This window comes from Spermophilus citellus (assembly GCF_964194105.1).
Source record: "Spermophilus citellus genome assembly, chromosome: 10".
Classification (NCBI taxonomy): Eukaryota; Metazoa; Chordata; class Mammalia; order Rodentia; family Sciuridae; genus Spermophilus; species Spermophilus citellus.
This window is the reverse complement of record NC_138197.1, coordinates 83,953,631-84,530,346: the sequence shown is the minus strand read 5'-3', so window position 1 is coordinate 84,530,346 and position 576,716 is coordinate 83,953,631. Positions and strand designations below refer to the sequence as shown.

The 576,716-nt window shown below is 37.2% G+C and overlaps 6 protein-coding genes and 1 pseudogene across 12 annotated transcripts in view; 3 read left to right on the top strand and 4 right to left on the bottom strand.

The window, feature by feature from the left end:
• The window catches only part of TBK1 (TANK binding kinase 1), a 45,170-nt gene extending 2,052 nt beyond the window's left edge, over positions 1–43,118 (bottom strand). Inside the window, exons 1-20 of one of the 2 annotated variants that reach the window (XM_081310305.1) lie at positions 42,994–43,118; positions 40,171–40,288; positions 36,110–36,250; positions 32,125–32,254; positions 29,602–29,783; positions 23,232–23,392; positions 19,517–19,627; positions 16,851–17,030; positions 13,969–14,165; positions 12,827–12,885; positions 12,347–12,438; positions 9,525–9,626; positions 8,156–8,234; positions 4,851–4,972; positions 4,666–4,742; positions 4,027–4,066; positions 3,361–3,462; positions 3,154–3,250; positions 2,538–2,644; positions 2,326–2,397 (exon numbers count right to left, since the gene is read on the bottom strand). In XM_081310305.1, the coding sequence (XP_081166431.1) occupies positions 2,326–2,397; positions 2,538–2,644; positions 3,154–3,250; positions 3,361–3,462; positions 4,027–4,066; positions 4,666–4,742; positions 4,851–4,972; positions 8,156–8,234; positions 9,525–9,626; positions 12,347–12,438; positions 12,827–12,885; positions 13,969–14,165; positions 16,851–17,030; positions 19,517–19,627; positions 23,232–23,392; positions 29,602–29,783; positions 32,125–32,254; positions 36,110–36,250; positions 40,171–40,257 (2,138 nt within the window). In that variant the 5' untranslated portion in view covers positions 40,258–40,288; positions 42,994–43,118. Of the gene's footprint in view, positions 1–2,325; positions 2,398–2,537; positions 2,645–3,153; positions 3,251–3,360; positions 3,463–4,026; positions 4,067–4,665; positions 4,743–4,850; positions 4,973–8,155; positions 8,235–9,524; positions 9,627–12,346; positions 12,439–12,826; positions 12,886–13,968; positions 14,166–16,850; positions 17,031–19,516; positions 19,628–23,231; positions 23,393–29,601; positions 29,784–32,124; positions 32,256–36,109; positions 36,251–40,170; positions 40,289–42,993 lie in introns of those variants that run through there. The other variant, XM_081310306.1, reaches the window with a different exon arrangement.
• Positions 43,119–44,084: 966 nt separating this feature from the next.
• XPOT (exportin for tRNA) lies at positions 44,085–86,611 on the bottom strand. Of its 2 annotated transcripts, XM_081311514.1 has the most exons (25): positions 86,237–86,611; positions 82,924–83,057; positions 78,365–78,447; positions 75,862–75,918; positions 75,154–75,223; positions 74,241–74,459; positions 73,116–73,300; positions 72,846–73,014; positions 71,057–71,293; positions 70,189–70,227; positions 69,994–70,056; positions 68,845–68,969; positions 68,389–68,533; positions 68,115–68,234; positions 67,753–67,847; positions 67,002–67,071; positions 64,512–64,750; positions 63,310–63,595; positions 61,800–61,989; positions 60,810–60,926; positions 60,420–60,535; positions 59,378–59,425; positions 57,115–57,186; positions 49,847–49,903; positions 44,085–46,743 (listed from the first exon to the last, which is right to left on the bottom strand). In XM_081311514.1, exons 2-25 carry the CDS (start codon positions 82,981–82,983, stop codon positions 46,717–46,719), a joined length of 2,889 nt encoding a protein of 962 aa, XP_081167640.1. In that variant the 5' UTR covers positions 82,984–83,057; positions 86,237–86,611; the 3' UTR covers positions 44,085–46,716. The 2 variants fall into 2 exon arrangements, with proteins under 2 accessions (XP_081167640.1, XP_081167641.1); XM_081311515.1 differs by lacking the exons at positions 44,085–46,743; positions 49,847–49,903 and adding an exon at positions 52,297–52,376.
• A 7,050-nt stretch (positions 86,612–93,661) lies between these two features.
• LOC308657715 (uncharacterized protein C12orf56) lies at positions 93,662–191,128 on the top strand. Its single transcript, XM_081309684.1, has 13 exons — positions 93,662–94,153; positions 113,387–113,549; positions 118,713–118,785; positions 136,399–136,807; positions 142,246–142,307; positions 159,398–159,542; positions 168,603–168,709; positions 169,025–169,114; positions 176,083–176,206; positions 178,236–178,310; positions 178,561–178,635; positions 187,441–187,619; positions 189,463–191,128. Exons 1-13 carry the CDS (start codon positions 93,902–93,904, stop codon positions 189,587–189,589), a joined length of 1,881 nt encoding a protein of 626 aa, XP_081165810.1. The 5' UTR covers positions 93,662–93,901; the 3' UTR covers positions 189,590–191,128.
• On the bottom strand, positions 130,293–132,079 carry LOC308657717 (lanosterol 14-alpha demethylase-like; annotated as a pseudogene). Its single transcript has one exon. The product of its transcript is annotated as a lanosterol 14-alpha demethylase-like (transcript).
• Positions 191,129–201,656: 10,528 nt separating the features above from the next.
• Positions 201,657–215,511, top strand: LOC308658279 (small ubiquitin-related modifier 2-like; the record flags this gene model as incomplete). The annotated part of the gene is made up of 3 exons (XM_081310850.1): positions 201,657–201,765; positions 208,145–208,308; positions 215,377–215,511. 3 exons carry the CDS (start codon positions 201,657–201,659, stop codon positions 215,509–215,511), a joined length of 408 nt encoding a protein of 135 aa, XP_081166976.1.
• A 17,681-nt stretch (positions 215,512–233,192) lies between these two features.
• KICS2 (KICSTOR subunit 2) lies at positions 233,193–259,989 on the top strand. Of its 3 annotated transcripts, XM_081310128.1 has the most exons (4): positions 233,193–234,191; positions 240,267–240,552; positions 253,323–254,134; positions 258,231–259,966. In XM_081310128.1, exons 1-4 carry the CDS (start codon positions 233,576–233,578, stop codon positions 258,302–258,304), a joined length of 1,788 nt encoding a protein of 595 aa, XP_081166254.1. In that variant the 5' UTR covers positions 233,193–233,575; the 3' UTR covers positions 258,305–259,966. The 3 variants fall into 3 exon arrangements, with proteins under 3 accessions (XP_081166254.1, XP_081166253.1, XP_081166255.1); XM_081310127.1 differs by having other exon boundaries at positions 233,195–234,191; positions 253,323–259,985; XM_081310129.1 differs by having other exon boundaries at positions 233,744–234,210; positions 240,275–240,552; positions 253,323–259,989.
• A 19,699-nt stretch (positions 259,990–279,688) lies between these two features.
• Positions 279,689–574,592, bottom strand: SRGAP1 (SLIT-ROBO Rho GTPase activating protein 1). Of its 2 annotated transcripts, none has more exons than XM_081309469.1 (22): positions 574,452–574,592; positions 432,561–432,756; positions 425,162–425,324; positions 400,902–400,964; positions 377,152–377,334; positions 376,550–376,678; positions 361,097–361,318; positions 358,854–358,955; positions 347,147–347,344; positions 346,296–346,380; positions 340,009–340,036; positions 335,944–336,046; positions 332,290–332,350; positions 332,070–332,147; positions 329,888–330,022; positions 314,122–314,227; positions 311,069–311,293; positions 308,027–308,106; positions 301,686–301,866; positions 300,466–300,600; positions 299,992–300,331; positions 279,689–284,805 (listed from the first exon to the last, which is right to left on the bottom strand). In XM_081309469.1, exons 1-22 carry the CDS (start codon positions 574,516–574,518, stop codon positions 284,428–284,430), a joined length of 3,258 nt encoding a protein of 1,085 aa, XP_081165595.1. In that variant the 5' UTR covers positions 574,519–574,592; the 3' UTR covers positions 279,689–284,427. The 2 variants fall into 2 exon arrangements, with proteins under 2 accessions (XP_081165595.1, XP_081165596.1); XM_081309470.1 differs by lacking the exon at positions 335,944–336,046 and adding an exon at positions 335,395–335,428.
• Positions 574,593–576,716: the final 2,124 nt, after the last annotated feature.

Below are 576,716 nucleotides of genomic sequence, written 5' to 3'. Positions count from 1 at the left end.
GTATGTGGTGCTGAGGATCGAACCCGGGCCGCACGCATGCCAGGCGAGCGCACTACTGCTTGAGCCACATCCCCAGCCTGAGATACAATTTTTGTACCTAGACTTTGGTCTCATCTCCATGATATTTCATTATTTATATGCAAACATTCCAAAACCTGAAAAAAAATCTGAAATCTGAAACACTTCTGGTCTGAAACACTTTGAATACCCTTTAGTTCTGTCAAATCTTAAAAAGTCACATAACATTTATGTTAAGATTATGTGATATTATATACTCATATGCTGTCGAAAACATCTGCAAATAAAACACAGGATAAACTGACTTATTAGGTGTACTTTAGGAATTGGGTAATTTCATTCCATAAGGCATAATGATTCAACATAAAAGTTTGTTAAGAATTTATCTTGGGGCTGGGGATGTGGCTCAAGCGATGGCGCGCTCGCCTGGCATGCGCGCGGCCCGGGTTCGATCCTCAGCACCACATACCAACAAAGATGTTGTGTCCGCTGAGAAATAAAAAATAAAAATATTAAAAATTCTTTCTCTCTCTCTCTCCCCTCTCTCACTCTCTCTTTAAATTTTTTTTTTTAGAGAGAGAGAGAGGGAGAGAGAGAGGGAGGGAGGGAGGGAGGGAGGGGGGAGAGAGAGAGAGAGAGAGAGAGAGAGAGAGAGAGAGAGAGAGAGAGAGAATTTTTTTTTTAATATTTATTTTTTAGTTCTCGGCGGACACAACATCTTTGTTGGTATGTGGTGCTGAGGATCGAACCCGGGCCGCGCGCATGCCAGGCGAGCGCGCTACCGCTTGAGCCACATCCCCAGCCCTCTCACTCTCTCTTTAAAAAAAAAAAGAAAAAGAAAAAGAATTTATCTTAATAGTCTCTTCTTTCTAATCTTTAGCCTTACTGGATAAATTTAGAATTTAGCTAAAGTTGTGAAGAAATTACAAAGTGCATACCATAAAAAAGTGATATAATTACTATCTACTTTCTATAAACAAATAGAAAAAAATAATTAAAAAAGAACTTAATAGGTTAGGGCTGGAGTTGTGGCTCAGTGGTAGAGCAGTCACCTACCTACCACGCGTGAGACACTGGGTTCCATCCTCAGCACTACATAAAAATAAATAAATAAAATAAAGGTATTGTGTCCAACTACAACTAAAACAAAACAAAACAAAAACCCTAATAGGCAGAAGAAATAAAATTTGAACATATAAAGAGAGGTTTAACATTGCTATTAACCAAAGAAATATATACCAAAAGAAGATCTCAATTTTTACTAAAAAACATTGGCAAACGTTTAAAAGACTGATGAACATTCAGTGTTGATAAAAGCATAAGTTTTATCTGTTTAGAACATATAACTCTTTAAAAGAATAAATTGGCAATAAACTTAAAATTTAAAAGTGTATACCCAGAAATTTCACATCTAGAAACATTTAGATTTTGATCCCTCAAAAACTCTTAAAAAGTACATGAAGAGATATACACAAGGACGTTCACTGGAGCATAATTGTAATTGTGAAAAATCAGAAACAATTTAAACCAAAAGGACAGGGTTAAATAGATAATGGGGAAACTCTCAGGATATAGGAGACTGGTTTCCTGCTTCGGCTCTAGGCTGTAAAGCATGTGAGGGAAGAGAATGCAGTGTGAAAGTATCCTGCAAAGGTACACAACATCACGTAACAGGTAATTTTATCAGCACTTTAAGGGTGAGAGTGTGTAAAGGAGTACCTATAGACCTGAAAGAGAAATCGTTCTGCAGAGCCAAAAATGACTGGATTTCTCTGAGGGACCAGGATCTGAAAAACAGCCATCCAAAAATGGTTTCTTTTGGCTCTGCATGTTTTTCAACTCTCTTTTGGTCTTATCTATTAATATTCTGTGGATAAGCAAACACCTAGGTCTTCAAAGAATTGCATTTCCAAGTGGCACTCACCTGCCAGGAGGTTTCCAGAGGGTTCTGGAAGTTACTCAGCACTAATCAGAGTGCTATTCTATAGGCAACCCTGAATCCTCAAATTTAAAATCTTTGTTCTAATGAACAAATGTTATGAAAAGTCATGTGGAAATATTTTGGGGGGACTGATTCAAATAGGCAAATAATTCTATTAACCAATGCTTCAATAAAATGGAATCAATCAACTATTAGAAGGTATCACAAATTCATCATCATGCTGAAAGAAGAAAACATAAAGGTTCTGACATTTTTGTTCCCTTCCCAATGCTTAACCACTGATAGAAGACTGACAGATATAAACACAGATGTGTACACACTCAACTGCAAAGAAAATCAACAACACAGGATGAGTTTTATATTACCTTTCTAAAATATGATTATTTTCAGCAAGTTCTTTAACCACCCCTTCCATCTCTTCCTTCAATTTCTTCATACTATAATACAAAATATTTAATTAATATTATCAAACACCATATTCACAATCAACATCAAGATTTTAAAATTCTTAAGAGCAAAATTACAAACCAAAGTTAAAGTAAATGAAAATATCTTAATTTCCAAGTAAGTTTCTTACCCAAGAGTCATTTCCACTAACGTGTTAGAACTTGGATAAATTGGGGTTATGGTATGTTTGATTCCACTGGAGGCTGCAAACATTTTCTGGGGCAGAGTTTCTTGTAACTGAAACATCAAAAACCACATAAGACACCAAAAGTACTTACTATAGGTCATAGATCAAGTGTTTTAGCTTTTAGTAAAGTCATTTACAGTTTTAAATTTCTATTTTTTTTTCTAATATTTATTTTTTAGTTGTAGTTGCGCACAATACCTTTATTTATATGTGGTGCTGAGGATCGAACCCAGGGCCTCACACATGCCAGGAAAGCGCTCTACCACTGAGCCACAACCCCAACCCCAGCTTTAAATTTCTATTTTAAAACCATCATGACACAATAACAAAAACACTTTTGTTATGAACGACAAAAGAATGGTTTAGTAGATGTTTTTGGTTATAAAACATAAAAATTCTTATAATTTGCCTCAAAGTACATACCAAAAAATAGGTGAATATAGACATGTGAAACCTGTCCTGTTTCTCCCTTTTTAATCATTATGAGACATAAAGTAAGAATTTTAATTTTTTCCTAATGGATCAAAGCTTTTATTCTAGATACTTTTGAAAGCTGTACCTCATTAGTATAGTCTTGATACTTTGATACTTCTTCTTCAATATCAAAACACTGATTAGTTAGAGATAATAACTGTTTCCTAAGATGAAGCATCTTTCTGAAAACCAAAAATAATCCATTAGTAAGCAGTCTAGTGAAATATTTTCACTTAAATATATACATTATATTGTAATTATCCAACCATTAGCCCAAAATAAGTTTACTTACCTCATCCATTCTTCTGACTTATCCAAAAATGCTTCATACTTTTTAACGCATTCATCTGCAAAGTGGGTCATAGCTTTTGTTGCATGGTAATACAGTTTTTGCCTACAATTTTAGAAATAATCAAAGAGGTTTACATGAAGCTCATGTAAAAATAATCAAAAATAATCAAAGAGGTTTACATGAGTTCTTGTAACTACTTGTTTCTACTTCCAATATTTAAACATTTTCAAATATATATAATAATATATATAAAATATATATACATAATAATTTTTGTAGCTTTAGAACATTTATAGTAGAAAGCAAAGGTTTTTAAGACAGACATAGCAAAGGAAGAAAGAGAAAGTTCAAACTGGAGAATGTTAACAAAAATAAACTGTCCTTGCCTCTGTTTCCTATGCTCCTCCCTTATGCAATCAGAGCACATGAGAGAGAAGCTGACTTGAGAGGAATAGGGATTTTTCTTCCCTCTCATTTGTCTTTCATGATAACCTCCCAATCAGGGACCAGATGGACAGGCCTCAAAAATGTGCACCCATAGCACCAATCCTTTAAGTTTAGATTAAAATATATATTTTTATTGTAATTAATCACAATTTTCAGAAGAATCATATTAATAGAGAAAACCAAAATAGCACCAAAACAACCAATTAAATAGGCACTTACTTATCAAATTTGTGGATCTGTTCTTCATTGTAAGCTAGTCCTAGAAATAAGAAAATGTATACTTTTGTTAATGTAGAATCATAATATTACTTGCACTGTTTTTCTTTTTTTGAGATTACTGCTTCAAAAAGGTGAAGAGTTTGAAGCAGATGTCACAGACCTATGGCCTAAAGGTTTCATATCACTTATAGATAGAGGTTTATTCTTTGGTCTGTACAGTGTTAACATTAAAAAAAAAAATTAACTGCTAATACTTAAAGATTGGAATATTTCTAACAAAAGCTGTATTTCTAACTTCTCTTGAGAAATGAGAAACCTGGGGACCAGGCTTTCTGAACAGTGGCTCTCCCTCTTAGATGGGCTGTCTACTCTCCAGTTTCAGTCCTCACAGGCCAATCTCATTCTTGTCTGTTACCTGTCTGGCCCTGAAGCTTTGGATTTTATGAATTAAATTATTCAAAAGGTTGTTTTAAGAATAATTTTTAGTATATTCAACCTCTTTCCTTACAGAATTATATCTGTAGAACAAATAACTTAAGCAGCCACCCTTACAAATATACAAAATTAATCCATCTGAATTACAACTAACTACCAAGGCAGGCTGATTCATTAGATTAACAAATAGAAAATTTTACTTACTACGTTCTGCTTTGTCTTTTTTGAACTGATAGTAAATTTCCGTGATGCAGTTTAATAAGACCTGTAGTTTTTCTACACTATTTCAAGGAAAAAACAAAAAACAAAAAAACCCAATTAAATTAATTGAATCAATGTGAAAAAGGATATTAATAAGAACAAAAAATACTCATAAAACCAGAACCTACTTTCTGTCTTTTGGATGGGTGCCTTCCTGATGTGCCCATGCATCTGTCAGCAGTCCACCTGGAGATAACCTGCTGTCGATATCCTGAAGACTTGTTTCTATTGTTCCCTGGGAACTGGAAAGCTAAATAAAAACCAGTGGGTTCAGATCCAGATTGCTGAAGTCAGAAATGATAACCATGGTGCCAATGGAGTCTGGACATTTCTTTGTAGACTGCCTCAAGTGAGGGCAGATTAATTATTTTCATCTTTAAATACAAGAGCAGTTTCTTAGGTTGATTTCCACCAAGAGTACAATATAATAACACAACATAACACTAACTAGTACTAAAATATTTTATAAAATGTTTCATACAGTAAATACTCTGTGTGTGCGTGTATGTGTAGGGGGCGTTTAGGGAGAACACTAGGCAAGTGCTCTATCACTACTAGCTCTACCACCCTAACCCAGTAAATACTGTCTCAAAACAGACATGTAAAATATGTATCTTCAGCTAACATTTTTTTTCTATAAAAAATGATTAGTATTCTATATATTATAGAATTATGAATATGAAATAGGAGAACCATTTGCATAGTCCCAAGGATAAAGTATAGGACATATGATTTGTGCTCTCTAGAAGCTCAAGAAAAATAGTTCCTCTTAAAAACAGAAAATGAAAAAAACCTCATCTAAGGTCCTATTCATTTAAGTTTAGTAAATTTATCATTTTCCTACCACAGAACTAAATATTTGTAAAATTTGAGAAAGGATGAAGGTTAGCTTTAAAGAATAAATACTCTTAAATATTTTAAGGGTCCTAATATACACTACTGCTTTTCATTTTGAAAAAGTCTTAAGTAATACTACCACTAGAAACCAAGTGAAGGGAGACCTTCTCACCATGCTTTGGTCAACACTGGTATTACAATTTTTTAAGCCTTGATCATTTGAAAGACAAAAATGGTATCTTAATATTATTATAATATGCAATTTTCTTTTACTATATTAGTATAAACTTAAGTTTTTCACTACATTTCTATTTGTAATTATCTAAATGTTGTCTATCTACTTACTACAGATTTAATATTTTTCTTATCAATTCATATGAGCTATTTTTATAAAAAACTATCAAATTTTCCCAACTGGCTTGCTTTTTAACATTTTTTAGCAAATGAAGATTTTAAATTTTTACATAGTCAAATATACACTTTTTAAAAAATGTTGTATGTCTTAATATTAATGTTCCATTAATAATTTATAGAAAAGTTATTTCTTATAGTGTTACACAGAGGAGTGGAAAATTACAAGCACATGAAGGATGAATATTAAGGGAATAGTAAGTAAGACTAAGCTGGGTGTGAGGGTGCAAGCCTGTGATCACACAACTCAGGAGGCTAAGCCAGGGGGATTGTGAGTTCAAGACCAGCCTCAGCAACTTAGTGAGGCCCTGTCGCAAAACAAAACTTAAAAGGGCTGAGGATGTAGCTTAGTGGTTAAGTACCCCTGGGTTCAATCTCTGGTACCAAAAAAAAAAAAGTATATAGATAAATGAACTAAAAGTTTTAGAGAACAGTGATATGATGCTTTCTGACATTTTATATTGTACTTAAAAAGACTGCTGATTAGAATGCACTAAACTTCACAACCTATTACTCAATTATAACTATTTTGGAAAGTCATTGTTCTTGACCTAAAGCTGAAAAAAAAAGAAAAAACTAGCTGGGCTTGATGGCACACGCCTGTAATCCCAGCAGCTTGGGAGGCTGAGGCAGGAGCCAGCCTGCGAGGTGCTAAGCAACTCAGTGAGACCCTGACTCTAAATTAAATATAAAATAGGGCTGGGGATGTGGCTCAGTGGTCAAGTGTCCCTGAGTTCAATCCCCTGTACTAAAAGAAAAAAAGAAACAACTAAAGACTAGCCTAAGTTTAAAAGAGAAAAGAATTTCATCTCAATTTTTTCACTTTTAATTTAACATCCATTTTATGAGTACTCTAAATACTAAAAGCTTGCAAGGGTACAGTATTTTTTTTTTTTCTTTTAGAACAGGGGATTGAACCCAGGGACATTCTATCACTGAGCTATATCCCCAGCCCTCTTAATTTATAAATTTTAGACAGCTTCTTGCTAAGTTGCTTAGGATGGCCCCAAACTTGTGATCCTCCTGCCTTAGCCTCTGGGATTACAGGCGTGTGCCACCACACCAGGCAAGAGTATTTTTACCTATATAATTTAACTGGTACAACAACCCATGAGATGAACAGAGTATGAATGAAATTGCTCATTTTTGAGGGAGAAAAAAAAAAGGCAGAAGGATGCCAAGAAGTTAATGCCTTAACCAGCAAGATAGAAGTAGCTAGGTAAATAGAGGAAATTCTGGGATTAAAAGTCAATTCGTACAATACATAATTCTGTGTAATTCTACAATACTCTTTTTTTGGGGAGGGTGATACTAGGAATTGAACCCAGGAGTGCTCTATCACTGATCACATCCCCAGTCCTTTTTATCTTTTCAGACTGGGTCTAAGTTGCGCAGTCAGGCCTTAAACTCGTGATCCTCTTGCCTCAGGTTCCTGAGTTGCTGGGATTAGAGGTGCACACCATCACAATAGTACAATTTTTAAAAAATATTTATTTTTTAGTTGTAGTTGGACAGAATACCTTTATTTTATTTGTTTATTTTTATGTGGTGCTGAGGATTGAACCCAGGGCCTCGCATGTGCTAGGTGAGCGCTTTACTGTTGAGCCAGAACCCCAGCCCCTCTATAACATATTTTAATAAGAGATCCAGAGACTCCCTGAAATGTGAGTGCATTTTTTGGCAGAGTTGAAACTTGTGCTCTGATTGTTTTTTCTAGTGATAGAAACTGCCTTGAGGATTCCAAATCTTTCTTTACTTTTTATTTTAGAAAAAATCTGATAATATTGTCCTATTAATTTGCATTTATTTCTAAACAAGTTGACCCACCCCACATCCAACTACATGTTAAATTACTTTTATAAATTTGCTTTAATAGCCACAGTAGCAACACAATATCACTACAGATTTAAAAGTCAAAAAGCAAGGAGGAGAAAGAAAAAAAAAGGGAGGGAGGTAGAGTGATGTATGTGTGTGTGTGTATAAGTACAGCAAGAGTTTGAACATGTTATAAAGAATGTCAAAACAGTAAGGGTATTTAAATATTGTTAACAAGTCCATGAAGATGGGAAAAAGTTACATCCTTTCTGTGGAGATTTTTAGAAATATCAATGCTCTAAGAAACTTTTAAGTCTAATCTTGCCAGAAAAGGAATAGATTCTTAGCCTATAATTTTATAGATACTTACTCTCAACAATTTGGTGTGTATGTCTGAAATTTCACCTAACTCTGTTGCTTCTAGGTTGATCTTCATTAACTTTTCATATCTGTATAAAAGTAAATCACAGGAAAAAAATTAAATGAATACATTTTTTTTTTTTTTTGGTGGTATCAAGGATTGAACCCAGGGATGCTCTACCACTGAGCTACATCCTTTTTTATTTTTCAGTTTGAGACCAGCTCTTGCTAAGAGTTGCCCAGGGTGGTCTTGAACTTACAATCTTCCTGTCTAAGCCTCTGTTTAAAAGATGGTTTACAAATTGTATTTAAGTTTTTATTATCATAACTATTTAATAAAAAATTTATTCAAAGTCTATCCTGATGCCTTCCTGAAGAAGAAATTTTATATGCAGTGGTTCCTCCTCATCTGTGGTTTTGCTTTCTATGGCTTTTGTTATGGTGGTCAATAGTGGTCTTAAAATATTACATGAAAAATTCCAGAAATAATTCACAAGTTTTGAATTTTAGGCCATTGAGTAGTGTGATAAAATCATATAACATTCACTTTTTCCAGCCTGGGACCTGAATCATCCTTTTGTCCTATATATCCACACTATATATGCGTATTATGACTAATAACCACCTATTAGTCACTTAGTAGCCACCTCAGTTATCAAATCGACTGTCACGATATTATATTACAGTGCTTATATAAAAGGCTTTGTACTATCTGAGGTTTCTGGTATGCACCGGGAGTCTTAGAATGTATTCCTTGAGGATAAGAGTGCTACTACTGTGCTTTACTTAAAAATTTGCACATGAAGGCGTAAAATAGAAAAGGCAAGTTAATTTTCAATAATTTTATACCAGGACAACAGTAAAAATACTAGCTTTCAGAATTAAGAGAGGTAAATATTAAATACCAATTTCATTTATATATTTCCTCTGTGGTACAAATATTGTAGCTTAGAAAGAAGGCAGTTTAAATTATCATTCTGTTTCTCAGGGAAAAGATTAATATACAAGAGTAAACCAAAAGTAACTCCTAAAATTCTAAAAATACTCCCAAAGGTTGTTCTTGAATCTCTCTTCCTATCTCTTTGTTATTGAGAGGTTTTATGTTTTCCTCTTCAGAGATTCTGCTTTGCAAGATAGACACAAGATGTTTCCATCTCCCACTACCTTTTCCTTCACAAATGGAGTGTACACAGACATGGTGCTCATTGCTTTCGAGAAACTGTCTTCCCCTTTAGGATGAATTAACCACTCACCTACAAGCTGCTCCATAGTACAAACACTTGAACTACATGCCACATGCTAACAATGATTAAATAAACTAAACAGAAATGGAACATTTAATATTTGAACCACTATTAAAAAGGAAGTAATCTACTCACACTTTCACAGTTTTTTCAATGTTTCTGATACAGAAATCCAATGTGATCACAACTTCTGTCTTTTTGTGTACAGTTTCATTGTAATCATCTTTAACTAATTCACTAAAAAATAACATTATTACCATTAGTTTATCTAAGGAATTATTTATTTTTTCTTGTCTATCACTAATTACACTGCTATACTACTATTCAAAAAACATTTCATAATGACATTCTTATTATGAAAGCCAAATTATACTTATTAGGACAACATTAAAAGAATCTGTTACCCTTATTCATATCTAGAGCACTTTATTTTTGCAAACCATATTACAAAGTTTAGCACTTTAGAAACCTAATGTATTAAAATGATTCTCATAACAATTCAATTTTCAAACATACAAAAATAAATTCTATAACATTTACATTTTATACTATCAAAATTAATTTTTAGTACTCATAGTAGATTGATGTCTGACCTACACTTTCTTTTTATTCATTTTTTTTTTTTTTTTTTTGCAGTGCTGGGGATGGAACCCAGGGCCTTGCACATGCCAGGGAAGTGCTCTATCACTGAGCTACACTGCCAACCCAATTGATACTTTACAACAATAAATGTGATCTCTGAAGAATGATGACATAGTAAATAATATATAATTAAAGGGCTTATGGTCTATTTCAGGGATCAACAAACTAAGGTCTTAAGCATGTTTTTGTATAGCCCATGAGATAACATTAGATTTTGAAAGGCTATAGAAATAAGAGCAAAACAAAGAAAAATCCACATATGGCCCACAAACCCTAAAATACTCACTACAGACCCTTTACAGAAAAAGTCTGTCAACAGCAGTCTATGTTAAAAATTATTTTTTCATGAATTATTAAAGCATAAAATAATAAGTAAAGGGGGAAAATTTTTATGTAGTGATTGGTATAGAAAATAGCAAGAGAAGATGAAAACTTTTTAGAAACCACTTAGTAAAAAATAAGGAGGCTTTATTAATTCATTTATGCTTGGGAATTGAACTCAGGTACATATGGCAAGAGCTCTACCTCTGAGCTACACCTTTAGCTCCACAAGGAGGCTTCTTATTGAAAATAGGAAAATAGAGTTAGAAACTGGACATGTCAACACATTGAAAATTATTGTATTTATGGGTTTCACATAATGTTGGAAGGAAAATAAAAGTCTAAAAAAGAGAATACTTCATACATATTTTTGCAAGAAGGGATGGGCATGAGGTAGAAATATACACACTGTCAGAAGCATTTAAGCTCAGGGACATGACATACAGTGAGGTGAGCTCAGAAAACACACTTCTTACCATCTTTTAGCAACAAAGCCATTACCATACATGTACAAAATCCAAATGCTTCAAACAATGTATAGAATGCTAATAAGCATAACTCTCAAAAGAGATCTACTTATTTTTATGCTTATCAGATGGAAAAATGACATTATAAATAATAGGTTAAGAAAAAAAGGCCAAAATCATATCCACGTTACATTTATTAGGATCACTTGCAGGAAGAAAATCCTTAGATGATCAATATTCTGTTCTAGAAAAACTACTTGGGAAGTGATTTTTAAAAAATAGCTTTTATACTGCTTATCAAGATGAGTGTATATTCATATTGTATGATTCATATCATATGAAATATCTGGACTAGGCAAATCTATAACAACTAACTATATTTTATATTTAGTGGTTGCCTAGGACTGGATGATTTGCAGTAAAACGAGGAATGAAGGCCAATGAATGCAAAAGTTCTTTCTGGTGTGATTAAAAAAATGTTCTAAACAAAGTGGTGATAGTTGCACAACTCTGTAAACAACTAAAAACTATACATACTGGGCTGGGGTTGTGGCTCAGTGGTAGAGCACTTGCCTAGCATGCGTGAACTGGGTTCGATCCTCAGCACCACATAAAAAAATAAAATAAATAAAATTCTTATGTCCATTTACAACTAAAAATATTTTTTAAAAATTGTACTTACTAAAAATTTTATATTTTAAATGGGTGAATAATATAGTATGTGAATTATATTCAATAATGCTGTTTAAAAAAGAGAATATATACTTCATTTGGGGGAAAGGTAAGAAATGAAGGACTATCCTGAAGATTTAAACTTGGAAAGTATTCTTGCGTTGGATCATGACAATGAAAAGGACTTTTGAAATAGCATAATGACAACCAAGTCATTGTTTTTGGAAAAGGAATTCATTTGCTATCACATGGTAAAGATGTTGTGTAAGGTTTTTTTGCAGGGTGGGTGGGTTCTGGGGATTGAACCTAGAGGTGCTTTACCATTGAGCTACATCCTCAGTACTTTTTTATTTTGAGACAATGTTTTGCTAAGTTGTTGAGGCTGGTCTTGAACTTGTGATCCTCCTACCTCAGTACCCTAGCTGCTGAGATTCCAGGTGTGTGCTACCACATCTGACATGTTGTATAAGTTTTAATATTCAGATTCTAACAATCCTATCTCATAAAATTATTGTAGGAAATAAGTGGAAAAATAGCTTCTAAATGTTTTATAAACTAACTGTGAAGTAAATATAGTACAATAAAAATCAAGGGCTGGGGTTGTGGCTCGGTGGTAGAGCTCTCGACTGGCATGTGTGAGGCACTGGGTTCAATCCTCAGTACCATATATATAAAAATAAATAAATTAATTAAATTAAATGTATTGTGTCCATCTACAACTGAAAAAAACATTTAAAAAAATCAATCATGTAACTAATTAGTCTGAAGTGGTAAACTATCAACAATGGGGTGATTATCAGTTAATTAGTGAGGTCTATGAGATGATCACTTTTAAAATCTTCATCTATTACTTACATTAACCATCGTATCCCTTTTCGCATTAATTCCTGATAAAGCAGCAAGGTACTGGTAATTCTACAGGCATAACATACAACCCCTGTTATTGCCTGATGGAAAAAAAAAATCAATATTTGGTGCCAACGGTGGTAGAGTAAAAAAACTTTCACAAAAAATTTTAAGCCTATATATTTCTATCAGATAAATTAAAAACACAATAAACTACCAACATTAAAAAGCTAAGAGCAGATATAACTAAAATAAATATTTCATCCTTAACATTATTTACACATGTACTGTCTCGATAAAATTTTCTTATAATGAGTTCAAGAAAGGATAGAAAATAAGGAAGAGAGCACAAAACAATCTAGAAAGCGTAATTAATTAAATTAATAATTTTCTAAGCCAGAGGCATTTATAAAGATATAATATATTTTATTTCTTCCACTATTGATAGGATAATTCAATGTTTACATAATAATTCAATTAAATACTAACCTTAGCCATGCTAGCATCCCCATCTAAATCATAACGTGGATGTACTTTAGGGAGGGAAACTGAAATATCAGAAAGATAATTTCTGAGTAAATTATTTTATTCTTTATATGGCAAACAGAATGTCTAAATTAAATATCAGTGTCAACTCTTTAGTGTACTTTTCCTGATTAAAAAACCTATGTGAAACAATAATGCTCATGCCCTAATTACCTTCAATATTTCTAAGGCATCTCATTTTTTCTTTCTTTTTTTCTTTTTCTTTTTTCGTGGTGCTTGGGATTGAACCTAAGGCCTTGTACACGTGAGGCAAGCACTCTACCAACTGAGCTATATCCCCAGCCCCTCATTTTTTCTTAAATATATTCCAACATAATAAGGTCAGTGTTTCCAAAGTTCTAAATAGGAAGGTAAAAATTTGGGTAATTCATGTTTTGGAGTGAATAATTTAAGATTTCAAGACTTTAAGATCTTAAGAATGCAGATACAGGGCTGGGGCTGTAGCTCAGTGGTAGAGTGCTTGCCTCGAATGTGGGAGGCACAGGGTTCAATCTTCAGCACCACCACTACATAAAAATAAATAAATAAAATAGATATTATGTCCATCTACAACTAAAAAAGAATGCAGATATATATGGGCTGGGGCTGTGGCTCAGTGGTAGAGCACTTTGCCTAGCATATGTGAGACACTGGGTTTGATCCTCAGCACCACATAAAAATAAATACAATAAATGTATTGTGTCTATATACATCTAAAAAAAATTAAAAAAAAAAGCAGATACAACTTTTCTTAGATTCTAAAGCCTGGTACAATGTTGAATACACACTGGATATAATACATATTTTCTAACATTTATGATATGAAAGGTTAATTCTGCATATCAGCACAACTTAAAAGCAGAGTTATAGTAAAATATATACATGAAAACTATTTTACCACTTTATGAAACAAAATAATTGACATCAAATTATGACTATTAGGTTTTCAATTTTACTACTTCTCTTTTTTGACTAATTTACCAAATTTTAACATTTATAAGTTCTACAATGTTACCATCAACTTTATGAAAATTACAATCACTTATAATTACATATTTTTGGTATTTTTTTAATGGACAATAAGAACAAGAAAAATCTCAACTTACTTTTTTCATATATTAATCCTATGGTACTCAGGGGTTCCCGGCTTACAACGAAGATAGGATTCTCCTCTGTGGTTCTAGGGAAATGCTGTGCCAGTCTTCCAGGTTCTAGGACTAAGCGTCGTCCTTCATAGATAAGTTCTTGATTTGAAGAAATAATTTTGGTTTGTTTATATACCAGTTCATGAAATACTGTAGCACTGTATAAAAAAAGTTGAAGACAAAGTAATTTTAGATCAAATGAGTAGTACAATTTTAGTTTAAATGTTGAGTGCAGGGGCTAGGGACGTGGCTCAAGCGGTAGCGCGCTCGCCTGGCATGCGTGCGGCCCGGGTTCGATCCTCAGCACCACATACTAACAAAGATGTTGTGTTCGCCGAAAACTAAAAAAATTAAATAAATAAATATTAAAACTCTCTCTCTCTCAAATAAATAAATAAATAAATAAATAAATAAATAAAATATAAGAGAGAGATGGCTGGTCATAGAAAATTTATTTAAAAAAATAAAATAAATGTTGAGTGCAATGACATTAATTTCTAAGATCTTGACCAGTCCCTACAATACCGTTTTTTTTTTTAATGTGGATACTAAAATGTCCACTAAAATGAAAATTCCGTAACTTGTCCTTATAGAAGTCTATTCTAAAATATTTTTTCTGTTTATTTACCTTTGTAATATACAAGATTCCTAATGTTTAAAGATGGGGGAAAACATAACAGAGACATTAAGAATACTGATTCTGAGTCTCATAGACAAGTAGGTTCAAATCCCAGCTCTTCCACTTTCTTGCTGTGCAATGCTGTTACTTAATTCGTCTGTACTTTGTTTCCTCACCAGTATATGGGAATAGAAATAGTACTGATTTTACAATTCTTGAGGGTTAAATGACTTAAATACTTAAAAACCAACACTATATTTGCAACACAACTTGTAATAAATTAAGAAAACCACATATTTTCAAAATTGGGGGAAAAGGTACACTTCCCCAGAGCAGATCTTTGAAATTAAAAAAATATTTTAGCAATAATGTTGTGATGTGGCCTTGCCACAAGCTTCTGTTTTGATTTGGCTCAGGCTGAAAAGTTTTTTTTTTGGGGGGGGTGGGGTGGGGGGCGCAATACCTGGGATTGAACTCAGGGGCACTTAGCCACTGAGCCACATTCCCAGCCCCCACCCCCCCCTTTTTTTTTTGTACTGGAAATTGAACTCAGGGGCACTCAACTATTGAACCACATCCCCAGCCCTATTTTGTATTTTGTTTAGAGATGGTCTCACTGAGTTTGCTAAGTGCCTCATCTTTGCTGAGGCCGCTGAGATTATAGGCATGTGCCACAGAGCCCGGCTTAAAAATTCAAGTGTTTTAGAACAAAAACTGACGGGCAACATCTAACCAGGATGCATATTTAAAAAAAATTTTTTTTAGTTGTAGATGGACACAATACCTTTATTTTCTTTATTTATTTTTTACGTGGTGCTGAGGACTGAACCCAGTGCCTCACACATGTGAGGCAAGTGCCCTAACACTGACCCACAACTCCAACCCTCATGATGTATATTTATTTAGGTCATTAAGTACCAAAATAAAGGTAAATAATATACTACAATATTACATTAATATTACCGCACTTATATTTTATGTATCATATTAGATATATTGGATAATAGTATCTATAAATTTTTTCATCTAATTTATTTTACCCCTATTACTCTACCCTCCTCTTTGGTATTGGGGATTGAACCCAGGGCCTCATGAATGCTAAGCAGTTACTCAACCATAGATCTATATCCTCATCCCCTTTTTTATTAGGCATGAAAACTGCTATTTAAATTTTGTCAGAACAGAAACTAAGGCATGTTAAATGAGTGTTATTATCCCTTCTTCATTTTAAAAATCATTCTATTTTGAAGTCACTGTAGAGATTCCCAGGCAGTCGTTAAGAAATAATACAGAAAGATGCCATATATACCTTTCATCCAGTTTCCCCAATGGTTACTTCTTGCAATATAGTAAAATATCACAATCAGAGTATTTATTTTGATACAATCCATCTAACTTACTTTCCTCAGGTTTTTTAAAAGTATATTTTTTAGTTGTAGGTGAACATAATACCTTTATTTTAGTTTTATGCGGTGATGAAGATCGAACCCAGTGCCGCATGTGTGCTAGGCAGGCACTCTACCACTGAACCACAACCTCAGCCCCTTTCCTCAGTTTTATAGGCAGTGTGTGAGCATGTGCACCTACCCATGTTTGTATATATGGTATATGCCACATGGGTGTAATATGGTTTTGTTTATGTAAAACAAATGTTGATTGATCTCCAGCACCTACTAAGTGCAAATCAAAACTACACTATATTTGGGCTTTAATGTTTTTTTTTTTTTTTTAAAGAGAGAGAGAGAGAGATAATTTTTTTAATATTTATTTTTTAGTTTTTGGCGGACACAACATCTTTGTTTGTATGTGGTGCTGAGGATCGAACCCAGGCCACTGTCATGTCACGCAAGTGCACTACTGCTTGAGCCACATCCCCAGCCCCTGGGCTTTAATGTTTTAAAAATAAGATAATATTCTTAAAATCCAGCTCATTTATTAGTACATGGTATTTCGTGGTTATGTGATTATATAATTCAAAAGAAGTCCAAGAATTAGTTTTCTAAAACATGCAGTTTAAAGACAAGTTAATCTACCTAGGGATTTAAGAAAATTAATCCTTTTTACTTAAGAGAAAAGTGAAAAGGAATTATTATGCACTCAATCATAATTTTCCTAGTGAGAGTGGGTGCCTTTAGTGAAGCTGAGATATCTTTTCTATTTCCGGAAAATATTTATTACATAACATATCATTCTGTCATAAAAACATTAAAAAAAAGGTACTTACGTATTATAGCTATGAATATAAATCTTATGAGCTGTCATTTGTTGTAGTGAAAAAACATGAATTATCATTCGATGAAGTATATCACTAGTTTCTGCAAAAAACTGGTCAAAACCCCAACACTTTTCCTGATCTGCTTCAAGGATGTTTGCAAGAACAGGGGTAAGTAGAACCTGAAGACCCCTAAAATAGTATTGAAAAAAGTTAAAGAGTAAATGTCACATTTTGTTTAGGTACAGAATCATAACATTTACCAATGAATTAAAGGAATTGCTAGTATTATTACAGTCTGTATGTTTCTGAATTCAAAATTTTTTCAAACTTTGCATATGTGTATATACTTTATGAAAGAGATTTTGGGAATGGAACCAAAGTCTCAAATTCACTAATACATTACACACATAGCATTAGGTAATTTTATACAGTATTTTTAGTGTACCTGCCTTTTGTCTATGACCTGTCAATGAGGTCAGATGTGGGTTTTTCTACTTGTACCACACTGGCCCTCAAATAGTTATGGATTTTGGAGCATTTTGGATTAAGGATGCTGAACTTTAATTACTGGATTAATTTTCTTGAAAAATTAAAGTCTGCCAACTTTTCAGAAAGCCAGATAACTTTTATTTAATGTTACTTATCAATGAATTAGGAAATACAGCTTTTTAATGTTAGCTTATCTTTTACTGATTTTCTCTTTGATTCCCTCCTTGTTCACTTTCCTCACTTTTCCCGATCATCTATGTATATGGATAACCAGTAAGAGCAGGTGATTAGAAACCAGATGGTCAATGAGGCTAAGACAATGTTTTAATTCCAGCAAAAACTCTTCAATAATCCTGGTAATATGGCACTCCAACATATAATTTTATATAAGGAACTCAATACATCTTTTTAGTATACTTCCTTAGAAAGTAAAACTACTATAATAATCTAGCAATCAATACCTATTTAACAAGGAATAATTTGAGTAAAAAGCTTATATATTTAAAAAAAATTGAGTGGAAGAACCCTTATTCTGCCTCATGCTTTTACAATTATATAAAAAACATGTTCAAAGATACCCTCAACAACAGAATTTGAAATAGACTTTAAATTCTAAATTTGGCTATGTGACAACCACAAGAATCCCATTAACGGACTTTAAAGTACACAGTAGACATTATTTTTGCTAAACAGGTATCCATTCTCTTTCCTTTATAAGGACTTCAAACCCCTCTACTCTCTAGCACCTCTCCTTGTGCACAGATGGACATGTGGTTATTGTGATTAACTGAAGGTGGCCAAGTGATAGTACAAATTAGTACAATGAAAGTCAATCCAGAAATGTTTTCGAAACAAAGTCAGTCTTCTTCCTATGGGGATTTCAAAACTGTGAGAATGTTAGTTTGGGAATGCCAGCAGTCATCAGTAGCTCCCAGGAAAGAGTCTGACCTGAAGTGAAGAAAAGTCAGAGAAAAGCATATCTGAACAATGGAAAGAGACCAAGTCTTGATGACAGTCTGAGGTCAAGGATTCAGCTGTGCTTTGAGTCATATGTATGTGGTCTTTTAATTACAAAGTCAATCTATTTCCTTTTTCACTTAAACCAGTTGGGTTAGGTTTCGCTCTCCATCTTGTCTTGACTACTACGACAGGAAAAAAGATGGTTATTTATTTACTTATTTATTTTGTAGTCTATCACATTTTTGGTTTGTTGTTTTCATTTAATTTGTGATATTTAAAGTCCTAGTGCCCACAACTTTTAATCGGTGCCAAAGTCATCAGACCCTCTGTGTATTCACTTGTGGATTAAACTACTATCACATTCAGGAAAAATGTTAAGTTAATTCGATAATTCCAAATGTTGATGAGTTTTGGCTTTATTTCCCGAGTAAAAATCTTACATAATTTATTCTACTTTTAATTTCTTTTACATTATTTTTTTTGTGTGTGATAAAAGGATTCTTATCTTATAAACAACATTTTTTTTTGAATTCTGGATGCTAACTTAGGACCCATATAAACATTTGAAATTCTGAAAAAGTACTAGAAAACCATTATTTTGCCTTTTGAATAATTTAAGTATTTTTTTTCCACTTATAGTAGGACATTCTTATTAGAATATTTTTTAAAATGAGGATAGTGTCACACTTCTTAGCATTTGCTTTTTACAACTCCAGTTGAGATGTTTATTCAAATCTACATCATTCTTTGTGGTACATCAATATGAAGGTCAATACAAAAAAAAAAATATCAAGGTCCTGAGTAGAATCTTGACTTTGGAAGAACTCCAAGACTAGTGATTAGCAATCTCAAAAAATATATGCCCTATGAATAAAAGAAAGACCAGAAAAACAGGGGAAGAGGCACAGGGTGAGGGAAGAGGGGAAGGAAAAATAATGGAGAATGTATGGAGCCAATTATGTTATGTCTACATATGAATATGTCACAAGGAACTCCACTATTAGGTATAATTCTAATGAACTATAAAAAATTATATGCCCTGTCTTGGGGAAATTGTTTACATAAGCTCAGAATAAATCTTTACATAACCACAAATGACAAAAATCACATGCTTTAATAATAACTAAAACCAAACTATACTTAAGTATTTCAGTATTTGTGATTTTAGGCAACAAACATTTAAAAATCCCAAGTGCAAACAATGAGAACTAAGTACATATACTAACCGAGAAAGACTACAAGAAACAGGCATGTCTCCACTCCAATCAATTGGTCCATTTTCTGCCTTCTGTACTCCAGATATTGCACCAGAAGGCTTTCCAGTGATTATTTTATACCTTGGGAGAAATAAAAGCATAATAAAATAAGCAGTTCATTATTGCATGGCTTATTAATGGGTTTTGCAAAAGTATTTCCTCAATTGCACCTACAATTATCTACTAGACGAATTGTGATTGATGGTCACAGGATCCATAAAACAATCAAAATATTTTGAATCTGACTGACTGAAGTAGAATAGTGGTTGTATGATTATTTTATATATGCCATAATTAATTTTCATTTGGGATCTCAGAGTGCCATTAACAGCATCTTGATGTTCACAACAAAAATATTAATTTTTCCATCTGAAAAAATGGAGCAAACAAAAAAAGTTATGTCACAGAATATCTCTAGACCATCAAAATAGCATCTAATCCTTCTTACCCACATTATCTAAAGGCACAGTCAACTGGACTATAAAATTACTGCATAATGAACAATAACATTTTTTTAAAATTAAAAAAAAAGATAAAACTATAACATAGCACAGTATCAGAAAAAATTCTGTATATTGAAAAAATATATACACATATAGGAATAGATGTATAGACCAAAATTGTAAGTCAAATTTTATGTGATTCCTGATGATGATAAAAATAAAGATGAACCAAAGAGAGATTGATGGGGAAGCAAAATACCACTAAATGACATAGCAAGTCAAAGAAAACAGTATTTTAAAGCATTTCAAAGCTTTCCTAAATAAAATCTAAAAGTAGGGGGAAAAGGTGAGAGAGCTTCAGACATTTAAGAATACTTTCACCCATATTAAAATATCATGTTACATAATACAGAAGGATCTTACATAATCTCATATCAGAATTTAATATCTAAATGTGTGCTGAGTAAATCAATGTGTTAAAACAAACAAACAAAAAAAAACCCTTCAACCAATCAGTACAACTGACTGATTTAGACTGCTGCCTCCTAAGTAGAAACAGTCACAATTTCTGCTTTAAGAGATATATTTTTTTTTTGGGGGGGGAAGCAGGTATTGAACCCAGAGGTGCTTAACCACTGAGTCACATCCTCAACCGTTTTTATTTTGAGACAGGTTCTAAGTTGCTTTAGACCCTGCTAAATTGCTGAGGCTAGCCTCAAACTTGTGATCCTCCTGCCTCAGCCTCCTGAGTTGCTGGGATTATAAACATGCACTATCACACCCTGAGAAAAGATTTTTCAAAGAAGGAAATTAATGAAAAACAAGGTGAGTTTATGCAAGAAGGACCTGATTATGGAGGAATAAATGGAGATAGATAAGATTTCTGCAAAACAGAGGTTAACAGAGGAATGATAGAATTCTTACATAAATTCTTTTTTTTTTTTTTGATACTAGGGATTAAACCCAGGGGCACTATAACACTGAGCTCCATCTCCAGACCTTTTTATTTTTTATTTTAAGGTAGGGTCTCACTAAATCAACAAGACTGGCTCTGAACTTATAATCTTCCTACCTCAGCCTCCCACTTCACTGGGATTACAGGCATGTTCCACATTGCCTAACTCTTATACATATTCTTAAAAAAGCTTAACTAAATAAGATCCACATATAAACATTCAGAAGATACAAATAAGATGCTAAAGGAGCAACACTGCTATAATAGGAGATGAATATATCATTATCAGTACAGTAAAATAGTCATTACTGACTACTTTAAGCACCTCTAACATTTACTAATATCAGCGCTCATTAAAGCAGAGTTCTATATGAAAAGATAAATTCTTCTAATTTATAACTGTCCACATTGAAGTCAGACAAAACTCTCACGTATTTCTAATTGCCTAAGAGCCAAATGTTTCCTTTACTAGGGAACATCACACTTTTCTTTAATCCATTTCTACAACATCAAGAAATGCTTGCTTTAAAACATATCTAAAAAGCATAACTTAGGAACAATTTACATTTAATGAGAAGAACACAAACTGACTGTTATGGTTTAGCTATGAGGTGTTTCCCAAAAGCTCATGTAGGAGACAATAAGAATGTTCAGAGATGAAATAATTGGGTCATAGCAGCCTTAGCATAATCAATGTATTAATCCACTTGAATGGATTAACTGGATGGAAACTATAGGCAGGAAGGGTGCTGCTGGAGATGGGTCGCTGAGGGTGCTCCTTTGACAAGTACAGCTCTTTCTCTACTTTCTGGTTGTCTTGTCCTAAGCTACTTTTCTCTGTCATGCCCTTTTGCCAAGATATTCTGCCTTATTCCAGGCATAAAGCAATAGAGCTGGCCGCCTATAGACTGACACCTCTGAAACCATGAGCTCCAAATAAACTTTTGCTCCTCTAAAATTGTTCTTATCAGGCCTTCTGGTCACAGTGGCAAAATAGCTAACTAAAACAGACTTAGTCATTGTTCATGAAAGGATCTTATTAAACAGGGCACTGCTGAGAAAGTAGGCTCGGGCTAATGCTATACCAAAATAATCAGTGCAGTTAATAGGATGTCTTCTCCCATGTACCATCCATGCTGGAAAATGATGAGTACCAAGTGTTATCGAAAGGGTATGAATTTATTTTATTTCCTTAAATCAACAAATGCAAAAAATATGCTTCTCCCTCAATTTTCTGAGATGAGACTAAATAAAAGGTTATAGTTTTACAGTGGAGATTATTACTTTAAGTTGTACGCTTACAAAAGGTAGGGTCAAAAATATAAAGGTTTTGGGGCTGGGTTGAGGCTCAGCAATAGAGTGTTTGCCTAGCATGTGTGAGGCCCTGGGTTCGATCCTCAGCACCACATAAAAACAAATAAATAAAATAAAGGTATTATGTCCAACTGCAATGAAAAAAATATTTTTAAAAATATAAAAGTCTGAAAAATATATAAAGATATAAAAGAAAGGTTCACAGGTTAGATTGTCAGTGAGTTATTGTTCCAAATCATTTACTACACTAAATACTCATAACCTTATAATTTTATATGTATGTGGGTTGACTATTTCTCATGAAGCAAGGTTGGTCATTCATTTCTTTTAAAATAAAAAAGAAGCATGGCCAGTGCACACATAAATTTTATAATAAATTTCATACCTACAAATTTCTCTTTTCCTTGATTATTTGGTTTAAAATAAATGATTTTTTACACTGTTTTCTAAAAATACATAATATACTATACTAGTAAAATGCAGTCTCTAAACCAAACTGGCAATATGAGAAAAAAATTTAATATTTTACTATTGCCAAAATGTTATTTTTAAAATGGCAAAAGGAATCAGACCAGTGCAGAATAAGAATTATATTTCTTTTAGATCTGGTAATGGTTCTGGTACTCTGCAGAATCTTATTTTTTCAGTTGGAGGAAAAATGCTGATAAATACTCAATACTCAAAGTGAAACAAAGAAACAGTATGCTGAAATAGAAATCAAGATGTGGTGTACTTTCAACGCTGGACCAAAGATCAGACACCATTTTATACATAAGATATTTAAACACGATATGGAAAATTATGGCTACATACTTTTATAAGACTGCATTCTTATTAAACACCAGATAATTTATAAGAAATCAGAAATGACTGATAAGCCAATTTTCATTAGTGTCCACTTCTACAATATGGTGAAAACAAAATAATACATACATTTAAAAAATTATTTCTAATTTAAGATGGGCCCACTTACATCACTTCTTTATTCCTGCGAGGTCCTTCAAATGGTCTAAATGGTAGGGATCCAGTAGCTGCATGGTAAAATGTTACTCCAATGCTCCAAAGATCAACTGTTGCTCCATATTTTTTTTGATGATCTTTTCTTAGCACTGCTCTCTCATACATATCAGGATGCTAAGAAAAAACAAAAAGGATGAAAAACAATGAGCTGTGACCAATATGTTTACACCAAAAATGGGTCCTCAATGTCTAGAATTCTATCATATTTTCCTAATGATTTCATGCTCCCATTCTCAAAAGACTATTTCACATCTTTCCTTTTTCATCTCAAATCTTAATACCAACTCCTTGACCCTTGATTTTGATGATCTCACTTCAAGTAGGAAATATCAATCAGATCAACTCTCCTTTAGATCCTTTAGCATACATTAACCTACCTGAACCTGAGTCCATTTGTTAAACTTATTTTTCAGGTAAAACAAAACAGCTCCCATCAAAGACCAACTTTTCCGTTTGTACTCTGGAGGCCCTCATATTATCTTACCAACTCCAGAAATGAATTCTTGCAATTATTATCCCTTTTACTTTACGGATCAATTTTCCCTCTCCATAACTTCTTTAAAAACGTAAAAACAAAATCCTAAATTGACCTCACAAACCTTTTCAACTGTCATCCAGTTCTCTGCTTCCCACCACAGCAAAACAGTTACCTTACTTTCTCATTTCCCATTCAGGTCTAGAGTATTAAATATTCTGTATACACTTTAATTCTAAATCTATCTCCTGTCCTGAGCTTCAGATTCATATATCCTATTGTTCTTTTTAATGTTTAAAAGGCAGCTCAAATTTAACACATCCAAAAGACTATGGTCTTCTCAAATCTGTTTCCTACCTATCTTTACCTTTTAAATAAATAATACCACCATCTATCCATTTGTTCATAACCCAAAACCTATCAGGTGACTTTGATTTCTTTGCTTCATTCCTCACATGCAATCCATTAGTGATCATACTGGTTCTGAAGGGAAAACTAAATTGTCTAGAATCAGTTCAGAGGACTATCTTGACTAAATGCATTGGGGATCTAATGACCTAGGTAAGTAGCTGGTCTGATGTTAAACATGTCATTAAGCACAGGAGACACTATTCCAGATTTGCTGAGAATAGCTGGATCTTCTAAGAAAAGATGTAGGAGTATAAAGATCTAGACATTTAGCTCAGCCTCCTGACATTTGCCTTTTGAACATTATATACTGGCAACTTGAGGGTTCTTGGGAGATAAAGCTTTATAAATGTACTAGGAATCAAAGTAGATTCCTCACCCAAATAACCCCAAACTAAAACAAACTCTTATGACATTGTGGGATTTACCTAAAGCTTATGGGAATTGGAAACCATGTAGGAAATACTACCAGGAGTGGTTTTTAAATGATGCAATCTATGAATCTGACTCCCAAAACATCAGTCTCTGGATTTTGTAGGAGAGGGTCATGGGTGCTGGAGGGAGAAAGACAATTTTGGGAAATATTTTAGTGTGAAATGAGAAGCAGAGATAAGCATTATAAGACCTGGCTTTGAAATGAGTTTCCAAGTATATGCCTTACAGATACATGGAGTCTCAGCAGCTATGTTGGTTTTGTGGCATAGAAAATAAGTGACTGTTATTCAAAATGACAGCCAGATCCAGCAGCTAGTGCTTAGTGTACACTAGGCCTGAAATACCTGGACATATCTGATATCTTCTAGAACATGAGGCCATCAACCTGGAAAGAAGAGATACAGTGATTCTATAAGGAGACAAAGTGGGGATCACCTAAAAAGGTACAATAGTACACAAGTTAAACTGGTAGACTGAAGCACTTCCCCAGGTAGTGACTGATTGGGAGTGGCTTGACACATGTTGGTGTGACATGTTTGTGCCCACTGGCTCTCTCCCAAATGTGCCACTTGTGATATACACAGATTGGTATTCCTGGACCTGGATGATTGCATCTGTAATAGGAATAAAGCTACTCCAAGGCTTTCAGGATTATATCATTGAGATAATAAGGGTCAGATAAAAAAACAATGGAAGAAAGAATGATGTTTTCCTGGGGCTTTAGTCCATGAAGATAGAAGATTTAACTTCTGGCTGGGTAATTCCTGAAAAATTCCAAATACGTAGAGTTTCATTTAAATACAGAATGTTTCTAGATTGCTGAGCTTCAGACTATTATTTATTTTAAAACTTCTGGTATTAAAGTATTAAAATTTTCTGTACTTGAAAATAGGGATAAGGTTATTTTGAAATAGGAAATGGATTAGAATATAATTTGAGCCTACAGTACAACATGGACTTGGAGTTAATTTATTGAATGTTTTGTTCTTCTCAAAAGTCAGTTAGAAGCAAAAGCTAGTGTTTCTAGGAGGAGATATGAAAGAGTTGGCATGGGGAGCAAGCTGATGAAGGCTGTTTGTTATGGTCATCACCATAATTGGGAAAGGCTACTGGTATTTGATGGGCAGAGACAATTTAGAGGCATCATGCTATATATCTAACATTTCCAAAATACACTGTTTCCACATCACAAATTACTTTCCAATATCCTGCCAGGTAGTTGTGCAAGTGAGAAATTTCTTTTTTTTAATATTTATTTTTTTATTTGTTCTTTTTAGGTATACATGACAGTCAAGAGTGTTTTGACATATTATACATACATGGAGTTTAACTTCCCATTCTTGTGGTTGTACATCATGTGGAGTTACACCGATCATGTATTCATATGTGAGCATAGGAAAGCTACGTCATATTCATTCTACTGTCTTTCCTATTCCTGTCCCCCCTTTCCTTCATTCCCCTTTGTCTAATCCAAAGAACTTCGACTCCCCCATCTCTTATTGTGTGTTAGTATCTGCATATCAGAGAGAACATTTGGCCCTTATTTTGGGAGGACTGGCTTATTTCACTTAGCACGATGTCTCCAGTTCCATCCGTTTACCTGTAAATGCCATAATTTCATTCTTCTTTATGATTGAGTAATATTCCATTGTGGCTATGTACCATATTTTCCTTATCTATTCATCTGTTGAAGGGCACCTAAGTTGGGTCCATAGCTTAGCTATTGTGAACTGAGCTGCTATAAACATTGATGTGGCAGCATCACTATAGTATGCTCATTTTAAGTCCTTTGGGTGTATGTTGAAGAATGGGATAACTGGGTCAAATGGTGATTCCATTCCAAGTTTTCTAAAGAATCTCTACTGCTTTCCAGAGTGTTTGTACCAATTTGCAGTCCCACTAACAATGTATGAATGTGCCTTTTTCTCTACATTTTTGCTAACATTTATTGTTGCTTATATTTTTGATGATTGCCATTCTGACCGAAGTGAAATGAATTCTCAGGGTAGTTTTAATTTGCATGAGAAATCTATTTCTAACTCTGTATGTATGGCAAAGCATTTCTGTATTGTTTTCCCAAGAATGCAGCTATTATTTAAACCTGCTTTGTTTAGTTAAACACTTTACTAATAATTGTTCACTACTCTGGAAAATCATGCCAATGACCATACTGTGATTTTGTGATAAATGATTTAGTAAATGGAAGCTATCACTGCAATTGTATTCAAAATAACATGCATACAGGTACAAGCATATATAATTTGTTTACAAGTGAAGTTGTTCCCAAACTTTTACATATTAAATACCTATTTTTTATTGTGAACTATTTTCCTTTATATTATTAAGATATCATAGTATTCTTTCAATTAGGTATGTAAGTTGATTATATTATCTAAGAATTTCACTCCAAGATAATTTGTGAAATATTTATAAAAACAGGGTGTTCATCTGACAGGGTGCCCTGTATCATCTAGTAGGCCCCACATTACTATTTAATTTTCAGCTCCTACTACTAAATTCCAGCCAAACTACTTTCCTTATGTCTCTTGAACACCTAAGGTCATTTTTGTCTTAGACCTTTTGCAGATGCTTATAACACTTACCCTCAAATCTCTGTCTTGCTTCTTTTTATCATTTCATTGTCAGTTTGTTTAGGCCTTAAAGGACACTTTCCTTGGCTATCTTTCTCCTGCTAATACTTTTTAAAATATTATCTCTGCAAAACTTTAATGTTCCAAATTTATCTTATTTAACTATCTAATTATCTTGTTAACTTCTGTTTTGTCTACTAGAATGGGGGCTCCATACAGAAGGAATGGTGTGTGTGTGGTTTGCCTTAGAAATCTCATTAGCTAGAACAGTGCCTGGTTCACAAGCACTATATACATATATACATATATATACATACATATACAAACATATATATACATACATATACACAAACATATATGTATATATATATTAGGTTTTTTTGGTTTGTTTTTTTAATACCTTTATTTTTATTTATTTATTTTTATGTGGTGCTGAGGATCGAACCCAGGGCTTCACATGTGCTAGACAAGTGCTCTACCACTGAGTCACAACCCTAGCCCTCCATCAATATTTATGGAATGAATGAATGATACCCATTTTTAGGTAATTTAGCTAAAAGATCATCAAACATAACTACAGATCAGTTTGGGGTTATATATTGTTAGGAAAACAAATAAGATGCCTGAATTTATGCAGACTTACAATAATCTGAATAAAGCTATAGGGGGTTGCTAGACTTTATTCTTCATCTTATAACATTACAATAGCAACATGCAATTGGAAAAGTCACAGAACCTAAGACTGTCAAGATCCTCAGAGCCATGAACAATTAATGATAGCTACATAAACTTCCCAGTTACATATCCAAAGTACTTACATAATTTTTTTTTTTTTGTATTGGAGATTGAACCCATGAGCGCTTAACCACTGAGCCATGTTCCCAGCCCTATTTTGTATTTTATTTAGAAACAGGATCTTTTTTAAAAAATATTTTTATTAGTTGTTGATGAAATTTTTTATTTTATTTATTTATTTGTATGTGGTGCTGAGAATCAAACCCAGTGCTTTGCACATGCTAAGCAAGCGCTCTACCACTGAGCCACAATCCCAGTCCTAGAAATAAGATCATGCTTAGGGCCTCACTAAGTTGCTGAGGCTGGCTTTGCCCAGGTACTTACTTTTTTTTTTTTTTTTTTTTTTGAGAGAGAGAGAGAGAGAGAGAGAATTTTAATATTTATTTTTTAGTTTTCGGCGGACACAACATCTTTGTTTGTATGTGGTGCTGAGGATCGAACCCGGGCCGCACGCATGCCAGGCGAGCGCACTACCGCTTGAGCCACGTCCCCAGCCCAAGGTACTTACTTTTAACTAATATTTTCTTAAGTGTTTCAAATCTTGCTAACTTCACACAAACACACCTAAATAAACCTTTTCAACCAAAGAGCTTTTCTTCATCTCTGGCATTTCGAATTAGGTATTTATAGAGGCATTTCATTTTGTATATAAAATAGTCCTTTTGGTTTTTCAATAACCAACTCTCTCTGAATACAATTTTCTGATTCAGAAATATAATTAATTTTGCTCTAAAGGGAACAGTATCATAACAAGCTTATAATGTCTTAACTGTTCTGACCCAAAAATAGTATCCTTTAGTGGCTAGAATCTTCTTGAGGCTACAGATAGCTTTTTGTTTCAATAAACATCCATGACATAAGTAAAATTAAAAGACTTAAGGGTACTAGAAAACTTCTAAGAAAAATAGTGCCCCCTTGCCTGGCACAGTGGCACATGCCTATAATCCCAGCAGCTGGGGAGGCTGAGGCAGGAGGAAATCGAGTTCAAAGTCAGCCTTAGCAAAAGCAAGGTGCTAGGCAACGCAGTGAGACCGTCTCTAAAAAAAATGCAAATAGGGCTGGGGATGTGGTTCAGTGGTCAAGTGTCCCTGAGTTCAATCCCTGGTACTTCTCCAAAAAAATTAAAAAAAAAAAAAAAAATAGTGCCCTCAAGAACTAATATCCTAGGCTGGAGCTGTGGCTCAGTGCAGAGTGCCTGCCTAGCACTTGTGAGGCACTGGATTCAACTTTCAACACCACATAAAAAAAATAAATAAAGGTATGTGCCCATCTACAACTAAAATATATTAAAAAAAAAAAAGAACCAATATCCGATAGCCTTCTTACACACCATATTCATTAGAATAGAAAATTCAAATTATTTTATAAAAATTACACATAACATTTTATAGATCATGAGCTGGCTTACCAATTATCCAATTATATTTGTTATATGTTTAGCATTTTAAAATGAAATGTTTAGGGCTGAGGTTGTGGCTCAGTGGTGGAGCACTTGCCTAGCATATGTGAGGCACTGGGTTTGGCCCTCCGCACCACATTAAACAAATAAATAAAAATATTGTGTCCTACTACAACTAAAAATATTTTTTATATAAAATTATTAGTGATATATAACTTACCAAATATTCTTCTGTACCATACAGAGAAACAAACTGTTCATCATCTTCTAATTCTCTAGCTGCACCAAAATCTGTGAGTTTGTACACAGACTGTCCATCTTCCCCTATGACACGCATGATATTTCCTGGCTTGATATCACGGTGTACTATTCCATTTTCTCGAAGGTGATTCATTCCTCCCACTTTGGTAATAAATATAAAACAAAGGAATCATATGTGGGTACCTATGTGTACACACATCTCAAATTCATTGATATAATACACTCATTCACACAATGTCCTCCCATAAGTTGATGCAAAAACATTTCACTCAAAGTAACAGATATTCTACATAACCCGCTTCATATTTCAATTATAAGGAGTTTTAGAATAAGAATCAATATGGTTTCTAGGGAGGACTCCAATCTCCCTTAAATACTATCAGGAAAATATAATAAAACGCATATGATTTGTGAAATTGCTTTTGTGTATGTGTATATGTACATATATCTTAAAACTAATAAAGATTCTCAGAAAGATATCAATCTTTCATCTTTATATTTCTTTACCTTAGGGGGAAACTACATTAAAATTAAATTGTATTCAATAAAGTAACAAAAAAGTAAAAGGTCAAGTGTCTGATTAGTTTCCATAAAAATGTATTTCTCATGTGCTTCAGTGCTATTTCAAAAGCCCATTTTCTTTTCTTTCTTTTTTTTAATATTTATTTTTTAGGTGTAGATGGACACAACACAATGCCTTTATTTTTTTTTATGTGGTGCTGAGGATCGAACCAGGGTCCCCCCGATGCTAGGTGAGTGCTCTACCACTGAGCCACAATCCCAGCCCTCCATTTTAAGGTGACTACATTGTTGAAATTAAGTTGACAGGCAGTGTCACTAAAACATTTGATAACTGATAGAAGAATGTCCAAATTCAACATATGAAATTGAGTTCAGGGTTATCAATGTACAATTATTAAAAGTCAGGGCTAGCAGTATACGATGAAGGCATAAATTATTTGCAATTTCTATTTGATTAAAAAGGCTGAAGCATACTAATAATTGTGTTTCACTTTCATTTAATTCTTAAATGATCTCCACTCTACTTTCAGTGTCAAGGTTAAGAATTCCTATTAATTTTTTACTTTCCTTATAACTGGGCTTTTCCAGCTCCTCAAATATAGGGTTCATTTCTTTTAAAAAGTTATTACTTCTTTTGGTTACCATGTTAAAAATAATGACAGATTTATTGAAATATAACTCAAAGTATAACATTAATCTTTTTAAAGTGTACAATTCAGTAATTTTAGTACAGTCCAGAGTTGTATAATTCTCACCACTGATTTCAGAACATTTATCATGCCCAAAATAAAACCCAATTACACCAAAAGAAATCCCATAACTATTATCAGCCACTTCTCAACTCTGTCCTCAATCACTAGTCTGCTTTCTCTACTGTCTAATTTGTATATTATAAATATTTCATATGAATGGGATCATGTAATGTTGTAGCTGTTTTAAAAATATTTTTTTAGTTGTTCTTGGACCTTTATTTTTATTTCTTTATATGCAAGGCTGAGACTCAAACCTAGTGTCTCACACATGCTAGGCAAGCACTCTACCACTGAGCTACAACCCCAGCTCCAATATTGTGGCTTTTTGTGTCCAACTTCTTTCACTGAGCATAATGTTTTCACGGTTCATCCACATTTTAGCATGTATCATTACTCAATTTCTTCTTATGAATGAATAATATTTCATCGCTTAGATATACCACATTTTTGTTCATACATTCATCAGCTAGCTGATGGACATTTGGGCTGTTTCCATTTTTTGGATATTATGAATTGTGCACAGTGGTATAAGTTTTTGTGTGGATATGTTTTTAATTCTTTTGGATATATACTTGGCAGAATTACTGGATCTGGATCATATGGTAATTCTATATTTATCCTTTTGAGAAACTGTCAGACTACTTTCCAAAGTGGCTATATCATTTTACAGTCTTACCTGTCTTGTATGAGGGTTCCAGTCTCTCCACATCTTTGCCAACACATGTTTTTCTTTTTGATTTTAGCTATTCTAGGGGAGTAGGAAGTGATATTTCATTGTGGATTTGATTTCATTTTCCCTAATAACTAATGATGTTCAGCATCTTTTAATGTACTTCTTGCTAATTTATATATCTTTTTGGGAGAATATTTCTTCAAATCCTTTGCCCATTTAAAAATTGGGGTTGCCTTCTATTGTTGAGTTGCCTTGACAAAAATTCCTCATTTGTGATTTGCAAATGTTTTTCTCTCATCCCATGGAATGAGAGACTTGTTATCTTTTGAAGTACAGATGTTTTAAATGCTGATGAATTCTAATCTATTTTTTCCTTTTTGGTATTTGGGCTTTTGGTATCATATCAAAGAAAGCATTTCATAAAGTTCTTCCATTTTTTAATGTAAATTTCTAAAAATTTTATGTCATGACATGTTAAACACACACACACACACACACACACACACACACAAATCATATAAATAAATAAACATACCCACATCTCTTAAGACAATTAAAAATTCTGATTCTGGTAGTCCATAGGCATTAGATGGCTCTTCTAAAACAGTGTATAGACTCCCACATGGACAGAATTCCATAATGAGTACTTTATGTCTTGTTGTTGTCTGAAAAAAAAAAAAATCAGTTTAGGAATCATTATGGAAAAAAATTTGATTATATGGCAGTACTTAACTGATTTCATTTGTTTTTACTTACTTTTTTCTTCAACTTACTGGAGATTGAACCAGGGTGCTTTACTCCTGCTCTTTTTCTTTTTAATTTTAAAACAGGGTCTCATTAAGTTGCTGAGTAAGGTTGCCCTTGAATTTGCAATTCTCCTGCCTCAACCTCCTAAGTAGCTGGGATTACAGGCATGAGCCTTCAAATCCTGCTTTCTGATTTCATTTGAAGGTAGAATTAGTTATGATGATGAAGGCACTGTCAATTGCTTCACCTAGATTTCACTGAAATACTTGATGACTGTGCACATATAAAAATTAACATCTTCCAAATTCTTATTATATAAGAAAGTCAGATTTGTTTTGGAAAACCAACGAGTGAAAATGGGCTAAATCTAAACTATAAAATCATTGTTACAGTGTTGAATAATTCTGTTAAAATTATCTTCAATTTCTAGTGTATAGTAGTAGTACATTTAGAACAATAGTTCTTCTAAAAATCTCTTATTTAAACAATTGAAATTTTTCTAATGACAAGTACTTTTACTTTGAGGAATGAAGTCTTATCCTTAAAAACAAATAGATGGTAGAATAATTGAGTAGCACCTCTTGCATTAAAGTTATGATCTGCTCATTTGCATCTCAGCTGGTTTGTTTTGAACTTTGATTTTAATGTACCATTGATTGCAAGATTCATCATTAATACAACAATAGCTTTAAAGGGAAAAAACATCAAATAACATAATACACCATTATCATCATATGCATGCCAATTTTAGAAACTTGAAAATTTTAATGAGTCTAAAAATCCAGATTTCATCTCCAACTTTTTATCTTCCCTATCTCCCTACTGCACCCTTTTTTGCAGTGGGGAGAAAAGAACCTAGGGGTACTTTACCACTAAGCTACCTTCCCAGTCCTTTCCATTTTTTGAGACAAGATCTAAGTTGCAGAGGCTGGCCTTAAATTTTCAATCCTCCTGCCTCAGCTTCCCAAGTAGCTGAGATTAATAGGTGCACGCTATCATAGTAAGTTCCTTTCTTCCGTTTATAATTTTTCTTACATAGCCCCAAAACACTGTTATAAAATATTTTAAACTTCTCTACCATTTAATGTAACAGAAAAAAAGGGAGAAATATTTTTTAAAAAACTATTGTTTTTATTTTTTAAAATTATTATTTTTTGCCATACTGGGGGTTGTGGGGATTGAACCCAGGGATGTTTTACCACTAAGTTACATCCTTACCCCCAACCTCATTTTGTTTTTAAACTGGGAATTGAACCCAGGGATATTTTACTACTGAGCTATATTCCTAGTCCTTTTTATTTTTTGAGAGAGGGTCTTACTAAGTTGCTTAATGCCTCAGTAAGTTGCTGAGGATGGCCTTGAAATTGCAATTCTCCTGCCTTAGCCTCTCAGGTTGCTGGGATTACAGGCGTGCACCATTACACCTTGCTCTTAGCCCTTTTCAAAAATTTGAGACAGTGTCTTGCTAAATTGCTAAGGCTGGCCTTAAACTTGTGATCCTCCTGTCTTTGTCCCCTAGTTACAGGGATTACAAGTGTGTGCCACAACAGCTGGAAAACCTATTGTTTTTAAATAACAAAGTAATATATATTGATTGTTGAAAATTTGGGAAATATACATAATTCTATCACCCCAGGATAATTATGTTAACATTATGGTATACTTCCTTTCAGTCTTTTTTATATGGATCAAATTTCATTCTAGATATACAACAAATGTTTGCATATTACACTGTATATAGAAGATCATATTGCATTATCTACTTTAGTCCTGATTTATTTATATAACATTATATATAAGTATATTCTCAGGTAATTAAATTTTTGGTAAAATCGTTTCATTACTGAACTAATGAATAGTGAAGAAATAATTTTATCAAAGAAATTTTGGCTTTTGCTCTATTGGGAAGTAATTTCTGGCCCCTAAAGGATCCTGTCTTAAAGAAATGCTTTTGAGTATCTGGGGGCTTCAGCCAACGGAAAGTTAAACAATGTGATTTATGATGGAATATTTAGGACACACTGTATCACTCCAGAGAAAATGGAGACTACACGAATTCTTCCAAACCTATGGAATGTACTGGAGACTAAAGGTCAGAAATGTAGGCAATGTGTGATGATGGTTTCTTAGTAAAAATTCTGTGTACCAAAGGCTTGGGCAGGCCTTCCAGGTTAGCAACACTCCATGTGTATTTTCACATATCAATGCTAGGAGGGTGATGTGTCCCTGAGGACAAGAAACTTCAGTTAGAAACTATTTCATATCTCACCCTGAGTCTCTTCTTTTGGTTGGTCTAATCTGTATACTTTTGCTGTAACAAAATACTAAGTATAGACTAGTGTGTAGCCCACGCCTGTAATCCTAGCAGCTCATCCCAGCAGCTTGGGAGTTGTAATCCTCTCCTACTCCTGAGGTAGGAAAATTGCAAATTCGAGGCCAGCCTCAACTATCTGGCAAAGCCCTAAGCAACTATGCAAGACCCTGTCTCAAAAAATAAAAAGGGATAGGGATGTGGCACATGGTTAGATGCCCTTGGGTTCAATCCTCAGTACCAAAACAAAACAAAAAACCCTAAGAGCAAAACTATAAGTACAACACTTGCATGAGTTCTGTGAATCATTTTATGTTCTAATGAAATACCAAATTTGAGAGTCAAAGGAGCTTCCAAATTTAAAGCTGTGGTCTGAAGTTAGAGTAGCCTTCAGTACTCCTGAACTTGAAGCTGGTGTCTTAAGTAAGAGCAATTTTGTGGGAACTATGCAGTCTGCCAAACTCCTTTGTAGTGGTGTCAGAAGTCTTGGAGCAGAGCCTGCAATCTGGAAGGCCAGGCTCTTAACTTTGAGTTTGGCTCACTATGGGAAACAAACCATCACATCATGTAACTTATTTTGAAAAGGAAAAAAAAAAAAAGTTGAATAAGAGACAGGGTCTTGCTAAATTGTCTATGCTGAACTCACTATCCTGCTACCTCAGTCTCCAGAATAACTGGGACTAGAATTGTGTCACCGCATCCAGCTTAATTTAACTTTTTAAACAGCTTTTATTTTACAAACAGCATATTGACTTCTTTATGTACACAGCTATAATTTACATTTGATTAGTTCCTGAGAAATAATCACTAAAAATGAAATCAGTAGGATATGGAACATAAACTACCAAACTTTTTCAAAAGAGATGATTTTATTAATTATTTACGTATGTCTTAAAGGGATTAAAATAGATGTTTCAATTATTTCTGGATCATTTTTCCTAATGGAAGTCTTTCTTTTCCTATTTATTTCTAAAATCAATCTTTTAATAACTAGATTTTACAGAGTCATCTCTGGATTACTAGGATTCTTATTCTTTTACAAAGTCTCCTCTGTACTATTTCTCTTTCTCTTTAGTCTTTTTGTAATTATATCACTTTAATTTTAATGGTTTTTTTTTTTTTTTTTTTTTGGTGCTGGGGATTGAATCCAGGGCCTTGTGCACGCAAGACAAACCCTCTACCAACTGAGCTATATCTCCAGCCCAAGCTTTTCTTTTTTGAATAATAATACTGATAATCAAATTCACCAAATTCTAAAGCCTCTTATTTCTTATACTTTTTTCCTGATTCTATTCTTATGATACTTTATTTCTATTTCTATATCTATTTAAGAATCCTTGGGATAGAATGAGCCCTTACTTTCCTCAGTTTTTAAAATCCAGTTTTAAATGTTAGATTTTGTCTCCTAAATCATAACTATAATAAACACAATGACAAGATTAACTAAAGCTTGTCTACTTACCTCCTCTTCAATAGCAAATAATTTGACAATATTTTTGTGATTAAGTTTTTTTAACACTTCAAATTCTCTCATTTGAACATCCACTGGACGAAGGAAACTTATGTTATTAAATACTTTGATAGCAAATAAATCACCAGTTTTCTAAAAAGAGAGAGAGAGGGAGTTGCATCATTAGTGCTAGCTGTAACAATTTATATTTCTTATGGAATTCTACACACTCCTTAGCAAAGGTAATTTGTACAAAGGTGCCTGACATTTTACAAAGTTAAAATGAATCAATTGGCTATTCAATATTTCATACTGTATATTTTAGAATTTTGAAATGGTTATTTTAATATTACAAATGAAACATATTATGATACGCTATAAAGATAGTCATTTATACATCAGAAGATAAAAGCTTTTGTAGAATTAAAAGTGAAGTCATCTACTAGATAAGAAACTGAAACTGAAACTCCAAGGGTTTCTTTAAGGCCTAATACTTTTAAAGAAGTAAAAGGAACACACAGGACCAATGTGAAAATACATTCTATTTATGAAATTTTTATTAAAAATCTCAATGTGATTAATTTTTCAGAAATACTTACTGGTTATGAGAGTGTGTGTGTGTATGTTTTTAAGTAGGAGCTGGAGAAGGCAATTCAAATGGACTTCCTGGTTGAATTATACCACTGTTGTCCAGGGCAACTACATGCTACATGCCTAGGGCAGGCTGTTCCTTCACAGACCTTCTCTAGAGGATGAAGGGCATTTCTTCTTCCCTACTGGTGACCATCTTATTCACTTTTTCATGGTCTAGTGAAGTAGATCAGTAGGTAGTATTACAATGCATAGTAGTAGCTAGTAGGGAATTCTAGAGGGTACCAAAGATATGCTTAAGGGGCTGAGGGTATAGCTCAGTGGTACAGCACTTGCCTAGCATGCATGAGGCACACAGAGTTTAACCACCAGTACCAAGGAGGGGGGGATGAGAGCTTAAATTTCACTGAATGTCATACTTCCATGTTCTTCATATTAACCTTCCTTGATTCTCTTTCAGACCCACTCATTTCCTTCTATTTAATCAGCAGGCCTCACTTTAGGATAGCCAGTTCTTCCTTCCCTATTTATCTAAGGCTAAACTTCCTAGGAACAAGATGACAATCATTTTCTCTTTGAGCCTGAGGGTCAAACAGGCATGCCCTTCTTAAAGATATTTCATGGCTCTTGGTATGTCAGGACCGTGTGTTTCCTGCTTTGCAGCCCTCTTTATAGCTTTCCACAGCCATCATTCTCCCCTCACCCCAGAATCTTTTTCTCAAAATCATTTAGCTGCTTTATAATCCCATCTCTTGAAGGTCACTATCCCTGCTGTCCTAGTCACACCAAATACACAGACATATATTCTTTTGGGAGGAAAATGGGCATGAACTGTTTTCAGACAACATGAAAAGAGAAAAACCATTTAAACTTCAATTAAACACTGTTTTAACATTTTTCAGCCAAGGTAAATACACTGCCAAATCTATGTATCACCTAACAAGGGAAAATTTTTATAAGGACACTTGTTTCAAATTCAACCTAAAGTAAGGAGAATTCTAGCAGAGGAACAAGCAGGGAAAGTAAAGCAATGTCTCAATGTACCCATCTCGATTATTTTTAAACTTTTGTAGTCTGTCCTATCTGTGATATTAATGGGATACTTGGGGGAATGTACCATTTTCCCTTTATTCACCTTAATAGTCATCAATCCAAGCATACGCAAATGATACTTAAGAGATCTACATATAATGTAAATACATTTGGGCAGATCAACTCATCCTTCCTGCAACTCTCTTCTCTTCAGCTTCACTATGGTTATCACACACATATCCATCCACTCACACAATATTAGATAAAGGCAACTTAATGAAAAACAGAAAGATTAAGTAGTATACTTTGAATGATAAATAGTATACTTAAGAACTTGATTATTGCTGGGCTTGGTGGTGCACGCCTGTAATCCCACTGGCTTGGGCAGCTGAGGCAGGAGGATCATGAGTTCAAAGACAACCTCAGCAAAAGTGAGGCACTAAGCAACTCAGTGAGACCCTGTCTCTACATAAAATACAAAATAGAGCTAGGGATGTGGCTCAGTGGTTGAGTGCCCTGAATTAAATCCTCAGTATCCCCCTACACACACAAAAAAAAAAAAAAAACAAAAAAAACAAAAAAACAACCAAAAAACCTAGTTATTAAGGAAAAACAGGATTTGGAGAATGACCAGGGGTATAGCCCTAAATATTTAAAATGATGTCACTAAGAACAAATATACTGGGGTTGTAGCTCAGTGGAAGAGCACTTGCTTAGCACATGTGAGGCACTGGGTTTGATCCCCAGCAACACATAAAAATAAATAAAATAAAGATATTAATGGGCTGGGGATGTGGCTCAAGCGATAGCGCGCTCGCCTGGCATGCGTGCGGCCGGGGTTCGATCCTCAGCACCACATACAAACAACGATGTTGTGTCTGCCGAGAAATGAAAAATAAATATTAAAAAATTCTCTCTCACTCTCTCTCTTTAAAAAAAAAAGATATTAAAAAAAAAAAAAACAAAGAAAAAAGAACAAACACGGTTTCTATGAACACATCCCTGAAATGTTTATTTCTTAAGAACTTCAGGTTGTTTTAGGGTAATCTAATCTGTCCTCACTCATTCATTTATTCATTCAACAAACACTGAAGATCTACTATGTGCTTGCCCTTACATGAAGGACACTGAGTATCAAAGTAATGAAAGACCAGAATATATAAGTATCCACTAATGCCAGGTACTTTAAATATGTCTCACCCAGTCTCTATGACTATCAATTGTCATACCATTAGTTTCTAATTTATTTCCTTCCTAATGCCACCTTGATACTAAGTTTAAACTCTGTGCGCAAGTACTACACGTGCCTGAAACATACCAAATGATCATTAAAATTTGTTAATTTGGAACATAGAAAGACAGACGGATGTATTTTCAATGTTAAATCCTATGGCATTACCTATTTTCTCTTCATGGCACAAAACAAAAACAATTTCTAAGAAACATTTAAGATTGATCATAATGAACTTAGATAAGGATCCAGAGATAATGCACAATTCTATAACCAAAGAGGAAAATGCTAAAAGCTGTCCATATGACACTTCTGATTCATGCTCCATAAGCCACAGAGGCTATTTATAATCATATTTTCTCCCCAGAGGAAACAGCCCCTCCCCAGTGCACTTTTTAACACTGACAGAAATGACTGATAATCTCACAACTATAGTAAAACAGGAAGAAATTCCTCTCTACCAAAATGTTTAGAACCCTTGTTTCTGAAAATAAGAATTTAGGAGGGGCCAAACACCTTTTGGCTTAAAACAAATTTGTAGTGCTAAAAAAGTATTGGTTACTTATATTATAAAAGAATTTTTTACTTTATTATTTTTCTAGTGTCTTTCCCAGGACAGACGCTTTAATTATCTTCAATTTCTTAACTTTAAATTATTTTAATTATCTTTTAATTTCATTCTCCAATATAGAATCTGACAAAAATCCTTTTGGTCCTTGAAGTGCTTCTGGAATTGGCCCTTCTATTCCTACTCCACTATTACATTCTGATTACCCCACACTTGGACTTCTTGTTGAGAATCTCATTTTACTACAATCTACCTTGTGGGATGATGTTCTAGAGGGGGCACAAACCCTTGGTACAATAGATCAGAATAATCTGTGGGTTCCCCTCCACTGTGCACATATGCTTCCCTTTACCTCCTACTGATTTCACACCATCAGAGTACAGGGTTGGTTATAAAATCAAAAGGTACAACACTAATCTTCCCCAGTCTCTTTGCAATCAACCTCCTAATTTTTCTCCATTTTGTAACACACAGGCTCTGCCACCAACAATGGGTAGATGAGTTCCCTGCTTCTGACACAAACTAAACATTCAATAATAACAAAATTCATTTAAAAACCAAAATTGCCAAGTCAAACACTTTAGTATAAGTATACTTCTCAGAAAAAAATATATATAGTGATAAAAAAATTTCAGTTTTTACTGTACCAACCTTATGTCTTCCACGAAAGACATTTGCTGTAGCTCCTTGGCCTAAGATATCAGATAAAAGCCACAGATGATTAGAAGTGCTCTGCATCTCGGCTTGGTCAGGTGTTTCTTTTGTTATACTAAGGGAAGAGAAAAGATTTATAGGTATGGTATAAGGGAATAATACAGTTAGAAAACAAATGTTAGTTATTTTTAATCTCAAATAAGACTACTCATTTGCCAGGCATGGTAGCACATGCCTTGTAATCCCAGAGGCTCAGGAGGCTGAGGCAGGAGGATCACAACTTTGAAGCCAGCCTCAGGAACTCAGTGAGGCCTTAAGCAACTTAGTGAGACCCTGTCTCAAAATAAAAAAATAAAAAGGGATGGGGATGTGGCTCAGTGGTTAAGTGCCCCTGGGTTTAATTCTCTCCCCCCTTTCCAGGCTATCCATTATTTATTGCTAAGTTTTATTCATAAACTTAAGTTCTATATAAAAATCTAAATTTCTAGAAATATTACAGGCTGAAACACTGTGTGGGCTTTGGGAAAAAAGATTACCCAATGACATATATTTAGTTTAATTTGCATTACAGGTCTAAAAGAAACATCTATTTTCTACTTTTATCTTTGTTAATAAGCATTATAGCTCCTTCAAATATTGTGAATGATTAATTAAGGATACATTATATTTTAAAAATATAAAGAGGATACAAACTTTAAAGGAAAACAATATAATAGAAATATAGAAAAATTACACTGTTTCCACCATGGACAGGGTAGCAGTAATGAAAACAATTGTTGTCACTATATAACATTTTCATTATCTAAAATTTCATCTATTATCTAAAATTGTCCACAGAGGTGGACAATCATAATAGAAGGTTTAATTATTATTCCTTTGAAGTACTGACTCTTCTGAAATTATTTAAGGAAAACAGTTTCCTCTAACCTCCAAGTCTATAAATACACATATACCAAGCATACATTACCAACTTTTAAAAAGTAACCATCATGGGCTGGGGTAGTGGCTCAGCGGTAGAGCACTTGCCCTGCATGTGCAAGGCACTGGGTTTGATCCTCAGCACCACATAAAAATAAATAAATAAAATAAAGATAGTCTGTCCATCTACAAGTAAAAAAATAAATATTAAAAAAGTAACCATCATCTCTAGCCCTGTCCTTTAATACTGGAAAACTACTGAACTACAAATTTATTAAAAATATTTGAGCTCCATGTTGGAATAAAAGTGAGGTATGTTAACACTACATAAACACTAGTCCCATCATGCTCCTTTAAACCTGCTATAATGTCAGATCAAAACATAATCTTAATATCCCTTCATAGTAAATTAGAACAAAAAGCAGTATGTTGAACTGGGAATTCCATGATGAATTAATAACTAATATTAATTAAACTGTGCTAATATTTCAATCAGGGTTAAGTATATGTAGAATGGCCAGAGTCTAAATTTCACCACTCTCTTGTATACTAGGATGTATTTATATAATTTTACCATGCAGCTAGTTCAGATAAGGATTTTATATACATCAACTAATTGGAAATCATCAACAAAAACAAGATCCCCTTTTCGTAAATAAGGAATACACATCTGTAAACTGCCACATTGCACACAGGACTTAATAATGAACTCAAATATCTCATGCAAAACTTCTCTAATTAATGTAACTTTGCTGTTTCATAGAACTAAATGGCAAAAGGTATCATTAAGTACTTTCTTAGTGGATGACATAAACACTTATCAGCTTAGATATCTCCTCACTCTATATGATGATATAAAATAGGGTTCCAAAACACTGATCATGGGAAACGCATTTTGAAATTATCTTCCGATAACCCCCTAACAGCGCTGAACATGACTCAGCACACCCACCAGGTGCTTGCTATATAAATCTTCCCAAATTTTTGACAAGAGGCAATCAACAAGTATGTTTGTTAATAGCGATGTTGTGTTAAGTCTACTTCCTTTTACCATTCAAAAAATGAAAGTCACATAGGATGAAAACAGGTTTGGTGACATGGCCTACGGACAAAGTTCCAGGATTTCCAAACTCTGTGAATCATTTATTAGATATTATTTTAGAGGGTTGGGAGTGAACAAAGGTGGGTCATTTAACAATTACTGGGAAGAGCTGTTTTGAGGCTACCTACTAAAAACACTTGAGAAGTGGATTAGAAAAAAAAAAAAAAAAAACATAAGCCAGGTCAACAAGGAAGGAAACGCTTGGGAATTTGCATTTTCTGTGTATATTAAAATCGTCTTCTGCTTCTGGCTTCCGGTGAGTCAACCTTTGATGTTAACATCACTGAAACCCTAAAGAAACGTCTCTTTTTAATCATCTGAAATATCAGTCCTTTTAAAAACTACCAATCGTGTCAACCCTTGGAAAGTAGGTAACAAGCGGCGAGTCCAACTCCCGGGGAGGAAGCAGCCCTTCTTCCTCGGACGGCCGGAGCCCTGACCCGGTACCGGGCACCGACTCGTCCTCTGCGTACTCAACGCCGCGGGACCTGGGAGGGCCCCGGGCTGCCGGTCAGAGGGCTAGCCGCGGGCCACTACAGATGAAGGGGACAGGGCCGGCACGACCATTCCACCCGGCTTCGGGCGCCCCGGGCACCGGGAGGCGGTGTCCGCGCAGTCAGGGTCCGAAGAGACTTGGCCTCAGGCCGTGCGGGGCTACTCAGGGCGCCCGCCGTGTCCCCGCTCTGACTCAGCATCCCAGTCCCTCACAGGGGGCGGGGGCGCTTGGCGCCGTAGGCCCCGCTACCAGAGCCTCGCGCGGCCTCAGCCCCTCCGTCCGCCCCCGCCCCACTTCCACTTACCCAGCCGGGTCTCCGCCGCGCCACCGCCAGCGGGTTCCCGCGGCCTTCAGGAGCCCGAGGCTACTTCCGGCTTCGCGAGCCCTGGCCGGGGGTCACGTGACCGACGGCTGGCGCGTGCGGATACGCGTGCGCACGCCTGCCGGCCCGTCCGACCGCCACCACAGATGCTGAGCTTCCCCTGCCGCTGTAGCTAGGGGTCGGACGGTGGGGAACCGACCACCTCCACACCTCTGCCTATTCCTCCGCCTCGTGCCCGTAGTTCTGATGTTGAAGCTGGAAAGCTCTGCGCAGTGAACACAGTAATTCAGATTCCCTGATTGCAGATCCCACCCTGTCACCGAGAGCCAGCAGGGCACGGAGTGCGGTGGCACGGGGGAGCTAGGGATTTCAAACATTCCAATAATCACAGGTGGGCAGCATGCTGGACACATCAGGAGCTATCGAAGAGGAATATCGTAGTCTGTAGGGAAGAGATTTGTACTTGTTTTAAAGACCACTATGATTGCAGTAGTGCCAGATTATCACCTCACAATATTCAGAAATGAAATTCTTGGGCTGGGGCTGTAGTTCAGGGGCAGAGCGCTTGCCTAGCATGCGTGAGGCACTGGGTTTGATCCTCAGCACCACATAAAAATAAACAAATAAAATAAAGGCATTCTGTCCATTTACAACTACAAAAAAAAAAAGAAATTCTTAATATGTTCACTTAATTCCCTCTTCCAAATTGTATTTGGAAAAATGACAGTATTGGAGGATTAAAAAACAGGTTCTGCTTAAGCAGGTTTTGTACCTTTATAAAGAGATCCCTTCTGGCCACGACAGCACAGGCAAGGGCACAGAATTCTGCTGATCTATAGCAAGATTTCTGAGTGGAGAGGAAGAGGAGATGCTTCCCAGAACCTAACTACAGCAAACACCATTGAATGGGAAACCCTGGCGGAGTGGTTAAGAGGAGAGGCACTGATATGGAGCAGACATAAGAGTTGGCAGTTCCAGCTCTGCCAGTTATTGACTTTAAGCAAGTTTCTTCTCTTTCTAGACTTCAGGTTTTATCAAATGCACAATGGAGATAACAAAAGTCCACTCCAATGAATTCTTAGAAAGGAAGTTATTTTATTAGAATTTTAAACAATGTTTAAGTGATGAAATAATTCTAACAACAAGGTATTCACTACTTACAATTCCAATCAATTTCAGTTCTTTTTATGTCATGACAAGAGTAAAGAACTGTCAAAGTTCCTTCTAATAGTAAAACCCACAGTTCAAAGCTGTGGGAGGAAATATGACTGAGCCAAAGAACTTCACGTTGACCACATAAGTGATGCACATTAAAATACCACACAATACTTTCCTACAAGGCCAAGCCACTTGTGAACCAATTAATATTAGCGTTAAGCTTTAAATAAACTGTTAGGCACAGGACTAAATCAGGCATCATAAAACCCTGTGGTTCCATAGTCAAGTCATACAAATCCCCAAGTCTTTTGCCTCATTTATCTCAACTGTAACAAGTGAGATTCATCCTTGAGACAATCATTTGGGTGCTAGCTTTTGAAAATAAGGTAATTGATGGGACTGTTAATAGTACTTGGGGGGAACTTTAAGGAATGAAGATGAGAATTGTTATACATGATTATATAACAGAAGAATTCAATTTCTATTTACACTCTGATTTCCACATCCCGATTTCTCCTAGCTCTACACAGGGGAATCTTTTGAAGGGCTTTAAAGAATTGGGGACAGCTAGGCATGTTGATATATGCCTGCAGTATCAGCTACTTGGGAAGTTAGTGTAAAAGAATTGCTTGAGCCCAGGAATTTGAGGCCAGCCTGGGAAACACAGCAAGACTCTGTCCCTCCCCCAAAAGAGCTAGAGAAAGAAGATAACAATTTTCTGCATGTATAATTAATAGTACATTATTTGTACTAATAAATAAATTCATGTTTAACTTATAGATTTTTTTTTTTTTTGGTAGTACTGGGGATTGAACTCAGGGTCTTGTACATTAGGCAAGCTACGTTGTTACCACTGACCTACATCCCCGGACCTAACTTATGGAATTCTAAATGAATTATGAGGTAGCTACCATTATTTTCCCCATTTTTGAGATGGGGAAACTAAGGCAGGAAGAAGTTATTTAACTCAATCCAGGTTTTAAACTGGTATCTAAACCTACATATCTGGGTCCAGAGCCAGTGTTACATAAGCTTTTAGCTGCTATGCTACTCATTAGTGTACTTTGAATAATTACTATTATTGCAAGAGATGTGACTATTTCTCCCATACTTCAGGAGAACCTATGGAAGAAACACCCACTTTCATTTAACTATTTTTTAAAACATTTATACATTCCACTGACCTATTTTTATAGTTAACTGCCAATTTAGTTTAGTACTTTTATTCCATGATGTAAGGAAAATGTTTACAGTCTCTTGTGGATTAAAACCCAGAAAAAGATCAGGTGCCCAATTCAGAATTCAATTTTAGGAAATTATAGGCCACTGAAGCCCATCTACAAAACTTCTAGGCAACACATTGGCCTAAGGCAAAACACCCAACAAACCCTCCCAGAAAAAAAAACAAAAAAACTCCCCCTTTTCCTTTTGTGATGCTGGAAAACTAACTCAGGGTTTTTTACACATACTAGGCAGGTGCTCTACCACTGAGCTATACCCACCCCCCACAACCTCCTCCCTGAATATCTTAATCTGGCCTTTAAAATTTAAACTTAAATGTCTGTAGTTATTCTGCTGCTTGGTTTTATCCCTCCTCTCTCTCTCAATACTACTATTGATACTTGCTTTCTCCAGTAGTCATGAATAAAAATGAGGAAGGCAGGGGAAGTGATGCTAGTAATTAAATAGTAGCTATTTACAAACATTATAAACACATAGGTACACTGTACTCTTAAGAATATCCAATAACAGAAAAAAAATTTGGGATTTTAATTCTATGAACAGATTTACCTAGGCTTTTTCAAAAGCAAAAACCAGAATGAAGTTGCATGTAACCTTTTAGGGCTGTAATTAAGTGAAATAAGGCATCCATGTACTCATATTTGCAAATTTTTAAATGGAAAATCAGAGTGCTTAAGACAGGGAAATGAGGCCAAAATTTCTATAATAATTCCAGGAAAGACTTGGTAGATTTCACTACGTAAAATTTATTTTTTTTTATAAAAAATGTATAACACTGGCACCTACTTTTCAATCGATATAATTTATGAACCCATTCTCTTTCACATTGGCTTTGAAACAGTTTAAAGAAACGTAATGGCTATCTACAAAAAATTAGTTTTGATTGTTGCATTCCCCCCAAACTTTATGTGTCTGCACACATAAAGAAAACTAAAAATTTTTAACATTTTATATTCATCAATTTTTAAGAAAAGTACACTGTTTTCCACTGCTATGGTCTTTATAAAGAAAGGACTTAAAGTTTCAAATAAAGAAAAATTAAGATATGAGGCATAACTCTGCTGTCTTTAAACAGCATTTTTATATAGAACAATTTGAGCTGGCATGCAAGCAACTTCTCTTGTTGTCACATACCTGTATATAGGGAAAAGTACACCCACTTTACAGAAAAATTCTAATACATATACTGCAGTAAGCTCAAAACAATATTAAAAAGACCAGTGTGAATGGCACACAAAAATTTCTTCTTTATAAATTATTAACTGGAATTCCTGATCATGAAGTAGGCACAGGGAAATCCAGTCCTTAGGGCTTTGCTCTCTGGAAGAATACCTGTAAATAATTTAAAAAAAAGAAGTCAGAAAATAAAATCTTTTTCACGTAAAGAATGGTTCCAACTTTCTGAGAGACAGTCACTCTTTTTTGGGGGGGAGCGGTGGATAATGGGGATGGAACTCAGGGGCACTCAACCACTGACTTATATCCCCAGCCCTATTTTATTTGTTTGTTTGTTTATAAATGGTGCTGAGGATTGAACCCAGTGCCTCACATGTGCCAGGCAAGTACTCTGCCATGGAACCACAACCCCAGACGTCCCCCAGTCCTATTTTGTATTTTATTTTGAGATAGGGTCTCACTGAGTTGCCTCACTTTTACTGAGGCTGGTTTTGAACTTGCAATCCTCCTGCCTCAGCCTCCCAAGCTGCTGGGATTCCAGGCGTGTGCCACCATGCTCAGTGAGAGTCACTCTTTTGTAACATGCCAGATATTTAAAACACTTCATACTTTATAAGTTCACACATAATTCAAGATAAGAACTTTCTCTTCTGGAAGTCTAGATATAACTTGTCAATGTTATGCAATTGGGAACGTAATGAAAATATGCTTTTGATACCTCTCTACCATCAAAATTAACATTGGAAAAAAATTAACACTGGAAAATTAAATTTTGAGGATGAAACAAGTCAAAGATGAAGTAGCAGTTCAAATCCTTAAGGAATTTACTATTTATATGATGGTTAAATGGTGGTTCCAGTTCAATACTTGAGACACAAAAAAAGTAGGCTGGAGGTTATGCCAGGCATTGGTTCAGTATCATACCCTACCATCAATATTGCATTACCAAATGATAGGTGGTTAGTTCATTGAGGACAAGAACCATATTTATCATTGTATTTCTAGCACTTAGTAGATCCACTATTCATCTGACAAAAAGCCTAAGTGCAGAGAAAAGGATGATCACCATTTGAGCAAACAAAATGATTTCAAGGAGGTGAGGTTTAAGGAAAGCCTAGAAGAATAGGTAGAATTCATAAAGAAAGAGGGATGCCAATAAGGCAGAATTTTTGAAAAATAGCATGAAGAGCAACAGCAAGAATAGCAAAGATTAAATGATTTCTCTTGTAGGAAACTAGAAAGTTTCTCCTACAAGAGAAACTAGAAAGGTAATCTGAAATCAGAATCTGAAAAAAAATTTGTAAATGCCTAACTAAAAACCATGAACTTATTTTTAGTAAATGATGAGTTTAGGAAGGTTATGGGGAAGGGCAACAGACTTGGAAGTACTGTTTGACATTTTCAAATAGATCAGCCTGGCTAGAACAAATGAAGGGGACATATGACCCAGAGGAAGAGGAAAGAATCAGTAAGATCTGAGATCAACAAGATATAGAGGGAGAAGTAGGCAGAAAGAATAAATTTCATTTTTTTTATTAAAAGAATAATTCTGAGATAATGCTACTACTAAGACTGTCATCACTTCATAAAGGATGTACAGATCGAATAAGTAACATTCAGAGCACTAGCTTTCTATAATGTACCTATAATATTATTGATCTAATAAAGATCAATTGATCTTTGATCTTTAAAGATCTTTGATCTTCTAATCAAGTTTGATTTAAAATTTACTGAACAGAAGTTATTTCCAGAAATAGTTCTCAATACTCTCCCACACAAATTCTTTTGAGATGTTTAAGCTACGAAACTGTAATTATGAAAGTAACTGACAAGGGAAGATGTTGGAATCAGTCAAAGGATGACACTTTTAACTATTTACTCAATAAAGTCTTTTGAATTATGAATTCTATGGAACGTCTTGGGCAAAATAACCAGGTTATTCACTCATTACCTGCTACCAAGAAATTTAGTACATTGTTTTGCTCTCAAATTTACTGAAGGTAATAGACAAAATGTGAAATGTCTGAGGACCTAGGTGAAAACAACATAATCTTCCTCTCATTAATTTTACTATAAATATGAATACCAAATAAACATTTGGCATTTCTTGCCAACTTACAAGGGTATTCTTGTTTAATTCAGTGGTTTTGCAAAATAAAAAGAGCTTTGATGCAAACCTAAGGATTCTCCTTTTTGTCTATTACACAATTCGAATGTTTCAAGATAGGATAAGCAAACAATATATACTTTTGTTTATATATATATATATATTTAAATATTTATTTTTTAGGTGTAGCTGGATACAATGCCCTTATTTTTATGCAGTGCTGAGGATCAAACCCAGGGCTTCGCATGTGCTAGGCTCTACCACTGAGCTACAACCCCAGCCCTTGTTTACGTGTTTTTAACTCCCTCCTTTCAACTTAATATGGGCAGCTGTTCTTGAACATTGTTTTTTTCCCTATGTTCCTATTTACTTACATCATGGAACTGTCAATTTTCATACAATACATTCAAGGTATGTAGACATTCAGTGTGCATATTTAACTTCATATGATCTTTTCTAAGAGCTTAGTTGAGAGGGGTTTCATGGAAACATCTGTAACTGCAGATCTTAGAAGCAGTGTTTAGAGCACAAGATATCCCAAAGTAACTACAGCATATATATATTCTCTTTGGGCCCTCAAGTATTACCTAATTGTAGGAAGATATAGAAATTTCCCTAGAGCAGATTATGCTAAGTGAAGCCAGCCAATCCCTAAAAAACAAATGCCAAATGTCTTCTTTGATATAAGGAGAGTAACTAAGAACAGAGTAGGGGCGAAGAGCATGAGAACAAGATTAACATTAAACAGGGATGAGAGGTGGGAGGGAAAGGGAGAGAGAAGGGAAATTGCATGGAAATGGAAGGAGACCCTCAGGGTTATACAAAATTACATACAAGAGGAAGTGAGGGGAAAGGGAAAAATAATACAAGGGGGAGAAATGAATTAGAGTGGAGGGGGTAGAGAGAGAAGAGGGGAGGGGAGGGGGGATAGTAGAGGATAGGAAAGGCAGCAGAATACAACAGACACTAGTATGGCAATATGTAAATCAATGGATGTGTAACCGATGTGATTCTGCAATCTGTATACGGGGTAAAAATGGGAGTTCATAACCCACTTGAATCAAAGTGTGTAATATGATATATCAAGAACTGTGTAATGTTTTGAACAACCAACAATAAAAAAAAAAAAAAAGAAATTTCCCAAATACCTACCTTTAAGTAATTTTTAAAAACTTTAGCATCAGGCTGCTGAAGTGCTTGACAAAATTCCTGTGGGGCAGGAAAGAGAATAGATATGTTAATAATAAACCCATCTTAATTCAAATCCACAGTACTATTAAAAAAACAAAATAAAAAAATAACTATTTATTATTCATTCATTCATTTATTCAGGTACTGAGGCTTGGACCCAGGGTGTTCTGCCTCTGAGTTACATCCTCAGCCCTTATCTAATTTTTAATTTGAGACACGATCTCACTAAGTTGCTGAGGTTGGCCTCAAACTTGTAATCCTCCCGCCTTAGATTCCTAGGAAGCTAGGTTTACAGGCATGTGCCACATGCCTAGCTCTTTTTTTTTAAAATTGTGGCAAAAACACAACTTACCATCTTAACCATTTTTACATTTATTTCACTTTGCATATGATCCAAAGGTTCATCCATGTTTTACCATATGACAATATCCTTCTTTATTTAAGGCTGAATAATATAACATATATATTCCATATTTTCTTTATCTATACGCTTATAAATGTACATTAAGACTGTTTCAAATCCATAGTACTTCTATATAGCTTATAAAATTCAACCCAAACAGATTCTCATTACAAAAAATTTTAAGGCATTTTCAAATAGAAAACTTAATAGACAGGCTGCCTTCATACGCCTCTCCTGGACAAGGTAAACTCATGCCTGAGAACAGCAAACAGGACAAAAATTACATTGCTATAGCTGTAAATGGTCACTCAGTAGAGTTAGATCTAAAAACAAAATAAAGATAATTTTTTAAAGTAGAATTAATCAGAAAGTGTTGTCAGAATACAAGGCATATGAGAAATGGAGACCGAGGTAGCTTAAACTATCTTTTTTTAAAAAATATTTTTTAGTTATTCACGGACACAATATCTTTATTTGTTTATTTTTTTAATGTGGTGCTGAACCCAGTGCCTCACATGTGTGAGGCAAGTGTCCTGCCACTGAGCCACAACCCCAGCCCTTAAACTATCTTTTATAATCAAACCACTAGATAAAAATATGAAAATTTATTTTGGCAATCTGGAAGGATATTAGCTGTAATTGAGTGGTATATTTCTATTGCTCAAAGGCTAAAAGTTCACATGAATAATTACTTACTGATTTCATAAAAATGTTTACTTATATAACTATTTCCAAATTTTCAGTGCTTCTTTAAAAAACAGGATTATAGGGTTGGGGATGTAGTTCAAAAGTAGAGCACTTATCTAGTCTGTATAAGGTCCTGGTTTCAATTTGAGCACCACAAAAACAAAGCAAAAAAAAAAAAAAAATCTCAGCATTATAAAAAGTTTTTAAAGCATTTGTTTTTTAGGTGGGGATTTCATGAAAATTGAAGGGAGGGCTGGGGTTGTGGCTCAATGGTAGTGTGCTTGCTTCATACATGTGAGGTACTGGATTCAATCCTCAGCACTATATAAAAACAAATAAAGATATTGTGTCCATCTACAATTAAAACAATATTTTAAGGGCTGGGATGTAGATCAGTGGCAAAGCGTCTGCCTTGCATTCACAAAGCCCTGGGTTCGACCCCCAGTTCCAAAGAAAGGGGACAAAAACCCCCCAATATTTAAAAAAAATCTGAAGAGAGACCAGTAGAGTAGAAGAAAGGGACCAGGGGGAGGGAGGAGATATTGACCAAAATTATGTGTATATAATTATAATACATCAATAAAAATATGGGAGAAAAACCCTGCTATTACAACCTGGGCAGCCAGGTGCAGTGGTGCACACCTGTAATCCCAGTAGCTTGGGAGGCTGACACAGGGAGATTGCAAGTTCAAAGCCAGCCTCAGCAAAAGCAAGGTGCTAAGCAACTCAGTGAGACCCTGTCTCATTAAATAAAATATGAAATAGGGCTGGGGCTGGGGCTGAGTGGTTGAGTGCCCCTGAGTTCAATCCCCAGTACTCCCTAGATCCCCACCCCCATAAAACAAAAACAAAAACAAAACAAAACAAAAACAGCCCATGGGTGGGGGGACATTTCTCCACCCCCTACCCTTCTAATGCTGGGTACTGAACTCAGGGCCTTATGCATGCAAGGTGAATGCTCTACCACCAAGTTCTACCCCTAGCCATAAAAACTCTTGAAACGACATCACTGAAAGACATCCCGTGTTAAAATGTCCATAACTATCCAAAGCGATCCAAAAATGGAATTGGTGCTAAGGAGAAATGGCATGAGATCTGCCAGTAATGTGACATTTGCTGCTCTCTCTTTTCTCCTTGATGCTTAAGCTGGCCACCACATCCATGAAGGGATGTTTCCCCATCTGCAATACCTGGGCCCAAGTGACACAGTGGTCAGGGACTTGGTGCAGGCCACGATAGTGAATTATAACATGCACAGGGAGCTCAGTTGGCACCAAAAAAAACTTGTCTTTCAACATACCTCAGATCCAATAGAAAAACCATTGGGTGCAGATTATGATGCTTAAGAACATGACACCATCACCCCTCATGTGATTCTATTTAGATTATGGAGAGCAGATCCTGGTGGATGTAGAGATCAAGAGCAGTAAGGAGATCACAGAGCACATTAAAAAAACAAAACAAAACGGAAACAAACAAACAAACATGGGTAAGAATAAGGAAAACCCTCCAGAAAGAGGAACAGGAGAAGTTCTCTTGCCCAGTCCACTTTGGCCTTAAAGGTATTTTCTACAGGAATGCATCTGTGAAGTGGAAGGGTAGATGCTTTACTTGGGCCTAGTGCCACTACCCACAGAGACAAAGGGGAACTAGAAAGCAACTCTGAAAACCATTGTGTGGGACTAGGTAGTTACTTTGACCACAGGAAAGCTGTTTTCTGCCACTAGAAAGACTGTGGAAATCTAACTGCAATACAAGGGACCCCCTTTATGCACCTGCATATAAGGTTGTGAGGAAAAGAGCATTCACTGGCTGAGATGCTAAATAAATACCCCTGCTCTATCAGGTTGACAAAATGCTTATTAACTCCAAAGACAAAAAACAAAGTGAGCTATAGTTTGAAAGCAATCTCTATCATCAAAATCCCAATGACATTTTTTACTAAAAAAGAAAAAACACGGGCTGGGGATGTGGCTCAAGCAGTAGCGCGCTCGCTTGGCATGCGTGCGGCCCGGGTTCGATCCTCAGCACCACGTACAAACAAAGATGTTGTGTCCGCCGAGAACTAAAAAATAAATATTAAAAATTCTCTCTCTCTGGGCTGGAGATGTGGCTCAAATGGTAGCGCGCTTGACTGGCATGCGTGCGGCCTGGGTTCAATCCTCAGCACCACATACAAACAAAGATGTTGTGTCCGCCGAAAACTAAAAAATAAATATTAAAAAAAAAAATTCTCTCTCTCTCTCTTAAAAAAAAAAAAAAAAAGAAAAAGCACTACTGAAATTCATATGGAATTACAAAGACCCCTATTAGCAATATTAACCTCAAGAAGAACAAAGCTGAACTCACCATACTTTCTGATTTCAAAAGATGTTACAAAGCTACAACAAAAATAAGTATGGTATAGGCATAAAGACAGACACACAGACCAAAGAAACAGAATCAAGCCACAAAATACATCCATACGTATACAGTCAACTGATTTTTCTTTTGGTGCTGGTGATTGAACCCATGGTCTCACTGAGCTACACTGCAGCCCCAGTCAACCAATTTTGATAAAGGTGCAAAGAATATACAATGGGAAAAGAATAGTTTCTTCAACACATATCATTGGGAAAGCTGAATATCCCCATAGAGAAGAATGAAAATAGATCCTTATCTCACACCATACACAAAAATCACCTCAAAATGTACTACAGTCTTAAACAAAAGACCTAAAATTGTAAAACTCAGAAGAAAGCACAGTGGGAAAGCTTCAAGATACTGGTGTTGGCAATGAATTCATGGACATCATGAAAAAGTAAAAGCACCAAAGTAAAAATAGACAAGCAGGGCTATAGCAAGCTAAAAAGCTTCTGCAAAATAAGCAACAGAGTGGAAAAGCAATAGCTATGGAATGGGTATGGAAGGGGAGAAAATATTTGCAAACCATGTAGCTGATAAAGGGTTACATATATAAGGCACTTCTACTATTCAATAGTAAAATTTAAAAAATAATAATCGGGGCTGGGGATGTGGCTCAAGCGGTAGCTCGCTCGCCTGGCATGCGTGTGGCCCGGGTTCGATCCTCAGCACCACATACAAACAAAGATGCTGTGTCCGCTGAAAACAAAAAATAAATATTAAAATTAAAAAAAAAAAAGAATGCCTCTCCAGGTGTGTGTGATAGGTCAAAAAAATAACAATCTAGGTATGTGGTGTGGGATGTAGTTCAGTGGCAGATAACTTGCCTATCATGTGTGAGGCCCTGAGTTCAACCCCTAGTACTACAAAATGAAAATAACAAAAAGCTCATAACCTAGCCAGAAAATGGGATATAGACATGAATAGATATTTCTCCCAAGAAGACATACAAAATGACCAGCAGATATATAAAAAGATGCTCGGACTGGGGTTGTGGCTCAGTGGTACAGTGCTCGACTAGCATGCATGAGGCAATGGGTTTGATCCTCAGCACCACATAAAAGTAAAATAAAGATATTGTATCCACCTAAAAATAAAGAAAAAAATAAAATAAAAAGATGCTCAATTATCACAAATCATCAGGGAAATAGAAATAATAAAGACTTATCATTCCACACTTAGTAGGATAGCCACTATTAAAAAACAAACAAACAAACAAAAAAAACCCCACAAAGCAGGGCATGGTGCCTTGTGGTTGTAATCCCAGATATTAGAATGGCCTGAGCCCAAACTCCAAAATGAGTTTGAAGTCAGTCTGGGCATCCCAGCAAGACCCTACCTCAAAAAACAACACAAAATAGCAATAACAAAGATGAGAGCAGGTGAGTATGAAAGAACAGGAACTCGACTGCTGATGTGAATGTAAAATGATGCAGTTGCTGTGGAAACAGTTTGGTATTTCTTTTTTTTTTTTCTACTGGTACTGGGATTGAGCCCAGAGGGCTTTACACATGCTAAGCATGTGCCCTACCCACTAAGCTCCATCCCCAGTCAAGTATAAAGGTTCTTAAAAATATGATTGCCATGCTGGGCGCCGTGGTGCATGCCTGTAATCCTAGCATCTTGGGAGGCTGAGGAAGGAGGATCACAAGTTTAAAGCTAGCCTCATCAATTTAGTGAGGCCCTAAGCAATGTAGTGAGACCCTGTCTCAAAATAAAAAATAAATACACAAAAAAGGATTAGGGATATCACTCAGTGGTTAAGTGCCCCCTGGGTTTAATTCCTGATACCAAAAAACAAAACAATAAACGACTGTCATACGATCTAGTAATCCCACTTCTGGGTATTTATCAGAAGAATCAAGATTGCTAAGGTATATCAACACTCCCATGTTCACTGAAGCATTATAGCCAAGATGTGGAAATAACCTAAATGCCTACTGATAGATTAATGAAGAAAGAAAATGTGGTATATACACACATAGTGAAATATTCAGCCTTAATAAAGGAAGTCCTGCCATCTACAAGAATGAATATCAAAAGTACATGGATGAACTTTTGAGAGCATTATCCTAAGTGAAATAGCTGATCATACAAATACTCCATAATTCCCCTATATGAGGTAACTACAATAGTTGTATTTATAAAATCAGAGCAGAATGGTGGTTGCCAGGGGCTAGAGGAGGGGAAAATGGGACTTGCTAAGAAACATAAAGTCTCAGTTATGAAAAATTAATGCCTTCTAGAGATTTGTCTAATGTTGTATAGGTACAACACTGTACCTACAATTAACAATAATATATTATACACTTAAAAATGTTAAGAAAGCATACTTCATGTTGTTTTTTTTACTACAATAAAATGTAATTAAAGAAAAAACCCCATAAAACCCCCAAAATACCATTGATGAAATCCGAAACCTTAGAATCTATACAAGAGATTTTAATTCTAGCTTTAATGAAAAGTTTGAGACCTCGTTAGCTCCACATACTATTGAAGTCTAGAAACACATATGCAAAGAAAATAACTAAAAGATATCCTTTATAAAAATATAAAAATGTAAGCTAACTTTTTGATCACTTACCTCAAAATAGTTTTGTATTTACAACACATACACTGATAAACTTGGCATAAATCTTTAGAACAAAGAGTATATTTGTGTGTGTGCATCATAATGGGGATTAAACTCAAGATTGCTATAACACTGAGCAATATCTCTTTTTGTTTTTTACTTTGAGACAGGGTCTAAGTTACCCAAGCTCATCTTGCACTTGAGATTCTCCTGCCCCAGTCTTCCAAATTGCTGGGATTATCACTATGTGTCACCACACCCAGCAAGAACAGAGGCTTTTTACATGATAGTGTCCCTTTGGGCAGTCTGGGGAAGCCTGTAAGACTCCTTTTAGAATGTTTACTAAAATGCATAAAAAAATACCATACGATTACAACGGAAACCAATTATAGTGAATTATGGTTATCAAAATATTTAATGTGTGCACCAGGCATGATGGCACATGCTGGTAATCCCAGTGACTCAGAAGGCTAATAGAGGAAGATCACAAGTCCTAGTCACAGTCTTAGCAACTTAGCAAAACTGTGTCTCAAAATAAATTGAAAAAAGCAGGGAGAGGGTCACTGGAGTTGTAGCTCTCCTGGATTTAAAGCACTCCTGGATTTAATCCCCAGTAATAAGCCCCCTTCCCAAAAAGTATGGTAGAATAAGACTTAATAGGTAACAAAGTGTAGTGGCAGAACCTAAAAACTCATAATTGTAAAACAAGGACATGCATAAACAATATTTCCAGATATATGTATCAACTCATGTGACATGAAATTATCTATGATTTTTACTGAACAAAGTCACAGGGAGGCGATGGGGCTAGAGTTCAGTGGCAGAGTGCTTTGCCTAGCATGTGTGAAGTACTGGGTTCAATTCTTAGCACCACAAAAAAAAAAAAAAAAAAAAAAAAAGTCACGGGGAATGTTACTACTATTGAGATCTGTCATCTACACAATGGTAGGAAATTAAATTTTTGTTAGATGTTAATGAAAATAAAAATATAATTTTTTTCCCCACTCAATTTCTTAGATCTCATGAAGTTTGGATTCCACTCCTGTACACAGCAAAACTTCAAGGTGTATACAGTCTGGCTTTCTTGAACAAAAATTTAGATTGAATATATACTCAAACTTCTTTTATTAAATTAAGAGCAAAATCTACCAGGACAGCTCTTACCTGAATTATTTCTGGAGCTACCTGCAAGGAGGGCAGGTATTCTTGTTGAAGATACTGAACACATTCTGGACCCTAAAAAGAGTAAAAGACAATTATAAAAACAAAGTTATTTTCTTTCTGAATATTAATGATGCTTAAAAAGAAACTATAATGACACATGTATATTTTAATAGATAAACCTGTTGTGGTGACACATGCCTATAATCCCACTACTAGGGATTCTCCTGCAGAGGCAGGAGGATGGCAAGTTTGAAGCCAGAGTGGGCAACTCAGATTCTGTATCAAAATAAAAAGGGCTGGGGATGTAAGTCAGTGGTAGAGCATTTGCTTTACATGTTTGAGGCCCTGTGTTCAACTCCCTGGCTAGGAAAACTTGGGTAGGCTATTTTACCTCTCTGAGCCTTAGTTCCTTCATCTGAAAAATGAGGTTATTGTAAGGATTTGAAGAATTAATAAATATAAAGCTCCTAGAACAGGACTTAGCATTCACTACATGTTAACATTATTTAATGTTAAGTACTGCTAAATATTACTTCCGAATTCAGGTCACAATGCCAGAGCCTTCCCTGTACTGAAAGGGACAGCAAAAGAAGGTACTCCTGTCAATCTACCATTGGATAGATTACAAGTTGTCTGTGGATGCATGGAGAAAAGATATGCCCAATATCAGGGTAATGACCATCTTTAGAAAATAAAATACAGGCAAAAAAGATATATTATAGAAGATAACAGCAATAAAAGGATACCTTCTTTTCCTTTCCTAAACTAGAGTACAGGTAATTTAGTAGCCAGAAGGCACAGATGAGGAAACTTAAGACCCAGGAACACACATGATGAGTTATCCAGTCTTCAGTTGATTAAATCTTTACTAAAAAAGTACATCAATGGGCTTCTGAAACCACCACTTTCAACGGAGGCCATCTCCTACTACTTCTGCATGCTAAAACCTATAAACACTGTCTCTCTCTCTCTCATCAGCTTGGTGGAAGGAAAAAAACAACAAACTAACACATAAACCCCACTCAGCCATGGCAGTTACAAAGGAACCTAGGATACAATTTAAAAATGGTTTCCCTTTTGCAATTGGCTGTAAGAAAATTTAACATATTCAATACTTAAAACATGAAAAAGACGACTTTCATTTTTTAATTTGAATTTAACTTAAAGCATTATTATGTTGATGGCCTAACCAGAAAGTAACAGTTATCACAATAAAATTAATATATCGTGCCTAACACACTCTTTTCTGGGTCAACATTTGGATTTCATGTTTAATTTTACTGCTACTGAATCAAATGACTTGAGGGAAAATAACACTGCATTCATCACTTAAAATTTCTCAGGTCCAGGCTGGGCTTGTGGCTCAACGGTAATGTGTTTGCCATACCTGGGTTCAATCCTCAGTACCACATAAAAATGTAAAGAAATAAATAAAATAAAGGTATTGTGTCCATCTACAATTTAAAAAAATTGAAAAAAAAAAAAACCCCAAAAAAACTCTCAGGTCCCTTTTTCTCCTTTTCCTTTAATCTATATTCTCTGCTTACCTCCTATGATTGTTCACCATCTCAAATAACCCCACTGTTATGCAATGGTCCTTCTCAATTCTGAGCTCCACAAATGCATAAAGCAGATTATAGAGAAAATGCTATTGAATTGAAAACCCTTCAAGTCTCTGTCATAATAAAAACCTCAAGTTCAAATAAGTGACAGGGCTGAAATGAGACTGGTAAATAAGAGCTCATGCTCTTTTAGGAAGTGGGGGAACTGCTGCTATTGAGGAAATGCTATTCCTGTGCTAGCATTCAGGTTCCTGGAGAAGCTGGGGATAGGGATTTTTGTTAAGAGGAAATAAAAAATCTTATTTTAAAAAATTGGCAACCAATTAGTTATTTAAAATACCCACAATCACCTATGATTCTTAGAAATGATTAGATCAATAAGGAAGAACGAGGCGTTCTGAAATAATGATCTCGAATCATTTGTCATACTAAGAAGCTGGAGAAATCTGGCTACGTTGAAGTTAGATCTTAAAATTCTGGATAAGATTTTCCATATCCTTTGTCAAACCAAAACATTTAAATCTTGTTACCCAAAACATGAAGGATAATAACAAATACTGCTACTTTCATTCACCCTTCCCCAACACCCCAAAACAGCACTGAATACCTAAAGATACTGCTTTGAAGAGCATGAGCCAAACACAATTAAAACTATAACCAATAGTACACATGAGAATGAAGATGCATGAATCAAACCTTACCCGTTTGAGATGAATGGTTTTCAGTGTTACAGCACACTCAGAGAGAGCCTGTAGAAAAGAAGTTTAAGAATCTTAATATAGTAAATTCTTGGTTATTGACACAACTGTTTATTCCCTGGCCATTGCCAGGAAAATATGCAGCTCTAAATTTCCAAGGAAATATTTATTTCCAAAGAAGGAAGACAAAAACAGTAACAGGCAGGTGGAGTAAGTATATTGAATAGAAAAAGAAAATAAAAAACAAAGAACCACAAAACAAAATGGGGTTTTAATAAAGGAAATTACAATTATGAAATATGGCTTTTACTATATTGTGAGGATGTGAGAAAATGGCAAGTATTTGACTTGAAGTACTCTGAAGATATGATCCTGGCAAACTATCAGTTTGCCATTTAATACTCTTAATAGTTAGGGGCTGGGGTTGTGGCTCAGTGGTAGAGTGCTTGCCTAGCATAAGTGAAGCACTGGGTTCAATCCCAAGTACCACATAAAAATAAATAAATAAGTAAACAAAATAGAAGTATTAAAAAAATGGCACCATTAACAACAACAACAACAACAACAACAACAAAAATGTAGTAGGAACAAACTACTAAATCAAGTTTTATGTTTGTAGCATATAGTTGCTTCAAGGTCCTAGAAAAAGTCTTGGTTTTTAAAGTTGAAGGAGATGAATTTTATTTTATTTTATTTTATTTTAAATCTTTATTTTTGAGAGAGAGAATTTTTAATATTTATTTTTTAGTTTTCGGCGGACAAATTTTAAATATTCATTCTCAGCCTTGGGATCCAATAGGAATCCACAAAAGGTCCAGAAGGTATTATCAACCTTTAAAAGAATAAATCCTGGGGTAGTGGTGAAGCTTAGTTGTAGAGTGCTTGCCTTACCCTGAGTTTGATTCCTGGCACTACACAAATAAATTAATTAAATTTATTTTAAAATCATTCAAGTAAAAAAATAAAATATAAACAATCTGCATTAAAGAACAAATTTTGAACATAAAAGATCTAGACAAGTTAAACAAGATTTCTAGGTGCTTACCAATACTGTCTGTGCATCAGCCAGGTCAAAGGTTTGTTTTAAAGGTGCCAGGAAACATGCAGGAACAATGTGCTTATAAACAAAATCAGCAAATCCCACTGGTCCATCTTTACCTCCTGTCAAGAGAATTCAATTTTCATCTCATATATAAAGAAAATCAATTAATTCATCACCAGGGAAAAATCAACTCCTAATTCTTATCTATGCTTGGGCTAGGATTCAATTTCATCTTTAAGAATCTATGAAACAAGCTAGGGAATGAAGGCTTAAAAAAAAAAATCAGGTTGGGGATATAGCTCAGTGGTAGAGAGCACTCGCCTAGCATGTGTCAAGCCCTGGATTCTCTCCCCAGTACTGCAAAAAACAAAACGAAACAAAGAGTTATCTTACCCCAGAGTTCTACCAACTTAGAGAGGATGATAAAACATGTTTTCTGAGCGATTGGATCTGGATATTCAACTGCTCCTTGGATAATGGTAATAAGCACTCGTTCTACATTCTCTGCACCTAAAGAGCAAAACCTGAGTTTAATTTCAAAAAGAACTAGAAAGGCAACCTGAATCTCTCACTTAATGTATAATAATAAGTCAAAAGTGTTTATAAAGCTGATAAGGTCCCTTGATTTTTAATATTAACTAGGCATATAAATTTTAAGTACTGGGGAGATAATATTCTCTTGATATCTTGTCCCCTGGATTTCCTATATAACAGAATTACTGATGCTGATCTATTTAGTCCTGTACATTTTTAATTCCAAGATGATAAACTGGCCATCAAGATTCAACTGTCAGGGGCTGGAGGTGTAGGTCAGTGGTACAGTGCTTGCCTGGTATGTGTGAGGCCCTGGGTTTGATTCTCAGCACCACATATAAATAAATTAATTAATTAAATAAAAAAATCCATTGACAACTAAAAAATTACTTTAAAAAAAGATTCAATTATAAGATCAACTCTGGTAAGAGGTCACTACACTATTTATATTAGTAAAGAAGCAATTAAGAATACTAATTTAGATAAACTAAATAAAAATCAATTTTAAGGTGCTAAACATGAAATTGATTTCTATCCTAAAAATAATGCAACGGGCTGGGATTGTGGCTCAGTGGTAGAACGCTCGCCTGGCATGGGGGTGGGGGTGGGAGGGGGGACCCGAGTTCGATCCTCAGCACCACATAAAAATAAAGGCATTGTATTGTGTCCATCTACACCTAAAAAATAAATATTAAAAAAAAATACTCATTTAAAAAAAATGCACCATTTTCTAAGAAGTCAACATACAACTACTTCAAAAGTTTGTGTTTACCTCAACTCACCCTTACGCACATAGATGCACAAATGTGACAAGGACTTAAGCAAATTGGGCATGGCATGCATCCCCACCTTGATTTGCTATAACTTCGCTCATTCCGCTGCCTGTGACTGTTTGCAGGAAGGCAAAGTAACTTCTCCGCAACATTTGCTTCTCTAAAGCAGCAGACTGGTCATTCTCTTCAGCAGGTCGCAGCAGCACTTCAAAAATTGCATGGAGCAAGGGCATAAACATCTGTTGTAAAAATGGGGATACCTGTATCTGAAGATAAGAAATAACTATTACTACCTCAGAAACAAGTAAGACATTCAATGTGAAAGTTTGGAAATCTTTGAATTTTGTTATTGGGGAATGAATCTAGAGGTACTTTTATTTTGACACAGGGCCTCACTAAATTGCTAAGGCTGGCGGCCTTGAATTTGTGATCTTCCTGTCTCAGTCTCCCAAGCTGCTGGGAATAGGTGTGTGCCATTGTGCCTGGCTAAGGGAAAAAATTTTAAATACCCCTTCAGAGTTTCTATTTAGGAAATGGATGTACATAATTCAGTTAGTAAATTAGCAACTTTAAGGCAGAATCTCTATAATACAAACATTACTGAAAGCCTTTAGATCATTAATTTCAGGCTGGGGTTGTAGCTGAGGGGCTAGGGTTGTAGCTCAGTAGTAAATTGCTTGCCTAGGCGTGTGAGGCATGAGGTTCAATCTTCAGAACCACATAAAAACAAATAAATCAACAAAATAAAAGTATTGTGTCCATCTACCAAAAAAAAAGTTGAAAAAAAAATTAATTTCAACTCATTTCCTATAGCTTAAGATTCAGATTAAATAGTAGGTATTCACAATAAAAAAACTACCATGTAGTTTACTTTCAAATTTAACTCCCAAGAAATGAATTTTATGGCTAAACTATAAATCAAGATATATGATTGGAATTCTACGATTTTTATACACCCTAGGCAAATTACTTAACCTCTTTGTACCTCAAGTTCCCCATCTATAAGATATAATTCCTACACTTAGGGTTATTATGAGGATTAAACGAGAAAATATGCAAAAAAATGTTTTGAATAGACACTGAACTCAGCATTATGTTAGCCATTTTTATTAGCTATTTTATACCTGGTTTAAATTTCTTTGTACACAACTTTAGAAAACTGAAGTCATTTTAAACTCTTGCTTGGATACCTAAATTACAGTACTTTTTATTCACCTCTTTAGACATTTAGGACTCAATACTGTTTTAATTTACTTTTCTAAAATAGTATACAATACTTTTCTCCTTCTCTGTCTTTTTGGGTAGTGCTGGGGATTGAACTCTGGGCTTTGTGTATGCTGCGCAAGCAGTCTACCACTAAGCCATATCCTCAGTAGCATACTAGTAGTTTTCTTCTGTTAACTTGAGTAGCTAAGATGTTTTTATCTTGACCCATGTGTCAGACAGTGTGCTAGATGTTGGGAAATGATAAAAATTTATATGACACATGTCCTCAAGTAATTCATAGTAAATTAAAAAGGGACAAAATCCAAAACACATGTGAAGATAAGTCTAAAGAGTCTTGGAGTTCTGAAGGTTTGGGGTACCTTAAATTTGGCCGTTATCTGGTTGATAAGAGGAATGAACTCCTGGAGGTCTTTTGCTTCACAGTCTTTAAGCATGTGTTCCGAGGCAGATGGGATAAATGGAAGAACTTCTTCCTCTAGGCAAATAATCATTCGGTGAAGGAAAGTGCGAACTCCACTTCTGAGAATATCTTTTTGTAAGGGGCAACTGAGGGCTGGCAAGAAAGTCTGTAAGCAGTCCAGATAAACTTCGGAGCAGCCACACTGTTTCACTGTTTGCTTGTTGCTGAAAGCTTTGCTGGTTCGACTACATAAGGAAAAAAACAGGCAACAAGAATTTGACTTTATTCTTCAAAAGTATTATGGAGTATTCCATACAATGCACAACAATTACAAAACTGACAAGACTTAAAAGTGTCTTTACTTTCCACATCATGATTTAGCTAATGTGGTTATGGATGAACTATTGCTTCCAGTCATTATAACAAAATAAAAGGCTGAAATTAAATAAGTGAGATGTAGTTACTATAATTCCTCTTGTATGAGTTTATCTAAATGTTTTACAGAATCCTAATAAAGGGAGTGGGATTGTAGCTCAGAGGTAAAGCGCTCACCTAGCATGCTTACCTAGCATGCGTAAGGCACTGGGTTCAATCCTCAGCACCATATAAAAATAAAATAGATTATGTCCACCTATAACTAAAAAATAAATATTAAAAAAATCCTGATAAAGTATGCCGAAAAGAAATACTATAGGACAATTTCTCATATAATTTCTAATTAGCAACCACTACAACTTTCATGGTACCACTGTTTGCCAATGACAAGTATGGGTAGAGAGAAAGAAATGGCTGGTTGGGTGGTCTTCAGGACACAATGGAACAGCTAAAAAGAGGCCTTAGTACTAAGACCAACTCAAGATGTTCCAATATTCATTGGTATACAAACACTTTAGCTAAACACACAATAAATTTATACCAAAAAAAGTTCAGAGAACAGGGTTAAGAACTTAGACATCAAGACAAAAATGTAGAATGGTACATGGTCTGTTCTCTTCTTTAGATAAATCCTCTACTTCATTGGGTTGAGAAGAATAAAGTTTCAACAATTCTCTCAGTAATCCATCTTTGGAAACACAGATGTGTGTGCCTATCCTAAAGGATTCAAGTAATTCTGCTGTATAGAGATATACACTTTACAATTTTAATTATAATCATGCTTACCTGGCAAATCCAACAGCATGGTTGAGACAGTCAGCTAGAGATGCCTGCCTTTCTTCATCTTGTGCCAGCATCAATTTTTCTAACAGAATTTTAAACTTCTCCATTAGAGGAGTCAATAGATTCCTCATTAAGGCTTGCTTCCTTTCTGCTGGGTATTCACTATTAACAATCAGTACTCCAGCTGTCTCATAAATAAAGAGTTGATCATCACTGCTTAACAAGGACTGGTAACCATTTTCCTAGAATAAAATTTAGTCTTATTTAAAATTTTTTTTTAAATTCCATTCATTTAATCAGACTAAGTATAAGAGGGACAGGGACATCATCTCACAGATCAAGTACCTTGAAGACAAACTTTCTCCCATAACCATACAATGGAAAGAAAACTGAATTAGAATTCAAAAGATCATGGTTCTAATTCTAGTCCTGGGCTGGGGTGCAACTCAGAATCCCCAGCACTAAAAAAAAAAAAAAAGTCCTAATGAGACTTTGCAAATGATAATATTAGATCATTATTAATTAGCTTTCTTATTTCCTTTTGTAAAACTCTTATTTGTAAGACTGTTATAAGGCTAAACAGTTATACAGAAAGGCTTTGACTATTTCTACGCTATAGAAACTACTATTCACAAGAATGTTTAAAAATTTAATAAGAGCCAAGTGTGGTGGCGGATGCCTATAATCCCAGAAACTTGAGAAATTGAAGAACGAGGATTGCAAGTTCAAGGCCTGCCTCAGCAACTTAGTTGAGACTTTTTATCCAAAAATAAAAAGGGCTGGGGATGTAGTTCAGTGGTAAAGTGCCCCTGGGTTATATCCCCAGCACCAAAATAAATAAATAAAATAAAATGATAAATAAGATTAAGTAAAATAAATAGGGCCCAGGATGTAGCTCAATGGTAAAGTACCTGGGGGTTCAATCACCAGTACCAAAAAAAAAAAGCACACAAATATAGAACATCAGTTATTTTGTAATAATAAAAATAAGACTGTAAATGAAAAAAAAATCTATTCATGCACAAGCAAATGTTCCAAATACTGGTTTAATTTTTCCTAACAAGTTTTGTTATTTTTTACATTTCTGTACTCAGGCCAAGAAAAAAAGGGGGGAGGGATTAGCAGACTTCTAGGTTCATATACAAACTAATAAATCATACAAACCCAGTCTTAAAACAGATAATACAGAAGATTCTTTATAAAAGAATTCTTTATGTATTGAGAGATATCCCCACTTAAAAGTAATTAAAGTATTTATTAAGTACGTGCTAGGAATTATCTCTTGAGAATTGAGAACACAAAGATAAAGGATCTTGAAAAATATAGCGCACTCTAAGATGAACATTCAACTCTAATAAGTCATCAATATTCAAGATTACAGTTTGAACCAGGTCTAACTATACAGTAAAAAAAAGTAAAGCCAGGAGGCTCAGTGGTGCACACCTGTACTTGGGAAGCTTGAGAGGCTGAGTGAGGCAGGAGGATCGTGAATTCAAAGCCAGCCTCAGCAAAAGTGAGGCACAAAGCAATTCAATGAGACCCTGTCTCTAAATAAAATACAAAAATAGGGCATCTGTGGCTCTGTGTTTGAGTGTTCCCACCCCCTTCAAAAAGATACAGCCAAGGAAAATTGGCATGAATTGGGTGAAGTACTTTAATCCACAGATTTTTGTAAAATGCAGGTAAAGATAAATTATCCACTAATTCTTAACTTTACTAGTAACTTAATTTACTAGTAACCTTTCATGCAGTGATGTTATATAACTCTTGAAACCTAAATACAGATGCATATTTAACAAAGCATTATTTTATATTTAACATTCTTAAATGGCACCTTTATTAATAACTTTCATAAATTGAATGTTAGTATTTTGTTTTACACAAAACATAAGTTGGGGAGGGAAAAGGAGGGGATCATGAACTGAAAATGATTTTCATATAGGTATTAGTTTGTTGGGATGAACCCAACTACTACATATAACCATAAAGCTCTAATACTAAAAAACAAAACAAAAAACAGAAGTCAAAATGTACTTACAAAAGTAATGCAAGTTAAATTGTTGTAGTTAAATGGATATAAATGAGAATTTAAATGTTTTTATCCTAAGCCCGAAAATACACATACAAAAAACTTCATAATATAGTAGCATTTCCTAAGAATGGCTATACAACGATAATATTAGGGAATAATTTGGAAGTTGAATTTTTGTCTTCTCCATTAAATACTTCACTTTTACATACAAAGAAATCAGACCATACCCCACTACCAAATTTAATAAGTCCGTTCTTGATTCCTTTCCATTACTTTTTTGTTTACCATATCAAATTTTGGTAAACAGAACAAATAAACCTCACATACACATATCTTCCCTACTATCAGTTACAGGAGGAAAAACAAACAAACAAACAAACAAAACCCACAAAGGCAAAAGCTAATGGTACCTGTGGCCTCAATGACATATGGGGAAAATATTTGGGAAGGAAGATACTTACAGGTGGAGAAAGGGCTAATAAATCTTGTATTCTATTCAAAATATCTTCAATGAAAGGATTCATTTGTTTACTGAATAAGACAAAAAAGAAAATCACAAGTAAGTATCAGGGCTCAAAAAAACAACAACAAAAAACCCCCCAAATCCCTTTTTAGGACAGAACTAAAGTTCAGTTTGGTTTTGAGATAGCCTCATCTGACAATTAAGGCTAGCTGTGATTAATTTTTAAAAATATCTCTATTGGCTCTTTTGTGATGGACTATCAAGATGACTTATGATCTTATAAATCTAATAATAAAATACTTTACATGCCAAAAAAGGTACTTGTAACGAACACGACAAAATGGATTAGGTTAAAAATGCATATCCAAGGAATATATTTGAGCACATGAGAGAAAGCATTTGGTGAGTAATTGTGGTATAATTATCGGTTAAAAAACTAACAAATACCATTAGTGAAGTACTGGAAGTACACAAACAGGGGACAGGAGATAAGAGCCTGGGCTTAATGTGCACAAAGCCCTGGGTTCCATTTCTAGCCCCAAAAACGTATGCAAACAAATCACCTGTTAGTTCTGGACAAAGTACCTGGCTAATGAGGAAAAGTCATAACATAAAAAAGGAATACCTAGTAAAGCACGCCTAAACAGAGAGGACTAAATCTACCCCAGGCTCTTGGAAAATAATTTATACATTTATTTCATAGCTTAAAAAAAATGGGCTAACCATAACAGCTGAAATTTTACCCTTACTTGAGAGATTTGACAAATCTAGAAAACAGGTAAGCAGTTCTGCTCCGTACTTTAGCACTGGAATGCCGCAGACCCCTGTGATCTAAGAAAGCCATCTAAAGAAAGAGAGACACTTTTACTATTTCTGCATTTATTCAAGGCTTTTATTGCTGCTGTCAGGCTACATTTTTGTTCACAACAAATTTTACTTCTGAGGCCTCTAGAAGAGAGGAACCAAGAATATACAACTAATTTTATACGACAGAACAAGTTCCTAAGGACTTGTTTTAGAAGATAAAACTTTGGATTCTTCACAGAGGACACAGAAAGAGTACTATCTGATCATTAGCTGCAAATAAGTCTAGAATAAAGTGCATACTTACTAATACACATGGAATGTGTTGAGGTTCAACTGTGAAAAACTTTTCATATCTAACAACAGTTTCAAAGAACTCCAACGTCACGGATGTATGCTGATAGGAACTGACTCCTGATGTCACCAACTGGAGCAGGAGAAAGCAAGGGAACCAATTTTTATTTATTGCAACATTAAAGAGCAACAGTATAAAAATATAAGCTCTAACAATTAAAGAATGTCCATTAGCTTACAGTGAAAACAGAAATTTATGTTAAAAAAATTATCTTGAATATACTTACAGTTCGCATCATATCCTGCAAAGCAGTAGCTTTTGAAACATCACCTGAGAAGTGAGCACCATGAGATACTGGAAGAGCTTCTGCCAACATATACAGCAATCTTATTGCTACTTCAACTTCCATAAATCGTGTGGTCTGCCAGTTCCTACCAAGGTATAATATGTCTGTGAGATCTGAATGTACACTTTTTATACAACCAATGATGCAAAGGACAGTAACTCACCAACAAAAGCCTCTTTAATGATTAAGAAGTTATAGCAATTGTTAATTTTGCCAAGTATCAAAGTTACATGAAAAAACAAAAGATCAACAAATTATGGAAACAAAAATGCTTCATTTTCAGACACACATAAGTAACATGGATTAATAAGTTATGTGATTATCACTTATTTTAGACCATTAACAGGGATCGAAGGAAAGAAGTGGGCTCGTTACAAAAACAATAAAAAAACTTACTGCAGGGTAGAACTAAAAACTCTGCGAACAGAAGCCAGCAGTAACTCTGGTGAAACTTGAGCAAGTCTGTCCAACAATAACTTCAGTTGTTTTCTATACTCTACAAACATGGCTTCATCTTCACCCTATGATATGGGTTAAAATCATTTAAAAAGTTTAAAAGGCCTAGAGATTCAAATAAAACATTAAGTTCTATAGTTCTATAGTTTTTGTAACTTTCAAATTGTTATTTTTTCATCAATTTTTTAAATATAGAAATATCAATATGCTTAGTAGCTTTCCTACTCCTACTCACTAATAAGTATTTCTGAACACAGGCCAAGTCCTTAAAAACTTATAGCCAGAAATAGTACAGGGAGGAAGTTAGGGATAAGAGAAGAGCCAGAACAGGTTCTCACTGGTTTCTGACACTATCAGCCCCTTGTTCATTCTCTTTTTACCTCAAAGACCAGAAGTAATATTGTATGATTGGAGATATTAGATATGACATCTCCCATGCTCTCTATTGGTCATTCACACCATTAGTGTGAATGCTTGAATAGAATATTTCAGCACACACCATGACTGAATTCCCAGCAAGCATTTAATGGCATTTCCATTTAATGAGAAGCTGATCCTAACATTGACCCTAGACATTCCTGAACAACACTAAGCCTCATTCCACCCTCCCATTCAGACTGATATTTTGAGGCCTACTGACTGGGCCTCAATTTGTCATTTTTATTAAATAAAACAAAGTAAGACATGCCCACTGATAATACTATCAATATTTTATGAAGTTCAATGCTATAAAGTAGTTTTGTTTTGATTTTTTCCATTTTCCTTTTTGCAGTGCTTGAGATAGAACCCAGGGTCTTGTGTATGCTAGGCAAATGCTCTGTCTCTGAGCTATACCCCCAGCCCTAAACCACTTTGTTAATAGCTCAAACATCAAAAATGAAATACTAAGAGGTTTTCACTAATTTTACCAAAGGTTGACATCAATATAAACAAGACTATATCAATAATAAGACTACATCAATCAAGTAGTTTGATTTTTCAAATACTATTTGTTTCAAAGGACCTCAAGATAATGAAAACTGGAAATGTTAATTTGCTGTACACAAACAAAAATAAAACTAATTTCTCTTTTAACACAAAAATTCTTACTTCATTTTCAAAGTTATATTCTTCATCATAAGTCAATTTTTTCATAACGGCCAACATGATTGCCTAAAATTAAAAAAAAAGACAGCTTTTGTCAATCCTTTAATTGTATATAATTTGAAATTAAGCCACATTTCAAGGCAGAATCCAGATAAAAAATCTATTATTGGTTTAAAGAAGTATAAAGAAGTAAATTACCTCTACATTAGCTTTTTGCTGATCTGAGAGCACTGTAAGCTGTTAAAAAAGTAAGGAATAATTTAGTAGGTCTCCTAAAATTATACTTGTTTATTAGAATATTTTCCCCATCAATTAGGATCTTCTAGACATACATATGCATTTCTGGAGGGTAGTTTGGCATTTTGTTTAAAATATACCTAAGATCTAGTAATTGTCTTTCTAGTAAACCTGAGACAAAGACATGTAGATGAATTTGATTTTGAAAAATATGTATTATGCATTTGGCAAATAAAGAGATTACCAGATAGTAAATGATGGTCTCATCATTTGAAATATTCCTTAAGAAAGACACAGCAGGATTATCAACACAATCATGCTTTCCATACTTCTAAAATTTTTCAAAGTATACATGCAGACATGTTTTTACCATTTTTCGTTTATGTTAACTACTTTAAGCTTACCTGACTCAATTAACCCAACTGGCTCTCATCTAACATCATAATGTGAAATACTAATTCTTTAAAAAGCCACATGCTATTATATTTAAGTTTGTTCTGGAAATAGCAGGAAAAACTTTTAATTGCAAAAATCACTTATAAGAAATAATGTACATGAAATTAAAATAACAAAACTACTTAATAATTTAGAAATACAGGTTCCAAATGAAAAAAACGAGACTATAATTATCAAACTTTTAGAGTAGTAAATAGAATTTTGTCATTTGTTTTCTGACCTAAGTTTTTTTTTTTAACTTAAAAAAAAAAAGAAACAGAAAATAGTAACTAATAGTAACTTTCTTTGGGTAATAGAATTATGGGTTTTTCTTTTTTTCATTTTTCTAATCTGTAATTATCTGCTGAACAAAATGAATAAAACAAAGACTTACCTGTTTTAAAATATGAAGATAATCATAACAAAACCCAATAATGTTAGAGGAGATGTCATCATCCTCATGAATTAGTAGCTGCAACATAAGTGCTACTTTTGTTTCGATAGCTTGTAGTGCCTCTTGTGCATTCTTGATATCTCCATTCTTAATTAATTTACTCCAGCTAACTATCAATGACTGTCCCATTCCATTTACCAGCTTAGAAAATCTGGCCAGGAAGTCCACATCTTCTTCCTACAAGCAATCAAGATAGATCTCAATTTATAACCACCTACTCCAAGAATAAGAGGAGGAAAGCTTTGGTATAAGTCCAGTGCCAATTATAGGATTCAATCTTAAATTGATGTAAGACATTTAACAATTCTAACATTGTGACTAAGGGATTTTCAGAATCTGAATTATTCTAATACATTATTCACTAGTACTCTTTAAAGTTAATTATTTTTAATGATTATAGTCCTATGGCTATTACAAACTTTATAAAAGCTTAAAAAGAGAGCTGTTGCTTTACAATCTTCTCTCTAAACTTCTGAATTTAGTAAACATGATCTAATAAAGCTAATGTTGCCACATTATAGTGTGTGTAATAGATTCCCACAGTTCTTTCTGATACTATTTGATGGGCCTCAGCTATCATATGAGGGCATAAAACTATTGCAATAACCTGCCTCAGATCAGTGTTAAAGCCAAAACGTAAACTGGGTGTGGCACACCTATAATTGCACCTATTCAGGAGGCTAAGGGAAGCCAGATTCCAAGTTCTGAGGCCAGCCTGGGCAAGTTAGCAAGACTCTAGCTCAAAAAACTAAAAGGGCTGGGGATGTAGGTCAGTGGCTGAGTATCAGTGGGTTCAATACCCAGTACTGGAAGGGGCAGAGCAAGATCTCGAATTTAGATTACCTTCATTATCTTTAAACAATTCTCCTACAGAAAGAGACTCTACTCTCACCATTTTATTATTATTTTTTTAATCAAAGATTACTAATAAAACAATCAGTAGCCAGGTGCCCTTGCATGCCTGTAATACCAGCAGCTCAAGAAGCTGAAGCAGAAGGATTACAAATTCAAATCCAGACTTAGCAACTCACTGAGACTCTGTCTCTAAATAAAATACAAAAAGGGATAGGCCACATAATTGTTTATAGCAGCTGAATTCACAATAGCTAAGATATAGAACCAATCTACGTGCCCTTCAACAGAGGAATGGATAAAGAAAATGTGATACTTATACATGATGAAATATTACTCAGCCATAAAGAAGAATTATGGCATTCCTGGTAAATGGATGAAACTAGACTCTATCATGGTAAGTGGAATAAGCCAATCCCAAAAAACCAAAGGCCAAATGTTCTCTCTGTTATGCAGATGCTGACTCAAGAAAAGGCATTTGGAGGAGGGGGGATGGGAAAAAAAGAGTAGAATGAACTGGACATAATTTTCCTATGTTCATATATGAATACATGACCACTATAACTCCACATCATGTACAACCACAAACATGGAAAATTATACTGTTGTAGTCCATGTATATTATGACATCTCAAAATACATTCTACTATCACATATAACTAAACAAAAAAAGAGTTGGGATATAGTTTAGGGGTTGAGTACAGCTCTTTGGTAGTATTACTATATTAGTACTACTACTAATATTATTATTACTAGTAGTTATAATTTCAAGGACAGTTTTCAATATTTAGAAAAAAGAAAACGCTTTTAATATGTTTAACTTATTATCTCTCATTTGTTCCAACAATTTTTAAAACTTTGATGTAAATTTACTAACCTGGTCAATGCTAAAAAACCCAGCAGTCTGTAATACTTGACACAAGGATTCTACTAGCTTCATTTTATCAACAGGGTCCATTCCTTTATTTACAATTTCAAATAAACAGTCACATGCTTCTTCCCGTAGAACTTCTATTGACATATGACCTAGCAGCATATTTATAAACCTGATAGAAGAGGAAAAAAAATACTTAAATACTTTAAACTCATGATTTTTAGATACTGTATTCTGCCGTTCTATATTTTAAAAAATTATAGGCATACATACCTATCATTGGCTATAAGGGATAAGTCTATCCAAGAGACATAAGCCCCAACTACTTCAAGGCACTGACATGTCACTTCTGAATTAGTATACTGATAATTTTGTAAGATTTGGTACCATGATTCCACCAGACTTGGAATGCACTGCTCCCTCATGGTATCTTTTATTAGAGTATTCCTACGAGCCTCCTAAAAAAAAAACACCACCACATACAAAGTAGATTACAAAATGTTTGACACTGGAATATAGTTGCACACAGTAATTTCCTCTACACTAAATTTCCAGACATATTAACACATTCCCTGTAATGGTTTTCTACTTATCAGCTCGAAAATCACATCCTGTGATTCTTTGTATTTCCTCTTTCTATTCTATTCCTCAGTAGCAGACTTTCTTTCTTACTAAACATAAACTATAAATAAGCATTACTTAGAAATCTTTAGCATGAGATAAGTTAGTTCTCAAAATTAGGTAAACACAAAACTAAAACTATTTAGAAAGTGGCAATAATATAAATGCATAATACCCTCTACTTTAAATACTTTGGTTATAATGATCTTCAGTTATACACATTTGAAGCTATTTCTGTTGTGTCCTTTAAGAATAAGGTAAAAGTTATATTGGTTAATAAACAGAGGAAGACTAAGATGATGGGTTACGTGATAAGAAGATAGAAGCCAACACTGACATTTCATAAGCAATGTTTCTTCCTTGCTCAGGGTCCATACAGTAGCATTAAATGCAGACTATATTTCTCAACAAATTCACAGGAGAAAAATCAACTTGTGTATTTCACTGGGAAAGTATTTGCCTACTTTAAAAATCCCAATGTAATACTCTAATTTCAACATATATCTTTTAAAAAATCAGGTTTAAGTTCTTTTGTCAACAAATTTCAAAATGCTCGGTAAATTTATAATCATTCATAAGACTGTTTGTCTAAAGGAAAAAAAATTCCCACTTTTTTAAAAATTTTTTTATGTTTTTATTTTTTTTTTTTTTATTGGTTGTTCACAACATTACAAAGCTCTTGACATATCATATTTCATACATTAGATTGAAATTATGTGGTCATTTTCTCCTATAAAATCTACATTGAAAACTAAAAACTGATGTGAAGTTACTTGCCTCTGATGTATGAACCACATCACGATCTACCAACTCTGAATCAATAGCCATGAGGATTCGGAGGTACAGATCTACTCCCCTTGGATTTAGGTCCACTACTGAGAGAATGTCAAAAAAAAACTTGGGCCATTTAGTGAGATATTCTGTAACAAAAAGCAAGGCGAAGACTTGGGCTGCTTTATTTCGTATAAAGGTCTTCTCCGGTTGGGGATTCAGCATCTGACAACAGAAACATTCCACTAAATTAAACAAACAAACAAACAAACAACCCCCCCCACAAAACCCCCAAAACATCATTTTCCCACTGATCACGTATAAGCAAAACCCCACAAAATTTCAACATGGTCCATATTAGCAGTGAAACAAAATTATATCAAAATTATAAAAGTATTTAAGTGACTGGCCAGAGAACAATCTAATAAATAAAGGTTTTAACAGTTACTTCTCATTTTTACATTTTTAAGTTTCATATGCAGTTTTAATTATTTGTACAATTTTTTAAAAAAGAAAAGCTTCAAATATTTTCCTTCTGTCTTCTCTTTGAGGAAAATAAAAACCTATAGCAACACAACCACTTTATAAGTTAAAATTGGCTATAATTAACCAAAAAGAATATGCTGTGACTAAAGAACTCTGCTGGCCCTTTGAAAAAGGCCCTTGGGAAGAGACTGTCCAGGAACCAAACAGAAAAGTAGCTTTTGTCAAGGAGTAAAAAATAAATGAAATAAAAAATAATAAATTATTTTTAAAACCAAAATTACTACAATGTGTCATGGAAAGTATAACAGTTTGTTACTGACAGAATTTTAAAGTAATTGCTAAGTTTCCTTCTACCCATGATCTTCAAAACTAAGCACTTTTAACATAAAAGGTTGAAAATCTGATCATTTAAGGCTTTGAAAGAAAATTTTACCTGAGCTTGAAGCCAAGATATGAGCGTCTCCCTAATTAGTTGTTGTTGAACAGTGGTTAGTTCTGAATATCTGTTCAAAATAGAGAAGAGAAAGAATAGTGGCTACATTTGTGTGGCTGTGTGTGGTTTTGAAAAGTAAGTTTCATATATTTGAAAGGGAAAGTCTGTATAGCCCTCAATTATGTAAAGTTTCCTAGAATAAACTGTTAATGTCTCACAACATTGCTTCAAAGAAAAGAGGGATGAAGACAGCAGACAGGGTATCATTATCCATCTTTTATAGCTACATAATTTTTCAAACAAATATATCCATATTCTCAGGTCTTTGGTCTACTGAATAAACCAACTGATGATTCTTTATTTTTCCTTAATTAAAGCAGGAGTTCTGAATACAGGTGCTGCCACTCAACTCAAGTTATTATTTGGAAACAGGTCTACTGTTGGTTCATCTGGTTTCTCCAGAGAAGTTGGAATTCTAGATTTTTTTCTATGAAATGTCTATTTCTATATATAATCAACTAACTTGCTTTGGGATAAATCAAAACCTAATTTATTTTGAGGACAAATCAAAACATTTATAACCTGGATATAACTTATACATTGTTAATTTACATCCTATATTATGATCTCCTCAAGGAAGGAAAAACCAAATAAAAATAATGACCTCACCCCACAAGTCTGAATAAGAGTAGTGAGTAAAAGACCTACTTGTATTTAACTTGATGTTCTAATACTTGAAAGCAGAAAAACTTTATGTGATCATCACTGCAAAAGCAAAGACAAAAGCAAAAAAGAAAATTAGATAAAGAGAATATGAATTGGGTAAAACAAAAGCAAAATTCATGAATAATAGCTGAAGTTTCTCAAACTAGACCTTGTGACTTATTTTCTATTTACTGAACTTATTATAACATTCAAATCTGTGTAAAAAGCTAACAGAACTCTAAATACTATATATAATATTCAATATTTCTATTAAATCTGGTAATCAAAATAACCAAAAACTTTTAAGATGTACTTTAAATATAGTCATTGATAAACAGAAGGGCTTCCCTCAAATTCTAGATGTTAAGATTTCTGGAACAATTTTGTTTACAATAGGTCAGGTGTACAAAAATGTTACAACAGCAAGAGAATGAGTCAAATCAAAGACCATCTAGTTCCCACTTAAAATTCAACCTTGCCAGGTATAGTGACACAACCCTCCCAGTGGCTCAGAAAGCTGAGACAGGAGGACCACAAGTTCAAGGCCAGCCTCAGTCTCAGCAACTTAATGAGACACTGTTTTAAAGGAAAAAAAAAAAAAGGGCTTGGGATATAGGTCAGTGCTAAATTGCTACTGGGTTTACTTTCCAGTACCACCCCCACCCCCCAAATCAACCCAAATCAATTCTGTCACAGACAAATCTACAGTAGGGCCACAAGACTATCAGTCTAGCCTCAAAGTTCATATAGCAAATCAAATTATAAATATAGGGGCTGGGGATGTGGTTCAGTGGTAGAGTGCTTGCCTGGCATTCATGAGGCCCTGGGTTCAATCCCCAGCAATGGTGGTGGTGGTGGTGGTGGGGACCCACAAACAAACACATTATAAATATATTACCATCATAAGATGGCAGCAAAAAAATCAACACATGCCAATTATCCACTTCCCACTATCTCTGTAGCAGTGATACAGAGTTTTAGTGAGCCAGCCAAAGTCCTTTTAGCATCCAACAATCTGTTCACTCAAGATGGTTGGTTTAGGCCTGGCTTAATTATGGAACAACTTTTCCTATGTAAAGTAACTGGTCAAAGTAAGAATGGAGATTCCATCTTAATTTAGACTATATGAATTGACCAAACAAAATAATTTCATACACAAAAAGATATAGAACACTTTTTAAAAATTAGGTTTAATTTGTACTCTTCTCAGACCTTAGGTCTTTGTTTTTATTATGGATCACACTTCAACCTTCACTGAATTATGTAAGGATCACATTTTTCCACTCAAGGAATAAACTAGGGGGCAGTCTTTAATTAAAAGTCATCTCTTAATTACTCTAAGACTAAGATGTTCTCAAAATCAGTTTTCACAAAACTCCAACATTGGGTTTCAGCTATCAAACAAAATGACAGAACAGCACTCCAACAACTCCAGGCAGGAGGCTGTCACTAAGCCCATGCACTTCCATTCCATCAGTGACCTCTTTGTTTATTGCTAATTGGTTGTGTTTCCCACAAGTCACACAACGCCAGTTTTACTTCTTTTATAAGAAAGTAACTTAACTATTATATAAGCTGATAAAATAAGTATAATTAGAGTTCCTTTTTCTTTTTATATTTTATTTTTTTAGCATGTTTGTAGTACTGCGGATTGAACCCAGGGCCTCAAGCATGCCAGGCAAGCACTCTACCATTGAGCCACATTCAGAGCCATGAGAATTCCTATATCTGTAAAAATTAAATTGACTGCTTTAGAGGGACTACAAATAAGTCACATCACAGCTAGACATGGTGGCACGTGCTTGTAATCTCAGCAATCTGAAGTGACTGAGGCAGGAGGATCACAAGTTTAAGGCCAGCTTTGGCAACTTACCTCAAAATAAAAAGGAACTAGGGTATAGCTCAGTGGTAAAGTGCCCCTGGGTTCAATCTCCAGAACTCCTCGCCCCCAAAAAATTTACATTGCAGGGGGAAAACCTTATACATATTTGAAGTGGGTTAGACAAATTCCTAGGAATCTGCTCTCATTGTGCCTCAGTCTATTACAGAGACCCATGCTGGAAATCGTAAATTGATGCACTGTGGGTGCAATCCACAAGGATGAAGTGAATGCAAGTTAATATACTTTAGGTTAAAATCTAAAACTCAGGTATGCACCATTTATGATCACCCTCTTTACCAACTTTTTAGAAAACTCAGTTAAAATTCCCAATCATAAGATAAGGAAGTTTTTTCTGCAGTCTATTTCAGCTAAGATTTGCTATCAGGAACATAACATACATATAGCAAAGGACAGTTTTACTCAAAAGTCAATTCTCAAATGGCCCAATTTTTGGTTCATTATTTCTCATTTCTATACTAAATGACTGTATATTAATGGTTTTCTAAAAGGCAAGTCACAAAATGCTTTTATGAAAACCTTCCAAAATAGATAAATCTAATAGTTCTGTTATGTTCACAGAAATTTAAATTCTTTCATATGTTATATAAATTTTGTTTTAATTACCTATATGTCCTCTGGGCTAGAGCTTCTGCACACACCTGCCAGGCATCTGGGGATATCTTTAACTGCTCAAAATAGGCCAGGGCCTGAAAAATTATAAAACAAAGAAACACATTTAGAATAGTCAATCTCAATGCCCCATTAACACTGAACAAAATATTCTAGGAGTAGTAAATCGATAACCAATCGGTAAATTTAACATACTCAAACCCATTTCGTTAGAGTCTAGGAGATAGCACAATAGCACTGCAGACTTCACTGGGCTATTAAGAACTGAGAGAAAAAATGTACAAGTGTTTTTATCAAGTGCCACAATACTGAGATATATGCAATTATAAAAAGGTACAGCAAATCTGCTACTAAAGAGGTGATTATAAAAGATAATATTTTGTCTATATTATTTGATCTACTGTTACATAGGAGAGTATTTCAATTCTTCAATTATATCATATAATTCCCTTAAAATATTAAAATTGGAGAATAATTACATGATATGAATTTTGGAAATTATTGAATAATTGAAAAAGTCAAAGCGGTTTCTCATTCCGCTGTTCATGAATCCAGCCCTTGTAATCAGAGAAAATATGTACTAACAAAGAGCAAAAAGAGCAAGTGCACTTTTTTTTTTTTTTTTTTGGTACCAGGGATTGAACCCAAAGGCACTTAACCACTGAGCCATGTCTCTACTTTTTTTTTTTTTTTTTTAATTTTGAGACAGGGTCTCACTAAGTTGCTTAGGCTGGCTTCGAACTTGAAATTCTCCTTTCAAGTTCAGTCTTGAACTCAGTCTTCCTAGTTGCTGGGATTACAGATATGCACCACTGTGCCCAGAGCAAGTGTATCCTTGTATGGATGCAGAATCAAGTCCATATGCTACTAGTAGTCAAGTGGGAATTATGTATGCCATGCTTTTCCATCAGTATATTACAATAGATTCAGGGTTCACCTATGAAAATGGACTAATAACGTAACCTTAACTTGCGAAGAGTATCTCAAATAGCCAAGAAAATTATACATAAATTAGAAATACTGCTAAATGACTTAAACTAATTATGAACTGGTGCAACTTTGATATGAGGTAATGAGGTAGAGGAACATTAAGCATTAGAAGAACATAATTTCAATTTGTCAGAATTAAAAAGAATGTTTTGTACCATTAGTGATGAAGTTAATTTAGCAGTCTTCATCAATGATTAAAAAAAACTAAATATGAGAATATATCAGAGTGCATTACATGGCAAGAATAAGTATTATTTTATATAACTTTAGTTATATTCGTGTACAAGTATACATGTAAACTGAATCAAAATATAAAATTATTTTTTCTTTGGGTTAGAAGTAAAAGCCACTATATTTATATTTAGGTGACAGTTTCCTCTACTTTTATGAATCTATGAAAGAAGGAGTGGATTGAGTGGATTTTCATACACAACATCAGTGGCTGTTTCCATTAATGAAGATGAGCTGAAGATCAAAGCTACTTTAAATATAAATGTGGTATAAAAAGAAAGATATTTGGGTTTGCTCCCTCCCCTTCTTCACAGCAGGAGCTCTTAAAAACCTTGGCATTGTAGAATTGTCTTTTGTTATTTATAATGAGCTCCTCAGGAACACAACAGAACTTATGCTAGAGGGGACTTAGGGTGGAGCCTCTGAAATAGCCTCAGAATGACTAAGTGATGAAAAGGTTGGTACTTTCAGTCTCAAACACCTATCTCTGAGAAGTGGAGGTGGAAACTGGAGACTAAGCTCTACACTCTTTTTTGTTATATATTATGTATATTCTAAGCTCTATATACTTTTTTGTTATTTATTTATTTATTATTTATACTTCCAGAATGCGCACACTGAGGTGAAGGGAGGAAGGTTAGCACAGAGAGGGCAGGAAAGCCTGGTTTTCCCTTCCTCCATACCTTGCCCTAGGCATCTCTTCTTTTTGGCTATTCCTGAGTTGTATTCTGTGTAATAAACTGGCAACAGTAAATAAATGCTTTCCTGAGTTCTGTGAGTCATTCTAGAAAATAATCAAACCTGAGGAAGGAGTCATGTGAGCCCTCAACTTATAGTCAGTCAACAGAATGAGACTTGAGCCTGTAACTTGTGGGGTCTGAACCTGGTAGTGTCAGAACTGAACTGAATTATAAGACACCCAATTGGTATCCATAGAGAATTGATTGTGGATGCTGGAAAATAACCCAGAGTAACGGCTATCTTCAGAAATTAACAATTTAAGAGTCCAGGCAGCTATGAAAGACTCTTAAATTCAGTTGTTTTCTAACAGCAGTCTGTGAAAACTATGGTTTTCTTTATGAATACCATAGGTCCAGGACAGGGGATAAGGTGGAAGTCAATTATATATGTTGCATTGCCACCTAATAATTCACTCCCCCCACCAAAGTAGGTAACGGTTTACCTGCTAGAATTATTGCTAACATATAATTTTCTTTAAATAATAGCAGGTTTTAAGCTAAAGGTGGGTAGTGTATTTTCAAAAAAGAGGTGAGGGAAATAACCTGAAAACTTTCAATCTTTGTGCTGTGAATCCATGTATGATTAGCATTTAAAAAATATATTTATTTTTTAGGTGTAGTTAGACACAATATCTTTATTTTATTTATTTATTTTTATGTGGTGCTGAGGATCAAATCCAGGGTTTTGCATGTGCTAGGCGAGTGCTCTACCGCTAAGCTAAAACCCTAGCCCTTACCAACATTTTTTTTTTAATGATGAAGACGACCTAGCCTTCATCACCTACTTCTATCCCATACCTTTTTCCTGCATTTAAGTGCCAACAGAGTCAGTTCAGCTATTTTTAATGCCCATACAGAAAACAGAGAAGTACAATTGAACAAGTGAGTAACTGGAGTTAGCAAACGGTCATTTATCTAACCACCAAAACCGATCATTCCAACTATTCCTGAACTATAACCCAGGATTATGAGAATTCACTATCCCTTGATTCTTTCTTCTTCATCCTAATTATTTCTGTTACTTGGGTTGGTTTAATGGGCCATCAAATTAAGCCTGGACCTGGATGTTCAAAATATCCTGATAGAAAAAAATATTTTTATTGATGAAAAAAAAGCACAACTCCTGTATTAAATCCACTAATAATATATTGATGGGCTGGGGATGTGGCTCAAGCGGTAGCGCGCTCGCCTCGCATGCGTGCGGCCCGGGTTCGATCCTCAGCACCACATACCAACAAAGATGTTGTGTCCGCCGAGAACTGAAAAATAAACGTTGAAAAATTCTCTAAAAAAAAAAAAAAAAATATATATATATATATATATATATATATACTTTTCTGAAAAATCATGGCAAAATTTTAAAAATCTGTTGAATACTGGAACTTAATTTTAAAAAGAAATCTTTTTTGTTTATACACAGAATAAATGTGTATAATCTATCAATGTCCTAATTAGTTTGTCAGATATCTTAAAATGGGCCAGGCATTTAAATCTCAATTCCTTTTTATTTTTCTGTATCTGGAGAGCTACTTATTGAACAGTAGAAGCATTCACTTATGTTAAAAACTACTTGAATGTTTTTTATTATTTAAAAATGTTTGTACTTCTGCTGGGGTTGTAGTTCAGTAATACACTGCTTGCCTAGCATATGTGAGGCACAGTCTGGTTCTCAGCACCATATAAAAATAAAAGTACTGTGTCCGTCTTTTAAAAAAAGAAAGTTTGTACTTAAAAAAACAAAAATGGCTATAATATCTAGTGAGATTACTAACCTTGGTTAGGTAATTTATAAAAAATACTCTTTGCTATGAGAAGTAGAAAGAAAAGAGAAAAATTCCTCTTCTTCCTCTTATGCTATACTTCAGAAAGCCCACATCTTTAAAAAATTACAGGCTTGTTCTTTAGATGTCTTATTATTCAGCTATAGTGATTACAGTTGTAGGTTTCATTACGTCTAATTGTTTACGCTTATCCAAAAATCATAGCATTCTTAATGGATTGCTTATCATGTAGTAATCATTTTATATAACTTAAAACACGGCATATCCTAACTGCTTATTTACATGTCTGCCTGGACTAAATAATAAGCATAGTAACTATCAGTAATACAAGTATTAAACAACTTTGAAAGACCAAGCCAAGCAATGGGATGTTTACAGAGTATGCATGTTTACTACTAAAATCCATTGAACAATCTTCTCTCTGCATTACAACTTCTAAATAATTAAAAATAATGACTAATGTTGCATAAAGTCCTACTTTGAATTACATAAGATTTTAATTCTTTGGTTTAGTCAACTAAACTGAAAATAATAGCACTTTCTACATTAAGAACACATTTGTATCAGTTTTGTTTGCGTTTCTTCATTTCTACACAAATTAGACCTTTATCATCAAGGGCTGGGGCTGGGGCTCAGTGGTAGTGCACTTGACTGGCATGTGAGGCACTGGGTTTGGTTCTCAGCACCACATATAAGTAAATAAAATAAAGGTCTATCAACAACTAAAAATAAATAAATAGAACTTTATCATCAGATATATTTTTTATTCACATTGATAAATGCATATTTGTGGTAACATGTTTTAACTTACCCTTTGTCTAAAGTCTGAATCAGCATTTGGATTTAGCCCTAAAAGAGCCTGTTCATCCATCCCTGCTGTTATACTTGTAGCTTTCTGATTATAATAGGCGTGCCCTCTGATCCAGCAGAAGAATCCACAAACATCTGCACATAAAAAACAAAGGTGCAAGAAAACAATATGTGATAAACAAAAATAGATGCTTACCCTGAATGTTATAATAAATGATAAAAATATACAAAGATGATCACAAGTTTTAACAATCTTTTGAAATTTACCAGATTACAATTAAAGGAGCCCAAGTCTTAGAAGAATTGACCCTGTTAAATACTCTGCTAATGTGTAATTTCTAAAAACCTAAGTATACTATTAAAGTTCTGAAGTTATCTTATTCTTCAAAATCTTTAATAAAGCACAGAAAGTAATTATTTTCTTTAAACAGCTGAAGCCATCTAATGTGTGCAGTGTTGCTACTTATTATCTCCAGTACTTAAAAATGAAACTGTGCAACTGTATTGTTAAAAAATGACAGATCCAGATTATTTTGTTATAGTAATTATAATAATTTCCCTACTTCAAGTCACCAATACTATAAACCTTTAAAAAAATAGAATGTCTGATCTCAAAGTTCAATATTCTTACTGGTATGTTTACAAAGTACTGCAAGAGAAGTTGAATGAGAAAGGAAAAAGAGTTAAAAGCTAGCTATTTAGCTTTTGAACAATGGATCAGTTCTACCTTCTACCTCCGCAAGAGCAGAAATCTAGTCAATTCTAGAAATGTATTTCAGAGAAAATTTGTAATAGTACATACAAAAATTCACAAACTGAACTGACTACTCTTATTTAGGGTCTTTTCTTTTTGCTGGGACACTTGCCTAGTATGCATGAGGCCCTGGGTTCAATCTCTAGTACCACAAAACTACCACTACCACTACCACCGAAAATAAAAAAATTTTAAAAACCCTCTAGAAAGTAATCTATTTCTTCATAGTCCAGGTTCTAACATTCTCAAATCAGAACACAGTAAGCTACCCAGGGCAGCTTAGTTCTTAAGGGACTGTATATTTATTTGAGCAAACTCTAAATGATGTGAAAATAACATCATTTGTCAAGAACTATAAGACAGGGAAAAAAGGCTTTACCTTACAAAGCTGTGGGGTTTTTTTGTTTTCCAAATTATCACCACCAAAGAGAACCTAAAGAGGCTAAGTGACTAATTGGAGGGGAAGGAGATACTGTCTTTTAGGAATGATGTAGTCAGGATCAAAGCCAAGTTATAGGCTATGGGCTGAGAATCTTGGAGAAGGAAGCTCAATCCTTCTCTTCCAGTTCATAGCATACCTGCAGACTAGAGAAGAGCAATGTAAACTTCCATTGTCTTCAGAATTAAAATCCAAACATTTTTTAATGACTCCTCACCATTCTAAACCCCAACCCAGCAAGACTCATGACCCTACATTACATGGCAGTTTTTCAGTGATATTCTGCCCTTCATCTTTGCAACACACTGCCCTTTTCAGTTACTTAGTTAGCCAGTTTGTCCTTCAAATTCAACTTAGAGGTCATCTCTTTCAAGAATACTTCTTTGACTCCTTTTGTCCAACCCTTCAAATTGGATTAGATGCCTCACCTAAGCATTGCTGTATTGTCACTGTCAGCTTACTAGTTTTCTTAAAGAGCAAAGGCTGGAATATTTACCACTGTGTTTCTAGGATGTGGAACACAGGTTTTGGATTTAAAAAGATCTGGGTTCATAACCCAATCTTGACATTAAAAAAAAAAAAAGGCTCAGGAATAACAAAACCTAAGAGCTCTTTCTATGAAAGGCAAAAGGCATCTGCTTCAAAATTGCAACAACTTCAATGATACAAAGTATGTAAAGTATGTCTGGCACATAGTGGGCCCTCAATAGGTTATTAATTCAGAGGTAGACCCACAGGGAATAGGAATCACTTGAAGCATTCTTAAACTAGTACATCAGCATCTTGAAGATGGGAAAACAAAAAAAAGATGTGCACTCCTCGCCCCCAAGCCAAAAATGTCAAGAAGAACTGATTACCATTCCCCTGAAAAAGGCCTCTATGGAGAGAAAAGACATTTTCTATGAAATTGAGTTTCTATGAACTCCAGACAGAAATACTACAAGGAACTTCATGTAATTTGCCACGACTTTAGAGCAAACTGCTTAAGCTTGTTCACCTCACACTGATACCATCAAAAGGAAAAAAGGAAGTGGTCCTAAAGAAAAACATGGTCAATAAACAACCTAAGGAAACAAACTTGTTACAGTTGTCAGTAAAAAGAATACACCCAAGAGAAGGCACTTGGATAACCAATATGTAAGGGAATAGGATAAAATACTTAAGTGTGTGCAAACAACTGAAGAGCTACACCCTGAGCAAAAAGGTAATGACGACCTTCCTAGAAAAAAGACTGGGCATGAACACATGGTATTCCAACATGACACAGTCGTGCAGGTGTAAACATTTGTTACAATATGGCAAATATTTCAATTACACATCCTGCAAAGGCTGGGGACTTGCAAGGCAAGCAACACACTTAAGAATATTATGCCCTAACTTTTCCCAAAGAGTCATTATGTCGAGAATCAAATAATTTGGAAAAATTCCTCCACATCTACTGAAGACTGTTTCAAAAACTAGGGCTTAATTTTCCAGCCTTTTAACATCGCACTAACAAGTCGCTTTAATAAAACGTAACTTCCCTCAGTAACAACTAATTAGTGCCTCCAAAATGTACTCGTTTTTCTGGTTACAGGGGATCATCATGCTTCTCTACTCTTGCAGGATTGTGAGGAAAGGAAGGGAAGAAATAAAGTGTCTGTGCTGGCAAATTATTACACAGAAATAATAGGGTTTTTTTTTCCTTTTTGTGCGGGGTGGGCGGTGGGGAATCAAGTTTAAGGTCTCTGCAACTGAAACTGGTGGGACGCGCTGTAACTCTATAAACGGGTCTGCGGAGGGGCACAGGAGTGTTGGTCCTCTTCGGCCGGCCTCGTCCCCCATCCTTTCCCCGGATCCCTCCTTAAAACTACGCCTCGTGGCAACTCGGGTGATGAAACACCAGGTAACTAGCGGCCACGCACTTAGGACACGGGACGCACTCCGCGACAGCGGCCACAACTCGTACCCACCCCCATCCTGTCCGCCCAGCCTTGGGGCGCACCGCCGTGGAGGGTCCCCGGCCCGCACCCCTCCACAGCGTCAGTGCTCCCCCAGACCAGCCCACCCTGATCAACTTCCTCGCAACCTCGCGCGAACCAAGCCGGATCCAGGTCCCGCCACCCTAGAGCCTCGAGTCACCTTCCCTATCACTCCATCTCGTCTTCTCGCCTGCACTCCCGAGGGCCGTTCAGCGGAGTGGAGCGACGCCGCACGCAGGCAGCGGGGCGAGCGGCCCTCGTCCTTGTCGCCGTAGTCCTCCGCCACGGCCGCAGCGCTAACGCCGGAGACCGTGCTGACCGGGGCCGCGCGCCTCTCGCGGCTCCTGGCGCCTTCTCTTGCGTGGCGCCGAGCAGGCAAGCTAGCAAGCAGGCGGGCGGGGTCGGCGCCCCAGGAAGGGAAAGAGCGCGAGGGCCGGCTAACGCCGCTGCCACCGTCGCCGCTGAGTCAGCGCGAAGCGCGCTCCCAGAGTCGGTGCCGCGCGGGCCAGCGCCAGCAGCCTCATGGAGTGTGCGGACGGCAGCCTGCGGGCTGGGGCCGGGGCCTACAACTCCCAGCATGCAATGTGCAGGCGGCGCTTCCGGGCGGCTGGGCGCATACGCGCTCCTCGCAGCTCGCCGGGAGGCGGGGTCGTCGGGGCTACGGTGCATGCTGGGATGGGGCATCCCGGTGCGGTGCCCCCCGCCTCCTCAACCCCGTTCCCCCAGTCCGAGGGAGTGTCTGTGCTGGTTTCTAGCTGCGGGGTCAATTTCCATCTTCCTGAAGAGCTTTGTTAAGTAATTGATAGGTTAGAGGACTGAGTTCCTGAGGTCGGGCTGACATGGTTCAAACCACGTGTCAATTCCTTTTCTGTGATTCCACGTGTCTGGAGTCCATGAGCGTGAAGATCTGATGAGTTCACTTTATATCTATTTTGTCCATGAAAAGGACATCATTTGTAAGAATGCCTATTCATCGATTTTTCTCCGTTGGTACTAAGAGTTGCTTCATTTATTCGGTCTCTGAGTTATTAATTTGTTAATGCTGCAAAGAGGCAGTTGTAGGCTCCAGCCCCCTCGTTTTGAATCCCAGTCTTATCCCTCAATAGCAGTTGACCTCAATCATGTTACTTTGTACTTCAGTTTACTCATCTGTGAAATGATAAAGTAATAGTAACAACCACAGAGGGTGATTGTTGAGGATTGTTTAGACGTGTTCATCACACAGGTGCTCAATATTTAGGTTTCACTGTTGATTATTCATTATGTACTGAATGTAGGCTATATGTAGGCACTGAGAGTGCAGCCTACAAACAAAACTTGGGAGGGAAATGGGAAAAGAAATAGAATAAAATTTGTATAGCAACAGCTACATTTATTTAGTGACTCCCATGTTCAGTGTACATAACATTTTGTTGCTGAAAGCTTGTCCTCCATGCCAATCAAATAAGGAGGACATGGTTTTGAGAAAAAGGAAAAAGATGGTTTATTGCTTTGCTAGGAGAAACACAAGGGACCCCTGTCCCAAAGGCTGTGATTCTGCCCATCAGCAGGAACAGGGGACTTTTATAGAAGTAAATTCAGAGAAAATGAGATTAGCGAGGAGAGATCAGGAAGAGAAGATCAGGAAGGAGAGGTAGGGAAAAGAAGACCAAGGAGAAGAAGTTTGGGAAATAGAAAAAACATGTAAGTTTCAAAGCCACAAGAGATATAGTTGAAGCATCAAGTGAATCCCTGTTAAAATTTCATATATAAAATATCTTGAATCACTATTGCATCAGGTTTTTGACGTCTTTAAAATGACAGGCTAGGATTTCGGTCCTATTTCAGAGTATTGCCAGAGTCTAGCCTAGTGCCAGTCTGTAGATAAAAACTCAATGAACAAATCACTACATGAATTATGTTAGCTGTGATGATCAACCAGGGACTACGGAGTCCCAGTACTAATCCTGGCAGTCTGTAATTTGTTCACATGTTCCACTGCTTCATCCTAAAGACTTTAGTCCGTTGTACTGTAATTGCCTTTACTTGCCTTTTTCATTCATAAATTCATTTTGCAAGCACTTCATATGTTAAGTACACAAAGCTTATCTAGTATCTATAGCTTATCTACAGTATACTTAGTAACATTGGCCCTTTCCTTTATGGTGGTTCAAATACCCAAGATAGTAAAAAATCTTTTTCAGGTTTATAAACACGTATTATTTCAGAACAAATAAGGAAGAACTGAGTGGAAACCAACTGAAGTTGCCCTGAGAAGGAGATTACATTTGATCATTCCATATTCTGGCTGCCCTATCCATGAAGAGATGGTTTTTCATCTCAGGCTAACATAAGATACTAGTTATCAATTTTTTTAATATTTATTTTTTAGTTGTAAAACAATTTAGTTGTAAAACAATTTTTTAGTTGTAAAACAATTCAAAGGTATTGAAAACAATACCTTTATTTTATTTATATGTGGTGCTGAGGATCGAACCCAGGGCCTCTCATGTGCTAGGCGAGCACTCTACTGCTGAGCCACAACCCCACTCCCTAGTTATCAAAATATTGACAAATAACACTATCATTACTTTAACATAAGGCATGTAAATTGCATATGGCAATGCCTTTATGTATTGTCAATGTTTTTAAACATTTATGTGGCAGACAGTTCTAAGTATTTATACTGTAATTCTCACAACTTTGTGGAGGTAGGTATTATTAGCATCCCCATTTTATAGATGACAGAACCAAAGTGCATAGATGTCAACTAGCAGAGCTGTGATTCAAATTTACTGTCTGACTCTTAGGGGCCTGTGCTCCTAGCCTGTCTTTCAAATGAAGATTCATCAAGGTTGATGGCATTGTAGATCTAGTACAAAGTTAATTCTTCTTCCTATAAATGTATTCAGAGGCCCCTTATTTTTTTAATCATACAACAAAATTTTTATTGGGGCCAGGTATAAGAAAAATATGACCCCCCTCAATTTATTTAAAAGTAAGGTTTACCTTTTATAAAAGTAAGGTTTACTCACTTGCTTAGCGTGCTCAACGCCTTGGTTTCTATCCCAAGGAGGCCCCTTTCTTATAACAACAAAACTTAATTTGTTCATGCTCCCCATATCCTTTTCTTTCAGTTGCCAGAGTACTTGAAAGAATTATGATAGATAACATTTGTATGTTTATTTCATTATGGTTTTATATATCTTTTAAAATGTGTTCCTCTTTAACATTATAGGGATGGAGCAGGTACAATTATCATTATTTTAAAATTTAAATTTACAGATCAGGACACCAAGATGAATCTATTTTAAGTACTATCTTCAAAGTTACACAGCTGGTAAATGGGGAGCTAGAACTGTGGACTCCTGATTAGGAATTTCTTGTCTGTAGCATATCCTTTTTTTTTTTTTTGGCCTACATTTATTCTTTCTTTCCCTCAATTTTTGTGATTTGTACTCCTAAGTCATTCTATTAATTACTTTTGCAAATTAACCAACTCACTCACTACTTTTATTCATTAATTTTTTTCAGCTTTTCTGTTTACTCTTTCCTCGTTGAAATTCTCGCCTCTCTTGACTTTTGACCCTTTTATTAATTTCTTTTTACTTTTTTGACTACTCATCTTTGTCTTCTTCACCACACCTCTACTTTTGACTTCTTAACATGTCTTCCTCAAGCCTATGTTTTAAGTCATACGGTTTTCTGCCTATACTTGCTCTCTCAATAATTATCTAGTTCTGTAGTTTCAACATTCAGTGCTATGATGATCCAGTTCTATACTTCTTGTTTTAATATTCTATACTCCCAACTTCCCAGATATCTACCAGTCTCACCAGCACTTCAACTGTAACATGGATTGAATGTTTGATCATATGTTGATTCATATATTGAAACCCTAATCCCACTGTGATAGTATATTTGGAGGTGAGACTTTGGGGAGGTAATTAGGTCATGAGAATTGGTCCCTTTTAAGTTCTCATAAAAGCTAACTTTCTTTTGGCCATTTGAGGAGACAAGAAGACAGCACACCAGAAAGTAGGACCTCACCAGACACTGGATCTGCCAACACCTTACAGACTCCAGAACTGTGAGAAATAAATGTTGTTTAAGTCTCCTCATCTATGGCAATTTGTCATAATAGTCTAAAATGACTAAAACAATGTCTAAAACAAAGTTGTGATCTTCTTCACAAAGTATGCCTTCCTCTTGTTTTGCTCTTTTTCCCAATGAATTTCTCAACATTGCAAAGCTGCTAGGATTACCTTTGTGCCCTTTATGTTCAATGGCCATGTTCTATTGCAGCATATAGTTGTTTAGCACATCTTTCTGTTCTGTTCTATTCCTTACTTTGTTTGTTTGTTTTTTTTAACTTTGGATTAGGACATCAAAGTTTGTCTAAGACTTCAATGAAGGAAATACATCCTCTAGGTGAAATGGCTATCCCCAGGTACTGAGGATGCGGGATGATTTTCATTTTTGAATTTTTAAAAAATTCTTAGTAGTGACCATGTACTACTTTCATAATCAGAAAAAAATTAAACCAACTATAATAAAAGAAAAATAAAGGGTTGCATTTACTCTTTGAGCATTGAATTAATGCACCTCCTTTATAAGGCCTTTCCATATTACATGTGCTTGTCCATTTCTTTGATGTTGTTTTTTTAAAATTTCATGCCATTAATGTATTTTAGTGTCTTTGTTTTGTATTAAATTGGTGTGATTGTGTTACATATTAGAAGGCCATTAAGAATTGTAATGCAAAAATAATAAATAAATAAATAAATAATAAATTGAAAAAAAATTAAAAATTAAATTAAAAAAAGAAGGCCAATTATTTTTTCTTTTTTTGGTACAGGGGATTTAACTCAGGGGTGCTTAACCACTGAGATATACCTGCAACCCTTTTAATTTTTTTATTTTGAGACACAGTCTTGCTAAATTGCTGAAGTGGGTATCTAATTTACAATCCTCTTGCTTCAGCCTCCCAAACTGTTGGGATTACAGGAATGTACCACCACACCCAGCTTAGTCAGTTCTTAAAGACAAGGTGTTCTGATTCAGTTTGTGGATAGTAGTTTCTCAGTAAATATTTGTGAGATTTTGGAGTTGAGCCCTAAATACCACAATTGTGAGCTGATAACCACTGGATTGTGTGTCAGATTCTCTTGATGTGCTTCATTTCAGTGTTTTGTTTTTTAAGCCTAATGCCATTGTTAACAAAACCTCATTCATGATGGGCTTCATGAAAGAAGTTGGGAAACAGGTCAGGTATACTGTCTTTACTGGTCCTGGTCCAGTTATAGATTTCTGTTTAGAGGAAGTATGTATATGGTATCAGGAAGCCTGAGAGGCAGAATAGAGCACTAGAGCATTATTCAGTAAAAGAAAACATTTTTTAATCCAATTATTTGCATGTTCTTTCACACTTCATTATAATGACATCTCTCTATCATTTGATTGCTAATTGTTGTGGATATTTAAATGGAGAGTATTCATTAATACTAAGTGGAAGCACTAAGAGGTTCCCAAATCAGACACCTTTGAAAATTCAACAGATTCATTTTATGTAACTATTATTGGGATTTGAACCCAGCTCATCCAACTCTACAGTTCTATGCTCATCTGTCCTTTCAGATCAACTGAATTGACCATCTCTGGACCCAGGATCTTCCTATTCTGATGAAAAGGAGAATAACTATGGGGATTAGGTCCAGGGAGAAATGCTCCATTTCTTTTGGTAGTTTAAACAAGAAACATCTATTAAGTGCTCAATTGCTCTGAATCTGTACCAAATGAAGGGTTAGTACTCTAATCCAGTTTTACTGGCTCCAAATACAGTAATCTTTGTTACCTTAGCAATGGTATAGAACATAGAATACTTGGAAACTATGATATTGTCATCTCTGTGTGCCCCAAAGTTAAAAGTTTAACTGAAGCCACCTTGATCACCAACCACATGTCAAATTCCCTTTTTTGCATGCTGCATGTTAAGGTGTGTTAAGCTTAGTAACTTTGTCACTACAAGCTTCTTCATAATGGCAGCAAATAGATCAGGTATGCTGCCTCTTCTGGTCCTAGTTCAATCCCTCGCTTTCTCTTAGTCCTGGGAAGTGGATAGGATGCAAGAAGCCTGAGAGAATATAGTGACGCGGAATTAGAACTTTTCTCCTACTTGGGCCTCACTTTCCAATCTCTATTGGAGTTATTTATCTCTAAATTTCTCTGTTGAGTGGGAAAGGCAAAGGGACTTTGCCTTTCTATTGGTTTAAAGCAACAAACTAGAATGGTTTAGGTAATGAACAGTCTTTACTTTAGAGGGAATAGCCATGCAGCTTCCTGTAAGTAATGGTATATGGTCCCTTGGCATCAATAGGAGGGTCAGACAAATTATCAGATCCTGGGAAAACTCCAAATATGGAGACCATTTAAGATTTTGCCAGCAGGTGGCACTTCTCTCCTATTCTTACCAAATACAGTCTTTCCAAGGTACAATATTCCTATTTCTTTGCTTTTATTCAATTCTGCGGAATGATCTTGAGTGTAGCCAGACCCAAGCATTCCTCTTTGCTTTTTGTAGGGGTGTAGTATACAATATCTGTATAAACATTGTAATACGTTTATATACCTTCTTTCCACAAAGGATTTGAAATTGCTTACAACATACAGTATAAAATAGAAAAATATGAAGAAAAGGGGAATATCAATTATTGTAAAGAATATTTAATTTGATTCGGGGTTCCAAGCAGCTGGAGCAATGATAATGGTTCATTGTCAGGCCTTTGTGTGAATGCTTAAAAGAAGAGAAATCCTTTTCTAAGTTTTGAAATACAAATGGAAGTGCTCATGTAGGAAGTTTCTGCTGTGCCCCTTTCGTCTTGCTAATCTAATTTTATGTTATTCCTGGCCTATAAAAATCAAACAGTACTTTTATCACTCTATACCTTCAGGGCTATGTAATCAGCATTCGTCAACCTGTCAAGTTCAACTGGATTCGCCCAGGCATTTATCTTACTTAGATTGTCCTGAGCAGCCAGAACGCAACATCCTTTAGGTACGCTTGGGTGTGCCCAAACCATTTATAAGAATCCCTTCTTGGGCTGGGGATGTGGCTCAAGCGGTAGCGCGCTCGCCTGGCATGCCTGCGGCCCGGGTTCGAACCTCAGCACCACATACCAACAAAGATGTTGCGTCCGCCGAGAACTAAAAAATAAATATTAAAAATTCTCTCTCTCTCTCTCTCTCACTCTCTCTCCTCTCTCTTAAAAAAAAAAAAAATCCCTTCTTGAAGAGAGCTTTTAACTAGATGGAGAAAGAAGACCTGTGTTTACACCCAAGACAAAACTAGAGTTATACGGGGTAATGCCATAATCAAATGCTAAATTCGTGTCTTAATAGGATTCTAAAAAAATAAATCGGCAACTTTCATCTCTTTCAAGTTTCTAACATGAAACCACTAGCAATAGCTAGTGCAGGCGGGAAGGGGGCGGACGGGAGGGGAGGGGAGGGACAGGAGCGCCCCTAAACTGTTCCCTTGTCACTGTTCCCCTTGATTAACTAGAGGTGCGGGTCCGTACCTCCTGAAGGACCAGCTCCTGGCTCCGCCCATCGCTGTCTAAGGTTGGGACAAAGATGAGGGGCGGAACCGCGCGGGGGCGGGATCCCGAGAACCCTACCCCGGAGGGGATCCCAGTCCGGGGCCGGGTTCCCTGCGCCCGGGGCGGTGGCCGCAGCGGTGGCCGCAGCGGGGCGGGCGGCTTTGTGGCGCGCGCGGGTTCCACCGTGGGAGGCGCGGTCTGGCGGAGGCATCCGCGGTCCCCGCGCTCGGCCCGGCGGCGGGCACCACATGGCCAGCCGGGCTCAGTCCGGCTTCCCCGCACGCACAAACAGCCGCCTGGATGCGTTCCTGAGGCGGCATCTGGCTCCCAAGGTCTACGACGCCATCCGCGCCTACGAGCCGTGCATCGTGGTGTCAGACTCGGAGAGGCACACCTTGAAGTATGTGGTACTCAGCGACCGGCTCATCTACTTGACCGAGAACCCGCCTAAGTCCATCCGGCGGGTCGTGGCACTGCGGGACGTCGTGGCCATTGACTTGGTGAGGAGCGCGGGCTAGCAGGCGGGCTCGGAAGCGCAGGGAGACCCCTTTATGGGTCCCCAGTCCCAGCGTCCTGAACGCGGGAAGGAGGAGGAAGACCTTCCCCATCCCGCCCGAGACTCCGCACTCTGGTTTCAGGACGGGCAGCCACACAGGAAAGCTGTGAATTTTGCTGGATAATTCCTGAATAGAGATGTCTTTCTCATTCTTGAGCTGTTCCTCCGCCCTCTCCCCTTCCGTTGGGCTACAGGTTTGAAAACAGCATCGATCAAAATTAAGCTTTATTTATTTATTTATGTACGTTAAACACTTAGTCGGTGCAGGCACCGTGCTAGACCTGGAGGATGAAAAAACCAACCAAATAGCACTGTTCCTAGAATCGGTTGTGGGAGGGACACAACACCAAAGCAGATAAAGCCTTGTGTTAAGGGCTATTTATATCTTGCTTACTTTTATTGCCCTAACTCTTCAAGCATGCTAGGTGCACTCGAATACGTAGGTGAATGAATGAATGATGCATAAATAAAGTGTGCACAGGATGCTTGGCAATCTCAGTCTTGTCTCTTGATCCAAATTGAGTTCAGGGCATGCTGGGAAAAGTTCCTGGAAGGAGTGTCATCAGAGCTAAGCCATGAAGGATATACAATGTGACACAACCCCTCCTTGTTCCAGTTTTTAGTATATTGTTACTGTATTTCTTTCCTTCAGGAACAGTTATATTTTATAAACCAGCAACAGTTGGATGTATTTTATAAACCAGCAACAGTTGGTAGTATGGTCTTTTGATTACTGTTCTTTTCCTTCCGAGTCTCTTTGTCTTAGCTGCTCTCCAGGTGTGTTCTTCCTTTTTTTCCACTGGGGACAGATGTCTAGCCTCCTTTTACTTTTTCTTGCCTGAGTCTCTGTGTCCCCCAAGGGAAAGGTTGGCAATACTCTTGATGGAGCTGTTTTGCTTAGAGAATCATAGATTGTTTTGAACATGTCTGTAAGAAAATAATAAAATTAAATGAAGAGAGTTTTTTTTTTTCCTACTCAAACTACCCCTGTGGGCTAATATTATTGTGCAAATTTATTTACTTTTTAAATTTTTTTTTATTGGTTGTTCAAAACATTACAAAGCTCATGATATATAATCTTTCATACATTTGACTCAATTGGGTTATGAACTCCCATTTTTACCCCAAATACAAATTGCAGTATCACATCGGTTACACACTCACGTTTTTACATAATGGCATATTAGTGACTGTTGTATTCTGCTACCTTTCCTATCCCCTACTATCCCCCCTCCCCTCCCCTCCCATCTTCCCTCTCTACCTCATCTGCTGTTGTTCAATTCTCTCCCTTGTTTCCCCCCCCTTTCCCCTCACAACCTCTTATATGTAATTTTGTGTAACATTGAGGGTCTCCTACCATTTCCATATGCTTACTTTTTTTTTTTTGAGTTAAAGTTAGAAGTAAACTTTGCCTTTGCCTTTTTACTTACTACCATTATTTCCATTCTCTTGAGCTATTTTTTTTAAGAAATTTAATTTCCTTTACCATTTTTTTTTCACTGCAAACTGAACTCAGGGGTCTTCTATTGCTGAGCTACATCTCTTTTTTATTTTTTATTCTGAGACAGGGTTTTACTAAGATTCCTAGGCTGGTCTTGCCTTGAATTTTGCAATCCTGTCTCAGCTTCTTGAGTAACTGAAATTACTGTCTTTTATTTATTTTTGCAGTGCTGGGGATCAAACCCAAGTCATTGCACTAGGCAAGTATCCTACCACTGAGCTACATTTCCAGCCCTTCAAAATGTTTTAGAAACTTTTAAAAGCCTGTCTGTTTCTAGTGTCTTCACTATAAGCATTTATCATTATAAAAAAAAAAAAACCCAACACTGATTTTTGGATATTGTTATTCTCCCCCAAGAGAGACAACATATGCATTTCAAGAGTTGTTAATTTTCTTTTTAAATTGTCAGAAACTGGAAAGTACTGTAAACCTCCTTAGGCCTAGAGCCTAGATTCCTCTACAAAGTCATATTATATTTAGTCATGCTTTAATGTACAAGGTTCACCTTTTATGGATGTAGAATACATAATATCTCTAGATGTGCTGAAGAAATCTGATTTTAACGTTAGTGATACATTGGATGTCCATCTTGCACAATATAGTTTAACTTTGTAAGTTGTGGTAAGCATAATAATTACTCCAAAAAGATAACCACATTCTAAATCCCTGGAACCTGTGAACATGTTATATTACATGGCAAAGGGGAATTAGTGTTGCTAATCCATTGACTTTAAAATGGGAGATTTATTTGATTATTGAGGTGGGCCAATGTAAAAGTGGAAAAGAGAGGCAAAAGAGCCAGTGTCAAAGTGATGGGCCCAGAGAAAGACTAGACTGAAGGAAGAAAGAGGCTATGAGCCAAGGAACATGGTAGCCTCTAGAAGCTGATGAAGGCAAAGAAATAGGCTTTCCCATAGAGCCTCCAAAAGATATACTGTACCACCAATACCTTTATTTTAAGCTTACTGAAACCCATTTTTAATTTTTTTTTAGGCCTTATACATGTATTTTTAAGTTTTTTATTCTAACTTGTCATATATGACAGAATGTATTACAATTCATATTGCATATGTAGAGCACAATTTTTTCATCTCTCTGCTTATATACAAAGTATAGTCACCCCATTTATGTCTTTTTCATACATGTACTTAGGGTAGTGATGTCCACCTCATCCCACCATCTTTTTTTACCTCCTTTCCCCCTCCCTCCCCCTCCTTCACCTTTGCCCTATCTACAGTTTGTGTAATCTTCCCATGTTCCCCTTCCCAACCCCACTGTGAATCAGCCTCGTTATATCAGAGAAAACATTCGGCATTTGGTTTTTGGGACTGGCTTACTTCACTTAGCATTATGTTCTCCAACTTCATTCATTTACCTGCAAATGCCATGATTTTATTCTCTTTCATTGCTAAGTAATATTCCATTGTGTATCAATATCACATTTTCTTTATCCATTCATCTACTAAAGGGCATCTAGGTTGGTTCCACAGTTTAGCTATTGTGAACTGTGCTGCAATAAACATTGATGTGGCTGTGTCCCTGTAGTATGCTGATTTTAAGTCCTTGGGGTATAGACCAAGGAGTGGGATAGCTGGGTCAAAAGGTGGTCCCATTCCCAGTTTTCCAGGAAATCTCCATACTGCTTTCCATATTGGCAGTCCCACCAGCAACGTTAAGTGTGCCTTTTTCCCCACATTCTCGCCAACAGTTATTGTTGTTTGTATTCTTAATAGCTGCCATTCTGACTGGAGTGAGATGAAATCTTAGAGTAGTTTTGATTTGCATTTCTCTAATTGCTAAAGATGTGAGCATTTTTTAAAATATGTTTGTTGATTGATTGTATATCATCTTCTGAGAAGTGTCTGTTCAGTTCCTTGGCCCATTTATGGATTGGATTATTTGTTGGTTTTTTTTTTGAGTTTAGATTTTTGAGTTCTTTATATACTCTAGAGATTAATGATCTACCTGATGTATGAGGGGTAGAAATTTGCTCCCAAGCTGTAGGCTATCTATTTACCTCACTGATTGTTTCTTTTGATGAGAAGAAGCTTTTTAGTTTGAATTCATCCCATTTATTAATTTTTGATTTTAATTCTTGCATTATAGGAGTCTTATTAAGGAAGTTGGGGCCTCATCTGATATGATGGAGATTTGGACCTACTTCTGAAACCCATTTTTTTTTTTTTTGTTTTGTTTTACAGTGCTGGCAATTGAAAAGGCTAGGCAAGTTGTCTATCACTCAGCTTCACTTGGACCTAAGACCCAATTTTGGATTTCTGAGCTTCAGAACTAAGAAAGAGCCATTAAAGTTGTGGTTACAATAGCCATAGATAGGAAACTAATATAGAAGCATTTCCTATTGTAATGTTTAAAATGGGTAATCTTTTTTTAGTTGTTGATGAACCTTCATTTTAATCATTTATTTATATGCATTTCTAAGACTCGAACCCATTCGAGGCAACCACTCTACCACTGAACCACAACTCCAACCCCTAAAGTGGGTAATCTTTTAAACATTATTTTTTTCAGTGAGTAATGAATATAATCCTGTCAAGGTCAAGTGCCTTAATAATCTCTTTATGAGTTTTTATAAAATAGTTCAAGGACTGTTGTAATTCAGTACATGTATTAAACTTCATAGGATGTATGAAAGATGGTGTCATAGAATTGCTTAACTTAGTACTAATTAATAACCACAGATGTAATTGACCAGTCTGTGAATGCTGAATCCTAATACCACAGTGTGCAGAATTTTCCTGATTTCTGTGTCATATCACACATAGTCATCCTATCCATATTAACTCAAGTTACCTTAGTCATTGCCAGGCAACTTCATTTTCCCCCACCCCCTTTCTCTCTGTGTCTCTGTGTGTCTCTCTTTAAACCAGGTTTCCATCCTCTTTCCAAGGCCACTTTTAAACATCCTCTTTCTAATACCAGTTTTTTAATCATTCTTTTCCATTCTGTATGGTTTTCTTATTTTACTCTACAAGTTTGTCTTGTTATTTAACTTTCAGTTGTCTCAAGTTCACATTCTGCCTTTGTTCTTATTGTCACATGGTTGCTGGACTTTAGTAATTCCTAAACAAACCTGTCTTTATGCTTCTGGATTCCAGCCCTTCTTGTTTGATTTTGGGCCAGATAACTCTATTTAGTGCTTGTTCTATGTCAGGGTTATACTTTAGGATTTTTGATGAAATTCCACTTTCTTCTCTAAGGGAGTGGAGGTTGAAGTAACAATCACAAAAAGTTACACCAGAAGTCTACACATGGTTTGGAGAGGTTAAAAATTTGGAGAGGGGGCTGGGGATTTAGCTCAGTTGGTAAAGTGCTTGCCTTGCATGCACAAGGCCCTGAGTTCAATTCCCATCACCACAAAAAAATAAAATAAAAAAAAAAATAAAAGTTTAAGGCTGGGGATGTGGCTCAAGCTGTAGCGCGCTCGCCTGGCATGGGTGCGGCCCGGGTTCGATCCTCAGCACCACATACAAACATAGATGTATCTGCCGAAAACTAAAAAAAATAAATAATAATAATAAAAAACCTCTCTCTCTCTTAAAAAAAATTGGAAGGGTGAGATTTCCCTTTTAGCAAATCTAAGCTTGAAGTAGATTTGGAGATCTCAGCAGGTATTTGATATTGTTAATCTCCTTAAAGAAAGTTTCCAAGATTGCTTTGGTAAAGCTTTTATGAAATGTCAACATTTACTAAGTTAAATTTGAAAGAATTATCTATAGAGTTTTTTTTTTCTTGTGTGCATCAAAATACTATTCTTTAAGCTCTTCTGTGATTAGCTGCATCTTTTAAAATATGAGAACAAATACCCAGAACAGTCTATGAGTTTCAGATGGATTCATTCTCCTTCAGAGCCATCTCATCACCTACAGGAAATGAGAAATGTATCAACTCCAGCAGCCCTGCCTCTGTTTCTTTCTGTTTCCTTTCATACTCTCCTAGAAATCCCAGGCTCCATGAAACTTCTTGAACAGGCAACAAATGCACCCTTTACATGCTGGCTTGTTTCCAGGCACATTTCTTTCTACTTCAAGATGGATAAGATCATCACACTAATAATCAGTTGTGTCACCTTTTGTTTACGAAGACGTGGAGAACTAGGACCTCCCCTACACTGCCAGTAGGACTTGGCCATATCTAATAAAATTGTGGACTTCTTACTCACCAATCCCATTCTTAATATATGCCTAAAGTGTGTATAATCTTGAAATACTGTGTCCAAGAATAATTAAATAGCAATATTTGAAATAGAAAAAAATTAAATATCAATAGTAAATTGGCAAAATAAATAATATTCAGTAGTGAAAAGAATGAGTTAGATTCAATATAGTTATATCTCAATAACATAGAATAGAAAAAAAATTTCTAGAAGCTACATGTAGTATTATGCCATTGATATAAAGATAGGCCAAGATGATATATGGCTTAGGGATACATACATAATTAGTAACAGTAGGAAAAGCACTGAAGAGAGTAGTTATACCTGAGGAGAGAAGTTGAAGCTAGAAAAGGGAGCATAAGCAACTAACTTAAAAAAAAAAAATTGAAGCACATATGGCAAAATATTTGCTGGGTTGATATGCAGGAGTGTTCATTACATTCTCTGTGCTATTTTTCATGTTTAGATTTTTAAAATGTCATATACATATACTGTTTTCCCTTGAGAAAGTTCCATTTGCAATTCATATTTGATGACAGAAACACTTAAAAATTAGATCTAGTGACTGGTTCCCAACTCTCAATTATCAGTGATAATGGAAATGGGAATGAATAAAATTAAAATCCACAGAGGACAAAATTCATAAACAATTCTACTTTTACCTAACTACTTTCACCAGGACTTATCTAGAATGGACTTATTTAGGTTCATTGTTTCAGGCTTGCTAAAATCTCTAATCAAGGCTGTAAGATGCTAATAAATGAGGCAATGGCCAAATAAGAGGACAGCCCAAAGGAAGAGGGCAAAGAGAAATGAACAAATGCTAAAGTGAATTAAACTGTCCTCAGAACTGGAAATGACTCTTACAGTTAAATAATGGAACTATGTTCAGGTGCTGAGGAAATGGATTTTTTCCCCCTATGCAGTATGTGAACTCATATGACACCCTTAACTTTTTAACAGGTACTCATTACCCACAGGATTAAAATCTAAATGTCTTAACTGAAAAACATTTCAGTTCTTAACATGAAGAACCTTAGATGGTCCTTGCTCAAAGTGTAGCCTTGCTCTTTGCCCAGTTCTCCCTTGCATTTCAGTCACAAAAAGAACACTCAGGAATCAGGCGCATGCCTGTAATCCCAGCGGCTTGGGAGGCTGAGGCAGAAGGATCGAGAGTTCAAAGCCAGCCTCAGCAAAAGCAATGAACTAAGCAACTCAGTGAGACCCTGTCTCTAAATAAACTATAAAATAAGGCTGGGGATTTGGCTCAGTGCTTGAGTACCCCTGAGTTCAATCCCCAGTATGGGAGTGAAGTGGAGAGGTGGGGAAGAACACTCAGAGGTTGGGACTGTGGTTGAGCTGGAGAGGAGTTCTAAGAAAGACTAAAAAAGAAGAAAAAAAAAAAAAAACAGAAAGAAAGGGAGTACACTCCGTTCTCTGGCTATGCCAGGCCCTGTTTCCCTTGGCCTTTGCAAAGGCTGTTCTTGCTACTGCAACCTCCCCTCTTCTCTTAACTCCTATAATTTCAATACCCTGGTGCTCCCAGAAACACTCACCCTCCAAACCAGGCCATGGTCCCATTTACTTCTCCCATGGCACCATGTGCCATGTCATGCTCCTGGCGCTTATCATACTTATTCTCTCCTGTAAATGGGTTGGTTTGTGTACCTCCCATCCACTTGTAAACTGTTGAGGATTTGAAACGATTATCTTTATGTAATACAGGACTCAGCACATAGGAGACACTTAAAAATTGTGTAATAAATAAAAGAACATGGCTCATCTTATTAGTATGTGTTCATGAGCAGCTTTTTTAAAAAATAAGTTAAATAATTACAACTAATAATTTTTGAGCATCTCCGATGTACCAGACACTGCTATAAACTCTTTACATATGTTAATTCTTCCCATCTCGGCTAAAAAAAAAAAAATGGGTTTTATGCTGCATCAGAAGCTTGTTCCTGCTTCTCTTTTAGAACCTGAAGTATTATGATGTTCCACTGGAGTGTCAGAATCCCTCCAGCCTTATACAGCTGTGTGTTCTCATAGTATAACACATTTCCAGACATTAGGTGGCGTGTGCCAGCATCTGATGGAGGGACAGAATAATGAACCTGAAAAATACACATTTTTAAAATTATTACCTCTTTTTTTAAAGAAATAGTTTTTTAGATGTTGGTGGACCTTTATTTTATTCATTTATTTATATGTGGTGCTGAGAATTAAATCCAGTGCCTTATGCATGCTAGGCAAGTGCTCTACTACTGAGCCACACCTCCAGCCCCATTACCTCTTTTAAAAGGAAGGTGGTTTCAGTTCTTATTTTATATTATATTCTCTCCCCAAACTTCTAGTCCTTTTTATTATACTATTTTTTTGACTGTAATGGAGATCGAACTCAGGGGTTCTACCACTGGACTACATCCCAAGCTCCGTTTTAAAAATTTTTATTTTGAGACAGGGTCTTGATAAGTTGTAGAGTTTGGCCTTGAACTTGTGATCTTCCTGCCTGAACCTCCCAAGTCTCTGGGATTACAGGCATGGACCACTGTGTCTGGCACCAAACTTCTCAGTCTTGAAGTCTCATGTTAGATTTCATATATTGGGGCACCCTAGTCTGGGTGGCTGAATCTTCTCCAGACCTCACCCTTCCCTGAAACTGAACTTCTTTCTCTTGTATTTTTTTCATTTCTTTTTCAGCAACTTTTACATATATTATTTTCCTGGAAAGACCTTTATTCTAGGGTTCAGCAAAATTCTTCCTATAAAGGGTCATAGAAAAATACTTTGGACTCTGTGTGATCTCTAGCTCATCTCCTCCTCCTTCTCATTTTTCTTCCTTTCCTCCTCCTCCATATTTTCCTCTTCTCCCCCTCCCACTTCCTTTAAAAATGTGAAAAACATCCTTAACTTGAATGGAATGGGGTCTTAGGATTTGCCACAGGAGTGCCTGACCTTTGCTCTACTCTCTTCCTTATTCAATTCCTGTACATTTGCTGGGCTAAGCTGATGTCATTCTTTCTCCAAACAGTTTTTCTTGACCGATCCCACAGGTACAGGTCATTTGGTCTGTTATGTTCTTTCTTAAGCATCTTCAGTTCCAAGAACATTGCCTGACACAAATGAGAATGTCAATGCATATTTGTTAAATATTCATCATAATTCATCACTTACATTTATGAATGTATTATCTGCAATATACATTTTTATTCAGCTTTTATTTCTATCTTTGCTTTCTATCTGGGCAGACTCGGTCAAATTACTTAACCTTCTTGCTCAATTTCATCTGTAAAATGAAGATAATACCTTTCTTCATAGGGTTGGGAGGATTAAATTAATGTAACAGTCAGAATAGTGCTTGGTACATGGTAAGAGCTACATAATTCATGTTAGTCATTATTAATAGCCTTGATTCACATATATTAAGTGAATTAAGGCTCACAATGAACCTGCAAGGTGGATATTATTATTCTCTCTGCAAATTAGGGCACTTGGCTTTGGCAAATTTAGCAAATGTGCAAAGACAGTAACTATTGTTTTAGCACTGACTATGTATTAGTTGTTATAAAATACATTATCTTGTTTGTTCTTTCTGAAAATTCAGCCCATTAGATGTATCAAGTTCAATATGTTAATACACTGAATTTCTGATTTCTATCCCCAAATCTATTCCTTACTTTTCTTTATTTCATGGAATGTTATCATCTTTCATTATCTTTGATCTTTTTAATTCCTCACATCCAACTCATTAGTATATTCACCTGACCTGTCTTCCAAAATTTGTCCATCTATAACCATTTTTACCTCATTTTCTGGTGCCAGCTATTCATTTCCATATCTAGACTATTGAAATTGCCTCCAAACTGATTCCTCTCCACACAGAAGTTGCACTGATCTTTGCATCATAAATCATAAATTATCACTTTTCTGATTGAAAATGTCCATGGGCTTCTAAATTCTTGTTGCCCACAAGAGCCTCCATGATTGAACATTTCTATCTCTTTGATTCATTTCCTAACATTTTGCCAAGCTCTTTATGCTTTTCCTTTATGCTCCAGGCCTTTGCACTTATCATTCTATTTATAACACTGTCCCTCCAGATCCTCCAGAGGGTTGACTCCTTCCTGGCAGTCATGTTTCAACCTCAATTCAGCATCACCTCCACAGGAATACCTGCCTTGAATATTACGTGCACGTCTTAAGAGCCCCCATGACAGCAGCAATATTGTCAGTTTGATTCACTGTTATATCTCAGTGACTGTAACGATAATACACTGGTTAAGATGGCCCAGGTTAAGCTGCGTTGACAGACAGCTCCACAGTCTCAGTGCTTTAACATAACAAAGCTTATGAGACTGTTCAAGCCACTTGTCCATGGTGGATTAGCAAAGGGCTCTGTTTATTTTAGTTAAGAGACACTTAGTCACTCATCTTAATATCAGAGGCTCCATCTCAGCACATGCTTGCTTGAGTACTATGGCAGGGGAACACTAACTTGGCAAGTTATGTACTGGTTTTTAAGCTTTTACCTATCAGTGACACATGGCATTTCTCACATTTCATTAGCTAGAGACAGGCACATAGCCATGCCTAATTTAAAAGGGGCCAGGAAATTAGGATCCCTTCATCTGTATATTCCATGTGTCTGGAAGGAAGAACAGGAATTTGTGAACAAACCTAGTGCCAACCTCAAATTGCTGACAATTGAGTTCTATATGCCACTTAGGTGCTGTTTGAAGTGCTTAACTTGGAACTCTCTCTTATCAACCCCAGTTAGTATCGTTGCCTTGGTTTGACAGCGAGTTTAAGTACTTTGCCTAAGGACATTCACTAAATGGCAGAACCAGAAGTGAACTAGATAATCTGATTCCAGAGCCAGTGCTTTCAATCTCTAGGTTATAGCTGCTTTGGGACATAGTTGGCGATAAAAAATTCTTTTTGATTAAATGAATCCCCATGAGACTCTAAGCTTTTTGAAAACAGAGACCCATCTTTTATCTCATACATTTCAATTTGGTGTTTTTTAGCAGAAACTTAAAAATACCTAGGATGAATTAATCAATTGCTTCAAGTTTAGGGGTATTTTCCCCTCTGAAATGAAAAGTTATATAAAGATCTGACCGCAAGGCTATGAAATCAAGTTGAAAGGATAAGGTAAATATGGATTTGTCCACAAAATGTTAGAAATCAGAAATAAGAGATGTCCCCTTATATTTAGAAAGTGTATTTTAAATAAAAAAAAACACTAGTCACAAATATAAATATGGTAAAAAAAAGTGATATGGATACATAGTGTTCTTAGTAAAAGAAGTTAAGACTATTTTCGATAAAAATTACACATATTTATATACATGTATATTATAATGTATATGACAACAACCCAAACATAACAAAAGATACTCTTTTCTGTCCCAAAATGCCCCTTGCTATCATCATCAGAGACAAATACTGGACTGAGGAGACCATGAATAGGGTTCAGTATTTCACTAGTGAGGTTTTTTTTTTTTTTTTTTCTTTTGGTAGTGCTGGGATTTGAACCCAGGGCCTCATACATGCCAGGCAAGTGCTCTATCATGAGCTATATTCCTAGCCAACTGAAGTTCTTATGAACAATCAATGTTCATTAGTAATAACAGATATTGATTGGGCATAAACTATGTTTCAGCCTTATGCAAAATCTTTTAAATGGAATACCTCTTTTAGTCCTATTAACTTTATAAGGAAGGCAGTGTTATCTGTCTTTTACAGATGAGGAACCTGCAGCAGAGAAAGAGTGAATACTTGAGATCACATTGGAAAACATGAACTGGAATGTAAATCCAGGTCGGTGTGACCTCAGAGTCAACATTCTTTAATCAGAACTATGCACATAGCAACAACCGACCCTCTGCAAATTTACGGTATATTTGTAGAAGGTTTTAGGTTTTGCAATAGGGACAACATAGTTATCTCAGTGTGCAAATAATGTGGTTTCTGGGCATAGGTTGCCAAGGAAGGAATCGAAGAAGTTACGAACAAAACACCTTTTTCACTTCCCCACACCGTAGCTATCTTTGTCCTTCAAAGCCAAGAACGATGTCATTACTATTACTGATAAAGCTCAAGGATAAGCTTGGCTGAAAAGACCCAAGTGAGATGCTGCATCCCTTTTACAGGACCAAGGCTTGAAATATTTTTTCTCTTAGTCTTTCTCAGATGTAACTCTTAGCCCTGAGGTAATGATTTTTCAAATCTAACATTGAACTAGTCTAGTGAACCTTTACTATTTTGATAGGGTACTGCCCAATTCTTAAAACTGGAAGTTACTTTTAGAATATGTGGTTGGGTCATTTCATGTCAGAAATATTCATGGATTCTATAAACAGCTTATCTGCTCACGCTTCCTTAGGAATCAATACAGGCGGAATATAATGGGGGGAAAAAACTCTGGTGGAGACTATAATGAGTTTGTAAATTGTGATAATTGGAGGATTTGCCAAGTTCCAAATATAAAAATAGCTTCTATTTAAGAGTAAACTTATGTACAATGTGACATAAGTAATTTCTAATGTGTTAGTCAGCTTTTTGTCACTGTGACCAAAATATCTGATAAGGACAATTTAGAGGAGGAAAAGTTTATTTTGGGCTCATGGTTTCAGAAGTGTAGTTCATGGTTGGACAGATTCATTGCTCTGGGTCCAAGGTGAAGTAGAACATCATGGTGGAAGGGTATGGCAGAGGAGGTTGCTTAGTTTATGGTAGCCAGGAAGCAGAAAGAACAGTAGGAGCCAGGAATAAAATATAATCCTCCAGGGCATGCCTCTAGGAACTTACTTCTGCAAGCCATTCCCTCACCTGCCTATAAGTATTATCTAGTTATCCATTCTTGCATTAACACATGAACTTTTGGGAGATATCTAATATCAAAACCATAACAACTAATGTGGTTTAATTTGAGGGAAATCTACTCAAAATGTCTCCATGTATTTGCCATTTTATCAATATAGTCAATCCTTTGGGTTTGACATTGGTCCTCTCTTATATTCTTGGAACTGGTAACAAATTGAATTATAATTAATTAATTACTTTCCTTTTTTTATTGGAAACTGGAGAGTTAAAGTTTACTGTGAGTAGAGGATATTAAATCTGGAAAGGACCATGGAAGTTGAAAGATGTCAAACAATTTATCTCTTGCTAGGCCTGCCTTGTACTACTTAATATCTCATTAAGTGTACTGACCTCCAAACTGCAGCCTGTTGATCTATATAGACTTTTTCTATCTGGTATGCCTCTACTGAGTGGATATTAAATTTTGTATGGTGCATTCCACTAAAGTTATGAATTATCAGGAACTAAAGATGCAAAAATGAATAAAAATGAATACCACTGAGCCATAACTCCAGCCCTCCAATTAACATATTTTAAATATTTATTTATTTATTTATTTTGCAATACTGGTCATGGAACCCAGGAGCACTACAACTGCACTACATCCCCAGCTATTATTATTATTATTATTTTTTAAAACAGGGTCTCACTTAGTTGCAGAGGCCATGAACTTAAAATTCTCCTGTCTTAGTCTCCCTAGTAGTGGGTCCTTTTAATTTAACCTGAAGGACCCCTTTTATTATTTCTTGTAGGTTTACTAGCAACTACCTTTACAAAGTATGAATTCTTTGGAATATCTTTAAGCAATATTCTTAATGAAATACATAGAAAATTACATATTTATGTAGGTACACCTCATTCCCATAAATAAGGCTCTGCAGATGCTCTCTTCTCTCTCACAGATATAATTCCCACCTTTGAATCTTGGTTGCTTTCATAAAACTGGCTTTGTAGTCATACAGCTTTGTCTTGTCATCCTAGTTCTTCCATTTACTAGTTTTGTGAACTTGACTCCCTTTAAATGTCAGTTTCCTCATTTGCAAAATGGTGTTAATAACCACCTTATAGGCTTGTAGTGAGGATTTTTAAAGATCATTTATGTGTTGTGTTCCATAAACTATATAGTTATTATTTAAATTATGCTTTGTCTCCCACCAAAACTTCTAGTTAGCAATCTGACTCAGAAATATTTGCATATTTATTTGCATTTGTTCTTTACTTAAAGTATAGTTTTCCTCAGATTAGTACTAAATAAGTACACTTGGAGTCACAGCTAGTTATTAGATTAAGGTTCTAAGGTATAGTCATATGGAATCTAGAAGAATTGGAGAACAAACTGTAAAAAAGGAAGCTATAAAGTAGTACAAAAAAATAGAAGAGAATATTTATCTGATTTCAGGGTGTAGAAGGCATTTCCAAGCATCAATCAAAGGAAGAAATAAGAGGAAAAGTTTACAGACATACCACACAGAAAATTTAACTTTCTATGTTTTTAAAATACAATAACATTTATACAAATTACAGCATTATGAAACAGCTCAAAGACAAAGAAAAGCACACATAATCGGATGAGTGAGCTGAACAAAATACCAACTTCTCCTCCTATAATTCAGTCTTTCACAAATTTTCCTCAAAGTTCCTCCCAGTCCCACCATCATAATAATATCAAAGAAAAGATGATTCTTATTTATAAAATAAGGCTTAAATTAGCCTAATTGGGTACATAGGTACAGCAAGTGTTAATTAACCATATTAGCATCTTTAAATATGTTTTGCAAATCTATAGTATTATATAACTATTTCAGACTAAATTTAGGTTCTAAAACTTCACAATGGATGTCAAGTTAGCCCTTCAAAAGCCTCTACTATTTGTTATCTTAATGCTGAGAAACCAAGCTAAAGAAACTACCAGACTTCTCTGGCAGTACCTATAAATTTGAGTGAATTTTGAGGTCCCAAAAGTTTTTTCTTCAGGTCCTAAAAATGTCTCACTTTGTAAGGCTGGGACTCTTTAAGCAAATATGAGGGCTATTTTCTGGGTGGTGGTGGGCAGAGGGGTTTGTAAGCACTGGCTTCATAAGAACCAGCAATGTTTGATCTTAATGTGGCTTGCTCTTCCTTGCTACATTAACAACCTTCTTATATATGATACTTCATGTAAGCCATTGGTTATACAGTCAATGTGGCCAATTATGTCCTGGTATAAAAAGGAAGGCAGATTCTTACTGAATATAGTACAAGTTTCTGTATTTTGGAGAGTAAAGGAAAATCAGATATTTAAAAATTTTCAGTTTTCAAAAGCAGAATGGATTACATATGGGTTATAATTTAAGAAACAGCTTCCTTTTATGTCCCCAGAATAGAACACTAAAACAATATCAATAATATTCCAATTTCCAGTATCCTTATGCTCTGGCTACATTATTCATAACTTTATGACGAACCAAACAACAACAATAAAATTTTCTTTTTCAACTTCCTTCACTCTATAAAGTTAATTCTTGTTCTGCTAAATCTCGAGTTAGAAGTCTCATGAAGTCATCTACTCGTTGACCTAAATACAGTGCTAGACATCCTGACTCAGGTGTGGTCTGAGACATGTCTAAGCAATGTCCGCACAGCTTTGAAGTGTTAGTAGTTTAAAGTACTGGTTTAATCCTTTTCCAGGAAGTTTTGTGACCATCCTTTGTTGAAGACAAGTGATCTTTTGCTTAGAGGTGAACCCTCAAGCCAGCATCAGAGTAAAACCAAAATGATCTGTAAAAGTCAGAGAATTCAAATGACTGTGGTTAGTTTATTTCTGAGAACATTTAATTGTGAAAGTTTTGAAGAGGGTCATAATAAGATTAAGGCAACTGACAGGAAAATTTGGGTATTCCTGTGTCATGCAGAGCAAATATAATAAATTTGCAAAAACATTTTTAAAATATCTCTAAGGACAGTCACTAAGCCTGTTTTCAAAGAAATCAGTAAATGTTACATCTGATTTACAAAAATAAAATGAACATAATTTACAATGAGACATGACATAATAATACTAAGATACAACATTTATATAAGCCAAGAATGGAATAAGCATAAGAAAAGAATATAAATAAAGAGAGTTGAAGAAGGAATTTGATATTTGTATTTTTTTGCTAACTGCATTAATAAGACCAAAATAATCCCTCAAAAAATTTACTAGTATAGAAAATGGTGTATGCAAATTAAAAGCAAGGCTGTGGCCAAGTCAGCATTCTGCATGACTGAAATTATGACTGATAGCATGCATTCCAGTTGTCTAATATGATGAAGCAGAGCACCACCAAGATCCTGAAAAATGGGCGGCAAGAACATTAGCAAATCCCCAAAGATTTCCCATAAAACATGCAGTTTCTAAAATATTTATACTATCACAACTTAACTATACAAATTAAACCTAAGGAAGGCTGAGCATCTCTTCTGACTTGACAACTCTTTCCATGGAATTTACAATTGTAAGTAGACCAAATAAGCCTGTTTTAAGCACCTCTCTTTTTTTTAAGGTGAAAGAAAGAGTCTTTGTGATTTTCTTAGGAACCCTCCAGAAAATCTCTAGGATATTTTAGAGGTAAAAGATATCCTGAAAATTTTATATATTGATTTCTTATAATTAGAATCTGACTTGGGGAAGGTAAAAGTTCAGAGGTTACCAGAAGAGATTTGGACTCTTGGTTAAGAGAAAGCAATGGATACCTGAGAAATGATATTTCATTACCTGTATAGTCAAAGTGGCAACAAAACACTTTTTAAATTTAACTAATTAATTAATTTTAATTAGGTATATATGAGAGCAGAATGCATTTTGATTCATTTTACACAATTGCAGCACAACTTTTCATTTCTCTGGTTGTACATGATGTAGCGTCATACCATATGTGCAGTCATACATGTACCTAGGGTAATGATGTTCATATCATTCCACCATCTTTCCTGCCCCCCATTCCTTCCTCCCCTTTGCCCAGTCAAAGTTCCTCAATTTTTCCCATGCCCTGCTAATCAGAGAGAACATTTGGCATTTGTGTTTTTGGGATTGGCTTACTTTGCTTAGCATGATATTCTCCAGCTCCATCCATTTACCTGCAAATGCCATTATTTTATTCTCTTTTAATGCTGAGTCATATTCTATTGTGTATGTATACCACAGTTTCTTTATCTGTTCATCTATTGAAGGGCATCTAGCTTGCTTCCAGTTTAGCTATTGTGAATTGAGCTGATATGAACATTGATGTGGCTGTATTACTATAGTAGCTGATTTTAAGTCTTTTGGGTATAGACCTAGGAGTGGGATAGCTGGGTCAAATGGTCATTCCATTCCAAGTTTTCTTTTTCTTTTCCTTTTTCTTTTTTTTTTTTAAATATTTTTTAGTTGTTGATGGACCTTTATTTTATTTATTTGTATGAGGTGCTGAGAATGGAACCTAGTGCTTCACTCATGCTAGGCAAGCACACTACCACTGAGCCACGATCTCAGCCAGCCACCCCCATTCCAAGTTTTCTAAGGAATCTCCATACTGCTTTCCAGATTGGTTGGACTGATTTGCACTTCCTTCAATAATGTATGAGTGTGCCTTTCCTTCCACATCCTCACCAACAGATTGTTGTCTGTATTCTTGATAACTGCCATTCTGAGTGGTGTGAGATGAGATCTTAGAGTAGTTTTGATTTGCATTTCTCTAATTACTAGAGATGTTGAACATTTTTTTCATATATTTGTTGATTGAATGTGTATCTTCTGAGAAGTGTCTTTTCAGCTCCTTAGCCCATTTATTGATTGGGTTTTTTGTTTTTGTGTGTGTGGGTGTGTTCATTTTGCTGCATATGAATTTTGGCAACAAAACATTTAAAAATGAATGTAGAGGGGGCTGGGGTTGTGGCTCAATGGTAGAGCACCTGCTACCATGTATGAGGCACTGGGTTTGATTCTCTGCACTGCTTATAAATAAATAAATAAAATAAAGGTCCATTGACAACTAAAAAATGTTTTAAAAAAATGGATGTAAAAAGTAACCTGCTTTCAGGGCTGAGGGTTATAGCTAAAAACAAAAACAAAAAAACCTCTTTTGCAAAAGTGGAACCACTGTAAAGAAGCACATACATTAAAATGGCCAAAACATAGCTTCTCTATAAATATAAAAATAAGAAGCAGAAGTATATATACTTAAAATTATACTTAAGTAGCCAATGTTTCAGTATTTTCTCTTAGAAATTATCTTGGTATCTTATGATTGTACAATATCAGTTCAAGGATTTAAATTATCTTCAATCTGAGATATTATAAAATACAATTGTGGTCATACATTCCTGTAATTCCAGCTACTCAGGAGGCTGAGGCAGGAGGATTGCAAGTTCAATACCAGCCTCATCAATTTAATCAATAGGCCATCTCAAAATTAAATAATAATAGTTTTAAAAAGGCTAGGGATGTAGCTCAGTGGTAGAGTGCCTTGGGTTCAATCCCCCAATCCCAAGTACTGGGGTGTGTGGTGGAATTATATATAATGGTTTTCTATTTCTCTTCTCTGTTTTTACATGCATTTTCTATTTTTATTTAAAATGATCATATATAATAAAAAGGCATTTAAAAATTCTAGAGAATGAAAGTTTGAAATAAGTTAAGGCATTTCTGAAGACTCCTATGCACAAGAGAATTCCTTTACTAACTATAAAATGTCATTATTAATTAAAGCACATCCTCTGAAGACCTACATTGGGCTATGTTTCATTAACTCTATGAATTATTTTCTATATTTTGAAAAAAATGTATGTTTATTTATAAAGATATTTATATATTTTGTCTTTAATATATATTTATATATGATGTATTTATTTTATATATATATATTGCAGTGCTGGGGATCAAACTCAGGGCCTTTCATCTAACACTGAGGTATACCTTGAAAGTAATTTTTATATATTAAATTTAAGTAGATCCTGATAAGTTTTCATTGATCTATTTTTCTTCAATTACTCTGAATTATAATTTTAAATTGTTATAATTATTTGATATTTCTTTCTTTGTGACAAAGAGAAAGATGAAATGGTGAAGTATTTTAATCTGAATTCTAAATTCTTGAAAAAGGCTATAGTGGAATCTCTCCTGATTGTTGAATTAATGTTTTGAAGTATGCCTGTATGGTTCTCTAGATTTACTCTTGGATTTCCAATCAGATATTGTTGCTTTCTTTCATGAAAAAGGAAGTAAGTTATTGAAAGAAAATATAAAAGTCCTCAGTATTTATTGAGACCTTTTTCTTTTTAAATCAAAATTAGATTTTGATTTAATTGGAAGAAGCAGAACACATTTCCAATAGTTCCCATAGTGATGTTTGTACTTACAGAATCTCTGTAGACTGTTACAGGACGTTGGCTGCTATATAGAAAAATCCTATTTTAAACCCAATTAATTATATATTTTGAGATCTATTTTCAAAATGAAAAGTGGAGTGGGATATACTTTAACAAATGAAAGCATGTTACTACTTATTTGTACCAGTGGAAATATGAAAAGAAAGAATGCAGTTTAAACTTGCCTTTACCGTTGGGGGACTTATTATTCCCAAATGGGTAAGTAGTTATATTTGTCTTCAATGAGTTTGATTACTTTTATTTTTCAGGTTGATGATTACCCAGAATTTTTGAGTTCACCTGATAGAGAAATCAACCAACACATTCGTATCATCTATTCTTCAACTGTTTTGAAAAAAGAGTGTGAAAAATCAAAAGGTGTCAGGAAATTCATAATTCCATTTCATCATGCCAATGCTAACAACAAAAAAGGTATGGAATATATTTCTCAACATGATGTAAGATCAGTTTCTTTATGAGGTAGAAAAGCTACCCAATGTTCTGTAAATTGAAGATGAACTGACCAATCCATTATCAGCAGCTCAGTGGCTGGGCACAATTTGCAATAAATTTAGGGTATGTGGAAAGGAAGGAAAGCTTGGAGGGAGAAAGGAAATAAGGCAGGACAAAAGGATAAAGGAGGAAAGAGAACTATATTCAGTAAGTTTTTGCTTTTTATTTATTTATTTATTTATTTTTTAGTTTTAGATAGACACAATATCTTTATTTTTTATTTTTATGTGGTGCTGAGGATCGAACCCAGTGTCTTATGCATGCTAAGTGTGCACTCTACCATTGAGCCACATCCCTAGCCCCAAGTTTTTGCTTTTGTTTGTTTGTTTGTTTTAAAGAATGAGTTATAATTTAGATTCAATTTGGTCAGTTCTTATTTAATTTTAATAATCATATTGACATCTACAGATTTTAACAACAACAAACCTGGTAAAGAAGTACAGTGAGAAACCTGAAGGAAAGTGAACTTTCCTCTAGGATACTCCTTGATAGTTGCCTCTATAGCCAGCAAGGAAAGCCATGAGGTCCTGCCCAAATAGTTATGGCATTCAGAAATATTTGTTAGGAATCTTCACTATCAAGGAAAACCGGAGCTGAATAGTAGTTAAGATGGTAAAAACAGATTTTACTCAGGACTACTGAAATAGGGAAAAAGAGACCTTAGTATATATAACTCTACAGTTTAGCTAAAACTGAACAATGCAGAGAATATAGAAGTCTAAAAGTTGAGGCCTAGTTGAAAAGCTTAGAAGAATCTGAGGAGCGTTTGGTTAAGGAAAGAATCTTTGTCACCACCCAACAACTATAATACATGACTAGATCAATCTTGTCCTTAAAGAACTCAGTGTCTGTGGCTGGTGATTTTCCTGTTGTGCCCAAAGACAGCTGGAAGGTCCATGGTGCGGTGGGGAGAGAAGGGGAGGACAAGGAGTCAGGGCTCCTGGCATTCACCTGATGCTACTAGAACTGCCATCCTTTATGTTTCACATTTGGGGCTTTTCTTGTGAAGAAGTTTAAAAACTCCAAGAAAAAGTGGATAAATGTAGAATATAATATATAGTGCAATAACAGTGTTTGTTTTCATGGTCTTCAAAGAGAGAGAGAGAGAGAGAGAGAGAGAGAGAGAGAGAGAGAGAGAGAGATACAATCAGAATTGTGTATTTGGTATTTGCCCTCTGTTCCTGATACAGAGCTTTGAAGATCCTTGCAATTTCCCAAGTAATGGGCCTGACTGGAATACTGTTACTCATAACAAACTCCTTTCAATGATACCTGAGTTCAAGTTAATGAAGTGGCACTTGGTTAGCTTCTTGGTAGCTTCAGGATTGAAGCTGGTTGTCTGAGGAACTAACTATGTGATTAGAGAATTGGAATTTTCAGTCCTTTTCCACCTCCACTCCAACCCTGACCTCCAGTGAGGGGAGAAGGCCTGGAGACTGAGTAAATCATCAATGGCCAATGATTTAATAAATCACTGCCTACCTAATGAAATTTCCACTAAAAAACTCCTGAATGATGGGGTTTGGAAAGCCAACTGGGTTTGGAGAGTTTCCAGGTTGGTGACACATGGAAGTCACTGAGAGGGGTGTGCTGGGAGAAGGCAGGGAGGCTTTGAACCCGCACCCCCAACATGTTGCCCTGTGTATCTCTTCCATTTGGCTGCTTGGGATTTGCATCTTTCCTAATAAACTGGTAATAGTAAATAAAGCACTTTCTTGAGTTTCATGAACTGTTTTTGCAAATTATTGAACCTGAGGTGGAGGGTTGCATGGGGAAAGAAAGACTTTTTCTCTACTCTCTGTGGTTGGCTTTAAGAATCAACAAGAGGCAGATTAACAGGAGAAAAACATGCAAGTTTAATTTGATGTTAATCATTTTACATGGCAATGGAAGATTCATAGAAGAGAAATGGAGACCCCCAAAAGAAGACAGACCTAAAAGCTTATATACTATCTTGACAAAGAATGATAAATTGGGGAACTGTGAAAAGACAAATCAAAGGGGTTTTATTTAGCTAGGTGCTGTTGTAAGAGGAAAGTGACTAGAAAATATATAGGGGAATCTAATGAAAGATAAAGGTTATTTTACTAAGTTTGTGCAGATTCTTCTTAGTGTCAGCTCCCTATCTCTAGGGATAAGAGTGTTCTTTTCTAGGTATGGGGTAGGGTAGCAAGGTTAAATTTTTTTCATGGGATATTTATGTCCCAACTTTAAAGTAGGTCAGTGAGCCCTTTGCACATCTGCTATTTTTCAAGTACTATCTGGTCAAAATGGCCAATATGCTAATGTGGATTATTTAGAAATGGCTTACTCTGGCCCTCTTCAGGGGGGAACACCTGTCTGAAGTGGGGACAGTCTTTTGTGACTGAGTCCTTAACCTATCTGGTGTATGCTAATTCCAGATAATTAGTGTCAGAACTGAATTGAATTATAGGACCACCACTTGGTGTTCAGAGAATTGAAGGACTGGTTTTTGGGTGAAGGTAAACAACCTCACTAATTTGATGTCAAAGTGTTGTGAATAAAAATAGTCAGATATTTAGAGATAAAGATATATAGATATAGATGTACCTAGAAATATATGAGAGTCCTTTAAGGTATCTACCCCTATGACTGGGAATTAGTGAAAAGCAGAGAAACAGAGCATGAACTTGGACTTGGCTAAGCCAGGTTTAAATCCTGGTTCTTACATCTCTTGACTGTGATCTTCTGCAAATCACTTAAACTTTTGAGCCTCAATTTCCTCATCTCTGTAGTCACTGTATTACCTGGAATGTTATGGCCAGGATTGGGCACACAGCTGGATGGCTGACTTAAGGGAGTCTGCCATCAGGATTGATTCCTTTGCATAGAAGAATGGAAGAATAAAGGTCCATGGGGGCACATGGATAAGCCCTTCTACTTCTGGTGTCTAACCAGTGTAGACAGACTAGCCTTTATTAGTCTTTCATTGTTCACTAGACTTCACTTCTGGTCAAACTCAGAGCCTCTTGGATTATTGAAGAGCTACAAAATGTGGGCAAATTTTATTTGTGTACTTTCATGGCTAAGCACTTCTCCACACTGACATGCTAGGGCTTGGAAACTGTTTGTAAAAGTTGTTGTAATTAGTAGGCTTATCAAATCCCTGGTTGCTTACCAGGTCTCTTGTTGCACTAATTAGGGTGTGCAACTGGTGTTAGTTGCCTTAAATGCATATTTATCCTTGTTCACAAGCATAATTATTCTTGGCTTCCCCCCCCCCCAACATATATAGGAACATCAAAATACACGTTGAAAGAATACAGTACAATATATATAGGTTTTATGAAATTTAAATTCCTAGAAACCTTGCAAATGATGTTAAAGCAATGAAGAATTTATCTTGTGTACATACATAGATCACATCTTTTGTTACCTCTTCTTTACTTTCATACCCAAAAGCACCATCTGATACTTTTGTGCAGGAGCTTTTGAAACACAAAACTATCATGATCACATGGAGCCATAGCACATATTAGAAGAAGAAGAAGAAGAAAAAAAAACCACCTTTTCCCATCATTCCAGTAGTGATGTGTGCTATATTTTGTTTTCCTCAAAAATCTTGGTTCTTTGGTTTAGATATTGCATAGGACCCCATGGTTCACCCTCTAGACATTTTGTAATATGTGATCCTGAAGCAAGATACAGGCTCAAACCTATTTTATTGTCATTACCGAAATCCTTAATGTTAATAAGGATGATATCATGCCTAGAGAAGCACCAAGCACTGAGTATTTAAATAAAGATAATTATTAAGACTGACTCCAAGCCTCTTGGGTGAAAGCCTAGGGAATATTTTTGTCATATGGCAGAAGTGTCCACACACCAGTCAACTCTATCATCTGAACAAAGTAAGTTCAAAATTGCAAGTCATTTGTAGTAGCAATACTTAGTTTAAATGATCACACTTTCACAGGATTCCCAATTAGATCCAACTTTTTCAGAAATATAGAGAAAAGGAAGTTTTTTTTTTTTTTTTTTTTTTTTTTTAGTATACATGTGTTCTTATATGGGGTATGGTTAGCACTTTGAGTCATACTTTTTACATTTTATGAAAGAGGTGGTTTTTAAACTCTGTTGATCAGCTTTTACTGTAACAAACACCTGATATAAATCAGCAGGAGGAAAGATTTATTTTGGCTCACAGTTTTGGAGGTTTCAGCTATGGACAGTTGACACTGTTGCTTATGGGCCTGTGACAAGATAGCATGTCATGGAGGGGAGCACATAGTAAAACAAGCTGCTTACCTCATGGTGGTAAAGAGGAAGAAAGAGGCTGGAGTTCCAATATCCTCTTCAAGGACATGTCCTTGATGCCTAATGTCCTACTTACTATTAGCCCCAAATTTCAAATGTTCCACCACCTTCCAATAGTGCCATGAGCTGGGGATGCATCCTTTAACACAGTGGGCCATTGGGAGACATTCCAGATCCAAACTATAGAAAACTTTAAATGGACAGTACTGATGGGAACAGAATGAAAGTAGTGAGCTGTATTAGTTGTTCAAGATCTTTCATAGATTGAGTTATTAAATACTCATTTCAGGTATATCTTAGAAATGTTTTATATCTAGCCTGATTATGTACAATACTGCTATCTGTGGCCACTGAGCACTTGAAATGTGACCAGTTCTACTGAGCTAACCCTAACCCTAACCCAACATGAAGCTCTCTCTTCATATTGTTGTTTCCTCTGCTGTACAGAAGATTTTTAATTTGATGTCATACCATTTTTCCATTCTTGGTATTATTTCCTGAGATACAGGAGTTCTATTCAGGATGTGCCCTAATTTTGCAAATTAAGATACTGAGGCTAGAGCAACAAAGTAACTTTAAAGTTCACATAGGCAATTATGGGAAAGGTCTGAATTTGAGCACATTTTAATGTCAGAGCTGAAGGTCTTTTGCTCTATCATGGTGCCCAACTATATTCTTGGACAACTTGCAAGTTTTGATGAGAATTTATGAATAGTCACCAAATCAAGACATGTGGCTAGGTTTTCTTTGTAAATCCAATCAACTTGTTTAATTAATAATCAAATGCCTTTTAATTTTTTTAAGTCAAGGAAGAGAAAAATGGCCTTATATTTTGGAGAAGCAAAAAATGTAGAAGTCTGAATGAATCCTCTCTCAGGTGAGATTGTTGTTTAGAGTATGTTTTTAACTTGCCTAGTCAAAAGTTATTTCATATTGCAATTTGTTTTTCTTTTTGTTTTTTCTCTAATGGCTTTGAACTGAGTTCTATATATCTCATACGTGTAATGATGAAGAAGGTATTTTGAGAGAACTTTCTCCTGAATTCAAATGCAAAAGAATATATTTTTTCTAATTTCCATGAACTATATAAAGGTCTATAATATAAATAAATAATTAATTAAAACTGAATTTTGGGGCTGAGGATGTGGCTCAAGCGGTAGCGCGCTCGCCTGGCATGCGTGCGGCCCGGGTTCGATCCTCAGCACCACATACCAACAAAGATGTTGTGTCCGCCGAGAACTAAAAATAAATAAATAAATAAATATTAAAAAAAAAAACTGAATTTAAAAACACTGATTGAGTTCTTGGTCTGTGCAGGACACAATGTTAGGCTCTATGATGAGTACATGGATGAGTAAAGTATAATTTCCATCCTTCAGAAATGAACCCTAACCAGGATGTAACATTTGCACAAATATAATACAACATAAACATGCTGAGGGTCCTAAAAGAGTTGGAGCAGTGTCAAAGAGATTTAAAGAGGGTAAAGATTATATTCAGTTTGGAGAGAAGTCAGAATGTCAGATGATAGGGGTAGTGTACATGGAATGGGACACAGCAAATGGTGGGAATAGTGTAAACTAAGATAAAGGAAGGTAAAAATGGAAAACATATCAGGAACAGTAAGCAGTCTAGAAGTCTTTGAAAAGTGCAACTGGGCCCATACTTCGAAGGTTCTTAAAAGGCTGATGAAGATTTTACATTTCATTTAATAGAAATTGAGAAAACTATTCAAAGTGCAACCAGGAGGGTATAATAGAAATCATTACTACAGAAAAAATAATCTAACAATTGTGCTTAAAATGAATTTGAAGCAAGGAAAGGTCAAAGACTGGTGGGAAGTAGTGAGAACTAGAACTGGGGTGGAGGTAGCAAGAATAAAGAAAAAGGGATGGAAGGAACATTTCAAAGGCAGAATCTACAAGACTGCAGTTGATTGAAAAATGGGAGAGATGGCATCCATTGTCTTTCAGTGTTTGAAATACATTGTTCCATGACCTTCTTGCTTTCAGTGTCTGTGATGAAAAATCCGTTGTTAACCTTATTGGTTTACCCCTGAATGTAATCTGTCTCCTTTCTCTTGTAGCTTTTAATATTTTCTCTTTGTTCTGTATATTGGATATCTTCATAACAATGTGTCTTGGCGTTGGTCTACTGTGATTTTGTGTGCTCGGTGTCCTGTATGCATCTTCAATTTGTATATCTGTTTCCTTTTTTATTTCTGGAAAGTTTTCTGTAATTATTTCATTCAGCAGGTTACTCATTCCCTTTGTTTGAATCTCTGTACCTTCTTCTATCCTGATGACTCGTAAGTTTGGTTTTTTTATGTTATCCCATAACTCTTGGATGTTTTTCTCGTGATTTTTTACCAGCCTTTCTGAGTTGGCTAGACTGTTTTCAAGATGATATATTTTGTCTTCATTATCTGATGTTCTGGCTTCTACTTGCTCCACTCTGTTAGTGATACTCTCAATTGAGTTTTTAATTTGGTTTATCGTTTCCTTCATTTCTAGAATTATTGTTTAATTATTTTTTATAATCTCTATCTCCTGATAAAGATGCTTAACTTCTTCTTTTATCTGTTTATGTAATTCATTCTCAATGTGTTCTTTCGCTGCTTGAATTTGCTGTCTGGTATCCTCTTTAAGGTTCCATTCCATCTGTCTAAGGTGTTCCTTGAGTTCTTTATATGACCATTTTTCTGATGACTCTAGGTCCTCCTGAATATTTAGGCTGTCTTGCATTGTTTGTACTCCTTTTCTTCCTTGCTTCTTGAAGCTGCTCATGTTACTTCTTGTTCTGTTTGACTGCTGAGTTACTGTTTACTCCTATAAATTTATTTGATGCTTGGGAGGAAAGGTATTAGAAGGAAGGGAAGAAGTCACTAAAGAGAATGAGAGTAAGCAGGTAGAATTCAAGGAAGGGGGGATAAGAGAAATGAAAAGACAAAAGAAGAAAAAAAATAGGAAATAAAAAAAGAAAAAAAATTTTTAAAAAATAATAATAAAAAAAATTAAAATTAAAATTAGAAGAAAAAAATTTAAAAAAGTTGTAAAAAAATTAAAAAACAACAAGAAAGAAAAATGAAAACAAAAGAAAAACCCAAATCAAAAAAAAAGAGAAAAGAAAAAAAGAAAAAAAACCTAATAAATGCAGTCTTAGAGTTTGATTAACTTCTCTTCCAGTAGGTGGCGCTGTGCCCACCAGGTCAAGTTTCTCCTGTCAATACACGGGAACCAATCACTGTGTAGCAGCTCCTCCCAGACTGGGCGAGTCTCCAATCCTGAGTGTCTAGGGCCTCCTCTTGTGTCTAGTCACTTCCCACTTTTCCTCTAGCCAGGCCCCTCTCAGGGGTGCCGCTCATCACAATACTGGCTACACGCCAGGTCTGCTGCTCCCGGGAGCCCTGTTTTCATGAACTACTGGGCACACTCTTCCAGTTTACCATTCCCTCAGACCCTAAGTTTGTAGAGCTTGGGGCTGAGAATCCTCAGCGAATTTTACTTGCCCTCCGGTAGCCACGCCCCCGGTAGCTGGTGCAAGAGGCCTCAGCAGTCAGCCCTGGTGGGAGCGGTAGTTCCGCACCGCGGGTCCCGCGCCACCTCTGATTCCCTCGGGCTGGCTATCGAGCTCACGAGAGAGCTGGGAGGGGCCCTTACGGGAGAGCTGGGAGGGGCCCTTAAGGTTTCCCCAATGTGTGGAGAGGGAAGGCTAGGGAATTACACACCTGTAGCCGCAGGTTTCAATCTTAAAAGTTTTTTCTCAGCAAGAGAAACAATAAGAGGGGTAAATAGGGAGCCTAAATCCTGGGAACAAATTTTTACTCCTCACACTTCAGATAGAGCCCTAATATCCAGAGTATACAAAGAACTCAAAAAATTAGACAATAAGATAACAAATAACCCAATCAACAAATGGGCCAAGGACCTGAACAGACACTTCTCAGAGGAGGACATACAATCAATCAACAAGTATATGAAAAAATGCTCACCATCTCTAGCAGTCAGAGAAATGCAAATCAAAACCACCCTAAGATACCATCTCACTCCAGTAAGATTGGCAGCCACTATGAAGTCAAACAACAACAAGTGCTGGCGAGGATGTGGAGAAAAGGGTACACTTGTACATTGCTGGTGGGACTGCAAATTGGTGTGGCCAATTTGGAAAGCAGTTTGGAGATTCCTGGGAAAGCTGGGAATGGAACCACCATTTGACCCTGCTATTGCCCTTCTCGGACTATTCCCTGAAGACCTTAAAAGAGCATGCTACAGGGATACTGCCACATCGATGTTCATAGCAGCACAATTCACAATAGCTAGACTGTGGAACCAACCCAGATGCCCTTCAATAGATGAATGGATAAAAAAAATGTGGCATCTATACACAATGGAGTACTATGCAGCAATAAAAAATGACAAAATCATAGAATTTGCAGGGAAATGGATGGCACTAGAGCAGATTATGCTTAATGAAGCTAGCCAATCCCTAAAAAACAAATACCAAATGTCTTCTTTGATATAATGAGAGCAACTATGAACAGAGCAGGGAGGAAGAGCAGGAAGAAAAGATTAACATTAAACAGAGACATGAGATGGGAGGGAAAGGGAGAGAAAAGGGAAATTGCATGGAAATGAAGGGAGACCCTCATTGCTATACAAAATTACATATAAGAGGTTGTGAGGGGAATGGGAAAATAAACAAGGAGAGAAATGAATTACAGTAGATGGGGTAGAGAGAGAAGATGGGAGGGGAGGGGAGGGGGGATAGTAGGGGATAGGAAAGGTAGCAGAATACAACAATTACTAATAGGGCATTATGTAAAATTGTGGAAGTGTAACCGACGTGATTCTGCAATCTGCATTTGGGGTAAAATTGGGGGTTCATAACCCACTTCAATCTAATGTATGAAATATGATATGTCAAGAGCTTTGTAATGTTGTGAACAACCAATAAAAAAAATTTAAAAAAAATGGGAGAGATGGAGAGAGAAACCACTGTGGTTTGCAGCTGGGGTGACTGAATGGTGATGCCTTGCAAAGAAATAAGAATGCAGAGGGATCAGGCCCAAGGTCTGGTTTAGATAGAGTAAGCCTGAGATCCTAGAGGGTGTCCTCTGGTGGAGAAGTTCATCTGAAGTTAAAATTTCAGTCTGTAATGAGAGAGAGAAATCTGGGTATAAAGAGATTCCCAAGTTGCATAACTTCAAGAATGATACTATTATATAATTATGAATCTAGACATTAGAAAAAAGAGGAGAGCATAAGATTCTGAGAGCTGTCTGTCATGGGATTTGTAGGCATGGAGAAAGTGAGTTTAATTTGGGGTCCTGAAAGAGAGGCATGGCAAGGAGAGAGATCCATGTTAGGAAAGCACTGCAAAATGCTGTACAGTAAAAGTGAAGTTCTGCCTGGGGAGTCTTCACAAGCCTGTGGTGACCATGCTGCGTGCTGAGATTGCTAGAAAAAGCTTGCCTTTTCTCATTGCACTTTCAGTCACTGTTTGAACAAGAGCACCTATAAATTCTCTTCTAATCCTAAATTATTATAACTTCTCTTCTCATGCATGAAAAATGGTTTGCAAATTTTTCCCCCTTACTGGAACACATCACCATTTTTCTTTATAGAATTTTAATCTCAAATGCTTTATTTGGGGTCTGGGAGTCAAGCACAGTGGCATGTTCCTGTAGTCCAAGCTACTTAGGAGACTGAAGCAGGAGGATCATTTGAGTCTGGAAGTTCAAGACCACCCTGTGCAACAACATAGTAAAACCCCATCTCAAAAAGAAAAAAAAAAAAACAGTTATTTTGGGGCTGGGGGTTTAGCTCAGTGGTAGAATGCTTGTCTAGCATGTATAAGACCCTGAGTTTCATCCCCAGCACCGCTCCCACCCCCACAAAAAAAAATTAATCTTAGAATCTTACAACTAACTATTTTGGGCAAGACAACTGATCGAAAATTGGCTGCAATAACTGTAATTTTCCTAAAGGTGTTTAAAGAGTTAGTTATAGAAACATTCTCTGTGTTTCTGTCAGCTTTCTCAGGGCTTTGGAGGTTCTGATTATATAGAAACTAAAACATCAGAAAATCTTATTGGCTATGACAGAATTGACTCATAAATATTCTGCTAGCATTGCAGACCTCAAAACACACATTATAAAGATAATGGTGGTATTAAGGAAGGGACAACAGCTAGTCTAACTGAACTCTTTATACTAAGATTTTCCAGTGGGGTGTTATTGGCATTTTGTGGTGCACCATTCATGGTCATTGTGGGAATTAAGCTTCTCTGACTCTTGTCCACTACATGCCAGTAATGCTGCCCATTTATGGTGGCAACTAAAGTCACCCCCATGCCTTTCCTGTGACTGCCCCTGCTAGCTCCAGCTCTCAACACACTGGTCAAGTGGTCAAGTTTGTTAACATTTCCTCCATCCTGCGCTCTTTCCCGCATCCCCGTACTTTCTCTTGACTTCCTAGTCAATATCCTTGATGGTCCTGTAAGATTTTGTGCTAACTACACAGTATGAAAATATAATAATACAGATTTAAAATGGTTACCTCTCAGTGGGATTTCATTTTAACAGCCCTGCTGAGGTATAATTGACATATAATAAACTGTGTATACCTGTTTTGTCATATAAACCCATGAAACTATCACCACAATCAATATCTCTATCTGTCCCTTCCCCTAACTGTGGTCTGGAAAACTTTTTCAAGACAATAAACTAGGGCACTCGACCACTGAGCCACATCCCCAGCCCTATTTTGTATTTTATTTAAAGACAGGGTCTCACTGAGCTGTTTAGCGCCTCCCTGTTGCTAAGGCTGGCTTTGAATGCAAGATTCTCCTGTCTCAGCCTCTCGAGCTGCTGGGATTACAGGCCTGCACCAACCACACCAGGCTGCCTGATGTCTTTTGAAAGCTATTTTTGCATACTTTGTCCCGTTTTTGGTTGTTTCAGGTGGGAGTATTTTTTTTGGCCCCTACTACTTCATCTTTGCTGGAAGCAGAGGAAAAACTAGTAGAATTTTAAGCTTACACTAGTATATATGGGGAAGAATTTGGACTAGTATTAGAGACTTCCTGGATCCTGGGATCATTCTGGAATTTCCATAAAAGAGGATCTTTGGGTAGCAATAGGGGAGATTAGGGAACTCATTTACTTAGACCATATGCTTATTTGGGGCGGCTCTTTTTCCCTCAGTGGTCACAACTGCATTGCTTTTATGTAGTGTAGATATTTATTTGTCATGGCTCATTCTGGGGAGGACTGTTGGAGATCCTGGGGAGTAAGAGGCACTAAAGCCACACCCTCTTGGCTTCTGCCTTTAGGATTCTGCTCTTTCAGGCCAGTTTACCAAGTATAGTTCCTGACTGTTAATGAAGATAATCCTAAAGCTCAGAAAGACCCACTAATTATGAAAAATTCATGGATGCCTACTATTTTGCCTTTTACAAAAGACAAAACCACATACTTAAAAAATTTTTTTAACAATGTTAAATATCTAAAACAAGTTTAGTTTGAGAAGTCAATTGAATATAAGAGCTCATTTCCCCAAGCCTTCCTGCTGTTTGAGGCTAGAATGGTTATAGGGACTTGAATTTGCTTGTCAGTAAACCCGAATCTGGGACACCCAGTTTTTTCTTAAGGGTTGTAACTGCTTTGAGATTAGTCTACCCTCTTAACACATGCTGAGGAGGCAGCCCAGGTCATTTGAGGCCATGTGAGGAGGCAGCCCAGGTCGTTTGGAGTGTGGAAATAAAGCCGACCTGGATTAATTGCAAAAGGCCATGACTTCTTCAGGTCTAGATGATTCTGTTAACAAGCTACAAAGGTTTGGGAATTACTGGTGTAGATAATCTACAATGACATCAATTTTCTCTTGGATTGTTGAGACTCCTGAGTTCTATACTCATAATGTATTTCTTTTCCATCCATTAAATTGTCTCTTTCCACTTCAGATATCCTGGTATAGGCCATGATAATCTGTCACCTGCACAACTGAACACATCTAACTACTCCTCCTTGGTACCACCCCACCTTTGCCTCACTATCTATTATCTACATTGAAAGCCAAAGTGATCTTTTAATAATGTCCATGATGACATTCTATTACACAAAAAAATAAAACATTGTACTGTCTAAACATCCCTGCAAGACCTAGTCTTGATACACTGCACCAGCTTCACCTCTCACTTATCACAAAGGCTAGAGCACAGCCCAAGCTCTGTCCTTTCCCCTTGGCCCACTTTCTTATCCTTCAGGTCTTAGCTTAAATGACCCCTTGTCCGAGAGGTTTTGCCTGATCACCTGGTCAAGAGTATACCATTATCTGACAAAAAATGTACAGCTTTCTTTATGTGAGTTTATTTCATAGTACTTTTGAAAGCTGCAATTACATGTTTATTGTTGTCTATCATCCCACTAGAATGTAAGCTCCATGAAAACAGGAACTTATATACTGTTGTTCACTGAAACATTCCTGGTGTTGACGTAGTGCCTGGGACATAATAGGTACTTAATGAATGAATGATCATGTTCTTTACAATCTAACCTGGCTTACCTTATATGGACTTGTAGGAATGTGATCTGGTCTAAATCCATGTAATAATGAATCATGTTTTGAAGTACATGTTGATGTATTTTTACTGTTGTCCTAAAGGTTGTGATTTCTGAGCTTCTGGAAGAGGGCTCTGTCTAGTAGCAGGGCACTACGTGAAATTCTGAGCATGGCCTTCATGACTGGGAGAGTTAAGGGAAAGGCAATTCCAGTGACAGCCATCCATGTGCTTCTGGACTCTATAGTTTTCACTGAATATTTTGACATATGGTTCCCAAATTTTCTAGAACACTGATACTGAGTCTCATTGTTTTTCTCCACTTTAGAAAAATAAATGGTTTCTAATGGTTGTAATAGTTGTTTTAGGTTATCATGGAAGTTAGAACTCTGTTAAAATTGTCAGAAACCTAGCTTGGGTTAAAAGAGGAATTTGCATCATTACCCTACCTACTTGTATGCCTGCATGAATGGTGCGTCTCTACACCATGTACAACCAGAGAATTGAAATATTGCATTCCATTTGTATACGATGAATTGAAGTACATTTTGCTGTCATGTACAACAAAGTAGAATAAATAAAAATTTTTTTTAAAAAGAGGAATTTATTGGAATTACTGGGGCAACTTCTGTGATTCAACATTCAATAGTGGATGACTGATATATAGATAAATAGGGAAATAGATATACATGGAGGCCTATTTATCTAATCTGACATATTCTAATTATTGGGCTTTATGTTCAATTTTAGATGAACAATGGTGATAAAATCAGCAAAGTTTAGAAACCAAACCATGGTGATGTAGGAATGGTAAGAATGAAACTGCATTAGGCACAGCTGGAACTAGGTGCTGAAAGCACAGAGCTCTCTGTCTCTGTCTCCTCCTCTAATGTTTGTGTGTCAGCTTCATTTTCTCTCACTGAATCTCTTGTCCTCCATGGGTCAGACAAGTAAGTAACTACCTGTCTTAAGTTCTCCGCAGCTCCCACTATTAGACATAGGCCAACTCACATATTTTTATTTCTCAAAATTTTAAAATCCTGGAAGAGGTTTCTGACTATCCAGATTGAATAAATGACTCACTGTTTAAAAATATCCCCCACAGAAAAGATATCAGGGTCTTTAAAAACATGGCAGCTTCTGTGTACCCCATGTGTGGAGTGGAGGAGTAGTTGCCAAGTAAAGCAGGTGGGGAGGGAGCTGGGTCTGCTAGCCTTTAGTTTCCTAGCACTGTCATCTCCACAATTAAACATCTGAATCAGAAGTCTAAGCAAAGGGCAGGTCGAGATAGAAAATACTAATTAGAGGACTAAAGGATGCTACCATGTGCAGAGCTTTGAAACACCTCTGAGGTGTAAAGCTTTAGACCTAATTATGAGAAGCTGCAGGTCATAAGGAGGATGCTGTTATCCTGGGACATGAGACCTACATTAATATGATTACTTTTCAAGGTAATAATAAACAGCAGGCCTCTAAACACCTAAGGGATAGATAACAGACTTGTGATCTCTGATAATAAGATATTTAGGTCTCTCTTCAGGGTAGCTCTCCATCAGTGGATAGCTCCATGTATTCATATGGATTTTACAAAAGAAAACACAAGCAGGTTTTTCATCAAAATTGTTTTTTTAGGAGAGGTGTATCTTGTTTTTCTTAAGAATTCCCTAAAGCTAGGGGGCAGAGAGAAAAGAATAAACAAATTCTCCAATTCTTTATTAACTGAATCTCAGTTTGGTTGGGATGGTAATGTGCTCAGTTTAAAGCATTTGCCTTCCTAGACATCCTTGTTAGTGGAGATGGCCATGTGGGCAAGTTCTGTGTGATAGCTATTAGTTGAAATTGTGTGTGAATTTTATATACATCATGTAGCTTACATTTTAAGGCCGACAATCCCAGATATAATCTCTAAATTCAGAAAGATAGGCCATATGACAAATGATTTCATGTGATGTAGTAACAGCAATATAAGTTCCTTCCTTCCTTCCTTCCTTCCTCTTTCTTTCTTTCTTTCTTTCTTTCTTTCTTTCTTTCTTTCTTTCTTTCTTTCGTACTGGGGATTGAACTCAGGGGCACTCAACCACTGAGCCACATCCCCAGCCCTATTTTGCATTTTATTTAGAGACCGGGTCTCACTGAGTTGCTTAGTGCCTTGGTTTGCTGAGGCCGGCTTTGAACTTTTGATCCTCCTGCCACAGCCTCCCGAGCTGCTGGGATTTTGGGTGTGCTACACCGTGCCCAGCTATAAGTTTCTTATAGATGATTCTTTCAGTGTTTACTTTGGATATGAGTGTTTTGTCTTTCCCAGACAAACAAAGCATCCTGTCTCCTGTACTTAGGTCTTAGCTCCAGAGGCAGAGTAACTTGAACATTCCAAAAACAAAAATGAAAAAAACCCTCTTTTTTCTTATTATGTCCCTTGTACCAAATCAGTGCAGTAGGCATTACACAGTGTTCAACAGTGACTAGTGGAAATACATGGCAAGCTGATCCCTGTGCTTAGTGTGTGCTGTACACCACACACCACAGAGGACCCTTGAGTGAACATTGATTAGCACATCTGATCTCCTCCCCCCACACCAAGTCAGGTGGCCTTGGTTCCTGCTGTCTGGCTTTCTGCCAGAGCACATTAGAGCACAGCCAGTCAGGCTGACCCTAAGATATCAGACTTCGTAAGTAGCACAAGTATCAGCTGTTTCCTCCACTAACAGATGGCAAAGTGCTGTTCTGAAGGCCAGACGTTTTTCTAACTCAGCTACTTTCCTCTTTACCAAGGCTTCACTGTAAACAAATTCTGTGTTAGCTGAGCAAACTTTAAAAAGCATGAAAAAATAACATAGGGCAGAAATCAATGAAATAAATAACAGTGGGAACAATAACATGAACAAGAAAAAAGATTGATACTTCATCTCCGTTTCTTTTTTGATAACCATAAGTTCTTTTTCTTTTTTTTTTTAATTTTTCTCAAGGAGAATTTTAATGTGAAAAACTTTTTAACAGCAGAGATTTGTTCTAAACAATTAGAATTTAACACAAGTCTTCCAGCCTCTTAAACAGAACTGTAATATACATAAGGGAAAATATTTTGGCTTCATCTAGTACAAGCAAATTATGTGATCAAATTACAGGTATCTCATTATAATTAGGCCCCCAGTTATAATTTGAGTTAGGTTTATTACTGAACATAGGGCTTCATAGAATATGACCAATAATACCAAGAAGCTGCTTCATATTACCTTATCTTAAAGCCACAGTTCCCTGATCTCATATCCTGTACTTTTAAAAAGTTTATTTACTTGAATGAATGGAACTAGTAATAGAAACATCCATAAATGGATTTTGGAGGAGGCAGGGAATAACACTGAGCCAAAGAAGAAAACGAAAATTATATCTCCTACAGACTTGATTTTGGACTTGCACATAGATGTGACCTTGTGGAACAGGACACCTATTTATCAGATGGAGACGTAAGTAATATTTAGTATATGAAGACACATGGGTAATTTTTTTAGTATTTATTATTTTTCAGAAATGATTACCAAAGCATGGTCCTACATCTCTCTCAACTTCCAATAGTGCTTCCAGTTCAAACTTAAAAAGGATATATTTTTCTATAACTTATCTCTATCACTGCTCAATATCATCATACCAAAACTTATTAATAATAGTCTCTTTTATCCCAGGCTATAACTGTGAGTTTATTCCCTACTTTTCCATCCTTACACACAAAAACTTGCCAGATAAATGAATAACTAAGACTTTCCAAATATTTCCCTGGGCTTTCTTTGTCTTGTATAACTAGTCCCAGATTTGAAATTCCTGACCTTATTTGTCTATAGCTTTTAAAATTAGTACCTGGAAACTGTACTATTTTGGAGTCTGCTAGTTACATAGATCCCCCAAAACAATTATTTTTACTAATAAACTTTGGCTTCCTCAAAGCACATGTAGTAAGTATCAAAACTATTATAAAATGTTTCAAATGCCATTAGATTTGATAGAATCATTCAGTTAATAAAATATTAAAATCATAAATTAAACTGGCTTTTAGAATTACACAAACAGTATACTATGAGAGCTGTTTTGTAAACTTCATTTTCTTCAAATGTTTTCGCAGTTACAATAATATATCACGTTAGTTCCTTGCAGCCTTTTTCATTTTGATCTTCGTTTGTAACGAATAACTGGGTTTTCAGGCGTATGAATCATAGTTGTATAATTCACAGTGGGAAAATATCCATTAATGAGATCAAATTCATATAGACGAAGCATAGTGGACCAAATCGTCTTGATTTGAACATAAGCGAAATTTTCCCCAATACAACGATGGTGTCCAGCTCCAAATGGCACATAGGCAAACTTCTCTCCTGATGCTGGGTTATCCTGTAAATAGCGATCAGGATTGAAGTCCAGACGTTCAACCCATGAGTCTTTAAGTCTTTGATTGACAGTAGGAGAAACACACACCTGATGTCCTGGACGAATGGTATACCCTGCCACAGTCTGAGGAGTTTTGGCCATTCTCATCATGGTCATTATAGGAGGTCTAAGTCTTAATGTTTCTTTTATGCAGCGATCAAGTAAATTTAGATCCTTGAGCTGATCTTAAGTTAAAGGAGGAAGATCCTCCCCGAAGACTGTACGCTGTTCTAAATAACATTTTTCTTGAAGTGTTTTATCTCTGGCCAAAAAGAAGCCCATCCAGGCACTGGTAGTTGAAGACGTATGCTGCCCTGCCAAGAGGAGTCCAATCAGCATCCCTGCTATTTCTTCATCTGTCAAAGGACGCCCATCCTTGTATGAAGAATCTAGTAGAGTTTGGAGAATGTCATCATTTTTTTCCTCTGACTGCCTGCGTTTTTGGATTGCCTTATAGAAAATATTCTTGATCTCTCGATGAGCTCTGTCTCTGCGTCTGAAACTAGGCAGGGGCAGCCAACCTGGCAACAGCCAGGCTGCATGACTAAAACCTCCATCCAAATCTGCATACAGCTGTGCCACCTTCTCATTCAGTTGACTTCTGATTTCCTTTCCGTGTAAACAATGACTGGCTGTTAAAATTATGAGCTCAGAAAGAGCTTCAAATACATTTTTTTCTCCACTTTCTCCCCAACTCTGAAAGTATTCCTTTGTTTCTTTTTCAATTATAGAAACACACTGTTTAAAGTGGGCTATGTTAAGGCCACTCTAACATTTTCTTCTGCTCCAAGAAGACTGCATTAGGCACATCATATCCAACTCCCTTTCCAAACACAGGTGTTGTCAGACGGCTATAGACATCCTCAGCATTCAGGTCTTCATTTTTACTATTAAAAAACAGTGCAGCAGCATCACTCCCCAAAAGGTAAGTAAACGTCTTGCCCACCATGGTAAAACTAAATACAGGTCCATACTTCTCATATGCATTTTCTAGGAATTCAATTGGACTTTTCCCAAATGCTATAGCATGCCCAAGGAATGGAATTGGAGAGAAAATGTATGGTGGACTTTTCTCTGGCCACGCCCTCAGAGGTGCTCTACGACACCGAGGTCTCCTTGCGCCAGAGATAGGACTTGAGGAAGCGGGCTGTGTCTGTGGCACAAGGGATCAGGGAGTAAAAAGAAGTCGGCTTAAGAGATGATCACTCCTTGAGCACCGCGGGCCATTAGGGCCTGCACCCCTGGGGTGCGGCCAGCCGGCAGCCCAGTTCTTTTTCTTTTTTTGAATTATTCCTAGTAATTGCAAATACCCTGGACAAGAATGGGGATTTTCTTTCTTTTCTTTATATCACATTTCCATGATATCAGGGTAGTCAGTGTGCTATGTACACTGTATGAGGGATCAATAATCATTTAGTGTGGGGACCAGGCTTTTTGGTGGAATCATTGCCAAGTATTTCTCCAAGCAGTTAGATAGTGTTTGCTTACTTGGGATCATGTTCACAGCAGTTATTTTAAACACCACTTTGGAGCTCAATGCTGTGCACAGAGCATTGAGTATTTACAGTATCTCTGGTATTACCTAAGAGAAATTGACTCAGACGACTTCGTAACTGCCATATATATGTTATTATTAATTTAAAAATGGTTGCTGCCTGAATTTTAAGATTTGATTCTAGAAGGAATTGTTTTATTTTGTATTACAGGTTTATTGAATTCACAAATGGGATTTAACTAAGATTATTTTAAATAGTAATCTCCTTTATATAATTTATATAATTTAAGTGATTACCAAACATTCTCATGTATTCGGTATAGGAAAACTTCAAAATGATTAGGAATAATAGCCAAATTTAATCGAGACTAAATTAATCAGAAATAAAGCTGAAACATCTCAAAATATAGATTAGTAAGTGATAGCATTCAATTTTTAAAACTGACTTAAGTGTGACTTTACCTGAAATTATAAAATGCATCAGATTAGTTATATTTGGCACATTAAAAAGTTATCTAAATATTTGTTGAAAATAAGATTTAGGGCAACCCCTCTCAGGTCTCCTCTCACCTTATGAGAGCTCTGTGTCATTTCTTCTCACTTGGATAAATCCTACTCTTAAAAAATAAATAAATATACAGAGCATTCAGATATACTGCAGCATTTTTCAAATCCTCTTATTTTTAAGGTAATTCTTACTTTGTAGATCACAAGAGTTAATTAAGCAGTTTATAAATTTTACCAAGTTAAAACCAGGAAGTATATCACTAGGACTGGGAGTATAGCTCTCTGGTAGACTGCTTGCCTAGAATGCTCAAGGCTCTAAGTACAATCCCCTCACTGCGAAAGAAGGGGGGGGGAGGAAGGAAGAAAATTTATTACTATAAAGAGATATGAAATATGTATAGTTCATTCTTTTCTAAGCTAAATATAGTTGTTATCTTAGTCAGTTTGTGCTGCTATAACAAGTGCCATAGATGGAGTGGCTTATAAACATCAGAAATTCATTTTTCACAGTTGCAGAAGCTAGAGATCAGAGACAAGGGTGCCATCACATGATGGAAAGGAGCTTAAAGAGGTCTCTGGAGTCTCTCTTATAAAGGCATTAATCCCGTTTGTGAGGGATTTACTTTCACAATTACTTCCCAAAGACTCCACCTGCAAATATTATCACAGTGAAGGTTAATTTTCAGCATATTAATTTGGTGGTGGGAGGAGGGACATGAGCTCTCAATCTCTAATGTTCATTTATTCAAAAATCATAATGTGGCCTGGCACATTGGGCGCATGCCTGTAATCCTAGCAGCTTTGGGAGGCTGAGGAGAATCGCAAGTTTGAATACAGCCTCAGCAATGGCGAGGCGCTAGGTAACTCAGTGAGACCCTGTCTCTAAATAAAATACAAAATAGGGCTGGGGATGTGGCTCAGTGGCCAAGTGCCCCTGACTTCAATCCCTAATGCCCCCCCCAAAAAATTATAGTGTGAGCATCTTATATTCTTAGACACTTAAATAATACTGTTATCTAATATTAGAATCCTATGAAGAAAATAGGGTCATGCAAGACACTTATTGAACAGCATTTAGGGTTTGTGTATATCATGTACAGTAATTTGTCCATTGTGTAATTAAAATGTGTATACCATGTACAGTAATTTGTCCATTGTGTAATTAAAATCTGGTTATGCCATGTCCCATTCTGCAGGGCAAGAAGAGTATGAGCACCCAACTCTTCCTTCCAGACCCTATTATGGGAACACAATGCCATACATATTATTTTTTAAAAAAATCTTTAAAAATTTGTACTAATTTGTTATATATGACAGTAGAATGCACTTTGATACATCATATATAAATGGAGCATAATTTCTCATTCTTCTGGTTGTACATAATGTAGAATCCCACCAGTCATATGGTTATATATGTACATAGGGGGGTAATGTCTGATTCATTCTACTATCCTTTCTACTCCCATACCCTCTCCCCTTGCTTCACTCCCCTTTACCTAATCTAAAGTAACTCTAATTTTCCTTAGCCCTACCCTGTTATTGTGAATTAGCATCCACATATCAGATAAAACAATCGCCCTTTGGTTTTTTTTGGGTTGGCTTATTTCACTTAGTGTGATATTCTCCAGCTCCATCCAGATATCAACAAATGCTATAATCTCATTCTTCTTTAAGGCTGAGTAATATTCCATTATATACATCTTATATATGTATTATATATATATATATATATATATATATATATATATATGTGTGTGTGTGTGTGTGTGTGTGTGTGTGTGTATTATATCACATGTCTTTTATAATCCATTCAACTGTTGAAGAGCACCTAGGTTATTTCCATAGTGCCATATACCTTTTTTGGGAGGGCAGTACCAGGGATTGAACTTAGGGGCACTCAACCACTGAGCTATATCCCAGACCTATTTTGTATTTTATTTAGAGACAGGATCTCACTGAGTTGCTTAGTGCCTCTCTTTTGCCGAGATTTTCGAACTCTCCATCCTCCTGCCTTAGCCTCCCAAGCTGGTGGGATCACAAGCATGTGCCACTGTGCCCGGCCATAGTGCCATATACATATTCTTAAGTTTGGCAAGGAGTGGTTATAGGGGGATGTATGGGAGACCTGGAATGACTACTATGTGTGTGTGTGTGTGTGTGTGTGTGTGTGTGTGTACATGTGTGCATGGTCATGTGTGTGCACATGCAGTGTCAGTGGGGAAGAGAGCTCAGATTGGAAATGAGCTCAGTCAAGAGCACTATACAGACAGTGAATTTTAGAACTAATGAATGAATTAAAAACTAATAAAAAGAAAGTGGCTTTCCCCTTTCATGAGGTTCCAATCTTATGGGAGATGTAGATACTTTAATATAAAAAGATAAGCCATCAACTAAAGACAATATAGGGTAATATTAACAGCTAGCACTTGTTGTTTCTAGTGTTACAAATGCATTAAGTGTATTTTCTTATTAAATCCTCACAGAAGCCCTAGGGGATTGGTGCTATTTTTCCTATTTTAAAATCAGGAAATTGAGGCTTAAGTCAATTATGGGGTCAAAGACAATTACCAAAATTTCAGTTTAAAGATCTAATCACAAATCTATTTGTGATTCTATAGTCATTCAGCACCTCATCCTAGAAAGTAGAATGAGTATTCTGCTGAGCTGAGCAGAGGAGGAGGTTGGCTTTATAGGCAGAAAAGGACTAAGAAAGTAGAAACAGAGAACAAAGAGGGTCAAAGTAGAGGGGACTTCCTCTTCGTGCTGAATCAGGTTGAGTTTGAGTATGTGACACTCAGCATGTAGGAGGCTAGTCTAAAACCATGGCCTCCCTTAAACTTTACCAGAGGACACAGAACCACTGGGTGGCAGAGCCAGGGTTGGAATGCAACTCTGTCTTCTCCAGTTTCTTTGTGTTACATGGTAGGAGAAGGTCGTGGTAGAGAGAATGAAGAACCTGAAGGGATGGGATCCAACACTGATGCCGAAAGAAGGGCGGATCCTACTGGGGTGATCCTGGGAAAATCAGAAGAGTATGTGAATTAAAGAAATCGGCATTAAAAAGTCTTTGTATCTCTATTTGAGTAGTTTTTTTTCTTATAGGATGTTCAGAATGGACAACAAAATGACAATAAGGTTAAAAACCAGAATGAAAAGGTCCTTTCAGTGAAATTATTGGGGCTCCACAAAGGGCAGGCACAGTGCTTTCAATATAAAAAGTGCTTCTTGATATGACATTGGGTGGAGCGCAGTTTCCGTAAACAGGAAAGTCTGCTCAAGGATTGCCGTGCGGTATTTCTTGTAGTCCGTGGGTAATAGCAAGTCAGGTCAAATCACTTCCTCCTTTTACCAAGCATTCCATTTATGCCAAAACACTTGCTTTCCCAATCTTAGTTGCAATTGCCCATCAGGTTCTTTTTCTTCCTTAGTGTTAATTATTCTAAATGTTATATTTATATCCTAAGTGTTAATTAATTCTAACTGTTATATTTAACACTAAATTCTACCCACAGGTACCACCAAGAGAGCAGCACACCATCCAAGGACTCAACTCTGTGTTCACCTTCAGACCCCAAGAAGCTGTCCCTTCATGGCCAAGATGCCTTTCGACCCTTACCTGTGCCCCCCAGGGGGAGCTGTCTGTCCACACCAGCTACTGGCAAGGCTGTTGACTTGACATCTTGCACAAAGAACCCAAAAGAACCCCAGGGACTTCTGGATCACAAAGACTCTTCAAGTGAATTCCTTTTCAAGTGCCATAGGAACACAAATGAGTTTCATTCAGAAAATTCCCTTCTAGGTTCCCCTTTACAGAGCAATTCAAATCTAGAGAAAAAGGAGTTGGAACTTCATTTGTATGTTATTTCCACAACCTCATCAATATTTCTGCACTTGAAAAGTTCATGGAACAATTACATCATAGTAAGTGTTCTCATAAGATAACTTTGACCTCTAATCTCCCTCCCTCCTTTCCTTTCCCCTCCCTCCCTCCCTCCCTTCTTTCTTTCCTTTCCTTCTCTCCCCTTCCCCTCCTTCCCTCCCTCCCTCCCTCCCTCCCTCCCTCCCTCCCTTCCTTCCTCCCTTCCTTCCTTCCTTCCTTCCTTCCTTCCTCTCTCTCTCTTCCTCTCTCTCTCTTTTTTCCTCTCTCTCTCTCTTTCCATAAACATGCCTTCCTGGCTCTACCTCCCTATTTTGGAAGTTTACCCTAGACTTTAATAATATTGTGAAAGACAGATACACTGGACAAGCCAGGTGTGGTGTTGCACATCTGTAATCCCAGTGACTTGAAAGGCTGAGTCAGGAGATTGCAAATTCAAGGCCAGCCTGAGCAACTTAAAGGTAGCTCAATGGTAGGGCTTCTCTGGGTTCGGCCCCCACCACCTCAAAAACTGCACTGGACAATGAAGGGGATAATTTTATTCAGGCTGTTGCAGAGGGAGAAATGCTCATTGATGAGGAAAGACTTACAAAAATGGAGAACCTGGGATTTTGTAGATGTAGGTAAGTGAGACAGTCATCAGTGAGTCTCACCAGGTAGCCTTTTGCAATTAGTTGGGGTGACACAAACCTTAGATAAAATTTAATACTGTCACTGTGTTTCTGTATTTATTTTCTGCATTCTTGAAAATAGGTATCATTGTTATAGAATCAAATAATTTTATCTAGAAATCATTAGTCTAAGTCTTGTTTTATAAACCAGGAAAATGAAGCACAAAACTTTTAAGTGATTTACTCAAGATTATAAAGTAACTTTAGGAGAAGAACCAGAACTCCCACTTAGGGCTCTTTTATTTTTATTTTTTGTTTTAAGAGAGAGAGAGAGAATCTTTTTTTTTTTTTTTTTTTTTTTTTTTTTTTTTTTTGTAGATGGACACAACACAATGCCTTTATTTTTATGTGGTGCTGAGAATCGATAGGCGAGCGCTCTACCTCTGAGCCACAATCCCAGCCCAGGGCTCTTTTTTAAACATCTGGATTAGTTTAAGAAAACAAGTAACTTATTTAAAAAATGTGATACCTTTAAGTTATCTTCAGTGATAATATTTATTATTGATCTTCCTTTACAATATTAATAAATATAAAAATCTGTTTTATTCAGAAAAAAACTACGAAGCAAGGGTTTTATAAGAGACTAAAAATTGTGAAAAACTGCAAGATAACTAGTTTTTTTCCCTCATAGCAAGATTCAGAAGACTACAAATATTTAAAATTCTCCCCTAAATTTTTAAACAGCTTTGTCCAAATTAAAAATGTAACCCAGTCACAAATAGAGGAAAACCCTGGCCTATTAAAAGAACTCTGTATTCTAATAGAAAAACCAAAACTTGATTGACTTTTTAAAAAAATCTGAATAAATATTTTAAAACAACTGTTCATGCTTCCCTGAATTGACTAACTTCTGGTTTCAATACTACTTTTTAACTCTCTAGCAGAGGCACAGGTGGGGCAAGTCTGACCAATTCATACCTATAAAGCTATGTATAACCCTTCCAATAATCAATGCAGTAAGAATTACTAACATGTATTGTTATCTAGTAGGCTCTGTTCTGATGATTTATTGTTTCAAAGGCAGAGTTACAAGTTTGGTTATGGATCCTATAGATTTTTATTAGCAATTAATGAATTGGGGGAAGCCTCCATTTTACAAAATATTATGAGAGTTTCCTCTGGGCAATAGCAGAACAGTGAGTTCTGTAAGATGGGAAAGAGGAAACAGAACAACAGGGAAAAATGATTAATATCAGGTTACTTCAGATTCATTTTTTTGTAAGGTTAAAATAGAGGGAATTTTCTTGTTACATTGACAGGTAAACTAGAATCATCCTGTTTTCAGACAGACTATGTTTTAGGATCTGTCTGTACCTTAAAGTTTCAATTTGAGTATACAGCATTTGGCAGGAGTGATTCCAAGATCGGTTGGGTCTTGAGCAGGAGCCCTGTGTGAAACAATGGTCTTCTATATGTTTGTTTAAAAACAGATATTAACCTGTTTAGTCTACACAATGACCCTATGAGGTAGGATGTTATTCCCAAGTTATAGGTGAGGAAATTGAGGCACAAATAAATTAAGTATGTGCAAGGTCACATAGCTAGTGTGGAGCTGAGATTTGAACTCAGATAATTGGATTTTTTTTTAAAAATGACCAACAAACTCAATTTGGTTGGAGGAGTATTATTTTTATGAGTTGGTATTTAGTATCATTAAAAATAACATCCTATCCCTTGAAAGATGAAAAATGAATAAGCAAATATTTTGCATATAAATTATGAAATATTTATCCTAGTAACATTAAGATAATAATTCAATAGAAACAATATAAAATGACCCTGTTGAATTCTCTCCTCAGATTGGTCACCTTTGGTTAGTCTTGGTGATGTTTTCATAAGTTTTAGGAAATTTGGGGAAAGATCATTTAAACCAGCCAGGCTTTTCTGAGGTAACTGATCTCTTGTGCCTTGAGATCCTGAATGATCTATCATGTTGAAGTAGGTAGACATTTTAACTATATACTCTTTCACAGAATTAGTCTAAGTCATCCAATTAGAAATTAGCAGTACTCATCCTGGTTTTAAGGGTGTCCAAAGAGTTAGGTCTCCATCAATAGTCCATTTTATTTGTAACTTTTACCAATAATAATTACTTCTGGGTCCTTTAGCATCTCTAATTCTGTAAAGATGAAATATGGTAATTTGTTGAGAGCCACAGCCCAAGGGGCCCCAGCAAACTTCCAGCTGCCAGCAAACTTCTAGCTGCCAACTGATTGGCTCCTCTGTGGTGATGCTCATTGGGCTGTTTCCCCGCCTTTTCAGACTATGGAGCTGCTCATTGGGGGACTTTTTTGGCTCCGCCCACATGACCCAGCCAATCGGCCTCAAGAGCAGGAGGAGTGGGGGAGGTGGAGAGGTTTGTGGGAAGCTGGTGGTGGCAGTTGGGCTCTGAGGGAATTCCTGAAGAGCTGTGTGGTGTGGTGTGTGTTCTAAAAATAAAGTTCGTTTCTGCTTGACAAGTGGCTTGTGAATTGTGCCCAGACTGTGGCAGTAATTCTTTGCCCTTTATATGTTGTGAAGATAGCTGCTAGAAGGCTAAATGATGAAGCCATACTCCATATTAAATTCTAGATTTAAGGCAAACATCAACATTTAGAATGGAGTAAAGGGAAAGATTTTGTTTTTGATAGTAGGAATTGAACCAAGGGGCACTTTACCACTGAGTTACATCCCCAGATCTTTTTTTTTAAAATATTTTTTTAGATGTTGATGAACCTTTATTTTATTCATTTATTTATATGCAGTGCTGAGAATCAAACCCAGTGCTTCATACATGCTAAGCAAGCACTCTACCACTGAGCCACAACCCCAGCCCATCCCCAGACCTTTTTTTTTTTTTTTTTTAAAGAGAGAGCGATAGAGGGAGAGAGAGAGAGAGAATTTTTTTTTTTTAATATTTATTTTTTAGTTATCGGCGGACACAACATGGTTGTTTGTATGTGGTGCTGAGGATCAACCCAGGCCGCACGCATGCCAGGCGAGCACGCTACCGCTTGAGCCACATCCCCAGCCCATCCCCAGACCTTTTTATTTTTTATTTTGAGACAGGGTCTTACTAAGTTGCCCATCCTGGCTTTGAACTTGAGATCCTCCTGCAAACTTGAGATTCATCTGCCTCTGTTCCCCTGAGTAGCTGTAATTATAGGCAATTTTAAAAAGAAACTAAAACCAAGCCTGGTTTTAGTTTCTTTTTAAAACAGAATAATGATGAAAACAGTAATAAAAACTAGACCACCATTCACCACCCTGCTCTACTATTAAGACATAGGTAAGCATGTTTGGAATTGCAAATCGGCAACATTTCAGAATTTCGCTTTTTTTTTTTTTTTTTTTTTTAAAGAGAGAGTGAGAGAGGAGAGGGAGAGAGAGAGAGAGAGAGATAGAGAGAGAGAGAGAATTTTTAATATTTATTTTTTAGTTCTCGGCGGACACAACATCTTTGTTGGTATGTGGTGCTGAGGATCGAACCCGGGCCGCACGCATGCCAGGCGAGCGTGCTACTGCTTGAGCCACATCCCCAGCCCCTCGCTTTTCTTATTTGGGGGATTGGGGGCATTTTACCACGAGCCACATCACCCCTTGCCCTCACCACCCCCTTTTTTTTTTTTAAAATAAACCTTTTATCCTTATAAGTTTATTTTGTGATAATGACAGAGAGCTGATAAGCAAATGTAGCAAATGTCTTAAGTTTTTTTTTTTTTTTTAAAGAGAGAGAGAGAGAGAATTTTTTTTTTAATATTTATTTTTTAGTTCTCGGCGGACACAACATCTTTGTTGGTATGTGGTGCTGAGGATCGAACCCAGGCCGCACGCATGCCAGGCCAGCGCGCCACCGCTTGAGCCACATCCCCAGCCCCCCCCCCCCCTTTTTAACCTTTTAAAGACAGGGTCTCACTAAGTTTCTTAGGGCCTCACTAAGTTGCTGAGGTTAACTTTGAATGCCCAATCCTACCTCAGCCTCTCAAGCCTCTGGGATTACAGTTGTGTGCCACCGCGCCTGGGCTTGGCTCAGAATTCCTTCTGACCTGTCTCTAAAGCCTCAATACAGAGAAAAGATTACTTAGAGAACTTGCTAAACACTATATGTTTGTTTTGAGGACTGAGAATAAATAGGAAATGTTAACACTAAAGCTTTAAGAAAAAATCAACTCCATTAATTTTACAATAGGGGAATAGTTAATAAAATATAAAAGTGTTAGCCATTTCAATAAGGGAACAGTTCAGATAAATATTGTATATCTATGCTATGGAATACTAGGTAATCATTAAAAATTATATATACAGACATGAAAAACTGTCCATTATATATTAAGTGATTTAAAAATTAGGTCTCAGATTAATACATGTGATACAATTGAGCTAGGATTAAATCTGCCTTATTAAAACATGTCATAATACATGAATACTATAAATGCATATAATATATGTATAGATACATATATTATAACATTTATAATATTTAACATTTATAGCATTTATAGTATTCAATACATCTGAAAGAACAAATCAAACCAATTATAGTTACTTTGAATAGAATGGAAGGGGTAAGGAGAAACAGAACTTTCATCTTTATGTGTTTATATTCTGTTTGAATTTGATAACATTTTATATTGAAAAAATGTAAGATTTAAAACTTTTTAAAAAATTAGATAATGAAAAAATTCCCTGTGGTTTATAAAATACTGGAATGAATGATATAAACAAATAATAGAAGGGATTAAGGAGTAGATCCATGATATTGTCTAACAGTAGGGGAAATTGGTTTTCAGTAAACAAAAATTCTAACAATTTCCACTTTTTTTCTCTTTTAGAAAGCTACTCTTTTACAAGATCCCTTGTATGCTAGTGAGCTTAGAAGTCAAAAGCCATACAGGTAAGGAGTGATATATGATAGAACTACATGGGGATTTTTTTCTGTCTTCCTCACTCTCCTAACTATATTGTACATGTGGGTGACTATCATATTTGTACCTCTACTTCGATTATCACTGTTCTGGGCTTCAACAGTACTTTCCTGGCTGGCCTTTGTTTTCCCTCTGAAGCACAAAACTGTTCATGTAACTAATTCATTCCACAAAGTCTTTGAAGGGCTCCCCATTGCCCTTAGGTGAAACTCTAAACTCAAGATTATAAAGATGTTTATAATGTCTCTTTATTTTTCCATCCTCAGCTGTTGTGTACCCCACTTTTTTTGCACTAAGTTTCTGGTCCAAATGAACTTCTCATAGTTCTCAGAAAATTCTGTTCTCTTCTCTGGGGGCTTAACATGACAGTCCCTCTTCTGGAACCCTACTCTCATCTCTTCTTCCCCTTTGTGAATAACTTCAATACATCAAGTCTTAGTTTATCTCTTCTTTTCTCCAAAAACCTTTACCACTCTGTGTTATGATTGCTTATTTGGTTATTTACTACCATATTATACAGCATGCTCCTTAAGGGAAGGAACTATACCTCGGTCCCTGGCCCATAGTAGGCTTCAATAAGCCTTTATAGAATGAGCGAATAAATGAGATGAGATCATGAAAGACCCTATATGCAAAGCCAAGGAGTCTGGATTTTTTTAGGACTTCAAAGTTCTATCACATTCTTATCACAGGTTGGTCTCTTATTGTATTTACTTGTGATATGACCATTTCTTTCATTAGATGGTGAGCTCCTAAAAAGCAAGGAATAAATCTTATTAGTCTAGGTATTCATACTTAAAATAGTACTTTGCATATAATAAGCACTCAGTGAATTGATGGTGTTGACAATTTTGATATTTTGATATGGGTAAGTTTTGAGAGGTTGATGATCAAGTAAATGAGCTAAGAGTAAATTAATTTTAAAAGATGCATGTTCATTCCTCACCAAAAAGGAACCAGAGTTCTTCAGAGGAATGGTTGCTTCTGGGTCTGGGACAGGAAACAAAAAATGAGTCTGAAACAGCTAATACTAGAAAGCAAAGAGAAAAGGGCCTGGACTAATAGGATGGAGGAACCCATGTCCTTTTAGTTAGCTAAAGAAGGGACAACCTCAGAAAACATAAGGATCGGAGTGATTGAAACATAATGAATATGTAAAAATTCAGAAGTATGTAATGATGTATCTACAGAAAGGGCTCTCTCTCTCTTCCTCCACGAAATAAATAAAACACATCAAACATGAGGCACTAATCCCTTACACTGTAAAATCACCAAAGAAACAGAAAGAATTATCCTGTATTAAATGTAACCAGTTTGCAATAATCAAGTAACCCTATCTGATAAGGGCAAATTCCCTCTTACAGAATTCCAGTAATGAATGTGGACACTTTAACAGAATTAGAAAATTACCATTTTCACAACCTCTAATGAAATAATAGATTCATGTAAAAACCCTCAGTGGATGAAATCATTAGAAGGGTGAAAAGAAGTTTCCAAATGCAGAGATCATGTTGTACATGACTAAACCCATCTATTAGTCTGAGCATTCTTTCAGTGGGACACCCAGACTTGGTGCGCCTCATTATTTGATATGATATGAAGCATACAACACCATCTATGAAGTATTTTTGTTAAGACAGTTAAACTTGAATCTGACTTAAAAGTGTGGGTGTGCCATCAGTAAAAAGAAATTTTGACACATGCTTGATGTGGCTGAAACTTGAAGACATTATTCTAAGTGAAATATATCAGTAACAAAAGGACAAATATTGTATTAGTCCAGTTATATGAGGTACTTAGAATAGGCAAATTCATAGAGACAGAAAATAGAAAAAGAGTTACCAGGAGCTAGAGGCCAATTAGGAATGCAGTCAGGACAAACTTTCTGTATGGGATGGAAAAAAGTTTTGGAAATTGAAAGTGGTAAGGATTTACACTTTGCATAACTGTGAATGCACATCACCACCATTGAATTTATACCTAAAGGATGAGTATGCTGGTAAATTTATGTTGCATTTATTTTACTCAGTTATTAAAAAGTGTGTATGTAAGGGAATAGATAAAACAAAATTGGCTAACTTGTTTGATTTGTTGAAAATTGTTGAAGGTAGATAATGGGTATTGTGGGAGTTTCTTACATATTTTTCTCCATTTTTTGGTGTATGTTTGAAAATTCCCATACTGAAAAAAAGTTTAAAAGACTTAAGAAACATAACGAATAAATACAAGAAGTCTCTTATATAAAGATCTTGATTTTAACAGACCAAATATAAAAAGACATTTTTAAGACAACAGAAGAATTATAAAATTGACTGGGTATTAGATAATACCAAAGAATTTTCTGTAATTTTGTTAAGTGTGATAATAATAATTTTGTAAGAAAATGTTCCTCTTTGAGATTCATTTCAATGTATGTAAAAGTTAAAGGACATAAAGTTTGGGATTTCTTAAAAAAAAAAAACTATACTGATAGCCTAAAATTTCTGTTTTCATATGTTTATTGTAAAAAAGTATGAGTTTTAATTTTATTTATTTATTTATTTATTTATTTATTTATTTATTTATTTATTGGTAACAGGGATTGAACCCAGGGTCTACCACGCGGCCTGCGCAGTGGTTTCATTAATGAGGTTCTGGCATTCAGTTAGTTAGAAGAGATCAAAATAAAACACACAGACAGTACCTTATTTTAATGCTAGGTCCGAGACGGCTCGGTCTCCCTGTTTCCCTGCCTCCAGCCGCTCAGCAGGGCAGCGAGGATTACTCTGGGCTAGCAGGAGAGAGAGAGAGCGAACACGCCGGGGATCAGCCTTTTATTTGGGGGAAACAAGAGATTCAGGGGAGAATTCCATCCAATGAAGGTTGAGGGGGGGCTGTACTCCAAGGTCAGGGTCAGTGATTGGGTCTCCAGGGTCAGTGGTTACGCACACCCCCACACGGATGGGCTCTCTCATCAGGAAAGGGTCGGGATAACTCCGACACAGCCAGAGTGCCTCAGGCCCTTAACGGGAGTCACCCAATCACGTGTCAGAATGGCTCCCCACATATTCCCCCTTTTTATTCTTAACAATGAGGCGGCGGTTCACTCTCTGGAGTCCCCGGATTCTTGATTGGAGGACTCGCCATCCTATAGTTACAATACAAAAGAGAATTAACAGCAAAGAGAATAATCCAATAATGTACCAAGCGGAGTGTTTAAGAATATTTCCAGGGTTGAATCCATTTAACTCCTTCAATATTTGGTTAGCCAAAGAAGAAGGATCTGAAAAATCAGCTCTATTATTTTGAATGTCTTGGATATGGTGATGAAGTTCCAGAATATCCAAGCTATTATTACTATTTTGCCAAATGCCTAATAAATGGTTTTTAACTTTCTCCCAATCCCAGAGAGAAGCATTGTACTTGGCAGCTGTAACACATACATACTTATAATTAGCATGGCATTTAAGCCTTTCCTTAAATTTTAAGGCTGAAAGTTCATTACCAATGTTAATAACAGTCGCCTCTAAGGCGTTTAATTTAGTTTCAATCCTTTCATCAATATTTACTTGATTACGCAGAGCCTTGGAAGTATTTTGAGCTAAATTATTAAGAAATTTTGCATGCTGAATATTCTGAGACAATGTCAGAGATGCAGAGACGGTTGAGGCAATAAATGAGACCAGTGCTAAGACACCAACAATTATGACTCCAATAGCACGTTTAGGTCTTGTTAGCTGGGCATGAATTTGCTGTAAAACTTGTAAACCAGCATCAGCATACCATGGCTCTGAAATATTAGCAGGTAATAAAACAAAAGAGGGCTGATGAAGTATCAGCACTCCTTTTCCTCCATTATACCTAGAAATACAATTGGTTAGGTTGCACTTATTACAAGTAACAAAATATCTATCACCTATCCATCTAACTTTTACATTTCCAATAATTAAAACATAAGGAGATTGGACACAGGCTCTTAGGCCATAGCAAGATCCCTCTTTACAGTTCTTGCCAACAAATTTTGGTAAAGGTTTATCTGTAAAATGTAAATATTCTGAGGCAGCAATTAAACGCCAAATATCTCTTTGAATGCCTCCTTCACTATAAGTCAAAATATTACTAACAAATCCTGTAGGTGTCATAGCAGAATTTCTTCGTAATTGTCTCTTATCAATTTTTGGAGACCAGTCTAAAATATACCCACTAGCTTTAGACACCTTATGTTGTACAGGAAAGGTATTTACACAATCCATCCATTTTGGAAAGGTGCCAATTTCAATTGTAGAACTATTTGGACAGTGGGGTACCGGTGGAGGTTTTGCAGAAATGACTGGCTTGTTATGGGAAAGTCCCATCTTAATTACTGATCTAGTATTAGGTTTTAAGTCTCCATAAATAGAATTATTTGTCAGTCTAGGTTTACCAATCGCTGTCTTTTCTTCAAATGATACTTTCAGACAGCCAGCATGTTTATCATGTGACCAACATAAAGGTAATTGGGCACTGTAGCCAGAATAATTAAATCTAGTCACATGATTGGGAGTAATATGAGTATCTGTAAATCCTCCCATCATGAATGAGTCATTAGTAAATACTGGAATAGATTCTCCAGTCCACACAGCTGGGTGTACCAGGGGTGGATCTGGGAAATAAGTCCAATAAGTGTCTACTTGATTCCCTTTTACCTGACAGCCCAGTAGGGCAATTACTGTTGCTACCATCAAGACTGGTGTCCTGTTCTTTCCTAGGCGTCGAAGTATTTGGGAAGCCTGGGTTGTCAATTTCTTCACATCTTTCCACGAAATCAGCTTCTCGGCTGGTTCAATCTGGTCTTTCTTCATCTTTTTCCGATATCTCCTCCTTCTGGGTTGTGGCTCCTCCGTGTCTATCCTCAGTCGCTTGAGTCTGGGTTCTATCTCCTCCATGTCTGATAGCACGTTCAGGCACCCAGATAGGACGAAAAGCACCTTCTGGAAAAATACAAGCATGCCCTCGGCCCCATGATATTACCGGATCTGGGCCCTTCCACTGACCAGTCTGTAAATCTTTCCACAGAACTCTGCCTAAAGGGCCTGTCACCGAGGGAGACATTTGCCTCTCAGCAGCAGTGTGACCTTCTGTGTCACAGTTTAAAAAATTTAAAACAAATAAGGCATGATTAAGGCTATTTTGGGGAGTCATTATCTTATTCCCCCTTTTTAATTTTTGTAATTGAAGTTTAATAGATAAATGAGCTCGTTCTACAATGGCTTGACCTTGGGGGTTATAAGGAATTCCTGTTTTATGATTAATTTGAAACTCTTGGCAAAATTGTTGAAAAGCAGAGCTTACATAAGCTGGAGCATTATCTGTTTTAATCTGCATAGGACACCCTAAAACAGAAAAGGCTGCTAAGCAATGAGAAATTACATGTTGAGTATTTTCCTTAGTACGTGCTGTGGCAAAAATAAATCTAGAATAAGTGTCCACTATGACATGCACATAACATTGCTTACCAAATTGAGGAATATGAGTTACATCCATTTGCCATATTTGATTTGGTTTTAATCCACGGGGATTTACCCCTGATGGCAGAGATGGAGTGTAAATAACACACTTAGGGCATTGGCTTACAATCTGACGAGCCTGTTCTCTGGTAATACTAAATTTTTCACGTAAGCTAGAAGCATTTTGATGATGCAAGGAATGGGAAGCTAGGGCACAGTCATATGAAGACATCTGTTGACAAAAAGCTACTAATTTATCAATATTATCATTACCTGCAACCAAAGGTCCAGGGAGGCTAGAATGTGCTCGGATATGTCCAATAAAATATGGGTACTTTCTCATTAGCACTGTCTTTTGTAAATTATGAAATAATTCAAATAACTCCTGTGATGAAGTAAATCCAATAACTGAGGTTTCAATATTTTTGGTAACTCTGACTGCATATAAGCTGTCAGAATAGATATTAATAGGCTCATTTGAAAAATAATCTAAGGCCAAAATCAGGGCTTGAAGTTCTGCCCTTTGAGCTGAAGTATAAGAAGTTTGTATTACCTCTGTATGAACACGGCTGAAGAAACCTGCCTTACCAGAGTTGGAACCATCTGTGAACACCGATAAAGCTCCCTCTATTGGATGGGAAAGTACAATCTTTGGAAAAATAAGTGATGTTAATGATGCAAATTGTACAATCTTATCACGAGGATAATGGCTATCTATCTGGCCAGGGAAATCTGCAAAAGCTATCTGCCATGAACTAGAAGTTTGAAAAAGCCAATTAGTCTGTTGAACAGAAAATGGAATAATTATGATATCAGGCTCAGATCCAATTAATTGTAAAATCCTAGTTCTACCCTTAATCACTAATTGAGCTGTAGAATCATGAAAGGGAATTAATGTCTTTTGAGGGGAATGAGATAAGTAAATCCATTCAATAACTCCTAATTTTTGCCATATGGCTCCTGTTGGGGTATGTTCAGTTGGAAATATTAATAAATACAGTATTTCTTTAGGATCTATTCTAGTAAGCTGTGCATTTTTAATTGCAATTTCCACTTTCCTTAAGGCTGCTTTGGCCTCCAAAGTTAGTTGACGTGGAGAGGTTGGAGAAGGATTTCCTTGTAATATCTGAAATAAAGGACTTAACTCAGAAGTAGTTAACTTTAAGGATGGTCTCAGCCAGTTAATATCTCTTAATAGTTTTTGAAAATCATTAAGGGTACGTAACTCCTTAACTCTTATCTGAAGATTTTGAGGACGGATTGTACTCCCTTGAATTATCTGACCTAGATATTGAAAAGGAGATACCTTTTGAATTTTTTGAGGAGCTATACTTAAACCCATAGTTGTAAGTGAGGTCTCTAACTGAGTAAAAATTTCTGAAAGTACTTCTGAATTAGCATGGGCCAATAATATATCATCCATAAAATGAATAATGTATGCATCAGGGAAGCTATTTCTAATGGGATCTATTGCCTGATCAACATATTTTTGACACAGTGTAGGGCTATTACGCATTCCCTGAGGAAGGACTTTCCAGCAGTATCTTTTAACAGGTTCCTTAAAATTAACTGCTGGGACAGTGAAAGCAAATTTTTCACAATCTTCAGGATGTAACCTTATAGAGAAAAAACAGTCTTTTAAATTTATTACCATCAAGCTGTAATCTAAAGGAATGGCTGTGGGGGAGGGAAGTCCTGGCTGTAATGATCCCATAGGCCGAATTGTCTGGTTTATTGTCCTTAAATCCTGTAATAATCTCCAATTTCTTGACTTTTTCTTAATAACAAAAATAGGTGTATTCCAAGGGCTAAGTGTTGGCTCAATATGACCAGCTTGAAGTTGTTCCTCAACTAATCTATGAATTATTTTAAGCTTTTCCCCTGAGATGGGCCACTGAGAAATCCAAATAGGCTCTTCTGTGAGCCATGTAATTTTTTCAGCTGTCTTAAGGATCGGGGAAGTACTCAGTGCCCCTAATAAAAATTTTGTCCTGAAGTATTTACTAATCCTTGCCGTGGAGACTGGCTTGTAAACAGATATTCTTCCTGAAAGTTTTCCCTATCATCTCCAGGAAAATACCTCTGATTAATTTCTTTAACTGACCTTATAGAATTTGGGGTGACTAGTAGCAGTCCCATTTTGGCTAGAATATCTCTTCCCCATAGATTAGCTGGTAAAGACTCTAACACATAAGGCTTAAATATTCCACTGTTCCCATCAGAATCTTCCCAACGGAGATAGTTGGCACTTTGAGCAGGCTGTGAAATTTTTCCTATTCCTTCTAGATTAGCTGAGGCTGTATGTAGAGGCCATGTCCTGGGCCAAAATCGGCTGGACAATATTGAACTATCAGCCCCTGTGTCAATTATTCCTAGGAAATTTTTATTATTAATTCTAAGTTTTAATAAAGGGCGTTCTTGTCGCACTAACTGGGACCAATATACTCTGTCCGGCGGTTTAGAAACTGAATCTGCCGGCAGGTGCCTTTCTGAGACACAAGGCAATAATATTAATTGAGCAAAAATATCCTTTGGGGTGAGTCTTAGGGCATAATTGGATCTTACAGTAACATATAATTGTCCTTTAAATTCTGAATCTATCATACCAGGTATTACTTCAATAGCTCCCTTTAAATTATTACGCCCCAAAATTAAACCTACAGTATTTTCAGGAAGTGGCCCGAAAATCCCAGTAGGGATTTGTGTTGGTCCCGTTTCAGGATCTAATTCAACTGTCTCTGAAGGTCCTAAGAAAACTGTCTGTGATCCATGTCTCTGTTCCGGTAAAAATCGCGGACTGTCCTGGTCGGCGCCGCTAGTGACGTCACACTGTGCGACGTCTCCCCATATTGTTTCTGGGCCCGGGGAGGGGCCGAACGGAAGTTTTTTGTCCCCTCGCTAGGAGGAAATACTTGTGGCGAGAAGGCGGGCTCATCCGCGCCACCCGAATCAACCACGTGGCGCCGAGTCCTGCAATATCTATTATCGCCAGTAGATGGAGCCCTAAACCTAAATTTGCGTTGGCGACATTCGTAGGCGAAATGACCGGGTTTTCCGCAAACGTAACACTTGCTGCGGAACTTCTGAACTGAATTTTGTGGCCCCAAAGTTTCCTTTAATACTGTTGCTAAGGCTACCGTTTGCAACTGAGTGGAATCTAAGTCAGAACACAAGCGAATATATTCAGAAATTGTTCCTTTCTTACGATGGGGGCGGAGAACATCTTGGCAAATTTTGTTTGCGTTCTCAAAAGCCAATTGTCTAACAATAAATTCGCTAGCTCCTGGGTCTCCGATGGACCTGTTCGCAGCCTGATATAGTCGGGCTACGAAATCTGAATAAGTCTCACTGGCACCTTGTCTGATTTTGGTAAGAACTAAATTGGACTGGTCCTTGGGGACAATTTGCCTCCAGGCACGTTTTGCACAATCAGTTATTTGATTGTACACTACAAAATCATAATTTAACTGTCTTTCTAAATCAGCAAAATCTTCAGTCCCTAAAAACATCGTTACTGGCGTTTCTATGCCCTGTCTTCTGTTTCTTTCTGCCTGTTCATTACAAAAATCAGTCCAGTAAGTTTTCCAAAGTAAGTAATCTCCCCCGCTCAAACAAGATCTGGCTAAAAAAACCCAGTCACTAGGAGGAAGGGGTTGTGAGCAGATATTTTCTATCAGACTCTGAACAAAAGGCGAATTTGGGCCGTACGTTTCACATGCATTTTTTAATTCCTTGATAGTTTTAAATGGAATTACAGCATGAATTCTAACTCTCTGATTTTGCTCATCAGTTTGCTCAAAAACTGGAAAGAGGTGAAAACCAGTAGTATCCTCCCCCATTTCTTGAGCCTTCTTAATACCTTGCTGAACTGGGGTAAGAAAAGTCATCTTTAATTTAGCACACCTGTTAAATTTGGTTCTTCTAGCAGGTATCGGCTGAATTTTAAAAGCTTGGGCAGGTGGTGCTAAATGCAATCTATTAAAATTTCTCTCTAAGTCCTGAGTTTCTATGTTTAATTCTTCTTCCTCAGACTGCGAGTTGCTATCAGACTCTGTACTATCGCCATTTGGAATTTGGGTTTTTAACTCACGTGGCTGAGAAGAAACCTGAGCCCCGCTAGGAGTTTCCTTTGTATTTTCCTCTCCAGGAAGATTGGTTACCACTTCTGGAGGGCTCTCCAAGATTAGAGATGTTTCTTCTTTATCATGCTGTTCTGTATAATCTGTCTGCGGGCTAGCTTGCATATTTCTAACCTTTGTTTTAGCTCCTAGCGCTTTTGTTTTAAAACGGCTCAAAGGAAAGGAAATTAACTTAGCCTCAGGCTGATTTTCCATTTGAATAGACCTAATGGCTCTTTGAATACCTCTCAGAAGCTCTTCTGGTGGCCACGGACTCTGGTCCATGTATTCAAAGAGACAAATTTCTAGGGCCGTCCAAGTTTTCTGTATATTCTCTATGCCTCCAGGTATTTCAGTAGAAAGACAAACTCTCTGTAACTTTCTTCCTAATTTCTCCCAAGTAAGTAAATTTGGAGACTCTTGGTCACAAAACCAAGGACAATATTCACCTACAATCTTTAAGAATTGTAATAACTGAGTTTTCTTTATCTGTTTTCCTTTCTGATTAATTATACTGTCTAAAATAGTTAGATACATTTCCTTATCCGAAGAAGTAGAATTTCCCATTTTAAGTAAATTAACGTCTCTTTCCTTCAATATTTCTTGGTACTTTTGTGACTCAAATGTCACTTTTTTCTTTCTCTTATCTTATTTCTATTTTCTTTATCCTCTTTATTACTTTTGTGACCCAAATGTCACCTCTTTCTTTTCTTTATTCTTTATTCCTTACTTTCCTTTATTTTCTCTTTATTTCTTTATTTCTATTTCCTTATCTTCCTTTCTCTTTATTTTTTTCCCTTAATCTTTTTAGCGCGCGCTCCCACTCAATCTAACTAATTCAGAATGCCCCCCTCTTGGGCGCCAATTCTACCACGCGGCCTGCGCAGTGGTTTCATTAATGAGGTTCTGGCATTCAGTTAGTTAGAAGAGATCAAAATAAAACACACAGACAGTACCTTATTTTAATGCTAGGTCCGAGACGGCTCGGTCTCCCTGTTTCCCTGCCTCCAGCCGCTCAGCAGGGCAGCGAGGATTACTCTGGGCTAGCAGGAGAGAGAGAGAGCGAACACGCCGGGGATCAGCCTTTTATTTGGGGGAAACAAGAGATTCAGGGGAGAATTCCATCCAATGAAGGTTGAGGGGGGGCTGTACTCCAAGGTCAGGGTCAGTGATTGGGTCTCCAGGGTCAGTGGTTACGCACACCCCCACACGGATGGGCTCTCTCATCAGGAAAGGGTCGGGATAACTCCGACACAGCCAGAGTGCCTCAGGCCCTTAACGGGAGTCACCCAATCACGTGTCAGAATGGCTCCCCACACCAGGGGTGCTTAACTACTGAGCCACATCCCCAGCCCTTTTTAAAAAAATTTTCGTATTTTGAGACAGGGTCTTGTTAAGTTGCTTAGGATTTCAGTAAATTGTTAAGGCTGGCTTTGAACTTGCAATCTTCCTGCCTCAGGAAGCAAGGATTACAGCTGCTAGGATTACAGGCATGCACCACCTCAATCGACTTTGAGTTTTCATTTTAATGCTTTATTTAAAGAGAGTTTCAGGCTAATCCTGTTACACACTAGCTTTCTATATGTGGCATTTATCCTTGGAGGCAAGAGGGAGAGTTCTACCATTGTTTCTCTTCTGACTGAGGAAAATCATGTTTCTTACAGATTTAATTCCTGAAGTATTTAAAATGCAGTGATTTAAAACATACTATGAGGGACACAGTAATCACAAGAAATAGTGTCTACCTGCATGACATCTTTAGTTTAATTGGAACTGTGTGTCGTAGATTGGACAATTTTGTAACTTGGACATTGTAAACATAATGCAAAATGCAAAACACTTCTGAGATAATCTTTTGAAAAGTCTTTTCCAGCTCTAAAGTTTTTTTTTTTTTAACAAGTATGAGGTATTGTTTATATTACATGTCTGGAAAAATTAAAATAATGCAGGAAATAGAGCTTATCATTACAAGGATCTTTCTTGCAATATTGTCTTGTGAATTATGTTTTATAACTGATGAATATATAGAGTACCTGTTAATATTAATATATATTTTCCTCTTACTCCTAAATTGAATAATGGTGTCTTCTGGTACATTTTATTATTTAAATTAGTCAAATGAAATTTATAATATGTATAAAGGCAAATATTCTTTGTCCATAAAAATTGTAATTTTGGTTATTTATCTGTAGAGATATAGAATTCCTAATCTGACTTGAATTTATGATATATATGAGACCTCAATTTATACATGAGTTAATTTTTAGTGTGAAGAGATTAGTGTGCTTTTTCCTCTGAAAAATGTTTTGGTGTTTTAAAAAATTAGTTTGGCATTACAATCTATGATCACAGGTTTGCAAAGTATTAAAAAGTTTATTTTGGGCTGGGGTTGTGGCTCAGTGGTAGAGTGCTTGCTTAACATGTGTGAGGGTTCAATCCCCAGTACCACATAAAAAACTAAATAAACAAAGTAAAGGTATTGTGTCCATTTACAGCTAAGAATATATATTTTTTAAAATTTTTATTTCTATTATGAGTCTTAGACTTTGAATTGGAAAAAGTATAAAATTAATTTCAAAGTAATTCTACTGATGCTGTATTTTATCTGAGTTTGTGCTTTTCTAAGCTCATTTGTTTTTTGAAAACTACATTTCTGTTGTTTCAGGAATTCTCAGAGTAGAGGCATTTTATGATTTTCTTTTTTCTTAATGAAATGTGGTAATAATTAGAAGTGGATGTAGAGGGAAGCAGGATCTCAAACATACCTTCTTTATTTAGAATCCACTTATTAAACACTTGTCATGTGTGAAGGACATGCATTAACTGAAGTATCAGCACAGTGAGTACTGTCATCATCTGCATCATACAGAAGAGGCAACTGAGGCACAGGGAGGTGTTATAACTTGCCCCGGTGATAATCTAGCTTACCAGGAGCAGGTCCAGGATTCTGACCTCAGCCCTCATGCTCATAATTATCATGTTCCCCTGCCTGTAGGATTATTATTGCTGAATTTTTAATGATTATTTTATCTTTAGTGTTCCCACTAGAATAATACAGTGCTTTTATAAGAAAGTCTTAATTTTGGAGTCAATAGGAAATGCTCATTGATCGAATAGAACATCTTAAATGCTTTTATAAATAAAGGGAAAGTAGTGGCATGTAGTAGCATGGGAACAGATGGCTGGTATCATAGATTTCTGAAGGAGGGGGTAAGATAGTTTTTACTTCAAGTCAGAGATTCTAAAATTCCATCAACCACACAGAACATGGAATGTCCTTCCTGCTGTTACTTTGCATGCTGGTGATCTAAATCCCTAGTTTTTTAAGGATGGAAAGGTTAGCCTATTTTCTCTAGCTTTCTATATAATGCCGAGTAATTTCCAGCTCAGTCTACTCATTGGGAGCTAGCTCAGTGAACGAGCTGGTCTATGAAAAGTGCCCAGGCTGGAGTCTGCCAGTCAGTCCCAGTTACATGCAAGTTGTGATTGCTGAGCACAGTGTGAGATGGAAACAATATTTAATCTGATAACATTTGCTTTTCAGGTTGCTAAAAATCAGCCAAGGGGCCAGGATCACATACATAAATAACTACAGTGAGGCAAAATGGGATTATTGTGATACCAGAAATGTGAAAATACCTGTGGTGGCAGAGGGGTTGCATTTGTTAGAGAGACTAGGGAAAGATCTAAACAGAAGTGTTGACCTTTTCAGTTAAGGCAGCTTTTTCTGATGTGTGGGATCTGGTGGATCAGTGATGGGAGCTGATTTCAGGTAGCACTCTGACATGGCCTGAAACAACTTTGAATTTCATAGTGGGAAAAATGATTCTCTTCTCCAGCTAGTCTGCTCTCCTCAGAGAGCAGCTCTTGACTTAGTACTGGTAGGGACAGCTCTCCAACATATGCTCATCTGTTTTTTCTGCAAAGTGAGTGTAGACCTGAAGCTCAGAATATGGAGCATCTACTTTGGATTTGTGTAGCTTTTCTAGGAACAAAATAACATGGTTTGGGCATAAAAACAAACATGAAGATCAATGGAACAGAGTAGAAGATAGAGAAAAAAAATCACACAGTTACAGTCATGTATCTGATCCTTGACAAAGGTGCCAAAAACAGGTTGGATAAAAGATAGCCTTTTTAACGTGCTGGGAAATGGTGCTGGGAAAACTGGATATTCACATGTAGAAGAATGAAATTATATCTGTATCTATCACCCTGCACAAAAGTCAACTCAAAGTGCATCAAAGAGGTAGGAATTAGATCAGAAACTTGGCAAATAATAAAAGAAAACCTAGGATCAACACTCCAAAATAAGTGTAGGCATTGACTTCCATAATAAGACCCCTAAAGTTCAAGAAATAAAACTCCAAAACCATAAGTGGGATGACATCAAATTAAAAGACTTCTGCACAGCAAAGGAAGCAAGAGCATGAAAAGACAGGCTACAGAATGGGAGAAAAACTTTGCCAGCTACTCCTTTGACAGGGGTTAATACTGAGAATACATAAAGAACTCAAAAAACAGGCTGGGCATATAGCTCAGTGGTAAAACCCTTACCTAGTGTGCATGAAGTTCAATCCCCAGCACCACAACAAAACAACAACAACAACAACAACAAATTACACACATACACACACACACAATAATTCAATCAATAAATGGGAAAATGAACTAAACAGACATTTCTCAAAAGAAATGTGGTCAATAAATATATGAAAAAATTCAACATCCTTATAGCATCAAGGAAATACAAACCAAAACTACAATGAGAGTTCATCTCACTCTAGTTAAAATGGGAATCATCAAGAACATAAATAATAATATTAAGTGCTGGGAATGTGGAGAGAGAGGAACATTTATACATTGTTGGTGAGAATGTAATTAGTATAATTATTATGAAAAGCAGTATGGAGATCCCTTGAAAAGACTAGGAATGGAACCACCATATTTTTAACCAAGCTATTCTGCTCCTTGGTTTCATCAAAAAGAACTGAAATTGGCATACTATAGTGGTGCCTGTATTCCAGTGTTTATAGCAGCACAATTCACAAAAATAGCCAAGTTATGCAACCAGGCTTGGTGTCAACAGATGAATGAATAAAGAAAATGTCACACACACACACACACACACACACACACACACACACAAACGAGTTTTATTCAGAAATAAAAAAGAATGAAATTATATCATTTGCTGGTAAATGGATGGAAGTGAAGAACATCATGTTAAATAAAGTAAGCCAGACTCAGGAAGTCAAGGGTTGAAGGTTTTCTTTTATATGTGGAAGCTAGAGAGAAATAAGAAATAGAAAAAGGGGGATCTCATGAAAATAGAAGGGAGAGAATAGTGGAACAGAGGAAGGGGATCAAGGGAAAGGAGGAGGAGGGAGGGGAGGAACTTATGTATAATTTTAATGCACCAATTAAAAAACAAACAATAATAATGCACTAATAAAAACAATAAAAAGAATCTGTGTAGCTTTCATGTTTTCACTGTTACCTGATATTTATGCCAAGTTATACTGGTTTTCTCTGTCAAGTAGCAATACAAAGTTTTCTTTTTCTTTTTTTTTTAACATCAGATTATTTTTATTTTGCTTACACAAAATAAGGATCAGGGAACTTCACTATTTCACCGGTTGAGAATGGCTGTTCTCCCTCCAATCCAGATGTCTCTTGGAGGACCAGATGTGTCAGCTTGGTTTGATTGACTCCATGTTTTGTTTTGTTTTTTCCCCCTGGAATATTGTCTCTGTTGAAAAACTGGCTTCACAAAGAAGGTGGCAGCAGGAAAATTTCAGAAGCCAAAGCTTAAAAATAAGTCTTGGGTAGTGTGGGGTTATTTTCTGTCTCTGGAGGGGATCATCCGGTGTCTGAGGCCTGGGGACAGAGGCAAAGTCCCCAGCCGCCCATCTAGGAGATGTCACCCTCAGTAGCATCTGGTGTCCTAATCTGTGCTCACCCAGGATGACAGTGGGTAAGGTGCAGCAGGTCACAGGGGCCCCCTGACCTCTGGGAGATAGAGCTCTCCCTGGGCAGACCCCGGGGCTGAGGGTCAGAGACCAGGAGAGAATCAACGACTGTCCCCGCCTGTGGTCCCTGAGGTTCTGGGACAGGGATGCAGGAGGCAGCCAGTGTCACAAGACGTCCCTGTCCCCAGCCAGGTGCCTGGCTAAGCGAGGAGAAAGACGGTGTCCCTCCTCAGGGCCTGGCCCCTGTGCCTGTTCTCACTTCCTCCCCAGCACTGCCTGGAAGGGGAGGAAGTGACACCCAGGGGAATGCCGGGAAGTGAGGCCACTGTCACATTCAAGTTCAGGGTGTGACAGCTCAGTCTGCCCCCCAACAGGCCCCATACTAGGCTCCCCTTCATGGGCCACATCTCTTCTGAGAGTCACACCCTGCCCTTTATAGGCACAAGGATCCAGAAGTTCCAGGGACACGTCCATGTTTAGGTCCCCGGATCCGGAAGTTCCTCAGGCATCCATGTTTAGGCCCCCGGACCTCAGGTGCACGTCCATTAAGCCCCAGGATCCGGAAGTTCCATGGGTACACGTCCATATTTAGGCCCCCGGATCCGGAAGTTCCTTAGGCATCCATGTTTAGGCCCCTGGACCTCAGGTGCACGTCCATTAAGCCCCAGGATCTGGAAGTTCCATGGGTGCATGTTCATATTTAGGCCCCCAGATCCGGAAGTTCCTCGGGCGCACGTCCATGTTTAAGCCCCCAGGTCTGGAAGTTCCTCAGGTGCACGTCAATCTTTGGGCTCTCGGATCCGGAAGTTCCTCAGTCCTCCATGTTTAGGCCTCCAGATCCGGAAGTTCCTCAGTTGCACGTCCATGTTTAGGCTCTAGGATCTGGAAGTTCCTCAGTTCCTCAGGCGCACGTCCATGTTTAAGCCCCCAGGTTCCTCAGGCATCCATATTTAGGCTCTGGGATCCAGAAGTGCCTCAGGTGTCCATGTTTAGGCCCTAGGATCAGGCATGCCTCGGGCATCCATGTTTAGGCCCTCAGAAATTCCTTAGGCGCACATCCATGTTTAAGCCCCCGTATTCCGAAGTTCCTTAGGTGTACATTTAGGCCCCCGGATCAATACAAAGTTTTCCTTATGAATAAACTTCTTTAAGCCAATGTGAATTGATTAAAAGAAAAAACATTAAGGAAATAATATTAAATGTGGTTTGTGGATTTTGGTAAATAATAAGGCTAGCTTATGAAAGAGAGAGAGACATTTACCAGGGACAGCAAGAGTATGGTATAGGTTCAATCTAGTAAAGGGTATGAGTAAAAAGTAAGTTAGAGAGCAAGAAACATTTTAGTCTGGGGGTAGTAAGCTTCATGACTGATGAATAATAAGGGTAGGGGGTACAAAACCATACTAAAATTTCATTAGTAACAAAGTTTTACAAACCTGTTAATAATCACTGATATTCTTATACTGCTTTTTTCTTATATTTTACATGGAAATTTTTCTTGTAGATCTGAGGAGAAAATTAAGCACTTCAGTCAACTTAAATCTGAACTTTTTCTTAAAGACAATACCTTGAGGAAGATACTTTGTATAATTACGGAACTTAAGGTGGCAGCCCAGAAAAATTTCATTCTGAAAAGACTTTTTTGGAAAGTAGGTGTTTTATTTTTAATCTATAAAACTTGTTTCACCTGGTTATTCAAGCATAAATTAAAATATGAAGTTGTATGCTGATGCTATATTTCAAATTGTTGATTAAATTTAATATAATCATGTCTTAATACTTGAAAGTTTGTTAGGTAGTCAGTAATGTTTAAATGGAGTGGGGAGATAGGGGTTGGAGAGAGGGTGGCCATAGCACAAAGTGGCTCACATGGGTTGGGTTGGCAGAGCCAAAGAAAGGTATTAGAACTGTGTGTGGTGGCCCATGCCTGTAATCCCAGTGGCTCAGGAGGTTGAGGCAGGAGAATCACAATTTCAAAGCCAGCCTAAGCAACTTAGCAAGGCCTTAAGCAACTTAGTGAGACCCTGTCTCAAGATAAAAAATAAAAAATAAAAAGGGCTGGGGATGTGGCTCAGTAGTTAAATTCCCCTGGGTTCAATCCCTAGTACCTGCACCCCACACCCCCCAAAAAAGAGGTTTTAGAGGAAAAGCTTTTAAATATGAATTGTAATATGGGAAAGTATATTTCAAGAAGTTTTACTGTACAGATTCCTCTATAATGAAAATGTAATTTTAAAGAATTACTTTTGAGGGTTGTGGCTCAGTGGTAGAGCACTTTACCTAGCCTGTGTGAGACACTGGGTTCAATTCTCAGCACCACATATAAATAAATAAAATAAAGGTCCATTGACAACTTAAAAAAAAAGGAAAGAATTACTTTTGAGTGTGGGACAGTTATTTTTAAAAATGTGACTCCTGAGAAACCAAGGCAGCCTAGTTCTCACTTGGTAAGTTATAAATGCTTCATTTTCAGTTTCAGGGGAAGGTTTGAAGAAGCTCAGATGATTAATGATGTGGTGGTAATGAGGCCAAGGTGAAGTGGTAAGCCCTGCCTAAGGCCAAACTCATGTTGGTGGATATATGTTGCATCCTAATTCTAGCTAGTGGCCTCATACATAGCTGCTACCATCTTATTGAGAACCCCTCCACCATCATAGATAGTCCTGGCCACTTCTTAATTCTAGGTAATACAAATGTAGGATGACCAACCATGTTGGTTTGCCTAGACTAGGGTGACCAGCTGTTCCAGTTAACGTGGGCCTGAGGAAGTTCCTGGGACATGGGAAGGCTAGGACAGTCTCATGCAAATCAGGATGGCCTATCACTCTAATTAGAGAACAGAATCAGCTTAGAGAGTAATATGTCAAATGTCTGAAAACATTGAGATTCAGGTAAGAATGACGTGGTACTGCATGGTTCTAAAATGGTCCATACTGGATAGGTATTGTAAGGAATGCAACATCCATGTTTTGACTCTAGGATTTGAGGAGAATTGTGGAAAATAAAGGGATGAACATCAAAAAGACCAACCACATTGATTATGAAAATGGAAATGGAATTCATGTGGAAAGGCTAAAGAAATTGGGATTATCGTCCACCCAACTAAACCTCCTCACTCCATCCCACACATGGTATTAATTTAGTCAATGACCCTGATTATGTGGGCTTCTTTGTTGAAAAACCTCTTGTGACTTTTCTTAATAAATTAAGTGCAGCCACTTTGGCATTTAAGACTCTCCACTAATGGTCTCTGTCACAGACTCTCAATTTGGACAGGCCTGGCCTTTATTTTAGGAAGGCAGTGTTATCAGCAAGGGACTATCATCTGGGCAGGGCAAGTCCTGGTATCTGATCCAGCTCTTGGAGAAGGTATAGTTCCCAAGGGTGGGAGTGATCTTTAGATAGAAGTGGGCAAAATTAAATATGTGAGCATTCCAGCATATGGGTGAAATTACACTAGATGTACAAGCATTTGGTACTAGGATGATCTGCTTATTTAAGGTGTGGGAACAGGTCTTTCATGGAATGTGAGGTCTGGATCCAGGATCAAGGACACAAAGATTGTCAAGAGTAAAGCTAATAGCTGGGTAAGGACGGGAAAGGATTTCAGTCAGGATACAGGGAAGTCCCCTTAGACAAATTGAAAACAATCAGGGATTGAACTTATTTATTTATTTATATATTTATTTAGTGGTGCTTGGGCTTGAATCCAGGGCCTTGTGCATGCGAGACAAGCACTCTAACAAACAAATGAGCTATATCCCCAGCCCAGGGATTGGGTTTAAAGTGGATGTTTAGATAGGAAAACCAAAGTGCCATCTGAGGGTTAGATAGGAAGAAGTCATTTAAACATCTCCAATATTAAATCAAGCCTGATGTAGGTGGCCATGGCTGTGGAGCAAAAATAAAGATGCAGACAGAGAATAAAGCCAGACCTAATACACAGTGTCTGCTAACCACTTCATCTTCTCTCTGAAGTCTGTCTTCTAAAAGCTTGAGCTCTGTGGTATGTCTTGAATACCCTGAAATGAAATTATGTCATTTTCAGGAAAATGGATGGAACTCAAGAACATTATGTTAAATGAATGAACAAAGTTTTTCTAGGATACATCTTCCATTTTCTATTGTTAAAATCCTACCCATTCTTCAAGGTTCAGCTCAAACGTCATCTTTCTGCCTTTCCTGTCATCCTCAGTGAAGAACTTTAGTATCTTCCCTTTTTATATTCTATGGCAGCTCTGTCCACGGAACTTTCTTTGATGTCTCATAATCTGAGGTGCTCAGTATGGTAGACATTAGCCACATGTGACTATTAATGCACTTCAGTGTGGCTAAGGACAAAGGAAGTGAAATTCTGATTTTAACTTAGTTCATTTACAGAGCCACTGTGGTCAGTGGTTACTATATTGGCCAGTGCAGTTCTATGGCATTTTTCATAGTATTTTCTAATAATTCAATAGACATTCATCGCATTTCTAATGGTAGCAGAAGCGGGCAATAGAAATGCAAGTATGGTTAAGATATTCAGTTCCTCGTGTTTACATTGTTGAGATTATAAATTAGTACAACCACTGTAGAAATCAGTATGGAAGCTCCTCAAAAGACTAGGAATGGAACCATCATATGATCCAGCTATACCACTCCTTAGTGCTTATCCAAAAGAATTAAACTCATTAATATCATTACTATAATGATCCATGCATACCATGTTTATAGCCGCACAATCCACAATAGCCAAACTATGGAAACAGTCTAGGTATACATCAATGAGTGAATAAAGAAAAAGTGTTATATATACACAATGAAGTTTTTATTCAGTCACAAAGAAGAATGAAGCTTTCTCTGCTTTCTGATCATAATGTGAACAGCTTCCCTCCACCACACTCTTCCACCTCACTGTGAGCCCTTAGGAATGGAGTCTGCTGTCTATGGATTGAGAACTCTGAAACTGTGAGCCCTTAAACAAACTCTTCATCCTGTACAATTGTTCTGGTCAGGTCTTTTAGTCAGAGCAGCAAAAAAGCTGACTGAAACAGAAATTGGTACTGAGAAGTGGGATCCTTGCTGAGACTAACCTGACCATGTGGTTCATAAGTTTCTGGAGCATTTAGGAGGAATTTTGAGATGTTTAACAGTGCAAGCTGGAAATGCTTTAGGTTGTTGTAAGCAGAAATTAATGGCTTATTCCGGTGGGAGCTCAGAACAATAGAATGCCAGTAGGACCATGGTCAGTGAAGAAAGGGCTTAGAAAAAAAGGAGGACACTATTGGTAATTGGACTAGAGGCCATTCGTGTTATATTCTGGCTGAGAATTTGTCTGTCTTTTGCCCATATCCTGAGATTTTCTGTGAGACTAATTTTAAAAATGATGGATTCTTTAATCTGTTGGAAGAAATCTCTAGTCAGCATAGCATTCAGATGGTGGCATGGACATTTTTGGTGGCTTTTAGGCAAATCTGTTGTGATAATCAGAAGCAGAAAGCAGAGCAGAAAGATTTGAAAAACTTGAACTTGAAAGGTGGAAGTAAAACCAGGGCTAAGAAAGTTGCAGTTGTTAAAAACATTATTGCCACTGAAGAAATGCTAAAGACTTTGCCTAGAGACAATGACAAGATGGCTTGAGGACATCTCAGGAGCTGGAAAGTTCATATCCATCTCAGACTCAAGGAAATAAAAGTAAAAAATTCTCTAGAGAATAGACCAGTGGGACACCTTTCTTGCACAAGGGAGCCTAGGAAGTTTTTTCAACAGACTCAGCCACCCAGACACTCAGAGGCTGCAGGAGCCAGGGTCCCCTGAGGCTTTAATACTGCTTGAGTTGGTGTCAGACCTTGGTGTCAACCATGTGGTGCTGCTTCTGCAGGAATGCAGGATGCTAGAGCTAAGGGATCATGGAGGATTTCACCAAGATTTCAAATGAAGGCCTGGGAGGCCAGGCAAAGTGCAGCAGGGTCAGAGTCCCTGTGGGCAACCTGAGAGGACAGTGCATGGAGATGTGAGAAGGAAGCTAAAACTGCAGTGGAGAACCCCCAAATTAAGAAATGCCAGTACCATGGAACATCTGCTGAGGAAGGCAGAAGTTAAGTTGAGGCAAGCCAACTAAAAGTCTACAGGGGAGACCTGCACAGAACATTACCTTGCCATGTGCCCCAGATGCCTAACATGGAGCTATAGGACTTGTTTGCCCAGCTGGATTCAGTCTTGCTTTGGTCCTAGCCCTTCTTTCTATGCCCCTATTTCTGTGAATGGAAGTGTTTACTCTGTGCCTTTACATATTGGGTACTTGTAAATTGCTTTTGATTTTTACAGGCGCTCACTATGCAAGCTTGCCCTGAGTCTCAGAGGAGACTTTGGACTTGAACTTTTGGGCAATCTTGAACTATTGAGACTTATTGGGGACTTATGAAAATGGACAAAATGTATTTTGCATTGTGAGATGAGTGTGAGCTTTTGGGGGCCAGGGGCAGAATGTTATGGTTTGGAAGTGAGGTGTCCCCCAAAAGCTCACACGTGAGACAATGTGAGAGGGTTCAGAAGGGAAATGATTTGGTTGTGAAAGCCTTAACCCAATCAGTGGATTAATCTCTTGACTTAATTGACTATAACTGGAGGTGGGTAGGGTGTGGCTAGAGGAGGTGGGTCATTGGGTGCATGGCTTTGAGGTATAATTTGTATTTGGCAAGTGGAGATCTCTATCTCTGCTTTTCTGATAATCATGTGAGCCTCTTCCTTCCACCACACTCTTGCACCATGATGTTCTGCCTCACCTTGTGCCCTTAGGAATGGAGCTGGCTGTCTATGGACCTCTGAAACCATGAGCCCTTCTCTACAAAAATAAAATGAAATAAAATAAAAATAAAAAGAAGAATATATGTCATTTGCGAAAATGGATGGAACTTGAGAACATGTTAACTGAAATAAGCCAAACTCAGAAAGTCAAGGGTCATATGTTTTCTCTAACATGTGGAAGATAGAGAGGAAGAAGGAAAAGAAAAGTAGTGAAGATCTCATAAAAATCGAAGGGAGATCTGTAGAGTAAGAGTAAAAGAGACCAGGGAGAGGGAGGAGGGAAAGAAAAGGGAAAATATTCGGTGATACTGACCAAATTATATTGTTATATATAGCATGTGCATGTACAAATAATAACAATGAATCCCACCATTATATACAACTATAATGCACCAATAAAAATATGGAAAAAATTAAAAAGAAAATATGAGGAAAAGAAGATATCTATTTTCAAGAATTAGATGTGTGTGTGTGTGTGTGTGTGTGTGTGTGTGTGTTACTATAGTTATTGGCACAGCTCTCTTATTTACTACAACATGCTATACACTTCTTCAGGACAAGCATGTGTCTTACTTACTCATCTTTGTGTTCTTCCTAAGTTAAGTCCTAAGACAATGAATGCATATTCGACATCTTGGAAATGATTCCTATGGGATATCAAATTTATTCTCTTGTGAAAATTAATGTGGTAAGAAGTCTAGGAATAAAACATTCATGTTCTGTTTCACACTTGGAAATGCTGCATACATTTTTTAATGTAATATTCTTAGATGTACCAAAATAGAAGATCTTTTAATTTAGTCTTCAAATATGAAAGATCAGAGTGAATGGAGAGGGAGATAAAAGGCATATGGGTACCATCCTGATTGGAGTCTTTCCACACTTTAGTGGACTACCCATGGCCCACTCCCTAGCCATGCCATCAAGACCTGGTAGTTTTATGTTTTTTCTTTCTCCTCCACAAAATCTATTCTTATATTCATTTACACAAAGTTAGCATATGTAACTAATAAATGTCAACATTCTTACTTTTTTTAGAAGCTTTTTTTTAAAAGTTTAAATGATTGCTATCATGTCCATGAGTGAAAGCTGTGGTTTTCCTACTTTATATTGAATTTCCGTGAACATAGATTGTATAAAGCTCCTTCAGGAACTCACAGTAAGGTCTAGAGATTAGAGGCAACTTTATTTTTCATTCCTGGAAAAGAAGATGGAAAATTTTACACACACACACACAAATACATATATGAACAGATGTATACACACATGTCATACATATATATATATATATAGATGTATATACATACATGCATATATGTGTATACACATATTCCTACTTTGTGTATACATCTATACATATATGTATGTATGTGTGTATATATATTTATATATTTTAAAATCAACTTATTGGGGTATAGGTTTTTTTATAAAGTCATCTTTTTCATTGTATTGCAATTAGAACTTATTATGAGAACACTTTCTTATAGGTCGACTAAACTGAAAGTTTTAGGAATATAGGCTTATGTCTTATCTGTGTCGCTCAGCTCCAGGTGTTATTTTATTACCTAGCATAGTACCTGCTGTAGAGCTGGCAATCAGTAGTTATAAGTTCAGTTACTGGATAAATGCATAAATGAGAGTTCTCTATTCATGTCCTTTCCTAGACTTTTATTTTTCTCCATGAGGTTTTTTTCTAGTTTTTAAAAAGCCTAGTAAAATACATATAACGGTTACCATCTTTAACATTTTTGAGTGTACATTCAGCCATTAGCACCATCATCTCCAGAACTCTAGTCATCTTGCAAAACTGAAATGCTAAACTCATTAAACAATAACTGCCTAATCCTCTACCACCTTGCCCCTAGCCCTTGGGAACCATTCTACTTTTGTCTCTATCAATTTGACTAATCCAAATACCTCATATCAGTAGAATCATAGACTATTTGTCTTTTTCTGACTGGCTTATTACACTGGGTTATATGGTAATTCTATTTTTAGTTTTCTGAGGAACCACTATACTATTTTCTATAGTGTCTTGCTATTTTATATTTACACTAGTAATGAAGAAGGGTTCCAATTTCTCATTCTCACCAACCCTTGTTAGTGTGTGTGTGTGTGTGTGTGTGTGTGTGTGTGTGTGTTTATAACAGCCATCTGAATGAATGGGAAGTGATACGTCACTGCAGTTTTAAAAAATATTTTTTAGTTATACATGGACACAATACCTTTATTTGGTTTATTTATTTTTATGTGGTGCTGAGGATTGAATCCAGTGCCTCACATGTGCAAGGCAAGCGCTCTGCCACTGAGCCACAACCCCATCCCTTCATTGCAGTTTTGATTTGTATTTCCTTAATGGTTATTGATGTTGAACATCTTTGCATGTGTTTATTGGATATTTGTATATCTTATTTGAAGAAGTTATTGGGATATAATTATAAATCATGTACAATAAAATGTACTCATATTTAAGGGTATAGCTTGAAGAGTTTTGATGAGTATGTATCCATGTAATACTAACCCATGCAAGGTTTAGGACATATCTGTCACCCCAGAAGGCTACTGTGTGCCCTTTGACAGGAAGTTCCCTTATACTCCTGGCCTCAGGAAACTAATGATATGTTTTTTGTCACTATTATAAATTAACATGGCCTGTTTTAGTAGTCCTCTGACATGGAATTGTTCACAATGTACTATTTTGGCTTAATACTTCTGAGAGTCTTCCATGTTATTATAGGTTGGTTGTATGATATTTAGGGAGTAAAATTCATGAACCAGTGAGCAGATGTGAGATCATAATAACTGAAATTTATTAAGCACTTATGATGTGCTAAGCACTATTCAACTTTACAAATTCTATCTTATTTAGTCTCAACACCAACTTAATGAAGCAAAACAATTAACACTGTTTTAGAGATGGAGTAACTGAGTCATAGGGACCATAAATAACTTGCCAAATATCATACAGCCAACAAGTGGCAGAGCTAGGAAGTGAACTTGGAGAGCTGTGCTCCAGAGTCAAGTGTGTTAAGCTGCCTCACTGCTAATTTATCAGGTACTGGGTAAGCCCAAGCACATGGAGAGGGTCTGGTGTCCACCCTACTCCTTTTACTTTCCCTTTCTGCACTGCCATCCTCAGCCTCTTCTCATTGCCATATCACCTAAGCAATAGCACACAACACTTGTCTAAATGGAGTCTAAGTTGTCACTAGTAATCAGAAGTCCAGGAGAAAAAAGTGAAAAACAGGAATAGAAAAGAGAAGCAATTATACAACTTTTTTCATTAGTACCAACTTGCCTGATTTGATGGGCCAGTGCTTATTTTCATGCTTGATTTATTTCATGAAACTAAATGAGAATACAACAATATTAGTTCCCCAACTCTGAGTCAATGTTTCTTAAGACAAAAACGGTGATCTGTGTTTCCACTGTTTTACCAGAAATATTGATGTCATTCTGCACAATTTTTACAGGGTATATTTGTGCTATACACTTGTTTTTGTGTTAGTAAACATTTTAAAACAAGAGCTTTCCTATCCATTATTTCATTATATCCTGACAAAAGCCCAATTATTTTGGAAAGGCAGGAACTATAGCAATCCATTCCCCAAGATAATTGAATGATTTGTCTGAGATTATACACTAACTTTTGGATGATCATTAATATTAGTGGTTCAGCCAGGCCTAAATGGCATCTCTTCACATCATCCCCTAGTTCTTGTTCTGTTCACCAGTACAGAGGTCTCCTGGTTGTTATAAAACTTATATTTTCAACTTGGATCATGTTAATATTAATGAGAAATAATGTAACTTATTTATTGAATCAAAAAACAAATCATTTTCCATACTTTCATGTAAGGATAGAGAGTTTTAACAGTAGATATCTTAGTTACCGTCTTCTTTCCCACTTGTTTTCACAGACCAGTGACCTTTTCTACTTCCTAGTGAACAAACTTCATGAGTACTTACCAGAATCTAAGGATAAGAATGCACTTCAAAATAAAAGCCAAAGGGTTGATGAGCTGGTGTAAGTATCAACTAGATACTTTGATAGTTCCCCTCTACAGTGTTAATGATAAACTGAAGGCACTAGACAAAATATATGTGTTATTAATAATTAATGGTGCTGCAAGTTTCACTTCACAAAGAATTTTAAAAATTGCATTACACAAGAAACTGGTAACATTGGCTGTCCCAAAGGGGAAAAATGGGTGACTGGAGGAAAATCATCATTTATTGTATCTCCTTTTTCACCTTTGATATTTTGAGTCATCAAATATTATTTATTTGAAAAAAAGGAGAAATCATGCAATTTTCTTTCTTTCTCCTCTTTGTTTTCTAGGACATGCATTGAAATTATACAGACCTTAGGACTGATGTTCAGAGAAACAGAAATTGAATCATCACGCCTAAACACATTGGCAGCTAAGAAGTAAGATCTTTTAGAAGACATTGGCCCTTGTAGTTTTGATTTGTTAACTGTTCTTATTGAATGTCTTCCAAACCACATAATTCTCTAACTTATCTGTTCAACCCTCTTGTAAGTACATTACACTCTTTTGACTCTCTGATTCCTTCTGTGATGATTAGATTAATTGGCACATGCTGAGTTCTCTTTGTCCCTTTGGATTATTAAGGGTACAGAGGTTTTCATAAAATAATTTTATCTTTTATCCTAGTTTGGTGAACTTGAAAAAGACCAAATAACCCATCATACATTAAAAGCCAGGGACTTTCCACGAGAATTTTCTAGGGTTCATTTGTATCCACAACAGAAAAATCACATTGGAAAGACAGGAATTGTATTGGCCACATTTATTATGTATAGTTACGTATTGCTTAACCATGGAAAGAATATGTGTACCTGTATAAACCTAGATGGTATAGTCAAATATATATATATATATATACACACATATATATATATGTTAATTTATAATAGTGACAAAAACATATATATATAATGTATATATATACATTATATATCTAATATATATGTTAATTTATAATAGTGACAAAAACATATATATAATGTATATATATAATGTGTGTATACATAAAGATATATTATACATGCACATACATATATACACTATAGCCTACTACTCCTACAGCCATGATAAACAAGATAACACAAGATTCAATCAAGCATGAGCAAAAATGATGCAATTGAGAGATGCAGTAAATGAGAAGTTATGAGGATGTTGCTGGAGTAAACTTATTTACTTAAAAGGAGAACTACACTCTAAAATAATGATTTAAAAGTGTAGTATAGTAAATACATAAACCAGTAACTGTTGTTTATTACTTTGTTAGCACATAATCAAGGATTATGCATTAAGAAAGTGCATCATGTGCTGTACTTTTGACTTGCAGCACAGTAGGTTTGCAGAAGCACTACCATAAATAATGTGGGTAATGCTCTGTATTGTTTTGATGGCTCCAGGGTTTCTAGGTGATAGGAATTTTTCAGTTTCATTAGAATCTTTTAGAGCCATTGTTGAATATGCTGTCACTGACCAAAACATCATTATGAGGCTCATGACTGTAACTGGTGACCTTAGAGGGCTTATTAAGGTATAGGATGAGCTGCTATAATGAACATACTCTAAAAATATTTGGCCAAAAGAAGATAGGAATTGATATTTTTCTCATATAACAGTATATAGTAGACAGTCAAGCTTTCCTCCACAAGGCCAGCCAAGGACCTGGCTTCCTCCCCTTTAGTTACTCTGCCACCTCCTATTCTGCTGTGTCCTCTTGATTGAAGTCACCTGACCTTAATGATTTCATTACACCACTGGGAAGTAGAAAGAGAAGCAGAGGACAAGCAAATTTCCTTTTTTAAGCAAGGCTTACAGCACTTAGGTTCACAGCGTATTGATAAGAACTCAGGACGGAATGTATCTGTAGTTGGACAGCCGAGGGCCTAGCTAAACTAGGTGGTCAGCACATCTGTTATTTAAAGGAAGCATAGGAGAATCTATATTGGGGGACAATACTCAATACACAAAAATAATGTGTTCACATGTTTTATTGCTTGATTTTTAAAATATGTATTTATGGACTATGAATTATATCCTTGGGCAAAGTTCTAGTTAAAACCTGAATTTGTTTCACTCACCCCTCATTGATTATTTATCTAAATTCATTATATTAGAAAATGTAGGAAGGATAAAGGAGATGAGCTCTAAAACACTTAAACCAGGGGGAAGAATAATAACTTTTAGTAATATTTTTTCCAGGGTTTTTATTAGACTTTTAAAACATAAATTTTAGTGATGATAATCATAAATATTTTTTAAGTAACTTGCCACATACAAGGGCGTATAGGAATACTTTGCTCTAAAGCAGGGATGGGCAGATATTTCTATAATCCTGCCACCGTAGTACAAAGGCAGCCCTAGGCAGTATGCCAATGGATGGGCACGGCTGTGTACTGGGAAAGCTTTATTTACAAAGCTGGGGGTGTAGTTCAGTGGCAGAGCACTTGCCTAGCATGAGTGAGGCCCTGGATTTGATCCCCAGCATTGCTAAAACAAAACAAAAATGGCTCTGTGTACAAAAATAGGCTGTGTGCTGGATTTGTTTGCAGGACATAATTTGCTGACCCCTGCTTTATAGCAAACAAAGAAAGTACACTGTTATTTACTCTGCATACTTTAAGCCATTGGTAGTACTGCTAATCCCTCAGTCTCTAAGACAGAGATTTAAGACTACTTTTGCCATTTCTCTGTTCTCCTACACTAAAATTGTTGCTAAATTTTGTCTTCCTTTCCTCTTTTTTTTTTTTTGGTCTCTACTTCTCTCTGTTAAAGTTGAAAAAAATCTTCCTCACTTCTGTTGTGAAATGTTGCCTTTCTTTAATTTTTCCATTTTTAACTTGGTTTGACCATATCAGCCCTATTATATTAATCATCTTTCCTGATATGCTAATCCTTTTCATGCCCTTCAATACATATATCCATTTGCTAAGTAGAGTCTGGTTGTAATGTTATACTGTCCATTTTGATATATATAGGCTCAAGTCCTGTTATCTATAGTATTAATTAGCACAATGAATGTTTATATAACAGTATTAGTCTTCTGTCGTCATGTAACAAATTATTACAAGCTCAGTAACTTAAAATAACATATTTATTATCTTACAGTTCCTGTGAGTTAGGAATTTTGGCACCAGTGTCATCTGGGCTGGGGTTCTCTCCCAACTCATCTGGGTGGTTGCTGGCAGAATTGATTTGTACACAGCTATGGAACTCGTGCAGCTTGTTGCTTGGCAGGAGCATATCTCTGAGCTCAGGAGAGACTCAAGTTCTCTTTCATAGGGCTCACTCATTAGATCAGGTTTGTCCAGGATACTCCTCTTTGAATTGACTAAAAAAAGTCAATTAATTAGAGGTCTAATTATATTTGCAAAACTCTTCACCTTTCTCATCTAATATAATCATAAATTATTAGAAAAGCATATTCATAGATACTGCCCAAACTTGAAAGGAATTATATACAAAATGAATAGTAGGAGGTGAGAATCCTGAAAGCCAAAGTACAATTCTGCCTTCCACAATATCATAGACTGACTTAAGAGACTATAAGTTTGTTCTTAGAGTCTGTGTTTTAAAGTATATTGAAATGCATTAAAAATTCATATACTGGAAATAATAACAAATAGAAGAATAAAAGTATTAAATTGTTGGGGCTATTTTTAAGCCTGGGATGTCAGACCTATAAGTATTTCCAGGATAAAACTACCATTTTGATTAAAATTATTGGCCTAACGGATTTTAAATTAAGCAAGTTGACGGAAGGAGTGGGTTTCAAATTAAATTCCATTTGAGAATATAAAAAGCAGTTATTCATTTTAGCATTTCCCTCTTTATTTTCATAAATGGGTATTTTATTAGTTCACTTTGCTTTATTCCTCTTAAAATGTGCTACATCCGTTCATATTTTAGTATTGTTAGAGTTGAATTTATATATTATCACAGTAAGTGATCCAGAATTTGAGAGTTCCTTTCCTTAGCTTTGAAAAGAAACTGTTACTGAAAATGAAGGTTTATAATTAAATATAACAATGAATGGAATGTCAACTCAAACAATATCAGGAAAAGCTTCTAACAGGAGTGTTCTGTGATTTTGGAAAGATCTTCTAAAAGTAAAACTAGCCATTTTAAGTAGCCTTCATAAAACTGTAGTGAATACTCTATAGGATCTGTCCTGCTTTTTTTGAGAAATGTACTGAAATGATTCTTCTTTTCCAGTCATAAGAATTAGACTTGCTTTTTGAGCTGATTGTGAGCTTTTTATAATAGTATGATTTAAATTATTGTAAAAAGATTAGAAAGTCTCAAGTATTACTAAACACAGATTGCTTATAGTCCCCTTTATTCCATTATAAAAGGAATGCTTATGGTTATAGAATTTTTATAGTCCTATTCTTAAATTTCGTTACTACTCCTATGTTTCAAATCTACTCTGTTATTTTCTTTAGTTAGCCCAAGAATTTTCTTTTCTGTTTTGAAATGAGGTCTCGCTGTGCTGCCCAGGCTGGTCTGGAAGTCCTTCCTGGGCTTAAGCAATCCTCTCACCCCAGCCTTCCCAATAGCTAGGACTATAGGTATGCGCCACCATGCACAGCTAGGCATGATTTTCTCCTGCTCCTATTCAACTGTACATGGATTATTCTTAACATTTGAAGATGGTGTTACTGGCCTAGCTCCTTAGGATGCATACTTTGAATTGTGAATTTTGCCTTTTTATTTTCAAATAGGTGGGTGCCATATATTATTCAAATATGTAGTAACTTTTAAGTGAGAATTCATATAGGTTAATGTACAGTCTACTACATTTGAAAGCAAAAGACCTGAGGTTAGTTTTATTCAATGAAACAGTAAACCTCTAAAATGTCCTGTTAAAAAAGGGTTCTGGAGTGAGGATGGGTGGAAAAAGGTACATTCATACATTACTGGTGGGACTGCAAATTGGTGCAGCCAATTTGGAAAGCAGTATGGAGATTCCTTGGAAATCTGGGAATGGAACCACCATTTGACCCACCTATTCCTCTTCTTGGACTATACCCAAAGGACTTAAAAACAGCATACTACAGGGACACAGCCATATCAATGTTTATAGCAGCACAATTCACAATAGCTAAACTGTGGAGCCAACTTAGATGTCCTTCAATGGATAAATAGGTAAAAAAATGTGACATTTATACACAATGGAATATTACTCAGCACTAAAAAAGAACAAAATCATGGCATTTGCAGGTAAATGGATGGCGTTGGAGAAGATAATGCTAAGTGAAGTTAGCCAATCCCCCAAAAAACAAATGCCGAATGTTTTCTCTGATATAAGGGGAGTGACTCATAGTGGAGTAGGGAGGGGGAGAGCATGGAAGGATTAGATTAATTCTAGATAGGGAAGAGGGGATGGGAGGGAAAAGGAGGGGGAAGGGGATTAGCAAGGATGTAAAATGTGATGGTCATCATTATACAAAATACATGTATGAAGATTTGAATTTGGTGCCAACATACCTTATATCAAACAAAGATATGAAAAATTGTGGTATATATGTGTATTAAGAATTATAACGCAAAAGAAAAAAAAGAGTACATGTATAATGGCATAAATTGGCATGAACATACTTTATATGTAGAGATACGAAAAATTGTGCTCTATATGTGTAATAAGGATTGCAATGCATCCCACTGTTGTTATGTATTTAAAAAAAGATGGGGGGTTCTGGAGTTATAAAATTTGGGATCAAACAAGCATTTTAAGAATTCTGGGGGCTGGGGATGTGGCTTGGGGCTGGGGATGTGGCTCAAGTGGTAATGCGCTTGCCTGGCATACTCTGGGCACTGGGTTCGATCCTCAGCACCACATAAAAATAAAAAATAACAATGTGTCCACCAAAAACTGAAAAATAAAAAAAATAAAAAGAATTCTGCACATTATTCACAATAGCCAAGATATGGAATCAACCTAAGTGTCCATGAATGGATGCAAGAAAAAAGAAAATGTGGCATACATTCACAATAGAATGCTATTCAACCTTAAAATTAAGAAAAAAGTCCTGTAATTTATGACAACATAGATGGAGCTGGAGCTGGAGGAAACTATACTAAGTGAAGTAATCCAGGCACAGAAAGACAAGTTCCATATGATATTCATTATTTGCAAAATCTAAAAATGTTGAACTCAAAGAAACAGAGTAGAATGGCAGTTACCAGGATGTGGGGGTAGTAGAATTAGTGGATGTGGTCAAAGGGTACAACATTTCAGTTAGACAAGAGGAATAAGTTCAAGTGATCTATTGTATGACATGGGGCCTACAGCTAATAACAACTTATTATATATTTGGAAATTGCTAGGAGTTGATTTTAAGTGTTCTCATTACAAAAAATGTTAAGTATGAGAGGTAAAGCATACAGCTTTATTCGACCACTCCAGTGTATACATATTTCAAAACATCATTTTGTACACCATAAACATATATAATTTTATTTGTTAATTTAAAAAACAACTAAAAAAGAAATGATATGTACTATTTCTTTGTCCTAGAGATATGCAGTACATATTACCATAGTAAAGCTAATGAGAAGTCCTGTAGTAAAAGATATTCAGTAAACTTAGTGTAACCAAGTATTTCCTATGTTTCTTTTGACCATAGAATCTATTTTGATCAAAATATTGCCTGAAATTATTAATTCCTAAAAAAATCTTTTGAAGCTGGGCGTGTTGGTGCACGCCTGTAATCCCAGCAGCTTGGGAGGCTGAGACAGGAGGAGTGTAAGTTCAAAGCTAGCTAAGCAACTCAGTGAGACCCTGTCTCTAAATAAAATACAAAATAGTGCTGGGGATGTGGCGTGGTGGCCGAATGCCCTCGAGCTTGATCTCTGGTACAAAAAAAAAAAAAAAAATCCTTTGGAAAATATTACTATATTTGAAATCACCAGGATCTCCCTTAAATCTAGAGTTGCTAAACTCTCCAAGCTATTTGAATTTCTAGAAGTAGACTTGCTCTGAGATAAACAAACAAAAAACCCAAGAAATTGCATTTTTATCTAAATTTCTTATTTCAAAATAAATATTTCTTACTTTTACACATCTGCATGCCCAAGAGTCCAAAAATTTAATTAAGATGTGTCTGCGAACTTGGCTTCACTGTTTTTCTTTTCAAAACTATTCATTAGGGCTGAGGTTGTGGCTCAGTGGCAGAGCGCTTGCCTCACACATGTGAGGTACTGGGTTCGATCCTCAGTACCACATAAAAATAGGTAAAAAAAATAAAGATATTGTGTTCATCTATAACTAAAAAATAAAAAAAAATTAAAAAGCTAAAAAATTAAAAAAATAAAATTTCATTAACTGCTCTTTGTGTTTATTTATTTTTTTTAGGGGAACACTATTTAATCTCTTGAAGATTTTAATTAGCAAGCCTCAGATTCCAAAATCTTGTCCTGTATTTGATGTCCAATTGATGGCTGATTCAACTTTAGCTGAAATATCTTTTGATGCTAAGGTGAAATGAAAATTTGGGGGCATACTAACTATATAGGGAATGTGGCTTCTTGGCTTTTTACATGGACCAAGACACTGTAGAAATATAGACATATACTTAAACCAAAGAATAGATATTTTGTTATTAATGTAAAAACCTAGATAACTATTGTCAATATTAATGTGTTCATTTTATTTGTTTTAAGGTATATATACTAAGGAAAATAATAGGCATTGTTAAAAAGTTATATGCTATGTGTCTCTATATACAATATACATGAATTCCATAGTAGGGGTCTAATGGACAAAAAAAGCAATGTCTTAGAAATTTTAGGGTTGACTCTAGGGCTTTTATTTACCATTTCTCTACCTATATAAAGTAGAAGAGAATTACTTGTTTTCCTAAGATTGTAATAAAACATTGGAAATATCAAATTGACTGCAAACCATATATTTTGAGAGAATAAATCAGCTTATTATTAATTTATTTTGAGCCAAATCAACATAGAAAATATTTTTTAAAGTATGGACATGATTTGATAGTTCATAAACATATAATTGAAATTATGTTTTAGAAAACTAATTTACTCATTCACTCAGTATGTATTTATAAGCATCTATTATGAGCAAATAGCATGCTAGGCAGGGGGTCTAAACAGTAAGCAAAACACAATCTCTACTTTCACTAGTTTACAAACTGGTGTGAGGGACAGATGTTGCTCAAATATTCCTAGGAATATATAATTACAAACTGTCTATGGAGTGTCTGAAATACACTTTCAATGATGGAGTATAAAAGCTGGGTCAGAAGCAAGACTCCTAGGCAGGGTGCTTAAGATGATAGTGCAGTAGTTGAGGTGAGGGGAGGAATGACAAAGGTTGGAAAGAAGTCTTTCCTGACCCCCAAAGGAGACTAGCCTTCCTCTTCAGAGCTCTCTTAGTTTCCTGTACTTTTCTTTCATAGCCCTGGACTCACTTTGTAACTATGCTTTTGTTAGATTGCTTTCGGTTTATAAATTAGGTTGTGTATTCCATGAGGACAGGGATCATGTTTGTTGTTCTTCATTGTATCCCCAACACCTACCACAATGTCTGATGCATATTTGATGAATAAATAAACGAAGAAAAGAAGAAGAAAGATGGTAATTGTAAAGAGGATAGATTCCAGAAATTTTTAAGAAATTGTGTAGGTAGGTTGATGTGAAAATAAAGTGTAAGGATTAGAAGATGACTTTTAGACTCTGACTTGAGAGTCAGATAGGACTTACAGCAAGAGAATTAGACTCACAGGGAAATACTAAGCTTGGTTTTGGGTTTAATTTGATTAGCCAATGGTATTTCTATATGAAAATACCAATTGGGCAGAATAGACAGATCTAGTTTTCAGATTTTTTGATCTGTTGCACCTGGGGTATTAATGTGTCCAACAGGAGATGATATAAAGTTTTGTTCCAAAGGTATAAGAGAGGGAGATTTCAATCTAGATCTCTCCCCTGAGAAGAATATGTTTAGGAAGAATGTATTGGCCTGTAGCAAGTCCACAGACATTTCTTATGCCTCAAGTGGCCTACAGGCCAGAAGACAATCTTCCCAATGCCTGGAGTTTTGGAGAGCAACAAAATGTCTTATGTGCATTTACTCATAACTACAGAAGGGATCATAGTTTGAGTTGGGCGTAAATCTAAATTCCTCAGAGAATCTGCCACCTCAATTCTAGGAAGCATATTTCTACAATCTTGAAAGGAAATAAGGTTATTGATCTGACTGATTTGGTAAACTGGTGCACAGTTTTTTTGTGTGTGTGTTATGTTCTGTGGACAGATGTATCTTTTTTCCCTGACCTGCTCTTTGAGCCGTTTTAAACCTATCATCTCTTAATTAGAGCCACTTTCTTGAGAATGACAGAACCAAATGGAACAGGAAAATGGATTGCACTAATTAAATTTTTAGTTAATAAAAATTGTTTTAGAAGTATCTAAAGGAAACCAAGAGGAACTTCTATTTTCTGGCTTAGCCTATAATAATATATTGATTATTTTTGAAAATTCTAGTTGCAGAATCTTATCCTGGAATACACAGATACAGCAACAGCACTTTTTTATGAGATACTTCTTGTCTTTCAGCAGGTACACATTTTATATATCTTCTGTGATTATACATATTATGATTAATAATATGTCCAAAATGCTTATTTTAGAGATAATTTCCAAAACTGGTTGATTTACATGATACTACCTTTGCTCTTAAGTGCTCATCTACTATGTTTAACAAATACCAATTTTAAAGATTTTATTAATCAGGATAAAAATGTTTTTGGGGATGAGTATCTTTTTATATACAACCTGAATTTCATAACTTATTTCCTTGAGTTTTTAGGGAAACCTTGGATTGGGATCTACAAAGTTTGCTATTAGCTGGATGATGTCCTTTCTTCAAAGTTGTCCTTCTATAGTAAGTACCTAGAAGTAGTCACTGTTCAGGCCTAGCTAAACAGAAACTATTGGTTTTTTTAATTAATTAAACACAAATTTTCTCTATGACATGGTCTAGCTTACAAAACTGAAGTAATATATAAATTTGATAATTTTATTATTTAATTAAAATAAAATGTCTCTACATTCGAGATCTGATTTATTAAGGCACTGAAATGATGTTTTAGATATGGTCCTTACTTTATGAAGAACTCTTTTTTTTTCTTTTTTCAATTTTATTTTTTTTTAAATTTTTATTGTTGGTTGTTCAAAACATTACATAGTTCTTGATATATCATACTTCACACTTTGATTCAAGTGGGTTATGAACTCCCATTTTTACCCCGTATACAGATTGCAGAATCACATCGGTTACACATCCATTGATTTACATATTGCCATACTAGTGTCTGTTGTATTCTGCTGCCTTTCCTATCCTCTACTATCCCCCTCCCCTCCCCTCGCCTCCCCTCCCCTCTTCTCTCTCTACCCCCTCTACTGTAATTCATTTCTCCCCCTTGTATTTTTTTCCCTTTCCCCTCACTTCCTCTTGTATGTAATTTTGTATAACCCTGAGGGTCTACTTCCATTTCCATGCAATTTCCCTTCTCTCTCCCTTTCCCTCCCACCTCTCATCCCTGTTTAATGTTAATCTTGTTCTCATGCTCTTCGTCCCTACTCTGTTCTTAGTTACTCTCCTTATATCAAAGAAGACATTTGGCATTTGTTTTTTAGGGATTGGCTAGCTTCACTTAGCATAATCTGCTCTAATGCCATCTATTTCCCTGCAAATTCCATGATTTTGTCATTTTTTTAATGCAGAGTAATACTCCATTGTGTATAAATGCCACATTTTTTTTTATCCATTCGTCTATTGAAGGGCATCTGGGTTGGTTCCACAGTCTTGCTAGTGTGAATTGTGCTGCTATGAACATCGATGTAGCAGTGTCCCTGTAGTATGCTCTTTTTAGGTATTTAGGGAATAGACCGAGAAGGGGAATAGCTGGGTCAAATGGTGGTTCCATTCCCAGCTTTCCAAGAAATCTCCATACTGCTTTCTAAATTGGCCGCAGCAATTTGCAGTCCCACCAGCAATGTACAAGTGTACCCTTTTCCCCACATCCTCGCCAGCACTTGTTGTTGTTTGACTTCCTAATTGCTGCCAATCTTACTGGAGTGAGATGGTATCTTAGGGTGGTTTTGATTTGCATTTCTCTGACTGCTAGAGATGGTGAGCATTTTTTCATGTACTTGTTGATTGATTGTATGTCCTCCTCTGAGAAGTGGCCCATTTGTTGATTGGGTTATTTGTTATCTTATTGTCTAATTTTTTGAGTTCTTTATATACTCTGGATATTAGGGCTCTATCTGAAGTGTGAGGAGTAAAGATTTGTTCCCAGGATGTAGGCTCCCTATTTACCTCTCTTATTGTTTCTTTTGCTGAGAAAAAACTTTTTAGTTTGAGTAAGTCCCATTTGTTGATTCTAATTATTAACTCTTGTGCTATGGGTGTCCTATTGAGGAATTTGGAGCCCGACCCCACAGTATGTAGATCGTAGCCAACTTTTTCTTCTATCAGATGCCATGTCTCTGATTTGATATCAAGCTCCTTGATCCATTTTGAGTTAACTTTTGTGCATGGCGAGAGAAAGGGATTCAGTTTCATTTTGTTGCATATGGATTTCCAGTTTTCCCAGCACCATTTGTTGAAGATGCTATCCTTCCTCCATTGCATGCTTTTAGCACCTTTATCAAATATAAGACAGTTGTAGTTTTGTGGATTGGTTTCTGTGTTCTCTGTTCTGTACCATTGGTCCACCCGCCTGTTTTGGTACCAGTACCATGCTGTTTTTGTTACTATTGCTCTGTAGTATAGCTTGAAGTCTGGTATCGCTATACCGCTTGATTCACACTTCCTGCTTAGCATTGTTTTTGTTATTCTGGGTCTTTTATTTTTCCATATGAATTTCATTATTGCTTTCTCTATTTCTACAAGAAATGCCGTTAGGATTTTGATTGGCATTGCATTAAACCTATAGAGAACTTTTGGTAATATCGCCATTTTGATGATGTTAGTTCTGCCTATCCATGAACAGGGTATGTTTTTCCATCTTCTAAGATCTTTTTCTATTTCTCTCTTTAGGGTTCTGTAGTTTTCATTGTATAAGTCTTTCACCTCTTTTGTTAGGTTGATTCCCAAGTATTTTATTTTTTTTGAGGATATTGTGAATGGAGTGTTTTTCCTCATTTCCATTTCAGAGGATTTGTCGCTGATATACAGGAATGCCTTTGATTTATGCATGTTGATTTTATATCCTGCCACTTTGCTGAATTCATTTATTAGCTCTAATAGTTTCTTTGTGGACCCTTTTGGGTATGCTAGGTATAGAATCATGTCATCTGCAAATAGTGATAATTTAAGTTCTTCTTTTCCTATTTTTATGCCTTTAATTTCTTTCGTCTGTCTAATTGCTCTGGCCAGTGTTTCGAGAACTATGTTGAACAGAAGTGGTGAGAGAGGACATCCCTGTCTTGCTCCAGATTTTAGAGGGAATGCCTTCAACTTTTGTCCATTTAGAATGATGCTAGCCTGAGGCTTAGGATAGATAGCTTTTACAATGTCAAGGTAAGTTCCTGTTATCCCTAGTTTTTCTAATGTTTTGAACATAAAGGGATGCTGTACTTTGTCAAATGCTTTCTCTGCATCTATCGAGATGATCATATGGTTCTTATCTTTAAGTCTATTGATGTGGTGAATAACATTTATTGATTTCCGTATGTTGAACCATCCTTGCATCCCAGGGATGAATCCTACTTGATCATGGTGCACAAGTTTTTTGATATGTTTTTGTATCCGATTCGCCAGAATTTTATTGAGGATTTTTGCATCTAGGTTCATTAGAGATATTGGTCTGTAGTTTTCTTTCTTTGAAGTGTCTTTGTCAGGTTTAGGAATCAGGGTGATGTTGGCCTCGTAGAATGAATTTGGAAGTTCTCCCTCTTTTTTTATTTCCTGAAATAGCTTGAAAAGTATTGGTATTAGTTCCTCTTTAAAGGTTTTGTGGAACTCTGCTGTATACCCATCTGGTCCTGGGCTTTTCTTAGTTGGTAGTCTTTTGATGGTTTCTTCTATTTCCTCAATTGATATTGGTCTGTTTAGGTTGTCTATATCCTCCTGACTCAATCTGGGCAGATCATATGACTTAAGAAATTTATCGATGCCTTCACTATCTTCTATTTTATTGGAGTATAAGGATTCAAAATAATTTCTGATTATCTTCTGTATTTCTGAAGTGTCTGTTGTGATATTGCCTTTTTCATCCCGCATGCTAGTAATTTGAGTTCTCTCTCTTCTTCTCTTCGTTAGCATGGCTAAGGGTCTGTCGATTTTATTTATTTTTTCAAAGAACCAACTTTTAGTTTTATCAATTTTTTCAATTGTTTCTTTTGTTTCGATTTCATTAATTTCAGCTCTGATTTTAATTATTTCTTGCCTTCTACTTCTTTTGCTGTTGTTTTGCTCTTCTTTTTCTAGGATTTTGAGATGAAGTATGAGATCATTTATTTGTTGGTTTTTTCTTTTTTTAAGGAATGAACTCGAAGCAATGAATTTTCCTCTTAGAACTGCTTTCAATGTTTCCCATAGATTCCAATATGTTGTGTCTGTGTTTTCATTTATCTCTAAGAATTTTTTAATTTCCTCCTTGATGTCTTCTATAACCCATTGATCATTCAGTAACCTATCGTTCATTCTCCAAGTGATGCATGATTTTTCCTTCCTTCTTTTATCGTTGATTTTCAATCATTTAATTATGATCAGATAAGATGCATGGTATTATCTCTACTCCTTTATATTGTCTAAGAGTTGCCCTGTGACATAATATATGATCTATTTTTGAGAAGGATCCATGTGCTGCTGAGAAAAAAGTGTAACTGCTTGATGTTGGGTGGTATATTCTATATATGTCAATTAAGTCTAGGTTATTAATTGTGCTATTGAGTTCTATAGTTTCCTTATTCAACTTTTGTTTTGAAGATCTGTCCAGTGGTGAGAGATGTGTGTTGAAGTCTCCCATGACTATTGTATGGTGGTCTATTAGACTCTTGAACTTGAGAAGAGTTTGTTTGATGAACATAGCTGCACCATTGTTTGGGGCATATATATTTATGATTGTTATGTCTTGTTGGTGTATGGTTCCCTTGAGCAGTATGTAGTGTCCCTCTTTATCCCTTTTGATTAACTTTGGCTTGAAATCTATTTTATTTGATATGAGTATGGACACTCCTGCTTGTTTCCGAAGTCCATATGAGTGATATGATTTTTCCCAACTTTTCACCTTCAGTCTATGTATGTCTTTTCCTATCAAATACGCAGCATATTGTTGGGTCTTGTTTTGTGATCCATTCTACTAGCCTGTGTCTCTTAATTGGTGAGTTTAAGCCATTAACATTTAGGGTTATTATTGAGATATGGGTTGTTCTTCCAGCCATATTTGTTTATTTGTGTTACTAAACATGGTTTATTTTCCTCTTTAATTATTATTCCCCCCTTTACTGTACTACCTCCCACTGTTGTTTTTCATTGTTATTTTCCATTTCCTCTTCCTGTAATGTTTTGCCGAGGATGTTTTGAAGAGATGGTTTTCTAGCTGCAAATTCTTTTAACTTTTGTTTATTGTGGAAGGTTTTAATTTCATCTTCCATCCTGAAGCTTAATTTCACTGGATACACAATTCTTGGTTGGAACCCATTTTCTTTCAGTGTTTGAAATATGTTATTCCAGGATCTTCTAGGTTTCAGAATCCGTGTTGAAAGATCAGCTGTTATCCTGATTGGTTTACCCCTAAATGTAATCTGCTTCCTTTCTCTTGTAGCTTTTAAAATTCTCTCCTTATTCTGTATGTTGGGCATCTTCATTATGTGTCTAGGTGTGGATCTCTTATGATTTTGCACATTCGGCGTCCTGTAGGCTTCTACGATTTGGGATTCTGTCTCATTCTTGAAGTCTGGGAAGTTTTCTCGTATTATTTCATTGAATAGTTGCTCATTCCTTTGGTTTGGACCTCTATACCTTCCTGTATCCCAATGACTCTTAAGTTTGGTCTCTTTATGTTATCCCATATTTCTTGGATGTTCTGCTCATGATTTCTTAACAGTCTTGCTGAGTTGTCTATGTTCCTTTCAAGTTGAAATACTTTGTCTTCATTGTCTGATGTTCTGTCTTCTAAGTGTTCTACTCTGCTGGTAGTATTCTCAATTGAGTTTTTAAGTTGGTTTATTGCTTCCTGCATTTCTAGGATTTCTGTTTGTTTGTTTTTTATAACCTCTATCTCCCTGTATAGTTGATCTTTTGCTTCTTGGATTTGTTTATGTAATTCATTGTTGAAGTGATCTTTCATTGACGGATTTTGCTGTCTAATGCCTTCCTTGAGACTCCAGATCATCTGAAGCGTGTATATCCTGAATTCTTTATCTGACATTCCATCTGCTGCAGCTATTACCTCTTCTAAAGTTGAGTTGACCTGCATTGCTTGTGGTCCTTTCTTTCCTTGTCTTTTCATACTGCTCGCGTTTCTTTCTGCTTGGTGAAACTGTTGTGTTATTGAATTTTCCCCCTATATATTTATATTGCTCTTGTATAGTTGAAAAGTCTCCCTTGTAGGGCGGGCAGCGGCTGTGCTCCTCCTCCAATTGGGGTGATCTGTCTACCACGCTGGCGGGCCGCTGGGCCTGTTCTGCCAGTCGGTCGCAGGTCTGCCTACCTTGCAGGCGCGGGCGGTGGCTCTGCTCTGCCCTTAGTTCAATTGGGGTGACGTGTCTACCATGCCAGCGGGTTTCTGGGCCTGTTCCGGGCGCGGGAGGCGGCTCTGCTCTACCCCTTCTCCAATTGGGGTGACGTGACTACCACGCCGGTGGGCCGCTGGGCCTGTTCCGGGCGCGGGCGGCGGCTCTGCTCTGCCCCTACTCCAATTGTGGTGACGTGTGTACCACGCCGGCAGGCTGCTGGGCCTGTTCCGCCAGTCGGTCGCAGTTCTACCTACCTTGCGGGCGCGGCGGCGGCTCTGCTCTGCCCCTACTCCATTTGGGGTGACGTGACTACCACGCCGGCGGGTCGCTGGGCCTGTTCCGGGCACGGGCGGCGGCTCTGCTCTGCCCCTATTCCAGTTGAGGTGACGTGACCACCCATCATTAGTCTTTATGGAGATACAAATTAAGACCATGATGAAAAGTCACTTATGAAGAACTCTTAAGATAAAAATATAAGATATTAAATTATTGGCTGTATAATTAAGTAAAAATGATTAATCTTCATCTTTAACATTGAGTATGAACGTAACAATGGGAATCACCTGTGCACTCTGTGCTGGCAGTCACCATTCTGGCCCAAGATTGGTGACATTATACATTATTGGTGACATTACACCAATATACATATTGGTGACATAATATGTATAATGTCACCAATCTTCTTTCTTGACACTACATTCCCAAATAAATGGTTTAACTTTGTCTTCCCACCAGATTATAGCCAGAGGGAGCTATTTGAAATAAAAATATGATTGTCATTCCTTACTTTAAATCTCTCAGCAGTTCTTCTCTGAATAGAGGCTAGACTCCTTGAAATGGCCTGCAAGGCCTTGTGAGCTCTGGCTCTACAGCCTCATCTGGTCCCTTACTCACCCAGCTATGCGGGGCTCTTATTCACTCCCACCCTGCTTCCCCCACTGACTCCATCACAGGACCTATCATTTGCCTCCATCTCTGTCTTAGTCTATTTTGTGTGGCTATAACAAACTAACACAGACTGGGTAATTTATAAAGAACAGATAATTATTTCACTCATGGTTCTGCAGACTGGGAAGGCCAAGATTGAGGGGCTGCATCTTGTGAGGGCCTTCTTGCTACATTGTCCCAAGGTAAAGTGGAGTAGAGGGGTGAACTCACTTTTGTATCACACTCACTCTTGCAATATCAACCCCACTCCAGTGGGCATCCCTGTCCAATAACAACACTCATCCACCTCACTACACTGTTGCATTGGGGATTGAGTTTTGTAACACATGAACACAGGGCAGAAATTCAAGCCACAGCAGTCTTGCTGTTCACAGTGCTTATCCTTCTTTCCCACCTAGCTGACCTCTTCTCATCTTTCAGGCCTCACTGCCCTTTCCTGTAGGAAAGGAAAGGATGATTTTCTGACCCTCTAACTAGGTTAGGCTTTCCCTACACAGGCACGCACAGTGCACAGCAGGGTCTTCTTCATAGGAATTGTCACTGCTACAGTTTATATTTGTGCTATTATAGGGTTCTGCCCTGTAATAGCCATTAGTGGCACATTCTGGCTCTCTCTCCTAGGCACATGGTACAATTCTACTTCCCTCTGCACTTGAAATTAGATGGGTCTCTGTTACTTTGGCAAATGAAATGTGAGCCCAAGTAGCCTGTCACTTCTGTGCAGAAGCTTTAAGAGCCAGGGCATTCTTTTTCCTTCTGGCATGGTGACTGGCAATGTTCCACATGTTGATTGCTCCACCAGCTGATGACCCTGATGAACAGGGCCCCCAATAATACAAGAGGGGCATACAGTGTAAAGTAATAAACTTTTGCTGTTTTATGGAAAGCATTGGTAGTTTTAGAGGTTTGTTACCATAACATTACCTACTTCATCATTACTGATACAATGTTTTTTTCCTCTCCATAGATTTCAAGTGTCGCAAGGGTAGGAGCTATATCTGTTGGGTTAGGCACATAATAAATGTTGAATAAAATATCTACTTCATTGATTCTAATAAAGACTCTATCCCTTAATCTATTCTCACTCTCCAAGTTTAGTTTCCCTTTATTCATTCATGCATAATTCATTTAATTGGAAATCTTGTCAAAAGCAAGTATTCCTAACTTAATTTTCATTGCTAATAGAGGACTTAACACAAGGTAATTGTTATCTTCCCATATATGAACATGCCTCTGGGGACCAACAGTGTTTCCCTGCTTTGAGCTGTTTTTCCAGAGCAATGTTGAATCTGCCCCATGGAATCTAGATTCTCTTGTCAGATTCCTATGACATATGTTTAGGCCAAACACTTGTAAGCTGAGCAACAAACTGCCTTATACAAAGACTGAGCCCCTGATCTTGGCTACTTCAGCAGTGCACAGACCCCAACCAGTTTTAGGCCCACTTAGGAGTGCCATAATCTTTACTGTTAACAACAGAAGGCCAAATGTACAAGATGCAAGACCCCTATTTGTGCAGTGGTTGTAGGCCCTGTCATCTAAACTGAGGGGTAAAAATATGGGGTCTGCAAGATTCCAAACAATAGGGAAGCTCCTTTGTCAACCTCTAGAGTTGGTTCCCCAAAGGAATTGAACTAAGTACAACGCCACGCTATAATCATAAAGCATGTTAAAATGAAGGGTGGCAAAAGCCAAAGGGATCACTAACACCATAGAAAGCATCAACAGTAATCCAATTTTAAACAGCATGGGTAGAAACAGTCCATTTGAGAGAAATCTGCAAGCAAAGAGACCCAGGCTTATCCAACATACCATATCCATATCAATCAGCTCTGATTATCTTATTTGGTTAAAACAAAGTGCTGAAGAACTTCAAAACTTAATCCCCAGTCAGTATGACTTGGTGCTGAGTACCATGAGAAATAGTGCAGAGGTGTTGATGCAAGTGTGGTGAGGGCTTCAACCTAGACTTGTAAATGACACTCCAGTTGAAATAGGAACTCTTGTAGGTTGAGTGTAGCCTATATGTAACTGCATTTTCCTTGTCTAGGTTACCTTTGTGGCCAGTATTGTGAAACAAGTAGTGAAGGGGCTTTCAGCTTCATTGCAACTGCTAAGTCCCTTCCAAGCAGTTCTGTTGTACCAGCAGTTTTATATCCTCAAGAGCTGCCTGCAATACAGCAAGACTCTAGCTGAGTATATCAGGAATGACTACAGCGAAGAATTTAGGTAAGGAAAAAAAAAAATCTGCATCTAATCTGCAATATGACCACTCTTTTCTGATTTTCTTACAAACCTGCAACATGGCCGAATGTTTAGGTTATGTGATGACAAAAAATATATATTTTTGTCTTTAATAATATTGCACTTTGATCAGAGGAAAGAAAGTATTTGGGGGGCAGGGGATGTGGCTCAAGCGGTAGCGTGCTCGCCTGGCATGCGTGTGGCCCGGGTTCGATCCTCACTCAGCACCACATACAAACAAAGATGTTGTGTCCGCCAAAAACTAAAAAATAAATATTAAAATTCTCTCTCTCTAAAAAAAGAAAGAAAGAAAGAAAGAAAGTATTTGGGGGAGAATTAAAAGAATTTTGCTGTTCAAAATATATTCCAGGTCAGAAAATACTAGTGAAACATCAAACTCTCTTTGGAGGATTGTTTCTCACTCTTTGTCTTTCTTGAAGCTGGCCTGTCACATAAGTAGTAATGATTGTAACCTGCTGTGAGTAATTAAGAGTAACAAACCCTAAGGAAGGGAATGGTAAATTATGGACTGTGAATTCAATTGAGTCATTAAAAAAATCAATAGATAATGGAGGAACAATTAATGAACGGTGTTAACGAGGTTTTTTTTTTTTTTTTTCTTTTTTGTCTCATTTATCCTTCCCTTCTCTTACTCAGAAAGGGAACAGCAAGAAAGAGCAGTAGCCAGCATTGGTTTCATCAGCCAGCTTGTTCTCTTGCACCTCAGGGGTTCCACTTCTATTTATAGGCTGGCAAAGCCACAGCCTGCATTAGCACCTATTAAGGAAAAAACCCAGGTTGTGTCTGCCTTAAGATGAAAGAGTGCAGCTGGCATAGCTTTGTTACTAGTTTGGATGGAGCTATAGAAGGCTGTGGAGACATCCATTATGGCCTTAGATTGACTTCACAAAAATTTGTCCCCATTTGTAAGGTCTGTTTTTCCTCATACACCATAGGGTTCATTATGGCTCCCATAAAGAGGATTCATTTGACTCTGGGTTTCTCCAACAACCCAGTTCCCACCCCTACTCCTGTCTCCTCACATCTTTTTCCTTTTTATTAAGGAAAATTCACGTAGCATAAAATTCATCATTTAAAACTGTATAGTCCACTGTCTTTTTAATATATTCCACAATGTTTTGCAACCATTGCTATAACTAAATTTAGGTTTGTGATCCTTGTTTTAACCTAGGATTTTTCAACTTGCTTTGCATTAGAATCTCCTTAGTAACCATTGACAATACTGTTACCCAGGTCTGGTCTCCCACCTCGAAAGTCTGTTTGAGTTTTCTGAGCTGGGGGTCTGGGCACTGATAGTTTATAAAGCTCTCCAGGTGATTCTAATGTACACTTGGAGTTGAAAACCATTTAGTAAGCCATCCAAGGGGAGGCTTTCTCACTTTTGTCTTTCACAGCTTTCCTATACTGAGCTTGTGGAATAAACCCTCCCTTTCCTCTGGACTTTGCCCAAGCAGTCTCCACAGCTTGGCACTTCCATTTCAACTCCCCATTGCGCATTGCCTGAGAAACCAAGAAGCAGGAACCTCAACCCATCCTTTGGCTTCTTTATTAATGCCTTGATAACTGATACATTATTAATGAAATTCACTTCCTTTGCTAAAGTAAAGTGCTTCAGTGAGCTGAAAGGCACACATATCAAGAGATTTTCTAGGTCACAAATGGGAGAGGTTGGGAGGCTTTAAATGTTGACTGAATCTTGTGGCTCAGACTCACACACCCACAACCCTGCACCACTTAGTGTGAATGTGACCAGTATGAAATTTGTGTTCTTAAAGATCTCTCTTTTGTTTCTCTTTGTGATTTTCAGGTACTTTATTCATATGCCAGCCTTGGAAAAGAAGCTCCCATTGTGTTACCCTATTACTCAGCCAACCACTCAACTTTTTCATGAAATTCTCAAATTGGTTGAACAGAAACAATGTGTAAAATGTTAATAAGAATATAAAATGTTAATTGGGAGTGGAAATCTATGAAAAAATTATTTATTTATTTATTTATTTAATTCATCTTGAGTTCTATAAACAAAGATTTTATCTAAATGTTACATCAATACCTATGTTTCATCCATACCTAAGAGGTCCTTGAAGTTTATCTGCTAAAAACAAACAAACAACAACAAAAAACCCTGTAAGAATGGTGCTAAAAACTAGTGTTTCTCCAGAAAGAAAAGTTTCTACAGACACAAAAAACTACAAAGGGAACAGAAGCTCAAGGAGAATAATTGGTGTGAAGCCATTGAAATATATAATGAAAAATTGTTGTACAGAGTATAAACTACGGAGTCATCAATGTTGAGCAATAGGATGACACCTTACTTTTCCACCTTTAAAAACTAGTGGCAAAAGTATTTTTGGAAGAATGAGCAGGAGAAACACAGGCACAGCTGAACAGAATGTCAGCTCCTCATTTATCAAGGATAAAGAAGCATGGACTTTCTTTTTTTTTTTTGAACTCAGGGACTCAGGGGCACCCAGCCACTAAGCCACATCCCCAGCCCTATTTTGTATTTTTTTAATGACAGGGTCTCACTGAGTTGCTTAGGGCCTTGCTTTTGCTGAGGCTGGCACTTGTGATCCTCACACCTCAGCCTACGAGCTGCTGGGATTACAGGAGTGCACCACCGTGCCCGGCATGAAGCATGGACTTTCGTGAACAAAACCAAATGCTTTATATACAGAGTTCCGAAAAATTGTGCCATGAATGGATAATTATAAATGTAATGCATTCCACTATTGTCACATATGTCAGAAATAAATAAAAATTAAAATTAAAAAAAAAACCCAAATGCAGTTGGGTGCGGTGTCTCACGCCTGTAATCCCAGTTTCAGGAGGCTGAGGCAGGAGGATTATGAGTTCAAAGCCAGACTCAGCAAAAACCAGGCACTAAGCAACTCAGTGAGACCCTGTCTCTAAATAAAATACAAAGCAGTGAAGCCAGAATTAGACAAGCAGTCAATATAGATAGGTAACTCGAGTTAGGTCGGATTAAGGAGGCCAATTTTGAGTCTGGGAAATTGGAGACTGCCCCCTGAGGGATTGAAATGTTAATTCCTTCAGAGCCCTTCCTCCACCCTTATGTAGAAACTGCTCCTGCTCCAACTTGTTGCCAAGGTAACCTGTCCCAGGAATTGCCCCTCCCTACAGGGAGCTCTAAGGTGGTTAAAGTGTGCTGGGTTTGCACCATCCTGCCCTTCCCCCTTCAGCCCACCTGTTTCCCACCCTTGGGCCATCCTACCAAGCATTCCTGGGCCTAGTCATTTATGCGGGAAGGAGAAAGATAAGGGGGAAAAGGGAGGAGAACAAAGGAAGCATAGGACATCTAAAAAGGGTAGAAAGCCTTGCTTCTGGGGATACCAGCTATGGCCCCCTTCTCCCTCCTGGAAGAAGTATGTGTTACCCCATTTTTTTTTAAAAAAATCCTGCTTTATATGCTTGCCCCATCGTGCTTCTCTAATGTTCAAACTTCAACTTGCTGGCAGTGTCAGTAGGGCTGGGAATGTGGCTTAGTGGTTGAGTGCCCTTGAGTTCCATCCCTGGTACCCAAAATCCAAACACCAAAACAAACAAACAAACAAATCCCACAAATGATTCTGCCACTCTACTTCAGGCACCTGTGGGCTAATGTGAACAGTCCCATAGAGTCTCCGTGGAAGAGAAATTATTCATGAGCAGTGAAGGCTCTCCCACAACCATTTTATTATTTTTTTTAAAATTTTTTACTATTTATTTTTTAGTTTTCGGCAGACACAACGTCTTTGTTTGTATGCGGTGCTGAGGATCGAACCCAGGCCGCGCGCATGCCAGGCGAGCGCGCTACCGCTTGAGCCATATCCCCAGCCCACCCACAACCATTTTAAAAAGAGATCTTTATTATTATTATGGCTATAAACTAATCCAACAAATACTTAACTTTGGTGTCATTGTGAGCTATGTAATTTTGACTTCTAAGAACTTAGGAACTGGGCCTTCTGTGAACTTATCATGATTTGAGGAAGGATAAGAGAAAAATCTACCTCCAACGAAAGAGTTCCCAGCTAGGCATGGTGGTGCTTACCTGGAATCCCAGCAGTTTGGGAGGCTAAGGCAGGAGGACTGGGAATTCAAAGCCAGCTTCAGAAATTTAGCAAGGCACTAAGCAACTCAGCAAGACCCTGTCTTTCAATTAAAAAAAAAAAAAAATATATATATATATATATATATATGGATAATATTTGCATTATTACCAAATATATATATGCGTTATTTGCATTATTGCCATATACATATATATGAATATGTATGTATGTATATATATATCTCCATATATATATATATGGCTGGGGATTGGCTCAGGTTCAATTCCCAGTACCCTACCCTGAAAAAAAAAATTCCCAGCCAGATTCACCTGTGTTGAATAATGTTATTATAGTTACAGTTTGTTGAGGACTTTTAGCAGATTCTTATCACCATGTTCTGCAATATTTAAACAAACTATTTTGTAATTATAAATTTAGTATACAGAACATTTGTATTGGTTCTTATTGATTTTCCAAGGCCTTTCTTAGATTTAATATTTACATAGTTTACATACATTCTATGTAAAAATAGACCTGCTCTAAACCTGAGACTTTATGTGAAATTGTACACACACATATGTTGTTAGTTTTTAAAATGTCTATGTCTATGACAAGGATGAAATTTCAACATTGTTCTGCCTCTCAAAAGTGCCAGCTCTTAGCAGTGCCAACCACGGCCTGTCATCTTGAGCACCCTGTAGACTGTACCTGCAGCTTCAGAAATGACTTAATCTGCCAGTAGCAAGGTTTCCCTCATTTATAAACCCTATGTGCTTGTATTGTTGTTAGGCCAGTATTTAATGCATAAAGGCAGAATTATTGTGAGATTTTTCAAAAATGCAAACATAAATGCAATCCTGACTTAAAACTAAAAGACTGGTATAATGTTACTTTTAAAAATAATACTTAGGGCTGGGGATATGGCTCAGTTAGTGCTTGTCTTGCATGCACAAGGCCCTGGGTTCATTCCCCAGCATCACACACACACACACACACACACACACACACACACACATGCCGAAGTCTGGCTGGGCACAATTCAGGAGCCACTTGTCAAAAGAAACGAACTTTATTTTTAGAACACACACACCAAATCATACAGCTCCTCAGGAAAAACCTTCAGAGCCCAACTGCCACCAGCGGCTTCCCACAAGCCTCTCAACCTCCCCCACTCCTCCTGCTCTTGAGGCTAATTGGCTGGGTGAGTGGGCAGAGCCAAAAAAAGTCCCCCAATGAGCAGCTCCGTGGTCTGAAAGGGGGGGGGGGGGAAACAGCCCAATGAGCATCACAGCAGAGGAGCCAATCAGTTGGCAGCTAGAAGTTTGCTTGGGCCGCTGTGAGCCAATCATCATCTGGCAGCTGGAAGTTTGCTGGCAGCTGGAAGTTTGCTGGGGCCCCTTGGGCTGTGGCTCTCAACACACACACACACACACACACACACACACACACACACTAATAATAATAATATTTAGACACAATGATAAAATTTTTATATATTGTTTTGATTACAAATTATCTGTTAGCCTTGTTTCTATGAGATGTTTTTAATGTGACTTTTAAAAATGTCTTAGAAATGAAAGTTGCAGAAAGTAAGAGGAAAAAAATAGGATGTCTTATTCCTGGTTCTAAGCCAAATACTGATTTTGCTTCAGGCTTTATTCTACTTCTTTCCAGGGCTTATCTACTTCTTTCTGGGCTTCCTTCTGTTATGCGGAAGGGTGGGACTGGATGCTAAGTTCCCCTTCTCTGCCTGTATGAGAAACAATATTTTTTTTTTTAAAGAGAGAGAGAGAATTTTTAAATATTTATTTATTTATTTGTTTTTAGTTTTCGGCGGACACAATATCTTTGTTTGTATGTGGTGCTGAGGATCAAACCCGGCTGCATGCATGCCAGGCAAGCGCGCTACCGCTTGAGCCACATCCCCAGCCCACGAAACAATTTTTGACACTCTGAAATGGGATATGTGTTCCTCTGCCATCCTGGCTTAGTAGATGATTTCACACTGATTCCAAATAATCCTGCTTTCTTTGTGTCACCAACATTGTCCCACAAAGTCTCCAGTCTTCTCACCATCACCCATTAATGAATCTAAGTCATCCACTTTGGGAGCAAAATGAGCATCCTGGGCTGCTAGGTGAGGGATTATTCCCAAGAGATGGTCAGTCAGAGGAGTGTGACGAGATTCTTAGGACCCCAGCATGCATCACTTGAAACTAGACAAATGGTATACTTATGAAACCCATAGGACCACACCAAGAGTATCAACAACTCAGTTACACTTTGTCTTCTGGAAATACCCTGGCTAGTAGGGTGCTTCTACCTGGGAAGGTAGTAGGGCAGGCTTTTTTCTTTTTCTTTTTTTTTTTCTTTCTTTCTTTTTTTTTTTTTTGCAAACTCTGATGGTAGTAGTGCAGTCTCTGATGAGGGCTTAGAGTTTCTCTGTCCTGCCTCTTCTGCAGCTCCTCTCCCACTGAAATCATACTTTGTCTAATTTCTGGGAGCCAAAGTTCTGTCAGAATGTACCTGAATCTTTCCATGTAGGGATAAAGTCATTGACTTTTTAGAGAGCTAATGGTTGGATTTGTCACCTTGATTTTCTTCAGTTTACTCTGTATGACTCATTTGACAGTCCCAGGAAGAGGAAGAAACAAGAAATTTTAACACTTTAAAAGGGTTATTCTTCCATAATTCTTTTATGCTTGTGAGTTTGTTTGCATTATTACCAAATGCAAGAAAATCACCTAATAAGCCATCTCTGTTGGTGATCAGACACATTTAATACTTTACCTAAACACTGACCTCAAGCAAAAAACAAACTTGAATATGGAAAGCACATAAATATATTTTTAAGAATACAAATGTCACCAGAAAGGCAAGCATACAGAGCCTAGTTTTTGAGCTGGTTTCAAGATTCTATATCCTTTGAACACCTTCATGATGTGAGTGCAGTCATTTACCACCCCTACTTACCCCAAAGACAATCATTTCTACCATTTTAGAAAGTATTTTTTTATTTGCTCTTTTTAGATATACATGACAGTAGAGTGTATTTTGACATACATACATAGAAGTGTAACTTATTCTACTCAGGATACCATTCTTGTGGTTATACATGATGTGGTGTTTAACTGGACATGTATTCAATATGAACATAGGAAAGTTCATTCCATTGTCTTTCCTATTCCCATCCCCCTCTCTTCCTTTCATCATTCCCCTTTGTCAAACTTCTGTCTCCCCCACCCAGCCCACATTGTCTGTTAGCAACCGCATATGAGAGAGAACATATGTCCTTTGGTTTTTTGGGATTGGCTTATTTCACTTAGCATGATAGTCTCCAGTTATATCCGTTTACCAGCAAAAGTCATAAAGCCATTCTTTAAAAAAGTATTTTTGAAAGTACACACACATACACACTTTGTATGTACAATTTAAGAGTATTGATTTTGAAGCTAAAATGTATGAGTTTAAATCCCATCTCTACACTTGTTTTGGACGTGGGAAGTTAATGACATCTTCAAACTTCAGTTAAAACAGAATGTATACAACCTATTGCAAAGAGTTAGGGGACATAAATGAAAAGTTGTGGGTGAAGCACTAATTAGGGTCCCTCACATGTAGTAAGGACTCAGTAAATAGTACTTCTTATTATTTTTGTACTGGGAATTGAACCCAGGGTTGCGATACCACTGAGCCACCCTTTTTTAATTTTTAGACAGGATCTTACTAAGTTGCTTAGGGCCTATGATAAGTTGCTGAGACTGGCTTTGAATTTATGATCCTTAGGCTCCCGAGCTGCTAGGATTACAGGTATGTGCCATTGAGCCTGGATTAGTATTTATTCTTCTTATTAAAATAATACCAAAGGTGGCTGAGAATTTAGAGACTAATAAGTTCGACCCTTTTGTGGGGCTACTCTAGAGACCAGCCACTACAATCCGAGAATTCCTGGCTTATATAGCATTGAAGAACAGATTCATTTGAATGTTAAAAATTCGACTTTGCATTAGTAGGAGTGTGATTTAACTTTCAATTTCTTCTGCTTAGTGGGACCCTGTTGCAAAATAAAATATAAAAAGGATTAGGGATGTAGCTCAGTGCTAAAGTGACTCTGGGCTCAATCCCAGTACTCCCCCCCCAAAAAAGTATTTTACATATTTTCATATTGAATCTTACTCCTTGCTAATGCTGCTTTTAATTGTGATAGGAAAACTTATGATTACATTAGCAAATGTGCTATAAAGCAGCTGATGAGAGTGATCAAGTTTTTTGACTGCTGATATGCTCCAATCATTAGTGTTCTATGTTTTTTTCTGAGTCTAGAACCACTTGTTTTATATTTAACACATTTGCAGAATAGAGAGGTTCAATGATAAATATGGAAGAGAAGCTGGAAATTTTTTAAAGAATGTATTTGATGGGAATTTTTGAGGAAACGGAATAGAGATAAATAAATGTCTGATTTCTCTGTGTTCACTGTATTTACTTCTAAATATAGTACAGACTTGTAAGGTCAACTTGAATTTGCCTCTCTATAGAAAGGAAAATGCAATTCTCCATCCAGTTAGCTCTTCTGTGTGTTTTGGATCTGAAGCTTTTCCCATTTGGGGGAGGCAGTGTGATTTGTTGGCTAGAAATCTGAGTACTGTAATTTTGTGAATAAGAATCCAAATGCTATGTAAGAACTTGTTTTGAATATTGCCTACCCATCTACTTCTCATAACTCTTTCAGGGCCTCTGTATAATCAATTATGCAATAATAAAAGCCTATATTCAGAGTTTTATGAATATTAATTTTAATATAAACATCTAGTATTGTGGATAGTCTAAAGTAGGATGAAGTATATGACATTGCCATTTTGAAGGTCCAATATTGTTGAGATCTGCAATCCCATATGGTTCAAACAAATAGAACCCCCCCTCAATAAATGGTAGCTATTAAGTTAACAGAAACAATTACTTCGTGCCTTTGTATTTTATTGTATACAATTTATTTTAATTTCCCGGGTAGTATAGCACTTTGCTATAACATTACTTATTCTTGCACAGATTTGGATAAATCACAAATCAAGTCAAATCATTTAATTATAAATTATTGCATAGGCATAATATACTTAAACATGCTCAAAACAGAATTCCTTTTATTAGTATGTATTAATTATACAGAAGAGTGAGTTTCATTGTGGCATATTTGTACCCAACAAGTCTGTTCTATTTACTCCACTGCTTAAGAGACACCTGAGAGATTTGTTTTCCCCATTTTATTCATTCCATAAATACAATCCATCTGAAGTGCTTATTAGCAGTACCTTCAAAATATATTCCTGATCTATTGATTTTCCATAATTTTGGCTACCCCCTAGCTTAAACATCCAACAACTACTGTAATAGCTTATTTAGTCACTGTGCTCTCATCCTCGACCCCTAAAGTCCATTCTTTTAAAATGGAAGTGATTTAAAAAAAATATTTCTTCTTAAGTTTTAGATGGACACAGTATCCTTATTTTACATTTATGTGGTGCTGAGGCTTGAACCCAGTGCCTCGTGTATGCTAGGTGAGCGCTCTACCATTGAGCCACAACTCTAGTCCTGGAAGTGATTTTTGAATTAGAGAATCAAAATTTCTACTAAAAACCTTTGTATTGGGCTGGGATATGTCTCAGTATACCCCTGGGTTCAATCCCTAGTACTGCAAAACCAAACCAAAACAACAACAACTAAAACCTTTGTATTGCTTTATACTACCCAGCATTAAAATCAAAGTCCTTACCCCTACAGGCAATTTATCCTGTTCCACACTGATGACCTACAAATGAATTTGGAAAGGGAGTACATCTATTAGAAATTATAACCACCAGAGGGCACAGTTGTATTAAAAAGAGAAGAAAAGGCAAAATTATGATCTAACCATGGAACATTGATTTTTTTAAGTGTAAAAAAATAACACTGGATAAGTTAATTTGATCCAGTAGTAACCATTTTGCTATCTATATATAGTAAAATATACACATATATTTGTAATAACTATTTTACTATATATACATATTATACACATATATATTTACTATATATGTAGTTTATCTTATATATATCATATATGTCTTATAACATCATGTTGTTTATCTTAAATATATGCAATAAAAATTTAAAAATATAGCTTAAACCTCCAACAACTGATTTACCCTCAATGTTTTATGTATATACTATTTTTTTAAAAGAGAGAGAGAATTTTTTTAATATTTATTTTTCAGTTTCGGTGGACACAACATCTTTATTTTATTTTTATGTGGTGCTGAGGATCCGAACCCAGCGCCCCGCGCATGCCAGGCAAGCACGTTACCGCTTGAGCCACATCCCCAGCCCCGTGTATATACTATATGCACCTTGTCATACACCAGAACTATTCACCAGTCTATTCATATGACTGAAACCATTTACCCACTGAATAGTAACTAATTTCCCCACTCCCTGGCATTCTTATTCTCCTTTTTGTTTCTGAGTTTGACTAATTAGAAAATATAAGTGGAATCCTGTAATAAATTGTTTATTTTTTTTTGACTGACTTACTTCATTGTCTTAGAAATCTATGTTGGAGCATGTAACAGAAATTTCTTCTCTTTTAAGCTGAATAATATTTCATTGTATTTGCATACCACATTTTAAAAATTTACTCATTTATTCAAGGACATTCAGGTGTTTCTACCTCTTCAGTACTATAGACAATGCTGCAGTGAACATGAGAATACAAATATTCTCTCAAAACCCCTTTGTAATTCTTTTGGATTCATACCCAGAAGTGGTATTGTTGGGTCATATGGTAGTTCAACTTTTTTGAGGAATCTCCATATTATTTTCTATAATAATTACAACATTATGTCATTTTGACAAATGCCATGCTAGCAGTATGAGGTGACATCTCATTATGATTTTTATATGTTCCTAATGATTAGTGATGTTGGGCATCTTTTCAGATACCTCTTGGTCATTTGTACTGTTTGGGAAAATGTCTATTTAGGTCTTTTGTTCATTTTGATTTGTATTTGTTTTTACTTTTGAATGTTTTTTTTTTTTCTTGTATCATCTTGTATCATTCAATGGTTGCCTTTCCATTTTAGTGTTTTGTTGTGTGGAAGCTTTTTAGTTTGATGTCCTTTCACTTTTCTATTGTTGCATTTGTTGCCAATGTTTTTAATGTCATATTAACATTGATTCTTAAAATTCAAACAAACCTTTAAATGATTTTTCTCTCATTCTCTTTAATATGTGCTAACAAATCTAGGTGTAAGAAAACTCCTATGCCATTATAAAAACACAAATTTATAATCTAAGTTTATACAATTAAATGCAATTTAATATCAGTGTAACAAATGATGTGTTGCCCAAACCGTTTCTTGTAAAGTGAATATGACAGAATGCTGTAATATGGATTCCTGAATTCAGCATCCTACTATCATGTTGCACTTTTTCAGACCACTACAAGTCTTTATATTGACTCATTTCACCCTAACATTTTACTGTGAGTTAATGTCACCTCTGTTCTCTGACCAGAGACAATCAAAGTTTTCCCATGTAAGGACAAACAACAGACCAATGTAAACAATGCAAACAGAAACACTTAAATCACAGGCATTTCATTGTGACTTAAACAAAAGTTTAAATTTTCAGAAAAACCTCACAGACTTTCAAATTGAAATGTATAGACCTTAATTTGAGAGGCTTTAGCCATAGAAGATAAGAGCCCAAGTGTTTTACTTATGTTGACCTATCAAACGTCATGGATTGCCTATGTGGGCACTGGTTTATGCCTCCCCCGCCCCCAGCACTTCCTTTTAATCAGAATTATACTGATTTGGGTGATAAAATATAAGGTTATATACTCTGTTTATAAGCCAGCCCAGTCCTAGGAATTTTCCTTTTTTTCTTTTTATGACAGAGACTTGCTAAGGTTGGCCTTGAACCCTCCTGCCTTAGCTTCCTGAGTAGCTGGAATTACCCAGCTGACCTAAGGTTATAATCAGGAAAAACCTGTGTCATAGCAATAGGAAATAAGAAACAGAATAAAATGTCATTTATAGAAGTTTCACGACCTCCCTCAGGAAGCATACCTATTCCAAACTGAGAGGTGCTTTGGAGGTCAATACAAACTTCAGAAATATTGTTCTGATCTCCTTTTGCGACTCAGAGACTTAAATGGTTCCCTCTACTCCATGTGTCTTCAAAACACCCTTCAAAAATTCAGGCTATAAATAAGAAAATATAGTAAAAGTTTTATTATAATTAGGTTCCTCTAATATCTGAGGTCATTTTAGGGTAGGAGGAGAAAAACTTCTGAAAGGGTCACATTTACTGAGAAAAATTAGAATATAGTACAGCAGTTTTGTAACCATATGATATAATTTGGCTGACATTGTGGCTAGGGGTTGCTACATAACAAAATGACTCTTCAATGCCAAGTCTCAAGACTAAATTCAGTTGCCAACATGACTTCAGATGTCTCAGTGTGAACAATAATGAGAAAATGGCATGAAATAGTGATTTTTAAGGAGCCTGAGAAAGATTTCTCTAAAAAATATATAAAGCATTTTGAGAAAAACTATGTGTGGGTGTGTATCTGTGTGTGGGTGTGTGAACTGGACCAAATCCAAGAATCCAAGTGGTTCACAAACTGAAATATGCTGACACTGGTTTGTTGGAGCAAAACTAACGTAAGCATTCTGGCAATCTTGAGTCCTCATTCCTTCAGAGGATGACTATTATTAGTATTATTTTTGTATTTATTAAGCTCCAAACTGGGGCAACTTGTCATAATGGGAAGGGAAGAAAGAGGGGGAAATGCGCCATCTGTCCCTGGCACTGGCATTCAGTGCATGGAAAATATTTAAAAGTTGTCAGTCAGAAGGTTTGGGAAGTTTCATATGATTTTGAAAGGTCTTACTGCCCTAGAAAGAAATCAATTCAATTCAATAAACATCTATTCTGACTTTGTTGGATGCTTGCAGGATACAAAAATAAATAAAACTGGGTCTGTTGGCAAGGATTTGCATTTTAGTAAGCTAAATTTTTCTATGTGTAATTGCTTGAGCACAACCTTCAAAATTTTTGTCATATCTTCTGAATTCTTTTTACTCAATATTTTTAAATATTATTTGCTCAATATTTTTCCAATATCTATATCTACTTTATGATTTTCCTAAAAAATATTTGGGAAATAACAGAATTGATGTTTTAGAAATATATTTTTAAGTACATGTGTGTACATACTTCCAATATACATGAATAAATAAAAACAATTAAAAACATTTAAATGTCTTTCCTTGGATTATCTAAAATTATTTTTGTACCATTCTATGGGAATGATCATGGTAATGAAATCTGAGTTGGAGGTTAAACTAGATTCTCCACTTCTGCTGGTGGATGGGGTCTGTATAAGCTGTAGGCCTCTATAGCTGAGAAATATGTTGCAGCTCTTAATGACAAGCTATGCCCTCCAGTATTATAGTAGACCACTCCCAATTTCTTCTTGGATTGCAAATTTGAAAAATGAGACCCACAGATGAGGATGAGTGAGTGTAAAAGTAAGATTTATTCAAGGGGGAATAGAAATATAATTCCCACAGGGTGAGAGGGGTCCCAAGAGAGGTTGCCCCTTATGTGCTAGTCTAGGGTTTTATATAGTACTTGGGTCAACACTGTTGGCCTAAATTTTTGCTAATCAGGTTTGGAAAGTACCGGTGCAATTGGTCCAAATTTATGCTAATCAGGACTTGGAAGAGTTCCAACACAATTGGTTCACATTTATGCTAATAAGGGCTGGGAAAAGTACCAATGCTATTGGTTAGCTCTGCAATCACATTCAGGTCTGGCCCACTTCCACCTTCCTGCCTGCTTGTAGGGAGGTGGGAAGTTGAGGTCATCATGGATGGGGATGCTTTGGGGGTTCTGGAATATGGTGCTATGTGGATCAGGCATCTACACTGGACCAGCTGAGCTGCACGACAGATCGGCAGGCCTTGGCTTGCCAAAGTTCCACACCGGAACAGTGGGCTCTGATAGGCGTTAGCCCGTGCTTTCCACCCATGCTCCAGTCCATCTGGGCTATCACTCTGCTATTTCAGGACAAGGGCTTGGCTTCACTAAAGAGGGAAGTGAAGAGGGACTGGGGTTGTGGCTCAATGGTAGAGTGCTTGCCTAGCATGTATAAGGCACTGGGTTCGATTCTCAGCACCACATTAAGTAAATAAATAAAAATAAAAGATAATATGTCTAACTACAACTAAAAAAAAAAAAAAGAATACCTGAAGAAAACGTACAAGGGCAGAGAAATTCAGATGTTAGAGGTACAAAGAAAGTGTTACAAGAAACTACAGGAGGGGCTGGGTATAGCTCAGTAGTAGAGCACTTTCCTGTGCACAAGACCCTGGGTTCAATCCCAGGTTGTGGCTCAGCAGTAGAGTGCTCACCTATCATGTGCAAGGCCCTGGTTTGATCCTCAGCACCACATAAAAATAAATAAATAAAATAAAGGTATTGTGTTCAACTACAACTAAAAAAATTAAAAAAAAAAAAAAAAGAAAAAAGAAACCAGGGCTGGGGATGTGGCTCAAGCGGTAGCATACTCGCCTGGCATGCATGCGGCCCGGGTTTGATCCTCAGCACCACATACAAACACAGATGTTGTGTCCGCTGAAAACTAAAAAATAAATATTAAAAAAATGCTCTCTCTCTCTCTCTCTAAAAAACAAACAAACAAAGAAATAAATAAATGAAACCACAGGAAGAATAGTTTAACTCTGACTGAATAGATCAACAAGGCCTACTTGGAAGATTTGGTATTTGAGGAGGTTTTAAGAAATATTTAAGTCTGTAATATTTTTTAAAACTAAAGCAACATGGAAAATATAAGATTTGACAGAGCTTGGTGGTTAATTCATAGATACTTCTATATTAGCCTCTTCACTTCTCTATATGCTTGGAATATTTCACAATAATAAAGTGTGTCTACGACTTAGAGAAGACAAAAACATTACTTTCCAAGTGGAAGAGAACGTAAGAACAAAAGCAGGAATCCTGAAATTCAGGGCCAGATGTCTGGTTCTACTGCAGATGAGTGCTGGAAAACAACTAGAAAGGTAAGATAAGGTCCAATCATGCAGCACCTTGGCTAAGTGGTCCTGGCTGAGAGGTTTGTAGTGGAGGAAGGAGGGGACCACTGAAGGTTTCTGATGAATAAGATAATATGATCAGGGCAATAGATTAGGATTTGAACTACAGGGAGAGCTCAGAGTTGGATAGATTTTATAATAGTTCAGTTAAAAATATGGTGATCTACTTAAGTTCCATAACATCTTGATTTCCTAAAAAAAAAAAAAAAAAAAAAATCATTTCCACCGGGCAGTCACATTTCTTTCTTCCTATCCCAGATCCTTTGTAGTCTCATCCATCTATACTGTAGAATAGGGATTGGTAAACTTTTGCAAGATAGTAAATATTTCAGTGACCATATGGGCTCTGCTGCAACTACTCTGTCACTGTAGCGAGAAGAGAAGCCAAATACAAAATGAACAGATATGGCTGTTTTTTCTTTAATATTTTTTCTAGTTGTAGATGGACACAATATCTTTATTTAGGTGTTTTTATTTTTATGTGGTGCCGGGGATCAAACCCAGTGTCTCATGCATGCTAGGCAAGAGCTCTACCACTGAGCCACAACCCCAGCCCAAAATGGCTGTTTTCTAATAAAATTTTATATATAGTCACTGAAATTTCAATTCCAGATTTTTATGGGTCATGAAATGCTTTCTTTTTTCAACAATTAAAAAATGTAAAAAGAATTCTTAGTTTTTCAAGTGGCAAAAACAAAACAAAACAAACAAACAAACAAAACAGGCTGTAGGTTAGGGAAATGCAAAACAAAAATCACAGGGTATAGCTCAGTAGAGCACTTTCCTGTGTGCACAAGGCCCTGGGTTCAATCCCTAGCACTGCAAAAAAAAAAAAAAAAAAAAAGAACCCAGAATGAGTGTGTTAGTGAATTTTCTGCCACTGTGACAAAATACCTGGTATAATTAACTTATTAAAAATGGTTTATTTGGGCTCATAGTTTTGGAGGTTCCAGTCCATGAACAGTTGGTCCCATTGCTTTGGGTTTGTGGCAAGACAGCACATCATGGAGGAGGCGTTTGTCAGAGTAAAACTTCTCACCTCATTGCCAGGAAGCAAGAGCGAGGAGGGTGCTAGGGTCTCACAATCCCTTTCAAAGGCATATCCCCAGTAACTGGAAGATCTCTCATTAGACGGGAAAAAAGGTCTTTCACCCCCTTCCAATAGCACCACCAAGCCTATAACACATGGACTCTTGGGGGACATTTAAGATCCAAACTGTAACAATGAGATACAACTTCTCACCTTGGGAGACTCTAAAAAATGCTGGCAAGAATAAGGAGAAATTAGAACGTTCATACATTACTCATGGGAATATAAAATGTCACAGCTGCCTCAGAAAAAGTTTGGTAGCTCCTCAAACAGTTAAACAGAGTTATCATAAGCTCCAGCAATTTCACTTCTAGGTATATACCCAAGAGAAATGGAAACATTTTCAAACAAAAACTTGTATGTGAGGGGCTAGGGTTGTGGCTCAGCAGTAGCAGGCTCACCTAGCATGTGTGAGGACCTAGGTTCGATCCTCAGCACCACATAAAAATAAATAAATAAAATAAAGGGTTGTGTCCAACTTAAAAAAAAAAAACTTGTATGTGAAAATTCATAGCAATGTTATTCCTAATAATCCCCAAAGTGGAAATAACCTACAGGACTATCAACTAAGCAGTGAATAAACTAAACATGAAATATCTATACAATGGAATATTATTTGGCTTCAAAAAAGGAATGAAATATTGATGTGCTACAACATGGATGAATCAAAAACCATGCTTAGTTGCAGGTACAGTTGCTCCCACTTATAATCCCAGCGGCTCAGGAGGCTGAGGCAGGAGGATTGTAAATTCAAAGCTAGTGTCAGCAACAGTGAGGTGCTAAGCAACTCAGTGAGACCCTGGCTTTAAATGAAAATATAAAATAGGACTGGGGATATTGCTCAGTGGTTGAGTGTCCATGAGTTCAATGCCTGGTACCAAAAACATGCCAAGTGAAAGACACCAGTCACAAAGATCCCTTACTATAAGATTTCATTTATATGAAATGAACAGAATGGACAAATCCATCAAAATGCAAAGTAGATTAGCTAGGGCTGAGCAGATTGTGGGGACAGGGGAATGACTGTAAATGGGTATGAGGAATCTGGGTGCGTGTGTCATGAAAATATAAAATTGTTTGTGATGGTTGCATAAGTCAGTGAATATACTAAAAATTATTGAACTCTACATTTCATGTGGATTTTATATATATATAAAGCTGTTAAAAATAATAACAAGTTGCTGCTCAGTTAGTCCTATAGACAATAGTTTATCAGTCTCTGTTGTAGACCCATTCATGCAAGATACCAGATGAACTCTCAGAGCTTATTGGTGGATTCAATTACTTAAACTTGAAAGATTCAGTTTAGGAAAGCTGGAAGATGTTTATAGTCAGGAAAGGTTTTGTTCTCAGGACTTATTGGTGAGGGGATCTGTATGTCTTATAGATGTGTGATATAAGCACTGAGGAATTCCTACTTACTTGATGGCTTGTAATTAAAGCCAGGAGTTCAGCATACAAACGCAGACACACTCTGTGTTATGGTTTGGATGTGAGATGCTCCCCAAAAGCTTATGTGTGAGAGAATGCAAATGTAAGAAGGTTCAGAGGAGAGATGATTGGGTTGTGAGAGTCTTAACTCCCTGTCTCTTGTCACTCAATATGGCCTTGAAGTTGGATAACCCTGAGCCCTAATAAACCTGTTTTCTTTATAACTTATCCACTCTTTGTTTGCAACAGAAAATGAATTAATGCTACTCCATTTATGAAGGCTCTGCCCACATGACCAAATAACTTTTTGAAGGCACCACCTCCACACCATCACACTGGGTTTAGGTTTCAACATATTAATTTGTAGTGATTGAGGCAAACATTTCATTCCATAGCAGCTAGTTAATTTAATCCTAAACTTCCCAGGCTTGAAAACAAGAAATTTCATCTCATTGTCCTCTTGGAGAGTTAACATGAGGAGTTGGTGACGAAATTTAATCTAAAATTTAATCAGTCTTGGGCAAGGCAATTTAGCCTCTGTACTGCACTTGGGGGCTTATGTATTCATTCCATAAATACTTATGTCATGCCTACTGTGTGTCAGGCCCTATTCCAGGTACTGGAGATACAGTAGTAAACAAGATATAATCCCCTGATCTCATGGAATTTTTGCTCTAATATAGTTAACTTTTCTTTTATCTGCTTTTTTCCATAATGAAATACTATATTATCATGAATTAGCCTTGAATCAGGCTCCTATGCTGCATTAAGAGGTCACTGCACTTCTCCCTCTAGGCAGGATAGATCCAAACTCATCCCAAATTGATCTGTATAGTTCTGTCCACAGTATGGTTAAAAAACACTCATTTCTCTCCAACTCTAGTAATAGTCTGAGCCAATATCATTCTACACTAAGATTACAGCAATAGTGTTTTCTTTAATGGTCTCTGAATTTTTGGTTTATCCCTAGTTATTAATCAACCTCATTATATATTTTCTTTACTTGCAACCTTTCAGTAGCTCTTCTAATTTTCTTAGGATTAAATCCAAAATACTGAATGGCTTTTGGTTGCACTGCATATATTGTTCTATGTACCTCACCTCAAATCACTATACCTTTGGCTTACCTACATTGTTCCTTCCACACCAGTCTTTCCTCTTTACTTTGAACATGCCAAGTCCCTTCACAACTCACCTTTATACATTGCTGTGACCCTCTTCCTGGAGGAGTACTGCCACTTTCACTGGGTTTATTTCCATTCACATCCACAAGATGAAACTTAAATGTCACTTTCTCAATAAGGCTACCTCTGATTCTACCCTATTATACACTAAGTTACTATATGGCTATTTATGATATTATTTAATGAATATCACTTCCTTTTGACTATGAGTTCCATAAAGCAGGGCCTTGTGTGATTTGTTTACTACTGTACCTCTTTAAGTAGACCACAAGCTGGCTAAGTGTAGATGCCCAATAGTTATTATTAATGAGAAATATGTTCTAAAAAAACTCAATTAGGAGAAGATGACTAAGAAATTACCTTTAAAAGTAAGAAAATATTTTATGGCTAAGTATTATGATATAGTAATTAGAATAAAAAGATGAAAAATTAGGGATATGATTAGACAGGGTGGAGCAGAGAGTGATAAAGACACGGGAAAGAAATTGGCAGAATCACAGCTATTTTGCAAGAGGAGGAGATGGGGAAAAGAATTATATTTAATATAATAGTGATGTCTTGACTGGAAGAGCATTTACTTTAGAAATAAAGTTTTCAGGATACTTGGAAAGTTGAAACCCAGGGCTATTAATCATACATGAGCCAGAGTAGAGTTCCAAATTTTGTTAAGAGCAATTTTGTTTCACCTCTTTTGCCTTGAGTCTTTAGAATATTCCCAGTGACATATTACAAACCTTCTTCAAGAAACTAGACATTTCAGGAAATAAAGCATATAGAAGTTTCTTTGCTTTCATAAGTGAAGCTTCTCAGTAATTCACTTTCAGGCTCAACTCTAGGATAATTTGTTTCATCTCTTCTCTTTATGCTGCTCAGGTGGTGATAGCCAATTTAAAAAAAGGAAAAGGATGTTTGGTTTTATCATTAAGTGTCAGGAAGAGGACATTTCTAGACAGAATTTTTTAATCATGAAGAAAGCAAGGCCCCAAGGGCCCATGCAGACCTTTACCTCCTATGTAAATAGATGAATGAATGGAAATGCCACCTTTTAGTAAAGCAGACAAGAACGATAAGGGCGAACAAATGTTCAGAGGAATTAGAAATTTAATGATATGTCCATGCTTTATAAAATACATTCAAAAGATCTCTGAAGTGCACATGTGAATTTTAATGATGTTACTAGAAAAAAATCCATAATCATTTAAAGCATAAAGGGAGTCCTAATGAATGCTTCAATCTTCTACAGAATTGGAAAGAAAATGTTGACAAAAGTTTATTTCCAATACAGTTCTGAAGTTTAAATAATGGCTGTAAATAAGAATAACATTCATATTTTTAAAAAAAGATGAAAATAAGTGTTATTTGCTAGGGTTCAATAGTATAGTACTAGCAAAACAAATTGTTATAATTACTCCAATAGCTAATTACAGAGCTCTGTGTTAGGCACATCAAAAATTGATAAGACCCAGTGACTATCTTCAAGAAATTTACAACTTCTGCTGCTCCTGGAGCTGCTTGTGTGCTCCTTCAGTGAGGATCTGGTACCTCTTGTGAAGCGACAACTGAGGAGAATCTGGTGCTCACCATGGCCAAAGAAATCCCAAGAAAGGAGTCAGGACTGAGAACAATGATTATACTAACTTGAAGGTGGCAGGGCAGGCTGGTTCTGTGGAGCAGTTTAAGATTAAGAGGCATAGTAAAGTAATGGAAGCATATTGTCTTTTTTTTTTATTGGTTGTTCACAACATTACAAAGTTCTTGACATATCATACTTCATACATTAGATTGAAGTTGGTTATGAACCCCCAATTTTACCCCAAATGCAGATTGCAGAATCACGTCGGTTACACATCCACAATTTTACATAATGCCCTATTAGTAATTGTTGTATTCTGCTACCTTTCCTATCCCCTACTATCCCCCTCCCCTCCCCTCCCTTCTTCTCTCTCTACCCCATCTACTGTAATTCATTTCTCTCCTTGTTTATTTTCCCATTCCCCTCACAACCTCTTATATGTAATTTTGTATAGCAATGAGGGTCTCCCTTCATTTCCATGCAATTTTCCTCATCTCTCCCTTTCCCTCCCAGCTCATGTCACTGATTAATGTTAATCTTTTCTTCCTACTCTTCCTCCCTGCTCTGTTCATATTTGTTCTCATTATATCATAGAAGACATTTGGTATTTGTTTTTTAGGGATTGGCTAGCTTCACTAAGCATAATCTGCTCTAGTGCCGTCCATTTCCCTGCAAATTCTATGATTTTGTCATTTTTTATTGCTGCATAGTACTCCATTGTGTATAGATGCCACATTTTTTTTATCCATTCATCTATTGAGGGGCATCTGGGTTGGTTCCACAGTCTAGCTATTGTGAATTGTGCTGCTATGAACATCGATGTGGCAGTATCCCTGTAGCATGCTCTTTTAAGGTCTTCAGGGAATAGTCCGAGAAGGGCAATAGCAGGGTCAAATGGTGGTTCCATTCCCAGCTTTCCCAGGAATCTCCAAACTGCTTTCCAAATTGGCCGCACCAATTTGCAGTCCCACCAGCAATGTACAAGTGTACCCTTTTCTCCACATCCTCGCCAGCACTTGTTGTTGTTTGACTTCATAGTGGCTGCCAATCTTACTGGAGTGAGATGGTATCTTAGGGTGGTTTTGATTTGCATTTCTCTGACTGCTAGAGATGGTGAGCATTTTTTCATGTACTTGTTGATTGATTGTATATCCTCCTCTGAGAAGTGTCTGTTCAGGTCCTTGGCCCATTTGTTGATTGGGTTATTTGTCTAATTTTTTGAGTTCTTTGTATACTCTGGATATTAGGGCTCTATCTGAAGTGTGAGGAGTAAAAATTTGTTCCCAGGATGTGGGCTCCTTATTTACCTCTCTTATTGTTTCTCTTGCTGAGAAAAAACTTTTAAGTTTACTTAAGTCCCATTTGTTGATTCTTGTTGTTAACTCTTGTGCTATGGGTGTCCTATTAAGGAATTTGGAGCCCGACCCCACAATCTGTAGATCGGAGCCGACTTTTTCTTCTATCAGATGCAGAGTCTCTGGTTTGATATCAAGCTCCTTGACCCATTTTGAGTTAACTTTTGTGCATGGCGAGAGAAAGGGATTCAGTTTCATTTTGTTGCATATGGATTTCCAGTTTTCCCAACACCATTTGTTGAAGATGCTATCCTTCCTCCATTGCATGCTTTTAGCCCCTTTATCAAATATAAGATAGTTGTAACTTTGTGGATTAGTCTCTATGTCCTCTATTCTAAACCATTGGTCCACCCGCCTGTTTTGGTACCAGTACCATGCTGTTTTTGTCACTATTGCTCTGTAATATAGTTTGAAATCTGGTATCGCTATACCACCTGATTCACACTTCCTGTTCAGAATTGCTTTTGCTATTGTGGGTCTTTTATTTTTCCATATGAATTTCATGATTGCTTTATCAATTTCTACAAGATATGCCGTTGGGATTTTGATTGGCATTGCATTAAACCTATAGAGAACTTTTGGTAATATCGCCATTTTGATGATGTTAGTTCTGCCTATCCATGAACAGGGTATATTTTTCCATCTTCTAAGATCTTCATCGACTTCTCTCTTTAGGGTTCTGTAGTTTTCATTATATAAATCTTTCACCTCTTTTGTTAGGTTAATTCCCAAGTATTTTATTTTTTTGAGGATATTGTGAATGGAGTGTTTTTCCTCATTTCCATTTCAGAAGTTTTGTCGCTGATATACAGAAATGCCTTTGATTTATGCGTGTTGATTTTATATCCTGCCACTTTGCTGAATTCATTTATTAGTTCTAGTAGTTTCTTTGTAGACCCTTTTGGGTCTTCTAGGTATAGAATCATGTCATCTGCAAATAGTGATAATTTAAGTTCTTCTTTTCCAATTTTTATGCCTTTAATTTCTTTCGTCTGTCTAATTGCTCTGGCCAGTGTTTCGAGAACTATATTGAATAGAAGTGGTGATAGAGGGCATCCCTGTCTTGTTCCGGATTTTAGAGGGAATGCCTTCAACTTTTGTCCATTTAGATTGATGCTAGCCTGAGGCTTAGCATAGATAGCTTTTACAATGTCAAGGTAAGTTCCTGTTATCCCTAGTTTTTCTAATGTTTTGAACATAAAGGGATGCTGTACTTTGTCAAATGCTTTCTCTGCATCTATCGAGATGATCATATGGTTCTTATCTTTAAGTATATTGATGTGGTGAATAACATTTATTGATTTCCGTATGTTGAACCATCCTTGCATCCCAGGGATGAATCCTACTTGATCATGGTGCACAATTTTTTTGATGTGTTTTTGTATTCAATTCGCCAGAATTTTATTGAGGATTTTTGCATCTAGGTTCATTAGAGATATTGGTCTGTAGTTTTCTTTCTTTGAGGTGTCTTTGTCTGGTTTCGGAATCAGGGTGATGTTGGCCTCATAGAATGAATTTGGAAGAGCTCCCTCTTTTTCTATTTCCTGAGATAACTTGAAAAGTATTGGTATTAATTCTTCTTTAAAGGTTTTGTAAAACTCTGCTGTATACCCATCCGGTCCTGGGCTTTTCTTGGTTGGTAGTCTTTTGATGGCTTCTTCAATTTCATCCATTGATATTGGTCTGTTCAAATTGTGTGTATCCTCCTGACTCAGTCTGGGTAAATCATATGACTTGAGAAATTTATCGATGTCTTCACTATCTTCTATTTTGTTGGAATATAGGTTTTCAAAATAATTTCTAATTGTCTTCTGTATTTCTGTAGCATCTGTTGTGATATTGTCTTTTTCATCCCGTATGTTAGTAATTTGAGTTCTCTCTCTTCTTCTCTTCGTTAGCATGGCTAAACGTCTGATGATCTTATTTATTTTTTCGAAGAACCAACTTTTAGTTTTGTTAATTTTTTCAATAGTTTCTTTTGTTTCAATTTCATTGATTTCTGCTCTGATTTTAATTATTTCTAGCCTTCTGCTACATTTGCTGTTGTTTTGCTCTTCCTTTTCTAGGGCTTTGAGATGAAGTGTGAGCTCATTTATTTGTTGGTTTTTTCTTTTTTTGAGGAATGACCACCAGGCAATGAATTTTCCTCTTAAAACTGCTTTCATTGTGTCCCATAGATTCCGAATATGTTGTGTCTGTATTTTCATTTATCTCTAAGAATTTTTTGATTTCCTCCTTTATGTCTTCTGTAACCCATTGATCATTCAGTAACATATTGTTCATTTTCCATGTGATGTAGGATTTTTCCTTCCTTCTTTTGTCATTGATTTCCAGTTTCATTCCATTATGATCAGATAAAATGCATGGTATTATCTCCACCCCTTTATATTTACTGAGGGTTGCCCTATGGCATAATATATGGTCTATTTTTGAGAAGGATCCATGTGCTGCTGAGAAAAAAGTATATCCATTTGATGATGGTTGATATATTCTATATATGTCAGTTAAGTCTAGGTTATTGATTGTGATATTGAGTTCTATAGTTTCTTTATTCAATTTTTGTTTGGAGGATCTGTCCAATGGTGAGAGAGGTGTATTGAAGTCACCCATAATTATTGTGTTGTGGTCTATTTGATTCTTGAACTTGAGGAGAATTTGTTTTATGAATGTCGCAGCACCATCGTTTGGTGCATAAATATTGATAATTGTTATGTCTTGTTGGTGAATGGTTCCTTTTAACAGTATATAATGACCTTCTTTATCCCTTTTGATTAACTTAGTCTTGAAGTCGATTTTATTTGATATGAGGATGGCCACCCCTGCTTGCTTACGAGGACCGTGTGCGTGGTATATTTTTTCCCATCCTTTCACCTTCAGCCTGTGTATGTCTTTTCCAATCAGATGTGTCTCCTGGAGGCAGCATATTGTTGGATTTGTTTTTTTAATCCATGATACCAGCCTATGTCGCTTTATTGGAGAGTTTAAGCCATTAACATTCAGAGTTACTATTGATATATGGTTTGAACTTCCATCCATGTTTGATTGTTTATCCTTTTTTTAAAAAAAAATTTAGTTTGTTTCTCCATGATTATCTTTCCCCTCGCCCTCTGTCTTTACTGAGGCACTTCCCACTGATGGTTTTGGTTATTGTTTTTCATTTCTTCCTCGTGTAGTGTTTTGCTCAAAATGCTTTGCAATGCTGGTTTTCTGGCTGCAAATTCTTTTAACTTTTGTTTATCATGAAAGATCTTTATTTCGTTGTCATACCTGAAGCTTAATTTTGCTGGATACAGAATTCTTGGTTGGCATCCATTGTCTTTCAGTGTTTGAAATACATTGTTCCATGACCTTCTTGCTTTCAGTGTCTGTGATGAAAAATCCATTGTTAACCGTATTGGTTTACCCCTAAATGTAATCTGTCTCCTTTCTCTTGTAGCTTTTAATATTTTCTCTTTGTTCTGTATATTGGATATCTTCATAACAATGCGTCTTGGCGTTGGTCTACTGTGATTTTGTGTGCTCGGTGTCCTGTATGCATCTTCAATTTGTATATCTGTTTCCTTTTTTATTTCTGGAAAGTTTTCTGTAATTATTTCATTCAGCATGTTTCTCATTCCCTTGGTTTGAATCTCTGTACCTTCTTCTATCCCGATGACTTGTAAGTTTGGTTTCTTCATGTTATCCCATAACTCTTGGATGTTTTTCTCATGATTTTTTACCAGCCTTTCTGAGTTGGCTAGACTCTTTTCAAGATGGTATATTTTGTCTTCATTATCTGATGTTCTGGCTTCTACTTGCTCCACTCTGTTAGTGATACTCTCAATTGAGTTTTTAATTTGGTTTATCGTTTCCTTCATTTCTAGAATTATTGTTTGATTATTTTTTATAATATCTATCTCCTGATAAAGATGCTTAACTTCTTCTTTTAGCTGTTTATGTAATTCATTCTCAATGTGTTCTTTCGCTGCTTGAATTTGCTGTCTTGTATCCTCTTTAAGGTTCCATTCCATCTGTCTAAGGTGTTCCTTGAGGTCTTTATATGACCATTTTTCTGATGACTCTAGGTCCTCCTGAATATTTAGGTTGTCCTGCATTGTTTGTACTCCTTTTCTTCCTTGCTTCTTGAAGCTGCTCATGTTGCTTCTTGTTCTGTTTGACTGCTGAGTTACTGTTTACTCCTATAAATTTATTTGATGCTTGGGAGGAATTAGAAGGGAAGGGAAGAAGTCACTAAAGAGAATGAGAGTAGGCAGATAGAATTCAAGGAAGGGGGGATAAGAAAAATGAAAAGACAAAAGAAGAAAGAAATAGGAACTAAAAAAGAAAAAAAATTAAAAAAAATAATAATAATTAAAAAAAATTAAAATTAAAATTAGAAGAGAAAGAAGAAGAAAAAGAGGAAAAAAAGAAAAAAAAGAAGAAAAAAAAGAAAAAAACAAGATAGAAAAATGAAGATGAAAGAAAAACCCAAATCAAAAAATAAATAAATAAATAAATAAAACTAATAAATGCCGTCTTAGAGTTTGATTAACTTCTCTTCCACTAGGTGGCGCTGTGCCCACCAGGTCAAGTTTCTCCTGTCGATACGCGGGAACCAATCACTGTGCAGCAGCTCCTCCCAGACTGGGCGAGTCTCCAATCCTGAGTGCCTAGGGCCTCCTCTTGTGTCCAATCTCTTCCACTTTTCCTCTAGCCAGGCCCCTCTCACCACAATACTGGCTACAGGCCAGGTCTGCTGCTCCCGGGAGCCCTGTTTTCATGAACGACTGGGCTCACTCCTCCAGTTTGCCATTCCCTCAGACCCTAAGTTTGTAGAGCTTGGGGCTGAGAATCCTCAGCGAATTTTACTTGCCCTCCGGTAGCCACTCCCCCATAGCTGGTGCAAGAGACCTCAGCAGTCAGCCCTGGCGGGAGCGGCAGTCCCACACCACCTCTGACTCCCTCGGGCTGGCTGTAGCACTCACGGGAGAGCTGGGAGGGGCCCTTAAGGTTTCCCCGATGAGTGGAGAGGGAAAGCCAGGGGACCACACACCTGTAGCAGCAGGCTTCAATGAAGTTATCTCCTCCGCCACAGTCCTGCGACACCAGCCCTCCGCCACAGTGGTGTCCCCCGCAAACGGCGACAGTTCGCCTCCCCCTGCCGGGCGACCAACGCAACGGGCGGGTCCCCACTGTCTCTCCCAAACCCCGCCTGGAACCTGCGGCCACTACCCACGAAGGCCCGGCAGGCATCCACCTCCGTAGGATGGGAAGGGCTGACCAGCCGCCTCAGTCGGATGGATTAATGCAGAGTCACAGCTGTCTGTCTCGGCTTTTCAGACGCGGCGGCGTGCGGCGCTGAGCATGGAGAGGCTTACTCACTTCCCGCCGCCATCTTCCTCTTCTCGCTATTTCGGGATGATGGCGGGGCTCTCGCTCCGCTCCCTCCGGTGTGTCTCAGCCTCGGGCTCCCGCGCCTCTCTCCGCTGCAGCCTCCACAGCCAGCGCTGCCCCGGTTGCTCTCTCCGCCCCCGGCGTTCCTGGCTTCTGGCCGCACCGCAGCCCCCTCCGTGTCTCTCCGGCTCGCGGCTCCAGCGGCGCCCGGGGCCGGGGAGGCGACAGCCCCTCTCCGGCAAGTACCGCAGTCCCCGGGCCCCGAGTCCCGGCGGCCACAAACTGACACTTTTAATAAACCTACCAATTCCCGGCAGGACCCCTCTTCACGGAATTTTGCTAGAAGTTTCTCAGTAGGTAGACTGCCGCTGTTCCAAAGGGTCTTTCTGATCCTGTTAATGTGGAGACATTAGAATCGCTGCTTCCTCGTCGGCGGCCATGTTGGATCCCTTGCACCCTGCTATTTTCATTCTAATGGTAGCATATTGTGAATGACAGGATTTGTGGATGAGGCAGGTAAGATTCCCATTTGACAGGCAGCCAATTAATGAAATAGACACACCTGCACAGTTGGAAATGGAGGATGAAGAGACAACTGATGTGTTCCAACAGCAGACAGGAGGTGTCTACTAAAAATGGAATTTGCTACTTTACTCCAGAACTCTGTTTTTACAGACCAAGAATACATTCTCAATTAGAAAACTGCAATTTGGTTCCACCACATCCTGACTACAGTATAGTTTTCTCTTTCATTTTCCCCTTCCCCATTCCTTTATTGTACAAAAAGTAACTGGTGTATGTGCACAAGCATATTGCATTTTATTTTATTTATTTTTTATGTGGTGCTGAGGAGTGGACCCAGGGCCTTGCACGTGCGAGGCAAGCGCTCTACCCCTGAGCCACAACCCCAGCCCATCCCTCTCCCCATATTGCATTAAAAAAAAAAAAAAACCTAAATGGCCAATGATATATTTTGATTGACATCGGATAGAGATGGAATGGGAAAAAATACTGGTTCTGTGAAAATATCCCCTTTCTCCATTAGTGGCGTGCTCATTCAGCCTTATCTTTATATTCCAGTGACTTATTTTGCTCTCACTGTTTAAACATAAAACGAAAAAACCTGAACAACATAAAAATCCTTGCATACCTTGTTCACTTGAAGAATTTTAATGTTTTTCATTTATCATTGTAAAACCATGGACAGTTTTGTAACTTTTTGTATGTTGCTATTACATGTAGCACAATCTGTCTTTAAGTAGGGGTAAAGTATTCTTAAAAAATAAGATTCCTAGATAGTTTTTCCTTCAAGTCAAGCATCTTGTTATTTAAATAAACTTCTTATTTAAAATGAAAAAAAAAGTTGTTTCCAGTGTAGCAAGATGAGTAAGCTAACCACAGAATATAACTATAGTCATCAGGGATTCCATAACAAATGACCAGAAGACTCCAAGTTTCATGGGAAATAGGTTAAACTTCATTCAGACAACCAGTAACATTTTCATGGAGGAGGTTAACACTGGAGATGAGGCTTAAAAATTAGTAACACATTCAGTCTAAGTGGTATGCAACTGCAAAGGTACAGAAGCAGAAAAGGAGACATTTTAAGGAAATTCAAGTTATTTTGACAGAGTATAAATTACACATGGGGAAAAAAAGTAAAAAGCACTGAGTGCCAGAACTGCAAGTTCTTATTCAGTCTGTAATCAGACTTTTACAACTAGAGACCTACATATTCTTTTGATAAAATGAAATTGTACTATTTGTTTCTTCCCCAACTTCACATTAAATTGAACTAATTGGTGGTGAAGGTGAGGCCATGTGAAGAGAAATACTTTCCCCCTTGTCTCAGAGGGGTTCAAAAGTAATTTTGAAGAACACATTTGCAACCAGTTTTTCTTTCAAATAACATTCTAGTTTCAAGGAACTAGGTCAAATTCCTTAGCAGGTTTGCAAGGATTTAACCTGTCCCTTTCTAGGAAAAGTAGCTTCTCCAACTTGTTCTGCAAGAGGCTGATCCGGTTTAGTTTGTCTCAGTGAGGGTGATAATATGCTGATGATATTGGCCCAGTGGCTGATCCACTAGAGTGGCCAAATTTGGTCTTCAGCAACGGAAACTACTGCTAAAGAATTCCAAGGCCAAATTCTTGCAGCTGTTTTCAAACTTGAACATGACAAGAATATCAATCTATAAGCTGGTGTGGCACATCCTGAGGGTCTGCTGAAACTACAGGAACCCAGACCTCAAAATAGCAAATAAAGGTACTATTAAAATAAAAAGGGTGTATCTACATTTAAGCTCCTTTAAAAAGAAATGTGAAACAAAATACTAAAAATAGATATGGAAGTAACTGAAATTCAGAACAATTATATACCTGACAATTAAAAATGAAATGTAAGAACACACTAGGGAAAAGGCTATATAAGAGATGATCATTAACTCAAGGAGGTATAATAAGGAGGCTTCCCAGGCTGAGTGCTAACTGAATATAAGGAGGAGGTGGGAGCTTAAAAAGCTTTCTCAATTTGAAGTCCTAGTGGTGGAACTCCTTGTTCTCAAGGTTTTAACTCAGGCCTAATATTAAGCACTTGAGGAACTGCTGCCAAACTTGTCACCAGAAGTCCTCACACAAAATTCTGGGCCTTGAATGGCCTGATGACTGTGAATTTACTTACTATTCTACTTACCTAATCATACAGTATTTCCAAATACCTAATTGCTGTCCTTTTAACCCCCCAACATGAAATCCATGTTGGGCCAGTCAGGAAAATGATTTGATTTTAACCCCCAGACAAATGTAGAGGTGATTTTTAAAAAGCAAATTGCTGCCCAGGTAGCTTGGAAAGGAAGACATAACATAAATACTATTCATTTAATTCAGTCAGTAAATACATATATTTGAATGTTCAATATATTCTTAGTACCATGTTGATGGTATAAGGAGGAGAAATGTCAGGGTCTAACAGTTAAAGGTAAAGGATCAACACAATTTAATAAAGGTATAGACAGTACACAATTAGCTGTTAATCTTCTTCGTATGCTCTGTGCTAAAAAGGCTCCCTTATCAAATTGCCTTGCTACCATGGTGACAGTTACTAAGAAATGCACAGATGCACATATGAACAGGTTATAGGTTTTTTTTTTTTTAAATATGTAGAGTTTTTCCAAATGAATGGTTCTCTTGTTTGTCTATTTTGTGCTCCTGGGAATCAAACGTGGCACCTCACACATGACAGGCAAGCACTCTACCATTGAGCTACATCTCAGCCCAAATGAATGGTTCTTAATATCGGTTTCCAATTTCCTTTATGAATTCTCTATATTCAACTTCAGGAAAACTGGACCAACAACATATGGACAGCCCCACCCCATGCTAACCCTACACAGTTTGAGGCTTTTGCTGTAGGGCTCTAACACTTCATGTTAATTTAGAAAAACTGTCAAAAATTTTGTGAATCTCTGACTGTTCTATGATGGGAAGCAGAGAATTGGTTCCCTATAGAAAATTCTTTACAGTATCTTCATTGTCCAAAGGCAAAGACCCTTTTACCTGTACTCACGTAAATCATTTCCAAAAATAAAACATTTCTGCATTCAGTTATAGAACTATATTCTTGGGCAGTTACCACAGCTCTGCTTTAAGGATAAAAATCTATCTATAACTCAAAGGTTTCCAAAAGTGCTCATTTGAATTATATTTGAATGTTGTCCCCAAAGGAAGTCAACATGACAATAAGCACGGTTTCTTATGAGGATGGTATTTCCCTGAAGATCTCAGCCTACATCCATATAACTACATATATACATCTATCATGAGAATGTTATATATTATACAGAGCAGTGGAAAAGGTATCATGGAAGATGTAAGAAAACTATAAAACAAAATCAAGATCCTATAGAAGCTAATAATTTCAAGGGTGAGTAAAGTATCCTTACATAGAAGTAGTAATTATACAAAATATTTGAAAAACAAAGTAGGATTAATTCACAGAGTTCTGAAATTTTTGGAACTAAAATTACTTTAAGGATCATTCTCTGTTTTGTCAAAGAAAAAAAGTATAGCCCAGTAGGGTCAGTAGTTTATCTGAGATCACAAAATAAATTAGTGGCAGAGCCAGGAATAGATCCCCAATATCAAGAGCTATGTCTACCTCACTATATATTTCAATTACCAAGGATATACATTGCTTCAGAAAATACACATAAAATTTCTAGCACAATGTCTGGAACCATTCATCATGATCACAATCATCATCATCATCACAGTGGTTGTGGTGAGCCATTTTGTTGCACTGCCTTGTGTGGGTGTTGGCTTAGTTCTTGGATAGTGACTCAGTTCCTTGTGGTCGGCCAGTTCCTGGAACAAGCCGATATGATAATGTACTGAGTGTTCTAAGAACCGGTAAATACTGGTAAGAACCGGTTGACCTGTTCTTCCTGGCTCTGGGCGCCAGTGCTGAATTCCTTGCCTTATTGGCTGCTGCTGTGTTGCTATGCGCTTTTGTCCAATCGCATGAGACTTAGGCCGTGGCTCTAGTATATTAGGGGTGGTCTTTTCGGGCTTGGGGTCCTTTCTCTCAACGAAACATAATGGATGCTCCCAATAAAGCGTGCTAAAGAAGAATCCTGTTTTGTTGTCATCATTCCTGCTGGCGGGTAGACGCGACAAGTGGTGAAGAGTACAAATTTGTATTAGCCAGAACTTGATGTGAGTCCAGTTTTGTCATTTACTCTGTAATTGTAGATGAGCTACTTAACCTTCTCTAAGACCTTGTTCCTTCAAATGCGAATAAAAACATAATCTATTTATGCAGTATGTGTATTAAATGAAATTTTAATTTAGTACACTTCATGTTGAAACTTTCAAACATTAGATCTTCCATAGCATTTATTAACTTAAATGGGTATAGAGTCAAAGACACACATACATAGGGTACTGACAGAACTTCTCTTTACCCTGCCAAAAAAGAAGCCAGTTAACATTTACTAAACTTTCACTAGATACAGATATCAGTATCCAATTGTATAAAACAAAGAACACAGGGAAGAAAAATTATTTGGGGTGTTATAATACAGGAACTATTTATCATTCTCAACAAGTACAACCAATCACCTAGTGAGGTAAACAAAAAGTTGTCGTCTGCCTACCTCTGATGTCCCATCTAATTATTTTTAAAAAATAATTTTAATTTATGATTATAAAAAGCTACAAAAATTTGTCATCCAAATCACATTTAAGTGTATGGTTGTAAGGCATATTCCTATGTTTAAAAAAACATAAACAGAATTTTTTTAATCTTATAAAACTGAAAACTCTAAGCCCCTAGCAATGATAAATCTGAGTTTCTGTTTTAAAAGCGCCAGTTCAGTGTAGGAAACCAGGCAATTATGATATGGAATGATAGACACAAAATAAAGCTAGTGCTATAAAAGTTCACAACAGGGCATCCAAAAGGGAGTGTAAGAGAAGGCTTCTCAAATGAAAGGATATGGAGTTGGCCAAAGATGAGACCTGAAAAGAGCCTAAAGCCACAAACCAGTTGTAGTGGTTCTTATAAACTAACTGGCTCTCAGCATCCATGCCAATCTTCAGTGTTTTTTCTTTCTTTCTTTTTTTTTTTTTTTTTTTTTGGTACTGCAGATTGAACCCAGGGGTGCCTTAGCACTGAGCCACATCTCCAACCCCCTTTTAAATTTTTTTTTTTTTATCTTGAGAAAGGGTCTTGCTAAGTTGCCTAGGGCCTCACTAAGTTGCTGAGGTTGGCCTCAAACCTGCAATCCTTTTGCCTCAGCCTCCCTAGTTGCTGAGATTACAGGCCAGTGTACTTTCTTACACTGCAGAGGCAACAAGAAGGGAAAGCCACATTTCCTTCATCTAGAGTTCTGCTTCTGCCAATTAGATGCACTTGGAAGGTGAATCCCAGGCCGCAGCCATCTGTTTTGTTTTTGATGGCAAACTTAATTATGGACACATTGGGCTTTTCTGTAGTAGTATGTCAGTGTCTAACAACTAACTCTGTGGGTGCTGAGAGATCATTGTAGGGCAGCAGTGATTTCCTTATTTAACTTGGATCACTGCTACAGGGGTATGTCCTTGAACTCAACAGTCCAGTAGATACCCCTGTTTCCCTGCCATTCTAATTACTGTAGAGGTAGCAGCTCCCCAAGTAGACCATCCAGCAGTCTTAGGAATCATTTCTGGAGGCCTGTCAAATGACCATTCCTTTAAACTTTCCAATAATTTTGTAAACTCCTGATTTCTTGTATCAAATCTCCTTTTGCTGAAAGTGGTTTGAGTATTTCCTATTTCTCGCACCTAATACACTAACAATAAAAAGATGCAAAAAGTGTTATAAATAACATAGTCTTCAGGGGTCAGAAAACTAGAAAACTTTGTTTTACAAAGACATATCCACTTTTACAAAACATATCTGCAGAATTTTTTGAATCTTGCAAAACTGAAAACACTAAGCCCATTAAACAAATCCCCATTTCTCCCGCCTCCAGCCCCTGGCAACCACTATTCAACTCTGTACCAAATGATTTGACTACTGAAGATACCTCATATAAGTAATATATAATTTGCCTTTTTGTGACTGGCTTAATTTAGTATTATGTCAAGATTCACACATCTGTAGCATATGACAGAATTTCCTTCCTTTTAAAGGCTGAACAGAATACGATTATACATATATACCACTTTATTCATTCCTTCTTAAAATACCTTTATTTTACTTATTTATTTTTATGTGGTGCTGAGGATTGCACCCAGGGCTAGGCGATTGCTTTACTGCTAAGCCACAACCCCAGCCCCTCATTAATTCCTTGATAGGACAAGTGGGTTGCTTCTGACTCGAGTATTGTGGATATCAGTTTTATGAACACAGGTGTGCCAAGTACCTCTTTAAGGTCCCACTTTCAATTCTTTTGGCTATATACCCAGAAGTGGAATTGCTGGATCATATGGTAGTTCTATTATTAACTGCTTGAAGAATCTCTGTATTGTTTTCCACAGTGGCTGCACCAATTTATAGTGCACAAAGGTTACAATTTTTCCACATCTTTGCCAACACTTATGGTTTTTTAATAGTAGTTATTTTAATAGATGTGAGGAAGTATCTCATTGTAGTTTTGATCTCCATTTCCCAAGTATTAGTGATGTTGAACATCTTTTCATATTCTTGTTCACGTGTATATCTTCTCTGGAGATATATCCATTCAAGTCCTTTGTCCATTTTTTTGGTGGGGGGATTCAGGTTATTTTTTGTTGAATTGATGATTTCCTAATATATTTTGGTATTAATCATTTACCGGATATATGATTTGCAAATATTTTCTCACATTCTGTAGGTTGCGTTTCCCTCCCTCCTTTCTTTTTGTGGTGCTGGGAATCAAATCCATGCACTCTAGGTAAGGGATATACCACTGAGCTATACACCGGGGCTAGGATGCTTTTTCACTCTACTGACTGTGCTAGTCCAGTTTTAATCTGGGCTCATGAGTGAAAGTCTAGTTTGGAGCAACTTACTTACAGTCTGGCCAGGTCTGTTGTAGCTGTCTTCTGTCCTAAAGACATCAGTAGGAATGAACCAGAAGCACCTCTATCTTGGATATTCAAGTATAGACACTTTGATTTCATATAATATCTGAAAGCACCCCATGCCTTTCCTTTGGATCAGAACCAGCCAATTTAACACTTTTGGGGCTGCAGAATTAGCAGCAACTTCAAGGCTGGGTGAATAAGTGGGGGGTATGGAGGTGGATTCATTAGATTCAGGTTTTGCATCGTGAAATTCCTGCTAGTAACCTCAAATCAAACATAATTCAGTATCTGTTTTTCAATTTGACACTGCTCCTTTTTAATTAAAATGGTTGTTCCGTTCAGATTCTTTGATTCTCTATATTTATCTAAAATAGCCCAAAACATCCCAAACCTGAGACCTTATTGATTCCCAGGCAAATATATAGGGAGTTCACTCATGATTTAGTTTAGAATGCAACCCAGTTCGAACAATACTTGTTTCAAAACACACACACACCTTGCTGATTATGTCACAGTAGATATGAACATGCTGTTGTATATTTGCTAAAATACTATTTGAAGAGAAAAGTTCTGATTTACAAAAGGTTTATTTCCTCTTTCAATCACTACGACTTTTTGGAAGTACAAAATTGGAGAAGCTAAGTAGGTTGACTTCAGTACTGAAGAGAAAAAAAATCAGAAAAAATATTTACATAAAAAAGATTGATTAGCTAGCTGGGCACGGTGGCACATGCTTGTAACACCAGTGACTTGGGAGGCTGAGGCAGGAAGATAACAAGTTCAAGGCCAGACTCAGCAACTTAGCAAGACCCTATCTCAAAAAAAGAGGGGAGGGGGCCTTGGGATGTAACTCAGTGGCAAAGCATCTCAATATTCAATCCTCAGTACCAAACAAACAACAAATAAAACCAAAAAATGATCGATTGCCTCACCATCCAGAATATTATTCCTCTCCAGATCGAATCTGTCCAACATAGCCTATGGAAATAGAAAATTTTAGGAAGACTGTGTGCCCTATTTTTCTGACCTCATAGCCAGGGAAAAAAAATACAAAGGTTAAGGACAGAGCTACATAAAATCAAGAAGAAATGCTGGAAATGTGCAATCCTAATGCTTTCCCTCTCTGACCTTTATGTTAAGTGTTGCTATTCAAGTATTTATGTACACTGATGCTCACTGCTGAATTACTTCTATAAATTAACGTTAGGAATAGTGAAATTTAAGTTTCAAATAACAAACTCTAAACAAAGTATGCTAAAAACCACTTATTTATTCTCATCATAACAAAAAATCCAGAGGTAGGCAGTTGCTGGCATTGGTTTAAATGTTCAAGGATCCAGTCAAGGCCAACTATCTAATCTTGATTTTTCTCTCATAGTCAAAAGATTGGTATTACAACTCCAGACATTACATCTCTTAACAAGGAAAAAAATGGATAAGAGATGATACCAGCTTTGGCTGTCCCTTTTTATATAGAAGGCAAATGGCTTCCTGGAACTTCCCACTCAAGCCTCAGAGAACTTCAGCTTACCTCTTAGTAGAAGATTAGGAAGAATATGAAAACTAAATACTGGAGTATATTTCATTTTCTATTCCAGAGGCAGGCAAGTGGGAAGAAGGATGGGAATGGTGTTTGTCTGCCAAGTTTCAGGATCTGCCACAGTGTAAACCAGGATATTTCAAAACACCCAATAATACAAGATTGACTTAATATGATGTGCCATATAAATGGCTGTTGAAAATTCCACTGTAGATACTTAGAACTTACCTGCAAAGTTATTTATAAAGTATTCTCAACTAAAAATTAACTCACAAAACAATACATAAAGAAGAAAATTTCCCATTTGTGGTTTAGAGTAAAAGAAATCTAGATTTTAAAATTTAAAATACATATATGCAAAAAGGTAAAATTGGAACTTATATCTCCAAAGTGTTGACTTTGGTTGGGATCAGCAAACAGATTGTGAGGCAGAGATTTGCACACAGGTGATTTACTGGAGAATGCATTTAAGAACAGCACCTGCAAGAAAAGCAAAATTTTGGGCAGAGAGAGAAGGGTGAATTGCAGGGCAGTTGCCAGAGAGGTTTCAATTGGTTTCTTAAGATGCCCTAGCACCAGAATGTTTTATATAGTCTCATTTGAGGAACTAAACCTTTGTACCTCCAAAAATGACTAGACATTGATTTGGGCTTTCCCCAGGGAAAGGATATAACCTTAGGTGAGGTAGTTTCCTTCACAGAAGGCAATTTTGGAGAAGAATTCAACTGTGAGCCATCAACAGCTAACATTCCTGGCAGTTGTATATTGGGATCTATACATAGCATCTACCTAGAAATGTCAATAATGATAAGGGTGTTTTAATAATGATTAAGGGTGTTTTGTTGTTGTTGTTTTCCAAATTTGTTATAACACAGAATTATCTTAAGAATTAAGTGAGTTGATTCATATGAAGCACTTGGAACAATTCATAGAGTTTATAATGTACTCAATATATTAATCTATAATTATTTTTTATTAAAAATTTTTTTGAACCAGGTGTGCTGGTGCACACCTGTAATCCCAGTGGCTTGGGAGGCTGAGACAGGAGAATTTCAAGTTCAAAGCCAGCCTCAGCAATGGCAAGGCTCTAAGCAACTCAGTGGGACCCTGTCTTTAAATAAAATACAAAATAGGGCTGGGGAGTTGCTCAGTGGTTGAGTGCCCCTGAGTTCAATCCCTGGTAACAACAACAAAAAATTTGGTGGTAACAGGGACAGAACCCAGAGTTTTATGCATGCTAGGCAAGCATTACACCACTGAGCTATATCCCCAGCCCTGCTTTGTATTTAGATTTACAAATACAAAATAAATATATTTTAAATTTATTGAGTAATTAATATATTTATATCCACACATACATGATTTATAAAGAAAACATACATGTAGATACTGTCAAGAATAATGATACTGTCAAGAATAATGATAGTATGATAGAATTCAAAATAATAAAACACAGACTTTATTGTTCATTTTGGTTTGTCTTATCTGACCAGTGAAATTCCTTCTTATAATTTTGTTTTTTCCATCCTGTCCTTAAGAATGTTTTATGATGAAGGAAATTTTTATATCTGTGCTGTCCAATATTGAACATCTATAACCACATTTACCTTGACTCATAGAAAGATTAGTGATATGTAAAACATTCAGCACATAGTAAGTGCTAAAGCAGTGACAGTTTTATTACTATACGTATTATGTTCAGAAAATAAATTAGGAAAAGAGAAGAGAGCCCAAATAATATAATATTTCAGTAGCAATTAAGTGTCATAATTATTACGTTGTAAAATCATTTTTATATACATTACTTTGTGTATAATGACCACAAATAAAACTTGCCCATTATTTCTCAAATGAATGATAGAATAAACACCTTTCCTTGTTCTTAATATCTCTTTGCCCCTAAAATGGACTGCTGTTAACTAAAATAATTTTGTCACTGGTATTGTCACTATGGATATTTTCAAAGATCTGTAAAAAAAAAAAAATCATCAAATCAATGGCATTGAGCAGAACCACCAGAACCAGTTAGACTTAACAGAAGAGATTTTAGTTAAAACTATGAAAATTCTATTTTATTCTACACTTGTGGGAGACCAACCTTGCACGTGACTGAGTAACACTCCCCGGCTGGGTGCTGAGGCTCTCAGTCACAGAAATGTGGCAGAGCTTTCCCCACCCTTCTTGGGTTCAAGGGACGGTGTCTCATGCATGGGTGTGTCTTGCTACAGCCCCATGGGTGAAGCTATGCTCACCTGGTCCTTTGTAATATAACCCCTTGTCCTGTTTAGGGTAGAATCTTCCATGGAAGTGCCTTGTGTGTGTCCCCTTCTCTTACTGTGCCCTTGGGTGAGGCCTACCCAGGTGTCAGTCAACCTGCTGACAGTGGACATCATGAAGATAGACTCAGCCCCCTGAAACCTGACCCCATGCCTCATTTGAATAGCTTCTCCTCAATAAAAGGGGTCAGCGTGTGAACTCACTCTCTCTTTTCCTGCGGACTCTTAAGGTCAGAAAAGCCATCACAGTGACCCCAAAGAAAAAGATATTTGTGTCTCTTGTGTGGTTATTTTGCGCAGCCCAGTTAGTCCAGTTTATCTAGAGTGACCCCTGAGCCTTTTAGTTTCGAGAACAGAAACCCGGCATATACTAATACCATTTTATCTTATTTTCTGGTGCTGAGTTTGAACCCAAGAGTGCTTTACTACTGAGTTATATTCCAAGTCCTTTTTGTTTTTTGAGAAAAGATCTTGCTAAGTTGCTGAGTCTGGACTTGAATTTGGGATTCTCCTGCTTCAGCCTCCCCAGACACTTGTGATTACAGGGACAAGCCACCATGCCCAGCAAGAAACAACATTTAAAAATGCCACTGAAGGGCTGGGGTTGTGGCTCAGCAGTAGAACCCTCGCCTAGCACGTGCAAGGCCCTGGGTTCTATCCTCAGCACCACATAAAAAAATAAATAAAATAAAGGTATTGTGTCCAACTATAACTAAATGATAAATATTAAAAAAAAATCCCACTGAATACATCGTGTACAACCAGAGAAATGAAAAGTTGTGTGCAATTGTGTATGATGAATCAAAATGCATTCTGCTGTCAATATATACCTAATTAAAATAAATAAATTTTAAAAATGCCATTGAAGGAGAAATTAAAGTTTTCTATCCTTAGCTATTTTTAAGATGATAGATAATTCTCTGTGTTGGAAATTTTATCATCTGCAGTAGCCAGTCTTTGGGACAGCCTCCAATGATCCTGGCTTCCTAGCATTCATGACCTTCAACTGTCTCCTGTTTAAATTCAGTTAAGCCTGGCCCCAAATACAGGAGAGATGATATGCGAATTCCAAGGCTAAGTCATAAAAGGCAGTGAAACTTCTACTTCTGTCTTCTATATTAATCACTTACTCCAGGATAAGCCAGTTGCCATGCTGTGAAGACACTCAAGCAGCCCTGTGGAGAAGCCCATGTGGCCAACAGTCTGTGCCAACTCACCAAATGTGAGAGTTAGTCACCTTGGAAGTAGCTTCTCTAGAGCCTTCAAATGACTACCAACATCTAATTGCAACCTTTTAAGAGAGACAGAACTGCCTGAGGCTCTCATGAATTCCTGACTCAGTGAAATTGTGAGAAATAGTAAATCATTTTTATTGTCTTAAGTCACTAAGTTTTGGTGGTTACTTTTAATATGACAATAGATACCTAACACATCATCAATAACAAATATTTACTGCTGCTATGCAAAATATCAAAATAACCTCTTTCATTATAATGTTAATGTTTTAACAGCTTGATGTATCATTAACTCTATCTCTTTTATTATAATATTCTCACAAAACATAAAGAATCAGCCGAATATTTAATGAACATCCATTAAATACAAGATATTATTCTAATTCCTAGAAACATATGGCCTCCTAAGACTGAATCATGAAGAAATAGAAACTATGAACATACCAGGAGTGAATAAAGAGGTTGAAGTAGTAATCAAAAACTTCCCAGCAAAGAATGATCCCAGGACCAAGTGGTTTTACGAGTGACTTCTACCCAGCATTTAAAGAATAATACAAATCCTTCTCAAACCCTTCTAAAAAACAAAAGAGGAGGGAATACTTTCAAACTTACATTATGAGGTACAACAAAGTAAGACAAGGATACTATAAAAAAAGAAAATTACAAACCAATATTCTTAATGAATATAGATGCAACAGTTTTTAACAAAATACTAGCAAAGCTAGTTCAACACCACATTAAAAGGATCATACACCATGATCAAGTGGGATCCCTGAAATAAAAAGACAACTCAATACACACAAATTATGTTATATAGCACTGATAGAACTAAGGATAAAAATCATACAACCAATTCAATCGATGTGGAAAAAGTATTTGACAAAGTTCAATATCCTTTCATGATTAAAAAAAAATCTAAATAAATTAGGTATGGAAGGAATGTACCAGAGCAATTAGGCAAGAAAAAGAAACAATAATAAAGCCAGAGAGAAAGAATTTAAATTGTCTATAAAAATGACACATATAATGAAAACCCTGGCTCACCAAGAAACTGTTAGAACTAATTAATTCAGGAAAACTGCAAGATTCAAAATCAACATACAAAAATTGGTTGTGATTGTATACACTAATAACAAAGTATCTGAATAAGAAATTAAGAAAACTGTCTCATTTATAATACCATCAAAAATAAAAATAAAATACTTAGGAAAAAATTTCCCCAAGAGGGTGAAAGATCTGTAAACTAAAAACTATGACACGGATTAAAAAAATCGAATAAAACACAAATAAATGGAAAGATTTTCCATGTTTGTGGATTGCAAGAATGAATAGTTAAAACATATATACTACGTAAAACAATCTCAAGATTGATTGTAAGCACCATCAAAATTGTAATAGCACTTTTCCACAGAAATGGAAAAACAATCCTAAATTTTGTATGGAACCACAAAATACCTGAAATCAAACCAAACCAAAGCAATCTTGAGAAAGAAGAACAAAGGCAGAGTCAATGTACTTCTTGATTTCGAATTATACTGCAAAGCTATATTAATCAAAATAGTATAGTGGGAGATACTGAGGAATGAAATTGACTAAATTATGTTGTGTGAATGTACAAATATCTAACAACAAATCCCACTGTTATGTGTAATTATAACACACCAATAAAAGTTTTTAAAAAATAGTATGGTACTGTCAAAAAGCACATATATGGACCAATGAAACAGAATAAAGAGCCTCGAAATAAACCCCCAAATACAGGTTATTCTTTGCCAAGGGCACAAAAATATACAATGGGGAAGAGGAAATCTCTTCAATAAATGAATAATATTTTAAAAACTGGATATCTACATCAAAGGAGTGAAAATATACCCTTATATAACACCTTATACCCTTATATAAAAAAATTAACTTGAAATGCGTTAAAAACTTATTTAGACCTGAAATCATTGAACTCATAGAAAATAACACAGGGAAAAAGCTCCTTTACTTTGGTCTTGCCAACAATTTTTCTGAATATGAAACCAAAAGCACAGGCAACAAAGGCAAGAATAAATAAGTGAGGATATATGAAACTCAGGAAAGCAAGAAAAACAAATAATAATCAAGTTAGAAAGGAAGAATTGTATAGCAAAGGAACCAATCAACAAAATGAAAATGCAACCCACAGCATGGGAGAAAATATTTGCAAGCCACATTATCTGATAAGGGGTTAACATCCAAAACATATAAGGAATTTATAGAACTTAATAGCAAAAATATAAGTAACCTGATTAAAAAATGAGCAAAGGACCTAAGCAGACATTTCTCCAAAGAAAACATACAAAGGGACAACATATATATGAAAACACACTAAACATTACTGATCATCAGAAAAGTACAAATCAAAATCTGAGCTATCATCCCACATCTGTCAGACTGAGTACTATCAAAAACATAAGACATAACAAGTGTTGAGGGTATGGAGAAAAAGGAACTCTTGTGTACTGTTGGTGGGAGTGAACAGGAATGATAGAAAACTGAATGGCGGTTCCTTAAAAATGTTAAAAGTGAAAAGACAAGGTGATGGTGTACACCTATAATCCCAGCTACCCGGGAGGCTAAGGCAGTAAGATCAAAAGTTTAAAGCCTGGGCAACTCAGTAGTGAGAACCTGTCTCAAAAAATCAACCAAACAAGTGGGATCCCTGAAATAAAAAGACAACTCAATATACACAAATTATGTTATATAGCACTGATAGAACTAAGGATAAAAATCATACAACCAATTCAATCGATGTGGAAAAAGAACCACAAAGGGCTGGAGATATAGTTCTGTGGAAAAGTACTTGCCTCGCATGTGCAAGGCCCTGAGTTTAATCCCCAGTACTACAAAAATAAACAAAAGGGAAATAAAATACCAAAATAGAATTGTCATTTGACCCAGCAATCCCAAAGGAAATACAATCAGTGTATTGAAAAGATATCCACACTCACATTATTGCAGCCTTATTCACAACAGTTAAGATATGGAAATGAAGTGTATAGACATGGATGAACAGAGAAAGAAAATGTGATACACACACATACAGACACACAAAATTGGATACTATTCAGCCAGACAAAAGAGGAAATCTTACATTTGTGACAAGGATGCACCTAAAGGATATTATGCTACATGAAATAAACCAGATATAGAAAGAAAAGTATGTGTGATCTCATTTGTGTGGAATCTAAAAAACCTGAACTCAGAAGTAGGGAGTAGAATGATTGCCAGAGTTGGAGGGTAGGGGAAAATGGGAAGATCTTGATCAAAGGGCACTAACTTTCACTTATAAGATGAATAAATTCTAGTGATCATGATTCATTTAATGAATAAATTCATTGACATGAATCATGTCATCTATAGTTAATACTGTATTGTCAGTTAATACTATATCGTATAATCACTTGAAATTTGCTAAGAATATTGATTTTAAGTGTTCTCACCACACATACACACACCTACAAAACTATGTGAGTTGAATGGATGTGTTAATTCACTACATATATTATATAATACATATGCATATATGTACATATACATACACATAAAGAAAGGTAGACTGCTCTGTTGAACGAGAGGTCTGATGTTGATAATAAAAAAACAACAAAAATGATAGGTATTACTGATATTTGTTAAGCATCTACTTTGCTTTACTTTCAGATACTCACATACATTCTCATTTATTGATATGCACTGCCAAATGTTTTCCAGAAAGTTTGTGCCAAATTATACTCACATCTGTAGTATAAAATAAGAACAGAATCACTGCATGCTTATCACTATAAAATGTTTCTTTTGATAATCTGATAGACAAAAATAGAATATAGTAGTTTAATCTGCATTTCTTTGATTACTAGTGATGTTGAGCATTTAAAAAAATAATTTTAAGATTTTAAATTACCTTTAGGGACTTGTATATCCATGTCCTTTTATTCTTACTGATTAGAAAGTAAAAAATCCCACTTCTGGGTATATATTCAAAGGAAATAAAATCAATTTTATTTCTTCTAAAAATTCCACATGTAAATGAGATCACACATACTTTTCTTTCTTTGTTTGGCTTATTTCATGTAGCATAATATCCTTTAGGTGCACCCTTGTCACAAAAGTTAAATTTTCTCTTATCTGGGTGAATAATATCCAATTGTGCTTGTGTGCATGCGTGCGTGTGCATGTGACATTTTCTTTATCTGTTCATCCATGTCTGTACATTTAAATCATTTCCATATCTTAACTATTGTTAATAAGGCTGCAACAATCAGGAGGGTGTGGATATTTCCTTTGGATATATATCTAGAAGTGGGATTGCTGGGTCATATGACAATTCTTTTTTTTTTTTTTAAGAGAGAGAGAGAGAGAGAGAGAGAGAGAGATTTTTTAATACTTATTTTTTAGTTTTCTGCGGACACAACATCTTTGTTTGTATGTGGTGCTGAGGATCAAACCTGGGCCGCACGCATGCGTGCTACTGCTTGAGCCACATCCCCAGCCCGACAATTCTATTTTAATATTTTTATTTCCTTTTTGTTTGATTTTGTAATACCGGGGATTAAATATGCTAGACAAGTACTTTACTTGATGTGTCAACACATTAAAACTGTTTGACATATATTTACAAATAATTTTTCCCATATTGGCATCGTGTTTTCTTTGACATGTAAAAATTATAAATTTTTATATAGTCAAGTCATTCAATTCCTTTGTAAATTGTACCAATTTTTTCATTTATAAGGCTTTTCTTTATCTCTACACCAATGATATATTCACTTGCATTTTTTCTAGTTTCTTTATGGTGCTTTAAATACATTTTAATTTTCTTTGTTGTAGGAAACAAGTCGATAGTCTTTTTTTCATGTAGTTAATCATGTCTCCTTCACTATTAATTGAATGAGGTTTCTTTTAAACACTGATTTATGATGCCACCTTTATTTTCTAAAGAATTCTTAAAATACATGGTTAGGCTTATGAGCTCTGTAATCTCTTTCATTGCCTGTTAGTTTGGCTACTAGTACCACACTTTCTTTGATTACTAACTTCTATTCATTCATCAACCACCACATTCGCCTTCAGGAAGCTTCCCAGATTCTTCCAAAAAGATAACACTGCTCTCCAAATAGAGAATCGCCTTTATCAGGTACAACATTTTGCCCTATAAACACAGTTAAGAGTATTGATCTTTTCCAATTACATTCTTTTTTTCAATATTTTTTAGTAGATGGACACAATACCTTTATTTTATTTATTTTTATGTGGCCCTGAGGATGGAACCCAGGGCCTCACATACGCAAGGCAAGCGCTCTACCACTGAGCTATAACCCCAGTCCCCTCCGATGACATTCTTGAGGGCAGGTAAGAGTTGCACAATGCACAACAAATGTGCATTAAAATTTAAATTAGTGGAATTTGGGTTAAAAGTTAGTCATGACCGAACAGTTCTAGTTTAAGGGGGAAAACGAAAAGAGACAGTTCTTTCATTTATTTCAACAAACATCACTGTGCTGTCCGTTATGTAAGGATTGTACGGTTAAGTGAACTTAGTCTCTGCTCTAGGTAGCTCAGTAATTACAGAAAAGACAAATAAATATATGCAATTAAATGCAGTATGACTAACTAACTAAGCATGGACAAGGAAAGAATGAGGAAAAATCAAGTGAGTAGTGGGCAGTGTTTCAAAGAAGTGGGCATAAATACAAGGCGGGTTCATGGTCACCCACAAACTTCAAGAGAACTTGTAATTAATCTTAACGACAAGGTGCACCAATTTACATTAATTTGTCCTTCATTCTGTAAACTCCTCCAGGAAGCCTGGCGTTTAGGTAGGATGGGCAAGCCGAACAGACACGTCTGGGAGCATTGTGTGGGCGCTGGTCGACACAAAACTTACACGACTAGAACAGAGCGGAGTTAACCAACGGTGTGTGACGGGTTGGAAATCAGACGACGGGGACAAGATAGAAACCTTTACCTGTCAGGCTTCTCATCTGCAAGCCACTCACTAACTAGGGGCCCTGTTGGAAAAGCGAGCACAGTTCCAGGCACAATTCTAGTCTTCCTGCTCCGCCCCTGAGCTCGGGCCAGATGTTAACGCAAGAACTGACGTCACGTAAGCGTGGCGTCATCAGCACGACGCAGGCTCACAGGGCAGGGCGTCTAGCTCACTTCAGAACGCGGTCGGCTCCACGCAGCAGCGAATTAGCTGCCTTCCATAATAGAAGGCCCGACCGGTCAGAATTCCGCCGAAGCGCCGAAGGCGCTCAGGGGCGGTTTACTTCCCTCCTTTCCTTGGCTTTCACGTGCATCCTCTCTGAGGTCCGGGAGCGACCTGGGCGGCGACGCGCTCTGCAACCTGCCGCTGGGGGCGGCCACGCTCACGCACGCTTGTGCGCATGCTTGTTCCCTCAGAACCCGGAAGTGCGAGGGAGAGGACAGCCACGTGGGTCGAGCTGCAGCGCAGCTCGCATGGGGGAGTCTATCCCGCTGGCCGCCCCGGTCCCCGTGGAACAGGCGGTGCTGGAGACGTTCTTCTCTCACCTGGGTATCTTCTCTTACGACAAGGCCAAGGACAATGTGGAGAAGGAACGGGAGGCCAACAAGAGCGCGGGGGGCAGCTGGCTGTCGCTGTTGGCGGCCTTGGCGCACCTGGCCGCGGCCGAGAAGGTCTATCACAGCCTCACCTACCTGGGGCAGAAACTAGGTACCTCCGCCCCGCCCCCGTGCCCCTTGAGGAGGAAGGAAAGGGGGTACATTCCCCATTCGGCAGTGGCTTGGGTTTCTTGTCTCTGTCGCTCTCAGCGGCAGGCTCAACTCTGCATTCCCAGGTCTCCTCCCACTGTTCCTTTCCTTCCCTGGCTTCCACAAACCCCGCCCATCGGCCTGCGTCGCAGATAGACCGACTGGGAGGATGTTCTTAGCAGGGCTGTGCCTCAAACCGATGGGTTTACCGATATGCCTCGATAGGTGCCATAAATGAGAAGTTAACCAAACTCCTATGTCCTCGTTCTTCCAACTAGTGACACTGCAGAGAAGCAAAACTTGGCAATATAACCAGATTGTGTTAATGAACACTATTTGGCCTATTAAGGGTAAGGCCCTGAGTGTTATGGATGGAGTCCTATACCGTCTTCCTAGTCAGTACATATTTAATGAATGAAGAACAGATGGATATTAGGCAGGGAAGGCAAGAAATACGCCGAACACTAGAAAGTGGACTTAGGAGGAAAGTGGTAAATGCTCTTAGCATTAGCACTCCATGTATCTCTTATGTCCAAAAATAGATGCAAAAGCAGATTCAACTCTTTTCAGTAGTATATGTACTACTGAAAAGAGTTGAATCTGCTTTTATATATAAAATCTGAGTAGATATGGAAATAATAGATGTAAGAGCCAAGAACTGTGCATATAAAATATTTCTTAAGGTAATAAAGGTTTGAATTCTGGAGCTTTGGGATGTGTTAGTATTTGGCTTATTTTAACCTCTTTAATTATCAGATACACAGAGGGTCTGGTGAATGAAGGACACACATATACAATATAAGAATAGAAAGGTAAAATTGGGCGTAACTTCCATTTTTAAACCATATATTGTCTGATGGTGTCCATCTATTGAGCTTTTGGTACACACTTAAGAGGCTGAGCTTTGAGATTCTTATGGTGTTGATATTCAAATATTTAGCATGTTAATTTGTTGGCAAACATGGGTCAGATAGTTTGAACTTGTATGATTTTTTTTTCTCCTTTTTTTTCCCACACTGGCATCTGGTAAATATGCAATTGTTGTTACATGTTATTTCCCTTTTTAACAGATTAACAAATTGTTTGTCATTGTGAGTAGAAGAATTCAAACCTGAACTGCCTTGGAACTGTCAGATTGAGCTATCCTTACAATCTGTTAAAAATATGTATGTTTGTCATCATTTATACATACTATGTTATATAGACATGTTTGTACGTGTATATATATGTTTATGAAAATGGGGGAGGATTCTAGCTATAATATTGAAGATAGTTAATATTCTGACAGTTTTGGTGGTTTTTTGACTCTCCCACCTATAAAGAATAGTGATTGATCCAAGTGTCATGATTCTTAAAACTTTTTTTAGCTCATCCTTGGGGATTTGATGAAAACTGTGTCCTTAATAACAAAATATATATGTACACAAAATTTTACATATAATCTGATAGGGTGTGGTTGGATTTCCTAAAACCTATTTATGGACTTCAGTTTTAAAAAAATCTGGTATTCTAGTTGTACATTGTATGAACCAGGTTTTTATGTATACAGAAGTGGCTGCCCTGTGTGTAAGAATATATGTATGAGTCTTCTACTGTCTCTGACTTGGGCTCTCTGAAGTGGCCATTGTGTAAAGTGAAGAGTTCTGCTTGAACTCCAGTTGGAATGGATGAACCTGAGGGCTGTCCTTGAAATTGACCTACCCAGCAGTTCACACTATGAGACATGCCCAGGCACTGTTAAACTCCCAGGTGATGGCCTCACTTCTGAGTAAATATTCTGAAAATGGCGTGTTTAACTTTAGTACTTCATAACTTACATGTATAAGTAATAGTGCAGCAAATGTAAGTTATAGAATTTAAATTTTAACTTTGCGAATATCTTAGTTTTTTGTCCATATTTTTGAACATATGTGATGTCAGTGTAATTATAATAGGACCTCATGATTATTAGGTTGACTGTCAATTTTCTAAAAAATTCTGTGTTGCAATTTAAAACATTTTCATGTTCTGCAACTATTGTGCCAATTAGAATATTTATATGGTTTTATATTTAATTAGAATATTTATATGGTTTTCTTTATAAAGTAAAACAAAAAGTTTATGCATGCTTAAGTCTTTTTTTCAGCTTTATTGAGGAATAATTGACAAATAAAAATTGTATATATTTAACATGTTCAACTTGATGTTTTGATATACATAAACATTGTGAAATGATCACAGTTAAGCTAATTTATATATATATATATATATATATATATATATATATATATATCACCTCACATGCTTTCTCTCTTTTCTTTTTTGTGGTGAGAACAATTAAGATCTATTGTCTGAGCAAGTTCCAGATTAAAAAAAAAAAAGTGACCTATCTTGTGACTGATGTTTATCTGAGGTTATAGCAGTGAACTCTGGTTATTGAAGCAAGTGGAAGCCTCTGAACAAATGACAGATTTGACAGAAGTCTTTTGTTCCTGTTGTGGCTCTGTTACTGAAAAACTTTGGGTGGACTCCTGGTCTTAGCACCTCTATTTCCTTTGAGGGAAGAATAATACCTGTTTGGGAAGGATCAGTGATTAAAATGTGCTGATTCAGTGCCTGTGGAGGATTTTAGAAGGCTATAATTTAGTTCCCTTCGTTTTGTTACTGGAGAATTACCTCAAATCTGATTGCTAAATTTGGCATAGTAAAAATGATTTGAGAACTGATGTTTAAAAATTATCATTAGCAAGAAGTTGTAGGGTAAGATACAAAAGATGTTTTACATATTCCTTTTTAGTTGTTCATGGACCTTTATTTTATTTATTTATATGCAATGCTGATAATCAAACCTAGTGCTTCACGTGGTAGGCAAGTGCTTAAACACTGAGCTACAACTCCAGCCCTACATATGCTTAAAAAATTTCAAGATGAACTGTTGGAATCTTGAAAAATATTAAACATTCATAACTAAAGCCTCCTAGGAATAATTCAAAACAATTGTATTTTGTAAATTTAAAATAATGGAAAGAGAAATCAGGTGTTTCTTGTTTCCCAGTGTAGAGGAATACTAGATCTGACTGGATATTCCAAACTAGGATAGATGAGAGTTTTTAAAAGAAATGCAATGGTTGTTTCTCTCTTTCTTATATTGATTTTAATTTGCTTGGTTTCACATACTGGTGGTGGATGTATATTGATAAGCTTTTAAAGATATTTGTTTTACGTAGTCTTTCCATTCCTCCAGAGAAGGGAAATCTGATGAAGGTAAGTATGTTTTTCAATGCAGAGTTAAAATTTTCACCAAGGCCACTTGTTTGATAGTGGAAGTGAGTACACAGTTAAGGTCAACTGGCTATTTGTCAAGTAGCAGTTTGTTATAGAGTTTTCAAAACTCAATAATATATTATTGGGAATTTTCTCATATCAGTTATAAGTTAAAGAGTCTAGCATTATTGAGCATGTATTTTCCAGGCATATTACAAGTACTATTTCATTTTGTCTTTTTAACAGCTTTATTACTAGTTTTTTTTTTTTTGTTTTTGTTTTTTTGAGTACCAGGGATTAAACTCAGGGCACTCAACCACTGAGCCACATCCCTAGCCCAATTTTGTATTTTATTTAGAGACAGGATCTCACTGAGTTGCTTAGTGCCTTGCTTTTGCTGAGGCTGGTTTTGAACTCGTGATCCTCCTGCCTCAGCCTCCCAAGCTACTGGGATTACAGGAATGCACCATGCATCCTGCTACTAATTTTATGTTAACGTTGAACGACAATAATTAAGGCTCTGAATGATAGGTAGTTTGAACATCACACAGCTTTTTAAGCTTGGGAACTGGGATTTGAAACCAGGTCTTTCACACTTCCAAAGATTTGGGGGTTTATATGACACTTTTATTTCCTTCTTAACCTAAGAGATTTTGTCCTACACATGGGCACAGAGGCCTATTTATTCTTCTCATCACTCTAGAAAATCGGAACTAGACTGAAAATGGGCATGGGAGGAATACAGACCCTCCAGGGTACATTTACTGTATGAAATGCTAGTGTGATGATTGATCTACTTGTGTCATGGTATTTGCACCTATTAGTAGGAGAAAAGGTGTGTGTTGTTCATTGTGTTTAGACGGTATCAGTAGTAGAGTTAATATTAAGAAGGGTTACCACCATTAAGTTTGTCCAGAATCAAGGATTCACAGAAGGTAGGACTTGGTTTTAAAACCTAGACTTAAGCCAAGTGTGGTAGCCTACACCTGCCCAGCTACTCAAGAGGCTAAGGTGGAAAGATTGCCTGGGCCCATGAGTTTGAAACCAACCTGGGCAACATAGCTGGACCCAGTCTCAAAATAAACCTGGACTAAGAGTCTCCCAGGAAGCCAAACTTTTAGTTCCTAAATCGGAAAGGTCCTGGGTAAGCTGTGACAAGTTATTCACCCAACTTGGTAGTAAGGGATATTAAGATTCATTTCTTAGCCAGGCATGGTGCTGCATACCTATAATCCCAATAACTGGAGAAGCTAAGGCAGGAGGATCACAAGGTTGAGTACAGACTGGGCACCTTAGACTCTGTCTCGAAGAAAAGGGTGGGAGACTGGAGATTTAATTTAGTTGTGAAATATACCTGGGTTATATGCCTTAGCCTACTGTAAAAAAAATAAAGCAAAACAAAAAAACACCCAAAACAAGAAAGATTCTTTTTTTTTTTTTGGTACTGGAGATTGAACCCAGGAATGCTAAACCACTGAGCTACATCCCCAGCCATACACACGTGTGTGTGTATATATACACACACACATATGTTATATGTGTGTGTGTGTACAAGTATATATACATACACATATAACGTGTTATATATATATATCCACACACACACACAATATCTCTCTCTCTCTCTCTCTCTCTCTCTATATATATATATATATATTTTTTTTTTTTTTTTTTTTTTTTTTTTTTTGAGAGATGATCTCACTAAGTTGCTTAGGGCCCTGCAACTTTTTTTTGCAAGTTTCTGAGGCTGGCTTTAAACTCACAATCCTCCTGCCTCAGCCTCTGGAGCTATTTTACAAATGCCTTGATAAATGATTTTCACCCTTATTTAATATGTATAGAATAATACTTCATTCATTATAACACTCTAGGTTTATCAACAGAAAATTTAAACTCACTGGTCTCTGAATTAAAAAAAAAATATTCCTATAAATCACTGTTTTAAACATGACCTGCTTCTAGCTCCTTGGTGGGGTGCTGAGTTGCTTAAGAAATTATCCACAAAGCTAACTTTATAATTAGAAATATAATTGATAATGTATAAATACAGAAGTAAATGGTATCTATGCTGTTTGATCCTTTTTGACTGTTGTGTAGGTTGTAGTTAGTCTTAGTTTCTGCTTATTTCATTTGGAATCTCTGAATTACAGCAGCAGCTACTTATAATTGCTTCATGATCTTAATAATTCAGAGGGTGATGCTTATCATATCATAACCTATATTGTCAAGAGTGCTGAGATTTTCTTTTTTCCCCTGACATCCCAGTAGGTATTCATGCATAAAAGGGATGTGTGTATTCCATTTTCTAGCACAGCCTAAAAACTAAGAGTCAAAGGAAATGCAACTCTAAAGCAGAAACAGAAAATTCTAATCTCCAGAAATAACAAAAGTGTTTAATAATTCAGGTGTTGTTTTTTTATATATATTTATGTGAGAGGAGGGATTTTTAGGTCCATATCAATGTTATTTTGTAGGTTAATTGTGCTCTTAAATAAATCTGAATGCTTATTGAAATGGAATGGTAGAATGGGGAGAATTGGAATGTGGGTAAAAAAAATCCTGTATGGGTCCACTGCTACACCGATGAATTGCATAATACATTCAATTAACTTATTCCTCAGTGAAATTATGAATCATAAAATATTTGTATTTCAACCAAAAATCTGAAAATATGATAGATGTAAACTCATTGAGTTCTGTGGGTTCTGGTTCTTTCCTTTTGAATGCTGGGAGGTGATTGGCACTTATGTTTATCTTCTTTACCTGTCATGTGCTTATGTCCTTTGCCCGCCAGGGGGCCAGTCTTTCTTCAGTCGGAAGGATTCCATCCGCACCATCTATACTTCCCTGCATAATGAGCTGAAGAAGGTGGTGACTGGCCGTGGGGCCCTAGGTGGGACTGCACCTCATGTGGAAGAACTCCTGTCCCATCTGTCAGAGCAGCTCTGCTTCTTCGTTCAGGCTCGGATGGAGATTGCAGACTTCTATGAGAAGATGTACACACTTAGCACACAGAAATTCATCAACGCTGAAGAGCTTGTTGGCCTTTTGGACACCATCCTCAAGAAATACAGCTCCAGGTCAGTGTAGGGCAGAAGGGAGGGAGAAAATGTGGCAGCCCTCTTATTACCACATAGGTTCTGAATTTTTTTCACACTAAGATCTATGAAGAAATAACTATATTCCATTTTATTTATATTAATTAATCAACAGGAATAGATTAGGCACCTTTGAGCTTAGTTAACACCATGTTGGACGGATACTTCTCTAAGCAATAGCAAAAATTGAGAATGAAGTAATTCTTTAAAGTTGTATGATAAATTGATTTTGCTGCTTATGAAATAGTTCTAAGAGTAAGGGAACTATATATAAAGTAATGTGACTTTTTAACATACCATGTATTGTCCTTTTCAAATTAATCAGTTAAGTTGTTACTCTGATGTAGCAATTACTAACATGTGTTGGGATCTCCTTTGTAATTTCTTTCAGAGTCATATATAGTTTTGTTTTTTGTTTTCAAACTTCCTTAGTGTAGACAAGCATCTATTTTTGAGGAGGCATACTTAATTTTTTTTTTTGATAACTAAAAAGTTGTTTGGAGGAGAATATTAAGTGTTTTTTTTTAAAGATGTTGACCAATTGTAAAATTGCTTTTGTTTGAAGGATATTGCTTTTCTACAGAAATGAGACCAGTTATGTTGCATTGCTCACTGCAAAATGGCCCAAAGTGTAATACCAAAAGAATTTTAGAAGCACTGTGAATATCACTGAAGCAAATAACCAAATTTTATTTTGCTTCCTTGAAGCCTGGCATAGTGCCTTGTACATAATAGCAACTAGATAATTGTATATTGGAATGATTGGAGAGTGATTTCTTTGAAGAATGCCACCCTTTGGATATATGAATTCAGATATGTTTGCTTAAAAAAGAAAGGTGGATTTTTTTTATTATTGTAAATTACTTTTAATTTCAAGCAAAATAAATATCTTATAAGTTCAGGGAGAAAATCTTGATTACCTTGAAGTGAAAATAATTAGAGCATCAGTTTTTTCTTTTCTTAATTTTGAACTCTAGAAGACAACGCCCAAGAGCTTGTTCCTGGGTCTGGGGGCTATTGTACACATGAGAAAATTGCAGAAAAACATCCCATTAGAAGCAAATATTAATGTTCATCCACACTGTCCTGCCTAAAACACTAATGTAATGAATCCTTCTACCTTACCAAGTAAAGACTTGAAAAATAAAAAGCCCAAAACATGAGGAGATATCATACATAAGAAAAGGCAAAGAATACTGTAAGGTAAATGTGGACCTGAGAAGAAAGACCAGGCTCACAAAGCAATGATCAAAGGATGTTTTGGTGACAGGGACAGTCTGTTTATACCCCACTAAAATTTAATATATCTATTACCAAATACGCATTGTGCACCTGGTATCTGCCTAAAATAATGTGCTCACTACCACATCATTCTGTCAATAACCTTGATAATGAGGCAGTAGGTGCTTAGTAGATGTTTGCTGAATGAATCAGTACATAGCTTTTATCCTGGTTGAGAGTTTATACTTTACAGTAATGGGTAACTATGAAAAGTTTTTTGAACAGGGAAGTATAATACCCTTATCTTTACCTTAGACTAATTACTGTGGCACTGGAGTGTGTAATGGGATGGTGAAGATAGTGATTGCAGAAGGAAAGGGTAGATAGTCCAATAAGTGGTAGTGGTTCCACATTGTTGCAAGACAATAGGAATCAAGCTGATGACCAGAAGTCTACAAGTCTTGGCTGTCAAAGATGATTTGGAGCTTTGCTCCACCAATAATAATATCATTTACAGGACTGAGAAGTCAAGAAGGGGAGAAATTTAGAAAGAAAAGCAAAAATTCAGAGCAAGTTGAGTTAGAGTTGCTACAGATTTTCAAGTAGAGACTCAGCAGGCAGTTGAAAATTAGGGTCTAGGGCTCAGATGAAAGGCTAGAATTGGAGAAAACAATTTGAAAGTAGCCTCATGCATTTCTTTCTGTTTCAAAACTAAAATGTCACTGTTTCTTTAATAAAGTGGCAATTGATTCTACAGCTTATATAAATGGAGGGTGGGAATATTTATTTATGTATTTATTTATTAAGGAATCTGGCACATATTGAGAAACTACTGTGTGACAGACACTATGGTATATATTATATATATTATCTGATTTAAATATTAGGTGTAGATAATGCTCCTTGTATGAAATCTCATAGAAGTTAAGCACTCTTCCCCCTCTTCTGCCTTTAGAATCATATTCTTTTTGTTTTTCTATTTTTCTTTTTGGAGCTAGTAATTAATCTCAAGTCCTTCTGCATGCTAAGTGTGCACTATACCACTGACCCACATCCTAAATAGAGCTTATATTCTTTTATGATGCATCGTTGCTTGTATAAAATATTGAGATGTTTCTTATTTTCCAAATAAGTAATTTCCCTCCATTGATCATTTTGCAAGTCACTAAATAAAATTGGTTCTTCAGGAGTCATGGTAAGCACTTACTACCTTCCTCTGCTAAGAATAAGAGTTGTGTATTACATAGAATCATGTAATGTCCGTATTTTGTCAGAGCACAAGATGATTTGGTTAATATATTTTTAAGTTTTAGTATTTCCCTTTTTTTTTTTTTGAGGGGAGGCACCTAGGATTGAACTTAGCCTTATTTTGTATATTATTTTAGAGACATGGTCTCACTGAGTTGCTTAGCTCTATTCTTTTGCCAAGGCTGGCTTTGAACTTGTGATCCTCCTGCCTTAGCCTTCTGAGCCACTGGGATTATAGCTGTAAGCTTATTATTTCTTTTCTTTTCTTGTGCTTATTATTTCTTTATAAAGTTTTCCCCTAATTTTTTATTTTGAGTTTTTAATTCAATAGAAAAATTGCAGGCATAGTATGGTGAACACAATTACCATATGACCAGCAATTCTACTCTGAGGTATACACCCAAGAAGAATTGATTGTGATGATGGTTGCATAATTCTATGAAAATGCTAAACCATTTAATTATATACTCTTAATGGGTGAATTTTATGGTATATTTATGGTACATGAATGAAATACTAGTAAAGCTGTTACTAAAAATACAAATAGTTGTGCAATGCACATATAAATATCTCTTTTAAATTTATATATTGTTAAAATTTTCCATGTTTGTTTTCTCTCTGTATATAATTTTATTATTGTTTAGAAGTAAGAGGCAATCATCTTGTATCTTACTTCCAAACAACAATTAAATTATGTACAAGAGATAGAAGTAATCGAGGCGAGGGATGAAGGCAGTGGCAAATCACTTGCCTAGCATGTGCAAGGCTTAGGTTTCAAACTTCAGTACTGCAAAACAAATCAAATTTTATCTGATAAATATATATTATATGATGATAGAAAACCAGCATTGGGCTGGGGTTGTGGCTCAGTGGTAGAGCGCTTGCCTATCATGTTTGAAGCATTGGGTTTGATCCTCAGCACCACATAAAAATAAATAAATAAAATGAAGGTATTGTCTCCATCTACAACTAAAAAAATTTTTTTTAAAGATAAAAGAAAACCAGTGTTGATGGTGTATATCTATAATCCCAGCTACTCAGGAGGCTGAGGCAAGGGGATTGCAAATTCAAGACTAGCCTTGGCAACCTAGGCAAGAACCTTGTCTCAAAGTTTAAAAAAAAAAAAAAAAGAAGAAGAAAATCAGTGTTGAATTTCCTGAGTATAAAAACTCTGTTATGTTTACATATGCTTCTTAGAACATGAAATAGATTTCTATAGATTTAAGTAGATTTTATCTTTTATAAAGATGTAATGCTGTAATCATATAGTTCATATTCACAATCCCCCAGGTGTCCCACAGATGTCTTTTATAGTTGGTTTTTATTTTTAATATTCATATCTCTTTGATCCTTATGACAGTTCTAAATTTTCTTTTTATTATTGTTCAGTAGGTAATATGACTCACAATGAATAAAGTACCAAAGAACATATAGTATAGTGTTTCTCCTGCCCTTGAATATTAGCCCTCTAAAGGGGCAGTTGAATTTAGTGAGTTCTATTATTCCTGAGACATAGTCTATGCCTACAAATATATTTACTTTCTTTTTTTAAACATTTACAAATTTTATACTTTTTTAGAATATTCATTTATTTACTTCTTCCATGAATCTGATTAATACAGATTTTCTTTTAGTAAAATGATTTTTTTTGCAAACCAAAAACTTAAGTGTAATTGGGACTATGATACTAAGAGGAAGAAATGTCATGCAGAGATGTCCAAATGCTAAGGTGAAGTGGTTTGCAGAAATATTTGGGAAGCTTAAGAAAAATACCCACTCCTGGCCCTTTTCCTTTTCCCCAAGAGAGTAAAATTTAATGTTTCTGTCCAGAAGCCTGTGTTTTCAGACTTCTCAGTGATACTGATACATAGTTGTACAATAAATAAAAGAAAGATGTCAACTCATCTACTGGGTATTGAGCCTTAGTATTGTGAATGCATGTGTGTATCTCCTATGAGTGATTATTGTTATTTAGCCATTTTCATTTCATTAGATTTTTAATCTGTCATCTTTGAACCTTCTTGGAAAAACTCCGTTTTCCAGAGACTTATAAATTTCACCCTTTTCTGATGAAAGCCCAGATTTCATTCTTGAAACTCTTAGGGTGGTTGCTTATTTGTACCTCTCATCTTTTGAGGGATGTCGAAGGAATCTGATGGAACTGAATTGCAGTATAGTGTATGGCCAATAGATGTTTTCTCCTCTAGTCTCTTTTACCCATGTTACCTTTCTCTAATTAAAAAGGAATTTATGATCACAGACACATTCTAGCCTGAAAATAGTCTAAGTTAGGGAGTTTGGGTTAATTTGAACATAAATTCCTTAGTAAAGAAATTCTAAGAAGTTAAGATTCTATTGACTTTCTTTGGGAAGTAGGATTAATTAGGTATAAATTAACATGGTTTCCATTGTTAACAAGGTTAACATCCTTTTTTTCTATAAGCTTTTTTGATTTAGCATCTGTACCACATCAAACACATTTCTTTTGCGATTCCAGGGCTCTAGAGAAAGAATTCATATCTTGGTGATCTCTTGTATTGAAAGAGCTAATCGTCTACTTAAAGGACCCATTTCTTTGACAAGGAAAGTTTATTTGTCCCAATAAAATTGATACATGTCAGAACTTTCATATAAAATTTTGTGAATAGGGTTATCTTTCAAACAATAAAATGTCTTTGTATTTAAAAATTAACAAGTTTGATGAATAACATGGAATCTGATTCTCTGGCCTTGATTTGAGGCCCATGAGTTATTGCAGTGTCTAATCTCCCTTCAAAGATGAATGGAGGGGCTGGGGTTGTGGCTCAGCAGTAGAGCGCTCGTCTTCAAGGCACTAGGTTTGATCCTCAGCACCACATAAAAATAAATAAATAATTGTCCAACTACAACTAAAAAATATATATTAAAAAAAGATGAATGGAAAGCCGATTTTTTCTTTTTTTCTTTTGAGAACCAGTTGTGTTCAGAGTACAATGATATTAAAAGTTTCCTCTTTTGATAAACTTATTTTGTTTTTAAGCAAAAGTAAATTCTTGTTTAAGAATCACAGTCCTTTGTGATGGTGAATTTCAAATGGAATTATTAACAAATTGTGTTTGATAAACTTATTTTGTTTTTTTGTTTTTTTTTTAAAGAGAGTGAGAGAGGAGAGAGAGAGAGAGAGAATTTTTAATATTTATTTTTTAGTTCTCGGCGGACACAACATCTTTGTTGGTATGTGGTGCTGAGGATCAAACCCGGGTCGCACGCATGCCAGGCGAGCGCGCTACCGCTTGAGCCACATCCCCAGCCCCTTATTTTGTTTTTAAGCAAAAGTAAATTCTTGTTTAAGAATCACAGTCCTTTGTGATGGTGAATTTCAAATGGAATTATTAACAAATTGTGTTATGTTAATAATTATTAATTTTACAAGAGTTTCATTGTGTTCTATTTAGAATAAGAAATATGAATTCAGCTTGTACAAGATTAGAGTGTTTACTCTTCTTTGAATACTTTGGAGAAGAGGTAGAACTTGGTTTTATTTCCTGATTCTGTAGAATTTGTTTTGAATTTATCTACCTGTTTTGTACACTGGGCATAAAAGAAAATTTGGCTAGCTAACCTTTCTGTTTCATGGTTAAAAAGTGGAAGGTGAATTATAAATGGAAATTAACATGTTCTGTCCTAAATCAAAATTGTAATTTTAAGAAATAATGCTGTAAAGAAGGAAGGAAGCTATTACTTATGCATTCTAAATAGTTTTATCCCCCCCCCCCCCCCCCCCCCAGTGCTAGGGTTTGAATCCAGAATCACCCACATGCTAGGCAAGTGAGCTATATCCCCAGCCTGGTTTTTTATTTGTTTTGTTTTGTTTTGTTTTTCTTGAGATGGGGATTTACTAAGTTGCCCAGGCTAGCCTCCTGCCTCAGCCCTCTGAGTAGCTGGAATTATGGACATGTACCACTGTGCCTGGCTTCTAGATAGCATCTTAAAAAGTTCTGGGGCTAGGGATATAGCTTAGTGGTAGAGCTTGCCTAGCATGCATGAAGCCCTGAGTTCAGTCCCTAGTACTGAAAAACAAACAAACAAACAACAACAACTTCTGGCATGGGAATAATATATCATTCCATGATTTATATTCTGGAATCATAAATTTATAGCTAAAATTTTAAAAACATGTTTTTCAAAAATTTACCTATATAAATTTTCATTTTAGGAAACAGTTTCTTTATTTGAATGCTTCAGCTGACAGATTTTTTTTTTTTTTTTCATTTTAAGGTATGAGTTTTATTTATGGGCAGACTTTTAAAAAATTTTTAATTTGTTTTAATTAGTTATACATTAAAACAGAATGCATTTATGCACTTTGATATCATACATAGATAGGAAATAATTTTTCACTTTTCTGAGTGCACATATTGCAGAATCATATTGATCATGCAGTCATATGTATGCATACAAGTAATAATGTCTGTTTCATTTTACTGTCTTTCCTATCCCCACATCCCCTCCCCTCCCCTCCTATCACTTCCCTCTATCTAATCTAAGGTAATGCTATTCTTCCCTAGTGCCTCTCCGCCGCACCCCCCCCCCCCACCTTATTGTGAATTAGCATCTGCATATTAGAGAAAACATTAGGCCTTTGGTTTTGTGGGATTTTGTGGGATGGGCTTATTTTGCTTAGCATGATATTCTCCAACTCCAACCATTTACTGACAGATTCCATAATTTTACTCTTCTTTAAAGCTGAGTAATATTCCATTGAGTACCACATTTTCTTTATCCATTCATCTATTGAGGGACACTTAGGTTGGTTCCCTAGTGTAGCTATTGTGAATTGAGCTGCTATAAACATTGATGTGGCTGTGTCACTATAGTTTGCTGATTTTATTTTATTTATTTTTTTTATTGTTGGTCGTTCAAAACATTACATAGTTCTTAATATATCATATTTCACAGTTTGATTCAAGTGGGTTATGAACTCCCATTTTTACCCCGTATACAGATTGCTGTATCACATCAGTTACACTTCCATTGATTTACATATTGCCATTCTAGTGACTGATGTATTCTGCTGTCTATCCTATTCTCTACTATCCCCCTTCCCCTCCCCTCCCCTCCTCTCTCTCTACCCCCTACTGTAAATCATTTCTTCCACTTGTATTATTTTTCTCTTACCCCTCCTTTCCTCTTATATGTAATTTTGTATAACCCTGAGGATCACCTTCCATTTTAACTTAGGGCAGCACTATGATTTATTTAGGCTTTTATTTAGGCTTTATGTTCTATTTTCTTCAAGAAATGAGTTGTGATAATGAGACTGTCAATGGAATAGTTTGTTAGTTTCACATGTATAATTCAACATCATCAATTATTGCCCATTAAAAATTCCATAGGCAAAACCAATAATAGTATCACTTCTGTGGTAGCATCTTTCTAGGCATTTGACGTGCCTAGATCTGAACATGAAGAATTAAGTGAAGTCTTTTGTGATTTTGTCTGAGCTTACCTTTTCAAGTTCATTTACCACTGCCCATCAGATGCCTTAAATTGCAGCAAAATTCTTAGAGGAAGAGGCTCCAAACAGAAGTCACTGAAGATTTTAAGCAAAAGTCAAAAAACAATTCATAATTTAATGTTTCTCATAATTATTTGTCATTTCCAGTCTCTGTTTTGGGTCCTTTTTTTTGTTATTGTGTTTACAATGTACATTCATTATTCTATATAGTCTATCAGTTAGCTATTGCCACAGTAATTTCATATAACAAACCACTCCCAAATTGACCCATTATTCTGCCCCCTAGAGGGATTGTCTGAGCTGGGTTCATTTGGGTAGCTCTGCTTAACACTGTTGGTCTTACTGGCTTATTTCTTTGCTGTGAGCTTTGGGCTTAAGTCTCCTCCATGTGTTCATTCTGAGGCCAGGGTTGGAGGGGAAGCTTCTAACCAGGAGCAGTGTTCACAGTGCAAAAGAATAAACTCAATCAAACTCATTTAAAGCCTTTGCTTGCATCAGATTTGTTAATATCTCTTTAGCCATAATCAAGTCACATGACCTAGTAGTTAGTCCAGGGGTAAGATAGTACTCTCTGGTGCTTTTGGAAATAGCAGCAGAGTTATGCAGCAAAGGGTGTAGAATCAAGGGTGGTAAGAATTGGAGGCCAGAAAATCAAGACCCCATCTTCACATGGCTAAATTCCACCTACTCTTTTTCCCCCATTTTTTATTATGGTTTTAAAAAAATAAAATTTACCATCTTAACCTTTTTTAAGTTTACAGCTCAGTAATGTTAAGAATATTCACATTCTTATACAATAGGTCTTTGGAATTTTTTTCCCCCCAGTGCTGGGGATTGAACCCAGGACCTCAAGCGTGCTAGGCAAGCACCCTACCACTGAGCTATGCCTCCCGCCTCTAGAATTTTTTCCATCTTATAAAACAGAAATCCTAAACCCATTTTTCATATTTAAAACTGAAATCCTACTACATCCGTTGAGTAACATTGCTCCCTGTCCCTGCTACTGGCAACCACCATTCTATTTTCTATTTCTATGAGTTTGATCTTTTTGTGACTGGGTTATTTCACTTAGCATAAAGTTTTCAAGTTTCTTCTTGAAAAGAAGAAAACTATGTACTATGTAAGGATTTTCTTTTCTTTTTTGGGGGGAAGGGGTACTGGGGATTGAACTCAGGGGCACTTGACTGCTGAGCCACATCCCCAGCCCTGTTTTGTATTTTATTTAGAGACAGGGTCTCACTGAGTTGCTTAGTACCTCACTTTTGCTGAGGCTGGCTTTAAACTTTGTATCCTCCTGCCTTAGCCTCCCAAGCCACTGTGATTACAGGCGTGCACCACCATGCATGGCTATGGATTTTTTTTTTAAGGCTGAATAATAATCCATAATGTGTATATACTGCATTTTCTTTATGCGTTCATCTGTCATTGGGCTTCTACCTCTTAGATGCTTCTACGTATTTAAACATCATGGCTGAATTCAAATGCCATTTCCTCTATGGCCTCTACAATTATTCAACGGAAAAGAATTAGTCTTTCCTCTAAACTATTATTTTACTTTTATTCTTCATTATAAATGTATTACTCTCTACTTTTTATTATAAATACCTCCTTCTACTGTGGAAGGTCCTGTAGGGCAAATCTCTGGCTAATTCTTCTTTGTTACAGTAGTCCCTTCCTTTTCCATGATTTTGCTTTATTTGGTTTCAGTTGTCCACGTGTCAGTCATGATTAAAAATATTAAATGGAAAATTCCAGAAATAAACAGTTTGTAAGTTTTGAATTGCATGCTGTTTTAAGTAGCATGATGAAATTTCTTACTGTCTGGTTGGAATGAGAATCATCCCTTTTTCCCATATATCCATACTGTATAAGCTACCCACTCCTTGGCAATTGAGAGAGAAAACATGCACATAATTTATATTATGATATATTGTTCTATTTGTTCTATTTTAGTATTAGTTGTTGTTACTATCTTGCTGTGCCTAGTTGATAAACTTTTATTATAGGCATGTATAGGGAAAAAAAAAGTATACATAGAGTTCAGTACTATGAGATTTCAGGCATCCACTGGGGGTCCTGGAACATAAGCCCCACAGCTAGGGAAACTACTATATCCTCAATGTTTTGGCTTCTGAAAATCAATAAACTAATCATTTTAAATGAAAAGAGGTTATAGATTTCTTTTTATTGTAGTAAAATGGACAGAACAAAATTTACCATTTTAACCATTTTTAAGTATGCAAAAATGTGGCTTTTAGTATATTTACAGTTGTGCTTTAGATTTATTTTTAATTGGACTTCTGGCTTCTCACATGCATGGGACCTGCATAGATCTTTTGAAAGGAACTCATGATGTAGATTTGAGAAAGGTACTGTTTCTCAAATGGAATTTTGTTCCTCATTAGAATATTATACAAACTTCTTTTATATTTTCCTCTATTTTTTGGAGCATCCCAACTCACCTTCCTTCATCCCTTTCCTACCTTCTTTAGAGCAAATGTTTTCTGCAAATAATTGTCAGTTTCTTCTGTATCTAGACTCTTTTCAGGCTTGCTGCTGTAGCTTAGGTATCTATTTTTGGATTACAACCATTTAACAGATCCCCCTATAATATGAGTTGTGAATAATATGAAGCACACAGAGTGGAAACAGGGAAATGATGCATCATAATACTAATCTCTGTGTCTTGGCAGACTAACATCAACATGAATTTTTAGTTCTTCTTGAAAATGAAAAGTAGCTTCGACATTCACATTCATCTTTAATAAATGTCGAGCATTTAAACACTTTTAGTATGTGTTATGAAAGAGCTTGTTCAGAATTCTTTCTGAAGGTTATACAGAGAATTCATGTCCTTTCAAGGACAGCACTGGATATAAATGATGATTTCCAACTGAAAATAGTAGAAAAGTATCAGAAATATTATTTTATAGATGGTTTCTGAATTATAATGATTTGATTTGACTTGTATTTTTTCATCTTTACAATAATGCAAAAGTGATGCACATGCACTGGAAACCATATTTCAAATTGTGGATTTTGATCTTTTCCCAGGCTTCTGATATGTAGTATATTACTCTCTTGTGCTGGACACTGGTAGCTTGCCACACTCAACAGCCAGTCACATGGTCACAAGGTAAACAACCTATACTCCCCAGTATACTGTTACATAGAGATGATGTTCTGTAGGTTAGGTATATTGAATGCATTTTTGACTTAAGATATTTTCAATTGAGTATGGATTTACTGGGATATTGACATTGTCATTCAGGGAACATCTGTAGTAGGGTTTTCTCCAATTGCATACCATTTTCCTCTGATTAATTGTTCCATGTTCATGGTTCCTTGGCAGATTTTCCTTGTAGCCATGATTATAGAATATTGTGGTATTTAATGCTCATAAGCACCAAGGGGCCTGAAGACTGAGATGGTAGGAGCCTTTCATAGAATTCAATACTTTTGAGACTTATGCTGCCACGTGTATGTGTGTGTGTTTGTTTGACTCCCTGAATGTTTATTCCCAAGTGTGTAATGTTTGAAGAACACAAATTAATAAAGCATGTGAGCAAAAAGATTTTGAAATCTGGCTTATCTTTTGATTATTTTAGTATATTATTAGACTTGACCCTCCATTAGTATTTTAACTTCAACATTTTGAGGATGTTGAGGATAAAATGTGGATAATAAATGAAAATAATGTTATTTTCATGTGAATAACTATTCTGTTTTGACATGAAAATCAGTTTCTATCTTATAATGTCCAACCTGATACGTGACTCTCCTAATCATAATCCCTTTAATGAGTATATAAATAGATTTTTAAAAAACTTTAGATATACTTGTGATGATTTTCTTCCAGTTACTTAATTTGTGATTGTTAGATATTTCTTATTTGGCCACCATTTAGCTTTTTAAAAAATATTTTTAGTTGACAATGTATATTTATTTTGTTTATTTATCTGTAGTGCTGAGAATTGAACCCATGTGCCTCATACATACTGGACAAGCACTCTACCAGTGAGCCACAACCCCAGCCCCCACCATTTATCTTTTAACCAGGATTAAATATGAAGGGAATTTGGAACTAGGATTGAATAAGGGCTGTCTAGTAAATGTTGTCTGTTTTTCTTTAATAAACATTTATTGATTGTCTACTAAGTTGCATATATAGGTTTATAGCATGTACTCTTATTTGTACAATAGGTTTAATAATGCCTCGTGGAGTATAATAAATGACTATCTGTTTTATGTATGTACTCAACAGATGTTTTAATGACTTTAAAAAAATTTTTATAGTTGTAGATGGACAGCATGCCTTTTATTTTATGTGCTTATTTTTATATGCAGTGCTAAGGATCTAACCCAGTGCCTCACATGTGCTAGAAAAGCATTCTGCCACTGAGCCCCAGTCCTATCCCCTTTAGTAACATTTTTTTTTTTAAATCTGTACCTCTTCAGAACCACCCTGAAAAGAGGATGCCTTGTTTTGATGATAGTTAGTCATACAATTCTCAGAATAAATAAGTTAAGAACGACTAATAGCAAATTTGATTTCTTTATTTCTAAAAAAGGTAGTCACTCTCATTTCAAAACAAAACAAAACTCCAGGCTATTTCCATAATATATGATGGTAACATGATTCTGAAAATGAAACAATGTGGAATTCTTTCATCTTTCTTTCCCTGTCCTCAAAATAATAATATTTTTTGGCCATGTGGGCTTTTTTTTCAAGGTAGGAAACATCAATGTGGAGTAATGTTCCCCTGATTTCTAATCTCTCCTGTAGGTTTCATCACCCAATCCTCAGCCCTTTGGAGAGCAGTTTCCAGCTGGAAGTCGATGTTCTGAGTCATCTCCTGAAGGCCCAGGCCCAGGTCTCAGAGTGGAAGTTCCTCCCATCTCTGGTTAACTTGCACAGTGCTCACACTAAGCTTCAGAGTTGGGGCCAGATCTTTGAAAAGCAGCGGGAGACGAAGAAACATCTGTTTGGAGGGCAGTCTCAGAAGGCTGTTCAGCCCCCACACCTTTTCCTTTGGCTGATGAAACTCAAAAACATGCTCCTGGCCAAGTTTAGTTTTTACTTTCATGAGGCACTGAGCCGGCAAACGACAGCTTCAGAAATGAAAGCATTGACTGCAAAAGCTAACCCAGACCTGTTTGGAAAGATTTGCAGCTTCATCAGGAAATATGATGCTGCCAACGTGTCCTTAATTTTTGACAACCGAGGTTCAGAGAGCTTTCAGGGTCATGGCTACCACCACCCCCATTCCTACAGGGAGGCCCCTAAGGGTGTGGACCAGTATCCAGCCGTGGTGTCTCTGCCTAGTGACAGGCCAGTCATGCACTGGCCCAATGTCATCATGATCATGACAGACCGGACAACAGACCTGAACAGCTTGGAGAAAGTGGTTCATTTCTATGATGACAAAGTTCAGAGTACCTACTTCCTTACCCGCCCAGAACCTCACTTTACTATTGTTGTCATTTTTGAGTCAAAAAAATCTGAACGAGACTCCCACTTTATTTCTTTCCTCAATGAGCTTTCACTTGCCCTTAAGAACCCCAAAGTTTTTGCAAGTCTGAAACCTGGATCCAAAGGTTAGCCAGTGATTTGTGTAAGAGATTTTTAAGACTGGAATTTGTGTTCTTAATTGCTCTGATGATCTGCAGTGGTATGTGGCAAGAATTTACGTCCATTCATGCTTCTTTCAGAGCAGTATTAAAGACAAATCCTCCCTAATTGTGTTGTACACTTTGTAAGCAATTAAGGCCAGTTGAATTAAGTATCCAAAGAGTAATCTGGGAAGTGATCATGGACTGCTGTGTATCTCCACTGTTCAGCAAAGTAGTTCCAGTATTTTCTCCTGTATTTTTCCTCTATTTTATGTGGACTGGACATTTTCTGTCATTGCAATTAAAGGTGAATCAGATTTGTAGCGTAATGTCAGCTTTTAACAGTTCAGATGATCCTCATGGCAACTCTGATGGCCATTAGTTCTTTTGGAGTGATCTATATGTCAAACTGCATTTGTTTTGCCTTTTTAAAGTTTGAAGTTTTTATTGTTTTAAAGTCAGTGTAAGCCATCGTGAGATTTCTTCTTCGTACTATCTCTTTGACTATTATCACTTTTTTGCTGAAATCTATGTTCATCTTTGGCTCTACTCCCTGGTTATTTTTAGGCTCAGAAAGTATCAGTGTTGGTTTTTCAACCACTTTAGCTTCTCATACAATGTGCTCTGCTTTTATAAAATCAAAATGAAGGTCTTGATGCCTTGCATTTGCTAAAAATCAATTGTGCTTTCAGAAGACCTCTTCATAGTTGAGTAATTAACTGAGTACTTAGCGCATCTGAACTTGGGTTTCATGTCTGCCTCCTGCAAATTATGTTTAGTAGCAGTGCTACATCTTAGCACTGTCTGCCTCATCATTTTCCTTCAGTAGGTGTTCATGGAGAAGTCAGTGGAATAGTAAAGGCATAATGGACTCTGAAATCCTTCATTTCCGTTACTGTTTCAGAGTAAAAAGGAACCAGAAAGAATAACCAAGTTGTTACTACTTGGTAGTTCTTTCAAAGTTTGTGTAAAATGTTACAGCCAGCTGAGTGCTGTTTCTCATGATTGTGCAGACCCACTGTTGCACTGTGTGTCCATGGAGGACACACCAGCAACATCAGCAGAGCCAGGGAGCCTCCAAGTCAGTGGGAGGACTGCCCACCTAGTCTGGATTTCCTGGTAGAAGAACACACCCGCCTACTTTCTGGAGAGAACATGTGTTTTTCTTTATTTCTCTCTCATCATATGATTTGTAAAAAGCCAGTGTGCTTTAAATAGAATGTAGTGATTTATCTCTGCATTTTATTCACTCAGGTTCTATAAAAATATGAACAGATTTTACAACATTGACCTTACTTAAAAAATTGAAAACAGTTGGAACTAAAGAGTCAAATCATTTTTCTTCTTTTTTTTTTTTGTACTTTGCCAAGTAACTGAAAAATATTCCTCGGTGTTTGTGTATTTTTTTCCCCTGGATAAAACCACCATGAGCCTTAATGATAGGGCTCCCCCATGTACCTAAAATAATATGTGCTTCAGTGGAACACAGAGGGGTGTAAATAAAACATATGTGACACTTAAGCTGTCAAATGCATACATATTTGAATTGTATGTTTATTTTTTAAACAAAAAAGAATTTACAAGGAACAGAAGGCAGATGTAAATATTAAAATCTAAGACAATTCATGAATCACTGCAGCTGTCATAGACTGTACTGAGGGATTCTGAAGATTCAATATTGATATTCTAATGATTTCTTAAACCCTCCAAAAAAAGTTTTCTTATTATATTAAAAAACATTTTGGTTCAAGTGAAGAGTCATTTTTACTCTCAGTTTTATCCTCTAACTACAGTAAGAAGATGATCTCTAACACCTGTGTTTTTCTAATTGGAAGAGTAAATCTGCACATTCCTTGCCGACTATCTACTTTGAAATTCATTTCTAAAACCACAACCTTATGATTTTCTGGGTAGCTGGGAGCATGGTCAGCACCAAGTCTGCCAGAGAAGTCCTTCAAGGAGTGTTTCTTTTGAGGGTTCTGTTTGGACATAGGGTGAATGTTTACAGCTTTGTCCTCTCAGGTCCAGTCTGTTATCCATACATCATTTTGGGTAGTGTGTGTGTGTGTGGGGGGGAAGCCTACTTCTTCTTCTTCTTCTTTTTTTTTTTTTTAAAGAGAGGGAGAGAATTCTTTTAATATTTATTTTTTAGTTTTTGGTGGACACAACATCTTTATTTTATTTTTATGTGGTGCTGAGGATCAAACCCAGCGCCCTGCGCATGCCAGGTGAGCATGCTACCGCTTGAGCCACATCCCCAGCCCCCAAAGCCTATTTCTTAACTGAGGAGCCAATACGCTTTTTATAATTGCTTTGTACTTTTGGACATATTGGGAAAACTTGCTTTCAAGAAATAATTGGTCCTTCACTGTACTCCCAGTGGATTCAATCAGGTGATCTTTAAACCATGTCCACCTTTTTGATCTAGCAGCTGATTTATGGGTTGTATTTCTTTGGCAAGTTAGGTTCTGAGTTCAATTTCTCTTTCTGTAAAATAGGGTATGAAAACATGGGTTGCCTTTTTCAAAGGATGGAGTAAGACTGTCATGAGATCATTCATATAAAAAAGACTTTGAAAACTAGTGTTCAAAAGCTGTATAAATAAAAGATGAGCCCCTCTTCCCTTAAATTTGACATCTCTCCTTTTTTTTTCTTTTTAAGTCTATGACCAACGTATGCTTACATATGAAATTTGAATAGCATTTAAAGAGCTAGTTTAGAAGAGGAGGCAGATAAATGCCTAACCAACACACCCACTCTTCCTCTTTTAGAATCTTTGTGGTTCTTTATTCCCAAATTTTTGTGGTTGGTTGATAGCATTGTTTCAGTTATTCTCTATTAACTCATTTTTTAGGGGTCTGATTGATCAATCAGTTGTTGAGAGAAGTGTGTTAAAGTCTTCAGCTCTGGGCTGGGGTTGTGGCTCAGTGGTAGAGCACTTGCCTAGCATGTATGAGGTACTGGATTTGATCCTCAGCACCACGTAAAAATAAAGAAAGATATTGTGTCTAACTACAACACAATTGTGTTTTTTTTTAAAGAATTTATTTAAAAAAAATCTTGAACTGTGATTATGGATGTGTGTCTTCTAGATAGTTTATATCAGCTACAATCTGGTTATGTTCTAATTACATTTTTCCTTTTTTATTAGCCAGAGTATATTTACAAAGAAAAATTTCATCTCCCAATATTTGGTTGCCTTGAAGTACAATTATATAGGAATGGCTTGGTAAATCTGATTTTTCCTTTTGCCTTTTTTAAAATAGTGAATTAGTTCCTTAGCATCTTCCAGAGAAGCTGTAGAATTTTAAAAGAAACATGAATTTTTAAGGATTTTTGCCTCTTATGTTTAACCTCAAATTTGAAGCAAAGCAGCCATTTTCCCCTCTCACCTCAAGATACTTCTGTATAAATATTATGACTTTCCCTTTTTTTCTCCCGGTTCTGTCTTCATTACTGTTGAGTATTTTCCTCCACCTTTCCTCTTCCCTCTCTCCATTTCCCTTTTCCCTTCCTTCCTCCCTTAGTTTCTGATATTGCCCTCACCAATTCCACTCCACTCACCACCCCCACCCATGTCTCAGGGAGCCAGAATATGCCCCAGTGGTCTCTGACCCACTTTGGGGAAGTAGCATCTGGAAGTATTCGTTTTGATTGATTTTACAACCGGGTCATCTTTTTCTGTAAGTAAGAATATGTATTGGGGTATGTGTGTGTGTGTGTGTGTGTGTGTGTCAGTTTTGACACTAATGGGGTGAACACAATGAAGCCTAGCCACTTTGAGCACACAGGACCTTTAGTCAACTAAGCCAAGCAGTGCTGTTTGTGTCTAGCAGATAATTTGGCCTAATAAATATTTCCAAGAGTAGTTTTCCTATGTAATGTTTTATTAGGATCATTCTTATTCTGTTTGTTTTAATTAGTGTGTGAAATCATTAAATTAGCTGCTGATTTTTTTTTTCTTTAAGGAAAAGGTTATTTTTCTCCTTTCTTAGTGAGAAAGAAGGAATACCATGTGACTCCCCAAGAAAGCCCTTAGGTAGAGTTTAATTTAGCAATTCCCTCTCTACTTTTCTACCAGGTTCCTGTTACCAATGCAATTATTTCATGGCCTTTTGCCTGAATTATTCTAAGCAGCTTCTCCAGAGGAAATGAGTCAGAAGAAATACGCTTGACGTGCACTTCTGCCTGTAGAGACTTTTCTTGGTATCACATAAATCCATAAGGCTTAATTAATGCAAGTATTTTGACTGTTTGCATATTTTTTCAGTCTGCTTTTGATGACAAGGTCTGTTTTTGGGGTACTTTACATTTAAAACCATATGGTATGTGTAAGGAATCAGGTTAGAAAATGGAGAGACAAATGGGCTCCCTTTCCTGTAGCTCTCTAACATCCAGGCCTGGAGGTGGTACTCTTAGCCCAGGTATAACTCAGGGAGGGTTCTCGGGAGCAACTGTATGGGAGTACATTCTGAGAGGGGTGCTTAGCACACAGTGGCAGCAGCAGAAGAATGTAGGATGGCATCTGCTATTGACCTAGGAGAGGAAAATAGTTGAAGGTTTTTGCTAACATTGTCCATAAGGTGAATTCTGCTTTTGCTAGTCTGGAAACAACAGAGAAATTCTGGAATGCAGTTAAATTAGAAAATCTGATAAGTGGTGTGATCTGAGACTTACAGTGACTCAGCTGGTTGACATTCTAGGTTTTAGGCCTAGGCTCATTTCTTTTTTGAACAGACATGGCAGTACACTCCTTTCCCCCAGGGTCATCTTGGTCTTAGTTACTCCAGGGTAGGCCAGTGTTGGAGCTGCTCTCCTGACCCACCGCCCCCAGCAGAAGACGACAGGATATGAAACGACTCCTTCCTAGTGTTCAGCATTCATTCATTTAACAACTATTAAAAATTGACTATGTGAAGGGTGGTGATAAAAGTTAACGAAGACCAATGTGATTCTTTGCTTGGTTGGTGCTTGTAGTTAAGCAGTCTGGCTCCAACCACCCCGGTAGCCACGAGTGGCGAGGGCTGTAACCAGTGAAGTGCTGAATAGCTTTTATTTTATTATTTTTTAAATTTTTATTTGTTCTTTTTAGTTATACATGACAGTAGAATCTGTTTTGATATATTTATACAAACATAAAATATATCTTATTCTAATTAGGATGTATCTGATGTTGAGATTCACTGTGGTGTATTCATATATGTACATAAGAAAGTGATATTCGATTCATTCCATTGCCTTTCCTATTCCTATCCTCCCTCCCTTTCCTTGATTCCCCTGTGTCTAAACCACAGAACTTCTATTCTCCTCATATTACTCAGTTATAAAGAAGAATGACTTTGTGACATTTGCAGGTAAATGTATGGATTTGGAGACTATCGTGCTAAGTGAAATAAATCAATCCCAGAAAAACAAAGGTTGAATGTTCTCTCTGATGTTTAAATGATAACCCACTGAATAGTCTTTAAATTTGTGGCACTTGTATACCTTCCTATGGAAAAAAAACCCTAAAATTATTATTTTGTTTAGGGAATGGGGTATGGTATGTCTCAATGGTAGATTGCATGCATGAAACCCTGTGTTCGATCTCTAGCACTGTCAAAAAACTGAAATCATTTTGTTTCGCCCCAAAGATGGGTTTTATTATATACTGCAATTATTGACATTAAAATAAAATGTTAATTGCCCTTCTAAATGTGTGTGTATACATATACATACATATATATAAATGTTGTGTTACCATAGGTTCTAAGAGCTAATGACCAAATGATATACATATGCATTAGAAAATATTGGGGCTGGGAATGTGGCTCAGGCGGTAGCGCGCTCGCCTGGCATGCGTGCGGCCCGGGTTCGATCCTCAGCACCACATACCAACAAAGATGTTGTGTCCTCCGAGAACTAAAAAATAAATATTAAAAAAATTCTCTCTCCTCTCTCACTCTCTCTTTAAAAAAAAAGAAAATATAATATATGCTAAGCATAAAAGTTACATTTAATTTGAAATATATCTTTCAAATGAATAGGTATGTTGTTTATGGTGACTTGATTAAAGAAATTGTCTCAATGTTCCTTTCTTTGGTGAACAGGAATTTTTACATCTTGCAATAATACCCCATATTAAGAACAAGGAATCCTAATTTTTTGGTCTCCCCCTACTTGTTGGCTAACAAGCTATCCTGCCACAAACATGGATGTTGGAAGAAGACAAAACAATTATTATAGTCACAGTAGCAGGAAGAAAGACACTCTTCCAAGGATGCTTGCTATACAGACATCCCTGAAGGATGGTCCTGAACTAAGGGCAGTCAGTGCTTCACTCTCAAGGCCTACAGAAACATGAGAACCCCATGGAAAATTGTCTGCACATACATCATCATAAACTTATGGGTGAGAGATGAGCTTGTTTTCATATAGGAGAAGGTAGAAGACATGTAGCCTATGAATGGCACATTCACAGGCTTATTTTAGCAAAGAGTTCATAAGGAAGTTGAGGATGTGAAATTGATTTCCATAAAATGATCCCTGTTCTTATATTTCTTGAAAAGTACTCACATACCCCAAAATAGAATTGTGATTTGAAGTTTACTATTAAAGACACTTATAGGTGAATCTGGGTTGCTGGTCTCTGGGAGTTGCCACATCCATTGCAGCTTTGAGGTATTCTTGATTTTGGGAAGCCTCCTGTGTCAGGCTCCTGAACTTTCAGAGAAGTATGCTCATCAGATGGTGATGATGTCCTATGTTTATCACCGTATGTGTTAGTTACATAGGAAGGGGACAATGGAAAGAAAACCCAAACATGATCAGTCTTCTAAGTTTTAATGCCAAAGTGAGCCAAGGTAAGGCATTTCCTGGATTTAAAAAAAAAAAAAGGTGGGGGACCTAATAAAGGGAAAGAATAAAGTACAACTGACTTCTCCTTATATCTTTCTTTGTGCCAATATAAGGAAGTACAATGTAGACGTGGGGATAGATGCAACTTAAAGAGGAAAGAAAAATAGTCGGAGAGGAGGAGGAAGTGGACACTAGAGTAGTGAAGAGTGACTATGACATTAGGAGACAAAGGCGTTCTGCTGTCCTGGTCAGAACCATGGCCTCAGGAAACAAGGCCTAAGGCCCTTTCATTCTAGTGCTTTCCAGTTAGAAAGAGGTAAGACAGTCCTTGTTTCCTTTTCTTTGTCTTCACCAAGTATGTAAGAACTCAATTCTAGCTCTTTGGTTACTCAGTCACAGTCTCTGATATTATGCTTATTAAGTTTACTGTGAACGCCACTTTCCATAACACCTAACGAAAGTAATTACTTTTAATAAAAAGCAACCAAATATTTTAAAGGCTATTATGTCCCTATTCCATTCTGTGGACATAATTTTTAATTTTCTAATATCTTGCCCTTCTGTGTTTTATTCATTGTCACTTCATATATATATCACACTAAAGGTATTCTTTTTTTTAGTGAGCATCCATCATTAGTTGATACTGTAGTTTCCTAATGTTGACATTTTGATATTGTTTTATTTTGGCTTTGGAGCTGGTAGGCTTCTGTTAAAATTTTTTGGACCTTTTTTGGGAGATCTGAACTCTCTAGAGATGCTCTATATCAAAATAGCAGCATTAAAAGAAAAGAAAAAGCAGCATAATTGCAAAATCTTTGGCAGGATTGGGAATGAGAATACAGTTTTTGAAATTAGCCAGTAGGGGGCAATCTGAAAGCAAAACAGCTCCTAAACTGTGGCTTCCTTTCCATCCTGGCATAATCAGCGCTACTTGCCTTATTCCAACACTGGAAAACTAAGCAGTGCAGGAGTTGTTATAAAAATGACCATTTTTAGTGTTTACAGTTGGGGTTTTCATGACTGCTCTTGTAGAGACAGGTATTCAGACAATTGGCTCAAGAGATGAGTCAGAAACTCTACTGTCATTTCCATTGAATTTTAACCAAGACATTCCAAACTCCTTCCTCATCTGGTGACTGTGCAGTGAACTGCTACTGACTCAGAACCATTCAAAAATGACTGTAATCTTGCTGTCATTTCATTCCTGAGACTTTGTTGGTTTGTCCTAAGACTTGTATTCCCTCCTTGAAGCTTCAGACAGAAGTCTTACCTTGTGCTGTGGTTTGGATTTTAAATGTCCCCCAGAGACCCATATGTTAAATGCTTGGTTGCCAGTTTGTGGTGGAACCTTTAGGAGGTAGGGTCTAGAGGAAGGAAATTATGTCACAGGGAGCATGCCCTTGACGGGGATATTGGGACCTGCCCCTTCCCCTCTCTCTTTGCTTCCTTGCCACCATGAGGTGAGCAGCTTTGCTCTCCCATGCCCTCCCTACTATGACATTCAGCCTCACCACAGGCCCTGAAACAATGGAGTCAACTGACTAGGGACTGAAACTAAGCCAAAATAAGCAGTCCCTTCTATTAAGTTGTCTATCTCCGGTGTTTTGTCTTAGTGACAGAAAGCTGACTAGCATGACTTATTTGGAGTGTTTAGAAGATGAATTAAGTACTTCACATTTTTGTGGAAGACAAAGGATTCACATACCCTTTGAGTTTATATTGAAAGTACACACCTCTTCCCAAATGTCCACACAAATGTAATTTGCTATTGTAATTGCAGTTCATTTAATCCCCTCTGGGCCCATGGGCCCCTAGTATAAAAATCTGTTGAGGAGGTACTCTCAAAGTTTAAATAAACTGTTCAGGAGATGCAGTGAGTTTGGAAGGTTAGAGTCTTGTAAATAAATGCTAAAGGTTTTCACCTGGATATCTTGTAGCCCACTGAGCACTTTACCTCCTCAAATTCGCTCTACATTTTCTTTAGTTTCTCCTTGGTGTAGCTCTTGTTCCATTGATTCTCACTGGAAACTTTGGAGTCATCTTTGATTCTTCTCTTAATGTTAAATCCTTGGAGCACCCTCCTACTTTGTTGCCCTCTTTCCTTACTTTGGATTTTTTTTTTTTTTTTTGAGTCAAGTCGGTTAGAAATCTTGTGTCAGGTAGGGGCTCACATCCAGGAGACAGCTTCAGGATCCCAGCAGGTGGAAGAAGATGCAAGATGCAGTTGGAAGAGTAGATATTCTTTATTTGGAGGTGGCAATAACCCTTAACCAGCCCCCAGCTCCAGCTTCAGCCCTCAGCCAGTTCCGTTTAGCCCTCTGAGTCCTGTCCATAGAACTTCTTTATTTGCAGGTCAGACAAAGAAGGCATACTGCCAACAGGTTACATCAGTGGGCACCTGCTCACAAGCAAATGTTTATGACTTTGAGTTCATATGCTGAATCAGAGTGTTTATGATCTTGAATACACACTAAAAACATAGCCTGCCAGATGGAAGCTTTGGAAAGGGAGCCTAACTACAGCCATTTTGGACCTGTGCTAATCTTGTCTCTGCTTTCTCAGTTTCTGTTTCTTTGTATTCCAACCATCCTTTTTACCTTTATTAGGTAAGTCTTTATAAATGTGGATTTGGTTGTATCTCTTCTGCTTTGCTTTTTGCCCCTAATTTAAAAGATGTCTTGATGAAGGAATTCCCTGGAAAAAAATTCACATCTGACAGGTTCAAACTTTGCACTTTTTTCTTTTCCACTGTTTCCTTGCTTTAACTCATGCTTCACTCAAAATGGAATGCTTGCCCGGTCCTGTATTTGCTGAGTTTTCTTTGTCTCAGATCTTTCTAGACTAGGGGTTCATTACACTTTTTGTATAGTAGGATCTCTTTGGCATTCTGTAAAACCTCTGGACACTTTCTTAGAATATATTCAATGCATAAAATAACATATACAGAATTACAAAGGAAACAATTATATTAAAATAAAGTAAAAAATATTTTTGAAATTGATTGTTTCTTGTGTTCTTATTAATGCATTGAATAACAAAATCTATCCTTGGTCCTAATAATTAGCACAGTAGTTTATTGCCTACATCTACAATGGAAGGAAAGTGCTAAAATTGTGTTAAAGATTAGGGAAAATAAAGATGTGATTTTTTCCTTATTCAAGTTTAGGTTGAGAACCTTAAATCTAAATAATTGATCTTCAAACTAGATTATGTATCAGAATCCCCTGGATGCCAAATAACAGTAAGACTCATTTCTGATGTAGTAGGTCAGGGGCAGATCCTAGAATCTGCATTTCTAGTACATTCTCTGGTATTGTTGATACTGCAAACCCAAGGATTGTACTTTGAAAACCTTTGATCTAGAATAGATCATCATATCCTGTGCCATCTTTACCTCCCCAAATCATTTGCCTCCCTAAAGACCCAGAAAAAGGCTACCTTCTGTATCATTTTTCCTTATTACCCTACTGGGAGAAATTTCTTCCCCTTCAAAGACTGCTGTCTCAATTTGTTCATGCCATTCTCATGGCATTTACCTTTCTGCTTTGTATTACAGTCACTGGGGTACAGTGTGGCTGGCCCCCACCTTGGGCTCCAGCCATCTAAACCAGGCATGATAAAAAAAAATGCTATGAAATTTCAAACCTCCACAAAAGAGAAAATGTCTTCTCTCGTTTATTACATTGGGAGCTCTTCTAAGGTATGAGACATTCTTATAATTTGTAAAAGAAAGAAGGGACAAAGCAGAGGACGGAGAGAAACTTCAGTGGAAAACTCCTCATTAGGGAAAACTCCTCATTAGCAGCATAGAAATTAATCATGGAAGAGAACACCTAGTTTATTCACTTAATACCCTTCCTGAGTGCTATAAACAGAAATATTCTTCATCCTGATTTTAAAACTTACACTTAAAAAGTAGGTTACATACTGGCCCTCCAGAAAAATTTCAGAAAGATAACCATTGGCTCATGGTAATTACATATATATGTAATCCAGGTCACTGGTAAGAATGTTGAATAGGTCAGGGCCCTGGGGTACAGATGGATCTTCTACAAAGCCTTTGATGTAGTACCACGGGGTTATTGTTAAAGATAGGATGAACTCAGAGTGGCCTTTTGAACAGTACAGTTTATTTATACCTCACCAGACCTTCTAAACAGTGCGGGAGGTAAAACAGAGTGAGTTGTGTTGAATTTCGGGAATCTGATCGCACCCCTACACCATTTAATTCATTCAAATTCTTCCTCTGTCTCTCCTCTCTCTTTTTCTTCTATTCTTCCTCTCTCCTTTTCTTTTTCCCTCTATCTTTTTTCCTTCGTTTTTTAATTTTTAGTTGGAGATGGACACACAATATCTTTATTTGTATGTGGTGTTGAGAATTGAACTCAGTACCTCACACATGTCAGGCAAGTGTGCTACCACTGAGCTACAACCCCAGCCCTCATTTTTTTTTTTAATCCAATGACTAAGACAGAGATTTTGTAGATTGGAGGTTGATCTACAGAAGCTTGTAAATTTCCTTTCCAATTGAAAACTCTACAACCCTGTAAAACAGATCCATGGTACATGTTTTTCCTTGTCATATAGAAATTTTGTCTGTGGTACTGTTGGTTTCTGCACCTTGAATTATATTTATTTGGCAGAGACTGTAGCTTTGTGAAGTAGCAGCATGCTCTAAGGTTCCAGTTCAGGTCTTCTCTCTTTACCTTACTGTGCTTGTATGAGTTGTGGAATCTGTAACTCTTGTTACATAATGAATATAAAAGCAAAATAGTAATTATTAACAGTGATGATGACAAATATTTGCGTGCAGTGCTTTTCATTTATAAATGGCTTGGAGGAGACCAAATGCATCTGTTAATATTAGTCATTCTTCCTGAGGGATTCCTCATCATGGGTCAGAGAGTTTCTCTTGGACAAAGATGTATTTCGGTAGCTATTGTACTTCTCTCCCCTTTAAAGAAGGCATAGTCCTAAACTTTTTCCTCACTTCTTATGGGTTATATCTGTTCTCTTGGTGTTAGCAGTGCTTGAATTTCCATTCTCATATATTCATTTAAAATGAATTGATCCTGCTACTGTGGCTAGATAGGCAACTACAATTACTGAAATTTTTTTCTAGGAGGAAGAAATTAAATTTTCTTTGGAGACTCAGAACAGATCTGCAAATATAACCTTGAACTTCACAGCGGCACTGTGCCAGGTGACTCAGGAGACACTTTGACCACCTGCCTTCCCACAAGTCCCTAACATTTCTCCTCTATTTGTCTAGCAGCAAATGTTCAGATAAATGTTGCTCCATGCATGTACCTCTTTCTAATCACCTTCTGAGTATTCTAGATGAATCTGTATACAGTTTTATATGTATTCTAGACCACAAGGATCAGGTATTATGTCTTCTTCTATCTCTTTTTGCCTTATGCCTGGTATATAAATAGTGTTCAAGAGTTGTTTGTTGAGTTGAAATCTCCTTTATTCTAATCTCAAACCAAACAAAATTCCTTTTATTATAATCCCCAACCAAAAGTAAAAGTTTGGTGCTGGGGCTGTAGCTCAGTGATAGAGCACTTGACTAGCACGTGTGAGGCTCTGGGCTTGACCCTCAGCATCACATAAAAATAAATAAATAAAATAAAGGTATTGTGTCCATTTACAACTACAAAAAATATTTTAAAAATAAATAAAATTTAGCCAGGCATGGTGGTACACACCTGTAATACCAGCAACTTGAGGCTGAGGCAGGAGGATCACAAATTTAAGGCCAGCCACAACAATTTATCAAGGCCCTCAGCAATTTAGTGAGATCCTGTGTCAACAAATACAAAGGGCTGGGGATGTGACTCAGTAGTTAATTGCCCCTGGGTTCAATCCCTGGTACCAAAATAAATCAATACATAAAAGTTATTTTCCATTTATAGACTTAAACTAAAATCATTAAATTGACTAAGGAGTATAGTCTGACTTAGCATATCGTTTAATAATCTAACGGTGTATTTTGTAATGAACACTACAGTGTGGGTGTTGTCAGGGGTGTGCAACCCTGCCCTCTTTCTGAGCCTCCTCTTAAACATTCTTCCCTGGCTCTCTCTGGGTCTCTGGGATGACCCATGCTGTGCCCCATGACTTGAAAGTTTTTTCTCACCCTCCATCATATGTCATCCCCTGCCCCCTTTAATCTGCATCCTTCATCCCTTGTTGTAAGCATCACTTCCTCAGGAAGCCCCAACCCCTTCCGATCTAGCCTTGCCAGTCTCCTTTGACTGAGGGCTCTTAGGTTCCTTTCCTTTGAAGGCCTAATTGTGGTCATAAGTGGATGGCCATTAATTCTGAGCAACTCTCTTCCTCTCTGTTCTGTCAGAGCCAAAGCCTGTTCTTGCTAACCTTTTTATTTCCAGCCTTTAGCATCAGGACTAGGACAACATGCACATGGCAAAGCCCAGGAATGCCGGGGATTGGGGCTCACCCATAGTTGCTGTCAACCCACACAAAAAAGTTCTATTCTTGGATATGGATAATTGCCATTTGCTCAATCTTATGTAAAACATGAATGTAAACTCCACAAGAGCAGGTTTGTCATCTGTTCACTTACATATCTTGAGCATTTAAAGAGTATCTACTATATAGCAGGTGCTCAGAAATATTTGCTGGATTCGTAAAGGCATCTTGAGAAAGCTTAATTTTCACTGATCTGTAATAGTTGGTTGTTCATGCTCTGCAAAACCAGTTCCGAGGAAAGTTCCTTCCCTTTCCCCCCAACTCTCCACCTTCTACCTAGATTGCCCTTGTAAGTAAATTGCTTTAGCAACGCTGGCGCTGCCTGCTGATAGGTTCTCAGTGTCTGTTTTATGAGAGCTGGACATTTCAGGGAAGTTTCCTGAGAGTACACACCTAGAGAAAGAATGGCCAATTAGGAGGAGGAGGTGGGCTGGGGTTGGAATAGATCCCCCAAGGTATGCGTGCTTTCAACAGTATTCCAGGAATGTTCATGAGTATACAAATAATTTGCATTGAGCAAGTACCAAGCAAATCATTAAGTTAGAAAAAAAAGTTTTTCTTTTTTTTTAGCTATACTTTATTTATTTTTTTTAATTGGTTGTTCACAACATTACAAAGCTCTTGACATATCATATTTCATACATTAGATTGAAGTGGGTTATGAACCCCCAATTTTACCCCAAATGCAGATTGCAGAATCACGTCGGTTACACATCCACAATTTTAAACTCAATAGCTTTCTGAGAGCACAGCATTTTTTAAAAAAACATTTTCACATTGTAAATTCTAGTTTATGCATATGCACAAATAAGAGCCACATGCAGGAGTACTTGCCCTTTGCTATTTTACCCTACTAAGTAAGATTTCCCCGCCCTCAAAGTTTCCTTGCCATTCAGCTTGTCAGTGGCCTTATCAAACAAAGACAGCAGCGTGTCACTCAAAACCAACATCTAGTTTTAGAAGTGGCTAGCATGCTCTGTTGCTATAACAGGAGATCAGGATTAAACTGCAAGGCACAGGGTGGTGGGTGTGGTTCTCATATAGCATCACACTACTAGGGTATTAGACAACAAATGGTTTTGAAATTAGCAGTGGCTTGTTGGAATACAAGTATTATACACTTTTTGAAATCTATTCATCCCCTAAAACGTTTGGTTTTAGGGAAGCACATTGGAGAACTGAAGCATACTAGAAACTAGAAATAGGTCAATGTGATTGCAGACAGCTTTTTCAGCATTGTTGTGTGGCTCCTAATGGCTTCCGTTGGTCACCCAATCAGAAAGCATGTCTTTAGACTAATGCTATTCAGCTGGTTACTATGGCAATGATGGAGTACTAGTTGTCATGGTGATGAAATGGAAATTTGGGGGACCAGTTTCTTAAGAGGAGGTAGATTCATTAAGCCCTGTCTTTCTCTCCTTAAAACTTGACCCTACTTTTGAAGGGGGTCTATTTTCATCTTCTCTGCATACATTTTAGGATTTATATAATCTTTTCTTATTCTTGGATCTCCTGGCTTAAATCCTTTCAAGTCTGTGATATGAGTAGACAACCCCTGCCCCCCCCAAGAGTCTTTTATGGCTCATATTAAAGAATGACAGTGCAGCAGCTATGTTTCTTTTTGTTCCCCACAAGAGTGTCTGTCGAACTCTATTTGCATCCCTTCAAAGTTATTCTGGTGTGAAACTATAGGTCAGAAAATATAATGGTTGTAAATGATAAAGGAAACTTTTACCAATGAACTGCAATCACCTATTGCTCACCCATGTGTTTGCTAGACTTATTCTGTGGGGCTGATCCTTTTGAGGAGCAGCAGAAGCTGGGCTCTTTTTCCTCTCAGTGCTGATGGAGGCTTCACTCCCCTTTGCTGAGAGGCCACTGTGCAGGCCTGTCAATGGGAAATGTATGTTGTTCACATGTTACATAGCCAAGGGATTAATTTGGTTGGTCATTTTGGGGTGCTGAAAAAGAAAGAGGGGTCATATTAACATTTTGGTTAAATTTGGGGGCTCATTAGAGAATTTAGAGACCATATATTGAAACACATCTGAATTAATGGACCTCTCAATTTTTCTGAAATTACTTTTAGTATATTGACATGAACTCTATGGAAAAATCTTTTTGGCACATTTTTATTTTAAAAGTTTGCTGCTGTAGAATTTTTGCATATTTGTGATAATGATTCTCAAACTCCATTGTACTGAAAAATCTCCCCGGGGATTTAGAAAATATCTCAGTGTTCCCTATAATTTGTAACTGGCCATCAGTGCAGATACACTACTTTACATGAGATCCTGCGGTAAGGCTCTGGAGGTCTGGTTGGATTAAAACCCTCCTATATCTGTGCACCCTGTAATCCCAGCACCTTGGGAGGCCAAAGCAGAAGGATTGCAAGTTCAAAGACAGCCTCAGCAATTTAGTAAGGCCCTAAGCAGCTTAGTAAGACCCTGTATCAAAATAAAAAAATGAAAGGGCTGGAAATGTGGCTCAGTAGTTCAATCCCCCTGGGTTCAATCCCCAGAACAAACAAACAAACAAAAAAAACCAGAACAAAATGGAACAAAACAAAACAAAAACCCTGCTGTATCCAAACCCAGGCACTATGACCATAGGGTTTATAATCCTGCATACAGAAGAGGCTGGGCTTTCATCTGAGGTTCTTCCCCTCTCTGTTGCTTAATGCTTCCTTTCAGTGCCTATGGATTAGTCTGCTAGGGCTGCTACAACCAAGTACCACATAAATGTATTTTCCCCCAGCTCTGAGCTTAGAAATCCAACATCAAGATGTTAGCATATTTGATTTCTCCTGAGGTCTCTTTTCCTGGCCTGCAGATGGCTACTTTCTCTCTGTGTCCTAACATGGCCTTTCCTTTATGCATATACATCCCTGATGTCTCTGCTGTGGGTCCAGATTTCCTCTTCTTATAAGGACACCAGTCAGGTTGGATTAGGGCTCACTCTGATGGTCTCATTTTTACTTAGTCACTTCTTTAAAGGTCCTATATCTAAATACAGTCACACTCTGAGGTGCTGGGAGTGCATTAGACTGTTAACATGAATTTGGGGGGGGGACACATTTCAGCCCATAACATCCTAGAACAATATATATACTATACATATAATATATATGTATATACTTTTGGGGGGGAGTGTACTGGGGGTTGAACCCAGGGCTACTTTACTACTGAGCTACAGCCCCATCCTCTCTTACTTCTTATTTTGAGACAGAGTCTCGCTAAATTGCTTAGGGCCTTGCTAAATTGCTGAGGCTGGCCTCCAACTTGTAGACCTCTTGCCTTAGCCTCCTGAGTTACAAGTGTGCACCATCATGCTCCACCACTATATTGTTTTCATCATTGATTGTTTTCAGCAACTCTCTGGATAGAAACTAAAAGAAATTGGTGTCAAGCTTCATGAAATCAGACAGAAGGAAAGACTTTATCATTCTCTGTATAGTGTAAGGGTATGGGAGTCATCAAGGCGGTGGGAAGCAATCTCTCTCTCTCTCTTTTTTAAAGCCTATTTTTTTGGACGTAACTTTTTTTTAAACTTTTAAAATTTGTTTTTATGTGGTGTTGGGGATCAAACCCAGTGTCTCAGCATGCTAGGAAAGCGCTCTGCCACTGAACCACAGCCCTGGCCCCGGAAGCAATCTCTTAATGTACCTGAAAGCATAGTTGGGTTTCCTTGCCCTAGTGAATGGACATTGGGAAGGATTTGTGAGAAGAGGGTTACCAAATGAAAACTGTGAGAGCAGATGGGAGAGAGCGTATGTTTTTACTTTTTCTTGGACTAAGCTTCCAGTTCCCTTTAGGGGCTACAAATTAAATGCCAATGTGCAGGCTCAAATAATTTTGGAATTCAGATAAAAGTCTAGATTTCTAGGTTTTCTTAGAAGATCTGATAACAGAGCTCATATCCCTGTGCAGAATCAGTTTCTTACCAATCTCCTTAGGCTTTATTAAAATTGTTTGCTTTATCTTCAGAGACACTCTAGTAGATGGGCTTTAGCCAAAGGAGGTGAAAACAATGACCATTTATGACTATGTGCTGCAAGGGCCTAGCAGGAAGTACTGAGCAGTACTGAGGTGAAAACTGCTCACCTGAGTGAGTGGGAGTAGACTTGGTGTGTTCAGGGTTCCCCATCGACCTATAAACCACAGGTCTACAAAGGTGTCACCAGCGATGTGCATGCACAGCAAGGAAGAAAGAACAGAAGGGTGTCACCACCAATGGACTCGCCATTCCAGTTAGGCTCTCTCTCTCTTCCCTCCCTGCCTGCCTTTCAAGTGACAGTGCCAGAGGGTGGTAGGTGTGGGCTATAGGGTCTGGGTTCAGGAACAGTGGAAGAAGCCATGGTCTCTTCTGATCATTTCTGGTATTCCTCTGAGGGAGTTCCTAGCTAGGTGACCTTCAAGGGTCATTCTCTGGCTTTCCTGAGGGTTCTCCAAAGCTGACTATCAGGCTATAAGCAAATTTGCATTTTGTTTAAATTGTCCAGAGTGGGTAGTCATGAACACTAACTGATACCCTTTACACTCTGCATGAAGAATCTTGGTGGTGGGGACAGGTGTCATAGCTCTAGGCAAATTAATATCCAAATTTCTGGAGAGACCCAGAGCTTATCTTATGAAGCCCCTGAGGAGTCACTCCCAAGATTTATCCCATGACTGCTTTGGTAATAGCATCACTTTCTTGACCAAGGAGCTAGAGTTTTTCTTTAAGATAAACAACTCCCTCCAACAGCAAATTAGGGCCATGTCCCTTTGCTTTTTACAAGGGGGACATACTCATCACATTTGAACTAACTTTAAGGAGTTTCCAGCTATGAGAGTCCTTTTAATAGTTTCGTCTTCTCTTTCTTTAAGCATGAATGTGTTTACTGACAAGAAAAAAGAATTTCTTACATTCCATGTTTTTCTCTTTCAAAGAAAAACACAGGAATAATATTAGTTTTAATTAGAGTCAAATTATGACCTAAACAAGAATGGAGGTCATTCTGAAAATCACTGACTTGGCGGAGACTTTTGGAAATCATTAGAGCCATTGTTCTAATTCTGGATTTTTGTAAAGTGTATTATGCAAGTTACATGAATGAGGGGGTCCCAGAAGAAGGCTGGAAGTGGAGCAGGAGTGGAGATTGCCACCAAGGGTCGAAAGCCCTTTCTTTGATGGAGAATCCATCAGGTTTCCAACCCCAAAGACTTTCTCTTCCTCTCCTTCATATACTAAAATAATACTTTAGTTTTCCTTTTTTACAAAGTTAGTAAATTGGTTGTCAATGCTAAAAAACCCCACACATATATAAACAGAAAGGAAAATAAGAAATCACCAGTAATCTCTCCATTTGAAGGTAATTAATATTAATAATTCAGTGTCTGTATTAATCTGAAATTTTGCCACTGTAATAAATTTAATTTAAACTACCTTAAGTTAAAAAAGGAAATATGTGGGGAAAAATAACTCCTAAGTCCAAAGCTATATCTGGTTTTAGGCTTATCTGCATTTAAGGGTGCAAACAATGTCATTGGGAGTTTAAGTGGGCAAGTGAGGTGATGTGCTTTTCTTCTTTTTAGAAGATTATTGGCTTTATTTATTTATTTATTTTGGTCTTTAACTGTCCTTCTTGCTCATTAGAGCAGACAAAATCCTCTCTTAAGTGCAGCATAAACATCTTCCCTAAAAGCCTGTTCCCAGCAAAGATCTAAGAAAGCTGCAGATGCCCAGGGGACTAAGACAAGCGGACTCTTATGAGGTGCTAAGAGCCAAATCACAATATAGATCCAGACTATGTACATTAAAAAAGAGGAAAATGATGCTCATATAAATGGCAAAGTCCTGAACCATTAAGAATACAATCTTGCTTCTAGCTGCATGCAGATATATAACATTGATTTTTTTTTTTTTTTTTTTTTTTGGTGGGGATGGTGGTACTTGGGATTGAATCCAAGGGTGTGCTACCACTGAACTGCATCCCAGTACATTTTATTTTATTTTGAGACAGGGTCTTCCTCAGTTGTCAAGGTTGGTCTCAAACTTAGGATCCTCCTGAGTTTACTCAGATTACAGGTGTGTACCAGCATGCCGGGCAGTATTAATTTTTTATTTTTTCATTAATTCCCTAGGTTCCAGATTCCTTAACTCAGGAAGAAGGCAGGGAATTTCTAGTTCTTGGGAATGCTTGAACAAACATAATTATTTTGTTTCCTGTGTTCATGATATATAAAGAGACAAGTAGAAAAATTACATGTTAACAAGGTAACAATATGCCTTGCTTAGTTTAAAATAACACTGAATTTTGTGTGCTTTTTTTAGGATTACATTTTTTATTTGTTCTTTCTGGATGTACATGACAGTAGAATGTTTTTTACATATTATACATATAGCTATTAAGAATACAAACAACAATAAGTGTTGGTGAGGATGTGGGGAAAAAGGTACACTCATACACTGCTGGTGGGACTGCAAATTGGTGCAGCCAATATGGAAAGAAGTATGAAGATTCCTTGGAAAACTGGGAATGGATCCACCATTTGATCCAGCTATCCCACTCCTCCGTTTATACCCAAATGATTTAAAAACAGCATACTACAGGGACACAGCCACATCAGTGTTTATAGCAGCACAATTCACAATAGCTAAACTGTGGAACCAACCTAGATGCCCTTCAGGAGATGAATGGATAAAGAAATTGTGGCATATATACACAATTAAATATTACTCAGAAATAAAAGAGAATAAAATCATGGCATTTACAGGTAAATGGATGGTGTTAGAGAATATGATGATAAGTGAAGTTACCCAAACCCCCAAACCCAAATGCCAAATGTTTTCTCTGATGCTGATTCATAATGGGGTTGGGGGTGTGGAGCATGGGAGGTTTAGATGAACTCTAGATAGGGCAAAGGGGTGGGAGGGGAAGGGAGAGGGCACGGGGGTAGAAAAGATGGTGGAATGAGATGGACATCATTACCCTAAGTACATGTATAAAGACACGAATGGTGTGACTCTACTTTGTGTACAACCAGAAATATGAAAAATTGTGTTCTATATGTATAATATGAATTGTAATGCATTCTGCTGTCGTATATATATAACAAATTAGATAAATAAATAAATAAATAAATAAATAAGAATACCATTCACGTACCTTACATTGGCCTCTGAGTCTGGTCTCTCTTCCCTCTCAAGCATTCATTTTAATCTCAGTTCTTCTTGTCTATAGTACACCAGTCACAGTGACATTCTTCTGATTCCTTAACCACTCTGGACATGGTGTTATCTCTGCCAAGCTGAGTCTTTCTCTTCCTTTTCACATGGCTGGTTTCTTCTCACCATTCTGCTGTTAGTTCAGAGGCTACTCCCCGAGAGGTAACAACCAAGCTGTTCCATCTAAAGCCTCTTCTCAGACAGTCTGGCTTGTATCACCCTGTTCTGTTTCACTTTTGCTTTCTTAGCAGCTATCAGCACCTAATAAATGATCTTGCCAATTTAGTTATTGGCTTCTTTGGTGCTTTTTATTTTTTAATCTAACTAGGCAGTAGACTTCCTGAGACCAGGAACCTTCTGTGTCTTGTTCACAGCTTGTTCTCCAGAAGAGAGCCTGACTGAATGAAAGTGCAGCTCCAAGGAAGTGTGGAGAGGGAGCAATGGATGCCAGATGGGAGGTTTGGGGAAGGCTTCATGGAGGATGGAACATTTTAGTTGGGTTTTGAAGGCTGAGCATTACATCTACAGGTAGGTATTAGGATGAGTTAGGGGACATTTGGAGCTGAGGAGCGGATGTGTTGAGGAAGCATGCAGCCCAGCATGTTCAGGGAAAGGTAACTTGGTATGGCTGAAAGTAACGGTTCTCAGAAGGAAGTGATGGGCAGGAAGGCTCCTGTGACAGGCAGGGGTCTGAGGAGGTAGTCCTGGAATTTGTTTGTGTTTCAATGATTCTCTATTTAGTTAGCAACGTGTTAGGCTTGAGGACATGAAGATGAAGGAGACACAGTGCTGGCCCTGCAGCTGTGACTTTTGAGCACAGGATTTACAGGGGTCAGAATACAACAGTTGTTACAAGCACAGCTTCCAGGACCAAGAGTCTTGGAATCAAATCCTGGCACTGCTATTAACTAGACCTTTGATACCAGTCAGTTCTTAACTATTCTGTGGCTTAATTTTCTCCTGTTCAAGTATGATGATAGTAATTGTATTTTTCTCGAGATTTTCTTGTGAGGATTGAATGTATCAACATTCGTAGCATGAGTCTGGCTCTCAATACATGTTAGCTATTATGTAATATGTTAAAACAACATCTGCTACTTGGTTGTGTTTCCAGTGATGGTTGGATTTTTGGTTCTAGGTTGGTTGGTTGGTTGGTACTGAGAGTTGAACACAGGGGCGCTGTATCACTGAGTTACACCCCCAGCCCTTTTAATTAATTTATTTATTTTTGAGACCGGGTCTTACTAAGTTGCTGAGTCTGGCCTTGAACTTGTGCTCCTCCTGCCTCAGCCTCCTGATTAGCTGGAATTATGGAGTGTGCCACTGTACTTTGTTCTGTTTTTAAGAAAGATGATTATCAAAAGTGTAGATAATCAATGCAAGAGGGAGATGATAGGCTCAGGAACTCTTGTAGGTTACTGTAATAGTTGAGGCAAAGGGAAGGAAGCACAGAGCTAGGTTAAAGTGAAGATAAAAGATAGTAGAATAGATTGGGTGTGGAGGGTGCAGATTATGTTTTGGAATAAAAGAAAAGGATTTAGTTTTTGGGTCTGTTGAGTTTAAGATGCCCGAGGAAAGAAAATCCATATTTGCTGATGTTCAGTTGAGGCAATAGGGAGATGCCTGAGGTTTAGGATACCAAGGTAAGTTAAACAGGAATTTGCATGCTAGGAAAGTGGATGTGCAAATTAACTTTGAACTACTAGGAGTTTAGGTGGAACCTACCATTCCCCTATCCCATTGGCAACGAGACAAATGATAATATTTTATTCTTGTTATATGTTGTAATACACTGCTGGCAGAAGTGCAAGTTTGTGCACTCTCCCTGGAAAACAGGTTGGCAATATTTATCATGAGCCTTTGAGATGTTTACAGCCTCTGACCTTGTGTTTTCACATTCGGGAGTCAATATTAAATTAATGATTTAAATTTATATTATGTATAGAGCTGCTCACCACATTGCTAACATTTCATCAAAAAGCAAGATCTACAAACAGGCTTACTTGGTAATAGGAAAATGATGAAATAAATTATGGGTTTGTTCATATGCTAGACTGTCATATGCTAGACTGATTAAAAAATTATATTTCCTGGGCTGGGGATGTAGCTCACTAGTAGAGTGCTTGCTTAGCATCTGCAAGACTCTGGGTTTGATCCCTAGCAGAAAAAAAAATCTCATTTCCTGAGATTTCAAAAGTGAACTGCTGCGAGGGAGAAAAACCCAATAAGGATATACAATTCCTTACCAAATATGAGTTCAACTCTGCTAAAAATAAATATAGTGTTAAGATTAGGAGACAATTTTAGTAAAATTGTCCCTGTGGATTTTTTCTGTTTGGGAAATTGAGATATGGCTTGGTAATTTGTTGAAGGTTAGTAACTGAGTTTGAATTCAGACCAGATAATAGATTTTGGCTTATTAAAATTTCCCGTTTTCCTAATGCATCTGCTGATATTCAGTTACTAATGCCATAACAATCTCGACTCACAGACCAAAATTCAAATTTTAATTTGTATTCCAAATCTCGACTATGTTGCCTTTTTAAAAAATGGATGCAATCCATTAAAGGTCGAGCACCTCAAACCTCATTTTCAAGCTAATGTCACATCATTGTACAACTCTGAATATTCCATGAGACTATTGACGATTCTTCCCTGTCCTTTAGTTTACAGACATTATCATCCATATTTTTTTAACTTTCTTTTAAATGGGCACAATTTTTACCCAAGGGACGTCTAGACAAAAGATGAGTATAATGAAGCATTGTTGAGAGGGTCCTTCCTTTTAGCTGTTCACCCAGGCAGCAAAGAGGAAGCCATTCTCCCTCAGGTGCTTTCTTGGAGGGCAAATATCTGAGAGCTGTAGAGGTCTTGGGTCATGCCATAACTTTCTTCAATATATTCCTGTTGAATAAAGCATGTTGTTTCAAACTGCAGGAGCAGCAATCTCTCCCTTCCCCATACTCCCTGTCTCTGTCTCTCTCTCTCACACACAGTATCCAGTCCAGCCCCAGCAAGAGAGATAGAACTGGTTTTGAGAGAATAACTGGTTTTCACTATAGAAGTTTTCCATCCACATGTAAAAACAGATTAAAGGTTACCGAAGAATTGATGAACCTCACGGTGATTGTTTCCCAAAGGTGTATTAACCATATCTTCCAAAATCCAGCCTATGGAACAGAATTTACCATAGTTTCTGTTTTTCCAGGACCTTTTTGACACTCTAGATCAAACTTGGGGAATTTTTCTCCTTAGGTATCCCAACTTCTAAGGTATACCTTCTAAGGTAGAAGCCAGAAAACTTCTTTCCCTGCTTCCCTAAATCCTTATCAGGTGCAGGCATATGAACCCTAGTTCTGATGACAAGACCCAACCCAAGGGACTCTGATCCCAGAGTGAGGGATCTGCACACAGAGGGCAGGGGCAAGCCAAGGCTCTGGTTTGAAGGGTAGCATTAAGGGAGATGTAGAACAGTGGGGCCTTGCTAAACCAATTCTACAGTCTGATTTAGGCATTTGTTCATGGTGGGAAGCCTCTAAATCCAGCTCTCTGGTCCCCAAAGTGGGCATAGAGGAAAAGCATTCAGCATTGGATAAGAGGATCATAACATTAAGTAAATCTAGTACTAGTTTCAGCATCATTAGGAAATATTTCTTGCCTCCGGGTTGGACAGTGTGTGTGTGTGTGTGTGTGTGTGTGTGTGTGTGTATGTGTGAAATGAAAATAACCAAACTTGCCTTCAGGTAGGCCTTCTAGTAAATGGCTTCCTTGAATATCCTTCATCAGGTTTTGGAAAAACAATTACTTCAGCCTTTAACTGGTGAGGTTTGCATACAATACCCAAAGTTTAATTAGGAAGTACTAAAACAGATAAAATATTGAGCTTATTCCTGTGGTAGAATTCTATAGAACAATAATAATGGAAAAACTGCCAGTTCAAAAATGATGACTCTTAGTACTTCTTTTCTTTTTGCAGTGCTGGGACTGAACTCAGAAACTTGCACTTGCTGGGCAAGTGCTCTACCACCAAGCCACATCCATAGCCCCAGACATAAATTTGAACAGAAGGAACCAGGCACACATACTGCATCTGAACGAGCCCTTTTATAGAAGAAAAACCAAACCAGGATGATTCTTCAGGATACTTTGTAGAGGGATGAGCACAGTAGTTTCAGGATCTGATGGCAAGCTATTTCTTCATCTGGATGGTGAATGTGTTAGTGAGTTTATCTCTTTCTTTCTTTCCTTTTTTTCCCCCTTGTTTTTGTTACTGGGAATTGACCCCAGGGTTTTGCACATGCTAAGTATGTATCCTGTCACTGAGCTATACTCCCAGTTCTGCTATTTTGTGAAAATTATTGCACTAATAACTTGTGCCCTTTTCTGTATATATTTTATACTTCAATCAAAAGTTAAATTTAGATTTATGTCATTTTTTGAAATTCTACATCTCTCAACTGCATTTAATCTGACACATGATTGATTGAGTTTAACTACTTATTATGCATTGCCTGACCTAAAGAGTTGGCCTTAATGTTTGAAGAAAAAAAATATCAATACCTGGGGAATTCTAAACAGAGTCAGTACGTAAGGGCTATATTTCAATATATTCAAATGAAATAAAAGATCAGCCTGACAAGTTTTATTATGCCAACTAGTCATTTTCAATGGAAAGATAAATCTACTGTGTGTTTAGGTGTTCTCTCAAGTCTCTGAGTTCAGAGTCCCCCAGTGCCTTTTCCTTTGCTATATGGGAGTCCCCAAACCATGACTCTGAAAAACTACGCCTCTTGGAAAAGTCCCGTGCATGATAATTCTTTTTAAATGTACAAACAGAAATGACAGATTAGAAAAATGTTTTTTAAAGATTAAAAGTTCACATTATTTAATGGGACCCAGCTCTCTGGGGGGAAATAATGAGGAGAAAAAAGAAAGGAACAAAGACATCATGGATAATTACACCAATCAGACAAAGGCAGCCAGAACTATCTTATTTATTATAAAGATACACCGTGAAGAACAAACCCGACTGTATACTGAAGCCTGTAATGGTACATGCCAAAATGTACAGTACTATACAGAAAAGTGCATCATCACAACAGATTAACAAACATTTTTTCTTCTTCCAGAACTGTAAAAGCATCCCCCTTTATGTTCGTCTCAGAGAGGAGGGAATGTTATGGTAAGAGGCAGTACGGAGCATGGGCGAACACAATGGCAGGCAGCAGCGTGAGCAGGGCACGGACAGGTGGGATGGGAGGAGACGGAGTCACTGCTGGGTGAGAAAGGCACGGCCACGTCTAGGAACACGAGACAGTCTGATGACCCGCAGAGATGCATGACAGACACCACTGACCACTGAGGCACAGAAAGGGGGGTAAATGGGGCAGGGATGGATGAAGGACGTTTCCAAACACTCAAGTGGGCAGCAGGAATTGCGGGGAGGAGGAGGTGGGCGGGGCAGGGCGACAGTACAAGAGCAAGGCTAAACTCCTCTAAAATAGAAAGGCACTTTCACATGTACATACTACAGATGTACATTGACACAAGTAGGTAACAGTCACAAGCAGGAAGCTACCAGTACTGCAATTGGTCAAACTGACAGGAAAGGACAATACTGATTTAATTACGTGGGCAGGAGTTACCCTTAAGTATGCAGGTAAATAGCAGTCTTCTCTTGTTACACAGCCACTTACTATACTTTAAATATCTATAATAACCATCACACTACACATTGAACTTGGATGAATGCTCTAACAGGGGCATTCACAAATGCACGGCTTATATATTTTTTCTTTTACTAAACAATTTCTAAGATAAGCATATGGAACCCAGTACAATTATTTAAACATACAAAATTCCCTACGCAATTTAAAGATACAGGTACCCTTCTCTATTATACCACATAGACTATTTTCTTTCTTTTTAAAGAAAGCATAATCGGGTAAGTGAAAGCTCATATTCCAGCTTGTTTTACCCATCTGTGCCAAAATCACCCTGTACCAAGTCCCATGCTCCAGCCCAGCTGGAGGTTGGGTTCTCAGCCCTGTAGGTGATCCAGAATAGCGGGCCTCTGCACATGGAAGGAGCCTTCAATTCTAAGCTGCTGTGTGTCTCAGGGCCTCTGTGGTGGACAACTGCAAGCAAGACTAAGTCCCAAATGCATTTTTCTGCATTCATAACCTCTCACTGCTATGGTCAGGAGTAAGTATCAAGCCACATCTGAAGTCTTCTTATCCCTAATAGACCCCTAGGCTTTTTAACATTGGATTTCAGAGGCTGTAATCATCAGATGATAATTTTTTCAGTTAGTGAACTTCAGAGGCTATATCATTCCTAAAAGCTAAGGACACCACTACCAACCCACCCCCTTTTTTCCTTTTCACTAAATTATAAACCCATTTTGGGGATGGCAAAAGTACATAGGAAATTCTTACAGAATACAATTTGACCCTTGGAGCTCTATATCATTTCATCACCGTTCATGACTAAGGTGGTAGATTACATGGGACCCTGCTGTAAATTATTCTATGGATGGCTCAAGGGGCCCCATGGTCAGATTACGTTGTGTGAAGACATGTGAAACTATTGAACAGTGGCATCGACACTGAACATGAACATGGAGCTCCACAAAGTGCCACTCAACAGGCTGAAACACTTTACTAACACTCATCAGAAAATGTGTACTAAGTACCTTCCTCTCTATCCTAACAATCCACTCCCCAGATCCCTAGCCAAACCAAAAAGCTGACTTGGTACAACTACTGCACTGAGTTCTATAAATGGGACATGAACACAGTTGTATCAGCTGTGAATATATATACTTGTGCAGGTGGAATAAGGTTAATATTTATAGCATTATAATTTACCCACCATCAAAATGATCACCTCCCCAAACTGTAAGACCGCTAAGACCCTTGAAATGGAGAGGGGGACATAGCATCTCCAAGACTCATTTCCTTTTTTCTCTCCCTCTTCCCTGTGTCTTCCCTCTGTGCACTGCACCTGTGGCCCTAAAGAAAGCGTGAGGCAGGTGAAGCTTCTCAGCTGCTGCAGCTTTTAATGAGCTTTACTGGGTGTTATTTTAGGTCCTTTGCAAAGAAAGTGGTTACTTTGTCTTATCCTTGGACTCTGAAGACTTACTAAACAAAGTAAGGAGAGGCCAGAACTTACTGAGTCCTTGCTCCCTTGAAGGTCACATGCTTTGCTTGTTATTGAGGAAAAAGTCTGGAGGTGACGTTAGGAGTATAGGGAGAAAAAGTGGGGAGAAGCCAGAGAAAGGGAGTGATGGGGTACAATAGGAGCTGTTTCCTGAGAGAAGGCACAGTCTCCCAGACTCTACAGCAGCGCGTCCTCTGTCATCCAAGGCAGCAGAGGCCTGATTTGGGGGGCAGAAAGGCAACTGTTATTCCATTATAGTGGAAACACTAAGAGAGAAGACCCTGGGGAGGAATACCAGGGAGATGAAGGAATGAACTTGAGGGAGTAAGATCTAAAAGCTATAGTCAAAAGTTCATAGAAGGCATTTAAAAATAAATTCAGAACACTTGTGTCCTTCTCATGCATTTTGTTAACCTCTTACTCTTCCATTAGAGTAGGAAAATGGTTTTAAGAATCCTGATTATTTTTAAAAAACTGAGGATTATAAAGGAAAGTTGAAAATTTTCAGAGAATTTAAGGGAGAACTGTTTAAAAGGGTTGGTGCTATTCAAAACTCAGTCCTAAGTGGGTCTCTGTGGTGTCAAAGGTCTGAACAACCACTGAATTTAGGGGAAATGAATTTAGGCTGAGCTGGGCCTCTTTTTCAATATGGCCAATAAAGAATCATTATGGAAATTCTAAGGCTTATAATTTATAACCATACCTGGAAATACTCGGGGGGCTGCTGGGGGGAATTCCACTATTCAATCCATTTGTGAAATTAGGCCTCAGGCAAGCAATTGGCAATGTCATTTGAAAGATAATAATACTTCATTAATTTAATCTCTTTCTGCAAATAGAACAATTAATCTGGCAAATTGAGGTAGAGATCAAAGAAATTATTTTAGTACAGATCTTGATTTGTTTCTGCATGATGCATTCACCGGTGGGCCCATTAATTAAAGTTCGTGCTGTGCAGCTCTTAGGTGGACATGCAATTGGATGCCAGTTTGAAACTAAACCTAGAAGGCAATCAAGAGGTGTCCAGCAGGGTTTGTTCTGAGACATCCATTTTTGTTTGTTTGTTTAACTCGGGAAGTTCAATGACAATGTAGATAAAATGTTCACAGGTCGATAGATGATATCAGCTCCAGTAGTGGGACAATGGTGATTTGTGCCTTCATAGGAATAATTGCATTCAAGACAATTTGGGGAGGGCCTGGGGATTAGCTCAGTGGTAAAGTGTGTGTTTAGCATGCATGAGGCCCTAAATTCAATCCCCAGCTCCAAAACTAAAAGAAACAAAAACAAAACAAAACAAAAACCAATTTTTAAGTTAGAGAAATATAGTAAAAATATGGGCTGAGGAAAAATTGTCTCTGTGCTAGGATGACAGAGAAAGAGAGTTTCTAGTTGAGCTCACTTGACTATGTGAGTTATATAGAGATTACATGCAAAAAAAAAAAAAATCATGGTTCCAAGGTACAAAATTATGAGGAAATCACCCTGGAACCATAAGATAATCTTCCCACTATGGCCTAGCATGGCTTTTGAACTCAAGTACCATAGTCAGTTCTGGGTTGGCTCAAAGAGAAAAATGGAGAGGAGAGCTGGGATTTCAAATGCAGGCTTATCAGGCCTTTGTGATGTATTTAAAGGAAGCAAGGTAATTTTGTCAGAGGAGAACACATAGTGAATCAAGGATTCATGTCCTGTCTGCTCTCTCCATTTCCAAAGAGGATAACACAAGAATTTAGGGGACACATATTTTGTAGGCAGATATTGAACAACAGATTTTTTTTTTTTTTAGGGGTTGGTGGTATCACTAGAAAATCTTTAACATTAGACTGTTCTAGTCCTTTCTAGGCCCTGATGGACTTGGACATCTCTGGGGCCTGATCATGCTTATGGAAGGATTCACATCTATAGCATTGAGATGGCATCTCCCTCTCATTTCCCGGGTTCAGTTCAAGCAATGACTGTGAGATTCCACTCCCTTCACTGGTCTTTAAACTGAACCCAAGGAAATGACTGTTACAGAAAAGGCAATCATTCAACCCATTCAAGCCACGGGCTGAAGGTCCCACTGTGACAACTCTTTTTTAAGTTTGTAGCAGGAGCTTGACCCCTACTCTGAATGGAATCAGAGGTGCTCACTCTCAGCTGCCAAATAGTGCCATAATCTTTCAGCTATTACCCTAAGTGCCACAGACCAACACTGGTTCTACTCCAATAAAACCTGGCACTCAGATTCTCCTGCTTTCAGGAGATTTACCTGGGCTCCACTAAGCCTGAAGCACTGGACAATGCGGGGAGTGGTGTTGCCTTCATTACAAGTGGTGCAGCATTGGATTTTCAAGTAAGTCTAAGTGTTTCTATTGTCTTTAAAATGACATATGTCCAGTTATTTAAAAAATTACAAAATACAAATGCCCGTGTTAAGTTAGCTAGTTGCAGACATTACATTCGACAACATAGAAAAGCCAAAAGATCTCCAGTTATAAGCACAAAACTAAGGAAAGTTATGGATCACTGACTTTTGTCACTAATCCGTTTCTTTTAAATCACCTCCCCTTATGCCTTTGCTCAGCTGGTTTTTACATCGTGCAAGACTTGTCTGTTGGGCCCTGGGAAGGTGGGGCAGGTCCTATGGTAGGATTTGTTTTTGGAAGAACAGCAGGTTTTGGCCTAAGGGCTGGGGGCTTCAGCTGCACGCCCATTCTGGGTGCCACCATAGGCTTGAAAGTACTCATTGTGTCACTGGAGGAGCTAGTGCTACGTCGAATCTGAGGCTCTGAGCTCCTGAGGGCAATGTTGTGCAAAGGGCTGAGAGATTCTGTGGAAGTAGCAGGAGTGGGAGAGTTTTTCACTTGTTCCAAGGTATCCAGCACCACATCAGGGGCATGCTTTGCTGTGCTCTGTCTCTCCAGTTCCCGGAGTTCATTCAAAGCAGTGTTCATTGTCTCTTCAATATCCTATTGAAAAATAGATGGAAAAACAGACTGAAAATGAATACTAAAGTATAGAAACCCATACATTTCATTTCAAAGAAAACAATCCAGCACAGCATAGTCTACAGAGTGTATAAATATAGTGCCATCCCATGCAATTCGTTTTGACTCTAAATGTTCAGGAGACCAAGATGGGGCAATATCACAAACATTTGCCATTCTAAGGCACTAGGAAGCCTCTTGGTATTTTCTACCTTGCATGCTGACTTATCTTTTTTTAAATGCATTTTTTTAAAAAATATTTTTAGTTGTTGTTGGACCTTTATTTTATTTATTTATATGTGGTGCTGAGAATTGAACCCAGTGCCTTACACATGCTAGGCAAGTGCTCTATCACTGAGCTGCAACCCCAGCCCTTAAGTGTATTTTCTTACTGGAGCATTATAGTTACACATAGTGCCTGGGTTCATTTTCACAAAATCATACATGCATGTAATTTGATTTCAATCCTCTTTCTCCCCATTTACCTCCTAGCTCCCTCTCCTTATTTTCCTTCCTCTATTCCACTTATCTTCTTTTTACACCTTTTTAAAATTTTTTATTGGTACTTTCTACATATACATAAAGTATATGTAGAAATTTCCTGTGGCATATTTATATATGCATAGAATGTAATTTTGTTAACTTGATTCTATATTCCACTTTCCCATCCCTCCTCCCTCCCTCATCTTCTTCTACTCCACTAATCTTCCCTTTATCTTTATGATATTGGAACACCCACCCCAATCTTCTTTCCCTTATTTTTCTCTAGCTTCCACATATTACAGAAAACATTCAACCTGTGATTTCCTGAGTCTGGATTATTTCACTTAGTATGATGTTCTCCTTTTCCATCTAGTTACTAGCAAATGCCATAATTTCATTCTTCTTTATGGTTGAGTAAAACCATATTGTGTATATATACCACATTTTCTTGATTCATTCATCTACTGATGGGTATCTAGGCTGATTCCATAATTTGGCCATTGTGAATTGTTCTGCTGTAATATATATAAAATGAAGTGGCTATATCACTATAGTAGGCTGGTTTTAATTCTTTTGGATAAATGCCAAGAAGTGGGAGACCTAGGTCAGAGGTGGTTTTATTTCTAGTATTTTGAGGAATCTACATACTGCTTTCCAGAATGTTTGTATTAATTTGCAGTCCCACCTACAAAGTATGAGTTTACCTTCCCCCACAACCTCTCCAGAATTTATTATTGTGTACTTGATAATTGCCATTCTTACTGGAGTGAGATGAATCTTTGTGTAGTTTTGATTTGCATTTCCCTGATTGTTAGAGATGTTGAACATTTTTTTTCATATATTTCTTGGCCATTTAGATTTTCTTCTTTTGAGAAGTGTCTACTTAGTTCTCTTACCCATTTGGGGGGTGGGTAAATATTATTTTTTTGCATGTTAAGATTTTTGAGTTCTTTCTATGTTCTGGATATTAATCTCCCGTCAGAGGCACAGAGGACAAAGATTTACTCTGCTCACACTCTTAATCATTTCCTTTTTAATCTGATGACATCCCACTTATTGATTCTTGGTTTTCTTCTTGAGCTTCAGGGGTCTTGTTAAGGAAGTTGGTGCCTACACTTTTATGATTAAGTGCTGACTTTGTTTTCTTCTAGAAGTTGTAAGGTTTCTGGTCTAATTCCTAAGTCTTTGATCCATTTTGATTTGACTTTGTGAGGGTGAGAGAAATCTAATTTCATTCTTCTACATATGGATATCCAGTTTTCCCAACACCATTTGTTAAAAAGGCTATCTTTTCTCCAGCATATATTTTTGGCACCTTTGTCCAACTTATCAGAAAGCAATTAGTTTATGGGTTTGCCTCTGTGTCCTCTATTCTATTCCATTAGTCTTCATGTCTATTTTGATACCAGTACCATGCTGGTTTTGTTACTGTAGCTCTGTAGTATAATTTAAAGTCGGTATTGTGATGTCTCCTGCATCAAATTTCTTTCTTAGTATTGCTTTGGCTATTCTGGGCCTCTTAGACTTCTTAATGAATTTAAGGGACAATTTTTTTCTAATTCCATTTCCTGTCTTCTATTGATTTGGAATCAGTTTGTTCTTCCTTTTTAAGGACTTGAGGTGGAACATAAGCTTATTTATTTGGGATCTTTTTGTTGAACCAAGCTTATCTACCTGCATTAAAACCCACTGGATCATGGGGTATTATCTTTTTGATGTGTTTTTGAATGCAGTTTGCTAATATTTTATTAAGGATTTTTGCATCTACAGTCATCAGGGGTATTTTTTTCTTATTTATATATGACAGTGGAATGCATTATGATTCTTATTACACATATAGAGCACAATTTTTCATATTTCTGGTTGTATACACAGTATATTCACACCAATTCATGTCTTCATACCTGTACTTTGGATAATAATCATCACATTCCACCATCATTAATAACCCTGTGTCCACTCCCTTCCCCTCCAATCCCTCTGTAATATAAATATTGAGGGGTTATATCACTATAGTATGCTGATTTTGGATAAATACCAAGGAGTGGGACATCTGGTATTTTTTTTAACATAAGCACTCAATGTAATAAATTTTCCTCTTTAGAACTGCTTCACACTATCCCAGAGCTTTGATATGTTTTATCATATATGTTCTCATTTTTTTCTAAGAATTTCTTGTTTTCTTCTTTGATCCATTCTTTATTTAGTTTCTCTATGTTTATGTGGTTTATATTCTTTTTCTTGTTGTTGATTTCTAGTTTCATTCCATTATGATTTGATGGAATGCATGAGGTTATATCAATTTTTTGTATTTTCTAAAATTTACATTGTGACCTAGAATATGGTTGATTTTGGAAAGGGTAGTATTAAAAGAAACTTTATTCAGTTGTTTTGGGGTGAAATAGTCTGTAAATATTCATTAGGTCCATTTGATTTATAGTATTATTTGAGTCAGTAATATCTTTATTGATTTTATATTTGGATGACTTATTGGTGATAATGGTGTTTTGATAATACAATATCATTTAACAATAAAATATTACTGTATTGGGATCTATCTGGTGTTTAATGTTAAGAATTATCTTTTTTTTAATGTAATTAGGTGCACTAACATTTGGGGCATATATATTTACTATCATTATATCTCTTGTTCCCTTACCAGGATATAGTGATCTTCTAATTAATTTTTCTGTCTCTTCTGATTAATTTTTTGCTTAAAATCTGCTTTGTCAGGCATTCTGACTTATTGATATGGAATTCTATTTCAATTTATGATAAAGCATTGCTTAAATTTAAACTGCAACAATCTCTCAAGAAATATAAATAAATAGGATCTTTCAAGAAATATAAATAAATAGATTATCCTTTGGATAACTCCTGGAAGTTCTTCAGAATTCAGTTTAGGTCCTTCCCTGATGTCATTATCCAGTGGATTTCAATGGATGTGGTACTATCCCATTGTGGGCATCTTTGTAATATGGTGTGTGTGTGTGTGTGTGTGCATGTGTGCGTGCGCATGTGCATACGTGTGTCCTAAATGTCATAATAATGAGGTGACATCCTAGGCATTCTGTTGTCAGGGGTCAGACATACCAGATATCTTATAAGTACCCTGGATAGTTTATATAATGAACTGTCCTGCATATTGTTCAATTTTTGAATGTTTTCTATAGACATTTGTATAGATGAAAACTCTATAATAATCAGAACTTAGAACCCACCTCTTAAATTTTCAAATATTTTAATTGACACATAATCATATACATATTTATGGGATACAGTGTAATATTTTAACACAGACACATATAATGTGCAATTATATTTTGAAGTATATTTGTCACCTTATTTCTTTGTGTTGGGGGCATTTAAAATATCCTCTATTAGATATTTTAAAATATTTAATTAAATACTGTCAATCATAGTTACCCTATGGTGCTACAGAACACTAGAAAATATTTCTTAATCCAAATGCACACCTGAACCAGCAATGGTCCTCTCTCCAAACTAATCCCCACCCTTTGAAGACTCTTGCAGTCACTTCTCTACTATATACTTGTATGGAATCAATTTTTTAGTTTCCACATTTACATAAAATAGCTGATATTTGATTTCATGTGCCTGACTTATTTACGTCACATAATTTTCTTCATTTCCATCCATGCTGCCATAAATGACAGATTTCATTCATTTTTATGGCTGAATAATATTCCATTGTTTCTATATATCACATATTCTGTATCTATTCATCTCTTAATGGATAATGGATGAACTTCGGTTAGGCTAATTCCACACCTAGGTTATTGTGAACAGTACTGTGACAAATATAGGAGTGCAGATATCTCTTTGACATACAGATTTTCTTTCCTTTGGATATAAGCCCAGGATGTTTTGGTTACTATAGCATTGTAGTGTGTTCTGAAGTAAGATACTGTGATGCCTCGCTTTATTCTTGTTGCTCAGGGTTGCTTTAGTTAGTTGGGATTTTTGTGGCTCCATACAGATTTTAGGAGTGTTGTTTTCCCCTATTTCTGTGAAGAATGTAATTGGCATTTTGATAGGAATTACGTTGAATTAGGATGGCATGAACATTTTAATAACATTAACTCTTCCAATCCATGAACATGGGATATCGTTCCATTTTTTGGTGCCCTCTTCAATTTATTTCACCAGTGTTTTTACATAAACTATGTTATTCTAACTATATTTTACCTATGGGTTTGCCATACATATCTTTGGTTATTTATTTATTTATTTATTTATTATGGTACTAGGGATTGAACCTAAGGCTTTGCACATGCTAGGTAAGCGCTCTACCACTGAGCTATATCCCCAGTCCCTTTTATTTTTCATTTTAAGACAGGCTCTTTCTTAAGTTTCCCAGGCTGTCCTCAAACTTATGATTCTCTGGCCTCAGCTTCCTGAGTAGCTAGGATTCACACCTGAATATGGCCTTGTTTTTTCAAAAAATATTTATTTTTTAACTGATATATAAAACACAAAATTGTACATGTTAGCAAGGTACCATGTCTGGACATATATTTATATATTTATACCTATATGTGTGTGTGTGTGTGTGTGTGTGTGTGTGTATATATATATATATATATATATGTTTATATCTATGTGTATGTGTGTTTGTGTGTTTCAAACATTTATCATTGCTTTATGGTAAAACTTTCAAAATTCTTTATTTTAGCTTTTTTCAATGTACAGTACATTGTTATCCATAGTCAACCTACAGTGCAAGAGCACACCATCACTTCTTCCTCCTATAGAACCTTCACTTACTACCCATTAACCAACTTTTCTCTACCCCTCCCTCTTTATATGGCCTTAATTGTGAACTATGTTCCTTCTACATAGTTCATTCTCAAATTTTTTGAGGGTTTTTATCATCAAAGGATACATGTCTTGTCTGTGTCTTTGAGATGATCATAGGGTTCTGTCCTTCATTTTATAAATGTGATATATCACATTTGTTGATTTCCATGTGGTGAACCATCCTTACATACCTGGGATAAATCCCAATTGACCAAGGTGCATAATCTTTGTGATGTGCTTTCATATTTGGTTTTCTAGTATTTTGATGAGAACTTCTGTACCTATGCTGATCAGGAATATTGGTCTGCAATTTTTTTTAAAATCGTTGTGTCTTCTGGTTCTGGTGTTAGGGTAATGTTGAATTTACAAAACAAGTTTTGCAAGAATTCTTTTCTTATCAGTTTTTTGGAATAATTTGAGAATAATTGGTATTAGTTCTTCTTTAAGCATTTGGTAGAATTCAGCAGTGAGGTCCCTGGGCTTTTCTTTGATGGGAGACTTTACTGCTTCAATCTTATAACTTGTTACTGGCCTGTTTAGACATTCTATTTCTTCATGATTCAGTTTTGGTAAATTTTATGCATCCAGGAATTTACCCTTTTCTTCCAGATTTTTCAATTTGTTGGTGTATAGTTGCTCACTGACTGTATCTAATGATCCTTGGTATTTCTGTGATATGACTTACAATTTTTTTTTCATTTTAAATTTTATTTATGTGATCCTACTTTCTTTTTTTCCAGTAGGCTAGCTAAAGGTTTGTTAATTTTGTTTTTATCTTTTCAAAAAATAAACTTTTATTGATCTCTTTCTCTCTCTTTTAGTCTCACTTTCATTTATTTCTGCTCTCATATTTATTATTTCCTTTCTTCTACTAATATAGATTTGGCTTGTTATTGTTTTTCCAGTTTCTAGTTGCATCATGTTAGTCAGCTTTTCATCGCTGTGACCACAATACCTGACAAAAATAACATAAGAAGGAAAGATTTATTTTGACTCATGGTTTAAGAAGTTTCAGTCTGTGGCTCCATTACTTTGGGCCTGAGGTGAAGCAGAACATCATGGCAGATAGGTGTGGCAGAGAAAGCAGCTCAGCTTATGGCAGTCAGGAGGCAGAATGAGAGGCAGAGAGGAGGGGCCAGCGACAAATACCCTCCCAGGGCACACTGCCAGTGACTTACGTTCTCAAACCACGCCTCCCATTGCTAACAAGTTTCCACTACCTCTCAGTAGTCCATTCAGCTATCAGTGGACTAATCCGCTAATAAGGTCAGAGCCCTCTTGATTCAGTCACTTCTCAAAAGCCCTGCCTCAGAACATTCCTGCACCAGGGACCAAGCCTATAACACAAGAGACTCTGGGGGACATTTTAGATCCAATCATAATACATTGTAAGGTTGTTTATGTAAAATCTACTTTTTTTGAATGCAGACCCTTATTGCTTTAAATTTCTCTCTCAGTACTGTTCTTGTTTATACCTCTTAGGTTTGGTAGGTTGTGTTCCCATTTTCACTTATTTTAAGACATTTAAAAATTCTCCTAATTGTTTCTTCATTGATCTACTCCATTCAGGAGCATGCTTTTAAATTTCAATATAAATGTAAAAAAAATGTAAAAAAGTATATAAAATATATACTTTTTAATTTTATGTCACCTGGCAAGAGAAGATACGAGTTCAAACTTTTTGAATTTGTTGAGACTTGTGTTTTGGCCTCACATATGGTCTATTCTGAAGAATGTTCCATGTACTGATGAGAAGAATGTGTATTCTGTAGCTACTGGATGAAATGTTTTGTAAGTGTTTGTTAGGTCGTTTAGTCTATAGTACAGTTTAGCTCTGCTATTTCTTTGTTGATTTTCTGTCTGAATGATCAGTCCACTGATAGGATTGGGGTGTTAAAATCCCCATCTATTATTGTATTGGAGTCTATTGCTTACTTTAGATCTAATAATACTTGCTTTATATATTTGGGTGGGCTGGTATTGGGTGCAATTATATTTAAATTTTCTGAGTTGATTCTTTTATTATTACATAATGGCTTTGATTCTTTTTACAGTTTTTGATGTAAAGTCTGTTTTCATCTGCGTATAGCTACTCTTGCTTCCTATTAGATTGTTTGAATAGAATATCTTCTCCACTCCTTCACTTTCAGTCTGTACCTTTACTGGTGAGAACAGTTTCTTTTAGGCAGCATACAACTGGGTCTTGGGTTTCTTTCTTTCTTTTTTAAAAATTAATTCTGCTAGTCTTTACTTTCTTTTTCAGTATTGGGATTGAATTTGGGCACTCAACCACTGAGCCACATCCCCAGCCCTATTTTGTATTTTATTTAGAGAAAGGGTCTCACTCAGTTGTTTAGCACCTCACTTTTGCTGAGGCTGGCTTTGAACTCACAATCCTCCTGCCATCCTGCCTCAGCTTCCCAAGCCCCTGGGATTGCAGGCTTGTGCCACTGCGCCTGGCTCAGTCTTTACTTTTTAATTGGGGAATTTAATTTGTTACACTAGAAGTTATTATTGTTCGGTAAGGACTCGCTCTTGTCATTTTAATTGTTTTCTGATTGTTTTGTATATTTTCTTCCTCTCTTATTAATTTTTGTGGTTTGGTGGGATTCTATAGTGGTAACGTTTGATTCATTACTTTCTTTTTTTTTTTTTTTTGCTGTGTATCTAAGTTATCAGTTTTAGATTTTCATATGTTGCCATGATGATAGTTATCTCCATTTCACTTCTAAATTTGGGACTCCCTTAGCATTATTTTTTTAAAATTTTTTTAATATTTATTTTTTTAGTTTTCAGCGGACACAACATCTTTGTTTGTATGTGGTGCTGAGGATCAAACCCCGGGCTGCACACACACCAGCCGCACGCAAGCCAGGCGAGTGCTACTGCTTGAGCCATATCCCTAGCCCCTCCCTTAGCATTTTTTGTAGGGCTGGCCTACTTGTGATAAATTCCCTCAGTTTTTGTTTGTCTAGGAAAGATTTTTCTCCTTCATTTCTGAAGGATGGCTTTGATGGGTATAATCTTTTCTATAAGTTTTTTTCTTTCAGCACTTTTAATATATCACTCTGTTCTCTCCTGGCTTTTAAGCTTTCTGTTGAGAAATCTGCTGTTAGTCTAACTGGGATTCTCTTATATGTGACTTGTTTTGCTACAGTTAAAATTCTTTGAGTTTGACTTTTTTTTTTTTTTTAACTTTTGACCATTTAATTGTGTGCCTCAAAGAAGATCTTTTTGATCTGTTATTCTTTGAACTTCAAGGATCTAGATGTCCACTCTCAAGAGTTGGGTAGTTTTAGCTATTGTTTCATGAATATGCTTTCTCTGCTATCTTCTCCCTTTGGAACCCACATATTATGAATATTTGTTACTTACTGGTGTCCCATTGGTGTTTTCACCTTTTATTCTTTTCTCTCTTTTGCCCACCGCCCCTGCTTTTTTTTTTTTTTTTTTTTAACTCTGAGTTGATTCAAATTCAGTGATTCTTTCTTCTGCTTCATTTAGTTTCTTATCATGGTTCTCAATTGTATCTTTTTACTCCTTTCATTGAATTCTTCAGCTGCAAGATTAATAACATCTACTGAATTTCCCATTCAGATTATGAGTGGTTTTCCCAGCTTAATGAAATTGTTTTCTCTTATATGTCACTGAGCTTCCTTAGGATTATGATTTTCAAGCATTTTGTAAATTTCCTTTTCTTTGGGGCCTGCTGCTGGAGAATTATTGTGTTCTATTTATTTTGTTTCTATGTTGTTATCTGCATACCCACTGCAACAGTCACCTTTTCCAGATTTATAGATCTTTTTCCAGAGGAACAGATTTTTTCTTATGGATAGGTCCTATAGTGTGTCAGCTTTGAACCTGGGTGGTATGATTTCTGTGCAGTTTCTGTGGTTGCTTTATTGTTCTAGACTGAAGATGTCTGTGACTCCAGAAATATGACACGGTTTTGCTGGGGAATGGAGTTACCACTCGACTCACTGTTTGGCTAGGACACAGGTGCAAACAGGCACCATGGGCTGGTGGCTGTACGGCAGGATTTTTAGTGGGTGGGGCTGCCATCTGACTTTCTGTTGGATTGGGTACCAGGCCTCTGTGAGTACTGTCAGCTGTCACTGTACAGCGGGCTCATGGGAAAGAGGTCAGAGCCCTGCCTGGAAAGCTATTAGGCCAAGCAGAGGTACACATACTCCTCCAGCTGGGTGGCCTCCTCTCTGGGCAAGACCACTTGCTCCCTAGGGATTGAAGCACAGTATGGTTTTGGCAGCTGAGATGTTAACCTTTCTTGCTGTATCTAGACTCCGAGCAGCCAAGGTTGGGGTGCTGTAGCACTCATGTGAGAATTATGGAATGACAGCAGAGACTCAAAACTGAAGGCATTCTGTGGTTATTCATCCCCAAGAGCAGAACATACTCTAGCAGTGGGCCTAGTTTTAAGATGATGCTTATGTCACGGTGTTTGGAGGGCACACGATGTGTGGTCCTACTCTGGCAATACAACACTTGTACTCTGCGCAACTCTCCAAACTGTATTTGGAACCTCTGAGGCCTGCAGGAGTCTCCAGGCAAGGGAGATGGTTGGGAGAGGCAGGGCCCCCCTCTTTCCTCTCTATGGTGCTATCTTGGCTTTCCATGCCCGAAGGGACCATACCACTTCCTTACTACTCTCTGGTGTATCTTTTCAGTCACTCCAGTTGGATTATGGTTATTTATTCTTTAAATAAAATTAAAATTTAAATTAAATTAAAAACTTATTTATTTGGTACTGGGGATTGAACCCAGAGGGCATTTTACCAGAGTTCGTCCCCAGTCCTTTTTACTTTTCATTTTAAGACAGGGTCTCACTAAGTTGTTGAGGCTGGCCTCAAACCTGTGATCCTCCTACCTCAGCCTCTTGAGTTACTGGGATTATAGGTGTCCACCACTGCACCTGACTGTTTATTCTTTATTGTGGCCCCATTTTGTGGTGGAGACAAGTTATCATCTTGCTCACACCAATGTCTCATTCTTTTTTATATTGTGAAAGCTGTCAAAATAAAAATGAAACCTCTTTTTTGTCAAGTCCTATCCAAAAAAGTAAATGAAGCCGGAAGGTTACACAGGAGGGGATCTCAGGCATGTATGCCTGATAACAAAACTGTTCATAAAAGACTTTGCCAGAACTACAACCTTGAACAAAGGCCACTGTAACCTTACACAAAAAATACTTCTGCAAGGACATCTGCACAGCAATCGTCTATTCAAACTTGAACCGGCACCACCCCTGCTATTAGTCCTTGTAGCCAGTGATTACTACTTCATGGTAATGTAATGCTCCTCATTTCCCCTTTAAAAATGTCTGTGTCCCTTAGCCTCTTTGAATATTCTCATAATTTACTGCAGCACACATGTTCCATTTACAATGTTCTGCTGTCCCTGAATAAATATCATTATTCTTTGGAGAATGTCTCTCTGTTGTTTAGGTTGATAATATAGAAAGACTAGATATTTTTTCATGGTGCTAAATTTTCCAGAAGTGTAACTACTGTATAAATTATTGTTTGCTTTGATTGGAACTGCATGGCCAAGAAGTGTCTACCCTTTTGGAAAAATCATATCACTAATGGGAATGCCTTTTACAGAATGTAAGTTAACTGAATTAACTTGATAGTCCCATATTCATGTACATTTTTAATTGCTGCATTTATGGAAATTCTACGTGTAGGTAATAGCATTTTGCCACTTTATTTGTCTTCTAGTGTAGTCGATAATTAACACACATAGGAGGAATAAGTTCTAGTGTTGTAGAGCATAGTAGGGCAGCTGTAGTTCACAATTCATTTTATATTTTATAAAGAACTATAAAGGATACAGACTTAAAGGATACAGACTTAAAGAAATGATAAATATCCTAGGAGATGGAAATGTTAATTACCTTCATTTGATCATTACATATTGTGTATATATATATTTAATTATTGTATTATACTCCATGTTGACTTAAAAAGTCAACTGAGTTGATATGATGGAGAGTTGGGCTCAAGCTTCTTCACAGCAAATGAAACAAGAACATGAAAAGAGAGCCTACAGAATGGGAGAAAATCTTTACCACCTGCATCTCTGATAGAGCATGTATCTCCAGGATATACAAAGAACTCAAAAAAATCAACACCAGAAAACCAAATAACCTAATCAATAAATGGGCAAAAGAATTGAACAGATACTTCACAGAAGAAGAAACACGAATAGTCAAAAAATATATGAAAAAATGTTCAACTTCACCAGCAATTAGAGAAATGCAAATTAAAACTACATTGAGATTTCATCTCACTCCAGCCAGAATGACAATCATCAAGAATACAAGTAACAATAAATATTGGCAAGGATGTGGGAAAAAAGTTTCACTCATACATTGCTGGTGTGACTACAAATTGGTGCAACCACTCTGGAAAGCAGTATGGAAATTCCTTAGAAAACCTGTAACGGGACCACGATTTGACCCAGTTATCCCACTCCTGACTTATACCCTAAAGACCGAAAATCAGCAAACTGTAGTGATACAGGCACATCAATGTTTATAGCCAAACAATAGCCAAGCTAGGTAACCAACCTAAGTTCCTTCAACAGATGAATGAATAAAGAAAATGTGGTGTATATACACAATGGAATATTACTCAGCTTTAAAGAAAAATGAAATTATGGCATTTGCCAGTAAATGGATGGAACTGGAAAGATCATGCTGAGTAAATTAAGCCAATCCCCAAAAACCAAAGACTGAATGTTCTCTTTGATATGTAGATGCTAATTCACAATAAGGGGTGGGGGAATAGACGTTCATTATATTAGATAAAGGGAAATGAAGGGAAGGGTTGACGATAGGATTAGGAATCAACATAACTTTCCTATGTTCATATAAGAATGAAACTCCACATCAAGTACAACCACAAGAATGGGAAGTTGTACTCCATGTATGTATAATATTGTCAAAATACACTTGACTGTCATGTATATCTAAAAATAACAAATTCAACTGAATATGTTGTTTATATATTTATTTCCTTTTATCTTTCCTTTATGGTATACTTAGAAATTTATATTATTTTTCAAATTAGGTATATCATCATTCAATTGATTTCAAATAATAAAGTGAGAATTACAAAATATTTGTTTCAAAAGGGTGAAGTGTGCACTAGTGGTAAATAACTAGATAAATAAAATGTGGTATACAATGGAATAATACTCAGTCTTAAAAAGGAAGGAAATCTTATAACATTCTACAACATGTGTGTACCCTGAGGACATTATGCTAAATGAAAGCCAGTCTCAAAAATATAAATATTGTATAATCCTACTTATAGGCATTATCTGAAGTAGTCAAATTCATAGAAACAGAAAGGGATGTGGTTACCAGGGGACAGGGGAAGGAGAAATGGGGAATTATTGTTTAATGTGTAGAGAATTTCAGTTTTTTTTTTTAATGTATCCAGGAATTAAACCCAGCGGTGCTAAACCACTGATCTACATCACTAGCTCTTTTTATTTTGAGCCTGGGTCCCAGTAAGTTGCCTCGGGCTGGCCTTGAACTTTCGATCCTCCTGCCTCAGTCTCCGAAGTTGTTGGGATTACAGGTGTGTGTCACTGCGGCCGAACTGAGGGGTTCAGTTTTGAAAGACAAAGAAGTTCTGGAGAATTTTTCACAAGAATGTGAATAGACTTCACTGAACTATATACTTAAAATGGTGAAGTTTGGGGCTGGGAATGTGGCTCAAGCGGTAGCGTGCTCGCCTGGCTTGCATGTGGCCCGGGTTCGATCCTCAGCACCACATACCAACAAAGATGTTGTGTCTGCTGAAATCTAAAAAATAAATATTAAAAATTCTCTCTCTCTCTCTCTCTCTCTCTCTCTTTAAAAAAATGGTGAAGTTTTTAAGTATATAGTTTTATAATTTTTAATGACAACAACAACAAAACAGAATGTTATATGAGATGGTGCAGAAAACCTGCCCTAGTCTGGTTGAGATGTCTCTTTTCTATATTCCTACTACTACTTCTGCTCATTTAGACAATTATCCTTGTACCATGGTACAGTGCAATCAATTTTCATATCCTTCTTCCCCCCACATTGGAAGCACCATGAAGAAGCAGCTATTGTTAAACACTTTCATCTATAAAGCCTATCAAGGGGCCTGGTATACACTAGGTGCTCAATAAGGGTCTGCTAAATAGAAAAGCCAAGACATGATATTACAATAGTCTCCACAACAATGAATAGACCAAGACATGATGATCCCATATAGATACTGTATCCTTTAAAAAAAATCTCCATCATCGATTCCACTGGTTTGTTTAATAAAAGAATTTGTATGTTTTTATATGCTCACTTGTCCTCAGGGGAAATCTGAAGACTAGACATGGAAAGATAAACAAAGGACATATCTGGGAGCCATTCTGTGAGGGTGACATCACTTTTCAAGTGATTACTTTTGGATGTGATTTCCATTTACTGCTAAGCATATGGATTTTTTTTTTCTTTTACATTTGCCCCAGAGAGAATGTGAGAGCCTGGTATATCTAATGAGTTTTTGTTTTTATGGTTAATAATTAGAGGGTTTCCTGGTTCTGGAAACAAAAGGGTTAAATAGACTTCACTATGCCTACCTACCCCCAAACTCTTTGTCTTCCTAACCTAGATCATGTTTTACCTGCTTATTACAAGCAATGATGTTATGGGTTTCTTAAATCACTAAATCAAGCTATAATTAAATACCATTGGTTCTAAATATGTCTCAAAGGGTCTTGCATAATGCTTGAATAGAAAAAAACAAAAAGGTCAAAAGCTTTTTTGATTTTTTCTGGGAAATTGTTGTGCACTTTGTATTCATTTAATTAAAAAAAAAAAAACACATGAAACTCCTCACACAATCTAATTTGCTATCCAGAATTCTTTTTCACTAGGACACTCAAAATAGCTCAGAAATGTGTCATATCAGGGAAGATTTCCTTGGGTGCTTTTTGTTAAGGATAATCCATCCCTTCCACTTCTCTATGTTTGTTTCATTCATTTCTTATTCACTCTTTGATCTATTGAGGTATTTTTTTAAGCTTCAGTGATATCTGGAAGATGCTTTAGATTACTCAAATGTCAAACCCTGAATCTATTTAACCTCCTTTGTTACTAAGATAAACATAGTTTTTGTTGTCTTAAGCTATAAAAAGAACCAGAAGGCAATATAATATAGTAGAACAACAGGCAAATTCATTAATATCATTTTACTTTTACTTTGTTGATTCTAATCATTAGAAACAAACCACAGAATCCCTCTCTGTAGTCAGTGTTGGGCATAAAAGGTGTGTGTGTGTGAAAGAGGTACATGGGATCCAGATTTGCTGTCCTTCAAATGACTAATTATTGTTGATTTGATCCTATTATATATTGACAAATCCATCATTTACTGGGTTGAAAGCTATGTGCTAAATAACTATGTGCTAAAATTTTTCTGTTTCTGGGCTCTCTGTTGAGTCTCATCCATTTGTCTGTTTTGCTAGCTTCAGAATATACTTAGGATTGCTAGGGCTAGTCCTTTCTCCTTCTTCTTTTTCATGAGTTTCCTGGCTATTTTCCAACATTGGTTTTGAATTTCCTGGCTCCTACATTTCTGCCTTGTCTTTGTTAAATCAATATGAACCTAATACACTTGGGCTCCTCCAATAACAAATAGTTCTTCAAAAAAGACTCGTAGCCAGGCCTTAAAGAAACAATAAATCTCCTATTTTCTTTAGTTGGCTTACACGAAAACATAGTCACAGAATATAAATCTTCCTATCACCTTCATCATGCATCATGCCAAGGTACTTAAATGCAGTGTTCCATTAAAAGCACTGTACCTGAGCAATTGTCTCTGGGTCCAGTGGCTTGTGGTCATTGAAGCCCGTGTATTGCCCTGATGAGGTGGACCTTCTGATAGGAGGGCTATCAATCTTTTTGAGGGAGTCGTGCCGGCTGATGTTGGTCAGGCTGCCGTGGCCAGGTCGACGCCTCCTCTCAGGACTGTCATTGTTGAGGCCACGGTTCTGCAGTAGGCCCCGGGGGTGGCTGGCCAGGCTTGGGGACCCCAGATCAACTGAGGAGTTGGATAGAGCATGTGGGGGGTGGAGGGGACAATGGCCGTCACTGGTCCTGCCAGGACGCCTTACCGGAGGGGGTGGCTCTCCTCTTTTTCTTTGTCTGGATATCCACAGAAAAAGAGAGAAGATAGGAGAACTTAGAACACCAGGAAAACTGTGAGGCTGGGGTTGTGGAAACTCTTCAGCCTCTGGAGAAGTGGAGGTTTAGGAGCGTGGTCACCAAACTTCACTTACCTGGCTAAGTAGCCATCAGAATGACGGTCTGTTGGGGAGTTCATGTCCTTGGATGAAGACTTGTCTTCAGTGACAGGGCCACTGCTGGCTTCACTGTCAGCTTTTTGGCTCAGGGTGTCTGAGAATGTATCATCCCTGAAATGATAAGAATCAACAGTGAGGGTCTTTTTTTTAGATGAATGGGACCAAAAAATAAATAAAGAAGGGATAACATTTATGTAACTAAGCCTTTATTTTATTAATATAGCTTTCGTTATAAAATAATATGGTCTTGTTGACAGCAAATTGGGAATTTCATATATCTATGCCTGTACATTTAGATATACATGCAAAATAACAATGACCTATAATGAAACATCAAGAGACAACTGTTACGATTTTAGGAAAGATCCTTCTATACTTTTTTCCTATACCTGGAATACCTATCTATGAGTGCGTGTGTGTTATGTACAATATTTATACTATGGATATCTATGTTTAGGGAGTTTATAAATATATGACTGCATGCCTACATATGCACATAATATTCCTGGGATTCTGATCTACATATTTAGTATTTCTAAAATTATGCTAAGTCACTAAATCATTGTATTCAATTTATATAGTGTACTTCTCTTTCCCTTGAAAAGCTACTCTTAAATTGGTAATGCATTCCAAAATGTACTAAGAAAATAGGGATTATACTGTACATGTTACTTTATAACCTGCTGTTTTAATGTGTCACGACCATCTTCCTGTGTCCTTAAATATTTTTGAAATCAGAGCTTTCTCATCAGCAAAATTAAAACAATAAACACCTAGAGGTGACTCCCTTAGGCTGTAAGTCAGTATCCTCGCCTAAGGGAACCTGGAATTAAAACGGTAGACAGATGTCAAGGAAGAACACTGCTGTTTTTGGAATTACCAGTGTCACTCTAGCTCCTAAAGCCATTTTCTTTTCGGAGATTATTTTTCTAAGAAGCTGAAAACTTCAAGAGGTGTTTCCTACTAATTCTTGCTCCACTCCCTCTTGGTAGAGTTTGGAAAATGAGTATCTGCTGGTCCTTGAAGAACCTTTAGCAAAGAGCCACTAGAAAGGTGAAGAACTGTGTCCAGCTCAGAAATTTTATCTCTGTAGCCTCTTTTGCTCTTTTACCATTAAAACCAAAGTCAGTTGAAGAGCCACAGTTCTGGAGTCCTCTATTAGGAGCACTCCGGCAGCCAAAGTTGGGACTACTCACATATCCTGCACCACTATGTACTGGTGAGGCACAAGCCCGTCAATCCCGTTGTGCCTGCCTTCCCACCAGTCCTCAGACGCACGGTGATACAGCAGCAGAGAGGCACCCTTCTTGAAGGACAGTTCTCTGGCAGACCGCCCAATATAGTCAAACTTGGCTATTGCTTCTATTGGCTCACATTCTACAAAGAACACACCAGAACATGGAGAGGGACAGGGTTGTTAGGAAGATGTGATACACGATCCAAAAGGTCTATGAGACTTTAGAAATAAATAGGCTACTTTAATATCCAGACTGAATGAGGTAATAAACAAATCGCCAAGGCAGGAGGAAATATGGGCAGTTAAAACAGATAAAGGAAAACATTCGGTAGCTGTCATCCATTTGCACACCCAGAAAAACCAAACTCTAGATCTTAATCTCCATAGCTTTTTACTTGAGATATAATGACAGTCTAATAAAAATATTATAACTTTGCAATATAATATATGAAATCTCTCCTTTGGTTGGAATATCCTCCACAGTGCTCCGATACTTACTTTTGACACTGATGGAGTTTCCTTGCAATATGTTAATACCATTTATAACATGGAAAAAATCACCATCCCAGAAAACACTAGGAAGTTTGTGCGTTATTAGCTTATTATTATTATTATTTTATGTGGTGCTGGGGATCGAACCCAGTGCCTCACGTATGCTAGGCAAGCGCTCTACCACTGAGCCACAATCCCAGCTCTATTAGCTTATTTTTTAAAAATCAAGAAAAATCAGCACAATAAATATTATTTGAATACCTTTAATTTCCTCATGGACTTTTTTGGTACCATAAAATTTTCAACTACCATCAAAAGTAATGACAACTTTTTCTCTTGCATCAGTAACAAAGTTTGGATCTTAATTATGAATCAAGCAGGCTGCCCTTGACCCAAATTAAAAGATCAGATTTAAAAATTAGGTCTTCTAGAGATTAAAAGATATTCAAGGAAAAAAAAAGTCAAAACTCAAAACTTTACAGGCTGTATAATTCCATTTATACAGCATTCTTTGAATGACATAATTATAGAGATGGAAAATAGGTGTGTGGCTGTTGAGGTAGTGGGGGAAGTGCTGGGGAAGTGATTGTGGCTACAAAGGGTAGTAGGTGGAATCCTAGAAATGGAACTGTTCATCTTGACTATAATTGTGGTCATACAAATCTGTACATGTAGTAAAACTGTACAGAACTAAGTAAACACACAAATAAGTGCATGTAAAACTGGTGAAATGTGAATATGGTGAATAGATTATATCAGCATCAACATCCTGGTGGTGATTACTGTACAATACTTATGTAGGTATTGCCACTGAGGGAAACTGGGAGAAGACAGAGCGAATCTCTCTGTATTATCAAAAAATCTGTTTAAAATTTTTTAAAATTTGTTCTTTTTAGATATATATGATAGTAGAGATATTTTGAGATATTATGCATACATGCAGTATAAATTCCCATTCTTGTGGTTGTACACGATGTGGAGTTACACTGGTCATGTATTCATATATTAACATAGGAAAGTTATGTCCAGTTCATTCTACTGACTTTTCTATTCCTATCCCCCACTCCTTCTCTTCATTCCCCTTGATCTAATCCAATGGATTTCTATTTTTCCCCTCACCACCCTCCCTTGTTATGTGTTGGTATCCACATATCAGAGTTTTTAAATAGATAGCTAGGCTTCTTTCTCACCTGATAAACTCAAAAGTTCTCTGAGATATATAAAGTAAAAGCATAAAATCCAATAAACACTGAAAAAGTTTAGGTTTCATCTTATATGAAGGGTCTGGTTAAATTTCAACAAAACATTTTAAAAATGAAAAATGTACCATCATTTTGCTAGTGGATAATATTTAAGGTCAATAGTATTTCATATCACAGTACCACAACACTCTGATTTACATGTAAATGAATAATTTTTAAAACAACAATTTAAGTCTTTTAGCAATTGAATATAACTTTCAACTCATATGGTAATATTCTGGTGTTCCCTCCTAAAATCACATACATATTACATATATGTATATGTGTGTGTATACACACACAGATTATATATATATATATATATATTTTTTTTTTTTTGTAGTGCTGGGGATTGAACCCAGGGCCTTGTGCATGCGAGGCAAGATGCAAACCCTCTACCAACTGAGCTATATCCCTAGCCTCCTAAAATCATATTTTATTAACACTATATGAATGACAGTTTTATTAAATTCTTTAAGTCTGCTTCTTAGAGGAGAGATAGCTTTATGTTTAAAATAAATGACTTCATAGTTTGTTCTAAACTTGCAGATAAAGAATCAATTCTGGTTGACTTGAGATGACAGAGCAAAACCTGTTCTTCAGTTCTCCAGGGAAGTCAAAATGGTCATGGAGGAATGAAGACATGCTAACTTATTAAAAATAACTTCATGACATACAAGTTTGGAAATTCCTGTATGAACATATCCATATACTTATATTTGATTTTACTAAAAAAAATTAGAAAATATTAGCACATGACATGGTATATAATCTTCATATATTGTGTCCAAGAGGGAAAAAAAGAGAATCATTAATGTGTCATAGTTAACATTATATTTCATGTCATTCTATCATATACTATTAATGCTGGCCAAGAGCTATTTAAGACAATTTAATATATATATATTAAATACACACATATAAATTATATATATATACACATACATTTTATCATAATTTCACAATCATCATCTCTACAATCATCATCTCTTCTTTTTAATATTTTTTGAAACAACTAGGAACAGAATCATTAGACTCATTTTACTGAAATGTGGCTAGGTTATGAAAGAACGACCGAATGAAGAAAAAAAATGTTTTATTGGTAATCCTGGTACATCAACCAGTAATTCTGAGCAACTTCATTATTTTGACTTTTTCTATTCCCCTGAGAACCATTTCACAGTCAAGTGTCAATCAATAAGCTATTTACACACATCTTAGTCTAGGCATTGCATGGCAAATCAATCTCAGGGCATGCTGCACATGCCCCTTTCATAAGGACAGCTTCACAGTCTGTTAATATCCTGCAGAGAGAGACTTCATAGGATGCTGTTACCACTAATATCAATGACAATAATAGTAAGGGTATAACATGATCACTTGGTTTTTCTGCATGGCTGTTGTGATTTGTGCAAAGGGAAAGAAAATTCAGCAGTGCTGATAGACACCCTGACTGCTTGGTGTTACCAAATCTTATGTTTCCATGTCTTATAATTTTACATAAAATATTATTACATCATTCTTTCTCTTGGAGACCTTACTATCCCTGATACTTTTCTTCCTTGATCTGCTACCTACTGCCCTTGCAGAGGATGGTTTAGTTCTGTGACAGCCAGTCGACTGAAAACCAAAGCTGTTCTCTCTGGTGATACCATTTCAGAGATACCTGGCAATTGAAAATGTAATCAATATTCTAGTTAATACAGTTATAGGATTTTGGAGTGTTGGCTGTGGGACAGAATATCTCTCCTTTGTAAGCAATGTTTTGTCTTTTGGCAAAATCAGGTGAATGTGATCAAAACGGTATCTAGTACATAGAGCATTCAACACTTTCTTTCTTAGGTCATGAGGTAAGAATGATTGACAGATGGCATGATGATAAGACTGATATTTGGGAAGAGAGATGGCTGGGGCTTTGTCTTGGCTTTTCCTCTCACTGAAGAAAGCAAGGACACAGAAATCAGCAGAGGAAAAAGATCCAACCATATAGAGAACAAAGAAACCTAAGACAAAAGAAAGGAGGGTGCAGAGGAAGGGTTCAGAGACTTTCAAAAGCAACTTCATAGAAACAGAAGCTCTCACTGGGCGTGCCTGAGGCAAGGGAATGGTGAGTTCAAAGGCAACCTTAGCAAAAGCAAAGCACTAAGCAACTCAGTGAGACCCTGTCTGTAAAGTAAATACAAAATAGGGCTGAGGATGTGGCTCAGTGGTCAAATACCCCTGAATTGAACAATCCCTGGTACCAACCTCTGCCCCTCCCCCCAAAAGAAAAAGAAATAGAAGCAATCACTTTAAAGAAGGTCTTCTAACTTTAATTCAGAAAACATCAATTTGTTTTGCTTTTAAAGACACAAGGAGTTAGATTTTTTTTCCTTTTTTTTTTTTTAGCAGAGAATAGATACTATAAATCTTAATTGCCCTCCTGCTAAAATCAACTGAAAATCCTATATTTAAAAAAAACCAAACGTTGGTAATTGCATTAATAAGCTACAGTAAGGAATACTAAAGACCAAAAATTCAGTGAAAAAATGGGAACCCAGAGAGGTAAATAGAATATTAGAACATAGGAGTCAGATTTTTGTACTGAGGGTATTTTCCTGGTCTAGTTAAACTTTTGTTTTTTCATAGGAGACTAAGTTGGGCATGCTCACTCAGCATGGGGCATCTAAATATCTTCCTCTCCTACCAAAAGAATCAAATTCTTGGTGTCTCTTTAAGTGAGAACCTCACTGTAATGTTCTAGAAGTTTCTATAATATGTTTAGTTCTCTTCTCGAACTTATAAGTTCTGGAACTCTCCCATCCACCTCACTTCTTGAGGAAATAATCTATCTCAAATCTTAGAATACATCATCTCTGAGAGTCCCAACCACATTCAAGCCCTCAAACAGGTCTGCATTTTAGATTCACAATACCTGGGTGGTCTGGAAAACCTCAAACCAAAAATGATGGCATCCTAGGCTAGTTGTGCCTGAGGCAGAAGAAAATGAAAACCCTCTCTGGAGGAACCTATCTTCAAATGAGCCTAATACATAAAAAATTTACACATTCACTGCAAAATAAAACCCAATGAGTGAGAGCCGATAAAAATCTAGGAATATATATTAGAGTTACGAGACACATAAACAGAAGCAATGGAAAGGATAAATATTATAAGCAAAAACAAGAGATTATAAAAAATGGCCAAACAGTATATATGAAAGTACACCAAACAGAACATGTAGAAATTAAAAAAAAAGTAAAAAAAGTAAAAATAGTTTTGAAGAAGATTAATCACAGATATAGAAGGAAGAAAAAAATTTGTGTGTATAGCTGAAGAGGTACTAAGAGTGATGGTTTATATGTCAATATTAAAAAATAAAGTGTTGAAAATTAATATGAAGTATTAAACTTAAAAAGGTAAAAAGTTCAAAAATAATCTCTACAGAGTGTCTAAAGTTAATTGGGAGACATTTAATAACTGGAAACATGTTCACAGAGTGGAAGACTAAATACTGTAAAGATATCAATTCTCCCATGTTAATATATATAAAATCAGTATAACTGCAATCAAAAACCCAACAGATTTTCAGGGATTTTTAAAATTATTTTTTAAGAATTTGAAAAACTGAGTCTATTTTTTTTTTTTTGGTGCTGGGGAATTGAACTCAGGGGCACTCGACCACTGAGCCACTTTGTATTTTATGAGAGACAGGGTCTCATGGAGTTGTTTAGTGCCTTGCTAAATTGCTGAGGCTCGCTTTCAACTTGTGATCCTCCTGCCTCTGCCTCCCGAGCTGCTGGGATTACAGACGTGTGCCACCACACCCAGCATGAGCATAAAATTTAAGTGGAATTACAAAGGGGCAAGAATGGTAAAGAAGGACAAAGTCAGAGACCTTGCCTTGCTAACTATTCAGATTTATTAAAAGGTATCAAAATTGAGACTGTGGTATAGGGAAACACAGGCAGAAACAGTGGAAAAGAAGACTGGTGGTTGCTAGGAGCTGGGAGAGAGAAAATCAGGAGTTACTAATCAACAGAAATAAAGTATCAGGCAAGTGAATAAGCTCTAGTGATCTGCTGAACAAAACTGAACCTATAATCACCAATAATGTATGGTACACTTACATTTTTGTTAACAGGGCAGGGCTCATGTTATGTGTTTTATCACAATAAAATAAAAAACTATAGGAGAATCATCTTCATTATCTTAGGGTACAGAAGGATTTCTTAAAGTTGACACAAAGTAAAATAACCATGAGAGAAAAGACTGAAAAATTCACCAGCTTTAAAATTAAGAACCTCTGTTTAGCAAAAGGCATAAGAAGCATGTGAAAAAAAAAAAGCTTCAGAACAGAAGATTTTGGCAAAGCCCCCCATAAAGGGCCGCAATAACTCTTTATACAGAGGATCCAGACCCACAGAGAACTCTTACACATTAAATGAGGAAAAGACAAAAACAAACATAAAACCCCCTAAACTAAAACCAAACTAAACCAAACAAAAGAAGCCAGGGGAACCCAATTGTTAAAAAAAAAAAAAGTCTAGAAAAACTGGTTTTATAGTAGCATGAGCACAGGGCTTACCGTCTTCGCTGGTGTGGGGCTCGGTACCAGCATCCTGGTCCACTTCCTCCAGTGTACCGTGCTCACTGTACGGACTGTCACTGTGGAGCAGAAATGGGAATTCATATGAAACAAAAGTGGGGAGAATTGTTAAAAATGAGTAATTGCTGCCACAAGGAAAAATATGACTTTTTTTTTTTTAAAGAGAGAGTGAGAGAGGAGAGAGAGAGAGAGAGAATTTTTAATATTTATTTTTTAGTTCTCAGAGGACACCACATCTTTGTTGGTATGTGGTGCTGAGGATCGAACCCGGGCCGCACGCATGCCAGGCGAGCGCGCTACCGCTTGAGCCACATCCCCAGCCCAAAATATGACTTTTAATGGCAAAATTTTTACTGGATAGTCTTTTCAATGGAATATTAGAACCTCCTTTGATTATCTGGTTCTATGGTGATGTCTATCTCTCTGTCCATCCACATTCATCTTTAACTAGATTATTTTACAATTCTATTAAGACAGAAATTATAGAAAACAAATGGCATTACAAATAACTCTTATCCAAAGAAAGCAAATTAGCTGAATTCAGACAGAAGATGTTTCATTATTGCCCCATAGACAGACGTGTTTTTGCAAACTCAAACCATTGTTTTGCTACATATAAATTGATGGATCTTTGACTTCTTCTTTGAACTGACTGTAGCATCTTTCCCATTATTCCTTGGCATGTACTCATTTTACATCTATATGAGAATTATGATTTTTATCCTCTTTTAGAATTCATCCTTTAACACTACTACCATTACCTCTCCTCAAATGTATGCTAATAGGTAAAAATGCATTGGTCACAAACATAAAACTGATGTTACTGTAAAATCCCATTTATATTGCTGATGTTGGGGGACAATTACTGTATAATTGATTTTCTGTGTAAAATGAGCAGTGCTCTAGAAAACACTACATATAAGCAAAAGGACATACTCAAGCCTACATTAACCTTGGTTGCAAGGTTATAACATAGGCTTTACCTAGTTTGGAAAAGCAGTGACCACAAAATGTCCTAGATTACAATACATCAAATACTACTGACCTTATCTTTACATATTTGGTCTTTGAAAAAATGAATAAGACAGCAGAGCTTACTGATAAAGCCCAAATATCTAGGAATGCTAAACATGCCTTTGACACTGGCTGTAAAACAAAGATGACTAACAGCAGGGCTGAGTTTTATTCATTTACTTTCCCAGAGCCCAGCTTCAGGAGGTACCCTGCACATAATAAGTACTCAAGTGAATATTACTAAATTTAATTTCATGTGTAAAATTGCTGGATACACGACAGAACTGGAATTTAGCATGGGCTGTAGCTAATTTAGGAAGCAATACTTCTGGAAATAACACCGAGTTTTCTTAACCATCATATTATCCTTTAAGTAAAAATGCTTTCAGTTATTTTTGTTCTTTCAGCTATGTGTTCCACTTTTACTTAATCCTCTGCAAGGAAAGGGGAAACACAGTGTCCTAGGCATGGTCCAGAATGAGGATTTAGACATGTTTATTTCTAGCTACTGCTGAGTCCTAGCTGCTCAGACAGTTCTTGAAGGAGGCTACATGTGGAAAGACTCTTGTGGGCTTTAGAATCAGCTGTTCCTGGTGCTATGGTTTGAGTATGTCTCCCAAAGTTCATGTGTTGGAAACAATCCCCAAATTCTCATGTTCATGGGGCCTAAGGAAAGTAGTTAGGGTTTCATGAGATGATGGCGGACATGATGGAATTAGTGGCATTATAAGAAGAGGAAGAGTATGATCACACCTACTCCCTTGCTTCTGTCATTGATGCCTTCCACCATGTTATAATGCAGCAAGAAGGCCCATAACAGATGCCAGAATCTTGATATTAGATTTTCAGTCTCCAGAACTGTGAGAAGTAAATTTCTTTTCTTTATAAGTTACCCAATTTATGGCATTCGGACATAGCAACAGAACGGACTAGGTTACTACTAATCACTAAGCAGGCTCCCTGGCCTCTCCAAATTAACAAGGTAGAATATTCATGATAAATACAAGAGATCATGTACATGAAGTAACCAGCATATAATAGGGGCTCAAGGAATCAAAGCTTATTTTATTGAACATGATTTCTAAGAAACTTGTTAAAACTCACATTTCAAGTATCAAATAGCACAAACATTTCAGGGTTTTTACTTTTGAGGTTATTCAATTAACTATACTGTCTCCATTTCTATACTTTACTAGGGGGTGCCCATACTGCCATATTAAAAATTTTTATTCCTAAAATACATGAATATAATACATTTGCTCATAATTATCTTTAATACTATTTATTAGTGAGGGTTACAGTGAAAATAAAAATAAAAATCTACTTCATTGACAAACTCCCTTTAAAATGAGTCTTAAAATATGTTATGTGGAATCTAAAATATCTGATTAAGAATGAAAAACATTCCAGTCATGGTGATGCACGCCTATAATCCCAGCAATTTGGGAGGCCAAGACAGGAGGATCATGAGTTCAAAGCTAGCCTCAGCAACTTAGCAAAGCCCTAAGTGACTCAGTGAAATCCTGTGTCTAAATAAAATACAAAATGAGGCTGGGGATGTGGCTCAATGGTTAAGTGCCCCTGCATTCAATCCCTTGTACCAAAAAAAAAAAAAAAAAAAGGAAAAAAAACACAAAATGTAATCTGCTAATTTAATCAGCCATCTTTTTCAGATTTAATGTAATAATAAAAATGAATATAGCTCTCTATAGCATCAAAACTTTTATTCTCTACAAAAGTCATAATAATAAGGTGGGTTTATTTAACAAAATGTAAGTTTTGGGGAAAACAGAGGGATGACTATGAATTTCCCTAGTAAAAAGCCAGTGTTGCCATGGATCTTAGTAGACTAACATCGAAAATGTTACTGCTTCTTCCCTTTCTTTTTCCTTTTTAAAAATGGAATCATTGGTCATTTATAGGCAATTCATTTTCCTAATTCAGTCAATATCTATACTTCCATCATTTTTTTTTTTGGTGGGGAAAAACTAAAATTCATGGACTTACCAGTAGTCATCTCCAGCCATACATTTCTCATAAACGGGTCCATCCAGTTCTTTAGTGTCTGGGAAAATAGTCTCATGATGGATGATGATGGTCTTGATGATTTCATTCACATGAGCTTGGCAAGACACTTGATCCTGTATTTCTGGGACGGGCATCAATGTTGGGCCAAAGCAAATGGCCAGGTTGTAAGGGTCCATCATGTTCTCATCGCTGTACTGTGAAAGACTGTGAAAGAACACAAGAAAGAAGTTGTAAAGTAACAAGGGAGAAAATGAAAACATGTTTAATAAGATACTTCACCTTCTGAAAACAGGGATGTAAACTATTTTACTTGGTTTTTATTATTAGAATAAAATGATATTTCAACTGACTTAAAGTTGAACTTACTGAACTCCAAGGAAAGTAACATGAGGTATGACTTTCTACAAGGTAAAAACTGAGAAGGGAAAATTTGTTTAATTTTAAGTGGTGTTTTTAAAAGTTAGAAAAGAGTTTAATCTAGTATCCTCTGCAATGGCAACCAAAATCAAGTAGATGAGTTTTATTTGTAAATATGGTCAGGCTCTCAATGCTGTTCAAGTAAATTTTGGAGAGACAGTATGATATCCATAAAGCTTCATGTATGCCTTTAAATTTGCCTTCACACCACTTAAAAATACCTCAGATTTCAGTTTTCTTCTATATACCATGAGGAAATCTTAGAAGAAAACAAAGTTCCTTTTCTTCGTAACTATTGAAAGGAAGCAACCAACAACTCTAGGCTTTAAAATCTGCTGTTGGCTAAGTCTACCAACACTAACCAACAACCAGAGTCACAAAAACACTGACGTGCCAGAAAAGGGGAACAGAATCCTTGATTCTCTCACTCCACTGTGGCAAACTTTGGGGAAATTTCTGGTGTTTAGTACCAATGTCTAAACCAAATCCAATGGACATTTATGAAACATTTTCACAGGCAGGTCAAAATAAGCCATCTCTTTCATGCCAGGTCTCTAACCCATGGGTAAGATGCTGTGCTAGGGAGAGTTTTGAGACGCTCTCTCTCAGTATATAGAATGTCAACCTTGAAAGGAAATGTAAAATCCAGGTGAACAGATGACAGATGGGAGGAGAAAAAAGAGACTCAACTACCTTTGTGAGATGATGAGAGACACAAAGAAACGGAGACACCACCTGACACGATACTTTACCCTTTCTCGGAAATAAGATAGTCTAGAAAGTAGAAAATACAAAAGCATAATTTCCATAGCTAACATATGTCTTTCCCTTCTGCCGTTTCTCAAACATTCACCCTTACAAAAAGTTCACAATAACAGCAATGATCATGTTTCACACCATCTTAAAAATGGGGGCAGGATGGAGAGGTGAGAATCAGAACAAGAATGGTCTAATTTTCAAAAGACACACTTGAGCTCAGCAGGGAGACTCACACTTAATCTTTCTTTTAGTGCTGTCTTGAAGAGAAAAAAAGCCCGATATAAAAATGCTACTTTTAAGTTTTGATTTTATGATGAAAAAGAATAGCTAATCTTGCTTTTTGTTGCTTTTTTTTTCTTTTTTAATTCTTTGCAGTGCTGGGTATTGAACCCAGGGACTTCCACATGCCAAGGCAAGCATCCTACCACTGAGTTAAACCCCTGCCTCCCAATTTCTCTTTTCCAACTTCCTGTCCCAAGCAACCTGGACTAGACCCTGGACCCCTGTCTCTTCAAGCAGACAAGGAGCAACTTCAGGCAGAATCACTGGAAGCGATGCCAGCTGATTGACCCCTGGTGCATCTGTCTTTCTGTTGAGATTTGTGATGCATTAAATTCAGGTTTTGAAAACTTTCTTAATGAACAGATAGTGGATTTGTTCAGCTGTGTCAGGAAAATTTGGTAGGAAGAGCATAGAGAGGGCCAGCAGCAATATAGGGTAGGCCCTGGAGATTCGGGGGATTATGACGTGTGCAATTAAAAGTAAAGAAGGAAAGGCCTTGGGTTTTTACAATTGCCTGGGTGACTAGGATTATTTAAAGGTTAAACATAGAGACTCTATCTAAACTAAATATAATTATTTGAATCTTTCTGGATACCACTAGTTTCTAGTGGTGACTTTTTTTTTTTTTAATCTCAGTGGTGACTTCTATACAAATGGATTCCTACTGTCATTTGGGAATGTTCTGGGCACCATAGGGTCAGCAGTAGAGCCCTCTTCTGTTTAGTTCCCTGCCAACATTGTATGGTGTTTGGCTCTTGGGGCCAACCCGAGTGGGTGTGATTTCAGGACTAGTCAGCAGAGTTGTAGAACATCTCCATGGCTTTTGAGGATGCAAAACCTTCAGTGATATAGAGATGAGAAAATATCCTAATTTGAGGAAGGGAGAGTACATGCCAGCTTACTCAACATGTTGACTCCCCCTGGATTTCTTTATTTCCAAGTGCTTAACTGAAATGCTGCACAACAAGGGAGCTCTTCAATAGGACTCCTGGAAGATATTCTTATAATGGAGCCCATACATCAGGAAATAACTGAACATCAAGTTGCCTAAAATAAGAGTTTAAGTTTCTCTGAAAACTGTGTAGTGGCTTTTAAGATTTGTTACATTACTTTAGAAAATATTTTAGAAATATATTCTTCTTCACAGGGTCTCATTATGGTGCATTTGCAGAAATTCTTCTTTGGTTCTGTGAATAAGTCTCATCTATGATTTTCTTACATCTTTGACTATGACATTAAAAAAATCACAGACACTTTCTGTAATGAGCAGGCAGTTTACATCATTTTGACAAAAAATGTTAGCTTTGGGTGGAGGTTGGAAAAACATATTTCACTAGCAGGTTTTTTTTTTAGTAGTATTTGGATATTTTTGCATTAACTTTTGGATCAGAGGTAGAGTTTTTATCTATCAATCATACAAATACTTTGATCTGCTGAGAAAAAATGTACCTTCAGTCTACATTCAATCATTTTCTCTTCTACTCTGCTGATAAATAGAACCCAATGTACATTTTTATAAGATTCAGGAACACAGAATTCAGATGGGCATTTTGACAGAGCATTAGGGTACTTACTGATTGAGGAAGGCAAAGAGGTACCTCATCACTATAAGGACCGACCTGGGCAAGGTCAGGAGGAGTTTGCGGATGTGAAGCGCCCTCTCATAGAGATTATCTATTCCTACAGAGAGAAGATGACATGGTCAGGGTCCTTTAACTTCCACATTTAAAGCAGATCATTGCAGTATACATCTGAACATAAACAATACCTTGCCTTGGGAAGACGAAATCATAACCAATAAAGTGAATAAATGACCAGCTTGGGTGTACCACTGTTTCTGAGGGTGTTTCCCTCTGACCCACCACTGTTTTGATGACTGTGGCCTTAGCCTTGAGGAGTTTAAAGTCTTCCTAGATCTAAAAATCATTTTCCCCCTTGTTGGTAATTTAAAATTTTGCATCTGATATGGTTTCAACCCCTTATTACTGCACAGTGGCTTTAGGGGCATGGCACCAACCTCCTCCAGCCATTATTCATTAATTCATCACATATTTGTGAGGCACTCTGATCCTGGCAACATGCCAGATTTTGAATCTCTCCTTTCTCAAAACTACCACAGCATTTTATTTATGTGATTTTTTGGCCTTATTTTATATGATGGCATCAACTTTCTAAAGCAAATATTTAGGAGAGCCTACTAGGTTCCAAGTGCTGAATTAAGCTTTAGGAACAGATCAGTGATATAATTCCAGCCCTCACATAAAGTACATATTTATAGTTATTTATTTCCCTATGGTATGATGAGCTCCTTGAAGAGAAGAGTCCTAGGAGGGATGTCCTAGTATTATTCTCCCTCTTTGCTAGGAATCCAAATTGTCCAAAATAGCTCAATACTAATGTACTTGTGAAAGAGCAGCAAAAAATGTCACTATACTAATCCCTTCCTTGCTTCACTATTTATACTTTACAACACATTTTAACATACTATAGAATCTAAGTTAATGGCAATAACATCAGGAGTCAGGGCATATGCTGTCATCCCCATTTAACAGGGTAAGAAAGTGAGACCTGGGCAAGTGGCTTTCTCAAGGTGAATGGACTAGAAGGGGTGGAGCTGGGATTAGAACCTCTGTCTTCTGTTTCATAAATCTGCTAATTTTTCTGGGATCTCAAAGTGCCTTTATGAAGGACAACTTTTAGGGCACCCAAAAGGTGAACATTTGAGAAAATACTTTAAAGTATTCAGCTGGATGAGGTGAGGCCTGTCTGTAATCCCAGTGGCTCGGGAGGCTGGGGCAGAAGAATTGCAAGTTTGAGGTCAACCTCAGCAATTTAGTGAGCTCCTAAACAACTTAGTGAGATCCTGCCTCAAAATAAAAAATAAAAAGGGCTGGGGATTTGGCTCAGTGGTTAAGTGCCCCTGGGTTCAATCTCTGGTCTGTCTCCTACAAATTACTTCATATTGTTCCATCTAATTCTTAATTCCTAACTGCTCTTGATATATTCATATCCTACCTGAACAAGATCAATTCTCCTCCTCAGTTTTTTTTTTTAACTTTCTCCCACCTCCCAAATGTGGATATCTCTCAGAAGATTTCTATATGATCTCTTCAATGGCAACTTCATTCAGTCTCAGGTTATAACCATCTCTTTTACCACGGTATCTTTTTTTCTCCCTTGTGTGGGAGAGATGTCCGGCAGTTTCTTCTTCTGGATATCTGACTGCTAATTTCCTCAGCTGAAGTTTTTTATTATTTTTCACTCAGACCATCATAATATTCTCCTAACTCAGTTTCCCTTTCCCATTCCTCTTAAACTAGTGGCACTCAGCCTTGACTTGGGTTCACTTGGGGAGATTTTTAAAAGTGCTGATGCCGGGATTCTTTTATGCAGCCAAGGTTGAAAACTATGGCCTTAATTACTCATGCCAAACTCATTTTCCTGGAATTTTGAATGCTGACTCCAGCTGCTTTCTACTTATTATCAAATGGGGCCATTTTATTTGTCCCTTTGCACAGTTGAAAAAGGTACAAAAAATGTATTAAGAATATTCTTTACTCAACCACAAATTAAGTTTGCAAAATAGCAAATAATTTATCAGGATTCCTGGGGAAAGAACACTTCCATTCCTGCCTGCCTTTAAATATGCAGGAGTTGGAATTGTAGCTCTGTCATCTCATAAAAAAAATACTATTTCAGAAACTCTTTAACCAGAATGTTAAGTAAAATATAATAACACATTCAACATTCCTGTGACATTTTTTATTCTTTAAATATAGACCTCTGATTAGTAATAGCATGAGTGTAGTAACTATGAATTGGAAATGTTATATTTGGACTTTTTATTTGTAAAGTATTTCAAAATAAGAAAACCCCCCCACTATGTACAAGGTAGGCTAGGGTCACATCTATTGAAGATAAAGTAGTATGTATAATACACTTTTCAGGCAGTGGTCTTTGTTTTTATTTACTAAAAAAGAGGGAGTAAGATGCTTAAAAAAAGTTATTAAACCAGGACATATCATTCAGGCCACTAGAACTCAAAAATTAAATTATTAACATTTCCTCCCAATTTAGACCCAGAATGCCAGTAGGATCAAACTATGTTGCAGAGTAAGCTATTTGCCTTTTGTAACAACCTCATGGAAACTGGGGAACTTAGGGCTGGGGATGTGGCTCAAGCGGTGGCGCGCTTGATCCTCAGCACCACATACCAACAAAGATGTTGTGTCTGCCGAGAACTAAAAAATAAATATTAAAAATTCTCTCTCTCTCTCTCTCTCTCTCTCCTCTCTCACTCTCTCTTTAAAAAAAAAGAAAAAGAAACTAGGGAACTTACACGGTATCAAGGAAATATCTATGGATAAAGTGATGTGAAAGTCATTGAGAATTTAATGGGGATGATTTTTCACCTATTATTTTATATCAGAATTAACTGGTTAAAAGCTGACTTTTAGTAACTGTATCTAATGAAATAGCCTAATTTTAATAACTGTATCTAATGGTTGTTGCTGATTTATTATTTTTTATATTTTTTAAAGTTGTAGATGGACATAATACCTTTATTTTATTTATTTATATTGATGTGGGGCTGAGGATGGAATCCAGTGCCTCACACGTGTGAGGCAAGCCCTCTACCCCAGCTTCAGCCCCTGTTGCTACTTTATTTTAAAGACTGAAAAGATAATTTAGCATACTGGTCTCAATTAATATTGACATTTAGTAGCTTGTGCTCCTTGTTCTTTAGTTAATTGTGTTTGCATTAGTGATTTTATGTTCATGCTTGAAACCAGTTACAAAGTTTAATACAATCACATAAATATAAATTGTAAAGATGAATGGTCTCATCATAAATATAAATTGTAAAGATGAATGGTCCTTTGTTGGCAAAACCTTCTCCTCTTTACTGGCCACGTATAAAAGCACATGTGAGGATGAAAAACAAAACAATACCAAACACTCTTTCCCAAAACACTTCTTGGGTATTTTGATAGTTAAATCTCCTGATTCTCCAAGCTAATCCTCACTTTAAAGTTTAGGTCATCAGGGACAGGATTTCAGCAGCTAGGTTTTACTTTATTTTATTATTTGTTCTTTAAAGTTGTACATGACAGTAGAATGTATTTTGACATATTATACATATATAGAGTATAACTTCCCATCTTGTGGTTGTACATCATGTGAAGTTTCACTGGAGTTACATGGGTCGTGTACTCATAAGTGAACATAGGAAAGTTATGTCCAATTCATTCTACTGTTATTCCCATTCCCATCCTCCCTCCCTTACCTCCATTCCCCACTGTCCAATCCAGTGAGTCTCCACTCCTCCCAACACCCTACCTATTTTGAATCAGAATCCTGCTTATCAGAGAAAACATTTGGCCTTTGTTTTTTTTGGGGGGGTGGGTGTTGGCTTATTTTACTTAGCATGATATCTCCAGATACATCCACTTATCTGCAAATGCCATAATTTCATTCTTATTTAAGGCTGCGTAATATTTCATTGTGTATATGTACCACACTTTCTTTATCCATTCATCTATTGAAGGGCACCCAGGTTGACCACAGCTTAGCTATTGTGAATTGAACTCCTATGAACATTGATGTGGTGGTGTCACTATACTGTGCTGATTTGAAGTCTTTTGGATATATGCCAAGGAATGGGATAACTGGTCAAATGGTGGTTCCATTCCAAGTTTTCTAAGGAATCTCCATAGATTCAGGGTGGTTGCACTTCCAGAGTGGTTGCACCAATTTGCAGTCCCACCAGCAACGTATGAATGTACCTTTTTCCCTCACATCCCTGCCAACATTTATTGTTACCTGTATTCTTGATGATTGCCATTCTGACTAGAGTGAGATTTGAAGTCTCAGTGTAGTTTTAATTTGCATTTCTCTAATTGCTAGTGATGTTGAACATTTTTTCATATATTTGTTGACTATTCTTATTTTTCGGTGAAGTGTCTATTCAGTTCTTTTGCCAATTTATTGATTGGGTTATTATTATTATTATTGGTGTTGAATTTTTTGAGATCTTTATATATCCTGGAGATTAATGCTTTATCTGAAGTTCAGATGGCAAAGATTTTCTCCCATTCTGTAGGTTCTTTGTTCATGTTCTTGATTGTTTACTTTGAAGAGCTTTTTAGTTTGATTCTATCCCATTTGATTTTACTTTGTGAGCTTTAGGAATCTTGTTGAGGAATTTGGTTCCTAATCCGACATGATGAAGATTTTGGGCCTATTTTTCCTTCTAGTATGCACAGGGTCTCTGGTCTAATGCTTAGGTTATTGACCCACTTAGAATTGAGTTTTATGCAGGGTGAGAGATACATGTCTAATTTCATTTTATTACATATGGATTTCCACTTTTCCAAGTACCATTTGTTGAAGAGACTATCTTTTCTCCAGTGTATGTTTATGGTGACTTTGTCTACTATGGGTTTGTCTCTGTGTCTTTTAACTTTTTTATTATATATTTTTTCTTTTTTTTATTGTTGGTCTTTCAAAACATTACATAGTTCTTGATATATCATATTTCACAGTTTGATTCAAGTGGGTTATGAACTCCCATTTTGTGTCTTCTATTTTGTACCATCAGTCTTCATGTCTGTTTTGGTTCAAATACCATGCTGTTTTTGTTACTATAGCTCTGCAGTATATTTTAAAGTCCAGTATTGTGGTGCCTCCTGTTTCACTTTTCTTGCTGAGGATTGCTTTGGCTATTCTGGACCTCTTATTTTTCCAAATGGATTTCATGATTTGCTTTTTCTATTACTATGAAGAATGTCACTGGAACCTTAATAGGAATTGCATTAAATCTGTATAGTGCTTTTGGTAGTATGACCATTTTGTCAACTTTAATTCTGCCTATCCAAGAACATGGGAGATCTTTCCATCTTCTAAGGTCTTCTTCAATTTTTATTCTTCAGAGTTCTGTCATTTTCTTTGTAGATGTCTTTCACCTCTTTTGTTAGATAAGTTCCCAAATATTTCATTTTCCTTGAGGCTATGGTGAATGGGATAGTTTTCCTAATTTCTCTTTCAGGTATTCATCACTGATGTATAGGAATGCAATCGTTTTACGGGTGTTAATTTTATATCCTGCTACTTTGCTGAATTCATTTATAAGGTCAAGAAGTTTTCTGGGTCTTCTAAATATAGAATCATATCATCAGCAAATAGGGATAGTTTGAATTCTTCTTTTCCTATTTGTAGCCCAACAATTTCTTTCTTCTAATTGCTCTGGCTAGAGTTTTTAGGACTATGTTCAAAAGAAGTAGTAAAAGCAGGCATCCCTGTCTTGTTCCAGTTTTTAGAGGGAATGCTTTCAATTTTTCTTCATTTAGATAATTTTGGCCATGGGTTTAGTATCAATAGCTTTTACAATGTTGAGATATGTTCCTACTATCCCTAGTTTTTCTAGTATTTTGAACATGAATGGATGTTATAGTTTGTCAAATGAGCTGTTAGTTTTGGGGTCCTACAGTAGAAAAGGATAGGAAAGAATGTAGATGGAATCCTTCCTTCTGTATTATTGACCCCTGATATCTGTCAAGTCCCATAAAGGGAAGTGGCTCAGGAGGACAGACGGGGCCCCAGGTATGACCTCCGGGAGCTTTACGCTCACTTCAGGATGCTCTTGTTTTCACTCTCAGTTCTAGCCTTGGTTCTTCTTCCCTTCAAAGGCAATTTCAAATTTTATACCAAGTTCACAGCAGTATTATTCATAAAAGTCAAAAGGTAGAAACAACCCAAATGTTCATGAATAAATGGATAAACCACACGTGGTACACACACGAATATTTTTTTTCAGCCTTAAAAAGGTCATTGTGCACATGCTACAACATGGATGAACCCTGAGGACATCTTGCTAAGTGCCACGAGCCAGCCACAAAGGCACAAATATGATGATGTCATTCCACTCACATGAGGCACCTACTATGGGCAAAGTCACAGAGACAGAAAGGAAGACAGACAGTCTACGGGTCTGGAGGAAGCGGGGGTGGCTACAGGGAGTTAGTATTTAATGGGTACAGTTTCTGTTTGAGAAGAAGGATAAATTCTGAAATAGTGCTAATGGTTGCACAATAATGTGAATTTACTTAATGTCTCTGAACTGTACACTTAAAAGTGGTCAATTTTTTTAGTCAAGTATACTTTGCCACAATGCAGCAAAAGAGAATTGGGGAGGCTCTGGGATAAAAATGAAAGACAGGAGTGAAAAGTTACAGGGGTAGAAAAGAATGGCACCAAAAAAAGACGACATAGTCACGTGAGACAAGCATATATTCTCTATAACTAGAGCAAACACATATCCAAGCAAAACAGAGTTGGTGGCATGCCTGAAGGAGCAGCCAATCCATCTGCACCAAAGGCCTCAGTCCAGTGAGAGGACGAGGCTTCTCGTGGCTTCTGCTCAGCTGGCTTGAGGCCAGCATCGTACAGGAGCTCTGCTCTGGTACAAATGACTCATTTACTCTCCTGAGTCCAGTTACCAGGTCAAAATTTATGATTGCTACTGACACTCTGATTAATGTGCATTCCTTGTGGGCAATTCATGGGCTCCATAGTTTCACGCTAGATATAAAGATGGATCTTTTCTTCCCTTCCAAAAAGGTGTGAGGAAAATCTGTATTTTACTTGATTTATTTTAAACTGGACTTTGTTTCCACAATTCAAGATCTCTTGTAATTTGGTAAAAGTGGCATTCATCCAATCTTGGTCCCATGCTCAAAGCTCTCAAGGCTAATTTATGGTCTTTTCTTAGCAGTGCAAGGCTCTCACATCAGTCTCAAGTTCATGACATGGGGGTGTAGCAGCTCCAGGAAACTGCGTGTGAAATTCACCACAGAAAATTACAAAAAATTCAAATGGTCATTACCCTCAAAATATAAGTTCTTCTGTGGTACTATTTGTGAAAGTGTTCGTTTGCCAGAAAACAAATCATAAATGACAAGATGCATATTTATCCTTAAGAATGTAGACAAAGGAAAAGATAATCCCTGGTGGCCACATTTAGAGATAATTTAACAATGGGCACACAAGTATTTTCAAGCTCCATAGACCAACCTCAGCATTAAAGGTGAATTTACCAGTCCTGGGGGATTTTTAAATTCACTGTAACAACATCCATGTGTTATTCAATTGCATATAGTAGTGTGTATGTGTGTATGTGTGTGTGTGCGCGCTAAGCTATGAAACCAACCTAGATGCCTTACAACAGATGAATGGGTAAAGAAAATGTGGTACCTATACACAATGGAATATTTCTCATCCATAAATAAGAGTGAAATAATGTCATTTTGGTAAATGGATGGAACTGGAGACTATCATGCTAAGTGAAATAAGCCAATCTCCAGAAACCCAAGGCCGAATGTTCTCTCTGATATGCCAATGCTGACTCACAATTGGTGGTGGTGGGGGGAGTGGAGGTTCCCCTGATTGGACAGGGGGGAATAGAAGGATGAGAGGGGGAAAGGGAATGGGAAAGACAGTAGAATGAATTGGATATCACTTTCCTATGTTCATATACAAAATATATGACCAATGTAATTCCCATCACGTACCACTTCAAGAATGGGATCCTAATTAGAATAAGTTATATTCCATTATGTATAATATGTCAAAATATACTCTACTGTCCTGTACATCCAAAAAGAGCAAATAAAAAATAAAAAAAAAAAATAACTGGGCTGGGGCTGTAGCTTAGTGGCAGAGAACATGCCTAGCAAATGTGAGGCACTGGGTTCAATCCTTAGAACCATATAAAAATAACCAAATAAAATAAAGGCATTCTATCCATAGTGGGGAAAAAGGGAAATAATTACTTGGATACCTCTACCATTAACTGATATCAAATTGACTTCTGTGAATTAAACCACTGCTTTCACTATTAGTTAAATAACAGCATTAGAGAAATAAATATATAAATAATGTTTCCTATTCTGCTGGATATCTATTGAGGTTATTGAAGAACGTTAGTCTTAGCCTAGGAAGCTTTACCTATTCAGATACTCAGCCTAGTAAAAATGTCTAAGGATAAAAGAAACCTAAGAACATTATTATAAGATATCAAACAGAAACTTAGCATTCAGAGAGAAAATCATCATGTACGTCAATGAAGCTTTTATAGCAATAATATACATTACAGCATCAGGAAGAGCTCAAAGTCTTTTTTCATGAACCAGTCAGAAGTGGGAAAATAGATATATGCACTAAGACGTGCACCATAGTATTTTGTACAATTGCCAAATCATTGGGAACAATCTGAAGGTATAAAACTAGGAGATGTCACACTAAAAAAAAATATCATTATATGGCCACAAAACTATATTTAGACAAATATGTATTGATATGAGAAAATGTTAATATTAAGTTTAAAAAGTGCTTTATAAAGAGCCACTATGACATAACTTTATTTACAACAGCTTTATTGAGATATAAACCATGTACTAAATAACTTACCTATTTAAATAGTACAATTCAATGATCTTTATCATACTCAGAATTGTACATTACCTCCAACAATTTTGGAATGTTTTCATCAACTCAAAAAGAAGCTTCATATCCATTTGTAGTAAACTAGTATGATATAATTTTTATTAAAAGCAGGTAGGAGTGGTGTATGTGTGCAAAATATTATTTGGCAATAACAATAAATTACTGACACATGCTATAACATGAAGTACTGATATATGCTAAACTTTATGCTAAGTGAAAGCTAGATATAAAACACTACAGACTCTATGATTCCATTTACATGAAATGGCAAGAATAGGCAAATCTACAGAGACATAAAGTAGATTAATGATTGCCTAAGGCTGGGGGTGGTGGTGGTTATAGGTAAATGGAAAATGATTGCTAATGTTTGAAAATTGGGGTTTCTTTTGGAATAATGAAAATGTCCTAAAATTGATTATGGTAATGGTTGCATAATTCTGTGAATAGACTAAAACCTTTGAATTGTATTTTTTTTTAAACCCAAGGGCACTTTCACGGAGCCACATCCCCAGTCCTTTTTAATTTTGAGATGCTGTTTCATTAGGTTGCCAAGGCTGGCTTTGAACTTGTGATTCTCATGTTTCAGCCTCCTGAGTCACTAGGACTACAGGTATGTGCCACCATGCCAAGTTAAATTATACACTTTAATGGATGAATTATACGGTATGAGAATTATATCTGAATAATGCTCCTTTTAAAAGTATACACACATGTACAGATACACATCAGAAAATGGTCTGAGGATGTAGCTCAGATAGAGAGCTTGCCTAGTGTGTATGTGTGTAAGGCCCTGTGTTCGAAAACCAGCTCCACCAAGAAAAGAAGAAAAATCTTCTGGAAAGAAATTAAAATATTTAAATTATTTTCATGCAGAGGAATTATAATTTTTCTATGATGATCACATATCAGTCACATAATAAAATAATTATTTTTAAAAACTACCAACTGCCTATTTGATGACTTTAAGCAACCATTAATTTTTTAGGGTATAATAATGGTATGGTGGTTATGTTGTATATTAATATACAATATAATATATTGTTTATTGTAGATGAAATATATCACACCATTGTTTTTCTTTGGATGGTGGCATCATGAGGTACAATATTTTGTTTTATGTGCACTGTGTATTTTTCAAGTGTTCTGTAATGACTACATATTGTTCTTTGATAAGAAATGTAATAGAAAAAAAAAAAAGAACCTCTCATTTTCCAGAGATACACACACACACATATGTGATGTCAGAAGAGATAAAGGTAGAATATTTGACTGGGAAATGAAAACTGTTAAAGATAGGTTGTTAATTAGGTGGGGGTTCATTATATTATTCTGTCTCTTCCTATAGACGTCTGAAATTTTCTATAATAACAATTAAATAGAAGATGGGTTAGAAATAGTATGGATAGTACAGTTCCACTTTGGTTTCCAAAAATGTGGTGTGCACATGAATATAAAACAAACCTAGAAGGAAATGCAATGCCTCTGGTTCTCCTTGGTAGTGACTTTATGGGGGATGGTACTTTGCCCTGTGTGCTTCTGTGTATATTTCAAGTACGCTACAATGACTAAATGTTGGTTCTATGATAGGTAAAAAAAAAAAATCTCCTTCTATAAAAAGGTTTCCTCAGGTCCAAGTAGTCACTGAAATAATAGCACATTATACAAAATGAAGTGCAAATGTATCATTTGGGCTCACAGCTCTAAAGAAGCCAAGAAAAACCATGACTTACTTGAGTAATTACTTGGACTTATGCCTTAGGGAGTCTCAGAGCCATGATACATGGACATGCTGGAAGCTGCCCAGACTCTGTGGGCATGACCTGGAGCATTCTCAAAACCATTCATAAAGTGGATGGTTTAAAAAAGACCCAGAAATAAAACAAAACAACTCTTGGGTGAGAAACTAAGAAACTATCAAGTTTGTCATTTCCAATTTATATTGCATTTGATTTGATCATATCTTTATCCAGATAAGTAATTCTTAAAAGAAATTTGCATCTTTTGGGAAATGAATAGCGTACATCTAAAACAGAAAGAGAGAATGTTAAGATAAATTCCCTCTTGCTACATACATTTGTAAGCTTCCAAAGAATGGAGTCGTTTAGGGGCACAAATATGGCAGGATAATAACTCAGCCACTCCTCAATTCTTTCCCCAAATAATCCAAAAATAGGTAAGCCAAAAGTAGTGGGTGTTCCAAGGACTTATGTAACCTCTTAGAAAAGACGTAAAGGGAAGATTTTTCTATACAAAATAGCTGTCACATGAAATTACCTTAATAGGGAAAATCAAACCCAATTATGGCAATGCTACAAGATGACATGGGTAAAAAACAATCTATTATTCTGAGATCTCACTCCCCTAAAATTTTAAATCTGATGTTAGAATGTGATATGTTTCTATCACATTCAACCTCGACTGCATTTATTGATAAACATCTTTTCTTTCCCGATAGATGTTAAGCTTCTTATATGCAAGAATCAAGTCTTTGAATCTCCAGAAAGTTTTTGCCTATTGTAGGAGATTAATCAACTCCGTTCAAATCATCAAAAGTTTATAATATTACTGATATCGATGAGTGATAGGTCAGTTTCAAATAATTTATTGAAAATGATGCAGATACATCATCATGGTGGTAAGATACATTGTCACATTGGTAAGAGCAAATGCTTGTGTGGAGATAAAAGTCAGGAATCCCCTCTTTTTAAGAGGCAAGATGTTGGAGGAAAAGGGGTTTATATAAAGGAGGAATTATATAAAGAGACTGCTAATAAATATTTTTAAAAATCTCCCATTATGATAAATTGTACACTAAAACCAACATCATTAATAGGGAATAATAGGGTTGGGGCAGTCTGCTTGACACCTATCAAACCTTATGTTAATTATCTTGAATACAAGCAATAAGTATTGGTGAGGATGTGGGGGAAAAAGGTATACTCATACATTGCTGGTGGGACTGCAAATTGGTGCAACCACTCTGGAAAGCAGTATGGAGATTTCTCAAAAAACTTGGAATGGAACCATCATTTGACCCAGATATCCCCCTCCTCGGTGTATACCCAAAGGACTTAAAATCAGCATACCACAGTGACATCACCACATCAATGCTCATAGAAGCTCAATCCACAATAGCTAAACTATGGAATTAACCTAGATGTCCTTCAAGAGATGAATGGATAAAGAAAATGTGGTACATATACACAATGAAATATTACTCAGCCTTAAATAAGAATGAAATTATGGCATTTGCAGATAAGTGGATGGATCTGAAGAATATCATGCTAAGTAAAATAAGCCAAACCCCCCAAAACAAAGCCAAATGTTTTCTCTGATAAGCAGATGCTGATCCATATTGGTGGGGGGTGCTAGGGAAGAATGAAGGAACTTTGGATTGTGCAGAGGGGTGTGAGGGCAGGGAGGAGGTGTGGGGATGGGAAGGACGGTGGAATGAGATGGATATTATTACCCTATATACATGTATTATTACCATGGTGGCTCTGCACCATGTACATCCAGAGGAAGAAGATGGGCTCCATTTGTGTATATGTGTCAAAATGCATTCTATTGTAATGTATAACTAATTAGAACAAATTAAAAAATAAAAAAAATCGATGCTAGAGCACTAGAACGTTAGCAATTTAATTAAAAATTCTAACAGTTAAATCTCAACTGCAATGTGCACCTACCACCCTTTCCATCCTTAAACCTCAGGGCTGCTGCTTCTTCCTTCAAGATGTAGGTCCTGGAGGTTACTCATTTCATCAAAATTAACCAAATATCATGAATTCATTGATTTGCAGTAATCTACTGTTTCAACACAAGAGGAAATGAATTTGAAGCCTCTTCATTTGCACTTGCAGCATACCAGGCACTGCTGGCATGAAAGATTGATGCCTGTGTGTGTCTTCTGTCTTCTCCTAACAGTCTACACACTTTGCTAAGTCCAACTTTAATTGTGAGAAAGTTTGACTTTGTTAGAAAACATTTAATATTAGCGATGGGTAAAATCATGCTGGAACCGATACAACTTCTGAGTTACATCAACATCATTTTCTAAATGCATCTGAGGTAATTATGTCAAAAAAACACCACAGGTATAGCGGAACAGTTAGAGTGGTAAATGGCTTACCCAGGTATTGGCGTATGTGAACTGAGTTTACGTAGAAGTAGCTGTAAAAGTAGTAATGATGTTCGCTAGCAACATTTATTGAGGCTTACTACATGGACTGGCATATGATGTTAAATACTTTACATGCATTATTTCATTTATTCTTCATACAGACTCTATTTAGTAGATGAAGAAACAGCTAGTTAATAAGATAAAGTATTCCTCTTTGCCCAAGTTTACAAAGCTGGTAAAGCTAGGATTGGAACCCAGATCTCTGTGATCCTATGGTCTCAGTTATTAATAACCACCACAAAATAATATTTCTCATCCATGAAATGGGAAATGATTCTGTAGTGGTAACCGACAATCCTTTTTATCCAACTGGCAAATGTTAATGTTAAAATTGACATAGACCTCGAAAACCACTAAGCATTGTAGAATACTTATTATTTTTCCAGACTTAACTTTTCTGGCTAAGATGTGAGGGGAATCTTTGGACATGGCCAAAGGAGAATTCCAGAAGTGAGACACCTCCTTTTCAGTTCTTTCCAGCTGGGTCAGAGGTCTGCTGTAATGACTCAGGCTATGCAAGAACTTGGAATGGACTCACAGGCATACTTCTACATTTCAGACAGATCTGACTGTGGGGAGAGAACTATGACTGGGGAATTTATACCTAGCTACAGCCAGGACTTTCGGCACAGATGCCAGTAAAAGAACTTTTGGTAGAATATAACTCTTCATTTAGAGTCATTCAACAAGTATGTATTAAATTTCATGCACCTGAAATTATGCCAGGTGTTAGGGCTATGAAACTGAATAACCCATTAAGACCTCAGGCCTGTGGAGCCAAGTGCTGGCATGTCATGGAGCATACTCTGTGCAAGACACTCTTCTTGGCACTTGACATATATTAACTTGTTCAATTCTCACAAACTTATGATGTACAGACTAATGTTCTGCCTCTTTAATAGTTGAAAAATCTGGGAGGCTGGGTGCTTAAGAACCTTGCTCAATAGTCATACAGCTGGTGATTAAGTGGCAGAGCTAGGCTTTGAACTTAGGTTGTTTGAGTCCAGAGCCTGCATTCTTGACCTCTTCTCTAAACTCCCTATTTTGTGGAAGGAGACAGAAGGATTAAAGCAATTATAATGTAGGGCAATAAGAAAAATTACAGATGTATGTACCCAGTGGAATATTAGTAGAGGAGAAAGTGATGAATTCCACTTGGTGGGGGGATAGCATTCTGGGAGGAGTGCCAATTCAGCAAAGCCTTCACAGCAGATGTCCACAGCTACTGGGGACAGCACTGGAATTAACCCTGGCAAAGGCATGGTGGTGGGAATGGGCATGTGTGTAGTTTGTTATGTTCTCTGCATATTTCAACAATAGCAAAAAAATAGGGTAAGGGAGTCAGGAGATGACTGCATAGCAGTAGGGCAAGTTCAGATAGAGGGAAAGGTCAGAAAGAAGAAGAAATCATTTATTTGAATTGGACACACCAAGGTGGTTTTTATGTAAGAAATAATGAAATAGGTTTTGGAAAGGGGAGAGAGCAAATAACCTGATTTTATCTTTTGAATCTGTTGACAGTATGGAGAATAGGTAGGGAAGGAAAAACCTAGAAGTAGGGAGTCCATTTAAGAGACTATAATAGTGCCAGTGAGAAACCAAGGTGATGGAGGTAGGAAAGGAGGGATGAGAAGAGAAATATTTTTACATTTTTGAGGTCAAGTCAATGGTTAATTCCAAGGTGGGGGTGGGGTGGGGCTTGGGGAGGTTCCTTTATCAAGGGTAAAGTTTGATTCTTAAGAAAGTCTTAAGTGGTTAAAGTCAGCTCTAGACTCTTGCTTGGGAACACAGACTTATAGGGGCTCTGCAATTTTAGATGTACAGAACCCGACTGTGGTTAATAACTAACTCTTGGTATCATCCTTTTTCACCTTCCTTTGTGTAGTGTCCAAAGCCCCTACTGAAGAAAACAGCAATGCTTTACTTTGTTGATGATTATTGGTTTTGTAATATATCATACATAGCCCTAAAACACTTGGCCCATGACTCGGGAAGGCCAAAGACAGATGATTACTGGTATTTATAATTATTGTTGTTGTTGTTATTATTATTATTATTATTATTATTATTATTATTATTATATTTTTTATTGTCTGGGGATTGTCCCAGAGCCTCATGCATGTTAGGCAAGCACTCTACCACTAAGCCACATCCCCACCTCTCCACTGACAGATTACTACCACCTGGTGTTCCTGTACCATAATAATAATCTTCTATCCCATTTAACATATTTCTTAAAGTAATGTTCAAAGATGGGTAAATTACCCCGTTTTTAAAATTGGTTGTGAAAATCAAGAACCAAAAGCAAAAAAAAAAAAAATCCTCCCAAACAAAAGAGGTGAGTGTCCATGCCCACGACCTCCCTTAGGCAGCTGGCACCTGCTTTTCTGCTTTATTACCGTGACTAAGGGGTCAGTCAGCTCCTGGTCCTACAGAGCCTGAGATGTTGGGTGCAAAGCAGGCTCAGCTAAGGGTGAGGCCACAGCTGGGAGGATGACTCACACTGGACCCAGAAAGAAAACAAATGGCCTCAGAAAGTGTGGTGGTTATGGGGTATGGAGGAGGACTTGGAGAAGGGCCACTGCCTTTTCCAGGAAGTTGGTTCGTGTAATAATTCTGGTGGGAAAATATTAAGGAAAAAAGAGTCCACTTACTGATACAAGAAATCAGATCATTAAATCTTTCCTTAGGAAAGAGGGGGTTTTCCAGCCCACGGAAATAGAGCTTCAGAACACCAGCCACTGAGTTAATATCATGGTTACTCTGGTCATCAGCCAGAGGATTTTCACCTAAAAAGCAAACAAACAAACAAAAAAAGAGAATATGTTTCTATGTACACACATTGATATATATATATATATATATATATATATATATATATATATATATATATGAATCTTTTAATTACGCTTTATGAAAGATTATATGGTACTAAAATTAAAATAATTGGTTTAGATATCCCACCCCATGATTAACCTAAAAATAGCGGACTAAAATAAAGCTTAAAAAAAAAAAAGTCTTCAGCTACCAAATACTCCCTTACAAGTTACCCAAATCTTAAAATAAAATACTGTGGGATTTATAATTTTACCCAACATCTTTTAAAGTGAAAATCAGTAATCTCAGTTTGACATGAATTCAAAAAATACATTCTGTGTTACTTATCCTACTGTGAAAAAGACCCAGTAGAGTTTTGCCTGGCTAAGCTATATAGGTCAACAAAATTTATCACAAATATCAAATATAACTTCCGAACACCTACAAGTAAATAAACAGGTGCCTCCCAAAGTGGCATGATGGTGTTCATAGTACATTTGAAAGGCACCTTGAACACTGGAAGATTCTGAAGCCAAGAGAAGGAATTTGAAAATGTCCCCTTAATGACACCTACCAAAGAACTTTATGAAAAGTTCACATTTTAAAAACATATCACAAATACAAAATTTTATTTTTCATCATGGTAAGCAATTTAAAAATATTAGGAAATTGGGCTGGCTAGCCCACCTCTCTGAGAATTAAACAGATAAAATCCTTAATAAGCTCAACATAACATGCAGCCTTAAATCACAGGTCTAGATTTCACAAATCTACTCTTTCTAAGGTTCACACAAAGTGGGTTTGGGATTCTAACATATTGTTTGTCTTTTGGGGCAGTTTATTTTCAGGAACTTGTTGTTCCTTTTTTTCTTCTGCTTGTAGGGCTGAAAAATCATTGAACACAAATTCACCAGAATTATTATTATTATTATTGTTTTTGGCCCACTGTGAGAAAACTTCAGCCCAACAAATTACAAACTAATAATTAATACCAGGGGAATTTGCAAGGAAAAATAATAGAGCATTTGCCTGATGTGGCTGGCACAGGAACCCGACGCTTCACTATGTTTGAACCTGTCATTCTAAATATGGTCAATATGAGAGGGGAGGTTCCTCTGCTCCTATGCATCATGTTGGCCAGAGAATTTTGAACTAGAAAAAAACAGCATGGCCCCAAGTCTACTCTTCAACTTCAAATTTTAAATGGTTCTACACCAGGTCTAGGCCAGGGAAAATAAAACAGAGGGAGGGAAGTTGGGAACTGTGGTAACTGCTCTGCATTTTCATCTTAACCTCTAAACAGATGAAGGAAAGTAAAGATGTACCCAGAAGTAAATGCATTTTAATTGGAGGGCATTAATGAATAATAGCTATCTTGAAACGAGTTGGGCATTTTCACAGATCAAGTCTAATCCTCACAACAATCCTATAATTTTGCAGATGAGGAAACTGAGGCCAAAGTAAGAACTGAGTCACTTGACCCAAATCCCATGGGACTCGGATTTGATTCTAGGTCTTCCTGACATGAAAATGTAGGATTTTGCTAATCATAATGCTCTCATTAATAGTTCTGTAGAATTTATGTGAAAGCCAATTATGAATACAAGTAAGGAAACAAGAAGGGTCACAGGAAGGAGTCAGGGATGGTAATGAGAGGAAGGAAAGAGCTCTTGAGGAAGGAAGAAGAGAGGGGGCAGCTGGGAGGAGCCATCTCACACACCTTCTGTGTAGGCCAGGACCACCCTGCTTCTTCTGGAACCCTTTCAGGTGCCACTTTTGACACACATCACGGGGGATCACTGTTAGTCCTAAACCACAATGCACAGCTCATATGCTTTTCTACATTTAATAACAAACAGATGACTTGGGCCTGTTCCTCAGCTATTCTGAATAGATTCTGACCCCAGCATCCACACTGAAGTAAAGGTTTTGGGGTTATACAGAGTGAGTTTACCACTGCAGGACAGGAGATGACAGCTTCTTAACATGTTTTGCTTATAGGTATGGACACACAATTACCTCTCTCAAATGAATTTTTAATATCATTGACTTCCACCTGGGAGCCAGACACTCTGAAAATCCCTTGATGCTGAAGACCTAAAGGCAACAGAAGGCAAAAGAGAATGAGATACTCCATCACATCCTGTAGGTCTCCTTTTCCCAAGAGTTCAATGTGAAGCACAAAGAAATGTTCACTGAAACACTGCTGGTGGTAAGAATTGTGTAGACTATGGCTTACCATACAGATTGATGAACCGGATACAGCTTTCCACAATGAGGGGGATGACCTGTCCTGAGTCCTGGTAAAGAGATGGAAATCAGTGAACTTCAAAGGAGAGATCTAAATCTCACATAAGAATAAAGCTCATGGTTCAACAGTAATTAGAGTTTTTCCATCCTTTTAGATTTCCAAATCCACCCCCTCTAAAATCTACAACACCAAAACGAGTGAATGAATGAATGAATCAATGAATAGTGAAAGGATTTATATTTAAGCAAAGGTATATTTCCATTCTGAAGCAAACTACATTAAATACATTTAACACAAGAAAGCAACACTGGCTTCAACTTAGCCTTCTATGTCTAGAGATGTCAAAAGCTAACTCATCTCTTTTACTTAGGCTTACAAACCAAAATGAAGAACTTATTTTTTGAAAGAGTTCCCGACACAAGTGGTCAATCTTTGATGGACTTTAAAGGAACACTATGCATCATAATCATAGCACCTTAGAAGTGATTAAGTTGCACTAGTCACCAAATAGTGCAACTTAAAAGAGTCACCTTCCAGCCATCTCTCTGCTACATCCCAGAGAGTTTGCCACCTGCATGATGAGTTACAAAAATAGCTTCCACGGTTTCAGATGCCTGCTATAGGAACTGTTTCACAGGTAATAAAAATGTCTCATGTATTTACTTAGTTTGCATCAGAACCTACTCATCCTTTTAGACCTTTCCTATTTTTTATGTTTTAAGGATTAAAAAAAAAAAAAAAGATGACACAAATGTCCATCCCATTAGATCTCATTTTCTTAGGAAAGAAGATTTTTTTTTGTCCTATTTCTTCAAGTCTTGTAAAATAGTCACTCACTGCCCTCAACTGAACATATGTGAATTCTGAATACACTTTAAAACACACCGAGGGTGACAAATGAGATGAAGGAGCTGTCGCGGCCATAGTTAAAAATGTATCAATGCCATGCACTCCGCAGAGTTAAATCGAGTTACTGAGTATGGAATTATTCTTCATGTACTTTTAAGACTCTGATCTTTCAGGAATTAGAACTTTAAAGGAAACATGGGATTAAAAAATGATTAGCTGACATAAGGCCTAATTCATGAGGAATTTTGTTCTGAAACACAAGAAAAACTTGTTCTTGATATATTAGAACAATTCAGAATCCAAGAACCTTTCCAATTAAGCAGAGGGGGCAAAGATTGGGAGTAATACAGATCAGCAATTTAAGCTCTTTACTATTTCTGGAACGGGTAATGCACTTCTTAAGGAATAGTTTCATTTTAAGTTTTAAGACAATCTAATCAGTGTATAAACCAGTTAATGGTTCAATTACTTCTGGAGCCTGCATTAAGTTTCTCTGATTAGTTAATTTGTTTTAGGAGCATACATTTTATTAATTCCTTAAAGAAGAGCCTTAAGAATAAAAGCACATCTTCATGTGAACTAGCTGGCTTAAGAACAGCAATGTAATTACATTAAACTTTACTCAATACCCGCAGGGATTTTTCTTTAAAACACAAACATGTTTTAGTGGGAATAACTGTCATATGAACATTTCATGTAACTATATAAAATAAAAGAGCAATAAATATTTAAACATAAGTGATGGAAGGAGAATATTAGTTTACACCTCTGCAGAACTTAGTATCAAAACAAAAAGAAAAACAAGGAATAAAAGATTATTAAAAGAAAAATGTTTGCAGTAAGAAATTTCTAAATGAAATGTTTAGGTATTATCTAAACATATTTTTACCTTTACAGTCACTCAGGTGATTGGTATTTCATTCAGATTCAAGGAATTTTGTAGTCAAAAAGTAATGAGCCTGTTTGAATTTAATTTCATGGGTGACATGAAGCATTTTCTAAGAAGTGAAACCATCAGTGGGCTGCATTCCAGCTGCCATTCAAACAAATCTCTTTGTGTCTCAGTTTCCCTATAGGAAAAAAAAATGGCTTTGCTCTTGCAGCCTCACAGCAGTACTGAGGAGATCTCAACTGGACAAGCACTTTTCAGATGCACAGAGACCTCTGCACCCTTCTCCATGTTATAGTCACTGCCGAAGTTTCCTCAATCCATCATCCCAGATGGTGGAGAGCTCACAGAGGTAAATTCCCACAACTGCTTTGCTCCTTCTTTAGTACCTTAGTTTGGCTTCTTTTAGCAATTCTTAGTGGAAAATCTTTTAAAATATGATGTGCTTTCCTTTCATCTTAAGCATCCATTCTCATAGAGCATCAGCAAATATGGCAGAATCCTATAGCTGCTTCCTTGAGCTTTCCCGTATTCTCTTTCCCTGCCAGGCCATCAGCTGCATATCTCGCTACTTTCATTTTATTGTTTTCCTCTCTCCATCTAATTTGCTGCTGCTTATATGCCATGGGCTGGGAAACTAGATAATAAAATTTGACAATAATTTTACATTAAATTATAGCCAATAAGGCTCTTCTGGGTTTAAAGCTCAAGGCAATGGATTTGTGATTGCTATTTAGGTTGCTCAGTGGCTTTTCACTTAATTTCAGGGTTAGGGCTCATTTTCAAAGCTGCTACAGTTTTCCAATCCCTCTCCCTTTCCATGTGTGATGTATCTGTGTGTCCATAGACATGGTGCATGCACATACTTTTTATTCATTAGCGCATATTCAGTAGACAAGATATATTTTTAAAGAAAGTAAATGTCTATAACATGACACAGATTTAGTCTTCAAAAGCACAGCAGCGGCCTATGATATAAAATGTGAGCTATGAAGGAGAAAGCTCCTTTTGTGTGTGTATAATTTACATTAGGATCCATAATCTTTATTAAATGTATTTTGGTATTTAACGTTCACTTTCCCTAATAAAAGCCCTTGACCTTGATTTGATACATCTTCCAAACACATAAATGTAAAAACCAAGCATTTATCTCCTTTTACCGGAGGAGACTATTCCTCTTATACTGGTGTTCCTTCTTAAGTAAATCTTATCTATAAACCTGTCGAATTTCCAACTGCAAACATTTTTCTTTGAAAGCCCTTAAAAAACTTGAATTAAAGCCAAGCAGGAGTAGGACTTGGAAATGAGACCAGCAGCGGGAGAGGCCAAGCCCTCACTTCCCTCTAGCACTATACCTGGTGCCTCGCGTGCGAGTTCCTTCGTCCTCGGCTAGAAGCATTATCAGAAACACAGATGAAAAAGAAGACAGAGAGTAATCGCAGCAGAGATACAAGACACAGACCACAGGGTCGTACAATTGATCCAATATAATTTATTCCTCAAGTCATCAGAAGTCAAAACTCTCGCTGTGCTTCAGGGCGAGTCTAACAAATGGATTTTAAAAATATATTTTGTGCCATCTCATTTGCATGAGGAAAAATAAAACATCTTATCAGGTTTCTTGTTTCCTTTTTTTACAATTTATGGCTCTTTTTTTTTTTTAATAAAGAAAAGAGCTTTCTCTTTTGCTCACATGACAACACCCACATTTATTTCCTCTTTTGAAGGTATCCAACCCAAATATTCTTTCCTCTCTGACTTCAGGAAATATTATATTGATTTGTGGGAAAGCAGAGAGCCCCAGGATAGACTCGGACATAATGACCTGCCCCCCTTTTATGAGAGGCTGAGACCATTATAGTGAGAAGCGTGGAGATCAGCCACCCAGATGGCTGGTGCGGTACCTTGACGAATGTTTCCAAATCCCCATTAAACAACTTAGCATTATACTGTGAGCGGGGTCTGGACTTCCTGTGTTTCTGGGGCTTAGGGGGAACATTTGGAGGCCTAAGGGAAGGGAATATAATTACTGAGCATGGCAGAAATCAAACAATAAATGAAACACCCGTAGGTCACACCAGAATTACAAAACATGGGATCTTGGGTTCCTTCCCCACCCCCACCCACAGGAAAAACAGTCCCACCCCTTCCCATTTATTTACTTTTACTTATGTATCAAAAAACATATAAGCTATTCCTTTAGATTATGTTTCCTTATAGTCGTAGCTGGCATTTGTTTGCTAGTTTGTTTAAAAATGATAAGCATTACCAAATGGAATATGAACTATTTGGGCCAATGTTATAAAGTAGGGTTCTTATTATTTGATTTACAAGTCACACAGTAAGACACAATCTGTGGTAAAAATCAGAGTTCTCATACATCCCCAAATGAGAAATTAAATATAAAATTTTTAGCTACAATATAATTTTTCAATGTAAGTAATATCACATCTGTTCAGTACCCCTTAAGTATTAGTGGGATTTTATGTTAACTATTAATGGGTCACAGATGAGGAAAAAAAAATAAGAGTTTGCTGGTTCTGACTGGGGACACAGGCTCAGATGAATAATTATTCCTGTAGAACAAATTGTCTTATCACCTAAATATTTGTAGATCATGAGGATGCACTCATTTATGCTGTTTCGTACTCTTTCCATCTGTCTGTCTGCCTGCTTTGGTGGGTAAGCCAGTCTATCTGACATATGCACATGCAGGGCACGGGTACTGTATTTAGAAACCCTGCACTATAATTGGAGGGAAGCACTCTTTTTCTGCCTTCTCCCTTTAGAGAAAAGAGGGACAGGATTACCTGACTCAACTTCTAAATCTTCACAGAAAGGAATACATGGAACAAGAGCCCCGTCACCTCTTTCCAGATATTCCAATTTAAACCTCTTAAACATCGAGGACAATGCACAACACAGTGGGAAATAATGCAAAACTCTCCATTAAACAATAGACTGTCTAGGAAGAATCATCTTTTTAATTCATTTTGTTAAAATTCAGAAAGTCTTGTTTAGAAACCAAATCCCCAAAATTTATGTTGAAGTCCAAATGGCTTCAAAAAATAACTACCACAGCAATCAAGAGATGCAGAGAAATGAACCTGCTGAGAAACAGCCTTTCATAGCTAAATTCTAAGACTCTCCCCGCAGGTGGGCTCAGAGGACTAATGCAGCAGAACCAGAGGTGTCAGGGTGTCTCACAGCCCAAGAGGAGCCTTCTCAAACATGTAAAAATGAATATGGAAACTTTGATCAAGCAGCAAGTCATGATCTACCACAGCTGAAAAATTTTGAAATCTCTTATACTCTAAATTAAGTGCCACTCATGGGGTAAAAAAATCTGGTAGGTATGAAAAAGCAAAATAACTAACCACCAAGGAGTTTAACCATATTTATTTGATTTCACCCACATTTTCATTGCTTTGTAAATGTTTTAAAATGTAGGTATGGTGAAGTCAACAGATCAAGAGATGACTGCCATTGAAAACGTGGTTTGTGACTTCCAGTTCCCAGAGGAGGGCCCACAGTCTGCTGCTCTGTCTGGGGTTGGGGAGAGGCACACAAGGATGCAGCAGCATGGGTTGGGAGGCAGAGGGAGCAAGGGGAAAATGTGGGTAAGAACCATTGTTGTGATTTGCCCGGGGAAGGAAGGGGAGAAACAGGATCAACAGGTTTCAGAGAGGTGGATTTGAATAATTTCCATGGGCTCTGTGGCACCGTGACTATCCCTAGTCTATTCCTGGCCCCCAGGCAAGGGGAAACAGTAGTCCTGGGTGAGAATCTGATGAAGGAGGTGGACTCTAATGTGGGCTCTGTATTGGCTGGTAAAGACCTGACTAACTGGGAGAGGCAGTCCCTCCAGACTTGGCAAGGACCCAAGATATCAAAGCATGACATACAGAAACTGGAAAACATAATTTTTACAAGATTCAACAGAGCTGTACATTTGGTGATATCTGGAGTACCTGTCGAAGCTAAAGGGATCAGAATTTGGTCACTGATTCGTGAGATTACCAAATTCTGTAGCTGGAGACAAAGCCTCCAGTGTCATTGGATATTTGTTCCTGAATGATTGGAAGACACAAGGCAATCGTAGCTGGGGCTAACAGGGATGTCTCAATATTTCTACTAAAGACCTGCAGATTGTCTGTCCCAAAGGTTCTAAAGTATGAGATAAACGTGAAGAAACTAAAGTTGTGAGAGGGACTTGGATTAAAATTAACTGCCTGAATACCTATCAAAGTCAATTTCATGGCAGAGGTGCAGAATAGGGTGCCCACAGTTCTGGTTCCACTCTGCCCATATCAGGTGAACAGAGTCAAGGCTATTCAGCTCCCAGCTGCCTGACTCATTTTGGCTCTGTGCCTATCACACAACTTCGACTTCTTGGCAGTTTGATTTCCTGAATGGGTTTGTCCACATGAGAGGAAGTATTGTCAGGTTGATGTGAATATATAGCTTATTTGGCAATTACAGTTTTTATTGCAAAATACTATATTGGAAGACTTTAAATATTTTTAGTTGTCTTACATGAGTCATAACCTAGAAACAGCAGGAAAAAAATGATGGTGTAAAGAGATATTATATGTAAAAATTATCTCCATAAGCTGCATACTACTAGCAGAAGCAATATTCCTCTTTGTCACTGACCAACCAAAGAAAAACCTCAGCAGTTTTTTTTTTTTGATAAGTTTAGAAAAGTGAGTAGCTTTATCTTTCCAGTTAATTCACCAGGAAGTAAGAGGAACTTCCTTCTGAATCAATTGTCTAACAGTATAGAACCTTGAAAACCAAATTGCCAGATACACCAATGTTCTAAAAACCTCTTACTTTAAACAGAACAAAACCGAAACAGCCTTCAAAAGTCCAAAGTCTTGCTATCAATTAGAATAATTTCTGGCTATTGTACAAATGGTACCATAGAAACATAAAAGCAGGGACAAGTGTTCTCCAATCCAAATCAGGATCAGCTTCCAAAATGGCTTTTCTTTCCTAGTAGTAACTTCAAAATTCTTCTATGAAAGGTAAGGGGAAAAAAAGCAATGGGTTGTAGGTGTTAGAAGTTCAACTTAAAAAAAAAAAACCAAACAAAAAAACAGGGATTGAACCCAGGGACACTTAACTACTGAGCAACATCCCCAGCCCTTTTTAAAAAATGTTTTATATTTTGAGATGGGGTCTTGCCTAGGGTCTCACTAAATTGCTGAGGTTGGCTTTGAACTTGTGATCCTCCTACCTCAGCCACCCCCAGCCACTGGATTACAGGCACCACCATGCCCAGCCAAAATTTCAATTTTTAAAGTGAACCATAAAGGGTTTAGCAGAAAGCTAAAAATCCTGAGTGTTCAATATAGTTCTACTTTTTATCTGACATAAGACAAAGTAGAAGCACAAAGGAACTAATTTTTTCTTTTTGTTCCCTTCCTCACTTCCTTTTTCCTTTGTTTTTTTCTTTTTTTGTAGTAGCAAGTATTGAACTCAGAGCTTTGCACATGCTACGAAAGTGCTCTACCACTGAGCTACATCCACAGTCCTTTTAGATTTTTATTTTGAGACAGGGTCTCACTAAGCTGCCCAGGCTGGCCTCAAACTTTCCTCCTGCCTCTGCCTTCCAAATAGCTGGGATTATAGGCATGTATCACCCAGCCTGGCTGTAACTAATACTTTCTACTTACTACTGCGGTAGATATACATATCATATTATATGTTAACTAAATTATCAAATCAAAAGTCTTGTCATAATATTTTTAAAAACTTAATGTGTTTGGATTAGATAAACCAAACCTGTTCAGCTGAGATCTTTGATACTGGTTCTGCTTATTAAAGAAGATTTAAAATTCCACTGGGAAACCCTCAGATATTCTAGAGTGTATCTAATTTGGTGAGAACCCCAAGTATTTGATTCTTGTTAAATAGAAAAGGAAGTGAGATACGTTATCAATTATAATAAAATATCTTCCTACCTTGTAGTCATATATTCAGCTCTATGACCTGCAGAAACAGAAAACAAAATTAATAAATTCAATGGAATTGATAGTCTTTTACATCATCTGTCCCTTATTTTAAGATACTGAGCTTTTAACTTACACATTTTATGTAGCAAGCATGAGTATACCATATAAAGGTAGACAAATAATTCAAAGTCAATATTTCATGAAATTTACACAATTTTAATTAATTCTATAGATGAGGGAAACATTTCATCTAATAATTTGAGATAGTTTTTTAACAAGAAGTAGCTGCTTGACTGTAATTTTAAACACAAAATAAAAATACAATATATCCAAGATTTGCATGTTAGTTATTCTGTCTTAAATGATATTTGGGAAGAAGTATGAGGTCAAACGGTTGAGACAACTCCATTTCCTTTAGAAAAAATTGATATTTTTTCTGTGACATGAAATCAGGGCACTGTAAAAGAAGTTGCATTCTCTAAGGAGAAATGACATTTGCAGATAATAATGTACAAGAACATTAAATTATACTGCATTCCAGCAACTTGAGAGCTAAAAGCCTTTCACAGAGTTCTGTCACTTAAAGTAGGAGTTGCTTCTTAGACATTTGGGCTTCTTGACTTGTTTTAAATAACAGGGCTGAATTTTCTTAGCACTCACATGATCTGCTCTAATTTCAAGCTTATATGTGTCAATGGCTGCTGTCTGCTCTTTCTTACATTCTGGGTGGAGAAGAGGTTTGGGAGAGTGAACCATTCAGCTGGTTTGTTTGCAAAATGATGATTGATTCTGAAACAGCTTGAACATATAGCTGGCAGAGGAAGGTCATATTGCAGCAAAAATGGGTGAGCTCGGGTCATTATATCATAATGCAGTGATTCAGACTTATAGGCAAGGCCTTATAAGTATATGATATATAATACTTTTGTAGTGCAGATTCACATTGTAGAGAAAGCTGACTTCTTGGGAATGGTGGATGAAGACTCCAGGCTGTAACAGAGCTGCTACTCTATCTGCTCTTGAATAAAAAGTGACATGAAGTGTTTGATTTTTATCTAGTGATTAAGCAGGGGGCAACAGATAATATCAGAGAACACCTTTTTCAACATAGATAGATTTAGGTTGCTATAAGTGTTGGCAGAATTAGTTCTTGGCCAGGGTTGGAGTGCAAATGAGGGGGAAGGGAAAGAACCTGATTCCTCTTTCTCTACTCGATTCTGTCTTTTAACTATAGGTCCTTTTAGGTTTTATTTTTTAAGTATAGGTTCTTTTCTTTTGCTGATCTTCTGCTACTTGGGATAAGAACAAAGGGAACATTTACACGGAACTGCAGAAAAAAAACATAGATATTCATGAATGGAAGAGAACTACTGGGCAGGAGAGGGACAGACAGTGGGCTGACATTTGGGGATTTGTAGACCGTCAAATGGAAGTGTCCAGCAGAAATCTGGCCAGATAAGGTTAAGGCACAGAGAGGACAGGGATGGAGGTAAAGATCTGAGTCACTACCAGTTAGGTTGTCCTGGGACCATAGGAGCTGACTGAGATCACCAAGGGTGAACTAGTAGAATGAGCAATGGTTGAGGTTCAAGCAACTGTGTGGCTTGTGCTGTTCTGTATTGTCATGTTGCATGCTTTATTATGAAATAAAAGTCTGATACGATATATATATATATATATATATATATATATATTAGTAAAAATAAAAATAGCAAGATGTTTAATATTTATTAGACACTGTGATAATAAAAGTTCTAAGTATTAATTAAGCAATAAATGTTGTAAAGTGTACTAAGCACTTTATATTAAATACTCTACACAATAACCTTATTCTTCTTTTACTAAAGAGACTGAGCACATAGAGAAAGGACTTATCCAGGGTCATGCTATTAGTAAGGGGTGGACTTGGCTCTAGGTCCAGGTTTGTTTTAATTCTAACTCTGAGCTCCCAAGCACTAACTGTACTAATTTAAAAATGTAAGTCTTGGGCTGGGGATGTAGCTCTCAGTGGTATAGCACATCTTAGCATGCACAAGGGCTCTGAGTCCTATCTCAGTACCACAAATAGACAAACAAACAGAAAAAAAAAAGTGAGTCTTTTTTCCTGGAAAACACTTTGAGTAATCCTATAGGAAAAGTATGAATCATGGCTTATGATTCTGTCTGTCCTAGAAGAATAAAAAATCATAAAGGTTTTAATAAATCTAAAAACATTACATAAATATGAAAATTATTAAATTAGCAAATATCTGAAACCTTAAATAATACAGGCTAATCATTTTCAAGTGAGTCAATGGTAGCGATACTGATGATAATACTTAGAAGTGAAATGTTTTAAAACTTGAATATTTTTCTTTTCTGTTGTTAAAATATCCCATCAAGTTATTCCCTAGATTTAGAAAAGGATGATTATATAAAGTGGCTTAAAATTATTTTGCTCCATCCATCTATAGTTAATAGCATGAAATAAAAAATTAAAAACCTATAAAAGACAAGTTTTGAGTAATGAACCAAGAGCAAGCTTTGCAAGAACTATCACTCACAGCATGCACCACCACATCCATCGTTTTCTCAGCTAATAGACCTCAGTGTGTCTCAGCTGATGAATGAGGTTTTATTTTTTAATCAGTATCATCATTAATAGATCAATAATGCACAGGCTTTGAAGGCTCTCCTTCCCAGAGAAATGTGAAAGCTTCCAGTGGTCTGAGGATTAGATTTCAAGCATTTTCTTTGGAAGCCTATTTAATTATTGAAAACTACAGAGCCACACACTGCCTTCCTCTCCCATACAAGACATTTGGAGGAAATAAAATGACCCAGGATTAACTTTCTTGGTACATACACTCCCTTTGATTACTCTTAAATTTCACTTGAGAATTATGAAGTAAATTATTTTTCACACCTAAATGCATCGTGTCTCTATGTAGCAAAAGGGAAAAAACGACACACAGTTTGGTGACAACTCGAGATTAAAAAAAAAAAAAAAAAGCTAGAGAAAAAATTTAAAATATGCACAGCTCAAACTGGATGGAGACACCACGGATTTGTCCTAATGAATGACTGATGAGGATTCCTGGCGTCACTTCCCAGTCCTTTTCTTCCTTAAGAATACCAACTACTTCAGTGCTTTTCTAAGAAGACATAATTATTCACAATCAGCTTGTCTTTTGAAAGTATATTTGTACTCCTACTCTAAGACAGACAATGGATTACGTGAAGATACCCCATTGAATTCCTTAGGCCCAGGGCAGAAAACAATGTAACATAGAACTTGGCTCTCACTGTCAGATTTTCTGGGTTTAGCAAAAGGTTTTTATAGATATTTACCCGCTGTTAGCTCCTTATGTACACAAAGAAGCCAATGTGAATATTAAGGCTCATTACTGAAAAAGAACCTCAGTTTTATAGATGTATATTTCCATTTACTATCATTAATCAAATGGATTTAAAAACAAATGACATCACAAAAAGATATAGTGGTATTGCTGAAGGATGAAGGTGGTGATGGTGAGTGTGGCTTTAACAGCTCATTATGTGTTTCTTTCTATATTAATACTTTTTGAAGATTTAGAATTCTGATTTTTGACAGTGTCACTTTAAGAGCCCCATGTAGTTGTTTCACAATGTTGTAAAGCACAGAACTTACTGGGCCACTGGTAGCCTGCCAAAATCGAGCAGTATGGCAGGCCAAACACATGTCTGTAGTTAGAGTCTCAGCTGTGCACGATCAACTGCTAAATCCTGGGGTTAGGCTCTATTTGTTTTACCATGAAGGCAGTTTTTGCAGCAGTGAGTCTAGTATAATTCAGAGAGGTGATTTCTATCTCAAAAGTCAAGACTGTCCCCAAACATGCCCCTTAATCCTGTCCCACTAACCTTATTTAACCAAATCAGGACTTGGATCCCTTCCTAAGGGCTCACCATTGGATTACTTCACCATGGGACAGGTGCCATTAAATCCCCTGGTCTCCTTTAGTATAAGTGAATTAATGTGAATAGGGCTTGCATGGAAAGCCAGCAAACTCACAATGGTCACAACTGAAAGGTGGAGCATGTCTATCATGCTCAGATTTTCTCTGGGTGACAAACCCAGCCACTGACCAGAAACTGGTGTGTTGCCAAGACTGCTTGAGGGGCAGGACTGGGGAATACAGAGGTCTGCAACCTGTGGGCAGAGCCCAGTGTGTCTGCGGCCACCACATGAAAGCCATCCAGTTCCTTCTGCAGAAGAAACTGAGGGCAGTGAAGGTCTCGGACACCTGAACATAGTTGTGGCACTGTGGGACACTGGAACCCACTGAAAGAAAATTCTAAGATGAAGAATTTCTGGCTTAGGGTTCACAAGATATAATGTGGCTGTGTAAAACAGCACAGCAGCTAGAGACAGAATCTGGCATACAGACTCAGCAAATTGGCCAAACTATAGCTCTATCCAAGAATGACATGTAAAATGACACGTAAAAACTATTGGGGCTTTCTCTCTAGGAGACCTAGGAGAAATTATGTTGAATGAGTCCCATCAAAGTTTCAGAATGTGGCTTCAAGCCACATTAACACGTGTCTGCATAAAGCACCAAGAATGAATTTACCCACAGTACTGAATTCTCTCAAACGCAACAATTTCTAAAGACAGGAGGACTTCAGACTTGTAGGGAAGAGCTTTGTGTCTGAAAGCATTCTTCTATACTTGATAATTTATGCTTTGGGGCTGGCAACTGACCTTGAAGTTATTGCTTAAAATATCAGGCATTTGTGATAAATTTGGGGTAGGGGAGGAATTTACATGACACTATGAGGGAAAAGAAAAAAAAGTGACACAATTGCTCAGTGAGAAAACTATTGAGATAAAAAGGCTTTTTTTTTTTTTTTTTTTTTTTAAATTCAAACCTACAGAAGAGTTGAAAGAATAGTACCAGGAATATCCTATATCCTTTGTTTAGATTTCCCAATTGTTCACACTTACCACATTGGTTTTATCATCTTTTTCTGAACCATTTAAAAGTAATGATACTAAAGTGGGTGTTTTTAAGAATAAGACCATTCTTTATAATCACAGTACCATTATCATAACTAAGAAAATTAGCATTAATTCAATAATATAAAGTTTATATTTATTTTCCCATCGTGCTTAAGATGTCCTTCATAACTCTTATTTTTTGATTCAGGATTTAATGAAGGGTCACACATTGCATTTGGTTGTTTTATTTTTTAGTCACTTTTCAGTAGTTTAAATATTTTCTCTCTCAGGTAAAATTGGCCTTTTGTTTTGGAATAGGACATCTTAACTGTGTAATATGTGGAGGCTTAGGTCATGATGACCTTTCTCCATGTGGTCATTCCCTGGTGTTGACGGGTTCTTTAGAGGAAAATATGAGACAGGTGATGGGAATACTGCTTTCTGGGCAAGGAAGATTCCAGAATGGTAGGAGGCCCGGGTACAGGTCTATGTGTGGCAATCTCTTTTTGACTCGATCACTCCACTCATTTCACTCATTTCCCACCCTCTTCTAAATTTTCTTTTACTTTTTAGAACATCTAGCAGGATCTAGTGTAAATAAAAGATAATTAAAGTTGCATACTCTGAGGCCTTTGTATTTATTTTTTCCTTTTAAATTTCATAAAGACAAAAGGAGAAAGAACAGCATTTACACAAGTCCCCTATGTTTTTAGTCCATTTTGCTCATTTGTAAAAATGAAGAAACTAAGAGCGCTCAGTTAAGAATATAGTTCAAAACAACGCCCCGCCCAGAGAAAGTCTTATATAAGCATTAACTCTTGCATTTGTTTTTATTATTAGGCACAACAACCTACTTATACTATTATTTCTCAACTACCAACAATGCCTAATGAAAGAGGAAAAAAAAAAATCACCCAAACTCGTTTAGCTGGTTTCCAGAGTCCAAAAAGTCAATAGATGGAACAACAAAGACCAGCCCATTAAAACAAACAGGGGTGGGGCTGGAGAAGCCCAAGAAGGGAAGGAGTAAGTGACTGGGGTCAGCGGGTGGCAGCAAGTAAGGCCCTCCCAATGTCCCCCATCAGAGCACCATGCTCTGAAGATCCCACAGGAGCTCTGTGTTAGTTGTCAGCCCTCCCTCGAGTGACTATTCCTCAAGTTCATCACCAAGCTTAAAAAAAAAAGGATTGAGGGGAGAACTTGATCATCACAGGCACAGATAAAAACAATTCTAAAGACATAGTGTTGTTTCTTAAGTTGATTCACTCTTTATGGAATACACTCATGACACAATACATAGTCCACATCATCTTCCCACAAAGTCCACATAACTGACCTTCTCCAAGAGTCCTCTGCAGCAAGTCATGTTTGGCTTGAAGTTTTGTGATGAGATTACTGCCTTCCAAATATTCTCTAAGTTTCTGCAAAAAGGCAATTGAAAGGTAAAAATATATATTTTTTTAAGTTTTCAAACTATTCAATGTCAAGGAACTTTTCATAAGAGATATCAAGCCCAGTCACTTTTATCTTCTCGATTCTAGAATTGTGCTACTCAATGTGCGGTCTGCAGTCTGACAGTATCAGCCATCATTTGGGAGCCTATTCCAGGTGCAGACTCTCAGGCCCCTTCCTCCCCAGACCCACTGAAATCAAATCTGCATTTTAATAAGCAGTTAAAGTTTAAAGGTCCTGTTTAAAAAAAAAATTGTCTTTTTAATTGTAGATGGAGACAATTATTTATTTATTTTTATATGGTGCTGAGGATCGAACCCAGTGCCTCACATGTGTGCCAGGCAAGGTCTCTACCACTGAGCCACAACCCCAGCCCCTAAAGCTCCTGTTTTTAGAGCAGTCATAACTTCTTCGTGAACTCCTAATTCTATCCAGACTGAATGAATCAGGAACTCTGAGCGTGAATAGGAGTACATATCTTTTTTAAAAATATTTATTTATTTTTAAGTTTTAGGTAGACACAATATCTTTATTTTACATTTATGTGGTGCTGAGGATCGAACCCAGTGCCTAGTGCATGCTAGGCGAGCACTCTACCGCTGAGCCACAACCCCAGCCCCAGGAGTCCATATCTTACTCAAGACCCCAGATGATTCTGATGCAGTTATGGAAGCAGCACTAGGGAACTGTGGATCTGGGCCCTGTCAAGAGTGGCTGGGGGAGCAATGGGAGTACCATGAAGTAGAATTGCTCGGTTTCCTGCTGGTTGGCTCTCCTCTTGGCGATGCTGGGTTTGCTCAGGTAGGTTTCAGAGACAGTGGACTTCACAGACTCTGTGGAGCGGCTGTGCTGGAAACATTCAGATACATCGTAGTCCTCAATGGTGACCATATCTTGTATTGTCTGCAAGGTGGCTTCAGTAGTTTTTTTGACCTTGGAACAGAAATATATTTTTCAGGTTTAGTACATTGTTTCACAGATCCCACATCTACTCAGTGAGAGTCCACTGTGTCAAGCAGAGATGAGGACTTGGGCCCGCTCCCAAGGAGTTCAGAGCCTATTAGGGGAGAGAGACAGGTCATCAATACCTCACATCACCAAAGTAAGGGAAGGATTCCTTTGAAATTTACTGAAATATACAACACTTTACATTTGAGTCCTTATAAATCTCAGAGATCACAGGTTTTCACAATTACTCCTTTGCTTTAAATAACCTTTTTAACTGAAGTGAAACTACATGCTGAAAAATAGAGGCCATGTGTGTACAGCCTGATGAATGATCAGAGTGGACAACTGTTGTGACCATAAACAACAGACAAGAAACCTGTGTTACCCACTTCCACACACTCTTCCCTCTTCCTCCAAGGTCCCCTGATTTCTAACAACATATTAATTTTGTCCATTTTTGTACTTTGCATAAATGGAATTCTACAGCATGTATTTTTTGTCTTGCTTCGATTGCTCAATGTTAGTGAGATTCATTCATTTCTTATGGGTATGGTACTTTATAGATGAATATTTACTATAAGACCACATTATATCACATTTATTTATTTGTTAGTTTATTTATTTATTTATTGTGCTGTTGGGGATTGAATTCAGGGCCTCAGGCATGCTACGCAAGTGCTCTATCCCTTAGCTATTTATAGATAATTTATTTTTAGTTTTTGGCTATTATGAATAATGCTACTATGAATGCAATTTTGTTGGGCCTCATATAAATGGATAGAATTTCTGCTGAGGAGTATTGCCAGAATGTTTTCCACAGTGACTGTCGAAGTTTATATTTTCACCAGCAGGTAGGAGAATTCCTATCCTCATCAATAGTTAATATTTTTGGTCTTTCAGTTTAAATCACTGAGCAGTGGTATCTCCCTGGGGTTTCCACATGCTTTTCCCTGATGTATGTCATTGAATAAAGTTTTAAGGCAGTTTGGATCTCCTTCCTTAGGAATGCTTTCTTCTAATCTCTTGCTCAGTTTTCTTCAGTGATGAGTCTTTTTCTCACTGATTTACAGATATGGATATGAGTCTTTTGTTAATTATGCATGTTATAAATGCCTTTTCCCACTCTGTGCCATGACTTTCACTGTTATTTAGATGAACAGTCTCCGATTTTAATGTAATCAATTTATTGATTCTTTCCTTTGTGATTGGTGCTTTTTGTGTCCCATTTAAGAAATATTTTCCTATCACATGGTCAGGAAGATACTGTTCTATGTTATCTTCTAGGAGCCTTTTTATTTATTTATCTTCCAGGAGTTTAAAAAATCTATCTTACTTATCAAAGGTCATAGGCCTGCCTTTGTTTATCAAAGTTTAATGTAAATTGATAGCTTTATCTTCCTCCTCCTGATTTAAATGCTATTTTTGCAATGGATTGAATAGGATATGCAGGAAAATATTTTCATATATTTAAATAAGACATTACTAGTTATTGTTTTATACAATCAGTATTCACTTAGCTTTATTCATATATTTATTACATTCTTTGATCTCTTTTCCTTGTATTTTGAGTACCCTTTAAAAATTATTTTAGTATGAGTCTGTTTTTCATTTGAAAATCTCCTTTACTTCACCTTCACTTATGAAAGATATTTTTCTACTTGGCAGTTATTTTCTTTCTGTATATGGAAGGTACCACTGCACTTTCCTGTGGCTTCCATGTTCTTATCGAGTGAGATGTTTACCGTCAGTCTGTCATTACTTTGGATGAAACCTTTTTTTCTCCAGGAGTTTTAAGTTTTCAATTCATCTTTGGAATTCTACAGTTTCAACATAATGCATCTAGATAAAGATTTTAAAAATATATTTTGCTTAGTACCCTGGGTTATAAAACTTAAAATAAATTAGGGGCTGGGGATGTGGTTCAAGCGGTAGCGCGCTCACCTGGCATGCGTGCAGCCCGGGTTCGATCTCAGCACCACATACAAACAAAGATGTTGTGTCTGCCGAAAAACTAAAAAATAAATACTAAAAAATTTCTCTAACTATCTCTCTCTCTCTAAAAAAAACACTTAGAATAAATAAATAAATTCAAAACTATATTTTTGGCCTGGAATTTTTTGGATTTCTTGAATCTTTGTGATATTTTTCATAAACTGTGCCAAGTTTTCAGACTTTCTCTTTTCGATTATAGAATACTTTTAGGGTGGTGAGCAATTCAATTATTATACTAGACTTCATTATGTTCTCTAAATCTCTTATCTTTGTTTCCTATTATTATATCCTTTGATTTTTACGTACTTCATTTTGATTATTTTCTTTTACTTTTTCTTCTACTTTGACAATTCACTCTTCAGATGTGTCTAATCGGAAGTTAAAACATTCACTGATTTCATTGCTCAGTGTAATTCTTAGTTCTCAAATTCCTATGTGGTTCATTTTCAAATCTTTTATTTTATTGCTATTGTTCCCTGTTGAAATCTAAGCTTGTCTTTTTTTTATCTTCTTGAATACTGTAAGCAGCCCTTTTTAGTTTGTGTCCAATAATCTCAAAATTTGAAGCTTCTGTAGATCTTTATTCTCTGTTATTCTTCTGGATATAACTCATATTATTGTTTCCTCTTGTGCTTTATTACTTTTATTGGACATTTTTGTAGAGTTATTTGAGGCCTAAAGTGAAGTTATCAGTCTCCAAAGAGAATATTTATTTTCCCAAACCATTGGGGACAATAGTGGTTTAGAATAGCTAGATTTTATTACTATTTGAAATATTGGATGAGCCTTCCTTTTGGGAAGATGTAGTTTTCTGTGTCATGAGCTTCAGGTCTGGCTAATCACCTTGTCCTGGATAATAAAATGTGAAAGGAAGAACTAGCTGAGTGACCCAGTCCACCATTGTAGGAAGTGGAAATCGGTTTGATTATTAAAAAAAAAAAAAAATAGCCTCATAGTATTTAATGAATAAACAATAGCAATCAGTACTAGTTTGGATGTTTAAAAAGGTCATTATGATAGGATTACTAAAAGGGAAAAAGGAATGTAAGAGGCTTAATTATTTCTGGGAGTAAGCACAAAGCAAAAGACAGACGTTGTTGGAAAAAAGCATACTTGAGATCATTTTTAAAAATAATACTGTAATTAATTACTTTAAGGAGGTCATGATTACATATCTATAGTCGAATGGGTTCTTGTGGCTTGTGGGAAAATTTCTAATGACAGCATCATGCATGAGTTTTTTAAAGTATAATATCTCAAACTAATAGATGTGAAGAAGGCGTACTCTGGTGAGAGTATTCCTTATGACTCAAAATGTGGCTCTGGTAATGACAAATACAGTATCAGAAAATATGAAAAGTCTCCGTAAAATTGTGAGAATGAAAAATAAATCATATTTCTAAATTAAAACATAATTTTATATATGATTTTAAATACTTAAGAATAATTAATAATTAAATATTGAAGGTATTTGACTATTTTATAGCTCTTTAGGTTTTATAGTCACATTAAAAAAATGAAAGCCTTTTACTTACGCCTACATATAGCAAGTGAAATGTCATTAAATAAGCATGATTACTACTTTATTCAACTACACTCTTGATACTTACAAATTTGTAAGAAAGCACTGGTGAGAGATTAGACTGTGCCATCTGAGGAGGTCGAAGAAGACAGAACTGAAGAGGTAAGTTCTGAGCCAGATGTTGAAGTAGAAATTCACTGGAAAAAAGGGTGCTCCAGGTAGAAGAAGAGAGACACCCCAGCAGCCCCTGTGGGCTACAACAACTAGTTTTATGTGGGTAAAAGGAGAACGTTTAGAGGAGATAAACTGCTATAATAAGGCCCCAATACCTCACTCTCAATTGAGGATCACTAGGGAGCCACTGATATCTACAAGGAATGGGAGTGACAGTTCAGAGTTCATTTTTTTTTTTTTTAAGTACAGGGGCACTCAACCACTGAGCCCCATTTCCAGCCCTATTTTGTATTTTATTTAGAGACAGGGTCATACTGAGATGCTTAGCATCTCACTATTGATGAGGCTGGCTTTGACCTCAAGATCCTCTGGTCTCAGCCTCCCCAGCCACTGGAATTACAGGCATGCACCACCAAGCCTGGCTCAGAGTTACATTTTTAAAGAAATCCCTGACCTCATGAACAATAAAAGGGAAAGACACAGAAGGTGGAAAAGTGAGCCAGGAGACCTTGGTTAAGAAATGATCGTAAGTACCGATGGGAATGAAGATGCTGGGACACCTTTGAAAAGCACTGAAGCATCAGAAGTGGAGGGCTCATCTTTTTTTTTTTTTTTTTTTGGAAATGGTTTAAATGAAAAATAAACCAGAAGTAACTACATAAAGCACAGCAAAACTTCAAAGGATATAGAAAGTTGAAAGGTACATAATATTCTTAAGATTTTGGTGGAGTGTAAAAACAAAATTATGTGAGGTTGATAAGGTTAAGTAGGTTTCTAATTAAAACACAGTGCCAATTAAAATTAAGACAAAAGAAAAAGCTCCCAAAACCAAAAATAGGGAAAAAAGAAAAATCACCCAAACAAAACAAAAAGTCATCATGGCCTAAAATAAAAATCTGCATTTATTGTTTGCATTAAAATAATCTACAGTTTTTTTGGAATTTGGCAGTTAAAGTATATTCACTGGGCAGGTGTGGTGGCAGATGCTTGTAATGTCAGCTACTGGGAGGCTGAGGCAGGAGGATCGAAAGTTCAAGGTCAGACTGAGCAACCTAGTCAGACCCTGTATCAAAATTTAAAACTTCAACAACACAAAAAAGCTGGGGATATAGCTCAGTGATAGAGCAAGCCTGGGTTCAATCTCTAGCATCCCCAAAACAAAGTATGTTGACATAGTTTATGAGACAGATGGCTTCAGAACAAGGATTCATTAGAACCGTGTTCTGGTGGGTAGTAAAACCAGTCACAGCACCAGTATCCAATGCACATGTACAGAATATGCACAGAAGAATCAAATTAACGTTTTCCTTCGTTTTTTTTTCAACTTCTTTCTTAGAAGCAATGGTGTTACAAGCACATTTGGGATTGTCCAGAAGAATAAAGGATGTGACAGAAGTCACCAGATACTACGGGTGAGACTACATATCATTCCATGGGACGCTCTTGAAGAATAACACCAGCTCCTGACACGTGATGCCATGGTAATGGGTGGGGTGGGAATACAATGAAGCAAACACAAGGCTTTGTGTTTAACTTCACATCAGCAGAAAGAAAATTCAGTTGGCTTTGGTAGGGGGAGAGGTCAAAGACTTGACAAGGAATTCATGAAAAACCAAGGTGTACATCTACTGCACCAAGGAGCCGTCCAGGCGGCCTGCACTCTATCTGGGCATGGAAATGAATGATGGAGGAGAGGTCCCTTCTGTGGCCTTTTGTAGACCTGCTCTCTACCCCTTCCCCAGGACATTACAACTTTTTGGGAGAACAAGAAAGTCTTTTGGGGATATCATTTCCCAAACAGAAATTAGTTTTGTAGGACAAATCATGGACTTAATTGACAGAAATCAACTGTTTCACAGTTCTGGAGGCTAAATATTCAAAATAAAGGTGTGTGCCTGTGTGTTGGTTCCTTCTGATTCTGAGAGGGAAGGATATGCTTCAGGCCTCTCTCCTTGGCTTGAAGATGGCTGTCTCCTTCCTAATCCTGTGTCTCTTCATATCATCTTCTCTTTATTTGTGTTTGTGTCTAAATTTTCATCTTTTTATACGGACACCACTCATATTGGGCTACGGACTTACCCTAATGACCTCACTCTAATTTGGTGACCTCTGTTAAGACCTTTTCTTAATTCTGAGTCACTAGGGGCTAAGACTTTCCTATGTGAATTTGGGGGTAACACAATTCATGCTGTGACACACGCAACACTATCTGATGGCACTGTGCCTTGCATCTTGCCTCAGATGCAGGCCTATTCATCCTCTAAGATCCATCACTGTCTCTGCAAAGGTGACCCTCATCCTTCCTTCCCCTCTCCACTTAATTACTCCTTCCTTCACCATTACCAACCTTGTATGAATTTCAATTATAGCACTGTGTCATTTCAGATGTATTAAAAATTAGCAGAAAGGGACCATATACACATGCACATTAATACCATAGTTAATTACCTTATGGTACACAAACTTAGTGCTAATGCAGGCTACAGTTGGCAAAATGGAGGAGCAGAGAGACAGCATCTTGTCATGGCCTTCCCTTGTTCCTCGGCCTGTGACACAGGTGCAGACATCTATGTTGGGTAAGGTGTTACCAGATCTGGAAAGCTAGTTCAATCATTGCTGCCCTACAAATTTGAGGGCAGGGGGTCACATCACCATTCCAGAGGAATTCACACTATTAATCTATGTTTCTGCATTTAAGAGGTCCTTTACAAATACAGATATCTCCTAATTTTTGGAACAAAAGTCATTTTCTCAACAACGATATAACTTAAGGAACAAAACAGCTTCATTGCCCAGGGGCTCTCTGAACAAAATCTCTGCCTTCAGCTGTGCCTCTGAAAATCTGTTTTCCTGCAGTCTACCCTGCCTCTGATGTAATGGCCCATGGGGTACACCCAATACTGACTGTGATTTAAGGAGCATGATCCTAAATCCATTTCTCACAAGTTTAGAGGTCAATTTTCTGCCTACACTGGGTTTAATTTGAAGTCAGGGATAGCTTATTAATCTAGCTCCAGTGACAAGCACAATGCTTGGACCACATCAGATTATCAGAAAATGTTTGTTGAAAGAATGGCAAAAGTTAAAATCATCCTATTTTCAAACACATGGATGCCAAAGAATGCCAACATACCAGCAATGGGTAGTTTCTTTGTTGAGAGTCATTCTGAGCTCTGCCATTTTCTTTGGGGTACCATATGCCTTTTGTACCCTTTCTAGAAACTGTCCTCATTCACCTTGGGGTTCTTCTGGGTTAGGGCCCTCCCTTCGGTGAGTTAAAGCATATTTGAAACCAAAAATATTAATATGTTTGTAATGGAAGTCAATCCTGTTTTCAATTTTGGCCAAGATAATTGTATCACTCAAGGGATTGAATGCAGTTATCTTTCAGTTAGGTTCTCATGTTCCCTCATTAGTAGAAGGTTACAGGAAAGTTGGAGATGCTTAAATAAGTATAATTAGAGTTCAAGGCCACAGAGAAGATACAAAACAGCCATTATAACTAAGTAGTTTTCAAGCTCCATATCTCATTCTGTTTTAGAAGATTTTGAGAATTTCCCATGAGGGTTTGTGATTTATGTGACCTGGGATTGTGCTGCAGTCATTGGTAGTACAGGCACTTTGGAGGGGAAATGTGATTTTTCTATCCTAGGTATTGAGAATAAAACTGAAATATCTCTTACTTCCCTCAATTACCCATGTCATGAAAACTGTCTCAGTGTTTGCCTAAAATCTTGCACATTATTGTTGAAAATAGGGAATATATCATGTAGGGAATATATCTTTGGAACAGTTTGTGAAACACTTCTTAGCAAGCTGCTGGTGAAAGATTTTAAGTGGACTAGGAAAATTTATGTGGGAATATTAGTTCATTAAACACAGCTGCAAATTGGTTGTTGGAATCTCAAACTTCTTTTTTCCAGGGTGGTAAATCTACTGGCATAATTTAAGAATTCAGTTGTTCCACCTGTGAGAAGATTTTACACAGAGCAAAGAAGTGATATGCTGATGAAAACTCTATTTTCTGGACCAAATGGTCCAAAAATGTGACAAAGTGCTTAAAACTGACATTGTCCTAAGAAATCTGAATGACAGAGTTGCTTTACTTTGTGTCATTCATTTTCCTTTTTCTTTAGCTGTGTGATGGAAGGAAGGAGGAATTCTAAGAAAAGGGAGCTATAAAATCTGGGGAATTGCTCCAGAGGTTAGCTTTAAAAGAAAGCAGCAACAGGAACAACCCCTCAGCAGAAATCCCTATGACAAAACTTAAAAGCAAACTTTGAGAAAGCAGACACAAGACTGTGTGACATGAGGTCAGAAAGAGTTTTGAAAATGTTTATAATGAGAATAGTATCAATGATTACTTAGATTGAGTTTGCTTTTAAAGTGTTGACTTTAAGAGTAAATGTTCATTAGTGCTTCAGTTTTAATAAAAAGGTTACCATCTTAAGTAAATAAAAAGAAAACCAAAAGTTGAGCAGAAGTTGTGGGGCAGCAGACTTTTATCTACCAATACTCTTGGAATCACTGGGAGTTGCAATTACCAGACTGAGTTACCATGGATGCAAATGTACCACATGATGAAAATGAAAGCTCATTAAAAAAAATTAATAGGTAAAGGTAGAGTTGTGAAGTGACAATAAATGTCAATCCATTCTGAATTTCCATCCTCAAATTTAATTAACTCCTCCTCAAACCTTTGTGTCATTTCAGATTTTACTACTTACGAGTATATGGAAGCCATTTCACAAATGTTTATATCTTTGTTTTTAAGCAGGTGTTGCAAATTTAAATATCTTTAAGGGTCAACCAAGACATAACTGAGGCAAGTGGGCTAGGTGGAGAGCATGGCAAAGGGGAAGTGCATCCTGTCTGAGGGGAGCATTCCTTGCTCAGCTCCAGCCTGTTATTCTCCTGCCGAGGTACAGACCTAGTGTAATTTGATTTTTCTTTTTCTTTTTGAGCAAGATATTAATAGTTTTATGCAAAACTCCCCATTTTTAAGTGACAGCACTAACTTTAAAAAAAGAAGCACAGTAGAACAAAGAAAATTTGTCCACAGGTCAAAAATGCTCTGGGGGCTTTCAGCATAGAAAGTCCCTTGGAGGGGACCCCCTACAGTCCAGTGCTGCCCACTATTTATAGTAAGAAGTCTTAAGATTTGGTGAAAAGCTTCATGCTCTGCTTAACGTCAGTGTCCCTGCTTTTGCATACATGGATGAAATTATTCCTCAATGTTGATGCTTTCGCTGGGCAGTTGTAATTGTTTTTAGTTAACTGAAGTCTTTCCAGTAAATTTTGGACAGAGGCAGAGAATTATACTGTGTTTCTTTACTTGCAATTTTGGTTTGATACCAATATGTCAATTTTCTGCCCTTGCTTGTATCAGAGGAGGATAGCGGCAAATCCCTTATTTATGGTAGAGGAAAGAGCTACCAAGGGACTCCAAATCAGCAAGGATGGCTGTTGTTCCTAAGCAAATTACTTGTTGCAGTCAATGGCTCTCTTAATCTACTCAGAAGCTCATTATGACTTATCCATCTCTGTGTTCCCCATACCTGGCAAAATATCTGGAATGCCAAAGATGCTTGAAAAACATTCTTGTACTGAAATCAACTGCACCACAGTAACAAAACTCCTTGACTCGACTCTCCAATCTTCCTGTCATATGACTTTGCCTTCACCATCCGCTCATCCCCATGGAGATCCAGGCTGTCAACCAAACTGCTCTATCTTCCCAGAATACCTTGAGATATACTGAAACATCTTTTCCTCCTTCTGTACCTGTAGAAACCTACTGATTACCAAAAACCTAATTTAAATCTTCCTTTCTTTGAAAATACCATTTTATTGCAGCAAACTTTGTTCTGTATCTAACAAATCATAAACCACTATTCATGCTTGCAGGGAACGTCAAGACAATCCAATTCATTTGCCTCTACAGCTAATTTTTTAAAGTCAACCCTCAAAAAGTACTGCCTGACTCTACCAGTTTATAGGGACACTGTGCTTCTCCATGTTAAGTTTATTATGGGAAATATCAAGGATTACAAACTCAAAGGCTTACAAAAGCCAGACAGATAACATAAATAGAATAAATGTAAGAAGACTGGAAAAATGAATGACTTACAGACAAGTGAATTCAGACACCCTAGCTCTTTAGTTCATGAGGCAACACAGGGCCAGAGTTGCCAGATTTTTCTGTACTTTTTTTCTTTTATAAGCCAAAACTTTGGAAGCCAAACAAAACAGGTCTGTGGGTTGCCAGTTTCGACCTTGGGTATAACACTTTATTTTCCTAGAGTTTAGGAATGTTTTTCAAATAAAACAGCAGGAGGATATGCTTGAAAAACATTGGAAGCCACTAGACATACAAACTAGATCTTCCAGGATCCAAGAAACGGCAAGTATTTTGTGCTGCCTAGCCCAAACCCTAAGCTCTAAAACACTACCTCAAGGACAGCAATACTTCCCTGTTGGAAAGGCTCATTTGTGGGACTTTATTACATAGAGTTCACATTGGCTGCATCTTGAGTAAGGGTTGGTTTGGTTCCTCCAGTAAGAACAGAAGTCTGAAAGCTATGATGAGTGTTGATCAAATTATAAAGATCTAGAAAAACTGGTCACTCTTTCTTAACAGAAATGCACATAGCTCAAAACACCGCAGCTAAATTAAAATAAAACAGGGTACTAAAGTGAATTTTGAAAATTAATTTTATCTATGTGGGTTTGTTTTTCTCTTTCTGTTCCACATTCCTTCTTTTTGGGAATTTTCTGTCTCTAGAAATATATTATTTCTGTTGGGGTTGTCAATCAAAGGGGTCTATGAGTGGCACAATATTTAGGCTGGCAAAACAAGAGAATCAAGTATGCATGACTTAATCCCAGCCAATGAAGAGGAAGCTTTTTTTTTCAGAGATAAGGATGTGGGCTGGGTAAGATGGCAAGCTGTAAGTGACCATGTAGTTTTGGATGTATGCCCCAAATCCCACCAATGCATATGAACAAATCATTTCAGAGAGAGGGGGGGTAGATTCCTGATAATAAAATCTAATCATGTCTGAGGCTACTTCAAACCTTGATCAACAAGTTAACTATTTGACTTGAGTATCTGTGACTGGTCCTATAAATTATAACTGAAAGCCTTGGCTAATATAAGAAACATTCATGGTTCATGTTTTTATTTTAGGAGAATGTGGATCCAATTAAGTTAATTTCAGAAATAGGCATCTAAATAGCTGAATTGTTAACTGCATCTTCTTTTTTTCTCTCTCTCTCATGTATATTCATAATTCACATTTGCATATTCTAGCCTTTAAAATATGAATTTCAGCAAATAAACACTTTTCTCTCCCTATTTCAAAATATGATCTTTGTACTAATTTTATAAGTAATGCCATGGTTAGTACCAAAAGTTTGGAGAACATGGAAGATCATAAAGAAAAATAACACAATAACTACTGATTTCAAAAGTTAGGATTAAATTAATTTGTCAGTCAAAAGTTGTCTTCTACACATGACTACATATTTTTGGACATATATGTGAATTAGATATTTCATGGAATTATTTCCAGTATGAATTATAATTTAGGAAAACAAGGTATGTTTACATTTATAGTCAGTGAATCTCTTTAAAATATTATTCTCTGCTTTTATCCTTTTTATAAAGAGTTTTGTAGGAACCTTGGTAGCTCAAAGTACAGGATGCAGACTGCACTTGGAACAGCAGGTATGCCTAGGTCACGTGAGCGTGCCTTCTGCTTTGCCCTGGAGTTCCAGTACTGGTGGGGCAGAACAAATGCTCACCTCCTCGTTCTCGATTTTGAGCGTGGCCAGGCGGGACTGCAGTTGTTGGTACCTGAGCATGAGCTCTGCCTGGACCGGTTGCTGGGCACTGACCTGACACACCTGATGGAGAATAAGAAACTGCAGTTACAAGGAGGACCACCAACCAGAAGCACAAGTGTCACACTGATTCTCTCAAGATTCCAGTTACATCTTTCCTCCTCCTCCTCCTCCTCCTTCTTCTTCTTCTTCTTTTTTTTTTTTTTTTTTTTTGGTTCAAGGGATTGAACCCAGGGGCACTTAACTACTGATCCACATCTCTAGTCCTTTTTATTTTGAGACAGGGTGTTGATCAGTTGTTGAGTGTCCTTGAACTTGTGATCCTCCTGCCTCACCCTCCCAAATTGTTAGGATTACACGCGTGTGCCACCACACCTGGCACATCTTTACTTTTATCAGCCACCTCAAAAACTTTAGTTTTAAATAGAGACTTGGATATAAGTGGCAAGCGTGGAGAGCAGCTGCCTGGCTTGGCTATGACCGGGAAGACAGCAGCTGTCGGAAGCACTGCTCTGAGAACAGGCGCTCCTGAGATGGAGCACTGATGCTGGAGCCTTGCTTGTGGAATCCTAATGACCACTGGGCAGAGGGCAGAGGGCAGAGTGCAAAGGATGATCCAGGGGATTTTACAGGTGAAGTAATGAAGGCATCAGGCCTTTCTGGACAGTGTGGGATCTGGAGACAGCCAGTTGTGCTTAAATCCCAGCTCTGCCATCAACTAGCTGAGTGCCTGTGGCAAGTTATAAAACCTCATTTTCCTCATCTGTCAAATGGAAAGTTTCTACACTACAAAGCTGGCATGCAATGAGACAATATATTCAAAAGCACTTAGAAGGATGCCTGGCCCATAGTAAAAACTCAGAAAATGTGAATGCCTATTTTTAGCATCTTTCAACCATAGCTTCACTAGCTGATATCAGTCAATTTTATTATTTACCATTATACTGAAGAGGCAACTCATCCTAGGCTTTGGTAGAATATGTTTTAGCCATCATTTCAGTTATGAAAAAAAATCAGAATTTGAGTATTATTCATTGACACCAGAAATAATGTCTTTTTATCTTCCTTGTCAGCATTTAATGGTGTCTCCAAAACATCATAGAGATTACTGGTCCCTGGAAGAACTGGCCATAAAAAAGGGCAACAGATCCACTTTATTAAAATAATAACAAACCCATTGACATACAGCCGAAGTCAGTTATCTGTGACATTTTATCATTCTACGTTTAACATATACACAACTGAAAAAATGAAAAACAACCATTTGGTTTGGGAAGATAACATCGGGCAGCATAAATCATTCATCTTATTTGTTAAAATTCATGTGTTACTGAGAAGGACTACAAGTTCAGTATTCTTTATCTGAATGTTTGGGACTAGAATTGTTTTGGATTTTAGTTCTTTGGATTTGGGGATGTTTGCATTAATCCTTACCAGTTAGTTGAAATGGAATGTGAAAATTCTAAATCTAAAATGTTCCAAAATCTGAAGCTTTTTGAGCACTGGCACTCAAAAAGATTCAGATTTTGAAGCATTTCAGATATTTGGATTAAGGATGCTTGGCCTATACTTACCATTTATAGACAAGTAATTTATTTAACAAAAGTAAAATCAGATTAGAAATATAGCTGGCAAACACACATATATCTTACACATCTAAATACTAGGTGTTTCAAATAAAGACATGAAAGAAACTTCCATGAATATTATAACTGCATCTATTTTTAAAAACAGACCATCACTACAATAAGCTAAAATGGAATCAACTTGAGTCTTAAAAAATGTTTTGTACTTTTTCCTCCCTCTTCCTTTTGCCTGCTTTTACAATTATTTTTCTTTATAGAGATCTTTAAATCAGTATTATAAGGAGTCTTTAGAAAGATTCTATTGAGTCTGGAAGATGTTTGGTTTTTAATTTTAATTTGAATGTTCTGAGGTGGAGGAAGACTCTTCCAACTATTCTGGAATGATTTGGGACTTATACCCAGACAAATGTGCACATTTATCTGTTTGGCATTTGAGTGTTCAACCTTTGTTTTAAAAGGTGGTAATGGTTGGTCTTAATATATTATTATTCTGAGATCTTGTGCAAAGGCAAAAGAGATAAAATGAATGGGAATTTTTACAACTGTTGGGTTATAACAGATGAGGATAAGTATAAATGAACAGACAATTCATTAATTTTAAAATTTTCAATTACTGACCTCATCACCCATGTGAGACTGAAACTCAAACTTCATTGGTGGACAGAATGCAGCAGGGTACATCTCCATGAATCTCTGTTTATCACTCCTTGGCTCTAAATTGTCAACTGCATTCTCGATGATGTCTAGGCCCTCGTGTCTGGAGGTTTCAAGGTTATACTCAGCAGAGAGATATGTTCTTAGTGCTCTGTTCAGACTTGCATGGTAGCCAAGATCACAGCACTTAAAAAAAAGAAGAACACCATATATAAAAGTTAACTTAAAATCGATCAAAGACCTAAATGTGAGACCTATCAGCACAGACTCTTGGAAAAAAACATAGGGATAAACATTATGATATTGAATTAGACATTGTTTTCTTGGATGTGATATCAAAAGTGCAAGAACCAAAGGAAAATAAATTTGATTTCTTCAAAATGGAAAGTTGTTGTGCTTTAAAAGTTACCATCAGGAGGGCTGGGGTTGTGACTCAGTGATAGAGCACTTGCCTAGCACATGCTAGATGCTGGGTTCACTCCTCAGCACCACATAAAATAAATAAATAAATAAAACAAAGGTATTGTGTTGAACTACAACTAAATATATGTATTTTGACTACCAGGAAACGGAGATAAGAGATTTGTAAGAATATATAAAGAACCCTTCCAACTCCACAATACAGAGAAACATTCCCTAATTAAAATAGGGGCAGTGGATCTGAAGAAGAAGATATAGAAATGGTCAATCATATGAAAAAATGGTCAAAATCACTGTCATGGAGATGCAAATAAAAACCACAATGGGTCACCATGTACACTCCTTAGGATGGTTACAATTAAAAGACAGATGTCAGCAGGTGTTGGAAAGAATGTAGAGAAGTTGCAACCCTTGCACAGTCTGGCAGTTTTTTAAGAGATTAAACTATAGGACTCAGAAAATCCATTCTTAGGTATGTATCTAAGAGAAATGAAAACATATTTCCACACAAGAACTTGTACATGAAAGTTTATAGCAATTTTATTCATAATAGCTAAAAAAGCTGAAACAGCTTAAATGTCCACTAACCACTGAATGAATAAACTGTGGTATAGTCATATAGTAAAGCATTATTTCTCCACAAAAGGAACAAAGTCCTGATACATGCCACATGGATCAACTTTGAATAGATTATGCTATGTGAAAGAAGACAGGTGCAAAAGACCATGTATTATATGAGTCCATATATGGTATATATAAAATAGGTACATCTACAGAGACAGAAAGTAGATTCTTGTTTGCCTAGGGCTGGAGGCACAGGAGAATGCTGTGGGAGAGGGTGATAGCTGAGGGGTACAGAATTTCTTCTTGGAGTATTAAAAAGTTCCTAAAATTGATTGTGACGATGGGTATACATACTGTGAATATCCTAGAAGTCATTGTAGATTTAATGGGTGAACTGTATGGTATATGAATTTAAATCTCAATTAACCCGCTAAAAGTTTTTAAAAAGTATAGTCAACTATTGAATGAAATAATGAAAAATGGTATTCAAGTTTCAGTTATGAAATACTGTGATTGATACAATAATTTATTAAATTCTTCCAAGCTGCAAATAACCTAACTGGAATCTTTTGGGATTTGTATGCTTTATAGAAGACTCAAGAATAATATGTACCTTCATACAAGTACAAGAAGAGGTTTGAATCTGTCACAATAGTCCACAAATGCCTTCCCTCTTATTCCCAGAATAAAATTCTTAAACAGAAAATGATTTTCAAAGTCTTCTTATTGCAGACCTAATTTTGTTCACTATGCCTAGGAATAAAACTTTGAGATTCTTGAGTCTTCATTACCTTTAATTTACATTTATATTTAGTTTTTCATGTTGCATTTTAAGCAAATATGGTTTAAAAGGAGTATATCACTCTAGAAATTAGTTTTTAATTATTGACAGCAGAATTTTAAATTTGGACACAAAGGCAGTATAAATCCCTTAAAAAGAAAACAAGTGATTTTTAAATGGACAAAACCAGGTCATCTCCATACTGTTCTAATGAAGTTCAATCAATTCATTTTGATTCAATTCAACTCATCAATTGGCCAGGAGCCAGGGAATATGCTGGGCTCCAGGCATATTAAGACTGAAACACAGTAAAATACCTCCATCCTCAAGGAAATTGAATATAATCTGTTCATTAGTTTGCTACAAAAATAGGAGTAGAGGGTGCACAGGGGAAGCAGCCTTTATACAAAGGATGCATCCTCCAGGATGTGAACCAGGAACACAGCCTTTGTGAAGGTACATGTTCAACCACTAAGCTGTCTTTGACAAACCAAATGCTAACCTACAAAATTCTACCCTTCACCCTCAAATTTCCAAATTATTGCATTTGGAATTTCTATGTAAAGGTACTCTAAACCATTGCTATTTATAATTTGGTCTGTGGTCAGCAGCAGTAGCATCACCAGAGGCTTATAAAAAATACAGAATTTTGGTTCACACCCCTGACATGCCAATTCAGGACCTAAAGTTTTTGAACAACTGGAAAGTAGCTATGACATCACAATTACGAATATAAACAAAATACAATTGTGAAATGCAGTGATCAGTCTTTCCATTAATACATTTCCAAAAAACTCAGCTGCACTCAAACAGAAAATGATTCTTTTTTTTTTTTTTTTGGTTAATTTAGAAATTCTCATCTCAAATGAACAAAGCCCTCTTTTATTCTTCTTGCTCCTCACAATCCATAATGGTTCTATGTAGCAGTTTCATATACCCATCAGAAGGACTGAAAATTCATTCTATTTTCAGTAATACCTTATTTTATGAAAACATGAACTTGTAAAGGAAAGTCAGTCTCTCTCTCTCTCTCTCTCTCTCTCTCTCTCGATGTACTGGTGCTTAAAAACATCCCACTATTCCAAAAGACGGCAGATTTCACTTGATTATAAGGAAGCAAATGAGACAAGTTGGCTCATTTTATGGGTATTGATCCCAATGGGACTCAATAAAAAAGTTGACTCAATAAAAAAGTCAGAGAAAAGTTTATTTTCCCCTTAAAAATGCCAAGTCTCTTATAACTTGAAGATAGAAGGAAAAAGGGGGAGAATAAAAAGAAATAATCTAATTAATCCCAATTACCTCATTTGGAGCTCTGAAAAAATACCTACTAAGTTTTCAGTAATTCCAGACTTAAAGAGTTCACTCCACAAACATCTGAGTGTGGCTTCTTTGGGGAAGAAATGTCAAGACTACAAAAGCATCATGTGTTTTCATACTCAGCATGCCAGGTGGATTCTGTCTGGCTGGACCCAGTGAGAGGCTGGGAGGAGCTCACATGTGGCTTAGTAACTCATCTAGGCGTCTCTCCAGGAATCTTTTGGACTTGCACTGCTGTACTTAGGAGGTTTCCGTGAGGAGTTTGATGGGCAATTTCCTTCTCTGACCCCTAGGGTACATGTCAGTCTTTAAGGTCACTAATTGGCATAATTTTATTAATTCTGATACACTGCATTTTTACACTCTTAGTTTTTTTTATTAGTTGCTCATGACAATACAATGATCTTGACATATCATACATTTGATTTGAATGGGGTATGAATTCTCATTTTTCCATGTGTACAGGTTGCAGGATCACATTGGTTATACGGCCACATATATACATACAGCAATACTGGTGTCTATTGTATTCTGCTGTCCTTCCCGTCCTCCTAGGGTACATGTCAGTCTTTAAGGTCACTAATTGGCATAATTTTATTAATTCTGATACACTGCATTTTTACACTCTCAGGTTTTTTTTTTCAAAAATATTTTTAGTTGTAGATGGAGGCAATACCTTTGTTTATTTAGTTTTACGTGATGCTGAGGATTGAACTCAGTGCCTCACATGTGCTAGACAAGTGCTGTACCGCTAAGCCACAACCCCAGGCCTACACTCTCAGTTTTTAAAGCATCTTGAAAGCAAAAAGAAACCAGGAATGGAAAGATGTTATTCTTCGAGGTTCCGTGAGATAGCAAGGCTAGCCACAGAATGATCTTTTTTCTAAACCAGAAGCTGAAGCGACACTGGTTGTGTAAGATTCAAGATAATTTGGTTTAAAAAGTCTAAAGTAGTTCTATGGAGTTTATGGATTATTAATAGGATATGGAAAGTCAGCTTCTGCATAGTGTTGAGTTATATAACCCAAGTGCATTTAATGATGAAAATACATAAGAAACCAATAAAATATTTCATGCAAACAAAACAGTTTTATTCTGATGGATGAAAAACTCTGAATGAATACATAAAATTATAGGTCAAAACTAAAGGAGGAAAGATTGTTGGAAGCAGTTGAGTATATATAAATATTTTAAAAATATCTCAAGAGCCACCAAGATAGATTCCACACAGTATTAGTCTAAATCATCACAGTAAGCTAATTTTGTTAGGCAAAAGAGTTGAGAACAGAATCAAAATGAAGATGAAATCCAAGTATTGAGAGCTGTGACAAACACTTCATCTTGTCCCAAACCCTGAGGGCCAGCTGAAGTTTATATGGTGGGTATCATGTTAGGGCAACTGGATCACAGCTGGTCAGAAGGGCACCTTTATTTTTCTTTTTTGTGTAACTGCATAACATTTAGCCCTGCTGAGGTAGAAGTTTGCTAGCAATATGGGAGTTGCTGTAATGAAAAGGCAGAGGAAAGAAGTCCAACATTTATGTTTCTAGAACTCTAGCAGCCAATGTTGTTTGCCAGGGCAGTCCTAGAAATGGCTGGAGGGCAGCCCCAAGTTCCCACATGACTCCAGAATTAGGCAGGTATCATGAGAATGGAAGTGTTCTACTTTTTATGTAGAGATATTCTACTTTCACTTCTGTGTTCTGGCCTTTGGGAGACTTTGTTGGTTCTCTTCTCTGGGTGTAAATAAGCTTGGCTTGAACCATTGCAGAGCTATGGATATTGGGGAAAGATTCTGTCCACCCCTTATTTTGTATTTTTTTTTTTTGAAAAATAGTGCAACCAAAGCAAATTGAATTGTAAAAATGGATAGCTTTCACATGACTGTGAGTGGCTTCAAAAGACCAGAAGGAGGGTAAGTCTGGAGGTTATTTATTTATTTATTTATTTGTATTGGTGATCTAACCTAGGGGCACTTTACCACCCAGCTCTTTTTTATTTTGAGACAAGGTCTTGATAAGTTGCTGAGGGTCTCGCTAAATTGCTGAGGATGCCCTCAAACTTGCCATCCCCCTGCCTCAAGCCTACTGAGTTGCTGGGTTTACAGGCATGCACCACTGTGCCCAGCCCAGAGCTTTAATGTTAGGAGTCAAATGAATAAAGTGTACTTCTTCCAAATAAATTATCTCTTTGTCTTTCACTATTTTCCTTTCTAACCATTTAGTATTTTACCCAAGAAACTACAAACACATTTTGTGAGAGACAGGCATCTCCCAGGACTAAGCTAGATGTCTAAACTCTACAGGCCACTTTCATACACCTGTTTTCATGTCTGTGTTCCTGATGGTCCACAGATGGCTGGCAGTTCATTTTTTTGCTGCTACTTTAACTGTAGCCAAGCATTTAGAAAACAATGCTTTGGGTTTTCTCTTAAGTACTAAAAAGGTCATAATGGTACATCTGTGTGATAGGAGAAGACACAAAGCCGGAAAGAGGAGAACTGTTGTAGCTCATGCCTGAGCCAATGAGCGTGCTGAACATCATGCGTTGTTTAATGCATCTCCCACCCATCAGACTCCTTTTTCCCAGGCCAAATCTTGGTAACCAGCCTGAATCAAATTAAGAGAGAGGAGAGAGAACAAACAAAGCAAGTCAAAGTAAATACAGACCATATGGTAAATTGATGGAGAAAAATAAAAGGTCCGAGCAATAGTACTAAGGCGGAAAGGGTGTTTGTTGGTGCCTTTTTATAGGACAGTTAAGGTGCAACACGGATGAGAAGGAATCAGACTTACAAGGTTCTGAAGGAGAGTATTGTAGCAAAAAGTGCAAAGCAAGAAAAAGTATAAAGCAAGACTCCAAGTAAGAAAATATTTGGTGGTTCTGTGGAATAGAAAGAAGGCGAGTGTACCAGGAGCATGGTGTGGGGATAAAGTTGTAGGCAATGGCCGTGAGGGGCAGGTGGGCACCAGTTCATACAGGGTGTTGGTGAATAGTTTGGATTTATTCTAAGAAGAAGGGAAGGTCTTTCGAGAATTTTAAACAGGATCTACCACATCTGAGTTCTGTTTTGTTTTTTTAATACTCTGGTTGTTTGGGAAGGGAATAGATTTTTGGAAGACAGGGGAGGCAGCGGTAGACATATGAACTGCTACAATTCAGGAGAGAAAAGAAGAGCCTTTGTCTAGGAGACGGAGAGTGCAGGCAATGAGAAGTGGCAAGGTGTGGGACAGTCAGGAGTTAGGAATGGCAGGATTTGCTGATGCATTTATATGTGGGGATGAGAGAAGTAGATTTTGGCTTGTGTAAAGTGGGTGCAAAATGGTACCATTTTCTGAAAAAATGGGTAAGAGGAAAGTTATGTGTGTGGAGGGTGATGACGTATGGACAGAAATAAGAAGTTGTTTTGGAAGCCTAAGATGATCAAGATGCCCACAAGACATCCAGTAAGAGGTGTCCAGAAGATAGCTGGGTATACAAATCTGAAGCCCAGGAAGATGATCAAGGCTGGTGATAAAAATCTAGGTGCTATCAGATGGTAATTAAGCCAAGGGAGAAAACAAAAGAAAGTGAGGATCATTCTTCAGGAGACTTTCAATATTCAGAGGTTCAGCCAAGAAGAATGAGCAAGTATGGAATACTGAATAAAAAAAAAAAGAAAGAAAGAAAAAAAGAAAGAAAGAACAGCTTATGCCTCAGGAGGAAAACAGGTGAGTGCAGTTCCTTTGTGTGAAGGCCCATGGCATCTCCATTGGAAAGAACTTCAAATGCCAAGCCAAGTACTTCAGTCATCCAACTCATTAAAGTTTTAGAATATCTGTTCTAACACAATGGGATAAAAACATTCCTAAATTAGTTTACATGATCACTACAATCTCCTAACCCATTTAACATGATTTCTCTATAATCTTCCTAATAAGAGCTCAGGTCTAATGGAGAATACAGTATTACAATTTGGCAGGTTTTCATGGATAAATCTTAATACCCTTGTGTATGGGGGAAAAGTCAAACTAATTAAGAAAATCCTGAACTCTGAGTAAGTTGCTTTTTAATTAAACACATATTCCCAAAAGACAAAAAGATAAGGCTAACAGCTTTAACACAGCTGATTATTCAGAAATGATAAAATAAAGATGACATGGGATATATGATGCAATCTAATTTCAATCTCATCCTGTGTAAATGGCCAATAAAACATGTGTGACAGATATCCTTATGAAGAAAATTGGCTAGAGTAGGGGATTATTCCCTGGCAATATTCCACAACAGTAACAAAGATTTATCCTTCACATTCCAAAGTGATCTGCAAACCTTTATAGGGAGAAGTTGGAGACCATCAAACTGTAGTGAAAGGACACAAATACTTCTGGGCAGGTGCTCTGGAACAAAGCACCAATAAAGTTTTATTATGGAGGACTTAGTTTCTTTGAATGCATTTTGAAGATGTAAAACTGGATAGGGAGAAGCTATATTAAGAGCAATGCAATCTTAAAACCAGTTGTTTTACAATTCCAAATTTGCAGAGTGGTGCATATGATTATAGTTCACAGAATCTTAGCATTAAGACTTGTAATCTTTTTTAACTACTTATTTTAGCAAATCATAATCTCTGGAAACTCTTAGCATTCAATTACAAACATGTTTCCTGAATGACTTCTCTTTTGCATGTAACATATCCTAATTTTTTTTAAAGATGGACACAATATTTGTACTTTTACTTATTTTTACGTGATGCTGAGGACCGAACCCAGTGCCTCTCACATGTGCAAGACAAGCATTCTACCTCTGAGCTATAACCCCAGCCCCACATATCCTAATTCTTAATTGGTACGTTGTAGGCTATTTTGCATTTAATATGTGGGACAGCAATGATCTTAGACAGAGAAACTACTATCTGCAAAACTAGAATCTATTTTCCTCTACAATGATCCCTTTATTCCTCCAGCCCAATTAATCTTTGTTCAGCTAATATTTGCAACATATTTCTTATAATTCATATTTATTCTTTAGAATGATATAATAAAAATCCTTATTTGCTGTGAAATTAACACTTTGATCCACTTCCCACTTGATTCCAAAAAGTTGTTGATCTACAACTAAAATTTACTTAGGACTTTCTTTAGAGACAGAAGAGAATCCCTCTTACCAGTCTTTCGCTTAAGTGTACTCTGGCTTAACTAATACTTGGTTCATTCTGTAAAGCAGGAATCTGAAAGCCAAATCCCTCCCATGCCTCATTTGTAAAGTCTAAGTACAACACAATCATACCCACTTTCTTACTTAAAATCTGTGGCTGCTTTTGCATAACAAGTGAAGAATTGTCCAGAATATATGGCTCACAAATCCTCAAATATTTACTTTCTGGCTCTTTCCAGAAAAAGTTGATCAACTCTAGCTCTAAAGTACAGTGACGAATATCAAAAGGACTGTCAATACACACAGCTATTTAAATGGTCTCTAATATTCCTATACATTTCTGTTACAACACCTAATCTGTAGTAAGTTGTGCAATATTTGTTCCATTTATATTTATCATATTTTAATTAAATTATAATATCGATAACATTAATATATAAATTATATAATAATCATATTAAAATATTATATTATATTAAAATATATTGTATAATTATATGTTATATATAATTAATACACATTAATTATATATAACATATAATTATATGCTATATAATTATATATTAATTATATAATATTAAATATTTGATGAAAGAAGCATGAAGGGAATTGTTGGGAAGACTTAAGAGTAAACAAAATTGCTATCAAATGAGGCAAAGTTTTGACAACTTTATCAGATTGTGAAGGCATTGTAAATATCCAGGACATTGTTTCTTTACATGAGAGAACTCAAGATTAGAAGTCATAGATAACACACAGTGGAAGAGATCTGGGCTAAGAAAGAGTTCTCAAAACTGTACAAAAGAGAAATCATAATATTGAAAGATTGGGAAATATAAATAATGTTGGTGAGCTTTTGGCTAAAAACATTTAAGGTATAAATTTTTATACCTTCCTATTTTTTCTTTTTAAAATATAAAAATATGCCCATACTTAAAGAATATTATAGAACATACACACCTCTTTTAATAAACAAAATATTATTATATATACTTCTTTTAAATAAACAAAATATTATTATTATCATATACAGTTCTTTTAAATAAACAAAATATTATTATTATTTAAATTTTTTTTTAGTTGTATATGGACTCAATACCTTTGTTTTTATGTGGTGTTAGGGTCAAACCCAGTGCCTCACACTTACGCGGCAAGTGCCCTACTACTGAACTACAACTCCAGCCCCAAACAAAATATTATTGATATTTCAGAAGTTTCCCAAGTCCTCCCCAGTCACAAGCCCTTTCCTTCTTCCTAGAGCTAGTTCAGTACCTGGAACACCCAGAAATTTTTTTTTTTTTTTAAAGAGAGAGTGAGAGAGGAGAGAGAGAGAGAGAATTTTTAATATTTATTTTTTAGTTCTCGGCGGACACAACATCTTTGTTGGTATGTGGTGCTGAGGATCGAACCCGGGCCGCACGCATGCCAGGTGAGCGCGCTACCACTTGAGCCACATCCCCAGCCCCAGAAATTTTTTTTTTTTAAATTTTTTTCCCAGAAATTTCTAAACTGTGTTTGGTACACTGCATTTAAATATTTTCAGCCAAAATAAAAGAAAGTTATCATTTGCTTCAATATATTACCCTCAACAAACTTTAGAGTTCTGATATCTAATGTCTTAAATAAGGACTTGATTAAGAAATTCATTTACCTACAAAGGTTATTAAAGTATTGTTTTCAGTAATAGAACTCAACATAAAATTAATTTATTCATCCCAAAAGGTACAATAAAAAATTTAAGATGTACTAAAAATAAATTCCAGTAGACCTCCAGTAACTATTATTTATAAATGATTAACACTGAGAGAGAACAAGAGAGAGGAGAGGGAGAGGAAGCAAGTAAGTGAGCTAATCCAAGGTAATATTGATGAGCAAGGTAAAGTTTATCTAAAATAGAAAATATATTAGAATTATTAAATATTTTTGAAAACCAATAAATCACCTTTAAATACATAGAAGAGACTTGAACTATTCTATCAGTGTTGAGTTATTAAAGTGTTTAGCTGTAGCAGTTAACAAGAGGGGATTTTATTAAAGAGGGGTCACTAGTAGATATGTGAATTGATTAAAGTATTTTAAGGATTGTTATATTCCTTTTATGTATGTAATTAATTTATACTCTAAGAAAGGATTTTGTTGACTAAGAGCAAGTTAAAGCTCAGACATTTTTGAGTCTCAAATTAGTCGATTTCCAATTTAATAAAAATACAAATTCAGGAGATTTAAAAATATTTGTAATCTATTGTCACTCTATGATGGAGGAATCAGAGTAACACCAGGCCAAGCCAGTTGATTTTACATTTGCCGCAGGAGGTTAAAACAGATGTTGTTATGTGCCCACATAAGATACAGAGACATCATTTGTGATGTATTCAAAGTCAAAGTGGTTAACTTGAACCCATCGAGACTTAATCTAAGGTTCACTTTGTGGGAAATGTGCAAGGGATGGAGAAACAGGATTAATTTCTCCATCCAGGAGGTATTCAGACAAATCAGAAGCTGGAGCATTCCAAGGAACGACTGTCCATGTCTCTTCCACAAGGGGCTTCACTAGATTAAAAACCAAAATAATATACAACAGAAAACTTATGGGTCATATGGTCCTGATTCAACAAATGATCCTAAATTTCATCTGATCTAGACATACCAGCTTTGAAACCTATTTTGGGGACAGAAATTGTAATATGGCCTGGTTATTAGATGTCTATTGAGATGGAAAGTTGGAGATCGTGAAAAAGCAGGTTAAAAAACTATATGTAAAATGTGATTTTGTACTCCTGAACTAAAACTATGTATGTGGACACAGAGAAAGTCTAGATTTTAACATTAATGATCCCAGGTGGTTAAGAATGTGATCATTTCATTTTGGTGTATAGTATTCTTAGTTTTCTACAATTTACATGTTTTGCTTCTGTAATAGTGAAATAACAGTTTGAAAACACATATTCTATGGAAAGTTTATATTAATTTTTGTGATACCATAAAAATTTTGTTAGAAAAAGAGATTGACACGAGTAGAAGCTCAAGGGAAATTGGAGATTTATATAAAAGGTACAAATTTGAATTCTCTATAATGCTTTGATTTCATCAAGAAACATTTACTGCCTTTCATGTCATTTCTCATACAAAATACTATGCATTAAAGAGGTCGCTTGCCTTTTTTCCTCACTGGAGGTATAAAAATTCTTCTCATTATTATTAGATAGCTCGATATCAAATGCACTTTGTTAAATAAATCCACAAAGTATAAAGGATTCTAGGTACCTTTACATAATAATCAACCTGTTTCTTTTTTCACCAGGAAGGGTCAAACTTAATGGATTTTAGGATCACCACTATATATGCAAATTGGATTTCTCAAAATAAGCAGCCATTTTAGAATGTACATATTCAGACTCTGATGCCTTAAAAATGACACAAGGAACGGAAAAATTATTTTCACTAAGAAAGCACTCAATTTCAGTTGACTATGACAGCAAACCAATTTCACGTCATTTCTTTCAAAATTCACGTTTAAGTTATATTACTTGAGAATTGTTCACATTTTAAATTTAAGGCTGATCTTTAAATTTTTGACTTTTGGGAAAAATGAAAATCACTTGACATATTTAACCATTACTTATTTTCATCAGAGTTAATTATATCTGGAGGGAAAGAAATGTCTGAGTTTGAAGTCTACCACTTGGTATTATTGTATCCTTGAGCAAGTTATATACTCTGGCTAGCCTCAGATATTATGCTTTCTGTTTTTTAAGCTATAAAATGGAAAAGACAGTATTCATCTTTTTGGTGAGATTATACTTGGAAACCTGCCTGTCACATAGTAAGAGCTCAATATCCATGAAAGTGATGGAGACTCTCATAGTTCTGACTTGCTCTTTCTGTCTTGTATATTCCAAGAACATTGAGGATGCTCCTTTGAATCTCCCCACAGAAGGCCAGTAGGCATCTCAATCATGCTATATGAAACAGAACTACAGCTCTTACTCTTCAATATCTTAATAAACAGTACCATCGTTAAACTAATGCCATTTATTTCTCCTTCTTCCTCTTCCTTCTCCTTTGGTACTGGGGATTGAACCCAGGGGTACTTTGCCATTGACCTACATCCCCATCCCTTTTTATTGTACTTTTTTTAAAACAGGGTCCTGCTAATTTGCTGAGTCTGGTCTCAAACTTGTGATCCTCTTACCTCAGCCTCCCAAATTTCTAGATTATTGGCAGGCATGGAGCCTGATTCATTTCTCTGGACCTGAATCTTAGTCATTTCTCTCCTCTTTTTCATCTACTATATCAGATTTCCATCTGCAACCTTATGCATTTTGCATCCTACTACTTATAGGTCGATCACTGCCACACTAGTCCAAGCCAGAATCATCTTTAGCTTGGCCAACTACAAAAGACTCTTGATAAAGCATTTGTATTTACGCTTGACCTCCTGAGCCATTCAGTCTTTTTCTGTTTGGCTACTCAGAATCTTTAAATGTAATCCAGCTGATGTTATTTCCTGCTCAAAACCATCTTTGAACAAAATACAAACCCTTCCGCTGTCCAGAAGACCCTGTGATTGGTCTTCTGCTGATCTTCTCTCCTAGCATTTCCCTTCTCCCTCACTCAACTTTGGCCACACCAATCTCCTTTGCTATCCTGTGAGCATTGAGCTTCTGGAACACTCCACCTCTGCAGCTTTCGCCTTACCAGTCCTTCCCTTGGATGGTCTCCTTCCCTTGATGGCTGTGTGGCTCTCCGTCTCAATTCTCCATTCAAAGGCCAGGTTTTTCCTGATCACCCCATCAAAAGAAGCATTCCCTCAGCTCTGTTCTATTTTTCTTTATGGCACTATCACTCCATATATATATGTGTGCACGCATGGGTGTGTAAGTGTAACTTCATTTATTGTCTATTTCCCAGCATATACATAAACCTCATGACAGTGAGGACTTTGTTTGACTTTGCTGGATTCCTATTGTCAAGAATGGTGCTTGAGTGCACTGGGGTAGAGCTCCCCAGACCCAACACATAATATTAGCTGAGGACTAACCATTTCACACTATCATCTTAAGCATTAAGAACTTAGCTCAGTGGTAGAGTGCATACTTAGCAATTGCAAGGTGCTGGGTTCCATCCCCAGTACTGCCTCTCCTCTAACATATACATACATGTGTATATGGTGTGTGTGTGTGTGTGTGTGTATACATATATATATAAAGGCTGAACTATAGCTCAGTGGTAGAGCACTTGCCTAGTACGTGTGAAGCCCTCAGTACCAGTCCCAACACTGCAAAAAGTAATCAACCAAAACAGTACTTGGTAGGTATAAAAGAAATACTTTTGAATACTTGGAAAGTTTTCCATGTGCAAAAACTGGCTTAGCTCAAGTTTGAAATGAAAAATTATGTAGAGAAGTTACATCAAATTAGTTTATAGAAACCTTATGGATCTGAATTTGTAAACAAGGGGTCATAAAATTCTTTTTTAATAGCAATTATTAGCATATATTATTTCTACAAAATAATGGGTTTCTTTGTGACATTTCCCCACACACACACACACACACACACACACACACACACACACATATATATATATATATATATATATATATATATATATATATATATATACTGTGCTCTGATCATATTCACCTTCTCTATTAGTCTTTCTTAGCCACATTATTCTTTATTTTTATTTAGGAAACCTAAAGAATTTTCTTTCTTTCTTTCTTTTTTTAAAAGGAAACCTAGCAGCACTCTATCAGAGAATTTCTTGTATTTCATCAGAGTGCTGGAAGAAAAAAATTTTAAAAATATCCACAAAAAGTTTCTGCATTTAAAACAATGAAGGGATTAGTTACTCAACTGAAATACTAGTAACAAATAAAAAGAGAAAAAAGGTTTTCTTGGTTTTCCTTATTACTCCATGGTTTTACAGAAAAAAAATATATTAGAAAAAAATTATATTATAAGATAAAGTTGTTTGAAGACTAAAATAAAAGGTGAAAATCATCAGAGTGTTGATGAGCTAAAAAAATAATTCCCTTTCAACAATGGTTTTGTAAAATTCTCGAATTATCTCTCTAAAATAATAGCTAACTACATTAAATTCGCCATAAAAATTAAGTTGCTTTAACTTACTGTATGTTTACATTATGACAACTTTTGGGAGTCATAATGTATAATTTCATAAAATCATAAGGCTGTTGGATGCAATCAATACAAAGTAGCATATGAGTGAGGCTCCAGCAGCCAAGCTTCAGAATCTCTACGACTTTATCTGTGCTTCTCTTATGGCATTTATCACCCCTTTTATATTTTAAATTCAGGTACTGGTATTTGGAGGCACAGGGTTTTTGTCTGTTTCATCTTTGCATCTCCTACAGTGTTGGCATGATCCCTAGGCTACATTTTATGAATGAAAGGATAAAGGATGCAGAGGCCTAATACTGTGGAATAACAGCCGTGAATGCTGTGTGAATGTAATTGTGGATATATTTTTGGAGAATTCTAAATGAGCCCAATTACTGCTTTTTTTACTCCATATCCCAAGAAAGTACAGAGACGTGGAACAATCTGTCAGAGTGGTTCATGTGCCCGGTTTTGCTTCCTTGTGTTTGTCATGATTGTCACAGAGCAATCACTTGTATAGTCATTTGCTTAATAAATAATTAATAAAAATAAAAAATAATTAATAAAAAATTAAAAATTAAAAATAATTAATAAAAAATTAAAAATAAAAAATAATTAATAAAAAATAAAAATAAATAAATAAATAAATAAAAAAAATTAATAAAATGCTTCTCCATTTTATTTTCCAGAGGCTAAGCATTCTACATGGCTTCTTAGGGCCTCGGCATATCACAAAAGGAGGAGCCCAATTAATATATTTTGAATCAAAGAATGGTTGGGGCTATGTCACTACATGATTTGAAAATGGCTGGGTCCCCTTTCTGGCTGAGCTGCAGCTTCAAAGACCCTAACCACCTGATTATCACTGGTTTTAGGATACATGCTTTTTTTTTTACAAATATCCTAGAATCCATAGTTTGTAATTATCCCATACAGTGGAATCGGAAGTATTTTTCTGAGTACTACATAAAATAACATTATTTTAATCAAGAATGGTGTTTTCCAGTTAATGAAGGAAAGCTATTGTTAATTCCATCTTGATATGGAAACATAAAAACCGTAATTACTTACATCAATTAAATCTGAAAGATCATGAATATAGTACTTGAAAACTGAGGCATTAGTTGCTTCAAGTGTTAGGAGATATTCATTCCGTGCCTTAATCGATTTTAGCTTATTTTCTGAATACTTTGCTTGTCTCTGGAAAGGAAGAAGACGCAGGCATTGAGAGACAAAGCCATTTTAAAATAAGACAGAGAAACATACATGAATTTTTATTAATCTAAATAATTTATTCCACATATACAAATGACCCTCTAAGTCTTTGTGAAAAGTACATTCTGAAATTGATTTAAATAACAAACTAAAATTACCTAGCTATGGGGAATAACAACAATGTATTTGGGCTTCAGGCCCATTTGCAATGAAATCTCTTTGTTGCTGTTCAAGTTTTCCACATTTATACTCAATACTTGGCATTCACCACTAAATGATGTCCAGCTGTTATTACATGATTTTTATGTGTCTTAAACATTTTTCTTTCCCACGGGAGGAAATGTGTGTCATTTCACAATAATTTACAATGTGCATAGATCAGTGATTTCGGCAGTGTTCTTAGTGCATTATTAGCTCCTCGCTGAAGATGGAGGGCTCTGTAGTATATTTTCACTTACCTTTTCTTTCATTTTTTCAATTTTCTTTACAGAGCTTCGCCGCTGATGTCTCTCTTCTAGTCTAATATGGAAGACAGGATCACCAGATCTCCCAATTTGCTTCTCCTCTTGTTTCTCAGCCTCTTTCAGCTTGCTCTCTGCACTGATGCTCTCTGCATGATACATATGGTATGTTTTCATCACCTGTGAAAAAGTAACCCAAATTGTTAAAAGATGTCCGCCTATAACTTATAGAGTGAATGCAAACCATTAAATGATGTGTCTGTTAAAAATATCGCCTTCCAACTGGCAGGGAAAAGCCAGATTGTTAGTAAAATACATAAATTATGGCCTATTGCTTCTACATAAACCAAACAAATATGCAAATTCACCTGCCAGGAAGAGGCACTTAGGGGACAGGCTTTGATGAAAAAATGATTTAAGAGTCTTTTGCAAACTTTTCAACATACTCAGAAAGTTCTCTTAAGCTTAAAAGTGTTTCTCTAAAATCACACATGCATTACTAATTTGCAGAATAAACTATTTATTCATGGATAAGTTTTTTTTTTATGGATAAGTTTTAACCCAACCAAAACTCCAGCTTAGATAGGAATAAAGAATTTATCACACAAAATCTACTTGTCAAAATACCAAATTTAAATATTAAGGTTCATACATAGTTGTAGTTTAAAAACATTGTTTTTTCTGATCACAAAGTGATACTTAAAATTTCAGTGTAGAAAATATATGATACAAAGCAGGAAATAAAATACAAAGCAAACCATGGTTAAGATTTGGTATACAGTCTTCTAGTCTTTTACCTATGAAAACCACACACCCACTTCTTCATTTAAAAATGCCATATATATTTCTCCCCTTAAATGTGTACAATTATTTTTATTTTTTAAGTTGTAAATGGACACAATACTTTTATTTTATTTATTTTTATGTAGTTCTGAGGATTGAACCCAGTGCCTCACATGTATTAGGTGAGTGCTCTACCACTGAGCCACAACCCCAGCCCATGTATGTACAATTTTTAATGTCTTCTTTTACTTAATATTTCAGAATATTTTTCTATATCACTAAATGTTCTTCCAAAAAAGAAGAAGGTCTGTATAATACTTCTTTATGTAATGTCCATAATTACCTAAGTAAACAGAATTGTTGAATATTTTAGGATTATTTCAACTTTTTGCTCTATAAAGAAAGCTGTGCTGGGGCTGGGGTTGTGGCTCAGTGGTAGAGTGCTTGCCTAGCATGTGTGAGGCACTGGGTTCGATTCTCAGCACCACCTATAAACAAATAAATTCATGAAGTTCCATCAATAACTAATAAAAATTTTAAAAAAAAGAAAGCTGTGCTGAAAACCCTTCATGTATATCTCATCTTAGTTCTTCCCTTGGAAATGAATTATACATAACTTATATTTTCATAACATTTAGGAATATATGGAACATTTTGTAATGTATCTTTTCCATGCAAGTTGTTAACCTATATAATGAATCCTCAATTATTAAAAATTTTGGTTATCTTATTATTACAAAAATGTTTGTGGACAAAATTATGTCATAATTCCTAGGAGAAATTTCTAGAAGTAGAATTGCAGGGTTAGAGAATATGCAAATTTTTGAGGCTCTGCCAATTTTACGCTCTACTAATAAACACAGAAACAAAATAAAACTGATCTATCTCTAAAGTACTTTAGATAACATACTTAATAAATATTTTCTCAAAAAATGAGTAAAGGTATTTGCTACTTATTCTTGTAACAACATTTACATATAATTTCTGTGTTCTCTGATACATAAGAATAAAATAGTCACAGATTTTTAGAGATTTTATCTAAAAATCAGTTTTCCAATATAATTCTAATGTGCATTGCAGAGTCAGGCACCTGGGAAAATTCTGAAATCTAGGTATTTTGTGCATTTATATTCCTTAAGAAAGAAACCAACACACATAGGTGTGATATATCAACGTACCAAGGAACATATTGGAACTAGAACCCAACACTGAGCATCAGTGCTGGCACTTTCTTATAGAATATGTCAAAAATTATAAGGCAGATTCATGTCATCTGCAAGTAGCCAAAAGTTATTCATTTTTATAGCTCAAAGTATAGCTGTTAAGAAGTTGAGACTAATATAATATTTGTAAGTAATAAATTTTAGTTTTCTCACTTCAAAAGATGAGTCTTAATACAATGTGAAGCCTGGAAGCATCTCTGGAACAAATGTTGTTTATTTAGGTTGAACTACATAAAATTGCTGTTTCTGTAGGTTATTTAAAAAAACTTGGAAAACTGATATTTTCATATGGTTCAACAACACATGTTTTTAAGATTACTACTTTGAAGAGTAAAACTTGGGTTGGGTGAAGAGCCTTTACTTATTTTTATTAAAAAAAAATCGAATGATGTCTTTTCTTAAAAATGCAAAGGCAGTACTGAACGAGAACAAAGTAAAGGCTAAACTTTACAGCAGTGGCGGCTTTTTCTGAGCTGTCATTGGAAAGTTGTCTGTTTTTAGTAATTATCAAACCTATCCGGGGGAAGTTTGGTTGGCTACTCCAGTTTAAAAGAAAATAAAAAGTAGTGGGAAGGAGCTGGGCAGCTGGGGAATGGGAAGGGAGTCACCCTGCAGCTGGGCAAACAACGAGGTCAATGAATCCACTACACACCTTGCATTGCTAGGCTTGGTTCTGTTTATATTCTCTGCCTGAAGCAAACCCACATACCATTTAGGTCCTGGTTCCAGTTACATCTTAAAACGAGAGGGTGAAAAAACTCAAACACACACACACGCACAGATGCCCCACTCAGAGAGCTGTTTGTATTATTCTTGTTAACTGAGAGGCAGAAAGAAATGAGAACACATGTCTCCCATCACACCTGGTTGAAAAGACATATCAGACAGTTCTGGGTATCTGAGAAATATTTCCGTTCAATACATGACAAAGAAATGAGTCCTCTGGACTTTTGTTTTACTTGGATAGTGGGCACTAGTATAAGCAGGTAATTTGCACAAACTAAGCCTTAGTATAAGAGAAAGACTGAGCTGACTGCTGGCATAGGATTTCTTATTAACTAATGTGGGTTAAAAGGAAAACATTAGAGTCTGACCCAAAACTATGATGAAAAGCGTGTAAATATCTGATCATAATGAGGTTCAGCAAAAGAGCTGAGGATGCTCTACCTAGTTCAGCAGTAATTTTCAGACAACAAATTTCTTTTTAGTTTTCCAATTGGACTTATGAAATCATTGTTCCCTAAAATGTTAACAGTAACGATGAATGAATTTAAAAAGTTCAGGAGAAAAATGCTAAAAGCTTTTCAAGAATTCTAATTGCAGATAATGAATGCAAGTACAAACTGCATTATTAAAATGTAAGCTGTTGACAGAAGTCAAATATGTCTTGTATTTAAAATAAAATAACAGCTTTTCCACCCCCCCCCCAGAGAAGAACAAAATGCCTTTATTTTTCAAAGGTGCATTTTGAATATATACTGCCAGGAAAATAACTGCTTCTCCCTCAGTTTAATGCAAACACAAGTCTTTGCATACTAAATGGCATGACAGACATATATCCATTTAAATGTAGTCCAACAGCATATTTTCCAATTTGAATTCTTCTCTACTAAAACTTCAAACATAATTCCCCATTCAACACACTCAATTTATCTTTCTTCAATTGCAGGAAAAATGTAGTCAAATAAAAAGTGACCCACATCATGGATTTATTTGTGAAACTGGGAAGTCCTCTAGAATAACTTTCATAGAATCTTTATATTTTTATTTTTAATTTTTACAGAAAGGCTCATATCCTGAATCTGACACAATTCTTGTGCGTTAAATCAAAATAATTAAAATACTTACAGTAAATTTCAACAGTTGGTGTAAAGAGATAATTTTGAATCTGAAAACTACATGTTTGGGAGAAGATCAGTGGATAAAAGCTATAGTTTCTACTTTTTGATTTCTCGTTCAGAATCAGAAGACATGGATTAGAGGAATGGATCTACCAATGACCAAGTGTGAAGAAATTATTTAATATCTCTGCTCACCTTATGAAGTTATTGTGGATGCCAAATTGTGTGTCCACAATTGTTTACCTTAAACTTTACCGGGTATTTATTATGTATGTGTATATCTATGTATGTGAATATACACCGCCAATATACACATACACGATCTGTATGTACATATGTAGTTTGACAAGCATTACATAATGCTTACTATGTGACAGACATTATTCTAAGCACTTTACAAAATAACTTATTTAAATTCTTTTAGTAATTCTTATGAGGTAGGTAACTTTATTTCCCCCATTATTGTAAAGATGAGAAAGCTGAGGCAGAAAGAGGTTAGGTAACTTGTCTAAGGACACCCAGATGGTAACTGGTTGAATAATGGTTGGAAGCCAGACAGTCTGACTTCAGATGAGGCATTCTGAACTGCTACACCATAACCTTTGGAAAGTCTAAAGCATTGCACAGATGGAAGGCCTCTTGACCTTGGGGATACAGTCACTCTGTTTCCATAGGAGGGAAATGGATCAGAAAAATAATTATTGATTCCACATTTGCTTCGTGCTCAGCACCTCTGATGAGTACTCTTTTACAAACACCTGCTTCCCATCTTCTAAGAGTTCACAATTTTGGAGTTTGAAACATGGGCCTTAGATACTCCCTAGTGGGCATTGAGGCAGCAAAGATAGTATCAGCGAAGGTGTAGTGGGAAGGGAGGATGCCAAGACTTAATTTATTGAGAGCACTTCAGACTCTGCCACATGTTACAACAAAGTCAGAGTACCTTAAATCCTTAATATTGTTTTATAGACTATATGGGCAAAATAGACATTTGGTGAGAAACACATGAAGGCCAGGAACTCATTTTATAGTCAGTCTACCCATCCATTTAACAAATATTTACTAAATGTCTACTGTGTACCTGGCATTGTTTTTCTCCATCCCTGGCATCCAACAATAGCACCATCATTAAATACCTGGCATGGCACTAATGGGACGACAAATAGTTTTATTTCACTAACTGCAAAGTACAATAAGTGTTGGAATTTATGGACCTCAAAATAAAAGGTGTGGGAGGCCAGGGATGTAACTCAGTAGTAGAGTGCTTGCCTAGCAAGCATGATGCTCTGGGTTGGATCCCCAGCAAAATGTGGGGGGATGCTATGGCAATTCAGCAGAGGATAGGGATGAGAAGCAATATGTTCGTGAAAATATTTCCTAACTCCATAGCCTGCTGCTTCACTAAATTCATCAATCACTAAAAGCCCTTCTGAGAAATGACATTATTTAGTTTGCTTTAATTCTCAACAACCTAAGATCAAGATCCACTTTCTATAATCAATGTATTGAGGGTTCTAATTGTAACTGTGTCTGCGAGAACCATTTTAACAATACCACCTGGGTAGAACCACAGACTTAGAAGCCCATTTCTACTGTTTCCCAGGAGGTGCTCAGGTTCAAAGAGAAGAAAAGGCCACAGGACACCCTTAGGGGACCCCTACAGCTGCAACGCAAGGAGCCTGGTTCTTCCAGGGGCCTGTACATCCCTAGTCCTGCCCTCCAGGTTATGGCCTCTGCTCAGCCACCCTAAAACTCTGGGGGCTTATTCTAGATCAGGGCAGCAGCAGGACTTCACTTAAGCACACTTAGGACATGGTATACCAGCATCTTTATGCCTGCTGTCTCCAGCCTCTTGCTCTTTGGTGACTCAGCCAATTCTGGTGAAGAACATGACTTCTGGAGTTCTTGGATTTGAGTTCGAGGACTGCAGCCTAACGGGGCAGTTTCTTAGCCTCCTTAAACCTTGTTCCTCCATGGCAAATGGGGATTAATTGGCAATGCAGGGAAGCACATAGCATGGTGGGTAGTCCTCATTCTTGGCAGTTTCTAAGGTCTGATGTAGAAGTAAGAGTTCAGGCTTTGGGACCAGACTATCTGGCGTCACACAGGTGCCCTTCCCCATCTCTCAAAGGCAGCTGGGAAATCTGAGGTGCAACAAAGGCAGACAAATGTCAGATTTTCCCACTGTTTCCTGCTGAGATTCAGGCTAGCCAAAAACCTCTTAAAAATGAATCTAAAAGATCAGGGAGGGAAGCCTAGGAGTTCAATACTCAGACATACTATATGAATTCATATTTTGAAAAAACCTTCTAGCCTATCTGGAATGCACATTTTCAACATACATTGACAGTTACTGTTGAATTACATGGACATCATAACAGTTATTGTTAAATTAGCTGGTTGTCAGCACAAGTTTAGGGGAGTAATATATGCTGACATGCATTTATTCATCTACCAATGAGCCCTTGAGTGTCCATATGTCAGGCACTGTGCTAGGCTTCAAGGGGAAGACACAGAGAAAGCCTGCTTTCGCTGTAAAACAGGTGGGAGTGGGGGCAGTTGTGGACTTAAGGGTAGGCTGAATGGGACTTAAGAGAAGGATTTCCAGGCTTCTTTTAAATCAGCTTAAATTTAAGTTTAGGGAGAAAAATGGTGTGGGAGTATACTTTATCTATATAAAGAACGTAACGGCAGGAGAAACCAAACCCTTAACGTGAATGCTACTCAGCCAATATCAACAGTGGAACTCTTTGTCTTCCACCCCTCTCCTCCCACTTAAGTCCTGTGCATGACCCCAGACAGTAATTTTTATTCTCTTTTGTGACATCTGGGCTAAAAAAGGTGCTGATCCCTGAGACTCCAAGTGGTCAGTTAGGACTGTCACAATGATGAATTTTCACACGCCCGTCTCCTCTCCCTGGGTCTGGAATGTTCTTACGCCAATGAAAACAAGAGTTCACAAAGCCTAACTGTATTTGCAAAGTAACCTTTATAGAAGAAGTCACCTTCAGAGGCACTATACTGATGATTAAGAGTTCAGACCCCTAAGATAGCCTGCCTGGGCTTGAATTCTGCCTCTGTACTTTCTGGCTGTGGGATCGTGGCCAAGTAACTGTTGAGGCTCAGAAAAGTGACACGCAAAATGTGCTGCTTGGGATTTCAGACTGAGAGCCCCTGGGGAGCAGCAGAGGCAGGGAAGAGCTCTTCTCCAAAGCTCCCTAATTACCTGAAGACTGGATGCACCAAAAGGGAACAATGGACTTGCCTTCTATCTTCTTGTTATTTTCTCAACTGCGGAAGATTAAAGTCACATCACAGAAGGGACTGAAAGTCAAACATCACACCGGAGCCCAGAAGGACTTTGTGCCACGCCATATCTGTTCTTCAGGCTCATTCATTTATCTCCAAAACGCTGACAGGCCGTAGTTCCCTCCCCCTATGAAGAAGGTATTTAAGCTTTAACCATCTGGTCCTATTTTGAGTTTTCATACTTGGTGTGATTCTCACATACTCTCCTGTTAATTTGTCTGTTTTATAGTCTCAAATTATCCAAGAGGTAGACAGAAAGTTCTTTTCGCCCCAACATAATTTAATCTTTCTGTGCCTTCAATTTCCTCATTGTGAAACTGAACGTCCAGTGTTACTGTATAGGGTAGTTGGGAGGACTAAATGTGTTAACACACACAAAGAAGAAAGAGGTTAACACATGATAACCACGCAATAAATGCCAACTACTGAAATTTGAGGAAAAAAAAGCTACCATAAAAGAATTCATTAATAATAAATAATGATTTCTCCATGATTCGAAGGATTATTATTTCTAAAAAGGTAAAAGGGAAGAAGTTAACAACATTTCTTTTTACATATGTTAAGAATCTCAGCACTCATTCTTTAGAATGAGGGTTTTCATTAGCTTTTTCACCACTGCAGCCAAAATACCTGACAAGAACAATTAGAGGAGGAAGATTATTTTGGGGCTTATGGTTTCAGAGGTCTCAGTCCACAGATGGCTGACTCCATTCTTCAGAGCCTGAGATAAAGTAGAGCATCATGGTGGAAGCACGTGGTAGAGGAAAGCAGCTGGGGACATGTCACCAGGGGTAATAGAGAGAGCGAGCTCCACTCTACAGGGACAATACATATAGCCCCCAAATATATGCCTGCAATAACCCACCTCCTCCAGCCATACCTTACCCTGCTTATAGTTACCATCCAGTTAATCCATCAGTGGATTAATGCACTGATTAGGTTAAGGCTCTTGATCTCTAAACTTTCTTGCATTGTCTCCCACATCACCTTACATCTAAACCATAACAACGAGCAAACAGGCCAACATGACAATCAAATAGGATGAAATGCTGTCTTTTCAGCTTGTTTATCCAAGAAAACTTGAGGTACACTGTGGCTCCATTGAAACGAAATCAGCCATAACAGTCTGAATTTATCCTCAAATTATATTTATAGTCGAAACAAATGCTTTGAACAAAAGGCACTGTCTGGGTCTCTGGATCTTGCTGTGCAGGGACTGCCAACCAACCAAATAACAGGGCAACGGAGATGCAGAAAATGAACAAAACACAGGGAAGGACAGAGCACACTGCAAAGGGAGGAAGTCAGGCTAATAAAAGTCATGAAAACAATTATATTCTCTTCAGTGTAGTGTTAAGGATCTTGTTTCAGGAGTAATTATACACAGTAGCATTTTTAAAGAAAAGAGCTTTGGTCTACAAAACAGCACACCTGGATTCTGGCTCTATTATGTTGCAAAATATCTCTATAAACTCTGCCTTTCTGATGCTAGGCTCAGTGTGGCCTCATCTATTAGAGGTGACAACATGACAATGGGAGGTCTCTCTCTCTCTAGAACCACAATGTGGGAAATCACCAAATCAAACTATACAGCTCAGAACCACTGACAAGTGTGGAATTAAAGAGGAAGGAAAACGTAGAGCCACAGAAGGAAAGACCCATCACATAACTTCTGGGGCCAGAAGGCTTCTTTCCAAGAGAATTTTAATAGATCCTTTACAAAGGGAATATTTGATAAGGTTTAGAGGAAATGGAGTAGGATGGCATTGAGTAGTATAGATGCTCCTCAACTCAGAATACAATTACATCCTTATAAATTTATTATATGTAGAAAATATCATGAGTCAATAATGCATTTAATACACCTCACCTCTGAATGATGTTACAGCTCAGCCTGGCCTGCTCAGGACACTTACATCAGCCTGCAGTTGTGCAAAATCATCTCACACAAAGCCTATTTTATAATCAAGTGTTGAAGATCTCATGAACACAGATAGATGGGCACTTTGTAGTCATGATTTGATGTGAAAACAAAACACAATATCCCCAAAACTCTGGCCACGCAGCACCCCATAGAGAATTGGTTGTTTCCCCTCCTGATTGTGCGGCTGGGCTAGGGCGATGGCTTGTGCCGCTGCCCAGCATCACGAGAGAGGACTGTACTGCATGTGGCTAAGTTGGGGAAAACATCAGAATCCCAAATTTAAAGTACGGTTTGTACTGAATGCCTGTCGTTTCTGCACTGTCAGAAAGTCAAAAATCAAGTTAAACCATCCTGAGTCAGGAGCTGCCTGAATATGAAAATAGCATCCAGGCTGTCATTCCTATTTTTTTTTTCTGCTAGAGATGATTGTTTTTGTCCCCATCTTCAGGAGCCAGTGTTCCTACAAGGCTCCCCCGTCTTAGATTTCTGAGGGTTTTTAGTCCTCAGTCCCCTGTGCATGCCTGTGCGATCCTGGGCAAAGATTTTTCACTTACATGGAGGGTGGTTGGTCCATGTGATCTCTTAGGCCTTTTCCAACTTTAAAGTTCTACTGACTCCAGGATTTTAGATATGAATCTGAATTGTAACAATACTATACAGATTTATCATTTGGGGAAATACATATACTTCTTAGTGTTTAAAGGGGCCTTTTTAAATTTTTTTAGTGTCAGGGTAGATGGCAGATAAATTTTAACCTAAAAGAAACACAAGTGTAACAACAAATTATACTAATTATCTCCTTCTGCTTCTGTTGACTTGAGACAGCAAGCAGTACACTATGCTATGCCAGGGATAGAAGATTCTCTAGAATTCTCCATGGGGCTCTGAGACCATAACTCAATTGCCTTGCCTTACAGAAAATACTCCCAAATGAACAATGTCCCCATAGTCTGTCTAGCATACTGCTATATTGATGAACCTTACTCGGGGCCATCTATCACTCTAGTGGCTTTAATTAGCTCCCCAACTGATTATTGATCAATCATCAAGTGCTCATTAAGGAGAAAAACTCAAGAAGGTTCTGCTAGGTGTAGGGCTGACATACTGATATGCAACACGCTTCTATTTTTGATTTGTTAAATTTAAGGTAAAATAGGACATTAGTCATTTTCAAAATGTTAAACTGAACAATAATTTTGAAACACTAATATAAATTATAATTAGTTTCATAAGATTTTGCTACTTTAATAAAACTATTTAATGAAATTATTTTATGCCTCATTAAAAAGAAAATGTTTCTATTTTTAATGAGTAAACTGTATTTATTAATCTTAATCTGAGCTTGCTCTATTTCTAGAAGTATTAGAGGCAGTTTCTAATTTAAGGTTTTGAGTCATGAATGTGGTTATTAGTTTTGCTTATGGTCTAAGGAACTTCTGATGGACATACATATTCAACAAAAAATTTCCGAAGCTCCCTACTATGTACCACAAATAGGCCTTGTCCTATGTGATTTCACTAATATTATACTACTAAAAATCCAATTATGTTTTTTTAAATTAGTTTATACTATTCTTTGGTTCAAAAGACAACTTTGCATAAGCATAATTAACAATTTGGTATAATACTACAATACATACCTACATTACAATTACCAAAGATTGCCCTGTGAAATAAATATTATTTTATTCAATACATTCTAATTTTGTGAAAGATTATTTTCCTTCACTTATCTCTCAAGATTTCACTATGGGGGCTGGGATTGTGGCTCAGTGGTAGAGCGCTTGCCTAGCATGTGTGAGGCACTGGGTTTGATTCTCAGAACAACATATAAATAAATGAATAAAATAAAGGTCCATCAACAACTAAAAAAAAATTTTAAAAATTTCACTGTGGTGAGGTAAAGAGAGAGTAGCAAGGGCAGGGGACTTTGAATGCCCAATGTAATGCTCCATTTATTTTTTCATTTGCTCATATTTGCTACACCCAAGTGATGGAGTTCCCCATATAGGCACACACCTGTGCTTTCCTTCACACTCTCCTCCTTCTTAGAATGCCTGTCCCCGCTGTCTTTTATCACTGAGTTCAGAAGTCTGCATCTTCTGGAAGCCTCCAGAATGAAGACCTCTATGTAGCCTGGCACCCCAGACTATGCCTGGCTCCCGAATTGTGGAACTCTACATGAGCTGTGCGTTTTTCCCAGGACTTTCATGTTTGCTGAAAGAACCATCTCCAGCCACTTGGTGTATATGACTTAGGCGCAGTAGAGATGATCCTATAACGATTTTAGAGCAGAGGCAACAGTGCTTTTGGTACTCTCTATTTATCTGACTTAGAGACAGGACATAATTCTGAGATTTGGGACAAATCTTTGACAAATAATTGAATTCTAAAAATTGTAGAACTTTATAAGTCGCAACCCCTTTCTCCTACTTGCTAGGCATCTGCCCTCCAAAAAAGAACACTATCTTAGAAGATAATCCATTCCATTTCAGAACAATCTAGTAATTAAATCTAGAAGTCAGGCTGTGTGGGTTCAAATCCTAGTTTTGCTTTTTACCATGTTAATTAATAATAAATTTACCATTATAATTAATAAAATGCCTGATATGGTTTGGATGTAAGGTTTTCCCCAAAAGCTCACGTGAGACAATGGAAGAAGGTTTAGAGGACAAATGATTGGGTTGTGAGAGCCTTAACCCAATTAGTGAATTAATCCCCTGATAGGGATTAACTGAGTGGTAACTGAAGTGGTAGGGTGTGGCTGGAGGAGGTGGGGATTGGGGGGCTGTGGCTTTGGGGTATATATTTGTATTTGGCAAGTGGAGTCGCTCTTTCTGCTTCCTGATCATCATGTGAGTTGCTTACCTCTGCCACATTCTTCTGCTATGATGTCCTGCCTTACCTCGAGCCCCAAGGAATGAAGTCTGCTGTCTATGCATTGAGACCTCTGAAACCATGAATCCAAATAAACTTTTTCTCCTCTATATTTGTTCTGATTGGGTCTTTTAGTTGCAGCAATGAAAAATCTGACCAACACATGCTCAGCCTTCTATTGTATTTGCTATGGTCTGAATATTTATATCTTTCCAAATTTACAATTGGGATCCTAACTTCCTAGATGATGCAGAGGAACATGGTGGAGGTGACTAGGTCATGGGGGCAGAGCCCTCATGAATGGAACTAGTGCTCTTATAAAAGAGGACTGTGACAGATCTCTGTTCCCTTCTACCCTGTGAAGACAGCAAGAAGGTACTAAGTGCCAAAAAGCAAATCCTCTTCAGAAACTGATACTGCTAATGTCTTGATTTTTGGACTTTTCAGACTCCAGAACTGTGAAAAATAAAATTCTGTTGTTTATAAGCTCCCCGCCTGTGTGTTTTTTTTTTTTGTTGTTGTTGTTGTTGTTTTGTAGCAGCCTGAATAGACTAAAATATCTGTTAAGCACATAATAGCCCTACCCAGCAATGCTCACTTATTCTCAGACACCTGAGAGGCTGGGAGCAAAGGGATGGTCTTTGTTTTATGTAACAAAGAAACTGAGCTACAAAGAGACTTAATCTTTGCCCAAAAAAGTCAATAGAGAAAGTCAATGATAAAGAAGGTTGTTGAGGAAGTTCCTGTATCAAAAAGGAGTTTTCATATTAATTCTGCAGAGGCACTGATATACAAGTTTAATTGACTGAAAAAAAACAAAAACGAACCAAAAACGCCCAAACGTGCACACAGAATACACGAATACATACTAATCAGTGCCACAATGAACACAGTGGCAGCAGAGACTAAACAATAGCCTTTGGTGGCAAAGGAAAAGTTTTGAGCATTTAGCAATATTGAAGGGGAAAGCACATGCATAATGAAAGGCCACCAAATTACTAGAATTTCAAAGTCACCTGCAACTTTAAGTATTTAGTTCTTTTCAGGAAAATGTTTCACTCATCTTGAATGTTTCATGTGTGCATGAGATATCTAAGTTACAAGGTCTATTCTATAAACTATTTAAACAGAGGACATAAGACATTTGGAATCTTAAAATCAAAAAAGCTTCACACTCTTGGAATTGCAGGTTGGAACTGGGCTTGGTTGGTGCATGCCTGTCATCCCAGCTACTCAAGAAGCTAAGGCAGGAGGATCACAAGTTTGAGGCCAGGCTCAGCAATTTAGCAAGATCCTAAGCGACTTAGTGAGATCCTACTTTAAAAAAAAAAAATTGTAACTTCAACTAAAATGGAAACTCCTATGGAATCCTTTTCTTTTAATGAATAATAGTTTGGAATTTAAGACATAGCCTCTATGTCTCAAACAGAATACTTCTTATTTCATTTATTCAAGAGAAGAAAAAGAAGAAAAGTGAGAGACCTTTGTTAATCTGTGCAAGAAGCCTTCTGAATTCTCAAACCATTTTTGACTGGGTGTCTGTCCATATTATTGCTTTTTTTTATAATCTCATTTTGGTAACTGTCTTGAAAATATTCAACTCCTGATGTTCTTCCTCCATGTGGCTCCAGTGGCTCCAGAGGGAAATTCTATGAATGTGTCTTGTGCTTTTTCTCACTCTGTGCCTTGGTTCAGGCTGCTCCTTCAATGCCTTTAACCTTCTTTCATCTCTCCTGTTACTGAAAGCCTGGCTAACCTTTGAAGTCCGTTTCCAGACCCTTTCCTCTCTGCTTTTTTTTTTCTCAATCCTGAATATATCCTCTCTTTGGATCTCCACAGCCCTCCGGTTGAAGCTATCTGTTGGTATGTGACAGTCGTCCACAGGGGCTTGGTTCTACAACCCCTTCTGGGTACCAAAGTCTATGTTGATGCTTAATCCTCTTATATAAAAGGGCACACTATTCTCATATAACCTACACACATCCTCCTGCATATTTTAAATCATCACTACATAACTTAGAATACCTAATACAATGTAAATGCTATGTAAATAGTTACACTGTATTGTTTAGGAAACAACAAGAGTACAAAGTCTCTATGTGTTCAGTAGAGACGCTATTTTTCTTCCAAATATTTTTGATCTATGGTTGGTTGAATTCACAGATGCAGAACCCATCGATATAGAGGGGTAACTGTAATGATCTGCTTTACCTTATACTCACTAATAAAAAGAGAGTAGAGTACTAGGCTAAGAGCACAGGCTCAGCCTGGTCTGAGACTTCCTTGCTGTGTGATCTTGGGCAAGGTACCACATATCTGTGTGCCTCACATACCGCATAGGACTACTGCAAGAATTTTAAGAGCTAATTATGTAAAACACTTAAAATAGTACCTGGCACAAAGGTTAGTTGTTATCATGTCCTTACTTTAGCACTTCTGCCATGGTGAAAACCCTGAACCAGTACTGGCACAGCAGCACACACCTCCCAGGAACCTACTTACTATTCTGAATTAAAATAAAGGCTGAGTTCAGTTCCAGCCTGGCTATAAATTAGTTCTGGGGTTTTAGTAGATCACTTAATGTCTGTAGGTTTTGTGATATTCTTCCAAAATGAGGAGGTTAATTTGATAATTTCTAAAGGCCCCTATAATGCTAAAATTCTATCGGCCTACAATAGTATTAAATTCAGATTATCACGTGAGTTAGAAAATCATGAACTAACAGAGGTTTAATTGTGTCCTCTGGTTCAACTGGTTTAGATCTTAATTTGCTTCACATGATATTTTTACATTAATATTGGTCAACATTCCTGGCCTATTTTTAGAGATTAAATTTAAGGAAAATGCTCATAATTTATTCTTTGTTTTGGCATGTGTCATATATATTTAGTATTATATTTAAATCACATATGTTTTATATATATATATAAAGCTTTGATGAATAATGGTAAAAAAAGTTAAGAATCTTAATTACTCAATAAAAACAAACCATTCTGATTAAAATGCCTGTCATGAAAGCATCCTAATCATTTAAAAGTCATAATATTATATTTTAGAACATAATTGGTGGGATAAAGTACTCTTCTGACAAAGATTCTTTTTTTTTTTTTTTTTTTTTTGACCAGGGATTGAACCCTAGGGTACTTTACCACTGAGCCACATCCCCAGCCCTTTTTAAAAATTTTTTTTTTTTTTAATTTGGAGACAGGGTCTCACTGGGTTACTTAGGGCCTTGCTACGTTGCTGAAGCTGGCTTTTAACTTGTGATCTTTCTGCCTCAGCCTCCTGAACTGCTGGGATTATAGGCATGTGCCATTATGCCCAGTGACAAAGATTCTTAATATGAAATATTTTGTAGATTTTTTTTGTTTTAGTATATTATTTGAACATTTTTCTTTGTTGGGGGTGGGGGGTGGTTACTGGGGATTGAACTCAGGGGCACTTGACCACCGAGCCACATTTTCAGCCCTATCTTGTATTATATTTAGAGACAAAGAGTCTCACTGAGTTGCTTAGCGCCTCACTTTTGCTCAGGTTGGCTTTGAACTTTTGATCCTCCTGCCTCAGCCTCTGAGCCACTGGAATTACAGGTGTGCGCCACTGTGCCTGGCTAACAGTTTCATTTTTAAGCCAAATATTTTTTGGGGGGAGGGAAGTTCATATTGTTCACACTTATAAACAACCATACCTGTGGTCCAAAAGCACCAACATTAACTAAGTTTCAAACCTTATTAAGAAAATAACTCCATGCAGGAGCTAGGGAGCAGTTGGCATCATTAATTAACAAGATGTCCTAAGAGACATCTACATTAAAGTTCTTATCAAACAGCTGTCATTATCGTTCCTTGAAATGGTAATTTTATAAAATCCAATCATTTGGCCAGAAAAAGGAAGTTGGTTAAATTCCCAAAGTCAGTCTGTGTCAAAGCCAAGATTAGAATTCAGAGGTTGTTGGCAGGAAGTCATATGATCCTCTTTCTTTCCCTCCAAGTGTCTGGCAATCAAAGCCCATGGAAGGGTGTACGGAAACACTTCGTCCACCCATGATCTCGAAATAGATAGGTTTGAAAAAAAGTTTCCCAGGTGGCATCATGGAGGATGTAGTATTCCAAAGAGGTTTACAATTTGGGAGCTTCTTAATGTAAGTTTTATTCCATATTTCACTTTGTTTAGTGTTTTGTTCTGAGATACAGACATTTTTGCAGTCCTCTCTAAGGAGTGAATTTTCATTTCCACTACAGAAATATATAGTTCAAATACTCGAAATGCCCTTGAGTTAAAATAAATACTTAACTAAAAACTAAAAAATAAAATAAAAACCTCTTTGAGGCTCACTCAGAGAAAAATCTTCTGATATCAGGTGGCAAGTGTCTGGAGCTCTTTCACAGTGACTTTTCAACCTTGCCTTGGGGCTGTTTCCCTTTTAGAGAGGAAGCCTTAGCTCCAGGCTTGCGGGAGGCTCATGGAATCCAATGGAAAGCTGTCCTTGACAGTCCTCTGAGCCTGCGTTTTAAAGGAAGAGCTCAATATAATAAGCAGCACCTTTCCTCTAAAAAAATAAGTAGCTCTTTTTATGTTGTAAAGGCCAGAGTGGATTCTGAGCTCAATGGCAATTCTGTTTCCCAAAAAACTCCTGGAACAAATTGCTGGGCAGCCTCTCGGTTTGAAGCTGTCTCTGGAATGGGTTCTACCCACCATTTACATTTGTTAGGTAGAAGAAAGAAAACAAGCAACTGGACAGTGGATTCTCAGCAGTAGCCATTGACAGGCAAAGTTGACACCTTCACAGGTAATAAAGCTAAATGTATGTCTTTAAGAGGTACCCAGAATGAATACATCCTAATATTGAACCCAAACAGGCAAAACCACGTGGGTTTGTCCATTTTGTAACTCATAGAACAGTCTGGAAAAGATTTTATAAGCAAAAGGTGTTTTACCTTGAATCCCATCTATTCTTTAGATCAGTTTCCATCCACCCCGGCTTTTCTCTCCTCCCCTGCACAGACTTCCCTAGATAATTGTCTGATGGGGAGTCCATGGGCTTTCGAAACAAAACTGGGTTTAGATTTTAGAAGAGTCATTTATTGCCTATGTGACCCTGAACTAATTATTTAGAGTCCCGTTTCCTGTTCGTAAAACTGGAATTAGGATACCTGCCTCTTAGGGCTGGCGTGAGAAATGAACAGATAATGGGCTTGACTGATGGTAAGGGTGGAATCAATCTTCTGGTTCTCAGCTCTTTTCCTTGTGATTTAATGGGACTTGAGGATGGATGACCTCAGGTCTGGCTAGCCATGTGTGCCAGCGATGCACAGAGAGTGTGATAATCAATGACACGTAATGAACAATCAATTTCATGTGCATTTGTCATGACTTCTGTGTTAATCTTTATTAGAATTAGCTTACTGAGGACATAAACTCTATTTCGTAAAAATGCTGTGGAGCCTAGGCAAGGCAAAGAATTAATGGAGGGCAAATAATTGCAAATTACGATTTGTAATTAAAAGAATATTGCATACCCTGTTGAGATTTTGATATTGGGACCAGCTAAAAATCATTACTTAAAAATCATTATGTTCTCATGATGATGTTTTGTTGGGCTAAATGAAGGAAAATTTTGGTTTGAATGCTCCTTGTGACCTTTGTGTCATCATTGTTTATTTTTACCTTTCACTATCCTACTCCTCAGTACAGACCTACTAACATTTACTATTGATTCAGTTTTCTTAGAATAGCTATCTTCCTTGTTCTTTTTGAACAAACATTCACTGAAGCAAAAACAATAACAAAACCACATGCACACATAGATTGAGAATCATTACTCTGAAAATCCAAAATCTGATTTTTTATTTTGTAGTTGTAGATGGACAGAATGCCTTTATTTTATTTGTTTTTTATTTTTATGTAGTGCTGAGGATCAAATCCAGTGCCTTATGCAAGCTAGGCAAGCACTCCGCCACTGAGCCCCAGCCCCAGCCCTGAATTTCCCAAGTTTTTGAGTGCTGACGAGATGCTCAAAAATTTGGGGGATTTTGAAGCATTTTGGATTTTTGGATTAAAGATGTTCAACAAATAAAGTCTATGAAACTATTTCAAAATCTACAAAACCCTCAAATCTGAAAAACTTCTGGTCTCAAAGCATTTTGGATAAAGAATACTCTGCTTGTCTATATGTGAAAACCATCTGTAATTAATATTAACATCAGCCTTGATTTTTGCATTTACTCTGTGAGTTGGTACCATCCTCACTCCACTGAAAGAGAGGAAGAGATGAGGAGGAGGATGCTGACTGCTAACATTTGGTAAGCATCTACTATGTGCCAGGCATTGTTCTGGATGCTTACCCTGTATTAACTTAGCTTTGTTCTTCCTCTTAGTGCTTACACCTGCCATTTTAGACTTTTTGTTGTTGTTTGTTTATTGTCTGTATCTCCTCATTGGAATATAAAAGTCTGAGCGGAAGTATTTGGTCTGTTTTTATTCACAACTGTACTGCCAGTACATTGAAAAGTGCCTGGCTCAGGAAGCATTCAAAAATGTGCATTGAATGAATCAATAAGTCTTCACAATGTTTATTCTTTTACTAACTCTAAGAGTTGATCATCATTATGAGCTCCAGTTTACAGATGAAAAACCGAGGCAAAGGGTCACATGTACCCAGAAAGTGACAGGGCTGTGATTTAAGCCTTGGCCCTTCCCCTTCTCTGATGCCTCATCCAATGCCATGATGGATAATTCTGTGTGTCAACTTGACTAGGCCTTGGGGTGCCTGATTATTTGGTCAAACATATTCAGGGTCTGTATGTAAAAATGTATGCAGACAAGATTGATATTTGGATCAATAGATTGAATAAAGGAGAATGCCCTCCTAATGTAGCTGGGCCTTATGTAATCCACCGATGGCCTGCATTGAACAAAAAGGCTGGCTAAGAGACAATCCACTCTCTCTGTGTAATGATCTTTGAGCTGGGACATTGGTTTTTTGATTTCAGATGTGGAGTTGGACTGGAACTTAACACCACTGCTCTCCTGGGTCTCCAGATTGTCAACTGCAGATCCTGGGACTTTTCATCCTCTATAACTGTGAGAGCCAGCTCCTTATAACACATCACTTTGTACACACAGTCATATTCGCATACTCTATTTGGTTCTGTTTCTCTAGAGAACCCAGTAATACAGATGACCAGCAAGGGCCACATAGCTAGCTGTCACTGTAACTGGGATTCAGATTCAAGTTTGCCAACTGCCAGTTTGGTCATTTTTGTTTCATTATAGCATAACACTCTCCCTGGCTTCTTTGCTCTCAAATTAGCTGATTCTATCCTTTAGCTTTCATTTAAGTATTCAACTCAAAAGGAAGTGAATTAGCAGATTTGACTCAAAAAGGGAGTCTGACAATCTTGGTTTACCCTTTCACTTTTTTTGCACAATGAGTTCCATCTGTTAGATATTTAAATTAACATTTCTAAGAAGTACAGGTTGCCATTGAGACACATGTTCAAATTTTCACTTAAGACGTTTTTTACTAAAGCAACATTAATGCCATGGATGCTAAAAAATACAAATGAGCAGGTGATAAACTGCTTAATTATTCTTTGTTGTGGGGGAGGCATTAACATTTAGAGATCTTATTTAAAAATGGTTCCCCAAAACTATAGCAACAGAAATAAATGACAGTAAAGGACATAGGCTCTGGAACCAGATCCAGACTTGAAATTCCACTTTCCTATGTACCGTACAACCTAGGGCAAGCCTCTCTCAGCTCTTAAGTTCTTTATCTGTAGAATGAGGAAACAAGAATAGCCATCTCCTAGCAATGCTATATCAATTAAGATGGTTTAAGTAATGTGTATAGCACAAAAACTAACACATACATAATAAACATACAATCAATGTTAGCCACTCTGGCAGGATTGACTAGTTATCTATAAATAACTCCCATTCTTTTTCAAATTGTCAGAATCCCTATTAAAAAAAAACTGGTTAGCAATGAGCTAGCTAGTTAAAAACTGTAATTTCCAGATCTCCATGCAGCCTGGTAGGACCATGTTCTAAATTCTGAAATAAGCTGAATGCAAAAGTTTAGTGATGTAAGACTTTCATTAAGTCTCCTTGAAAGACAAGGGGCCAGCCCTCTTTCTTTTCTCCATTCTGTTTCAGGGAACACAAAGGTAATGGCTGAAGTTCTAGAAACTATTGAACTATATTGAACCATAAGGACAAATATTGCAATTGGGCTTCTCTGAAGAGTGAATTAGGAGGAGTCTGATTTTTTAAATTTTTTCTTTTTAGTTATACATGAAAGTAGAATGTGTTTTGACGTATCATAAATACATGTAACATAACTTTCCATTTTTTTGTGATTGTATGTGATGTGGAGTTATACTGGTTGTGCATTCATATGTGAACATATGAAAGTTATGTCTGATTCATTCTATTGTCTTTCCTATTCCTATCCCCTCTCCCTTCCCTTCATTCCCCTTTGTCTAATCCAAAGTACTTCTATTCTTCCCTACCTCTTCCTTATTGTGTGTTAGTATCCGCCTATCAGAGAGAGGAGCCTGATTTTTGATGGCTTTATGTAACTTTATGTAACATACCAGCTCTGGGTGCCCATCTTTGGGTTTTTATTATGTATGAGAGAATATAAACTACTTTTCTCATGCCATTATTTTGAGTACACCTCTGTTACTCAAGGCTGATTTAATCTTAACTGCTTTGGCTGTCCTGGTGGTAGTTTAAAAATCCAAATGGAGGCCTGACACTATCTTGAGGCATTTTTTCTCCCTCCCCCTAAGTAAAAGCAAAACTGGGCAAAAATATTCAAATGGAGGTGCATCACTTCAAAGCCATTCCTTCTATTTCAGAAACCACTCTGAGTTACCATCTTCTTTCTCCTGCTCACAAGCCCAGACTTCATGTTCTATTATATAATCTATAATTCATCACACCATGTATCTATCACATCATATAGACAACCTGAACTGATCAAATTCAGTTTAAGTTCAAAGTAGAAGTTATCCTAAGTCATTTCTTTTTATTTGCTTTCCCGGGCATTTGTATTTTATTTGAGATAAAGTTTTTCAGCAATCGTGGTGGAAGCCATATTTTGGAGTAAACAAGCCTACACATAAGACCATCACCTACCACTAAAGTTGATCATAACTTAAAATATTCCACTGGTATAAAGCAGCTACATATTTCTCAGTGTTCACCTTCAACTCACAAGGAGTTTCAAGGGTTGAGAATGAGTAGTGAATATTTGTCTGTCAAGCAATTAAATGGCATCCTCAATTCCTAGAGGCTACCTGGTTTATATCTATAACTTCAGCAATCATTGGTACATCATCTGCTATACAAAACTCTATGCACGATGAAACCAGTTTATTTGTTTATAACCAGAATTTGGTGATAACCACCCTTCTTGAACTCTTGGTCCACTGTGTAAAACATAACTCACCTTACTCTTCATAGATTTCATCTGAACAAGAATCTGTGTATCCGAATATAAAGTGCAAGAAAAGACCAAAGGGCATTTCCTTTTAGAGCAACAAGAGTAAGTGTGTTTGAGGGAGGAAGGGAAAAAGGAAAAGAAGGAGGGTTTGGGGGAAAGAGGTCGGTAGGTAGGCAAGGTAGTTCTTTTTCCGTTGAATGGACCACTTGTCTTGGCTGAACAGTGTCTCTCATTAAAGCAAAATATTTCCCCAGGAGCTCAAAGTGATCTACACACGACATAATTAAAACCTCTTTGCCACTCCTCTCTATCTGTTAATTCCTCCACTGATTCTGAGAAGTTAAATGACTCTGACAGGGTCACTCAAATCATGGTAGCCTTTCCAGGAACCTGGCTCCTTCAGGCTTTCAGACTGGTGTTGATTAGAGGTTTGAGAAAGTGTTAGTGAACTTGATCCAACTACGTGAAGTCTGCTAAATGTCTAAGTCCAGTCAATGGGATGGATCTAGGATCTCTCTACACATCTCTCACTGAGAGATAATTCTCATGCCCTCCTTCTGACTTTTCTTGCATGCAATGATCAGGTTTACCTTGATGTTCTGCTACTCTGGCTAGTTTCAGACCAATATCAACAGGCTTTTGTCCATAATGCTGTGATAACCAGCAGACTTGTTTATTTTTTAAAGTATTAAGGATGGTTTCTATTTCTAGATGAAACAACGTTCAAGCAAAGGAAACCACAAGGAAAGTACCATGAAGTCCTCATCTTAAAACAATTCAATGACAGGTAACAAGAGAATTTCTGTTTGTTCTCTTTTGAAGTCTCAGAAGCACAATGCTCATTTAACTTTTAAATGATAATACTTCCAGAAATGGCTCATATCTTGAGTTGTCAGAAATTAACAAGTCATATCAAGTATGGACAGGTAATTGGCCTTTATAATCTAAAACTCTTTTTAAAATTAATTGGACTATACATAGACCTTATAACACGAGGGGAGGGGTTTGCAGGTTACACGTACAATTTAACATTTCTAAAGAGGAATTAACACGCCGAAGTCAATCAATTCAATTTATAACATGGAGGTAGCAAATGTGCTTTATAAAAATACATATTTATCATACATATACAAAAAATGAAGTTCATTTTGTAAAAATATCACTCCTCTTATAGAAGTTTAATTTACAACTTAATTTAGAAGTATCAGTGGAACATTAAAAATTTAATTCATTAAATTATATTTTACACATGTGGATTTTAGGAACAAATAGAACTTGAAATAAAAAAATCAAGAATCACATTTTAATAATGTTTCAGTTTTAGTTTTTATTAAAGAAAAATTCAAGTAATCTTGTGCAATAAAAATTTAAATATTTATCATTAGGATAAATTATATTCTCATTTCTCATTATGTTATTTTCTTTTAAAATAAAAAGTGCCCCAAAACTTCTGAAAGGAAAACATGTTTAAAAATATGATAATGCAGTATAAAAAATTTTAGATGGCGTATCATTAATTCCAACTTACGTCATTGGTATTAGTTTTAAAAATAATTGTTTTTCTATTTTAAAATATTTTATTATAATATCAACATATCAACTGTACACTTAAATGGGACACACTGGGATATTTCCTAATATGCATATATTGTGAATTGTTAATTTCCATTTTCTGCTCTCCCTGCACCCTTCTCAGACCCTAGAAATATTTCTTCTAATGTCACTTTAAATAATTTAATTTCTTAAGATCATATGTAATAACCTAAATAGAATATTTTTAATTAAAGCAAATTATTATAAGGAAGGAAAAATAGATATCTCCACAAAAGTAATTTTAATAAATTAATCCATTCACCAAACAATTAATTGAACTGAAGTAGGAGGGGCAGTGGAAGAAAAGAAAAAGAAATTAAAGTACCCAGAATAAAGCAACTCTAAATTTCTCAAGTCTCAGAATGACAACAATTTTTAACAAAATATTCTGGAATTGAATATGTGCACAGATCCATATAATCCAACCAATTATAAACATGTCTTACTAATATCCTATAAAGCACCTTGCCTCTGGTTTCTTAAAGTATGCTAATTCTGTGTGTGTGTGTGTGTGTGTGTGTGTGTGTGTGTGTGCGCTCGCAGTCTTTCCAAATCAGGAGAGAGGCAAAGGAATACAGTACGTGCATATGGTGGTGTGCACGCATCCACCTGGTCCCATATTTCAACCAGACGACCACCCACCGGCACTCTGGCTTGCATTAAGTTATAAAATGAACAATGTTTTTCCAAATCAGAAAGCTAAACCAAGAATTCTTGCAAAAGAAGAAAAATTAAGTGCTTACCGTGTAAAGCTCATTAAGAACTTTCATTAAATCTTCATGAAGTTGAAATGCAATCTCTTTGCTCTGTAATCAAGAAGAAATTAAGAAAGAATATTTGAAAATGTAACAGAAACTTGTTTATAAATTTTATATATATATATATATATATATAAAGTCCCACTGACTGAAAACAGGATAAATATATTTATATATCTGCATATTTCTCTCTATATATATATCTACATACTTCTCTCTCTACATACACACACACACACATAAATATGTATATGTATAAAATTATGTGTATATATGTAGAGATAAAGCCAGAATGTCCCTGGTATAATAAACATCTTCAGCCAAATGGCCCTTCTTAATACTAAGCAATGCAGGATGGACAGAAGCAAGCAAGTGGCAAGTGGACTGTCAGGATGGCTCCCCTCCCATCCATATCAGATTTTCAAGAGAGATAAAAAGCAAGCAGGGTGAAGCATCATGCTGGCTTCAAAGTTGAGCAACAGGGCTAAAGTCATTAAAGATGACCTCCAGCATTCAGTCTCTCCCTCCTCAGTATCATCACAAAGGAATTTTGCAGTGAAATTCTCAAAAAGCTAAGTTTGAAAACAAAGCGGATATTAACTCTCCTGTCCAAAATACGGATCTGACTGACTATAATCTGAAGAAAGCAATTTCAAAGTAGTAAGATGAAGTTCACTTAAAAATCCACATACTTTAATCCTGCAATGTTTTTTTTTTTATTAAAAGACACAAAAGCAGAGAGTTGCATTCTTCTACCCTGCTAGTGAAAAACAGTATTTAAAATACTCTTCCTTAGGCTCATCCTGAGAGTTTGACAGAAGAGCATTTGAATATTGTTTTCAGCACAATCTGTAAGTTAGTTTAAAGGAAACCATATTCAAACAACTTTTTTTTCTTTCTGTTTTGAATTCACGATGTCATCAGCTACAGAGAATGGAAAAACTGTGTACCAGAATTAATCTGCAGTGAGATGGTAACAAGAATATCTTACACGTTCATTCATGTGCCTCCTACTGGACCATCAGTTTTGAGGGTAGGAGTCATATCTTTATCCATTCTGCCTTAGTGAGTGAGCATCTAGGACATAGAAGTTCAGGTAGCTCTTGGTCTCACCTAGCTCTGACCTTGCTGCCCATAAGAAGCTTCAAACAAATACTTGTTAAATGAATCTAAGAACAAGCTGAAATACTGTATGCCTGAAATAGCTGAAATAGTTACTCTATTTGCTTAAGTGGTCTGCTGGTCACCACTGAAAGGACAGAGAGGAAAGGCCATAGACCACCCTTTAAAAAATGTTGGGATTCAAAGGAAATTGAATCCACCTACAAACATATTTTGGGTCAGGACTCAGTAAAAAGCCAAACATGATGAATTGGAGATTCATGGAAGATAAAATACTGAGAGAAGATGACACCAGGAAAGAGAAATTCAAATTTACTGGCAGCATTTGTCACTGGGTTTTCTTCGGGATCCTGAAGACAGTGCTGCTGTTTTCTAAGCTTTGACAGCTTCTAAAATCCCTCAATTGGTCATAAGAGGAGTTTTATGTTTTGCTGGGTCCCTGATATGTGAGGCTGTGGGCTAGGAGTCACTCCAGAGTGAAAGGAGAGTCACAAGTGGGCAAATGAAGCCAGCTGAAACTCATTTTATTTTCCCCAAGTCTTGGTTATCCTGAACGTACGCATTACACTACAATCTCCTATGATTGCAGCTTGGTGTTATTTTAATATCAGATTTCATGCAAGGATCTGGGCCACCAATTTAGAACTCTCTAATGGGATCAAAGGCCAAGTAACTGTGCTCAGTTATCTACGTTTCAGGTAGCAGGTCCGAAAAGAAAATATTTCTTGGCTAAGATTTCAGAACATAACGACAACAACAAAAATCCCTTGAGTTCAATTAACCTCAAACCAAGAATATTTAGGGTCAGATTAAAGACTTTGATTTGTGGTCACAAGTATCCTCCAGACTACCGTGGGCCAAACAGAATAAGCAAGATAGTTCTTTGTATGTTCCACGTTTTATATGACTGCGGGGTAGTGAGGTAGAAGAAATCTAGCATCAGAGAAAGACTACACTCTTCCAAGCATACGCTTATATTTTTCTTTCACCTGTCCCCTGAAATATATTGTTTGTCTGAAGGCACTATAGCATAATGCCTAAAAGTAAGGACTCTGGATACCTGTATATCTCAGTTTCCTGATCTGTAAAATAAATACAGCCATTGCACCTACCTCAGAGGGTTGTTATAAGCATTAATGGGACAAAATATACATAGCACTTAATATGGAACCTAACATGCATAGACACTCCATAAATATTATAATTATTTAATTTTTCCCCAGTTTGCAATGCCCACATCATACTTTCCCTTGTTTTGGTCTCATAGGACATTTATCCATTGAATTCTCTGCAAGAGGTGCTTGGTAGAACTGCCCTAGGCCTTTAGATTCTTCCAGGTGCCCCCTAACTTTGAAGGGCCCCCAAATATTGTGCTCCACTTTTAGGCTTTTCTTATGTCTCTACTCCTGTACCAGGTATATATACTAAACTTACCTTCCTATGTTCTGTTTGCTTGGGGATTCTATTACGAGTGGTAAAGAAGAAATTAATGAAACACATTAGGAAATGGATGATTCCTCAAGCCAACATGGTACATGCAATTTATGAAAGAGGCCCTTCAGGAGCTCTGGTGAGAGTTTTAGATTTTGTGAAAAGTTGGTGGGGAGTTTTTTCAGTAGGGAAAACCTTGATACCCTCCTGCCACAGAACTCAGTTTCTACCCATTAACCATCTTCTTCCCACCACCACTCCTGTGGTCTGTAAAGATTGTTAAAAACTGGACTGAGGTCTCAGAAGGACTTGTTTATGTGAAACATGAATTCACACATCCTTGTGATCACTGAATGCTAGGGGCAGGGCTGTATTCTCATGACATGGGAATAGTAAAGGGACCACAGCATGTACCCTACCCCAGTTTAGATATGTCTCCAATTTATTATAGTAGCAATGAGAGAATAAGCATTTTAAAGAATATTCTGGACCTCAAAAGAAGCAATCTTTAAGTCAAAACACAGTAACTATAGCGCTTAGGATACAGTTGTACCAAATTAATGAACTGAAATCTAACTACAAAATACCTGGATTGTCAAAGTCCATCAAAATGTAAGAGGGTGCACATGCCTCTGGATTCTATTTCATCCAAAATTGGAAAAGAGTGTGAGTAGACCCTTGACCCTTAAATAAAACTGCCATGGCAGAAAAATGATACTGATCTGAAGGAAGCAATGAATGTTCCTTTTGTATAAGAGAAAAAAAATTATGAAATAATATGTTTGAAATAAAGTATTTTCTATGTTATTTGAGATTAGCTGATTAAAATTACTTTTATACAGAGAAAGAAAAGAGGGTCTTTTGATTGCTTCAGGGATAGAGTTGGAAAAGAGAAGAGGTTTCACCTCTCTATTAACATGAGACAGAAGTTGAAAGTATGGTAAAACTTCTAATATGTTTCACTGGGATTCTGACCCAAGGGGAAAGAAAATGGTTAACTTTAATTTAGTAACATTATATCTCCAGCATATAAGCCTGAGATGAAATTCCAGACCTATTTCCAATTATTTACTATTTATTGCCATACTGATGTTTCAGATATCTCAAATGTAAATTCAAAATTAAGAGCTCTAAAGTTTTTATCTTTTTTCAATTATGAAAATATATGAAATATATTGAAGAATACTAGAAAAACTGAGAAAGGACAAAATGACCATCATTGTGACTTGATGTATTTCCTTCAAGTTAGCTTATCTAAGCATAGGTCTCAACTCTAATCATTCCATTATAACCAAATATATTTTTGTATTCTCCTTTTTCAAATTACCATAAATTTTTTGATGAACTCATACAATTTTCAGGCAACTACAATTTGATTCACAAAACTATTCATATTATTGTTTTCACTATTTTTGATCAGTCAATAATTTAATCATTAAATTTCACCATTTTTAGGCTATAAATTATTTTATTTTTATTATTTTTTAAATATTTATTTTTCGGTTGTAGTTGGACACAATACCTTTATTTCATTTATTTATTTTTATGTGGTGCTGAGGATCAAACCCTGGGCTCGCACATGCTAGGTGAGCGCTCTGCCACTGAGCCACAATCCCACCCCCAAATTCTTTATTTTATATTCTCATTTAATAGTACTTAAATACAAATTTCTCATACATGCAATCACTTTTGTAGATTTATAATATGAAATACTGAATAAATATTACAAATCATAACAGTCAAAATTTACAACAAAATACCAAAGAACTATTATTTTAAATTTCTATTGAAAACATGAAACAAGAATAAAGAATATCAATTGTAATCCCAGGGTTTGGGGGGCTGAGGCAGGAGTTCAAAGCCAGATTCAGCAACTTAGTGAGGCCCTAAGCAACTCAGTGAGACCCTGTTTCTAAATTTTTTTAAAAAATATATATTTTTATTAATATATGACAAAAAAGAAGAGAAATTTGGACCATTCAATGAATACAAAAGGTCAATAGTAAGAAATGGAACAATATTTTCAAGTCATGAAAGTGGGCTCTTGGTACACATTCCACTTTATCATCTGTTCAAAGGTATTTCTTGGCACTTTCTACTTTGCCAAAGTATGTGCAATCATTCTGGGTTGGCAAAATCTTTCTTGTCATTCTTTAAAGTATAGTTGCAGTGCTCATAAATATCATTTTTGAGAGAATAGTCATTGCACAGGAGGCAAAGCCATGAATATTTCATTTCCATTAGCTGGGTGAAGTCAACCATTTTTCATCTTTGGTCTAGGATGGTGAATACAAGAAAGTGGGGGACAGCAAACCTGTTCTAGCCAGCAGGTAGCGTGGTACTGCAATTCAATATGCTTTAAGCAGTCTGCACTGCCATCATGAATACTGGTCTAAAGACATATCTTATAGTTTGTGCTATTTGCTTAAATCATTTCCATTATGTGAAACTGTGAGGATAAACGTATGAATATTTTTGGCTAAGGTGTAGCTCAGTAATAGAGCCTTTGCCTAGCATTCATAAGGTCTTGGTTCACCCCCTAGCACTGCCAAAAAATCAAAAAACAATAACAAAAAACATTTGTAGCTCCTTGACATATGTTGGAAAATTATTTTTAGGAGGTTTATTATGAGTTAATATGGCTTCTAGAAGCACAATGTTATTAAGTCAGAAATCTGAGGTTTATCCAAGACTAAACTAGATACTTTTCCTTGAAGAAGTAAAAAATCCTATCTCTTGTCTACCTTACTGATCCATTTTTCTGTATGTCACTATAATTTTTAAAAATCCAATTATACTTAATTTGATTAAAATCCTTTAAAGGCTTACTATATTTTTTTAGGATTGAGCTCCAATTTTTTAATTCTCCCATAACTACCCATGAATAACTCATCTTCTTCACATTGTACAAATCTCAGACCCTGCCCTCCAGCCTGCTCACCAACTGCTAACTCCCAGGTCCAGCTTTGACATCCCTCTCTCCTCTGCTGGACTCACTTTCCTTCCTTGTACCTGATATAATCCTACATGCTACCCTGTGAGAACTCTTTTGTAAGTTTGCCTTGTCACCCAGAGAAAAAACAGATACTCCCTGTATTGTGATTTTTATAATACATTTATTTATCATCACCCCTAGGCTGTATAATTTAGTGATTAAGAATTCAAACACTAAAATTGAACTGCCTGTGTTCAAACTATCTTCTTACACTCGGTGTACAAGTTAAATAGCTTTGTGAGGCCTCAGTTTTCTCATTGGTAAAAAAGAAATGCTTAATAGTTTTTATGTCACAGGGTTTTACTGGAAAGGTCCTGACTAAATACTTAACACAAAATATTATTATTTTGATTATCACATTTCTTTTTCTCCTCATAGAGCATTTCTTTGAGAGCAGGGATCACATCCTAATCCTCTTTGTATTCCCAGGGACTGCTCTGGTGCTTGGCACATGGTGGGCACCGCATATGTTTGTGGAATGAATGAGACCCAGGCTGATTCAAGTCTGTGTCCTATAGAGTTCACCATTTCACATAGGAGCCAGACAGGTTGTATTAGCCCATGTTTTGTTGCTACAGGCTGTTGTTACCTGAGGTTGAGCAACTTTTATAAAGATCAGAGGTTCAGTTCTGGAGGTTCAAGAGGGCATGACATCAGTACTGGCTCAGGTCTGATAAAGATCTCATGATGGTTGGCATCATGTTGTCAGCAGTGCACGTGTAGAAAGAGATCACATAGTTAAATAAAAAGAATCTAGACAGTGATTCAGGGGTTGGACTTGCTCTTGTAACAACTTGATTTTGCAAGAGCTCAGGGATCCTAGGAGAGCTATACTAATCCCTTCTGAGATCAGCTTCCCCAAGACCTTCCAAGTAGGCCCCGCCCCTTAAAGGTCCCACCTCCTCTCCCTTCTCCACACTGGGACCAAGCCTCCAACACATGACCCTTGGGGGACAAGCTCCAACCATGGCAGCTGCCAGCTTTCTATAAGGAGTGCTAGAGTAAGTGCTACTCTGGGTGGGTCCTGGCCAGACTGGTTAATAGAGGCCGGCTGGTTTGCTCCCTGGAACCTTCCAGAAAGAGGAGAGAGGGCAAAACAAAGAGCATAATACAACCACATGTGAGTACGTTGCACAATCAATCAAGTGATCTATGTTGGGTTAAATGACCAATCCCAGAGGCTCGAAGAGATATTTTTAAAGTAAATCTATTGTGATTACCAGTCAAGGAATCTTAACTTTATGCTGAGTCAGAGTAGAGGTGAGAGAGAAAGAGGAAAACCAGATTAAATATTTAATGACTGCATTTCAAATGATTTTAGTGTCTTATGGTCAGTTGGTTTTGGATGTAAATTCTGGTTGAAGGAGTCAAGCCATACCTCCACTGTGTATGTACTTTAAAAGTTTCCAAAGCTCATGTTCATGTGTCTTTATAATAATAGATTCCTTTAATTCAAGTAAACTCTGAAGACAGAGGCAACAGTTTCTTCCAAAATGCCTAATGGTGAAATCTGGGTTGGGTTTAATGATCTGAGCCAAGTTTCTGGATAATATATACTGTGTCTCTGCACATTTTCCTTCTATCCAGGGACATAATTTTATAATTACTGAAATTAAAACTAAATATTAGATCATACAATGAGCCTTACAATCTACTCTATCCCCAGGTGGGAGCCATCCATCATGAGATCTTTACCAGAGTAAGAGACCTTTAGATATTATGCCGTGCAACTAGAAAATGTGGAAAAGTTAGAGTCTTAGACACAAGGGAACTAGAACTTCATTTTTGAAATCAGACAAAATTTAATTCTAAAGGAAAATATGTGGGGCATCTCCTAGAACACTTGTTAATGTCACTGGTAGGCAAATGTGGCCTACAGCACATGGAGGGGAAAAGTCTCGTGTACAGGTGTAGTGTTCAGTCCGTGAGTGGCAACGTGAATGTTGCCACCTAACTCAAAGTCACTTGTGACTCCCAGGTACAAACAGGACTTGAACAGACAGATCAGGACTTGAGACTGAAATTTAAAATCCTATTTTCATTTTTCTCAACTCTTCAAGAAACACAATTTTTCAAGCTAGGGTTACTTATTCAAAATGGCGATAAATTGGAAATACCTTCTCAGTGCCACCAAATTAAGAATTAAGTGTAAACTCTCAGTGGCTGACGTAAATAAACTGACTCAATTAAAATCAAAATGAGTTATAATATAATTGACTAAGAAAATCAAAAATATTATTTTCAGATCATTTTTCACTACATTGAACTTTATAAAACTTTGTAGCTCTGCTTTCTTAGAAATTTCTTATAGTTTCTGTAATGTTTTCTTTAAAACATCAACCTGAGTTTACTACATTATCAGTAAAGCCAATTGGCTTTCTCTCCTAAAGCAGCTGTGATTGTGCACAGATCCTGTCACAGTGCTCCCCAGGGGACCAAGGACTCACATCTATGGCACAGTTAGCTGGGGTTATGAGTATAGTCCATGGTGAAGCAAACTGTACCACATGTGTAGGAAGCCCATGACCTTGGTCTTATTTAGCACTGTAGCAGACGATCTACAAAAATAAATCAATAAGTAGATTTGTTCCTTTAAACGTCATCTCTTGAATTAATAAGGAAAAGGTGGAGATTCTTTGAGATATTGAGATAAATTCATTCATTCACATACTCATTCATGCATTTTTCCTCTCCTACCAAGTCTTCCTGAGGGCCTTCCAAATGCCAAACAAACATAGAAAACTGGATTCACAATCTAGCAGAAGATGTGAACAAAGCAATTTCAATCCTATTTGGATTATTCTTTTTTTTTTTTTTTGAGTGCAGATATCTTTTTTTTATTGATTATTTAAAGCATTACATAGCTCATGATATATCATCTTTCATACATTTGACTCAAATTGTGTTTTGAACTCCCATTTTCACCCCAAATATGGATTATTCTTATTCAAACAATTTAAACAAATCAAAACATATAACTCCGGAATGAAACTCTGTTTCTTCTTTACAAATGAATTCATCTTTAAGAATTTAACCAGTGTCAGAAACTTCCTTCAAAGGTTGATATTTAGCCTAAAAGCACCATCTCAGAATTATAGTTAATTTATCAATCTACCAAACTAACGATGAATATAATAAGGAAAAATAGGTAAGAAACAGAAAAAGAAATCCCTAAAGAGTAAGTAATTCTTTTCACCAAGAACTTGGCTTTTAACCAGAAAAGTTAAAACAACTAAAGACTAAAAACAAAAACCCTTGTGGCTCATGGGGAAATACACATGAAATTTGCATGTGCATATTTGTTCATTTGAAAGGCAAAAAACCCCCGGGTCTTCAAGATAGGCCCAGGGTCAGATTAAATATCTAACTTCCCTAAACTATTTCCTCATCTGTAAAATGGAGAGGATCACAGTATGTACTCCACAGGTCAGTTATGAGGATTAAACATGGTACCCACTGTTATGTGCTTAACAGGGTGCATGGAACACACAAAGTGTCCCATAAATGTTAGTCCTTTCTGGTATTATGATGTTATTATCAGTTCAGTATCATGTTTGGTTTATCTTGTTAAGTCACTTTCTGTTTTTCTAAATACTGTAAAATAGTGTTTATCAGCTTTTGAATTGGAATGTCTTAGTCAATTCTAAGTCAAAACTTGCATTCTGAAATACTTAGCTGCATTTGTGATACTATATTAAGGAGGATAAAGTCCATTTCAGAGACTATCTCAGAACCACAATGAAGCACATTCTTCAAGTCAAGCACTTGCTGACTACAGAATGCAGAGCTGTTAGGAGATCTGTCTTAGGATAAAGTAAACACCTGTCTCTGTTTAAGTTCTACCAACTGTTCTTCACACCCATACCCTTATAGAGTTAGTGTGCCTGTGCCATCTCCTATAGGACAGGACTACAAATGTTTGAAGAGCTAGGACTTCACTTTCTCTGTACTATATATTCCTAATGTCTTCACTTTCTCTGTACTATATATTCCTAATGTCTTTAACTATTCCTACTATGACACAGCTCAAAGAAATCACAATGACTTCTCCTTGTCTCCCAGGTAACTGTTTATTGGTTTGTAGCTAGTGGTATTCCCTCTTCCTTATACTTCCAGGGGTGGAGGCTAGGTCTTGGGAGGACTAGGGGGCAACAAATACTTCTTAGTGACTTGTAGTCACTTTTCACCAAGAAAAATGGCCCTGCTCTGCAGAGTCTTTGCAAACCCATATCTCTGTAATTACTGTAAACCTGAGAATCTTGGAATCATGGTTAGATCCCCACCCCTCAATAGGTCAGAGAGCCATCAGCTAATGGAGTTCAAGTCTTAAGAAAATTTTATTTGGATGGACTGAATAGCAATATTCTGGATTTAAGTTACAGGTAGGAATCCATTCAGTTCATTCTTAATCTACATGGATGAGAACTTTCTGAAGACAGTGTCATTCCAAGCATGGAACTATGCTTTAGCCATAATTCACATGACACAGTCAACATTACCATGCAGATTACTAATCCTACAGCCTCCTTACGAGGTTCCCAAGACAAGTTCCTTCCCATTCCAATGGATTCTTAACAATGCTTTCAAAAAACAAAGCTGAATGTGTTCTATCTCTTCTTAAACATTTCTCCCAGCATTCTCAGTTGCTTAGGTGACAACATATACCAATTCCTCAAATTGAGATCAGAAATTCTTGCACCTTCCCACAGCCTGCCTCTCTAGATCAGAAATCCAGGACCTTGTCCTTGTGCTGGTCTCTGTACAGAAGAATTTACTTCCCCCAATTCCTCTATAAAACTTCAAATTGAAGAGCTTGATTGAATGTCCCTCTGTGCAGACATTCTCCTTTTCCTTGGCAGAGAAGGTCTCACTTAGTCCTCTGTGATCTTATGTTCTATCTTTGTAAGAGCAGTTACCAGTTTAGATGGTGATTTTTATGTCTACACTTCCTTCCCTTATTACATTCTAAGCTCCTGTCGGGTATGAATTGAAAATTTGCATCTTACCTTTATGTACTTAGCACCTACATGCCACTGTGCCTATCACAAAAAGGTATCAACAAAGGTTTATTGAATGAATTGAGAAATAGAATGTCTGCTCTGTTTGGGAAAAGAAAGCTGATTTCAGTGAAGTTAAGCTTCATTTTAGAAAAAAAAAAAAAAAAAAAAGAATAAAGAAATCAGAATGGCTTCTCCTTGTCTCCCAGATAACTGCTCACTGGTATTGAAGTATATTTTCTTTATCTTCCAGGATAAAAGGCTAAGATCTTGGGAGGATTAGGAGGCAACACATGCTTTGTGGTGACTTGCTGTTACCTGCAATGGCTCTGTTCTGTGGAGTCAGTCTAAACCCACAGAGAGGTTACAGTGGATTTGTCATGGTTCAGCATAATGATTAGAACTTGCTGAATAATAAAAATTATTATTTTAGTAGACCTCTGCAATCTCCATCTTTAAAGCTGAAGAGATAAAAAGTACATGTTTACTCTAGCCAAGCTACTGCACTAGCCAATTGTGGTTCTCTGTGCTCACTTAAAATAATTAAAGTTTAAAAAGTAAAAATGCTACATGTATTTCTTTTCTAGTACTTATTGACCATTACTGTTTTTTCAATTTAAATAGTTCTTATATCCAGTGTCAAAATATTTTATTTTTATAGGTTTCTAGGTTGCTCTGACCACATAATTAGTTGGTAAATTTTCTTATTTCTATTTAACTGCTTTTCTAATAATAAAAATTTTTTCTTTGAAATTGAAAAGGAACTAAAATAAATCTGACAGTGATATACAGTATCTGTTCTGTAAATGCATATTTTGGGTTGTTATAATCCAAGGTATCACAAGTGTTCCTTAATTCAAATATTTGCTATATGTGCAATCTCCCCCAATTTGGCATTTCTTGCAGCTGCTGGAAATCTTTTAGAATCCTACGATGCAGAATTAAAACAGTCTCCAAATGGTGAGAAACCTTGGCTGACAACCAGAATACTGTTCTTAGGTCTCTCTAGAAGTTGTTGATCCCAACTGCAGACACCTCGACATATGTTAGAAATGTTCTGTCCTCATTAGTTCTCTTCTTACAACCGCAAATTCCTTCTTGGATGAGAAGAATGGGTAAGGATTCAGTGTGTCTATGGCTCTTTGGAAATGAACTTGATTAAGAGCTGATCTTTTATTAATAACTGAACCTGAATAAATCTGGTAATGAGTAATATTTCTTATTCCTTTTTTATAGGTAGTGAAAGACTAAGTTAAGTTTGACCTACCATATGCATGAAATTTATAAACTCTATGAGTGAAAAACAAACCAAAAGGGAACATTTCTTTTAAAGAAATCTGTTTGGGAGGATGGGGGAATTGATTAATTTAGATCGGCATTTCTTAACTGGGGTCAATTCTGCCCGCAGAAAACATGCGGCAATGTCTGCAGACATTTTGGGTTGTGACAACTGTAAGGTGGTGGTAGCATTTAATGGGTAAAGAACTCCACAGCCATTTAAATTGATGCTCCCCCATAAATAATGTATTATTTTTCACTGGGTGCTTTCAATAATTTTTTTTATCTTTAGTTTTCAATTCAATTATAATGTATCTGAGTGTGAACTTTGTTGAGTTTATCTAGTTTGATTTTGATGAGCTTTTTGAAGTGTCTCACTTCAAATGACATGAAGCCTTGCATTGTGACTCAAAGAGCAGAAAAAGGAGAGTAAAGAATATTCCCAATCTTTTTTTTCAATTCCTCATGCTCCAGTCTCCATTTACTTCATGTCATTTGCTGAATTTGGCAAGATTTCTTGCAATCATTTTTCAAATTTTTTAAAAATTTTTTTTAGTTATGCATGGACACAATATCTTTATTTTGTTTATTTGTATGTGGTGCTGAGGATCGAACCCAGGGTCTTTCATGTGCAAGGTGAGTGCTCTACCACTGAGCCACAACCCCGGCCCTCAAATATTTTTTCCTGAACCACAGTCTTTTTCCTCTCCTTCAGAAAAACTGATATAACACAAATGTTAGATTTTTCTGGTATTATCCTAAACGTCCCCAGCTCTGTCCATTCTTTTCTTTTAGTCTTTTTTTCCTTTCTGTTGTTCAGATTGGATAATCTTTTGTTAACCTACCTTCAAGTTCACTGATTTCTTCCCTCTGTTAGTTTTATTCTGCTACTGAGCCCATCTATTGAGTTTTTAAATGTTCAGTTATTGTATTTTTCAGTTCAAACATTTCCATTTTGTTCCTCTTTATAGCCTCTATTTTCTTTGCTGACACTTTCTTTTCCTTTGTTTCAAACGTGTTTGCTCTTACTTCTTGGAACATTTTTATTACGGATGCTTTAAAAATCTTTATTAAATAATTGAAATATTTATATAGATTCACAATTTGTATCTGTTTATTGTTTTTCCATCGAGTTGAGGCTTTCCTGGTTCTTCGAATCTTGAGTAAATTTTGGGTTGTAGTCTTATATTTTGAATATTATGTTATGAGACTCAGGGTTGTGTTTAAATCACATAGAAAATGTGGCATTTTTGTTTTATCGGGAAATTAATCTAGTTGGATTCAGGACACAAAATCTGATCAGTCTTCTATGGGTTGTGGTTTCAATGTCAATCTGTGTCCAATGTCTGGGCTTATAGATCTTTCCTGCATATTCAATACCCGCTGGTCAGTCTGGAACTCAGACAGTAGTCCTATCCTTTAGGTCAGTTCTCAAAGTTCTTGGTAGGTATATTGTTTAAGATCTGACCCGTTCATGTACAGCTTGGGAGTTCAGCAGCTCATGAAGAAATTTATGAGGTAAGTGGCAGCAGATGGAGAGAGAAAACAAAATAACAGGTATTTACTACACCTTCTTGGACCACAGCTCCTCTGATTGGGGAGAAAAGTTCCTCAGAGAGTTTTAGGTGCATGTGGGCCCCCACTGTTGTCACTACTGCCACTGCTATTGCCATTGTGAGATGTCTGGGGACTGGAGCATGAAGAATTGAAAAAAAAAAAAAAAAAGATTGGGAATATTATTTACTCTCCCTTTTCTGCACTTTTGAGTCACAATGCAAGGTTTCTCCAAGAGTTGCCTATGTTCATGTGTGATGTCTGCTTTCAGGTTGCCAGCTGCCTTGCCTCTAGGCTGAAGGATAATGAAGGGGTGCAAAAATGGGAAACTTACGACTGATTTTGTGGGATTTAAAAATCTGGTTTTCTTCCCTAATTCATGCCACCATTTAATTTTTAGAGTTTTCAAACTGCTATTGCAGACATTGTGTTCAGGTTTCATAGATGCACTTAGGGGGAAAGATGTAGTGAACTATGCAGACTCCATTTACCCAGAATCTGTGCTTGTCTTTTGATTTTCCATTTCTTTCTGGGAAATACAGGTCTTCACCTAGTGTGTTGTTTAGCTTGCGCTATGTAACAAAGCACCTAAAACTTAGTGGCTTAAAATACCATTTGACTTAGCTCACTATTCTGCAGGTCAGCTGGGGGATTCTTCTGTTCTGGGCCAGCTTGGCTGTGTTCTCTCTTGCATTTGTGGTCAGCTGGAGTCAGATGGCAAATGAATGATGTAAGATGTCTTCATTAATATGTCTAGTAGTTGGCTAGCTGTCACTTAGGATGCCTCAGTTGCGTTTCATACAGTTGTCTTTTATGTAGTCTTGCTTCTCATTTAGCAAACTAACTAGGAGTTGTTTATATTGTGGTCTCAGGGTTCCAAAAGCATCAAGAAAAGGCAAGCAATTTTCAAAAAAGTCTGCTTGCTTCATATTTACTATCATCATGTTGGCCACATCAAGACATATAGCCAAGCCAAAAGTCAATGTAGATGAGGGCTACTTAAGAGATGGGGGAAGAGAGGATCACTGGGGTTCATTTTGAACATATCTACAATAACAAGTATATATTCAAAATACTATGGTATATTTTTAAGATTATTCAATTGCTTTCAAATATGAATAACATTGTACAGAGAAGGTTAGGATTATAAGCTTTTCCTTCAGTTGCTTTTGTAGGTTTGGGTCCATTCCTTTCTGATGTTTAACATTATATACAAGACCTAATCTGTGTTCTTTTCGGGAAAGAGCATATGTTTATTTGATGCTTGTAGAATTCCAAGCTTGAAGCTCAAAAGTACTGAGATATATTTATGTGTTTTCTCCAATATGTTTTTATGAAACTCATAATCTATTTTCAGACTGCTGTATTTCCTCAATTGGGAAATTTTTCATCTATTACATTTAAAAAATTTGTGATCCTCAGTCTCTCCAAGGGGTTGTTCAGAATCTTCTCTACTTTTTGCAAATCTTATGCTCCCCGTGGTCCACTCTCTCTTGCTCATCAGATGGTATCACTTCCAATGTCACAAAAAAACTGGAACAGAGAATTTCACAGTACCCTGCTACTTCACCTACAAAACCACCAGCTCTTCATTTCTTTTCTCCTAACAGAGTCTCTTGCCAAACGCTAATCCTTCTGCCTGCCCTTTGGATACCATTATTTGACAGTTTTATAGAGTCTTGGATCAATCAGTCATTCCTATTCTCTTCTAGCCCTCGGAGCTCTCCCTTCTTATGATTCCTTCCCTCCAACATTTTAAATTCGTTCTGTTCTCACATCTTAAAACCTCACCTTCCAAAACACACCAAAACCCAAAAATTTACCATGAAGAAATTTATTTTGATCCTGTGTCTTTCAAATATTTCTCATTATTTCTCTTCTTTACAGATGATACTATCTAGATGATACTATCCACAATTTCTTGCTCAGGCTTTTCTGACTACTCAACCTATACTGTTCTGCTTAGATTGTTCTAGTCAAGGTCTTCAATGGCCTTTGTGGCTACAATCACGGAACATGACTCAGTCCTTGTCAAACTGACCATTCTTCCTTGCCACAATTTCTTGGCTGATCTTCCCAGATGCTTCACGCTCCTGGGTTTCTTCCTACTTCTTTGGTTGCCCCTTCTCTGTCACTTTGTAGAATACTTTTCTTCTTCTTACCCTTTAATTCCTGGTTCCTCTGAGAGCTTTTCTTATTCTTCCCTTCTCACCCCATAGATTCTCCCTGGTTACCTCAAGTACTTCCAAGACTTAATTGATAGCCACATATTAAAGATTCCCAACTCTCGAGGTTTGATCTCTCCTGAAGTTTTTAGTCTTCTTATGGGAATTTTACCTCATTAGGCACAGGCACATCCCAAACTACCATATTAGTTTCTCTTCCATCACTTTCCATCATAGTCTCTGTGCCCCAAACCTCCTCCTCCCAGGTATATTCTACCATCCTGACAGCTACAAAATCCTAGATGTCTCCTTTGCTACCTCTTCTTCCTTTCTCCTCTCTCACTCCAGCCAATCAATTACTAGGCTCTACAGATTCTGTCTCCAACACACTGCTCAAAATCTGTATGTACTTCTATCTCTACTGCCACACCCAGTGGGAAACGTCCTCTCTACCATCTGGATTCATCTGAACAGCTTCAAAATTAGTATCTAAAGACTGTAATCATATCACTTTTCAGTGTACTCTGTATACTCCAAGAACATTAAAAGTTGATCATCTCACCACCACATTTACCTGTGAATGCTTTCCTACTACTCTTAGGATAGATTCAAACTGTGCAACGTGATCTTTAATCTCTGTTCCTTCTTACTTCTCCAGTTATGTCTCTTGCCATGTTCTCTCTCTCATTCTTTCAATCACTCATGAGAACATCCTATTTCCTCTTAAAATCTGTGTTCTCTAATGCATCTGGTTCTTCACACATGTTGTTTCATCCTGGGACAGTTTTCAACTCCTTTGTTTCTCTGGCCACATCCAGCTAACTATAAATATGTACCTAATGCAAGGTATTGTCATAAGAACCAAATAGGAGGTAGAGCTTGACTTTGAGAGATAGTTCCTGATTAGTTTTTATGCAGAAAGGGTCTTCAAATATCTCAGTGAATTGATGAAAAAGGATCTGAATAATCCTAAGAGAAACTTGCAGTTAGGAGAGTTATGTGAGAGTCTGTGCCAAGCAAACCTTACTGTGAGTTAGACAGTGCCTACGGATGCTCAAAGCTAACTACAGTGTTCCTGACCAGTGTTCCAGGGCTACCACTCCATACAAAAACAGAAAGGATATTTCAGTGATGGATCTCATCAATCCTTCTAGCTGACCCTTGTCTCTGAAGGTGGATTACTGCTAGGGCCACCAATACTGAATCTTGCTGAATTGTCCGGAAATTTCTGTTATGTGTATGTCACTCATCTCTGGTAAAACTAATATAGATGGAAATATTTACTTACTAGCTATTCATTAAAGAAGTAGTTATGTGCCAACTATGCGCCAGTCATTGTTTCAGTAAACAACATAAGTTCCTTCCCTAAGGAACTTATGTTGAAACTGAGAGGTAACAGAAAGTGAGCAAATAATTAAGTAAATATATAATTAAGTAAAATATATATAAAGGAATAAGTGATATTGGGAAAAACAAAGCTGTGGAAGGAGGGTGTAGACTTCACGCTGAGTGAGGTGGGAAACTTTAGAGAGTTTCAGCTTAGGAGTCAAGAGAGCTTCTTGAAGTTGAAAGGATCTTCCTTTTCTTTTTTTTAAATTGTATCTCATTAATCATTCCACAGATAATTTGAGAGTTAAGGCAGTTTGAGCCCAAATACAAGCTCCTGTCTTGTTCAGAAGTCCCTCATTTCATCTCTTCTCATTTAAATCATCCTAATACTGGAAATTCAAAGTCTAGTTTTCAACTGGACCTGGAAAATAGGCCAATTCTTCATTAATAAAAGGCATTTGGGAATGATTTACTTACTGGATATAGTTTTTCCATTTCCTTACACTAAACACTGCAGACCCAATTTTTTTTCTTTAAGCCTTTAGTTTATAATAGGTGATTGTTTTATTGTGTATCTTATTATATAATCTGTTTATATACAAAAATCAAAAGTTACAGACCAGCAAACAGAAGAAAATTAAAGCAGAGATCTGTTTAAAATAATTTGAACTTCTGGTCTTTTCTTGTTTTTGTTTTTTTGTTGTTAAAAATAAGTTTCCAGGTGCCTTTTAAACAACTATTCTCAATGTAATTATGAGCTCAACTATTAACATTAGAGCATTGGTACAAATGTATCATAATGTAAGACAAAATGATCAATCTCACTGACATGAAATTTATTATTGTTTTAACAAATTTTTAAGGAGTCACATATATCATCTGCTTCATGTCCTGCTTATAAGTGTTTGATAAAGCTTCTGAACAGATTGTCAATATTTTTTTATAGCAACTCATCTGCTAAATTTGTAGCCAGGCCAATCATGCATGTCCTATTGTTACTAAGTAATAAAGGCAAGAATACAAATACTAGAACAGCAACATCAACCATTGCTACTCATTGAACACTTACTATGGGCCTGACAATCTCATATGCAATTTATAAAAACACATTAAAAATGTTTTCTGAAATAATTCACAAAATTATAACATTATAAGAATAAAAGTTTGGTTTTAATTTATTTCTAGAAAAACAAGCTAGCCATATGGTGATAAAACTCAAGAGAACAAGTTAGTGGTGTTAGCTTGAGCTATTCTTACTTATTTATCCAGGTCCTATCAATAATTAAGCTGTCCCCTGAGGCTACCAGAGTACCATTTAATTCTTCTGCTACAGTGCACTAAAATGCTTTGAAAAAGTTCCTCTTGTTATATTATTTACCACTGTTGCATAAGCATACTGAATCACATCTGGTTGTTCTCTCTAATAAAATAGTCCATTTATTTTTCAGGGAATATATTACTAGTTGGTAAATCACAGCCATGACCATCATTACTCTGAAAAGGTAAAAGCAAAGAATTGCTTTTAAGACATGAAATGCTAAGGCCACACTTTGATCCAACCATTCTACCCCCAGGAATGTAGCATAAGAAAAATATCACTGATGTGTGAAACATTTTAAATGTCCAATAATAAGGAAATAACATGGGGCCATGCAGAGAATAGAACACTATGCAGGCATGAAGTATCCTGTTCTAAAAAATTATTTCTGGACATGAGAAAGGTTAATGAGACTTTACATGGAAAGGCAGATTTCCAAGCTATATGAAATGATCTCAATTTTGTAAAATACATATGTATGTTTTTATATTATCCATATATACGTGTATACATATAAACATTGAAAAAAAAGACCAAAATATTAATAGTTTATAGTACTGAAATGGGTAATTATCATTCTTTTTCTGTTTCTTAGTGTTTTCTAAATTTTTTCTATACTGAATATATATTTTTATATTCTACAATGAATATATATTTTACATTAAAAAAGAAACTCTTTCTATGCACATACAGATGGATAATTTTCAATGTTTTAAACTTTACGTACTTTTTTTTTCAATACAAGATCAGAGTCTTAGAGATCCGTAGTAGAATAGTATCTTTTATTAACTTCAACTAAAGTATCTGTTTATATATTAACTTATTTAAATGGTCTATTTGAAAGAAGAACTTTATCCCTGTAAAATATCTTGCTTTTTTCATATTGAGGTATTTAAATAGAATATGGTTGACTTTAATAAAAATAAAAACTGATTATGAATTTCACTAGTTATCTCTCTTTCTTTTCAAGTTAATCCACAGAATCATCAATACCAAAAGTGGGTTAATTTAATTCCTATGAATCTAAATCTTCTAATCTATACATTTATACCAGAGGAGGGTAATTCTCAGTGGCTTGGGGCCAGTATCTGCTGCTTTGAGACCCTGTCTATAATGAAGATGACAGATTTTTCTGTCTTATCCTAGGAATAGCTTTGTTCAGGATTTTCATAAGAAATAAACAGGGCCCAAGAACCCTAGTGTCCTATTTCTTAGAAGCTGCTGACCCTACACATTGAGTGACATCTCCAATTATGACCAAAGAAATGCTAACGAAGTCCATAATAGCTATGAATTATCGAAAATATGGGCAAAGAGAAGAATATATACTAGCCAGCCTGGCTCTGCAAATCACATCCCCAAGCATTTTATTTCTTTATCCTTAAAATATGGATTAAATAATACCTGTTTATTGGACAGCTATGAGGATGTGTAAGCTAATATGAGAAAAAGTCAGACCTTGGCACACAGCTCAATATCAGCAAGTGGTGCTTACAGATGCTGCTGTTGTTGGAAGATTTAAAAAAAAAAAAAACTATACTTGTACATGTAATTTGTGCAAAACAGGTAAAAGTACATCAATAATTTGAGAATCGTTCATGGAAAATGAAAACCTTCAAGATAATTTAAAACACAGGGATAAATCTGACATATCCAAATGGCACAATTGTATGGTGTTCCCTCTAAACCACATACCTCTATTAACATTCTTAAAATTGGTAAGTAATATCTAGTGACTAGGTGTTTAAATAGAATGGTTACTGCGATCTGGCTGTAGCCTTCCCTGCAATTGTGACTGCTGACATTAATTACATTTTTATGTGTAGCATATGAATTGCACATTTTCTGGCTCTAGCACCAAACCAGATGTAGAACATTCTCTTTCAGTATGAGTAATGGAAAGAAGAATCAGTATCTGGTGACTCGGGGAGGCAGGGCTGGCGAACAGGGTGATGGGCACATCATCAGCCCTTGTTCTTTGGGGAAAGAGTGGGATTTAATAATGAAACAAACCCTTATGTACAAGAAGCCCTGGAATTCTGACCTGTATGTAAAATGATAAAGCAGGGCTTAAGAGAGTAAAGGCAGAGTCATCTCCTACCCATATCTGATTATCCATATCTGAATGAGGGTCTGGAATTGAGTAACTCATTTTGTTGAATATATGAAGCAATCAATGTAGACTCAAAGGTAGGATTGTCAATGTGGAAAGGCTGTAGGGGATCTGAAAGGCAAGGATTGCTGACCAACTCAGGCATTCATTTGGCTAATCACTAACTATTGAAATTTGAGGACAAAAAGTTTAATTCAGCTATAAGCAAAGATGTTATGTACTTCATAACAAGTGATAGATGATGATCTGAAAGTGTACATCACAAAGCTGCCTCATACAGTCTCCTTAGAATGAGAACACATTTTTTAATGTGAGATTAATGGATAATCTCAAATTGCATAATTATTACAGGTATCTGGAATTAATTATTACAATATCAGTGATAATAAAGAAACTAGTTACTTAGGACTTATTAAGTCTAGACACTAAGTTGCTTTCCATGTATGACTCATGAATCCTCCATACTACTACCGGGGAATAGCTTTTTATACCTACTCTACAGATGTGGAAACTGAGGCTTATGAGGTTTACAAATACTCTCAAGTTCACATAACTACTAATGGTGGCAAAGTCAAGATTTACACCCCAAATATCTGATTTCAGAGTATAAAAGCTGAATCACTGTTATTCTGACCAACACACTTTAAAGGTCTAAGTCTAAAAGAATCAAACATTTGATTGATTTTTGCTTTTTAAAATGCTTCCCTTTTTCAACCTGTTGAAAACTTTCTGTCAAGTTAGGGCAACTATGTCTGTAATCAGATCTGATGTGATTAAGACTTAAATCTTTAAGCTGTTTCCTGCCACTATGTATGCAATTAGGTATTTTTACAAGTGTCTTCTTGATAATTACATGCATTTGGACACAAGAATATCACTGGAATTAACCTGGTCCAAACTTCTTATTTGACAGAATAGTCTGAGAAAAAGAATTCTATGTTATTGACTAAACTGAGTAAGATGTAGCTGTTTAACAGGTCAAAACTCTGAAGAACACAGCATGTATTTAAATCTCCAAATAGACATGGGAATAGTTTTGGAAAAAAAGTGTCAGAATCCTCTCCCAAGAAAACAAGCTTTATGTCCCCAAGGACTACATAGGGGTTGTAAAAATCACATCAGACCAACTCTGATGATTTCTTCCCATTTTCAAAGAAAATAGTACTCTAATCTAGAACCATAACAATGGAAGATGTGTTTTATAAAGGAAAATTGGTGATTAAAAAAGAATAAGCAGACAATACTAGTGTTACTTTCTAATATAAAGGAACATGAAATTCTTTTGGACTTGAACAATGTAGATTTTGGCTTTCTTTGCATTCAGATGACAAATGTGTTCTAGGTTAATTAGTCTTTCTCCTTAATAACCTCTGGCTTTCTTTTTGCTTCTGCCTCTTGTTCTTCCAACAAGATGGAAAGGTGAGGTGTGCAGTCTCCTTGTTGACGTGAGGAAGGTAGAAATTGGCATCTGTAATTGTAATGAGCATTGCTTTTTCAGCTGGTCATCAATGGATAAGTGAGAGAGGCTGTGCAGGAGAAATGAATCAGTTGCTCTCTCCACTAAATGATAAAGTGATCAGGAATCCACTGTAAATTCTGGACATGAGAATGCTAGATAGCAAAAAAACAGACATGTCTGACTGACTGTCTCCTTCTGTAATTACTGTGCATTACCTGGATCCCTCTTCAAGAGCCAGGAATTCATTCCCCTCCCCACCCCCAACTTCTGGGAATACTGATTCTGAAACTCACAGCTGATCCCTCTCTGGGAATTTGTCTTTGGGGAGTTACCCTCTACCAAAGGGAGCTATCCCAAGATTGTGTATCCCTTCCCAAGAGCAGCTCAAATCCAATGCCTCCAAAACAAAGGCTGGCTATGAGACAACTCCAAAGGCTATCCTGCCCCTGAACTCTATAGGTTCAGCTTCTTCCTCTGTCCAGGCTTGCCTTTTCCATCCCTTCAAGAGTAGAGAACATTCTCTTCAACCTTGTGAATCATCTCTCAAGAGTTCAAAGCAAGTAAGCAGAAGAGAGGGAATTCAAGTCCAAATCCATTTGACTCTCATTCTCAGATTCTACCAACATTACCAATCTCTTGAATTTGACTCTCAAATTCTTACATCTTAGCAAGACACACACAATCCCTCCTCATTTGACCATCTTTTCTAGTCTCATAACCCATCACCCACTCCCATACAACCCCTGGCCCAATCATATCAAACTTCCCCAGAACATATGCTGTCACTTCCCCTAGAGAGCTCTTTGTCCTTGTCTGCTTGATGAATGCTTGCTTCTCCTAGAAGCCTCACTTCAAGTGTTCCCTCTTGCATGAAGCATTTCCTTGATCCCTTGGTAAAGCTGAGATCCCTAGCCTTAGGCTCCCATAGTGGGTTGTGCATCTCTGGAGTGTGGTAATCCTTAATTATTACAATGAACTTCTAACAGGCAGGGACGTGTCTTTTAACTCTGGTTGACCAGGAATTTAAAAAATGTTTTGTTAAATGGATAAATGAACTCTATTGAGGAGCTGGTCCTTTAGGCCCTGCCAGCGCCTTCAAGACTAGAAAGCATCTTTTAATGTCATTCAGATTTGGATAAACTGCAACATCCTTGAAGATGAAGACTGTTTTTCTCCATCTCTGTATCCTTTCTGACACCTAACATCCCAATCTCCTGCTCATGGGAGAGACTCACAAACACCTGCTGAACCAAAGGGGGTCTCAGCAGAAAGGGCCAATGAACAAGAAAATTACTTCACTTTTCCAGCTCAGTTTGAATTTCTTTTTATAATCACCATTACCTAAGATACTAGGATATTTCTCTTCCTATTCTCTTCTTAATTAATATACTCCTCAGTTCCAATTTTTAAAAATTCTCCTTTGTTTGAAACATTTTTCCCCATTAAATAGAGCACATGATAACTTAGGGCTTGCTAAATTCCATTTCTAGGTCAGAAATCAAGTCTAATGTGGATACATCAGACAAGACTAAGAAGATTTCCATCTGGCCTGCTTAAACACTACGTCTTTGTTTTAAAGGGCCCCTTTGAAACATTAATATATCATTAATCTACAGAGTGGTTCCCCCTGCCCCATTTTCTTTCTGAAACTCATAATTACTTACTGAAGAGTAAATACAGGTATAAATATTGACACTAAATACTATTAATACAAAGCTGAGAGGGATGGGGAGGCTCTTGTCCTACAAATATAAAAAGCCAAGGACCAGTCTTACTGGGCAAGTAGCTGCAGTCTCTGTACAGGAAATGGTCCAGTTTTGTTATTGTTGTCAACAAAAATGTCCAAACAACAAAAAAAAAATTGCCAAGAGTTGGCTGAGGCTAGCACCGATGACAAAGAGCCTTCAAGTCTGTTTTCTTTCTTCTTCTTTTTTTAATGGATTTGGGAAAGAAGAAGTTCTCTGGTGAGTAAGGAACTGAATTTTCTGTGCCCTGTGGAATTTTTTTCTCATTGCTTTCTCACAGCCCCTGCTGCTGGTATGGTGGGAGTAAGAAAAAATTGTGATAACATTTTTCCAAGAGAGCAGCACATGGGGTAATCTTGTTCTTCACAAGTCTGATCATGTGTGAGCCTAAGACAGAATCAGAGGTTTTTCTTTTCTCATCTTATTTTTCTTAAGCTCAGACAGTTCCTAAAGACAGAAGTGTAATTTGCAAGTACATCTTTTTCAAAATTGTGTTCACGTAATTTGCTGAATATAACTATATTTAATATCTAATACCATATACATACCATACATGCATTTTTTATACACACACACACACACACACATACATATATACTATGTCTTCTCAAGGTTAACTTTTTATTCTGTGTCTTTAAAATATTCACTCCTTTAATTTTTTCTAGACACTGTTCTCACTCTTGGTTTGAGACAAGGCAGTTATCAGAAAGCATGCTGCAGGAGGATTTACTAGGTGTACCTTTTTAAACATCCTGGTGGAATCCTCGCTTATCTGCATGAACCGCATAATCACATTGTTCAGATAGATGTCACTCAAGGTTGCATGGTCTTTGCTTTCTCTCCTTACTTGGTTCAGGAGCAAATACCAGCAGTTCACTGGAGACAATAGGTTTTGGTCTTTCCTGAGAGGTGAAGAAAGACAGAGTTACTATCAGTTTCAGAGTTGCCCCAACCAGTTGAGTGATGTCTCTATGGCAAATTAAGGAGCCACAAAAGAACAGGACTCTGCTCTGAGTGTTTCTTAGACCAGGACACTCAGCCCACTGAACAGTCTTTCAGCCTGCACACAGCATAGAGCCAGCAATTAATCTGCCAGGCGTGGGAGGAAAACCTTGACCATGAACACCAGGGAAAACCTGCACTCCTGACCAGGTCTGCAGGACCCCAACATACACAGTGCTCAGGCAGCCCTTCAGCTTTAAATACACTATTGAAGAAGGCGATTTATATTTACATAAAAATCTATTGACTACTATGCCTTAGACAGAGTGTGGTTTGCCACAGCACAAAGTCTGCTTTGAATGTTCCATCTGCTCTTGGAAAAGAAATTTGGTTAGTTACTCTTTCCACAGAACATAAACTTGAAGGTTATTTATTAATCCCCTGATATATAACCTTTAGCCTCCCAAACAGGGTTCCCGGGGAAATCAGAGCTCTTTTGCACTGTCTTGAAACCCATGAACAGAACCAAGAAGTTTGCTAGCTCATGACTTCATACAAGTCCTATTGAAACCCATTAAACTTTTTCAAATTTGTAACTGCTTCTTGTTTTATTCTGGATAATAAATCCAAAAGTGTCAATAAACCACTAAGGAGATGTTTTAAGAAATTTCAAAGAAAAACTCCAAACAAAAACATAAACAACTGGGATGGTACTGCTTAAAATAAAAAGGTAAAGCACAATTTTTGCTTTTTGTTTTTCACTTTAAAAACTAACTGTAAAATGGCAACGTGGGCACAGAGTGTTTCTCCTAACTTGGGGATACATGTGCCATTTAATTGGATGTGTTATTTTATTATTCATGATCATTTATGACCCTAAACATTAATAAAGTTGGGAAAAAAATGATTATGCCAGGTGTTTGTGTCACTAAGTCTCTCAGGCTCTGGATTTAATACTGCATCAAGTCTAAACCCTCACCAGAAGAAAAAGCAGAAATAGGCTTGGGAAAGAGATGAATCAGGCACTTGTCAGGTCTTGGCACTTGCACCTCAAGAGAAGACCCTCCCTCTCCCTGTGGCACACTGATAATTATGACCTCCACCTGGGAAACTCCTATTTATTCTCAAAGCCATCAGGGAAGGAACAGTGGCTCTATGGCAGGTAACTGGAGCCATTCTATTGACATTCCCTATCTACCCAGCCACATAAGTCAATGTTACCTTCTTTACATCAACAGTATGTGTATCATTTATTTGAAAGTACTTCATAAATTCACTGAGGATGTTTCAAACTTATTTTTGTATCTTCAGTGTTCTGCCCCATTGTGAGCATTAAATTAGTATTATTCAGAATAACACATTATTGTGGCATCTATACACAATGGAGTACTATGCAGCAATAAAAAATGACAAAATCATAAAATTTGCAGGGAAATGGATGGCACTAGAGCAGATTATGCTTAGTGAAGCTAGCCAATCCCTAAAAAACAAATACCAAATGTCTTCTTTGATATAATGAGAGCAACTATGAACAGAGCAGGGAGGAAGAGCAGGAAGAAAAGATTAACATTAAACAGAGACATGAGATGGGAGGGAAAGGGAGAGAAAAGGGAAATTGCATGGAAATGAAGGGAGACCCTCATTGCTACACAAAATTACATATAAGAGGTTGTGAGGGGAATGGGAAAATAAACAAGGAGAGAAATGAATTACAGTAGATGGGGTAGAGAGAGAAGATGGGAGGGGAGGGGGATAGTAGGGGATAGGAAAGGTAGCAGAATACAACAATTACTAATAGGGCATTATGTAAAATTGTGGATGTGTAACCGGCGTGATTCTGCAATCTGCATTTGGGGTAAAATTGGGGGTTCATAACCCACTTCAATCTAATGTATGAAATATGATATGTCAAGAGCTTTGTAATGTTGTGAACAACCAATAAAAAAAAAACATAAAAAAACAAAACAAAACAAAACAAAACAAAAAAAAAACTCAATTGAGAGTATCACTAACAGAGTGGAGCAAGTAGAAGCCAGAACATCAGATAATGAAGACAAAATATATCATCTTGAAAAGAGTCTAGGCAACTCAGAAAGGCTGGTAAAAAATCACGAGAAAAACATCCAAGAGTTATGGGATAACATAAAAAAAAACCAAACTTACGAGTCATCGGGATAGAAGAAGGTACAGAGATTCAAACCAAGGGAATGAGTAACCTGCTGAATGAAATAATTACAGAAAACTTTCCAGAAATAAAAAAGGAAACAGATATACAAATTGAAGATGCATACAGGACACCGAGCACACAAGATCACAGTAGACCAACGCCAAGACACATTGTTATGAAGATATCCAATATACAGAACAAAGAGAAAATATTAAAAGCTACAAGAGAAAGGAGACAGATTACATTCAGGGGTAAACCAATAAGGTTAACAACGGATTTTTCATCACAGACGCTGAAAGCAAGAAGGTCATGGAACAATGTATTTCAAACACTGAAAGACAATGGATGCCAACCAAGAATTCTGTATCCAGCAAAATTAAGCTTCAGGTATGACAACGAAATAAAAATCTTTCATGATAAACAAAAGTTAAAAGAATTTGCAGCCAGAAAACCAGCATTGCAAAGCATTTTGAGCAAAACACTACACGAGGAAGAAATGAAAAACAATAACCAAGACCATCAGTAGGAAGTGCCTCGGTAAAGACAGAGGGCGAGGGGAAAGATAATCATGGAGAAACAAACTAAATTTTTTTAAAAAAGGATAAATAATCAAACATGGATGGAAGTACAAACCATATATCAATAGTAACTCTGAATGTTAATGGCTTAAACTCTCCAATAAAGCGACATAGGCTGGTATCATGGATTAAAAAAACAAATCCAACAATATGCTGCCTCCAGGAGACACATCTGATTGGAAAAGACATACACAGGCTGAAGGTGAAAGGATGGGAAAAAATATACCACGCACACGGTCCTCGTAAGCAAGCAGGGGTGGCCATCCTCATATCGAATAAAATCGACTTCAAGACTAAGTTAATCAAAAGGGATAAAGAAGGACATTATATACTGTTAAAAGGAACCATTCACCAACAAGACATAACAAAAAAAAAGAATAACACATTATTGTTGCCATATTATTACTATTAGTAATAACGGGGAAGTACTGGGGAATGATATCATCCTGTATCCATGTTCTAATATACCACAAAGAATCATATATATATTTTTCCATGTGTATATGTATATAATTATCATGCATTAATTCAAATAATAATGCTGTGGGGCACAGTGGCACATGCCTGTAATCCCTGTGGCTCAGGAGGGCTGCAAGTTCAAAGCCAGCCTCAGCTATTTAGCGAGGCCCTAAGCAACTTAGCAAGATCTGTCTCAAAATAAAATATAATAAGGGCTGGGGATGTGGCCCAGTGATTAAGTGTCCCTGGATTCAGTACCTGTTAACAAATAATGATAATAATAATGACAATAACAACAGCAACAGAAGGGAGATCAGTAAGTAGAGTAAGCCAATTGGGGGAGGGAGAAGGAAGGTAGTGGGGAATGAGATTGATCAAATTATGTAATGTGCATGCACAAATATGGCATACTGAATCCCAATATTATGTATAATTTTAATGCACCAATAAAAATAATAAGAATGGAAGGTATCATTTACTAAGTGAGAAGCAGTATACAGGTCAGGATCACAGACTCTAGAGCAATGCTCTCTAGGTGCTTACTCCATCCACCATTTACTAGCAAAGTAGTTTGGGGCAAATGATTTCAACCTCTCTGCGCTTCAATTAATTTTGTAGAATGGGTAAAATAATAATATCATCTCATAAGATTATTATGCAGATACCTGAGTTAATATATGCTTTTAAATGCTTACAATAATGCCTTAGGCACATAGTTAGTGCTATATAAAGTTAGCTATGATTATCTAGGGCTGCTCTAAAGAGTTGACATTAATTCCACTTAATCCTTACCACTACCATTTAAGGCAGAGATTCTTTGTATCCTTTCTGTCAATGAGAGAATTGAAGCTTAGCAAGGCACTGTGATTTGATAAAGACCAAAGCTAGTGTCAAAGTGAGCCTTTGTGTTCAGGGAGGCCGATCGAAGCCTTGGTCTTTTCTATTATGCAGTGGAAACTTCAGGGCAAGGATTGTTCTGCACAATAAACATCCCCCAATTGAATAAGAGCAGACTCTAGAGTCCAGCTTCAATGAATGGTAACATTTCTGTGCTAAAGATAACAGCATTTTTTTTTTTTTTTGCAAAGGGAAAAAGAAATGCTGCATGCACATCCCATGTCAGCTATCAACCATATCAAGGACTTTGTCATGTTTCCCACTTAATGGTCATAAAATCTCATTTTACATATTAGGAAAGCAAGCCTCAGAAAGGGTATGTCACTTAAGCAAAGCTGCCCAGTGGAGCCATTATTCAAACCCAGGTCTGACTCACAATTTAATAAAGCCTGTCTTTGAGTTTTTCTTAATTGTAGTTTAACCTTTCCACAGATTAATTATCTATTTCATTTTTTTGTCTCATATTCAAAAATAAACTTGATCAAGTCAAAGAAAATTTTAAGCTGCTTATCTTTTTAAGAAAATTATCAAATAAAACCTGGAGAAACAAAAGAGTGGCATCAGATTCACTAAGGGCCAGATTATGGAGCATGAGCCCATCCATATTTTCAGTTCATAATCAATTACTAAGTACAAAAACACACAAAAAAAGACACTCAGATGTATTTGTTGAATGATGAGTGGGCAGCCTAATTTGCAATTGCTTTTAAAAAGGAACAGTTACTATCCATGTGAATATAGTACTGGCTCTAGTCTCCTCTTTGTGGCCTCAGTGTCTGCCAGGGCATTAGACATTTGGTCACCCTGGGAATCATCATGAAGATTTATTTCTATGCTGGACCCAAACTAGAGGCTAAACTCATCCATAAAAGAAGAAAGAAGAGTGAAAAAGAAAGAACAAAAAAAGATATTCCTTATCCAGAATAGAAAGCTATTTGCTTCTGCAAACGTACCCCATCCTACTTTTTATGAAGGATCTCAGGACAGGGAGGGGGTATACAATGGCACTGCAAACCCAATGGTGAAGAAAAAGGCCTGGCGCCCAGCAGCCCAGCCTGAGCAGACAGCTCTCCTCCCCCTGTGTAGGTGGGCAGATGGTTCATCCCCAGGTGAGATTAAAGGGTGGTACCACTGCCACTTAGGTCTTCCCTTCCCTCTTCCTTTTTCAGGCCCTAAAAATTTCCCTTGTTTTCCCATGGGGACAGCTGTATAATGAAAACGATGCCGATTATATTTTAACCAGTATTCCCAGCAGTTTTGTGGCAGAAGTGTTTTCCAGATCATCTGGCCCACCGTATTTCCAGAAATGAACATCTATGTTGCCTTTTTACTATCTCCCAAACAAGGTCCATTTATCTCTGCCCATGGGGTGCCTGGCTCTTGCCCTTACAGTGAGAGGCCCCTTGTGTTCCTTCTCCCTCTGTCTTCTTCCAGTCCATTATTCTACCTTTGGTCTTTGTCATCATTTTAAAATGCAGGTGAGGGCGGGTCCCACTTTTACTTAAAACTCTCCAAAGGCTTCTCATGACCTCAGAATAAAATCAAAACTGCCCAGGAAGATGGTAAGACTTCCACAGTCGGCCCCAGTGTATGCCTGTAGCCACTCTGTTCACCCCTCACTACTCCTTCTGCTGTGGTCCCTCACCCATGAAGCTCCTCTGGCCTGCAGTCCTCCTCAGCTCCCTTTTACTGGCCAACTAGTCCTTCAGGTCTCCACTGCGATATGGCTTCTTCCAGGACCTTCCCCCACCTCCACCATAGAGTGGATCTCAGCCCACCTGTCTATGGTTGTCCTGTGCTTCCCCTGCTGGAGCACTCATACCCTCTACTGGAGCTGTGGGCCTTCTGTCTCCAGGATGTCAATTATAAAGTAAAATTCATTAATAGAATAACCTGCATGTGTTTGTTAAATTAATGCTAAGGTTTAGTTGTGTTCACTCACACATTTTGCTAAAAGCTTTTTTTTTTTTTTTTTTTTTTTTTTTTTTGTACTGGGGATTGACTTAACAGTCCAGTTACATCCCCAGCCGTTATTATTTTTTATTTTGAGTCAGGGTCTTGTTGAGTTGCTGAAGCTGGCTTTGAACTTGTGATCCTCCTGCCTCAGCCTCCTGAGCTGTTGGGATTACAGTTGTGAGCTACCTTGCCTGCTAAACTCTTGTTTAAATCGGTTTCAACTGCAATGATGACAAACATGTTGGGTGAGGTGCAGTGAGGACAAACAAACCCTTATTGCTTCATTTCATATAAAATCATTACAGAAATCTTATGGTCTTTGCTTGAAAAGCATTTTTTTTTTCAAATTTGCCCTTTCATATATCTACCTGTGACTGATTTTAACTACCAGTTTCCTGTAATCAAGAATTTTACTGCCAGGTGTGGTGGTGTATGCTTGTAATCCAGCTACTCAGGGGGCTGAGATGGAAGGATCATGAGTAAAGGCCAGCCTTGTAACATGTGAAACCCCATCTCAAAAAATAAAAAGAGAACCCAAAGAAACAAAATAAGAATTTTACAAACACTTTTTTGTCTTCTTATATATAAACTTATCCATAAGTATATGTGTATTGGAGGCTGGGCATAGTAGCACATGCCTATAATCCCAGCCCTTTGGGAGGCTGAGGCAGGAGGATCATTTGATTTTAGGATCATTTGAGGTCAGCCTGGGAAATTTAAGAAGACCTATCTGAAAAATAAACTTATAAAAAAGGACTGAGATGTAGCTCAGTGACAGAGCTCTTGCCTAGCATGCTTGGGCTCTGGTACTGAAAAAATAAATATATAATATACACACATAACACATATATTATTATAAAGGTTTTAGCAAAATGATTATGAGTGAACATAAATATGAACATGTTAAATATGTATGTATGGAAACAGAATAACTTCAAGAGAATACCATTATTTTAAAATATGATAAATTGATGTCCAGGACCTATAAATGCAAAGGGTTGCTTTTATTTACAGGGATATGTTCACCAATATCTTTTCAGATAAAAATAAAAAAAATAAAAAAGTCTTAAACCAATAGGATTTGTTTAAAAGGCAGGATATCATCTTGAAAAGGTGCATTTGCGCCAAGTCTCTCTTACTTGTACTGCTGGTGATCCTTGGTGCTTCTCGTTTTTGCCATGAACCTTTCAGCCAACTTCTCCAGGTTCCTAGAGTATTCGGTCTCAATTTCGGCTTTTTTCCGGAAGAAGTCTTGCAGGTCCTGGAGGAGCTGAACTCGCATCTCTGTTTGCTGCTCCAGGCATTTTTGTTGTTCTACCAGTTGAGCTCGGATTTCTATGAAAAGAAGAGAAGCGACTGGATGATTTTCATGAAAATTATTGAGGTGCGCTGGTATGGACAAGGTACAAGGATTGAATCCTGTTGTATATTTAGGTCTGTGTTTCCACCTCTATTAGAGTGCTATATCCAGGTCGGTTCCTTAAATAAAATGTCTGCTGACCCTTTAAAAGTATGAGATGAGACTTAGGAAAGAATGTAGTAAATTAGAATAGAAATGTGGGTCACATCTGTAATGCCACAAACACGCATGGGGTCATGAGGGGGAATAATTAAAGCAGATAACTATTCATAGGACATAACATAGGACATCTTTGGTAGCTGAATACACTGTAATTTTTTTCAGCAGCATTTTACCTCAACTACTTTGAGTTGAAATAGCAAAGAAATCGACATCATTCCTTCAAGATTTTTGAGCAACTACAAGATTTTTGGCACACACAGAAGCTGGCATCTGGTGCATCAACTTCTCGTTTGTAAAACCCAGAGCTTCAGGGATTAGTGGAATGCCGTGCCTAAACATAATTTCTTTCTATTTTTTTTACTGGTTGTTCACAACATTACAAAGCTCTTGACATATCATATTTCATAATTTCTTTCTATATCTAAATAATCCATTCATAATGGGGTACCCTCAGATTCTACTTTATCATTCTGTTCATAACTTCAAGGCCTATCCACTTGGCCTTCAGTTTTTTACACATCATTCAAACTAGCATCCTTATCAGCACATAAAAATATGAAAGAATCCTTTGACAATTTTCATATATTAGGAACAGGAAGGTTTAGTCATTTAGTTATTTTGAAAAAGCATAAAAGCAAAACTGTGGCATGCAAAAATATCTGTAAATGACTGTTACAAAGAAATGTGTGTTTTGGAAAGGGAGATACAGTAACTATAACCACTGACTTGTTTTTTTGTTTTTTTTTTTTTTTTGTTCTGAGATCCAGGGCTAACCCCAAAGAAAGAATATTCATACTGCAAAACTTCTTTATCTCATCTTCCCTAGGGTCAATGCGCGTTCCCTGTAAGAGGGCACAGAATCTAATTTGGTGGAGTTAGTAGAAATCAATGCCTAAATAATAATACTTCAATTTCTTCCCTATTATCCTTCTTCAATGGAGAAGGACTGAGCTGACTATACATACTCACGAAGCCTATACATCCTAATCAAATCCATGACAGCTGGTGATCAAGTTCTGGGTGGAAGAGATGATCAGGAAATTTGCTTATTTTAACAACAGTTCATTGTAATGCAGTATTTGCTATTCTACTAGTAGGAACTAGCACCACCTTCCACTTTTACACATAGTACACTAAAATTTAATGAGATTAAACACTTTAAGAATTTTAGTTAGTAAGTAGTTCCCCCAGGACCGCCAACCTTGATCTCTGAGTCTGACTAAACAAATGCTTTCTGCCCTCCTCCCAACCATGCCATGATCTGAAGCAGCTGTACTGTGCCTGGCTTATGTCCCGGCAAAGAAGACATGAAATCGCACCCTCGATAACATTATGCTCCAGGTGGCGTTCTTGTGGGGGACCAAGACAGGGAAGCATTTCCCATTTTTCTCTTGGTTTCTCCATGTCAGATTGAGGGATACTGTGACTAACCTCGCAGAAGTGTGTGGACACCAGCGTCAACACATTATCATTGGCTTTTAACTACCATGAATTGCATCTGGTTTTCAGTCAATCAAAGTAAGTATTTTCCAATACAGTATTATGATCAGCATATCTGCCAAACTCTTTCTCCCAAAAATACAGAGCTATTTTTGTTTCATAAAGGAAAAAAAAGGGGATGGGGGTATTTCTCATTCAGGAATTCCAGTAAGTCTTTTGAGATGAAGTAATTTTAGAACTTCTTGCTGTGCTAAGAGAAAATAAATCAATCATCTTAGGCTATCAACTAGTTCTCGCTCCCCCCCACCCCCGCACCCGTGTGTGTGTGTGTGTGTGTGTGTGTGTGTGTGTGTGTTTATACTGCCTTACTGCTTAATAGGAAATAAAAGTAGCTGAGAGTACAAATCGCATCAAAAATTACATAGGTTTTCTTATTGAGTCTCATTTTAAAATATTCCTTTGCTTATTTATACCAGGATTTAAAATTAAGAACTACAGAGTTCTGAGAAGGACTGAGTTTAAACAATTAAATCCTCATCTTTGTTTTATGGAGAGTAAATGTTACTTCATGGTATCATAATTTTCCAATCAAAGTAAAGACACTTGTAGCATTTCAATAATAGTGAAACTGTACAGTGACACAATCTAGAGAATCTCTGTGAGAAAATAAACTATGATCTAGAATGTGGAAGAGAACCATTTGATTAACTTTTCAATTTGGAAAAGGTTTGACAAACAAGAAAAGGATGTTTAAACAGATCATTTTAAAAAAAATTGGTAGAAAACTACTACCATAGGAAACACCTTGTTACAAGGGAAAACTGGATTCCTTAGACCACATCAGAGCTACAAGGTAGCAAGTTGCTTGTGGAACTTTTAAATGAATGCATAGATGAGTAAAATAAATGTTAGCCTGCTGTTAGAACAGAGAGCAGCAGTCCATGGTGCACTGAGGACCACACGAGGAAACCCACAGTAGGGCCACAAGTGTTTGCATCTAGAGGTTAGGGCTGGCACCAGTGAAACCTCAAGGAGTGATTTCTAGAAAAATAGAGTCTTGTTTCTATACCAGGGTTTGCAGCTTCCCTCCCTACACCAGATTCTTTGAAAGTTTATTAAGACCCTTTCTATCAGCTTTCTTGTATTAGTATTGATCTGGATTGTTTAAAAAAAATCAAGGTTCATTTTAGTTTAGTGGAACAAGCAATTACTGTGCTCCCATTTTGTGTTAGGCAGAGTCCCAAGCTATGGAAATAAAAAGATTTGTAAGACACAGCTCCATCTTATAGGGAAGATAAATCCTAGAATCATGTTACACTGTGATTAGTACAATAATAAAGGAACTATGGAAAGAGGAGCTGAAACCAGCCCACACTTAATGTTTGGAGAACATAATGCTTTGAGGAATAAGTAGGCTACAAAATATATAACTGTAGCCACTAAGAAGATAAAAAGACACCCCACAGTATATCTGATAAAGGACTTGTAGATAGAGTACACCAAGAACTTTTGTAACTCAATTAAAAACAAAAACTCAATTTAAAAAGTAGGCAAAGGGTATCAATAGATGTTTCTTCCAAGAAGATACACAAAATAGCCAATAGCATATGAAAAGTTGCTCAATGTTATTAGTCACCGGGGAAATGCAACTCTAAAGCGTGATGAGACAATCTTTCACACCCATTAGGATGGCTACAGCAAGAAAGACAATAACAGGTGCTGGGGAGGATGTGGAGAATTGGCATCCTCATACATTGCTGGTAGGAAGGAAAGTGATACAGTTACACAGGAAAACTTTTTGGCAGTTGCTCAAAAGGTTAAACATGGAGTTAGATGATTCAGCACTGCTACTCCTAGGTACACATCTGAGAGAAATGTAAATATATTTCCACACAAAAAGCTGTACATGAATGTGTATAGCAGCATTATTCATTATAGCCGAAAAATGGAAGCAACTCAAATGTCTATCAACAACGAACAGATAAACAAAACATGGAATAGCCTTATGATAGCCTATTGTTTAACCATAAAAAGGAATGAAATACCGATTTATGTCACAGCCTTGATGAACCCTGAAAACGTAAGCTTAGAGACTGAAATCACTCTCAAAAGACCCCATGATCTATGATTCCATTCATGTGAAATGTCCAGAATAGACTAATCCATAGAGACAGAAATATTAGTGTTTACCTAGGCTTGGTGGACTTGGGGAGAAAAGGGAAGTTACTGCTAATGAATACAGGATTTTGGGAGGGCACAGATGAAGAAAATGATTTAAAATTGATTTTGGTAATGGTTGCAAAACTCTGAATATACCAAAAAATCACAGAGTTGGTAAAGTATCTAATATGTAGATTATATCTAAAAATAGCTATTTTATTTAAAAAAAAGCTATATTACAATTCCATAAAATTTTAGTTGTTGATAAATTCTTGTTTAATGATGGTCATCATCATAATAAAAACAAGTTCACATTTCCATGCCTACAATGTTTTGGATACTTTTTGTCAAATTAGATAATATATCAGTAAGCCCTTTTAAATGATGTCTGCATAAAATGACTCTCACCTCAATATTTTTATTTCATCTTGAATTTATCTGTAAACAAAACAGTAAATAAGTATATTGGCCAACATCATCTGTATATTAATTGCTACAATGTCTAATAGTATGGAAAAGATTTTCCAAATAGAATACTAGAAAGGGCTTCCACCATCACTCCCACATACCTGCATAGAATGGTGCAACATCTTTCAGGCAGAAAAATGTAAACTTGGAGAAGGCTGAAAGCAGACATTATTTGAATCTAGGTCAAGACCCACTAAATAATTATAATGGTTGTTATAATGGGGGCTCAAATTTCTTTGTAAAAAAAATGTTAAGTCTTTCCTCTTCTACTAAAGTATCAAACAGAATCAATCAACATCAATGATTGAACAGGAACTGGGGCTGGGGTTATGGCTCAGTGGCAGAGCACTTGCCTAGCATGTGTGAGGCACTGGATTCGATTCTCAGCACCACATATAAATTAATAAAAAATAAAGGTATATCAACAACTAAAAAATATTTTAAAAAATAATTGAACAAGAACAACCTACAAGAGTGTGATTTCAAACCACAATGTCAAAATAAATAAATAAATGAAAATTTAAAAATTGAAATGTTCCTCAAAACTATAAAATGACTAATCCAATGACTAATACTTACTTAATAAAATGGAATTGCCCAGAAATAGAGGAAATGGTGGAGTTTCTTGTTACTGCTCCAATAAGGGAAGTCTTAATTCTTAAAATAAATTGGTGCAAGACCACAGAATGATGTAAATGGCATGGAAAGACAGGTCTTGCCTGGTTGTTTCTTGAATGTGTTACTGAATGAATAAGTAAGACCAGGGCATGTAAGTGATAGGCTTCTGTGATACTCTTAATCGTCTAGGAAATAGTAGCTCTAAAGCATCACAAACCATCTCAGTTATTTCATATTCTCATTTGGCCAGTTAGTGAAAAAGTCTACATTCTGTTAAGATGTATTAGTACTTTTACCCAAAGATATAAGGAATTTCCCCAAGTGACAGGGGAGAGCACTGAAATGTCTTCAAGAAAATAACAACCCAATGAGACTCTTACTAGTTCCATTGATTATTCACATGCTCATTGCTCATGTGAATATTTATACAACCTGGTGACTGCAGGCTAACTAAACACCAGGTGCAACTTTGTGAAATATGCTTCTTAGGCCAAAAATCTGGAGCAAAAAAAATCCATGAAGGCAAGCTTTGATTTTTTTTTTTTAAGTGAACGGACTGAATAAGCAAAGGCCATTTTTCTATTTCACTAGAGATCTGAAAGATTTATGCTTCTCTTACACTCTGCACAGAAATTAGGTAACATCAGAATGGGTCCAGGTTGGAGTTACAGTGTCACCTATTAAAATTCATGTGGTATGGAGCAAGTCACTTAATCTTTCAAAGTTTCATCTTGTAGGATAATCATTCCTACCTCACAAGACTGTGGTGAGAATTAAATGATGATAAAAGTAAAAAGCATGCTGCCTCTGGAAACCACTTTGAAACAGATGAAGTACTAGTACCAACAGGCTTTCATTGGAAAAATACTGACTGATTATTTCCTCGGGCCAGACTCCTTACTAAACAACCGGCTGAATGAAAGTCAAGAGCCCTACCCTCAAGAAGGAGGCACAAACAGATAAGGAGAGATAGTGACCTTCAGAGCCTTGCTGTATGAATGTCAAGGAGCAATGAGAAGTATGGAGAGAGGAAGTACTCCTCGCTGAGTAAAGAGGGAAGCACTCAGGAGGCAATCCTGAGATTGACCTAGCAGAAGTCAGCTGCCAGACCCAAAGAAGAAGAGCATTCAAGGCTGAAGGGTATGGGAGAGAAGAGAGCTACAAGAACATCTCTGCATCCGAAGTCCAGCTCTGGAAAAAGGACAGTTCTAGTCATGGGCTATGTGAATCAGAAAGGACCACATGTGGCATGCTGCAGAGTGAAATCTTTCTTCCTAGGTCAATCTTTTCACCAAGTAACTTCTGGAACTCTGGTGGGGAAGAATGGAACAATTCTGAGCAAGGAAGATAAGTACTCGAATTTGCATTCCAGAAAACAACACAAATAAATAAGTAAAATGTTAAGTATTCTACACCTCATGAAATAAAGTTTCCGTTGTAACTTTATGGCTCCCCATTCAAATGATGAATTACTGGGAAAACAAACCACAGACAATAATGATAAAAAATCCTCATCAGAATGAAGGGTATCCATGTTTACCCCATGCCTCCTATATTTTATGTATGAGTCACTTATTTCTGTCTTCTGGTGTGGAACTAATGATCACTGTATTTCTATTTAATTTGTTATTGAGGCACAGTGCATTTCAACCACATTATGGAGAAATTTTATGAGCTGGTCTATCCAACACACAGTCACTAATCCCATTCAGCATTTGAAATGTGGCCAGTCTGTGAGTGCAAAATACACACTACCTTCAAAATCTTAGGACCACTAAAAGAAGAAATGCCAGTTATTTTTATATTAATATTGAAGTTATAAAATCCTGGGTATATTATATTATGCAAAGTTATTAAATTTCACCTATGAGATAGGAATTTGGGGATACAGAGAAAGAAAGCTATACTGAGTCTCAAAAGAGAAGCACCCATGAACCACTGGAATGCACAACCAGCAACTCTTGGGCAACCTGGCCCGTGTTCTTGGCCCTGGTCCTTGGCTTGCATCCTTGCTCTCAAAAAGTAACATGATATGAGGGTAATATGCAAGTGGGAGAAAAACTGACACAAAATTATGTAACTCTGCCCTGACTCTACCTCTAGTGAGGCCCCTAGCCACTGTCTATAAATATTCACAACACAGACCAAGGGGGTGCTGCTTCTTGCTCTGAGATAGCCTGCCATTTCTCTTGAATGCATCTTTGCTTTCTTTCTTTTTAAAAATTATTTTTTCAGTTGTAGACGGACACAATATCTTTCTTTTATCTGTTTATGTGGTGCTGAGGATCAAATCCAGTGCCTCAAGTGTGTGAGACAAGAACTCTACCACTGAGCCACACAACCCCAGCCTGCATCTCTGCTTTCTTAAATAAAATCTAGTCTGTGCCTCTATATGGCATGTCCTTAAATTAATTAATTAAAGTATTGGGGACTGAACCCAAGGGTGCTTTGTCCTGAGCTACATTTTTATTTTTTATTTTGAGATAGGGCCTGGCTAAACAGACTAGTCTGGGTTTGAATTTGCCATCCTCCTGCTTCAGTCTGCTGGTCGCTGGGATTACAGGCAGCACCCCCACATTCCTGACTCTTCTTAAATTCATTTCTGTGATGTTTGTCAAGATGGCTGTTTATCCTCCTTCCCTGGAAACTCCTCCCACCTTCTCCAAACTACCAAAAAAAAAAAAAATCTAAAATTACCAATGTGGCCCATCTGTTGGACAGTGATCCTCCAGGATATAAGTAAATTAGCAACTAAGTTTCTCATAAGAGGAATCTGGAAGGTAGCGCATGCCTATAATGCCAGTGGCTTGAGAAGCTGAAGCAGGAGGATCGCAAGTTCAAAGCCAGCCTCAGCAACTTCGTGAGGCCCTAAGCAAGTCACTGAGCCCCTGTCTTTAAATAAAATATTAAAAAGGGCTGAGATGTGACTCAGTGGTTAAGCGCCCCTGGGTTCAATCCCCAGTACATAACAAAAAACAGGTCTTTGAAGAGTTGACTGGCTTGATCAGAAGGCAAGACTTACCTATGAGGCCAACACAGTATAAATATGAAGTATGAGCATAACAGTTCTAGTTAGAAGAGGTGAGACATTGAAGGAGTATCCATTCCTGAAAACTCATGTTTCCTCAATGGCAAAATGGCCACTACTAGCGGTCATATTCCTCTTCCAAATGCAATGGAAGGCTTCAAGGAGATGAGATAGAAAAATACTTTCCTATTGTATAAAACACTGGATTGGCTGATTATCATTAAATGAGTAATGAAAAAAAATACAGATTCCAGATTTGATGGTAAAGGATAGGATAAAGGGCTTCTATAAAAGGACTGATCACTGGCCAACTGGAAATCATCAGGACAGCTTCGGAGGGGTTGGCCATACACTGCCTTTAAAGAATAGGTAGGATTTGAAAAGCTTACAAATGTGGGGGATGGAAATATAGTTTCTCAGATAAACTAAAAATGGTATTTTTGATACCCTGGCCCAGATGGTTGATTCCGGGGAAGGAAGTCTAGGTTGAATGGACAAAAAATAACCTTCCAGGTCACTGCCTCAAGGAACCTAAGATTCCCCGAGGTTTTCTACTTTAAATCATGTTATCATCAACAGTTTAAGCAAAGTACATAGAACAACAGACCTATATGAAATCAAGTTGCTAATATCCCAAGCTCAAAATCACAGTTTCATCCTAGAACACTAGAAGTGATCAGCATATTTGGGGGTAGTAAAGTTATGGGAAAATCCTCTTTTGGATTAAAATAAGGCAAGAAACTGTCTTTGTAGTAATCTTCATTATTTCCAAAGTTAAACTAAATTTCATAAAAATATCTGACAGTTACTGAGTGGCTATATTCATTTTCTAAGTCTTCATTTTAATACCTTCATATGAAATGATGTAAACCTCAGTATTATTTTAGAATAAAAGGTTACTATAAAGGTATCCATTTTCATAGCTTTTGAAAGCCACGTATTATATTTTGACCTATTAACATCTGCATATAAATTATGTGAAATAAATTTGTATTTTTTTCCCAAATGAAAGCTGCTCAAGATAAAAGGGCAATAAATTAAAGTGAGCAATGATTGCAGTTTAACTACCTAGTAGGAAAGGACAGTTTAAGGAAGCTCAGATCTCAACGATCCACTGTGGTGGTGTTGTTTAGAATGCACAAGAGGCAGAGTTTCATTAACTTCCCCATAATTAAGTGAGGATATTTAAGACCTTAATAGTAGATTGATTTTCACCAGCAGAAAAAGACAGTGTGTAGGAATCACTGGTCTGCAGAGAATATAAAATTTACAATTTGGAATGACTGTGTTACTGACAGAGTCAAGGCATCCCTTAAACATTGACCTTCTTTCCTAATATAACTCAACACGAAGTCTTATGAAGTAAACACAAAAGTTTACATATGTTTTTCCTCTAAGTTTTAAGAATGGAAAACTTTGAAACTACTTAAAACCTTTTGTACTAAATTAATTGCAAATTAAGGCTTTTTCAAATTAAAGCTATTTCCCTTACTGCAGTAATTACAATTTTAAAGTGTCTACTAGAAAACAATTTAGAGTCCCAGGCAATTTACCATTTACACTTAACAAGAGGGTATTTATTTAGTTCCTACTATGTTCCAGGCCCTGTGGTAAGTACTTGAAATGCTTATCACATTCAATTCTGACAGCAATCCCATTATGCAGTATCCTCTATTACAGGGACACCATATTGAAACAGAAAGAGACTCAGTATTTTGTTCAAAGCTAGACAACTATTAAGTAACACAACTTGGATTCCCATTCAGGTTTATCTGACTCCAAATGTCCATGCAGCAAAATTGTTGAACAATTATACATAGTGTGTAATCACATAAAGCAAGTTTCAGTAAGCCAGGCCTGGTTTTCTAGACACTTTATTATAATATTTAAAATATATTAGAATGTATATCCATTAATGAAAGATTTCATGCATCAAATAAGTGCCAAATGTCTCATATCATTTCTGTAACTTTCTTAAAACTAAAACCAAAAGACTCTCTCCCCCAAATTAAAATATTTGTCCAAATCTAGCTAAGGGCCTAAAGTTAATTTCCTTGAATTCCCTGAATGTCATGCCTTTCTAGAAAACTATGTATTTAAGTCATTTATTTTCTTTCAAAATCATTATACTATTGTTATTATGCTCTAATTACTGTAAAGTTTTGAACTGTAAGTGTTATAAACTGCTTGAATACAAATAACATACTTCTAGGTTTCCACATAGCACCTGGTAGGTACTAAATAACTATGTAGCATATATATGACTCAGTAAACACAATAAGAAATCAAAATGCTTAGTTATGTGCTTATGAGCTTAGAATCAAATTAACAAAATGATTTCCCTTCCTGACTGAGGGTGACACCCTCCCTTCCATTGTGACTTCTTTATTCTTTGTTCCCTGTATTCCTTCTGGAAATGCCCCTTAGGAAGCTTCTGCCATAAAGTACATTTTATTTTATTTAGTCCAGTTAAATTCACTGAACATCATAATGTTTTATACTTCTCTCAAATAGGTATATTTTATATGTCTGTTTCTGCCATAAGAGAATACCTTAATCTAGGAAATTGATAAAGGAAATACTAATCATTTTGTTAAATTTTCTTTAGACGTCTGTTAGAGACTTTGGATTGTATTGCCAGTTTTATTTCTTATTTTGATTTAACTACATTTCAATAAGTGAGGGCTTCAATACAACTTCAACTTCAAGTGAGTCACCTGGGCTTTGGCTCAGGAGCAAAGGAAAGCCAGAAAGTAGTCTAGTTACCTGTGTTCCCTGAAAATCTATCTTACAACAGAGAGCCACAATTCTGGGTCATAAAGAAAAAAAAATGCCTTTCAAGCTTTAGGCTACAGAACAACAAAATTCTTACAGTCATGAGGGCAATTTTATATATACATACATCATTCACACCCCCATACATGTACATCTTTTAAGATTTCTCAGGCCCTTAGCAAATACTGAACATCAATCAAGCTTGTTGAAATGTCAGAAATATTAACTTTCTTCTTCATTATCTTTTCTTTGCAAAACACCAAAGAAATAGACAATCTGTGTAGTAAGTCTTCTACTTTATCTTCAGATATGAGCCAAACTGTATAATCAAAGCATACTTATAGTCCAGCATAAACATCCAGCTTTTACCCACATAATCTGAAAAAAAAAATTCAGCAAAGGTCACTCAACATGTCTACTCAACAGGGGGCAAGTGAATATGAAAATACTTGAGGGAATCATCTGGCAAATGTTACTGAGCATCTTCAAGGTTCTGGGCTCTGAACAACCTCAAGGCCTTCCATCCAGCTCCCTGTCTACAGATACATGAAAACGTAACTGCCATTTTTTGGAGGGGCCCGGGGAGATGTACTAAGGATTAAACCCAAAGGCACTTAATCACTGAACCACATCTCACATCCCCAACCCTTTTTATTTATTTTTTTAGAGTCAGGGTCCGCTAAGTTGCTGATCCTGGCTTTGAACTCATGATGCTCCTGCCTTAGCCTCCAGAGCCACTGGGATTATAGGTGTGTGCCGCTTACATTCTGGAATGACTGTATTACTGACAGAGTCAAGGCATTCCCTAAATGTTATATATACATTCCCTAAATTTTATATGTACATACATCATGGGTAAGAGATGGAATAGTAAAAAAAAAAAATGAAAACGGCTGTAACAGTCATTTTATAATTAATATTGTTTACAATACAATGTAATAAGCCCCACAGTGGGAGCATGGAGAAAGCACCATGTGGCCACGTAGGAAGGAACAAGTTCTGCCCAGGTAAATAAGGGAGGGCTCCAAGGAGACTCTGGGGCTACTCAGCTAAGCAGGAATCTTCCCAGTTGGGGCAGCTTTGGGAAGGGTGTTATGGGTGGAGGAAACAGCTTATCCAAAGGTCCAGGACTGTGAGTAGTATCTAGAGGGGTCAGGGTATTACACAGATGGCAGTCTGCCCTATAGCAGGTGGTGGTAAGGTAGGCAGGCTTGGCCATCTACTTGGGTTAAGTAAATATTCTGAAGTGATAAGAGATAGTATCTTGATTCAGCCCTTCATTCATTTATTATAGGGAATACCTCAGTGTATTTATTTAACAAGTTAAAAACAAATGCAGATTATTCATATATAGGAAAGATAGCTGTAGAACTATGTTCTAACGAAAGAAATCATCAGGAAATGACGTGTCCTGCCAAATCTTGGAAAACAGATTTTTAACACCATTTTATGCTGATTTAGAGAAGGAAAGGCAGTGTCCACTGCATTTCATAGAATGCTGAGGATTTGTAAGCACCATAATATCATCAAAATTGTATTTTGTATCAATATAAATTAGGTTTAAATTTTGAGTTAAAGTGGCTCAAAATTACAAATGATTTTAAACACCTGTCTTCTGTCTTTCCTACTTATTTTGTGGTCTATTCAACTTGTGATTTCTTTCAAAAAGGTACACTTAAAAGACTTAAATATGTTGTACCATTAAATCTCTACAACAAAATGTCATTTCAAAAGGTGAAAATGCCAGCATTTTCCAGTCTCACACCTCTACTTCTTTGTAAACCCTTTAATTAGATCTTAAATACAATATTAGCATTACTGCCTCTGCCACACCCACTCTTTTATATAGCTGTTCTTATCTGGAAGAGATTCATTTTAAAACATGATCAGAGGCATAAACAGCTCTTGGTACACTGCTGGAGAAATGCTGTCCTCCTCCATCCAAATCCCCAGTACCAAATAGTTTTCCCCATCTCTCCCCCTAATTATGCATCTACGATCTAAACGCTGCCTTTTCATTTAATGCCTCCTTCCCAGCTCTCTGCCCACACTGTATGTTCTCCCTCTCTTAGGTTTTCCTGTGTCTTGGGTAAGAGGTGGAATAGTAAAAAAAAAAAAAATGAAAACAGGAAACAATGGACCCATAGATTGTAGGGAGAGGGCAGGAAAGGATAAATGGAAAACCAAAGAGAAAAAAGAATCTAGGTGAGCAAGAGAAATTAGAGGACATCAGGAAGGACAGGTGAGGAGAGGGGGTACAAACAAATGTGAAGTGAGTTATGGAGGTGTCAGGAAGTCACCAAATCACACAGAGGTGGGGGTGGGGGTGAGGGGTGTTAGCTACTCCCGCTCTTAGACTTTTATTTATTTATTTAAATAATTATTTAGGCAAGCACTCTGTCACTGAGCTACAGTCCCAGCCCCAGGCTCTTAGACTTTTTTAAAGAGTATATTTTGCTTTTAACAAGTTCCAAGTATCAGACTTCAGTCTTGGGTCAGTGTGAGACTGAAACTTCAAGGTCAAACAAAAAGCACAAGTTCTTTTTCTCTTAGAACCAACGTGAAGGTTGATAGGTTATAAGGTGATCCACCCTTAGAAATCTAGGTGCAATCAGAATGGATCCTGAATGTGCAACTTCCATCTCCATGGAATCTGCCATAAGATTCATTCATGATCTTCTTTTCCAGAACCCTAATTTTAAAGTAGCTCTGAGACCAAAGAGAAATTCTTTGGATTCATTTTATTTTACATGGCTAGGTATTAAAAGCAGCTACTCTGGCTTCTTAATTATCTTGGCAGCTCAGGGGCACAGGGGAAGGCCATTCAAAACAGGTAGAGTCCAACAGAATGCTCTGCACCCTCCTCCTTCTCTGTACAAACAGGCCCAATTCAGTATCACCCAAAGCCTTCCACGTTGGCCCACAGTACCATTTTTTCCCTTTTAAGTTTCGATGTTTCTGGCAGGGACCCACACTACTCACAGGCACAGCTGATGTTCTCTTGGCTGCCGGCATTCAGAAAGCTGTGTGAATGGCTGGAACGGCGCCTGCTGCCACTCCACTGGACGCTTCCCCACGTACAGGTGCCAAGGAACCATGAGCTTAGGCGAACAAGCAGCCTGCAGGGCACTTCAGGCCTCGTGGCCTAGACCAGGGTCCTCCTGACACCAGCAGCACAGCACAGCAGGAATAGACTTTTCTTCCTCACTCTGGTTATATGGTTGGCTGGCTGGGATCATCCCAAAGGCAGAATACTCTGCCCAAATACAATGAAACACTCTACATTGTTTAGCAGGACCTTGTGGGATGGAAATAATAGCCACTAGCAGTCTGAAGACCTACCTGTGAGCATTACGTATAGAGCTAGGGTCCCAAACTCAAATGCCCTCAATGAGAGGGCAGGCAGGGTATAAAATAACAAGACTGTTAAGATGACTGTGGCTAAGTGGCGGCACATGCCTCATCTAAACCTGATGTAGTTATGTCAATTCCGATATTTTTTTTTTTTTGCGTGAGAATCTAGAAGTCTAGATTTTTGGGTAAAATCTCCAAAATTTTAAACACATGCAAATAGTTAAATTAAAACAACATACTGCACAGGCCAAACAAATTTTTGCACCAGATTTTGCCCCTGGCCTAACATTCTGCAACTTCTGATACATAGAAATTCTAATTTTGGGGCAAAATTAATACATTTTTAATTTTCATAAATATAAGAGGAAGAAATTTTAGATCAAGGATAATTTGGGGGACCTTGTGAATAATCAGTGATGTAAATAGGTACAGAAAGCTAAATAAAACAATTTACAGTGACATCTTGAATGAATCCTATTATTTTCTGTTTGTTTGTTTGTTTGTTTCCTCCAGTACTGGAGATTTAACCCAAGAGTACTCCTACCACTGAGCAACATGCCCAGCCTTTTAATTTTTATTTTGAGACAAGGTCTTGCTATGTTTTAAGGCTAGCTATGAACTTGCAACCCTCCGGCTTCAGCCTCAGAGTAGTTAGGAGTACAGGTGTACCCTACTACATCTGCCTATTTTCTGGTTTTTAAGTAAATTTACTTGTAACATAGATGCCAATGACTTGACTTATTCTAAAATTCCTCATACTAATTTTTTTTGAGCATGAAAATAGTAAAACAGTTTCTCTCCCTCACATTCTCTCCTGGGGCTCAGCCCAACTTTCAATCATAACCTGAAAGTCCTCGTACAGGAACTATTTTTCAAGATGGACACTACTCATGCTGATCCAAGAAATTAGAGAAAAGTCCTCTGCTCCCAGAGCTGCCACAAAACCCAGTAACTATTGTTGCTAACAAAGGCCTTACAGAATAATCTGCAGTCCGAAAAACTTTTTTTTTTTCCCTCTCCTCTTTGGATATATTAGAGAAATAGTGGAGTCACAGAATCTCAGACTTTCAAGCCTTAGACATTGGTCCCATCTACGGCCTACTTGTCAAATGCCCCCAAGTCCTTGTCTGCCTGGAATTCACTATCCTCCAGAACAACTTGCCTGTGCCACCATCAGGCAACTCCAACCTAGAAAAGTCTCCCTGCATTGCAACAAAGGCCTATCCACTGGCTCAACAAAAATGTATCAAGTGCCAACAATGACTCATGCTGGTCACTTTCATGCAAAGATGAATAAGCTAGGACACTGTCCCCTTCCAAGAGCCCAAGAAATGATTTTTAAATTAAATACAAAAAAAAAAAAATGCACATGCTCTCAAAGAGTGGACAAAGCCAACCAATCAAAAATCCCAGGATAAAAGGAAATTCATTAGAAGTGAATATAGAAGTATTGAAGAGAAAGGAAAAATCTTAATAATTACAAAGAAATATTAATACTCATTTCATATATGAAACTTCCTTCAAACCAAACCTAATATCTGTTCCTAATCTGAGAACCGAAGGCTAAGAGGAAGACAGCTGCCAAGTTCATTACCTGCTACAGAACAGAAGCAGGTTCACTCACCCATAGTTTCAAGTACAGAGTGGCACAGAGCCAGGTTTCAGTATTCCCACCTATTTTCACTTAACAAATCTCTCCCTCTATTGACATCTGTCTGCATATTTTTCTTATACCATCCCTCATACCTAAAGGAAGAAAAAGATGTTGCTTAAAATCACCTCCATTCATTCCCATAACTTCAAGTTGTCCAATTAAAAGAAATTCTATGAAGAATATTCAGAATATGGAGTGGTACTTTAGGTTTAAATGGACAGTTGGCAGCTGAGAAAATGTGGTCTTGGGTGAATTTGGTCATAAATTCTGTGAAAAGCTTTGTTTCTCCAGCTAAGCATAAGTGAAGATTTTTCTCTGCTACCAAGACTGGGACTTTTTTCATATTTTGAAAGCACAGATTTAAATTCTGAGTCCTAACTTCTGTAACTTAGTCTTAAACTTCAATTGAAATCAGCTGTTATGAAGATTAAATTAGATAATCCACACAAAAACTCGAATATAGAGCTTCACATAGAAAATAATACATGGTCCCTATTGTTACTAACATTATTATTAAGTCATTAGTCCTGAAACATCTTAACATATTTCTTCTGGAATCCATATTTTTGTGAGTTCTAGTACACTATAGATTTCATTTTGGAATGGTGATTATACCTATTAAAATGCACTTTTAATTATCAATCTTTCATGCAAGTATACTTCTCTTAGAAAATTAGAAAAATACAAAGAATAGGGGATCACCCAACTAGATAACATACACGTTCACAGGGTTCAAATGCTTTCTGTGGTTTTAAAAAGTATATGAATGACTCTCTTAACTTAAAAAGAAATTATCTTTTATTGCTATTCAAAAGCAGACATGTATGTTATAAATAGTTCTAACATAGCAGAAAAAAAAGCATTTTTAATTTTTTATCATCACCAAGAAGTTAATGCTGATACCATTTTGTTCTATATCTTTCCAAATATTTTACTAATGTGAAAAGTTCTAGATTATATACATTTTTAGTCTCCAACACCTACCTAATGACTTATTTACATACTGACTTTGACGTGGAAGATATGACCCCAGAGGTCTACACAGGTAGAATTTCCAAGAGGATCAATAACCACATCACGGGTCACTTCCTGAGGGCTGTGCTCTTTATTAGTTTATCTCTAATCCTTACAAAAGTCCCCAAATGTGCATTTCAACAACCATATTTTATAGATGATAAAATGAAGACTCAGAAAGTTCAGGCAACTAGTCCAATGGCATGAAACGTTAAGTGAAAGAGCTCAGTTTCAATCATGAGCTAGGTTTGTATGGCTCCAAAGCCTATATCTTCTGCCCTGGGACCAGCCTAAAATTAAGTAAGATGACAAATTCTATGTCTGAAAATGATCAAAAAGACTTTAACAGATTAGGTCCTCATTTTGGAAGGAAAGGAGAATTCTCATTTTACAAAAGAAAAAAAGTTAGTCAATGCCTCTTAACTAGGGTTACAGTTAAGACAGATGAGGACACTATCATTTAATACAGAGTTAACCCTGTGCTGGGCAATGTTTAAATTTAGAATTTGCTAGGGTTTTATTTTGGTAAAATAAACACACCCTTCAGCCACCCAAAAGTAATCACTGGTGAGCTGTTTTGGTGTATAATTTAAAGATGAAAACCTACAAAATAACTATGGAGTTAGGTGTCAATGTATATACACCACATCAGTATATGTAAAGTATATGGAATAGATTTCTTGAGATTTACTAAGTCTGCTTGTTGGGCTACTGCTTCTTGGGTACAGTGTAAATTCATAGACCAGTCTGGATGGGCTTCCCAGCTGTGTTGCTAAATGCAAGTTACTGACCCTCTATAGAGCTCAAGTTATTTTATCCTTAAAACAGATAAAATAAACATCTACTCTTGTGTACTCAAACAAAGGTGTTAATGAATGAAGGGTCCTACATTCATATGAATGAATGAACAAAGGACAGAAAGTATGAATGACAAAGGACTTAGAAAACTTAAATTTTCCATTAAAGTGAAAGATATCCAATAACAATAACAGCAACTATAATAATAATAATATATCACTGTAGCTAAATTTGAATGAGTATAAATTATGTTAGGCATTATTCTATTTTATTGAATTACCTTATTTTTAATCTCTCATACCAATCCTATTAGGTAAGTACATTATCTCAGTTTTACAGATTGATAAACTAAGGCAACAAGAAATTAAGAACTTGCCTATGGCAATTGGTTAGTAGGTGAATCAAGGTTCTGAGGGAGGTTCCTAGAATCCCTTGTTTCTCTATTCTCACTTACAACAGCATTTGCTACAACCTCTTGGGGGAAGGTGAAATTAATACCAAAATACATTCTGTTCTCTCAGCAACTTTTGCTGTTTCCAACTATATGATTTTGTTTGTGAAACAAATGAAACAACAACAACAAAAATAATCTTGCAGCTATAATATTGTCTGTCACAAAGATGTTGATTAGGAAAGAAAGATTTTATGCATTTCAGCAATGTCATATTTAGACATACCAGTGATTTCATAAAAAAGTTTTAAAAGGTGTACAATTCTTTCAAATATTGAACATAAATATTTTAAAGAAGGTTCTTAGTAAAACCTTCCCCTAGTGTTCCTAAAAAATTAGAACTTTCTCTTAAAGAAACTATACTTGCCAACTTAAAATTTCAGTTCTGAAGAAAATGTTAAAAGACGAATAATACACTATGGAGATAAAAATCTAACAAATATACTATTCATAAAAAGAAGTTCATTAAACTTCGGAATAGTGTACTCTTTGGGTTCTTCCTTCTGAACTAGTGGTTCTTATGGAGTTAAATGTTCTATCACATGGATATTGGTCTGTGGCTGTTGGGAGAGTATATTCTTTCCATATGTTTTTATTTTCTTGCCAAAGCATCACACCCAAATGACATGTTCATGCTGGAGATCAGTGCCCTCTGAAAGTAACCACATAAAAACAGAATATGAGCCACAAACGTAGGCTATACATGTAATTTACAAGTTGCTAGTAGACACAGTAAAGCAAGTAAAACAGATGAATATTAATTTTAATGTTTTATTCTCTCCATAAAATACTATAATTTAATTGTGTAATAAATACTTAAAAGTAAATAACTAAGTAGTTTTACAATTTCTTATACTAGGTCTTTAAAATCCTGTGTTTCAACCTGCCAGTACATCTTAGCTTGGACCAGCCATCTTTCGAGTCCTGATAGCCACATATGCTGGTAGCTCCCACATTGGAAAGTGTGGTTCCACTGAGTACTTGAGAGAATCACCCAGCTTCTCACCTCCAATCACCAAAGCATTGGTCAAAGTTAAAGCTTATAACTGCTTTGTAATTCTGTACTATTTAAGAGGCATCCAGCAGCGTCTTAGTGTAAAGGTCCTCTTTATATTAGAATTTAACAGCCCAGACGATAAACAAAGAACATTCTCAATGGATGATACAAGACATGTATCAGAATCCCTGCAACATGTAGTTTGAAAAAGGAATATTTAGTATTGCAGTATAGTTCTATATTTGGAAACAAAGATAAGATAGATAGATAGATAGATAGATAGATACATGCCATTTTCAATATCTAAACAATAATGATCAAGAAAAATTTTGATTGGTGGTTGATTGTACCAGAAATCCATGCACATGGAGGGTCCACCTGTACATAATCTGTAATTTTTCCATCCATATAGCTGAAGCCAGCTTCCAGGCAGGTCCAGCCTCTGCTCTGTGCAGGGTCAGAGCTGGGTGGTAAGGGTGAAGCTTCCATTATTCCAACTGAGTAGATTCTAGACCCCTGTCAATTTCAGGGCCAGGCATAGCACATAAGGCCCAAATCCTATCTTCAACAATACTGTCCACAGGATGCACAATAGCAATGGAAATGCTCTCCTCCTACACTGCCCAACACAGTAGGCACTGGCCACTGGTACTGAGCACCTGAAATGTGGTAATGTGATTAAGGAATTGCAACTTTTAATTTTCATATCTAAATTCAATTCAATTTAAATTTAAAGGTTATTATCAACTTCCTTGGACAGCACAAATTCAGGGGGAAAGAAAATCAACAGTTGCAGAATAATTTGTATCTGTTTTCTATTGCTGCTGTAACAGATTTGCACAAATTTGTAGACTAGAACAACACAAATTTATTGTGTTACATTTCTGAAGGTCAGAAGTCCCAATAAACCTTAAGGGGTGTTGTGAGGGCTAGTGCCTCCATAAACTCTAAGGGAGATTTTTCCTGGTTTATTCAGCCTCCAGAAACTCTAAGGGAGATTTTTCCTGGCTTCTTTTAGCCTCTAGCACCTGCTGACACCCCTTGGCCCTGAACTGGAAGCACACTATAATCTGTACTGTCACATTTCCACCTTCTCTTCCATTCATCCTCCCACATCCCTCTTACGGTGACCTTGCAATTGCACTAGAACTGCAACCTAAATAGTCCAGGATTACCTCATCTCAAAATCCTTAACTTGATCACACTGGCCTGTGATTCATCTGAGATTAGGAGGCAGACGTTTGGGGGGAGCTATTATTCAGCCTACCACAGGTTACTGAGTACAGTAGGAGAAAAGGAGACTGAGAAAGCAAGAGGCAGACAGAGGGGCAGGGGCACCGTAGAAGGATTTTCCTCAGAAACATGACCTGAAAAAGACCACTTTGGTGATCACCCTGGGAAGTCAGACTTGAGGAGGGAAGACCGATGAAGAGGGTCCCTGAAAAGAAAGACCAGAATGAAAAGGAGAAAAAGACCAGGTAGTAGTATTGGGCAAGCAGAGGAAAGGACAAAGTATTAAGGTGGCAGAATCCATAGACCCTCTGGAGGGCAACCCTTAGCCTGTGAGGATGCTGGTGGGAAGAACAAGGGGAGTCAGAATTTCCATGCTCACCTTTAGGAATTCCAGTTGGTGATTTAGAATGTTTGTGTCATTCCCATGTCTATCGATGTTACTTTACATTGATTCTACTCAAGGTTCCAAACAAGAGGGCATTTTCCACAATGAGAGGGTTCGTTTTCATAGGTAAGACTCCACAGAATGTTCATCAGATGTTCAAAGATGTGGAGGCCAAGCAAACAAGGAGGCAAGTGGATCAACCTGGCCTCTGGAGGATTTCTGGTCATTTTACCTTAATGCCAAAGCATGCTCATTAGGGATTGGGAGGTTTTAAAAGCTATAAAGAAATGGGCTTAAAAGTTTCAAAGCCAGAAAATAAATCTCATGGGTTCATCTGAATGTAGTATAGTGATTAAGTCTACGGGCTTTGATACCTAAAAGACCTGGCTTCAAATACTGCCTCTGCTACTCTACTAGCTTTGTGACCCTAGAGGAGCCTATCTAACTCCCTAAACACCAGTTTCTTCATTGCTAAAAGAGAGATAATGCATATTATAAAGGCTATATAGGTTGCTATAAAGGTTAAATGATATCCTATTTCATTTCCAATAAAAGAAAATATTATTATTAAAGGCTATATAGGTTGCTATAAGGTTAAATGATATCCTATTTCATTTTCAATAAGAGAAAGTGTTATTTTTAACTGTAAGCCTTGTTTGGAAGAATCATAATAATAAAACATTCTGTTTATTACTTATAAATCCAAAAAGGCTTCCCCAAAGTTAAAAAAAAATACACACAATCAAGTAGGGATTTCAAATCTGGAAAGAAACACACTAGTAAATCCTCATAAAATAACTATGGATAATCCAATGACATGGATTTTTAAATCTTCAAGATAAATGCCAGTTGAATTGGATTTCTTTAGTTTCTCTCCTAGCTTCAAATGTTCTATCGGGCTTCACCACTGTCTTAAAGAAATAGTACAACTTACTCCAAGTTTAATCAGCTGTCCTGACATTCATACTGAATTAGATAAATAAATAAACAGAAAAATAACCAAATGCACAGAACTTCTCAATTTATGAATTAGCTATGTCCCTGAAGAATACATCTGTTCAAAATAGATTTTTAAAATCGGGAGCTTATTTTCCCAATAATAAGTTCAGAAATAAAATTCTTTGGAAAAAGCAAGGAATTTTGGTGGGGGCAGTCAGCTGTAGGATTAGGACAGGATTAGGGTAGTATTTTGGTTTTCTGGCATGGATGAAATTCAACAGATTGCTCAATGTTAGATTTATGTGTCTTGCAAGGGTCACATGACTGTGGTGGCAATGTAATCCCTACCTTCTGGTAATGAAAAAAACACCCTGTCCTGTCATTGCCAAACTGGAAGATGGTCTCTCTGAAGTACAATGCAATTATTTGTACTTTCCTGGGGCAAGACATTTCACTTATGTAAAAGATAACAATTATCCAAGTTCAATAAATGCTTTGGATAAATGGGATAACATTAGGAATAGACACACCATTAGTCAGACACATAAAGAAAGAGAAGACTAGGGGGAAACTTGGAGCTTAAACATAAGCAGTTATTAAGTATTGGCATTCTGTTGATATGACGTACATTATTAGGAATGGATTCAATCCATAGTTTGCTTTTTTTTTTTTTTTAAGAAGCACTTAGAACAGGTAAACAATTTTAAGATAGATTGCTTGAAGTAATACAATTTGACCAAATGGCCTCTTATTTGCAGACTCTACCAAAGGATGGCAAATTCACTGCTAATCTTCACTGTCCACAAAGGGTATTTTAAAAATGCTTATCTTCTGGATGTGACTTCACCTTATTAAACACTTGGTAAAGTTGCTCATAAAGTCAAAGTCATCAACGAGGATGATTCATCATGGTTAATGGTCACTAGGGAAACCAGCCTGCAGCGCCTAATGGAGAATTTGTAACTAGGAGCAAGTGTGGGATGCAGCCTTCTAGTGAGGCGACTCTAATTCTGAAGTCTTCTGGGGAGGGAGAAGGAAGGGCTAGGGAGTAAGCCATAGCATTCGCAAGAGACATCTGTGCAATTCCACATGGAGGGAGGCAGCACTCAGAGGACGGGGCAAGTGTAAGTTTTGGGGGGCCCACTGAAGTTTCTGAGAAAGAATCTGAAGGACATAATAATACCACTGGGTGCCACAGTATTTTCTTGGAGCTGCCACTCATCTCCTACCAAGGATGCCTGAATTTAGTCACATTTTGTGAAAAAAAACTCAATTTTAATTTTAATCCTGCCTTGGTGTAAATTTGGAGCCAGAGAAGCAGCTACCTTTAAAGACAGCAAATAGGTAGTTAGAGACTGTCCTGCATTCATTCCCTGAGACCGCTGCCCTCATTGCTGGGGACACAGAACATCCTTATGTGACACCGTGCCCTTTGCCCTCTTGGTGCTTCACACTGACCACTGTATTTATTATTGTCCAAGACTTGGAACCTTGTGAGGCTCATATGACAGAGATACAGGTCTGGGCAAGAAATAATTTCTGGAGACTTTTTATATCCCTCATCTCATTCAAGACAAAATCATGCAGAGACCAAAAAAAAAAAAAAAAAAGCAAATCTTCCAAGAAGAAAATTGATGAGAGGAAAAAGAACACATTAAGAAGCAACTAGACAAGTAACAAAGACAAGCAGACGGGTACCGTAGGCACGCCTCTATCTGCCCGTATGTTTTATCTCACACCCATATGTTCACTCTCAGTTCCCATATGGTTTTTCTCTCTCAATACGAAATTAGGGATGGGGTGAGGGCAAGAAATGAGCGCACATTCACTTTGGATCTATAAAAGTTGCTGCAGACATGAAGGATCCTAGAACATGTTAGATGGGAAAGCCAAGTTGAAGGAGGCCCCTGCCAGGCTGAGGTATGCTCTGGACTCAGGCTTCTTCCTTTTTTTTTTTTTTTTTTGTCTTCTTTGTAGGGTCTGGTACTTCTGGATGTCCAAACACAGCACATTTATGGGCTCTCTCGTGCAGCTGCAGGCATTTGCTCCTATTCATGTTGTTCTCCTGCCAGAGGCCCGACCCTGAGATCTTCAAATATAAGTTTGCCAAAGGTGTGGAAGCCCAGGAATGTCATTGGTGCCAAACTGCCTGATGTCTGGTTCCTTAACTAAACCAGCTGAGTAATTATAAGGACCCTGGCCTGTTACTCTAGCAGGACAGGAGTCTGTGATTCATTCATTATCCTCAATGATAATGTGATCTGGTAAAAAATTGTGCCTTCAAATGTTCATAGCATCATTCTCCACCACAACTAAAAGGTGAAACCAACTCAAAAGTCCATCAACTAAGGAATGGATAGAGCATAGTATATCCAAAAGATGAAATATCATTCAGAGATAAAAAGTAATGAAATGCTGGTGCATGCCCCATGGAGAGTTTGAAAGCATGCCAAGTGAAAAAAGTCAGACACAAAAGGGCAAATAAGATTTCATTGATAAGAGGTGGTCAGAACAGGCAAATCTACAAAGACAGCAGATTAGTGGCTGCTTAAGGCTCGGAATAGGGGGAGAATGGGGAAAGATGGTCAACAGATATGAAGTTTTTTGGGGGTTATGATGAAAGTATTCTAAAACTGGCTATGGTGATGGTTCCACAACTTTGAGTACACTAATTTGCTAAATTTGCTATGGTTTGGATAAGTGTCCCCCAGAGGCCCATGGCTTCATCTCCAGTCCATGGTGATACTGGGAGGTGGTGGAATCTTTATGAAACAAAGCCTACTGGGAATAACTGAGGTCACTCCTCTTAAGGAGACATTGAGATACCAGCTCCTTTTTCTTTTTGTTTTCCAGCTATCATGAAATAAATAGCTTCATCTACTACCTGCTCCTACCCTGATGTACTGTGTCACCACAGGCTCAGAGGTAACGGGGCCAAGCAATCATGGACTGAAACTTCTGAAACCATGACCCAAAATAAACCTTTCCTCCTTATAAACTAATTTTTGTCACAATGACAGAAAGTCAACTAACATAGATTTATACACTAGATATGCTAAAGTATATGCACATTATATAGCTCAACAAAACTGCTACAAAAAAATGTGCCTTGTTTATTGATCCTCAAAAGGCAAATATATCTTAGTGATTATGGGAGCTTGCCCATAACCTAGGGCCAGATGATGGAAGCTCCCTTATATTTTTGTGATGAAGGGGACTGAGGAGGAGTAGGAAGGGATGGGAAAGAAAAAAACAGTGGAATGAATCTGACTAAATTTTCGCATGCACATGCATGGATATGGCACAGTGGGTCCTGGCACTGGGTGTAACCACAGGACACTCATTAAAAAAAAAAAACACAAAAAACAGTAAACTGTAAATGGATTGAAGTAGGACTGGTGGAATGGAGGGAGGGGGCGGGGGGCAGTGAGAAGTGCTAGGATTGAATTGGAGCAGGTCACGTTCCATGCTTTTGGATTTTATCAATGTGTATCCTGGTATTGTATATAACTAAAAAGAAATAGGACATGCAGAGAGACAGACAGACTACTTTAAGTCAGGCACAGTGGCACATGCCTGTGATCCCTGTGACTCAGGGAACTGAAGCAGGAGGATCACCAAGTTTGAAGCCAACCTTAGCAACTCAGCAAGGTCCTCAGTGATTTAGCAAGACCCCGTCTCCAAATTTCGGGTAAAAAAAAAAAAAAATTTTAAAAGGCTAGAGATGTGGCTTAGTGGTAAAAGCACCTCTGGGTTCAATCTCCAGTATCAAAAAACAAAACCAAAAAAGCCTACTTTAAAAATAATTTTCCAGTTTCTTTCTTGAACATCTCTTGTATATATGCTACTCTACTTTCCGATTTCCAGCACTAATTGTCTTGAACTAGATTTTTTCTTTTTTGATACTAAAGATTGAACTCGGGGTGCTTAACTACTGAGCCATATCCCTAGTTCTTTTAAAAATATTTTATTTAAAGATAGGGTCTTGCTAACTTGCCCAGGGCCTTGCTAAGTCACTGAGGCTGGCTTTGAATTCATAATCCTCCTGCCTCAGTCTCATGAGCCATAGCTATTTTTTTCTTTTTAAATGAGTTTATATTGTTTGGTATGGCTATTTTCATAGTGTTTGTTTTGAGCAACCATAATGCCTCCTTGGACAATTTATGCATCTGAATCTTTGAAAATTGGACAATTCTATCTAGTGCCTACGTAATAGATCAAAACTTTAATGACACTTTCTGTTGCGAAGAATTACCTAATGCTTTTTGGTCCATGAAGATCTAAAAATGTCACCTTAGAATAGATCCTTGCCCTTTAAGATCTTCCCAATTTGAATGATCTCTTCCTATGAATCTTCCATTTACCTTCATTTAGATCACTATAAGGGCCTGTACTAAAGTCGCTGTGGTTTGAAATTAATGTGCATGTGTCTTCTCCCTAAACCCTGAGCTCCAGGAAATCAGGAACTACTGATCAATCATCTATATATCTTCCATATCAGGCACAATGCCTGAAACAGGGATAATTCAGCAAATGTTTGCTAGATTGGCACGGCTGTGCCACTGATGTTCATAAATAATGTATATAACTTACAACAACAAAGAAAAAAATAAGCTACTTACATCACAACTATATTGTGGAATCTTGACTAAACCTAGAAAATCAAGAACTTCAATTTTATTTAACTTTTTCTACTGAACTTTACTTTTAGAAACAGTAAATAGAGATTTATCATTTCTAAAAATAAAGTAAAATTTATTTAAAAAGCAACACAGGGGGCTGGGATTGTAGCTCAGTGGTAGAGTGCTCGCCTTGCATGTGTGAAGCACTGGGTTTGATAAAATAAAGGCATTGTGTCCATCTACAACTAAAAAAAAATTGTGTGTGTGTGTGTGTGTGTGTGTGTGTGTGTGTGTGTGTGTATCTCAAAACAAAACACATTTCCAGGGAAGTCCTGCAGTCAGTCAAACTCATCTTGACCCTCATACCTCTTCCAAATCCCATACCTAAAAGAACCTTCTGAGGTTAACATATAATGCCTATCAAATAGCACATCTCAGTAAGATCTTCCGTTAAAGAAAAAACTGCCTGTTTCCACTATAATTATATTTAGTTAAACAAGAAAGTGTCCCTTTTCCAGTCTTTGTTCTCTCTGATCTGTTTTAAACAAACAAACCAGGGATCCTTTCAAGCAGAAAGCAAGACCACATCCCTCCTCTACTCTGAAGCCACCCAGGGCAGAAGTCCAGACTGGTCCCACCCACCATCCTACAACATCATTTACTCTCACCTTCCTCTGCTGCTTCCCATTCTCTTTGCTACAAGCACATGCCAGGGATGCTCCAGCCTAGGGACCTTCATGCTGGTTGCTCCCAAGACACGCCATCGGCTTGCCTTTGCTCCTTTTAACATGTCAGCGCGAACTTGACCTTCTCAGTGGGGCCTTTGCTGTCCCCATTGCATCTAAAATGAATCAAAACTCCAACCCATGTGGCTCTCCAAACTCTCCACAGGGACTCTTAATTTGTTTCCATAGTGCTTATCACTGACTGACACACCATATATGTCACTCAGGTGTCTGTCGATTGTCTATCCTGTTCCCTCTGGAGTACAACCCCATGAGGGAGGAAGTATTTCTCTGTTTTGTTTGCTGTTCCTGTCCTGGAGCCTAGAACACTGCCTGCCACACAGTAGGCAGTCATTAAATACTCTCTGAATGAATTGATTAATACATTTTGTGAGGAATTCCAAACATTGAAGTATTCTGATGTTCAAGAGAGGGTTCTGGTACATTTCCTGGTCCAAATTTAAACACTGTTAGAAAAATTTCCAAAGCAGCTGGGCGCAGTAGTACATGTCTGTAATCTCAGTTACTCAGGATGCTGAGGCAGGATGAACACAAATTCAGGGACAGTCTGGGAAACTTAGCAAGACCCTGTCTCTAAATAAAATGTAAAAAGGGCTGGGGGATATGGATCAGTGGTAGAGTACCCTTGGGTTCAATCTCTAACAGTAGTTTTCATACAGACCAAAGTTGCTCAAGAGTCTTAATCATTGTTATATCATGCAAATGGAACTGAGAGACATCAGTAACTTGTCAAAGTCGTATTGCACAATCAGCCACTCAGTCCTAACAAACTCTGAAAACACATGTTCATTTTTGGGCAGGGACTTTCTGGAGAGGTCCCTAATTCTCTGCCTTCTGCAGAGAGAGAACACACTGTTGTTTCAGGGCAGTGAGCTGTGTTCAAATGATTCTAAATAATGGATACAGGCAGATTATCAATAACCAAAAGAAAAAAAAAAACCTGCTAATATATCTAAGAGGTTTTTTTAAATTTTTTAATCCCCAACTCAAATGTCCACCACTAGGTCATTATTTTAATTTAAATACAACTCAGTTTTAAGTATTTCTTTAAAAAATTCTTAAAAAAATAAGAACTTCATATTCTATATAGTTCCAGAAAAGCAGAGTACTTAAGAAGAAAACTGACACTCAGAACAGTCTCCTTTTTTACCAGTTTGTGTCTTTTGTGCCTTGATAGAGTTTTTTCTTAAAGTTTCACTTACTCAGTAAGGGAGGTATTTATAAGGTTTCTTTATAAATGCAAAGAGCTAGGCATGAAATGTTAAGTCTAACTAAATTATTTAATAAGGGCTACAAAAGAGTGATAAATATATGAGACAATGCATATGTTAATTAGCTTGATTTAGTCATTCAGCAATGTAGATCAAAGTATCATGTTGTACACCATCAATACACACAATTTTTATTTGTCAGTTTGAAACATTTTTGAAAGCACATAAAAAATAAAAATAATTGTAAAATTTTAAAGAAAGTTTTTATAAAGGGGAAGAAAAGGAATTAACTATATATGAGGGCTTGTGTTAGCAGAATGACATGTCTACAGTATTAAAAAGTAGTAGTGAAATGTTTTACATTAGAAAAAAATAGCTAATAGTGAAAAATATGTTTGGGGGCTAGGGGTGTAGCTCAACAGTAGAAAGTGCATTTTAGCATGCATGAGGCCCTGGGATTAATCCCCAGCATATCGTGTGGGTACACAGGTACAACATTGTTACATATACATTGGGAAGATTGGTCAGTGATAGTTTAGGACTATGAAATAAGTCAACGATAAATTCTCCAAGTGCATTCATGCTATACCAGCAGCCTTAATCCTGGAAGTATTGACATAAAATTAGTTCCATATTACTTTTTTTTTTTTTTTTTTTTTTTGGTGCCAGACATTGAACACAGGAGCATTTGGCCAATGAACCATATCTCTAGCCCTGTATTTTTTTTATTTAGAGACAGGGTCTCACCAAATTGCTTAGGCCTCACTATTGGTAAGACTGGCTTTGAACTCACGATCTTCCTGCCTCAGCCTCCCAAGTTGCTGGGATTACAGGTATGCCATATTACTTTTTATAAATTCTGGATGGCAGTGATAAGGATGCAAGTCTGATTTCCCTTTCATTTTAAAACATGAACTTTTAATCAATCAAGAAACTTAATTGAAGACCTGAGCAAAAGAAAATAAGGCAAAGTCTTCATAAAGTGATATGATGTTTTCCTTCTTTTCTTTCTCTATGAAGGTGAAAAAAATTGAAGCTTAATGAGTTGATACATATTGTCTAATTCTCCCTGCTTGGTTCCCTTTCTGTCTCCTAATCCTTGGCACACATCGATAATTGACAGGGACGTCCTTTCTCTACACTTCCCAAACAGTCTTACCACACACTGAAAATGACCACTAACAAGCCATCAAGTGATCTGCTGCAATGGAAAGAGCACAGGCGTTGGAGTTGCAGGGATTTAAGTTGGAGCCCCACCTCCTCCACTTACAAGCTGTGCGACTTCCGAAAAAAATTACTTATTGACTGGATATGGGGTTTTTTCTTCTGTAGAATGGGAATAATACCTGCTTTTAAATTGTTTTAAAGGTTAGATGAGATGAAATATGCAAAGTGTTTTTGTTTTGTTTGTTTATTTTTGGTTTTTGGTATTTTTTTTTTTAGTACTGGGGATTGAACTCAGAGGTGCTTTACTTCTGAGCCACATTCCCAACCCCTTTTATTTTGAGACCAGTTTCATTAACTTGCTTAGGGACTTTGACAAATGGCTGAAGCTGGCCTTAAACTTGCTATCCTCTTGCCTCACCCTCCTGAGCTGCAGATTTTACAAGCATATGCCATCACTCCCGGTTTATAAAAAGTACTTTAAAAAATGCTAGCACATTTACTTCCTCCTTCTTTCCCCCCTGTCAAACCCTTAATTGGCTTTACTCAATACTCCAGGTAGGGCTCTTTCTAAAGGTTTAATTTGTGCATTCCCCCCCACCACCCCTAAAGTTATATAACACAAACTGTGCATGCGGCCCTTTGAGCGGAGCGCTCTAGGACTAACTTCCATTTGGTGTGCCAAATGCATTATGCTTCTTACACTCATCCAGAAATCAGAATACAGATCCAGTGATCTGCCAATTTTAGTTCACCAGGGCTATAGAAAGTAGGATAATGGGGGAAGGAGGCAGTATATGTTCAAAGTCAGGAGGATGCAGCACCTAACACTGCCCCACATCCTAGATCAACATCCAGGTCAACAAGGTCATAGGACATAGGTTAGAAACTGCCCCTTCCCACTCTCCATTACAGATAGAGAAGTTGGCTAAATCATACATTACCCCCAGAAAATAAGAAACAAAAAACCTGGATCCAATGAATAATGGTATTGCCTTCCCAAGAGGTAAGATGTTTTTATAATTTCTGTAGTTACACAAGATTATCAGTTACTAAGTCTGAAAAGCAGACCCTCCCCTTCGCCCCCACCCCCGCCATTTAAAGCCTTTAAATGAGAAAACCAGGAGCATGCTGAGGCACTACAGAGATGTACTCTTAAGAAAGTTCATCTGTGTTCCATCAACATAAACATTCTAAAGACTAAAGAAAAAGCATAAATTCTGATGAAATGAAGAACCACGATGGAAGCTTTCTCTTTAAGCTCAGTCTCTTTTTGTAAGATATGCAATACTCTTAAAAATATCTGCCAAAGTTGGAGTAAGAACACCATCCAAATCCTGATAAACAAAATGGTGTTTTTTTTCAGATCAGTTTCATTGCTATGGCTGCTGGAATATATTCTGAACTCAGAATACAAAGATGAGTGCAGTAATTACATTAGTTCTAAATAGCATGGACTGGTCCATTCACAGATGTAAATTAAAAATCTGCTACAGGTCAGCTATTTAGATCAGGAACCTAAGATAAAATAAGAATATGAATGGGTCTGTCCTGGTCCTCTAGGAGATCTTATAACTAAAAACAAACAAACAAAACAAAAACAAAAACACCAAACCATAACAGACAACTGTATTATTATTATAGGTAATCACCATGACAGCCACAAGCAGAAAATTTTAAGCAAACACTGATGTGGAGAGGCAGGATGCTGGACAGGCAGGTAGGTCCGTCTGCATAAAGATCATTTTGGAATCATTGGTTCACTATTTGAAATTATCAGTCCCAGTCAAGGTTTGCAACACATTTCAAATGCTTTCACTATACTGATGAAATGCCAACAATTCTGTGGAATATAAAAGTTTGTACAGCTTTTATCACCTTGAAAATTCAAACACTTTGGTTAAGATGGCAAACTCTGGGGCAAAGAGAGAACATGGAGAGATACAGAAAGAATTGTGTGGAGATCGGTAAGATGCTGTCCCCAAATCCATCATGGTAGAAAACCACAGGCATGACATGAGCTGGTGACACAGGGCCACCTGTATACCATGTGCTGCACATTAAAGCCATTACCATGCCTGGAGACAGAGATGCATCTTCATAAAAAGCAAAGATCAACAGCTGAGTTTCCCAAAGCACAAAAGCCTTGCTATTTTGCACAGTTCTTTAAAGAGGGAGACATCAGAAAGAAAACCAGACTCTTTATGAGGGATTTCACAAAAAAAAAATAAATCTCTCAGGATGAAGATTACAAAGGAGCAATAACTGTCGAGTTTAGGTTTTTTTTTTTTTTTTGAGTGTTGATACATCTAAAAACATCTCTTTCTCATACTTGCAGATGCTTTCAAAAAAGGTAAGTGGAAGCTGGAGACTGGCAGAAAGAGGGAGGGTTATTAGGTTGAGGGTTTTATTTCTCTCCTTTTTTAAGAAGATATGTCTCTCTTTCAATAAGAAGTTTATTCACATTCTAGCCAGCTGCAAAACAGGGTTGAGAGCCAAGTTCCTATTGCCAAAGTTCACTCTTCAAACCGGCAGCCTGAGGTCTGATAACCAGTTAAAATGCTCAACACAATCACTGCCTTTGGTGGAAAACAGAGACTCCATTGTTTGGAGATACATTTTCAAGTTTAACTCTTGTAGAATTATGAAATTCAAAACAAGAGCTATTAGGTTCAATCAGTATCAGAGTGAAGGGAATTTTTGTGTGTGTCAGTTTGAATTCCTTTCGTGAATCCCCCCACCCACCCAAAGAATAATTGGACTCCTCTGGTCATGGTCAGAAAAGCAAATTATCATTAATTATGAATACTCAGAAACTGAAAAACTGCTTTAAACTTATAAAATTCCACGTGCTATGTTGCATTTCTAGAATATACTTAGACCCTTTCAAATAATAAACTCTGATCTAAGACTCTAAGTTTCCTAGAAACAAATGAAAACAAAATAAAACAAACAAAAACAATAAAGCTCCACTGATCCAGAAGCTATCATAGAATTAAAGGGCACTGATAACAGTGGAAGTGAAAAAATATTCTCCATTGGTACTAAAAATATATTCTCTTATTTGATATTACATAAAAATATGTGGAAATGATGTAAGTTATAGTCATTGATTCATTCAATAACACATGTAAGATGCCTGTCTCACACAAAGCACTATACCAAGAAAGCACTATGGGCATGTGAAAATAAATGCAGCATAGCTGGAATCTTCAAGTGCTGACAATCTTGTGGGAAAAAGTTAAAGGATTTATATGCTACCTAATTTTAATACTTACAATAAAGTCACATTAATCAATAAAGTATGGTATCAACATAAAGATGAATATACGGATCAATACGACAGAACAGAGTCCAGGAAATGAAGAAAAAATAAAAACATAAGTATTCAGAGATATAAGAACACAGGTATGGGAAGTGACTGGATTTAGATTAGGTAAAGAAGATGGCTATCCCTAGACACCTTGGTATCAATGGAACATTCATAGACCATCCACAGGCCAACCATGGGGCACATTTAGAGAGAGAGATGGGTGAATATGAGGTGCTGGGTTGGGGGAGATAGTAACATCTCTACTGAGCAGATGAATCTTATTCTGAGGGTAATAAGGACTCAGGAATGGATTTTGTTAAAAGAACAACAGACATCATGGCCAAAAGGGTTCTTTAGGAAGCTTTTTCTCAAATCCTAACAAAAAGAGTGAGTGGCAGGGTGGAAATAACAATTAAGAAACCTCATCAAAGTTAGAGATTATTGAGACCAAAAGTAGGATGTTAACCTCGGTAACTCAAGGAGAAAGTGAAATCCATGACCTCCATTTTTCATTATGTAATTTAGGACAAAGGAAACAAGGTGATATTTTCCATTAAAATGTACTTTTTGGTAAAAGACTGGAGGTTTATTCCCTGAGATCAGGACCTGAGATCAGGACCACCTCTGTTCAACATTGAACTAGATGTCGGCTCAATGAGCTCCCTCTAAAACTAATAGGAAAATACAAAGAACCTCAAATAGCCAACAATTTTGAAAGAAAAAGGAAAAGTTAAGGGATTTATATGCTACCTAATTTTAATACTTACAATAAAGTCACATTAATCAATAAAGTGTGGTATCAGCATAAAGATGAATATACGGATCAATACGACAGAACAGAGTCCAGAAATATGAACACACATATGTAGCCAATTTTTTTTCAAGTACTGAAGACAGAATCCAGGAGTGCTCTGCCACTGAGCTACACTCCCAGCCCCTTTTATTTTTTATTTTAAGACAGGGTCTGGCTAAGTTGCCCAGACTGGCCTCAAACTTGCAATCCTCCTGCTTCAGCTTCCCAAGTTGCTGGGATTATAGGCATGAGCCACTGTGCCCAGTTCAACTGGTTTTTAATAAAGGTTCAATGGGTAAAGAAAAGTTCATTCAACAAATAGTACTGCAACAAGAATCTACACATAAAAAAAATCATAACCTTACCTAACACCATAAATCAAAATTAACTCAAAATGAGCCAGAGACCTAAATGTAAGAGCTGAATCATTAAAAAAAAAAAAAATTAAGAAAACGCAAGAAAAAAATGTTAGTGATCTTAGGCTAAAAAAATGCAAATTAAAACCACAATGAAATGTTACAGCATACGCACCAGATTGATTTAACTTTAAAAGAACCAAACTACCACATTGGTGATGATGTGGCACGAGTGTAACTTCCCAATAGACTACAGGTGAGATTGTAAAATGGTACTACCACTTTGGAAAACAATTTGGCATGGAAGTTTCTGAAGTTAAACATAAATCTACTTCGTGTTTCAGTCATTCCACTTCTAAGTGCCCAAGAGAAACAAAAGAGGATTTCACAGTGTGGCGTGTTCACAAATGTTCATAACACCTTTATTTATAGTAGTTAAAACTGCAAACAATTCAAATGTCCATCAACCAGGTCCATGGAATAGAACTCAAAAAGAAAACAACTATTGATACATAAAACGACATGGATGAATCTTGAAATAGTTGTACCAAGCAAAAGAAGCAGACCACTACCAAGAAGGGTATGTACTCTATGATCCCGTTTCTACAAAACCCTAGAAAATCCAAAGTAATCTGAGGACAGAAAGGAGATCAATGGTTGCCTGGGGAAGACAGAGCCAGGAAGGACTGCAAAGGAGCATGACAACATTTAGGAACGGTGGCTTCATAGATATAGACGTATGAGAACTCATTAAATTGTACGGTTAAATATAATATGGGGCTGGGATTGTGGCTCAGTGGTAGAGCACTTGCCTCATATGTGTGGAGCACAAGGTTCGATCCTCAGCACCACATAAATAAATAAAATAAAGGTATTGTGTCCAACTACAACTAAAAAAATTAAATTAATAAATATATGGTGTTTATTGTATGTCAATATAACTCAGTAAAGCTTTAAAAAAAAAAAAAGAAGCTAGTCTTACTCAAACAGGGATGATTAAGGTCAAAATTAGGATGGTAAGAATGGCAATGTAAAGGAGAAAATGTAAACCAGATTCTCTCATTATTCTGTTGCTTGTCTCTATAGTTCATTTACCAAAACCTCCAGTTCATAAAGCAGTTTAGGACAAAAACAAAAACAAACAAAACACAGGAGGCATTTTTAGTTGAATAAGCCTCCTTGTTGTTGCCAGGGTGATTTTTACAAAAAAGGACATCAGAGCTGCAACATCTCAGGGTGTGACTGACCCAGACAGAAAGGGTGTCACAATGGATGCTGTGGTCCTCTACAGATCACTGCTTACTCCTCCAGCTGCCCAAAGTGCTGGCTGTGGATGGCTCACACCTGAGCCCCTCCCCAGTAACTACCCTTGGCTAAAAGGGGCTACTTTGCCCAAGAATCTGCTCCTTCTCTAGGGCCATCCCAGTTCCAGAGCTCCCTGTGGAGGCTCTTAAGAGGTGTTATTCCCGAAGGACTTCCCAGTAAACTACCTGCACCCAGATCTCAAGCTAGACCTACCTAATTCAGCTTAATATGGAAAGCTGAAAGATTCTCAGTGGATAAGGGCTTATACAAGGGTTAAAGATTAAAAGGAAAAAATTCCGGAGTTGGTCAGAGAAAAGGAAAAGCATTCCAGAAAGCACCATTTTCAACAGAGAAAATAAACTATCATCGTAACTGACAGATGATAACAACCAAGATCACAGAAATAAATTTCCGTGTGCTGTAATGGGACAGTATCCTCCTATATTTAAACCTCCCTAGAATATTAATAAGAATAAAAAAAACCCTTAGAAGTTGTAAGATAAGTAGCTGAGATGTAGAGCAATAAGAATACTGGGAAGAAGATGGCTGTCAAGAACTTAGCTAATAAATACCAGAAATTACAAAAAGGGAAGGGGGAGAGAGAAGCTTTTGGCCCGCAAGAAGAATATCCCATATTCATGTCAAGAAAGAGTTAAAAGTAAAAGTGCTGAGTCTAAATTTCTGCTATCTGTCTTGGGGGTGGGGGTGGGGGTGGGGGGCCGAGGTGGGCAGAAAGAGGATGTTAAAATAAGGGAATAGGAAGAGCTGGATTTGTTTTGTTTCCTGAGGCTGGGGGGGCACTTCCTTAGAGCTCTGTCAGGAAGTCATCTTTTCTGCCTGAATAGCTGGATTTCAGGAGAATGGATCACTGGCTTATCCACGTCACTGTATAGTCTGGGAGCCTGGGAGGCCAAGGTAGCCTACCTAGGGACTCAGCTGCCTGGGGCAGGTGAGGGAGCTGGGGGGCACTTACTGCTCACTCACCCAGAATGCACCTCGGTTCCTGTCCTGCTCCAAAGCAGATCTTTACTAGAGGTCTTCTCAGGTTCTGTCATCAGAACGATGGTGAGGGTTAATACTTGTCCTCAGACTCTCTTCAGACTGGGTTATTTCTTTCATGCACTACCAAAGGCAACTATGAGCCTTCAGTGTATGTCCAGTTACACATTTGTGAGTTCCAAGCCTGTCTGGCAGACAGGTCTTCCTAGCAAAGCTTTCATACCTACTGTTGAGAGGCACAGGGCAGTCACAAAGCCCTGGCTTTAATATGGATGCACAAATTGCATGTTTGCGCCCCTCCTCAAATCCATAGGCTAAATCACAACACCCAATGTGATGGTGTTTGGAGATGGGGCCTTTGGGACCTGACTGGGTTGTAAGGGCATTAGTGCCCTTATAAAAGAGGCCCCAGAGAGCTTTCTCATTCTTGCCATGCAAGGCTGCATGAAGAGGATGACATTTATGAACCAGAATGCAGGCCCTCACCAGACCCTGCATCTGCTGGTGCCTTGAGCTGGACTTTCCAGTCTCCAGAACTATGAGAAATAAATGCCTGCTGTTTATAAAACTACTAGTGTATGGTAGTTTATTATAGCAGCCCAAACTGACTTTAGACACAAGCCCTGCTGTGCCATTTAGGATTGTGCAAGTTTGACACATTATTTAATTTTCAGTATCCTCAACTAGAAAATGGAGGATAACAGCACATCCGTACAGACCTCACTATGTTTCCCGGGCTGGCTTTGAATTTCTGTGCTTAAGTGTACCTTCTTTCTCAGACTTCTGAGTAGCTGGAACTACAGGTATACACAACTATGCTCAGCTCTCAATATATTTTTTGACTGAGAAAAAAATTTCTGCAGTCTATTCTAAAATTACTATGAAGGAGACTCAATTATTTTGTTGCATGAATGGCCATTTATAAGAAATAAGTACTAAGGAAAAAAATATTGTGTCTCCTGATTCACTAGCATGCTTCCTTTCACCAAATAATGAGTGATAGACACTTATTACTCACTTTCTGAAACTTTCAATAAACAGTTAAATTAGGGACTATTTTGTAGCAACAAGACTTAACTTAGATTTTCTGACATCTATAAGACTTTCATGTACTTTGAAGGGTTTCCTTTTCTTTTCCTCCATTCCCCACTTTCACTCTATTTTAATGCTTCTATTAGAAACCAGCTAATTTCCTATCTATCTAGGGAGCACTTAAGTCAAGCACTGTGCTAAGAACAATAATGAATGAGTGAACATGGGAAGGGGTCCCTGTAGGGAGATGGTATCTGGAGAAGAATCAGATAGAAAAAGTGCAGGCCAGGTCGACTGTCCCTTTCTGAAGTGGAGGACAAGAAGTTTCTCAAATTTTGGATTTCACATTTTAGAATTTTTTCATATACATTGTGAGATATCTTGGGGATGGGATCCAAGTCTAAACATGAAATTCATTTCTATTTCATGTATGCCTTAAAATAGTTGAAGCAACATGACCTATTACCTGAGGTCAGATAGAGAATTTTCCACTCATGGCACCTCGTTGGCCCTTAGAAATTTCAGATTTTTGGATTTCAGATAAGGTATGCTTTACTTGTAGTACCGTGGACAGGAAAGAGAACAGGCTCAGAGAAGGGGGGAAAAATAGCAGAAGCCAAGTATACTACCAATGCTCAGTGGAAGTGCTCAGGTAGCTAGTGAACAACTGTGACATCACAAAGGGGATAAGATACTTCTGGAAACCCAGACCAGTTGAGCCAACCTGCAGAATCAGTGTGCCCAACAAGGACTGAAAGAAAACAACAGTATATCACCAGGGATCAGAAGCAATAAAAACAGAAAAGGATGTCATCCTACCTAACACCCTATTATCAAATCTTCTAGATAACTTAAGATGGCTTGAATTAAAAAGCAATAAATAAAATCTTAATTCACAATCATACACTTTACTTGAACACCTGTTATTTAATACCTGTGGCTCATTTGATTGTGTGGAAAGTCTACATGTAAGTCATATTGTATATAGTTATCCTCAAGTATGCCCTGTTTATTTAAGGAACTATAATAATGTATTTTTCTTACCATGTAAATGATAGTGTTATGGGCTGCTAGAATTACATCAGTGCCCATAGAGAATCTTTTCAAGAAGACGGCATTCATTTTCTCACTTTAGTGCAAGGAAAGTGGGTGGAGAGGGAGAGAGATTTCCAGATTAACAGTGTGGTTACAGATGCACCGAACCACAGGTTCTTCATTCAAAGAAGGTCCCCTCAGGTCATAATTATCATGCATTTCCTCCTATTTTAAATTCTAATACACTCAGAGATTGGATTCCCAAACCTGCACTGGAGACAAGTCAAATGTGGAAAGAGTCAGGAAGTGCCAACAAGGAAAGATAACATACTACACTTCCTTAAGAAGCAGACAGAAAAAAACTAAAAACTACAGCCAGGAGGGATCATTCCGTTCAACAGAATCCAGGCTTGGTGGCATCACCCTATCAGAGAACAGGGTTAAATTATCATCAGCAAAATTTGAAATGGTGGGTAAGGAAATGCTAGAAATATGCTGGAAAGGCTTTCCATTCAAAAAAGTGTCTATTTTTTAAGGGGTACATTGAAAGGAGAGGCTACAAGTCCTTCACTATTAAAAATACTTGGTACCCTGTGGATCTTCTGAAGAATGTGTACACATTTTACTGTTAAAGGGGCAACTTTGGTGAAATCTAAGTAAATTCTGAGATAAAACGCCAATTACAGTTTTAAAGAAAACCATGAGCTTCACCCCTATGTTTTTAGCTTATTGATTAGCTGCAGGTCAAGTAGCTCACAGACATTCCCCAGATATATTTTTCGTTGAGCTGGTGTGTCAGATCCAATGGATTTGACTGATATTTTTTAACCATGAAAGCCCTATTCTATCATACAGTTCCCCATTTTCAAAAGGATAATTAGTTCATTTTCTGGCACAGTGACAAGGCTGAACAGCCATTCCTCTTTTTTTTTTTTTTTTTTTTTTTTTTTAATGGAAGGACAAGGGATTACAGTTAATCTTGACAGAGGTACCAAATTGCAAACAGTGCAAACAGTAGGAGAAAATGTATGTGAAGGGAAGGGAATGAACTAACTTACTATGTGTTTAGCAGGCAATAACTCTATCTCAGATATCTTATTTACCACAATGAATTTATCTTTCATAGCCCAGCAACATGAATGATACCAAAACATCACTTCTGTTCAGTAGCCATTAAGCTTCTGACATTTGGTCTCTGGAGAACAACTGGAAGGACCAATCACAGCCTCCATTTCTAGAACTGCTGCCATCAGGTCACAGGGTGGCAATGGCAACTACTGCAGCAATAAGGGTGCAGTCCCCTCCTTAGGCAGCCTCCAACTCCATATGCCCACTATGCATAATTCACAGGGGACACCGCATGCCACCTAAGGCAAGTGCCCTTGCGCCCCTTTCTGGTGACAATCTAAAGCATGTAGCCTCCACCTCTGATAACACTGGAATGTAAGAGGAGGCACCAAGAATTCCCCTAAACGCTGTTTTTAAGCCGATGCTGCAGTTAGTGCTGCTGAACACAATACAATTAGGAACAATTAGCCACAATACAGTTAAGAACAATTAGCCCTTCAGTGGCAGAACCACAAACAGGTCTTGTTGAAGCCTGTATTCTAAACAAAAAGCCAAGCTTCCAAGTGGAATCCTTGACCATCCCGTGAGTGTAGAAGTATAAAAACTGCTTCCTCTTTCCTGGCTGACCTCAGTTCCAGACAGTGCTCCCCACCCTATCACTCGCAGCCCGCCCCCCTTCCTCCCCAGACACAGACACTCCTTAGTCACAGCTCTTGCACTCAATGTTTCTGTTTTCTTCAAAAGGAAAACAGATAAGCAGCCCTATGGGAAAGACAAGTGGGACAGAATACCATGGGGGCAACAGAAAAAGGAAGGTTGGAGTGGGGGTGGGGCGGTGAAAGGAAACTAAATGTGCACCCCCAATCTGAAAATCCAAAATCAATTTCTTGAGTGCCGACCTGATGCTTCAGGGGAAATTCCCACCCCTGATCTCACATGATGGGTCACAGTCCAAATGCACAAACTTATTTAAAATATTGTATAAAATCACATTCAGGACAAATGTATTAAGTGCATATGAAACAGAAATGGAGTTTTGTGTTAGAGTTAGGGTCCCTTCTCCAAGATCTCTCATTATGTATATGTAGACATTTCAAGCTCTGTAAAAAAATCAGAAATCTGAAAACACATCTAGTCCCAAGCTTTTCTTTGCTTTTTAATTTTTTCTGGACCTTTATTTTATTCATTTGATGGGCCTTTATTTTACTCATTTATTCATATGCGGTGCTGAGAATCAAACCCCGTGCCTTCCACATGCAAGACAAGTGCCCTACCACTGAGCCACAACCCAGCCCACAAGCATTTCTAATAAGGGATACTCGGCCTGTAAAGAGAAATAGGAGACAAAGAAAAGAAAATTTCATTTTCTGAGAAAATGATTAAGGAGACAGCACCCTCACTGCAGTGGGGACACAGTGATTCTGGATCTTTTCGTTCAATTTCTCCATTTCACAGGAAGGAAATAAAGTTTGGAGCCATTAAGCTACCACCTTCCCAGGGTCATAATGTTAGGCAGTTGGTGTAATTAGAGCTTCTCTAACTGTGTGCACCCTTGGGAGACACTGCTATCTTGACATTAGGAATCATTGCTTTTCTCCTGAGAAACAACTTGTTTTTGACTTGGTGTTACTGTGAAGTGTTTAACAGACCAGCTCTCCCCTTTTCATGGAAAGAAACACACCTCTACAGGAAGGTTTCATGGGGCCACTCATTAACCTGCAACCTAGGTGGCCCGGGAAACTTTTCTCTTAAGCTCCTTTCTAGCTCCCTTCAATGCTTTTTTTTTTTCTTTTTTTTTTTTCAATTCCTTCATTTGACACATTTGCTACCTCCCTTAAGCTGTTTCTGGAACAACAACAGTAAATGACAAATACCTTAGATAATATCTGTCATTCCCCAAATCTTAATGTATTTCACAGGTATTTGTTCTTCTAGTCTCACTGGCACTTGTTGAGCAGAGAGGTGGAGAATTAGATACCCTTGTACCTCCCCTGGTCCCGTTGAGTGTCCAAGATCATTCTTAGGATTGGTATTCTTATACTTATTTCCTCAGAATGCACTTCCTTCTAAGTAAGAACAGTTGGTATACTAACTGACCACTCAGTTCATATTTTTCTGTATCAGAAAAAGCATATTATATTTTGCTCAGAAGAAACTGAAAAGTACACGAGCAAACTCTCTGCCATTAAGTATATTTTTATTCAAATTAAAGAAATTTCAGACACATTTCTCAAAAGAATTTCACAAACAATAGCAAAAGGTGCCAACATAGTGAAAATTATTCCATCTCCATATGTGTGTAAATGGCATAATAATTTATACCACCTTCTAGCTATTCAAAGTGCTCAAGGCGTCATTTTTACTTGGACAATATTACTGACAAAGAAAGAAAAAAATAGGGAATAGGAAAATCAATCAAAAGTTCATTTCTATTCAATTATCCATGAGAATGGGATTGGGCTTGGGGTGAGAGGTCTTTCTCCAATTTCTGGACACAACCAACCAGAAAGTCACCACACACTGTGGCTCAGCAGGAACAGGTGACAGGCGAGCAAAACCAGATACCTTTTCAAGCCTGGAAGATTCTACCTCAAACCAGGTGGCATCTACTCTTCCACATCTACAAGGGCTCTTAAAAATCCCTACATAATGTATGTGACTCAAAGAGAAGTGAAATGTGAACTGGCTAAAATATAAGTATTTAAATTTAGAAGCAGAGACAGCCCAAAGCCCAGCTTAGATACACAAAATGTGTTAGATGACAGGCATTTATGAGGCCCCTCAACTCCCATCTCTAATCTCCTGTTAGTCTCCATTGTTCTGAGCTCTTTAAGGAGGCAGCCCACCCAGGCCACACAGTGTTTTCCATCCTCCTGATGCACTCATCTCCGTTGAAAGCACCATGGGTTTATCTCTGGAGACAACTGCATACCGCATAGTCCACATACGTGCTGTGCTAATGAGTACAATACTCAGCTTGCTTTTTGGCTGACCTGGGAATCCAGGGCCACCTGCTGCTATGTGGGAGATAACTGGAGATTCATACCGAGGGCTGTTTCTAGACCAGGTGTGCTGTTTGCATATTCTGTGAAGGGGAACTCAATTCTAGGAAAAAATAAAGACTCCTGATGTGGGAGAAAAGAATGAAGGTTTGAAAAAAAAAAAAAAAAGCACAGTGGCTTTGCATTTAGAGTGCACCCATTTTATTAGTTCTTAGTGAGGGAGGGCAGTTTTAGGCAAGCTCCTGGGTGTTAATATAACACACTACATGTCTCATTAAAAAGCTACAAAAGGCTGTTTATTGTTCCCATGCTAAAGGTCCCTGTATGCAGAGAAATCAAAATGTCAGGATTTTCCCGTCTTAGTCCCAAGGGAGATCTGTCTTTGAAGAGGATATCAAACTATCCAAATTCAGCATCCCTGCTTTAATTAATCTACCATATGGGGCCCAGATGTCATAGCCAAGTTTGATTTGAATTAAGTAATTCACAAAATAATGCAGCACTAAATTTCCATTTGAGGTATGAATAAAGCTTAAGTTATTCATATCTAAAAAGAAATGTTCTTAATGGTTTCTGTGTTTCCTTTGTTTCAAGTTCTGTGTTAGATGATATAGAGAATGGTATACATACAGATACAGAATTTGCCAACAAGATAAAAAGGACTTTAAAACTACTCCTCTCTTTTTGTTCTGATTCTGGAATTTTGTTATCAACACTGTAGCCTTTCCCACTCTATAAAGAATTAACTCTGACCTGGAATTCTTAGATCTCCACAATCTGGTCCCTTTTTGATCCAGTTATCCCTATACACCCAAACCAAAATCCACTAAAGCCAACACTGGATTCATATGCCAAATACCAAAGTCACTTTTTATGGCTTTCTTCCCCTCCTCCTCCTCCACTCCCAGATTCCCAGCTCCTAGATCATTGCTAAGCATGCAGCCATCCTAAACTGAAGAATGTAAACACTTCTCTCTGTTTGTATGGAGCTATCCATTTGAAAGAGCATTGAGAAGGTAGAAAGATTTAGAATCAATAAACCTGGATTTCAGCCCTCGGGCAACTTGCATGCTTTTAACTTTAGTTTCATTATCAGTGTATGGGAATAATGATGCAAATCTCATCTGCTTCAAAGAGTTGTTCAACTGAGTATTTGTAGAAATGTTGTATCAATGAGGATGCTTTCATCCCTGCTCAAACTAGAAAATGTTACTCACATACTTCTAAGTAGAGGAAAAGAAACTGATAATGTCATTTACCAATTATCTCTGGTATACTCTGGATACTTCTATGTCAGTGTGGTTCCAAGTCTGGTTTCTCCAGGTGTCATATCAGACTAGATGAAATTCACAAGCGACAGAGGCTCATCTGTTTTAGCTTTTGCTATATCATTGTACAGCTAGCTACATTACATATCCAATCTTACACCAATTCCTGATAACTGGAAAGAAACTACCATAACTGAACAAAATTGGAATAAAGAAAGGAAGACTGGTTAGTGGGGAGGCAATAATAAACCACAAATATCATCACTGTGCTAGTATCTATGCTTCTTGACCCAGCTCAAGTGCATCTTCACTATCCAGACCAGGTGGGTTCACTCTCTGGATTCCTGCAGTCCTTTCTATGCATACCTGTCATCTGGTACTCACTGCATACTGTTGGACAATTTCTTTGTAACTTATTTTTATTGCATTTCTAATATAATATTCATGAAAGAATATATAAATAAAATAAAATCACTCCTAGCCTCATTATGAATGATGACCATTGTCATTATTTTGGAATATCATCTTTTACTCTTTTTCTATTTATGCATGTTTATGTGTGTGAGAAGTACCTTTTTTTGGTTTAAGTGTTTCTGGCTTCCAAATAAAAATTTTTGCCACATTTTTTTTTATTGGTGCATTATAGTTGTACATAAAGATGGGATTTATTATTATGCACAATCCCAAGTAAAATTTAAACTCACTGAGAGCTGGATTCTCTGTGATTCTTTCCAAATCCCATAACAGTTATAGAATCTCAAAAGGCACTTGCTGATTCATATTTCTGTAGAGCACAATAGAAAGTTATTTTTGTTTGGGGGCTTAAGAAGGAAAATGTAATAAAAGTAATGTCGTAAAACATGTCCACTAAATTTTCACACCCTCCTTTTCATCAATGCTTATAAGAAAGCTACTGAGCTATCTGGCAATAAGATACCCAGTAATGCGCTGTTTTGTGTGAATGAATGGTGTTTTTAGACCAGAAAATACTGTGTAATTTTCCTGATGTTTGGCAACTTCATTTTTACATTTAATTAGAGCCACATTTCCACTTACAGACATGACACCAAACTAGGTAGAATACATATTTTAGGAAGCACCATTCTCAAAAAATCCACTTCATAAAAGATAAGTTTGGGCTGGGGGGATAGCTCAGTGGTAGAGCACATACGTAGCATGTGGGAAGAAGCCCTGGGATTGATCCCTAGCACTATTACATAAACAAACAAATAAAATTCAAAATTTTCGTGCAAAGCAGTGTTTCTTTCTTTTTTTAATATTTATTTTTTAGTTTCAAGTGGACACAATATCTTTATTTTATTTTTATGTGGTGCTGAGAATTGAACCCAGTGCCTCATGCATGCCAGGCGAGCATGCTACCACTTGAGCCATATCCCCAACCCCAGCAAAGCAGTGTTTCTATACACCAAAAGTATATCTTCAAAACTTTGGAACAAGCAGCTATTAGAAAGAAATGCAGTATAAATATTATAATAAACAGCCTTCTACTAATTTATCTACTTTTGGTCTCAGAATTTGCCAACAAGAATTTTCTTACGTTAAGGCACAAATCTCTGTGGCAACAGACCCACACGATAAACCCTTCATTGCTCAGACCCTCCCTTAGACATCATTGGGTAGTTTTTATTTAAAAAATAATTAAACGTCTACTGTGTACAGGCCTTGTGTCAGTCACTGAGGAGAGAGTTGTGTGCAAAAACAAAGGTATGACCTACTCCTTTGAGGTTCACAGGCTGGTGGCCGGCCAAAGACACCGCTGGGAGGATTTGTGGGAAATTTCCCCCAATGACAAGGTATTTGGTTCTTACCATTCATCGTTTCGCCTTTCTAGTCTCCACCTTTGCTAATTAAACAATGGCAAGCAAGCCTAAACAGAAATTTATGTTAAAGGAATTCATATTAAAACTATAACTGGGCACAAGTGGCACAGGGTAGGTAATTTGAAAATGCCAGAGGATGGTGTAGAACCTCCTCAGGGGAAACTGGGAAAGCAGCACAACAAGCTGAAAGCCCAGGAGGAAAGGGCCAGGTGGTGGCTGAGATGATCCGCCCATTTTCTTCCCATCTTGTTAGTTAACTTACTGCAGATAGTACAAAGTCTTTATGGTACCCAGGGGATCTGTCAGTCCATAGGTATCTACTGAACATACGCAGGGGTGTATGCTCAGATTTTGGAAGAATCAAGGATGACAGAGCACTGGAGGGAAATAATCACGTATGGGATTAGATTAAAAAATGAGTTGCAAAGTGGGACACACTGGATGAGTTCAGAAGCAGGGAGAACTCCAGTGGACCAGTGCGTAACGTATTCCAAGGAGTTCATGGAAATGCCAGGGCTTGGAGGATGGGTGGAATAGCAGCAGCTAGAGAAATGGGGAAGCCACTCTTGGTGAGTAGAATGGCTTTGGAAGGCCAACTTAATGGAACTGACTAAACTGTAGCTGGCACTATGGGAGGACATTGGAAGAGCGGTTGATTCTTTGGTATCCAAAGAATGCATAAGCAGAAGGACGGTAGGTGCATGCTAGATTAAAAGTGGTAGGGATGCCTAAGGACTGGAGAAAGGGAAACCACAGGAGGTCAGACCAGGCTTACCAACTGAGAGGGTGAGACAGAGGGATGACAGGTGAACCTGCCAATGGATGGGCCCAAGCCTTGCCATGCCCAGAGCTTCCCTGGGGGCAATTGTTAACTGGCATAAGTAGAGAGTTTTCTCAGGACTTTCCAAGGTAAAGTCTCTAACTTAGGAGGGGTCCGTCTTGGGCGGAAAAAAACCCAATATTTCTAAGGGCTTTGGTTAGAACTTCTCTACCTGAAGTTTTACTTTGGCATAAACGTTATTTTAAAGTGACAATAAACGGTTTTCCTTGGTGCCTTCCCCACATAGGCCAGAGTTACTTATATTTATACAGGGTGGCTTTTCATTTTTATTAACATTGCTGTGCTGCTGTTGATTTCAATTTTATCCTGTGTAACACTAAGAGCTTCCACGAATTATCACTGGTTCACTTAAAACTGCAAGCCTGCTTCATTACAGCTGGGGCTATGTATTAAAGTTTTATAAGCTCTGTGGGTTTCCTCACATTAGATTCAAGCTCTAACTCCTTAAGAGTTTTGTCCTAAATGGTTTACTTCTAGTGTACTTATACATCTCTTTTGAAAAGGAATGGGAAGAAAAGAGAGCTCTTTTAACATAGTTCTTTAAATAGTCCCCAAATGTGGCAGAATATTGTTGTCTTTTTCTGTATCTTCTTCTAAATAGCACTGACTAGATAGGATGTTTTTAATACCAAGTAGCTTTTTTTTTAATTAAATGTTTCTAATTCCAGCTAGGGACTGGGTTCACAGGCACTGGTATTTCCCCCATGTCTCTGTTTACTGTAGGGAATGTGTTTTCCCTTTCTCCAGCCCTTAGGCATCCCTACCACTTTTAATCTAGGCATGCACCTACTGTCCTTCTGCTTATGCATTCTTTGGATACCAAAGAATCAACCGCTCTTCCAAAATATGGTCTCTGGGATTAGCAAATCTACCATTGTGTCTGCAATTAAGTGTGCTTCTTTCTAGTAATAACACAAGTATGTAGTTGGCTGCTAAGTCTGCTTCAACCAGGTTCCTACCAGAATGCAAGAAAAACCACAAATAACACAAGGAAGTGATCAGGGCAGAGAATGTAGGCTCGTTTTCCTTGTATACCCAAAACAGTACAATGCAAGTGCAACCTTAATTACCAGTGGCAAAATCAACCTCCTTGGGTCTTTTCCTGACTAGTATGCTATTAAAATTCAAACGGGTCTAAAGGTTCCTATGATACATTTCAAGAACGTTGAACCACAACCCCAAAGTATCTTTCCTTAAAAGAACAAAATTTTGAAATTTATTTACTTATTTTTTTATTAAAGAATCTATTAATCTGCTAAAAGAATTAGTGATGAATATTTCTTGCCATGGCTACGATGCATATCCACCAAAGACTGAAATTTAATTTCAATTTGTATAAGGTCTGTTGGAAAATACTCATATCTGCATACTATATTTCTTTGTGTGGTCTTTTTGCCAATCTAAAATAAGTTTAGAAGATCTAAAGATAAATCCCCAAAGTACATATGGTTAGAACAGATCATATGTCTGATTTGATACAGTCAAAATTTTTTTTAAAAGAGAGAGTGAGAGAGAGAGAGAGAGAGAGAATTTTTAATATTTATTTTTTAGTTCTCGGTGGACACAACATCTTTGTTGGTATGTGGTGCTGAGGATCGAACCCGGGCCGCACGCATGCCAGGTGAGCGCGCTACCGCTTGAGCCACATCCCCAGCCCCAGTCAAATGTTTTCGAACTCAGAATCTAAGGAGAAGCTTTCTTAACCTTTGCTAGTGCCTGTTCCAGGTCTTTTGGTGAAATCTCACATAGATGGTTGGATATTTATCCATACTCTTTGTATGGACAGCATTCAAGGCATTTAATAAGCTGGTCTCCCATTCTCATTAGCCTGTAGTGTTATTTGCATGCTCTGAACTCCCAGCCTTCTGTATCCTAGACTCCCTGTGTATACCAGACTTCCTGATCAGGTTACTGCTCTCTACTCCCATTCACTTTCCTTCTTTCTTCCTTCTAGAATGCACTCTCTATATGCAACAGTTAAAAAGCTTACTTTATTCTAAATCTTACCTATTCTATAAAACAGTCCTTGACCAAGAAAGTATGATCTCTGTTTTTCTGAATACTTATAATACTCTGGCCTTATTTGTCTTGATAAGAACCACATGCCTGGCACTGTGTCAGTCAATTGTAGGTAAATAGCATCTGCTGAACAAATAAAAGAATAATTCTGGTGATTCATGCAGAAAACCTCTCAAAAAACTAATATGTCTTGTTCGTGGCATCAACACAGCACTTTGTTCATATGTAGTAGTGGGCATTCAATATAATTTGTGAATGGAAGGAGAAAAAAACAACAACAAAAAATTTATCTTTTTAAACTGTTGAATGGAAATGCACTCAAATAGAAGACAGGTCCATAGTCAGTTGCAAGATTAAAAAAAAAAAAAGTTTTTCTATGAAATGGTTTCACAAATTGAAATTAATTTGGTTATTAGGTTATTATCTTCTTTTGTTGAAAACACAGGCAATCTTAATCCATTTTAAGGTTGGACAAACTGAGGTTCAGAGAAAAGAAGAAAAGCGGGGAAGGACCACTGTCTCATCTCATCACTTCTTGTCCATTAATGGCCAATTTGTGAGTCAGCCCAGACACAGAGTAAATGAAAATCATCTGCCAAAAACTACAAAAATAAAACTACCCACATTCCTTCATTACTGATGAAGGCACACCTAACAATCATAAAAGATTTCCTTTGCATGACTGAATTCTCTCTCCCTCAAAAACAAAGGTAGGAAGTCTTCAGGTACACCAGTTACACAAATCAGTGGAGATTAACTTGTTAGAAACATAAACTGGTCCACTAACAACTTATTATCAGTGAGAGGCATGTAAGTACAAACAAAAAGTAGTTTTATCAGGAGAAGAAAAATACACATTTCTTCAAAAACTCATCTGGCCATATTCGGCTTCCAAAGTAAAAATAGCATTATAATGATAACCAAAAGTGTCTTATTAGTCTCGTGCCATATGTGGCTTTTTCGTTATTGACACTCTTGACACTTTTTGAATTTTTTCCTTCTGATCCCGATGAATAAGATCATCTTTTCCATTAATGCAAGCCCGAAACAATTCATTGAGTCACTCCTCAAAACAAAAGTGAGATCCATTTGGATTCTTTCCTCCAAGACAGAGTTGATGTAACCCATTTCCACATATTCATCAGAGATGCTTGTTATGCCAGGACTGCCTGCATTCACAACTAAACAGAGAGAAAAGTGACATCTAACACTTACAGAGCTCTGAATAGCAGGGCCAAGAGTCTTGTGATCTGCGTTTTGAGTGCATTGCAGCCATCTTTTAAAGTTTCTCTGCTTTATCATACCAGTTTTGAGTAGTGCTGTTTCCCACCCCCCAAGCTCTTTAGAGATTTAATATTTCTCTCTGATGAAAGAAAAAAAGTTTTTAAAACAGAAAGAGGTGATCTCAGGTTTCCCTCTTCAATGTTAGAATTTCCTTTTATTCCTCTGCAAAAATCAAATGACGTGAACATCAACAATTCTTATGGAAATTCATTACTAAATTGATCTTTTTAATTTTCTCTGGAAAGGCTTTTAGTGCTATTGGAAATGGAACAAATACAGTCTACCTGTCATGAAGTACTACAATTATTGGAAATTTAGAATATAATCATGATACCATATAGCATAAAGCATTACTCGTCCAAACATAGCTAAAAACAAAAACAAAAACTCATGTAGTAACTTTTAAAAATATCACAAAGTCCAGATCATTCCCCAAGTCAATTACATCAGAAGGCCTGGGAATGTAGCCCAGGTATCGGTAATTTATAAAATCATCTCTGGTGATTCTCCTGTGCCATCAAGAATGAGTACAGAAGTATTGTTACGAAGATCAGAGTAGAGGGTTTTACTTTAAATTTTTTTAAAGTGAGAACTGAGCACAAACAAACCAATCAATGCATTTAATTTTCATGACAACTTATCAGGTAGATACTAATTTCATTTATATTTGATAGATAAGAAAACTAAAGCAGACATGTGGGCAATTTGCCAAAGGTCCCTAGAAACAGTAAGTGACAGAACCAGGATTGACATCTGGCTGCAAATTCCATACTCAACTTGAGTGTTGGCCTGATTCTCCCAGAGAAAAGATACCTTAATAAAATGCATAGGCCTAGAGGGCATGGTGGTGCCTGCTTGTAATCCCTGTGAATTGGGAGGCTGAGGCAGGGAGATCTAAAGTTTGAGGCCTGCTTCAGCAACTTAATGAGGCCCTAAGCAACTTAGAGAGAGCCTATCTTAAAATAAAAAAAATTAAATTAAATTAAAAGTGCTGGGGATGTACAGTGCTTCCTGGTTTAAATCCTTAGTACCAAACCAAACCAAACCAAACCAAACCAAACATGGCCTCAGGTTTAATGAGTTTCAACAACACCTGTGTATATCTGCATAACCACCATCCAGAACAAGATTGAGAATGTTTTCTTGGTTTTGAGATTCATCCATGTTGCGCGCGCGCGCTCGCTCGCGCTCTCTCTCTCTCTCTCTCTCTCTCAACTAAGAAGTAGACTGGGATAAATAAAGCAAAATCTGTTTATGCAGTCAACTGTGTACAGGGAAGGGGCTGTGCAGGATCTCATGCATGAGAGGTAAGTGCTCTTCCACTCAGCTATATCCTCAGCACTTTTTTATTTTGTATTTTGTATTTTGAGACACGTCTTGTTTGGTTGTCCAGACTGGCCTCGAACTTGCAATCTTCCCGCCTCAGCCTCCCCAAGTCACTGGGATGGCAGGTGTGTACCAACGTTTGGTTTATCCCATCAACTGTTGATGAATATTTGAGTTTTTCCAACTGGGCGCTCTTATGAAGATGGCAACTATGAATATTCATATATATATATATACATATATCTTTATTTTTTGTTTATTTATTTTATGTGGTGCTGAGGATGGAACCCAGGGTCTCTCACGTGCGAGGCAAGCGCTCTCTACCACTGAGCCACAACCCCAGCCCCTGAATATTCTTTTTCAAGATTTTATATGTTTTATTTCTCTTGGCTAAACACATCAGAGTAGAACTGCTAGATCATAGGGTAGATACACATCTACCCTGATGAGAAGCTATCAGATGATTTTCCATTTATATTCCCATCAGCAATATGTATTCCAGAGTTTCTTTTAGGAGCTGCATGCTGCAATTTTCATAATGCATTCATCCAGAAGAAGATGAAGTCTGAAATTTGACAAGGACTTTTTGACCAAGAAGGACCAAAAAAAAAAAATAGAGAAAAAGAAAAGTACACACAAACACCATCACCAACAAAATAGGTGTTTGTCTTTGAGCAACATATTGGGTACAATAGTTCTTCTGAACATCAAGGCAGACAAAACCCAGGAGCAAAAACCACCACATACACACATACCCTGACTTGAAGATTCACTGCATATTCTAGCACAGAGACTGCACACTGGCTCTGTGAATTCTCAAAGTAAAAAATCAGTAAGGAGACTGTGAACTGCTGAATCACGTTTAACCCAGTTGTTTTCAAGGACCCCCAGTTCTCCAAAATAAGAAATGGGATAAGAAGCACAAATGCATATGATGTTGCCAATGTTACGGCATTAGCAGAATGCAGATGCAAATTGCCTTTGAGAAGAACAGATCTAATGCACTGTAGATGTATCTTACTGGACAATAAGGTTTTAAGCTTGGGACATGGATGGAGAAAGCAGAGGAAAAGTTTTCATTCTGGGCTTAGGGTTGAGTGTGAATTAAATATCAAAACGGGAAGTGCGAAAGGCAAAAGGACCGGACTTCTGTGATTAGGTTAAGGGAGAGTGGGGTCAGACCCGGGGGATTTGCTTCTTCACATGTCAATATGAGAAGGCTGTCTCTGTTGATTGGTTGGCCTGCTGGCTGGCAACAGCATAAAGTTAGCAATTAGCCAATAAATATTTATGAAGTTCCTAATCTGGGCCAGCCGGAGCTGCACCAGACACCAGGACATAGTGATATTCTGACAGATGCAGTGTCTGCTCTTGCGAAGCTTGCAGTCTCGCAGGGATATGCAGCTGCTTACAAACAGCAAGTTCCAGAACTCTAGAAAAGGGATGGATGACTATCCAAAAATCCCTCAAGTCATGGGAGCAGAGTCTATTTAATTCAAGAATTTCAGAAAATTACATTAACCAAGATATAAAAATGAAGCATGTATATAATTGTTAAACCCTCGTTACTATGTAATATATTTTGGGGTGTGTTAAATTGAGAAGAAAAATTTGAGAATTAGAAAGGTATCAGGTAGCAATGGTAGAGAAATAGAATGTAGCTCTAGATAAAAGTTTGGGGTTTATTAATATACAATATGAAAAATGGGATCATTTCAAAATTACTCTCATATGTAAATCATAAGAAAGCCAAGATGATATTAGGCACTGTAAACAAAAAGAGACATAGCCCTAACCTGAAAGACAACAGAATTAGAATTAGTAGGTAGACAAAATTGGTCCAACCAACTGGACCACTTGCAACTTGGGTGACTCTGACCAGGGAACTACCCTCTCTGACTTCACTTTCTTCACCTGTATAATTGGGATGATAATGGCATTCATATCCCCCCAGGGACATTATCACACTGAATGACATAGAATACAACAGTGCCCAACACCTGGTATAGGCTAAGAAAAGATAAATGGAAGACCTCCAACTGTCCATATTATTACTGTAGACACGCACAGTCTTTATCACTGTTTGGAGAGTTGCCTACGGTACACATGGCTATCTTATGCCTGGGGAGGAGCTTGTATCATACATCCCTGACCAAATATGACCTAAAATGGAAGATTCAGTGCAATCTTAGGGTCTCACTCCACAGGAAAAAGTCTCTCCAAACAAACAAACAACACAAAATTGGAAAATGAAACTGTTGTGCAAGATGCATATACATTAACCTAAAGACACAAGAAAGATGAAAATGAAAGACACAAGACACCCCCCCTCAAAGGAACACAATAATTTTCTTGTAATCCCAAAGAAAATAAAATTTATGAAATACTTTAAAAGGGACTTTGAAATAATGGTCTTAAAGAAGCTTAGAAAGATACAATATCAACAAACAATTCAATGAAATAAGAAAAACAACTCATGATCTGAATAAAAAATTCAACAAAAAGTTGGTGCACATTAGAAAGAATCAAATGAAAATCTTTCAGTGGCAGAATTGCATGCATAAAATAAAAATATAATTGAAAGCCACACAACAGACTAGATAAAGTAGAAAAAAGAATGCCTGAACTTGTAGATAGTTTTTTGAATTAACTAAGTCAGAGGAAAACAAAAAAGAATTAACATGAGCAAAGAAAGCCTATGCGATCTATGAGAGACCACGAAGTTAACAAAATTTTGCATTGTAGGAGTTACAGAGGGAGAAAAGATAGAGAAAGGCACAGTAAACATTTTTAATAAAACAACAGCTCAAAATGCCCCAAGCCTTGGGAGATATATGACGTCTAGATCCATCAAACTGAAAGAAGAACAATTAGATTCAACCCAAAGAGATCCTCTGTGAGGCACATCTTAATTAAGCTGTCAAAATTCTGAGATAAAAGCTGGGAAAATAGCTCAGTAGTAGAGTGCTTGCCTAACATGCACTAAAAGGCAAAGTAAAACAACAATAATAATAACCCCAAAACTCAAAAACAAAGACAGAATTCTAAAAGCAGCAAGAGAAAAATGTCAAGTCACATATAAAGAAACCCCCATTAGACAAAAAAGTGTATTTTGTAGCAGAATCCTTGTAGACCAGGAGAGAATGATATATCAAAACTGCCAAAAGAAAAGAACTTCCTAGACACCATGCCGGGCTGGAAGAAGAATATCCCCATCTGTTTGCAGGCGGAAGAGCAGGAGAGAGTTCTGAAGACTGAGAAGCATATGATCAAGGTGCCAGTAGATTTTGCATCAGACTGTTAACCAAGGATGATTCCTGAATGAATCAAAGACCTCTCATGGACTCTTCCTCAGGTGATTAGATAGATTAAGAATGTACACAGTGGAGGGAGCATGGCCGCCAAGGAGTAAGCAGCGACTCTAATGTCTCCGCACTAACGAGATCAAAAAGACCCTTTGGAACAGCGGCAGTCTTCACACTGAGGAACCTCTAGCAGAATTCCATGAAGAGGGGTCCTGCAGGGATCTGGGAGGTCTACTAGAAGTGTCGGTTTGTGGCCGCCGGGACTCGGGGCCTGGGGACTGCGGTACTTGCCGGAGTCAGGCCGACGCCTCCCTGGCCCCGGGCGCCGCTGGAGCCGCGAGCCATAAAGACACGGACCGGGCCGCGGTGCGGCTAGAAGCCGGGAACGCCGGGGGCGGAGAGAGCCAACAGGGCAGCGCATGCTGTAGAAACCGCGGCAGAGAGAGGCGTGGGAGCTCGAGGCAGAGACGCACCGGACAGAGCGAGCCAGCACCCCGCCATCATCCCGAAATAGCGAGAGGAGAAAGATGGCGGCGGGAAGTGAGTAAGCCCCTCCATGGTCCGTGCCCCGCACCACCGCGTCTGAAAAGCTGAGACAGACAGCTGCGACTCAGCATTAAGCTATCCGGCTGAGGCGGCTGGTCAGCACTTCTCATTCCCCGGAGGTGGATGCCTGCCGGGCCTTCGTGGGTAGTGGCCGCAGGGTCCAGGCAGGGATTGGGTGACAGTGGGGACCCGCCCGTGGCGTTGGTCGCCCGGCAGGGGGAGGCGAACTGTCGCCGTTTGCGGAGAACACCACTGAGGCGGAGGGCTGGCGTGGCAGGACTGCAGCGGAGGAGATAACTTCATTGAAGCCTGCTGCAGCAGGTGTGTGGTCTCCTGGTTCTCCCTCTCCACGCATCAGGGAAACCTTAAGAGCCCCTCCCAGCTCTCCCGAGAATGCTATAGCCAGCCCGAGGGAGTCAGAGGTGGTGTGGGACTGCCGCTCCCGCCAGGGCTGGCTGCTGAGGTCTCTTGCACCAGCTACGGGGGTGTGGCTACCGGAGGGCAAGCAAAATTTGCTGAGGATTCTCAGCACCAAGCTCTACAAGCTTAGGGTCTGAGGGAATGGCAATCTGGAGGAGTGAGCCCAGTCGTTCATGAAAACAGGGCTCCCGGGAGCAGCAGACCTGGCCTGTAGTCAGTATTGTAGTGAGAGGGGCCTGGCTAGAGGAAAAGTGGAAGTGTTTGGACACAAGAGGAGGCCCTAGGCACTCAGGATTGGAGACTCGCCCAGTCTGGGAGGAGCTGCTGCACAGTGATTGGTTCCCGCGTACTGACGGGAAAGACTTGACCTGGGGGGCACAGCGCCACCTAGTGGAAGAGAAGTTAATCAAACTCTAAGACGGCATTTATTAGTCTTTTTTATTGTTGTTGTTGTTTTTTTTTTTTTTTCTGATTGGGGGTTTTTCTTTCATCTTCATTTTTCTATCTTGTTTTTTCTTTCTTTTCTCTTTTTTTTCTTCTTTCTCTTCTAATCTCAATTTTAATTTTTTAAATTATTATTAATATTTTTTTTAAATTTTTGTTCTTTTTTAGTTCCTATTTCTTTCTTCTTTTGTCTTTTCATTTTTCTTATCCCCCCTTCCTTGAATTCTACCTGCCTACTCTCATTCTCCTTAGTGACTTCTTCCCTTCCCTTCTAATACCTTTCCTCCCTAGCATCAAATAAATTTATAGGAATAAACAGTAACCCAGCAGTCAACCAGAACAAGAAGCAACATGAGCAGCTTCAAGAAGCAAGGAAGAAGAGGAGTACAAGCAATGCAGGACAGCCTAAATATTCAGGAGGACCTAGAGTCATCAGAAAAATGGTCATATAAAGACCTCAAGGAACACCTTAGACAGATGGAATGGAACCTCAAAGAGGATACAAGACAGCAAATTCAAGCAGCGAAAGAACACATTGAGAATGAGTTACATAAACAGCTAAAAGAAGAAGTTAAGCATCTTTATAAGGAGATAGAGATTATAAAAAATAATCAAACAATAATTCTAGAAATGAAGGAAATGATAAACCAAATTAAAAACTCAATTGAGAGTATCACTAACAGAGTGGAACAAGTAGAAACCAGAACGTCAGATAATGAAGACAAAATATACCATCTTGAAAAGAGTCTAGCCAACTCAGAAAGGCTGGTAAAAAATCACGAGAAAATCATCCAAGAGTTATGCGATAACATAAAGAAACCAAACTTACGAGTCATCGGGATAGAGGAAGGTACAGAGATTCACACCAAGGGAATGAGAAACCTACTGAATGAAATAATTACAGAAAACTTTCCAGAAATAAAAAAGGAAACAGATATACAAATTGAAGATGCATACAGGACACCGAGCAAACAAAATCACAGTAGACCAACGCCAAGACACATTGTTATGAAGATATCCAATATACAGAACAAAGAGAAAATATTAAAAGCTACAAGAGAAAGGAGACAGATTACATTTAGGGGTAAACCAATACGGTTAACAACGGACTTTTCATCACAGACACTGAAAGCAAGAAGGTCATGGAACAATGTATTTCAAACACTGAAAGACAATGGATGCCAACCAAGAATTCTGTATCCAGCAAAATTAAGCTTCAGGTATGACAACGAAATAAAGATCTTTCATGATAAACAAAAGTTAAAAGAATTTGCAGCCAGAAAACCTGCATTGCAAAGCATTTTGAGCAAAACACTACACGAGGAAGAAATGAAAAACAATAACCAAAACCATCAGTGGGAAGTGCCTCAGTAAAGACAGAGGGCGAGGGGAAAGATAATCACGGAGAAACAAACTAAATATTTAAAAAAAAAAAAAAAAAAAGGATAAGCATTCAAACATGGATGGAAGTTCAAACCATATATCAATAGTAACTCTGAATGTTAATGGCCTAAACTCTCCAATAAAGCGACATAGGCTGGTATCATGGATTAAAAAGACAAATCCAACAATATGCTGCCTCCAGGAGACACATCTGATTGGAAAAGACATACACAGGCTGAAGGTGAAAGGATGGGAAAAAATATACCACGCACACAGTTCTCGTAAGCAAGCAGGAGTGGCCATCCTCATATCGAATAAAATCGACTTCAAGACGAAGTTAATCAAAAGGGATAAGAAGGTCATTATATACTGTTAAAAGGATCCATTCACCAACAAGACATAACAATTATCAATATTTATGCACCAAACAATGGTGCTGCGACATTCATAAAACAAACTCTCCTCAAGTTCAAGAATCAAATAGACCACAACACAATAATTATGGGTGACTTCAACACTCCTCTTTCACCGTTGGACAGATCCTCCAAACAAAAATTGAATAAAGAAACTATAGAACTCAATATCACAATCAACAACCTAGACTTAACTGACATATATAGAATATATCAACCATCATCAAATGGATATACCTTTTTCTCAGCAGCACATGGATCCTTCTCAAAAATAGACCATATATTATGCCATAGGGCAACCCTCAGTAAATATAAAGGGGTGGAGATAATACCATGCATTTTATCTGATCATAATGGAATGAAACTGGAAATCAATGATAAAAGAAGGAAGGAAAAATCCTACATCACATGGAAAATGAACAATATGTTACTGAATGATCAATGGGTTACAGAAGACATAAAGGAGGAAATTAAAAAATTCTTAGAGATAAATGAAAATACAGACACAACATATCGGAATCTATGGGACACAATGAAAGCAGTTTTAAGAGGAAAATTCATCGCCTGGTGGTCATCCCTCAAAAAAAGAAAAAACCAACAAATAAATGAGCTCACACTTCATCTCAAAGCCCTAGAAAAGGAAGAGCAAAACAACAGCAAATGTAGCAGAAGACTAGAAATAATTAAAATTAGAGCGGAAATCAATGAAATTGAAACAAAAGAAACTATTGAAAAAATTAACAAAACTAAAAGTTGGTTCTTCGAAAAAATAAATAAGATCGACAGACCTTTAGCCATGCTAACGAAGAGAAGAAGAGAGAGAACTCAAATTACTAACGTACGGGATGAAAAAGGCAATATTACAACAGATCCTACAGAAATACAGAAGACAATTAGAAATTATTTTGAAAACCTATATTCCAACAAAATAGAAGATAGTGAAGACATCGATAAATTTCTTAAGTCATATGATTTGCCCAGACTGAGTCAGGAGGATACACACAATTTGAATAGACCAATATCAATGGATGAAATTGAAGAAGCCATCAAAAGACTACCAACCAAGAAAAGCCCAGGACTGGATGGATATACAGCGGAGTTTTACAAAACCTTTAAAGAAGAATTAAAACCAATACTTTTCAAGTTATTTCAGGAAATAGAAAAAGAGGGAGCTCTTCCAAATTCATTCTATGAGGCCAACATCACCCTGATTCCGAAACCAGACAAAGACGCCTCAAAGAAAGAAAACTACAGACCAATATCTCTAATGAACCTAGATGCAAAAATCCTCAATAAAATTCTGGCAAATCGAATACAAAAACACATCAAAAAAATTGTGCACCATGACCAAGTAGGATTCATCCCTGGGATGCAAGGATGGTTCAACATACGGAAATCAATAAATGTTATTCACCACATCAATAGACTTAAAGATAAGAACCATATGATCATCTCGATAGATGCAGAGAAAGCATTTGACAAAGTACAGCATCCCTTTATGTTCAAAACATTAGAAAAATTAGGGATAACAGGAACTTACCTTGACATTGTAAAAGCTATATATGCTAAGCCTCAGGCTAGCATCATTCTAAATGGACAAAAGCTGAAGGCATTCCCTCTAAAATCCGGAACAAGACAGGGATGCCCTCTATCTCCACTTCTATTCAATATAGTTCTCGAAACACTGGCCAGAGCAATTAGACAGATGAAAGAAATTAAAGGCATAAAAATTGGAAAAGAAGAACTTAAATTATCACTATTTGCAGATGACATGATTCTATACCTAGAAGACCCAAAAGGGTCTACAAAGAAACTACTAGAACTAATAAATGAATTCAGCAAAGTGGCAGGATATAAAATCAACACGCATAAATCAAAGGCATTTCTGTATATCAGCGACAAAACTTCGGAAACGGAAATGAGGAAAAACACTCCATTCACGATATCCTCAAAAAAAATAAAATACTTGGGAATTAACCTAACAAAAGAGGTGAAAGATTTATATAATGAAAACTACAGAACCCTAAAGAGAGAAGTTGATGAAGATCTTAGAAGATGGAAAAACATACCCTGTTCATGGATAGGCAGAACTAACATCATCAAAATGGCGATATTACCAAAAGTTCTCTATAGGTTTAATGCAATGCCAATCAAAATCCCAACGGCATATCTTGTAGAAATTGACAAAGCAATCATGAAATTCATATGGAAAAATAAAAGACCCAGAATAGCAAAAGCAATTCTAAACAGGAAGTGTGAATCAGGCGGTATAGCGATACCAGATTTCAAACTATATTAAAAAGCAATAGTGACAAAAACAGCATGGTACTGGTACCAAAACAGGCGGGTGGACCAATGGTATAGAATAGAGGACACAGAGACTAATCCACAAAGTTACAACTATCTTATATTTGATAAAGGGGCTAAAAGCATGCAATGGAGGAAGGATAGCATCTTCAACAAATGGTGTTGGGAAAACTAGAAATCCATATGCAACAAAATGAAACTGAACCCCTTTCTCTCGTCATGCACAAAAGTTAACTCAAAATGGATCAAGGAACTTGATATCAAACCAGAGACTCTGCGTCTGATAGAAGACAAAGTTGGATATGATCTACAAATTGTGGGGTCGGGCTCCAAATTCCTCAATAGGACACCCATAGCACAAGAGTTAACAACAAGAATCAACAAATGGGACTTAATTAAACTTAAAAGTTTTTTCTCAGCAAGAGAAACAATAAGAGAGGTAAACAGGGAGCCTACATCCTGGGAACAAATCTTTACTCCTCACACTTCAGATAGAGCCCTAATATCCAGAGTATACAAAGAACTCAAAAAATTAGACAATAAGATAACAAATAACCCAATCAACAAATGGGCCAAGGACCTGAACAGACACTTCTCAGAGGAGGATATACAATCAATCAATAAGTACATGAAAAAATGCTCACCATCTCTAGCAGTCAGAGAAATGCAAATCAAAACCACCCTAAGATACCATCTCACTCCAGTAAGATTGGCAGCCACTATGAAGTCAAACAACAACAAGTGCTGGAGAGGTTGTGGAGAAAAGGGTACACTTGTACATTGCTGGTGGGACTGCAAATTGGTGCGGCCAATTTGGAAAGCAGTTTGGAGATTCCTGGGAAAGATGGGAATGGAACCACCATTTGACCCTGCTATTGCCCTTCTTGGACTATTCCCTGAAGACCTTAAAAGAGCATGCTACAAGGATACTGCCACATCGATGTTCATAGCAGCACAATTCACAATTGCTAGACTGTGGAACCAACCCAGATGCCCCTCAGTAGATGAATGGATAAAAAAAATGTGGCATCTATACACAATGGAGTACTATGCAGCAATAAAAAATGACAAAATCATAGAATTTGCAGGGAAATGGATGGCACTAGAGCAGATTATGCTTAGTGAAGCTAGCCAATCCCTAAAAAACAAATACCAAATGTCTTCTTTGATATAATGAGAGCAACTATGAACAGAGCAGGGAGGAAGAGTAGGAAGAAAAGATTAACATTAAACAGAGACATGAGATGGGAGGGAAAGGGTGAGAAAAGGGAAATTGCATGAAAATGAAGGGAGACCCTCATTGCTATACAAAATTACATACAAGAGGTTGTGAGGGAATGGGAAAATAAACAAGGAGAGAAATGAAATACAGTAGATGGGGTAGAGAGAGAAGTTGGGAGGGGAGGGGAGGGGGGATAGTAGGGGATAGGAAAGGTAGCAGAATACAACAATGACCAATAGGACATTATGTAAAATTGTGGAAGTGTAACCGATGTGACTCTGCAATCTGCATTTGGGGTAAAATTGGGGGTTCATAACCCACTTCAGTCCAATGTATGAAGTATGTTATGTCAAGAGCTTTGTAATGTTGTGAACAACCAATAAAAAAAAAAAAAAAAAAAAGAAAGAAAAGAACAAAAGAACTTCCTCCCTCCAGAATACAATACCCAGCAAAACTATCCTTCAGAATAAAGAAATTAAACTTTCTCAAATAAGCAAAAACTGAAGGAATCCATCACCATTAGACCAGCCTTATGAGAAATGCTTTAAGAATTCCTACATCTAGAAGCAAAAGGAAGATAACAATCATCATGAAAACATGTGACAGGAAACAGCTCATTTGCAGAGTGATACACAAATGAGACAAAGAAAAGAATCAACACCAAGCACAAAAAATTAACAATAAAAGGAAAAAAGAACAAAGGACATACAAAATAACCAAAAACAATTCAAATGATAGGAGTCATCTATCAAATAATAATCTTGAATGCAAATGGACTAAGTTATCCAATCAAAAGATGTAGAATAGTGCTTATCAGAGGCTGGGGGGAGGGATCTGGGGATGGGAAAAGGATGGGTAGCAGGTGAAGAGTGAAGTCCGATAGGAGGAAGACTTCTGATGTTCTACAGTATAGTAGGACACTATGACAATAACTGAATATTTCAAAATAGCAAGGAGAGAGGTTTTTGAATGTTTTAGACACAAAGAAATGATGTTACTCATTACACATTGTACATATATTGAGATATCATACTGCACTTCATGACTATATACAATTATGTGTCAATTTTAAAAAAAGATGTAGTCATAGACAGACAGAAGGCATTTGTTTTGTTTATTTTTATGCAGTGATAAGGATCAAAACCAGTGCCTCACATGCTAGGCAAGTGTTCTGCCCCTGAGCTACAGCCCCAGCCCAACCTGTCAATTTTTTAAATATATTTTGTTTTAAAATCATTCTTATTCATTTCCTTTTTCTCTCACTTGGCTTTCCTTCTTTCTCTTCTGCCCTTTGCTACAACTTTCTTCTTTTTCGAGGCTAACATGTTGATGAGTGTGCAAACTAAGTAACAAATTCTCAGTAAATGTTAGTAGTATGTTCCTCCACGTTTTTTTGTTTTTTTTTTTTTTTTTTGTACCAAGGATTGAACTCTGGGGCACTTAACCCCTGAGCCACATCCCCAGCACTTTTCATATTGTATTTTGAGAAAAGGTCTTGCTAAGTGGCTCAGGGCTTCACTAAATTACCAAGGTTGGCTCGGAACTCATGATCCTCCTGCCTCAGTCTCCTGAGCCACTGGGGATTACAGGGATGTGCCACTGTGCCTGGCCTCCTCCACTTTTCTTTGCTATAACACGTTTCCAGAAAATCTGAATTCTGGGACACAAAAAGTGGTATAAGATGTCACTTATAAATTTTAATTTTTGCATTGCAAATATATCATTCTGTCATAATTTTAATAATGAAGTTATTAAATGTACACAGTATTAATTTTGTCTTCTCCTAGAAATTCAACTTACAACCCTCCTCAAAGTTACGATCCAGCTGGGCTTGGTGGCACACGCCTGTAATCCTAGCAGTTTGGAAGGCTGAGGCAAGAGGATCACGAGTTCAAAGCCAACCTCACTAACTTATCAAGGTGCTAAGCAACTCAGTGAGACCCTGTCTCTAAATAAAATAAAAATAGGGCTGGGGATGTGGCCCAGTAGTTAAATGCCCATGAGTTCAATCCCCAGTATCCCCCCCTCAAAAAAAAAAAATTAAGATCCGATACACCTCATTTGTTTCTCCAGACAATCATAAAATGTAAAGGCCTAGCATTAACCTACTATGATGAGATAATAAGTCACTCATATTCTAAGCAAATAGTTAATAATAAAACAAACATATAATGTCCACAGTAGATTCACCTTGAATTTGAGTGCTGGTATCATTTGCATCCAACATAACCTATCTTTAGTTTTAGGAAAGAAACAGTGGGCCACTTATTCTAAAAGAGTTTCTGCTAATAAGTCAGGATCAAGGTAGCAAATCACACCACTTTAGCTCATCTGTTCTTGTGAGCCTCATGGACACACAGGATAACACCCAAAGCAGTGTCAGTCATCCCTCCTATACCAGGGTAAAATGAGACTGCTTAAGAGCTATAAATAGCCATCAACCAGATGGCATGGCTTGGCTCAAGTTGTGATCTCATCTTTTTAAACAAAAAATTTAAATTAATTCATTCCTTAATTTAATCATCCACTTGGCAAATACATATTACCTCAATACTATGTGCCAGCGCCTGCCAGGCACTGGCAAGACTGTGCCCAGAGATAAGCACTCTCTTGGAGATATTCATACATTTCACTGGTTTTACATCCTCAGACTGGTTGTCAAGAACCAAGTCACAAAGCAACCAAGTAACCTCCAGGAGGATAGGTGATCTCCCTGGGAATTCTTCAAACTGCTCCCCTCGCAATTATCAATAAAAGATGGTATTCACAGGAGAGCAAAGTTAGGAAAGTCCCCAATCACCTAAGGAATGAAGTAGGTAAGTGTGAATTTGCTCACTCACGATGTATTCTATGTTGTCAAAATGATAGCAAATATTATTTTTGAAAATCATACAATAATTTAGCTGTTGGTCAGGTTAAAAATTCTGATGTTCCTCCCAAAACTCTTCATGTAATGCCTAAATTAGATGTTCTATTAAATTATGGAATCAGGAAACATACTATAATCTCACAAAGTTAATGGAGAATCTATTTATGATCTGCTTTATCCTTCATGAAATAAAGTTAGGGTTATGATGTGCTTTAAAGAAACCTAACTCATCCATAATTGAAGCCAACAGAATGATGATACCCACTTTCTATAAGGCTTAATTAAAGAATCTAATAAAATGAAAGACCTCAAAATTAAAACTAATGTGGCTTGGGCTGGGGATGTGGCTCAGCGGTAGCGCGCTCGCCTGGCATGCGTGCGGCCCGGGTTCGATCCTCAGCACCACATACAAACAAAGATGTTGTGCCCACCGAAAACTAAAAAATAAAGATTAAAAAAAAATTCTCTCTGTCTCTCACTCTCTCTTAAAAAAAAAAAAAACTAATGTGGCCACAAAAATCTAAAGACAAAGGTTTTAGAGCTCTCCCACTTTTCAAGTGACTTCCTACTGAAATTAACATATTTTTGTCAGTGGTCATCTATACTTCTTGTATAAAATTAAGGAATTCAAAAAGAAACTTATCAAAGTGTTTCACTTAGCCTAATAGGAGAGGAAATTATCTTGATTATATTATGCATCCAAGGAATTTTTAAATGGGCATTTGGAGGTAGATAATTTTGATTACAGAGATGGAAGAAGGCTAGCTATTAAATACCATCTTAATTATATACAGAAATGGCTATAATCTCAAACTTTTTTCCGTTATATAAAATCATGTGAAATTTATTTGATATGACTGGTTAAAAAAAATTGTTATAGAACTATTTCCTCATCCTAATCACCTCTTAAATTACATAGTGCCAAATTAAAATACTAAAGTGTGAACAAATGATTTACAAGTCTTTATAAAATGATGTTGTAAGAATGGAAGAATATAAAGTAACAGCTGGGTGTGGTGGTGCACACCTGTAATCTCAGTTATTCAGGTGATTGAGGCAGGAGGATTGCAAGTTCCAATCCACCCTGGGACATTTAGGGAGACCATCAGCAACTTAGAGAGAATCTGCCTCAAAATAAACGATAACAAGGGCTGGGGATATGGCTCAGTGATTAAGCGCCCCAGGGCTCAATCCCCAATACCAAAAGGAAAGAAAAAAAGAGAGAGAGAGAAGGAGAAGGAGAAGAAGGAAGAGGAGGAAATGATTATAAAGTAATATGAATAAGATTCTATCTACCTATTTATGTCTACCTACCTACTAACCTGTCTATCTACCTACCTATGTCTTTATAAAGTATGTTAACCAAAAATAGAATAGAGTAACATGAATACAATTCTTTCTCTCTGTCTCCCCCACTATTTACCTTTCTACCTACCTACCTATGTATTTAGAGACAGAAAATATGTTACCAAAGAAAAAAGTGGCACTGTTTGATTCCGTTTTAGGAAAATAATACATATAGACACAGGTAAAAGAGTTGTAAGGTATTGCAAATCATTAATGGTACTTACTTCTGAGTGTTAGGATTATCATTTAGTTTATGGATTGGTCAGGATAAGATATCAGATTTAAATAGATGAGTAGGAAATGTGGTACAAATTCTTCTCCTTTTTACCACCAGTGAGACGGCCTACCACAGAGATTACCAAATGGTCCGCTATTACTGTCATCCTGTGTATTCTCATGGTTGATCTACTTTCTAAATAGGATCTCACTAAGGTCTAGTCCCATGGTCCAGAGCAAAGGCTTAGTGCTTACTATTATTCCCTTTTACACCTGGGCATTTGCTTTGGATTCATGAATAGGATATTATCAGTTGGGTTAAAGTTCTGTCCACAAATTCCTTAGAGTGGATCAGATTAGAAATCAAGATTCCTTTGATTATGAATAATTAAATCTTCACTTCATCTATGATGAACAGTGGATGCACTGCAATGACTGCTAAGGAAGTCTAAAAGGAACAAGGATACTTTAAAAGCAAGTTTAAAAGGATCTATCATAATCAAAATGTATTTCTCTTATAAAAAAATACACACACACACACACACACACACACACACACATATATATATATATATATATACACACACACACATACATATTTTTTTTTGAACCAAGGATTGAACTCAGGGTCACTCAACCACTGAGCCGCATCCCCAGCCCTATTTTGTATTTTATTTATAGACAGTGTTGTTTAGCACCTCGCCATTGCTGAGGCTGGCTTTGAACTTGCGATCCTCCTGCCTCAGCCTTCCCAGCCATTAGGATTACAGGCGTGCACCACCATGCCCAGCCAAATTATTATATTTGAGCAATATATACTGTACCTCAATACTGATTCACTTGACCAATGTTCATTAAATCTTTTCTATGTACCAGACTGAGGATAGATACAACAGTGAACAAAACAGAATCTTATGGACCTCATAGAGTTTATATTCTAGAGAAAGAGAAAGATACTAGTAACTATGCAAATACTCATAACTATGCAAATATGTAAATATATACTATGCTAAGTGCCCTGAAAGAAAAGTGTGAAATTGTATTTTGTAAGAACACATAACTAGGAGCCTACCCTAGCAATAGCAAGTGGCTTCTCCAGGGAACTATAATTTGAGCTCAAATCAAAAGGATGTGTTACTTAGAATTATAGTCCAGGAATAGCCTGCACAAAGGCTGAGGAAGGGAAGGACTGGAACTTTCAAGGAACTATGAGATGATCAGAGAGGAGGGAATGGCTAGAAATGAAATCAGAGACACGGGCAGGGGAACTGCTCATCCATGGCTCTTTTCTTTTCCCTGCCAGTTCTAGGGATTGAACCTAAGGCCTTGTGTGAGCTAGACAAGTATTCTATCACTGAGCCATACCCTAGTCCTTAATTTTTTTTTTTTTATCTTGAGACAGAGTCTGGCTAAGATGCTCAGGCTAGGCTCAAACTTGAGAGCTTCCTGCCTCAGCCTTCTGAGTATGTGGGACTACATGGTATGCTATATCTCCAAGCTCAGGGCCTTTTGTTATATTGTGGATGTATCATAAAAGTAATAAACACTCCTTTGAAAGAGTTTGAACTTGGAGGTTCAAAGTGAGCTGGCTGCAAAGTAGACATTGGGTTGGGGAAACCAATTAAAAGGATATGGCGGCATTCACAGTATTCATAGCCATGACCTGGCACTAGTCGCTGGCCCTAGGGTGGCTGTGGTAGAGATAAATATATATTCTCCATAACAACAACAACAAAAACCCTGTTTATTTTCTCCCTAATGCTATTGTTCCCCTTAGTGTCCTTCCCATTTTCACTTAATGGACTTAAATTCTCTGTTATTTGCTCCTAAACCAAGATGCCACCCATTACTTCTCTTTCTTTCACACCTCCAACCAAACAAACTGGTATTACAGCCATATTACCTTAAACGATGCCAGAATCCACCTCTCACCCTTCTCACTGACTGCTGACAGAAGCCAGAACACACAGCTCTTATCTTTGGATTGTCCCCATCTCTATGGTCCCATTCTCATTGTCCCCTTGAGTCCATTCACACAGAAGTCAAAGTGTGACTTTTGAAATCTTAATCAAATCCTACTTGCCTTTATAATAGCCTTCATATAACTCTTGGAATAAAATCCAAGGTACAGTGTCCACCATGGCATCCCAGGTCCCAGAACTAGTCTCCTTGGCTCACCTCTTCTTGTTTAGGGTATGTGTGTGTGTGTGTGGGGGGGGGGTACCAAGGATTGAACTCAGGGGCACTCGACCACTGAGCCACATCCCCAGCCTTATTTTGTATTTTATTTAGAGATGGGGTCTCACTGAGTTGCTTAGCAACTCACAGCCTCGCTTTTGCTGAGGCTGGCTTTGAACTCACGATCTTCCTGCCTCAGCCTCCAGAGCTGCTGAGATTACAGGCATGCACCACTACACCAGGCTTGGCTCACCTCTTCTAATCGCACTGCTCTCTTCCTGCTTTATAGATACCTCAGGAAAGTTTCAGTCTCTGAAATTCTGCCTTGGAACATTCAACCACCACAGTCATGCATGGTTAGCTCTTTCATTCAGGTTTCTGTCCAAAAGTCACCTCCTCAGAGGCTCAGTCTCATTAGTTATCTGGAAAATGTCAATGAAGACAAAAATGAAACATGATCTTACACCCAGTAGACTGGGAAAAATAATTAAAATGTGTTATAATACCAAGAGCTGATAAAAGTGGATCAACTGGAACTCTTAATCGCTTGTGGGTGGGAATGCAAACTGGTACCACTCCTTTGGAAAACAATATGATAATCTCATATGAAGTTGAACATTGATATATCCTATGACCCAGTAATTCCACTCCTAGAAACTGGCCATGGAGAAACTCCAGTACTTGTATATCAACAGACACACACACAAATTTTAGCAGCACTGTTCAAACAGCAAAAAGCTGGAAACAATCCAAATATCCATCATCAAGGGTATGAATCAATTGATTTTTCACATTCACACAACAGAACATAATTCAGCTGTTAAAGTGAATTAACTATAGCAACATGCCACAGCGTGGAGCAATGATACCATTTTTACAAATCTAAACAAACAATACATAGGGCTTAGTGTAACGCTAATTTTTAAATTAAAGATGAGAAAGATACACAGGACACTTAGGAATTAGTTACTTCCAAAGATAGGCAGGTAGAAAGGATGGGGGAAGGTACAGGAAGGTGCAACAGAATCAGTAATGCTTAAGTTTTAGACTAGGTGATAGGTTCACTGGTGTTACTCTGTTATGCTTCATAGTTTGAACACCTTAGTATGTATATGTTAACTGTTAATAAGAAAAATTAAATTAAAAGGTAAATTCCATAGCTGAACACAGATAAGGAAAAAGTTACTACTGAAGGCAACTTTCCCCCGCTAAACATAATAATAGCAACCACACCTCTTCTTTGGACTTCAGTTTTCTTTATAGCACATATCACTACCAAAAGTGTATATATGCATGTACACACACACACACACACACACACACACACACACCATGTTAATCTCTTTCTTTAAGTCTCTCCCACTAGAATGTAAATTCCATAGCTGTGGGATCTCTGTCATTCTTGTCCATCACAGTGTTCCCAGGTCTAAAAGGGTACGTAGAATACACAGTAAATGTTTATGGAATGAATGAATAAATAGGTGAAGAAATGGCCTAGAAGGTACAAGCAAAGTACTACAGCATAAAAGGATTTGTGCCTGGACTCTGAAATCTGAAATCTCCGGGTTCAAACCCGAGCTCTAAAATCAGTCTTCTTAGTTGGGTGACCTTAAAGGGAAAATTACTTCTCTTGAATTTCAGATTCCTTATTTATAAAACTAGGTAAGGGGGTGGTTGTGATGATGAAAGAAGGACTTTAGCACTTTGCCCAGCAAAAGCTATTATTATTAGGCAAAACCAACATAATTTCCCCCATAAAAGATATCCTTTCTTGGTGGCTTGAAGCTATTTGAATTTTTCAGGCAGTTTTTCTATGACCAATTTCCTCCGCACCCAATTTTGAAACATGGACCAATTTGGGATGCTATAGTTATTTCTGCAGTTTGGTCAGACTACAGAGATGTACCAGGAAATCTTAAAACCACTAAATTTCCAGTGTGTCTGCGGTAGCCACCAGCTTACAAGAACAGCAAGGTGAGAACAGTAACAATACACCTGCTGCTCATTGAGGGTGCTCTGCATGATAAATTACACAGATATATCTTCTCATTAATTTCTCCAGCTTGCTTGGGAAGCTGGTGCCCACAGGAATTCCAGAAGGCAGCTGATTGTCAACTGTTGTCAACTTTAGGCCTGAGCAGGTTCTGGGATGGAAACCGTAATCCGATGGCAATCAGCAATTCTTGGGAGTAGATTTTTACTCTGAACTATAATACAGCTTTTTAAAACAATACCAAAACACAAAAATCAAAATCTTTCACATCCATAATGATGTCTGATTTTATGGTGGTAAAATCCATATAGTGCTGACTCCCCTAAAAACTACAATAGCACTACCTGTACCCTGAAATACTAACTGCAGACCTGCTGGTTTACACCGCTCCCAGCATGCTTACAGTAAAAACAAACTTCTCTGAACTAACTCATGCTTTCCCACTTGGACTCCAGCCAAAGTCCCAGGTAGCCCTCCTTCCAGATGCACATACCCTCTTGGAGAATTCTTAGTGCTACTGAAAGATTTGCTCCAACTTGCGTGGCTCTAGGCCCACCGGACACCAAGGGTTCCAATGACTTGGGAGGATCCCAAATTAATACTAATGACCCATAATTATAAATCAACAGTGTTTACTGTGTATCAGGTGGTATTTATTCTGAGCATTTTACATATATTCTACTCATTTAATTAATCTGCATGACTACTCTATGAGGTAGATATACAGCTGGCAATATGACTAAATCCCACAGGTGAGACCCCTGAATGCAGGCACATGACATCTACATGCAACCTGACTTTTCAGAGAAACATGAGACTAGAGCAGAACTCGAGCCAGTCCATCCCAAATATGCAAATGATCCCCACAGTAGAAAAGTCTGTGGCTCTCAGTGGTTTGGCTTCATGATTGTGATCAAGTGGGGCACCCCCATATCCCATCCAAACTGCAATTTCCCCAGAATTAATTGAGCAGAAATAAATGGGGGGCAGGGGGGAGCTGAGATGGGGTAGTTAATTATTTTGTCACATTCCATGACTACCTCTCATCAAGCGTAGTGGCCTGCATGCAATTCTCAGATCTTTCTTAAATCCCATTGCCTTTCATGCCACTGAGGTTACTTGATCCTCCCTTCTCAGCTTTCAACATACCCACACTTCCTCTTGGAATTTCTTCCTAACTCAAACATCTCCCTGTCACTTCCCTGTAGCCTCTCTGTGCTAACAACACTTTATGGATATTTCCTATGTAATTAGTGTTTTCATATTTTATTTTATTTTGTCCTTCTCCCCTTTTAGCATCTTTAAGCCCAAGCGTGCCGTTTTTCTCAGTCGCTGGGCTGCAGCAGACAAGTAATATACGCTTACTGAATGAATGAAGTTGGGAAACCACTGCTCCTCAGAGCCCCACATAATTCCTTATCATGCACCTAAAGAACAAGCAGGATGGAAAAATTAGAAATGGAAGGAGTCCTGCTCTGATGGGGACCTGCTTGATTTGTAAGGAAGGAATTATAAGAGAGTCCTTTCTGGGAGTTTTGCTTCTAGCCCTAGAATTTAAGCTTGCCCTGTTTTCAATAAAACAATAACCAGCACTCCCACCTATGACCAAGCCTTGCATTTAATCCTTGGGACTTCTCACTTCATTAATATCCAAGTTTCTGAATAGCTTTTGAAGTTCAGTGAAAGGCTGTTCACAACGTTTTTGAGCCGAGTTTCTGTTCTGAGAATTACTTTTTCTTTTCAGGGCAAATCCCATTTGGTTTTCCTTTATCGTTCTAATAAATGCTGTTTAAAAGGTTGGAGGCATTGAAGGTGAAGAGAGAAAGATACATCTAGAAGTTGTTAATCAATATGGAATTTCTCTGGGCGTCTGTGTGACCTCAACGTTTTTCACATTTCCACAGGTCTCCTTGGAGATGGTTGCTATGATCACTCAGTGTCCCCAGCTAAAAATCTTCAAAATGTGGATCGCTGCTTTTATTCTCTTGTCTCCTCTTTATTAGCTGTTTTTGCCTCACACAGTTTTATTTCTCCATGAATGCAGTCTGCTCCTAATTTTTTATTACATTATATTATAACACAGATATCCCCATTCTTTTGGTTCCTCTGGAAATGGTTTATTTCGATTGCAACATTGGACAGTCCAGTCCATTAGAAATACCATTTATATTTTTACCTTTTCTGGTTCCCCGAAAGTACATTATTCATGAGGCAGTCAGTCCTGCCTACCTCTTTTCAAAAACACTAATCTACACTGGAAAAAACTGAGCACCACCAACAAAAAACGCCCAACCTGGTTGATTCTTTTCATGTTGCTTATTTAACAAGCTCTTGGCTTGAAATAGCCCGAGATTAATTTTAAATGTATGCCACATTTGTATCCCCTTCCTTATTAAAGTTAATGTAAACGTACTTTTTATTGATTCTATATCCATTATTCACATTTTAAATATCTGAGTTATTTCATGATGGTTTCTCACAAATGTATAAGAAGAAAAGGAACTTGAAATGCTGAGTAGATGAGAAACAAATTTAAATGCAACAGCCACAAACAGTCTTATTAGCACACTCCAAGGACAAGTGACATGTGGTAGGTATGGAAACAGTTTCTGTGTTACTCTTCTGGATGCCAAGTTCATTACTATTAGCACAAAAATACTGTTCAAAGAACTCTGCCCTCATGGTGCTTTAAGTTTAGCACAAAACAGAAACAAAAAAATGATAAATAATATTTCTAAAACTATACTTTCCAGACTGATACTTTTGTAAAAATTTTTAAAATTAGAAAAAAATAAGAAGGAAAGACATAAAAATGTGATCTCTATAAAATAATTCTGTCAAATTGCTATATAGTTTGATGCCAGGCACAGTGGCACATGACTGCAATCCAGTGACTTAGAAGGCCGAAACAGGATCACAAGTTTGAAGCTAGCCTCAGCGACTTAGTAAGGCACTAAGCAACTTATTTAGATGCTGTCTCAAAATAAAAAATAAAAAGAGCTGGGGATGTAGCTCAGGGGTAAAGTACCCCTGGGTTCAATCTCCAGTATATATATTTTTAAAAATTGCTATGTAATTTCTAAATGCTGGGGCTGGAGATGTGGCTCAGTGGTAGCGCGCTCGCCTGGCATGCGTGCGGCCCGGGTTTGATCCTCAGCACCACATACAAATAAAGATGTTGTGTCCGCCGATAACTAAAAAATAAAATATTAAAATTCTAAAAAAAAAAAATTCTAAATGCTTTACCTTCAATGTTTGCGCTTATTTTATGAGGACTGGTAATATCCACAACAGTCAATGGACAAGTACTGCAATAAAGTATGATAGGTACTAAAATAAAGGTGTATACGCTATTGTCACATAGGAGGAAATAATCAGTTTATGGAAAAAGAGATGCAGAGTCAATCTAAGGAAAAGCTTTATAGAAGATGTAACCCTTGAACAATGTTCTAAAAAAGAGAAACAGAAGGATTTGCTAGAAAAAATACAGTGAGGGCCAAAGGAACAGCATTCTAGGTAGAAGGAATAAAAATAGAGGCGGGGAAAACAAGAGTTTCCATGTCACTGCGTAAGAGAAAAGGCAGATCAAAGAGGACCATACTAAAGTGAGTATGAGCCCTCTATGTGTCTAGTTCCCCATTTGGTGAAATGTCATAAAGAAGACTGAAAAAAGAAGTCAGTTCTTCTACTTGATATTTAAGATGTTGTTACAAACAACTCCAGTGATACTCACAAGTGAATTTAATCCTTCTGGGTGGAGTACCTGTGTTCCAGTAACCCTTAGTTTACTTAATAATGGCCCTAGGGCACAAGAGAGGTGATGCTGGCAATTCAGAACATACACAGGTATTCTGAATGGGGTGAGGCATGTTGGGTGAGGGGAGGCCTGTGTATTGTTTCTGAGAGACAGAAAGAGGAAGCTCATCTCATGCATATAACTTTTACCATAATTATAAATGTCCTATTTATTATTATTGCTGTTTATCTTTTATGTGCCTAGTTTATAAATTATATTTTACAACAGGCAGGGAAAAACATATATTGGGAAAAACATAATGTATATATAAGGCTCAGTACTACCTGCAGTTCCAGGTACCCACTGGGGTCTTGGATCATTTTCCCTACAGGTGAGGGAACTACTCCCTCCCCCACCCCTCCCCAGGTTCATTCATATAAATATCCACAAGCAGGGCTGGGGTTGTGGCTCAGTGGTAAAGCACTCACCTAGCATAGGTGACGCACAGGGTTTGGTCCTCAGCACCACATAAAGATAAATAAATAAACATATTGTGTCCAACTACAACCAAAACATATTTAAAAAAAAAAAAAAGAAAGAAAAAGTATCCCAAAGCCAGACCAAGTAGCCTCCCTAGTTTCTAACCCTGCACATCATCCACTCTTTTTCCAACATCACTGTAAACCTAAACATGTATTATAGGTGGAGAAAATAGAGCTAATTATAGGTCTCTGGAGTAAAATGACTAAGGAAAATCAATAGAGAAGAGCTTATTTTCTTTCTTGATCCTACCTTCGTTATCCCTAAAATTAGTAACCCGTAGTTTGGGGTTACGGAAAGACACTTCCTTTGTGAGAGGAAATGGGAATGAGACAAGGCAGTGCATAAGACAAGGCGGTGGGGGCAGGCCTTATTTAAAACACTTAGCGCGGGGCTGGGGATGTGGCTCAAGCGGTAGCGCGCTCGCCTGGCATGCGTGCGACCCGGGTTCGATCCTCAGCACCACATACCAACAAAGATGTTGTGTCCACCGAGAACTAAAAAATAAATATTAAAAATTCTCTCTCTCTCTCTCTCTCTCTCTCTTAAAAAAAAAAACAAAAAAACAAAACAAAAAAAAAAACAAACCACTTAGCGCCTGGTAGAAATGTGGGGATACTTAAATATTTTAAGGTCTGAGGCGGCTGTGCAGGGTTCACAACAACTGGGGGCTGTAGAATAGGCGGAGTGTGCTGCCTCACACGCGGGCTTAGGAGGCGGATAGAGTAATTTGGGGTCAGGAATGTAAGAGTTTATCTTAATTTAGTAGCTATAGAGCCAGCAGCAGCCAAGTCTAGTGAAATCTTTTCAGGGAGATCAGCTTAGGGCACAGCCGTCTAGACAAAGTGACACCAGCAAGACGTGGCTGATGCATGGGTTCCCCAATATCAATCAGCAAACAGACAGGACCAAGCAGATGTGGCCAGCAGTCAGCAGGTACTTGAAGACATCCAAGGGCCAGCTGAAAACAACTATTCTGGGGGACATTTGAAAGTTTTTAAAATGTTTTTTCTTTTTCCTTACATTTCAAATATGTTGTCCAGTGTGTTGTTTCTGAGACCTGCCCCTTCCCTTCTCTGTTCCCCAAACACTTCCACGTCATCACCCTGTAGCTGTCAGGACAAATGGGGAAGCATTCCAATCCTGGAGGTGGCTTTTAAAGACCAGGATGTGAAGACTTCCCATCTCCCAAAAGGCTCTGTTCCTTCGATACAAAAAGTTACAATGGTTTTACTGTCACCCACAGAGAAAGTAAAAGCACAAGAAAAAAAAAATTATTATGGTACCTATACCTACCTCCAACAGACCCTCCACGTATATCTGCTTTCCTTGTTTTAAATTTCTTAATTCTGCTTTGCTGCCCAGTCTTATGGATATTATCAAGATGTTACTGTAGCCAAGCACAGTGGGGGCATGCTTATAGTCCCAGTTACCTGGGAAACTGAAGCAATAAGATTTCAAGTTTAAGGCTAACCTGAACAACCTAGTGAGACGCTGTCTCAAAATAAAAATGAAAAGAGCTCGAGAGATAGCTTAGTGATAAAGGGCCTGGTTCAACTCCCAGGTTCCCTGTACCAAAAAAAAGATTAGGCAATTTTCACCCTAACAACAATGTATCATGAATTCAGGATGTTTTAAAATACCCACTATTGCCCAGCATAGTGACACATACCTGTAATCCCACACTTGGGAGGCTGAGGCAGGAGGATGGCAAATTCAAGGTTGGCCTAGGCAACTTAGTGAGACCATGTCTCAAGATAAGAAAAAATAATTTTTAAAAAGTCTAGGGATGTACATCAGTGGTAGAGCACTTGCCCAGTACACATGAGGCCCCGAGTTCAATTTGCTGTACAAAAACAAAACAAGATTATTGTTCCTGGAGAGAGATGTATAGGCAGAGGCATGAAATTCAAAATGGGACAGAAGAGGGTAGGAAAGGGATTGGGCTACATTGTGTTACTCCTGAACACTACATTTACTTAATGGTCAAGCAGAGTTGGAAGGATCCTCAGCTAAAGAAAATAAAATAGTGGTTTATATGTCAGTAGCATGAAGTAGGAATAAATTCAGAACAGAAGGCATGGTATATTTAGTTAAAATAACTTGGCTGCCAGAGAGACTGGGGAAAACAATTTCCTGCTAATAATATCTAACAATAAAAAAACCACCTGCTAAGTAGAAGTAACCTTGCCAAAATTATACCTCTGAATTTGTCAAGCTGGATTTTGGACTTAACCTTGTTCAAATGATTCAATGATTAGGTCAAGCTTTTATAAGATACCTGTCAATTACATAGCATCACATTTGATTCTCTGAGAAACCAGAAGCAGGAAACAGGGGCTGGGGTTGTGGCTCAGTGGTAAAGCACTCGCCTAGCTCGTGCGAGGCACTGGATTCGATCCTCAGCACCAAAAATAAATAAATAAATAAATGTATTGTATCCAACTATGACTAAACAAAAAAGAAAAGCATGAGACACCTCCTTCCCAATGGAAGTCTATACTCTGGTACTTAGTTTTAGATATCATCTTGGCTAGACTTTATGTATTATCTCTCTAGAACATAGAAACAGAACCAATAGTATGGATTGATATGCTCCCTTATAAATAATTACAAAAAAATAGTAAATAGGAAGAACAAATTGGTTCAAAGATGTCTTTCAAATCATGCCTAAAACTATATAGGCACACAAACCATTTTGCTATTAATACAATAACTAGAGAGGCCAAGGATGGACAGAGAAGAAGAGGTGTATTTTTCTGGAGCCATTACTGACAAGAATATTTAGGATTTGAAAGACACATACACGGAGCTGAGTACAGTGGCACACACCTGTAATCCCAGTGGCTCAAGAAACAGAGGCAGGAGGATCCCAAGTTCAAAGACAGCCTCAGCAATTGATCGAGGCCCTAAGCAACTTGGAGAGACCCTATCTCAAAATAAAAAATAAAAAGGGCTGGGGACATGGCTCAGTGCTTAAGTGTCCCTGGGTTCAATCCCTGGTACCAAAAATAAAATAAAAGATACATAGAGAATCTGTTTCAGGGAAAGGAAAAAACATATTTGAAAAGAGATTTTTAACTGCAAAGTCAACATGTTGGACCATAAAGTGAAAAGATAGGGTTTGAGGTGGGGGATAGATCCAGTGAGGTGGTAAAAGATAAAGTAGGGTGCAGAGGTAGAAAGGGTCATGTCTATATGAGACAGATTATAAAGGCCCCTGAGGACAGGGTCCAAATTGTTGAATGCCTGCATATATTTCATAGCTATTCAATTAATTTTTGTTGATTTCTCAAAGGAATAAATGAATATAACTGAATGACATAAAGATTGTTATTGTAAAGATATGTACTCAAAAAGAAAAGTGAAATAAGTTCAGCAATGTGATAGTATACAGAATCAAAATGATAATAAATCTTATTTTTATACACTAATAATGAATAATATTGAAAATAAAATTTTAAAAAATTACATTTACAATATTATTAAGCAATAAAATAAAATACCTAGGAGAAATTTCTTTGAAAGAAGTACAACATCTTATTACAATGAAAACTAAAAATCATTGTTGAAGAATATTGAGGAAACTCTAAATAAGGGGTCATATCTCATGGTCATAGATCAGATAATTTAAACATTGCTCAGAATGCAATGGTCTCATGTTTAAGTATAGATTTAATGCAATTTATATTAAAATCTCAGCTACTTTGATTTTTTTTTGCAAAAATTTACAAGTTGCTCCAAAATTCCTATGGAAACACAAGCTATCCAGAATGGGGGAGGTGGGGAGAAAAAATTAGAAAAGAACAAAGTTGTAGGACTCACACATCAAAATTTATTATAAAGATACAGTAATCAAGAAAGTATGGTAATGAAATAAGGATAAACAAATATATTAATATGCATTAGTGGAGTACAATTGAGATATAAATCTCCAAATATGTGGTTAACTGATTTCCAACAGGGGTATCCAAACAACTCAGTGGGGATAGAAAACTTTTTTTTTTTAAACAAATGTTGCTGTACATTTGATATCCAAATGCAAAAGTATAAATCTGGACCTGTACCTCATATTTTACACACGAATTAACACTAAATGTTAGGGCTAAAACCACATAAATCCTAGAAGAAAACATACAAGTAAATATTTATGACATTGGGTTAGGCAAGAGTTCCTTAAATAGGACAACAAAACCACAATGACAGAAGAAATAAAGGTAAATTGGACTTCGTCAGAATTAAAAACAGGGACCATCAAGAAAGTGAAAAGATAACCCACAGAATGGGAGAAAATATTTGCAAATCAAATATCTGAAAAGAGATTTATACCCAGAATATGTAAAGAGTTCTTCCAACTCAATAATGAAGGCAAATAACTCAGTTTAAAAATAGGCAAAGGATCTGAATAGATATTTCTCCAAAGATATACCAATGACCACTAATCCTATGAAAAGATGTTCAAAACCATTAACTATTGGGAACTGCAAGTCAAAATCACAATGAGATACCACTTCACACTCACTAGGATGGCTGAAACAAAAAAGTCAGATAGTCACATTTGGTTCTGAGACTATAGAGTAATTACCACACTCACATCTTGCTGGTAGGAACAGAAAATCCTGTGGAAAACAGCTTGACAGTTGTTTAAAATGCTAAACAGACTTACCATAAAACTCGGCAATTCTATTCCTAGTAATATGCTCAAGAGAACTAAAAACATGTTCATACAAAAACTTGTACACAGATGTTCATAGCAGCATCATTCATAGTAGCAAAACAATGGAAACAACCCAAATGTCCATCAATTAATGGGTAAATAAAGAAAATGTTGTCTATCTATATAATGGAATATTATTTGGCCATTAAAAAGAGGAAATACTGGGGCTGGGGATATAGCTGAGTTGGTAGATGCTTGCCTTACATGCACAAGGCCCTGGATTCAATCCCCAGCACCATCACCACAAAAAAAAAAAAAAAAAAAAAAGGAAGTACTAATTCATGCCGCAACATGGATGGACAGAGAACATATGCTTAGTGAATAAAGACAGTCATAAGGACCAAACATTGCATGATTCTATACGTGAGACGTCCAGAATAGACTAGTCCATAGAGAAGGATTAGTGATTGCTGAAGACTTAATGGGGGTTGGAAGGTGTGGCGGATGAACAGCAGGAAGTGAGGCAAATGCTAAGGGAGAAGGGGCGTGGAAAATATCATAAAATTAGATTGTAGTGATTGATTGCTGCAGTCGTCTGTGAATGTTCTGAAAGTTTTCTGGTATGTGAAATATATCTCAAAAAAGCTGCAAAAAGCATGGGGAAAGTTGTTGAATGGTGGATCTAGAATAAAAAGAGTCTTTTCACAACCGAGAAGACATGATAAAGAAAAGGTACCACTGGGAAAGGAGACACAGCTTGGGGCCTAATGTTTCCAGGCCAGTCTTCTGTGGCCCTGTGTGCTCCATGCTCCACCCTCGGGGATAAACAGGTAACTGACTTTCCAGGAATTCAGCTTTGAGCAGAAACCCACAGGACCCAAGACATTTGAAGTTGATTTATTTCAATACCAGTACAGCAATACCATTCTTAAATTTTCATAACTGGACTCCCCAGAGCTACCCTAGATCTTGGTTGTTCAACTCTCTTTGGTTCTGTCTTCCATTACTAGAATTCCATAATGCCAATAAATTCCCCTTTCCTTGCTTCGGTGATCCCATCAGCTTCTGCTGATTCTTTCAGATGTTCAGGGAAGGTTGGGGGACAAGTACTTGTACCAGGAGATCCATGGAATCCAACTGTAAGAAACAAACTCATTTCCCTCTGAAGAACTTCCGATACAGAATAAATTTTCTTTTACATTGTGTGGACAATGATATTGATAAGATTACTGTAACAAATTGTTAGAACTTTACTAAGTGGAGATCAGGAGAATTTCTTTTTTCAGTGACAGTATTCGTTACTCATTTAGCAAACCACAGAGAGATATAAATATTATTTATCTGTCACTTTAGAAAAGTGAGTCACTAGGACACTTGATAAATTTTACATACCTAACCAGTGTTGACTAAATTTGAATACTGGAGGGACCCTTTCAGTATTACACAGACCTGAGAAATCTTGTATTGTATCTTGTACTGTAACTTTTGCTCCATGATTTTCTGTGGCACTAATTTAATGATAAACACAAAAGTAAATGTCACTGAAAAAAATCCACCCCTCATTAGGTGAATGAATAAACAAAATGTGAAACCTACATAATGGGATTCTACTCAGCAATTAAAAACATGAACCATGAACTCATGCTACAGTTTGACACATGATATAAACCATTATGCTAAGTGAAAGAAGCCAGGTGCAAAAATAATACATAATGCTTAACCGCATTTACATGAAACTTTAGAAAAGGCAAATTCATAGAAACAGCAGATCCTTGGTTGCCTAGGGCATACAAACACGAGGGAACAGCTTTGAGGAGGATGAGGAAGCTTTAAATTTGGACGCAGTGGTGGCTACAAAACTACAAATTTACTGAAATCATCGAAACTGACACTTACCATGGGGTGTGGGAATAGAGCTGAAAACAAATGAGAAGCAATAACCTGTCAGGAAGGATATCATCATCAGATAACCAAAATATGACTTCTCTAGGACACAGAGAAAACTTTTAAAGTATTTCAATTAAAATTTCTATAGAATTTGGAGACTTCTCAGATCCCTGCACAGTTATTGAGGAAAAATTGGCCAAAAGGTGGATTCATTAATGAGGTTCTAGGCATTAAGTTAGTTAGAAGAGATTGAAATAAAACACACAAACCAGTTACCTTATTTATATTGCTAGGTCCCAGACGGCTCGCCTCCCTGGTTCCCGCCTCCAGCCGCCCAGCAGGGCAGCGAGGATTACTCTGGGCTAGCAGGAGAGAGAGAGAGAACACGCCTGGGAGCAGCCTTTTATTTGGGGGACAAGAGATTCAGGGGAGAATTCCATCCAATGAAGGTTGAGGGGGGGCTGCACTCCAAGGTCAGGGTCAGTGATTGGGTCCCCGGGGTCAGTGGTCAGGCACACCCCCACACGGATGGGCTCTCTCATCAGGAAAGGGTCGGGATAGCTCCGACACAGCCAGAGCGCCTCAGGCCCTTAACGGGAGTCACCCAATCACGTGTCAGAATGGCTCCCCACAGGGATTGAACTCAGGGGCACTTGACCACTAAGCCATATCCCCAGCCTCATTTTATATGCTTAGAGACAGGGTCTCGTTAAGTTGCTTAGGGCCTTGGTAAGTCACTGAGGCTGGCTTTGAACTCATGATCCTCCTGCCTCAGCCTCCTGTGCCGCTGGGATTACAGGCATGGGCCACCCCGCCTGGCAGAAACACCTCATTTTGATGTTCTAGAAAGCCTTATAAAAGTCCTAGTCTTTCCTATTATAATTGTATTTACCCTCATCTGCCTTTACTATAAAAATCATAAAAATGCATGTTTTTTAAAATAATTATAGTTCTATAGCCTTTATATGGGCTTTTCCTCCTTAAAAAAAAAAAAAAAAAAGATTTGTCAAGTACACGAACCATGTCCTCCTCTTTTTCTTTTTTTTTTAATATTTATTTTTTTAGTTGTAGTTGGACACAATACCTTTATTCCATTCATTTATTTTTATGTGGTGCTGAGGATCAAACCCAGGGCCCTGCGCATGCTAGGCAAGCACTCTACAGCTGAGCCACAATCCCAACCCCCCTTTCTCTTTTTCTAATTAAAAACTCTGGACTGCAGCTTAAAAGATCATAGTAAAACTAGTTTTGTTGTTTTCCTTTCTGCTGTGTGTGTGTGTGTGTGTTTAAGTTACTGATTTTGACACAGTTGAACCCATCGGTCTTCTATAATTCTAAGGCTGCGAGTTCTGTTCCTCAGTGGGTCAGGTGGATTCCAAGCTTTTCAAGTGCAGCGCACCTCAGAGCTGTTGTCATGGCTCCCATGGCACCGGCTTGTCTCTGTAAACACTCATTACTGCATTTTGCTGGGCTACAGCTCCAGTGGGGCAAAATGACTTCCTGAGGAACGTGAGAGGGTCTGTCCCTTCATTAAGTGGCTCCAGGCTAGGAGCGGCTTAAGTTGTCATCCTCCCTGCTGCTATTTCCCACTTCAGTCTTGCCCCTCTTTCCAGTGCACAGACTCCAGTGCTTTGTGAATTAGGAAGCTGAGTTACCAAACCCGATAGTTGAGAGCTGCAAATCATCAAGACCGAAAGGGTTTTGAGCAGAGCTTTTGGATGCCCCATCTGTGAAGGGCATAAGCTTTGGAGCATGCCCTTGGCTTTTTCTGTGGGTGCTGGTCCTTTCCTGAAGTTCAGAGAGTAGGACCAGCCTATAGGACTGTGCTGGCACTCGTCCTGTCTGTTCAGCTCTCATCAACCAAGCTCTTGAAGAACTCAAAGAGAAGGGCAGCTTAGTCATAACCTGGTCACAGGGAGCCACTGTCCCCTCCTGTGACCAAAGCAGACTCTGACAAGTGACCATGATGTTTGTTTTTTAACTGAGCAGGCCTTTAGTGAGACATTAACAATACAAGGATTGTCACCTAAGGTAAAACTCAGAACCACAGGCAAAAGAAAGGTCTTATATATTTCTGTTGAAGAATTATAGCTGTTTCCTAATTTAAAATATACAACACCATGCAAATGTCCCTGTAAGGATATAAAAGGAACTGACATTACTATTGGCAGGGACAAAAGGAAAAGTTGTCACTTTATACCTTCAGGATTTTGAACATCTGACTGTTGATTTTTTTTTTTTTTTTCAAATTTCACACTAGAAGTGAAACTTACAAAGGCATATTAGAAATTGCTTTATGGTTTGAATCTGGAATCTCCTCCCTCCCTCCCCCAACCAAAGGCTCCTGTGCTGAAGATTTGACTCTCAATGCAGCAGGGTTTACAGGTTGGGCCTCTGGCAAGTGATTAGGTCATGAGGGCTCTGATCTTATCTGTGTTTAATTCAGGGGAAGCTTCAGAGCTGAATGGAGTCCTGAGAGGTGGTGGACCCAGTAGGACCTAGAAGAAGGGAGTAGGTCTTTGGGCGCATGCCCTTGGGGACTGTATCTTGTCACTGGTCCCTTCCTCTCTCCCTTCTTCCCAGCGATCCTTAGTTGAGCTGCTTTCTTCCTCCAGGTTCTTCCACCATGATGTTCTGCCTTACCTTAGGTCTACAGCAGTGGAGCCAGCTGACCATGAACTGAAACCTCTGACGCCGTGAGCCAAAATAAATCTTTCCTGTATTCAGTTTTTTTTCTCAGGTATTTTTATCACAAAGACAAAAAGCTGACTAACACAGAAGCCAAATGATCAGCGGGATAACAAGTAAATCCTAATCTCCTTTTTGCTTTCCACCCTTAACACCTGGATTCTATCTCACGGTCTCTAAAATGTGGCTTCAGTTCCTGCCATCATATCCGCATTCCAACCAACAGAAGAGAGGAAAGCGGAGAGCACAATCCTTCTTAGGACACAAGAAGGAATCACACATACTATTCCTGTTTGTATCACAGTGGTCAGAACTCAGATATGTGACCATGTGTTACTACAAAGGAACTTGAGAAATATTGTCTTCAGAAGGTATGTGTCCAGTTAAAACTTTGCAAGTTTTGTTACTCAGGGGAAAAGGAAAGCAGGTATTGGTGTACAGACCAAATGTGGAAATCTCAGCCACAAAGAATTAATACTAAATTCAGGAGTTATCTTCAGTGCTGGTGGGGAATAGCATTCTAGGGGCTTTAGGAGTATTGATAACATTTTATTTCCTAAGCCAGGTGATTACAACATTGGGTTTATTATTTTTTTCACTGTTATTCCTTTAAAAACACAAACATTATTATGTGTATTTCACAATTTTAAAAAATTATTAGACTTGTTGAAGCTGGGTATGGGTGCATGGAAATTTGTTAGATTCTCTCTACTTTAGAGTATGCTAAAAATGGTCCAGAAATAAAGAGGTTACACATATACAATTTTTTCTATACATACATATACAAAGTTTCATCTTTAGATACATAGTACTTAACACTTGCAGGTAAATGGATGGCATTGGAGAAGATAATGCTAAGTGAAATTAGCCAATCCCAAAAAAACAAATGCAGAATGTTTTCTCTGATATAAGGAGGCTGACTCATAGTGGGGTAGGGAGGGGGAGCACAGGAGGAATTGATGAATTCTAGATAGGGCAGAGAGGTGGGAGGGGAAAGGAGGCGGCAGGGGATTAGCAAAGATGGTGGAATGTGATGGACATCATCATCCAAAGTACCTGTATGAAGACACGAATTAGTGTCAATATACTTTATATACAGAGATATGAAAAATTGTGCTGTATACATGTAATAAGAATTGTAATGCATTCCACTGCCATTTATTTTTTAAATCAATAAAAAAATAAACAAAATAAAAATAAAAACCTACTTTGTAAAAAATATTGTCCTAAATGCTATGTTATACATATATGAAAAATAAAGGCCTGTGGCATCCTTAAAATGTTTAAAATCTAATTAAGAGATCAAGACTAAAATAATAGAAAGAACAAATGAGAAGCACAGACAGAATCCAGAGAAAGATCAGCCTGGCTTAAGAAGAAGGAGGGTGCTGTGACCCTAGGAAATGAGCCAATGTGACAAAAATAGTAAGCAGTTAGTCAAAATCATAATAAATACACAAACTAAATTTAAGTAATTAGATTTGTGTAGGCTTCTTCATGCAGCTGCGGGTTTGTTTCAAAGTTTAGAACCACGTTAAATGCAAACTGAGGAAACAGAAAAATAAGCTCCTGTTCCACCTTCTCACATTACAAGGCATTTAGTTGCATTATAACCAATCTAGACCATGATTTTAGGGAAGACTTTTGAACAAGCAACCTCAGTCCCTCTGAAGAGACAGGAAAGCATAATGATTATGGACATGTGCAGTCAGCCTGGAGGAGTGCTCTCTATTCCACTGGGACCTACAAGCTGTGTAACCCTGGGACGAGTTGCTTAACCTCTGCCTGTTTCGGTTTCCTCATCTGTAAAATAGGAATTGTAATAGTATCCACCTTCTAAGATACGGTGAGGGTTAACACTGTTCTTGGAACGGACCTGGAACATTCAATACATCGTTGTTGATATTGTTGTGGTTATCTGTGTCTTCCACGTCTCTCTGAAAATGAGCTCATTTATTTACTTTCCCCTAGAGTTCACCGGGGTGGAGACAGTTATTCAGATATCTGAATTTTTGCAAAATGTCTCAACTTTTCAAATGTCACAAGAGCCAAACAAGGCAGGTTTGCAAGTTAAGCTCCAGTGATTTAAATTTTCATGGAGAACAATGTCAGGTGATTTGCTGCTGCCTAAAATGATATCAAAATAAATGGCATGTTGCAAAAATTAAAATAATTCTTAAGAGTCCAAACTTGGTTATTTCTTAAATGGGTTATATAGATTCCTTGTTGATAATCCAGTTAATTTTAAAATCTCAGACTTTTTCTTAACAGCTATCAAATGCTGGAGTCCGGCTTTCTTCCTTGAGCAGTTGGGCATCCAAGCTGTACAGTGCCCAGCCAAGCTCAGATAATCAAGTTGGGGCGTTAGAACTAAAAACCTACAGTGCAAAACAGTGTGTGATTAAGTGCTAAACTGTGTGACTCTGACTCTGGATACAAGGATTATGGAGAGATCAGCGTGAGCAGGAACAACCAGAAGGAAATGGTGTTGTGCACAAAGAGTTTGCTCAGCCTTGGAGCACAAGTACAAAGAACATGGAAAAGAGGAATCAACTGCACAAAGACAGGGTTGAGCTCAGCATGGACCACAATTAAACTAGACAATACAACTCAATAAGAGGAGCTTACGTTTTGGAGAACTAGGGCAAACAAACGTGTAGTTATACATAGGACCAGAGTATGAATGGACCTTTTTTTCCTAGAAGGATTTTTCCATTATTGGATTTATTTGTTCTAAGGTTCCTCCTGTCTTACTATGGAGTAGTTAAGAATAAACCATATAAAAAAAAAAATAGTGCTTTAGAAAAGCAACTATGAGATTTTTGCAAGGCCACAACCTTAATTCTACTCATTTTTAAATTCTTAGCACCCATTTTTAAATTCTTAGCACCCAAGACAGTAACTAGCAATGAGTCTTTTCAAAATACCTGGAAATAAATGACTGAACAGTCACATAACAATAGCCCAAACCAGCAGACCATGACTATCTTTAATTGAAGGGGGGAAAAAAAAGGTGTACTAGAGTTCCCAATCTAGAAAGATCTATAAAAGACATGTCTCATTACCTCCACCACTCATTCCTATTGTCTTTAAGCTTTTCTTTAGTTTGCATGATTCCTTATTTAGGCTTGAGAGTGAAAAAATTCTAAATACTGGCTTTTTTTTTTTTTTTTTGGTAATTTAGTTTATTTTGGCTTAGTGGGGGGAAAAAGCAAACAGAGACATGAGGCATTGCTTAGTTTGCAACTACAGAGCATTCACATCATTTATTTACCAACAAGAAGGACAATGGTCCATTGGAGACATCAGAGAGTACTTTAGTGTATCATTTTAGACCATCATTATTACATGTTTCCTCCAGCCTGCCTTCTTGCCCCCAAAATAAAATATAATAAAATAAAAAAATCCGTTAAGTGCTCTGTTGAGATTTTAGAAAGTCCTCTGACACTAATACTTTTAGGCATTGAGTTCAATGACTCATATTTATTAATGGGCTTTTCTAAAGTCTGACATACTGGAACAGATATTTCAAATATTTTAAATTTATTACATAAGAAGTCATTTCACAGCTCCTATGTAGACTCCCATAAACACACAAAATACAGATATTAATAAAAATCATGTGCACTCACCAATGAAGTGCAATTCATAAATTATGTAGAAAATTTCATTCTATTTTTGAGAAAATAAACTTTTTTCTTCAGGAAGTTTTGGGTATAGCATATTATACTTTGTTTGTTTGTTTGCACTGGGGATTGAACCCAGGGGTGTTTTACAAGCAAGCAACATCCCCAGCCCTTTTAAAAAGTCTTCATTTTGTTAAGTTGCCTAGGCAGGTCTCAAACTTGTGATCCTCCTGCTTTACCCTCCCCAAGCAGCTGGGATTACAGGTCAAGGTCACTGTGCCAGGCCTGTACTTTAATAATTATTAATGTAATCATGGTCAATAAGCAAGTTCTGAATAAGGTGATAAAAAAACCACAACAGTAAAACTTAATCAATGACACTGGTCAATGAGGAGGGAAATAAAACGTGAGTCAAATCTCTTCCAAACACCTCTAAACAGGCCCAGTGTAAAGCCAGAGTCAAGTAGATGGGGCTCCCTTATCATTTCTTTTGCCAAAAATATATGTGGATTCAAACTGGCATGTTTTCCTCTTCAAGGCCAGCCTGGTTAAATAAGCGGGACCTCACCTCAAAATAAAAAATAGAAAGGGCGGGGGATTTAGCCAAGTAGTTAGTACCCTGGGTTCAATCCCCAGTCCCACCAAAAAATAAATAAATTAAAATAATATCCAACAATAGCAAATGAAAAGACATCAAAGAAATTAACTAAAATAACATTAACATATAATTAAAAGCTCATAACTTTTGCCTTGTGTCTTAATTTATACTATTATTCCAAATTATTCTGGATTGAATAATTCCAAACTGACTATAATGTCTCCTTCAGTTCCATAATATTTATGCAATATAAATCTCCCAAAAGTTGCAGCAACCTATCCAGTATAAACCCCAGCAAGATTCAAATTCTAATCTGAAGAAATTTCCTATATTGGGGCACAGATCGAAATGCCCAGTACGGTGTCCATTTTATTTGGCCGAATTACATTTTGAAATTATCAGAAGGGAAGACATTAAATATTCAAGGAAAACATTCTCATTTAAGATAACAACACAACTAGAGCGAGTACAGAATGCATAATTTTCTTATAATTTAGAAACTGAATTTCTTGAGCTGATTCTATGTATATTTAGATGCCATAGAGCTGTAAAACCAAGCTCTTAGCCATATTGATCTCCGCATTTCTGAATGAATCAAAATGTTTCCAGCAAGCTTCCTGTCCAGCACAGGAAATCCTGTTGGAGTCCCCCTTGCAAGTATGCATCATGTGCACAGCTTTTCTTTTTGTGCTATTTGAAAAACCACCATTAGCTGTATTTCACAGGAAGTTCTTCCTCTCCCCCCCACCCCCCACCCCCCACCAGTAGTTAGTAGGGTAAATTGGTTGGATTCGAGGCTGGCATAAATTGAACTCTGCTTTCTTATCACAGTGAAGCATCTGTGCTGAGGGTGTGAGACACCACTTCTCAACCCACTCAAACCTATTTTTCCCTCCCCAAGCAGCTGGGATTACAGGTCAAGGTCACTGTGCCAGGCCTGTATTTTAATAATTATTAATGTAATCAGCTTCATGTGAGTGGGTCTTTTGTGCCTTCTTGTTCTCTGATTTCTATATTAATATCTAGAAATACCATTGAAAAACATCAAGGAAAAAAAAATCTATTTCTCTCCCCCAAATCCAAATGCTAACCAAAATAAAGTCCCCAGCAAGATTTTTATTAGTTAACCGTGTTCCCAATTTGAATGGGAGCCTCCAAATAAAGAAAATGTAATTAAATGAACTCTAATGCAGAAACTTTTACTAAGTGGTGAAGCATCACAATTTCAATAGGATGGTGGGAAATCGTGCTATTTAAAGACACATCTGAAATAGCAGGAAAGGTAAATTGAGGTTGTTACCAAAGGAATTCTTGAGAGCATGTTAAAGAGTTGCTGCCTAAATAGAAGGCTCACTGAATTCCTTTTAGAGCAGTTTTTTTTTTCACCTCCTGCCATAGAGTGTGCACAGATTTCATTGATGAAAGAGAAAATATTACTTTGTTCCAAATTAACCAAGCTGTTAAAATAAATGTAGGAGTACTAACATTGAGAGTACAGTTGGCATGTCCAAACAGTGTTCTCCTAAGTATTGCTCTAGTTGCTTTCGTTCTCATACTATTATCTATCCTAAATTTGGCAGCACAGATTCTTATGCTAGCACAGTAGCCTAATTCCCAAACAAAAGCAGACTTCTCAATATTTATTCCTACAGAAACCACACCAAATAGCACATATGTTCAAGCAATAGGCTTCATGGTGATAAAATCTTTTATTTAAAAACAGAAAATGTGACCCTGTCAAAATGGACAAACCAGGGGTTCCATTTACATTACAAAATGGTCAGTAACTTATGAGAATGATTTCTTCCTCAATGTTAGCTAAGACTTATGTCTAGAGTATAAAGAGAGGTCCACCAGATCAACCCACTCCCCAGAACACTGACACCCCATGAAGAACTTCTGTACATGTTCTTTGGGCACAACATCCTCTGACCAAATAAAATTGGGAAATGAAATCCAATGTGAATTATTTTGTAAGCGTAACTGGTCACAGAACCAAAGTTCTCCCAATTTATTTGACTACAGAAGCTTCTTTTCAAATAATTCTAATTTAGCAACAAAGTTTGCATTCTTGAGAAGACACAGGGAAACGTTGCTTTAAAGAAGAGATCATGAAGTGGTGGCCCATGGGACAGCTCCTATCCACAGACACATTTTGTCTGGGATGCACAAAGTTTTAAACAAAAATTAAGCCCAAACTGAGCATTTTGGAGGTTTCACATAAACATCTCGATTTGCTAATACTCCATTCCTATGTGGTCCTACCAGGCTGAGGCACAGCTATGAGTTTGGGCCTCTTGGGGTACACACTGTCCAGTTTGACAAAGTCATTTCTGCCCTCTACAGTATCTCACCCACAGTCTACTTTAGGCATGGGAATTACCCTCCTGCTTATCCTAGATTTATTTGCTTAGAAACCCTGTGCAGAGGATAAGAAAACACGGACAAAGAATCACATGCCTGTTTTCCCAAAGTCAATCCACTATAGATGGAGTGAAAAATCCCACCTCTGGTAAATCTCATGTCTGATGTCACCCCTTTTCTCCTTTAATGCTTAAGATCTGTACATGGGTTTTGTACTCCTGCCAGGTAATTCAACTGGAATATTCTGCAATGTGTTTTCTGTACCATGAATAGTTATTATCAATGGGCATAATCTGCATTATCAATAGGTCATCATCTGTTAGAGTCTGTAAACAAATCAAGATGGCGCCTGGCATTTTGCAGAGGGAGTGGTTTGTGAAGTAATGCCAACGAGCCATTAAGTGTGGAGATTCCTTATTGGTTGACTGCTGTATCTAGTTTATGTTAATTAAGATAAGCTGTGTGGAATGTATATATACCGCTCCTGTCCTACAATAAATGGCTCCCACTCCTGCTGTATCAATGTACACAAGTTGCTCGTCACCCCCCCCCCACCCCGGTTTTTTTGCTGCAGCCGGACTGCGGCAATCATCCTATTACTATTACCAAGAACAGTAACTGAGCCAAATTATAGGCACTAGGCTAAGTACACAGGTAACAAATTATTTAACTTGGCCCAGAATGATAGAAACAGCCAACCATGGACTGAACCTCTGAAACCATGAGCACAAAATAAACTTTTCTTTCTTTAAATTGGTCTTATCAGAATTTTTGGTCACAGCGATGAAAAGCTAACACAAGCTGGGGTTGTAGCTCAGTGGTAGAGATCTTGCCTAGCATGTGTAAGGTACTGATTCTCAGCACCACATATAAATAAATTAATAAATAAAATAAAAGGTCCATCCACAATTTATTAAAAAAAAAAAAAAAGCTAACACACCAATTCAACAATGACCCCAACTTCTACCTTTTTCTTTGTAAGTATTTTAGGCATAACAGAAAATATCTCATAGACATTGAAGGATATGTAATCTCATTTTACCCAAAGAAAACCAGAGCTGGAGGTTAAGAGCCTGCCTAAGACCTTACAGTTTATATAAAATGGTGAGTGTTGAACGTAGAGTTTGAATTCAGGTCTTTGGATTCCAGGTCCAGACTTAACATAGTGATTCTGGCATGGATGGGGATAGAACAGTACTGTATAATAGACTTCTCTAAGATCATGAAGACTTTATAGACATCTAATCTGTGCAATACACATCTACATTTGGTTGTGTGACTAAGAAATTGAGATTCTAATCACATCTATTTTTAATTTTAATTTTAACTTAAATAGTCAAACTGGCTACTTGCTACTATGTTGGACAGCACAAGGCCAAAAGTTCCATAAACCTTTTCAATGACACTTTCTGTGTGGTATCATGAAATATTATTTCCTAGGAAGGCTCGGTCACTTCCATATGGGATATGTTTCAAATTGGAAAGAGCCAAAGAAAGGCTCTAGTTTTGGTTTGAACACTAACTTTTTTCTTTTCTTTTTTTTTCTTTTTTCTTTTTTTTTTTTTTTATCAAGCTACCAAGTCATATCTTAAAAAACAAGAGAGTGACTGGAACATTGGAAAATGTTTACTTGAGTAAACAAATGGCTTTTGTTTCCCAATGTGCAAAAACATCCACAGTAATGTTAGATGTAGCTGCAGAAACAAAGTTCTAAGGAACAGTGGATTAAATTGAAATGTTCATATCTAATAAAAATAAAATGTAGCAGACTTAGATGTGCAGGGATTTGGTCAAGGTCACATAGCAGGGGACTTCAGAAAGTCACTTGGCCTTAATAGTTTCAGTTTTCTTTTCTGTAGAATGAGGGGATTGGACCATTGACTCCTAGCCATCTTCAATTGTCACATCTTAGCTATCTGAGCACTCAGTCAACTTATTCCATTCAATGACTATAGCTGAGAACAGCTCAAAAATACAAAATCAGATCCAGAACGTTATTTTATTCTTTTCACTAAAACCCTTGCAAACTCACCGGGTTATTAGCACAGAAAATTGCATTTCTGTGCTTTCTTAGCCAGAGATGTCCCCTGCTGCTCACCACAAATAGAATGACTACTAAGCTCTACATTGTCAAGCCTGGTTTTCTTATGATAATGGGCCCCAGCACTGTTCTTCTCAGGTCTTCAATTTCCTTATTTTATTTATTTACTTCAGCTTGAAATAAAAGCCTCATCCATTTAAGCTTTAAAAAAAAATGACACCCTATTTTTAGTTGACATATGTAACATGTATTTTCCAATAAACTAAACAACACCTGACTGGGAAGCAGGAAAAGCAGCATAATCACCGTTAAAATAATGAAAGCAGCAAACAATTGGATTAACTTAGCAATAGCTTAGGTGGGGAGAACAGAATTGCAATGATCCTAATTTTATACTTGGATTTACTGTGTTGCTCATCTTCAAAATACCTACATAACTGAGCAGCTCAGCTCCATCTCAGATGGCATGCAATCAAGGAAAATAATGGGACATAGCAAACAACTTCAAAGTCTCAGCACCACTTAGGTTAATAATATATAATTGCTACAATTTCTTTCCTCACAGTACTTTTAATTAAATGTACTGAAGTCTCTACCTACCAACTTATTTTCCACCACAGGCAGCTGTTTTGCACTTTGAATTGAGGCATCTAGATTGTGTCCTTTTTCAAAAAGCACGCCTCTCCTCAGTAACATTTCCTGGAACACGGGTTTAGGGTAGAGACACAGCTGTTTTCTAAGTCCACCTTCAGAGAGGATTCAAAGATAGAGCAAGCTACAACTTTAAAGAGCCACATGAAGTGCTTATCATCGTTTGGTAAACCAAGTGCTATGAATTTTCTGCACTGTATCCCCACAAGAGGCAACAGACAGAGAAACCAGGGGACAGGAGAAAACACCACTTTCACGCTATTACATAATATAAGCATCTTTAAAAAAAAAATTCCATTCCTAAGACCAAAAGATAAAAGAGAGATGAACATTCAGATTCAACAATACCATGGCTTACAGGCATTTCTCTATAATATTTTTAATGATTTTCATAATGAAATAGTAACAACGATTCAGTGTTAAATATTTTATGACTCTTCATTATTTTTAGGGGCTTTCTTTCACTAGCCCTGTTTGAGACTAAATCACAGAATTTAGAGATATGGTAGTAACCACCAGAAAAACTTAAAGCAGAACTACTTAATGATTTGCCCTGTAGATTAAGACTGGAGTAAGGTGATTGCAGACAGTTGCTTTTCATGATCTGCTTGTTTATTTTATTGTTAAATATGCACATATATTACTTCAATAATAGCTTTTGTGTTTGTTACATGACTGAATTTGGGGAAAGAGTCTGTATAGCATAATTTCTGGATTTTTCTGTAAGTCCCATAGCTAAAGTATACTTTTTACCTGAAGGGGGGTGGGGCATGGATTTGCCTCCTTTGCCAATATTTTTCTTTTCTGAATATACAAACATGTTCCGATTTTTAACAACCCATCAACAATTTGAATCAGTTCAACAAGGCTATACCTCCACGGGGGTTCTGCCTGAAGAGATGGACCAGGTACTAGGAATAAGTAATCCTCATCCAGCTTTAAATCAATAGGCCCTGAGTTCAGAGAACATGGGCCAGACACAGAAGGGTCCAGAGAAGGGAGTGATCAGCTTTGATAGTGGTCACAAATAACTTCCAAGAGAAAGTAGTGAACTAATGACCAGCACTGTGGAAAAATAAGGAAGGAGAGTAGGGAGTCGAGGTCCATGGCTTGTAGAATGGCTATGCGGCAGCCCAGCAAGCAAAAAACTGGAGGGACAGGCAGTGACAGGAATAGGCCACAGCTATTAGCAGTGGGGAGTTTCCTCTGGTAACAATTCAGGTGTGCCAGTGGAGGCCACCGGACTTGTCAGTGAGGGTGTCTATGAAGGGCATCAAAGGCCTCCAGGAGAGAGGAGGAGTGAAGCAGAACAACATGTGAGAGTCTCAAGGAGCCAGAGAGAGTGTGGTCCAGGCAGGTGCCTGACCCTGCAGAGGAAGGGCTTCCATCCCCCAAATGAAAAGGTATCTGGAATCAGCTATTTGGAACCAGGCAAGACATACACAATGTGTTTTGTCCTTGTGGGGCCAAGGGTTAGTGGACAAGGAGGAGGAAACAAAGTTTTGAAGGAGGATCTGTGAATAGAATTCAAAAGGCTGGTGCATTTAACATTCAATGCAACCAGTGGAAGATGACAGAAGGGCACACAGCAGAGAGCAATGTGGGGCAGAGGCTGCCTTTTAGGACCCACCGTAACCCAGGTGAACAGCTGCTGTTTTGCAGGGACGGGCCTGCGCAGCCTGTGTAGGAGCTCCTGTGGGCCACTCAGACCTGCTCCCCTGGAAGGCCCTATCATCCTGGCTGTAGCTGGCCACTGTGGGGGGGGGGGGGGGTGAGTAGAGGCCATACCTTCAGCTTAACCACACACTGCTCACACCATGTACCCCCCTAAATAGCTTCAACTTCAATGGTCAGCCACTTTTCTGACTTCCCACAATCAAAAAAAAAAAAAAAAAAAAAAAAAAAAAAAACAAAAAAATACTGCAACCTTATAAATTAACATGGATTTTATTTTTCTACTGGGAAACCCAAATTCAACCTCTGTTAGTGCTATGGCAGCTGGTGGCAAGAACGGGAAGCACACACCTTGAAGAGAAATGTCCATTCACACCTCTCACCCATACCGTCCCTTCCAGCTCACCTTCCCTGCCCTTTGGCCTCTGGCATTGTGAAAGTTTAAGCATGGCTCAAGTATAAGCATGGCTCTTCAAAACAAACCATTTTTCTCTTTCATGGTAAAATCAGCATTGGTTTCTTGGGGTTGGGAAGGACAGGGGTGATCTAAGATTAACACTGAGTTATTCGTCCCTGTCTCTGGGCCAGGAAGCAGGGGATGGAGTACATCAGAGTACCTGAAAAGTTGAGAAATGTAACAGAAGCCACAGTCATTTATAAAAGAAATGAAGGGGAGAGAAACTACGGGCCAATTAGGAAGACGTCACATCAAGGGAAATCAGAGAAAGCCACTGAATGATCCGCCCATCATAAATACTCACCAACCATTAGATATTCTTACATCCTTAATTTCAGTTACCTGTAGCTAAGAATAGTAGTATTTACTCTATCTGTTCATATGGCCACTATATGTCAGGCACAAGTCAGATGCCTGAACTGGCTAAAATTACTTGATTCAACTCAGACAGGATATGCACTGTATCTTGCTTGTCTTTACAGGGAAAATCCAGGCTGTGTTCTTCCCCACCCTATCCACTCGTGGCCAATTAATAAGGATTTTTTTTGGAGGAAAAAGATGGCGGCGAAGGGAGTGCATCACCCCAGTGCGCCGCGTCACTGTGCAGGAGAAAGACGAGGTGAAACAGCTGAAGGCTATCTTGTTGGGAATTTCCAGTGAAATTGAGGTGCTCCAGAATCTAGTGGACGGATTTCCATCACGCGAGGTTCGGCTGCGGGGGCTTGGTCGCGGGCGATTTCTCCGCACGGAGGGTCACAGTGCCTGATCGGCGGATCGCCCCGCGGCTGGAGTCTGCGGCACGCGCTGGGAAGCGGCGAGGTGCCGGAGCAGGGGTGCAGCGATGCAGATTCTGGGGGCTCCTGCCAGTGGTGCAATGGCCGTGCTTAGTGCTGAGTTCCGGCTTTGAGACAGAGGAGAGAAGCGGTCCAGTTCGATTCTCGACACCCATCGGACCACGGAGGAGGACAGCAGCCGCCATCTTGGAGAGCTGATGTAACCATCCCTGTTTTCTACTGATCTCAGCTCATTCAGATACGGAACAGGTGATTTCAGGCTTGAATTTGCCTGCGTCTCGCAGACAGATCGCTCAGGCTCGGGGCTGGAGAACCTGTGGAGAATACTCCTTGGGGCTCGCTCCTGGCAAGGCGTGCGCCGGGCTCTGAGCGGCCGGATTCTGGTTCCCCGGGCTGCTTTGGCCCAGGGCTGGGGAACCTGCGGAGACGGCGTGTTGAGGCCAGCTCCAAGTGGAGCATGCGCTGAGCTCAGGGCGGCTGGGCTCTGACTCACGGAACAGTTTTGGCCCGGGGCTGGGGAGCCCGCAGGGACTACGTCTTTGAGCCTGCTGCCAGCGGAGCGTGCACCGAGCTCGGAGAGCTTGGAGCGGCCGGGCTCTGGCTCCCGGGGCAGCTTTGGCCTGGGGCTGGGGAACCCACAGGGGTCGCTCCTTGGAGCCTGCTCCTAGCGGAGCATGGCCGGGATCGGAGAGGCCGGGTTCTGGCTCCCAAAGCTGCTTTGGCCCAGGGCTGGGAACCTGCGGTGACTGCTTCTCGGTCCGGGTCCTGCTGGGTGCTGGGGGGCCAGGGGGGCAGAGTGGAGCTGCCGCCTGCGCCCAGAGCAGGCCAAGTAACCCGCCGGCGTGGTATCACAACACCCCAACTGCAGCTGGGGCCGAAGAGAGTAGCCGCCCACGCCTAGAACAGGACAGCGACCCGACGGCGCGGTAGCCAAGTCACCCCATTTGGAGTAGGGGCTGTGCAGAGCCGCCGTCTGAGCCTGCAAGGTAGGCAGACCTGCGACCCACTGGCAGGACAGGCCCGGTAGCCTGCCAGCGTGGCGGACAAGTAGCACCGAGGCAGTCACACTGGTTGGAGTGGGGGTGGAGCAGAGCCGCCGCCCGTGTCCGGAAAAGGCCCAGCGACCCGTTGGAGAGGCAGTCAGGTACCCCCACTGGGAGTGGGGGCTGAGCAGAACTGCCGCCGGAGCCCGCAGGGTGGGCAGACCTGCGACCGACCAGCGTGGTAGACAGCTCACGCTAATTAGAGGAGGAGCACAGCCACTACCCACCCTGCAAGGGAGATTTCCGAACCATACAAGAGCAATATAAATAAATATGGGGAAAATTTCAAAAACGCAACAGTTTCACCAAGCAGAAAGAAACGCGAACAGTATGAAAAGACAAGGAAAGAAAGGACCACAAGCAATGCAGGTCAACTCAACTTTAGAAGAGGTAATAGCTGCAACAGATGGAATGTCAGATAAAGAGTTCAGGATATACATGCTTCAGATGATCTGGAGTCTCAAGGAAGACATGAGACAGCAAAATCAGACAATGAAAGATCACTTTGACAAGGAACTACATAAACAAATCCAGGAAGTAAAAGATCAATTTCACAAGGAGATAGAGGTAATAAAAAACAAACAAATAGAAATCCTAGAAATGCAGGAAGCAATAAACCAACTTAAAAACTCAATTGAGAATACTACCAGCAGAGTAGATCACTTAGAAGATAGAACATCAGACAATGAAGACAAAGTATTTCAACTTGAAAAGAACATAGGCAGCTCAGCAAGTCTGCTAAGAAACCATGAGCAGAACATCCAAGAAATATGGGATAACATTAAAAGACCAAACTTAAGAGTCATTGGGATACAGGAAGGCACAGAGCTCCAAACCAAAGGAATAAACAATCTATTCAATGAAATAATACGAGAAAACTTCCCAGACTTGAAGAATGAAACAGAATCCCAAATCCTAGAAGCCTACAGGACGCCGAATGTGCAAAATCATAAGAGATCCACACCTAGACACATTACAATGAAGATGTCCAACATACAGAATAAGGAGAGAATTTTAAAAGCTACAAGAGAAAGGAAGCAGATTACATTTAGGGGTAAACCAATCAGGATAACAGCTGATCTCTCAACACAGACTCTGAAAGCTAGAAGATCCTGGAATAACATATTTCAAACACTGAAAGAAAATGGGTTCCAGCCAAGAATCGTGTATCCGGCGAAATTAAGCTTCAGGATGAAAGATGAAATTAAAACCTTCCACGATAAACAAAAGTTAAAAGAATTCGCAGCTAGAAAACCATCTCTTCAAAACATCCTCGGCAAAACATTACAGGAAGAGGAAATGGAAAATAACAATGAAAAACAACAATGGGAGGTAGGACAGTAAAGGGGGGAAAGTAATCAAAGAGGAAAACAAATCAGGTTTAGTAACATTAATAAACAAATATGGCTGGAAGAACAAACCATATCTCAATAATAACCCTAAATGTTAATGGCTTAAACTCACCAATTAAGAGACACAGGCTAGTTGAATGGATCACAAAACAAGACCCAACAATATGCTGCCTACAGGAGACGCATTTGATAGGAAAAGATGTACATAGACTGAAGGTGAAAGGTTGGGGAAAATCATACCACTCATATTGACTGCGGAAACAAGCAGGAGTGTCCATACTCATATCAAACAAAATAGATTTCAAGCCAAAGTTAATCAAAAGGGATAAAGAAGGACACTACATACTGCTCAAGGGAACCATACACCAACAAGACATAACAATCATAAATATATATGCCCCAAACAATGGTGCAGCTATGTTCATCAAGCAAACTCTTCTCAAGTTCAAGAGTCTAATAGACCACCATACAATAATCATGGGAGACTTCAACACACCTCTCTCACCACTGGACAGATCTTCCAAACAAAAGTTAAATAAGGAAACTATAGAACTCAATAACACAATTAACAACCTAGACTTAATTGACATATATAGAATATACCACCCAACATCAAGTAGTTACATTTTTTTCTCAGCAGCACATGGATCCTTCTCAAAAATAAATCATATATTATGTCACAGGGCAACTCTTAAACAATATAAAGGAGTAGAGATAATACCATGCATCTTATCTGATCATAATGGAATGAAACTGAAAATCAACGATAAAAGAAGGAAGGAAAAATCATGCATCACTTGGAGAATGAACAATAGGTTACTGAATGATCAATGGGTTTTAGAAGACATCAAGGAGGAAATTAAAAACTTCTTAGAGTTAAATGAAAACACAGACACAACATATCGGAATCTATGGGACACATTGAAAGCAGTTCTAAGAGGAAAATTCATTGCTTGGAGTTCATTCCTTAAAAAAAGAAAAACCAACAAATAAATGATCTCATACTTCATCTCAAAATCCTAGAAAAAGAAGAGCAAAACAACAGCAAAAGAAGTAGAAGGCAAGAAATAATTAAAATCAGAGCTGAAATTAATGAAATCGAAACAAAAGAAACAATTGAAAAAATTGACAAAACTAAAAGTTGGTTCTTTGAAAAAATAAATAAAATCAACAGACCCTTAGCCATGCTAACGAAGAGAAGAAGAGAGAGAACCCAAATTACTAGCATACGGGATGAAAAAGGCAATATCACAACAGACACTTCAGAAATACACAAGATAATCAGAAATTATTTTGAATCCTTATACTCCAATAAAATAGAAGATAGTGAAGGCATAGATAAATTTCTTAAGTCATATGATCTGCCCAGATTGAGTCAGGAGGATATAGACAACCTAAACAGACCAATAACAATAGAGGAAATAGAAGAAACCATCAAAAGACTACCAACTAAGAAAAGCCCAGGACAGGATGGGTATACAGCAGAGTTTTACAAAACCTTTAAAGAGGAACTAACACCAATACTTTTCAAGCTATTTCAGGAAATAGAAAAAGAGGGAGAACTTCCAAATACATTCTACGAGGCCAACATCACCCTGATGCCTAAACCAGACAGAGACACTTCAAAGAAAGAAAACTACAGACCAATATCTCTAATGAACCTAGATGCAAAAATCCTCAATAAAATTCTGGTGAATCGGATTCAAAAACATATCAAAAAAATTATACTCCATGATCAAGTAGGATTCATCCCTGGGATGCAAGGCTGGTTCAATATATGGAAATCAATAAATGTTATTCACCACATCAATAGACTTAAAAATAAGAACCATATGATCATCTCGATAGATGCAGAAAAAGCATTTGACAAAGTACAGCATCACTTTATGTTCAAAACTCTAGAAAAATTAGGGATAACAGGATCATACCTCAACATTGTAAAAGCAATCTATGATAAACCACAGGCCAGCATCATTCTGAATGGAGAAAAATTGAAGGCATTCCCTCTAAGATCTGGTACAAGACAGGGATGCCCTGTCTCACCACTTCTGTTCAACATAGTCCTCGAAACACTGGCCAGAGCAATTAGACAGACGAAAGAAATTAAAGGCATAAAAATAGGAAAAGAAGAACTTAAATTATCACTATTTGCAGATGACATGATTCTATACCTAGCAGACTCAAAAGGGTCTACAAAGAAACTATTAGAGCTAATAAATGAATTCAGCAAAGTGGCAGGATATAAAATCAACACGCATAAATCAAATGCATTCCTGTATATCAGCGACAAAGCCTCTGAAACGGAAATGAGGACAACTACTCCATTCACAATATCCCCCCCAAAAATAAAATACTTGGGAATCAACCTAACAAAAGAGGTGAAAGACTTATACAATGAAAACTACAGAACCCTAAAGAGAGATATAGAAGAAGACCTCAGAAGATGGAAAAATATACCCTGTTCATGGATAGGCAGAACTAACATCATCAAAATGGCGATATTACCAAAAGTTCTCTATAAGTTCAATGCAATGCCAATCAAAATCCCAACAGCATTTCTTGTAGAAATAGATAAAACAATCATGAAATTCATATGGAATAATAAAAGACCCAGAATAGCAAAAACAATGCTAAGCAGGAAGTGTGAATCAGGCGGTATAGCGATACCAGACTTCAAGCTATACTACAGAGCAATAGTAACAAAAACAGCATGGTACTGGTACCAAAACAGGTGGGTGGACCAATGGTACAGAATAGAGGACACAGTAACCAATCCACAAAACTACAACTATCTTATATTTGATAAAGGGGCTAAAAGCATGCAATGGAGGAAGGATAGCATCTTCAACAAATGGTGCTGGGAAAACTGGAAATCCATTTGCATCAAAATGAAACTGAATCCCTTTCTCTCGCCATGCACAAAAGTTAACTCAAAATGGATCAAGGAGCTTGATATTAAATCAGAGACACGGTGTCTGATAGAAGAAAAAGTTGGCTATGATCTACATACTGTGGGGTCGTGCTCCAAATTCCTCAATAGGACACCCATAGCGCAAGAGTTACAACTAGAATCAACAAATGGGACTTACTCAAACTAAAGTTTTTTCTCAGCAAAAGAAACAATAAGAGAGATAAACAGGGAGCCTACATCCTGGGAACTAATCTTTGCTCCACACACTTCAGATAGAGCCCTAATATCCAGAGTATATAAAGAACTCATAAAAATTAAACAATAAGAAAACGAATAACCCAATCAACAAATGGGCCAAGGACCTAAACAGACACTTCTCAGAGGAGGACATACAATCAATCAACAAGTACATGAAAAAATGCTCACCATCGCTAGCAGTCAGAGAAATGCAAATCAAAACCACCCTAAGATACCATCACACTCCAGTAAGATTGGCAGCCATTATGAAGTCCAACAACAACAAGTGCTGGAGAGGATGCGGAGAAAAGGGTACACTTGTTCATTGTTGGTGGGACTGCAAATTGGTGCAGCCAATTTGGAAAGCAGTATGAAGATTTCTTGGAAAGCTGGGAATGGAACCACCATTTGACCCAGCTATTCCCCTTCTCGGTCTATTCCCTAAAGACCTAATAAGAGCATGCTACAGGGACACTGCTACATCGATGTTCATAGCAGCACAATTCACGATAGCAAGATTGTGGAACCAACCTAGATGCCCTTCAATAGATGAATGGATAAAAAAAATGTGGCATTTATACACAATGGAGTATTACTCTGCATTAAAAAATGACAAAATCATAGAATTTGGAGGGAAATGGATGGCATTAGAGCAGATTATGCTAAGTGAAGCTAGCCAATCCTTAAAAAACAAATGCCAAATGACTTCTTTGATATAAGGGGAGTAACCAAGGACAGGGTAAGGACGAAGAGCTTGAGAAGAAGATTAACATTAAACAGGGATGAGAGGTGGGAGGGAAAGGGAGTGAGAAGGGAAATCGCATGGAAATGGAAGGTGATCCTCAGGGTTATACAAAATTACATATAAGAGGAAAGGAGGGGTAAGAGAAGAATAATACAAGTGGAAGAAATGATTTACAGTAGAGGGGGTAGAGAGAGAAAAGGGGAGGGGAGGGGAGGGGAGGGGAGGGGGGATAATAGAGAATAGGATAGACAGCAGAATACATCAGACACTAGAATGGCAATATGTAAATCAATGGAAGTGTAACTGATGTGATACAGCAATCTGTATACGGGGTAAAAATGGGAGTTCATAACCCACTTGAATCAAAATGTGAAATATGATATATTAAGAACTATGTAATGTTTTGAATGACCAACAATAAAAAAAATTAAAAAAAAATAAGGATTTTTTTTTTAAGTCCTCTAAGGCCATTGATATTCTCTCTGTAGCATAAGCTCTCCTGAATTGCATTCCATTGTTTCTACACAGTAGATGTCTCCAAAGTTGTATGGCATTATAGTTTCTAACAGTAGCAGCAGCTTTTCCTGTGACTTATGACCTAGACTGGGGAACTCACACAAGATACACAGCTTTTCAATCTACTGGAGTAATGAGGCAGGACAGGGGAGCAGGAACCAGGGCCACTGCTTCTTCTTTCCACCTCCCAGAAGAATTCTGGCAGGAGTTAAAAGCTTTCCTGCAGGGACTATGATAAGTCAGCCGGGCATTATGTGTGAGTCTCCAGGGACAGCAAATGTGGCCTTGTCCCTCTAGCACTCACTCACACATTCTTTCCTTCCATAACCATGTGTGGGGTCTTGAACATCCCCTCTGTGCCCGGCCCTGCCCTGGTCCCTTGGACCACTGGGGTGAGGAGGCTGCAGGATGTGAGTGTACACAGAGGGAAGGGCTCTCCAGGCAGAGGGAGCAGAGATGGGATGAGGCCTCAAGGGGCACAGAAAGCAAAGCTTAAGGAAAAGAAAGAAGGAGATGTGGATAAGGTCACGGGCATAAGCTCTTTTTGGACCAGGCCTGCACCCCACGGATCCTCCCCTTTCATGCTCCATCCTGGCTGCCAGGTGCAAGCATGGTTTGGAGCAGATCCCCGCCTAGTGTTCCCATGGTGTGGTGTGATACAGCTGCTGTGAAGACTACAAGGGCCCGTTTGGCAGCTTGGAGTATTATGGGGTATTAGGCTGTCCTGCCACAAGCTGTACTTCTGGCCAGTCTGTGAGACACTACATTGCTCTATGGCAGAATTACGTAATAATGTGGGCCCGAGTGTTGGCCTTTCTGAACAGAAGGTGGTGGGTTATGCTGGGATATGTTAACAGTTCCCTAGTTTTAGGCAGAATTTTTTCTGTTGATGAAAAAATAAAAGTCTTTCTATATAGAAAGACAAGAAACATGACCTTAAGAGTTTGCCACTACTTCTAGGAAAACATAAAGCACTTCTTGTCAAGTTTTAGCCTATGACTCTATATACAAAGATATGAAAAATTGTAGTCTATACGTGTAATAAGAATTGTAATGCATTCCACTGTTGTGTATTTTTTTAAAAAAAGTAAAATCAATTAAAAAAAAAAAAAGTTTTACCCTATGATGGAAGAATATGAAAATCCAGAATACCCAGGGCCTTGGACATGTGCAGTTCTGTGATCTGGTCCACATCGTGCTTCCCAGTGTGGGAAAGAAAAACTGCCATGTTCAGATTAAGATACTTGATGTCTGATACTGAAGGAAAGAGCTAATCTCCACAAGCAGAATCTAAATCCATAAAGTCACAAGTGGGGCTGGGAGTGCAGCTCAGTGGTAGAGTACATGCCTCATGTGCATGTGGCCCTGGGTTGGACCCCCAGTCCCAACAAAGACGAAGAGAAGAAATTCTTTAAGACACACATGGTAAAAGCTACAAAAACTCAACACTGTTAATTTAATGGCAACAGAAAAAACACCTCAGGATTTCTACAGAGAACTCCAGAGACTCTGAAATGCCAGCTGAAGATCTGGAGGGATGGGTGGGGAAAGCTGAACCTGGGTGCTCCCCTTGGACAACAGGACATGTGTGATCATTTGGAAACTGAGAAATGGAGACTGTGCTGATGATCAAGCAAGAGAAGCCAGGAGGAAACCCACTGAGCCTGCACAGTTCAGTGCACACTACAACACCCAGAACAGAGAAAAAAAAAGCAATTCTAGAACATCTCTAAAGAAACCACCAAAGCTGACCTGACGGGTCATCTTACAAGTCTTCAGACTAAGCAAGCCTCGACTGAAAGCAGCTCAAAATCTTTAGGAGGGGAAATGAAGTGATAGAACTTTGTTAGAAGAAGCTGAGTCTCTCAGGATATGACCTGTCAAGGCAGATTAGGACTCAGAGCAAGAAGAGGACAGTTCTGAAGCAAATGACAAGATGCGATGAGGACAATATGCTGGAAACCTGAAAAAGCAATTCAAACACCTTGAAGAACATCTAAGGTTCTTCCTGGAAAGATCCATTTCTCTGTCTCAAAGTTGATTCTGTTCCTTGAATGAAAAGCTTGTAAATACTGGGAAGAAGTGTGGGAAACTAGAAAAAAACCTCCTCGTCTCAAGACATGAGGCTGCAGAGTTGAGATGACTCAGACAGCAATTACACTAGAGCTTCTAGAAGTTGATCCTTAGGCACTTGATGATCTAGGTGGCACAAGTGACAGGAAACATTTGCTCCCCAGTTTCTGAACAATGGGTGCTATTTCTTCTGAGATAGATGCCCTTCCCCTCAGACTCTCTTCTTGGTCACCAGATTTTTTCTTCTTCCTCCTTTGCCAAATCCAGTATTTCTGGTGAGCCTAAATGAAGATTTTATGGCAAGAAGGTTTCCTCTTTCTCCCTCTCCTTCAGAAAGCACGGGTAAATACCATCCATCAGCATCATTACCTCCTAACTCTGCCATGAGCTAGCTCTCTATCACAGGGTTCTTGTCCTTATCCTCCCCCATGGGCTGGGGTTTCCCTGGATACCTTGTGCAGAAAGTGGAAGTGAGGTATACTTCTTGGGCTCCCTGAGGCTCCACATGATCCCAGTGGTCAAAATCCTTAAGGCAGAGCCTTCAGTCATTGAGCTTCCCACTCTTTCTTCTAAAGTATTTTTTAATTATTTCTATTTAAAAAAAAAAAAAAAACTTCCTGTAGACTGAGAATGTAGCTCAGTGGTAGATCACCTAGTTAGCATGTGCCAAGCCCTGGGTTCAATGCCCAGCACCAAAAATAAATAAATAAATAAATAATTTGTTTTTCTTAAATTACAACTTCATATAAATTTTATAAAGCTTTTAGTGAAAGGGCTAATTTAGATTACTTTCACTGTTGCATATTCTATAAAACAGAGTTAGCATATTTAATAGGATGAGCCTTAAGTGATATATTATCCCTGAGCATTTGAGATACAATGGCATTTGAAACAGCAAAATGCTATCTTCTGTCAATGGCTCTATGTGGTGCAGAAACAGAAGCAAGTTGAAAGTTCTGTATTGTCTCCGTAAGATTTAGTCGATTTTTAAAAATCTAGTTGATGGTATACACACCTATAATCCCAGCTACTGGAAAGCTGAAGCAGGAGGATTACAGGTTTGAGGCCAACATGGTCAACTTTGAGATGCTAAATCCAAAAAACGAAAAAAACAAAAAGAATCCCAACTCAAATTAATGAATAAAAACCAACAAGGACTGTCAACTATAACGTATACAGATCTCAGGGACTAATTCTCTTCTTGTTTTGTACACCTTCAGAAGGATTCTCTTTAAAGGAAGTGTCACAGTGAAGGTACACCTGTTGAATACGGAGCAAGTCCTGGGTAGACTGACAGTGTGAAGACAGATGCTAGTACTAGAGGCATCTTTACATGTTCAACGGATTTACATATGCAAAATGTCATCAACTTTTACTCAGAATATTTATTTTTTTTTAAAAAATTTCAATTTAGGAAGACATTTGGCCATAAGAACAAGAACATTTGCTATGTGTCACAATCTACCATGTGGGACTCTTCCAAAAAATAAAAGACAGGTTTTCTTCTCATTTTCTGGTGAAAAGACTTACCATGGTAAATTACTGTAGATATTGTAAAAATGTGTTCAGTTTTAGGAGCTGCTTTGGGGTGGCCTGGATGGACAAAGCGCAGGCCTACCTGCAACCCAGGCACAGTCCCATCATGTAATAAACCGCCGGGTTCAACCATAATGGCCACGCGTCCTGCAGCATGTTTCATTCTGCTTCGAAAGTGTCACGAAAATGAAGGCATTCAGGGTTAAAGGAGAAAGGTTCCTGTTGCCTGACCCTAGATGGTAATAATAGGGCAGGAAGGTGGGCTTGCCTGGCCTGTGTCAGATGTGAGCACTGCAGGCTCTCACCGCCAACTGCAATGACACAATGAACCAGATCTGCTGGGTCCCGGATGGAAATTGGATACATCCACACTCAATTCGGAAGCCAGCCTTGATCTCTGGGGATTCCCTTAAGCAAACACAAAAGAAGTTTGTGCTGCTGACTTCTCACTGGCCTTGAAAAGATGCTTTATAAAATACCTACAAGGAGTCACAGACTGAGAGTTTCAAGAGAATTGTTGGTGTTCCTGTGCAGATAATACAGATTCTGGGTCAAAATTAATATTTGGGGCACCTAAAGATCCTGGGTAGGACCTGTTTGTTTCTAACCATCTAGGAAGCTAGTTTATATAAAGCAGCTACTTGATTTTAACCAAGATTTTGTAAGTAAAGTCAATAAATTTGCTATTTATAATAAATGATATTCTTAGATTCAATGATTTTTAATGTCTACCATTTTGAGCAATAAGAGTAAATAACATGTTTGTTTTTTAAAGTTTTTATTTAACTTGGCATGGTGGGGCTCACTCATAGTCTCTGTGGCTCAGGAGGCTGAAGCAGGAGGATTTTGAATTCAAAGCCAGGCTCAGTAACTTAGTGAGGTCCTAAGGAATTTAGTGAGACCCGTCTCAAAATTAAAAAGATAAAAATAAAAAGAACCAGAGATGTGGCTCAGTAGTTAAGTACCCCTGGGTTCATTTCCTGGCTAGGGAAAAAATCTATCTATCTATCTATCTATCTATATGTGTGTAGGTGTATGTGTATACACACACACACACACACACACACACACACATATATACACACACACACACACACATACATACATATATATATGAAATTTTTAAAGATCTCACAGAAAGACTATAAATACTGGGAAGTGCAGAGGAAAAGTAGTCGCAACACTAAAATATAGCTATTACTTATCTATTCGTCGTAAAATGCATCTATTTATTTAACTACACAACTCTATTTTTTTCATTTGTTTTCTATACTGGTAGTTTTCATGATTTTTCTAATATTATATCCCATTGAATTTTATATGGTTTGCTTATTATTTTACTAGAGTTAAGTAAGCTTTAAATCACCTCTCATTTGTCAATGTTGAAAAATTAACTATCATTTCAAGAGTAATCTCCAGAAGAATAAGCTACTATATAAAATGTTAAGAAAGGCAGAAATATGTTAAATTAGAACTATGCACATAGTTTTCAAATATAACTGCTATTAGTACTTTGAAAGGCATTGTTTATTCCCCAAAGTATTAATATACTGACCAAGAACCTACATGTATCAAGTCAAGTGATAATAAAGAGTACTAAAGAAATGCTGGTCCCTCAAGTGCTTTATGTGATATATCATATTTAGTCTGCATAATAACTCATATTGTTGTACTACTGTTACTACCATTTTGCAGAGGAGAAAAGTGAAGCTCAAAGAGGGTAAGTAATCTGAACAAGGTCATAGACCTGGGATAGGAATCCAGATACACTGACCCAAAGTTAGCATTTAGTCAATTTACTTTACTGGTCCCTCAAACAAAACATAACAAACAACCTAATCCATGAATATAGACTATCAATTTATATTTAGTAAGATCTTTTTTCCTTGTAAATGATTGCTACTATGCAGATGAAATTGTGATATACTTTTCTATCCCTATCATATGGTGATTTTATTCTGTATATGTGTCTATCATAAAATATCCATAAATGGTTTATTATATAATGCATCAGTGATCTATAATTTCCCATGCAAACATTTTCACATATTCCAGCCCAGTCATATGTTCACACCCCATTGTGTCTACTCCAGAAAACTACTATCTATAATCTCAAGGGCTCAGTGCCATTGAATTTCAACTAAAGTAAGGTGTGGCCTTGATAGTTTCCAGAAAGTCAATGTGACAGCTTTGAAGGTGGTAGCACCATTGTTGGCTGCTTTCCTACAACACTATTATACAATCAGCAACCAAAAAAAAAAAAAAAAAGAGGAGTGAGAAGAACAGTTGACGTCCCAAAATACATTGTACATGTTTATGGGCATTTTAAAAAGTGTTGATAGCAATGTGTTCCTCTGGAGCAACTCCCCCATCCCTCCCCCCAACCCCTTGCCCAATCTGGTTATATTTTTGAGAGGGACCCTCACAAAGTGAAGAGTATGCAGATAAAGAATGGCAGGCTGGTGAGAGGCCTGGAAAGCATCACCCACTCATTCGTCCACACATCAATACATTTTCAAGGTGCACCTAGGTTGTACCAGTAGCCAGGGAGCCAAAAAGAAAATAAAACAGTCCCTATATTTGCAAAGCCATAGTTTCATGGAAGAGTCAGAGAAAACAATGGCAACAACATTCATGGTTTAACAAGTAGTTGGAGGTGCTACCAGAACAACAAAGATAGAGAGGACCCCGAGGACCCAAAAGTCCTATAGCTCCACCTATGAGATCTGGGCCCTCGGGTCAGTGGCAGAACCACGGGGACTCCCTGTGGATGGGGATACTTCAACTGAGGGTGGCGTTGGGGTGGAACAAACCACTGAGGCCTATTTCCCTACAAAAGTCTCCAATTACTTCCAACCAAACAATATGGCACTGAGGGGAGCACTGGGCATGGACTTGGGTAGGTAAATAACATAGTTGTTAATGCTTTTAAAGACAGGACAGGGACTGGGGTTGTAGCCCAGTGGTCGAGCGCTTGTCTAGCATATATGAGGCACTGGGTTTGATCCTCAGCACCACATTTTAAATAAATAAATAAATAAATAAATAAAATTATTTTGTGTTCATGCAACTAAAAAAAAAAAAGATGTGACAAACTATTTCTTAAGTGACTAATCCCATCAAAGAGTGACTGAAATGGGTATATGAAGTGAATTCCCACATTCCCCTAGCCAAGTGCTCCTAAATGTATGGTTGGCAGACCAATACCAGTGAGTCCTGGATTTTAAATGCATGGATTCATTCAAACTTCACAGTAACCCAACAAGGTAAGCATTATTACTATTTTACCAATGAGAAAACTGAGCCCTATAAAAGCCCCATCACAACCTAATGACTCTGCAGCTAGGAGATGGGCAAGTATGATGTGAAACTACTGAAGTGCAAAGCCAGGTTTAGACACTGTCCATTACAGTTCAAAATCTATTTAATTACAAATGAAAAGGTATAATGGTCCTTATCTCCCCCTACTCTGTTCCTAGAGATGAAGAGAGGAATCAAATAATGCCCAATTACGACTTTAGGGCAAAAATTTATTTCTGATTTTAAAAAGGAGAAGCCAACATACTCTCAATTATCTGCACTTGGGGTCAGCAAGCTATGGTAGCTTTCTGTAAACACAGTTTCCCTAGAACACTGCTAATCCAGTCTTTTACATATTGCGTAGGAGACTGGTCTTGGCTACAGTGGTAAAGTAGTTGTGACAGACACTGTGTAGCCCACAAAGCCTAAAATATTTACTCCCTGAACCTCACTGACGCCTGCTCTATACTAATAAGGCAGTAACAGCACTGATCCATAAACAAATGCCTTAGTCTCAGTTTAGGCAATAGGATCAAGCGTCTGATAGTGCAATGCTTCTCTAATGTTGTAATCAGATAGACAAAGAATCTGACTTGCATTCTTGGTATCTTTTCCCTGGTCAACTTTTTGAAGTAAGTTACTGACTGGTTAATCCTCCCAAATGCAGATGGTGAAAAGGCAAAGGGTTTTAAGTATCCCTAACACCAATTATGTAATAATGTATACAAATTTTCATTGACTCCAGGGAACAACAGTCTTTGGCACTGTGGAGGTCCAAGTATTTGTGAAGATTTCAGGGAACTCTCCCAACACCCCACTAAGGTGAGGCTACTGAGGCACTGTGAGACTTATTAGCCTAACAGAATGGTGGTTTCTAGCTCAGTGGTGCTGGATTTAGGATCTGGCCTTAACACTGACCCTGAAGCTCACCCTCCTAATCACCCTTCAGTGGTCACCAGCAGACATCACCACAAATCTAAATTAACCCCCAAGACAGAATATTTAAAAGTGTACCCAAATTCAATTAAATTGCTAATATTTTAGATAATCAAAATGAAATAAACAGGTAGGTATAACATTACTATAACTTTGGAAACAATGTCTCATCCTCCCAATAATTTTATTTACTTGAAAAAGTCTCCATTTCTGTTTTAACAAAAGACAGGGGGAAAAATGACTGAGATACATCTTAATTATAGGTTTTCGGGGTTCTAATATGGACTGTATTTTCCTATTACATTTTCCAGAAAAACAAGCACATTTAAATCCTTCCAAAGGGAAAAAAAATGCCTTTAGTGGACTTATGTTGGCAAAGAAGTAAGAATGTAGAGTCAAATTTTCCCAAAACAAATACACACACAAAATAAGTATGAATTACAAAACTCGAGGCATTCCCATTTATTATTTTCATTTTCAACAAAACTATGTCTGTCCAATTCCAAAGTCCGATTCAATTCGTTTAAAAAAAAGGATCATTAATAATGTCTAAGCAGATAAGAATACAGTTAACCAAAATGATATAAACTATACTGAAAAAAAGTTAAATTTCACTTGGCCCTAAAAGTTAAAAAGGGTCTTGCTGGTGATCTATATTTGCATATACAATTACTTATCTAAATCACATTGGTCTTTGAATACACTATTCTGTTTGTCACAGTATTTTACTTGGAAAAGATGCCTGTTCTACAGGATATAAAATACTGCTAAGTGATAGAAACATCTTGAATTTTGTAGTATTTAAACATAATTCTTCTCCATCAAAGGGTTGCATGCTTTTTGGAATTTGAGTTCCATAAACACTGTAATTTTACCGTTAAACATATTTGCAGGGTCATAAATATTCAAATTATGTAATAAAGATAGTACAAGCAGCTGATAAAATGCGATTAACATTCATTTACAGTAGCTTAGCAGGCTTTTGCCAAATGCTACTTCCCATAACAGGCTATGAGGTTCTGATTGCATTAGCCTCCCGATTATTCCTTTCTATCCTATGATATTTCAACACCATTTCTGAGATTCCAAAAATCACCATCGAGTGGATATTAAAGTCTTTTGAAGTTCCCAAGATCTAGGTTTCATGATATTAATGTTTTCCCAAATGTGTTTTCTTCATTTGTGTTTCTAAATTTTTTGCATTTCCAAAAATGATAGTTACTTTCCATATCTATAATCCTCCCAGCTCAACTATAAAACCGAGGCCTCTGTTCAAGGGATCTTAAAACTTTTTTATGTTGGTTTTATGTAAATAAACATTCATTTCTTTTTAAAAAGTATATTACTCTGGATTTTCTCTGGTACATTTAATACATTCTGGAAAGTTGTCTTAGATACAAGAAACATGATTATTATGTTTTAAACAGTAAACACTACTGTCAGCACATTACTTTCATTAAGGGAATCTTATCCTTGGGTTTTATAAACAGCAGCTGGTAATTCTTGCTGAGTTTCATTACTTTCTCATGATCAGCAAGCCTTGGAGTAACTATGCACAATTAACAAACCTTGTGTATTGCCAAGACCTTTAAACTTGTGATCAGCTATGGATTTAAATGCTGTCTTTCCACAGAACTTTCCACAGGATCCTTCTGTAACCACAAATACTCCCATGGTTCCACCCAAATACCCTCCAGTCTGTTAAAGAGTACATATCCTTGCTTAAAGTTCTAATCTGAAAGACTAGTCAAAAGGATGCCTGAAGCAGCTCTGTCATGATTTTATTGAGTTCTTCTTGATCTAAATTTTGAAAATTAGGTTGGTAATTTAGCTCAATGGTGCAGTACCTGCCTAGTCATGTGTAAAGCCCTGGTCCCAATCATCAGTACCACCAAAAAGAAAATAAGAATAAAAAATAAATAAAAATTTGAAAACTATAACATTCGAAAAAAATTTTAAAGACATCTCAGTACCATTGTACATATAATATGCCAATAAACATATTTCTGGTTCAACAACACTCCTCATACCACCATATAATTTCCTCACTTATATACATTTCAATACTGATAAACACACAAAAATTTTCACTGGGGAAGAACTGATATTTTAACAGCTTTCTCATTGGTGTCCTTCCTGCTAAGAAACTGAAAACATAGGAAGTATTAGAAACCTAATCCCTGAGTCCAAACAAATGTGGAATAAGCACTTACTAGAAATACCATGCTCCATATTAGAGCTGGCAGGTATATGACAGATGTGACCACAGTCTATGGAGGACAGAGATTAAGCACATCGTTACAAAATAATTCCAGTTAAGGTGGGTTTAACAAAAATATATTACATAGCTGGGCACAGAGGCACATACCCATAATCCCAGCTACTGGAGAAAGGAAGATTGCAAGTTTAAGGCCAGCTTTGGCAACTTCGTGAGAGCCTGTAGCGCAATAAAATTTTAGAAAGGGGCTGGAGATTAGCTCAGTGGTATAGCACTTGCCTATCATGCAGGAGGCCTTGCATTCAATCCCCAGCACAAAAAGAAGGAAAGGAAAAGAAGGAAGGAAGGAAGGAAGGAAGGAAGGAAGGAAGGAAGGAAGGAAGGAAGGAAGGAAGGAAGGAAGGAAGGAAGGAAGGATCTAATTAACTATGTATTCCTTCTTACAAAAATCATGACACTGACATTGCAGCACATATTTGAGAGTTTACTCTGGGGCCTGGTATCATTCTAATGTTTTATATGTACTCATTCATGGAATCATCAAGTAATGCAAACTTGTTAGAGAAAATTTGAAAAATATATGCAAACACAAAGAGTATATTATTTAATTGCTCACCCTATATTCTCAGAAATAATGATTGTAATATTTTGGTGTGTAAATAATGTTGTATGCACTGTATATTTTTTCCCCACTTAATGGGATATCCTGAAGAGATTTTTTGTCCTTAAATACTCGTTCAAAGTCATAGTTTTTAATAGTTCTGTAATATTTTCATGGTTTTACATACCAAATTTGATTAAATTATTCTTGACTCTTGGGTATTCATGTGCCTTATAATCTTAATTTAAAAGAAAACTATGATGAGCCTTGTTATGTATGAATCCTTATCCTCTTCCCTGAGTATTTCCCTTATATAAACACTTTTTTTTTTTTTTTTTTGGTTTTTTAGTGATTCTGGAGATGGAACCCAAGGCGTCACCCATCCTAAATATATGCTCTACCACTGAGCTACACCTCCAGCCTCTGCATACACTTCTAATTACACTCCAAAAATATTATATCGATTTATACCTTCACTCCTAGTGAGAAATTCTGTTTATTATACCACATCCTCAACTGCATCAACTATTATCTTTTTTTAAAAAAAATCCAATTGAAAAGTAAGATCACATCTCACTGAACGTGATCAACCAGTGCAACAAACATTTCTCAGCTATGGTGACATGTAATATATATCAGTAAAACTGGAATTCCCTAATGACAGAAATCTGGACATTACCATTTTTTTCTCAGGTAAAATTCAAAATGTTGAGGCCCAAAATGGTAGAAGACGACAGAAAGATTGATGATTTAGGATACAGAACATAATGACTTAGAAATAGTGACAAAAAAGAAACAGAGAAAACATTTACCAGAGAACTGACCATAGCAAATATCACATACACAAGCGACTTCACCCTGGAGAGGAGAAAGACACAAAATATCTACTCTATCATCCCAAATGAGTCAGTACTGCTTTTGGAAAAATGCCAGATTCATAACCAGAGACCCTCATGCAGACTGTGCCTGGTCTTGAGTTCTTCCAAGTACAATGTCCTCAAGAGACAAGAAAATTGTTTAAAAATGGATAGCTGATCTTACTAGGGAAAATTCTTAAAATATGAGATGGTAAAATATTTCATCTTTGAAGAAATGTGATACTGGGTTAAATTTGAAGGGATGATATGAAATACCATAAAACACACACACATACACACATGGCTGTCTGTTCGTTGTTAGCTGAAGTAGTGACTATGAGATTGGAATTCTGGACACTGACATGCATGTATATCCTAGTCTGAGTGAGTTTGGTCAGGATTCCTAGCACCACCCTCATCACCAACATGTCAGGGGAACAATGAAATATGCATCCTTCAAAGGAAAAATCTTAAAGAAGTCCAAAGAACAATTACCATCAATAACAAAGCATTTGTCCCATTTTCTGTCTCTGTATAGAGAAAGGTACTCAAACAAAGCCAGGAGCAGTAGCACGCACCTACCTATAATTCCTGCTACTCTGAAAGCTAAGACAGGAGGATTACAAGTTGGAGGCCAGCTTGGGCAAGTTAAGGAGATCCTGTCCCAAAATTAAAAATGAAAAGGGCTAGGGATGTAGCTCAGTGGTACAGTGCCCCTGAGTTCAATCCCCTGTACTTAAAAAAAAAAAAAAAAATTAAAAAGGGAGTTAGAGAGAAAGAGAACATATAATTCTGTATATTATGAAGAAACTACTTTTTTTTCTGAATTTATGTGTTCTACCTGGCATGTATTTTTTTCTATCCAAAAGATACAGCAGTAAACTATCAGGGATGTACCAATAAATCTGTACACACTAAATTTCAGCAGATAGAGCAACATAATATTTCATTCAGTCAGGAGATAGCTCTTATTTCATTTTAAGTGTCAGGCTCTGTGTTGTGTGCCAGATTTAGTGAAAAATTCTGACTGGATCCCAGTCCTCAGAAAGTTCACAGTTTGCAGACTAAATATACACTTAAATATTAGCAAGAATCAATCGACCTTCACTTCTACCAAGATGTAAAACTCCTTGATGAAAATGGTTCATTTTTTTTCCAGAGAGAACATAAAAATGAAGGCCAAGGACGGAACTGATCCCTCTGACATGTCATTGGAGAATCCAAGAAGACTCTAAAACTGGCCTCCCTCCACTCAGGGTTTCTAAATTTATCCTGCACACTCATACCTGACTATACCACCTCAATGGCTCCCCACTGTCCACAAAGTCTAAACTACTTATGTGGACTCACACAAGACACACATAAACCTAATTAATGGCTGTCATCTCACTAGTAGTGATATCATTTCTGGGAAATTAAGCATTTCTCACTTATTTTCTCATTTGTAAAATGGTGTTAACAATATCTCTCTCGTGTGTTTTTTGTGAGATTTAAACCACGTGTGCAAAATGCACTTACGCTGCCAGGCATATAATACACGCCCAATAGCTATTAACTAATTCTGGTATTACCTTTCTATTCTCATCTCAGCTCAAAGCATTAAACACTAAGCTAATGATTCCTAAAAAGGAGATGTATTAGAATCATTGGAGGAGCCTCCTCTTTACCTGGAATGCCCTTCCTGTCCTAGAGAACTCCTACTCATCCATCAAAGTTTAGCATAAATATCTCTCCCATGAATCTACATCATACTCCCCCGAGCAGAACTAACTTCTGCCTCCACAGTGCTCCCATATATTTAAGATACTTCTAACACACTACCATAGCTCATCTTTATTTACTTCCCCATCTCTACAACTAGGACACGGGCCACAAAAAGACATGGATTTTCCCCTAATTTTTCATCCAGCAAATGCTGCTTGAGCAACTTCTATAAACCAAATCTGGTGGCTTAATAAAAAACAAATTGCAACCCTTGAGCTGACTCCATTTGGTAAAGGAGGCACTCAATGGCTGTTTGTTGAATGAATGGATGAATTATAATATTTAACTCCAGCATGAAGCTAAAAAAAAATAGACTAGTAGCTTAGAACCAAGTTGTCTTAACAATACAATGAAGTCACATTACAAGCACATTTAACTTACTGGAATTTAACTGCAAGTCTATGTTTACTTGGAAGGGGATAAGGGAGGGAGGGAAAACTCTTATTTTTCTAAACATCCATTGTCTCTTGTTTTGATTGTTTTTTTGGTGCTGGGCATTGAACTCAAGGGTGCTTTACCACTGAGTTACATCCCCAGTCCTTTTTTATTTTTTATTTTGAGACAAGGTCTTGCTAAGTGGTGAAGGCTGGTCTCCAATTTGCAATCCTACTTTCTCAGTCTCCCAAGTCACAGGAATTACACGTGTGCATCACTGTTATGGCCCATCTTTCAACTGGACGTTGGCCCAATGTACCACAGCCTGTAAACAAAGAGATAAGTTAATTTCTGTCTTTTGAGCATTCATGACTGCAGTTCTTGGTGACCTGGGAATTTTCTTTTTCCTTTTTGAAATAGGGTCTTGCTAAATGGTCCAGGCTGGTCTTGTATTCCTGGGGCTCAAGCGATCTTCCTGCCTCAGTCTCCAGAGTAGCTGGGACTGTAAGTGCTGCCACACCCGGGTGACTTGGAGATTTTCAAGGGTATGAAATTTTCTCCTTATTGTCTGCCTTGAGATCCTAACCCTTGCATACATTGTAGTTCCCCTGAAAATATTACTAAAGCAATTGCAAGAATTATCAGTGGCCCTAGGATGAAAAAAAATAAGTCAAATAAAAGCTTCCATCAAATATAATAAAATTTCTTGAGTTGCTGGTGGTGATGGTGGGAAACCAAAATCTTCTAGAGGAGGTCCATGGAGGAAGATTATCCTGCCTTCCTTCTCCTTAGTTCACATGCACATGCAGGTTTACAGGGAAACTGAAGCTTTACTCCTCAAGGGTTCTTCATGTTCCCACTTTAGTTTTCAACTTAGCCAGGTGTGATATGAAAAGGCTTTTTATAATTTGAAGATGTACCAAAATATAAAATGGAGGGAGAAAGTCAAAACAGGAGCCAGGGATGCATACATTTCCTATGATCTGAGTTTAAATTGCCATGATTGGACGTCCATTTAAAGGAATTGAGAGCAAGTGTAAGAAAGGTAAAGATTTCAGGGAAACTGGGAGGAAAATTAGCATCTAAATTGGCCAATTTGAAAAAATTACAAAATGGCTTTGATTTTTATAGCAATGGTCCCCACGGCGTGGTCCTTGACCTACAGGTACAACATCACCTGGAAATTGGTGAGAAATGCAAATTTGGGGGCTTGGGTGAGTCCCAGCAAGCTGCTTGAACAGTCTCCAGGTGATGCTGGTGCGTTTAAGTGATTCTACCTCAAGTCCTCACAGCATGCAAAGAGGAACTATAAAAAGTGAAGACACAGGTAAAATAAAAAGAACAGGAGAAAGAGACACAACTTCCTTCCCCAGAAAGTCCAAACACGAGGGCTCTCTCCATTTGGAAACTAGCAAAGCCATTTGTTGAGTAACAAAGGAGCTGAGGCAGAGATTTTTATTATCCCCAGCAGCAGGGCCCTAAATTTAGCAAGAATATTCATTCCAGTTTAGGACTTTTTAAATACTTCTTCCCCAACTACCTATTCCTTTTTTCTTTTTCTTTTTCTCTCCCCAGTGCTGGGGATGCAACCAAGGCTGGTTGCTAAGCATGCATTCTGCTCTACCACTGAGCTACACAACCAGCTCTCAACTGCCTTTTCTAAAGAGGCAGCTCCACCATGAATCTCCTCATCAAATTGAGGCAACAAGAAGACATATTTTTGTTGAACAACAAAAATACAATTTATATTGATAAAAAAAAACTCTGTTTATTAAGACAAAGAGGGCAATCATTCTTCCTCTTTTTTCCCCATCAGGTTTATAGAGAAGGAATGACATACAATTTAAGCACTTGGCTTTTTTTAAGGCGGTGTCCTTGGGTTTGAAACCTGGTGGCTCCACCATTTTGTTGCTGTGGGAACTTGGGGCAACTTGCCTCAGGTTTCTATGGTTTGAGTTCCATTTTTTTCCAAGGGTAATGTGAAACCAGGAGGGCCTCCCTGGACAAGGACACTTTGTAAAGTTTAGGGTCTGGTACTGTAGACTGTAACCAGAATAACTCCCTGGCAATATTCATATTGTAACTACTGAATGAATGCATCAGATCACAAGTATCAATGAGTCTAGACCCAAGCTTTCTTCTGACTCATCACAGGAAGACAATCAAATTACAAAGAATTTAATGACACAACGAACACCCTCAGGTAAACTGAGTTACCTGATGGAAGATGTAGGAGAAATAGCTGCCGACCAAAGACATTCAATAAAGATCTGTCCTGGGTGTTCCTTAAGAACCCTACCACACTACTCCAAGGAAGGAAAGAACCATACACACTTGTAACGCACACACATATATGTTCCATATGCTTTGGTTTGAATGTTTTTAATCCCCAATGCAGGTGTTAAGCATTGGGACCTTTACAAGGTGATGGGTCCATATTTATGAGGAATCTACTCTCATGAGTGGATTAATGCCTTCACCAGGGGCATGGGTTCATTATGGCCAGAGTGAGTTGCTTTAGAAAAGGTCAAGTTGGAGCTCCACTGGCCTCTCTGCAACATGTGCTGTCTCTCTTTTTCTGTCTCTGGTCCCTTGTAGACATCGTCTCTTAGCTCTTCTACTAAGGGATGAGGCAACAAGAAGAACCACAACAGACGTTGGGTCCCTTCATCTTGGACTACCTGGCCTCCAGAACCATGAACCAATAAATTTCTGTTTATTATAAATTACTCAGTCATTAGTACTCTGTTATAGCAACACAGAATGGACTAGGGCACCATATACATGTCTGGAAACAAATGAAAAGATTATGTGTTTGACAGACAGATGGAATAGCTAATGGTTCTCTTCTCTTGTTTGGCCAACGATTTATTTTTGGAAACTCTTAATAAGCAGGTTTTATCTATAGCTGCAATCATACACACATAGAAAATAAAATTCATTAGCACTGGAGTCTCTCTAACAACAATCATGTAAAAAGTTGTAACAAAATATCTTTTGGTAGCTTAAAGTCATAGGAAACTTACCAACACAACTCTTGATTGGGCTCAGTGTAGCTTCTGGTGATTGGCTAAATGCCTACCATATCTTTTCTAAAGAATCATTAAAATCTATAGTTTTAGTGTTTGTTTTGTAAGATTTAAGTCTGTCAAGTAATTTTAACCTCTTGGAGTTGAATGTGTCTTAAATTATTGAAGAAAAAATTGTCAATTAATTTAGATCACAGCTTCTGTTAATAATAAATAATAATAATGTTATTGTTATTGATGTTACTGAGCCCTTACTAAATGCGAAGATACTACTAGTGTCTTTGTAGGCATGATCTCATTTAATCTTCCCCATAATCTTATGAAATAGTATTTTTCAGATTAAAAAAAAAAATAGGTTCCAGATCAGCCATAATTCAAATTGGGTTTTTCCAAGATCTCAACCTCTACACCATGTTTCCTCTCTAGAGGAATCCTGATCCTGGAAACTGATGCAGATTAAAGGACAAAGTGACCACGAGTGAATGCTACCACTACTCCCTTTAAAAGACAATCTTGATAGTCAATCCACAGGCACAACAGGTAAAAGTAACAGCTAACAAGGGATAAGCCAGCCCTTAGCATATTTCTATGGAATGTTGAAGACCAATACCACTCTAATGAAGGTCAGTGAACTGTTTTTACCAATCCACAGTAAGATGAGGAGCTTGGGTCAGAATCTGAAGGGTCATACCACTAAGCACCACTGTTTGGTTTAGGTGACATTCATTTGTAGCAGGGCTTTCTTGATAAAAGAAGCATTATCACAATTTACCTTACTTCATGTCCTGGTAAAAAATAGCTTGTGAACCAGCATGGATCATATACCACATCTGAGGAGCACTGATATAGATGATATATTGTTGAGCAAAAAAAAGTCTACATTAACTAATCTGCAAATGATCCTATCATCTGTCAAATAAATAGATTATAAACATAAACAAATATAATAAGCATAAATACAAATGGTATGATTAAAATGATGTACTATAAACCATTTAGAATAATTATCTTTGGAAAGAGGGCAATTTCAATTGTCTGCTTTACCAATTCAGTATTTTAGTCAATAAGGGTCCCTAAAATATGACACCCTAAAATACATTTGTTTGGCATATTTCAAGATGGTGATTTAGAGAAACTGTAGACCTCTTCAGACATTAAATCTGAAAGGCTGTGTGCCCTTTCATGTTTAAAAAAAAAAAATTACATCTATGAATGAGATCTATCTTACTGAAGTAAATATCCAGGGGATATAAAGGAACTATTCTATCTGATATTCCCTTTTCTGCCCAGGAAAGATCTTTTCACAGGAAGAAGAGATTGGAAATCTGACACCAGCCCAGAGAGAAATTGCCACAGGAGGCTGTTATTACACAGAAGCCTTCATCTTCTTTTTTTTTTAAGATTTTTTTTAATTGAACAACAGCAGATGAGGTAGAGAGGGATGATGGGAGGGGAGGGGAGGGGAGGGGGAATAGTAGGGGATAGGAAAGGTAGCAGAATACAACAGTCACTAATATGCCATTATGTAAAAATGTGAGTGTGTAACCGATGTGATTCTGCAATTTGTATTTGGGGTAAAAATGGGAGTTCATAACCCAATTGAGTCAAATGTATGAAAGATGATATATCATGAGCTTTGTAATGTTTTGAACAACCAATAAAAAAAATAAAAATAAATTAAAAAAAAAAAAAGATTTTTTTTTTTAAGAGAGAGTGAGGAGAGAGAGAATTTTAATATTTTATTTCTTAGTTTTCGGCAGAAACAACATCTTTGTTGGTATGTGGTGCTGAGGATCGAACCCAGGCCGCACACATGCCAGACGGGTGCGCTACCGCTTGAGCCACATCCTCAGACCCCCTTCATCTTCTTAACAAGACAATCTTTACTTGCTGGGGTACCTTCTTCCCCAATTTTCCATAGGCTGCCACCACCTCCCTTCCCCAGTAAGCCCATGTCCCTTCCCCTCTGTTTAGTTCTACTGAGGTTAAGCCATCTCACCCCTTCTTGGGTCTCATACTGAATGTGTATGGCTTCCGTGTTTGTGCGAATCATGTATATTACTGTTGTTTTTTTCCTGTTAATCCATCATTTCACATTGTGTAAACTTATCAAACCTTCAGAGGGAAAAGGAAAACTTTTTAAAATGTCCCCGTGCTACTGAAAACTCAGTCCTTATCCCCAATGCCAATCCAACAACTAGGACACCCTTTTGAGAAAAAGGAAAAAGAAGTTTCATTGCTTTGCTAGCAAAAGAGAAGCACAGGGGACTGCTGTCTCAGAGGCTGGGATTCTGCCCATCAGGGGGAACAGTGGGTTTTTAAAGAGGTGATTCAAAGGCTACATTGCCTGTATTCTCTGTTGGGAGTTGTAATTCACTTGTTCCTTTGGGAAATAATCATTTTCGAGATATTCTGTACCATACCCAAGTCCGAATTCCTTCCTTCCTGTGCCTAGGATGGGGAAGAAAGGGTAATCCTGTTTCCTCTGAGATTAGGGAGGGGGAGGGAGACAAGAAGACAAAGAATCCTGTCCTTTTAAAAATAAGCCACAGTGGCAGAGCAGCCAGGGCTACATTGGAAACATAAAGTAGACCACTGGTACACCCACACAGTTTTTTTTATAATCATAAAAGTTATGAGTGGAATATTTTAAAACATTTTATTTTCTCAATCTTACTAAGTATTTTCTAACATTAATAAAAAGTCTACACTTCATTCAAGGTCCCTTAGGTTTTTATCTAATGTCCCTTTCCTGTGGCAGGATATCATCTTGCATTTAGTTATCATGTCCTCCCTGAGCTCCTTTGGATTAAGTCTTTCGTAACCTAAACTGCATTATTCTTGCTTCCAGAGCCTAAATTCATAGAAGTGGTAATGCATTTACATATTTTGTACACTTACTGTGTGAGTTTGTCTCCTCAACAAGGCTCTAAGTAGGTACTATTATTATCAGTATTTTAACAGCAAAAAAAGTAAGGAAGAGGAGATGAAGTAATTTTCCCCAGTTGAACTGCTAGAAAGGGGCTGAGCCAGGATTCAGACCTAGCAGTCTGATTCCTGAGGCCATGCTATAAAACTACCAAGTTACATGGAAAAATACATAAATCTACACAAGTGTGCTTGTTTCAGAGTGTTATACGGTATTTGAAAAGGGAGCCCACCATTATGAAAATGTCAGAATATCCAAAAGATGAATGACCACAAAGGCAACAAAAGAAATTTTTATTGAGTTTCACGGTACATGCTTTCTGTATGTTATTTCACAGTTTAATTCCAAGACGGTCCAGGAAACAAGATGCCTGACAGAAAAAAAGAGTAATTTCTAGACTAAGTGTAAGGAAAGCAGACTTCCCAGTTTCAAAGAAGACATTTATTTTTTATTAAGTTTTTCGAAAATACATATAGATGTATATAATTAAGCTCTAAACTCCAGAAAAATGCAGTCTGGAAATCTTTCATAAACACTATCAATACAATGGCAAAAGAAGTTCAATTAACAATGGAGAGACAATTTGACTTTCATTCATTAACTTTCCCTTTATGTAAGCTGTACTGAGAAAACTCTCTTTTCTAAGAGGCACAAAAACTTATAAATGTTCTCCAAATTCTCAAAATCTTTTGTATGATACTATTAGCAAAGAATGCACCCAATGCCTGTAATGTTGAAGATAAAGGTAAAAACAGGGATGGTCAAAGAAATGAGAGCTAATTAATCAAGCCCTGGAGCCAATCAAAGAAAAACCAGTTCTCACCTTTTCTAGTGTTGCTCAATCTGTGCCTTCAGAAAATATACTTTTTATCTATTTCTTTTTATCTACCTCTTCTATAAAGAGGGGATATGGGCAGAACTCAGTCTTATAGCACAGATCAAAGGTATGGTTTACTAATATATGGATTCAACTTGACCTCTCTGCACCATCTTGAATGGTACCATGCTACCCCAAAATGACCTTAGCTGGGTTTTCCCACATAATTTCCTACCAAACTATCAAGAGACAAAATCATTAGAGTGGAATGTAAAACTTCACAACTGGATTCTAGCTCCAGGGATGGCCTTTTTGATATTAAGATAAACCAGGTACATTCTAGTCAGGATGAAAAACTCACAAACACACCCCTCTCTCTGATCCAAACTGTAGGGATCCCTGTTGTCTTGCAGCTACCCAGGACCACTAAGTCCCTCAATAAATTGCCATTTTAGATTTGTTTGCCACTTTGGTCTCACAGCACACTGAGGTTAGTTCTTATACACTATGGCAGAGTTATCCTGAAACAACAAAATTCTGGATTTTCTCTCCTGGTGCTTGGGAATTACTATTTGACTGAACTGTACTTGAACTGTGGGTAATCAATATGTGTGAAATGGTAGAGCCACAACTGATCTTTCCAAGAGAACTTTTGTGAACTGCATTGATAAGACATCCAAAGACAAGGCGGGTAGTCCCATTACATATGTAACATCAGATGAGTAGAGGGACTTCCTCCCACTCCTCTCCTTGGTAAATACTGTTTAAAGGCTTAATTCCATTGTTGAAACATACTCATTTCACAGCCAGACATCTAAAATGAAAATGGTCTGACTTATGATAAGCAGATACATATTGTTCCATCTTAACTGCTGGAGGACTGTGGGAGGAAGCTGTTTTTGTAAACTGCACCTTCGGAATTATAAAAGCAAAGAATGAAAGTCCAGAGGTCTTCTACAGACCAATTGAGAAGGGAATTAGGAACGATGGCTCAAGAACCAGGACATGAAGAATTTTGAAAATGCTCTTAAGCCAGGTTGGCCATTCTGCCTGAGACCCAGGAGCCTGGAGGACACCACCACCCCAGGGCCCTGTTGTTTCGAGGGCCCTACAGCCAGTTTGGAAAGGGAAGGGAATCAGCTCCTCAAGGGAGGAAAGCTGTCTCAGCCTTCTGCAGTAAGGCCATGCTCTGGATGATTGCAAGAGCAAGTCCCCAGAGATTTCCCAACAGTATCTAAAATGGTTCAGATGTTTGCATTTCGTTTCTAAAATCCTTATGTTCTGAATTTTTCCATATGTACAAATCAATAAATGAAGTACTTGAAAAAGGGTTGCTACAACACTAGTTTGCTCTTTTGTGAATGTATCATCCTCATTGTTTCACTCTTGCTTTAAACATTGTTCTAGATGGAAAATGGCCAAAGCAATATAGTTCTTTTTAGAAAAAAATAAAAGAAAAAAAAAAAACAGACTTCCTCTCCCCAAAGTAACTTGGACTATGGACAATATAAACTGTGAGTTCTCTTGTTAAGATAAAACTAGATAAGTTTGAAATGATTACAATGAATTGATAGGTTCAACAACTGAGAGAAAGGGGTGGGGAGAAGGAGGGGTAGGGTTTAACTCATAGGCTTATTGGTGGCCTTGGGTTTTATCCACAGCATCAGAAAGAAACAACAAGGGAAGGAAGACTAATATAATGAAAGATAAAAATTTTATTTCTTTATTGGTATGTGGTGCTGAGGATTGAACCCAGTGCCTCACACATGCCAGGCAAGCGCTCTGCCACTGAGCACCATGACCCCAGCCTGATAAAATTTTTATTTTATTTCTTATTCATTCATTCATTCATTCATTCATTCATTCATTTCAGAACTGGGGATTGAATCCAGGGGCACTATACCACTGAGCTACATTCCCAGCCCTTTTTATTTTGAGCCAGGGTCTTGCTAAGTTGCCTAGGCTGGCCTCAAACTTGCCATCCTCTTACCTCAGCCTCCCAAGTAGCTGGGGTTACAGGAGTGCACCACCACAAAAGACTACATAAAATATTTTTAAAATATGATTTTAGGGCTGAAGTTGGGGCTTAATGGTAGAGCACTTGCTTGGCATGCGTGAGGCTTTGGGTTTGATCCTCATCGCTTCATATAAATAAGTAAAATAAAAGATCCATTGACAACTAAAAAATATTTTTTTTAAAAAACATGATTTTAATCACACCAATGAATTTTCACATAAATAAGGAATTTTAAAGCTCCCAAACAAAATGAAATAAGAATAAAATGGAACAAATGATGTTAAATGCTGTGGAGAGAAATAAAGCAGAAGGGAAATAAGAAGAGCCACAGAAGTTAAGAACAAATATCTTTGTTAGGTATAATGCTTACATTGGAATCAATGCTTATATTAGAAATATATATTATGTTTAAAAAAGGAATTTTATTTTCATTAAAGCTGATGTTAAAATGAGAAAAGTGCTCATGTTAGAAATGTTATATAAGCATCTTAAAATATACTTATATTCCAAGTGTTTATATTAGAATTCATATTATATTAGAAAATACATTTATTGCCTTGAATTATTCTATTACAGTAGAAAAGAAGGATAAAAATGACTGAGGTGTATACCTCATTTAAGAAAATGAATAAAAAACCAAGTTCAGAGAAAATTAGAAGGATACTAGTAAAGAGGACAGCAGAAATCAACAACATAGAGATGGAAAATTAACAAAAATAGATAAACCCCTTTTAAGATTTAGCAAGAAAAGGAAATACGGCAAAATATTTAAATATTTAAGCTCAATACAGATCAGCTCACATTTTAAAAATAAGATAAACTCATATAAAATGGACAAATTTCTAAAAAATATATTATTTTTTTTTATCAAAATTGACTCCAGAAGAAATAGAAAATGAAAATAATCCTATAACTAATTATATTAGTTAGTTTTTCATTTCTATAATGGAATACCTGAGACTCAATATTTTTATAAAGAAAAGAGACATATTAAAAACACAATTCTAGGGGTGGGAGTTGTGGCTCAGCAGTAGACTGCTTGAGTCGCACGCGGCGAGGCCCTGGGTTGGATCCTCAGCACCACATAAAAAAATAAATAAATAAAATAAAGATATTGTGTTCAACTACAATTAAAAAATAAATATAAAACACACACACACACACAATTCTCGAGGTTAAGAACATGACATCACTATCAGTTCAGCTCTAGTTAAACTACCTCATGATGGATGGCATCATAATAGTAGGAACATTATATAATAGCCTATATTGCCAGATAGGAAAACAGAAGGAGGTTTGTTTTCTCTTTTTATAATAATCCTCTGGAGAACTAACTCTGGGTCCCCTGAAAACTACCTTAAACCCTTCCGGGGCAGGTCCCCCAGTGACCTCCCACTAGTCTCCACTTATTAAAGGTTCTACTACTTCAACACCACCACACAGAGGACTAAGCTTCCAACACATGAATCTTTGAGGTACATAGCACTAACAATTTAAAAAATCATTCACACAAGGAAAATGATTAGACCCAGTTCAATAGCTCCATCAAATTTTCTAATGAGGAAATATTCCAAAGTTTCAACTAAAAAATAGAAGAGAGAAGGGGCTGAGGTTGTAGCTCAGTGGCAGAGTGCTTGCCCAGCATATGTGAGGCACTGAGTTCAATCCTCAGCACCATGTGAAAACAGGTAAGTCAAATAAAGGTTAAATTCTTAAAAAAGAGAGAGAGAGAGAGAGAGAGAGAGAGAGAGAAGCAATATTCTCCAATCCATTTGATAAGGCTGGTACAACTTAGATAAGAATCCAAAGACATTATCAGAAAGGAAAACCAGAGGTTTATTTCCTTAAAGAATTTAGAAACTGAGAAACTAAAAATTGGTGAACTGCACCAACTGTGTTACACACACACATCTGCAATGATGAAGACAGGTTTATTGCATAAATGATTTAATATTAGGACATCTATAAATATTACTCATTGACAGATTAAAGAAGAAAAAAACATATCAATAGATTAAAAAAAAAAAAAAGCAAGAAGCAGTGGAACACACCTGTAATTCCAGCTACTGGGAGGCTAAGTCAGGGGGATCATAAATTTTAGGCCAGCCCAGGTAATTTAGTGAGATCCTGTCTTAAAATAATAAAAAAGGGCTTGGAATGTGGCTCAACGGTAGAGCATTTGCCTAGCATGCCTGAGGCCCTGGGTTCCATTCCTAGCACCAAAAAATTAAAAAAAACAAACAAACAATATTCAACCACCTATCAATGATTTAAACTTGCAGTAAAGGAGAAATACAAAAAATTTTGTCACCCCACCCATGTCTAGTAGTCTGGGTGGCCTCCCAGAATTCTGCCCCACCCTAACCTTGAGGACAGGTTCCGGGAGGCCAAGTTCCTCTCCAGGTGGGTTGGCCTAAACTGGCTGATTAAGAGGGCTGCCAGAACGACCCTGAGAACCTATAACTTTATTATAATGAAATACATTAATATTCCTCCCTTTACAAGCCTCTCCTTCGCTTCATTTCTTTTACCTAATAACTACAACCTCCTAAGCCCCTAAGGGGCAGGAAGTTGATTGGTGAATTCTCCCACCTCCCCTATTCTTGTCCAAGAATAAAAGTCTTCTTCACAGTTCAGCCAGCACTTGGTCTTCTTATTGACTCCAAAAACAAACTGAAAAAAGGACCCCACCTTTGGGATCAAGGCACTGGGTTCGATCTCCAGCACCACATAAAGATAAATCAAGAGAGTCACAGCCTTTGGGACAAGAGTCCCTTATGCTTCTCTTTTGCTAGCAAAGCAATAAAACTTCTTTTTCCTTTTTTCTTAAAAAATAAATAAAGATATTGTGTCCATTTGCCACTAAATATATATATATATATATATATATATATATATACACACACACACACACATATATATGTATATATATACACATATATATATGTATATATATACACATATATATACACACACATATATATACATATATATACATATTTATATATATATAAAACAGTGAAATTTTATTTAACCTGATAAAGAGTATTTATAAAAAACAGAAAACAATCATCATCCTTAAAGAGAACACACCAGTATCAATATTATTATTAATTTCCATCAAAATTCTGCCTATAGGGGCTCGAGTTGTGGTTCAGTGGTAGAGCACTTATCGAGCATGTGTGAGTCACTTGAGTTTGATTCTCAGCACCTCATTAAAAAATAAAAATAAAAATCCATCAACAACTAAAAACTTTTTTTTAATTCTGCCTACAACAAATATACAAGAAAAATAAATCAAATCCATAGGATTTGCAAAGGAAGAAATTAATGATTTTTCTATAAATTACAAGATTCTTTTTTGTTGTTGTTATACAAAAAATAAACAAATTACTTGAAATTGTTGGTGAAGAAAAATTTTCCCATCTTCTCTGACATGTATAGACAATGACAAATTAATAGGAGAAAAACACATTAAAATGTATTAATGTGCATGGGGGAAATCACAGCGTGGTAGTGGAGTTAAGGCTTTCGTACCATCCTGAATTACAGAAAGAAATGAAAGCTTAGAGATGTGCTTGGGTCTATACTTGGTGGCTACAAGCTACAGGAGGGATGAAGGAAGGAACTCACAGTGAATAAGGACTGTCTTTTTTTTTTTCTTTTTTTTTTTTATTGGTTGTTCACAACATTACAAAGCTCTTGACATATCATATTTCATACATTAGATTGAAGTGGGTTATGAACCCCCAATTTTACCCCAAATGCAGATTGCAGAATCACGTTGGTTACACATCCACAATTTTACATAATGCCCTATTAGTAATTGTTGTATTCTACTACCTTTCCTATCCCCTACTATCCCCCCCTCCTCTCCCCTCCCATCTTCTCTCTCTACCCCATCTACTGTAATTCATTTCTCTCCTTGTTTATTTTCCCATTCCCCTCACAACCTCTTATATGTAATTTTGTATAGCAATGAGGGTCTCCCTTCATTTCCATGCAATTTCCCTTTTCTCTCCCTTTCCCTCCCATCTCATGTCTCTGTTTAATGTTACTCTTTTCTTCCTACTCTTCCTCCCTGCTCTGTTCATAGTTGCTCTCATTATATCAAAGAAGACATTTGGTATTTGTTTTTTTAGGGATTGGCTAGCTTCACTAAGCATAATCTGCTCTAGTGCCATCCATTTCCCTGCAAATTCTATGATTTTGTCATTTTTTATTGCTGCATAGTACTCCATTGTGTATAGATGCCACATTTTTTTTATCCATTCATCTATTGAAGGGCATCTGGGTTGGTTCCACAGTCTAGCTATTGTGAATTGTGCTGCTATGAACATCGATGTGGCAGTATCCCTGTAGCATGCTCTTTTAAGGTCTTCAGGGAATAGTCCGAGAAGGGCAATAGCAGGGTCAAATGGTGGTTCCATTCCCAGCTTTCCCAGGAATCTCCAAACTGCTTTCCAAATTGGCCGCACCAATTTGACTGTCTTAACAAGGCAGATATAATCTCTTAGGTCCTCAGAAGAACAGATGACAAGAATTGTCTGGGTGAGGTTCCCTGGAAGTGAAGACTTCTCCCCCCCACCCCATAGTTACTCCTGCCTGGATTATAAGAATGTTAATAATTGCATTCCTCGCGGGGAGGAAGCTTCACTGGATAGAAAGTTCCCACCCTGCACTTGGGGAAAGAAAGAAGATTTAAATAGAGTGGTAGGGAGAGAGGGAAGGAAGGAAGTCAGCAATAACTTGAAGATCATCCTTTAGTCACCATACTTTGGGGGCTGGGGTACCATTTTCTAAACCTCAATAAAATAATAATAGACTAGCAACGTGCTTTGACATAAGACCAATATGCAAAAATAAACTTCATTAATGAATAGCAAAAATAATAAGAAAACAACTTAAGAGATCTCATGAACATTAGTAACAAAAATTAGATTGGGACATAAATTTAATTAAAAAACATAAGAAATATAAAAGTTTACAGTAAGATACTTACAACAATTAAATAATTGGTGATATGTTCTCATTCATGGGTAGGAAGAACAAATACCATAAAGATGTCAATTCTCCCTTAGTGAATTTATAACTTCATGCCATATCAATCAAAATGCCAATGGGTTTTTAATGTATTTGGTTAAAATGAATTTGAAAGAAAATGAACTAAGAACACCAAGATACTCCTGAAAGAGAATAAAGAAGGAATATTTAGCCTACTAGATAAAAAGGCTTATTGTAAAGCTATAGTAATTAAGATTGTGTGGTATTGGTGCAAGAATCAATTAACCAGTAGAACACAACAGAGTGTCCAGAAACAGGTCATGCATACTGTGAAATTACAGTCAAGATGGAAGCAGCTGGCATATCATTTTTTAAAGAGGGGACAATTTAGAAAATGGGGAAGAAGGTCATCCATATGGAAAAAAAATAACAAATGTATCCCTAATTCACACATTACGAAAAGTAAACGTAACTGAATCAAAGCTTACATGTCAAAAGCAAAATTTTAAAAATTTAGAAAATGATATAGATACAAAGTAGGAAAAGATTGCTTAAACACCAAACTAAAATAAATAATTGATAAGAGTTGAACAAATTAAAATGAAAACTTGTTTACCAAGATATCCTTTTATAATAATCAGCACATATTAATTATACAAAAAAATGGATTTCACTGTGGCATTTTTATAATGCATATAAATGCTTTGATTGTATCCATCTTCCAGGTTACCCTCCCTTAACCCCTCCTCCTCCCCCTGATCCATGATCCCCTTCCATAATAGTCTCCCTTCTACGTTCATGGAATCTTTTTTCCTCCCAGATTCCACATATGAGGAAAACATGGGATACTCATGTGAATATGGTTTATAACATTTTACAAGATGATCTCCAGTTCCATCCATTTCTTGCACATGACACAATTCCATTCCTGATGGCTGAATAATGTCTACCATTCATTCATTCATGGGCTTCTAGGCTGAATCCATAACTTGGCTACTGTGAACAGTGCCACCATGATAAACATAGGTATTATGGTTTGGGTATGAAGCATTTCCCAAGGAAGCATGTGCTGAAGACTTGATCCCTATTGCAGCAATGTTCAGAAGTAGGGTTTTTGGGAAATGACAGAACCATAAAAGTGCCATAATCTGGCCATAATCAAAATGGACTATTGGGAAGCGGTGGAAACTACACCAGGTTGAATCTCGTTGGAGAGAATGGGTATTTGGGAACAAGCCTTTGAGGACACTATCTTGTCCCAAGCCCTTTCCTCTCTCCCTCTCTGCCTCCCAGCTGCCATGAGCTGAAAGAACAGAGTTCCCTCACTCCCTTCCACTGCGATGTTCCTGCCAGTTGACCACGGACTAAAACCTATGAACCATGAGCCAAAAATAAACTTCTACTCCTCTCAGCTGATTTTCTTGGGTATTCTTCACAGTGATGAAAAGCTGCTAGCACAATGGGTGTCTAGGTGTCCCCACTGTGTGCTGACTGTGATTCCTTCAGGTCTATAACCAGGAGTGCTATTGCTGGATCTATGGTAGGTAGTTCTTTGTTTGCTTGTTTGTTGAGGAACCTCCATACTTATTCCATAGTAGCTGTGTTTTCCCCTGCATCCTTACCAGCATTTGTGACTTTTTGTTTTCTTGATAATAGGTATTCTGACTGGGTGAGATGGAATCTCACTGTAGCTTTTTACTTTACGTTTTCCTGAAGAGATACCTTTCTGAAAGTGAAAACACAAGCTACAAACTGGGAGAAGATATTTGTAATAGATATAGTGGACAAAGTGGACTAATATCAAGAGCACATTTTAAAAACCCCACAAAACTCATAAATCACTAGAAAGACAAGTTAATAAATGGACAACGATATGAATAAGGATTTTAGTTACAAAAACAAATGGCCCATAAACATGTAAAAAGATGCTATCTCATAGCAATAAGAGACATACAAATGAAAACAAAGTACTATTTCTATCTTCATTGTAACTCCTGGTTGTCTACTTAAATCTGTTCTGTGCTGCCATGGTCACAGAGTTATAGCTAGAAACAGGGCCCACCAGAGAGACTACATTTCCCAGCCTCCCTTGCAATAAGATGGGTCCACATGTCCAGGTTCTCATCAGTTATACCAGGAGAAGTGATAAAGGCTAAGAAGGGCCTGGGTTTTAAAACACTGGATGTGTGCTTTTTTTGCCACACAGACATACTTAAGACTCAGTTTCAAACAGGTAGACAAGTTCAATTTTTTCTAGGTGATGGCAAAACCTTAAATGGAAGAAACCTAAATAATTTAATGGGGCAAAGCTATCCTGGTGGCCTGGATTGCACACCTCTAGGGTGTTGAATAAGCAAGAAATAAACCCCTATGTTTTTAAGTCACTGTTTTTTTGTTTGTTTGTTTCACTATATTGTAACTGTTTTGTCTCTACCATAACTAATACATTGGTCAATCCTAAGTCTTTTTCAGAAGGGTGGACTCTCATTCCCTTCTGGTAAGAATATAAATACCAACTACTTTGAGAAAAGTAGTAGTAGTGAAATTACAGTCTAGTAGTTTTACAGGTACAAACATTAATTTAGATCAATCTTTTTTGTTTGTTTTTGGTGGTAGGGATTGAACCCAAGGCCTTTCACATGCTACACAAGCACTCTACCACTGAGCCACACCTCCAGATTAATCTTTTCATCATATTCTTGAATTTTAAAAAATGAAAGTTATAAGACTATGTACTAATGTTTCATCTTTTATTAGGGAAAATCTCAAAGATGCAAAAGTGGAGAGAATAGTACAAGGAAACTTAAGTATCCAATGATTCTCAATTCATGGCCAGTCTTATTTTATCTGTAGCTCTACCTACTTTCTGCCACTCCAAGATTATCATAAAGAAAATCCCAAATGTCATATTTTCGCCTATAAATACATCAATATATATCTTTTAAAAGTTAAGGATGTGTTATACATGCCAAAATAGTATTCTCTTTTTTTTTTTTTGATATGGGGAATTGGACCCAGGGGTGCTTTAGCACCGAGCCACACCCCCAGCTCCCCCCCTTTATTTTTTGTAGTTGTAGATGGACAGAATGCCTTTATTTTATTTGTTTATTTTTATGTGGTGCTGAGGGTCGAACCCAGTGCCTCACACATGCTAGGCAAGCACTCTGTCACTGAGCGACAGCCCCAGCCTCTCCCTTATTTTTTTTTTTTTTACTTATTTTCTTAAATTATTATTTAATTTTATTTGGTGCTAGGAATTAAACCCAGGCCCTAACACATGCAGCCTCAGCCCCTCAAGACTTTCTTTCTTTCTTTTTTTTTTTTTTTTTTTTTTTTTTTTTTTTTTTTTTTTTCAGTGCTGAGGGCCTTGTGCATGATAGGCAAGCACTCTGCCACTGAACCACATTCCCAGCCCTTATTTTTTATTTTGAAATGGGGTCTCACTAAGTTACCAAGGCTGGTTTTAAACTTTTGATCCTCCTGCCTCAGCCTCCCAAGTCGCTAGGATTACAGACATGCACCATCATGCCTGGCTATTATTCCATTTTTTAAAAATAAAATTCCTCAATATCATTGAAAATGCAGTACATAGTTAAAGACTATATTCTGGATATATGAAGGTATCATACATGAAAACTAAATATCACACAAAACTATAGTGAGGTTTTTAATACAAGTGAATGATTAATATTAAATTCAAAATTGTTGTTGGATAGAAATAGGAAGAGGGGACATTTGTCAGAAAGGTATAAATGTGCAAGTCTATGGTACTAGTAATGTTCTATTTCTTAAACTGCGTGTCTGTGTCTGGCATGATAGTCTTTTTCCTTTTTAATTGCAGTAAGCTTTTATTTATTTATTTATTTTTAGTTATTGATATACTTTTATTTTATTTATTTATATGTGGTGCTGAGAATCAACCCCAGTGCCTCATACATGCCAGGCAGATGCGCTACTGTTGAGCCCCAGCCCCAGGCCCTGGTAGTCTTTTAATTATAAATGATTGTCTTCTATACCCATTTGGATGGGGAGAGTGTGAAGGAGGAAAGGGCAGAAGATGATGAGAAGAGGGAAAAAGGAAAGAAAGGAAGGGAGGGAGAAGAAAAGGAGAGAAGGCAGGCAGGCAGGTTTGCACTCTAACGACAAATATACCCCGGCTGCTTGACCTCAAAGGAAGGAAAAATCAAAGTATATTATGAGTTGTAAGCCAGCAAGAAATGGGAGCTATCCTGTGGCCAAATCTGATTATCTGGTCATCAGAAGTTCAACCCAGAGACTGAGCTTTGCTTGGAGCTACCTTGCCAACTCCCATCCTTCAGGAAGGTGAGGTTGAAAGTGAGGATTCCCTCCACTGAGACTGAAAACTTACCAGGAGCCAGATACACCATGGCCCCAAAACACAGGCATTAGGAAACCACTTTATGCAGGAAAAATAGATTCCTCCTGCCATGTATTACCGCTGCTTACATTCATGTAAAACTCATGGTACCCATGCCAAGAACCACAACAGTGACTGGCATACTGTGAGTGCCCAATAATGCCAGCTAGAGTTATGATTGCCTTTAGTTCATATTACATCATCCTTTTTATAGGCTGCTTCTTTTCAATTATTATAAAATAACTCACCATGTCATGCTGTAAAATGTTCTTTAGCACCCATTGTTAGCAACTGTGCTACATTCCATGTGCACAAGGTAGTTGACTATTTTTTTTAATATCTTTATTTATTTATTTTTACGTGGTACTGAGGATGGAACCCAGTGCCTCATGCGCGCGAGGCAGGAGCTCTACCACTGAGCTACAGCCCCAGCCCAAGGTAGTTGACCATTGCCCAGTAAAATTTAGGTAACCGTTAGCCATCGATGGACACCTAGACTATTTTCAAATTTGTATTTTTCTGAAGAAGTTACAATTTTAATTCAACTTAATGTTGTGATAGTACTTGGATACCCTAGAAAAATTTAAATGATTACCATGTTAATTTTCACTATAAAAGAATCATTATTCCAAACTCTTACTCGATTCATTCAATAAATGTTTAATGAAGCCCTATACTAGGGGGTGTGGGAGAGACATAGAAAATGGTTTCTAATGTCAAATTGCTTTCTAGTGAAGCAGAAGTAAATTAGCAATGATAAGAGAATTTTTCATTTCCACATTAGTGTATATTAATTATACAGAATAATGAGTTTTATTGTGGCATATTCATCCATGTACATAACATACTTTGATTATACCCACCCTCTCCCAATCCTCTTCCTCTTCTGTAATGGTCTCCTTTCTACTTTCATATTGTCCACACACATCGGCCCCAGATTCCACCTAGGAGAGAAGTCACGTGATATTTGTCTTTCTATGTCTGGCTTATTTCACTTGACATGATGGCTCTCCAATCCATCCATTTTCTGAAAATGGCATGATTTTGTTCTCCTTTATGGCTGAATAATACTCCACTATATATATGTGTGTATGTATTTATATATGTTTGTGTGTGTGTGTATGTGTGTGTGTATATATATATATATATATATATATATATATATATATATACCACATTTTATATGTTTGTATGTATATAGATATCACATTTGCTCTATCCATTCATTTGTTGACCAACACCTAGACTGATAGTTATTCCATAATTTGGCTAGTGTGAATTATATTATAATAAACAAGGGTGTACATGTATCTCTGACTTCAATTCCTTTAAGTATTGTATTCCTACAGTGGAGTGATATGGCTGGATCATATAGCAGATCTATCTTTAGTTTAGTTTTGTTTTTTTAGGAAATTCCATGCTGATTTCCATGGTGGTGTACTAATATAGGAATGTACATTGTGTAAAAGTTCCTTTTGCCCACATCCTCACCAGCATTTATTATTATTTGTATTCTTGATGATGGCCATTCTGACAGAGGTGAGACGAAATCTCAATATCATGTTGATCTACATTTATTTTAAAACAAAATATTTTTCTAAAGACTGTGAAAATAAATCAATGACTTTATCGATGTCATAAGAATCCTTTCATCCACAGGTAAATAATATGGGCTGTTTGGTCTATCGTTTTTGTTTTCCATATAGAATCACTAGACAGAGGTGGAGAAAAGTTAAAACAGAGGTTGTAAGCACATACATGGCAGCCAAGGTCCAGGGAATGTACTTTCAGGGTTAGTTACTTGCACCTGGATAAAAAAATAACACAACAATATAAAATCTACCTCATGAGGATCTGGGAATATGTCTTGCTTGCCTATTATATTTTCCTTCTTAATTCTACCATGAAACTCATTTCATTCTAAAAGTACATGTCATTTTCTGAAGATAACTCGAGATCCCCCAACTTTGGAATCCATTTGGGTAGCAAGATTGCCGAGATTTGGATTTAAAAAAAAAAAAAAAAAAAAAACTATCTAAATCAGAATGTAATAAGCAGCAACTGAGATACAAATAATAATAATAATAATAACCAGATAAGAATAACTAGCATGTATTGAGTATTTATTATGTGCCAAGACTGTGATAAACGCTTTCCCCAAATGATCTCATGGCAGCCTTACAAAAAGAGCAAGGTAAACACTATTACTACTCCTGTTTTATTACCCCTATTTTACAGATGAAGAAATTGAGTCTTGGAAGGAAGTCACACATCTAATTAGTGGAAAGGCTAAATAGCTAAAACCAAAGTTCCTGCTCTTTTCTTTTCTTTCTTTATTTTTTCTTTTCTTTTCTTTTTTTTTTTTTTTTTCCCAGTACTGGGGTTCAAACCTAGGGCCTCTTATACCCTTGCAAGTGCTATATACCACTGAGCTACATCCCCAGCTCTAAAGTTCCTGTTCTTGAAAACTATGTTCTATTTCTTCCCATTCTGAGAGGTCAACAGGGGAACATATATGTGCTGTTGATAGGATGGGGAAATAATTCTGGACCCAGAAATAAAAGTACCCTCACCTAAGTGTCTCTAATCCCAACTTCTATATTCAAACTACTAAAACAAAAATACACTGATGAGGCATATTTCATTTCTTATTTATCTCAATTTTTAGTTGTCTGAATTGAAGTGAAACTAGGTAACATGAATGAAATAAGAAAAGGGCCTGGCAAAGCCAGAAAGTAGACTTTAAAACCTGAAACAGAGCTAAAGATGTCTGACTCCTAAACTGGTCAACACAGACACAGCACAGGAACAAACACACCAATTTAGATTGTTAGAGCTGAGATTTACCGTCCTGTGTTATACTCCAACCTTCACTGTGTTTCAATAGGACACACATTGCCTAAACACTTCTCCAGAACATTCCTTCATAGTTACAGTTTATGAAAACTAATCAGGTAAAGGGGCTTTGCTGCAGTAGCTGCAATTAGTTTCACCAAAATATTAAGCAAATTACATTTGTGTACATTCAGGTGTCATTTTCTTTACCTTAAAAGCCATCATATGAAGCTGTTATCTAAGAACAATGGTTAGTCCCTTGAAATTATCTTAGTGAATGCCCCTCCCCACCACAAAATATAACTTAGTTATAACTAACTCCTGTTCACAGACTAGAGTTTTTATTCTCTCTTAGGTCCATATAAGATTCCTTCAAAGTCTAAATAGATAAGTATCCTATCTTCTATTTAGATATCTGCATTTTAAGAAATTTGAAAGCAAATAACCACTATCAAAAAGCAAATGACCTAGGTTATCCTCTCAAGGATGTTATAGTTAACTGTGCAATTATACATCTGTCATTAAGACTCCCTGCATCATATAATAAATGGGTTGGACAAGAAATGTTTGAGTCCCTCCCAGCTATAAAGTTTTTGTTCATAAGTTAAATTGTTGCTATTTTCCAATCCAGGTTATATGTTTTTGTTCATAAGTTAAATTGTGGCTATTTTCCAATCCAGGTTATAAATTTTTGTTCATAAGTTAAATTGTTGCTATTTTCCAATCTAGGTTATATCAAAGTAATAAAAGTACACAGAATTTCCACATTAGTGGCATTAGTATTTTTAATTTCCACATTAAAAACCTATGGCATGGGGCTGGGGTTATGGCCCCGTGGTCAAATGTTTGCCTAGCATATGCAAAGCTCAGGATTTGATCCTCAGCACCACACAAAGATAAATAAATAAAACAAAGGTATTGTGTCCAACTACCCACTAAAAAAAATAAATATAAAAAAAAAACCATGATAGGTAGCCATCAGATTAAATTTGCATTTCCTTAGGTTCCATCTGCAGAGCAAAATGTACTATTTGTATTTCAGGCAGCAGAATGATCAAGAGCAACAGGTTTTCTTGGCACTTCCTGTACATATCCCATGTCAAAGAGTATGAGGCTATCCTCAGTAAAATACTGCGAATGAGAGCTGTCAATCCTTAGCAACTAAAAGTATGTATCATTAAAACAAACACAATCTCTCATCCAAGAGTTACAGTTCATAAAGTGTGCCTTTTGACTCTTTTGGTTCCATATGTATACTTCCACAATATTTTTCCTGCAGATTACAGAAATTGCACAGATCACTAAAAGCCTCAGATAATCCCCAAACCTTCTGTTAGCCAATTATTCAATCTCTTCCACTGCTCAGCTTTTGCCAGAGATGCTAACAAGCAGCACAGTCAACTGGTTTGAACTTCATACACTTTTTCCAGACACACTTGCCTTTTTTTTTTTTTAAAGAAAGAGAGAGAGAATTTTTTATTATTTATTTTTTAGTTTTTGGCGGACACAACATCTTTATTTGTATGTGGTGCTGAGGATCGAACCCAGGCTGCACGCATGCTAGGTGAGTGCGCTTGAGCCACATCTCCAGTCTGACACTCTTGCTTTTTAACAGCTCACACAAATGAGAGATTTATTTCTCTGATTCTAAGTCTTTCAAAGGAAACTGACCAACATTTATGAAATAGCCAAACTCTCTACTCAAAGTTAGCACATTCCTTTAAATTGTAGCCTTTGTCCCTAATGCAAACTTATCCGTTTCTTAAAAGTTTGTATTTTTTTGTTTTAGATTTTTGAGACAGGGTCTTGGTAAGTTGTTCAGACTGGCCTGGAACGCCATCCTCCTTCCTCAGCCTCAGGAGTTGCAGGGATTACAAGAGTGTACCACCACACCTGATTAATGATTTGTATAATTTCTGATTTTCCCTGTCTTACAACTCTATGCTATATTTAGCTGAACATGGTTTTGATTATTATTTTTCTGTGTTCTTTATTTCATTACATTTTAATTCTCCAAGAACTCAATTGATTAATTATGAGAATGAATGAAAGCAAAAATGATTCCCCCCAAACAGGGAAGCCAAGAGAAACTGAAAAGCCTGAACATTTTATGAAGAAATTAATATGAACTGACATGACATCTTCAATGAAATTCAGAAACCCTAAGAACTAAAAGAGTCCAAATTCCTTATCTTATAGATAAGAAAACCAAAACCCAGAAAGAAGCTAAATGACTTTCGTAGAATGATACATGTAACTAGACACAGTTACGGTCTCATACATAAAAAAATTACACATTGTCACCAGGAATGGTTCTATTCACAGTTGAATATGGCCACATGAAGACTGTTCCAAAACCTCAGGAGGAAGTCACAGTGGTAAAATCCCATATCTAAGATCATTCCTTTAATTCAAGATATTTATCTCAGAAATTCTGAGAAAAAAGCAATTGTTATCAGGGACTTGGAGAGAGTTAAGAAAAGCCAACATCCCAGAGTATTAGATTCTAAGTTGGAAGATGAAAAAAGTTACTCACAATTAAAATGATTCTGAAAATCACCTCTACAGGGCTGGGGCTGGGGCTCAGTGGTAGAGTGCTTGCCTAGTATGTTCGAGGCCCTGGGTTCGATCCTCAGCACCACATAAAAATAAAAACAACATAAAACTATTGTAAAAAAAAAAAAAAAATCACCTCTACATCTAAGCTACCTAGAGTCCAATATATATGGCTTTAATTCACTGGGAACACATCTGTGTCTTAATGAGTCCCACATAGCCAGGTTTTCTTTCAGCAATGGAACAGCCCAGTTTATTTTGCTTATCATTAGATAAAGTAGCTGGCTAGACTATTCCAAATCACAAATTGGTACTCTGCAAGGGTAAGATGCTCCCCCTTGAAAAGGCATTCAATAAATATAACAGGAAAACAGTCTTATCTCCCATACTATTCCCACCAAGGGCTTACTCTCAATGCACAGGACAGCTGGCCTCAAGCACTACGGAATTGGCATTTCTCTCCTCTCCCATCTTGATTTTGCCTAGAAATAAGGGTCAGTTTTTGCTATTTAATATGTTTATGATCCAAATCCACTGTAATAACCTATTCCCATGTTTGCCTATATAGGCAATGATGGAGGTGAGACACCAGATGTGTAAGTACTTGAGGAGGAAAGGTAAAGTCTGGCCACAGGGCAGGACAAATACAGTGAAGAGTCCTAAAGCTGCTGAAGGAATCTTCAATGTGCATAAGGGGGAAGGTTGAAGGGAATTAGGTGGAGGTCATTTTCTGTGGGATAAAATTAGTTTCAAAAACCATTTTCACCATATTCCTAATTCATCCTTATCTAGATTTGATGGATTATAACACATCCCATTTAACTGATTTTTTTTAACTGATTTTTAATCAATGTAAAGAGCATCCACTCTCAAGTATACAGGTAAACACATATCCCCCAAATTTCATACACTAGAAGAAATTAATCAAGAAAAAAAGATCATATATATATATATATATATATACACACACACTTTTTTTTTTTTTTTTGCAAATAAGGACTTGATCATAGGCAAATGATCTTAGAGCAGAGATAAGTAAACCATACTAGGAAGTGCATTCTGCTAATCAGTGCTTCAAGCAGCAAGAAAACCAGATCTCCACCCCTCAAAGACCTGCCACAAAGAGCCATGTGGAAAAACTGCCCAGGGAAATGGTGACTGAACAAGAGTACTACCTTAGAATGAATGGTTTTAGACAGTGTGGGGACTCATTAAGAAAAGAATGGTTACCCTCATTAGAAAGTTTACCCAGTTCTAAGGAAATAATTACTTCTCTGCTAATATAACTTCCAAATCAGTGTAATAAGTTCTTTTAAGTATAAATTATCTTAATTCCAGACAGGAAAAAAAATTCTGTTTCTTAAATGATGCTTAGCTTAACTCCACTAGAGGGGACACCCTAAAGGAAACCTAAGTCTGGGTGGTGGCCATGAGTTGGTCCCTATTCACACTCACCATCAGTTAAATCAGGACCCCCACCCCCACCAGGTCTTCTCACAGGACTCCAGGTCTTTTCACAACTTGACCACACAAAAGAACAGTCAGGCTCCTCCTGCCTTTCCCAAGGCAAATACAGTAATGCCTGTCTCAGCAGCCCTTTCATAAGACTGTATATAGACAAACACAGGTGTCGACATAACAATCTTTTTGAACTTTGCATTGAATATGCCAAAGAACAACAGTGATCTGAAGGCTCCATCCATTGTCTCCATTAGGAAAGCTACAGAGAGACCACACAAGAGGAGGAAAAACCCAACAAACACATATATGTTTATTAAACACTTCAACAGCAAAACAAAATACTTGGAGAGAAAATATTATTTTTTAAACCACAAGATACAGACAGTAATAAGAGGTTAACCAACCTTAATTAGGTTTTCTTCATTAGTTGACAATGTGAATGGACTGAAACTACTACTCAAATATTCAAATCTTCATTTTACATCCAAGTGGCTTCCAAATGATAAAGCGATATTCTTATGTGAGTGTGAAAGATGGCACTCAATTCCAGCCCATTATAAAGGAGGAGTCAGATCCCACTAGTCTGCTGGGTTTAACTGCCAGGCTATATTATAAAGCTATTTTATAAAAGAGGAGCTTGCCTTAATAAATTAATAGTGGAGAGTGTAAATGTCTGAAATAGCCTTCACTCTATGAAGCCCTAGACCACTTGGTGTTCAGACTCTACAAAATGACTCCATAGAAATCTTATGTTGTGACAATGATTTCACCTAAAAAGAATTATGATGATGATGTTGATGATAACTGAGCTGGAACCACCGGCGCTGCCGGCCTGCGGGTGTAAATTGCCAGCCAAAGGTGGTTAACTTCCAGCCAGTTCTCTCCCTGTTGGAGGTGCGGCTGGCAGCCCCAGGAAGCCACTCGGTATCTAGCTCCCTGTAGGTTTGACCGGACTGGGGTTGAAACTGTACCGGCTGGTAGGAAGCCCTGGGCTGCTCAGCCAGGGCTCGAGCTGTCCCTCGCCACCTTCCTCAAACGCAGACACCAAGTTAGCAACGCAACTCCACGAGCACAATGACAAGAAGGCACACAAAAGGAGCCAGGCAGCCGCTCCCATCCTTACCTTTGACTTGACTTTCATACTCGGCTATGATCTCTTTGTCCTTTTTGAATCTGCTGGGGGTGGACATTATCCAGCTGTTCCGGGTTTGTTTTCAATGAACAAGTTCTTTTCAGTGGTCACAAGCCGGTCTCCTTGGAGAGGCAGAGTTGTACTCCCACACGCCGGGAACCCAGAGGCAGCACCGGCAGGAGGGAAAGGAGGAGGAAGAGAAAGAGGAGGAGGAGGAGGAGAAGGAGGAGGAAAAGGGAGCGAACAGAGAACTAGATTAACCCGGGCGCGGGCACCATGCTCTCGGGATTGAGCCGCCGTCGATGATCCCTAAAGGAACCCGAGGCCGTAGAGGCCAGCCGCGCAAACTCCAGCTAGCGAGTGGCGGGGGGCGTCTCCCTGCCCACCCCACCCGGATCCCGGCCACTTCCTCTACGACCGCTGGGCGGACGCGGGGCTCGCGCCGACGCTCCGCACCATTGTTAGAAACCTGCACCCGGCGCCCGGGGGAGGGCCAGCTGTGGAAGACGGGAGCCTGGAGAATGCGCTCAGATCGGGGCCACGACCCTCTCTTCCTGCCTGCTGCTGCCGGCTCCGGGGCTCAATGGTCCCACCCGGGCTGGGGATGCTGCTGCCGCGGCTGCCGCTTCTTCGCCTGCAAATACAGTTGCTAACGCCGGGGCAGGCAAAAGGAATCGAAGTCCTAAAGCGAGTCACCGCTGCTGGACTTGGAGGGTGCCTGCTGCGACCTTCGAACGCGCTCTGGGCACAGCCCCAGCGGAGTTTAGGTCTCGCGAGCCGGCGCAGCGAGGGTCCTCTGCCTCCTTGGTCACCGGGCGCCAAGGCTACCTCTTTCTCCTGGTCCCCCTTTCCGCTGCTGCCCCCAGGAGGCCGCCGGTGACTTGCACACTCGCACACGCACCCAGGAGAGCCGCGCCCCCGGCGGCCGCAAAGTTGTCGCCGCGCGTACGGCCCGCGGCTTAGAGGCTCCCAGCGAGCTAAGTGCGGGCGGCGGCCGCCCGTGTGGCAGTTCTGGGCTCTGCGAGGCGGGGCTAGATTCGCGGGAGGGGACAAAGCTGTAGCTGATGCCCTTCTCCGCCCTCGTCCCTGTTCCCACTAGCTGAGGAAACGCCGGGCTCGTCCCGGAAGATGGATGCCTCTTGTGGCCAACCGCAACCCAGCCCCGCGCGTCGAGCCCGGGCAGCCGTGGGCGGCGCCCTCTGCGTCTGCCTCTGCTGGGGCTCCGCTCCGCTTGCTGCCGCGATCGCGGCTCCAGCAGCTGGAAAGCCCCTTCCTGACCAGGGAAGATACCTTCGGCCGACAGTGGGGACGTTTGTGAGGCTCTTTTCAGAACACATTGGGGAAGTGCAGAGCTGGATGTCTCTGTAACAGAAAGAGATGTGACTCCTAGATGTTGAACCCCAGTACGAAAACTGAACACTGTCTTGTGAATGACCTCGCTGTTAAAAATCAGAGGGAGAAGCTCTTCCGTGGGGGAGGACAGAAACACCCATCTTGAACACTCTATCTTCTGCATCCTGGAAGTAGCTGGAGATTCTAGGATGGTGGGAAAGGCATGGTATAGGAACAAGTCACTCAGAGGATGTCGCTGGCTCCCCCTCTCCACCCTTCCCAGACACGTTTACCACTTGGCACATTTTGTGGCTCCTTTCAAATCCCTTCTCAAATACTATGGCTCTGATTTATATAAGTGATGTGTCCAAAGGCGTGTCCATGACAAAATGTTTTTCCTCCGAGATAGAGACTTTTAGACTTTGATCATTCATTCATGTATTAGGCGATAAACTTTCTTTCAGCTGGCCCAACCAACACCTAAGAGCTAGGAATTCAGAGACTGGGAACCTGCCCCAAACAGTCTACTCTTGATAAATAATTACAAGCAATACAATAATTCTTTCTGTAAGAGAAAATACTCTCTCTTGTAAATACAGGGGCTTGGGAGCCCTGAGGAGGGAAAAAGGGATCTTGTAAGAAGGTTTGAGAGTTCACAAAGCCGTGGTACTTGGAGCAGGGTTTAAATGGCCTTTTGTTCTTTGAGGTGTATGGTGGAAGCAAATGCATGGCCACATGCATGCTAGGCAAGCGTTCTACCACTGAGTCACACTCTAAACCAAGGAATCTAAAGGACTAACAGTAAGAAGTTGGTTTTCCTAAGCGAGAGAAAGGAATGCATTTTAGGGGGAAGGAGCATTGTACTCTGGGGACCTACAAATAGGGTTACAAGATATTTTCACCCAAATACCAGGTCAGATAGAA

Bases quoted from the DNA above. Each gene is read 5' to 3' on its own strand.
- XPOT (XM_081311514.1), bottom strand. From the start codon at position 82,983: ATGGATGAACAGGCTCTTTTAGGGCTAAATCCAAATGCTGATTCAGAC. The intron at 68,534-68,844 runs GTAAGTTTTTTT...ATACCTTGGTAG, and splicing joins GTTTTTAGTTCTACCCTGCA to GAACTGGCAGACCACACGAT. The intron at 68,235-68,388 runs GTAAGTATATTC...CTCCTGCTCCAG, and splicing joins TGCAGGATATGATGCGAACT to TTGGTGACATCAGGAGTCAG.
- LOC308657715 (XM_081309684.1), top strand. From the start codon at position 93,902: ATGGCCAGCCGGGCTCAGTCCGGCTTCCCCGCACGCACAAACAGCCGC. The intron at 94,154-113,386 runs GTGAGGAGCGCG...TTTATTTTTCAG, and splicing joins ACGTCGTGGCCATTGACTTG to GTTGATGATTACCCAGAATT. The intron at 169,115-176,082 runs GTAAGATCTTTT...TATTTTTTTTAG, and splicing joins AACACATTGGCAGCTAAGAA to GGGAACACTATTTAATCTCT.
- KICS2 (XM_081310128.1), top strand. From the start codon at position 233,576: ATGTTAACGCAAGAACTGACGTCACGTAAGCGTGGCGTCATCAGCACG. The intron at 240,553-253,322 runs GTCAGTGTAGGG...TCTCTCCTGTAG, and splicing joins CTCAAGAAATACAGCTCCAG to GTTTCATCACCCAATCCTCA. The intron at 254,135-258,230 runs GTTAGCCAGTGA...CTTTTCTACCAG, and splicing joins TCTGAAACCTGGATCCAAAG to GTTCCTGTTACCAATGCAAT.
- SRGAP1 (XM_081309469.1), bottom strand. From the start codon at position 574,518: ATGTCCACCCCCAGCAGATTCAAAAAGGACAAAGAGATCATAGCCGAG. The intron at 376,679-377,151 runs GTAAGTGAAAAT...CTTCCTTTCCAG, and splicing joins TTGAAAAAATGAAAGAAAAG to AGACAAGCAAAGTATTCAGA. The intron at 361,319-376,549 runs GTAAGTAATTAC...CTTTTTTTTAAG, and splicing joins ATCTTTCAGATTTAATTGAT to TGCTGTGATCTTGGCTACCA.